Genomic DNA, 576,716 nt, shown 5'->3' with positions numbered 1-576,716 from the left:
GTTTGATCCACAACAAACATTTCAGTTTGTGATGGTTTGGCCTTATTATAATTGTATTATTCTAGGTTATTTTTCACAGGATACTGTCATTTTTAGTCTTTGGCCAATACACACACAAGGACATACAGTACACTACTTGACCCTTTTCCTGAATGACAACGAAGAACACAATTTTAATTATTTCCAGTTCTTATATTGCTCTCAGGAAAACAAAAATAAAACCAATAAACTCCCCAAAATAACCCACTTTACAAATTGTTCATGAAATGTCTTTTAGAACGGAGTAAGACAGTCCAGCTCCAAAAGGGCTTGGAAAGGCGGCTCCACACAAAACGCTTGCCACTGTCTGGACGTGTGTGTGCCACTCCAGGCTGGTCACTCAGGTGCCATGATATACGGTAAGTCCAGTCATTGTTTGAAATAAAAAAAAACAGGTATAGGGCCTTTAAATGGCAGATTAATGGGGCAATAATGAAACCAGTGGTGTCAAACACCCAATGTGTCGGATGAAATGACAGTCAATTAAAGTGCATCACAGACTTTGCACACTGCATTACACAGGTATTAAATAACACTGCACACTTACTACTATGACCACTGATATCGAACCGGCTTTCAAAATAATATGGGTTTATCCAGTTGTCAGAATTCTTGGGCAACAGCTTTCTCTTCCTCCCGCCAAGCAATAACAATCATATCCCGGAGACAACTTTTATTCGTCACTACTGTTCGAAAATGAATGTATCACTAACACATAATTCCCCATCAGTTTCCTCAGCTGGCGAATCAATGGGAGTCAATGGGTGTCAATGAAAATCCCACATCCAATCAAAGCCCTCCACCGCCCTTGTTATCTCTCACATATCAATGGGCGCCGGTGGCTCTAGATCAACTATAATGAAGTCTGCCCCATTTCCCGCCTCGCACCTTTTAATCTGGTATTGACGTTTCTTTCTGTGCCTGCGATAACGCCGTATAAGTCACCTCTATGGAGCCGGCAAATAAAAGCGGTAACTACACGTGTTGAAAGGGCCGTCGGAGGCGCCCCGAGCCGGTAAAAATAAGAAATATGTAATAGGATTGTGATCGAAGGGAACTACTTTACAGACGACTATTGGGAGAAAATTGAGGCGAGATTGGAATCGTTTTAGATGTCTTTCCTTCCCATCTCTGACGGGCGAGAGGCAGCGGGTGGTTCAAATTTTGCTTTTTTTCCCCCTCTCACTGTAAGCAGTATTTGAAGGTGGTTGGCAAGCTCGCATCATGGATTGTATGATGCAGGTGTGATGGCAAAAACAACACATCTGCAGTAATTGGATGAGACAAAAAAACAATAAATAATGCATAGGTTAAACAATGTTATTTATTAAGCAATATTTTCATTTTCATTTAGAAAAGAAAATGAACCTATATCAGTTTATCCATGACCTGCTCTTATCCAAACCTGTAACCCTTAAAAGATGAAGTTTACTAACAAGCACCCCTTTATTGATCTCACAATGGAGGAATGTTGAGCAACCATCCGAGTTAGTCCAATTCAGCGGAGATAATAGAGAAGTGTTTGCGTGAGTAAAGAAGTGCACTGTCTTTAAATGAGGCTGAAAAAGACAGGCAGTGGCTAAACAGTTGATAAATCATATATTTTTCATAATCATACATTTATGTATTTGTTTTTTGGGGGAATCAACCCCATTTGACGCATCATCTCATTTTCGAGGGGGTTTCCCGGATCACATCCAAAGAAAAGGGAAAAAAAACAGCAAAGCAGATAATAAAGAATACAACAGTACAACACAAATCTTTTAGAGGAATAGGCCACCATTTTTCCATACTGAGGCATATCTCAATATGGAAAAACGGTGGCCTGTTCCTTTAACACACCCATCCATACACACACACCAACACACATGAACTCCCACACAATCTTGTACTTCTATCTTAGTGAGGACACTCATAATCATACTGTATTACCCAGACCCTAACCCTAAAACCACATCTTGACCCTCAAAGTCCTTCAAATAAGTAAGGACCACTCAAAATGTCCTCACTTTTCAAAAATGTCCTCACACCAAAAACATGTATAATAGGTGAATCCTCCAGCCAGGTGATTCTGACCACCAGCCTGGCTCCACATCATGGAGATGGGTCCCCGGGCGCGGCACTGCCGTCGACCACTGCTCCTTACGGGTCACCCCAGCGGCATCGAAGGATGGGTTAAATGCAGAGGACAAATTTCCCTACGGGGACAATAAAGTATACAAACAAACAAACATTCGGTTGGTTAAAAACTCTAACTGGTCCTCACAATATCATAAGTACAAGAACACACCATCTCTCAATATTCACCGCCCCACCCATCACAGAGGCATAACTCGGTGCGACTCTAAGTGAAAAGAGAAAGTATTATTAATTAAAAGCGATGCTACAACCTCCTACAACATCCAAATTATAAAGTAAATACCCTATGTGCTCGTCTAAATTATAATATTCCCAGGTCGAAAAGGAGGAAAAGGGAAACGACATATGCATGCTTTCAATTATGGCTACACACTGAACTGCAATTTAGATTTTTGAAGGAACCATCATGCACATGCATCCACAACAAACCAACTGTAACTAGTAGGCACCTCAGACCCACACTCCGGTCACGCACAGAGAGACTGAGGAAATGCAATGATTCAGCAAACGCATTTATCACAATGTAAAGAGGCCAGTATTTCAGAGTTATTACTATCTGTGTTTATATGTGTCCCCCATGTGGCCAGTACTTTCCTGAGAAACCAGGTCAACATTATTTCTTCGTAAAACACATTTACAATAACCACAGCTGCCTAAAGTGCTTCACATGAAGAGCTTCCAAATTTCATTGGGACTTTCTTGCTTCACGGATACAGTTTCTTAGTTGGTTGGAAGAAGCTTGAGTTACTTGGCAGCTGATATTTCTTCCTATGTAGCTTCATTTTAAAATACAGGGATATTGAACTGCATAAAATGTCAATGAAATATCAGGGCATGAAGTTTGGTTGTTCAAAAACTTTTTGGTAGCATGATGTTGAATTGTATGAGGGCGTTTTCTTTCATTGTAACTACGTATTAGCAGTTTTGAAGGCAGCTGGCAGAGCACAGAGCCAGGATGAAACGATGCAGGTGCAATGGCGAAAAACAAAACATCTGCATCTGTGTCTGGGTGAATCGCTGGGGACAAAAAAATAGGAGGATTAAATCTGAAAAAGGCAAAGCAAAACGGAGAGGCATCTGTCCTCTGTGTTTAATGCGCGCCGACCCCTTCATTGTGATGGAGATAAGCGGCGCCTCTGCAGCACCTCGGGTGATTAACAGTGCCGTGTTTGTGTGCAATTGTATAAACAAACAGGTGTCAGCCATTCCCTGTGCAGCTCATTATAAGCGCTCATTTTGTTTTTTCCCCCTGTATTTTAGTGCATCTTTATCAACTACATTTTGATGGCGAAGGTTTAGTCATGGCTGCAACCTGCATGTCTTGTACACGAGAGCGGGAGAGTGAAAGAGAAAAAAAAAATGAAAAGAAAGAGAAAGTGCAAATGGCGTAGAGGAGCACACCGAGTCCCAGGATTATCGCGGCTCTTTGCTTTAATGGGGTGTGCAGGGAACGCTTCGACACCGCCTCAATGCAGATGTGCACGCTGTTGGGTAATGGTTGTAGATTGAAGGATTCTCTGAAAAAAGGGCAAAATGAGGGGCCCAGTAAAGGATAATGTCAGCTTTTAACAAGAGTCGAACAAAGGATGCGACACACAAACACACACTCCATTTATCCATTATTTCACCTTTGAATGCAAGTCTCCATGAAGTGGGTAGAAAGGAAACCTGAACTGGCAGGGGCGTGTCTAAGGGGTGGTCAGGGGAACCCAGGCCACTGCTGGAATCTGATTGGCCCCCTCACTCAGAGGGGCGAGCAGTTACAAGTTTAATGTAATTTTTTTTACAACATGTCAACAAAGAAGTAATGGGGAAATGAGTAGAGATGCACTAATCCACCTTTCTTAAGTGGCTTTCTCTGAGTGAACAATTGATTTGATTTTTTTCGCCATTTTAAGATCAATGAAGTCATATTTATTGTCATGATGTTACAGATCAACTATTGATAAACTGGACTTTTCTACACTAAATATTTTTGGGTATATGACGGGCTTTAGGTTACATTAAACAACTCACATGAAGTGATCTGATCATAACAAATATGTGAGATCAGTTATTTCTTTTTTAGGCTACCTTAGGTATTTCTATCATAGTTTCTGATTCAGCCTTGATTAGATTTCGTTTATCTTTTTTTTTGAATGGCGCTGAACGTTTCAACAACTGGTTACTCCGGCGTTCTCACATTTCCTGCCTGTTTGCAAACCCTGACTGTTTCTAAGAGCTGAATGTAACAAGTAAATTTCTCCATTGTGAGATCAATAAAGGCCATCTTATCTTATTTGTCGTTAGCATTAGCATGCCCCCGCTAGATTTAGCATACTGATGCTAACTGCAGCATTTTGCACGGCGATCAAAATAACATTTGCAGAGGTTTAAACCAACTCAGCAATTGAATTCTTAGCTTAAAAATGACATACAACATGTCCATATTCACTTCAGTTTAGGTGTTCAAAGGTGTGTTTTTAAGGCGTTGAGAGCCAAAACTAGTATCGGTTCAGCATCGGATGTTTGTAGCCGATACACGATATCGTATTTTTCCCAGTATTAGCCCCGCATCCCCAGAAATAAGCAAACATGTGCATGTAGGAGTCCAAAATTAGGTGTTAAACAGCAGTTCAGATTTTAGCATAAGTCTTAGCGTAAGTGAAGCCACCACATTCAAATGATTAGATTAACGGGATAAACCATAACTACTTTAAAAAATGTTCAGGAGGCAATTTCAAATATTAAGTTGAACGTCTGGAGGTGGTTCCTACAACACTGGGCAAAGCAAAACAATACTGGCTACAAAATGAACCACATGAGGAAAAGGGTGATGCACCTCACAGCAGTCCACCCACAACCTTCCTGCTGTGAGAACAAAAATGTGGAGGTTTACAGAAAAGTAAAATAATGTAATGGCTCAAACAGAAATGTTTCACAAAAGGGGACAAAAACCCTGTAGGCTGATGTCAACTTCCACCACGCTAAGGCAAAAAAAAAAGGAAAAATGAGTCGATACATTGAGATGAAACTATGCTTACTGGTCAATTATTTATTATATATTTGTTTGTATTAAGAAATGTCCTCAGAAGCTTTCTCAATCTGCATTCTAAAATCTATTCTAAATTACCCTCCATGTCTTGACAAGCTTCGACACAACAGTGCCGCGCTCGGAGACGGAACATTTTCAGCAGAAGCCTTTAAGCTTTTCATGGGTCTTCACATTCAAGCAGGAACCATTTCCACATCCCCTTTTTACACCCGCTACACCGAGCTGCCTAATGGATCCAGATTACCATATTTCACACAAGGGACAAAACCGGGACTCTCACGTGGCTAATGTCAGCTTTTAACATGCGCCGAACAAAGGCTGTCTGCCAATGGAGATGATAGGGACGGGCTAAATGATGCTTAATGTGTTTAGCTGTTGAATTCAGATGGGGAGGACTATTGTTAGCGCCGGGGACCGGAGGATGCGGTGTGCTTTGACGCGCCTCATAGCGTTTTGTGCCTGCTTGGGGAGTGGGTGGCTTCGCGGCGCTCACGAAAACTTCTGCATCAGCACCTTTTTCTCCGGCGACCAATTAGCTCCAACGCTCATTTTCTTCTTCAAAATAACTTTTCTGCATTTGCATCTTTTTCATTTGCTTATCTCTGGTTGAGCCGGCAGCACTCTCTCCTTCACTCTTCCCCTCTCCTTTTCTGCCGTGGCTTTCTTCAGCTACAGTGATGTCACACCTGCAGATAATTGGATAAAGTCGATTCAAAAGCAAGAAAGCTCATGGATACTGAGGCAGCGAGGCACTATTTAACCGCTGCTGAAATGGGCCATCGCTGCTGAATAAATTCGCAATGGACACATGAACCTGAAACCAAGTGTGGAGTTTGGGAATTAGGGGAAACAGCGAGATAATTTGTTTAAATAGAGTCAGATCAAGGTGGCTATTTGGCTGCAAAAGAACCCGGGTTAAGAAGCCGTCGAGCTCAAGAGAAATAGAAAAATGGGCATGAAATAAAACTGCTCGCATTACAGAGCAGCAAGAGGATGGAAAACATGACGGTGCATCATGGTGATTACACATGGAATCTGCCATTCAACTTCAGCTTTGTGATTGTTCACATTTCATGGTACAATAAACGATTGATGCAGACTGTTATTGTGTCCTTGGGCAAGACACTTCACCAAACACATGTGTCAATGTGGTGTGTAATGTGCAGAGGTGGATAATGATCAGTTACCCAAGTACAAGTACTTGTATTTGAGTAACTTAAAAAAAAAAACTAATTATAGCTATCATTCAGTACTTTTTACTTAATTCCTCTTATTTACTCGACTTCAGTTTGTGTTTCATGACCCTTATTCTTCTGAAATATATATGTATATAGAGTGGGGGGGAAAGTATTTGGTCAGTTTATTTTTATTTATTCATTTAATAGTATAATTTTCACATTCTCATAACTTATGTCACAGCTGAAACTTTTACAGTTACTCACCTACATGGGGAGAACATACAAACTCCACACAGAAAGGCCCCGTCCAGTTTATTTGTACTTGAGTAAAATTATACCTTACTCTTACTTGAGTAAACATTTTGGTGTGATTAGCAGCCTCGCTCCTACTAATCTGCCCCGGGCAGCTGTGGCTACAGCAGTAGCTAGCTGACCGAATTATGACAACTTTGTAGTACTTTGAGGAGCTTGTCAGCTTCAATGAAAAACTGACAAACCATTAATTTCTTTTCTCTTGATTATATAAGTTGCACAATATAATGTTATGATTTCAAACAAACCAAACCCAAAATGTAAATAATGACTCTCTTCTCTTTCCCCTGTAAGAAAATGCATTACATATGTATTTAACAAAACTATCCCGCAGCATCTGTGATTTGTAATCTCGTGCTGTTTTACCAGCACTGTGGGAGATGCACACATGGCGTGTTTACACCTCTGCGCTGATCGTATGTTTATTTATCGAGAAGAAACTTTATTATCTTTCTATTGCACATTTGCATTTATATGTTCCGTGGGTGAACTGTATCCAGCATGTGCAGCCAGACATATGTGCAGAAAACTCCTGTGTCCCTCCCACTCATCAAGACCCTGCCATCTCCTGCGATCAATCCCCCTCAATGAATTATGTATGTCCACATTCGCTTTTTTACTGATGGACAAATCATTGGAGCTGGATTTTTTTTCCCTTTGCATCCAATGAATTCATCAGTTGTTTAAGGTGTCAATATGATTTTGAGATTTGGCGCGGGCAGAGCAGAGCTGATCCCGGCTCCTGACACACTGACATTGCTGCTCTGACCTTGGGCCTTAACCCAGCACGCCGCCATGCATATTCAGTAATGATGTTCACACAGCAGTCGGCCGCGCTCTGCAGACTGGACAGTGGAGTTTGTATGAATATTTTACATGTACAGTGCAGGGAAGACTCAACATTTCCCGATGGCTTGAATGAAATTTAATGGCTTGAAATGCCAATAAATTTCAATTAGTGCTAGTTTATGACCAGTACTAAAAAACAACAACCACAACTGTAGCAAACATTCTATCAATTTACAGAATAAAATCGGGTTGCACTAAGAACAGGATGGAAGTATCACGCAAAAAGACCAAAGATGGTGTTAGCATTGGTCCTCTCCCAATGTATTCCTATAGCTCCAAACTGGGTGAAGTTAGAAGCGACCACGCTCTTCCACGGGCACGCACAAAGACCAGACAGGTACGCATCAACTCGTCTAAGCTCAGGTAAGAACATATCTCAGTATGGAAAAACAGTGGCCTGTTCCTTTAACCGAGTGCATTTTGTCCAGTTGGCCTCAACCCAACTCTAAAAGCTTACAGCCTTTAGGCCAGTCCAACGTCTCATTTGAACACCGTTTGGGTCTTAGCGCCACTGTCGCAGATGGGGCTCTGCGACTCTCTGCGGGTCGTCTCAAGATCGGAAGGTCGGGGGTTTGATCCCTCCTCCTGGAAGTGCACACTCGTTGTGTCCTTGGGCAAGAAACTTCACCCACATTGCCCCCAGTGTCTGTGTACATTGGTGTATGAATGGGTGAGTGGATCCTTGCTGTAAAGCGCTTTGAGTGCCTAATGTAGCTGGAAAAGCGCTCTTTAAGTTGAGACCATCTACCATTTACCATTTACCATCTAAATGGATATTTTTCCTCACATTGTTGCCGTGTTTTCATTGGATTTTTGCCACTGTTTTGTTGCTTTTTTTAGAGGGCTCTTTTTATTGCGTTTTAGACCCATTTTTGACTATTTCTTTTTGCGTTTGTGTGACTTTTTTTTAAATTGCTTTTTATGTCACTTTTTGCCACTATTTTGTTGCACTTTCATCCTCGTTTTCCTTTCCTTTTTGTCGCATTTTTTCCAAGAAGCTTTTAGATTTGGGTAAAGCCAAACTGTACTTGGTTCATGTGAAGATTAAGAACATTAAAGGGACTATATGAGGTTTAAAAATGTTAAAATTAAGTATTGTCCTCCCCCTACATGTTCCAGCCATGTCCTAATGCCCAGACCTGTTCACCACAACTGCCTCTAAAATCCTGCACTGTCACTCAAAAAGGTGCTGCAGTTACGCATAAGACCTGAGGTGGCAGTAGTGAGCATAAAATAACTAACTTGCATCTAGTCCCATTAAGAAACAAATTCTTATTTACAATGTTGTTCTGAAAGTGCTTCGTGTGCACTCAAAGGGACCGGGAAGGGGATACAAAACAAACTCATAGTTACAGTACGTACAGCTTTGCAAATGAAACAATCCATTCACACATTTTACTTGACAAACAGTAAATCAAATCTAGCATCAAGCCATCAACATCCAAATATAGTCTGAAGCGTTTCGTCTGAGTCCAGTCAGTTGTATAGCAGAACTCTCGAAACACGTTTTTGTTGAAGTACATTGTTAAATGCGACAGTGGCTCTGATGGACGAGCGCGTTGTTTCATAATTACAAGGTTGGACAAGGCTTGAATCCTGGCTCCCGCTGCTGCATTGTCAAGCCACTTCACCGATCCCGCCTGTTTGAATGTGCTGTGAGTGATCGGTGAAGGCTGGGCTGATCGGCACTCTCTCTTCTGTCAGTCTAACGCAGGGCAGCTGTGGCTACAACAGCAGATTACTGAGCACAGAGTGAATGAGTAAGGACTGGCTCATCACGCACAAGTGTAAGCCATTTGTGTTACTATTAAAACACTACGCGTATATATTTGAACTAGGGAGCTGAAGGGTGGATTAATCCAGTTATTTCAGCTCTGATAGCCATCGTTTCGGCTTACACCTTCTATTAACCTTGACAATATGTATTTGAAAAACAATTTGCTCTAATTTTGCACAGTCGAGAGTTACAGTGACTATGCAAAGGAGTCTAATGTATTCCTCGCCGCAGATGTTAGCCCCGTGTTTGTCTTGTATAATGTGTCCGATGTGGTTGTGAATCCTTCAAAGGGCTGATGCGAGCAGAACCGGAGCTTAAGCCGCCGCCTGCACGTTAAATTTGATTAGACTTTAATTAAACTTTAAATTTAATTCAGCATCTTTAGGGGCCGCCGTTAAGGAGGATCCCCGTACGGACAACCCGGTAATTCCGCAGGAAAAGTGTCTTGTGAGACGAATGATATTGTTAGTGTAATGTCAAGGGGAGTGCCTGTGGTACTCCTAAGGCATTGATTGACGGCTCTGTTTGGTGGGATGAATGGAAGCGCGGTTAGCATCGCAGCTCCTGATCAATACAGGCCCGTACAGACGGCAGGTAGAGCACCGTCGTTCACCCTTTGGGCATTTCCCCGCAGCGATGATGAATGTGTAGCGCTCCTTGCATTGAAACGTGATATTTTTCATTTGTCACATTATATCATGTCATATCAGTGATTATACAGCTGAAGAAATAAGCAGCGCGGCCTGGAGTCGGGCTTTATTCCATTATCTCACAGAATAATGTTTTTCCGCGCAGCCTCGGTGGACCCCGATAACACAGGCAAGGCAATATCAACACCGGGATATTACAGCGGGCCGTGTTAAAAGTTTAGTTCTGGAGAAATGTATCAAAGTAAAGCGGCTACACTTGCAGTCGCTGTCAGCGCCCAACTCCACGACGGTCCCTGAAGGTTTCATGTGTGTTGGGCCGACTTAATAAGATGCTGTAGGGAGAGACACGAGTTGCATTAGGAAAGACGAAAAAGGGGGGAAAAAGAAAATTGAGAAATATCACTGCAACACCTTCGGGCTTCCTGGTGGAGTAAAGTGAAGAGCCATATTCATACTAAACACACTCGTTAGTGAAGTTTTATAACGAAATATCCGTTATTCACATACATTCATTACTCTGATGCATACATTTATCAAGTATATATCATAAATAAGTCTTAAATGCGAACTGCATTTGTAGTTTCTGTTTTCGACATTGTTTTACTGGATGCTTTTGTACGTCTTTGCAGTGTTTTTCTGGGGGTCGGTGGATTTTTTTTTACTGCAGAGTCCATAATGGTCCTAGCCTGGCCTTGGTCATCTGTAAACTGTGGTCAATTATCAGTTCCCTACATGTTCGTCTGGGCTTGATCTCAGTGGCTGCGTTACATCGGTTGACTTTCTACCTACCATTCGGCGAGCGGGGGAGGCGGGTGTTGTAGGTGACGTCAAGCATTTGCACCGCATTTGCTGGTTGTAGTTTGGCAATGGCGGCCGATATGAAAGTAAAGGAAGCTCTTCAATCCATTCTGGCTCGGCTCCCAAATATCCAGATATTGAAATTGAAGCCTTGGAATGCGCAAGGAATGCTGCCAAGAGTTATGATAGCTCGTTTAATCAGATCCAATTCACCAGTTCACCCCTCCCACCTGATAACGGAGCTCAATTGTGAAGTTCCAGAAATGAGTTGTACGAAATGAATACGAGGGTATACGAGGGCACACATGCCTTCTATTGTTCTGGACGTTCACTGCAGAACTAAACAGATGAACTGCTGAGCTTTTTCCAGAAGATGGTGAAAGACTGTTGTGGTGCGGAGGGAGCTGCTTAGGAGGAAGAGGAAGTAGGAGGTGGAGCTTACCAGTGCAGGACACCACGCTCTAAAACATGGACAAACCCAGGACGTGGTGCACCGTTTCAGAGGATCAGAGATATTGCAGAAGGCAGCCAGTCAGGATTCCTCTGGGTGCTATGGTTTCCACTATGTCCTAAAACATGCTGGTCAGGTTGACACACAGTGACGGCGTGGCTCAGTCACAGTAGCTCAGGACTAACATTTGAACACTATTTCATTATAGGCTTGTACAATGACAAATAAAGCACTTACTTACTTACTTAAAGCTTGCCCGAACATTAAAACCTTTCCTTTTGTACTGCCTGCAGATTTATTAAGAATCATGTTCTCTTACAGAAGCGTACAAAATGTCAGCCGAGGGCACAAGAGTTTATTTAGCAATAAAGATATTGCGCTTGCCAATATTGATGTAATGACTTGCGTGCAATCTCTAGTGCAGCCCTGCGACAAAACTGTGGAGTATTGAAAGAAAATTGAAAAATCTCATTGCAACGCGAGCAGCCTGTCTGTGCGGATCTGTAAGCTGACCACACTCGCACCCAGGGGAACAATCAGCATCGGCAAAAGGCAACAAATGTCTTTACTGGGCCAAGCTTGTGTAGAGACCGAGGGGGGACAGAGGGGAGGGAGCCGGGGGGAGGGGACTCTGGGACCGACCTGTAAACGAAAACATTAAATCTGTCCCATATTAATCTAATCAGCGGCTCATTGAACACTCCTCTGAGATGGACATCACGCCACTGCAGTAAAAACAGAACAGACAACGGAGGCCAGTGAAAGCTTTAAACAGGGCCGTCCCCTTTCCCACTGACGTGCACGCAGACATGTAAGTGGGTTGTCAGTAATGCTCAGTTAAACAGCGCTTTTACAAGAAGAAACAAGAGGTTGATGTTTCCGTAGCGTTGCCTCAGTCAGATTGCATTTTCATCACCAGAAGTAATGAAAGGTGGTGCTGGAGCTGCACGCCGCTCTGTCCTGAAATTAAATGTGTGACTTTGTTGATTACTTATATGATTTTGAAAGTTATTGAGGCATTGTTTGAGGCTGCAGGATGATTACTGTAGTCATACACTTTTTTGAAATGCCAGTCTCAAAAGTAATTGTAAATTAGAGAATACTGTATATGCATAAAAGGCATGCAAGATTAGTTTTCTTTTCTCTTTTGCATTTTTTATTGGAAGATGAAGGTTGGAGCTTAAAGGGACTATACAGAGTTTAATAATGTTAAAGTATTTTCCTCCCCCTACATGTTCCAGCCATGTCCTAATGTGTAGAATGAGCTCAGACCTGTTCACCACAACTGCCTCTAAAATCCTGCACTGTCACTCAAAATTCGGGTCCGAAGTGCCGTCATGCACAAGCTTAATATAGAAGCAGCAGTTACGCATAAGACCTGAGGTGGCAGCAGTGAGTATAAAATGACTAACTTGCATCTAGCCCCTTTAAAGACAAGACATCATTGCGGTTTCCAAAATAAAGCTTCTTGATCTAAACTTGACCAAGAACTTTCAGTGTTTAACAGGCATCAGACAAACAAACAAAAAGATAATGCTGAGGTCTGAGGAAGGGCCATCCCGAGCGCCAGCCTCAGGCTGAGCTGATGCGACGCTCGGTATGGCCCCTCCGGACCGCGCCAGGTCCAGACGTGCTGTGGAGCCGGGACGCCTCGGCCAAAGCCACACTGAGAGCCACAACAGCTCCAGCCCGGAGAATCAAACGACCAAAACCGTGTGGGGTCAAGGCTTACCGGGGGAAGCTGGGTTTTTGACTCAAAACATGAACAGCCTGATGTAACATCCTCAAAACTACAATACAATGGAATATCGACATGTTAACCAAGGCATTTGAGCGTCCATGTTTTTTTCCAGAATGTGACAGGACTGGCCAATTCTACTCGATTAAAACGCATTGAGGAGAACTGATTTAGTACAATGTAATGTGCTCTGTAACAATCTGAAATAACTTGTACCTATGGGTTAGATACACAATGGAATAACTTGTATTAGTACTTTGTAGGTACATAATGTAATAGGACAGGAGACCCTTAGGGTTAGGGCATAAGGTTAGGGTTGGAGTTATGTTATGTCTTATTACATTATGCATCTACAAACTACAAATACATATTATCACATTGTGTATCTAATCCATAGGTACACGTTACTACACATTGTTACAGAGTACATGACATAGTACTAAATGTAGCTAAGTACAATGTATCAAGGGTAGTGTAAAATAAAGTTAACCCAAAACATTACATTACATCACTCATTCAGTTGTAGCCAGTGTTGGGCAAGTTACTTAAAAATTGTAATATCTTCAATATTAGTGATTACAGCTCTAAAAATGTAATATGTTTGTATTATATATTACAGTTTCAAAAATGTAGCTGAGTTACTCTACTACTATATAGTAATAACTAGCTGAGACCCGGCCTTCGGCCGGGCCTCGCTAGTCTCCACATTTGATATTCTGAGATTATGAGTGATTACAAAGAAATGTCCAATCCGTCACACAGTTCAGCTGTAGACCAGTGGTTCCCAACCCATTCCAAAAACTATGGCCACTACAAATGAGTAAAAGAATGAATGCAAAAAAAAATTTCAAACAAACTGCAATTGGAGTGTTTGATGCACCCGTGCTCCTTTCTTATTAACTACATCAACAAAATGTTCGCTAAACTCGGGGAACAGGATTCAAGAGACAGTGGAATAATTATGGATAAATATTAGGGGTTCAGCTCTAACGGTTCGGTTCACGGTGCAGGACCCGTGGTTTGGTGCATCACGGTAGTTTACAATCCAAAAAATAATGAGTAGGTTTTGAACTGAAATAGCCTAATTATCGTTGTTAGACAGTATTTATAACCTTACAATAAAATTGGCAATGCTTTCCAAGCTGCTTTAGAATAAAATGTACCTCTGGGCTCAATACGTGAAAGCAAAATAGAAAACAAATGGTCCAGCAGCAAAGTAAAAAAAAAGATAAAAAGAAAAAAAACTACGCAGTGCAGGCCATGCGCTCGTTAAGTGGTAGTGTCATTTTCGCTTTTACTCACACGGAGGATAAATCAGTCGGAGCAGCGCGTGTGATTAGAGGCTCGTGTTTGAGCAGGTTTTGGGCACGCACGCACACGCACACACATACACACACGCACACACACGCACACATTGCCCTGTTTGGATGCGCACGCGCACACATACATACACACACACACACACGCACGAACACACACGCGCACACATACACACGAACGCACACACACGCACACATCGCCCTGTTTGGATGCGCGCACACGCACGGCAGTCAGATCTCATGCACTCGCGTTTTTGTGACGGCGGGTTGTCCTCGGACAGCAGCACCGCGGTCCATATGGACCCGTGGCCAATGCACGCGGCCGGTGGGACTCGTCACGTGGGGGCCGGCCGCGGATGTAATAACACCAACCACGCACGCACTCAGTACTGTCGCCAGGCTTCCTGGTGTTCCCAAACGGTCTCCCATCCCAGTCCTAACCAGGCCCTTCCCTGCTTAGCATCCGAGGAACGGTCTCCCATCCCAGTTGTAACCAGGCACTTTCCTGCTTAGCTTCAAAGTCGGTATGGGAAATAAACATGGCGGCGCCCAGGCGGCGGCCATTGAGATAGCGTTTTCTATAATAGACTAGCTGAGACCCGGCCTTCGGCCGGGCCTCGCTAGTCTCCACATTTGATATTCTTGATATTTGAGATTATGAGTGATTACAAAGAAATGTCCAACCCGTCACACAGTTCAGCTGTAGACCAGTGGTTCCCAACCCATTCCAAAAACTGTGGCCACTACAAATGTGTAAAATAATGAATGCTAAAAATAATGTCAAACAAACTGTAATTGGAGTGTTTGATGCACCCGTACTCCTTTCTTATAAACTACATCGACAATATTTTCGCTAAACTCAATAATAGAATTCAAGAGACAGTGGAATAATTATGGATAAATATTAGGGGTTCAGCTCTAACGGTTTGGGTCACGGTGCAGGACCCGTGGTTTGGTGCATCACGGTAGTGTACAATAAAAAAAATAATGAGTAGGTTTTGAACTGAAATAGCCTAATGATCGTTATTAGACAGTATTTATAACCTTACAATAAAATTGGCAATGCGTTCAAAGCTGCTTTAGAATAAAATGTACCTCTGGGCTCACAATACGTGAAAGCAAAATAGAAAACAAATGGTACAGCAGCAAAGTAAAAAAAAAGAAAAAAAACTACGCAGTGCAGGCCATGCGCTCGTTAAGTGGTAGTTTCATTTTCGCTTTTACTAACACGGAGGATAAATCAGTCGGAGCAGCGCGCTTGATTAGAGGCTCGTGTTTGAGCAGGTTTTGGGCAATGTTTAGCGTGTACTGTTTTTTCGGAGACAAAGCTTTGGAGACGTATATGGGCAGGATTGGATGTTACGCATTTGTCTGCGTCTCTAACATTACGCAGCCCTGGATGTAAAATGAACCACAGCCTCGGTCACTGCAGGAGAGACTTAAACAAAGACACGCAGATGTCTTTTGGAGGATGTATCTGTACCTGTGTGTCTGCAGGTTAGCGGTGAGTGACAATGACACACATCGCCCTGTTTGGATGCGCGCACACACACACACGCACACACACACACGCACACTCACACGCGCGCGCGCACACACACACACATACGCACACACCGCCCTGTTTGGATGCGCGCACACGCACGGCAGTACCAACCACGCACACACTCAGTACTGTCACCAGGCTTTTCTGGTGTTCCCAAACGGTCTCCCATCCCAGTCCTAACCAGGCCCGTCCCTGCTTAGCTTCAAAGTCGGTATGGGAAATAAACATGGCGGCGCCCAGGCGGCGGCCATAGAGATAGCGTTTTCTATAATAGATGCCACTGAGAAAAAGTGCAATCAGAGATTTAATTTTTCTGCTTTTTCCCCCATTGTCTTTAATATAATTTGTTTTAAGGACATTAACTACACGCAACTGCAGATCTTATACACCAGTGTGCAGCTGGATTTGGTGCTGCATTATATTTGGGGGGAGTTCTTACATTTAAATGCAATGACTAATATACTCCTGTATTTTGTGTAAGTAATCTGTTCTATTCCTTAGTTACTGAAAAAAATAATATATTTTTGTTACTTTTGTAATACATTACTCCTAACACTGGTTGTAGCCACAGCTGCCCTGGGGTACAGACTGAAGGAAATGAGGTCGCCTGACTGCACAAATATGCCTCTCCAACCACCACCAACCACGCACACATTTACTGCACGATACACCACTCTGCTGTGATCAAATGACTGGACAAATGCTTTACCCACAGAGCCACTGTCACTCTGAGGAACTGTGGTTTTACAATGCAAGACAATTTCCTCTGCAAAAAAACAAAACAAAAACAAATCTAGACCTACATTGTGTCCCATTAAAACCGGCCACAGTATATTCCACATCCACCACTGTGGCAAATCTAATGCCTCGGAGGATGAAGTATTGTTACTGAAATCAAAGCATGTTTTTTATCTCACAAAATTCCGCACAACTGAACGTGAAACAGACTGTGTTTCCTTTAGATCCAAAGGCCTATATTCCACTTATTTCTTCTTTTACAGATCACTACTGAACGTATTACCCGAGCTTCAAACAGAAACAAAACTTCTGACAGGTCTGGCTGGCGCAGAGAAGTCTTAGCATTAATAATGAATAAAATAAACCCTATTATTCCCTTATATTTGCCGGCTGCGCTCCACTGACTGCTCACACTGGCATTAAGATGATCATGTATTTAAATGGGGGACAGTAACTTTTTTGTCAGTATGCTCTGGTGTTCACTAAATCCCGAAAACCACCAGCTGCTTGCACTGTTTATCCCATAACCAAATAGCGGCTCGTGCCCAGACTGTATTTACAGGATAATGAATGGGACCAGCCTCCAACGTAATATTTTTGCAAACTAAATTTGAACTAAATAAAAAGTAGTGAATCAATTGGATGTTAAGTTAACAGTAGAAGTGGTTGTTGAGGAGATCCAAGCTCCAGTCGTGACTAATTAAATATTAAAGAGGACATTTCATGCAACTTTATCATAAATATTCCATCCAAAACTTACCTGGAGTAGTATTTTGGTTATTTCATGATGGGTTTTTTAGTTTAGTTTAGTTTAGTTTAGTTTAGTTTAGTTTAGTTTAGTTTAGTTTAGTTTAGTTTAGTTTAGTTTAGTTTAGTTTAGTTTAGTTTAGTTTAGTTTAGTTTAGTTTATTTGAGCAGTTCACTTTTTTCTCTCTCAAAATTTCACAATCATACATTTAATGGAAGCTCAAAGGGAGTAAGTAGACAGAAGCAAGAAGCTTATAAGTGCCAACCCCTTGTTCATGTAAATTACATTTGCATTTCATGATGTTCCTTCCTGAGTATTTTGTATTAGTTTCAAAACACAACTATATATACCTGTACAAGTTTGTGAGTTAACTTTTATCACAATTGTCAACATACAATCATCAGACTTATTTGCAGCACTGGCAAGGATGTTTGAGCTGCATTTCACATCATTTTCACAGCATGTTAATTAATAATAATAATAATTAATTGTTATTGTTATTGATCATAACAATTATCCTTCTTGTCATTATCAATGAATGAACATCCATCCATTTTCTTCCACTTGTCCGTTGCCGAGTCATGGGGGCAGCCGTTGGAGCTGCCCAAATCACATTGCACCGGCCCCTTATGGCTCCTTCTGCAGGTGGTGGGTCCACGGGAGGACGGCCTCACGATTAAAAGGGCCTGTTGGTCTCTCATAAGGGGCTTCTGAACCGCTCTTTGTCTGACCCGTCACCTAGGACCTGTTTGCCCTGGGCGACCCTACCAGGGGCACGAAGCCCCCGACAACAGAGCCCCCAGGATCATTCGGGCGCTCAAACCCCTCCACCACGTTAAGGTAGCGGTTCCAGGAGGGGATGAATGAACATCTGATTTCATGGTAAATGGTAAATGGTCTCAACTTATATAGCGCTTATCTAGTCACATTGGACGTTATATTCTGTCATCATTATATTCTGTTGCCTTGTTGTCATTACTATCCACAATTTATTATCGTTATTATGATAATGATGACATGCCCAAATTATATACCTTATCTGGTGTATAGTGGCCTGTTGTGTTTTTTATTGTGTTGCTGGTGTTGCTATGAGGCACATTGACACTCCATGAAACATAAAGAATTGTTCAAAGAGCAATTTTTACTCATAAGGTGTCTTTGTCAAAGGTTTGAGTTATTGCTGCTTTTGGGATGTGACACTTTACAGGTTGTGGCCGAAATTGTGAAAAAGGTGGTGTGAGAGCATATAGTGGTGGAACCAATAATAAACTCTGATAAAATATATACAAAGTCAAATTTATTAGGTAAGTTAATAAGTTAGTGTTCAACTGCATTGATACTAAAAACATTACTGGTGCTTTGGTCCGGGACAACCGGGGCCGCCAACGGGGCACCTACGTGGGTGGCAACTGCCTCCCTCTCCTTTCTGGCTCCACACGCTCCGCTCCTCCCGCCGTGAACCGGGTCCCACACCGCCTACTCACAGGCCAGGACATCCCGAACCCACGACCCCCGGAGCCATAGCCCTGCCAGCCAAGTCGTGTCGGTCCTCTCACTGTGTGCTGTCCGCTGCAGCTAGTGACGCTCGAGCTCTAAATCCGGATTTGTCCACACTCTGGTCCCAACATCTCTCCACTTGCCGCCCGCGACTCCCGTACCGCCACAGAAATGGTTCGGACCATTTTTCGAGTGTGGCCACTGCGCAAAGCCCTTTCCTGCACACCTCAAAGATTCTCAATGGGGCTCAGATCTGGACTCTGTGGTGGCCAGTCCACGTGTGAAAAGGATTATTCAAGCTCCCTTAACCACTTTTTTCACAACGTGAGCCTGTCGTTTTTGGAATATACTCATTCCATCAGGGAAGAAGAAACCCATTTATGGAATAACCTAGCCTGGTTTCACCATCCCCTCGTACTCATTTCATTTCGTATAAGGGTCTGGATCTTCACAATTGAGCTCCGTTATCAGGTGGGAGGGGTGAACTCCTTTGAAACGATTGGATCTGATTTTCTCAAGCGTTTGGTTGTGGGATATGTAATGCGCCCGAGTGAGTGAAGCAGTTATCATAACTCTTGGGGACATTCCTTGCGGATTCCAAGGCTTCAATTTTAATTTCTGGATATTTGGGAGCCGAGCCAGGACGGATTGAAGAGCTTCCATTACTTTCTTATCCGCCGCCATTGCCAAACTACAACCAGCAAATGCGGCCAAATGCTTGACGTCACTTACTACAACACCCGCCTCCCCCGCTCGCTCAATGGCCACTGAGATCAGACCCAGATGTACAAGCAGGGAATTCATAATTGACCGGAGTTCATGGATGGCTAAGGCCAGACTAGGAATAATCAAGTCATTCAAGATGTTCAGGTTGTCAGCTGATCTCATTCTTTGGGCTGATAGTGTTGCTGAAACTAGACCTGACCAAGTGCAGCAACCCCAGATCAAAACAGTGAGTTAAATCCAGGTGTTTTTTTGTTGTTTTTGTGGGTCGTGCAGTGTATAATCATGCATGATGGCCACTTTACTTTCAGTCAAATGACTCCAAAACGTACAAATTGAACTCCGAAACAAGTGTGATCCTTTCTGCTTTTTCTCGACGCAATATGAATATTATCTGCAACAGTTTTTTCGTTGCCTAGATTGAGATGACTAAATTTGCATTTTGTTGACTAAAACTAACTGAACGTTGGGCCAAACTTTGCACCTGTGATGGTAATGCAGGCTGGTGAGGTGTTTGCACTCCCCCCCCCCCCCCACCCATGTTTGTCTCTTTCCGATCCGCGGTTGTGTCGATAACAAACTGCGCACACAGATTTGTAAGCCTGACAGGTTTGATGTATGATTTGTGCGGCGCGTGTGAAATTAAATTACAAAAGTACAGCAAATTAAACTGTAATTTGTTTTGTGTTGGTACCTCTGGGGTGTGTTTGTTGTCCCACACGCCGACTCTCAGAATGAGTTTTTTGTCTCGTGTGTGTGTGTGTGTGTGTGTGTGTGTTTATGTTTTTTTTGTTTTTTTTTACCAATTTGGGAGTTTGTTCAGTCGTCGATGCACACATTTTCCGCCAAAGTGAGTTTCAACAGTTTAGGTGAAATTAAAAAATAAGATTTGCATTTCATTATACACAGAAAACAACAACAGACTATATTTGTCATTGTTGCATTCTACATCAAGTTTGAATCATTAAATTAAAAAGCAGCCAAACAGAAAAGCTGAAAATTACTATTCTAATTTGTTTGACTTAAAAGCATCACCGCAAAAAAGTTTCCTATTTTGCCTCCTATCCCCAGCAATCAGACTCAGATTAACGGTTTCCCTGGGCAATAATGTACATGGGGAGAGTAGAATAAATGTTTACATTACGTTAAAATAGTGCTATTTAGTAACAGAGGGTAAAAGACAAAACATGAAATAACGCGATGATTCTGAACATAAATACAATATTGTTTAAGTTGACAAAAGTTAATTAAATTTCAACTCAATTACATATGTCACACGGTGCTTATGTCACTTACAGATGTACACAGAATGGAAACCAAATCTCTCCTACTCTCAAAACAATATTACACAAGCAGTGGAAAAGCAACACCAAGGGGCTCCAAGCAACAATGTTGGTAGGGCCCGGTGTACTGAGAGAGAGGACGTCACGTGGGCAGTAGGGTCACCTGACAACTCCCATAATGCAGTGTCTCTGCATAAGTCCCTCAGAACAGGAGGCCGAGGTTCTTTAGGTCATGAATAGTGTTATACTAAAATGGTTTCGAAATATAATTTGGTGGAGCCATGAGTAAAGTCTGTCCACTGCTCATTATAAGTTAACATTCGGGAACCATGACTCATTAAAGCAGAGGCATCAAACATGCGGCCCGCGGGCCAGATCCAGGCCCTGTAGAGACTAAATTCCAAATAAAAAAGTACGCCTCTAGCTCATTCCTGTACGGGGTTATGATTTTTTTTTAAATTAACCAGAATGCTCATTTCAGCCACTAGGGGGCAGCTTAATTTAAAAAAAAAAGAAAAGATTTTCACACTTGTCCAGCAAAGGGCACTGACATAAGAGACCAGGATATAAACAAGACATCATTGCCACATGGCCACTGTGGCTTCAATAATAGCTTATCACCACAGAGTGTGGAGTTAATGAATAATTTCTACTTTGTAGCACTTTGAGAAACTTGTGACACAGGCTTGTAAAGTACAAGCAGTTGTTATTGATTAGGCTACAGTCATGTTGGGGCTTTGACCAAATCACAGCTCATTATTATTATTCATTTGTTGGGAAAATGTTCTGTATTGTATTTTCCTGTTTACATTATATGTGGCCCGCGACCCACCGTGGGAGCTGAATTTCGGCCCACGACCCAAAATGAGTTTGGACCCCTGCTCTAACGCATGCAGCAATATGGAATAAAGAGCTGGAGAGCATTGATGGAGAGACGGTGGAGCTGCAGCAACAAATCATGAGGAAAACTGTGTAGATCGTTTGATGCAAGTTTATAAAACATGGGGTTGTTCATGGGGGCCCTTGACTGTTGGGGGGCCCAAGCATCTGCCTGCCCTGTCTAAAGGCTATTTACACCTCTGTTCACAAGAAGAGAAAAGTACTGTGTGGTAAAACTACTCCAAACTGTTTGATAGACCTTAGCCTGGGGACACAGTGGCTTTGTGGTTGGAGCGTTCATCTTGTGGATCCAATGGTTGGTGCTTCGAATCCAGCTCATAGTGCTGTTGCGTCCTTGGACAAGACCCTTCACCCACTTGGTTTGAATGTGGTGTGAGATCAGGGCAGATGTGACTACACATGGAACTTTCCATGTGTAGTCACAAATACATTCACTCCACTGAGTATGGAGTGAATGTATTGGTGCCTTCCCATCATTATCCCGACACACCGTATTCACCATCCCTCCTTAAATCATCTCAGTCTGAACCCATCCTCATCAGCGTAAATATCTTCATATTTTCTCCCTCCAGCACTGACTGTCTTTTGCTCTGAGCTAAAACAACATGCTGTAGTGGGTCTGCCCATTATTAGCCAGCCTTTTTGTTTGGTTTCTACTTTTTCAGATCAGCGCAGGAATAGTTTATGTGAAATTAGAAAAGAGTTTGTAAACTGTAGAGGAAAGCATTGGTTGGATGAGAAAACATCAAAAAGATTTATGGATTTAAAATAATAATAAATAACTCCAAGGCTGTTCAATCAATGCAGTGTTCAGACAAAGAGATCACTCAATTTTAAATAATAAAAGGCAGGATAATCTCCCACCATTGTCACTCCGGATGACTCACTTATTGAAGTTGTTATGCTTTCAAGTACTTGGGCGTCTTAAATGATGATTCATTGTCTTTTAGACCTCATGTCGGTTATGTTATTGAAAGGTACCGCTCAAGTTTAGTTTCTATTTCAGAAATAAGTTGCATTTTCCTTTTCATACAAGGAAGACTTGACCAGTGCTAAGAAACTGTGTCCATATGCTGAACTGGTCTTTCATGTCTCTTTATGCTGCACAATAAACTGCAGTTCACAAACTCAACATTGTGACCTGTACTCGCGGGTTGAATAGCCTGCTTTGGCGACTCGTCGGCTGACACATACTGCGGTTCAGCTTTATATGGGGGTCTCAAGGCTACTCCCTCTGTACTTGAGTGTGTATCTTCAGTGTATTCAATGAAGGTATCTTCTGTACAGCATAAAGGTCTGATGGACTTTATGCTCCCAGGATGTGTACACACTGACTGTCCATAGTGTTAGGACAGAGGCGGTTCAGTATTGTGCTCCTGCAGATTAGAACAGTGCACAATCATCTCCCAAATGAAACTTTGACTCAGTTTTACACCATTCATTTACCTGTAAAAGGTATAGTCAGCATGCTGCTGTTTCTAAAATGACTCAAATGCCAATGTCTTGCTATGCTATGCTATGCTATGCTATGCTATGCTATGCTATGCTATGCTATGCTATGCTATGCTATGCTATGCTATGCTATGCTATGCTATGTCGACAATTTTGTATGATATGGGTTGTATTGCAAATGCCTCTAGGCTAGGACTCCCTTAAAAAGAGATCTGCGGATCTCAATGGGACTTTCCTGGTAAAACTATGATGAAATACAAGTAACATAAACATGTATAGAACAGAGGTGAATCATTTCTTAAAAGTTAAACAATATTCATCTTCAGCCTTGATCAAATATATATGAGATTTCACTTTTCTTATTTACAGTATAAAAAAAACAAAACACCTATTATCATTTGTTATTACTTGTTGAAAATTCATTGCTCTATCAAATACCATCAGCCGTGTGAATAACAGAGGAGTTGCTCGCACTGTTTATTCCCCAGTCAAAGATCACTGAAAGCCAGAGACAGTGTGCATCTCAGTTTGCCGCTTTTCACTAGTCGCCAGTGGGGAGGAAGCCAAAGACAGGCCGGGGGCATCTGCTCCATGTCCCACATGGGGAAAAGACTGACTGGTTGTAAAACATTTGTGGGTTTTGGCTTGTTCAGGCACTGCGATCATTTCAATTATTGCACATTGGAAGTCGTTTGCAGCGCCATGAACATGAGTTAGGTGATGGAGGTGTCCAATTAAGGCAAGGGGTATTTTCGGTTGAAAAATAATAGGAAATCTTAATCCTGCTCTGTGATTTGTCTGGCTGTAATGATGCCTCTATGGAGTGATACCAGACTGTCTTTCTCTTTATGAAATAGAATAAGAGCAATGCTTGGCTTGCTATTAGACAAACAACATTTGAGATTTTACTCATTGATTTATTTTTTATTCTTATCTCAGTTACCCTGGTGTTTACTCTGCATTCCTCCATTTAGTCATAGTTTTTTTTTTTTTTTAAATCTAGACAACAGAATTAACCACCTGGATGACTGAAAGTGTAAAACTGGCTTGTCCATTTTAAATTTCCACGAAAATCGGGTGGCCTTAAAGATCAGGTAAGGAAGGGACGATCTCTTTTTTCCTTTCCTTGAATTCATTCTGCGGCTACTCAGCGTTTATAGCTGCGGGTGCTCCATCACCGCTCTTGAATTGACATGTTTGTGTTTATGCATAAGTGCCGAATGACACATTTAAGAGTAAAATTGCTTTGCTTTTGTTTTCCGGACACATATGACGGACCATTTATTGAACAACATTGCGCGCCGGTGCGTCCAATTGGAATTTTATTGCTCCTTGCATAGTCGTCATCACGCCGCGGCCACCTGCGTTTACTGTTGTTTTCCCGCATAGCTACGATAAGTGCGTTCCCTGCCTGTGCAATCAAAGCCATTCTCAATATGTCACTTACCAATTATTTGCTGAATACATGCTCCTTTGCACTTTAAGACGGCCGTGCTTTTTGTCTCCAAGGTTACCATATAGTCCGCCTCTGCTTTACAATACAGGACGGTAATTTCTTGTCTTATGTCAGACACATCACACACAATTTTATATAAGCGACATTGTGCAAAAATGTCATAATGTTAAGCGAGATTTCTGGCTTTTTCATCCAAAGAAAAGGTCATTGAAAAAAAAAAAAGTCTAACATAATGTAAAATATTGAAAACTGTCCTGATATAAAACACCACATTTTACGTAAACTTGAATCAACTGCGTTTTGGTCAACTGCCCTAGTAAACACCGGTCACTATTGATGATGAGAAAGTTACTGCAATGAGAAAGTTACTGTATCTGTAAAGGTATTCACATCTTCCTTTTGCTGCTGGGTTTTATTAAACGCTTGCCTCGAGAGTCACGTAGCCGTATTCGTTTGGAGCTGGTTGCAAGCTTGAATAAATAGTGCAACAAATATAAATAGATAGAGAGTCTTATGAGGTAGTAGGGAGAGGAAGGTTCAAGCTGCAGTAAAAGTATCATGAGCTAAATAACAGCCTGTTCCCCTGGTGTCTCTGGCCAGAAAACCACCCTTTTGACTTTCCCTGCTCCGGGTCGGAAGTGCAATACACGCTAATAGAATCACAGAGAAGAAGCGCCACTTTAGCAGTATTTACATTCAAGTTTGAGTGAAAAACAATGATCTCCACTGTGTAATTGGGTTGTGGCACAATGTACAATATCCCTCTCTCCGTTTGTCTTTTCTGTCAGTGTAGTATTTACTTCCACGGACAATTAATGAGTAAAATAAACAGAACGCAAATGCTACGACACCTGCAGTGGTGCTTATGTCAGAGTATCGTGCCAGTGACACATGTAGACTCGAACATCAAACATCCAAGCACCCCAATAAGCCAGATTTCAGAACCTATACCCCCTTTTGACAATTTAAAGAGCTGTGTTCACTAGATGACTAATAGCCCTTAATCCCTTGTACAAATATTGATTTTACCCAAGGCCCCTCCTGTCAGCCCGCACCTGCGCCCTCATATTACTCAAACTTTAACTTATGACTTAAAGGAACAGGCCACCATTTTTACATACTGAGATATGTTCTTTCCTGAGCTTGGACGAGTTGATGCGTACCTGTCTGGTCTTTGTGCGTGCGCTCAGTCAGGCAAAACGACCAAAGATGTTGTTAGCATTTGGCCTCTCCCAATGTATTCCAATAGCTCCAAATGGAGGTGAAGTTGGAAGCTACCCCGCTCTTCTATGGGCACGCACAAACACCAGACAGGTACGGATCAACTCGTCTAAGTTCAGGTAAGAACATATCTCAGAATGGAAAAACGGTGGCCTGTTCCTTTAAAGGGGGGGTAATTTGCAAAATTGACTTTTTCAAGCTTTACATTATGTTATTATGTCATTCCCTCATTAAAAACATGCCTAAGGTGTTGCCTTGGCACATTCACATATTTTTGAGTAATCTGTAAAAACTCTGATGGCGGCCATTTTAGGGATAGGTTTGCCTGAGTCCTCCTAGGAACACCCCCACCTCCTGGAGACGCCTCCAAGCTTTCGTCACCAGCCAAGTAACCAACCACTGCTCCTCAGCAGAACCCCCTCCCCACTGATGCCACAGACAGCGTGTGGAGGGGGCGTGTCCGAAAGGGTCAGAGGTTCTTAAAGAGGCCTATTTCAAGACATTTGCTACAGGCATTTTGAGAGAGCAATTTTATACAAGGCAGTTATTCTAATTTACTGCATTTACAGACCAACAGAAGGTTTTGTCATCATTGTAGTGTGAGATAGACTGGTGTTATGTGACTGAAAAAAGCATAATACCCCCTCTTAAAAGGATCTGCATCATGCTTTTAGCCATTCCAAAGTTAAGTATAGGCATTTATATGATATATTGTACCTCTACCACTATGGAGCACTCATTTTTGTGACAAATATAAGTGTTTTCTGGAGGTATTTTTCAAACCCGGAAGACACGCTTTGATTCAGTTAACTCCGCTCCCTCTCTCTGCACATACAACTTTACCGTAATATGAATAAACAGCAATAAATGAAGTAACTTCACGATGCAGTTATAAGGAGTTGACATCTGCAACACAGCTTCATAAATCGTTGACACACACAAGCTAACACACAAGCTAACACGTGTTTGGATTGACTCACCCTCTGGTCCATCGCTGTTTACATTATGGGACTTGCGTTGGTTATAAAAGTTAATCCACTTTGATTCTGGTGAAGGTTCCCCAAACATCCATCAGAGACAGTCACAGATAAACACTATTTTGGTGAAAGTCGCCAATTCCCGGAGAGAAAGAACAACTTCTGACGAGTGACCTCTTCTTTAGGAAGGTTGAAAAAAAGTCCTCGTAGCCAAACGCGCGTCTTTTTCTCCGTGACATGATCGTTAGGTAAGAATAAAGAACAGGTGTGTCCAGAATAAGTTGCAACGAGCTCCATCTTCACAGCTGCAGCGCAAACACGACTGATCTGTTCAGACGCTCAGGGGGTGCGTTTGTTTTGGCCCCAGCTGACCTGGAAGCACCTCGGGCACATCCTTTTTTTTTTTTCTCCTTTATTTCTTAATAACAACAGAAATAATGAAAAAGCTGTTTTACAAATTAACCTCTTGACTCCCGCCTGAACCAAGAGCATTTTCTCCAGTTCAGCTTTGCCCAAATCCTGCAGGCCAGTGTAAAACCACATTTGAAAGCTAAGATCTAAATGGATCTTTTTCCTCACGCCATCAAATATTTTTGATGGCAAAGTTTTCTCACTTTTTTGTCACATCTTCATCATTGTTTTCGTCTCAGTTCTGTCGCTATTTTCACACCTTTTTTCCAGTAGCTTTTGGATTGGGGTAAAGCCAAACTGGAGAAAATGTGCTCGGTTCAGGTGGGAGTTAAGGGGTTAAAATCAGGCCGTAAGCATAGAATTAAGACATTGCATTACAGACGCCGAGCACTTCCGTTCCGCTGTGACGACACAACTGAGCAGGTCAGTCGTTCCCCAGGAGAGGGCGGCGCAGCTGCTCAGAGAGCAGGATTCAGGAGGATTGGAGAACTGCATGAATGACGCCAAAAAACACTCTGGGGGTGTTTTTGATTAGGAAATAGCATAACAACATGGGTAAAAGCTCCAAAAAGTCGATTTTGCATGATATAGGACCTTTAAGTTTGTTTTTGTAACCCCAAAAAGGTCCCTCTTCTTGCACTCCAAATGATCCTACTTTCCATCTCACCTTCTGTTTGTCTCGTGTCCAACCCAAACTGACATAACTCCTCCCATGCATTGACTTCTGTAACTTGATATGAGCCATTACAGTGAGATAGATTAGTACAACAGTAGGAAATACAGGCTTTGACTGCACCAACAGTTTCAGCATAAACAACAATGCTAAACAATGATGTGGCAGAACTTATAGATGACATTTATACAGCTTTCCAAATATGACACTTTCTCCAACTTTCATGTCCTGGTTATATCACAAACCTACACTCTGTCAAACTTCTGCTGCCTTTTGTCCGTCTGCTGTCGCCTTTTGTCCTCTTCCACCGCGCTGCCGCAGACGCCGGCTCACGAGTTCATCCTCCGGTTGGCGATCGGAGCGCATATGGTTTTCGGTCTGACATGAATCGGCCTGCTCCCAGTGCCACTTCCCTTTGTGCCGCCGGAGCGTCTTCACATTCAGATGGGCGAGACGGAGGCGACCGAGGTCAGGCCGTGTCACCGCGGGGTCGGCGTCCTGTCCGCCAGACCAATAACGCATCGGAACAAATGTCAGCGTATCTCCCGTTCCCCGTGAACCGCCATCGATTTATTGATCCGCTCTCTTTTTGTTTCCGTTTTGCCTCGCCCGCGCGCCGTTTTCACACCCACTGCGGGGTCGTAAATATTTCCAAGAGTCAGCAGCATCACCTTTTTCTCTTTTTTTTTTTTCTTCTTCTTTTTTTTTTAACACCTCATCTTTTGTGCGGGATCCCTTTCACTGGGCTCGTTTTGTCCTTCTGGGTTTGAGCTAATCTCCCCCCCATCGCTAACGGTTTGGCGGTCCTGCTCCTTTCACTCGCCCCACTCTGTTTGCAGTAAAGATCCTAATCTGAGCGCTAATCTTTACGGCTTTCTCCGGCGGAGGGGCAATGAGGGCTAGTATATCCAGCGCAATGATTTTCACTGGGGCTGTGGGGAGTGTTAGAAGTTGTTTGCGAGCAGCAGTTTCAAGGGAGAAGTTTCCGCGCATATTCAGACGCACCAGCTGTCTTTCCTGCGCTTGTCAAACGCGGAGCCAAAAGGTGTGTCAGGAAGTATTTGTTTAATGATGACGCTCATTACTACTAACTCCTCGCGCTGTTCGCTTTCCTTGCGCATAGAGTGAGCCAATTATTCAAAAAATCGGCCTGTAAATCGCTACCCCTCAACTCTCTCTCTCTTTCTCTTTCCCTCTGAAAGAAAAGCAACATATACGGAGGCTGTCATAATGAGGAGCAAGCCGTGCTTTAACCACCGCGATGCCTCTCATCGCCAGCACAACACAGAGATTTACTAATGCAGGCTGTTAACACAAGCCTGTTTTAAACGTGCCCTGGTTTTTCTACAGCAGTGGTCCCCGGACAGCGGGCATTATGCACATCTAATTAAGTCCTCACATGTCTATAATAAACCACATTATGCCTATGGGGCGAGAGGGCAGGTCAGGAGCAGGAGAGGAGACACAGCAATGCGTATCTGTTAGTGGCATCAAGTTAAGCACGGAGAATATGGTGTCTTCATTAATATTGCCTGAAATGAAAGCATTCATGTTGATTTGAGCTTTGAGTCCTATCGATGTGATTTTGCTGGATTAGGCCTTATTGATTTGTTTACCTGTGGTTAATCATTCCACTTATATTCAACAACTTTACTGGCAAAGCTCGGTTATCTTATACGCATGAACGAGCACATTTTCTCCAGTTTGGCATTACCTAAAAATAAAAGCTTCTTGAAAAAACAAGCGACATAATAGTGACAAAAATGAGACGAAAACAGTAAAGTGACATGCAAAAGAGACATAACAGTGACGACAAAGTGAAAGAAAAAACCTTCAAAAGAGTAACAGGCAAGAGGCAACAAAGGTACAAAAACGCAAGGGAAAAGGTCTGTTTAAATTAGTTTTGTAGGTCTTAGCTTTCAAATGAGGCGTGGCACTGGCCTATAGACTTAGATTTGGGTGAAGATGAACTGGAGAAAACGAACTCGGCAGATAGGCAGATTTTTTTCTAAAAGATAGTTTACACAATAAAGATCTCCTGCCCCTAGAGGCCATAAGCGCCACTGCAGGTCTCGTAGAATGTTAGGTGGTTTTACTCATTAATTGTCCGCGAGAGTAAATACGACACTGACAGAAAAGACAAAGGGAGAGAGGGATATTGTTCATCCAATTACACAATAGATATGTTTTTTTCACTCAAACTTGGCTGTTAATGCTGTTTAACTTGCGCTAGCCCGCAGCTAGCTTTGCCCGTTAGCCTGTTAGCTTCTTTGTCGTTATTAGTGTGTATTTGCAGGAAAGTTGCAAGTGTGGTTTTCTGGCCAGAGACACCAGGGAGACATGAAAGACCCCCCAATCATCCCATGAACACTTGTATTACCCCCAGAGGTACTATGAAAAGATTTTATTAAGGTAAACAAGTTACGTAGTGCTGCTTTAAATTATATTAAAAAAAGAAATTACCCCGTTTTCATTAGTTTTACGTTTTTTTGTGATGCTTTTTGTTTCACTTTGACACTGACAGAAAGCGACATATGTAGAGGTCAACTGTTGCCATGTCAACCATGTTATATCTATATCATTAACCTTAAGATTGAAACACCTTTTCTTCATTACATTGCTGCTTCACTGAAATAAAACTATGATTATTACAACAGATGTTATCTATCTTATATACAATAGGATTAAAAATCATATGCACATTAAATGTAAGACTATACTTGCATGCACTCTTGAAAAAATATAAACATCAGTACAGTACAGGTACAAGAATTGACACTGTGTTGTTTTTTTTTCAGGTGTAAAAAGTGGGCGGGAGGGAGAGTTCAGCTTCCTGATGTGCTTGACTCTGTGGTCTCCTCCCTAAAGGCACCGTACCGTGTGTAAAGTTCGTGGCTCCGTGATGCTGAGGGCTTTGTGGGGGGAAACGGTTGGAGGTCACGACCTGGATGAAAGCGAGAGAGAGGCATTACACCTTCACCTGGTGGTCAATGAGGACACACATTTGCAGATTCCCAAATGCAGGAGAAGCGAGAAGGTAGGGTTGGGGTACGGGGAGGCCTGTTCCATAAACATGACACTGCATTTATTCATGTTTACTTCATATCTGGCGTGAAAATACGGTCTCACAGGGAAATAAATCAAAATTGACACCCTATCTGTATTTAATGGGTGGGGATGGTGTTTGGATTTTTGTACTCTGACTAATGAGCTTCAAATAAATAAAAGCAGAGCAGTAAATATGTGTGGGTAAGGAGCTGGAAGGACTTGGGGCAGTGTTTGAGAGACACAGACAGGAGATGGATGCGAGAGGGCACGCGGCCAGCTGTTGGAGCAGTTTGATTGGTCTGCGGAGGCTTGACTCTGTCTCTTCATGGCGTCGGTAAAGTGCCCAGCTCCCAGTGGCAGGTGGCCGCTGTCCCCCCCTCCTCGCTCCTCCGGGACGACCCAGTCAAAAAAGACTCACCCGCGCCCCACCTCGCTTTTATTAAACACCTCTATGCTCCGCGGCGTCACGGCTCAAAACAAGAGCTAAAAACAGTTTCACGCAGCGTACCTCATCAGCAGATTCACGTCGGGCTAACCATTGTTACTGCGACTTTCTGCCTTTGCTGCATGACTTCAAAGGCGGTGATGCTTGATGCGGTGATGCTCCAAATCAGCTCGGCTTCAAGTGGCCCGTGCAATTCTGCTCAGGAGCCGCTGAACAGGGGCAGAGAAGTGCGTCCTACTAGCCTGTCCTTCACGCGGTGGATTTGGCAAGCGGACGGATAAGGCTACAGTAAACCAAGGAAATAGAAAAAGCTGTAAGTGCTGTGAGTGCTTTTCCCCGAGCAGCTTGACAGCCAGGTCCCGGTGACCGTGTTTGTGACAATCACGGCTAGCGTTAGCGCGCCTCACTGTGGTTTAGCTGTTGCCATAGTAACTCAGCGTACAGTAACTCTCTCTCTGAGCTGATGGTGTTTGCTCTGTGCGGCGCCAGAAAAACTCCATTTTCACACACTTTTCTCCCAGTTTCATGTCTTCTTTGTGGCTCGTGGTCTCTGAGAGGGGTTTAATTCAATTCTCTGAATACACCGTAGGCAAGAGCGCGAGGGCTCAGTTAAGCCATGTTACTTTGTCATTGCCAATAAGTTTATCAAAGTCATTTGCCAAACAGTAATTTTGCCTTTTATTTTTTAGAGTGTAGTTTTCTAGAACTGTGGTACAGCGACCAACAAGGTACACAGAATGACTGGGGTAGGCTACTCAGAGAAATCTGGAAAAATACAACTTTAAACATTAAAGGAAAGACATTTGTTCTGACTTGTTGCATAAATAAGAAGTTCAACAAAATATTTTATTTTGATAAGGAAGTAGCCTACATGTATTATTTTAGAATAAAAAAACAAGTTTGATGTTTAAACTGTAAGGTGCATGACTGAGTTCATAAATAGATCTTTATTTTTGATTTATTTGACCTTTATTTCTTTCACGAAAGTTCCACAGAGAGAAAGAATCTCCTTTTTAGTGGAGTTGGTCCAAGAGGGGAACCTATTGTACAGTATGTGCTTTGTGCTGCATTCACAGACAGGGTTTTCAAGTGCATCGGTGTAGGGGGAGTGTTGGACGGGGTCATTCTTAGCCTACTGGGGGTGCACCACTCCAAAGACTTTCAGAATCACTGTCTTATAAAACCTTCAAAGAAATATGCAAGTATGCAATGTGCAAATGGAAAATAGATTTCACGATCACAAAAGGCAATTTTTCAAAATTGTGCCATTTATCCCTGGGGCTGCATTATTTCAAAGCATAAGAACATTTCAGTCAACATGTACAAACGTCACAGATGAGAGAATATTTATAGTCAATATTAAGAACAGAAGATGAAGTATCAGGGCATATTTCTTTTATCCTGGCAAAATGAGTGCACAGTTCTTTTCTTAAACGACTCTCTTTCTTATTCAAATTTAGCCATTGTACAATTTCAGCACCGTGAAAGGAGTGCAAAGGAGCTGAAGTTGCCCAATGAATTACTCAAAGGTGAGACTTGGTGATGGTACAAAAGCTTTGAAAGGCACAATGTAGCCGCGCTGCTCCTTACAAAGGTTATCTCCCTCTCCTGTCCTTGGGCGCTCTCGGCTAGTCAGCGGACGTTTTGAAAGCATTTGTGTCGATATAGGTTTATATATAGCAGGTATAGCCAAGCCCTCACCGAAAGACTGCCCGGGTGTAATTAGGATTACGGTGACATTCAAATAGAGTGCTTACTTGGCTTGGAGTCGGGGCTTTTGGATATAACCTGGCAAGAAGGCAATGCTGTGGGCTGGCAAAGCAGAGTGCAATCCCCAAGCCGTCCAGAGGGGCTTTGCTTTGAGCGAGCATTGACACGAGTCACGCTCCGTCAAACTGGGCTCCCGCACTGTAATAATACCCCATTATAACCCTCGCTAATTGGAAATGTGCTTTGTTTTTCTTTTTGTTGTCTTTGTTTCAGAAAGCTGACAGCAACATCTCATGGCAGGATCGATGTCGGATTACGCGGCTCATGGCGGTGCATAGAGAGGAGGGCTCAACGCGGGTCTGATCTCAGCCAAAACCTGGGAAAGGACGACTGAAAAGGCCCCGTAATGCCAGAGGAGAGCAGAAAGAATATGGCTAAGCTAGCGAAACAACACAGTGAAAAGTTTACGGTCCCCTTTAGAAAAGACCATTTAGACCGACCGACAGGTACCTCACAGTAAAGCCACAGGATAAAATGTCTGTTTAGCCTTTGTTCGGGTTTGGTTTAGTCCCATTTTTGATGACTTAATGTACTTGGAAAGCATTTTTTTTTTAAAGTGGTGCTTGAGATCAGGGCGTTACATCTCTTCCTTTTGTGCATTTTTTGGGACGATGGTGTCGCAGTAGGTAAAGCGGGTCAGTTTCGTGATTGAAAGGTTGTGGTTTCGAATCCCAGCTCCCGCAAATGCACACTGTCATTGTGTCCTTGGGCAAGACACTTTGCCTCCAGTGTCTGCGTACATTGGTGTATGAATGAGTGTGAACGGGTGACTGGTTCCTTACAGTAAAGCGCTTTGGGCCTGATAAAGGTAGAAAAGCGCTAGATAAGCGAGTTCACTTACCAATTTAATGCAATAAAAGTTATTTACCATAAAGATAGGAAGATTCACTTTGACAATGTGCCCCGTGTGTGGGATAAGATGAAATAAGTTTTAAATTCTCATCAGTCAGTGCCTGATGTGTTTGCAAAGCAGTCTATAACTGCGTTTCCATCAAACAAAATGCGAATCTTTTCAAAATGCGCTAAAGCAAAGCGTATAACAAATGCGAATTTTACGTGTTTCCATCAAGCTGTTCTAGCGAATAACGGCACTGTTGTAACTATGGCAAACCAGAGCCAAAGATGGAGACCGGGCCACAATCTCATCCTCTGTCCACACAAACCTGTCCTTCTTATGCTGGGTTTACACATAACGGCGACAAGTCACGAATGCCACGAATCCACATTTGTGGCCGAGGATCACGAATGTGGCTGATTTGGGGGTAGAGGTTTCACGCGCCGCCACGAACTGTTGCGACCTGTTACTGCGTGTTACGATTAGCCTAATGGCACGAATTATTGCGCACGGTCACGAATATGCGTCCCGCACTGTTACGTGCTGCTGCGTGTTATTGGGAATTGTCGCGTTCTGTCAAAAATCTGTCAAGAATTGGGCGAATGTGGACAAGATCGCCTGCCGCGCACACCGGGGTTGAGGCGGAGCAGGGATGTCTCGCTCCGCCGTGCGCCCCTGACTCGTTGGGCTCAATAGCTCCACGACTTGGGCTGACTTTACTCCACAGAATAAGCATAAAAACACTACACTCACTGTGCACTCGATCTTCTGGGGATCCGTCGGAGAACTTGCTGCTCTTAAACCTCTTTATCCATGATTCTCACTCGTCTGGTCAGTCTCAGCTCCAGTTGGGAAAACTTCATAATCCACAAACACAGGCCTGTCTCCACCTGCCCCGCGCCCATCACCGCTTGTTTTACATGTCTAAGGTTGTAAATAAGCCTTAACTTCTCCATGGTGTAGCTGCTGCAACCACGCGCTGTTGTTTTGGTCAGTGGAGGCAGCGTGGGAGATGCAGGAAAACTCCTGTCTGTCACAAACACACTATTAACTCGCAAAAAAGATCCATATTTGCAACAGTGACCTGCATGTCTTGCTTTATTTATGATAAATGGCTAGATCCCATGTTACAATTGCAACACTGTTTGAGAAAAGTGATGTGATGCGCTCCAGTGTGTTGCTGGACGAAAGGATTTTTTTTTCTCCCATTACATTTTGTCTCCCCTTTTAAAATAAAACCATCAGACACTTGAAAAATTGGAGACAGGAGCAGGAGACTCAGGATGTTAAACATGATATTTAATAACAATATGCTCACAGCGCCCCTGTGGCTATGAAGGGCAATATGACCCAACAGCCCCAGTACTATTTTGTAAGGCAAGCTCATAGTGTCACGTGACCATAAAATAAGCGCAAATGTTCACATCACACCAATGAGACGAGACAATCTCATGGTCATTCATTTATGGAATGCACTTGAATAAATATCTTGAACACATATAATTGGATCGCATCTTAATTTTTCATCAACACTATAAATAAATGATAAAATGTAAAAAAAAAAAAAAATCTCTTTCATCTCCCTTTGGTGTCTCTGGCCTGAAAACCACACTTGCAGCTTTCCCTGCACCGGGCAGGAGCCACCAATACACACTAATGGAATCAGGACGAAGAAGCTAACAGGCTAGCGGGCAAAGCTAACTGCGGGCTTGCGCCACTTAAACAGTGTTTACAGCCAAGTTTGAATGAAAAAAAAAATCTCCATTGTGTAATTGGATGTACAATATCCCTCTGTCCCTTTGTCTTTTCTTTCAGCGTAGTGTTTACTCTCACAGACAATTAATGAGTAAAAAAACTTAACATGCTATGACACCTGCAGTGGCGCTTATGGCCTCTAGGGGCATGAGTTGCTTAGTTCTGCTATAATGCAAATACTGAAAGAGTTAAGTGCAAAGCTACAATTATCTGGAACAAGTTACATGGTATTGTCTTTTGAGCACTTGTAATTACAGTAAATAAGACTAAATATTAAAACTGTTGTAAATTAATTTGTAAAAGGGGGATAAAGATCATGAGATTGCGTCTCTGCTCCTTTTCATTCAAGCAGTTTTGTTTTCTTTTTAACACGTATGAGTGAAATAAATGAATTAAATTAAATTTCTCTCCAGGTTGTTAGGAGCATTGGGAGATGATTTTTCATTTAATTTGATCTATCAGTGAGAGTTCAGCCATGCTCTGAAAAAAGGATGACGATACCATCAAAAGAAAGCAAAGGTAGAAATGACAGACAGAGGATGGTAAGATATACAGCAAAAAATATCACACGGGGGAAATGTTTACGGCCCCCTTCGGACATGGCCTCTGCTGGACTCTTATAAATGGCATTGTTCCCAGCAAAGCACACCGCCACTGTTTACTGTCTCCCATAAAGATGGCCTTTATTCCTGCTCGGGGATGCATTGTGACAAGATAATTTGAATAGCGGAGGTCTTACCAGCGCGCAATAAACATTTACGGGCAGTTGACATGGAGAATAAAGAATGAGCTGTGTAACCTCGGCAGGATGCGGGCGGACTTCTGAAGACAGCATTACCATCTCCACCAACCCTACCATCTCCCATCTAACCGCACAGGCACAGGACAGGAGCGCAGGCACAGGTTTTTTACATCTTTGCACGATTCAGCAGGACACAAACAAGCTCGAAATCAGGTTCTGTGGATCATTATAAAATAGGAGACTTTTCCTCTGAGGACCGGGCGGTGGAAAGAAGGTAGACAAACCTAAGACCCAGTGCTCACATCCCATTACTGAAACTCACATTTGAATCCTGCATATGGAGGAAAGCACTGCCCCAGCATCCCTCTTCACTCCAAAACAACCAAGAACAACATGCTATGTGTTTACTTTAGAAAGTCTCGCTATATTTTCTCAACATGTTGACGCAGCACGGGAAAGTTTGAGCTCGTCTTAATACTGAGTTCTTAATTAGTACGTGGTTGTTGACCAAGCAACATGGCAGAAGGGTATTACTTTTTGATTAAAAATGTGTTGTTTCTATTTTTTATTTTTCCAGAATAAAGCAAAGGGCACAGCTGTCAATGGTGAAGCTAAATAAAAGCTATAAACAAGACCATAATACGACTTCACAAGTTCTTATTATTAACATCCAAAACTTTCAAAGTAAGTCCAAGGACATTTTAGATTAAACAGTGAGCGTTTTAGTCGCAATATTACACATATAAACCATCTACATTTTCGACTTGGCTCAGACATCCCCACATGCACAGCTCACCGATGAGGTCCAGGACTAGTAAAGAGATACCGAAGACTTAAGGTCTTCTTGTGGCCTCCTCCTCGTGGGACATGCCTGACAAACCGCCCCAAGAAGCTATTTGGAACCGACGCTTAAACCAACTCTGTGGTCTCTATCTATATCGAGGAGCAATGGCACTTTTCTCAAGCTGGAGCCAGCCAACCTGCAGGGGAAACTCAGCGTTTTTTTTGGTTATTATTTTCTTCTGTACAAAACAATGAATGACTCCTGCACAAGTCTTGAATCAGTGTTTAGAGGATTGACCTATCTTGCATGACTCCCCCAACCTAGGAAAATAAATAAACAAACAACAAATCTGGGATGCTGAGTAAGCACGTAACTTGTGAAATTACCCAGATGTCTCGGCAAAGCCCGACTGCGATCAGGTGACGAGGGTCTCCTTAGAGCCGCTGACAATGAAATGGTGCTGTGTTGTTTCTGTGTCTTATCACCGGAGCTGCCCACCGGAGCAGACCCACAAGAGCGGACACACATGAGCCGCCATTCGATTAGACTGAAATCTGAGACGGACAGGCGGCAGAGCACTCAGCAAAGCCCAGAGACTAAAGCTCAGCCCCCACTTCAAATTTCATGGCATTTGTCGCGGGGTTGCAGAGGAGATCACCGTCTTGTGATCCAAACATGTGAGGAAAAAGAATCTCCACCTCTTCTTCTTTGATACTTTTGGATGTGATGAGCATGAGAATATGTAATGAGAATTGTTTTCAAGGTATTGAAGAGCAGATTGATGCTAGAGCGATGGTAGAGCGGGTTGTCTTGTGATCACGGTTCGAATCCCGCAGGTGCAAGGCAAGTTTATTTGTAGAGCACAATTCATACACAAGGCAATTAAAAGTGCTTCACAGTTGCATACAATTATAAGAAAGCAGAGAAAAACAATAAAACATCAACATGAAAGTTATTCAATATTCAGTTGTCATATGCACGGGTAAAAAGTACATATGGTTGAAGAAATATCCATATATATTATCTGATGTAGAGTCATGTGTGTCCCAGTTCCTCTGAGTCGTGGTGGGTCATTGTGGACAGGACTGTGCCTATACTTTTACTTAAGAGAAAATAGTTACTATAGTAACTGTTGAAGAAATGAACCTCATGATTCTGTAACATCTGTCCACATCAGTCCCACTGCACCACGACTCAGAGGAACTGGGACAAACATGACTCTACAGCAGATACAAATGACAAGGGTTTGTTTTATTTAGAATGAGAGTAATTGATAAAAAAAAAAGTGTTAAAAAAAAGTAATATTGTTACCAAAACTGTCACCTTGAAGAGTTTGAAAAATACGTTTTTTGAACACAAAAAGGCAGATGGAACCACTTACATCAATTTTTCATTTTTCACAGAAACACTTATTACAGTGTACATAAGCAGACATGTTTTAAATACTATTCTCTGAGGGACAGGAAACCAGTAATGAGAGCGGAGCACTGGACTAATATGGTTGTATTTCCTGGTTCTTGTCAGGACTCGAGCAGCAGTGTTCTGAATGCACAGTCATTGACACTTCAGCCACCTTGCCCCCAGTTTCTGCGTACACTGCATGTAAGGACTAGCTTTTCATTTCAGGGCCTTTTTCCATACTGAGATATGTTCTTACCTGAGCTTAGACGAGTTGATGCGTACCTGTCTGGTCTTTGTGCCTGTGGAAGAGCTTGATCGCTTCTAACTTTGTTTGGAGCTATAGGAATATATTGGGATAGTTCTATGATTGGGAGAGGTCAATGCTAAAAACATCTTTGGTCTTTTTTCTTTTTGCGTGACTGAGGGCACAACGTTTTTCCATACTGAGATATGTTCTTACCTGAGCTTAAACGAGTCAATACGTACCTGTCTGGTCTTTGTGCATGCACGTGGAGGAGCGTGGTAGCTTCCGACTTCACCCCCGTTTGGCACTATAGGAATACATTGGGAGAGGCTACATGCTAACAACATCTTTGGTCGTTTTCCATGACTGAGCGCATGCACAAAGACCAGACAGGTACACATTAACTCATCTAAGCTCAGGTAAGAACATATCTCAGTTTTAAAAACGGTGAACTATTCCTTTAAACACTTGGAATGGGCAGCTAGCCCGGATGCTGCATTACAAAAGAGCTAAATTGAATAGTGAAAAAGCTCATGATTGTTTATGAATAATTACATAAAAGGTGTCTTGACCAAAGACACAACAACTGCTCAGAGTTGGTCTAAAACTATTGCAGCATATTCTAGTTTACTGGCCTGCTTGTTAGAATTAAACCTTGCAGGTGATAATGAACTAACTTTCATACTTATCTTGTACACACAAATAGCCATCTCCACAGTGAGCTTTAATTAGTTTACCATGTATGCATAAGAGGATCATGAAAAGCACTGCTGATCCCCATGGCTCAACTCTTAGGACTGAAAGTGTTTCCTTGCGACCCCTTGTGGCTGAAGTTTTCAAGAATGATCTCATTTCACGTTAATTGTATTTCGCGCATGCATTCTCAATAGATCACTTGAGCAAATATCTTTTTAAATGATGGTGAAGGCATTTGTTTTGGGATAATGATGCCAGTCTGCGCACATTTTTTAAAAGCACTTGCGCGGCTGTGTGATCTCAGTTGCCAACTCTGGGCAAAATAACAAGCCCGGCTCATCTCATCTCATTCAAAATGCATCTTCCAACACCGCTCTGTTGTATCTGCGCCTGGCTCTCTGTTCCTCGCCGCTACCAAGCCCTTGTTTCACTTGTGCCTATAACGCTTTGGCATTCTGTTCATTCTCCAAGATGTTTCCAGCGTAACCAATGATTAACAATTATGCCAGTGCATCTAATTAATGCTGGCTAATTATGAGGTTGAGAAGCTGACAGGGAAAGGGGGATGGGGGGGATTGCATGCATTACAAATCAAGAGAGAAGAGGTTGTTTTATGGAGACAGAGGGAGGGAGAGAGAAAGACGAGATTTGGAATGAGTGCCTTAATTGGCGTGCTTAATTTTGTCTTGAGACCATGAGCCTATTACGTAAAAAATATGAATAACTCACGCATAAATTAAAACTCTCTCGCTCTCTCTTATTTAATTTGTCAGCCATGCGGATCACATTGGAGGGGGGGGGGGAAATGATGCAGAGTTGGTTGTTTTGTTTCTTGATGTTCATGTAACAGGAGGTCTCCAGAGCGCCAGGAAACTCGAACTATAATTATGTTCACAAAATGCCCACGGTTTTTAATCTTGAAACTAATTTGCAGTGCGTCTGTGAGCCGATATAAAACAAAAGTTTAACAAGCACAAATAGCCCTAAGGCCGTTCGCAACAAGCACATTTTCATCAAATGTGTAAAAATAACTAAAGATTAAACTGTTCATATTGTATAGATTTTTCCTCTCGCCTACAATGCCCCGAAGAATCCAGTCTGTGTTTTAGTTATAGTCCACTTTCTATCAAGAACCCATTTTGTTCAAACATTTCTTCATCACCTTCATTTCCCATCCTTCGAGATTGCTGGTTGATGGGCAGAAGTCTGAGAAACTGGGCTGGTCAGGATTTTTCATTTGGCATGGAGTCCCCTCTGAGGGCAGCAGTGGACATGACTTGTTATAAAACAGTGAAAACAAGCTTTCACTTTCCGCTTTCGCATACTTACTGATGCGGCGTAATGAACACGCTTTGATCACCGAAATTATGGATTATGAGCCATAAATGCGGAGGACAGTTTTGTGTTCCCTATAGATACAGACGACACCTCAGGAATAGCCCATATATGGTCATGTTTGAAAACAGTTAAGGGGGAAATAATTTTGAGGAAAATCTAAACTTTCTCTAATTATTCAAAAACTACTTTAGCAAATTCTGAAATATGAATACAGTTTTCTACTAAATAAAGATACAAAGACATGGAGAGGAGCAAAGTGGTTCAACAGCCCATAAATACATAAATAACGGAGAATGCTAACTTGATGCTTCATGTTAGCATTGGGCTAATGCTAACGGTTAGCTAGCGCTAGCTACAACAGCTGTTTTTTCACTTCTACTGAACAATCTGCTGTGAGAAAATATCCATATGGGCCCGATTTACACTTGACTTATGTGTGATAAATAAATTTATATTCCACCAGAAAATGGCTAAAACGAGTGGAAAATTGGGTTTCTCTAAAGATTCGATTTTCCCCCTCGGCGAAGCCACGCCCCCTTCTATGACGAGATGCCGTCTGTATCGATTCTTACGCGCATTCTTTTGACCATATAGTAATTTTTCTTTCTCACTTTTCAAACTCCAAACTGTGTAGCCCTGAAAGGCTGTTTGATTGACGTGTCCCAGGTGATGGCGATGTTTGTAGTGACAGGAAGTGTGGTCGAAGCAGGTCCACGGCCTGAATCAAGAGTGCAGAATCATTATGCAGATATTTTCCCTCACACACAATGGGAAGGAAAAAAACATCTGGAATAACTCTGAAATGTCAGAAGGTCAGACGGAGGCACCTCTCTTGCAATTTAAAAATAGATACATTAGTATAGCCAACATGGTTGTAAGAAGTGAGAAGAAGAGTAGAAAAACGCAAAGTAACATTCAAAGAAAGAAAAATCAAGTATAAATCATCCATTATGTACCATTGCTGCCATTTTCAGCAGCTGTAACTGACCTAAAGTGTCCAGAAGTAAAAGTGGGTGTTCAGTGCTCAGAGACATTGTGAGAAAAGTCAAAACTTGACCACGATTGAGCAAGGACATCCATCCATCCATCCATCCATCCATCCATTGTCTTCCACTTTTCCGTTTCCTGCCCAAATCACATAGCACTAGTCCCCTATGGCTCCTTCTGCAGGTGGTGGGTCCACAGAAGGACGGCCTCATGGTTCTAACCGGGCCTGTTGGTCTCTCATAAGGGGCTTCTTAACCGCTCTTTGTCTGACCCGTCACCCAGGACCTGTTTGCCCTGGGAGACCCTACCAGGGGGACGAAGCCCCCGACAACAGAGCTCCTAGGATCAGTTGGATGCTCAAACCCCTCCACCACGTAAAGGTGGCGGTTCCAGGAGGGGTGAGCAAGGACATATAAGCTAAAATGACGTGCCTAGGTCAGAAAAAGTTGGGAAAGATCTAAAGACAGATGTTTTTAAGGTTTTATGGACTGTTGTGCTGAGAGTGATCAGATAATTGATACTAGAAGAAGCGAAGTGTGAAAAGTTACACGTTAAAAATGCCGTCCTGTTTGGGTGCAACAGTCGGAGGAACAACTTTCAAGGCTGTAAATTAAAGTTTTATCTGATATCCAACAACACTTGTTTATAGTTGCTATGACAACAGCCTCCACCTCCCCCCAATTTACAAACAGTGAGAGGTTCTACTTTACGACACGCTCTAGTTTAAGACCATGTTTCATACGTCAAACATATCTTGACCTTTAAATCATGGTTTTAATTCACAGCTTAATGTAGAGATTTCCTCCAATCCTCTGAAAAATCCGACCATCTTTTCCTGCCCGTTCCTTCCCTGCTCCTAAGTACACATCTTCACCGTGGAAAATCGTCAAGAAAAACGACCCCTCACCACGGCTCATAATGAGGCTTCACATTAGCATAGTCGGTGTCTGCAGCCCAGTATACGACACAGCAGCTTTATGTCCAACACTTTTATTCCCGCGCCTGTTCTGTATAGGCACCCCATAATTACTATGTCCATGGAGGAAAACACGTCATATATTAAACAGGCGAGATTTGCCTCGTATTCAAATGAGCTCATCAGAAGAAGAAGAAAAAGAAATGTCGAAATTTTCCCTTAGAATCATAATTATATTGATTTAAAGAGTGTGATTTAGTTGTTTTTCTTTTGCACAGGCAGGAGCCCAGGAAGCGCACACTGCTCGGCACGGTGGCATGGGCCCTCTTTGGTGTGCTGAAGTGTATTAAAGTAAATGATTGACAATGAAGGGAAAGCACAAGGCGCCGCAGGCAAATTATCATCAGGGCCGGAGCTGTCTGTCAGTGTGACTTTCAAAAGGCTTTATTTGTCATGAGCGCGAGCGGTTTGGACGCACAACCGGTGTTTAGGCTCTGCCGGGAGGAGAGTCTCGCGCAACAGGAGCACAGGAGACCGTGATAGAGCAAGGGCTGGAAAAAATTATGCCGATGTGCTGCAGAAGTGAATGTAGTCCATGAAGATAATTGATGCCTTTTCTTTGCTTTTGAATGGGAAGAGGGGCTTGAAGTTGTCAGGCTTTGCTATTCTGCTGCTACTTTTGGTGTACTACTAACACTACTGCTACTACTTTACTGCTAGAAAATGATTTAAAAGGGATCAATCTCTAAATGTTCACGTTTTTTCCAGATGCTCTGCTTTCTCCTATCACTAAAAACGTGTACAGTGGGTTCCCTTCTGTGGCCAGGATGAATGAGAGTGTGTTTGGGAGTCCAGGTCTTGGACATTCAATCCGGTATGTTCTTGTTTGTGTTCATTTATGCACACTCCCAATCAAATAGTTAATTTTGAATGCTGGTTTTGTAGCTGTAAGCTCTGATTTACTGCTTTTCGACAAAAATGGTCGTCTTTACACCTCTCACCAAACCATTGTTTTCATTACTCTCGCTAGAAATTGACCTCACATTGCAATAATGAAGACACAGTTTGTCCCCACTGCTCAGATCGGAAAGACTCCCAGTTTCACCCCAACTCACAACAAAGACAATTCTAATTTGTGGCAGTGTAAACAAGTTTTGGCAGTCAGACAGCATTGTAATGGTCCTGTGTGTTTAAAGGGACTATACAGAGTTTAAAAATATTAAAATTATGTATTTTCCTCCCCCTACATGTTCCAGAAATGTCCTAATGTGTAGAATGAGCCCAGACCTGTTCACCACAACTGCCTCTAAAATCCTGCACTCAAAAACGTGTTGCTTCGGGTCCGAAGTGTCGTCATGCACGAGCTTAATATAGAAGGTGCAGTTACATGTATGACCTGAGATGGCAGTAGTGAGTATAAAATGGCAAAACTTTCAGCTAGCCCCTTTAAAGGTGCATTATGTAACTTTTTGTGCGGGGAAAAAAACTTGATATTTGTACATAATTGACCTTTTGTGACCCAATGGCTGTATGGGTGGTTAGCATGGCGCCTTACTTTCGATCACTGTGGCCTCTAGGACACTCCAGGATCAATTGTTTTGTAGGTTTTGTGGTGAGAGGGTCCGTCAGCAGTGAAAACCTACCAGAAAATCAATTAATCCTGGAGTGACAATAAAGGCCACTGTGATGGAAAGTAAAGGTGCTATGCTAACCATCCATTGTGTCAGAAAAATGTCAAATATGAACAGATATCAAGTTTTTTTTTATTTTTATAAAATGCTCCATAATGCACCTTTAACCAGTCTTTTTGACAACAAGAGGAAGAAGAAGCTTCTGAAGACCTCCTTCATTACAACTACTTTTCCTAAGTACTATCCTACCCAGTGCTTAATTTGATTCTCCCACCTTTCAGTTTTTCTGGGTAAAGGATCCGGGAAATATTTAGGGGGATCCGGCAAAGATCTGATTTGATATAATGTTTTTTAATGAGAGTGTTCCGGCAATTGTTATACGCCTGTTCCCCGAATCCATCACTTCAGACCAAAAGTGTTCCTGAAACGACTCATTTACAAATTAAGCACTGATCCTACATATTTAAGGGACTATACGGAGTTTAAAAATGTTATGTTTTCTTCCCCCCACATGCTCCAACAATGTCCTAATGTGTAGAAAGAGCTAAGACCTGTTCACCACAACTGCCTATAAAATCCTGTCACTCACATCCTGTCACTCAAAATAGTTGTTACTTTGGGTCTGAAGTGCTGTCATGCATGAGTTTAATATTGAAGCTGCAGTTACGCACAAGACCTGGGGTGGCAGTAGTGAGCATAAAAAGACCAACTTGCATCTAGTTCCTTTAAGACCACAATATGACTTGTAAAATGCCATCCACTTAGACCACTTAGAGCCCAAGGTCACAAAGTGTTAATAATAGTTAATTATTCTAATTGCAAATACCTGTATCTAGTTTCATTCGGACACTGTCAAAAGCCATTAAAATAAAGCAGGCTGCAGTCTTTCTGTCTGTCAATAGCTGTTGAACATGAGAAGGATATGTTTCGCACTGTCAAAGCAGCTATTTGCGCTTGAGAAGTTAGATTCGATAGTCCGGCTGGGTGCAGACCGCAGCCAGAGTGGATTCCCATCTATTTTCTGCATTTAAGTCCTTATCCTTTTACTGTCAAGGTAGGAAGCATTAGGTTTGATGCGAGAACTTAAATAGCAAATCAATATCGGGGCTTTTTTATTCTTGAAGTTGCATCTTGGTCAATATCTGTCATCGCTCATCCCCACCTCCATCTTTCCTAAGTGGCATTAGCCATAAAGTAAAAATAGCAAAAAAAAAATTGTACTACGCATTTGTCACCGTAAAAGAGAGACATTTCACATATGGATACAAAAATAAAAATGCAAAGGTTTTTTTTTGTTGCTCTTTTTCCGAAGCCGTCTTCACTTAAAAGCCCATTAAGTGTTTGAAAGCTGCAAATTGTACAAGTGTGTAGAAACGCATATAAAACCACTCCTTTGCAGAGAACTGTCATTTCCTTAACAGCAGTTTAAGACTTATTTCTTTCCGAGTTGTGTGAAAACCCAACTTTGGGCGTTTTGTTGCGGGCTTCAGACAGAGCTAAATGTCCAGTTAATTAGTTCCTGGTGCAGCAGGGGTATATCGGCGGATGGGGAGAGCAACATGTCAGCTTTTCAAATTCAGGCCCCCCGCGCCTTTGAGGGGTAGGTGTGGGGTGTAGCCATCAGAGCACAATGGAAGAAAAATCCTTCTAAAATAATTTCTCTTTTAAGGTGTTTCATTACTGCGGCTGCGGCGTGAGGCCTCTATGCTACGGTTTTATCTTCTGCAATAAGTAGCGCCGCTTGCGACCACGAAGGTGCCATACATTTCATTTATTGTGCATGATGTAATGGGCATATCCAATGCTGTAAACATTAAAAGGGAAATAGCTCAGTGGGTACAGTTATGAAAGTCAATAGGCCCACAATAACATAAATCAATGGGAGACAACAGCCCAAAGCAGAAGCGATGTTGAACTAAATTAGGCATGTAACAATTACAGTGCCGCACATTCCCCTCATGTGACCTTTGATTAAGGTGCTGTCGGCCCGGGTTAGAGCTCTCATGCATGGCCACGGTGATTGCTCTGTGAGGGCAATTTATGCGCCCCAAGTGGGGACACGTTCATATATTTACAAGAGCGATGCACAGAGAGTTTCATGCGGCTAAAAAAGAAGGTTACGCATTCCACTTTAGAGATGTTTACATATATTTTGACAGAAATGATGGCGCATGGATTGATCAAAAACCGTGACGTTAAAATCAGTGTCCTCCATTAAACAAGAGCATGACACACCTTTGTGGTTTTGCTCCTACAGATTCTAGTTGCCCACAGGTTTCGTATGAAGGCACTGCTGGTGAATATGGAAAAAAAAAAAAATCCTCAATCAATTTGAAACTTATCTGAACATTACTAGTATAAATATGAGGTGTATGTACTGCAAGCAGAGGCACAGTTTGCCACAAGGCAAGGCAGGCAGCTGCCTGGGGCCCCCAACAGTCAAGGGTCCCAGTGAACCAATCCATTATTAAAGCCGTACTAAGTAACGTGTTTACCTTAATAAATCCTTTTCGTGGTCCCTGTGGGGGTAATACAAGCGTTTATGGGATGATTGGAGGGTCTTTCATCTCCCCCTGGTGTCCAGAAAACCATGTTTGCAACTTGACTGCCACCGGTCCGGAGCAACCAATGCACACTAATGGAATCACGAAGAAGCTAACATGCTAACGGGCAAAGCTAACTGCGGGCGAACGTCACTTTAAACAGTATTTACAGCCAAGTTTGAATGAAAAAAAATATTTCCATTGTATAATTGGATGTACAATATCCCTCTCTCCTTTCGCCTTTCCTGCCAGCGTTGTATTTACTCTCCAAGACAATTAATAAGTTAAAAAATCATAACTTGCTACGACACCTGCAGTTGCGCTTATGGCCTCTGGGGGCAAGAGTTACTTTAAGGAGCCTGCAGTAAACGCTTGATATACACAGTCTTCCTATTGATTTTGGTGATATAGTTACATCATCGCTCCACTAATGCTCCGTGGCGCTGTTTATCCCCATCTTGGTCCTGCTTTAGTGAGTCATGGTTCCCTGACGTTAACTTATTATGAGCAGTGGACAGACTTTTTTACTCATGGCTCCACCGGCACCAGATTATATTTCTAATAGTGAAACCAGTTTATTGTAACACTCCTCTTGACCTAAAGAACCTCAGCCTTCTGTTCTGAGGTCTTAAGCCCTGTCCACGGAGGAACGGGAGGAACTGAAGCTCCAACAAGGACTGGACGTACTGCGGTCTTGGCCCATCTGCTGAAGTCCTCCCATCGGCCGTGGGTCTATCTATAGCCTGACCGTCCATGGGAGTGGATCTCTCCTTCTGTGGGTCTCCCCGAGGTTTCTTTTTTCACCCACTGGGTTTTGGAGTTTTTCCTCGCCGTGTCGGAGAGTCTATGGACAGGGCACACCCACACGGCTCATCACCACCTGCTGCCTGGATACTTCCTTTGCCTGATCATTATGTACTGTTATGTTTATTGCTTTAATGTTTTTTTTGCATGTATGTTTAAAATTGATACATGAGACGAAAGTAACTGCATTTACTCATCTACATCTGTACTGGCTTGTTTTAGAGTTCAAAGCAGGCGTCCTTATTAAACAACCCCTCTTTTTTTTTTTCTTCTTCTTTTTTTTGGGCTAGATTTTAAACTGCCGTGTAAATTATCTCATGCTGCGCGCTGAATGTGGCTTCAGGGAGACTTTAAATAATGTGCGGTAACATCTTTCATGTAGTGACCCTGTGTGCAAGACTTCTGTTCAATATTTTAATGAAGTCAGATCCTAAAACTTTTTACAACCCTCTATGTTTTCATATATTCCCCAGCTCTGCTTAACAGAAACGAAGCGCGCTGTGTCAAAACAAAGCGGCTTTTTATGTAATACCTCTTGGCGTTTACAAGGGTCATTACAGTTACTTGGGAAGGTTTTATGCAGAAAAGATGAGGCGGGTGAAATACCTTGTGAAGGGAACCCTGGATAATTGACCTCGCCGTCTTGAGCGCAGTCAGCAAGCAATAAAGAAATGCGAAATGTTAAAGGCGCTTGAAGGGCCAATCTGCATTAGTGAAATAATGTTGCCGCTTTTTCACATTGGGTGCAAAAACAAGGCCAATATTTGCAGGAATTTACAGAGCGCTCAGTTGGATTTGCATCAGAAATCTTAAAAGGTTTAATGAGAGTGTTCTTGTGCGCAGAGAGAGCGAGGTCAAGGTTTTTCAGGCCAAGGATGAAATGGACATTGGGCTTATTACCCGCTGATTAATGGCGCGGTGTAACGGGGTATACGAGCTTTCCTTACTTTACAATGCAGATATATCAGCAGTGTGATTAAAGGTGGAATTAAAAGCATTGACACGTGAATGATCTGGAATAAAATCTTGTAAAATCGATGTCACACAGCCTGGGCAGGGATTGTTTAGATTAGCAAAAGGTTGTGTTCACAATGTTTGAAGTCATAATTTCAGAGGGTGTGCGGCGGCCATTTTAACTGTATGGCCCATGCACTGTTTTTGAAAATCCACAGATGTTCTAACTTTCAACGTGTGTGCATTTTTGGGAAATTACCACTACTTCTTGAAATCACAAAGAAACATTTTTACATTTTCCTCCATTGTAAAGATTTTCAAACATCATTGACTGGGCTTTGTTTGACTTGATGCCATTTTGCCTCTTTCTTCAGAAGCTCCTTCTCACTCTTTGGTCAATAAATGATCGGTTAAATACAATGGGTAGAGGCCTATTTAAAGGACTAGGCCACTGTTTTTAAATACTGAGATATGTTTAGACAAGTTGATTTGTAGCTGTCTGGTCTTTACACGTGGGCTCAGTGACGCAAACAGAGCACAGACGGCGTTAGCATAGAGCCTCTCCTCTTCTCATCTATGGATCCAAACGGAGGTGAGAAGAAGGGACCAAGCTCTTCCACGTCTTCCCTTTTTAAATATGGTTACATGAGCCTTTACATGATTCAAGTACAGTCACACAAAATTAAACATGTCAATTTTCTAAGCAGATAAAAAGGGGTACTATATTGCAAGGCATAGTAATATTACTATGCAAGGCGGAGAAGAAAAGTATCAGCATCTCTACTTTCTCCGCAAGTTAAGAGCCAGAGTCCCAGCCTCTGTTATGTGCAACTTCTACAGAGGGACAATATAGATCATCCTGACCAGCTCCATCACTGTGTGGTTCTTCTACAGAGGGACTATAGAGAGCATCCTGACCAGCTCCATCACTGTGTGGTTCTTCTACAGAGGGACAATAGAGAGCATCCTGACCAGCTCCATCACCGTGTGGTTCTTCTACAGAGGGACAATAGAGAGCATCCTGACCAGCTCCATCACTGTGTGGTTCTTCTACAGAGGGACTATAGAGAGCATCCTGACCAGCTCCATCACCGTGTGGTTCTTCTACAGAGGGACTATAGAGAGCATCCTGACCAGCTCCATCACCGTGTGGTTCTTCTACAGAGGGACAATAGAGAGCATCCTGACCAGCTCCATCACCGTGTGGTTCTTCTACAGAGGGACAATAGAGAGCATCCTGACCAGCTCCATCACTGTGTGGTTCTTCTACAGAGGGACTATAGAGAGCATCCTGACCAGCTCCATCACCGTGTGGTTCTTCTACAGAGGGACTATAGAGAGCATCCTGACCAGCTCCATCACCGTGTGGTTCTTCTACAGAGGGACAATAGAGAGCATCCTGACCAGCTCCATCACCGTGTGGTTCTTCTACAGAGGGACAATAGAGAGCATCCTGACCAGCTCCATCACTGTGTGGTTCTTCTACAGAGGGACAATAGAGAGCATCCTGACCAGCTCCATCACCGTGTGGCACGGCGCCAGCACTGCCTCCTGCCGAAGGAGCAGCTGAGAAGATCTGCGGAGCCCCTCTCCCCTCCATTAAGGACATGTACTCCACCCGTCTCACCCTCAAAGCCGTCAAAATTGCCAGGAACCCTTCACACCCATCACAGTCTCTTCAAGGTAATGCCTTCAGGGAGGAGACAGCGGAATCTACGGGCCAGTTCCAGTCGACTGAACAGTTTCATACACAAGGCCATCGGGATGCTGAACATCTTGAATCTTGAATCTCAGTATTTAAAAACAGTGGCCTATTCCTTTAACCTCTGGCCAACTCAGTCCATTCTACCACTATTGAGAAAAAAACAAATCTTCAATTTGGCTGATAGAGAAGACATTGAACTTTATGTCAGATTCAGTTTAATGTGGATTGGAACATTAATTAGCTATTGATTGGCCAAAACATCTGTATTTTGATAAAATGGTAAATGGTCTCAACTTATATGGCACTTTTTCCCTTCATTTGGCAAATTACAGAAACCACTCACCAATTGTTCCACTGTCGCCCAAACAACTGAAAGGTAAATAGTTGAAAGACAAATTGCAACAAAAATTGACTCATCCTCCACCTCAATACTAAGGCTATGTGTAAAGTGAGTGCAACTTATAGCAAGTATTTCTTCAACACAAAAACACTCAAGTGCCCTTTCCTATACTTTTCAGTTGTCTAAATGATATAGTATCCAAAGCTTTCCCATGGTCCTCATCAAAATCATTAGCACCATAATTATGAGGAGAACTTTACTTGCACTTGAGTGGTTCAAAGTTCTGACAAGAATTAAGTCAAGTAAACATAAACCGTATTTTCCGGACTATAAGTGGCACTTTTCTCATAGTTTGGCAGGGGGTGTGTCTACTCTATGTATAATGCGTGATTTCACATGCCGCTAGAGGGCGCTGCAGGCTAATCGAGCAGCAGAAAGACAGTTTGGAGCGAGCGAGACAGCGGAGGTTACTCCAATGGCCGCTGGCTGCCCTGCTTTTTGACCACAAACGTGGGGGCCGCCATTGCTCCGCCGTTGCTGCAGTACCTCCATATCGCCGCTAGGCCCCCATTAAAAAGCATTGGACTTTAGACACGTTAAAAACTACTTTAAAGCCTGGTTTCAATTGTTTCAACACTAGACTAGGCTAGATATTCCTCCTGAGATAACGCTGGGTTAATAACAATATATGAAACCAGGCTGGTTTTCGTAATATGATTTTTTGAAATCTCGTACTTAATGAGGCTCGGACTGTTAGCATTGGAGCAGCGCCAGCTACACGTCACGCAAGGGCCGTGTCTACGGTGAAAATCCCCCCTGTATGTCCTTTTTAGGAACATGCTTCGTCAGAGCTGGGGAGGGGGAGCCTGTAAATCCGCCATGAATTGCCCCACGGCCGTGGTCAATCTGGTAAACGGGGAGGAGTGAGCATAAGACGTCCATTTTTTTTTACAGTCTATGGGTTACTCTTATCCCACAATGAAGAAAACAAAACAAAGCTAATAACGGGCTAAAAGCTAGATGGCCACAGCTAGATGAACGCAAATGAGAGCTTGAAAAACATGCTGCTTGAAGACGTTTGCAGTGGTATGTTCGTTATGATAATAGTTATCTAAACTGTTTATGTGACGTCAACATACCAGACACCTATTCAGTTCGTTGTTTAGCTTAATGTAGCTAACCATCACTATCTTTTTTTTTAGCTAACCATCAATGTGTTAGCATACCGTACGTCTATGCAGCCTGTTGTTGATTTCTTCACTAGGAATTTTATGGTTAGTGCGTTTTATACACCGGAGCAACATGTAGGCTATGTTTTTTCTTCTTCATTACGCATATCTTGGCTGGTGCATCTTATACTCCGGAGTGACTTAAAGTCCGGAAAATACGTTAAACAAAATGCAGCATGAGTGTTAAAATGGAGCTTTATACCCTTGCTTTTCACATTAAATATGTATATTAATGTATTAATATTATATTAATATACGTTTTTGACATAGGGCCTCATTTCCTAGTTGTCCAGAGTGTTGTTGATTTCTGGAGATTTCTTTTTTTTGTAATTAATGCTGTCTATCAGCTAGCCTGCATTAAAAACAGTCTGACCCGCTCCACAGTGCAGCTGAGGCAAATCACTTATAACACCAGACTACCCATATAAATATCTGTGTCCATAGAATAATTTTTGGAATATAACTGACCTTGCATCACATAAATGATCGCAGGGACTATTTTCTAGCAGATCACTCGACCGCTGCGTAGCTTATACAACCATGAAGCTGATGCTGCTCAAATATAAGTTATTTTAAATGCAAAATGGTGAAAATGATTCTATGGACACAGACATTTGTGTGGTTAGTCTGGCATTACAAGTGATTTGAGTCAGGTGCACTGTGGAGCGGGTCAGACTGTTTTTAATGCAGGCTAGCTGATACCATAGGAATGCAAAAAAATATCTCCAGAAATCAGCAACACTCTGGATAACTAGGAAATAAGGCCCTATATCAATTATCCTGAAATATCCCTTTAAGGCGGCTCTATTTCCAACTGAGTGGAGTTTTTTAAAGCTAAATCTAAATCTCTGTAACACCCAAACATGTTTATTTTATTTGTATACACACTTCCCAACTTGCAAGCAGACTAAAAACACAGAAAGAACTCGTTATCACATTTGGACAGTAATATCGTCTATACTTAGAATAAGTGTTTCTGAACAGACATATTCCACACACTACACACAGTATTTCTTGCCCTTAAGTGCACACTAACAGTGAGACACAGTCATCTTACACTATGCAGGATAAACATGTAGTTTAGAATATAGAGTTAGACCATAATACGCATGAAAGCGGGATTCAGGGTGCCACTTACTCAGTCAATGCATTTCAAATGGCGATGCTATGTTCATTCAGATTCAAAATGTTTCTAATGGACCAATTTAGGCTTTTAGCATCCAGCTGTCACAACTCCTCAGCGTGTCCCTTTGGCCGGCCATAACAGAAGAGGGAAGCATGTGATTGGGCTAATTGAGATGACATTTCCCCGTCTCTATGGAGAAGGTCACCCCTGGAGTCGGGGCGAGTAGGTGCTATTGGAGCCATTGTCGCTGTCTGTTCCCCTCGCTGCTGCCTATATTGACAGGCTCGCGCATCTGGAGCTATTAAAGTCATGTTCCTCCCATGCCCTACAATAATTATGGGCCGTTAAAGCCCAGTAGCAGAGAGTTGCACAGGCAGGTGATTGATGGCCAGACACATAGGTTACACATGCAATTGTAATGCGACCAAGATGCGTGTAATAAGACAATGGTTTCCAACACTCTCTATTGGGCACTATTAATCATACTGTGATAGTATGTAATGCAGTAATATTAGTGATATTGTAAAGCACAAGCTAATCATAAACAAAATGTTAACAAAGATTTGCAGATGAGTTTCCCACTGCTCCTGACAAGCGGCACTGAAGAAAGTGTCAATTGGGAGCAATAAACTATACATTTAATCTCTCGCATATTGTTTAGTTTACAATAGGAATAATGTGGTAATAGGGTGAACATAGCACAGTAACAAGGGGCCTTTAGTGTAGACGAGTGCTTCTCAAATGTTCTGACTGTCAAGTTTTAATTCAGAGCTGGATAACTTGAACAAAACCAGAAGAACCAGATACCGACAAACAAAAGTACTGCTTACAATAATTGTAGCTCTTAAACCATTTTAGACATTTATAAGCAATACCATTATAACTTTACGTACCAATAGCGTCTCTTCCTTACACTGAGTTGTTTGTGAGGCAGAACAAAGGACTGCACACACCTGTACTTGAAGATCAAAAGATCATAGCCAGAGAGTGGCATCTATGCCTCCTAAAACTGTAGCACCCGCTGGTATTTACTTAGCATTTCAGTATTATCAATGTGAATTATGGCCAATTTGACGCAACAATGACAGGCTTCGTATAGTAGACACAAGGGCATTTACAGACTAGTCGACTACTGCAGCACTAGTTGACCTCATTTTAGACAAGTCGACTTGTGACATGTTAATTTCTCTTCTTCCCTCTCTCTCTCTGTCTAATTTTAACATTAATGTCAAGGTGGAACCCCTTTTCCGTGTTTCGGTGGGACAATAAACAGTGTTACACCTAGTTACCAACTAGCACCTAGTTGTTTTTGCCGGTTAGCGTTAACTTTTTGTCCACACGTATAGATTTACCCGCTTAATTACATTATTTAGCCGATATGAGCAAGCTGAAGCTGGGACTGTCTCTTCACCGTCACCGTGCACCACTGCCAATCATGCAGACGGCTTTTATTTTTCTCTCACACAGACTCATTCACAATGGAATCAACCACGATCCAACAGTAAAGGAGTACAGATGAGGCCTGGAGGAGAGCGAGACAAACAGAGGAGGAGGGAGCTGGGGGAGAGGACATCTGTGCGATCTTTCTGGAGGCTCAAGGTAAAGCATTGCCTGAAAATTAAGTTAAATCTAGTAATTTGAAAAATGCCACTATATTGTATGACTAACAAAAAAAGTAAGCTGCAAAACTTGTTTTTATTTGAGCCTACAAATACATGACAGATTTGGACATGGACTTAATGTACTCGATGTAAACAAGGTGTTATTTATCCCCTGTAAATATGATGACGGAACTTCGACTATTTTGACAAATAAGTTTACCTTTAAAAATCAGTCGTCGTTAATGCCGTGGTAGATATGTACCAAGACGTATCAAATGCAGTATTTCCTTATCGCACTTCAAAGGCACAAGCAATGGCATAAAGGTAGTTATTAAACATATCACAATCCACTGAAAATGGTCTTGTACCTTTCGGATACCGATCCACCAGTTGAGAACCCCTGGTGCAGACACCTACAGGCCCAATGCAACTTTCAAATACATTTAACAAATATCCGTCTATTTTCAGTCGAGTCAAATCAGCGAAGATGGATGATGATCTTTAGGACAAAACAGTCACTTTAGCTCCCCTGTCACGGCCGTGGCCACGCACAAACACCCCCATTCCAGCGCTTTGCTTTGTTAAACAGCCAGTTCAAGCTATTTACAAAAGTTCATATTTATGCTCGCTCACGCCTGCCCGCCCTATCTGCCACTCGAGCAGTTTTCTCTCATGCGATTAGATTTTCAGATAATCTCTTTAAAGATTTCTGCCTCCTCCACAATACAGCCGAGGTGAGTGGGATCTGGTGCTGTGCTCGGAGCATTAAAACAGTTGTAATTAAATTGGCTGGGAACAGATACATGTTGTAGCGGAAGATGCTGGGAGCCCTCTGTGGCTGGGGTAAACATGCCTGCTTACTTAGGGGTGCATGCCTGGTTAATCTTCCTTTAATGGAGTTTAAATGTGTCAAAAATGTGACTTAAGCAAGGAAGCATATAGCTTTGTAATAATAAATCAACTTGTGAGGCGCTATTACATTGTCCCCTTATTAGAAACCTGTCTGGAGCATGAAAAACTGTCAGTATTTTGTGTTGGTGTTTTGATGATGTTTTACAAAAAGAGTAAAAGTTATATTAATTGCCTCCTGTGTTTTGTTAGTAAAATGGAAACAGGAAGTGAGCACCTTTTACATTAATGCCTTAATGCACTTTATTATGTGCTGCTCAACATTAATGGCTTATTGGTAAACATGTATAATTATTCATATTTTATACTGTATAATATAAATCATTGTTTGGACAGTTATAAATGTGGGCTAATATTGCCATAATGGATGTAAATGCATGTTGTCACACTTCTGATGAGGCCAACAGACAGAAAAGTGGCTGAGATATATGACTGTATGCCAGCTAATTAATTATGGTTTACAGCGTAATTAATAACCCAATCAGAAATAGTTTATAAACCATCAGAGAGGGGTGTCATTGTGCAGAGACGCGCCGCGTTTTAACAAACGCAGTAATGGCTGTTATGCAGCCGGCTGCTGTTTGCTCCACAGCTGAAAGTGTAATTACAGTGAATGCCAATATTCTCCATTTAAGTGGCTCTTGGACCCAGAAAAAAAACATGGCATTTGCCTCATGTCTTGTTTTCCAAGAGAAAAAAAAAAATCCCCAAAACCTTCAGGCCTAATCATTGCAGTCATTAGGACTAAATGACCTGTGTTACAAGCAAAGTCCAGTGACTTTTACAAAGTGAAAGGGTCAATGATTAAAAGGCTTTTTAGAAACAAATAAAAATGAGTTTTCCGGATTGTTTGGTCTTTCAGTTTGTAAAATGTTCAATTTGTTTTAACCTTAAACACTTTGGGACATTTAGGACTAAGAACTAAGACATCCTCCTTCACCTTACTCTGCAATTAGGCTCATTTATTTCCCGTTGACTCTATTTAGAGTCTAAATGTGCTTATTGAGAAAAATGAGAAAGCATTTAAGTTGAATTCAGAATAGTAATCTTTGTTTCAGAAGTTTTGACTGGTTTAGATTCTTTTATGACTTAAAGTATCTGCATTTTTTCATGGCATCACTGACTGGCTCTGAAATAAGAAAATAAAACTGCCAATATGACAAGAGTCAATGTCGAAGTATGTGATTAATTTACTGAAGCATGTCAACAGCCAGGGCTTTTCAGAAACCTAAACTCATTACCCGCAATAAGAACCTGCTTTTCCTGACATTGAAATATTTCATTCATGTTTTGAAAAATCAGCCATGAAAACGTAAATTCCAGCACAAACTGTGCACAAAGGCACTTTTATTCAAAGTGACAAGCAATGAGGTAAACATTCATTCAGAGGCATTCAACATTTTTTTTTTTTTTCAGCTTTCATACTTTTCCAAGTCCCATGTCGCCTTACAAATATGTTTTTCTTTCAATCTGCAATTAGTGCAATATACAGCCTCTTTATTGTTAAATTATTAGGCGGACTGCATTGTTCTCTGTGCAGATCATCTCTCCTCAGGGCCATGATTGAATGAATAATAAAGTTTTTATCATCTGCTGCCGCTTCATCACGGCACTTATTGTTCCTCACTTCTCTCCCTGACACTCCCTCCTCTTTGACAGTGTTTTTGTGCACACTTCATTCTCCATCTCACTGATATGTCGCAATCAATAGTAAACAATGCACGTAATGTTTCCTCCATTGTTTAGACCGGCCAATTATAAATGAAGCTGGGGCTGTCACTCCTGTCTCTTATTTCACTGCTACGGTCGGCAGGCGTATGAATACTCGCATGGTGTGCATAGCATAGCGCTTCGTTCATTATGCTACGGGTCTGGTCCAGTCAGGGGGAACGTCAGACGGTGTCATATAGGCAGCACATCAGCCCGATTCTCCCGCAAAGAGAAAATTACGGCGATGCATTCAGGTGTCCCCCCTCCGCGGCGCGTTTCCGGGACCTTCCGGGGGCTGAGAGGCACGCAAAGTGGATGTGACAGGCTGAGATTAAATGCCAGAGATGGGGCGTTCCTCATACACGCGGCAGCCTCCTGGACAGCCGCCTAATTAGCCACTTCCAAGCTCTAACAAAATGCCCCCGTCCAACAGAGCATTTGTTAATGTAGCATAATGTAACACCGGGATATATTGGGGAACTGGAGGGAGGCGTGAATTTATGTCTCAATACTTACCAATCCATATGACCTGGAGCTGGCTGGGATAATTCTTTATCCCAGAACAATTCCTCAAAACAAGTGTCTTTTATTCCTGCCTTCGGGCGCCATATATAGCACCGTCATCAGGCTTCAGGGAGGAGACTGCGGAGCCAGGTCCCGCAGACTGAAGAACAGCTTCTTCCTGCTACAGATTCCCGAGGAGTTAGAAGAGAGTGGCATGAAACTCCCAATAAAATAATAAACAACTATTTAGAACACATGTGTCAAACATGCAACCCGTGAGATGATTTAATGTAGCCCTTTTGTAAGTCTTTAGTCCATTACTTTGTGAAGTTATGGATTTTTAAATAAATAGCCAGAATGCTCACTCCAGCCACTAGGGGGCAGCTTAAATTTGGAAAAGGAAAGAATTCCACATGTGTCCAGAAGAGGGCACTGACATAATAATAGATCAGGATATAAACAACATAGGGCTAGGGCTCGGACAAAATATCGGATCGGACTTGGATTGTAATACTTTGGGCTGCAATACCAAGTATTGATGCTTTTTAAAGTATCGCAATACTTTCAATACTTATGTTTGGAGGCATTTTTTACCCTGGACTCCTTTGTTTTCCAGTAACAGCACTTTGTTACATTTTATGTTGATGCATTTTTTGATATTAAATGGGGGGTATTATGCAAAATCGACTTTTTCAAGCTTTACATCATGTTATTATGTCATTCCCTCATTAAAAACATGCCTGAAGTGTTGCCTTGGCACATTCACGTATGTTTGAGTAATCTGTAAAAACTCTGATGGCAGCCATTTTAGGGATAGGTTTGCCTGATTCCTCCTAGGAACGCCCCCACCTCCCGGAGACGCCTCCGAGCTTTCGTCACCAGCCGAGTAACCAACCACTGCTCCTCAGCAGAACCCCCTCCCCACTGATGCCACAGACAGCGTGTCGAGGGGGCGTGTCGGAAAGGGTCAGAGGTTCTTAAAGAGACAGAGGCCTATTTCAAGACATTCATTACAGCCATTTTGAGAGAGCAATTTTATACAAGGCAGTGATTATAATTTACTGCATTTACAGACCAACAGAAGGTTTCGTCATCATTGTAGTGTGATATAGACATTTAACACTTCAAAAACTGTCAAATGGCATTGGGTTTATAAACTATAATAATTAGTTATTGCATCGCAATACATATCGGATCGGCCCCTGAGTATCGTGATACGTATCGGATCGTGACAAAAGTGGATCGTCCCAGCCCTAATTATAGCCACGTGGTAAATGGTCAGTCTACCCCAGGGCATCGAGTATGGAGTGAATGAATAATGATTTCATGTAGCACTTCGAGAAACATGTGACACAGGCTGATAAAGCGCAATAAGTGTAAGCCGTTGTTATTTATTAGGCCACAGTCCTTTATAATATATGCGGCCGCCGTGGGGGCTGAAAATTCAAAGCTGAGCTGAAAATTCCTGTCACATGAGTTATATTGGGCAGAGAAAAATGCAATATATCTTTCATTGTGTCGTTTGATTGTTTGGGGGCTACAGTGATATTAAACACCTTACAAAGTCCAAATATCAAGGATAAATTGTGCAAAATAATCAAAATAAAGTCGGCGCAGTGGTTTTACGAATATCCATATGTTGTTGATGTTTTCTTTCCTGTTTGAACTGTGGAGATTGATCTGGCTCGACTCAGAAAATAGACTTCTGTCGGAGAGCTTCGGCGTGGCGGACTGGCACCTTCTCATTAACCTATTTACTACGCCGTGTGGAGCGGAGTGAACATGCGTGACGTGGAATCTGGTCGTACTGTGGTCCCCTCCAGCTCAATCACTGAACCCCGCCCCCCTTCGCTTGGATTTTATCATTTCAATTCTCGGTACGTTTGTCATGTGGATGAATTGACAACAAAGCTATTAAGCTGTTAACCCCCACCTGAACCGAGCACATTTTCTCCAGTTCGACTTGACCCAAATCGAAACGATTCTTTGAAAGCGGGTGACAAAAACACATCATAAACACGACAAAGAGGTGAGGAAAAATGTGATGAAAAAGCAACAAAACATAAGTGAGGATGAAGAAGCTGGAAAAAAGCATAATATGTAAATCTACAAAAGAGGTGACAAAAAAAGCAACAACAAAAAAAAATGTATGAAAAAGCAACAAATCAAGCGACAAAAAATGTATGAAGAATCAACATAAAAACAAAACATAAGTGAGGATAAAGAAGCATAGAAAAAAAGCATGAAAAAAAGCAACAAGATAGTAAGTAAAATACCAGTTTTGTGGGTCTTATCTTTCAAATGAGGCATTACACTGGCCTATATGCTTTTAAGCTCCAGTCCAGAAGCTTTTAGATTTGGGTAAAACTTGAGACCATGATGGTTAGTGATACTGCAGTATGTTTCAAGTATGCTCATGGACATACAGTACATGAGCGTTTGCTTATGTGCAAAATGTTTTGTTTTTGACTCATTCTTTCATTTACATATCAAATATGTGTCCCTAATACTCTCAATTTCAAATGATAAGTATGATGCATCTTGCCCATGAATACAATCTATTTTCCTGGTTGCACTGGTTGCACTTGCTATTTAACCCCTGTCTTGATAAACGTCTCTCAATGTGTTTAGATTATATTACACTGTAGCCTTGAAAAAAGATCTAATATAGTCTCATGTAAAAAACAAAACAACACAAAAATCCCGCTGCATATTTCAGGCTGAGAAGGTGCCAGTTTGTCTCCTCACCAGAGGTTCAGCTGATCCAGTGTGGCACAACAAGATCGCAGATACTGTCTCCTTCACAGTGAGTATGATCTTCATGGATATTATCACATCAAACCCAGACCGTGACCCTCTTTCTTTCACTCTCTCTCTCCGTCCCGCCCGATGTCTCTCTGATATCGCCTCGTATGCCTCCGTGCAGACCTGCCGGCCAGGGGAATAAATCTGATTATGGCGTGCGTGGGGTAATGTTCAATAATAAAAAGTATTATTTGCTAAGATCAATGCGTGGCGCTGAATGAAAAGTGCCGGGCGGCCGCAGTAAATTTTGATGTGTTGTGATATCGAACACATTGTGACAACATAGCGTTCGCCAGGGCTGTAAAACATCTTCCAACAGGCTGCTGCACATCCGCCTCTTCCATTCTCTCACACACCGGGAAGGCCATAACTCAGGCCACGGAGCCACGGCGTGCAAAGGCTAAGTGCGCAGGGGATTACATGGCAATAAGCAAAATAGGACTGTACTAAATATTCATCAGTGCAGTGGGTTTATAGGGGGTTTTGTGAGGGCAAATTAATGCTAGCATGCAGGCACTCAATAATATAACATCCCAATATCTAGTAGGTTTGATCAAATCTGGACAGTGTGAGGCCTAAGGCTATGCTTGCATGAAATATTGATTAAATATGGCTTTTTGGCTGTTATCAGAAAAGCAATTTAGATGAGAAAAGACAAAATAAATGAGGGACATTTGCAGAGCACAATTCATAGTTCAAAGTGCAGTACAAGAAGGCAAGTAGAGGTAAAGTGGCAACATGAAATTACACTTGAAAGGCAAATAAAAATCATTTAATCACAAGTTATCATCCTCAAATGAAATGAAATGTGATTCAATACTTTCAGATGTCGCACAAGATCATGAGGGCGCCAGCCAAACAGACATTTCAACAGATTTGTGCAGGAATTATCCATCATGGTTTAGAATATTAAATATCACCGACTGGACTGGTTGAACTGAGCTGAGGGTGATTTTGCTTCTATCATCACAAACTTATTCTCGCTCTTGAAGTCAAAAGGCCTATTCATAGAATCTCTAATACCGAATTTGAACAGGCTACTATCAGACACTCAGAACATCCTGTCCAATTCAGCATGTGCTGCCCTTTGAAAAAGAGCTCCTGAGGTACCCATCTCCCTAAACACAACCGAAAAACTCCTTTGTCTCTTTGTACATGGGCGGATGTGAACCAGAGGAGGGTGGCATTGTGCAGCAGCGTAGCCTTAACCTTAATACTGAAAATAAAAATGAAAACAAAAAAAAGAGGTCATGTGTCCTAATTAAAGGAGGAGGCTTTCAACCAATTCTAAATAGAAGGACTAAGACAACAGGAAAGCTGTAGGACAGAAAACATCTGTGGACCCAGCCCAGATATTCCTACTGTGTTGCGTGTTTTTTACTCTCTCCATGTTTATGTCCCAAGAGCTCAATGACTCACTCACTTCAGGCAGGCATGAGAGTGACACATTCAGGTGACGGATGGATGCGCCGAACCTTCTCACGCTTTAACTCCGGCAATGCCTGACATTCAACAACAAATCAACAAACCACCTTTAAGTCGCCTTGTGTACAGTGAGAAATAAACAGCGCTCAGTCCCAGCGGTCGGCTCCACTGGCCCCTGACTGTGCACGCCTCGGCTGGCCTCAAAGCACGACTGTGGGGAGGCTCGGGGTATTTAAGAATGTTATCTCTAATGCACAGATGTCTTAAAGGTCCCACTGGAATAGGCCTGCAATTTTCCCTCCTAATTAAAAATTAATTAAATCGGCTGTGGCTCTAGCCAGGCATAAAGCTGAAGGCCCGCGCAACCGCCACTGGAAACGCAATCATTTATTTAACTCAATTACAGAGAGACGCGTCACGGTCCTCAGCCCACCGATGTCACCTGGAGACGCATGGGCACTGTTGTATCAGGCAGCGTGTTCAACCAACAAGTAGGAAGCTATATTCTTGCATGACTTTTTACGCCATTTTCACTTGAGAGTTTAGATACTGCCTGTTGATTACTGAGAAAATAATTGGTTCCTTGCAATCAGATCAGCTAGGAATGAGACATACATAGCCACGAATATTTCACTATATTATATGGTGACCCTTATTTATAGAATATAACATGTGACCCCAAAGCCAAAACACACAAAGCATAATTGTTTCATAATTTTCACAACTTTATGAGGTTATAGGGGAACAGATTGACTACATTACTTAAAATTACTGATACTTCTGAACCAAAATGAGAAAATCACCCAATCTGCACTTTTACCCTCTGTGTTTAAAGCAGTGGCGGCTGGTCCATTATGGGCGGTGGGGCGCCGCCCCTCCTATCAATTTTGCAATTAAAATAAAAAGTTTTAAGTTTAGAAAAGTCATAACTTTCTTATGTACAGGTGTTTTTTACACTGAGGGAGGGAGAGCGGAGGTGAAGGAGGTGTCATTTTGTCTGCCTGGTTCATCTTGTGCTGTAACCGCTGCAACAGCGTCATAAATGTGTAGTTTTGTGCTCGGGGCGGCAGGAACAGCGCCCACGCAATCTAACCAATGGCGCTCTGATATGGTATAAAAACGTCACTGTATATCATTAATTCAACCAATCAGAGACGCGCAATAATAAATCCCCGATGGGCGCTGAGGCCAAGCGCCCATCGGGGATTTAACAGGTGAAAGACGAGGAAGCGTCTCCTGTAAACAAACGCGAGGAGCTCGTTGTGAGAGCAGCTCTGAGCTCACGGACGATCGGAGGAAAAACTTCTTATTTGAGAGACGGAGGAGCTTCGTGTTGTTTCCTGAGAGGAGGTGAAAGGACTTAGTCAAACTAATGGACTTGGGACAACTTTCTTCACTCAGAAGTCACGTCTAAACGGACTTTCCTGGAGGTAGCATGACGATGCTAACTAGCTCGTCTGCTTTAGCTGCTGCTTGTTTATCTCACACTTTGGGAAAACCCTCGCTGACTTGGACAGACAGTTCTGTCCCAGGACGTGGACATTTGATGGAGAGAAGATTCAGGACCGTGAGGAGGAGCTACGACAGGAGAGGGGAACGTCATTCATTCACTGAGGGAAACAGAGGAGGAGCTCCAGGTGCTACAGGAGGAGCTCGAGGTGCTACAGAGGAGGAGGACTCTCTTCTATACGTGAGCTGCACATTATTTCTGAGCGGATCATTTGTCTGACGGTTTATACTGGTTTAAACCTGTGGTTCTGAGGCTCATAATGGAACCACAGCAGGTCTGGGACTAAAACTGTACATGAAATCAAAGAGGAAACACCTCCTGCCTTTGTTCTGGTTCTGTTGGTACAAAACACAACTCAGTGGTGCACAACAAAAATATGTATAGTGACTATTGTTACACTTTAGTTAGAAATTATTTATTTTATTGTTGAATAAAACTAAACAATAAGTTTTGAATATATTCTACATAAAATAATGATATTATTACATGCCCCAAAGATAACTTTCTTTTTTAAGTTAAAAACAATGTTTATAAGCATCTTCTAAAATATAATTGAAGGTAGGTAGAGGCAACAGCCCCCCCTGGTTTAAACATCACCAGCCGCCACTGGTTTAAAGTATGCCAGATAAAATAAATTAAGTAAGTAAGTAAGTGCTTTATTTGTCATTGTGCAATTGTACTACACAATTGTGTTCAGGTGTTTGTCCTGAGCCGCTGTAACTGAGCTTGCCGCCATTGTGGGCCAACCTAACCAGCATGGTTTGGAGGTCGGGGAAACCAGAGAACAGCCTTCAGGGTTCCTCTGAACCGGGTTTGTTCTTGTTTCTGAGCGTGGTGTCCCTCACTGGTCAGCTACTCCTCTTCCGCCTTCCTCCACAGCTCCCTCTGCTCCCTCCGCTCCAATAGCCTTTCGCCATCTTCTAGGACAGGGGTGCCCAAAGTGGGGCCCGCCGACACAATTCTGTTGGCCCGCCAGAGAGTGACCTACTTTTATGAGCGTCAAATTGGGGGCGCTGTTTCACACCTTTCGCAAAGTTAAGGAAACACTGTTGTGGTGTCTTGGTATTTAGCAATTACAGAGCGTTGTAGCAGCAACTTTCACAGTTTTCCAACTTTTTTTGGAAAAGTTGTTGACATCAATAACAGTATATGTTAAAAAGTGACTTATAGAAGAATTGATGCTGAACTGACACTTTCAAAATGATCTAATGTGGCATTTAACGAATCAGGTAAAGTTACTGTAGGTGCTGTAGATACAGGTGATTATTTATTTTTTTGCACTAAATTGCTACAGTTCGTTTTAATATAGCATGTTTTTTGCATAGATAGAATCAAATGCAAATGTAGGCTATTGAAAAAATAAAAAGTAAATAAAATAAAGTTGCTTTGTAATTTGCAGTTATGTTTGGCCCGCGAGTCACAGGCACTTTTTCATTTTGGCCCTCGGAGACAAAAAGTTTGGGCACCCCTGTTCTAGGAAGAGCGTAGTAGACAAATATAATCGAACATTAGTGGTGAGTCTTGTCCGGATAGCTCCTCGTTTGTCCCTTTCTTGTTTCCTGTAGCGCCTCCCTCCACTGTGCTGCAGCTTTGGGTTGCTCTTGATGCCTAGTCACAGTTGCAGAAGAAGAAATGTGTAGGTCTCAAATGTTTGTGGCTCATAAGCTAAGTTATAAGCTTGTTTCACAGGGTTAAGTGCCTGCTAACAGCGCCACCTCCAGGTTTGTGACATATTATTAAAAATAGTTTATAATATGATGCTGTAAACTGTAAAGAGTGGTCGATTTTTATCCTGTAAAAAGGCACAATAATTCATTGTACGAGAGGGAAAAATAATGCCCTTTGCGTAACTAGATATTGCAAATCTTGATAATTAATTGATGATGATTATTTTTTTCCTTTCAAGCAACTTTTTGAAGAATTCTGGTGTAAAGTATCACAAACTGTATGACTTTTATGCATCGTGACACATAACTTGCAACAATGATGAATGATAAAACTACAAGGGCATGCAAATAAAGTAAAAACAATGTTGTACGCGTGTAAACTTCGGTCAGAATGAAAACTATAAGAACATTTTTGTTTTTCTGTTTGTAACTGTCCTGCCATGTCCAGTTGAGAATTCCCTGGCAGCGTTTTTGTATCCCGCTCAGAGCCTCTCGTCCTGTTGTGATGAATACATACATCGTCATAGAGATATCCTTTGTCACCTGTTGTTACTGCCTTTCCCCGGGGGCTGTTTTGGTCTGATTGATCAGAGATTCAGACACCAGATCAATACGGCTTTCACCTCTCTCTTGGCAGGAGCAGAAGGGGGCTCGGCAGTGGGCTCCTACGCTGTCCAATTATTCGGTAATGGAACACTGGATCGTGCCCAGAACCATTAACGTGTGGGACGACGGCGAGAGCAAGGACCAACTGCTAATTGTTGGGTTTTTTTTCCAAAGTGTGACAACAATGCACTGCCCTGATTACTACTTTTCTGTTTCTTTACCTCCATGCTGAAAATGCAGAGGAAAGTGCTTCACTTTATCTGTAAGGCTGACTTTCTCGATGCGCAGTATCAGTTCACTGCAAATACTGTAAATTGATGCAAACATTGTTGAAGTCGCTGTCAGGATATTGTGTGTTGTTTTGACCTTTCATGTTGAGATTACTTTACTCAAGGAGGATTCTGGCTTTTCCATTATGTTTCATCATGCACATTTTTTGTTTTATTTATTTAACCTTTATTTAAGCAGGAAGTCCCTTGAGATAAATGTCTTTTTCAAGGGAGACCTGGCCAAGAGGGAGCGGTGACATGAATGAAATAACAAATCAAATAAACATATTAAAAACAATTTACAAGCAGTTCAAGAGTAGCATGTACACTCCTGGGTTCGGCTCTCAGAGAGTACAGATTTAAAGGAGCTTGTGGGAATGTGTTCCTGAAGCCGGAGAGGGCTTTGGGTATCATTCCATGAGGAGAAAGCTGTTCTGCACAGTTCCGTGTGGATCCTCAGAACAGAGACAAGATGTCTATGTGAGGAGCGGGAGTTGTTCCCACTGCTGCCAAGAGACAGGAGGCGACACCGGTACAAGGCCTTGTAGATGAAGATGAGCCAGTGCTTCTGTCCCCTGATGTTGAGCGAAAGCCATGAGAGCAGAGAGAACAGCTCACACTGATGGGTCCTGTATGTGGAGTTGGTGACGATGATGCACGGTGTCCAGAATGTGGAAGACTGAAGTACAGAATGTCCCCACAGTCCAGAACCATGAAGAAGGTGGTCTGCCCAATTCTTTTCCTCAAATCCATGTTTCTGTAATAAAAACCCAGCAGAGCTTTCAGCTTTTTCAGCAGATGTCCGATGTAAGTTGTGAAGGACAGTTTGTCATCAATCCACACACCCAGATATTTTTTTCAATCGCTACCCCTTCTGAAGTTAGCAACCTCTTTTAAAATGTATATTCGCGATACTTGAATGAAAACTAGTCAAACCAGAGAAAACATGAGAACAAACTCCACAGTTTTTGTCAAGGTGCTCTCGTTCTCCTGCTATGTTAAAGGAATATTTCAGGATTTTTGACATACAGTAGGGCCTTATTTCCTAGTAATCCAGAGTGTTGCTGATTTATGGAGATATTTTTTTTTGTAGTTCATGCAGTTCTTATATTTCAAGAGTTTCGTGGCGCTAGGCTAGTACATTCCTATGGTATCAGCTAGCCTGCATTAAAAACAGTCTGACCCGCTCCACAGAGCACCTGAGGCAAACCACTTATAACGCCAGACGAACCACATAAATGTCTGTGTCCATAGAATCATTTAAACCATTTTTCATTTAAAAGAACTTATATTTGAGCAGCATCAGCTTCATGGTTGTATAAGCTACGCAGGGGAGGAGTGATCTGCTAGAAAATAATCCCTGCGATCATTTATGTGATCAGGTCAGTTTATTATTCAAATTATTCTATGGACACAGATATTTATGTGGATAGTCTGGTGTTATAAGTCATTTGCCTCAGGTGCACTGTGGAGCGGGTCAGACTGTTTTTAATGCAGGCTAGCTGATACCATAGAAATGCACTAGCCTTGCACTCGCCTAGCGACACGAAACTCTTCAAATATGAGGACGGCATGAATTGCAAAAAAAAAAGATCTCCAGAAATCAACAACACTCTGGATAACTAGGAAATGAGGCCCTGTCAAAAATCCTGAAATATCCCTTTAAATTCATTTCACTTTAACTCATGTAGATAGACCTTTTTGCCGTGCTATCAGTCACGGTTAAGGTGTACATTATTGACATTCTTATATTAGCCTTGATCTAATTGCTGTTTGCTCTCAATGTAAATCCAAAGCTAAAAGCCTTTAATGCAAATGAGTCCTGGGCCCGAACAGCTCCTTGATTAAAGTTGACACACTATATCCATAGGTACATCAGCATAAGCTTCGTTTCATAACCACATCTTGGTTTTGAGATTATCACCGAGATGGCGGCGCGACACGACCCGACCCGAACAGTTTGCAAATGTCGTTACCCAAAGAAACAGTTGAAGTTGAAAGCCCGTCTTTGAAGAGTGAAAGAGATCTTAAACAATCTTTAAAGATGCATTTGTCCCTGCTTTAGTCACCTGCGTGTCTTTAGGATAGATCATTTTTTTTAAAAGTCCCGTGGCAGTCTGGTATAAACTTTAAAGGAATCAAAGAAACTCTCTCTGGAGATAACGTACAAGCGCCGTTGGCTGTTTTGACGATGCGTTTGAGAGCAAGGGAAGAACCCGGTGTTTAAGCTGAGGCTTTCGCTGCTCATTGGTTTGTTTGATTATTAATTAGCCCATGGTGTATTCAGCTTTTTTTCCCTTCACCATACATTTGTGGAGCGCTTGAATTAGTCATGCTACATCAGCGCTCAGTGAGACGTCAGTAATGGCAGCTTTAAGTGTGATGAGAAACTCCCTTTTCTCATTATGAGAAAATCACACTGTAGCAACTTTATAACAGACAGAAGTGGCATGAGTGTTTCTCACTACAGGTTAGTTTTGCACAATTTAAGGACTGATACAAATTCTGCACCGATACCACTTTTTCTAAAACCGATACGAGTACGAGAACTTTGATTACCGAATACCGATACGAATACAAGGCATTTTCTTCAACATACTTTTTGAAGTAAATAGACTGTTTATAGATTGACTTTTTCATTCTTCCTTGAATACATGCTACACTTTTAAGAGAAGTTGTGTCAGAATAGTACAGATGCCATTTTATTTATTTTTCATTCAATATTATTTTTAATTTGTATTGCACTGTCCATCATAGACAGAACAGCTCACGTCCAAAAGCTCCCCAATGCTTGTGCTTTATTCATTTATGTGTTTATTTAACAATGGTATTGAGCAAAATTTTCACCTTTACTTCAGCTCCGTGTGGATTTTCTCCTGTGCTATTAGCAACTTAGCCAGTAGCTACAGCATTTTGATTGTTTTGCTGCAGCTCATTTTCCCTCAATATGGACATGCTATATCTCTTTAATTTGGATTTTCTGAGGATTTTTTAGTCGCTGGTTAGTTTTTCCAATGAGCGGTGTAAGAATCGCCAAAACTGTTAGCTGCGAGTTAGCGGCTAGTTAGCAACATTAGCCAGTATTTTGTAAACACTACAGACTCTACACTGCAGCACTAACAACATTTAGCTCTGGTTAAATCCAGCACAGACTCTGATTTAGGGAGTGTCGTCTGGAGTAAAGTCAGCTCTATGTGGAATATTGTATTTCCACTAAAGAATTCTCCAGTTTGTTGCTATTTTCTCTCCTCAGCCAAGGAGAGCCGGCCGCACGTCAAGTGGTATCGGTTATTGGTATCGGGACCTCATTAATGAGTACAAGTATGAGTACAAGCATGTGGGATCGGCCCGATACCCGATACTGGCATCTAGTATCTGGTATCTTTAGGCATCCCCTTTTACATCTTCTAACTAACAAGGTCACACTTCAGTTTCCAGCACATAAATAACATGGTAACAAGATGAAAATAGCATGGTACATGAGAATAACTGTTTCCGCCTTATTGCCAAGAAAATTGTGCCCTACTTTCCATTTTTAGATACTGTGCTATTTCACGCCCGTCACTGTTATTTTTGTAACACACATTTCTGTTTGAAGAAATCAGAAAATATTCAAAATGATATGTAATAACCAGTAGTTTCCCTGAGAGGCACTGTGGGGGTCATTTACCAAGCGTTTGCTCATGTGCCAAACCAACAGCACGTGCAAAAGTGGGTGAGCAGCGGAGTCAATTATGCATTTTTCATTCACGCAGCATTCTCTCATTTACATCATCAGATTTGGGGCCCTAAAACTGGAATACTATTTAGCACCTGTCTTGATAAATAACCCACTCTGTGACCATAAACATACAGGAGAAAATTGTGAAAATAATATAACATGCATTTACTAATTTCAATCTATTTATCTGATTTATTTAGCATTTATCTATTTATGATATTTATTTATGTTTTTAACTAAAATAATCGGAATAAAATGATATGTTTTTGGTGTAGATATACAGGTGAAACTTGGAAAATTAAAATATCGTTAAAAAGTGCATTCATTTCTGGAATTCAACTTAAACTGTGAAACTAGTATATGATATAGTTTCACTACATGCAATTATCAGTATTATTATTTGTTGTCATTTTTATTATTATGGCTCAAGTCTGCATATTGCTACATAATTATAGGGCTTATATTCAACAGACAGATAGATTTACATTGGAGACATTACTCGTGCTATTATAACTCAGAAGAAAAGCTTAAAATGAAAGGTTACTCTCTTATTCTCACTTCTCTGGACTCTGTCTGTGATCCTCGAACCTCTGAAAACTACCTCCCACTCTTTCACTAAACTTAAATCTTGGAGGCACTGACTTCCAACAGTTACACCAGTTGCTTCTCATTCCCTGCACTGTAAATGCAATCTGCCGGGTCTTTGTAGCAGAGAGAGAGCGTGTCTCCATTGGGATTGTCTGAATGTTCCTGTGCTCACGATGATGTAGCCGACTCAGATAGCAGTTCTGTGTGATGTATCTGCCTGCGCTGATGTCTGTAGTTGGCACTAAAGCGGGGCGTCTCTGGGGTTAAGGGACCTCTGCTGCTCTGTGCACTACCACTGTTCAGAAACATATCAGCGCAGCATCATGGCAGACCTTTGCTACAAATCTGCGGTGGATCTGCCGCTTGTGTGTGCGTGAGCGAGGGATGCGATTCTGTAAACTGCAGCTCAGCGCGCTCAGGTGTGTGGAGCAAAGAAGCACACTGTGATGGAGAAAAAGGGACAAGATTTGTAAAAAAAAAAAAGAATTATGCAATGAATAAGCTATGTTTACTAATGTGTAATTATCACAAGGCCTGAGACAATACACTTTTGCCTCAATACAGGAAATAATGTCATGAGTCCAAATGTTATAAACCAAAAGTTTTGTTTTTTTCTTCTTCTAGGATCTGTTGACGTCCATTCTTTGGTTCCGATCTCCTCTTCTATTAATCCTTTCAGGGACAGTGGTCACTACTGTAGACAGCTATTCAATTGTTGTTTTCTCCTATTTGAATGAGTCTTAATGTCACAGTTGTGCATCGGTCACTACAGTGGACCCCCCCCCCCCCCCTTCAAAAACAAGATGGCCGACAGTAAACCAGGTGTGCCTCACAGGGAGGAATTTCTGTCCAGCCCTTCTTTTCTTGCAGACCGTGGCAGGTAAAGAAAATATTGGGACATCAAACAACACCTAAGGAGTTATATAATTGTTAAAATACCCAAGTATTGATTTTGTGATTTGAGTGAAATTGTGATTAATCTTGATTAATTGGACATTGTGCATCGGAAGCTATATTTTGACTACAGTTTAAGAGTATTGCTGTGACTTTTCTTCATCTGCAGTAATGTTTTGGCTTCAAATGGTCCTGGAGACACTGGCCACAGCTCACTGACAAAAAAATGGAAGCAGATGCCATACTACACCAGTGGTTCATAACATAGGGGTTTGGCCTCCTCAAGGGGGCGGAGCTTTGTCTGGTCAGAGGGTCAGGTGGGCAATTATTTTTTATGACAGTGGAGTTGGTGGACATGTCACCAACTCCTTGAAGAATGCATGTTTAAAAAAAATGTAAATGATTATTTTCTTTTCATGTCGAAAGAGTAATAAAAACACTTGGGGGAAAAATCCTGAAGCAACCGATCATAATTTGTGCATGAAAGGGTTATAAGCAACAGGAGATCAAATGAACATTTATTTAAAACCAACCTTTTGGTTTAAACGTTGGATTGTCTTTACCGAAAGAGGAAGATTTACTTATCTGCAATCCTCTGGGGATTGAGCAGAGACTCAAGAGAATTTGCAACTCAGACATGGATTTTTATCACCAGGCCCAAGATATGTTCAATAGATTCACACAAAGGGGCTATAACAAAAAAAGAGACTTTATTCAGCCAGAGCCAGAAGCCAGGACTGCAAGGCTCTTCTAAAAAAAAAAAAAAAAAAAATCTTCTGTTCTATACAATAGAGCGGCACAGCTTACAAAATTAAACAGACTATTATGAAAACACCTACCCTTTCCTTCAGGCGGCCCTCCACCTCGAGAGACAAACTCGTCATATTTTTCAAGCAGCCAGTTGGCAGTTTTAGGTGTGGGTTTTGTAAGCATTGTCCTCAAATAAACAGGAGCACAACCTTCAAGGACTTCAAATAAGAAAAGACCTGTCATTGTCATACTTTTGCAAGCTGTAACTCAACGTCTGTGACATTGGCCATACAAAAACGAATATTGAAAGAAAGATTTGCCGAACACAAATACACCATCAAAACACAAAACTGTGATGCCCAGTTGCAAAGCATTATAAAACTAGGGTCATGGTCATAGAACTGCAACTGTCTAACTAAAAAACAACTTCTCCAATGTGAGACTTAATGGATTGAACCACTGGGAGCCACACATCACCCAGGATTTATGAAGACATTTTGTGGATTAATAATTATCATGATGACTTCTGAGGTTTTTGAGTCTGCCTCAATAATTTTGGACAAAAGTATCTCCCAAAATGGCCAACTGCAAACACCGGCTTAGTCCATATTAAAATCCCATGTTGCTCTGAACACTGCGTGAGTGTCTTACCAATAATTGTGATTTCACATGCTGGCTTAAGTCCTCATACTGTACCGTCTTGTGTTAAATTCAGACTTTTAATGGCATATTAGATTAATCAACATGTTAACATAATCTTTTAAGCCAATTAAAACAGGCATTAGTCAATTTCCTTGTTTAGCAGCGTAGAAACCACCAAAGACAATAGCCTTATCTAATTACACCGTAGTATTTTGGTCCTTTTCCCTCGGAGTGATTCATTAGTCTTTTTCCAATAAAGGAACTCCCACAGAGTATGTGTAATGCAGCTTTGTTGTTCTTCAGACTGACTGGTAGCCCACACCAGGAAATAAAATAAATAAATCAACATCGATGTTTATTTTCTTCCTTTACTCCCCCTCTCTCTCTTTCTCTCTCTCTCTGCCCCCAACCAAGCCCCCCCCCCTTCTCGTTCTCTCGCCCCCTTTTCTCTTCCTCTTTCTCTCACTGCTCCTCCTGCATCTCCCCCCTTCTCTCTGCCATCAACTACCCCCTCCCTTCTCTCTCTCCTCCTTCTCTCTCTCTGTCTTCAACCAACCCCCTCCCTTCTCTCTCTCCACCCCAACCAACAATTCCCTTCTGTTTATTTATCTCCCCCTTTTCTCTCTCTCTCTTTCTCTCTCCCCTCCCTTCTCTTTCTCTCTCTCTCCCTTCTCTCTCTCTTTCTCTCTCACCGCTCCCTACTCTCTCTGCCCAACCAACCCCCTTCTTTCTCTCTCTCGATCCCCTTTTCTCTCCCTCTCCTTCTCTCTTTCTCTCTACCCACCTCCCTTCTCTCTCTCTCTCTCTCTCTCTCTCTCTCTCACCACCCCTCCTTCAGCCCCCTCTCTCTCTCTTTCTCTGCCCTCAACCAACCCTCTCTTTTCTCTTTCTCTCTCTCCCTGTCTTTCTCTCTCCCTCCCTCTCTCTCTCTGCCCTCAACCAACCCGCTCCCTTCTCTTCCTCTCTCCCCCTTTTCTCTCTTTCTCTACCCCAACGAACCCCTCCCTTCTCTTTATAAACCTCCCCTTTTCTCTCTCTCTCCTTCTCTGTGTCTCTTTTCTCTCTCCCCTCCCCTCTCTTTCTCTCTCTCCCCTTTTCCCTCTCTCTTTCTCACTCCCGATCGCTTTCTTTTTCTGTCTCTCTCTCTCCCCAATTTCCCTCCCTCTCTCTCTTTCTCTCTTCCCCTCACTTTCTTGTTCAGTCACTATCTCTCTTCTCTCTCTCTCTCCCTCCCTGTCTCTTTCTCCCTCCCTTCCTTCTCTAACTCTCTATCTCTTTCTCTCTCACTCTCTCCCTTCTCTCTCTCTTTCTGCCCCTCTCTCTCTCTCCAACTCCCCTGTCCCTTTCCCTCTCTCTCTCCTTTCTCTCTGTCTCTCTCAGTACCTGCTCCAAGGCCCTGAATCACTGGCTGCCATCTTGGCTCAGTCACCAGGCCCCTGGGCAGCACAATCAAAGGCTCTGCTTCCTGTGAGGTGTCCAACTTGTTTTTCCTCCATTTGTCAGCCCACTTTCTTTCTGCTCAGTTGCGTCATTGCCGTTAATTAAAATCAAATGACAAAAGTGGTCCACACGAGTTTTATCTAAGTAGTGGTTCTTTGTTTTTCGGATTTCCAAGAGTGGGCATTGGGTGGGGCACGGGTCCAACTGCAAACAATGGTTTTAGAGCAAGGGTGTGCTTGGTGGCAGGGTAATTGTTTCCCAGTCAAAAGATAAAGGACTGGGGCTCTCCTCGGTGGCCCAGACTCATGCATCACTTTTGTTTTAATATGGCTGTTGTACATGCACTAAACAAGGGTGTAAGACGGTCTTTCAAAGAAATCTCTTAATCATATTTCTCACATTCATCTGTATTCGCATTCAGAATCTATACATATACTGGTATTTTCCAAAAGCCCAGGTAGAAACCCATGGCGAGCGCTAATATAAAAAGTCATTACCATCTGCCAGAGGGGGCAATCTTTGGAACAGTTTAATGGCCAACGTAAGGGCTAAAAAATACTTTATGAATTTTTTTTATAAAAATCTATAAATTCAACAGTATGTAAAAGTAGAACACTTGAATAAAGGCAGTCTGAAAAGAAAGATACAATAAAAGTTGATGCAGGAGACATAACTGTAGCTGTTAATATTACCCGCATTACCTTTTCTCTTATTTTGTCATTTCTGATTCTTGATGTTTATGTTTTGTCTTTATGCCATCTTTTCTCATAGTGTTACAACTGTATATGGGGTTAGATATTTTGGGCCAGATCTTGTGCTGGCGCACGGAGGGGCGCAGGCTCCTGGCGAATTATTTTCCGAGTGGCGGAGCTATGTGCACCTACGCCCCTTGTGAGAGGGCGTCATGAGAGGAGGTGACTGCTCTGATGGGAGCACTACTGACATTAATTTCCTCGTTTACATTGTGCTGTCTTGTGTTCTTCCTTAAGCCATAAGCTGCGTATAGACCAAATACTTTTTGGGTGTCAAAAACGCACCTAAAGCCCGTAGTTAGACGCTTGTGCTTACCTGAAGTCAGACGCTTGTCACAGTCACAACGCTCTGGTCACGTCACTGGCACGTCAGCGTGTGTTCGTAGCTACAACAGGCATCCTCAAGGCCCAAACACATTCCCAGCGCAGATTCAGCCACTGATATAAGTTTTCTCGTCGCCGCTTTTAATCCTGGGTGTTTAGATAAAGAAACACTGATGTGTGTCTTTGTAAAAGTCCCAGAGCTGTTGCAGCTACGGTTCACGATGAAGCTAATCCTCCGTGACTTGTTTACATCTGAGGGCCGGCATCGCATCTGCCCCGGTGGCTCAGCTACAACGTACGTCACTGTTGGGGAAAGCTCCTGATTTGTGGACACGCGCGAATTTCTCCAAAAAGTTAAACATTTCCCAACTCCAGCGTCGGCGGCGCTGGACGCCCTGGAGGCGCGTCAACAACTTACCATGTGCGAAAAGCTTCAAAATTCGCTGCGCGATTTTTTAACGCTCCCCAAGCCCAAGGCGTGTCCTCCATGTATTTTAAATGTAAACCTGACGCTCTCACATGTCAAACAAAAAACAAAATGAGGATCTGTCCTCGCTTTGCATGAACGCAAAACAAAACAAATGCACATATTCCCCCACTCCCCCATAAGCTTCTCCTGGCCATGGAGTCGATCTGGTTGTAGGAAGAAGTGTGTTGAAGTGAGTCTGGAGTGGCAAGATCACAAAGTGCACTCCTACTAAGCGCAAAATGTTACACTATGCGTTTCGAGACACAAGATTGGGCCCAATATGTTTTGACTTCAGCCTAAACCAATTCGGTCATGTGTAACAAAGCACTCAAAAATACATGTGTTCTAATTGTATAAAATGCCACAATAATGAAAAATATATAATGAACACAGAATAAACTTCTTCTACTACATCTCATGTCCAGAGGATAATACTGTATTTTACCCTCGGACCTTGTGCCCTCTTCTCTGGTGGCTCATTGGCCAGGGAAATGTGTTATACAAGTTTTAGTTTTGGTTTAATTCAGAGTTTGTTTTCCTTTTAGACCTACAGTAAGTTACTCTTGGCTTGGCATTGCATAACAATTATTGGAGTTTATTTTAGATCTAATATCGTCAAACATAATCTGCCCAATATTGTGCTGCCTTGGAAAAATTGCTTATGTTGCCATTTTTCGTTTTAAAAGTGTAAGATGTAAGTGTGTTAAGATGTGTTTCTTGTCACAGCTTTGGGAGTAGGGAGGTGCAATTTTCCCTTTTAGAAGTGTCTCCACGGTTGATGTTTCACTGACGCAAAGACACAGAGTGCTCTAAAGTCTCCCATAGGTGCCGCAGCGACAGCTTCCTAAGAGCTTTGAGAGGAGTGCCACTGTAGAGAAGCTGTTTTTGAATTGAATCTGTCCATTTGGACCACTTTGTTCTTTTACTCTGACACATTTCTTCAGCCTTCATAATTATCATAATGTAATGAGTTTTTTTTTAACAGCAGAACACTTTGACTGCATTTTGCCAGCTTTGTCACTTTACAATAATTATTAATCAGTGAATAAGAAGGTTAATGCAGTAGTTAAGCCTTAAAACTACAATTACACCATATTATCTGATGTGTCTTTTGTGATTTTTTATTTTTACTCATACATGTCTGCAAATGATTGACAAAGACTTTGGGGAAAAAACAGCCACTTGTCAAGTTGCTGCATGAGTGCTGACGGCCAAATAAGTACGTTTTGCTTTGAAGACTGAGGAAAAAATGGGAACAAAGAAGAAAAACAATTTAGTAAGAAAAACTTTTCTGTACAGAACAAATCATACGTTAGTGCAGCACAAAGGACTTCCTAATAAAACAAACTTGGATATTTTAAGTATAAAAGTAAGTATGTTTGTAGTATTCAAAACAAGCAATCACTCTGGTAGTCGAGGCTGTGTTCCAGTTTCATGCAGCTAAAATCTGGAACAGGCCAGAGGTAGAGGAAGACAGTGATGGGGTTTACACCTGTCCGAGTTATTGTGCAGATGAGTGGGATACGTCCAAAAGGAACCCTTTTAGAGTCTCCATCGTCTCCACAACTTTGTTATCTTTATTGCCTCTTTCTCACATCGGAGTTCTTTCATCAGAAATAACGGAGTGTTTTGGGACCCAGGTGCATTGTTGTTGATAACACAAGACACAACATATTCTGTATGTCCATCAAAGTCTAGAAACTTGGAACACCTTTGTATAAGCCGATAGGTTCAAAGTGTGGGGAAAAAGTTGCGGCTTATAGTCAGGAAATTACGGTAATTACATTAGTTCATAAAATGAAATCTGGTTAAGCGAAAAATAATACATACAAAGGTCCTTTCTGTGTTGCATTTGCTACTCTTTATACAGTACATGTCTTGTCCTTAAAAACTCTCTACACTGAGCTCTGCTGAGGCGAAGCACATTTCTCTTGACACATTCATTGTGACATTAAGGGCACCCAAGACCTATATGTTAAACATCAATACGCCCCTCCCTGCTGGGCGCCATCGCTTCAAAGGCCTAAAGAGGTGGTAGTGCACAGACAATCCATAATCCTTTGAAGAAGTTTCAAATTCCTTTCCAGCACGTGTACAAAGATCAAAGATATGCATTGTGTTAAGTTACCAATAGCAATTATGATTTCAGAAAGGTGAGGGACACGCTGCTGACAATTGGGAAAGAATTTGTGATGCAAAGTTGAATTGTTTAAGACATTTGCCGTACTTTTTCTTGTGTGAAAAATAAACCACGGAGCCTTCATCTATTTGCGTTTGCTCTGACATGCGGCGGTGATGTCTGCGGGCTATTATTCTGTTATATTCAGGGCTATGTCAGAAACTGGTAATCCGATATTAAGCCTCATTATGGAGACTGTAAACCGCCTTCCACAAAAAAAAAAAAAACATCTCTCAGGCTTTAGTCAAACATTTGGGCAAAAAAAAAAGGGGAAAAAAAACATGCTGCATTTTACCTGGGGTCAAATCCGTCAAACGTGGAGGGGTGTGAGAATGAATCCTGCCAGAGATAAAAATAGTAACATCTGTGCTCGTGGGATAAGCTGTCTCAATGCTGGCTCTGTAGACCTGATAACAAACTGTAATTTCATGACTTTTGGCTGAAGGCAAAGTCACTGGATTGACTATAGCGAGCCTTCCCAGCAGTATTGTTTGTCATCACTGCCCTTTCATTCCCTTCGCTCTATGGCCTTTACTGCTCCAGGGCGTGCATTGTGTCACATTTTTAATCAATGAATAATAATTCTCTTTGGCGTGATATTGCTGCGCTTTTGGAGTCGGAAGCTCTGCGTTTTGCGAAATTGCTTTTCGTAAATGACTTTTTTTTTTTTTTTGTATATATGTAAATGTCATTTTTCTCCTATTTAAAGTCCCGACCTTTCCGAAAAGTATCGTTCAAACAAAATGCAGCTTTTACACCTCGCACAATTGCTTCATGTCAGACGCTTCGACGCAGCCTAAATTCACCACGCCAGGATTTTGATTCATTTCCGTTCAAACCCATTTAAGTGTTACGTTTTTTGTGTGTGTTTTTTTTTTAACCAATCCACCGTCTCCCGGTCTTTCTCTCTCTCTCTCGTGCTTGCGGATTGCGCGCCTTTATCAGGACTTCGCTCCGGATCCGCCACAAAAGGTCAGATGGTGAATTAATAAAACACGCCACAGTCACTCTTGGCTTTAATAATGTCACTCTCTTAATTAAGTAGCCAACTCGCCTGCGCTCACCAGAATGTAGCAAGTAACAAGGTTAAATCAAAGTGACAGAGGAGTTTACTGTACAACTGTGTGCGCCTGTTTGTCAATGCCTGAAGGGCCAATCAGGGCTTCCATTATCCTGACAGCATGTTGTGAATGCGGTAATAGTCCAGTGCTTCACACCACGGCTGCTAAAGACTCAAGATTGGATTTCTTGTGAGATTATTATTGAAACTTAACTCACAAGTTTAGCGTGTTCACAAAGGTTGGTAAGGGAAACTGATCTTCTCCTGAAAGGAAGGGGGCACTATTGATGATTGACTTTATCCATTGTTTTCATGTGACTGGGGTTTCTCATGTTTATAGATTTAGGAGCAGGACCATGCCTCAACCAGCTCTTTCTTACCAGCCAACCATTCATGTCTTCACCTAACCACGCCTCTAAAGACTTGTTTCCATGTACTTCTACCCAGCCTTGTCTGGCCGCTGTACGTGACACTAGCATTTCCATGGCAAAAGGACCGCAGTCATTGTGGGCGGTGCCCCCTGGGCCGGACGTGCGCGCTGGAATACACATTACTGAAGGAATAACACAAAACATTTGTAAGCCACAATGAGAACAATGTGGACAAATGCTGCCTTTTGGTGGCATGAGCCAGACCGATCCTCCATGTAAGAGATACATGGGGACACAGTCTGGAATTGTGCGATTTGAATTTCGCTGACTCCGGCAAAAGCAAGACGAGCCAACCATAGGACGGGAGGCGGGAGTTAACAGTGCGTCATCTTCCGCCCTAGAATTTCCCATCAAACACCAGTGCTCCTCCGGGCCGTAACCAAAAGAGTCAAGACAATCTTTTACCAGTGCCCTTTCTTCTGTTTTAAATGATCTGGACTTGTCCTCAAAGCCACAGCAAGAAGCTGCTCTGCGGGCTTTCACTGGACCATTTACTCAACTGCACGGGTGGACTACAAATCATCATGGCGGAGGACGTAAATGGGAAAAAAAGGGCCGCTTTATGTTTGATTGGTTCGCTCTAGTTCAAACTGTGATCGTTTGCCCCGCCTCAAGTCTCGATTTGGAAATTGCATCCTTTTACCAAAATTCCAGACTGTCTTTATATGTATTTATATATACATACATTTTGGTGGTTTATGGAATTGTTCAGAGGAGCCAAGGCAAATACTACATTTAGAGGATAGAAGCAGCTAAGAGACAATTAAGAAGGTAAGATACATGCTAATGTATTGCTAATAGCAGCTAATGTTTTGCTACGAGCGGCTTAATGCTATCATTGGCAAAATCACCTTTTTCAACAGCAGTGTGATGTTGTGAAATATTATATCCCATATCACCTTGCTGTTAGTGAGGGCAGTACTCTCTCCTCTGGCCAATCCGAGGCTAGCAGTCTGTTCATGTCACGTTTGTATCTGCTCAGCGCACTTTTGCCACCGCCCGAGGTCAGTCCCAAAACGTATGCCTAGGTAGCCAGGATTGGCTCAGGCCTGGGCAGTGGGGACGCTCGCCTTACCGGGTAGACCAGGGTAGGGCCTGCCAGTGGAAACACGCTATAATTACCCAGGTGACCTATTTATAGGGGCCAAGCTCATTCCACTCTGTTTGTTTGAACTCTCGACCCCACCCTCCCTCCTTTCATGTCGGTTTTTATCTTTCAGCGCTGATTTTTCTTCTCTGAGGAGCATGGGTACACGCCTGAGACGGAGCCCCAACCCACAGTCTCAACCCAGCAATCGCCGACTACTCACTGTTATTACATTCTTTAATCGCATCTTCTGTTGTGGAGTGGTCCTTGCTGGTGAAAAGATACAGAAACTTTGTTGAAATCTCTGCAAAAGCAGCATTTGATTTGTGTGCAAATGGTCTTTTGATTTTTGCCGCTTGAAAATACAGCTTTACACTGTCTTATTAACTAAAAGAAAAACATGTTTTTGTCGGCACTGTACTATGCAGAGAGTAGTGCTTGATATTGAGCTACTCCACAGGGGTACCCGCACTTGGAACTGTGGATTTTTCATCTTTGTTTCATATTGCGGAGTTTCATGTCTGTACCATCTGTAAAGAAAAACAAGACTCCAAAATTCACAGTGTTTCATATACTTAAACAACACTAACATTATGAGCTAGTGTTTCCTTAAATTGAAAATAAGGAAAAAATTATATAAAGTGCACCAAGCCGATCTTGATTGCTTTTGGAAGCTAATGGTTTACAGCACGTATATGACAGAAGTTATTTTTCAGAAATTTCCCAAGTGATGATTGCATTTTTTGAAGCCTGATTGCACAAAATTAAGAAGCTTTGGCAAGATTCCAAAGCCTGGTAATTTTGCATTTATGTTACGTTAAGTTGACAAAGAACCTGATTGAAAACAACAATCTGTTATCAAAGCATTACTCCCTTCTTTGAATGTCCTTTCATTTTCAGCAACAGCTGAGGCGCAATGGGTGGTGACCTCTCATTTCTTTGTTCAATCCCTTCTATAATTGGGTAAGTCAGAACACGATTTACAAGCTTAGATTAAAACATTCATTGTGGACACAAACAGGCGAAATAACCAACACACACCCAAACTGCGTGATTATCTCTTGATGGTAGCCGTAAGCGGGGAAGAATGCTGTACAAGATTGAAAGTGAACATGTCCTCGGAGTTCTTCTGTTTGATTTCGGAGTGTTTACTGAGTGATGGTTTGTGGACTTGAATCTCCAAACACTGCAGCTCTTGTTCCCAGTCTGTAGCGTGTCCGACAACACTGATAATGAATGATTTGTTCAGTGTATGAGGAGGACATGGGAGTTCGTAAAGTCAACTTTTACTTAATACATTCTACATGCAAAGCGCAACTCCAACAATCCCTTCCATTTCCTGTTGCTTTCACACTTTACTGAGTTTGTGGAGGCACACATTTTGCTTTAGGGAATAAAAAGCGATGAAGGCTTAATTCAGAAATATTAACAATAGAAAGTTTTTGCTCACACCACTACTTTCTCCCATAAAGAGAATGTGGAAAAATAAGAGTTTAAGCTCTGTATGAACTAGTCATTAAGTACTGAAATGATAAGGGGCACAGACATTGTTCCCAAGCCCTATAGTTCTCAAAGGGACTCAAAAGAAACACAGAAAAGTACATGTTTGAAATGGGACAAAACTAAGGGACTGAAATAGGAATAACCAGAAAATGGACTGATCAGAGGGAGAGAAAGTTTACGTGAAGACAAACAAGACTGGATCAAAAAGGTGCATGACCTTAATACAGTAGAATAAGAGAGGACAAACCAAGATGTCCAGTGACTTACAGGAATTTGAATGAGAGCAGGATTGATGTGAAGAAACCAAGACGTTTAACAAAAACTGAAGATACATTAAAACCAGGGCAAAATCAGGTCTGTACCAGAACGGATCCAAGTAGAAAACAGGTTTTACACACAACTAAACTCACCTGGGCAGCCAGACTACACACTTTCCACATTCATTGCAAATACAGTGTAATTGTAAGGAAAAGCGTGTAGTATTCTATGTCATATAGCCTGGGACTCAGCATTCTCTGATGGGCAGGATAGACAGAGAAACATTGGCATCTTCAGCCAAAGGCAGGTGTTGGTCACATTTGTGTCATGTGGAGTGTGTTACGCTCTTTGATAGAGGCGGACCATCGGTATATTCTCTTTCTCTCGGGACACGAACAGTGTTTAACTCACAGTGGGATATGGGCGCTCGTGCTTCCCCAGTTGGTTGGTCTCGGTTCCCACCTGGACGGGGCCTTTCTGTGTGGAGTTTGCATGTTCTCCCCGTGTCTGCATAGGTTTCCTCCGGGTTTCTCCCCTACCACTAAAAAACATGTACAAAAGGCCAGGATGAATGAGAGTGTGTTTGAGACTGCGAGTGCGGGACAACGGAGGCAAATTACCCCAAAGCTTCAATCCGGCGTGGCGAGTCTCATGTATGTTCATTAACATGCACTGTCCCAGCCAGATAAACAAATTAAGTTCAGAGTCTGTCCTGTGAGAGCTGAAAAAGGATGTAGCCTAAATGCTGGATGAAGTACATGAGCAGTGATGTAAAGGAAGAAATGAGGGAAGGTTGCAAATGGGAATTGGCAGCTTTAGCACTGTTGCAGCACACCATGCCTCAGCCGACCTCTTTTTCCAACCACTGCAGCAGTTGTGTGCTCGGGGTTAGTTAGGGTTGTGTGCATGCCAGATATTGACATCAAACTTGCCTAGTTAGTCATTTGCTCCCCTGCTTTTGAAAAGAGAGAAAGGCAAAAACTAAACCAAGCCCAAAGCAGGACACTACCAGCACTTGATCAATGCCCACCCTAAACTGGAAAGGCAGAAGTTTACGATAATAAAGCCTAAAGCAGAAACAAGCTCTGTATACCTCATCAAGACAAGCACTGCCTTGCACTAAACACCGTTCAGATCCACTCAAGAAAAGCAACAGATTATTCAGTACCAAAAGAAGCAGCGTGGGTACCAGTCACAGTACATCTACCCCATGTTGAGACGCACTGCCTTTCCCCATCCACATCCTCACACGGCCTCAGAGTCGTTTTAAACTAAGGGCAGTCACAGCTGAGTTCCCGCGGCGACACATGGGATTTACAAAACGGCTGGTGTTTTAGCGCAAAGTTTTGGGCCCCATGCATTATTAATCTGCTTAAATAAATTTTGGATCTCCTTGAAGCGCAGATCCCCGAGCAAACGATTCGCTGTAGCCCGCAGCCGAGCAGTTCATCTGATATCAGCGCAAATCTCACTCACTTTAAATTGGCAGCGCTAAACTTTGACCAGACCGTCACGGCACATTTTCAGCGAGTAGGTAATGGCTTGGAATAACCTTGCCCCGCACTCACTCCTTATTTTTCATTTGCGTCTCAGCTGGTTTGTCCTCAGTGCATGTGCTAAGTTCGCAATGGGTTCAACAAATAGACTATCGGAAAGAGGTTTTTATTGCATTTTATTGTTTTACCATACCACAGTTCATGTTTACAGACAACTGCTTTCACTACTCTTTCTATGTTACACATATACAGTGGGGAAAAAAAAGTATTTGGCCAAAATCCAATACAATGTCTATGTGAAACTGACCAAATACTTTTTTTCCCCACTGTACATACATACACATAGAGTTTCACCGTTATTGGTGTCATATGATGAAAGAACCACATACCCCGACTCTGGACACCTCCCAAAGTGGGCAGGCAAGACTATAACAACTGGCACTCTCCCCCTCCCCTCTCGACATGATATCTGCCTGGAGTGACGAAAAAAAGGAGAAGAAGAACACATAGCTGACCTGGAGTGACGAAAAAAGGAGAAGAAGAACACATAGCTGACCTGTAAGCATGTAGACGGGTGATTCTGAATATATTACTTTTTTTTCTGTACGTTTTAAGAGTTGGCCCTTTTGTGCACATGCAAATAAGGAGAAATAAGGCATTCTTCTACAGCTATAAAAGTCTAGAAAGCAACATTAATATATATTTTTTTTTCTTTCAATAAAAATGATATCATACTTTAGCAATTGCTCCAGGACATTAAGGTTTTGTGCTGTACGCCGTTTTAATATTTAGGTCCTTGAAAATCAGGCATCGCCTCTTGAGTTTTGCTATGTCCTATAAAAAAGTATTTGCTTTCCAAAGTAGACAAAAGGTTGTGCATAATTACCCTTTGCACCTTTTTTTTTTTATTATTGGGATTGGGATTTTTTTGGGGTGTTGGCATTTGAGAAGTGATTGGTCTGTTATAAGTCAGCAGTAGAAGTCCTTATCCTCTACTTTTCAGCCTCCAATTAAATTGCAATAAATGTTGTAGTGGTGGAAAGTTTGCTGACCCAAGTCTTGCATTATTTCTAACTAGAGTTGTGAATATATTTACAATTGTAAAATGACATTGCATTAAGCTCTATGCTGCGTCCACACCAAACGCGGCCGGCGCCTCCAAAGCGTGAGGTTTACATTTAAAATACATGGAGGACACGCCTCGGGGGGGCATCAAGAGGTCCCGCAGCGCGTCACACGCCTCCTGTGCGGTGCTTTTTGAAGCTTTTCGCACATTATAAGCTTTTGACGCGCCTCCAGGGCGTCCCACGCGGCCGACGCTTGAGTTGCGAAATGTTGAACTTTTTGGAGAAATCCTTTGAGCGTCGACCAATCAGGAGCTTTCCCCAGCAGTGACGTACGTTGTAGCTGAGCCACCGGGGCAGATGCGATGCCGGCCCACAGATGTAAACAAGTCACGGAGGTTTAGCTTCATTGTCAACTGGAGCTACAGCAGCTCTGGGACTTTTACAAAGACACACATCAGTGTTTCTTTATCTAAACACCCAGGATTAAAAGCGGCGACAAGAAAACTTACATCAGTGGCTGAATCTGTGCTGGGAATGGGTTTGGGCCTCGAGGATGCCTGTTGTAGCATTACCACCGGAGAAAGCTAATGCCAAGCTAAACCTCCGGTCCTCATGTGAAAACGAGAAATATAAAGTCAATAAAACCACCATCTACATAAAGAACAATGATCACACACTGAGCTGGGCTGGCTGATGTTGTAGTTTATTTCACACAACATCTACAAATAGCTCCGGGAGAAAACCATAGCTTGTTAGCTCAGTTAGCTCGCATTGAGCTCCGGTTTTCTCCTATAAAGACAAGCATTATGCACTAATAACGTCAATGAAGCCGTAACGACATAGAGCAGCCTTTATCATGATCAAACACTGAGCCGGCCTTCACGTATTTGTGGTTTATTGCAGACTTTTGATCAACAACAAACTGTAGCAGGTATCTTTCAGGCAAGAGCTACTTCAAACACACTCTGAGCTGACGCGCGGCCAGAGCGTCTTGATGCTCGGTGACATTGTGACAAGTGTCTGACTTCAGTAAGCACAAGCGTCCAACTATGGGCTTTAGGCACGTTTTTGACGGCCAAAACGCGTTTGGTGTGGACGCAGCATTAGCTTCACAAATATTTAAAACAATCCTTCGCAATGCATTTGTTTTGATGGCAGATTACTTGTGTGTATACATACAGACAATCATTCATGTTTACTGCAGAAAATTGCACATCTCCAACTCCCTTTGTCCCCTTGCTTTTACCCTTTTGAATCTTAAACCATATCTAACCAAAAGTACGGTGTATTCCTCAATTTGAAATGGCGAACCATTCTCTGCAATTAAAATCAGCACTTGTGCGTTTTGCTCTTGTTTGTCTCCTCTTGTGAGATCCGGGACGCGGCGTGGCACTTTTGGACAATTTAGTTTAATTTCATCCAGCTGTAAGCGGCCCCTCCATTTCATTTGTGTCCATCAGCCACACACTCCACACTGGAGAGTTTAGCATGCCCGGGCCCCATAGCTTTGAGTATGCTTCATTTAGGCACTTGTAACTAAATTTCTCCATCTTGTTTATAACTGCTGTAAGTGCCTATGTAGGTTTAGACCGTCAACAAGCATTGAAATATCCCACAGTTGCTTAAAAATGCATTTTCATATTGATGCATGCTTGTATTTGATTCAATGTAATGCAGGGGTTCCCAAAGTGGGGGTCAGGACTTGAGACACTGAGGTGGGGGTTTTGCAAGATGATATTTTTGAAATACATAACAAAGAATTGGTGTATTTTTCATTGAAAGCAGCGTTATTTTAGTGAAGTTAAACCAAATATCCCCTCCTAGAGCCGCCACCTTAACGTGGTGGAGGGGTTTGAGCACCTGGATGATCCTGGGAGCACTGTTGTCGGGGGCTTCGTGCCCCTGGTAGGGTCTCCCATGGCAAACAGGTCCTAGGTGACGGGTCAGACAAATAGCGGTTCAGAAGCCCTTCATGAGGGAATAACAAGCCCAGTTAGAACTATGAGGCCGTCCTTCTGTGGACCCACCACCTGCAGGAGGAGCCATAGGGGCTGGTGCAATGTGATTTGGGCAGCTCCAACAGCTGCCCCCACGACCCGGAAAGTGGAAGAAAATGGATGGTTGGATAGATGGATAAACCAAATATCAAAAGAAACATTAATAAACCAGATTTTAAATCTCGTGCACCTGAATTTATTGTAAAAACAAATTATATTTTACAGTTGAGGGTCTGGCAGCCATAGTGTAAGGGGCACATGTCTTTAAATGAAACAACTGTGCAGCAAACCTGAAGCACACCTCTGCTGTTGGGTTTTCTTCCGGACCAAAACAACTAAATAAATACAAAAGGCCACTTGTATTTAACTTTGTTTGTTTGTATACTTTATTGTCTCCGTAGGGAAATTTGTCCTCTGCATTTAACCCATCCTTCAATGCCACTGGGACCATCTCCATGATCTTTCTTCCAAAAAACGTCTCACTCTTGTCCGCCATGTTACATTTTGAAATCATGGAAATCTAAGTTAAGTTCAGTTAAAGCAGTACTAACTATTTCCCCTAGAGGCCATAAGCGCAACTGCAGGTGTAATAGCAAGTTACGATTTTTTAACTTATTAATTGTCTTGGAGAGTAAATACTACGCTGACAGGAAAGGCGAAGGGAGAGAGGGACATTGTACATCCAATTATACAATGGAAATATTTTTTTTCACTGAAACTTGGCTGTAAATACTGTTTAAAGTGACGTTAGCCCGCAGTTAGCTTTGCCCGTTAGCATGCTAGCTTCTTCTTCGTGATTCCATTAGTGTGTATTGCTTTCTCCGGACCGGTGGCAGTCAAGTTGCAAACATGGTTTTCTGTCCAGAGACACCAGGGGGAGATGAAAGACCCTCCAATCATCCCATTAACACTTGTATTACCCCCACAGGGACTACGAAAAGGATTTATTAAGGTAAACACGTTACTTAATACTGCTTTAAGTCAAGTTATACTTTATTCATCTCTGTAGAGAAATTAGTTCTCTGCATTTGACCCATCCTCAATGTCGCTTGGTGACCTGTAGGAGCAGTGAGCTGCTAGCATGGGCTGGCGCTCGGGGACCCATCTACATGATGTGGAGCCAGGCTGGTGGTGATATACACCTGGCTGGAGGATTAACCTATTGCACATGTTTTTACAACTAACCTACGCAGACACGGGGAGAACACGCAAACCCCACACAGAAAGGCCCCGTCCCGGTGGGAATCGAACCGTGCAATCTAGAACGTGGATTGAGTACACCCTGTTGAGGCAAAGGGGCAACCAATACGGCGCCTGGAGGAGGATTAGGCAAAACACCGAAGAACACTTAAGCAGGGAACACGCTGGAGAGTTTGAGCTCAGAGCCCTTCAGTTTTGAAAACGGTGAGCTTTTCTGTATGCAACGACAGCTTTATTACATCATGTGCGGAAGAGAAAAAGGGGAACAAATGGAGTGTGGAAATGCAGTGTTAGATCCAATCCCAGAAAAGTTGGGACACTGCGCAGAATTTCAAATGAAAATGTTGTATAGTGAACTAAAGAATACCTTGTGATGAAACAAAAGATATGAACGTGCCTCAAAATAAATTGCTGTTAATTGGATCAACTGTTCTTGAAACAATGGGAGGCAAACACAGACATGAACAATAACAGTTTTTCCTGCCCTGATATCTACGTGCTGCTCTTCAGTTTGTGGTTCTGCTGTTGTGTTATTTGACACTTTGAAACTACCTATATCTTCTATTGTTCTTAGTGGCCAAGATCTTTGAATAATAATAACTGGTCCATAAAAGCTCTATGCACGTAAAATATTACCAGTGGAATCAAAATAGAAAAAGTACAGTTAAGGAGTGCTTTTTAACTTAACATTCTACCACGGAAAATAGGCATCTACATCTTTTAGTAATATTTTCTGTTGACAAAATATGGGATTTAGCATTTCACTTCCCGCTGTCCGTTGACGCATCCCGGTCTTATCCTTTTTGGAATGAGATTGAACGTCAGCCCAAAACCATCCCCGGTCTGCGTTTGATGTTTGTCTGTGGGACGCCCCGAGGAAACTGCCCCCTGCTGACCAGTAACACCATTAATACATGTTATCAGCCATGTGCTCTGCTGTAATTACCCTCTCCCTGAGGGCAGACCTCAGCGCTTGGCACTGCCCTCCTGTGCACACCAATAAACAAATAGAGACCCCTTTTAACGTCTGGAGCGGAGCCAGTGTTTGTGCTTGTGCTGATAATGCGCGCCCAGTATATTAGTCACCTCGCCAAACGACACTACCACACAGTTGTGCCAGAGTCTATGGGGAAATAAACAGCAGCAGACAGTGCCAGCCTGTGCGGCCACATCTGTACCATACGAGCAGAACAGTGCAGTAACAGGATGAACATGTAATAGGATTATATACATCCAATAAACAATTTCATTATATAGAGTCCATTATGTGAGGCTGTTTAAAACGATTATAATCTCAATCCTGTTTTAATGTAAAGGGATTATGAGTTGGGGTAGAACACAACCACAATCTGAATAGTGTTCTCTCAAAGAATACTGTTTCCCAAAGGACCAGTGTTGGGTGAAAATGTATTTTGTAATGTATGTATTTGTAATGCATACTCTTGATGTAGGATTAAACACATGTGTAAGTTTATTGCACTGCTGTTTATTAATGCTTCATTTGCTTATTAACCACGAATTAGACCAGAAAAAAGTGCTTAATGCTCACCAGGAGAACAGGTCGTATCTGCTGTCGCAAATGTGCAGCCGCTCCGGTCTGCAGATTATAACACTGGCAAACAACGTGTTCCCTTGATATTAGCAAAGTAACAATGTTTAAGTATTTTTGACTTTTATCAGAGGGTATTTAGAATATACCCTCTGATAAAAGTCAAAAATACTTAAAAATTGTATTAGATAGGGTAAATAGGGTATTCTTCATTTTCATTTCATTACAATAGAAACCTCAGTGTTCTGAATAACACAACTCATTGCTGACTTTTATTTAACTTCTGCTGCATTACTGTGACATCATCTGCATACCCTCTACAATATTGTCATAAAAAGGGGCAATTTTTAAAAATAGCTTTCATTTTACCGGTAGAGCTAATGTTTAAATCACAATATGGTCCTGCTGTTGTGTGTGACCGTGTGTGTTTGTGTCTCTGCAGAGAAGGATCCTGCTGGAAATCAGTTTGTACTGAGCCAGGCCTAAATGTGTTTTAAATCTTTCCTGCTTAATAAATGAAATTAAATGAAAAAGGCAAACAAGGTTTAAATAAGCTTTGATGAATTACACTGTGATGATGGTTTGCCAGTAAGACAAGATGATTGTGTTTTTTTGTGTGTGTCTGTCTGTGTGTGAGCGTGCGTGCGTGCGTGTGTGTGCGTGTGTGTGTGTGTGTTTGTGTGTGTGTGTGCGTGTGCGTGCGTGCGTGCGTGCGTGCGTTTGTGCGTGCGTGCGTGCGTGTGTGTGTGTGTGCGTGTGTGTGTGTGTGTGTGTGTGTGTGTGCGCGTGTGATCAGCAATAGTTAAAACATCAACACAACATGATCAAAAATGCGAAGAGGTCGGCTGTTCTTTTGATATTTATATGAAACTCTTTTAATGAAGCCAAGCCCTCCAGACACTGATGCCACCCATTAATTGTTAATGTGACTCCAGCCCATTAAATTCACTATTTTAATTTGGATCCAAAAGTCTGAATTAGTAATATATGTTTTCACTCATATTTAGGAATTGGGGGGGAATGGTCAGGCCAATTATGTTGGCAATAAAAACTGTTGTTTATAAACAGAAATAATAGAAAGACACAAAGATGGAATCTTTGATGAATTGCACTGTGAGATGGAATCTTTGTGAAACAGTGAACAGATTTGGCAGTTTTCTTTGATGTAATGTCAAACTGCACATTGACAACGGCCTGCCCTGAAGACACTGATCATTTATTTATGATATGGACATCTCATTAAAATTCCAAATTTCTCAAAGTATTTTACATCAGAGGCATTTTTTTGTTGTTGTTGTGAAATTCAACAAAATAATAATAATTGGTTTTTCATTGTCATTTGTGAATATTTATAAAGTTGTATAGCCCATAGATTTATAGGATATGTGCAATTTTTAGGAAACATTTCCTCAACCTGTTGCCAGTTGGTTTTTACTTATAACAATTGTCTTTTTGATTTATTCATAATTCCAAAAACATTTTACATGATGTAAAATTTATTTGTGTAAGCCTTTTATTTATTGGGGTTCTCAAGAATTGTTGCTCCAACAAATACAAGACATCTGAGAATGTCCAGCACCTGTCACCAAGCAAGTCCTGATTTGCACTAGTGCAAGGAGCTCAGGGACTGAAGTCTCGAGGTTCTGGGCTTTCAAATGAGGAGCTGCATTTCTCCATGTAACTTAAGGCAACCCCTGGTTCCATTGTGGTAGAGTAATTTTTAAGGCTAAAACATTAACTTTTTTTTTTAACAATAATTATTTATATATATATATATATATATATATATATATATATATATATATATATATATATATATATATATATATATATATATATATATATAGTATGCCAGCATTTCACATTTTCACATTTTTTTTAAATTTCCAACGAAGCCAAGTTCTTTTAGTCCTCCTGCAAAGCCGTGCAGAACAGCCGGCAGATCAGCCAGTGCATCTCGGAGCTTATACCACTGAATGCCGACACATTTCCTGGTGCACAATAGATGCACAAACTGGTGGCACAGGAAGCACACAGCGGTGCAGATATGAGCGCTGCTGGATAAATGACCAGATGGTTGCGGTGTATATCTCGCTCGTGCACCAGCCTCGTTCCCATTCACATTTTACACTCATGTCTAATTAGGAACACCTCTTTCTCTCCACTCATTATCAGTGTTTGACCTTTTGCCGTGGCTGTTTGAGAAGCCGCACAGCCGCCGATGGGTGGCCGGCGATAATAACTTGTCATTTAGCTCGACACATGCTGATTAAATAAGATAGGCCCGAGCCAGCAGCCTGTTGTCCCCAGGAGGTTGCCTCTCCAGTGAGTAGCACCTAAGTGTACGGATACTTGGACAACAATAGAGTCATGGGGAAGTTAAGAGGAAAGCTGCAACAACATAAGATCAAACAGTCCTTCAGCTTACTAAGACTTTCTCCACTCTTTTACATTTTACCCAGTCTCTTTTATGCAAAGTCTCATTGGCATGAATTAATAATAACACTTCAAACAGATGCAAATGCATTGTACCATGTCCTCTTCTGTGCTGGCAGTCGCTGAGGTAAGTGAGCACCTCAATCTAAATGTGTTGTTGTGATTAACTCAAAAGTGAACACTCCTCAGCAAAAACAGGACTCACGTCGCTTCTGTGCCTCTAAGTTTTGTCGATTTACTTTATATAATGTACATTGATCCCTGAAACAGCTGCTTGAATGCGGTGAAATAAACTAGTATTATTTGGGAGAATCTTAATTAACAGCTGCTAAGACACAGTAAGTAAAGGCTTACACATTTACAGTGTGTAAAAACACAGCAGAAAGTGTCTCTTTTACAGCTGGTTCAATGTGTGGGCTGCCGTAGCATGCATAAAATATGCTTTTCTCAACAGGTCCGTGTGTGGAGGAGTTGCAGGGGGAGGGAAGGCCAGGGGATATCCAGTATTTGGGCAGCTGACAGCTGTGAGCTCAGAGTGGGAGTCTTGGAAATGGGAGTGGGAGTCAGTGGCGTTTGAAATGCAATGAGGTGCGTTTGAAAGGCGCTGCTGTCACAGGTACGCAGCAGTCGGGCGGGGAGTGAGCTGATAAAAGGAGAAGAAGAGAAGTGCCCCAGCTTTAGGGAGGCATGTGCTTTTTGCACCAAAAGCACTCAGCGAGGCACACTTAAATACAAAAGGCTCCCAAATATACCTTTTGATCCATATGGGATCGTCCCGAGGTTTGAGGAACCAGAGTAGAAAGGGTTCTTTCTACCTGGATTTTGGGACCAAAGAGCGCACACCTGCTTTGATTAAAAAGAGAGCAAGCCGATGCAGCATTTGTATAAAACAAACAAAAAATCTTCAAAAAAGCCCTGAAAAATTGGAAGAAATATCTACAGTATGCAAAATATAAGTACACTCTTTTGTTCTGTGTTGAAAGAGAAAATAATAAAAAAAAAAAGAATATATATATATATACATAATGCAAATTTAAAAGGATCAAAAAAGAGTGAACTTACATAGTTGAAAGCCAAAGCATTTAAACATCACACTTCCCCCTAACACTACTTCAGAACAGTTAATACATGTGACCGTTATCTGAATGTAAAAAAAAAAAGAAACCTGCTCACGGCGCTGAACAAAACCCAATTGAGTCGTCCAAGGTGATTGCGCGATGCTCTTGACTCACTCCACACTTCCGTGCATAGTGCCAGGATAAAGATATGCTTTATAAATCAATAATTCCTCTATCACGTGCTCCGCTGCTGCAATGTCCTCCCCGTCTCCTCCCTCTGTGTCCTCTGTCCACTTCTCCAGCTCTATTGAATATCTGCGCAGCGATATTACTATCTTTCAAATCCCCCCAGTTTATACACGTGGATTTATGTTGAATTTATGAATGTCGTGCCCTTTGAGGGGGATGACTAATTACCAGAGAAAGGAGGACGTGTCAAGGATGTGCGGTTACGAAGCCGTTTCATCTGTCAACACTTTGAAAACTGGTTCAACATTGAGACCATATGAGAGATCTCGTACTGTCTGATTAATCAACAGAAACACCCCACTTGCCTGATGCTGATCTGTCCTGGCTTTTCAAACACGTTGGAAATTGATGACAGTCTTTGCAAAGGACAGACTTTGAACCCTCCATCAAAAATGTGTGGAAATTTCCCAGGGTGAATCATCAGTGACAATGTTAGACTTTATGAAACAAGAATTTCTCATTAAATGTTCTATCTACACTTTTATGATGTTATTCCTCGGTATTTCAATGTGAGCTAATCTCTGTGAAAATCACTCAAAAAAGAAAGTTTACTTTTGTGCTTTCATATAGGCATCGTTAAAGGGGCATTATGCAACTTTTTATGTGGAAATATTTTTTTATTTGTGCGTATTTCACCCAGAAGCTGTATGAGTGGGCGCGACCTGACCACGCACGATCAACGTGCACGTATCGACTCAACACACTTCTGTTTCCATCGCACAGACACCCGCAGTTGTTGTGGCTGGCGCCCCCACGGAGGAGCGCGCTGTACAGATCGTCTTTAAAAGTTTTGTAAGGCGAACAAATGTGGACAAATGTTGCCTTCTGGTGGAAGTTGTGGAATCATTCAGAGGTGCCAAGCTGTACTAAACAGAAAAGAAACCGCTAAGTACAACTAGCTACATGCAAATGTTATGCTAACACCAGCTAAAGCGCTAACAGCGGGTAAATGCTAATATCGGCAAAATTCCCTTTTAGAACAGCGGTATGACGTTGTAAAATATTAAATCCGTATGACGTGTGTGTTAATAGTGAGGGCTGTCCACTCTCTCGTTGCCAGAGGCCAGCAGTCTGTTCACGTCACATCAGACACGGACAGAGGTTGGTCACAAAACCTATACCTGGTCAGACCGGTTTGGCCCTGACCTTTGTTTTGGAGAAGCTCGACAAATCGGGTGAAACAGCCATTCGCTCCTGCATGTGTAAAACCACCTTATGATGCTTCAGGATCTTTGTGGTTTTTCTTTTTACCATTTCCGACGGTCCTAAAAAAAAAAACCTACAAAACAATTGATCCTGGAGAGATCAATCATGCACAAATATCAAGATTTCTTTTTGCATAAAAATTGCATAATGCACCTTATTTAGGGGGTCATTTACCAAACATCAGCAATAGATTTTTTTTACTCATGTAGCATTCTCTCATTTAACATATCGCATTTGGGGCCCTAAATCTGTAATACAAGTCATTTCGAAGGGAAAATTAGGCGCAACATGCCCATGGATATCTATATGCTGTTTTCCAGTTTGCACTCACTGTTTAGTACCTGTTTTGATAAATGACCCCCTTAGTGTCTCCCTTTTTGACCCCCTTCACGACTTGCCTCACTTCTGTGCACTTCAGGTGGAGCCTCTGCTGCAGAGAAAATGGTGTGTTCGCTGAACAAAACGTTTTGAAAGAAAACATGTTTTTTTTATTCAGTGATCTTGCTCTGGCGACACTAGAACAATTTTCCTACCTGCCTTCTTCACTTTACTCAAGCCTCACCCAGCTTTTTAACTTGCCGCCTGCACTGGACACTAAGTGACGCCCTGACCTACACCGTATCTCCTGACATGTTCTCGCCCTTTGTGCAGTGAGGAAGAGGCAGCGGCTTCTTCGGCCACTCGACGACGCGCTGCCGGGGCCTGTAGCCGCCTTCCTGGCCTGACTGTGAGGACTTTTCTCTGTGATACACTAAAGTAAAAGCAGTCCACGAACCCCTGTGCCATTTTTCAGTCGCTCTGCCCAAGAGGTCCAACCTTAGTATTAAACTAAGAGCCCCTAGATACCTAAATCGACACTGAGAAAGGGGAGAATAAACCGGACGCACCGTTCACTAGCGCCAACCAAAAGTCCCTGCCTGCTCCTGGATGAACAGATGAGGAAGATTGTTTTTAAAAGGGCTGAATATAAATGAAAAACCAAGCCTGAAATCCTGGATAGGTGCGGGTGGGTTGAAGGAAGGTAATGACATTTGCTTGTAGGGAAATATAAAATAAAATCCGGAAGAATTTATGGCCTGTGCAGCGGAAAGGTCATTGCATTGTCATTTAAAAAAAAAAAAAAAAAAAGGTTTCAATAAATGGCTCCTGTCTTGTGTAGAGCTGACTGGGTGGAGCTGCGGAGGAGAGCAGAGAGGAGGCAGCCGTGATGGAGCACAGCCCGGCGGTAAAAGAACACCCCGGTTAACTCTTGAAGACCCCTGCAGAACTGCACCAATCCACTGCACGGGTTCAGCAGCGAGCGCGGGAATCCAGTGCGGGGAAACTCTGCATTGTTGACACCATTGATCTGAAATCCCTCATTAGAGAATAAGAGGGGCCCCTGCAGCGGCGTCACCCACCGGAGGGCGCTGGCGAGGGAGGGGTGGGTTGAGAGGGGGTTGAAGGAGAGAGACAGAGAGAGAGAGAGAGAGAGAGAGCACGGGAGAAGTGAAGAATCTGGGATGAGGTGTGATGCGAGAGGAAGGAAAAAGCACGAGACTGCGGGGGATTGTAGATTTTACTCACTGGCATTTCGATGATTTAATGGTTTATTGTGTTCACAGTGAAAAGAAAATGCACAAAATACAGCTGCGAGGGAAGATATTTTGCGAGCAAATTGTTTGCCGTGGTAAATACTGACAATTTGTGAGTTTATTTATTTCAGTTAGAGATCACTTCATTACTGCTTTAATGCATTTAAGACAGGTGTATTATCTGGCTTAGGCGGGGCTTGCACCAGTTTAGATGAGTTTTTGTCCCATTTAGTTTCATTCTATACAATTTTTTAGACTTGGTTTGAGCTCTTGTCAAATATTTTAGGCAGTAACTATGTCTGAATGGTCCAATAACTCCACAAAATTCTTCTTCTTATTTGAGTCATACAAAAAGCCTTTTTGATAGATATAACCTCTAAAGGTCGCAGTTACAATGTAAAATTGATGGGCATTGTACAAGAAGAAGGGAAATATGTTTCACCAAATTATGACTTTTTAATAGCAGTAAATCTTTTGTGAAATAATACATGCTACTCTAAATATTTTTACATGAGCTGTAAAATTAGCTTTTTATTGTCCTTTTCTTTTGAGTTTAGTTTCAGTAATTTAACTGAGGCTATAGTGCAGCCTAACATGATTCTATACTGTAATTAGATGTACACAGGGGTGCTTCTCTGTGACCTATTTTATTGTGTAAATTACATAAAAAATAAAAAAAAACACCTTTACAGTGCAATAAAGAGGAAGAATGGAGGGGAAAAAAACACATCTGCGGAGTTTAGCAGATAATTGTTGGTTTCTAGTTACACCTTGCAACCTTATGCTTTTCCGTGGGGGAATTGATCAAAGCCTGATCGATCACAGCCTACTAACACCGGCGTGCGCAGGAGAATAACTGTGTCGGCTTTGCAACGTCCATGTAACAGAGCAAATAACACTCGGGAAAAACTGCCTCCAGCTGTGAAGTGAAGTAGTGCAGAATGCCCAAAATCCAATATTAGAGCTCAGGCTTGGAGGAGCGTCAGGGCGCGCAGGAATCACGGGGTTATCTCCAGTCTCGCAGCAACAAGGGAATTGTGATCCGAGAGCTGCCGGGGGTTTCGACAGATGTGTCACATGCAAGAAATGTGGGGAGACTAAAACCTTCTGATGTTTCCAGAAATGCGTGAATGTAGAAAGAGGTATTTATTATGACTATATTTGATCATAAAGAGGTAGAAATGGATGTAAAACAAGTACGAGTAAATGTAACAGTTACCGTTGTTTGTATTATGTACAACAGACACATACATTATACAGCATTATGCAAACATAAAATAAATTAATACTACTTTTTTAAATGCTATATTGCACTTGAGAGATGCGCAGTTATGATTATGAAACAAATATATCAATGAACAGATTTGCACATCCATTTTCAAACCAATACAAAAGACAGATATCCGAATGTAAGGTATACTAAATTGCATTTGTCTTATCAAAGTTATTTTAATAGAAAATGTAAATCAAACGGATTGTGAGACTGCAGCTCAAATAGGAGCAGTCATTTTAACATGTTGCCAGAGTGCCGCGCCTCTAATCAGGGCGGTATAAACAGGGAAAAGGGGAACAGGGAAATCAGCACCACGGACAGCTCCTCATCAGCGTAATTCTCACCAGGCTCCATCTCCGCGTTTACCAAAGCAACAGTAGCTCTGCTCTCACTCCCACTGTGCCTTTATGGAACACCGGCTCTAAATCCACCCCGCGCTCAGCTGTGTGTCCATGTTGACCAAATAGACCAGGAGTAATTGTATCAGGGAGCATGATTTTGTATAGAGGGGGGAAAAGGCTTCCAATTTATTACGATGACAATTTGGCCATGCGTCAGGCAGTCTGATTAGCTTACAAGAATTTAATGAGATTTGCATTCCTATGACATGATGTTAATTGTAATAACATTGACTTTGATAATAGGTCGCTTTACATTAGTTGGCTGGATGCTTATCTCATAATTGTATCTGTTGTGAAGCTGTATATGTAAAGCTAAAAAAAAAGAAAGAGACAAAGAAGGTCTATTAAGTTTTGTTAAAAGGATTAACCCCCTATAAACCAGGAGTTCATGGAGGTTGCGAGAGGATGGTTCCCTAAATGTGATAAGGGTACTGTCAGAGGCATGTGAACATATTTAGAACAAAATAACCTAATGATCATCAGGTTAAATGACACTCAAAATAGTTGTATTGTATTGTATTTATAAGGTTTATTATTGATCTTTTTACTATTTGGTTATATCAGATCAGTCTAAATGTATGGTCGCATAAGTATATATATATAGCGCTTTTCTACCTACATTAGACACTCAAAGCACTTGACGAGGAAACCACTCACCCATTCACACTCATTCATACACTCGTGTGCGCAGACACTGGAGGCACGGTGGGTGGTGTCTTGCCCAAGGACACAATAACAGCGTTAAATCCCTGCAGGATTCAAACCCTCCAGTTACAACACAACCCACTCTACCATCTGCACCTACTCCAGCACGCTTGACTTCATCTTCTTTCATAAAATATGCATAATAAATAATCTGTTTATATTTGATCAGTGCTGCATTCACAGACACGTTGACTCCCTTCATGCATGTTCTCTTTGGCATTTCACTAGAAGTTGACTTTTACTGTTCAAGCTGTTGTCTTTGGGCCACTGTGCTTTTCTGTATATAATTGTGTTTTTATATGGCCTTTTTTGTACAGCACTTTGGTCAACTTTGTTGTTTTTAATAGTGCTGTAAATTAAAGAGGATTGGATGTTTATAACACATCGAAGGAGAGAGTAGTAAGTAAGTGCTTTATTGTCATTGTACAAGCGTACAATGAAACAGTGTTCAGGTGTCAGTCCTGGGCGCTGCCACTGTGGGTCAACCTGACCCATGACCTTCGAGGTCGGGGAAACTGTAGCACTCGGAAGAAACCTGGCTGGCTGCACTCTGTCCCCTCGGAGTCTCTGAAACGGTGCGGCGCCTCCTGGGTTTGTCCCTGTTTCAGAGCGTGGTGTCCTGCACTGGTCAGCTTCTCCTCCTTCCTCTTCCTCCTGCAGCTCCCTTTCACCATCTCCTCATTTGTCCCTTCCTTGTTTCCTGCAGCTCCTCTTGTGACGCCTCCACTGTGCTGCAGGTGTAGAGGCTCTTGGTGCCTCTTCAGTGTCTCAGAAGAAGAAATGAATAGGTCTCAAATGGGTTTAGCTGATAAGCTGATGATCTAAATATATGTTGCAATTTATTGACACTGATATGTTGGAGGATGGCGAGAAAGAGAAACTATGAGAAGCTATGCATGTGCAGTAAATTTCTATTTTGCCTCGTGAGTAGCCAGCCATCATCCATAGTTTACCCACACTATGGGCCCGTAATTGCTGTGTTAGTCTGAACATGTGCCGTGTTACAGGCAATGAGACACCAAGACACCAATCAAAACCAGCGTGATTCCTAAATACTGTAATGCTGGTTTTTCCGTTGGCCAGAGCGCGGTTTTGCAACACAGTGTGAATGAAAGTGGTTTCAAATGTAAATGCTTTGGAGGCACTTGCACAAGGGAAATAAGATGGGGGATTTGTTTCCCACTTTGAGGCCAGTTTGTTGTCTTCCTTCCCACATTGACACTCTAAACACACATTATATTACTTGTTAAATACATTTTAAATAAACAGTACACTAAAATGCTAAGCATGAAGCATGAGAAGTGTCTAATACCTCACATAAATATCACATTACAGACATGTGGCTCGTGTATTTTGAGACTGAGATGACTGAAGCCTTCACACGGAGTTTAACCCACGTCTAACATTTACACATGAGTGAATGTCTAAATAGAAAATATATAAAATAGATTTTTAACTATATCCTTATAGGCACATTGTAAAGTCTGCTTGTGCCACAGTTAGTAAGCTCTAAAACAAACTGTATTAGTTTAAATGTTTGTAAAAGTGTCTTTCCAAATGCCAAAAGGATGGGCCAAACGACATAATTTCATGCACATGCACATGCTGAAACTTTCTTGACATGTGAGCTTGTATTTCAGTCGTAACAGACATGCACAGTCAGGCCCGGTTCACAATGTTCCAGAGCTCAGGGCTTCATGAATAATCCTCTTTGTAATGGGGACCAACTCAGACTCACTTGGCTGAGGAGACTACGAGTTGTTCAATTTGGCCGAGATGGTGATCAACATTTTTGGACAACACACTTTTCTGGTACAATGTACAAACGTGTGTAGGCTTCATTTGAATATTACAAATGGCAGCAGGAGGTGGAAGAAATACTCTAATTGTTTACTTAAAAAGTACAGAGAAGGGAGCAAGGGATTTACTCAAAGTATGAGATCAAAAATACTAGAATACAATTATAAGTAACAGCTTGGTATGTAATTTCTTTATTTGTCATTGTACAGTTTGTTAGTCCTGAGCCGCTGCGACTGAGCCGGTCTGCCATTGTGGGCAAACCTTACCAGCATGTTTTTGGAGGTAGAGGAAAACAGTAGCACTCGGAGGAAACCTGGCTGGCAGCCTTCGGTGCTCCTCGGATCCTCTGGAACGGTGCACCCCCTCCTTGGTTTGTCCCTGTTTCAGAGCGTGGTGTCCTGCACTGGTCAGCTCCATCTCCTCATCCTGTGTAGCTCCCTCCGCTCCACAACAGTCTTTCACCATCTTCTGGAAAGAGCTTAGCAGTTCATCTTTTGTAATCTCCAGTGAATGAACGTCCATTACTCAGCAGAAGGGACAGAGGGCATGTGTGGCTTAGCTGTGGGTCTTGTCCGGATACCTTCTCGTTTGTCCCTTCCTTGTTTCCTGTAGCGCCTCTTGTGACGCCTCCACTGTGCTGCAGGTGTGGGGGCTCTTGGTGCCTCTTCAGTGTTTCAGAAGAAGGAATTTGTAGGTCTGTTTACTTTTAAAAAGTTGCTTTCTTCAGGACCATTGCGGATCCAACAATCCCCACAAAAACAATGCAACATCTACCGATCCCCACACAAACACGGCAAAGACGTCAAAAAGCATCCAGTAAAACAATGTGGAGCACATAAACCACAAATGTAGTTTGCAGAAAAAGGCAAAAAGAGCAGCTGTACCAAGAGAGAGAGAGGTTGCTGCTTGTTTGCACGTCGCCAAACGTAAAAACATAACGTAATAAAAAAGAACAAACTGTTCACTCACATATGAATTAAACTATACACCACTTCAGGTATGGTTTTGATGAAGGAAAAATGTTTGAACATTAAAAGCCTGTTTTGTACAGGAGCTTTCCATTGGAGTAAAAGGTAATCCAGATCAGATAATGGTTAGAATCTATTTAAAAGGGTAATTTAACATAATGTCTGCCCTATAAAATACTGCATGTGGATGAATTGGTCCTGCTGTTTCACAAGACAAGATATGAATGGACTACATTGGGTTCTGCATTTGATCCATTCTTCATTGCCACAGGTGAAACAATTCAGGAGCAGCGGCTAACCAAAATGCCACACCTGGCTGCCCTGCTCCAGATCTTGAGGCAGAAGCACCGAGCCAAAGACATTACATGCGTTAGGTCTGGCAATAAGCATGATTCATTCTGCTGCACTCTATGATGTGAGCGAGAACACAAAAGCATCAATGCCTCTTTCTTATAGCAAGGTCATAAGTCGCCTTCACCCACTGCCCGTTAAGTGTTCCCTTTACAACGGCGTCATAAAAGAAGTCACAGTAAAACACAGAGACGTTTCAGACTGTGGTGATGAGCGAGTTGTCAGTGAGAAGTGTCAGGACGAAGATGAACTGTGCTTTTAGAAAAAAAAAACAAAAAAAAAACACCTTTTAGCCGACTGCTGGAGGTGCGACGCGGCTGCTATTAGGGCACCGCGGGCAAACAGGAAGTCTTAATAAGTCACTGTTCCCAGCGTGCAATGGGATCAGACGCACACATGCATGGAGACAGACGGAGAGAGAGATGCATATAGAGACGGGGTGTGAGGTCAGGATCAGGCCAACGCACGTTTCGTCATGTTTGCGTCTGTGTGCTTTGGGACTTGGCTGTTCAAAAATAGGACATTATGGACTTTTTTTCGAGACAGCATCGTCAATTTAGATCTAACATATGTCTTTGGATTTTGCAATGAAGAAAGACAGAAACCCATACTAACTTAGGAGGGACTGCTGACAGTTTACAGAAGGAGTAAATCAACATGCAAGACTCTATACCAACATCTTTATGACATTGCTTTGGCTAAACGTGTACAATTCATCCTCTACAAACACCATCTTGTTTCATAGTGTTTCTATTGCGGCCATTCTTCCTCAGAGCCGACTCGCTATGCCCTCTCTTTGCGATGACACACACAATGGTAACTTCAACATCAGAAAAACACATTTTTATCAACAGGGCTCAGGCTTAAGACTTATTTCCTTCCTCTTTTTCTCCACCCTCGGATCGTTTCATCTTTTGGCCCCAAAACCGCTGGACTGGAGCCTCCATTTACAGAGCTCCAGTGATGAAACTGATGGAAAGTGCCAAATCCTATTGTTGATAAAAGATGTATACTGCCGTGTTGGGTTGGGGATATTGCGAGACGAGTTGAAAGGCAAGACAGACTGAAGCGGCTGTCAGAATGGTTGTTTGTAGCCCCACGCGTCCCAGGCTTTGGGGAAATAATAAAGTGCATCATTAGGACCCCTGTCATTCACTATATTGTTTTGGAGAAGCTGCCGACAGATTGCGAATGCCCACACCAGAGCCGCGGAGAGAGGGAGGAGAGCGAGGGAAGGCAGGAGCAGGGGTCAGTGTAATTAAGCTCCACATTTAGTAAAGAAAACACATCCATGAAACGATGCACAGGTGTATTTAAATAAACAAGACCCAGAGGAGCGCACATTAGCATAGAATTTAATATCTATAAAGACTATCAACCACACCGCTTCTCATCAGCACAGCATTAGCAGTCGATTAATTTAGACTGGTGACTTCCTATGTTGAGTCTATGCATTTTGCGCAGCGCTAATAGATTATGCTAATATCTAACCTTTCGCGCATACTACGACATGCCCGCAGTATTTATCTTTCTAAATGACCTGAGTCCATGAGCCATCTATGGCTCATAATGAAAGTAAGATTAAGGTACCTTATTGTTTCTGTATTGAATTGTGTACACCTATTTTGAGGATTTTCCTACTGTCTCTGCAAAACTCTATGCAGAGACATAGACCGGGAATCAATCCAGGACTTTAAAGTGAATGTCTGTAAGATCGCATAATGAGGAGAGAGGGAGAGAAATTTCAAAAGTAAACAACAACACCCCTCACGCCCCCACCCCCCCTACTATTTGGACCTGAAAGCAAAATGAGGAGAGATAAATAAGTTTCAAAGGTAAACAATCAAGCTTCCTCCCCTTTCCCTCCTGATTGGCCGGTTCACAGGAAAGCTCGTCTCATTGGTCAAACTGATAGCACCAGGGATTTGTGTCTAAAACCACAAGGGAGGGTAAGTATTTTTATAATATACACAGTATAAATAAATTCCTAACGTTGCATCAAATTACATGCCCAGGCAGCCAATTACACACATCTATTAAATCCGTAAAACATGTAATCTTACAGATTATCACTTTAATGCTGTGATGACAATGAGATTGCCAAACACTCAGCCACTGCACCAGGTTTAAGCCTTCAACAACAACAACTCCATATTTTACTGATTCAATTATAATTTGTGAATCTCTATCTCAGCATATTTGGTGCAGGTTTCAGGAACAGTGAGCACCACCACCCTCTTTCACTGCATTCATAAATGTACATTTGAGTGTGCCTATAGGACAACTATCTGGCAAACCTTTCCTTTTCATGACACACATTGTCCACCTTCTACATCCGAGCATCTCAATCTGACTGTTCTGACTTCACCTCCTCGAGCTGACCCTCCCATTACGAGCCCTTAAGAAACCGAAGCACAGTGGGTTTTGCTCACATAAGCTATTTGTGCTGTAGGAGCAATTTATTTCACCGTCTAACCATTGTTCAGTTTCCTGTGTTTAATGTGTGCTCTCAAAGACAATGCACAAACAAATGCCGGACATCGATGCTTCATTCTAGACTCTGGTTGTCAGCAAATTTCTATGTAAGGTTAATTATGTCTATACTAACAATGACTAAAGCTGCACGTCAGATGGGGATGAATTCAGCTTGTAGAGATGAATGGGCTGAACATGTTTCCTTTCAGGACTGTGCACATGTTGGTGTGTATTTCGGCCGCACAATATATCACCAAATCATCGTCATCTCAGTAAAGGGTGTCACAATATCCACGTCACGAGAGGATACAGGACACTGTAAAGTCATCTGAGTTTTACACATTAAATGGCCCAAGGTAAAACAAAAAAAGTTAGGATTTAACGATAATAGCCCTAGTTTTGCCTCGCTTTGGTACCCATTTAGTCTTTTTCTGTCTTGGTTTGAAATAAATTGAAAACAAATTGCTTAAGAATTTTGTTTTAAGACCCAACACAGTTTTATTTTATTTTCCAACAATTAATCGGGGAGTGTATCAGTTTTAAATTGTTACTTGTGGTCCAAACTGATTGCCTATACCAGACTTTCCTAATGCAACGTTCACAACTTTACGGGAGCATTGGTCTACTGTCACTGCGGTGTCAACAACAATAAGAAGAATAAGTTCACCAATGGTATAAAGGCTTTACAGTAACAGGCAAAGCACATAATTCTTTTAAAAAAAACGTCTGCTTTTTCAACATCCTGAAGCACATAACACATTTTATTCCAATTATTAAAAAAAAAACATAGCAAAAGTCTGTTTGCTATGCTGATACAAATATCAGCCCCGTAAAACACAGCACTTGGACGTTGTGTCAAGAACAGAGCTCTAAAACATCACCGCGACGCGTTTCCTCGTTGACAGAGCCTTTCGTTGTTCGGGCCCTTTAAGCAAATAAACAGAACTCCGGTGTGTTTCGGAGATGACTCTGCAGTGGAGGAAAACACCAAACTTGGCCCCCCTTTTAAAAACCCGCGCAGCCCCACACGTGCAGCGGGACCATATGGCACCACCTGGGCGAGCGTAACCGGTGATCCAGACGACCTCCTCGCGTGTGTGTGCGTGCGTTGTGTTTGGTCTTGGCCGGTGTACAGTCTCACTCTCTCTCTTCCCCCCCTCTCTCTCTCTCTCTCGCTCTCTCTCTCTCTTTTTGCGTCTGCTGCCACACCCCCTTCTCCACGGCGCGTTGGTACAATCCGGAGATATCCGCTGTTATAGCGAGCCTGTACCAGCGGCAAGCAACAGCATCGCCCCGTGCAGTCCAGCCTTTTCCACGGGTTCAACTGCGGCTAAACGCACCGCTCCGGGCTCCACTGTCGCTCAACTCAGCACGTCCCTGTCCGCCAAAAAAACCCTCCCCTGTACGCAAAACAGCACCCCCCCCCACCCACCCCCCTCCTCCTTCCTTCCTCTCCGCCTCGTCGTTCTCCATCGGCATTTGAACGCGTCTCAGCTTCAGCACCAGCACCAGCCCCCGACGCCTTGAAGGAGCCGCGGAAAGGGAAGAGGCGACGCGCTCGTCCACGCGTTTTTAGCAGAAAACGCTCGCGCTGACAACCGGTGGGAATTGCAGTCTTCAGCATTTTGCAGGCTTCTCATAGCGTGGAAATGGACTAAAGGAATGGCTCTACGTCGGAAAGGTAAGCGACACCTTCCAGTTCTGGCCTGTGTTTGCGCTCACACTGTAGGGTAATATTGCCTTTTCTTTTTTTTCTTCTTTTTTTTTTGCAATGTTGGCTCTGGCTAAGCGGTGGCAGGCGCGGGCTGTTCACAGGAAACGGTGATTATCAGCTGTTCGGATGTGCACCATGCGTGTGGCGTGTGGGAGCCTGTGCATGTGAGCGGAGGAGGCATGACAGCGTGTACGGACTGGAGATTTTGTATGCCAGGCAGTGTTTATCATGCCCTATCGGATCAGCTCCGGCGCGCGTTTCATGAGAATCGCCTCATATTTGAAGTGCAGGGGGGGGGGGGATGCAGACTCCACGCTCAGCAGCTCGCCTGTTTGCTGGGGAAAAAAATGACACTTTTGAGGCGCGCACACACACCGACACACACGCAGGGCTATGGCTTCACGTAGGGGCTGCAGCCTTGAGTTGGATGCTTTCTTTCCCGCCTTTTGCTCCTTTTGTCCACTCCATCTCCATCACCACTAAGGTAGCCTCTAATTATGCCAATGGGGCCAGCAGAGATCCACGGGGTGTAGAGCTCTCTGACGCGTGCCTTCTGTCTTCCAACAAACAATGCAGCCTTTTGGGGCCCTGGTCAACACAGTGCTATAGTCCTACAGGTCCACAGTCAAGCCGGGACACTTATTAGGGGATCGCTCTTATTTACTGAGTGCCATTGTAACCCAGTGCATGAACTTGCCCTTGGTGGAAGCTGATTCTCAACTTAACTGTGGCAATTTTGTGATGGGATTGGCAAAAAAAAAAGTGTGAGTCTAAATAATTAACAAGAGCGAAATGTGTTCTGATGAATCATAATTATTGTGAAGGGAGTGTAAATTGCACTTAGGTCGGATAGGCTTCAATAGATTTGAATTAGACCTCCCCATTCTCCCCTCGCCCGTCTTTTTTTTCAGATTATGAATAATTGTTGGAAGTAAATCACTCTGGCGTTTTCCCTATGAATTACAGAGTAAATGCGCAAAGTAATATAAATAATAAACATTTTCCCAATGGGCTAGAATTTCACCATTGCTTTCAACCTGCCCTGCTGCAGCTTCTTACTGGCTGTGTCTGGGGAGCATAGGCTTAGCAGAAAGCGGCACACTGTACCTATTTTCATTGGGGATGCAATGTAATCAGAAACTACTATTTGTCAATACGTCTTGTACATGGGGGATCTAATGCACCGCTCCCGTCCTGTCCTGTGCTGTCCTCATAGCTGGGGCCAATGAGCATGCCCACACCAGGCAACGTACACACACACATTTCAAGTATCGATGTCGGGACGCTTTCCTCCAGCAGGCATGCCATGCGTCCCTATTATTTTGGGACGTATTACAAAAAAATGCTTGGGTTGCACAATGAAGTTTGTTTGAAGAGAGAATTTGAATGCTAAATCAGTTGCGATTTTGAACGGACGCTCAAATAGTTGTGGTGGCGATGCTGCTGTGTGAGAGAATATAAAGTAGGGCTGCACAAACCTCACACTTTTTTGAAGTTGCGACGTGATTTGAATACTGATTGATTTCACCGTGCATTCGAGACATGTCCACGAGCATTAGTATTTGAGAGAAGACGATTGGCTAAAGTAAGAGAAGACTCAGATACATTTGAGAAGATGTTTGTACAGGTTTAAAGAGTCTAAAGAGGAATGTAACAATACCCCATGGAGACTCAAATTCTATTCATACTAAAGTTTGCAAATATGTACATTTATGTATATTGTACTATATATAATAGTAATCGTAATAATTATATAATATAGCTCTATCCAAATAACTGCAGTCTTTCCTTCAAGTTTAAATAATATTGCAGATATTAAAGGCCTTTTACTGCAATGCAATAGGGTGCATGTACATTTTAAATTGGCAGCTGCAGTACAAACACTTTCCTATCCTTCCATACCTGACAACACAGTTCATCACCGGGATGGGTTTGTTTGAGTTTATAAGCAACTTACAAGGAGCAACACACTGTTACGTAAACAGCAATAACTAACCAGATCAGTAAAAAGTCTTTTATGAGTAGATGAACAGCCCACAAAGGTATTCTTTCCACAAATTTCCACAACACAAATCCACAAGTCCGCATTTCATTGCAGTACCAGATAAAAAAAAGATACAAGGATTTAATTGTGATGTATTGTTTTGGCTTAGTTCAGTCCAATTTGGGGCAAAATGTTTATTTGCTAGGACTGACAAAGACTAATTCAGACTAAATGTGCCCCTCATTAAGGAAATTATTATTTACCAAAATTAGATGTTTCGATTGGTATTTTTATTTCACTGAATGGTCTGATTGTCAAACGTTTCCAACAGCGAAAATTACTGTAATGAGTAAGTCACCAAATTGGTATGTTTTTCACTGTCAGGAATTCTCCATCATAGTCGAGGTGTTCGCGCTCCAAACTCCAAACTCGGCTAGTCTATTCTCTCCTCAAACTGACACCAGTGAAAACCCAGGGCTGAAGTTCTCTGGTTGGACAACTTCAACACTCCGCTGCAACTATTCCCTCACCACGTTTTGTATTTTGGGTCATATTTCAAGGCCACTGAGCGAACAATTCCTGTCTTCAGTGTATGCTCAGTGCTTGTCATTGTCCTTGTGCTATTCCCATGTTATTGATAGCGATGATAAAAGTGAGCGTGTCATTGGCGCCGGTGATGAATTGTGCACATCTGGAGTTGTGATACCGCAGCCCAGTGGTTCTCCAGCCCAGATGTGGTGGCGCTCGGTTTTGAAGGGGAGGCGGAGGGAGACGGTGTGTTGGTGTGCGGGACATGAGGAGGAAGCTCACTGTGATCTCTCATCCATCTCTGCCGTTGTACAGTAGCACACGAGAGGGGTACAGTCTGACAGGCAAGAGACAAACTCGGCTACTGTGGAACAACGACCGAAACATCCAAAATTGAAGCCACGTTTTGAGCTGTTAGCGCATCTTTCGTTATTCTTTGAATCTTCTCCGGTAGTCATTCTTAGTATCATGGCGACAGCTCTCCGAAAAGCTTCTCCTGGTCGTACGTGTCCAGGAAATGCTTTTCTCATCTTTTGATATCTTGCTAAACTCAATCCTGTCATCGCGAAGTGAAAACACTCGTCATCAGCTTCACTAAAGCCATACAGCTTCCGTGAATCTTTTTTTTATTGAAACAACTGCGTAGCAAAGGGGAGCAAGAGGATGGTGGTGGGAGGAGCTTATAACTGAAACTACTGGATATTTTGTTTCAGCTGTTTGAGATCAATATTGCATTTTCTAACCAATGAAGAGTAAGATGTATTTGACATTATTCCCAAACACTGTACATGAAAGCATAATACTCCTTCTTTGAAAGTTTGGATGACATTAAACGTTTAGCTATCCTAAATAGTGAAGTATTGGAAACAGAGTAGGGATTCACATTGCGAATTGGGGACTATGCAACATAGACTTTTTTGCTCCCTCATTAAAAAATCTCAGATTATTAGCATAAGCCCCTTCCGCCATGTAGGAACCGATAACCTAGCAACATCCGATAATGTAATAACGGCCAATAACGTATTAGCGATTTACCGGCCAATAATGTAATAATTATTAAGTTTTTGGCAGATTCTTGTACATTATTGGCCTGACAACTTGGAAATGTAATAAAATCAGCCAATAATGTAATAATACATCAATTTGAATCTATGTTCAACACATTAAACAGTTTTTGTGCTGTTTTCACTAAATTGTTAGAGACCTATTATTTTGTGGCTTTTGTATGTTGTTCTCTATACTGTTTTGTTTTTTCACTCCCGCTTCACTTCCCAGAGTGTTAAGGGGTCGTCTTATGATGGAACGGTTGCTGGTTCAAGTCCCTCCTCCAACAAGTGCGTGACGTTGCTGTGTCTTTGCACAAGTCGCTTTCCTCACATTGCATATGTATGAATGTGGGACATGTGAGAGTGAGTGCTTGGAAGTGGTCGGAGAGGCAATATTTTTGGACAACTGAATTTTCGATGCTGTCAAGCCAATAATGTAAGAACCAGACAATAACGTAGTAATTATTCGATTATTGGCCAGTAAATTGTTATTACATTATTGGCGGAACAGAGCTATTACGTTATCGGCCATTATAACGTTATCGCTTCCTACACGCCTCCTTCTGTAACCAGGAAGCTCTGTCCACACCTTCTGCCCAGACGATCCGTGGGACATTTACGCCTCCTCTGTAGAGCAACAAGAGGCAAAAACCTCCATCGGAGCCTTGCCTAACCCTACTACAAAAAAACAAGCTGCGGCGGAAGGGCTCGACAAACAAAATGAATGATAGTGAGCAAGACGAGTCTGAAATGATCACCAAATAGATGAATACATTATGCAAAGCTCTCTTGTTTCATCCATAAACTGCAGCAGCCTGTCTTTCACATGGGCACCCTCCAGGCCTAACTCTGATTGTGGTGATGAGCAGTGATTAAATGCGTGGTCTAAATGGCACTCTCATAATGGCAATACTTTCACAATTAAAGACAGCGCTTTGGATGAAAATGTCAGCGTGCCAATTACAGTCCACACCGTGCCGCGGATGCTTCTGATTGGCATTTTCTGTCTGTCACCGCACGACTAACCGATCAATCAGGACTTATTCAGGATTACAACTTAACCTCTGCCAGCTTATCCCGCCCGCAGTTAGTGGAGGGACTAATTATCCCTGGACACACGAGGGTTCTGCGAGCGTTTGCTAAGCGGGTTGTACATATGGCACTTTGGAAATTCAACATTCAGCTTCTTGGCTTGGAGCGCCATCATTATTTCTGTGCAACTTACTGGGGGAATTTAGACTCGGACTGGCTATTGTCGGTGCTGGAGACTGGCGTTTTGCCCCATGGCTGTCAGTGTATCCTAAGGTCCCATGCAAGGATCCACCCCCATCACCACCAGCCCTCAACAAATCTTCAACTGCGTGTAATAATTTGTGTGTTCTGATTTGAGTGATATTGCTTGGCCTTTGGGTTGCGCGGAGCAGCGTGAGACGGCGGGGGAGTTCTTTTTGTTATCCACTCTGCATTATTTATGAATTTTCATTCCAGGAATTCAGTCGCCCCTGGCACTGAAATGCTCCCTACTCCCATGGTCTCACTCGCTCTTCCCCCCCCTGCGCTGCAAACCAACCTCGGATTAAAATTCCCTAATAAACTTTGTATGAGCTTTTTAATGAGTGAGTGCACAATGTGAAATAGATCAGAGGTTGCCGCTTTGTTTATTGTGCTTTATTTGCGGCGTTGGATACAATTATGACAGATTGGAAAATAATGACCTTTCTGCCTCCAAAACATGATTTCATTTGTTAATCACGAAAAACATGTGGATGGTTGCTCCGGGCACAATAAGTATCACATTCAGTTTTGTGTTTTTATCCCCGTGACTTAGATAGTTACAAGTGAATTCTTACAGTGAAAATCTTCCAAAAACACCAATTAAATTAATGTATAGGCTACATGCAAACTACTGAGCAGGGGTCTCCAACAGTCGACCCGTGGGCCAAATCCGTCCAGCAAGATGACTCAATCCGGGCCCTGACTTGTAGAGGAAAAATTCCTGTAGCATAGAGTATGTAAAAAAAAGTAAGTCTCTAGCCCATTCCTGTGCGAAGTTATGAATTTTTAAAGGAATAACCAGAATGCTCACTCCAGCCACTAGTGGACAGTTTAAAGGTACACTGCGTAACATTTTGGACTATACTGTTGCCATCAGTACAAAACATTCTCCTAATGAGCAGCTGGACACAGAAAATGCTATGTTTGCAGTGAATGAGAATGAATGAGAACCTATAACTTGTTTCAATCTAAAATTCTGCTGACTTTAGTTTACATCTCCATGGCAACGAGCTGGAGACGTACCCACTACCGGTAAAGTTACAGTCATGTCTTAGGAGAGCTGAGCCGCTCAGAGCAGAATAACATAAATAATATTGTATATTTATGAAGTAATTTTCAATGCTTGTATTTCATTTTTTTGTTTTTTTTGTGGTAAAATTCTACACCATGTGGCTTTAAATAAAGAAATGAAAGAATTCCACACGTGTCCAGCAGAGGGCACTGACATAATAGGAGATCAGGATATAAACAACACATTATAGCCATGTGGTAAATGGACAGTCTGCCCCTGGGCGAGCCCTGGTCAGGCTCATTATTATTCATTCATTGAAAAAAGTTTCCTCAATAGTATTTTCCCAATAAAAACAGCTTTGTTTTGTTTATGGACCCCGGCAATACACTCCCCATATATTTTGGTCCCCAGCAAAATTTACTTTGAGACCCTGATATAGAGGCAAGAATCCACGTTATTTGTAATGTTTCCTAGAGTGTTTCCCAATTTCAATCTAATATTTGTTAGATAAAATAATGTCCATGTAGCAGAGAAACTACAATAATGAATGCACTAAGGCCGGTTTAGATATAGCACACTGTTCTGCTCACATGGCTTAGACTTCTATCACTTGTGCAGGCTTTATCCCCCTCTCTCCACTGCGCTCTGCATGTCCATCATATACTGAGAACCTAATTGCCGGAGAAGCCATAAGATGTGTCACAGTTTCTCGCCATCCCGCTGATAATTTTGTAGTTAAAAGCGCCCATTGCCTGCCGGGGTAATCATAGCGCCGCGGACTGCCACAGACTAAACGATACCATTGTAACCAACTTCAAATATTTACCTTTTTTCTGCAGCACTGCTCCGTCCTCACAAGGAACTGTTAACCAATCCTGCAGAGCTAATTAGCGGCGTGTCAGTTCGTTCTGCAGATTTCAGCCTCTACAGCACGAAAAGTGCCTGCGACGTCGCTTTAAAGCAGCCAGAGGAGGCAATTGTTGGCAAATGCATAGATTTACCATCTGAGGCAGGAGCTATTTAAAGCACCATAGGTTTGTTTCAGGTGACATCACTAGATTCGTCACGGGTTTACAGTATAAATCTAATTGATATTGACAAGGCCAGGGTTAATCAGCTGATCTTATGGTCCTGTAGCATAAACATTGCCTCATAATGCCACAGGATGTCTGGCACTCCACCTGAGAAAGGGGCTGATCCTGCAGGAGATTAGCAAAAAAAGAAAAAAAAAATCAAGGCGGCAAAAGAGATTTGATTTTCAACACCGCAACCATTTCCAAGAGTAGTGAGAGTGCTGGTTTATTACAACTTCACACCTTTTGTCCCCTTTGACTCTAAAAGCTTCTTTGAGATCTGCTTTAAGGTGGTTTCCACATTTGAGATCCACAAATACAGTATCTACCTTTCACTGGATGTCCTTCAGGGGGTGTTGAAAGTTCAACGATGTTCAAACCATTAGCTATTAAAAAAAAAAAAAAAAAAGAACAAATGGCCTCCACTTCAACATGATGTGAATTGTACATATAAATAAGTAATACAATACAAAGAAACCACCACTGCTGTAGTGTTGACACACCTATACATTTTTCATCTTTCTACAAGACCGTTTTAAGGGCTACGTTATGGCCCGTCAACCTTTGGTCAAAGATATTCTGTAAGTCTACTGGCTATTTTATCAACTGCAATTTATTCTAAATCCGAGCTTACCCAGGACTTTGGACAAAATATGTGCTTTTTAGACTCTGATTCGTCCAACAAACTGAAGCACCACTTTCCTTTTAGTGGAAACAAACTTGCAAAACATGGGATTTGAACTTGCATTTTCTGAAATTGTCATGTCATTGCATCGACATCAGCGACGTAACAGCTGCACTCTCCCAGTTCTCAAACCACTGTGCCAGCTGCAGCGGTTCACACGCCACTGTGAGCAGTCTTTGTGGATGAAATTATTATCACTTTAATGAAGCAGATTGTTATTCATTGTTCATTGGCATTTGTTTTGTTTTTTTACACTTGATGCAGTATTTTCTATTTGCAATACATAAATAACCCATCGAAGTCATAACGAAATACATTTTACCTTTAGTTCATCCTAATTTGAGAGTTTCTTTAAAGGTACACTGCGTAACGTTTTGGACTACGCCATCGGTACAAAATATGCTCACTATGACCAACTCAACACAGAAAATGCAGTGGGTAATAAATGAATTGATTAGGATGAGAACCAAACTTGTTTAAATCTCAAATTAGCTCCATGGAGACGTACCCACTCCCCGTAAAGTTACAGTCATGAAGAGAGAGTCTGAAGAGAGTTGAGCCGCTCACAGCAAAGGCACATGTTTGTTTGTACATTCATGAGGTATTTTTTAATAAGGAAAATATCTGACATAAAATAAATGCTTGTATTTCAATATTTGTTATTGGGTAAAATGTTACGCAGTGTGGCTTTAAAGCCATACAATTTACCGCTCTGTTTCTACAAATACATTCTGAACTACAATTACAGTCTGCTCTTAATAGACAGAAATGAATAGAATGCTGAGGATATGCATTTACTTTACAGAACAGAATATTTTATTGTATAACATAGGCAACAACAACAGCAGAAGTTGAAGCGTAGGTGTAACTATGTACCTTTTCTTCAATTTTAAACAATATTTTTGGCTATTTTTTACTTTATATTTTGTGCTGTTGATTTCCCGTCATGTACTGTATCTATTATGCCTGTTCTATTATTTGTTATTGTTTTGGCTAGATTTTTACTGGTGTCCAAAATGCAATTCTGTTATTTGTTATTTTCTTTTTGAGTGAAATTGACCCGAGCAGAAACAGGAGTGGTATCAAGCCGCGGTTCACCTTCAGTAACGGTGCAGTATATGCCAGTTGTCTCACGTATTCATACAGGACCGCCCCGGGCCCCTGCTTTCATGTGCGCGGCTGTGGATCCACTGGTCTGTGCACAGCTGCTCTCTCCGCTCTGTGTCTTCCTCCAGTGGGCTCCGGGCAAGAGTCAGAACCTATATTCGGTTTGGAGAGGGCTATAGGGCCTTGTGTGAGATTTGTTTAAAGAGCATAGTGGAATCACACGGTGTCCTTTCAAATCCTACACCAAACCTGATATGAGATATATGGTGGAAAGAAAAGATTGCATGCAGTGTTTTCCTTTGTGGTTTACTCTTTTTTTATTATCGTTATTTTGACTATTGCCATTTTAAAAAGCTGTGGTAATCTTGTAGTAGTGTTAACTTCATTTGGCACCATAGATCTACATTGTAAATGAGGTCGACCGATATATATATAGAGACTTCCCGTTTTTTGCACCAGAAAGAGCGATGTCAGGGCTTTAAAACAAGTCCTCCTACAGCTCCCTATGGGCCTCAGGGGAACAGAGAAACATCACGATGGAAACTGGTCAGCTCCAAGTTTGTTATGTTTCTCTAAGATCAGTGAATATGGATATGCTGTTTGTCATTTTCAAGACCAGAATCGCTGAGTTGGTTTTAACCTCCGCAAATGTATGTTTGATCACCGTGCGAAATGTATGCTAATGCTAGCGGCAGCATGCTAATGCTAACGGCAACCAATCAAAGCTGGGACAGAAACTGTAGGCAAGTTTGGTGACGAGCCAATTTTCTACATTTCTAAAATGCCAAGGGCCGAAACTAACAATTGTAGCCCAAAGCACATTTTTTCTACTAATATAAGTTTTGAAAATCATATATGACCTAATGGGGTGTTTTGTCGGGAAATGTGAGAATATGTACAGTATTTTCCACATTTTAGAGTACTTTACCACGTATTTGGTCTCTAATTTATGAATGGATGTTCTCTCAAAGGTTTTATGTTGGAGGGCCCAATTTGGCCCGTGGGCCTGACGTTGCCTACCCCTGACCTAAAGTACAGTAAAATTGGCCACTGCTGGATTGGCAGTATTTAAGTTAAGTCATATAAGTTTTTACAGGCTTGTAGACCAGACATTATATAATACGGGATGTGTGGACGTGCTTTGTGAGAGCTAGAAACACATTTAGGCAACAGCTGAGAGATTTTACAAAATACCTACGACTTTCACGGTTTGATTCAGGTAGTTCAGCATTAAAGTCCATGAGAAAAACTGAATTTTACTACTGGAACTGGAGTGGTTTTGAGGAGGGCAGGACTGCTTATCTCCATGGCAAATTTGACTGTGACATACACTTCTTTTATGACCTTATTACCTTTCGGATTTCTTCCTAAACTTGTATTTTCTTTGTTTCCTCCCTTTTCTCTCTTTTAAGGCTGTTAGTAAAAACATTTTCATTGAGGCACGTGACGGTGAGTTTGATGGGAAATACATTTAGCTTTCTACTTTGTTTTTGAAAAGCGAACCAACTAACTTTAATCTTGGCTTTCCCTGGTTGTCAGATAAAAAAAAAAAAGAATTATGCTTTGTAACGTTTCTGACATCTTGCCAAATAATATAACTAAAAAGCAGAATTCTGCGTCAACGTTTTTCCAGTTGTCTAATTAAGTTTCCATCCATGTCACATTTTTATTATTATTTCTAAATTCAAATCGGGCTGTTTTTATTGCTGAGGGAATCTGGAATAAGGAAATACGCAGATCCTTCCTTCCTGTTTACACTTTACAGATGCGGCTCAACTTTTTTTTTTTTTTGGGTTCGGATTTTGAAGTTGTACAAAGCCGTAGGTGGTTAATTAGGCCTTGTCTTTCTTGATTATGTGCAAACTTTCCTCTGCTTTGCTTTGATGGATGTGATAATTTCCCTTTCAACAACGAGTGGTTTTCAAGGTACGGCTCCCCGCATCTGTCTGACAGGCTGGCTCTCTTTGTCCTTTTATGTCAACAGCGGAGAAAAAAAAAAAAGAAAAGAAAAAAAGTCAACACAATTTTAATAGATTTTCAGAACTTAATTATTCTGACGCCAAGGCCCGGGATGTGCACTTTGAGGCTTTGAAGCGAAGGACAATTTATGTGGTAGTAAATTGGGGAAGAAACAAACATTGATTCGGCCCTGTCCAAACTTGTCTGCTGACTTGATTAATAAAAATTTTGCGGTGAGAAATGTGTCCCTGTGGGTGTGAATTGGCTTCTGTGAAAGATATACTGTAACTCCATTCGTCAAATATCCTTCCGGTAGAACAACAGCGCAGTGAAGGCCTGTGCCAAGTCCGAGGCAAAGGTCCTAATCATGCAAAATTTACTTTTATTATTATTATTTATGGATTACAGTCATTTTCAACCATGTTACAATGCCAACTCCTCTTAAAAGCACACCTTGCTTATAAAGCAGGCCTTTGCATAGCCATTTCTATTTGCCAAAACAAACTGAACATGAAACACTGCACCTCCATGCAAATAATGTTGATTTAAGTCTGTGTTATAAAAACTGAATAATAAATAGACCTTTAAATCTTGCTGTTGAGTGAGACGGAGCAACGCCATAAGTGAGCCTGGTTAGAACTAATTAATGTTAATGATAAAAATGTACATATTAAATAAATAAATTATTGTGGGTCGGATACGCATCCCATGGCCACTAAGCATCATCTAATGATATGTTTATTATGGAGGAACTTAAGAAATTATATAAATGCCATGAAACAAATGTTCTTACCTCGCCATAGTAGGGACTGGCTTCACCATTCCAGACCATATGAGGATAAAACGCTCAATTTACAGGTCCGTAAAGCCGACCATGCGTGTACATTTGTAGCAACAGGCTCAGACGACTGACACCATTTATGCTAATTTTTATGGTGCAACCTGCCACACACCACCCGTTTGGCATGTTTGCTGTTTAAGAACCACTCAAACAGCTTACCCGTAACTACCGGTAATGTTGCAGGCTTCGTTGCTAAGGGGCTACATCACAAAAAAATATTACTTATTTGGTTGTACTTGTGCTAATAGGTGACTCGTATCATGAAAGACTTAATCAATTGAAAACTTTTTCTACTTTATCTTTTTCTTGTTCTGTTACCAATAGCTAGAGCTGGATGATATAGACAAAGAATTTATAACTCAATGTATTTGGGGACGTTAATGATGAGATATTGTTGCAAACCATCAGAAACATGCAAAAATGTGTTGGTAAGCATCTTAATTCACATGGCTTCGTCGCACATAAAGAGCAGAAAAAAACCCAACATAAAAAGACTCTCAGAAACAGAGTGGTGTTAGGGGAGTTTAATTGGACATGAATCCAAATTGGAGCTCATACCCGGTGGAAGACTGAATTAATGGATGAAATACACAATGAAATGAAATACGCAATGATGAATGATTGACGGAGTCTTCTCCCCGGAGTCTGGACACTGCTGGTGGTGGAGGATGAGACCCGGGGCAGCCAGTTGACAATGACGAGCAGAGCTGAGGAGAGGTCAGGCGGAGGAGAGGCATATAAAAATGCCCCAAAATTACTGGAAAATTAGGATTTTTTTAAAGGAATTTTTCAGGAAAAATCCTAAAAAATAAAATAATGAACATGGAAACTTGGTTTTTGGTTCACCCATTCCTGGAACATGTGAGACTTCTCTGGTGAAGGCTCAGTGTCCTTGGCACACAAACAGCCGCAGGAGAGCGAAACAAAATATGTCATATTTTGAATGGGTAAAAATGACCAGCTGACTGTTACTCACTTGCTGTGATGCCAGAGACATTGAACTCCGCGACAGGGGCAAAGCTGTAGTTGAAGTTGGAAAAATAAATGTGGCAGCCCTGAATGTCAACCTTGAAAGGGGGCAAGATTGCCTGATTAAATACATTTCAACCTGAAAAGACTCACAGAAACGGAATGACGGTATGAGTGTTTTATTAACGAAAATGAATCATTATTGGGGCTCAGACCCCAGAGGAAGACTGAACGAACGATATGGAAAGCATGGCTTTGACGTATGATAGCCATGATCTTCCCCGGAGCCTGGACCCTGGTGGTGGTGGAAGAGAACTGGGTTCGCCACTTGATGAGCGGAGCCGAGCAGGAGCCAGGGGGAGAAAGGGGTGGAGGAGGGTCGTAGCACGGCTGGCAAACGGCGAGTGATTGACCAGGGAGCTTAAAAAGGGGATCTTGAGCGATGAGCGGCTGGTGAGGGGATGAGCAGCTGCGGTGATTGGCTGTTGTGAAGGTGCGGTTTGAGCGGGGTACGTGATTGGATGGTTTGAGTGCGTTGCCGGTGATGATGTGATGAATGAACGCAGCTGGTAGGTCTTCCAGGTTGAATTTGTGCATAAGCTTCATTAACCCTACCCTACCTTCTATCACTATCGCTGGGTGAAAATCATCCGAACCATGCCATCAAAGATGTCAAAGACAATGCTGAAGCTACTCAGAGACCCATGACAGATAAACACAGCGGAATGAAAATCACATAAATAAGAAGGGGATCCTGGGCGATGAATGGCTGATGGAGGAATGTGTGGCTGCACTGATTGGCTGTCGTGAAGGTGTGGCTTGAGCTGGGGCTATGATTGGTTGATGAGGCTATGAATGAGTTCTGCAGGTCTTCTAGGTTGAATTTGCTCGGAAGCTTCATTCCCGTCCCAGTTTTTAAAATTGTTTCCAAATGTTTTCACTACTTTTTGCCTTGTTTGATACTGTAGACGATATACAGGATATATTGCACACCCCTACCAATAATCTGTGGCCCCCCTTTGTGCCCAGTGAACAACCACATCTTATCACAGACGTTGGTGACTCCTGTGTTCATCAGACAGAATGGTGGGCACACTGACCTCCAAACAGAAACCCCTGCGCCTTTTGCTCTTTATCAAGGTTAAGCTCTGACGCATTCAAATCCTGTGGGGATATTCGGAAAATAAATAACCGTATAAATATTTTGGACTGATTTTGAACTCGTGCGTGGAAGTTTTTGCCGTGTGGCTGTAGCGTAATTTATCTAAGCACATAAAACACACTGAAGCCTCTATGCACGTCCTGCTCTCCTAAACGACTTCATCTATTTGCTGCGGACTGGTAAATAGCCTCGCGTGTATCATCAGTAATATTCATAGCTCTACTTTTGCGATGATCATGAATTATTAACTGTGGGAGAAGATGAATGGCTCCAAAACGGCGCTTGATACGTCTCTGCTGGAAGCCATGTCTTGCACAATGCACTACGGTACGACGCGAGTATTTACCCGCCGCCGATTTGTTGTGGGGCCAAGAAGGTTATTTTCCCTTCAACTTCCGCCGTGATCCAGCGTTGAACTCTGGGATGCATTTCAAGATTTTGCATGAAAAACAGAATTGCCTTTTCACTGATTGCCAAACCGAAATACCAAGCCAAAGTGGCACAAAGGGAAAGGGTGCAAGCAAGAGAAAAATAATAGCGGTGCCAAGAAATAACGCATTTTCAAAATTCATGACTAATTCACGCTGTTTGAATGTTACACAGTTTATAACAGCTCGCGCATGTGGAATTTGAGCTTGTTTTCAGTGCAGTTTTTTTTGGGAAATTATTGATAAAATTGTAATGTTTCCAGCCCAGAGTTTAACCCAGAGTTTCACCATAAAGCATTTACAAAGTCTTCACACCTTTACAGATATGATAAATGTAACTATGGCTTTCACGATAATCACTATATCAACTATATCATTAAATAAATGACAGATAAACAATACATTTAGGGCTCAATATTTATCGTCTGTACATTTATTTGTATTTCCCCCCATTATTTTCTTTGTAACACTTTATTTTTACAGGAGTGATACAGGAAGAAAATACATTGCAATGCTGCCAATGCCCAATATTATATTATTTATGCTCCAAACACAACAAATGTATGTGTAAAATGGACTAAAAATGTGCGGAAAATAAATTGTATTATGTTTTGTGTAAAGCACTTTGGTTGCCTATGTTGTTTTTAAAGCGCTCTATAAATAAAGTTGGATTGGATTGGATTTCAGCAAAACATGCAGTTGAATGTGTTTTGGATCATTAGTGTTTTCAATTAAAGGAACTAGATGCAAGTTGTCATTGTCAAGTTGACATACTCACTACTGCCACCTCAGGTCTTACACGTAACTGCAGGTTCTATATTAAAGGGACTATACAGAGAGAGAGTTCACCACAACTGCCTTTAAAATCCTGCACTGTCACTCAAAAAGGTGTTATTTCAGGTCCGAAACGCCGTCATGCACGAGCTTAATATAGAAGCTGCAGTTACACGTATGACCTGATGTGGTAGTAGTGAGTATAAAATGGCTAACTTGCATCTAGCCCCTTTAAGCTCATACACCTTTTTGAGGATTTTAGAGGCAGTTGTGGTGAACAGGTCTGGGCTCATTCTACACCTTAGGACATTGTTGGAACATGTAGGGGAGGAAAATACTTAATTTGAACATTTTTAAACTTGGTATTGTCTCTTTAAGCCATGGCATAAAACTTCAAGCAATGTTGTTATATGGAAAGAAATTCAGATATCAAATAGGTTTATCATGATATTTTCCTTCCTCAATGTATCGATTTTTTGCTATCGTGACAGGCTTGTAGTAACACTGCAGATACATGTCTGGTTGAATTCAGGAAAAGGGTTTGGGTGCTAGTTGTCTAGATATATTAATCACCATTTCTGTCACTAATGCTGAAGAATGCTTTGCAAAAGGTTTATTTACTAATGCTTTACGATGCTTCGTGGTGTAGCTAATGTGTGTAAAATACCAGAATATATTTGTAAATGTCTTTTTCACACCATTTAAGCTTCAACTAATGAGGTTCTTGCACGCGAAGGATTTCTTGATTGCTTTGGTGTTTTATCAACAATAAAATGTGGAATAAATATAACGAAAGAGCATGACAATGATGCACAGATAATAGTTTTAGTTGATTTTTTGCCTATAGGTTTTAACAACAGAGCATGAACCTTCATTGTATTGAAAGAAAAGGCGCATGTGTCCTTATAATATGAACATACTGCATGCCAAATTCATGTCAAGAGGATTCCCGCGGGAACATTAAAGTTGAATGTCTGAATCTGAAATGTGCCACTGCAGACTGTTGAAAATAGATGTACTTGAGCCTCCTTTACGATGAACTGGTTGAACAGGTTGCTGTGTTGTTGTTGGGATAAAGGAGGCTTTGAGTATAGAGCATCTCAAGGTAATTTGACTTTTAATCAAGTGGTACTAATGCAGACTTTTAATTTGAATCTCAAATGGCTTATCCAAATCTCAGTGAAATCTGTGCACATAATGTCATTTGAATTAGATAAACAAGAACCATTTGTTCCAGCTCTTTCCCGACTTTAGATTATACATGTAGTTGTGTGTTTTGTCAGTCTATGTTTTGTTTTGCGTTGAGTTTGATAATTAAAATAAGCAGTGCAGAGCGTGTGGATAGTGAGCGAGCGCCGGGTGTGGTTTCAACTCGCAAATGAAATGAGAAAGAGGCGCTGGACAATAAGATGGAGAATTGGAGAACCGGTCTGTAATATCGAATGCAATATTCAAGTCCCGATTTGTTGTAATACATTTCCCAGAATGCACTATTGATTTGGAGCTCATCTGATTAGTTTATCTAGTGACTGTGACCAATCTTCTTTGCAGATAATCTCATATGGGGGCGAAGGGAAAATGGTAGCAAGCCACATGTTCTTTAAATTATATCACTGCAGGCACAAGTCAAATATATCAATATACATCTTCATTTTGATAGCTTTAAAAATGCTGGTTCGTACAAGTAGAAATATATAAATGATTCCATTTCCTTAATTTGTCTGGAAATAGTGTTCCAACCCTCCTGGAACCGCCACCTTAACGTGGTGGAGGAGTTTGAGCACCCGGATGATCCTGGGAGCTCTGTTGTCGGGGCTTCGTGCCCCTGGTAGGGTTTCCCAGGGTGACAGGTCCGAGGTGACGGGTCAGACAAAGAGCGGTCCAGAAGCCCCTTATGAGCGACCAACAGGCCCAGTTAGAATCATGAGGCCATCCTTCTCTGGACCCACCACCTGCAGGAGTCGCCATAAGGGGCTGGAGCAATGAGATATAGGCAGCTCCACCACGACCCGGAAACGGACAGGTGGAAGAAAATGGATGGATGGATGGATTAGTGTTCCATTAAAATTGCCCCACTTTGGAAAACATATATGTATCTATGTAAATGTGATTTTTCAGACATGGTTTTTGGCTAGATTTGCAATTTAAGTTATAAAACCAAAACAATTCAGACTCAAAGTGTACGTTTTAATGTCCAGGAACATTCACATCGTAGAGAAGAAAACAAATATGAAATGCTAAACTAAGAAACATCTATGTGAGAGCATGGACATGACATCTGTGCAGTTTGTGACTTGCAACCATTGGAATTGTAATGGGGATTAATTTTTATTTTCCACGTTCAGGTTTATTGACACGACTGTACCACTCATTATCAGTGTTTGCTGTGATTTATAATACATTCGAAATAACTATTGATTCTGAGCCGGTGAGATTTCTTTATCTGTGATCTGGCCTTTTCACACTGATAATTATATATTGAACTGGCATGGGTGAAAATACTAACAACCCATGCATTCAGGAAATACACTTGCACATATCCTGCTCCTTCTATTGTGCATGTTGAGAATGTGCTCTATTGTTAACTAAGCCACAATGAGGCGTAACCTTGAACCAAACTTGTGAGTTCCTCCATAATAAGGTCCTATCTGAAAGCCGGTCTCATCGTCTCACAGTGAAAAATCTGTGAGACCACGGATCCTCACTGGTTTTGTCCTGTGGCTTTTGTACGGGTGCCCCGTGCCTCTGTACAGAGGAAGATTTTTTCTTTCTTTCTTCTTCGTCAAGGCCAGTGTGTGAATGCTGTCTGTGTCCTTAGCCCTTTGAGAGAGCAGATTCTGAGATGAGGTGAGAGTTGAGGGGAACGAGAGGAACCACTCAGGGTTTTTTTTTTTTCTTCTTTTCTGTGTAAGATAGAAAAAAATAATACATTGAAGCAGATGCGGCCTCGTGTGTCCAAGGCTTTGCTTTGGGGAGTGTCATATCATTAGGGGTTCGCAAATGTTGAATAGTGTGAGTTTTCTCTCTTTTGGTCCTCAGTGTGTGTGTGTGTGTGAGATTGTTGTAGCTTAAAGCAGTACTAAGTAACGTGTTTACCTTAATAAATCCTTTCCGTAGTCCCTGTGGGGGTAATACAAGTGTTTATGGGATGATTGGAGGGTCTTTCATCTTCCCCTGGTGTCTCTGGCCAGAAAACCATGTTTGCAACTTGACTGCCACCGGGCCTGAGCAACCAATGCACACTAATAGAATCACGAAGAAGAAGCTAACATGCTAACGGGCATTGCTAGCTGCGGGCAAACGTCACTTTAAACAGCATTTACCAGGTTTGAGTGAAAAAAAATATATCCATTGTATAATTGGATGTACAATATCCCTCTCTCCCTTCGCCTTTCCTGTCAGCGTAGTATTTACTCTCCAAGACAATTAATAATTAAAAAAATCGTAACTTGCTACGACGCCTGCAGTTGCGGCTTATGGCCTCTGGGGCAAGTGCTACTTAGTACTGCTTTAAAGTTACATTTAAGAAATTAAGCTTAACAACATAAACTTTAGCTTTAGTATAACAGCCTATCGAGTCCTTACATAGTTTATAGACTGATAAATAAATTATGTTTATGTTTGTTATTATGAAGCCATTTATCACTGACCTCTTACAAAATATTGTTTTCCACATTTTAAAGCCCTTAATCCATCACCAAACTCGTTCTGAGCTTGAAATGCACCATCAATTTCACCTTCATGTGGTTAGCTGAAAGTGAAAGTTATTTTTGTAATTTGTGTCTATGGATTGCACCTCATTGTGTTTGTAAATCACATAAGAATAGTCTATTGCGAAGTTAGAATTGGTAAAGTTCTTAAATGGCCCAGACGGCACATCTACTTTCTAAAGACGTCGAGTGGGATATCACTTTTGTATCGCCCTGATCTACTTCACAGCACTGGCCTTTTTTTTTTCTTTTAAAGAGAAATTGCCAAAAGCAGCCATCTCCTTGAGTTTTACACTTGACAAGCGTTGCATGGGCACCTGCAGATGGAAGATTAGCCCTCTTAGCATCGAGAAAATCAATCTGCGATGCTTCTCGGGAGCGGCCAGGAGTGTCTCTTACTGCAGTGCTAATGTCCTTAACTCACTCATTTCTGTGTAATCAACAACTTCATAAAGGGGATGCTCAGGAAACACTGTGTAAATCACTAAATCACCCAGTCCAATTCCTAACAGTCGATGGCATTGATCTATCAATTAATTCTGCATCCGTAATGCGGCCACTTAGCTTTCTTTGGGGGTGCAGGAGGTTTTAGTGGTCAAATGCATTATTGAAATAGGCTTTTTCTCCCTGGCAGTGGCTGATGCAGAGAGCTTAGGAGGTTGTCAGTCTTGATGCAATGCTTTATTTGCCGAGCGAGTTAGTGCGAGCAGCCTTTTAGTCCTGCGAGGGGGGACAGTGACATGTATTTATCTCAGGCGAGAGGAGGAATATCAAATGTGTTGAATAAGGCTTTGGCTTGTCAGGAATATTGATTAAGTGGTTTTTGGGTGGCGTCTCCGGAGCGGGATGTGGGTGTTTCTGCCCCGTGTGTGTGTGTAGGCTTAGGTGTGTGTGTGTGTGTGTGTGTGTGTGTGTGTTCTCGTTTTTATATTCTAGTGGGGTCCGCAACCTGAGATTTGACTCACCTCATGGGGACCAGTTTTACCTCGTGGGGCCCGAACCCCGGACCCCACAAGTCCCACCATAGAAATCAATGGAAAATGCAATTCCAATGTTCCTGATGCCGTTTCTGTAAAAATCTGGAAAAGGCCCCTGGAGGTCAGTTTTCCTGACTAAATGTGTGTAAGTGTGTATGTCCTGGTGGTCAACAGTGGGTACTGCAAGGACCCCACAAGGATCCTTGTGTGTGTAACTTAATGGCCAGTGGCGGGAAATGGACGGTCCCCATAAGGACATTTGTGATGTGTGTAACTTGGTGGCGGGAACTGGACGGTCCCCATAAGGATATGTGTGGTGTGTGTACCCATGTGATCAATATGAATATTGCAAGGTCCCCATAAGGATATTGTGTTTTGAATATATTGTGTTACATAAAAGTACTAGTACAAATCTATATTTAAACTTAATGTGCTATTTGTATTTAAATACATCTCAATTCAATAACCATGGCCAAACAAGGAAATATTAGCTAGGACTGAGGTCAGTGTTTGCCAAAGCTTGAGCTGCTAATGGCATCTAATCATAAAAGAAAAATCATAGCCACTTAAACAAAATAAACCTCAAAATGATGTAATGTACTTCACATGCATATGTAAATTGTTGGCGCAAAGCAAAATCTTTCGGCAGTATGTGTCCCATCGAGACATATAGCAGCGTTGGCATAGCTGCAGCTAACACCACCTAGCATTATGTTAGATTACCAATTCCTTTCATTCATAGCACATACAGTATCAGGTAAACACCGTGGCTCAGTGTTGGTTTTGAAGGAGCTGTTAGTTGAGGAGCACAATAATAATAATAATAATTTACACATGCAAGAGGGCTATTTGTTATTTAGCATCCCACCTACCCACCGGTGCGCACCGTCTTGTTTAATTTCGTAACAGAGAACAAACTCTTGCATGGGTGATGCAAGTATCGTTAGATTGCACGTTACTAGGAAAACTGAATTTGCAAGTTGTTAAAGAGATGACTAAAGCTTATATCTAAGATGGGTTACAATATAAATATAAACCACCCCAGGACACACTGATGGTCACACAGAACAACATTATCTCGGCTAAAGCAGAGATGAGATCCTGAGGTTCCCAAATCGCCCGGAAATGCTGTTCATAAAGGTAATGAACGGAACCGGGGGGGAAAAGGAGGGAACAGACAGCCCCTAGCCCCAGACACGGGGCACCCCCTCTTGTAGACCTACTAGTTTTTTTTTTAATGTAATGTTTAATTATTACTATTTTTTTTTTAAAGTTACATTTATCTGCTAATGGCAACAAAAATATGAAATAAAAATGAATAAAAAAGGAAACACATTTCATGAGAATCCAAGTCCCCACACCGCATATGCACCCATCCCCCACTCCATGTGCTCACCGAGTGAAGACCACATAGTTGAAACAGTTCATGTAATGTTTTTTCCCCTTGACATATTTTATACATGTTACATTTCGCTGAAACGCATAAATAAATAATTTTAAAAGGACACACATCAGAGTCCCCACAAGACCCACCTTGATGCCCTTCCCCCACTCCATCATGAGGGAAGGACAGGTGGGCGCGTTCAGTATGGCAGACTGCAAGAAGCACGGTTCCTGAGATTTGGAGTCCCCACACCGCATATACACCCATCCCCCACTCCGTGTGCATATAGAGTGCAGCTCGTGTAGACCTACTCGTGTTTTGTGTGTTTGTTTTTTATTAATGGTTAATTATTACTATTTTTTAAAAAAAAGTTATATTTATCTGCTAGTGGCAAAAAAATCAGAAATAAAAAATAAATTAAAAAGGAAACACAGTTCCTGAGATTTGGAGGCCCCACACCACACATGCGCCCATCACCCACTCCGTGTGCTTATAGAGTGTAGCTTATGTAGACCTACTCGTTTTTTGTTTGTTTGTTTTTTGTTAATGTTTAATTATTACTATTTTAAGAAGTTATGTTTATCTGCTAATGGCAACAAAAAATCTGAAATAAAAAATAAATAAAAAAGGAAACACAGTTCCTGAGATTCCGAGTCCCCACACCGCATATGCGCCCATCCCCCACTCCATGTGCTTATAGAGTGAAGACCACACAGTTGAAAGATTTTGTTATATATTTTTTTCCATTTTAAATATTTTAAACATGTTACATTTGCCTGTAATGAGAAAGCATCAAATACAAATGAATAAATAAATAATTTTAAAAGGACACACATCGCGGTCCCCACAAGGACCACCTCGGTTCCCCTCCCCCACTCCATGTGCTCGTTGAGGGGAGGACAGGTGTTTGCGATCAGTGTGGCCAGGCAGACTGCCGCACACGACGGACACAGAGATGAAAGGCAACAGAAATGAAACCAGGGTAAGTCAATCATAATGTTCCTGTTATATTTATTCAAATTAGCTATATTAGCTTATTTGAGTTTCGATTTCTGCAATTGCAAATTTTACACATTTTATGCGGTCCTTGTGTGCAGTACTGCTAGTTGGCTAGCTTAGCTTGTTGGTCTTTAGTCTATTTTGAGTCAGCATTAACTGTATTTTTTTTTACCTGTGTTGTCTCAGATTTCTCTCAGTTCTAAAGTATTTTGTTTAAGTGGAGCTCTAATGTAAAGCTTGTAGCTCACCTCATGCCTGCATCATGTTAAGTTTAGTGCCCTCCTTCTGCATACGAGTGCAGCATTTCATTAATACTGTTTATTGTGACAATCAGCAGTTACAGCGACAAGCCATGTCATATTTAGAAGTGGGCAGTAAAAACACTGGCTATTAATCAGGATTCTAGTGATAAGATCCAGAAATATATTTTATTTACAAGCAAGAAAAAAAAACTTGCCTCTCAAAATGCAAGACCTGATAGATTGGTTTCAGGAACATGCCTTTTCTGTGTTATGTACACAATTTTGGGACTTTTCACCATTCAACTTTGGAATATTTATTTAATATATTTAATTACTTTTAAAACAAAGTATGTCACAATGCAATGATGGACAACTAAAGAACTATAAGCACAGTATAATGAAATGTTGTAAAAGTCTGTATCCTGGACTTTAGAATGAGCGATCACTATATAGTAAAGTGTTTTGTGTTGCAGAGAGTTTACTTCAACCCTCAGGCTGAAGGCTTGTATTTTTTTGCTCAGTTTGTCCCATTATATGTTCCAGGTAAAGAAATTGAATAAAAAGGCGAAACCCCGGAAAGCGGCAGCAAAGTCCAAAATGAAAGGGGTTAAACCAGCTCAGGAAACAACTGAGGTGCTAAAGGTAAAATAATAAACTGTTGCAATGCTTTTGACTTGTGTTAAATTGGGAAAGTCATCTACTGACAATACTGTTCTTCTTCCATAGAATTCACAAGATGCTCCTGGAAATCAAACCTGCATGGATGCTGACCACTCAGATATTCTACACTCCAATACAACCAACACTATTTCAGTAAGTTTACACAATAGACTTGAATGAACAAGCAGTTTTCTGATTTAAGTTCACAGATTCCTTTTTGTTTGTCTTTAATAAGAAACCACAAAACTTGGTGTAAACTTGAATCATTGCATTCTTCCATAGACTACACAACATGGTACAGAAAACCAACTCTCTATGCTTGCTGATGCTGCTGCAGATGCCCCACCCCTGGAGAGAACTGAAAGTGTATTTGTAAGTTCTCACAGCAACAACTTTACATTTTTATTTTCCTCTCACTTCTGACACCCATTTAGTCTCGGGTGAATGGACAACTTTATGATTGGCCATCACAAACACATTATAGCTACACCTATAGGGACACCTATAGCGACACCTATAGCGACACCTATAGGGACACCTATAACTACACCTATAGCGACACCTATAGGGACACCTATAGGGACACCTATAACTACACCTATAGGGACACATATAGCGACACCTATAGCGACGCCTATAGGGACACCTATAACTACACCTATAGCGACACCTATAGCGACACCTATAGCGACGCCTATAGGGACACCTATAACTACACCTATAGCGACACCTATAGGGACACCTATAGCGACGCCTATAGGGACACCTATAACTACACCTATAGCGACACCTATAGGGACACCTATAGGGACACCTATAACTACACCTATAGGGACACATATAGCGACACCTATAGCGACGCCTATAGGGACACCTATAACTACACCTATAGCGACACCTATAGCGACACCTATAGCGACGCCTATAGGGACACCTATAACTACACCTATAGCGACACCTATAGCGACGCCTATAGGGACACATATAACTACACCTATAGGGACACATATAACTACACCTATAGGGACACCTATAACTACACCTATAGCGACGCCTATAGGGACACCTATAGCTACACCTATAGGGACATCTATAACTACACCTATAGGGACACCTATAACTACACCTATAGCGACGCCTATAGGGACACCTATAGCTACACCTATAGGGACATCTATAACTACACCTATAGGGACACATATAACTACACCTATAGGGACACATATAACTACACCTATAGGGACACCTATAACTACACCTATAGCGACGCCTATAGGGACACCTATAACTACACCTATAGGGACATCTATAACTACACCTATAGGGACACATATAACTACACCTATAGCGACGCCTATAGGGACACCTATAGCTACACCTATAGGGACATCTATAACTACACCTATAGGGACACATATAACTACACCTATAGGGACATCTATAACTACACCTATAGGGACACCTATAACTACACCTATAGCGACGCCTATAGGGACACCTATAGCTACACCTATAGGGACATCTATAACTACACCTATAGGGACACATATAACTACACCTATAGGGACACATATAACTACACCTATAGGGACACCTATAACTACACCTATAGCGACGCCTATAGGGACACCTATAGCTACACCTATAGGGACATCTATAACTACACCTATAGGGACACATATAACTACACCTATAGGGACACCTATAACTACACCTATAGGGACACCTATAGGGACACCTATAACTACACCTATAGGGACACCTATAGGGACACCTATAACTACACCTATAGGGACACCTATAGGGACATCTATAACTACACCTATAGGGACACCTATAACTACACCTATAGGGACACCTATAACTACACCTATAGGGACACCTATAGGGACACCTATAACTACACCTATAGGGACACCTATAGGGACACCTATAACTACACCTATAGGGACACCTATAACTACACCTATAACTACACCTATAGGGACACATATAGCGACGCCTATAGGGACACCTATAGCGACACCTATAGGGACACCTATAACTACACCTATAGGGACACCTATAACTACACCTATAGCGACACCTATAGCGACGCCTATAGGGACACCTATAACTACACCTATAGGTGTCCCTATAGGTGTCCCTATAGGTGTCCCTATAGGTGTCGCTATAGCTATAGGGACACCTATAGCTATAGGTGTCCCTATAGCTATAGGGACACCTATACCTATAGGGACACCTATAGCTACAGCGACACCTATAGGGACACCTATAGGGACACCTATAGCTACAGCGACACCTATAGGGACACCTATATAGATATAGATATATCTTCAGATTTTTTCTGTCCTTCTATGCAGCTTTCTCAAGAGTACCTGGATAAAGTGTTTCCTAATTCTGAAGATGTGGTTCCTGGTTCTGGTGACGACTCTCTCAGCCTAACTGTGAGCAGTGGCTCAAAGTACAGTCCGTCAAAACAGTCCATACGGGAAGAATCCACAGAAGAAGCAGGTCGAGTGTCAGACGCCATTTTCAACAAAGCAGCAAAGGGAAAAAAAGTAAAAAAGTACAGAAAAAGAAAAGTTCCCAGTACTTCTAAAGACTCTGAGAGTGACTACTATGATGGCTCAAATGATGAACCAGTAAAGAAGAAGATGAATGTGTCCACCATGAAGCTACGGAAAAAGAAAGATGGTGGACGAGTTTATAGAAACAAAATGTCCAGGCAATTGACACGTACACACGGTAATAAAAGAGACTTTCCCTCAAATCGAAAGAGCGTAATAACAATTATAGTATTGTGTTTGTCCAGAGAAAGTGGTGGAGGCTGAAGATAGTGACTTGTCAGAAACAGAGAAAAGGCTGGAGACAACTTTGCAAGGTGAGCTTTTTCATGCTGTGAAACTTTATGGAAGTCACTGTAGGTTAGCAGAAAGTTGGAACATAGTTAGAATCTAGCTCATTGCATTTTGAATGTCTCACCTAGTGGTTTCACTAATAATTTCTGTCATTGTGACAAAGCCGGTCATGGGCAATTCTTATCAAAGATTATAATGACAATATTCAGTCCATATTAGGGCTGAAACAACTAATCAATTCATCGACAACTAATCAATTATTGAAATAGTCGACAACTATTTTAGTAATCGATTAATCATTTTCTAGTAAACACAGTCAAAGAGGGCAAAAATGAAAATTGTGTATTTTTTATGAAAACCTACTTTGTTTTTTATAGTTAGGGTCTGTAGTGTTTTGCGCATTGAACATCTTATAAATATCCATCTGTCTCATCCAGTCAGTAGCAGAATTGATGTAAAAAAAAAGAAGTAAATTGGAAGACAGGAGACCCTGTATCAGGCACCCACACTTGGTTAGTGGTGTTATGTTTTTATGTTTCCTGTGTTCAGAATCAACCATTCAAGGAGAGCAGCGGAATGTGGGCCCTGAAGGTGCCCATCAAACAGGTACTTTATTATTTATTCATTTATTTGATAGGGACATGTGTGAACAATGAACATGTACAACATCTACAACATTTATATCCAAGGCTAATTTGCAATGTCCGTCCATATTTGCTGTCTAGTTTAGATTGGCCAGGCACTAGGGTTGGAAAATTATCTGAATCTTGATAAAATCCTTTTATTGGAATTCCATTGAATCATGGAGGACACAGCAACACAGCACTTAGATATTTGTGTTGACTAAATCCAAATGAAAAGACTAAAATCATCCAAACTTCCAATGACCTAATATCCATTTTACTTTACTGCCAAAGGAACAGGTCGGTGCTTTGTTCACATGGAGAACAAACATGAAGATTGATTAAATATGATTATATTATTATAAATGCAAAGTTGACGAATGGTAAATGGTTTCAACCTACAGTATATAGCACTTTTCTACCCTCCTTTATCTAGCTGGTGTCTGTGTGAAAACTGTCTCGCTCATTCTTTTTTGATTCATTTTTTTTCTGTTCTAGAACCTGTGAGAAGGACCTGGTCAGCTGATGAAGTGCGAGCAGTGGAGAAGACCCTCATGTCGTTCATACAGGAAGGAAAAGTTCCAGGGAAGTACGATTGCATGGCTTGCATTGAGGCCTCTCCAGAAGAACTTCAAAATCGAACCTGGTCAGGCATTAAGTTCTACATTAATAATCGAATCCATGCAGGTAATAAAAAAAGCGCAAAAAGAGCTCGATAAAGAGTTAAAAGAGTTAAAAAAGAGTTAAAAAGAGTTATAAAGAGAATCAATCTTAAATGGCTTATTCAAATAATCAATCTGACACTTAAATAGAAATACACATTTTGAAAGCACAGGCTCAGGACGTGATTTTATCATTGATATTCCTTTTATTTGTAACAGCTGTTTCCTCTTTTATTATTAATTAACATTACAGTTTTTCACTTGCCTGGCCACCCGCCCACTACTGCTTTTTGTTTCTGTTCAAAAGACCATCTGAGATTTGATTGGCTGTTTGCAAAGTTCCAAAACTAAGAGTTATTTGTGTATATAAAATAAAATGTTTTATAAAATCAAATTTGTATCTTTGTAGTAGTAGACAAAGAGTAATCAAAAGGATTACTCGATGTGTTGCACTGATTTTCTTCATATTAAAGCAAAGAACCAGTCATGACTATAAAAATACTGTAACACAGATATAAAGTAACATAATGGGGACCGGAGTGGGGGGTGGGATGGGGGTTGAGTGGGTCCCACAAGACTGTGTCATGTTAGGGTGACCCTACTGACTAGAAAACACGAGTGTGTTGTAGGTTTCAGGTGACTGCTTTGTTAAATAAAAATTATCATGATTTTAGGAGTTAAAACCATGTCTCTAACTCATTCAGAAAGGGTGGACCCCGTAAACACCCAGTAAACCGGTGTGTATCTGAAGTTCAAAGTGACCCCTGTGTTAGCAAAAAAATATCATGATTTTAGGAGTTGAAATGACGTCTCTAGCTCATTCAGAAAGGGTGGATCCCACAAGGCTGTGTCTTGACATGGGACCCCACTAGGTAGTATAAACGGGTATGTGTGTGTGTGTGTGTGTGTGCGCTGCAGGGCAATGGAAGGGAACGTGTCAATTACTCTTGTCCTTTGTGCCTTTTGTTTACCCTTTGGACTTGCAGGGAATCAGTGCAAGGGTTTAAGCCGGGTTATAAATTATGTGGGTTGTGCCTAGTCTATTACTTAAGGCCAGACACTGCAGGTGAATAGGGGGGGGAAATAGATTTCAATTTAAAACGTTTACTGCAGAATACTGAAATGAATTTGAGAAAAATTTAAGTGTTCTGACAAATCTGAATAACGGATAGAGCCGGTTTGTATTTATGGTATTCATTTGTTGAAATATATACTTGTTTTTGACTATTTATTTTTTTAACAAGCTATTTACAAGTGAAATGTACTGTAATAAAATGATTGTGGTTTTAAGCTCAATAAATGAGGCAAGGAATTATATATTAAAATACCCCTATAACTCCAACTTTAAAGCATTGTTAAGTACAGTACTGGAAGACTGGAAAGTTTGGTCTAAAGAAAACTCCATTTTGAGAAAAGTGACCCTTAAGTTTTGTAACGTCTATTTCTCATGTTTTTAGCCGCCTTCATAACGGATCTGATCATATTTGGATTGCCGCACCATCTTGGTCACCTTTTGTGCTACACCTGGATACTACAAACGTATGTCAATATTTGTGGGGAAACCGGTCGGTGCGCCGCACAGTATAGTTCCTGTGAAATCTCCAGCTCGCTAGCAGAAAAAATAAGATAAGGATCGCACATTTTTTTTAAATCTGACATTAAAACTAAGACGTTAAAGGGGCTAGATGCAAGTTAGCCATTTTATACTCACTACTGCCACCTCAGGTCATACGTGTAACTGCAGCTTTTATATTAAGCTCGTGCAGGACGGCACTTTGGACCCGAGTTAACACCTTTTTGAGTGACAGTGCAGGATTTTAGAGGCAGTTGTGGTGAACAGGTCTGGGCTCATTCTACACATTAGGACATTGTTGTAACATGTAGGGGGAGGAAAATACATCATTTTTTACATTTTTTAAACTCTGTATAGTCCCTTTAAGAGAGAAAACTAGTTAGAAATCTCAACATTGAGCACTGCATGAAATGTATGTCTCCTCCTGCCGTGTGTCTCGCCTTAAAACCTCTGAACCGAGAGCATTTTCTCTAGATCGGCTTTACCCAAATCTAAAATCTTCTTGACTGTAGAGCAACAGTGTAACGCCTCATTTAAAAGGTAAGACCTACAAAACTAATCGTCATTCTTTTGTCAAGTTTTTGCCACTTTTTGTGTCTTTACCAGCAATTTTTTGGGCGCTCTTTGGTGTGTTGTCATTCTCGTTTTAGTCACTATTTTGATGCTTTTTTTTGCAGTCTTTTAGATCGGGGTAATGCCAAATTGGAAAAAATGTGCTTAGTTCAGGTGGGGGTTAAGAGGTTAAAGGGATTGGTTCAGTCTTAAAGATAAGACCATGGATTTATCAACACCTACATCTTCATTATAGCCTAATTAGCTACTCTCAGCTTGTTTAATAGCAGCTAAAACCCTCTTTACTAACACTATAAATACAACCTGCTGCAAAGAGATCATTATTGCTGACGAAGCCTGTTGAGGTTTGATGCAAAATGTCCTCAACACGAAAACAACCCAGTACAGCACAGTACGATGGAAAACTCATGTATAACTGAGAGTATCTTATGTGCCTTCCCCCTTTGGACAATTCTTAGATCAAAAGAACTTCGATCTTCACCCCTCCCCTCGCTCATGCCACATTCAAGGTCCATGAATAGTGTAGGACTTTTTCCCTCCTTTCTGCCTCAGTCTTGGGTGCCATATGGGATTTATGTCCACTATAAATAGTCAGACGGAGCGGATGGATTCTGACAGCTCCTGACTAGGCTCGGTCTGCTACGAGAGAGGACACAGTACTCACACACCTGCTCTGCTCCTGTCCTTATGCTTCAGAACAACTCAACACAAGTGGGCACAAACTCACCAAACTCCCCTCTAACTACTAACCTGCTGCTACATATGGCTGGCGCTCACAGAAATACACTTTGGCAGGAGTTACTAATAGCCAGCAGACGCTTACACAGACATATACCTCTGTAATAGGGAGTTCTTGGTGGCATGGTGAGTCGTATTTGCCCAAGGTGACATAATATGAGTTGTCAGTCAATGTCTTAGCTCTGCAAGTAACACCGGGTCTTGTGAACTAAACTCCCGCCTAAAGCTCAACGTAGTAGGGATGGTTGAGTCCGCAGAGCTTAAATACTTTTGACCGATGTTGTTGTAAACATTCACTGTGCGACAAACACGCGGTGGGTTTTTGAACCGTGCCTGAGTGCATACGTTTGATAAGTCCCTGGGAAACACACTCTATTCACACGATTCACTCCGCTTATTCTGCACCACCAAATCGATGTGCAAAAGACCTTTTGAAATAGCAAAATCTCTTCATGGCAGGCAAATGAAGCCTCTGCGTTATTTCACTCATTCAACCCTTCGTGGCCTCGTCCACTTCCCAGCTGTGCTCCCATCCTCTTCCTTCCCAACCTCCCAGTGCCTAGACTCCAGGGGAAGACATCCCTAACACTCATCGAGCCATCAGTTCATAACATCTATGTTCAGAAAAGCGCTACAGTATATCAAACCAATGCATTTTTATTTTTTATTCGCGAGTAACTCAGCCTCAAGGAATAACGCATAGCCTACATTCAGCTTTAGTCATAATTCTACTAATTTTGTCCTGATTCACCCTTATTTTTGTCCTTGTTAAAATCGTATGTGTGTGTCTCATTATGGCATTTGCTTTAGAAATTGCATACAGATATTATTTTTGAATTAAATGTAATTGGTTTACTGAAATATAGCTAGAAGGTCACTTCCACATAATTCAAGACAGCTATCAAATATCACTTTTTCCCTCAGCCCTACATCAATACACCTTTGAAAAAGTGGCCAATTTTCCGACATCATTTTGCTGCCATTTGCAATATACTCACTTGATCTCACGAGTCAAAGGACTTCGCTAATGAGTTCAACAACCACATAAAGAAAGAGGTGTCTACTTTACCAAAATGTGCAGCATTTCTTCAAAGCGCTCTTGTAGCACAGGGCAGTTTGAACCATCTTTGAGAGAGTAGCTGCGGTTAACCTTAGGTGTTATAATGAAGGCGGGCTCTTTCTCTGGAGGCTGAAAGGTACAGGGCGATGGAATAATGTGTACAATGAGCCGGGCTTGGGTTTCAAAACATCATCTCCATTGGCCCTTCTCTTTGCCTCTCTCGTGGTGCGTGGGCGTTCGAGTGTGTTGTTTGCGGGTTTCGTTGTGAATGCTATAAGTGGTCGCGTGGGCGAAAGGTGCGACTGTGTGTCCGTTTATGTTCTGAATGTCAGTATGTCTTTTTATCTGCGCCACATTGTCTTGTTTAGCTCATACTGTATAGTGGTTGTACAAACACAACAGGAGGGGACCCTGCTCAGTGTGTAAAATGGGAATACAGATTTGAATACACCGGTAGTGGGGTGGCAGTGGCTCAGTTGGTGAAGCGTTCAATGGCGTTGTTGTTGTGTCCTTGGGTAAGGCACTTAACCGGCCTTGTTGCCCCAGTGGCTGTGTGCAATGAACGGTTGAATGAATGGTTGAATGGTTCCTTTCCAGTGGAGTAGGCCGCACAGATGATCACAATATGAATGGGTTTAATTAGGGATGCACCAATCCAATACGGTTTTTGTATATCTGAGCAGATACTGGAAAAAATATGATATCGGGTATCAGCTACAAATATCAGTTACTGAAACGATACTAGTTTTGGCTCTCAACGTAGGGCTGCTCGATTATTGAAAAAATAATAATCACGATTATTTTTGTCATAATTGAAATCACGATTATTCAAACGATTATTTGTTGCCTATCTTTATTTTATTTATTTATTAATCAAAACACTACACTACATTTTCTGTTTTCTGAACAGTCATAAAAGTACAAATGATTTCAAGTACACCTTGATTAAAGAGAGGTCCCTGTTTCACATAGGGATGCACCGATACCACTTTTTCTAAAACCGATACGAGTACGAGTACTTGGATTTAAGTACTCGCCGATACCGAATACCGATACGAGTACAGGGCATTTTCTTCAACATTCTTACTTTTTTCCACAGCAGATTGGTTTGTAATTAGCAAATTTACTCATTTACATTTCCTTAAGTAGGCTACACATTTAAGAGCAGTTATTAGAATTGTGCTGATGCCATTTATTTATTTATTTTTATTTTCATTCAATATAATTTTTATTGCACTGTCCATCATCGACAGAAAAGCCCATGTCCAAAAGCTCCCCAATTCCTGTGCTTTATTCATATATTTTTATTTATATATATAAAGTATCATCTATCTATCTTAACAATAGTATTGAGATGTTACTTAAATGGTCTCTTTTCGTCTTTACTTCAGCTCCGTGTGTATTTTCTCGTGTGTTTTGTAGCAACTTAGCGAGTAGCTACAGCGTTTTTATTGTTCTGCTGCAGCTCATTTTCGCTCAATATGGACATGCTGTATCTCTTTTATTTGGATTTTCTGAGGACTTTTTAGTCGCTGGGTTAGTTTTTCAGAAGAATAAACCCCTGGGCATAAAACGGCGTCAGAATGGCCAAAAGTGCGCTAGCCGCGAGTTAGCATCGTTAGCCTGTATGTTGTAAACACTGCAGACGCTGCAGCACTAACAACATTTAGCTCTGGTTAAATCCAGCACAGACTCTGATTTAGAGAGCGCAGTCTGTAATAAAGTCAGCTCTATGTGGATTATTGTATTTCCACTAAAGAATTCTCCAGTTTGTTGCTATTTTCTCTCCTCAGCTGAGAGGTGCGCCTCGTAGGTGCGCTGGCCGCACGTCAAATGGTATCGGTTTCTGGTATTGGGACCTCATGAATGAGTACGAGTATGAGTACAAGCATGTGGTATCGGCCCGATACCCGATACTGGTATCGGTATCGGTGCATCCCTAGTTTCACACCTGCCTCCTGCTGGCCAGCCCTCACACCTGCGCAAGTAAACTGAGCACAGCCCTATCTCAACGCCTTAAAAACACAGCTTTTACCACTTAAATCTATGTGAATATGAGCATGCTGTATATCATTGTGAAGCTAAGAACCCGGAGAATTCAATTGCTGGGTTCGTTTTAGCCTCCGCTAATGTATTTTTGATCGTCAAGCAAAATTCTTAGATTAGCAAGAGTATGCTAAAGCTACGGGAGCATGCTAATGCTAGCGAAAACTAATCAAGGATGTGTCAGAAACTATGATAGAAATACCTAAAGTAACCTAGTAAAATAAAGCAACCACTGCTGAAGCCAAGTGTTTGTATTGTAGTTTAAGAAATAACTGATCTCACATGTTGTCAGTGATCAGATCTCTTAATGTGACTGTCATATACCCAAGGATATTCAGTGTAGAAAGGTCATCCTTGTTAAATGTTTATCCAAGAGTTTATTAATGCACATAAATGATAAATGATCTGTAAAATGACAATAAAATATGACTTTATTGATCTTGCAATGGAGAAGAGTCAATTACATTTTTCACTTTTAAGAAAGTCTCTTGGGTATCGGTAAATATCGGATAGCGGCAGGTACTCAAGCCCCAGCATTGGTATCAGTATCGGTAGAAAAAAAGCTGGATCGGTGCATCTCTAGTTTTGATGATTCCAAAGACTTCAGAGATTCAAGCAGATCCTTTGAAAATAAAAACATTATACCATGGGGTCTTATTATGACTAAAACCTTGAAACTAATTTAGACCTATACCAACGTTTTCTGAAAGGCGTGTGATTCTGATATTACTTTCTTAATGCTCATGCTTCAGACATAACTCTAGAGTTCAGGCAACCCAAACCAATGGGCTCTGTGGGCTTTCTGATTGGACAAGTGGCCTAAGAACCAAATAAATCATGTAAACATAAACAACTTTGACATAAAGGTAAAGGTGTTTTCACTTTTGAATATGTCAGACTTCAAACTGTTATAAAAGCATGATGTTAGTTTGTAACACACTGGTATTGTCCAGCTTCTGCAGTCACATTTGATCTGACAAACTGTTCCTGAATTCTGAGTCATATCACACCATTGTCCATTCCAACCACCAAACAGATATTTGTTCTATTACGTAGCAAGATGAAGAAAGGGCTCAGGGACAAAGCAACATTTGGGGAGAAGGGATCAAACATCAAACGTGTGTTGTTTTCTGGGTAAGTCACTGCTGCCCAGACGTTTTCAAAATTTTGAGATTTCTGCTTTTTGTTTATCCTAATCAGAGTGCCCGAGTTGAATTTGAGTTTGTTTATTTCCAGCGGTGTCCGGACCTTATTCATGCGCCCATCTGTATGCCACTCGTGCTCGTCAGTGGCTACAGTTTGTGCTGGTAAACTTGTATTTCAGGCTTGATGGGCTATGAAAGCAGAGGTACGTGAGGAGAGTGCTGCTGCGTGCCGCCCACAGACCGCCAGCCCTTATCCTCTAATTAAAACCCTCTATCGCTCCATGTCTCGCTTGGCAATCTCTCCATCCTCCAATTCTTCACATATTCACTGTGAAATCTCTCTATCTGCCATTATCTAGCCATCACTCACTATCTGTGCACACCCTCCCACTCCCCCCCTCTTCTCCCCTCTTCTCCCCTCACTCCCTGTGGGCGGTGGAGTGCTTTGTTCTGGTGCTTTGGGTGGGTTAGGTATAACAGGGTCCTATGGGGTCCATCTGATCTAAGGCGGCCCTGACATATGCCTGAGAGGAACGAAAGGCTCTGCTTGCTGCTAACAAATAGAAGGTATCTCTGCAAGAGTCTTTTTTTTCTTCTTTTTTTTTTGCACACAAGCATATTTTTCATTTCTGTCAGTGTTTTCTCCCTTAGGACATGTACAGTATGCGAGTTTATGCATAAGCTATAGCACTACGCCGTGGCTCCTTCAGAAGACTGTGAAACGACTGTAATAGGAAACATAATGCGAAAAAACAACAGGGATTGTCAAGACGAGCCAGCGCCGCTTCATGTTTTCAGAAGTTATGTAGAAACACAGATAAGATACCGTTTATTTATTTAGATGGAAATGTGTTGTGCAAGCCAGGCCCATATTTTCACCTCACTCAGGAGTAAAACAACCAATAATACAAACTAAACTAAAAAATACTAGCACATCAGTTGAACATCAATTGTAGAACCAATGGATTGGCAATTATCTTCAACCAAGTAGGAGACGCAGCAAATGAAATGGGTTTCACATAACCTTTTACGATATCATTAATGTTGCAATAGCATGCAAAAAGGGAACTACAGACTTGGATCCATTGCACTCATTCAGTGCAGCCAACAGTTAGAAATGGGTTAATACACACTTCATCTGGAATCTATTGGAGTATGAAGGTTTTGGTTGCAGCATCAACACCATTTTAATGCTAAAAGTCTGTATACTGTTCCAAGGTAGATACAGTAAGTGGGTGGTGGGTAAGTGGTTATATCAGCTGGAATTAAGCTCTTAGACTCTATTCGCACTGACGCAAACTTCTTCCCCCTTGATGTCTCAGTACAAAATGATTTGGATAATCCGCCCCCTCACATCAGCGCAGAGAACTAAGGGCTGGGACAGAGTGTAAAATTGTGTCAAAATGGCCTTGGCCCTTTGACGTTCCGACGCCTCAACATGCCCGGGGTTTCTCATTGTTATTCCTTCAGCCGTCGAGGTCTGTTTAGCCAGCGAGATTAGCCGGTCACTGTGCAAACAATCTCCTCGGAAAATGTATAAAAGTCCAGCGCTAACAGAGAGAGTAGCTTCCCGCTCGCCAGGGGTCTCTGGACTCTTTCCAATCTAAGACCGTCCCTGCATGGTTCGAACGTGTAATCCTGAGCTGCTATACTGTCTCAATCTGAGCGGCTAATATTGTTGGATTGCACTCTCCGCTCCCCATCCGTCTTGTTTATTTACCAAACTCGATTTCTCTGCTTGAGCCTGGCCCCAATCCTTTCACAGCTGCAGCGCTCTTTCCACATTTTGCATGGTCTCTCCGTATTTGCAATGATATCTGAGTATTTATTGAAGATTGCAATGTGAAAATCCATTTGGACTCCTCATGCTATGGTCCCCTTCCCTTAAAGGGACTATACAGAGTTTAAAAATGGTAAAACTAAGTATTTTCATCCCCCTACATGATCCAGCCATGTCTTAATGTGTAGAATGAGCTCAGACCTGTTCATTACAACCTCTAAAATCCTGCACTGTCACTGAAAAAGGTGTTAGTTCGAAGGTGCAGTTACGCATAAGACCAGAGGTGGCAGTAGTGAGTATAAAATGACTAACTTGCATCTAGCCCCTTTAAGTAAACAGTGCAAAGGTTTTACACTAATGCTAATAACTATAAATGCTTGTATTTATGCAGCAATGTATTTATTTTTCTGCGAAGAAATATTAGATAAATATAAGCAAATAAAGGGGTGGGGAAAAATACTACTTTGAATGTTAATACAATGTCCTGTGTAAACAACAAAATATCCAGTCTCTGTAGTAGGGATGTTGCGAATGTTTACACATTCAAGTATTAAAGCTGGGGTACCTGTTTTTTTGGTGTTTTGGAATACATTTATTTTTGCCACCTCAGAGTAATCTAAATTAGTGGAATTTATCTTGGGGGTGGCCGCCCCTGCTTTACTTTGGCGTCCCTCAATGCTGTATACGGATGTGAAATGTGCATATAATTACATTCTTTGAACAATTTCAATACGAAGCAGGGACTGTGAGAGCGAGAAACAAGTTTGGGATAAAACAAAAAATGTCAATGTTTGAACTGGAAAAATTAGGTACCCCAGCTTTAACAAGAATTCAGTTATTTCTTTTCATTTGCAATATTTTCTCTCTCTGTAGGATATTTTGCTTACCCTGTAGTTTGGTCCTATACCAACATGTTCTGAAATGCAGTGTGATTATATTTACTATACTGCTCCTGAACATTTTATAAATATCATAAATATATATAAAAAAAATCATAAATATTGCCAAGATATGGTCCAAAATTGTACCATTGTATGCCAAATGATATGATTTCTTTAGAAAATTGAATATACTGCGTGGGTTTAAAGTGCATTGAGTACTTTTTTTTTTTACCAATACAAGATATAGGACCAGAGACTTTCCCTTAATGGTACTCTTTATTGTTTTGAGTCGTTTTTATGCATGCCAGACTGTGCACTTCATAGCATGTTCGCAACAGCTCCGATTTTGTACATCCATAATGTTGTTTGTTTGGGTGGATTTTCTCTTGGCCACGCCCCACCGGAGATGAGTTGAAGTGTAAATCCTGTTTAAAAGCAACTGTGCATGCTCGCCTCTCTCTCTCTCTCGCTTCCTCTAAGCAGATTTATCCCACTGGTCCATGGTTGCCTTGTTGTTGAGTAAATGGACAGATAGAAAGAGGATCAAGCAAGTGCTGGGTCCCATTAGGCATTATTGCAGCTGCGGGGCCGTGGATTATGACTCCTGCGCGAGATTGTTTGCGTGGAAGAATGAAGAAGTGATAAGAAATAAATGGGTTAACGGAGGAGGAGGGAGGGGCCGCTCGCTGGTTGTGTAATGTAGTGCATGTGTTTCAGTCAGCGTTGTCACTTTGTATTAATTTAAAACCGAGCACTAAGTTCATTACATGCTGATAAATTATAGATTAGAATTAGATTTGGAGTAGAATTGCACAATTGCATGTATCCAGTGTGTTAGTCATGGCCTGGGCATGTTTATTTCAGAGGCAATACAACCAAGGAGCTGTCACATGCCTGGGAGAGTGAGGGGGAAGGAGAAAACACAAAACAATAGCTTATGCTAAATGGTGCCTCGATAGAGCCACAAGGCACTTACATCCCACTATGACACGGTGGGCAAGATGTTACAGCCTGTGAGTCGTATAACTGATGATCTTGGTCTAGACTTAGAGGTATTTTTCCAAAACAAAAGAGAATTATGCTTTCCACGGGTATTTTGTAATGATAACATTTAGAAAGAGACAGATCTACATTTGACTAGTTTAATATTACAAATACTCTGATGAACATTCAAAGGAGCATAATAGACACGAGTTCTGGCTCCACTGTGTTGCTGTCACAATGATTTCAGCAGCTCTTTTAGTCACTCTGTCACGGAGAGTAAAGGTCACAGGATAATGTTCTGGCTCAATGAGTGGCTCAATGACAAACACAGCACTTATGAACTAAATCCAATCATTTTTACCACAAAAGAAAGAACAAAGGTACAGCCATAACATTAGCATACGGTGCCTCACTCAAACCCAGGCCATAAACCGAAGTTATAGTTACATTCTTGATTATTTTTTCAAGAATTGAAGTTGTTTCATGTCCTTAATTTCACCGAAAGCCCCTCTCACCACCTCCTCTTGCTCCCCTTTGCTGCACAGCTGCTTCAACAAAGAGAGAAGAAAAAAAGTCAGTGCGGCCCGTGTGGCTGTGGTAAAGCCATGGCTTTGCGCTTAGTTAGTGATCATAGGATTAAGCTCAACAATATGCTAAGATGCTAAGAATGAGAAGATCCAAAGATTACTCAAAGACGTGTGAGTGAGTCAAAACACAAGTCCAGGCTTGTTTTTGATATAAAGCTTTCAACATTTACATAACACCACCTCTTTAAAGGTGCATTATGGAACTTTTTATGCAACCCTTTTTATTGATGCATATTTGACCTTTTAGTGACCCAACTGTTTTTTTGAGTTTCTGGTAGGTTTTCACTGTTGACAGTAGGGCTGCTCGACTATTTTAGTAATAATTGAAATCACAATTATTCAAACGATTATTTGTTGCCTTAAAAAAAAAATCTCTATTTTATTTATTTATTTTTATTATTATTTTAAAAAACAACTATGGGCTACATTTTCTTTGGACAAAAAACACATTTTTTTTTTAATATGCTCACGTTTCTAAACTAATCCTATAGGGATACCTGCCCCCTGCTGGCCAGCCCTCACACCTGTCCAACAGAGGCGCGCGGCCTGATGACATCATCACACAGCACTAATGTTTTTGTCAGACCAAAGCCTGAGCCTTTAGCTCGTGAAATGCAAAGGGAACAGAAACAATCATCTCAGCAGAGCAGAGCTCCGTTGAGATCTGCTCCTGAAGAAGAGACTTTTCTACTAAACAAAACCAGTGCCTGAGCAAAGGACATCGAGGCTTCTAAAACAGCTGTTCTCCTTTCAGCACAAGGTGAGCACTTAACAGTGGCGTTATCTCAAGAGTTAGGTATAAAAAATATTAGTACGATATTATTTACAGTTCTGTCACGCTGGTATTTCAGCTGATCAGACGCACTCACACAAACTGCACAGGACGGACGTTTTGTGCTTTGGATGGACGAGCGGGAGGGCATCCTTAATAATAGTTTGTTCTCGATTATGCTATTTTTGTGATCGCCTAGTGTAATAATCAAAATCGTAATCGAATTTCGATTAATTGCACAGCCCTAGTTGACAGAACCTCTCACCAGCAAACCTACAAACCCACAAAACAATTGATCCTGGAGCGTCGTAGAGGCCACCGTGATCGAAAGTAAAGGCGCCATGCAAACCACCCATACAGCACATGGGTCACAAAAAGGTCACCCGCACCAATAAAGTTTGATTTTTTGCATAAAAAAGTTCCATAATGCACCTTTAAGAAGTGCAACCCACACTTATCCATTCTCTTGTATTAAACATTTTTGTCTTTTGACGAGTCCATCCAACCATGGACCTGTCATATGCCTGAAAGACTTTTGAAAATACGGAAAAAGGAAATAAAAATGCAGGGTTAAATGTTTCTTGATCCCAGACATAATTCACCAAATGCTAGTTCTTTTAATTTTCCAGACAGTAACAATGATTTTTATTTTAAAATGTACATATCTAACCCTTTCTAAAACTTCTTTCACAAAACACAGAAAAAACCTATTAGTTACAAGTGCATATAATATACCGGATTATCCCATCTCTTGCACATAAAGCTGATTTTCGTTGCAGACCAATTCCTTCTTACAATATTGCTTTAATTTGTCACAGTGGCCTATCAATAAATTAGTATTCCACGCAGCGCCCTGTACAGTAGTAGCATAATCTGGAGTGTGGGCCGCATTAATCATTCAAATCAATGAATTTTACATACTTTAGGCCCGCGCCGAGATGATTAAGATCAGTGGCTAGTCACCGCCAGTGTATCATGCTATCTGTTAAATGCTTAGTTAGCTTCACCAGGGAACCCCCCAGTGTAGCGTGTGTAGTCCCCAGCACCGTGCATAAATAAAATATGACAGCCCATGCTACAGATCTTGTAGGTTCCGGTCTTACAAATTTGCGCTTGCTAATTATTCAAGCACCCCCAGACCTTTCCCGGGCCGTTCGTCCTTGTGTGTTTTTCTATGAATAGTAAGACCACAGGGAGAGTGCGGAGGCGCGCTCGGCCCAAAGGTGGTTTATTCTGCACTTGTATTTCTAGGCGGGTGGAGATGTGGCATAGTGTTTTTCATCAGGATGCTACATTTATGCTGTAGCCTTCTGTTGCCTTTCCACGCTCAGAATCTCGTGAACCTTTTTGGACACGCTGGATTTAAAAAAAATACTTACATGATGAGGCCAAGACTTCATTCTGTTTGTGTACGATTGTCTGAGTTTTGCTCAAGGTTCCCGGGCTAATAAGAGTATAATGGAGTACATAGAGGGGCGATTAGCCTGATTTGTATGTTTTAGGTTAGTGCGAGAAACCGGAGCATTCAGACTATGGGAGAACATGCAAAAGCCCCACCCAGGAATCCCAGAGCTTCATATAGTGAGGCTGGAATTGAATTATATGGCAGGAATAGTGTACAGTAACATGAGGCAGAGTAGAATGAAGCAGCTGCCCCAGATTTTAGCTTCAAAGCTAATTTCCATCCGCAGTCCCAGGGCAATTGGAGTTTAAAGAATAGCAGAACAAAAGAATAAATAGCACATTAACATTTAATTGTTGCAGTAATTTTCTATCATTGCATTATGCATGTTTTCTTTCTTTTTTTTTTTTATCCAAGTGGTCACATGTAAGTGAAACTTTTTTGAAAGCCCCAAACCTATAAATCAGGAGAAAGTCACAATAAAGAATGTGTTATTTATTTTAGACCAAGACCAATGTGCTCACACTTGTTTGGTGGGGTTAAAAAGTGAGAGCCTATAGATACAGACGGCATCTCTGGATTTGCCCATATATGGTCATGTTTGAAGACAGTTAAGGGGAAAACAATTTGGTGAAAAATCTAAACTTTCTTTAATTATTCAAAAACTACTTTAACAAATGCTTAATTATGAATTTAGTTTTCTACTACAGAAAGATACAAAGACATGGAGAGGAGCAAAATGGTTCAACAGCCCATAAATACATAAATAATGGAGAATGCTAACCTGACCTGATGCTACATGTTTGCATCGGGCTAATGCTAACTGTTAGCTAGCGCTTTTTTCACTTCTACTGAACAATCTGCTGTGAGAAAATATCCATATGGGCCCGATTTACACTTGACTTTATTTATGTGATAAATAAGTTCATATTCCACCAGAAAATGGCTAAAAAGAGAGAAAAATTGTGTTTCTCTAAAGATTCTATTTTCCCCCTCGGCGAAGCCACGCCCCCTTATATGACGAGATGCCGTCATGGCAACAGCATTGTGACAGAAGTCAAATGAGTGTCAACGATGAGTTATGAATTTTTTTTTTTTTTTTTTCCACGCTCAGTTTGGGGGAGTTGCTTAGAATGAATATTGGGAAGTGCATACTCTCTATAGAAAACTGAAAATTACCCGATTATACTGTGTCATTGTTAAACTGTATTTTTACTTGTGTGGGGGCATAGAATTGTAATTTATCCAGATGGGTGGCCCGCTGTTCCGTCCTGCGCCGATCGCCCGCGTGTCTTGTCTGAAGATAGCCGGGCTTCAGGAAACAACCTCCAGGTTTTGACATCAAACCGGAGAATCAAGCCCCCTAATGGGCGCCCCGCTGTGGGCTAGAATTATCAGGAACAACCCCCACCGGCAGGATCACAACGCTAAATACAGGGGCCTCGCTGCATGAGATGGAGGGTGGGAAGCGAATGAGATGGAGATGGAAGAAGATAGGTCACTTGTCATCTGAAATGGTTTTGATTATACACATTTGGACTTGCATGTTGATGACATAAAATATATACACTGTGCATACATCAGAAAAAGACATTTGCTGAACGCGTGAGTTAACTGCTAAGTCTGTAATCTGAGCTATTCAGAGTACCTCGCGCAATTTTTTTTCCAACTAAACTCATATTTAGTGCGTAGTAGGGTGTTCAAAATAAGCTAAAATACTCTTAAATGCAAACCTTTTTACTGAAAATCATTATTAAAAAGTACCTTTTTTTTTAAGTAATATTGAAATACTGCTCAGTTTTCCCCTTGCTAAGTGCTAAACTCCCCCATGTGGTCCCCTTTCCCCTGGTTGGGGTAAGGGACCCCCTAGAGGAGTTATAGGTAATTGTTCAGTGTGTGTGTTATTTTGCATTGAAAGACACCAAAACACGATTGATATGTGTGAAGTAGTGTCTTTGTGGATGAATCTATACTAAAAGTGCATCTCAATGTCTCACAAATGTATGTCTGGGCTCTCAGTCGTCCAGAAATTATCCATCGCAGGAGAGATTGCCATCCCTTGCACCACGCAACACACACACATCTGCAAAGGAGACGCAAAATAGTAGAATGTTTGAAGTATGTCAGAAGCACAGCACAGCCCTAACAACTTAAAGCAGTACTAAGTAACTCTTGCCCCTAGAGGCCATAAGCGCAACTGCAAGTGTTGTAGTGAGTTGCGTTTTTTTACTTTAAAAGACAGAAAGACAAAAGGAGAGCGGGACATTGTACATCCAATTACACAATGGAAATTATTTTTTTCACTGAAATTTGGCTGTAAATACTATTTAAGTGGCGCTAGCCCACAGCTAGCTTTTCCCGTTAGCCTGTTAGCCTCCAATCATCCCATTAACACTTGTATTACCCCCAGAGGGACTACAGAAAGGATTTATTAATGTTACTTAGTACTGCTTTAATATGTACATCAAGAAATACTCACATTTATTAGTATAATAGATGATAACATTTACAACTCACTGTTAACAGTCTAGCTAATCCACGGCTGCAGCCTCAAAAATAATCCACATGGTCCAAACAAAGTGATTCTTTTTCCTCTTCGAAGGCAAACCGGTTTCTGTTTTGCCCATTGACGAGTTAGCGCGAGTTTGTAGCTGACTTAATTTCACCAGATTCTCTTCTCTTGCTGTCCCGTGTGCCGTCCCGTTTGTTGGTCTGAGTATTCCCTTGGTTTACTCTGACAGGCGCTGCAGCATTGCGGCGCCCGGAGTTTTTTCCCCCAAAATGCGACAGGACAGGCCAATTATCCCATCGATTAAAACGCACCACGTGATTTTTGAGATCGACCTTTATTAAAATCGCGACTAGATGAAAATTTGATTAATTGCCCAGCCCTAGTCTCACTAGTATGAAATTATAATGAATAAATGAATAGATAAATATAGTTTAAAATAAAAAATCTGAGCTCCTGAGCGAGACTAATTGTTTTTAGGATATTTCTGGAACATTTGTTTTAAAGCTGCACTGCGTAGAATTTTACCCAATAAATACAATTGAAATACAAGCATTTATTTGATGACAGACATTTTCATGATTGAAAAATGCCTCATAAATGTACAAACAAACATTTATGAGACTCACCCCTCCTAAAATATGACTGTTAACAGGGAGCTGCTCGATTATTGAAAAAATAATAATCATAATTATTTTTGTCATAAATGAAATCACGATTATTCAAACAATTATTTGTTACCTTTAAAAAAAAGTATTTATTTTATTTATATATATATTTATTAATAAAAAAAAACTGCTGAATATTTTCTGTTTTCTGAACAGTCATAAAAGATGACAAATGATTTCAAGTATGCCCCGATTAAGGAGAGGTTTCTTTTTCACACCTGCCCCCTGCTGGCCAACCCTCACACCTGCGCAAGTAAACTGAGCAGCGTGGCCTGATGACATCATCACACAGCGCTGTTTTTTTTTATGTCAGGCAAAAGCATGAGCCATGGCGCGTGAAATGCGAAGGGAAAATAATCCCAGCGCCATGAAATAATGCAAGTCTGGTTAGCACAAAAAAAAATGTCATAAGATTGAGCTAATTTTGTAATCAAATTTCGATTAATTGCACAGCCCTACATGATGAGATGTGACGAAAACGCAGTAGAATTTGAGATTTAAACAGGTTAGTTTCTCATCCAAATCCACTCTTTTCTTGCCCACTGCAGTAATAACATTTTCTGCGTTGAGCTGGACAATAGGAGCATGTTTTGTTTTGCTGGCAATAGTATAGTCCAAAATGTTACGCTGTGTACCTTTAAAGTAAATGAAGTCCTGGTACACCTGAATGAAAAAGGTACTGACTCTTCTCACACTGGGATTCTCTGTGTTGTCAGTTCTGTAGATCTGTTTTTGCAATGCATACGATAGTTCTCTCTTTCTTATTTTGAACCAGTTATCAAAACCTGTTATGACAGTACAGTGCAATACGGTGACACACTGACACATCACCCGCCTGGAGTGTAAAAAAAAAAAAAGAAGTAAAGTGGTGATTTACACATCACCAAACTATTTTAGTAAAACACACACTCCCCAAAAGGGAAATCAAACCATGACCTACATATCGAACATTACATCAAATCTCACCCAGATATAAGACAGATGGTGAAACAGCTCTGAAAGAGGTAAGACTTTAACCCAGCGCGCACATGCAAGAGCTCTGCCTTCAGCACTGCGCCAAACCGCCTGACAAGTCCGCGCGCTCGTTGTGTGTCTAAACCCGCGCCCGTAGATGTGGCGTTGAGCGAACACAGACCCGGGGATGGCGGCGTGCTGCTTTCATTGGCGTGCGCGCGTGAAAGCGTGTGACAGACATGAAACAGGACATGAGCGGCGCTGGAGACAGGCAGCAGCGAGCGCCCGCAGCTACCTCGGAGCTCGCACACGTCTAATGTAAACCCGCGCGACCAGAGAGGGAGGTGACACCAGTCAATCCCCGCTCTTGACAGGCCGGCACAGATAATAGTGGGCTTTGATTCCCAGCAATAACTCCTGCCAATCAAAATGAAAGGCATCTTGATTGTAGGGAACCGCAGGAACGCATGTATGTGCGAGGGGTGGAGTGTGCGCGTGTCATTACAGGCTATGTAAATGTATTCAAAGGGTTGATAATGTTGGCTTTGATGTGAAAAATTAATACAAACTCATATGACATGGATAGATGCTTCCGCAGATACTGTCGATCTTTCTGTCTTTCATTTCCCTTTTGAGTTCAACACAGTAAATTATAGGCCTCTTTGTGTGGGTTGCATATCGATTTCGTAAAATGTTAATTGCAAAATTCCCTTCCTGGCACTCACCGCCTCCTTGGTTGGGATGGGGACGAAGTTTAATGTAGATACGTATCATATGCATAATTGAGGCTTGAGACTGTTTTAGGTACCTTACGCAGCGTTTATATCTCATTTTTTATCATTTAAAATAATGTATTAGTAAACAAAGAACTTTAAACTGAAAAACTAGGCTGGGACAAATTTCAAATTGACATGGCACACCCTCTGCCTTCAGTAGTGACACTATACAACAGTGACAACAATCATTCACTTTCATCTCACGATAGGTTAGTGAATCAATAGCACTTTGATGAACACACTTTGATTACTTTGATTGTCTCGTGGTGAATATGGGCTTTATGTGGTCAATCTGTGATGCAGAAAATGTGATGTAGTGAGTCGTTTTTTGGTCCTATCTGAGTTTATTTTACTTTGTATTAAGTGACGCTAATGCAGGGATTTGGATTGATTATAATGCCAAATTGCTGAGGTTCTGTTGGGGAGTAACCAGGATGGACGCTGCCACGAAGGAGGCCTGGAGCAGGACCAAAATGTAGATTCATGGATGTTTTGAAAGTGACCTTCTGAGTGTATGTGTTGTTTTAAAGGTGGTAAATGCTACCAAAATTGTTGCAAAAAATGAAACAAATATAACAACACTGTTCCCGACGCAGCGATTTCGCCTCTGTCTCTTTAAGAAACTCTGTGCCAGTCTAGTGGTGTTTTTAAATTTTTTTCTTTTGTATGCATATATAAAGGAGCACAGACAACATAAGCCAGGGGTTTCTTACAAATGTATTTAAAATAGATCAATTAAAAGCTCAGTCTGCAGGGGGCAGGGGCGGGTGCTGTGGGCTGAACTGAGGAAGAGAACATGGGAGGGGCCTAATACCCAGGTGGAGCCTTGTCCCCTCCAGCAAAACAGCAGGAAAGTGCTGCTAGCAGGAAATTCAAAGATTACTCAAATATACATGAATCGATCTGAGCAATACTGGAGGTACGAACATAATAAAAAACTTTAAAAAGTGATTTTCACATAATACAAAATTGTCATGGTTCTGTTTTGTGGTTCCTTAGTTGTGTTTTCTTTTCTAGTTCTGCCCTTGTCTTTGTCTCTACATATAGTTTTATTTTGACATGCCTGTTCGGTCCTTGTGGTTTTGCTTTACCTTCCTCGTGTTGATTACTGGGTTTCACCTGTTCCATGTTCCTTGTATTTGAACCCCTGGGTTTTACTTTGTGGGTTCACTGTGTGTGATTGTGCTCGGTCCTGTTCTCTTCCTTTCTGTTCCGCCAAGTGAGTTTTTTGTTTTTGCCTGTCTTATTGCTTTTATCCTTTTCCATTAAATTTAATTTCACTCAAAGAGTTTTTGTGACTGTTCTGCATTTGGGTCTTTTCCCTTGAATCCATAACAAACCTATTAAACTACTCCTGACTGTATATTCTGAACAATATTTGAACATGGCAACACTGAATCCTGAGAAGGGCTTATATAAGAAATAAATACCTTTTATCAAATCAATATAAATATCACTGTAAAACTTAATGTGCCATCAAGTTTAACACATAACAGGGGAGAAGTGCACGTGCCAGTGACTCTGGTGCAATACCAGTGCGATATCCCCCAGATCGAGGCGAGATGGGTTGCCATGTGCAGCGTAGGAATACATTTAAAATATGCAACAGCACTGACCGTTTTATTGTTCTTAAATTTAAAAGCAATAAAAAGATTTGAGTAATACAAATTTAAAATGGCACACTAACCATTGAGGCTAAAGCACCAGTCTTATGCGAAATCAGGAAAAAAACCTTAAATGCAACCAGCACAGTCGTGTGGACTAGTCTTGCTCTTGTATTACCTCAGTCAGTCAGTTCTCTTATGTTAGTCTATGAGCATTATTGTTACGTTGGCTAACTTACTAAACCAAAAGGAGCTCAAACTTAAGCCCTCTGTGCCCTACACCCTAATGTAACTTTTTACCAACAGTCTTGTGTATGTGTAAGTCCTACATATAACGTGACATGTGTGGTAAGTGGCTCACAGACGCCCGAGATGACTCTTACCGCAGGGGTGTGACAGGCTTCGCTGCGGCCTAGAACCACGGGCTGGCCATGGGCCACTGTTCAAATAGACTACCGGCCACAAGGGAGAGCAGTCTGGTCAGACGGCGGCCCATGGATAAGCCCTTGGCCCTGGCTGTGGAGGAAATATCAAGGCTCTGCTAAGAGCAACTAAACGCTTACTGTAGCACTTAAAAAGTAAACTAACCAGACATTCCTGCGACAGAAACGGCTTTTTGTGACAATTTCAACGACAGCTCATGATACTCTTGGCAACCGACAAGACGGATGGTGAATGACTCTTACCTTAGCTTACAAGCGAGCAGGCACAGCTCCTGTTTTTTTCCCCCCCCATCTTTCAGAGGGTGAAAAAGCATGCTGCGCTTTTCTATTTTCTATGTCAGGTGATCTGGATAGCAACTGTTGCTTTGAGGGATGATTGGACAATGACCGTTTTGGGGTGGGGTTTTGTGAATGGTCAATTACAATAATAATAAGAAAGTGAAAGTCACTACTGGCAAAACAGAAAAGACTGTGATCATTTTAAATGTATCTAGTGATAGAGTTCGGGTAAATATGCGCCGCCCAGTCTCCTCACGTCTTTTATTTAGGTTTGTAAATCACTAATTGAACAAAAAGAAAAAACGTCTAAACTAAAATAAACCAGATTACTCCTTGGATACAGACTTCACACATTTCTCAAAATGTCAAGGATCAAGAAGTCTAACACTAAAAAGATCGGGCGAGTCAACAAAACCGTAGCAAACAATAAAACAAACACTTGAAGGTCATTTCGCTCTTTTATGTCCCTAAGCACATTTACAAGGTGGAATATGCAAACAGCGCAGACCTGCTTTGACTTGCTTCTATCAGAGGTTGAGCTTTAAAGCATGTGTTCTCCATAGCCTTTTCTTTTATTTACATACAAACTGGGCCACGCCTGACGACGCGCTTACAGTACAGGGGGATGAGAAGGGTGAGCGGGAGGCCAGACGGGGGACTCTTTCAGGTGGAATAAAAGCATTGGGGCAGCAGCAGAAAGGTCAGCTGTAAACTTGTATCAGAATAGCGGTGATCGGGCCGTGCCGTCGGATCTCGGAGGTATTGAGCAGGCACGGTCTAATGGCTCTGATATATGGACTACAGGACTCCCCGAAGAGGTCAATACCAGAGCACTTTGTCTCTATGAGCAATGACCCTCTCAAGCTCCATTTAGAAGCTTTATATCTGGAGGAAATAGGCTGGAAAGGCCTCGGGCAGGGCACGGCACGGCACCAAAAGAACAGCTAATGCCAATTAAGTGTTTTCTGATCGCTTCTTTTTCTGTGCGTTAATCGTTTGGAGATCAGTATTTATGAGGCGAGTGCGGTATTGTTCTGACTCAACAAAAGGAGACTCAGATCTGACTGGCGTTTTCAATCACATACTATAATACAAGCTTTTGCAATTAATGTTACTACTGTTTTACTGTTCAGTATGGGTGACTCATTTTATTGAAGTGCAGCCCAACTTTAAATTGTAAAGAAAGAAAGAAAAACCTTTTGCACTAAAAGGGATCATTGTTGCTGTACTGTATGTAACCATTGTAAAAGGATATTATTGTAGATCCATGAATTAGTCGTAGTAAGGGAATCACCAGTAGAGGCACGATCTGTAATCCTAATTAAGTGTTGTTTCTTTGAAGCTTTACACTCAACATTCAAGCATTTTTTGCTCCTCTGTAATTGACATTTCAGCTGCCAGGGTATAATGTCCTCTCATCATGACGACAGAAGCCCGTGAGTCACTGCACCAGTGAGAAAGCCAGTCCGTCAGTCTTATCTGAAACTTTGTTGATTTATGGGGAGTTTGTCGATGGCTGTAACCGAGATAAAGCCATGGAAAGTACTCTCCCGATTCAGTCCCATTTCTCTGCGAGCTCACGCGGCACTGTAATGGCCACCATCAGAGTCCCCTCCACGGTGTATTGATCCGGGGCTAACCTTTGGTGTGAAATATGAAAGCAGCCAAATAGTGTTTATGAATGCCTGCTGTAATTGGAACGAGCAGATGTTGCGCTATTGTTCCGCTGCGTTCAATAAAAGGCTTCTCCCGGCATTTTTCTCTGCCCGCGCCGTCTTTTCACTCAATTCTTTGTGCTTTTTACAACTCCTTCGTCAAAGTGGTTTGCGATGTTGCCTCGCAGCAGAGAGGTCCGAGCGGTTCACTCGCGGATTAGGGAGGGACTTTGTGTTTGGAGTTTGTATGTTCCTCCCAAGTTGTTTTTCGTGCAGTTAATAGGCGAATCGAGACCGACAGCCTGGTTCAGATCCTGACAATGGATTGATTGTGCATTTTTGATCCACTGGAATGAAGAAACAAAATAGTTATCCGTGTCTAATCCAAGCAAAATCTCAGATGGAAAGATGGAGGGCAAGGTGTAGTGTAGATCTATTAGTGATAAAGTATCAACGGAAAATCACCAATGCTTTGCCTGGTCATTGGGTCCATAAGCTGAATACATGAGATGTGCCAAATGCAATATTGAACTTGCTTGTTCATGAGAATATTCCACATGTGTTTTAGCCTAAATCTCCAGTCTCATATCTTCAGCCTACATGTATTGAGCAGTAGTTCTCAACTGGTGGGTCAGGCCCCAAAAGTGGGTCACGGAACCAATTTCAGTGGGTTTTAATATTTATGTACAAAAAAAGTATAGAATCACATATTGAGTCTGTTAAAATGACTGTTGTTTCGATCATTATTTCAGCTTTTTTGGCAACAATTGTTTGAGGATAAGACATTCCATGGGCTACACCAGTCTAGAACCACAGCTATAGAGTATGGGATCCAATGAAAATTACCATACAAATACGCCATCAAACATGCTGTAAGGCAAGGCAAGTTTATTTGTAGAGCACAATGCATACACAAGGCAATTCAAAGTGCGTCACAGTTGCATAAAATTACAAGAAAACAATAAGAAACAAATAAAATCAATAAAAAACATCAGCATAAAATCAACAATTACAGTAAAAGGTAAGAGTGCGGATAAAATACTTTCAGGTGTCATATGCATGGTTAAAAAGGACTGTTTTCAGCCTGGATTTGAGCATTGTCAGAGTTGAGGCCTGTCTCACATCCTCGTGAAGACTGTTCCAGATTTCACGCTTCCATTTGGGGGAAAGAGTCAGTTTTCACGATGGATTGCATTGTATTTTCAAAACAAATACCCAGATGCGTATCAGCTGTACAGCCTGGCCAGTTATATACAGTATGTCACTAGGGCTTTGAACCACAATTGTTACCACAAAGAAATCACCATATAGCGCAATAAATTCACCTGCCCGTGCAATGTCAACCTGAAACGCAGCCGGTCTAATCCCAAGTCTTCCGTGTCTTGTTTCCACTCTCAGTGCTGTGTGCCGAGGCCGTGCTGACCGTCTGAAGCGTAGCCCTGAGCCATGGAGGAGATGGACAGTAAGCCGTACCAGCCGCTGTCGAAGGGGCGCCATGAGATGGAGATGTCCTACACCAGCTCCTCGGACGAGAGCGAGGACGGACGGGCCCACCACCACCGCTCCTACACGTCCCGCGAAACCCTGCCCGACTACACCCACGAGCTGCGCCTGACGCTGGGATCACACCGCGAGAGGCAGAGCAACTACAGCCAGCCGCAGCCAGGTGAGACGCGACGCCGCCTCTGCTTTAGTTGAGAGACAATACGGGAGATGTTTTTGCTCGCTCCATCTCCTTCTGTCTGACGTGCTTGGCTTCACCGGGGTTTTGAAATGGTCTTCCTGTCTGTCTCGTGTGCAGACTGAAGTTCAAGTTGGTATGATATTGAAGCTCATATGGGGGGGGTGGAACCTATCATGCACCTTTGAAGCTTATTAACCTGCTTTTGGGGCACCTACAAATCCAATCCAACGGCATGCTGACAAATCAATCACGCATGATACAAGCAGATTAAGAGCGGAACTGCTGAGAAGGATCTGTTGATGGTCTATGGCCTTTAAGAAATTATGGGTTGCAGGATGTCAGCAGTTGAAGAAGAAACAACCAAAGCAAACAGGATTACGTAAAACTGCATGGGTGGAGTAAAATGCTATTCCAGGAATGCTATAACATGGGTAAAAGCTGAAAAAGAGACATGAGACATCCCTGGGAAGAAGAGGATGTAGGTTTAATCCCCAGGCCAAACTTAATCTCTGAATGGAGTCTGCATGTCCTTCCCGTACAAGGCAATGGTTTTATGATTATGGCCTAGGGGTGCCCTGCATCAACATGATGTCCGAGCTCATTGGCCAAAATGGGTGAAAGCAATCGCAGTAAAACCTGCATTAAAGAACAATAGATTTGCAAAAAAAGATAAATATATACATATATATATATATATATATATATATATATATATATCAGTTTCTGTTGTCCTTATTTGGCAACACTTTATAATAACTACACCTTGTTTGGCCTTAATAAATGATGAGTTAACACTAAATTCATCATGAACAATTCATTAGTTGCACTTGACAACTACTGGCAATGAATAAGTAATGTATGTGAAGAACTATTCATTATGAGTTAGGCCTTAACTGTAGTAGTTAAGTTGTTATTAAAAAATGAGAAATGGACGATACAATTAAGATGACCTTCAGCAATTTGAATCAGATGTATACAAGATGTATCTCCCAAGTGCTGGATGAGCCAAACATGTTTTGAACTGAAATAGACTAAAAGATGCCCTGTTTCTCGTTGGCCGTGTCGCTCCACGAGTTTAGTTAATTACCTTGAGATACTTGTGGCTATATTGACCTTCAAAGTTGAGGGCACTGTGCATAATACAGCTCTCTTCATAAATTAACTGTGCACCGTGCTTGTGCTTGTTTTGACTATCGGAGAATAAAAGTTGTCCTAGATTTTCTTCACAACACCCCACACACATTCATATATAGACACCGAGGTTAATTAATCTGCAGCAGCACAAGTGGATACAGACATAAAGAGAGATTCGCACATGCTTCTCTTCCACAGCCGGCCGAGGTCCTTAAAAGGGCCTATGTGAATTACCTATTACAGCCCACAATGAGCCAGAAGGACAGTCGGAGGCAGCCAATTACCTCTTCTCCACGGAGGTGATATTTCTCTCCCACAGCTAAACTAGGTCAACCCCGAACCTCTCTGGCCTCACCTGCTGAGTCGCACCACCCTCTATTACACACTCTCCCACGTGCACGCACACACACACGTGCACGCTGTAACAGGTAGACGGCGCAGCACGTTGACAGAGACACACTGAAAAAATCCCTCTTTCCGCCGGTGACAGGAGGAGAAATGGGCCGTAGTGCGCCGTGATTGATGGCCTTTATGCAGGTCATGTGTGGTGTTAAGAGAGAAGCTCCACCTCATCGCAAGTGCTCTGCAGCCAAGGGTTCACGGTGATCAATAGATACTCTTTCGGCTACTCCGACCTCTCTCTATCCCTCTATTTCTCTCCTCTCCCTAACAAGCAACATTAGCCATTCGTAACAGTTACAACTCCTGACAAGCCTGACTCACTCCGGGGAATTCATGGTTTGAATACCACCTGCAATGGATTTTGGCGTGTTGTATTCACTGTCCACCGCAGCCAACCTTCGCTGGCTATTAGCTACCGTAAAGTTTTGAACATTTTCAAAGCGAAAAATGTGGCGTGGAACCAGAACCTTTATCCAATAGTCAGTCAGGGTTTTGTGGGCTTTGCACATTTTTTTTTTTTAGTAGAAACACATTACTGTAGTATTTCACTTTTCTTTTGTTTTTTTGGAATAATTGCCTAAGCACACTTTCTCTATTATTATATGACTAGATGCTTTATACACATTTTATTTTATGCGCGTTCCAATGAAAGATATAGATAAAGTTATGGCAATACAGAACATTTTCTTTTAATAACGCTTTATATTAAGGTGTGCTTGTTAAGTATCAATAAGTTATTAATAATATGCTTGTAAAGTATTAACACACTGCACTATCTGTTAACATAGTGTAATAATAGGCCATCAATAATACACGTATTCAAAGCCAAACCTTAACCTAACCCTAACCTTATTCCTTACCCTAAGTCTAAAATGATTACTAATGCTTATAAATACTTATTGAGCACACCTTAATCTAAAGCGATGCCATAAATTCTTCTTCAATTTGAAACCTATTGGAAAATCTACTCCGTTGACCACAGTAAGAGTGATGGTTATTGTAAAGGTCATGTATGTAGAAAAGTAACATATTGACTATTTGTTCAGGATTAATTGTTTAATTCATTAATTGCTGTCATCAGCTTAACCGATTGTACTAACAATCAATTGTAAAGCAAGGAAGATGATAAAGTGCCATCAGAATCATTCTACCCTTTTGATTATGGTTCATTATTATTTCTTGAGAAGCATATCCTGTTTATGTAAATGTTTACATTACAATGAGTGGTTAACAGTTAATCAATAATCATTCGGTAAGGTGACCAATTAATTAGCATAATGTGCCACCCTTATTTTACTTCATTGTTCCTTTCTTTGTAGTTGTAGTCGTCAATGTGGTTGTTGTAGTAATAGTTGCAGCACCAAAAGTAGCAGTCACGGTAGACGCAGCATTTGAAGAGTTCATTTACAAAAACAGATAAGTGCCATTGAGAAAACTCCACATATGCTTGAAAATTTCTCTTTACATAGCAGTGTTGTTCATTACCAGACTTGTCTCAGTGCCATGAAAACATAAAGGCACTTGTTCTTTATTAAAATCACACAACTTTAGTTTCATAAGTGGCATCTGTATAGTGACAATTATTCAAAACGATTTTGAATAATCAACAAAATCAAAATGAAGGTATCTGCTTTTGCAAATGAACTCTTCAATTCCAGCGGCGGAAATAGTAGAAGTTGTAGTGAAGTCACAATAGTAGTAGTCATAGTATTAATCCTAGTACTTTTTGCAGCGGTACTGTCGGTACAGCTCAGACTTAGCCTCCTTCTTCTGTCTGCGAGTAGATCTTTTTTTGCTTCGATAACAAACAGCCCCCCCTGCCTCGCCTGTCATATGGTGAGGAGCAGGAGACCCCCAGAGCAGCTTTGGAAATGTCAATGGCGGCTTGTACAGAAAAGCACATCTGTTCATCTTTGGGCACCGGAGTTATATATAGTGTACCCTACCTAAGTAACCAACTGTTAAGGGGGGACATCGCCTCCAGTCATGTTTTTAATGGATTACAGTGTTCTTGACAAAGATCGGCCGGATCATTTCTCATCCAACTCCCCACGCACTTTATGACATTATCTTCCCCGGAAACTCCGCTTTTTACTGCAAAAAAGAGGATTTTTTATTTTTTTTCTAATTATAAATATAAGAAAGTTAACTCATAATGTGCTACGCTACACATTAATTTACCTTCTTTGGCTGATGGTCATGTGTGACTTGAGCCCATCTGAGAAACTGTGAGCCATATAGTGCACATCAGGAAGCTGACATTCACTCTCATGTTCATTCTAAATCCATGTATTGATGGTGAAGAGAGTGCATGACTAACCATTCTGCCTTGACTTATTATTCCCTTTACCTGAAAATGTTCCTCTCCAAGCAATTTGAGGGTCAGATGGATGCTTGACATTGACCAATTGTTTAAAGTCGCACTGCGGAACATTCAAGGTTGTCCAGTATGTTGCCTCATCATTAGAGGAACACAAACCTGCTCCTATGATCAGCGACACTCCGACAAGGTTTATTGTTGTTGCTGTGGGGCATCAAAATAAAGCTGTTGGAAGAGGTCCCAATGTATTTAATAGAGATGCACCGTACCAGCTTTTTTGCTTCTGATACCGATACTGGGGGTTTACAACTTGTGCATTACAAATATGTTCTGCTTTAACAGCGTTTCATGAATTAAATTACAAACACTTGGCTACTCCAGCAGTGGCCAACTTTATTTTATTAGGCTGCTTTATACGATTCAGAGGTCAAAACTAATTAACTAAACTAACAGGTATTGCTTCAGTATCTGATATTTGTAGCCAATATCATATTTTTTCACTGTATCGGCTCCGATATCCGATACCAGTATTGGATCGGTTGGATCAGTGCATCCCTAGTATTTAAATTTCAACTTGGCTACTTTTAGTTGAAGCATGGCTGAGGCCCCCAAGCCAGAGGGCCAACAGATTTGACAGAAACGACCAAGAGAATAAAGTCGCTGCAGCAGCAACAACGACAATCGGCCGTCACATATTCCCTGAAAGGGCCCCATGAGCCAAATTCGCCCCTCCCCCACCTGCTTCACAGAAGTGAAGGAGAGAGAGAGAAAGAGGGTGGAGTAAACACAGAGCTATGCACCTCCTCCAACAAAAAGAAGAGAAGTTATGCCTCTGGCAGCAAAAACTAAAGAAGTGAGTGCTACAGTAAAGAAGTTACTGTAGCTGTATGTCTCTGAAGTGCAGCGTTCATTGTTTGGCATGTAAATATCATCGTCAGCAAACAAGGAAAAGCTGATATGATACACACAATATGTTGTTTTCATATCACCCTGCCCTATGTTGCACCGTGTGACCCTCAATCCCATTGTTCTCTCTGCTTCCACCTACCTTCACCAACTGTGGTCATTGTATGTTTCTTGTGGATAGATTGTGAAAGCTATACTTAATCACTGAATCTTTCATTTAAGACAACCATCCACGTGCACATATGTTTCACAATGGATCACTTAGATTCACAAATTCATCTGACACCTGCGTGTCCATGAACAGTAGGTAGAAGTGCCAACCACTCTGCAACCTTTCATCTTCAGAGCTCATTGTTGCATATTTTACACATTGCACTTTATGGAATTTTAATTTTTGCGTGATCCAACATTGTGTACAAAACCGCAAGCACAAAAGACTGTTTATACATCTGAATTATTCAAATGGTATAATGCATGTGTAATGACTTTGAACATATGGGTAAACACAATTTGCGCAACATAAAGGAATATAGCATTGAGGGGGAAACAATACACTACTGCGTTCTTTCTTTAAATTATGCAATAATTATAGAAGCGCTAAATCAAAGAAAATGCTACCAGTTTTATGCAAATATTACTACTGCATTACTTTAAGTGTGTGATATATTTTCCTTTTGGCAGCACCCTGGCATGAAAGGATGTATTCAAAGCCCCACTATCCTTATATAACAGAGAGTTTGTTTACAATAACGCAAGTACATTAGACGCTGTTCCACGTTTGAATTATTCAGATGATGATAAATGAGTAATGCCATGGAACATATGGGTATACATAATTTCATACGTGAAACGCAAACCGAAAATAACTTTTTGCTGGACCGCTCAGTCATATTCATGAATCAGGAGGACCATTTGCATTACATCGGTGTATTGTACAATTTGTTTGTTGTGTCAAAATGCAAAAGGTGAAGCGCGTTAATGAAGGTGAAGCAATAACACTCCGGCCCACAAGACTGAAATGAATGGTGACAATTAGAAAATTATTTAAGGCAATATCAAAAAAACAAATAATGTCTCTTCTTGTCAATGAGGTGACATCTGTTTAAAGAGGCTAGATGCAAGTTTGTCATTTTATACTCACTACTGCCATCTCAGGTCATACATGTAACTGCACCTTCTATATTAAAGGGACTATACAGAGTTTAAAAATGAAAATGTTAAAATTAAGTATACATGTTTCAACAATGTCCTGGTGAGGTATAGAATGAGCCCAGACCTGATCACCACAACTGCCTCTAAAATCCTGCACTGTCACTTAAAAGGGTGTTAATTTGGGTCCGAAGTACCGTCATGCATGAGCTTAATGTAGAAGCTGCAGTTACACCCATGACCTGAGGTGGCAGTAGTGAGTATAAAATAGCTAACTTGCATCTAGCTCCTTTAAGCTCGTGCATGACGGCACTTCGGACCCAAATTAACACTTATTTGAGTGACAGTGCAGGATTTTAGAGGCAGTTGTGTTGAATAGGTCTGGGCTCATTCTACACATTAGGACATGGCTGGAACATGTAGGGGGAGGAAAATACTTAGTTTTGACATTTTTAAACTCTGTATAGTCCCTTTAAGCTTAGTAACCTGTGTTTGGAGCTCTTCAAACATGTTCTGAAATACATGTGATTTATGTTTGTAGTATTATTGCAGTCCTTTCTATGATGTTAATGCTTCTGCGTGTAAAGGAAGAGTCACACCAACCTGACGCACCGCTGCTGTTTGTTTTTAGTGCGATTATGGAGCCAAATTTAGAGGGAGACGCCAATTTGACAATTGCAATCAGCCAGAACTGACTTCACCGACCTCCACAGACCCCTGTCTACGACCGACGGTGCTGTCCACAACAAGCACACGCGTCAACCTATCCGACCACTCCCAACTGGAGATTATCGCGTTGGAAAGGGCCTTAAGTCTTGATCTTATCACAAACTCAGTATGTGTCAGAAAAATCCAATTTTTTTGCCCCAAATATTTCTACCCTTGTTGCAGAATATCAGCAAACTCAGGCTGCACAATAAGAGCGAAAGGAAAGAAATATTCCATTAAAGGAACCGGCCACCATTTTTCCATTCTGACATATGTTCTTACCTGAGCTCAGACGAGTTGATACGTACCTGTCTGGTATTTGTGCCCGTGGAAGAGCTTGGTCGCTTCTAACTTCACCCCCGTTTGGAGCTATAGGAATATACTGGGAGAGGCCAAATGCTAACAACATCTTTGGTCATTTTGCGTGACTGAGGGCACACAGTTCTTCCATACTGTGATATGTTCTTACTTGAGCCTCGACAAGTTGATACATACCTGTCTGGTCTTTGTGCGTGCCCTTGGAAGAGCGTGGTGGCTTCCAATTTCACCCCCTTTTGGAGCTATAAGAATACATTGGGAGAGGCCAAATGCTAACAACATCTTTGGTCGTTTTGCGTAACTGAGGGCACGCACAAAGACCAGACAGGTACGCATCAACTCGTCTAAGCTCAGGTAAGAACATATCTCAGTATGTAAAAACGGTGGCCTGTTCCTTTAAATCTAACCAAACATAGCACATTTGTTTGCACAAGATGTATTCTTGCAGAGCTTAAGAGTTAAAAAATACTAATTACATGACTCACTAGACAAAAATACTAAATGAAAACAAAGCAAAAATCTCAAATACATTATGAAAACTAAAATGTAGCATTTTTTACATGTAAAGTCCGTCAGATGGAAGAATGGTTTCTTGCGATATACTGTAGATATAGCACCTAATATTGTGAAAACAGTTATTTGGCGATAGACTATTGTACAGCCCTTTATTGAACTGCCACCAGTTGTAGAGAAATCTGTGATGCTTTGATGAAAGATAGTCTGCATTTGTATGAATTACTGGATTGGTTCAGAGGCAAAAGGAGTCGGCTGCGATTGGCTGACCGCGACAGACAGCGGCGTGTCTTATTATTCAGTGTACTTCCACAGCAGTTTACCATAATTACAGGGAAATGAGTTGCTATTCACGAACTTCCTTCCGTATAATTGACTCGCCATTTGTTTCGCCAACTACATTTTTGCATGGGTGTTCGCTGCTTGTCGAGAAGCCAAGCCAGTTGTTGCTTTTGGAAATGGCCTATTTGTCTTGAATTGGCCTCTTGAAGCCAATTTGAGCTAAGCAGTGGTGGGTGGTGGCGACCAATCTTGCAGCGCTCTAATTCTAAGCGAACAGTGTGAGAGGCGCAGCGTGTCTTGACCTCATCAGAAGAAACTAGCAGGGTGCAGGGCTGGTCAGTGCGCTGGTCAACATGGCTATTTCTGAAATCACCGGGGTGCAGGTTTGGTGGGGCGCTGCAGTTTAGTACAGTCCATAATGTGCATGAGGTCAATCAATCTTTTGACCAAAAAATTAGATATTTTACTTAATCACTTTACTTAATTTCAACACAATAATAGCGATAATAATAATAACTTACACTTGCACTTTGCTTTATTTGATTTATTTATTGGTTTATTTGGTCGGGAGAGTGCATGTTAATGAATCAATGAATTGTTAATGTTATTTTACACTACCCTTGATACATTGTTCCTGCCACATTAGGTACAATGTAATGTGCTATGTAACACCGGGTAATAACTTGTACAGTTTACATACACAATGGAAAAATGTGTGTTATTTTGGTGGTACATAATGTAATAAGGCATGAGACCCCAACTCAGAAACACTTTATTTTACACTACCCTTGATATATTGTACCTGCCACATTTAGTAAAATGTAATGTTCTATGTAACAACGTGTAATACCATGTAACTATGTCACTATATCACTATATCACTCACTCACTCAGTCACTCACTCACTCACTCAGTCACTCACTCACTCACTCACTCACTCACTCACTCACTCACTCACTCACTCACTCACTCACTCACTCACTCACTCACTCACTCACTCACTCACTCACTCACTCACTCACTCACTCACTCACTCACTCACTCACTCACTCACTCACTCACTCACTCACTCACTCACTCACTCACTCACTCACTCACTCACTCACTCACTCACTCACTCACTCACTCACTTACTACTACTACTACTACTACTACAACTACATTCATTCAAGACCCTCTCTCTTCTGAGCCATTGACGCCCAAAAAATGCCAAGAAGTCCCCTGTTTTATTTATATACCTATGGGACATATGGGCATACAGTCGCTCTCACATGTTTTCAGTCCAGGTAAGTCTGAGGAGTCAAACCACTCACCAAACACGACTTTTTATGCCTTTAATGAAAAGCCGTTTACACTGTAAATACAATTCTTGAAGGTGAGGCAGTTTGCGAGAGCATCTTTAAAGTTAGTTATAAAACACCCCGCTCCTATTTACATAAAGAGATTTAATCCACATTCAGAAATAAGGCTTTATAAATTATTAATGGAGACTGTGAAATTTGTTTAAAAAGGTCAGGAGGTAATTTGCATAAAATGGTCTGAAAACTGTTGATTTGAGCGCTGGTGCATATTTACTCAGCGTGGGACTGATTTAAACCATTTCTCTGCCAAATGTAATATACAACATAATTGGTGTGTTTCAAAAAAGCTGTAGAAATTATTTGCACACACCTCAAACCGGCTCAGTGGAAAATAATTCCATTTACAATAGAGAGAATTGTCTTTTCAACATTATTTGATACAGTGCTTTTTCTTCCTGCAGTCATGTGCTTACTTTGTTTGTGTAACAAACTGTCAATTTTACCTCACGGTTATTGTGACCAAAATTATCACGGTTTTCGGTATTATCGCGGTGCTTGTTACATAACAGTGCTTGTTACATAAAAAAAAAATACAGACAAAGCCTTTTCACATCAAAGTAAAGGAACTATAACGATGTGTTGTTGATCATTTCGAGGGTATTACATGTACTATTTATAGCGTCAGAAACGAGGATAAACCGTCTATATCAGGAACATTGTTGTTGTCCTTCCAGTGAGCTTTCGCTTTGCAGATTTGGGAAAATGCCATCATTATTAAATTCATAATACTGCGGCGAGAGTGAATCTATTGCAATCTGCCACCGGGAGCCCCGTAACGCATTGTGCCATTGTGCCATTGGTATCCGCGACATGGCTTATATACTGGCGGTGGCGCTGCAGCTGCACTATGGGGCGACTCGTTACATTCTCCCTCAACCCAAAGTCCCACATCGGCATTTCAGCTAAAACGCCAACGTTAACTAACTGCTATAGAGCTGTGGGAGACGGTCACGCAAGTGAGTCAGAGGTTCGAAGTATTGCTGCCTTTAGAGACACTTTTTCCTGCACGCTCCGCAAACAGGAAAACTGTCTCTATCAACTGTCCTTCGGCTTTCTTAAAATACACAAAATATGTCCAGAATTTAGGCTTGGTCCTCTCTGAGGCTGATAGATCCTGCGCTGTCGTGTCGGACATGATTCCAGCTTTGAGAAAGTTTTGTTTTTGTTGTAAGCTACAGAGTGCGTCTGCGCCGCAACTTCATCAGATGAGACGGCGGCTCATAAGGTTCACTTTGCCTAAACCGCGGGCGCGGTAATCCACCGCGGTAAAATATTTTTTCAAAAACAAGACGGTAATTATTATTGTCAACATTTTTACCGGGGTTTACCGCTACATCGGTAACCGTGACATACCTAATACCTTGTTACACTTTGTTCCCCCTTGTAGCACTTATTACTTCCTTATTGCACATTGTTCCCCCTTGGTACATGTTGTAAGAGTACCTGTACTTACATGTGTAATTACTTTCTTGTTCCGCGTACTTGCACCTGGAACTCGCGGGCTGCATTCTAAAGTGTTACCAAAAAGGTTCTATATGTAAGTGTTAGATGCACTGAAAATGACTACTAATAAAATATATATAGGCCATTACTTAGATACTGTTGCTGAATGTAGCTGATGGTTAGAATTTAACGTCATTTAGATGTTTTTACTTATTTGATTCAATTAGCTGATTTTTAAATGTGAAAAGCAAACGACCTCAAAGGGTTGAATATGCGAAATGTACAAGGGTGTTCCATATACATGCCTCGAGCAGCTAATTCACTTAGCTTTTTAATCTAATGCCCTTCCTCCCACATTGCAAAGACTGTCTGTTATGATGGCTGGTTTTCATCCGCATATGCTTCTGTCTCATTCTGACGAATTTCTTTGGTATTTGACGAACGAATCTGACTCGCCGCTGACAAGCCAAGCATGAGAAATTGAGCTATTTTCTGTTTGGCCGGTCAATCAACTATCGACCAGTTTGATCAAGAGCTTTTGTTGTATGTTGTTCAGGCTTCAAGTTGTTTTTTTTGCCTCCTTTACAGAGACAAAAAATAAAAAAAATAAAATAGAGACCAACAACACTTTCGAGAGATGGAATGGAGATGGTGGAAGATGGATAACTTTTAAAATATTGTTTGGTTATAGTGCATGTTCACAGCTTAAGGGCTCATTTCCACCCGTTGCACCACACTTGCACTCACAGACACAGAATCAGAGTTATTGATCCCCAAGGGAAAATCATTTCTGTTACCGACAATGTCTCACCTGATAAGAGGATGCAATGAACACAATTATGTTGCAATTTTAAATGCATTATATGTAGGGTTGCACCAATCCGATACTGGAATAAGTACGATATTGGGTATCAGCCAAATATCTGATACTAAACCGATACCATTTTTGGTTCTCACCGCTTGAAAAACACAATTTTCACCAACTAAACCTCCCCTGGACATGTATGTATGTCATTTTGAAGCCCACAACCTGGAGAATTCAATCGCTGAGTTACTCTTCACCTACGCAAATGTATTTTTGATCACCGTGCTAAATCCCGCTGCTAGCAACAGCATGCTAAAACTTTTTATTTTATTTTTATTTAAGTGCAAAGTTATACAATTTACTACAATATGCTCATATTCAATCAAAATCCTCTTACACATAGATGCAACATGTTCATGTTCAAATAAACAATCTATAAGACAAAACAACAACAACAAAAACACAGGGGTCTGCTAATGTGTGTATTTATGTATTTATGTATTGCGAATGATGTATTTTTCAAGAAGAGTGATGGATTTAGTTAGATTCTTTAAAGTGGAATCATGAGGGTATTTTTTCACACCATTTCATTTTGTGGACATAATATTTTTCTAGTATGATGTATTAAATTTATTATAAATGTTTCATCTGAAGTGAAGGTGGTATTATCAAAGGTCAGTAAAATACAATTTTTTGTCAATGTAATACTTACCAAATATTCTTGTGACATTCCACAAATAAATGTTCAATACTTTCACCATCGCCTTGACAAAAGGAGCAATTGTTACTGACATCTTTTAAAAAACGACTAATATAATCTTTTGCAGACATAAGACATAGATCTAACCTTAAGCCCTAACCTTAAGTGTCCTATTACATTATGTACCTACAAAGTACTAATACAAGTTATTCCATTGTGTATCTAACCCATAGGTACAAGTTATTACAGATTGTTACAGAGCAGATTTCATTGTACTAAATTTAGTTCGGTACGATGTATCAAGGTAGTGTCACATAAAATGATACCAAGAAAGGCTTTTGGTATTGGTGAATCTTCGATATCGGCAGATACTCAAAGGCCCAGTGTCGGTATTCATTCAATCTTTATTAAGGACACAAGTGAGAACACATGATCCATATTTATGTTATGTTATGGTATTGATATTGGAAGCAAAAAAGCTGGATTGATACATCTCTAATAACAACTAGCACCAAGCCACATGAGATTTTATATTTTTTTCTTTCACCCTGGCTCTAAAGGAGGCCCAATTGTACATGTTTTTAATGGTAGCAAACATTGAGAACATTGCAAACTCCAAACAGAACAGCATGTACAGTACAGTGAAAACCTTTATAAATGAGGCCCTTTGACACGCTAACGTACGAAAGTAAAACCTGCTCGCTACTTCCCACCATCTCCAGGCTCTCAGACATGTCTATCGAACTGCACATGCATGAGTGGCTATTACGACCTGTGCACCCTTGATTCCTTTGACTGGTACGTCAAGTGTGCACCTCCATTATGGCGAAGATTTAAAATTAGCGCTTCAAATTCCGTGCACTTTTTCCTGCCCATACACTTCTGCCCTGTGACAGTATGTGCGAGAAAATTTACTCAGCCGTCTCTACAGGAGAAAGAAAAAAAAGAAAAAGTGCCAGGCCCAATTGAATAGAATTGAATTGAAGTGTAACCAGAAGACTAACACAGTATATCAGATGTACTCAGATAGCAGGATTGGAGGGCCCGCTAATACCTGAAAGCACAGCAGCCGCAATTTTTCCCTCAGCCTAAGTCAATATTAATAAGGTTTGATCTTTATCTGATCTCCTCACCCCACCAAGGAGAATATAGATGAGATCAGCGCACTGTTTGAGCAGCCGTTCAATACATCCCGGGCTCAATAACACGCGTCAGGCCCGTCGGAGGAAGGATATAGAGCCGTAGCAAATGGTTAAAGAAAAATCAAGCTTGGCATTTTGATTTTGGGGCGCTCCTCGCAGCAAAAACTTTTAATAAATGCTTGCTCAAATAGCCAGCCGTTTCCTGACATAATTCGAGAGTTGTGGAGTGTTTGGTTAGGCCTCGCAAACACCTGGTCAGCTTAAGCGGGGGAGCAAATAAAAACACAGATCGGTGTTAAGGGATTTCGGGAGCCGGATGCTTGCGTCATCTCAGTTACTTCTTTGCTTTCGTGCCATTTTGCTTTGTAATGGTTCACCGCGCATGCTTTTTCATAGCCTGGGATGCGCGTTCAGGATTCAGTCCAGGTTTATCCCTGGTTCAGTCCACGCAGTCACAGTTAATATACGAATTACAAATATCTATGTCTCGTTATGGATGTTAATTCAATATTTAGGTCAAAGTGGCAAACCTACGTCCAGGTTTGCCTGCCAGAGAAGCTTGTCCAAAAGCCATACTGTTTTTTTTTTTTGGTAAAACAGTTCTGCAAACCGCATTCACTTCTCACATGAATCAATAACACTGTCAAATTATGCTTGATCTCAGCCAATGCCGAACTTCTCTTGATTAGTTTTCACTGTCGAGTCTTTTATCATTCATGTAAAGTTTTTGTTCCTGTTAAAAGTTGGATTTATCTGATCTAGCACTACGCGTTCATTACCGTTTAGCCACATGTCTTTTTATGAAATCCTTGCAGAAAAGTAGTTCCAAGTCTTTTGCTTCTGCTCCAACAAACAGAAGTCGCAGCGAACCGCGGCGAACAAAGTCTTTCCAATCTTCCTCATTACTGATTAGCTTTTCTTCTGTTCCCTTCTGTGCTCAGACTTAGACTTCTGTAAGAGCGGCCCCATGCGGAGCCCTGATTTCCACCTGCACCAGCCCCAGTCTCAGCAGCAGCAGCAGCAGCAGCAAGAGGAGGAGGCCCTCTGCTCGGGACCGGGCGCTCACGTGGGGCGTCCCGGCGGCAGGAGCTACTCGCTGGGCGTGGGCTCGGACGGGGACACGGAGCCGGAGGTGGAGGCGTCCCCCGGCCTGCAGCACATGTGGATGAGAGGCATCAAGTCCGAACAGAGCTCCTGCCTCACCAGCCGCGCCAACTCCGCCCTCTCCCTCACTGACACCGAGCACGACCGGAAGAGCGAGCCCGACAACGGTGAGTGACTCAAGATTCGATGGCTATAGTTGAATCGTTCAGCATGTCCTTGAGCGGGGAATTACACTGTATTCTCTGGTTAAGCCTTGGGACGGGTGCTGTTTAACAATACCTCAGTTGTCTTCAAAATTCTAACCCCCGCCTTAACCGAGCACATTTTCTCCAGTTCGGCTTTACCCAAATCTAAAAGCTACTGGACTGCAGAGTAATGTGTAATGCCTCATTTGAAAGACAAGACCTACAAAACTGATTGTAGCATTTTTGTCTCATTGTCGGTGTGTTTTTCTCATGTTTTTTGTTGCTTTATTGTCAGGTTTCTGTTGCTTTTCCATTGCTTTATTTCATTGCTCGCTTTTCTTGTTTCTTGTTGTCTTCGCCACGTTTTTGTCTCTTTTTTGTCACGTTTTTGTTACTTTTCCATTGCTTTTTTGTTGCGTTTCCCATCCACGTTTTGGTTGTTGCTTTGATGCTTTTTTGAAGCTTTTAGATTTGGGTAAAGCCAAACTGGAGAAAATGTGCTCGGTTCAGGTGGAGGTTAAGAGGTTAATTACAATATCACTGTTATCTTTTCTTCTTCTTCTTCTTCTTCTTCTTCTTCTTCTTCTTCTTCTTCTTCTTCTTCTTCTTCTTCTTCTTCTTCTTCTTCTTCTTCTTCTTCTTCTTCTTCTTTTTTTATTTGATTCAACATGAGTTTTGCTAAAAAGTTACTTGGTACTCTTATAATAGTAGTATTTTAACCTCTTAACCCCAGCCTTAACCCAGCACATTTTCTCCAGTTCAGTTTTACCCAAATCACATTATTTTTTTGGTTGCTTTTCTGTCACTTTTTTTTGGGTCACATTTTAGTTGCTGTTTTTGACACCTTTTTCAAGAAGCTTTTAGATTTGAGTATTGCCAAACTGGAGAAAATGTGGTCAGTTCAGGTGGGGGTTAAGGTGTTAATCTTCTTTAAATGCATATCCTATTCATATCATATTGTTTGGGCCCTGGATTTTGAATATTCTACGGCACCCGGCCCTGAAGCTGCTTTGTCATTGTCGCCACAATGGTTTGCTTTACGTGTCTACACTGCCGACGTCTAAATATCTCCGCTTTGAAAGGCAAATAAATGCGTTTGCATATGAGCGAGAAACCCGAACCCACAGTCGCTTAAAAAGTACCAGAGCAACGAAAACAAATCTGAAAGCATATACAAAAAAATTCAAATAACTATAATTATAATCTGTCGCAATTCAGTAATCACACAGGCTTTGTTTCATTTCTGGCCTTTCCATTATCGACTGGTTTTGCCTTACTTACAGACAACAAGCCTTCGCAAAACCATAAGTCACTGTATATGTTTGTTTTATTATTTCCCGTTTCCTGTGTTTTAATACATTCTCAGCATATTGTATTTAAGAGAAGAAATCCAAACCAATAAATACCAAGAAAAACAACATGACATTCAAGCTCGGTGAGGCTTAAGTTACAGCCAGAGGCAATTTATGCACTTTTTGTATTATGTTGTTTTTGCCCAAGTCCGTCTCTTTGAAGGATCTTTGAAGAACAAGTAAAGACAGACGTCGTTGTCTAAGTTTGAGGAATATGCTTGAACTGGGGCTACAGAGAGAAGATGGCAATTATCATGTGGATGAATGCTGTAATAGGATAAAAGGGATTAACATTGGCCACCAACTATACATAAAATAACTTCAGACAAATTAGTTTTGTAAATGTGACATGGTAAAATACTAATAAATTCGAACTTGGTCAGAATTAGACACATCTCAAAGAATGCTGTTGTTTTTCGGGAATATAATGTCTTGTGCAGACAATGAAATACACGTCTTCAGTGGGTCTTACTATGTTTAAGGGAAGACACTATCAAAAACTTAACTTTTTCAATTTTCAGGTTTGCGGCCAAATTGGTCTCTTAACATATAAACTTTCAACTGGAAAGGAAAAAAAAAACCTAATCTTCACAATGACATGTTTAGTCATTGCACTGATTCAATGTTTCTCCATAGACTTATATAGGAAATTGTAATTTCAAGGGCCATTCTCTCAAAATGCATTTTTCTCACATTTTGCGACGATATCTCCCTGTAAGTGGCACCAACAGACTTAAACTTTCCAGCCTTTATTGAGTTTTGAATTTCTAAAAACAAGGCACTTCTTTTTTTTTTCACTGATTATTCCACTAACTAAACAGCTTACTTTAAAACTAAACAATATATCCAAAATCCCTTCTGATACAGTCTTTGTAACTAATATATCAACAAAATAAAACCATACATTTAAACCTGGCTCGATCAATTATTCAGATTTCGTCTCAGAAAATATAGGAAATCTGGGTCATTTTTTGGCATAAAACACCTTATTATCTTATTTTCATATGAAAACATAAAATGACATAAAACTTGCAATTAATTTTTTCCTCATACTTATGCCAGATATCTACAGCATATGTTTATATCTCTATATTTAAAAAGTTTCTCTATTATTATTATCCCTAGATATGATGCCCATCTCAAGAGGGATTGGGGAAAAGAAATGGGGGGGAAAGAAAAAAGTGCTATGCCTGTATACTATACTGGGAAAATTGTAAATTGCAATAATGGCATCGCACCAATAAAAAATTTATCAAAAAACCTCTTATATAAACCTCTACAAACATGATCTCAAATGCATAGAATTTGTGTACTAGACTGTCAAATTTTAAATTGCAATACTTATCTGAAACAATACTTCTTTTTATGTCAGACTTTTTTTTTTTTCTTCATGGAAGCTCCACTGTACATCTGTAATATTTTTTGTTTCGGGACTCCGAGGAATAGTAGAGGTCGGAATCTGCTTACTGTAGTTGTAGTAGTAGTCAACAAGCTCCTTTGTGGGTAGACTGAAGCCTGGAAGAAACACAAAGTTTGCCAGGCGGGGGTGCAGATAGCGGGGCCGGGCGCGCAGAGAGCGAGCTTGGGATGGTGCCAGCTTTCTGTCTCACACCGCTGGGCTCGGCTCGGCTCCCCGCAGATGGAGAGTTAGTTAGAGGTGCATGAAAAACAAAGGCACTGCTCTCCAGCCCATCCCCAAGGGCACTGTCTGTTTGTGCGGCAGAAAGACTAAATAAATAAATATAGTGGAAAGAAGGCAGAGCATATTCAGCCGCGAAGACAAAGTGGCCGAGAGGCAAGAAGAAGAAGGAGAAGAAGAGCGGCGAGCGGAGATTTAGGCGGCGGGGAAAAAAAGCGACGCAAATGAGAGTAGGGATGATAATGTAATGGCGTAATTAGAGTGAAATGAAAGGGAAAGTGCAACAGAGAGGAAACTGTGATACAGGTTTGCACGGAGACCAAAATGGAGGACGGGAGAGACGAGAACAGTGCAGTAGCTTGAGATGTGGCTGTGAATCCCCATAGGTGACACGAGAACTTTCGCAGCAAAATAAGAAACAGGACACGGGAGTTGGTAGAAAATGAGGAGAGGAGAGTCTGTGTTTTCTTTGTCATATATTTTTCCTCTTTAGCTTAATTTACTGCAACATTAGGTTGGTTTATGCTGGATTATACGGAGTTTAAAAATGTTCAAATTAAATATTTTCCTCCCCCTACATGTTCCAGCAATGTCCTAATGTGTAGAAGCGCCGTCATGCATGAGCTTAATATAGAACCTGCAGTAACGCGTAAGACCTGAGGTGGCAGTAGTGAGTATAAAAACTTGCATCTAGTCCCTTTAAATGATTGGAAATTGTCTCAGTTATGTAACATTTTTGCAATAGAAACTGGAATAGATTTGAAAATGTGAAAATACCAGGGTAGATATATCGGTTGGGTATTTTCAATATCCTATCCTGTATTTTTTGCACTGGAAAGAGCTCAGTCAGAATCCTCCCACAACGTCCTAGGCCGAAGGGGAGCAGAGAAACACTGCAGTGAAAATACATTTTATATATTTCACGTTGTGGAGTTTTGTGTGTAATTTCTAAACCATAAAAGATCAAGACTTACCTGTTTTTGTTTTGAAATCTACTGATTTTTGCGTGTCAAACGAGTTCCCTCTGAAGTACCTAACATGAATTTCCAGAATAAATCAGCCCTATGCCCCTTACACAGTGCCCCCTGCTGTCACAGTTCAACACTGACACGTTTGGAAGCATCATACATTATAGACGAGACTTTTTTACAAATTTAGCCAAAAATATCGGTGCATTTCAAAGATTTCTATATATTGTATATTACATTATATATTTGTAACCTGTACTGTAATAATATATGTTTAACTACAAGCTATTTGAGAGATTTGAAAATAAATACATACAATTAAATGACTTAAAATAGCGGCCATGCAAACACCCTTCATATTTTTTATTTTATTTGACCGTTATTTAACCAGGAAAGTGCCACTGAGATTAAGAATGTGTTTTAAGGGGGGTCCTGGCCACAGAGGGGAACCTATTGTACATGTTTTAGTGGTAGGGGAAACCGGAGTACCCAGAGGAAACATACACAGACACAGGGAGAACATGCAAACTCCACACAGAAAGGCCTCGTCGGAATCGAACCTGGGACCTTGTAGCTGTGCCGCCCATATCGGTATCTGATCCGAAAAATCCATATAGGTTGGACCCTAGAAAACTCACACGTTCCGTAGTTCTCAACTTCCTTTTTCACCTAAAATACCCTAAAAAAACAATGTTTCAAAGTACCATCTCTAAACAGGACTAAACCCTTCTATATCCCTTCTATAAAGATCTTGCTTGTTATTGTCAGCCCTACACCACCATTTTAGATAAAAGATATTTGTTATGTAGTTCGAGATGTTTTGTCAACCCTAAAGTTTTAACTTGATCCAGACAAATGTCCAATAATGTTCTTTTCCAGCGCCATCTTTGACAGCTTTTTACTGGAAAATTGTAGCTACAGAACATTTCAAGAATCACTGGTCATTTTTTATTTATTCTTTTTTTTTTTTTTTCTTGGATTGATTCGGGAAAGTCCTAACCGTAAAATTGTTTAGATGTCTCGGATGGGTGGAAACGTGCCAGGGGTGCGCTTTTATGGACATAAGGGATTGGACATGGATTCAGCCTGTGTTTCTGAGCGAGGAACAGAGAGAGTGAGAGCACATTCCCGGCTTCACAAACTAATCAATTTGTGATGGCTGCGTGCATATGGACTCAAGTTATTACCATTGGAGATGAGGGCTTCCGTCTCTATCCAGGGTCAAAATAAAGCAGTGTTAAAACGACAGCGGGGGGAAAGAGCAACTTAGGAAAATAAGGACGGATAGAGTGAGTGAAGAGAGAGGAGCGGATTTAAATGTTCAAAGAAGCATTTGGCTTTACTGCTACAATGCACTTGGGAATCTGGTTTATATAAGGATTTCATACTGTACGTCACATGCCCTCTTCCACTTCCAGCTTTACTCATTTCGAAAGCATTAATAGCCTTTTTTCAGTTCATATTCTTGCCTTTATTCTGTGTCATTGTATGAAACAGCAAAAGATACTAAGAGATCAGTGAAGCAGCCCGAAGCAGAACATCCTGGACCCATTTTGTTTGCTAAGAAGTAATCATACTTATATATTGTCTGACTAAAGTAACAGTTCATGAAGATAGAAGATGTAATGAACATCTCTGATAGTCACTATGTTTAGATTTCCACCTCCTGTTGTGGGATTTTCGTGGAGAGTATGAAAACGATATAGTTTTGGAAACCTTTTTGTATTCACCTTATTCCGCCCCGCCCACTTTTGCCACTTTTTGCTTTGTCTCGGCACTTCTGTTGTACAGATGCTTCTGGTCGAGCGCAAAGCCTGTTCATTTAAACGGAGAACGAGGGAAAATATTCTCCGCTCAAATCTGATGTTTAGTCGATTGATTTGTGTAAAATGGCCAATGTTCATTTGCACCAACATGTCAACGCTGCACCGTTTCTCAGCACGGCCGAAAAACGGCTTTGTTAGTAACTCATTTATGTGCACTTCTCCAGTCCCATGTTAGCTCATAGGAGAAAATGGGCGGGCACAATTCATGGCGGCGCTCACGCAAACTTCTGGAATAAGGTGAATCCACAATGACAAAAACAATGTTTCCATTTGCCCTTGTCATCTGGTAAAATCGTGCAATTATACCGTTTTTCCATTAGAGTAAATGGGGAGTTCCGGTCATCGCTATGGCAACTCCATGAAACATATGACAAGGGTTTCCTTGACTTTTTTGATTGGAATTATTATCGCACCATTTATTTACATATCAGAGCAAATGGAGCATTGTTTTTCTGATTTCTTATTTAATAAAGCTTTCAAAAAATGTATAGTTTTGTTACTCTCCACAAAAATCCGGCGAAATGACATAGTGAACCGGACGATAAGACAATAAGACACGTTTCCTGTGTGTTTATATTTTGCCATTGCAGAATAAGTGAAGACAGTAGAAAGTCAAAAGGATCAGGAAAGGAGCCATCTGTTATTCATCACAATAAAAGTGCCTGAATGAGTATAGCATTTACCCCTGAACTACATGATCCAAGCTTAGAAAATGACCTGTAAATCCTTGTCGCGTTTTCTCCCAAATTAACCTTCTTTTATTGAATTCCCCCACCTTTTGTTGCACCATAGGATCACAAAACCACCATAAGGACTGTACAATTATGGGAAAAAAGAAGCAAAACCCCAAAACAAATTGTGCTTTTCGTCTCATAATATAAGGATTAAAATTACTAGTACACGTTTTGAATGACTTTGGAAGTACGAACATTTGATCAGACACTGAAATAAGAAACACTAAACTAATACAAGAGCCACATGCTTTTCCGAGCACGCTTGTAGAGGTGTAAATGACAAGTTGGAGTCAGATTAAGTAACTATATTGCTATCATTGTAATCTGTTCATTACTGTTCATTGTGCAGCGCACGTTCTGAATTTTATTATTTTTTAAATCTTGGGCATTGCATCGATCTTTGAACTGCTGCACATTTCCTGCGTAGAACATCTTTTTTACATTGGCTTTGTCGTAATGCATTAGTTTGGCTTTACCGCCGCAGTGCACTTAAGAAGCTGGTTTATGCGTGGATTTCATATCGTGCGTCACATGTCCTCGGCCACTTCAAACCCTCCTCATTCCAGGAGAATATGGCCCGTCTTTGTCGATTTATTCTGCCGTCTTTTACTTAGTCCTTTCTTTTGCTTCCCCGCTGCCAGCACTCCATTTATTTCCATCCTCTTCCTGTCCATCTCCCCCTGACACGTGGCCAGGTGTGTCCAAGCGTGGCATCCTCTAATAGCAAATGCATTATGGATGTCACATTTCTCTCCATCAGCACAACAAAGTCCCTCGCACCCTTCTGTTCCCGGCGATAATGAAAGTTAGAGCAACTCACAAGAAGAAAAAAGAAAAAAAAGAAAAGAATGTGGAGAAAAAAAAAAAAAAATTGGGAGTGGAATCAAAAAAGCGACCGTCCCTGCCAAAAATGAAAGCGCATTTTAAGTCATTCCGACCTTGCTCTCGCTTTGTCTTCAGAGCCGCACCCCCCATCCCGAACCCATTAATGATGTCAGCTTCAAACTGGCAGGAATCCTTTTGTTCCTGGGCCCATTGAAGTTGACAAGTCAATTTAGTCGGCGCTTGTATATATGTGGAGATTGTGAGAAACATCCACTCGAGAGGGAAATAGATTAGGAGAGAAGACGTTTAGTTTGTTCGTGGCGCCACTTTCGAGCAGACGGCTGTCTCTTTTTCCTCTTTCATGTCAGATGTATTGACATCGGCCACGAGGGGTCAGTAAAGGAGCCAATTATGTCGACATTTTATGTTTTACCCCTGGACCATAACATCTGCGAGTGGGTTTTTTGGGTGTTTGTCCAAGAGTTTGAGGGGAAAAAAAAGAAATTGCAGCCGGTAGAAAATCAGATCAGAAAACGCCAAAACGAGTCAGCAAAGTAATGGAGCAGCTTTATATAGAGAAGAGTGGAGCAAGTTGATACCACCATCCAGTCTAAATCCGGCTACTGCTTTGGTTCTCAAACTGTGGTACACTCAGGGACTTTATTTATTTCTTTAGATTTTATACATGCATCCAGTGCATTTACACTATTGTTTTTGTTTTTTCCCCTTCTGGTTTGAACAGTTTAGGCAGAATTTAGTTTTGTCTTGGTTTGATCTTGGTCTAGGCCTGATGGCACTTGGAAGGTAGTAGTAGTAGTAGTTTATTTGGCCATTTCATTCTTTTAAACAACAAGCACGGCCGGAAGGGTTTAGGCAGAAGTTAATACTTATTATGCTTAAATCCTGTTTACAGATTTCCAAGAGACAAAAACACAAAGATTTATAAACGATCCAAGTATCCAACAGAAGAGAAATGCTTATGTATTTAGAATCATTATTGTATCATCATTTTCAATATTCCAATATGTGCTTTTTGTTTTATGTTATTGTATGTAAACTAAATAATGTAGTCATTTAATCTGTTATGGATTTATTAAAGCAGTACTAAGTAACTTGTTTACCTTAATAAATCCTTTTGGTAGTCCCTCTGGGGGTAATACAAGTGCTAATGGGATGATTGGGGGATCTTTTATCTCCCCCTGGTGTCTCTGTTAGAAAACCACAATTGCAACTTTCCTGCCTACGGGTCGAAGTCACCAATACACACTAATGGAATCACGAAGAAGAAGCTAACAGGCTAATGGGCAAAGCTAACTGCAGGCTAGCGCCACTTAAACAGTATTTACAGCCAAGTTTGAGTGAAAAATATGATCTCCATTGTGTAATTGGATGTACAATATTCCTCTCTCCCTTTGTCTTTTCTGTCAGTGTAGTATTTACTCTCACGGACAATTAATGAGTAAAAAACCACAACATGCTACGGCACCTGCAGCGGTGCTTATGGCCTCTAGAGACATGAGTTGCTTAGTATTCCTTTAAAGTCTGTTAATTAGTTGCTTACTTTATTCATCCTGAGAAGTAACCCTATGTTGAAAGATTTGTCAGACCCCCGAATCAACGCGTATGATCCTACCTTCTGCTATATTGGTGACATTAGTTGAAATAAGACCAGAAAGATAATATCTGGAGAATAGGCCCGACCAGACAGTACAGTATGCCTTACAGTGTCAGAGAAAGAAGATAGTTTTAAATATTACACAGTTTTGTTTAATATGACATTTTTGTTAACATTGGTGGACTTACGGTTAATGTAAGTGAAAAAAAAAAAAGGACAAAAGACTCCTTGAAGCAATTGAAGTTGACAAGTCAATTTGGTTGGAGCTTGTAGATACGTGAAGATTTGAGAAACTGCCTCAGAGAAAGAAACAGATTAAGAAAAGGAGACATTTACCTTGTTCGCTGTGGCACCGTCGAGCAGATGTCTGTCTCCAGCCTCTTTCATGTTCCGTATCCGGTGTGTTTTTGTGCGTCCGAGTTTGACACCTCCCCTGAGGAAGGCTATAGGCGCAGTGCAGACCCGCTGACAAATTTAGGAAACATCAACATCCGAAGTGACGGCGAACACAGATACAGGAGCAGAGATTGGCAGAAGAAAGAAACTTGCGGTTCAGCTGGAGTTTATGCTGACACTCGGAGACGGGAGCAGCATCTGTATTCATCATCACTATTGCAGCGTATGGACAGGTTTGGATAAAAGATAAATGTACATGGGCTTTACGTTGACTTTGATCAAATGTGTAGTTATATGTAGAGATGCGCCGATCCAGCTTTTTTTGTTACCGATACCGATATCTGCCGATTTCCAATGAAAAATGTTATTGACTCTTCTCCATTGTAAGAGCAATACAGTCATATTTTATTGTCACGTTAAAGATCAATTATACATTATATCTATTGATAAACTCTTGGATAAACATTTACCAAGGATGACTTTTCTACACTAAATATCCTTGGATATATGACAGGCTTTAGGTTACATTAATATAAACAACTCAAACTAAGTGATTTGATCATTACAATTATTATTACAATTATTATTATTATTATTATTATTATTATTATTATTATTATTATTATTATTATTATTATTATTATTATTATTATTATTATTATATCAGTTATTTCAAACTAAAATACCAACACTTGGCTTCAGCAGTGGTTATTTGATTTTATTTGGCTAATTTAGGTATTTCTATCATAGTTTCTGTCCCAGCCTTGATTAGTTTTCATTAGCATTAGCATACTTCTGCTAGCTTTAGCATGCTATTGCTAACCACAGGATTTTGCGCGGCGATCAAAAATACATCTGCAAAGGTTAAAACTAATTCTGCGATTTAATTATCTGGGTTCTTAGCTTTACAATGATAAACAGCAGTGGTGCTCAACCTTTTGGAGCCACGACCCCCATTTTAACAGTTAAAGGGGTTCGTGACCTCCCGCCCGGCTCACACTGTGAGAAATCGGAACATTAGCCTACATAATTCTTAAAAAACAAAGAAAAAACCAAATGGCTAAAATAAAATTCATCAAATTATGAACATATAATGGCACTCTGGTAAAATAGCACACACATGCCACAATAAAATATTACAATATATGCTAAAAAAGGTTGAGAACCACTGATATATAGCATATCCATATTCACTTAGATTTTATTTGTTCTTTTTCAACATGCTCATTGTGCTACTGTAAGTCAAAATTCAGAAAGCATATTAAACAAGGAACTGAATGAAACTACTTTTATAATTTGAAAAAAGTCTACGTAATGAAATGACCGTGAAGAGTGAGAGACTGGGCTGGTCATGTATTGGCCTGGAGCGCCCTCTGCCGGCAGTACCGGGCATGACAAGCTTTCACTTTCAGCTTACAAATCAATTGCACCATGATGAACACACGTTGAACACACTCGGGTCCAGTGATGGCTTTTAAAACTATGTAGATTTGATTTTCATCTATAACACAATAAAATCCAGGAACATACAGATCAGGGTGTTTTAGAAGAAGAAGAAGAAGGCGTAAACAAGATTACTCAAAACTGAGAATAAAGCTAAATTAAATACTCCATGGTTGTTAGCGCAAAAGTTAACTTTGTCTCCTTTAAAAAAAATACAGTCTCAATAGCGGCTGATGTGATCTAACATTTAACTTATTCTTTACTGTCCCAATTTTTTGGCCAAATACAATATTCTATGCAGTTAACTATGAATATCTTGACAAAATACTATTATATTTCATAAATTAGCTGTCAGACATAATTGGGTGATTTATGTCCTCTGCCGCTTTCATTCTTTTGGGACACTGCCATCTCTGAGTTTGCATTTTGACTCTGTAGATAAAGCACTTAAAACTGCTATTTTCTTCTCTCTCTTTTTCTTTTTAACTTTTTCTACCTTTCATTCATTCAATCACTTAAAGGGTGTATATCATGAAAAACTCAACTTAACCCCCCCCCCCCCAAAAAAAATAAAATAAAGAAAAACCGAACAAAGACATTTTTTGTATTTAAAATTGTTCCCTAATAAATAAACTGCAGCCATTTTGAGCAATCTTAATTACTTTGGTTGTTTTTTTTTCTACTACTACAGCACTCTGATTTGTAGTAACTGGATGTTGTTGTAATAGATGGAGCCTGGAAGTGTCCTCCACGAGTCCAGAAAACTGTCACCAGTTCTGCGTTTATCACAGGAGCTCAATATGGGGTCAGCAGATGGCGCTGCAAGAACCAAACAAGATCTCTAAAGGACCTTCTTTACTAATCAAGTGTATTTTCCTTGCACACACATTATTTCAAGTATAAAGTATCAAATAACACGTATAAGTTGCTAAAAAGCAGGTTTGAAATCCGCAATCATGTTTTTTTTACTATGTTCTCTTTAAGTCCAAAAAATTACTGGAGATGCAATCCGCTTTCTGCACCTCCCAAGAAAATTTCCCACTTCACGGGTGAAGCATTTATCCCCAGCTAATGGATTCTTCTTTGAAGTTAAATCTGGGATTATATAAGGTAGGGTGCAGCTGGCTTGGCCTTGTTGATGGGTTGGTCTCTGCATAATTCTCATAGCCATGGTTAAATACTTGCAAATGCTGTCGCTTGTATCCATCGAGGAAACACCAAGGCATCATATTCTCTCTCACTATGCATTTTTTCCGCAAATACATTATACAAGTGATTTGCTTTTATAGTCAGTGCTGGCCTAACCTTTACCAAGAAGATCATGTGGTTTAGTCACAGTGTTGCCTCATACTATCCGGGCCTCACTGAACACATGAAAAATGCATTAATCTATAACATGGACTGTACATATTATTTTCCCAGGGGAAGATTGATATTCCTCGTATCAGTGGTTTGCAGAAAGACCTCGCACCAGAATTAGATTTGGAAGACTGCTTCGAGGTTGCCCGTATGTGGATATTAAGCAGTTTAGCAAATGACAGGTTCTATCTAAGGAGCTGGAAACGGGGGAGATTATGAGGGTCAATGGGAAGTGATGTGATGGTTCAGAGGAGGGATTATAATGGTAACTGTTCAAATGTGATGACGACTCTGGAGGGGGGGTCTCACACTGAGGGCACTTCTTAGGAAAATGTGGTTTCTTATAGCTTTGGTTTGAGGACTGGGAAAAAATGGAAATTGTGTTCGGAGGGAGATGGTCGAATGAAAGTTTAATGCCTGATGTGTTCAAGCAAAAAATCATGCTTGGAACTGTGATGGGAGGGGTTTTGTTAAGGCTTATGCAACGAGGGTATCTCAAATATATGCAGTGTTTAATTTCTACCCCTTTTTCAGAATCAGAATTGGTTCAGCCCATTTCTTTCACTTCATTCAGTCCAAGTTGTAGTTTAGTTTAGCTCTAGTTTAGTTTGAGGAACACTGAGTTATATACTGTATCTGCCAGTGGCTCACCTGGAGCAGTTCCAAAACCTGGGGAGCGGCACACTCTGCAAAAATACTGTAAGCATTATGAATTTTCCTTTGTTGGGGCTTCAAGAATAGAAAATGGTTGGGAACCTGTTTAACACAAACAAGAGTCGCACCATTTTCAATCCCTCTTCCCATGTTTTCAGTGGATGTAGAGAAATGCATTACCGTAGTTACAGAAGTAGTCGAGGTCTTTTACTTGTTTTTTCTTGAATTTTGACTCCTTAAATCTCGCATATTACCCAAGAAGGCAATAGACGTTAAGAATAGTCTGGGAATTGCTTTTGTGGCACGAAAAATGTCCCTTAGAACAAAGCATATTGGGAGTTGGTTTACCCTTTTCAATCAAACTTCCTTTCTAAATTTATTACCAGCAGCTTCTTGATTCATGGACGACTTACGGGTGAGCTAAGCAAATGTCAGGATTTAAAAAAGGTAGTTCATCATCAAGAAATATAGAGGGAAATAGAGCCAGAACAGCAAACAACATTGACGCCACTGCTAATAATGTGGCCTCGACCATGTAATGAAAAAGTGCGTTTATTATATTGTATGTAGGAAAAGGTGTCCTGGAGAATAAAGGAAATCACAAGAAACCACAATGTGTTGATAAGGTCTTCCAGATTTAGACTTTTCTTCTGACAAACGTTTTAGTCATTTTCTTCCTTGGCTTGTTTTACCACAATTTGATTAAAAACACAAACATGCTAATGATTTTTGCTTAAATTAATGTTTCATACTGTGTTGGAATGATTTAGTACAATATTGTTCTTGCAATATTCAAGACAATAATCAAACATTTCATTTGTTCCCTCATATTGCGCTGTCATACAGAGATTTGTCAGTGAGACAGAAAGCCAGTTTTGTGACTTACTGCTGCAAAGAATATTAAAAACTCCATTGTCTGTGTTATCTGGGTTACCACTTTGCCCTATAATAAGATGCTAATTAATTGGCCACTTTTTCATTAGTTTAATCAGTTGGAGATTCACTTTTTTGTGCATCTTGTCTATTACTTATCTTCTCTCTTTTTCCCCCCATCCTTTCGGATTGACACTTGGCAGACAGCCTCGCGGTCTTACATGGCTGCTCTTTTTATGCATCACCCTCCGAGAGCTGGAAACACTTGGAGAGGCAAACACGGGTCCAATGAAATGCGCTATCGCTCATTATGGCAGATAACTCTCTCCGCTAAAATGCAAATATCTGTGTAATTACCAGGGCCGGAGCAAGTGCTGGGCTGCGACTGGCCGCGGGACGTCTATTATTTTTTAAAAAGTCTATGCCTGTCTTCTAAGTGTCTGATCACAGGGCTAAATTAATACACCAGGAAGGTCCGCATGCTCCTACTTCTGCCGCACACCGCAGATAATGGAGAAGAGAAAATGGGGTTTTAAATTGCCTCAAACAGTAAGAGATCCCTATAGTGATCAGGACCTTATGAGCAGTGCATTAGAAAACATGTCGGCCAATATAAAGTAGCCTCATACAAGGTTAGAAAATCACTCTCCTGGTGAGAGTAGAATTGTTGAATCATTTATTGTTGTAGGTCTATTGGGGATAAACTCATGGAAGTAAAGGAGATGGAAAATCATCTTTTCTGAGCTATTAAGTCATGTCGTAAAGTTCCCCGTCAAAAAAAACATACCGTTGTGGTTTATTTTTTCCGCTGCCAATGCTCATAAATCTCTATTTCATGGGTTTTGTTGCATCATCGCGGAAACATGAAACTGTGAAGCCAATGATCCATCGCTGAACTTGTGCTGAGCACACTGCGCTCAAAGTGTGGTCATGATGCACTTTCAGTTTGCTAGCATGCTGTTAGTTTAAAGTGAAGGCTCGCTTTGAGGGTTTTTAATCAATCAATCAAACTTTATTTATAAAGTGCTTTTCATGCCGAAAGGTATCACAAAGTGCTTTACAGATTACAACATTTAAAACAAGACGCCTGGCACAACCTCCCATATATATATATTTTATATATTTGGATTAAATAAATAGATTAGTCAGTTAAAAGCTAAGCTAAAGAGGAGGGTCTTGAGCCTGCTCTTAAAATCATGTCTGTGTAGGTTTTCTCTGTGTACTCCGGTTTCCCCTACCACTAAAAACATGTACAATAGGCCAGGATGAATGTGAGTGTGTTAGAGAGTGCGCATGTGGGACGACGGATGAAAATTAGCCCAAGGCTACAATCCGGTGTGGCTTGTTTACATGCATGAGACCAATGTATGTTCATTAACATGCACTGTCCCGACCAAATAAACCAGTAAATAAATGTAATCGCTCCTTACTGTATTTCCATCACCACAGAATGTTTTCAATCAACCTGCGAGATCACGAAAGGTGCAATTCATTATTTCTATTAAAAATTTAAACAGAGGTTACAGTCATTGTCAGACTTTGCTTTAAAGGTTATTCCAGGTGGCAATAAGAAAAGTAGCGGAAACAGAGATGCACCTACAGTTGTGCTCTAAAGTTTACATACCCTGCCAGAATTCTTGATTTGTTGACTATTTTTCAAAGAATATGAAAGATAACAAAACATGTTTTTTTTTTGTCATAGTTAGCGGTTGGATGGTGAAAAAACTGAGTTTGCTCTTTTTACATCACAATGAAAAAAGAAAGTTTCTGATTTTGATTTATGATCAAGAGGAGTGGGCCGCTTTACCATTAGATGATATACAGAACCTTCTCTACAACTACCACAACAGACTCTAAGCTGTCATTGATGTTAAAGGGGGCAATACACAGAACGGGGGTATGCAAACTTTGAATCAGGGTCATTTTGGTACTTTCCTTTTCATTATGATTTAAAAAGAGCACATGACATCACACAACCACTAACTCTGAGTGTTATCTTTCATATTTTTTGAAAAATTCTTCCAGGGTATGTAAACTTTTGAGCAGGTGTAATGTGTAATGGGTACTGTCCCTTTAAGACAAAACCACATGCAGTAAACAAGAAGCCAATAATCGCTATTAGTATGCGCTGACCGTAGTTGGTTATCTCCGTTTCCTCTTTAGCAGGCTGCTTGTCTCCGAATAAACGGAAGGGACAAAATGAATTTAAAAAGTGGAGGGGTCACGACGTCATCCATCGCAGACTATGGACAAATTAATTACAGCGGAAACGCAGGGTTCTTCTGCGTAACTTTCATCGGGCGGGAATTTATTTACACTCCACAGCTTGTGCCTCTTGAATTCAATTTGAGTGCAGCCATTTCCCAGACACATTTTCTGTCCAACAAGTCATAATTCTGTTGTTTTGTTTCAGCGCAGACAGTCGAGTCGCAGCTCCAACAAATCAGCAGCATATATCTAGAGGAAAATAGAAATTCTCGCTCAGTCATTTGAGAGCATTGCTTTCTTTTGAACGCTCCCTAGCCCAGCAGTTTGTGCACATTCGTATCCTTGTTTTTGCAGAAGGATTTACATGTAAGATTGAAATCCCAGCGACTAAAACTTTGGCGGAGCAGCACTGATTTAAAGTTCTCACCCTCTGATGGTGCACATGGAGACGAAGTAGCGTAAATGAGTCTAAACATGATTGCTGCTGGCTTTTTGCAAGAAGTTATTTGTAGTCGAGCGGAAATGATTGGGACAAGTCTGGTGGACGCTGAGGTGCACCGTGGCAGCAGGTGGTGGGTGAGGGTTTTGAGCTTAAAGGGACTACAGGGAGTTTAAAATGTTAAAAATTATGTATTTTCCTCCCCCTACATGTCCCAGCCATGTCCTAATGTGTAGAATGAGCCCAGACCTGTTCACCACAACTGCCTCTAAAATCACTCAGAAAGGTGTCACTTTGGGTCCGAATTTGCCGTCATGCACAAGCTTAATATAGAAGGTGCAGTCACACATATGGCCTGAGGTGGCAGTAGTGAGTATAAAATGGCCAACTTGCATCCAGCCCCTTTAATATGTTTTTGGAACATGGCAAAAAAAAAAAAAAAAAAAAAAGCTTAGCAGAAAATGGACTCTTAGAATAGTGGGGGAGCATAAAGAGGGATGGAAATACATCATACAGAATGAAACATTTTCCATAATAGATTTTCAAAGGCCTTGATCGATAGCTTTATTTATGAGTCTGACTGATGTGTGTACAAAGGTGTCCCCAGATGCTCTTCACCTGCCACCATCAAAGTGCCATCGTTTTTTAAGGTATGTCCATAAGCAAATGTATCATGATCTACGACAGTGTTAGATTGTGACCAAATGCTTTTACAAGTGGCTTCATCTGTATCATATTTTTTTTTAGAAAACTGCTCTTTCTCCAGAACACACACAAAATAATTTGCTGCTTTTTTTCCCCAGCCTTTTGGCTGCCCTCACAGCAGCAAATCTTTTCTGTACATCTCCAATCCTCCATGAAGGGCACGCTGATGTACTGAATAATAATTCTGCTATCACTTGCAAACTTATTTCCTGTAGACACTGTTACAAAGAAAATGTATGTAATCGCTTTTACATTCATCGAATAAACTAGTGATTCAAAATATGGTGGATTTAGCCTTGTCTTCAAGCTCCATGTTCCCAAAACCCTTATATTAAAATGATTATTCACTCATTTGCTGCCTCTTATTCATAAAGACCTCTTACTTCATAGATGTGCCTGTAAAAAGAAACTGACCCCAAAACGAGACACAGTTTTCCTGTTCAAACTATTTATGACTTACTTCATGACGGAAACTAAACTTTTCAATAATTTAACAATAGGATGCCTTCAAGCCCAGCCTTCCAGACGAAGTGTGTCAAAGGCCAAATATAACTACGAAATTAAAACGTGCCCTTAAGCCATAACATACAAAAATAAATGAGCAATTTATTTCAGAAAAACAAACACTAACAACTTAATAACTTTCGTGACTCATGGGGCTTAAAAAAACACACACCATATCCAATTATTGCAGTAAATGTTGTTATCTGACGCTTTTTGATAAGACGGGCCGACACACACATTGTTAGCTCCCTCGCTATCTAATTAAAATACCTGTTGAAATCATTTGAAAAACGCGAAATTCTGGCTGCAAAACGAATCCACCTGCCGCACTATCGCTTGATCGCCTCAGCGTATTGTATCTGGTTGAATTAAAGCGTGAATCTGGCTAATGATGGCTCTGTAATATCCTGTTTCCTTTCTTGCCAGCAGATTCTTTTCATTTGCCGTCTTCAGCCTTTGTCTTGCTCCGCGCCGTCCGCTTGCTCATTAAACGCTAAGGTCACTTGTTCCCCACGCTTTTTTTTCTTCTTTTTTTTCTTTTTTCGTCTGAGCTCTCGAAACCTTCTCGCGCACTTTTCTCTCTGCTTTGGCCAAACTTGACTTGACAAAACTTTGGGCCCATCATTATAGAGAAATAATGGAGCGTGCTCATGAAAAAAGATGGCGGTGAAACCTTTTTTTGACATTGCGCTCGATCCCCCAGGCTCTCGGGCAACCCAGTTTGGAGAAACATTTATGTCTAACATTCATGCTTGTCTTATTCCGTGGCAAGGACAACAGCAAGACGCTATTTTAATGACCGTTTGAAGGTCTAACAGAAAACGTCGTTGGAAGCTCATTTATGTGGCCATTTTGGTGAAAGTTTCAGTTAGATTCGTCAAAATTCAAAGGTCTCTTCTTACACTTTTTTTGTGTGTTTTTACTGGTTCTAAGCGAGTGTGGTAATTGTTGTTAGGATAAAAGGGTTGAGAAGTTCCAGGGCCAAAAGCCATGGGCGGTACTTTTTTTTCCCTTCTTTTTCATCCACGCTTTGTATTACACACACAGGTACGGAAAGTAAAGCCTTACAAAAAAAAAGAGAGCAAGCCTGTTCAAAAGCCAAGGACATAAAAGAGGTTTTTGCCAAGAATTAACTAGGATTTTTACATAAAGTGAACATGTCTGGCCAGTGGAGACAGTGGATTATTTGTAATCCACCATTTATTTCTGTTTTTAATTAGTTGCTAGTCCTCCACCAAACAAAACACATTGGGCAAATTGAGATAATCATCTGCAGACTGGAGGGCAGATGATTTCCTTTTTTTACATGCACATCTAGTGATATACAGGACATAACTAAGAGGTCTTTTTGAATAAGAGGCTGCAAATGAGTGATATAATCAAAGCAATGCTCTAAAATGACTGAGGGAGAATTTATATGTTCCTCTAGATCAGGTAGGAAATGTTAGGCCACAGAACCTCTGGCCCCCAATATGATTTTGAGAAATATTATTATGCAAATAAGGGATCAAACACCTTAAAATACTCTAAAAATGTGACAAATAGTGTCTTTTTAGAGTGTATTTTTAAAATGTCCTCACGGAAACACACTGGAGTCTGTTGAAATTAATATCATTGGGTTGTTTTGATCATAATTTCATTCTTAAAGGCACTATACGGAGTTTAAAAATGTAAAAACTAAGTATTTTCCTCCCCCTGCATGTTCCAGCCATGTCCTAATGTGTAGAATGAGCCCAGACCTGTTCACCACAACTGCCTCTAAAATCCTGCACTGTCACTCAAAAAGGTGTTACTTCGGGTTCGAATATAGAATCTGCAGTTACACATAAGACCTGAGGTGGCAGTAGTGAGCATAAAATGACCAACTTGCTTCTAGTCCCTTTAAAAGCAAATCTGCTTTCAATAAAAACATGTGTGGTAAATACAATATTGTATACGATATATGACAAATTACAGTTTTATTTGGGTCGTATTTTGTTATTAAGGTAATGGCGGGTCTCGGAGACGACCCCTGATGTAAAACATTGGCATTTGCAGAAAATGGTTCTTAACTTTAGGCTGCAATGGTGACGTTCGGCCCTTGTTTTGGCAATGATGAAAATCCGTGACTTGCCGCAGCCCTAAGTAGTCGTTATGCAAGCACTTTTCCTCTACGAAGTACACACATCGCTATACCGACACAAAAGCATATCTTTACCTCATGTTTACATAAATTGTGTTGAGCAAAGTGCACATTGTTGTGAAAGTATTTCATCTAGCTCTTTAGATACAACCTTTCCCCATCTATTGACGTTTGGAGACACAAGTTTGCTTTTGGCAGCTCTGTTTCCTCACAAACCTCGGTGGAATTAGTAAATGACAATACCCTTGTACACCGAGCTATGCCATCACTGTTACACAAAGAAACACACAAAGACACACAACTAAGCCCGCTGCTGTGTGTGTGTGCGGGGGCGCTCTAAATGGCAACACCCGGCAAACAGGCGCATACTCCTGACTCCCCGCCTGCTTGCGAAGGCCCAGGGGGGTTAGCAGCAATGGATTTGTCTATTAGCTCGTAAAGAACATTGCTCAGTGCCATATCGATCATCCAAGCTGTAACGTTTAGGGTCTTTAAGTTGTATAGTTGATCTAGTGGTACACAGACTCCCCTGGCTATTTTACCAGAGTGAGAGATGATCAACTTAACCCCGGTGCCGCGCTTGGCCGGAGGAAACGCTATAAACACGTCCGAAACAGCCAGCAGGAAAAAAAAAAAAAAAAAAAAAATCTCTTTTATTGAGGCCTGTCCACAGAGGTGGCTGTGCGCTGTGAACAGGCCAGGTGCCGTATTGCTATAGCGCTGCTGTGTTTAATAGCTGTCTCATCGCGGTCAGTCGTGCAGTCTTCTCGGACTTGACAAGCTGTCAGGAAGCGCAACCCCGCCCTGTTTGTCCTAATAATGGACCTTTACAGTCCACTGATCCGCGGGACGGCCTGCACCGATGCACAAGCAGGAGTGATGGAGGGCCTGTGTGTGATTGTGAAGAAAAGAGGGGCAAGGAGTATCATTTATTTTCCTTTTTAGTCGTTTCGTAGCCAGGCACTATTTTTATTTATTTAACCTTTACTTATCCAGGAAAGATCCTTTGACATTAACAATGTCTTTTCAAGGTTGTCCCCCTGCCATGAGGGATCTTGACTAATATGTGCGCCCCTCCTTGCAAGTGAATTTCCGGCTTCAATCCTGCACCAACCTGCATTTTTTTTTTAGCTCTATTGGATAAAATTCCAGTAACATTATCAACAGTAAATTTAAAGGTACACTGCGTAACATTTTGGACTACTATACTGTTGCGGCAAAACAAAACATGCTCCTAATGACACAGAAAATGCTGTTACTGCAGGGTGTAATAAAAGAATGGACTTGGATGGGAAACTAACCTGTTTAAATCTCAAATTTTACAGCTTTCGTCACATCTCCATGGAGACGAGCTGGAGACGTACACACTCCCTGTAAAGTTTACAGTCATATCTTTAGCAGGGGTGAGCCTCATAAATGTTTGTTTGTACATTTATGAGGTATTTTTCAATGATGAAAATATCAGTCATAAAATAAATGCTTGTATTTAAATTGTATTTATTGGGTAAAATTCTATGCGGTGTGGCTTTAAGTTTCATGGGTTGGTACTATAGGGCTGATCGATATGGACAAAATTTCATATCTCGATATTCATGCCAGATATCTCGATATCGATACGATTCGATATAACTGTGGGTTAGGTGAAAACCAAGCATTTTCAGAAAAATAAAGCATTATAATAAAGCTTTACCTATATCGTTTATATCTTGCTTTTTTCGATTTTGAAAGGGCCAGATGCAAGTTCGTGATTTTATGCTCACTACTGCCATCTCAGGCCAGCTTCTATATTAAGCTTGAGCATGACGGCACTTTGGACCCGAATTAACGCCTGTCTGAGTGACAGTGCAGGATTTTAGAGGCAGTTGTGGTGAACAGGTCTGGGCTCATTCTACACATTAGGACATGGCTGGAACATGTAGGGGGAGGAAAATATTGAATTTGAACATTTTTAAACTCCGATAGTCTCTTTAATGTTCTGAATGTTCATCTCGATATCAATACAATAACGATATATCTTTCAGCCCTAGTCAATACCATAACCGACAAATGTGGACATAAAATCGACTGAACATGGAGTGACGTCAAAGCTCTGTATGAAAGGTTGGAACTTTCACCAAGATGATTCATTTGGCAGGAAGGAAGACATTTATTTGTGCCGCGCCTGTCACAGACATGCTCACATCGGACCATTTACTACATCCACTCCATTCTCTCCAATTTGACTCACTGCTGGACTCTAAAAAGTACTTCAGAAAAGCCACACAGCAACAGTATTTGCGTTGTGCGCATTTGTTGACAGATGGGCTTAGGCATCACCAGTTTATTTTAGAACCATTGGCAAACCTTCTCATATAGAGCAGTGTGTTAGAAATGCAGTATTTATCCTTAGAGTTATTTTGTGGCTCTTTGCTCTCCTTTCTTATATTGTTGCTAATTCTGCTTATGTTAGTTCAAGGACAAAGTCTGTCTCTAAACTTGCGGATTTCTTAAGGTTATAATAACATTCGTTTCCAAACTCTTTTAATCCTTTCAACCAATCAAGTGGGCAATTTACTGCGAGCCTACTTGTTTCTGAAAGAGGGAGGAAGCAAAAGCATACAAGAGAGATCATTTATTTTATTTTCCCTTCTTTCCCCCTCGCTCGGCATAAACACCGCGGCCCCTCCTCCCTCCCTCCCTCCCTCCTCCCGCTGCCATGGCAACAGTCATCAAATCTGAACATCAGCTTTCATCTGCGATCGTCCACTGCTGCCTACAGGCTCTCTGTAAACCACCACAGCGCAGCAACATCAATGCATGGAGTTGGCAATTGCCCATTTTTATATAGCTCAGACTCCGCGACCTGCACTATTTATCAGAAGGTGACGGCCGGTGTGATGTTTCCTTAAAAAACAGTCAATAATATGCAAGAATCCAGCAGTTTTTTTAGCTGGCAGCTCCGTCGGAGTATTTAAATGAGGGGAAAGCGTGGTGAGTGGCACATGAATAAGCTCGCAGCAGAGGGAGACAATAGCTGTGAGACCGTACTAGAGATTAGCACAGATTGGTTGTAGTGTGTACGCCGCCGGGGAGAGGTAAGGGGAGGGGGTGAGGGGACATAAAGGTTGGATGTTTGGTCAAATGCACTCAGATGCCCGCACACATGCTCAGGGCCTGTTGACTCCGCTGTGTAAACGGTCGGTGGGGTGTTTATTTGGTGAGGGATTTGAGAAATTGCGGCGACGACATGAAGCGTGAAGCTTCGGGAGAAAGCGAGGTTTTTTTTTTTTGTTCTAACCACAGGGAAGTGTTATTGGAGTTTAACCTTTGAATAACAGAAAATGAAGCAACAACAAAAAACAAAAAAAAGTTTGCGCATAGCAAATCAAATGGTTTGTCAAGGTCACAGTGTATTATAGGCGCCGCTGATGCAGATGCACACGCTCCTTCGCGGAACAAGTTTATATTTACGGTTTCTTCTGGTTTAGCACTTCACACTCACAAATGTTCTCAAGCATTATTGGTGAGTTGCTTCAGTGTGGACAGACATTATGCATTATTTAGGCTTACAAACATTATATTGGGTTGTGCATTTTATATTTGAGATTTAGAAATAATGTAACACTCAAATGAAATAATGTTGACGTTCTGCGAGACTGGGCTGGCGAGGATTTGGAATTTGCCTGGAGCGCTCTCTGCAGGCAGTTGCGGGAATGACTTCTCACAAAAAGCTTTCGATTAACTGACATTGAGCGCAGAACGAGTCCTGTGGTGGATTATGAGCTTTAAAGGAACAGGCCATCGTTTTTCCATACTGACATATGTTCTTACCTGAGCTTAGATGAGTTGATGCGTACCTGTCTGGTCTTTGTGTGTGCTCTCAGTCACGCAAAAAAGACCAAAGATGTTGTCAGCATTTGGCCTTTCCCAATGTATTCCAATAGCTCCAAACTGGGTGAAGTTAGAAGCGACCAAGCTCTTCCACGGGGACGCACAAAGACCAGACAGGTACGCATCAGCTTGTCTAAGCTCGGGTAAGAACATATCTCAGAATGGAAAAACGGTGGCCTGTTCATTAAAAAAGGCAGTTTTGTCTTCCCTCCATGAAAATCCATATCTTAGCGCATTATTAACAGGATTACTCAAAACGGCGTGACTATTACTATTTCAGGTATATTTTTGATGGTAGAATGTTATTGCATCTCTTACACAGGATGTAAAATTCATATTCTCTTTTTTGCTGTTGTTGAAATGATGATGATTGAGGCATAGCAACTGCAATCAGAGTAAATCACAGCATATCTCTTGGATATTGCTTAAATGTGCCATATAAAATGTCACCCATTCACCCATAATGAAATATCTACTCTCTCTTCAAATCAGTGGTCCGGGTGTTGCGCGTGCTTTGGGAAACAGGGTGGCTTTTTCATGCAATATAGGCGCATTCATTCAGGCAGTAGACAGACAGAAGCTATTGTTATCAGACCTTTTTAAACAATAACGGCGAGCGCAAACCCAAAATAAGCATGTTGGACCATTATTCGCGACACAATAACATACTTACTGTGTGTGAATGGGGGCTGTCACCGAGAGAGCTCCTTGATAACGAAGCCACAGGTTCATTGTTATTCCGATAATCGCCATTGTCATCTGCATAGGGATTTGAATACATCTGCAGAGACGACGCCTAACCGTAGTAATGTCGCACTCTCTGTCATTAACAATCACTTCTGTTTTTCTTGAAGTGCGCAGGTGTGTGATCCGTTGCTTGTAATGCAAGATCGAAATTGTTGTTAGGCAAAAGTAGTTTTAGGAACATAAAAACTGCAAAAAAAAGATTGGTGATGTTTCTACACTTTTACACATTTTCTTTTGAGGAATGCATTACCCGGAACACCTTAGAGACTGTGCATGTTTATGTTCTCTCTCCATCACAAACTGAAAAATACCATGAAAAAGGATGCAGTCACATTTACATACAGTATATATAGCACTTTTCTTCACACATTGGGCTGTTAAACACACAGAGAATGCGACCAACTCACTTAAGAACACAGTATGTTTGAAAATATTCTCCGACACTTACCAGCATGGGGGTAACATGGATGTAATTATTTCTGTCTTACCCACCCTGCAACATTGCGGGTTTTCCTCCGTCATGAGATTTGGAGTACTGCTGCCATCCGTGCCACTAAAGCCTGGCACTGCGGCACTGGTGCCAGTTGAATCTGGTGGTGGCACATTGCCCTGAGCCTGTCAGCGCTCCACTGCGTGTACACCACCTGTCATTATCAGCTCTCAGTCCTGGCAGCTCCGGACAACTAATGGTCCACTGGGTCTCACCCAACAATCTGCTGACCAGAGCGGCTGCTGTGAAGGCGCACCTACACACACACACACACACACACACACGCATACACAAGAGGCACGTGCACCATCTCAGGAGCGTACACGAGAGTTCAGACAAGCAGCGTGTCACAGGGACATTTGGACAGGGCTCTGAGTACAAGCCATGTTTATTTTTGTGCTTGTGATTTGCAGTGGAGCATTATAATGTGCTTTTGCTGTTGTACATTTTCGACCTAAAACCACCAATATCTAGCACTGGTTACTGCCCTTGATACATTGTACCTACCGCATTTAGTACAATGTAATGTGCTATGTAACAATCTGTAATGACCTGTAGCTGTGAAGTGCATACACAGTGGGATCGTGTGTATTACTAGCTTGGAGGTACATATTGTAATAAGGCACAAGACGCTAGGTTTAGAGGTTATGGGCGACAGTGGCACAGATGGTAGAGAGGGTCGTCTCATGATCGGAAGGTCAGGGGTTCAAATCCCACCTCCTGAAAGTGCACATTGCCGTTGTGTCCTTGGGCAAGACACTTCACCCACATTGCCCCCAGTGTCTGCGTACATTGGTGTATGAATGAGAGTATGAATGGGTGAGTGGATCCTTGCTGTAAAGCGCTTTGAGTGCCTAATGTAGGTGGAAAAGCGCTATATAAGTTGAGACCATTTACCATTACCATTTATGGTCAGGGTCTTGTGTTTTATTACATTACAGGTGCTCCTTATATTATTAGAATATCATGGAAAAAGTGCATTTACTTCTGTTATTCAAGTTATAATGTGAAACTAATATAGACTCATGACATGCACAGTGACATATGTCAAGCCTTTGTTTGTTATAAGTTTGACGATTATGGCTTACAGTCTTTTTAAAATATTCTGATTTTCTGAGATTTTTAATGTGGGTTTTTTACAAGCTGTGAGCCATAATAATCAAAATGACAACTACAGGCTACATATCTCACTTTGCATGTTGTGAGGCTATCATTAGATTAGTTTCACAGCTTATGTTGAATAACAGAAGTAAATGAATATTCTAATTATATGACGAGCACCTGTACCAAGTTACTAATACACACAGTATATGTAACCCTTAGGTACAAGTTATTACATGTTGTTTTATTGCACTTTATGTAGTACTAAAGTTGGTAGGTACAATGTATCAAAGGTGATGTAAAACAGTGTCACCGACATTATTATTGCTACCTGTTCAAGACAAAATATGCCTGTTTATATGCCTGTCTTTCCAAACTATTTGTCCTGAAGGGTTTGAAAGAATATAATGTCAGTATGCTTAATAGGAATAATATCTATGGCCAAGCATTATGCCAATCACTACATAATAAGCGGCATATGATTTGTTGTGAGCCCAGAACAGAAAGTCTGAAGCGAATGACTTAAACTACATAACATTTATATCCTGAATGTTGAATTTATCCCCTCTTCAGAAGTGAAAATCAGATACAAGTATTTTGCAGCCTCATCACTTACATTTGATTGGGAAGTCCGTCTTGTTATTTCAGTTCACATTATCAGACAATAACACAGTGTCCACACAATGATATATGAGCTGCTTCTGTCATTTACTCTGGCAGCCGCTCGCCGTTGGACTGCTCGTATTCAGCGGAGAATTGTCTGTATGATTTATAGGCGGGGATCTCAACCTTTGTCACCGACAGCGTTTAATTGAAAAAGCCACAATAGGACTTTGGAAAGCCATTAATTGTTACAGTTAATTAAGGTAAACATTAAATGGTGAGACTTTTAATTGGTTTCCGCTGATGAGGGTGGGGAGCTGGGGTGACCACACTCTCCATATGTAAATAAATGAAAACTCCTCCAGGCTTTAGCCCTTCAATCAACATCAACCTGTGTCTGCCTGAGATGCACTCTCTTTAAACAATCATTTCATGGACTACTTTTAATTTGGGATTGCAAATTGAATCGATACGGCAGTAGGAACACTCCTACTATGGCAGATACAAGAGACTCTTATTAAGGCTTTGGTGAGTAGAGGGGGCGACAAAGGCTTAGTGGTTAGTGCATTTTATTCATCCATAGATCTAAAGGTCACTTCATCCATGTTGTGTGTGCTAGAGATTGAAAGAAGAAAATGTAAATTACTTACTTGACATAGTAAGTACATTTGCTGCTCTCCTTATGATAGGATGAAGATAAACTTGAAGGTAAATTTTGTGTAAAACTGAGAAAACATTTCACATCTTACTTCAAGTAGCTTGGTCAGAAACTATATTATTTAGCAGTAGGCTACTTGTCATTGTTTCCACCCAACCAATCCTTAAAACATCAATATAAGAGAGAAATAAGCAGAGAGCGCGTCTTTGGAACATACACTTTCCAGCATCCAGGTACAAAAATGTATTATTTAGAGAAGAAAGCGAGAATCTGTGCCCTGACGAAGAACACGCAAGTGGTCGAAACGCGTCAGTAAAGTGATGTCCCGGTAATATTAAAGAATTTATATTTGAGTCAGAGTGCCTCGGATTGCTTTCTTCTCTAAATAATCAGCATGAATCTAGTCTGCTGTTAAAATATTGTTTGTCGCTGAAAAAGCCTCTCAAGGTAGAGCTAAGATCAGGCCCCAAAAAATCAAGCCCGACCCGAGCCTGAGCAATTAACTTAAATTGTTGGCCCGAGCTCGAAAAAAACCAAATGTGCCTCTGTGCAGTGCGTTCGGCAGTAACACCCAGAGGAGCACGCCATGTGTGAGAGGTACGTGCAGGGCTCACGTGCACACAGCAGCGTTGAGCACGTACATGGGCAGGCCGAGAGATGTGTGCGGTGTGGGGCAGGTTACGCGCAAGAGCAGCAGCAGCGCAGACTGTCAGTGTTTCTCCTCTTTGCCGTCTCTCTCTTCTCCTCCTCCTGGTTGTTCATAAACATTGCACTGAATTTGCAAAAGCCTGCTTTTTACGCACAAACAGGAACCAAGCTGCTTATTTATCCACTATAAGTTAAACGCTGTCCTGAGATAAAGAGCGAATAGCGATGTCCCCAGTGTTTTGCCGGTATCAAAGCATTGCTTGGCAGGGAGTATATTTTTCCTAGGATAGTTGGTAGATCAGCCAGTCACAAGTAATGAGAGTGAAATGTCCCACATATACAGTATCAACCAATCATCTTAACCCTGACCCTGCCCTAGCCACTAACCTTAAGGATAGTGGGCTGGTGCCTAATCTTAAATTAGTCTCTGATTGGATGATGATTGTCCACCGTTTACCAACTATCCTAGGAAAAATATTTTTACTGCCTGGCAATGCGTCTGCAACGTGACAACAAGGAATGCCGCAGGAATAAGTATAATCATAATTTATCCAATAGTCTAAGCCAAGATATAGGCTTAGACTATTACTACTATTTTTATTAGAGATTATAGTGACCCAAACCCGACTGTCATGTGCGACATCTCGGCCTGACTGGGTCGGGCTTGGGCTCGAGCCTAAAATCTTACCTCTATCTCAAGGTGAGAGACAAAACATCCTCAATACTAAAGCTACCCAGTACGGATGAAGGTGATGGAAATCTTCTTTATGACTGAGCACCAGAGCAGACTGCCCCCAGGTCCTGTATGTTTGGCAAACATATGAAGCCATTGTCATACAAAACAATAAGCTCTGTTTCTCATCTTGACACATTTTCTCATTTTCTCCTACGCACACCCTGATGCATGCAAAGTCACACTCGCAGAAAGGCACTGACTCCGGCACCTTGGCCCCTCAAACGCTGTCATTAATACAAATGGGATCCTTTTATCAAATGACATTGACGTGATGTATGTCCCACAATGTGTGCGCTTCCTGACGAGACATGACAGATCGGCACATCACCGCCATATTTACAACACATGAAATTATCCGCGGGCCTTTAAATCTTATCAAATTTCATAAACAGGAACATTTGTCGGTCTGTCCCGCCCACTGGAGCTCGTCATGGCATAATGGATTGAAGGCTTCCTCCTCGCCCTGAAGGCTAATTTACAATGTCACATAATGCATCAGTTGTTGTGCTTGACTGTGTACATAAGGAAAATAGCAGAAATGCATTTTTGTTTGAACAGCTGCCACCTGTGCCAGAGGGGAGGGCCCGTAATAGCGAACCCATTCAATTTAAGAGCGAGACACAGTGACACTTGATACATAATGAAGCATAAAAAACCTAAAATATGTGTTGGGAATTTAACACATCTATTATCAACAGATGACAGAAGTGGGTTGTGAAAATGATAATAGCAATGCAAAATAATATAGGCCTTTTGGGTGTAATTTGAATATTTAGCGAAAAACAATTTTCTCTGGAATCGTGGCTTGCTTCCATTTGTTTGTCAAACACTTTTGAGAGGCTCCTTTGAGCTTCGACAGAGACACCGTGTCCCAAGGTCATTTAAAAGAAAAAAATCAAGACGAGACATGCAAGTTTATGTGAAACATTGATTGAATTTTTGTCTCTCTTTCAGTTTTGGTTCAGCTTAGACCATAGAGTGTTTTGTTATATCTATCTGGCGAAGGTATATTTTGTGAAATGACCGTCATATATGCACCCTTATACCATGGTCTGGGTGAGTAATCGATGCTGATTGGCTGGAGGGCATCCGTTAAGTAAGGGATAATGCACAACGAGGTGTCCATTATCAGAAATAACTGGATGACGTGGAGGCGTGAACCGTCCGACGCGGAGCGGGGGCCACCCTCCAGCCAATCAGACACCCTCCAGCCAATCAGAATCTAGTATTCACCCAGACCATGGTATAAAAAGTGATAGACACAGACGACATCTCTGGAATCGCCCATATATTGTCATGTTTGAAAACAGTAAATAGGAAAACATTTGGAGAAAAATCGAAACTGTCTTTAATTATTAAAAAACTACTTTGACATGAGTTTTCTACTAAATAAAGATACAAAGACATGGAGAGGTGCAAAGTGGTTCAATAGCCCATAAATACATAAATAACGGAGAATGCTAACTTGATGCTTCATGTTAGCATCGGGCTAATGCTAGCTAGCGCTAGCTACAACTGCCATTTTTTTCAACAATCTGCTGTGAGAAAATATCCATATGGGCCCGATTTACACTTGACTTTATCATGTGTGGTAAATAAGTTCATATTCCACCAGAAAAGGTTTAAAAAGTGTGGAAAATTGTGTTTCTCTGAAGATTTTATTTTCCGCCTCGGCGAAGCCACGCCCTCTTCTATGACGAGATGCTGTCTGTATCGGCAACAGTTAAATAACAGTTGTTTCCATAGTAACGATAAACAATTGAGCTGGAACTAGCTTAAAAAGTGAGATAACTCCTGCCAAGGACTTAAAAAAAAATAAGCAAACAGGCCCCTATGAACAGTTTCAGTTCGCAGGACCATGGCGGGATAATACACTCCGAGGTGTCCATTATCAGAAATAACTGGACTCCGCGCCGTCCAGGTATTTCTGATAATCGTCACCTTGTCATGCGCTATCCCTTACATAATAGTTAATGTGTTGCTCTTGACTCCATCTATTGGTCAAGCATAAAACAGCCGGTGATGTTGTGAAATATACACGCTGGTTATTTGTATCGTCCACTAAAGCCAGATATTACGGGAAGTGCAACTGACATGAAATGAGCAATCTAAAATATGCATATTTAACTCAACACTGTGATGTTTACAAATTCGCTGTGTCGTCTCCATTCTGGAAAAGGGCCACAGTCGAGGAATGCACACACTATTATTCCAAATGAATGAAATTCCAGCTAAAAGAGCGAGCGTTTTTTTACAGGTGACTTGCGAGTAGAGAATGTCACGGAGGGAAGCAGATGAATTTGCATCCCCGTGTCTCTCTGACTCAATCAGCGTGTGAGGAGACGGTGGGTGCTCGAAAGTAACAGAGGATTGGACGGTTGTGCGGTCACCCGGTCACGCTGCCGCAGTACAGAAACAGACTCTCTCGGCCGACGCAGCCTTTGCCAATGTTCCACACAAAAAAAGTGACTGTGGTAGTAGAGCTCTCCGAACAGATGCCGCGTGCCATGTTGGATAGTGTTTATGCGGGCGGGGTGAATGCACATGGCTGTACTAATCGTGTAGTCCTTCTTTGTATTCACGCGCACTGCTGTCAATATTTTGCTTCCAAACAGATGTTTTCAACAATGAGTGTGCGCTCGCCGATTCGCATCAACAACAGCCAGTAGTCCGTCTAGCCAAAAAGGTGGATGATATTCAAAACACAGTTGCAGCACATTCGCTGAATAATTTTGCATAAAAACATCTAATTCTTTTGTTTGCTTGTTTTATCTTTTTTTTTTTTTTCATTTAGTTTTTTTTAGGTTTAGAAGTTTCTGATTTTCAAAACAATATTAACACATTGAGTGCCAAAAACGGAAAAACTTGTTTTTGTGCGTTTTTTTTTAATACACCTAATACACCTTATTTGTGATTTTGGTAGCTCTGTGATGAACAGAAGTGAAATAAATGACGATCGAAAACTTGTGAAGAGTCTGGACGTCGGCTTCCAGATCGAAACAGTTGGGATTTTAACATTTCTTTGAATTTTTAAATGGCCAAAATCGGTCCAAGGATGGCTGAGAAACATCCTGTTGCAAACGCACTAAAAGGCGATCGATAACACGTGGTGTTTCAAAACATGTCAACAATGTTGTCGTTGAAAATTGAGTTGAAACAAATATATTTAGGCATTTGCCTCTTCCCATAACGTTAGTGTCTGTCCAGAGAGGAGAGAGGAAGAGAGAGGAGTTAAATCAGAAAGGAGAGTGTTTGATGAAACACTAATTATCTCCAAATCTAGAAAAAAAAAGCTGTGATTTTGATCAAACTAGCTTCTGTTTAGCTTTGGATTTCTCAGGAACCGAGGCACATAGAATTAAACTGTTTTCACCTACGGAGAGCTTAGAGTCTCGTCTTTCAAACGATGTGTCCATAGCTATAACACAGAATATGCTGTTGTGCTACAAATATCATGAAAAACGGTCTGGATTGTTGGCACTCTACACCTAAATCCCCAAAACAGCGCAGCACTCAATGTGTTAATAGCAAATATTAATAATTGTTAATAGTAATAGCAAGCTAATAGCATTTCAGAATATGCTTGCAATGTATAGAATTATAAGGCTATTGAAGCTGTATATGACAGACGAAAACTGGATTTTATCATTATGGTGTGGTATGAGGTAATGTTATGTGCAGCACTTCAGAAACAGACTTTGTTTATGAAAAGTGCTATATAAACAAAGTGGGATTGGATATTTAGTTCTCTACAGGGGACATTGTTATAGGTCTATACAATATGGGCATTTGAAACATTCAAACTGCCTCTTTGACTCGTAGATAAGTCCAGCTCCCCTAGTAATAGACATTTTGTTTTTGATAGTCTCATCTGCTCATCATGGTCTCATCATAATCTCATCTGCTGTGACGACCTGTGTTGCAGTTTTAAATATGTTTTGGCCTAGACACTAGCTGGTTGTAGTAGTAAGTTATGAGCCTTTACGACAGCCTCATATTTGGAGCCTCTAACAAATCGTTCGATAATAGCCGCTAGTGTTTTTTTTTTTGCTCCTGGTAACGATCATTGTGCTGACAAATCCAGCCACATATGTACTTTTTGCACCTGTCAGTACTGGATACACTCAGTGGCCAAAAGAAAGGAAAGAAATGAGCGTATCAGACAATCAAACAAAAGGGCAAAACACAGTTGCAAAAGAATGGCTGTAATGAAAATACACGCACACTTAAAAAGCATTTATTTTATGCTGTAGATAACATTTAGGTTTTGACTCCCTGAAGCGAGAGCACGCAGCCAGACTTGCACGACATAAAGAGCAATGATTACAAGTTGCAGAGTAATAAACAAATTGGAGGCAATCAGTAAAAAACAGAAGGCTGGAAACTAAAGGGTCTAATCACATTCTTGTAAATAAGGCTCTTGTGGAAGCGGGTGTGGCACGTAATATAAATGAATGGACTTCCTTACACTGAGACTGTTTGGTGTGCGCCGACTCAGACTCCGGGTAATTGTTTGATTTAATTTGCCGGTTCAAGAAGGTGGCCATCTGTGACCTTGGCTGGAGTATAATCAAGCCCTGTGTCTCCGAAATTGTGTTTCCGGAAATCCCTGGTACACGGAATAATGAAGTTTCCAGGCATAAAAATGAATGTAACACGTTTTGGTCTGATTGGGTGATTTATAAAGATAAAGCTGGTCGAGGCAGGGACTGGGACAAAAATTGGATTGTGCAGTTAAAGATTGGAGCACTGGAGACTGGGGCTCATGTTTTAAATTGAATACTTTTTTTTTTTTGGAGAGACTTGTTAAACAGGCTTCAGTGTGAAAAAGAAATATTGTATTCTATTGCATGAAGTGACTTTCTCATTTATACAATTTTCTTTCCACAGTGGTGGTTCAGTTTCAAAATGTTGAACAATGTATGAAAAATAATGCCATCTGTGAAATGAATATGCAGATAGGTGGGTAGATACAGTGGGAGGAAAAAGTATGTGATACCTTTGGAATTTCCAATCATAAAATGTGTCATAATGTGGTCTGATCTTTATTTAAATCACAAGAAAGAGTAAACAGTGTCTGCTTAAATTAATACTACCCAAACCATTACATGTTGTCAAATTTTTATTGGCCATAACATTTATCCATTCACAGGACAGTGAGGAATAAGTAAATGAACCCAGGCTTCTCGCTGAACTGCAACTACAGGAAACATCTGGTTGAATCTGGCTCAAAGAAGGGTCAACCAGCTATTTAATCCAAGGGTTCACTTACTTTTTCCTCCCTGTCCTGTGAATGTTTACAAATTACGGCCAATAAAGATATTATTAGTGTAGATGGATAGATGTATTACTGGCACTAAACAAATCAATAAGAGCATAAAGAGTTGCCATGCGCACAGCTATTGGGACTGGTAAAACCCAGTTGCTTCTATATTAGATCAAATGGAAATCTAATTGTTGTAAATGTCTCTTAAATAAAACAAAAAGTTGCAGTTCGTAAAATCCTCTCTCTCTGCATAAATGGACTTGTATCATATTAAGGTCCAGTAATCTGCCTTTTATCTGTTCTGGTTTCAAGCGAAATTGCTGCAGCCCTCCTCCAGCCTGATCCCTGTTCGATTTCAGTGAGCATGAGCAGAAATGGAGACTGTGTCCGGTACAATGTGTTGAGAGATGATCACCTCGGGGAAGCACACGGCGAGCCTCTTATAGCTGCTCAGAGAGGAGACAGATCGCAGACAGGAGGGAGATAGAGCTCAGTGTGCTTCCTAAATTTGAGTCTCGTTTTTTTTTTTGGGTCAGGACAGGGACAGACAATAAGGCTGTGCAGTCAGGTTTTTTTTTTTTTTGTCACCTGAAACCCTTGTTTTAAAGGAACAGGCCACCATTTTTTAATTTTTTCATGAGATATGTTCTTACCTGAGCTTAGAGGAGTTGGTACGTACCTGTCTTGGTCTTTGTGCTCGTGGAAGGGCGTGGTCGCTTCTAACTTCACCCCCGTTTGGAGCCATAGGAATATACTGGGAGCGGCCAAATGCTAAAAACATCTTTGGTCGTTTTGCGTGACTGAGCGCACGCACAAAGACCAGACAGGTACACATCAACTCGTCTAAGCTCAGGTAAGAACATATCTCAGTATGTGAAAACGGTGGCCTTTTCCTTTAAAGTGATAGTCTGTAAGATTACAAAGTGAGGAGGGAGAGAGTGACATTTGAAAGTAAACAACCAAATTCCTCCCCTCTTTGACCAGAAAGCCCTTCTTAGTTTGCAAAATGAGGAGGAATTTTCAAAGTTAAACGATTAAGCTCCTCCCCCTCCCTCCTGATTGGACCTGACAGGCTGGTTCACAGGAAAAGCTCGTCTCATTGGTCAACGCGGGAGGATGCTACACTCTGATTGTTGCTGCGATCTGGGAAGGAGGGACTTTACAAAAAAACTTGCAATACAAGACCAGGTGGTATATTTAACACATTTTATAAAATGTGTAGTACATTTACACTTCCAGACTATCACTAAATGATCAACACCAGATCTACTCCAACATATTTGCATTGATTATGGATGCACAGTGTGTCCCAAAATTAGTGTTGTCGCAATATCAGGTGACATAATAGTATCTGTATCACAAGAAGCCATAATGTATTCCACTCCTAAAATGCACTGCTTGCCAAATCAATACCGTTTACCACAGCATGCCACTCACAATGCATTTACCAATACAGGTTTTCAGCTTCTATACATCCTGGCCATTTTTTTCTCTAGTCCAGTTGACAACTTTCAGAACACTTGCCTGAAAAATGCCTCACAAGAAAGGTCAACCGTGTCAAAACAAACAAACACACACACATGCCCGAAACAGTACTCCTACATCATCACCTGGGGGTAAGGGCGGCAGACAGTGGTTGATGTGTTCCCCCGCTCCGGAGTCTGTTTTTGGGTCAGCTGCAGAGTCGGGTCAGGCCTCAGACTTGGAGGAGCGGAGCTGGAGGAGACGCGGCGCCCAGAAAGAATGAGCTCAATATCTCACATCGCCGTCCTTGCCCCTAGTTGCCCTCAGTCAAATCCTCACCATTACGCGCTCACGCTCTGATTTATGTGACACCGCCGCCGTAGCGCTATCTGCCGCTGCTTTTTTACAAGACGGCAAACATCAGGGGTGACAAACAGTGCACAAATAAAAATAAAAAAAATCTGTATTTACACCAGTGAGGCACACAAAGAGAATGAAGTAGCATCTAAATATAAATCTTGGAGCTGGACTAACTCCATCCCCTCTTGCACTGGTAGCCTACAGGGACATGCGCTTTCTTTTATAGTCGAGGAGGCAGGGCTTATACAATATAAAAGATGTTTGCTCGACATACAGTCTTAAGTGAATGCCTAGCCATTATCAAGCAGTGAATGGGATTATGTATAGGGCATAAGATGGACATTTCTCAGGCAGTGTACTCCATGGTTTTTCTTCTTCATTTTCAACATATTTAGTAGGCATATCATGAAAAATATTTTGGTATTTTGACATTTTTTTAAATTTGAAATCATGCTAATGTATAGAAAACACAGACTGCGCTGGTCAGTATTTCAAAATGTATTCAACACACCTTCATTAAGAGTAGAAAGGCGATGATGGATGATATGCTTTCAAAATGTGGAGGACAGTTTCTTGTTCACTGATGCAATAAAATCCAGGAAGTACAGATATAAAGAGTAAAGTGAACAGGATTACTGGAACACTACTCCTGGTATGTTTTTGATGAGCTGTAACCAAATCAACAGCTTAAAAATAGTCGATTTTTCAAGTCATATATCATTGTTTATTAACCTCTTAACCCCTGCCTGAACCGAACACTGAAAAAGCTTGAAAAAAAATAGTCTAAATCCCAACAAAAAAGTGACAGAAGAGCAACAAAAACGTCCCGGAAAGGCAAAGCAACAAAACTGCTTTTTTCCCACACTTTGAACCCTGCGGCCAATATGACGGTGCAGCCGCCAACAGGCACTAGAGACACTCTCCAGCAGTAAACGCAAGAGTGAGACGGCCTTGGCGAAAGATGGCTGAACTTCTAATCAACGCTGCTCTTGGCTGAGGAACGGTAGATGAGTAAAATGATGAAGGCTCACTTTAGCCTAAATGTCGAAGGGCTTTGCTCGCCTGGGGAGCGGTCTGAGCCGGAGATCCTACACTTCCACATTGAGGTCGGCTACACTGGCCATTTCTGATTGCCTTTTATCACGTTTATCACTGCCGTCCCTGCCGCAACTGCACCTTTCTCCAGGATGAGGCGTCCTTCTTCCTCATCCACACCATGGGCCGCTCTGAGCGAAAACCTGCGTCACTATGGAAACGTCAATGCGTCAATCAGGCTCCTAATTTCGGCTACCAAACAAACCACTCCGCCGTTGAAATGTGTGAGCAAGTTCAGGTAGCGGAGCGTGAACACTGAACACAGACACCGACACAGACACTTTTTAAATCATTTAAATTCGTCTTGAAATCGCAGGGAAAAGTTTCAAAACGGTGTTGATGGTAAATATAGTGGGTACATTTCCGTCTGTCAAATTTGTGATCGATTAGCTATGTTGTTCACCGTCAGACCACTCGTAAAAAATACAAATAAAGTCAATTTAGATGGCATAGCATAGCTTATATGTGAACGTGGATTTCTTTGGTCACAATAATAAAAAAAAATTAAAAAGATTTCGTCCACCTCCTTGTTGACAAAAAAAAAGAACTAGCACATGTTTATTTCTCATTCCAGTTTAAATGTTTTGAATATAGGCGACTTGAGGCCACAGTTTCAGACCCTGGACTTTGTCCAACATTCGCCCTCATGTTTTTCTCACATACTTTTTCCAACTATGTGAACAAGGACTGGTCGTCACTTTGACAGCAGCTCTACATATGAACGGCCGTTCAGTTCTTTCAGTTTCTGTCTGTCTCTGTTCGCAGCCCTGGTTGTAAAAAATAGACTTTATGCTAATATCGTAACAAGCTCCACGGTGACGACAAAAACACTTTATATCATCAACTTTCCAGCGGTTAAAACGGTCCAAATCAGAGCTTTCTTCGTTGCTTTACGCTAACTATCAATACTGTTTGGTAGCCGAAAGAGATTCCATTACCCATAATGCAACGGGCGACCCGAGATGGGCATTCGGCTTATAGTAAGGTGCGCTTAATTGGCCGAAATTTACGGTAACCACAAAAAAGTGATAAAGTTTTTGTCGGTTTTTTGTCACATTTTTATGTTTGTTTTCATCCTCGTTTTCGTCCCTATTTTAACGCTTTTTTTTTTTCAGATTTCAGATTTGGGTACTGCCAAACTGGAGAAAATGTGCCCGGTTCATGTGGGGGTTAAGAGATTAAAAAACATGTGTAAATATTGGTTTGTGAGACATCGTTTTCGCTCTAAATTCCCTTTTCTCTCTATGTAGCCTTGAGGAAATGTATTAGCTGTATTGATGACGTGATCTTTGTGGAAAACAGCTTTCATAAGAGCTTTTTCCATGAATTTGTGGACTCATTTTAATGTATTCACCATAAAATTACTGGTAAAGGAAGGGAAGAAGCGAGTGGGCTGTTGTGGACATGATGTGTAAGTGGGCTAGTCCATTAGGAGAATGAATACGCGGCAGAGACGTATAGATTAGTGCCTTTATGACCACTGTGTGTGTGGGCTGGGTTATTACCGATGGAGCTTGTGACTGCACATAGTAACACGGGCTATAATCAGCACTGAATCTAACATTGGGCTGCAGTCGTCAGTAAATAACGCTTTAATGAAAGAATGACCCCCCAACCAACAAGGCTTTAAGTGTGGCCGGGCTAATTTCACATGCGTGTAGAGGCGTTTCATACCACTGAAGATGATGTGCAGTGAGTTCGGGTAACGGAAATCAATGAATGAACGAGACGTCAAGCATAAAGTGGCAGAAGGGCTTCAGGCCGAGCTGAGCATATATGAAGTCATGCGGGGGTTGTGCTATTGGAAAAATGTAAAGGAGAAAGTGAAGTAAAAGCGTACACTTAGTGGAGTGAGACTTTGGTGGTGCTCATGATTTATATGTGTGCACCACTGGGGCAAAAATGTTCAATGTGGCCAACAGTTTTATTACATTACATAACTGCAGTGAAATTCTACTTAATAGACAAACATGCCAATCGCACCAAACTTGTTCCAGATGAATAGCGAGAGACCAACTGTGTGATGGGTTATCAAAATAAAGCTTTTGGAAAGGGGCCTAATGTATTTAAGCCTTATGTTTGGCTACCTGCTGTCAAAGCACAGCAGCTGCCAGCAAAGTTACGAGTCAGGTTTGAAGGGACACTAGTCCGCTCACAGTAAAGTGCTTGTTTTCAATGTATTTTTCACCCCAAAAAACAGAAAACAGAATGAATAACATGCTTGTATTTTATTTAATGAGATATTGATTACAGTAAGCCATTAAAGGAGCTATACCTGATTTTACTTCTAGAAATGGAATGACATTTATTTTGTCCTCCTTTTGTATGTAAACTCAAACGTTTGTGGGGAAAACACTGTGCATCAAATTATAAAACATTTGTATCAATTTTCTTTCAGGAAATGTTTCTTTCATGAAGCAATTTGGTGGAATAGATGACAGAATACAGTCCATCATCTAAATAATGTCTGATGAAACAACGTTCAAAGATATACAATTAGAGTTCCTTTTTCTTATCTTGATTATTAGGTTAGGTTAGGTTAGGTTAGGTTAGGTTAGGTTAGGTTAGGTTAGGTTAGGTTAGGTTAGGTTAGGTTACTTTATTTATACCGGTGGTAAATTTCTCTTGCAATTCTGAGAACTAGTCAAAACATTTCCCCATATTTCCCCATGATTTTGTGTGTTGTGGTATGAACATAGTATTTATTCTGTGATTCAAATACAACAGCAGAAGAACAGCACTCAGCACTAAATAATGCTTGGATTCAAGTTATTAGGAATAGGTGTTTAGAATAGTGTGTGATCTACAATTAAAATTGAAACCAAATATGAGTGATATCAGAGACAATGAGAGACGGTTTTGCAAACAAGTGTCCATACAAGAAGTCTCTGTAGCCGTTGTCCAGTGATTTCTCCCACTGCTGTGGAAGCTTGTTTCCAATTTCGAAACAGATGTTGCTTTTCACCGTTGTGTAGCCACAACTTATTAAGTGCATGCCAAGTCGGGAATTGCATTTATACTTATCTGTAGATTTTGTTTTGCCGAGGGGTGACATTAGGGCTCGTTGTGCACATAGCGTTTGTTCATTTGTCAAAACTGTCCTCTCTTTCTTCCCCTCTCCCTTTCTCTCACTCCTTCCCTCTCCCTCTGTGTACCTCCTCCCTTTATATATTCTGTCTAAGTCTATCATACAACCCCCTTTCATCCTCCTCTCCCTCTCTCTACCCTTTTCTGGATTTATCAACACCTCCCAGTATCATCATCCACAGCCACAGAGCCACCCGTGGAGAATGTGAATTAACAGACAACATGCTGCTCGCTGCACCTCGCCCGCTGCCGAAACAGATTCATCACAAAGACCCAGATACTGGCTCCCCCTCACATTCATACTCACACTTTCACCTTAGAATAGCACCTCACAGATCACCCGTCCACCACGCAACAGTCTGCAGTGTTCACACCAAACTCAGGCAACCACAGAGCAATGACATAGGCGGCAACTAGTCAAAGAACAAGAGCCAAGAGCTTCAACTTCGATCATCTGAAGAGCCACAAAATGCACCGACCAACCGCGATATCCAGAGGCAATGGGGCAGTCGGCATTGCATTATATTTAATCATTAATTTCATCGCTGAGGTCCAGCAAATTGTCATAACCTGCTTTTTTAATGGCTGTAAAACATCACTCTTGTCTGCTCAATTGTTGTGTACATGATGAGTGGAGCTGCTAGGAAATCAATGCCTATTGGATGTTGAAAGGAAGAGCGGGCCAGGTTAGCCCACGGGTCAGGGGTGCGCTGTAGAATATTGACTATAGTCACAACAGTGGAGTAGATCTGTTGAGAAAATACATCTATACTAATATTATTGACAAAGCCAGCCTGCACATTATGTAAGTGGACAGATACTTTATTATCTGCTGAGCGGGAATTTGTTATTGCAGTCGATTTATGGAGGAGCTGGAAAAAAGGAGGCTGGGGAGTGGGTTCAGGTTGAAAACAGGGACATTTGTCAAACCGTGTGTTAAATGGCGTCTCGGTTTAACTCTGATTAGACAATGATAATGCATGGTGTTTCTAAAAAGACAGTTAGACCTACTCTTGGCCAACACACTATGAAAGGGATCAACATGACTCTTGGCCAGAATCATAGAACCAAAGACAGGGGAATAAATCCAAGTGCTATAAGGTAAAGAAACCACTTTCAGCCGTGATAGACGATGAATGAAGTAGTAGCCTATAACTGTTAAAGGAATAGTCCACCGTTTTTAAATGCTGAGATATGTTCTTTCTTTAGCTTAGACGAGTTGATATGTAGCTGTCTGGTCTTTACGCGTGCCCTCAGTCACGTAAACAGAGCACAGACGGCGTTAGCATCTAGCCTCTCCTCTTCTCATCTATGGATCCAAACGGAGGTGAAGTTAGAAGCAACCAAGCTCTTCCGCGTTTTCCCTATTTAAATATGGTTACATGAGCCTGTACACGACCCAAGTATAGTCACACAAAAGTGGACATTTCGAGTGGATAAAAAGGGGAACTATATTGCAAGGCGTAGTAATATTACTATACCTTACAATGTAGTAGTAAAGGCATATATTTAAAAAAGGAAAACATGGAAGAGCTTGATTGCTTCTAACTTCACCTTCGGTTGGATCCATAGATGAGAAAAGGAGATGCTATTTGCTAATGCAGTCTTTGCTCTGTTTATGTGACTGAGGGCATGCGTAAAGACCATACAGCTACACATCAACTCGTCTAAGCGAAGGTAAGAACATATCTCAGTATTTAAAAACGGTGGCCTGTTCCTTTAATGATACGATTTGACCAAAAATGTAATTGCCGATAATTTTGGGCATCACAGTACAATATATAACAATAATTGAAGATAATTCAAATGAAAATTCATGATTTTATATTTACTGTTAGCTCTTTTTTGTTAGAACTGTAATTACTGGTTTCTCTCTTACATCCAAACAACGTGTCACTTTTGACTCAAGCTGTAATTACACCACATTATTTCTTACAGCATATCAAAATACAATTACGTGCGACAGAGAATGTTAATGTTTTTTTTTTTTTGAGATTTCAGTTAACATTAGGTCTGTCAATCCTTTTAAACTAGATTTCCTTCGAATGTCAGCCGTCCAAACAGTACAGTTAAAGTTAACAGATAAAAGCCTCAATAAGCTTTTTGCAATATAGTTTCCCTCAGGTCAGAATACCACCATGTCACATCGAGCATCAGAAATGTTTTGTGTCTGCTATTACATGCTAAAACCTGCTCAGTATGAATAGCCAATGCAGCATTGCTTTTGAATTTGACACTGCCTTTCTGAAAATGAGGGTATATTCGGCTTGTTAGAGCCGTAAGAGCTGCCCTGAAGCCTGTCAGTTTGCATTAAAGCGGCCTGACATCGCTGCTTTCATGGATTTAGGGCTCACTGGACAGCATATGATATATTTATGTATAGATTTGAGATGGAAGGCAGACAAGGCTGTCCTGTCTCGCATTAGCTTTATTCTGTGCTTTTGCATACGACTTGAGCCTTAGGGAGTCCGTTTGTTCCACACGAGTACAATGCATTTCCATTATAAGGCATGTGCCACCTTGTGTTATGGTTAGCCCTGCTGCCGGCTGCCTGTGTCTCTAACTGTGACTGTCATGTCTATGGAGAGTTAGGGGAAGGGGATATTTCCTGTTTAGAAGACGCCATTTTCAACTTTCTTTCCGTGCGTATGTCTAGCTTCACATCCGCAAGCAATTGATAGATTTATTACAGCCTGTCAGGAAAGTGCCAGCTTCACATTTCAGCAAATCGGACCCATTTGATAAGCCAATGACTGAACCCCGTCCCATCACCCCAAACCCTCCCACCGGATTCTTTCCACGCCACCTATCCCGCACGGTGCCAGCCCACTCAGCCACATCCAGGGCCCCAATGCGTGTATCTGTCACTAGCTTTCCTTGTCAACCCTTTTTTGAACATGAACAGGCGAAATGGGGAGAGCGGGTCATTCTGACACTGGGAGTCACTCTCTGTGAGTCTTAAATGTTTTACAGCCTTAATGGGCCTCCAGAAATAGATGCAGTGCTAATGTCCTCTTATACTCCAGGAATCTAGGGGAGGAGGATGTGTATCGCCTCAGTGTGGGTGTTTGTGCGTGTTTATGCGTTGCGAGTACAGCACATGTCGTTCCTCTGCAAAGAAATGAGCACCTCTCACTCAGTACAATTATTTGGATTAGGATACTGTTTCATTGCATTTTTTTCATATTAATTGTTTATTTTTGTTCTTGTCTTTTGTCAGTTCAGTGTGTAAATATTAAAGATAATCAATATTAATAATAATGAAAATAATGATAATCAATTAACCTATCAAAGTTTATTTCTGTAGCACTTTACAACTACACCTTGGCAGACCAAAGTGCTTTCCAACACTAAATAGAAAAACATAATGTAAACACACATGCAAAACAGGACAAAATACAGCACTAGGCATTATGAAGTGAGTCTTTAATCTGGACTTTCATAGTGGCAGGTCAGTGATGACTCGCAGCTCGACTGGGAGCGAGTCGCCCTGAGTAGTAGTTGCTCTCAATCAATCAATAGATTGAATACTTATTTATTGACCTTTATTTAAACAGGATAGTCCCACTGAGATTAAGAATCTCTTTTTCATGGGAGTCCTAGCCCCAGAGGGGAATCTATTGTACATGTTTTTTTTTCTACTGTGAGAAAAAATATTGATTATTTGTTTTTTTTTTCATTTTACAGTAGTTGATAAAACTTCCCTCTAAGTTGAATTATTAGTGAGTTCACAAACACATGAGAATCCATCTTGAGTAGGTCACATTCATCTGTTCAAGCCAATCAAGTGGCCAAGTTACTAAAAAGACGAAGACTTGTCAAGTTGATAAACAGATTCTCTTAACACATTGTGTGCCAAAAACGGAAAAACTTGTTTTTCGCTCCCATGCGTTGAGTGCCAAAAATGGAAACACTTGTTTTTGCGGGCGTTTTCATTTTTACGAAACTAGACACTCTAATACACCTTATGTGTGATTTTGGTAGCTCTGTGATGAACAGAAGTGAAAAAAATGACGATCAAAAACTTGTAAAGGATCTGGACATTTCATATATATTATTGCGTTTCTTTTCCTTTTTTTTAGTCCGAGGGGGCGTGAACATTTTGACAAAGCAGAGTGGCTTCCCATGGACAGATCAAAACAGTTGAGATTTTAGCGTTTCTCTGAGTTTTTAAACGTGAAAAAAAATTGGTCCAAGGACGACCGAGAAACATCCGGTTTAAGTCTTCAATCAGAAAACCAGGCTGTTTAAATGAACACGCAGTGTTTTAAAACGTGTCAACAATGTTGTCATTGAAAATTGACTTGACAGTTGAAACGAATATATTTAGGCATTTGCCTCTTCCCATAATGTTAGCGTCTGTCCAGAGAGGAGAGAGCGGGAGAGAGTTGGAGAGAGGAGTTAATCAGAAAGGAGAGTGTTGCATAAAACCTCCATTATCTCCGAATCAAGAAAAACAATCAGTGATTTAGATCCAACTAGCCTCTGTTTAGCCTTTGATTTCTCAGGAACTGAGGCACGTAGAATTAAACTGTTTTCACCAACGGAGAGCTTAGATTCTTCTTCTTAGATTAGCCATAGCATGTGTCCATAGCTATAACACAGAATATCATGAAAAACGGTCTGGATTGTTGGCACTCAGCAGCTAAATCTCCAAAACAGCGTGGCACTCAATGTGTTAAGTAATGTCACTTTTTTTTGCAGTGTATCTCGGAAGAGTGCAAAATCGTATGCGTTTAAGTGAAGGATTCAAGGCATGCAAATGCATCCACTTAAGTGTGGGTCCCTCCATCTCGAAGGACACCTTATTCTCTATTTAGAGCACCACTTTGATATCAGCCCCACGGAGGCACGCAGCTGCACCTTCTGGGCTTTGGTCTTAAGTGCTGCGCTGTATAGACTGAAGGAATCATCTACATTTGCCTCATATAATCCCCTATGCTTAGAGATATCCACAACAAATCTTCGACAAGCCCCTTTTACCTGACGCTGCCCGGCTTGAGCGGCATTATGAAGCATTACCTTTTGAAGACACGTTCGATTCGGTCGGATTCCTGGCATTCGCATTTGCTGCCGTAGAAGAGTTAACTATCGCAGCATGGGTCCTCCACTCCAGACAGACTCGGACTTAGAATATTGATCTTGCCGCTTGCTGTATCCTTACCCCCTCAGACAATCCATACTAAATGTATTAGCTGTGGAGAGAGCTACAATGTCCTCTGCAGCTAATCATATTTAGCCGCAGAGAGAGGCAGCTTTAAAGAAGTAGCCCATTTTCAAGTGTCCAGACGAGACAATGGCTCAGCGGCAGTGGCCTTTCTAATAGTCAGCAATGTCCGGAACTGGAAACGTATAAATTGACAGAAAATATCGAAGAGTCAGAGAACCGATGTCATGAAACAACCATTATGGGGGGAAAAAAGTGCAGCACGTTGAGAGTAATTTAGCTCTAGTGCTAGTAGATATGTATTGTCCGCAACCATAAAATAATGAACGTGGCTGTGAAACAACTTCTGGTGAAGACACGGTGATGAAGTGTTTCAGAATACTTTTCGTGTGAATGATAAATCGAGTACGTCAATTGAATTTTGGAAGGCAGTTTGCAGTCCTCTCGGCGAGAAGGTGGTTGGTGTGTGCGATCCTTGACATTTTTGCTGCTTCTCCTGGGACACTCTGCTTCCTCCCACTATCAGACAATTTGTGCTTGCGGTTTTGTCAGCCGATGTCTGATTTTTAACCATGCAATAAATTGGTCAATAGGATGCACCCCAACTACGGTCCATTGATGCGTGGACAAACACGCATCAATGGATGTCAGTGTCAGCCGCAAGGACATAGAAACAACAGAGGTGTTATCTTCACCCCTCCCCGTTTACGTTAATAACAAGGATTCGAGAGAGAATCCATGATGGGGGGGTGGCATTCCTGGCCAAGAGGACCAAAGAGAAGTGCATTCCTTGCCCATTGGTCAGCCCTCAGACATCTTCATATCCCCAGATCTAGTTCCTCTCTCTTCTAATTCATAGCTGTATCTCCATGTTAACAGCCAAATTGTGTGGCCCAATATTCTCAATTCCCCTTTTTTCTGGCATTACAGGGGCATCTTTATAATGCACCGAGTGTTGGTCCAAAATGATTCCCCCCATCTCTGTCTTCCCCATAACTACCTCACATGCACCGGGTTGTTCTGCTCCCCAACGGGCTTCATACGGCAGCACGCCTCTGATTGTTGAGTGGGGCAATCAAAGGCTTTGAAGCTAATCAGAGCTCTGTCCTGCCCGATCGGGATGACGGGGAAAATATACAATACAGAACAGGCTTTCAGAGCGGACGCCTGATGCCTGCCTGATGTGATTGCTCTCCCTGTTCCTTTGAATGGAATACCGGGGGTCCTAAATCAAGGGCAAGGGGGCTGCAGACAGGAAGGCTACCTAATACTGGAGGTGGGGAGAGTACTCAAAACTTGAAAAACTGTTTCTTTTACCAAATGTAATGCCACTCAAACATTATTTATGAGTGACTTAGCATCCGTTCAGACCAAATAAAGCAACGTAATGTACATGGTGGGTGGGCAATGTCAGGCCCAGGGGCCAAAACCAGCACTCCTTTGTAGAGCCTATGGCCCTCAAGAAGAATTTGAGGAACATTATAGTATACACAAATCAGAGATGAAATGCCTGTTAACCTCTTAACCCCCACCTGAACTGAGTACATTTTCTCCTTTCGACTTTAACCAAATCTAAACACGAAAATGTGTCAAAATAGCGAGGAAAACGAGGATGAAAAAGTCACAAACAACCAACAAAAAAGTGACAAAAAAGCAATGAAACAAAAGTGACAACAACGTGTGGAAAAAGATCTGTTTAGATCAGTTTTGTAGGTCTTAGCTTTCAAATGAGACATTACTCTGGCCTGTAGGCTTCAACCTTTTAGATTCGGGTAAAACATTTTCTCCAGTTGTGCATTACAGAGTAACCTCTCATTTGAAAGACCTCCAAAAGACCTATAACGAAGCTTCGTCCTCGTTTTCATTATCACAGTTTCGTCCTTTTTGGTTGTGTTTTCCTCACGTTTTCCTCTTGCTTTTTTGACATGTTTTGGTCATATTTTTGTGGCTTGATTACAGTTGCATTACACACACAAACAATCATGAAATGCGACCTGAACGCAACAGAAACCGTGACAAAAACATGATAAAAATGCAATCAAAACGACTAAAACGTGATATCAAAAACAAGAAAGAAGCTTAGATGAGTTTTGTAAGGCTTTCAAATGAGGTGTTACTCTGGCTTGTACTCAAGAAGCTTTTAGATTTGGGTAAAACTGGAGACAATGTGCTTGGTTAAGGCGTAAGGGGTTAATGTACTCTAGAAATGTGAAAATACTGAAGAACACCCATTTAGGCCATATATATCAAGCACTGGCTTTATTTTGGCCCACAAGTGGAGGTCTTTTGATGATGAAGACAATCGTCCTTCCACCAAGCCAACTTGCCTACCTCTGGAGTACATGGTATAAAACTAACTATAAAATATAAACTTAAAAACAATGTACAAATTACGTCCATGTAATTCTTAAAAAAAAAAAAAAAAAAACAATAATGAATGCAGCTGTACTTACAGAAAAGTCCATCCATCCATCCATTTTCTTCCGCTTTATCAGGGGCCGGGTCGCGGGGGCAGCAGTCTCAGCAGAGATGCCCAAACTTCCCGGTCCACACAAACCTCCTCCAGCTGTTCTGGGGGGACCCCGAGGCGACACCAGGCCAGCTCGGAGACATAGTCCCACCAGCGTGTCCTGGGTCTTCCACGAGGCCTTGTCCCACTAGGACATGGAGGCGACCAGGAGGCATCCGGAACAGATGCCCTAGCCACCTCAGCTGGCTCCTTTCGACGTGAAGGAGCAGCGACTCCACTCCGAGCTCCTCCCGGGTAACTGAGCTCCTCACCCGATCTCGAAGGGTGCACCCAGCCACCCTGCGAAGGAAACTCATTTCGGCCGCTTGTATTCGCGATCTTGTCCTTTGGGTCATTACCCAAATCTCATGACCATAGGTGAGGGTGGGAACGTAGATCGATCGGTAAATCGAGAGCTTTGCCCCCCGACTCAGCTCCCTCTTCACCACGACAGACCGATACAGCGACCGCATCACTGCTGACGCCGCACCGATCCGTCTATCGATCTCACGCTCCATCCGCCCCTCGCTCGTGAACAAGACCCCGAGATACTTGAACTCCTCCACTTGAGGTAAGGACTCCCCACCGACCTGTAGAGGGGAAGCCACCTTTTTCCGGTGGAGAACCATGGCCTCAGATTTGGAGGTGCTGATCCTCATCCCGGCCGCTACACACTCGGCTGCAAACCGCCCCAGAGCGTGCTGAAGGTCCTGGTTCGTTGAAGCCAACAGAACAACATCATCTTACAGAAAAGTAACATGCCTTAAAGTTGCATAAAGCATTTTAAAGGGCACTGATTTCCAGAACAAATTAAATGTAGTATGTAGTATACAGATATAGGGCTTGTGGCAGTTCTTTGTTACAATATAATTTTGTCTTTTGTGCACGACTTTCGATTTGTCACAAACTAACTAATACTCGTGGATTGAGAGCAAACGCTCATGACAGAGGCGTTGAAATGGCTCTGAAATTGGAGAGTGTCTGGGGTCGCCTAATGCTGCACTGCCACATGTAATGAGCTTTGGATTCCACTTTTCCGCCTAATCTGCTAAATACTTTGTGAAGCGTTCATTACATTTGTTTGGGTTGATTTCCGTGCCGGTTTGTTCGCGCTGGTGTGTGTGAAAATGACGCGGGTACATTGTGTTTTGGCGAGCGCAGAGCAGGAGTTTCGGTAACACCTGTGCTGTGTTTGATGCAGTTCAGACTCCTGGCTCTGTGCTGCTGGTGGGGGGCCAGCGCTGATGTGGGTTTTTCAAAACCAATCATTTCTCTCTATGTGTGCACTGAGTACGTCTGCGCTCCCACCCGCTTGCCACAGGTCTGTCAGAAGTTTGCGAAAAACGGCAAAGTGGTGTGATACATCGAGTAATTTAAACAATGACTTTTACCTAATCGTAGTAAGAACATGTTTAAGTAGGTACTGTTATACTTTCAGTTGTATATAATTGGACTTAATATCATGTGGGTCGATATTCATTTTCCAATATGTCTTAGTTGAGGAAATTTCACTTTTATACTTTGAAGAAGAAGAAGAACTTTATTTATATAGTGCCTTTGACAGACAGTCACAAAGCGCTTTACATGATACTATTGAACTTCTGAAGCTTCTTTAGAAGATAGGAGCCTCTGAAGCTTACAGTGTATTCTTCTACCATATGAGCAAAAAGAAGCTTCTGAAGATAGAAACGAAACGTCCTCAACTCCATCATTCCAGTCTCTACTACCATGTAATAAAGTAGTCGATAAAGAAGCTCTTATGGTGGTGCAGTGGTCCCCAGACGTGGCCTTTCTTTGTGGAGTTAGCATGTTCTCCCCGTGTCTGCGTCCGGGTTCCCCTACCACTGAAAACACATACAATAGGTTTCTGACCATTTGCCTGGCTCCACATCTGGTGATGGGTCCCCGAGCGCCGGTCTGTGTTGGCTGCCCCCTGCCTTACCAGCATTGACGATGGGTTAAATGCCGAGAACAAATTTCCCTATGGGGATTGATACAGCATAACTTAAAGGGACTATACAGTGTTTAAAAATGTTAAAACTAAGTATTTTCCTCCCCCTACATGTTCCAGCCATGTCTTAATGTGTAGAATGAGCTCAGACCTGTTCCCCACAACTGCCTCTAAAATCCTGCACTGTCACTCAAAAGGTGTTAATTCGGGTCCGAAGTGCCGTCATGCACGAGCTTAATGTAGAAGCTGCAGTTACATGTAAGACCAGAGGTGGCAGTAGTGAGTATAACATGACTAACTTGCATCTAGCCTCTTTAACCTTAACTTAACCAATTGTGTTTGGTATTACTAAAGTACTAAGTAACAATAGTCTTACATGCTTGAAGTAGTGCAAGATGTTAGACGTAGTATTACTGTAAGTTGTTGTGCTAGTAGTGGAAGTATTGTGACTAATTGTATGGAGTGAGTTGAATTTACAGTAGCAATAACAGTTGTAGAAGATGCAGTACTGGTATCATGGGAGTGGCAATAGTGGTAGTACAATGAGACAGCCTTCTTAGTGAACTAGAAACTGTTTAAGTCTGATCCCGGCAGCCATCGCATTTCCTAACAACAGGCCCCGCTGAGTGTACCCCATATTGTTTGTTCCCTGTTGTTCTGTCTGTCCTTTTGATAAACATTCACTGTGTACGTGAAAAAGAATTTCCCCCTGGGGACAATAAAATCTAAAGTCTATGCTGTATCCAGTTAAAAGTTTGGAACCCTTTTTTATGTATTGATTTTATCCTTTATTTCAAGACTTTTTACATTCCAGATTCTCACTGAAGGCACTCATTTATGACTGAACACATATGGAATTATGATTTAAACGAAAAAAAAGGTGAAACAGATTCTGCCCTTTTTGATTACTGCTTTGAACACTTGGTATGGGATTCACGATATACTGTAGTAACCAGACTTTTGACCGGTACTGCATATGTATTCAGTTTCTTCGTTAAATCTTTAGCCTGTGCACTCTCAGTCGGACAGATGTAGAAAAAAATGCAAGGAGAAGTCTCTGAGCTGAGTCTCGAACCAATGACGCTGACGACAAAGACGACATGAACAGACTTCATAGACATTGCAGCTGCAGTAACAATGGCGGTAGGAGTCCGAGTTCTTCTTCCCCCCGGACTCGCTCGCTATTGTTTGTTGATTAGTCGCAACTGTAAACACAGACAGAGTCATTCAGACAGTCGGAGCCTTGTCACCATCCATCTCCCTGTGTATTTTGCGTAGTGGATGGTACCTGTGCCGCGCTGTTGGGATGACAGGCTGTTGTTGGTCTCTCTGACAGACACTTCCATTAAATCACGTCTCGCCGGTAACCCACGGTGACAGGACGCGATTGGCTCCGCGGGATCCCTCCGTCAGGGTCTCTCATGCGCTTAACGAGGAAGTAAACATGCTAAATTGTCTGGTGAAAATGAAGTGAAGGGGCTGTCGGAAGATACTCTGTCATGTGTGATGGCCTCATTCGAAGACTTGAGACAGACAGCGAGCGGTGACAGAGAAGGGATTTCTGATGGACAGGAGTGGATCAGTGGCGTGTAGTAACAAAACAGAGAAGTAAAAATGAAAGTGGTACACTGGGGGGAAAGTACTAACGTGGAAGCTTGAGGGGTATTGTTATCCGCAAGGTAATTTTTAGCTGGTAGTCGTTCAGATTGGTCATTGTCGTACACCAAACTGCTTTCACATCTTACCCCCCCACCTTAAGCGAGTACATTTTCTCCAGTTCGGCATTAACCAAATCTAAAAGTTTCTTACAGCCTATAGGCCAGAGTAACGCCTCATATGAAAGGCCTACAAAACTGATCTCAACAAATCTTTTCCCTTGCGTTGTTGCTGTCACTTTTTTGACATCTTCATTGCAGTTTTGCCACTTTTTCATTGCTTTATAGTCGTTAGTTGTTGTGTTTTGTCCCTTTTTTTTGCTGTTTTGTTATTTTGATTGCTTTAGTTGTGGATTGTTTTTATTGTGTTTTCCTCACATGATCACTTTTTGGCTTGTTTCACTTTTTCTTCTCATTTTTGCCACTTTCTCTTTGCTCTTTTGTTGCCTTTTCATCCTGGTTTTCTTGTCGCTGTTAGATTTGGGTAAAGCCAACCTGGAGAAAATGTGCTCAGCTAAGGTGGGGGTTAAAAAAAAAGCATGACCATTAAGGACAAAAGAGACTTAATACCAAAACAAGACTAGACCTATAATATGAACAAAGGTTAAAACAACAACAGCGCTCTTGAATTCTTCAGGGCTTCAGCACATTTTAATTAGGCTTTTAGGCCGTGAAGTGCAAAAGTGTCCAGAATATTGTAAGAATGATAGGTTAAGGTTAAGGTATACTTTACTGCCCCTGTAGGGAATAAGCAGCTGAATCAATAAAACTCTGTGAGGAAAGACAGTATTTTAATATTATACATTATAACAGGGTTACAATGCAAATTATTCAATATGGGTCACAAAGCCACTTTAGAAATAAGCAGTGTCTAGAGGCAGCTTTTAGTCAGATATTCCACCAAACATGTCTTGTTTTGGTCGCGTTAAAGGGGGGGTATTATGCACAATCGACTTTTTCAAGCTTTACATCATGTTATTATGTCATTCCCTCATTAAAAACATGCCGGAAGTGTTGCCTTGGCACATTCACGCGTCTTTGAGTAATCTGTAAAAACTCTGATGGCAGCCATTTTAGGGACAGGTTTGCCTGAGTCCTCCTAGGAACGCCCCCACCTCCTGGAGACGCCTCCGAGCTTTCGTCACCAGCCGAGTAACCAACCACTGCTCCTCAGCAGAACCCCCTCCCCACTGATGCCACAGACAGCGTGTGGAGGGGGCGTGTCGGAAAGGGTCAGAGGTTCTTAAAGAGACAGAGGCCTATTTCAAGACATTCGCTACAGCCATTTTGAGAGAGCAATTTTATACAAGGCAGTTATTCAAATATACTGCATTTACAGACCAACAGAAGGTTTCTTCATCATTGTAGTGTGATATAGACTGGTGCTATGTGATTGAAAAAGGCATAATACCCCTCTTTAATGCAATTACCGCCAAGTGAGTGCCGACCCGCGCCACAGCAGGACCGGCTAAAGGCGACATCTCTTTCTCTCGAGACACGGACATGGGGTTGATAAAGTTTTTTGTTTGACCTGTGAGAGCCTATAATGGTTAAGGAAGAACACAAGGCAGCGCCATGTAAACGAGCAAATGATATGAGGCGTCCATCGGAGCAGTGTTGCTTGTAAAGAAACACGCTTCTCTTTTTTTATAAGAGACGCCCTCTCGTAACTGGCGCAGGCACTTGGAAAATATCTATTGAGTTTAGAGTTTGTGCTGTCCTTAAGAGCTCTAGCATTTTTTGTTTACATTTTCAGAAAAAATAGAATAAAAAAGTGAGAAAATATATGGGGGAAAAACATAAAAATGACAAAATGTCTAAGTCTGTGGGTCCTTGTCAGAAAAGTCACTGCACTGACAAACACTGACAAACCAAATGTCAACCAAATTCCTATTTTTAGTAAGACTTCCCCAAAAGCAAGTTGTGGCAGTTGGCAGAAATAACTTGCCGTGTAAAATACAGTCAGCCACACCAGAAGCAATCGCATATGGATTTGACATGAAAATTAAGTATCTACAGGCTGGTATGTGTCAACCTGACTCATATGTTTATACATAAAAAATATGGATTTAAGACACAGAGCAAACCTGCGCCTTTGACGTCTAATACTCCAGTTCATAAAATAGAACCGCAGCTGCACTGGCGGGTCTCCTTAGCCTTCTTTGTACATTTTTAGATTGTTCTCGGTACCTTCTGCAGACAATTACCATATTTTCAAGAACAGAGGGATGCTGCGGCTTAACTGTTGTTACGCTCGGGCCTGGGAAAAATAAATGCAGTTGCTTTGATGGCTGTTCTAATAAGTGAACGTCGTGCAAGAGGGTGCTGCTGTTTGTTGCTTCCTGTGCACTGCTGCTGGGGAGCTGCCTGGTGAGAACGCCCAGAGTGGATTTTGAAGAGGTGTTGAGTGCAAGGGATGATGCCGATGCTTGTTCCTTTTAAGGTTATTTTAAGCCTCAGACCTGCAGGGGGAGAGAAATGGGGGAGGTGGTGAGAGGGAGAGTAAGGTGCATGGGTGAGGTAGTGTTTTAATTAGAGAGACAGCAGAGTGTCCTTGGGCTGCGGCAGAGGGTCAGGGGAACCGGCTAGTCTGGGACAAGTCTGGCAGAACCGCTAAACACCCATTACACAGACAGGGCGACGTGTCCACCAGCACCTGCAGGCCCCGTGTCCTCGAACATGGATTCACTCTTCCCATCGCATGTTGGATTGTAAGGAGGTCATTTTTCAATTTTGCTGCAATATGATCATTTTTATTTTGTATCACAAGTTTTCTTACCCAACTCTTTTTTTGCAGTCGTGATGACTTTGCAGAAAATGTCCTGGGTACTTTTGTTTTTAAGTTGGGATTTCTTTCTTTTTTTTAGTAATAATCATCCTGGAAGTAAAGTAACATTGTTTAAATGTGTCGAAAATGTGGTGAAAAGCTAAAGATAGAAGAACAAAAAACTTTCTCACCCTCACTAAGGAGGTTTCCAAACTGTGGTACCTGGTCAGGATTGTATTAGGGACAATATACTGTATACCTGTTCACACAATGAAAATGATATGACTAAACTGCCCATTGTGTTTGAACATAGTTGTTTTAATTATTACAATAAACAAGAAATTGCAAGTTAGATAAATTAAGCCTTGGTGTATTTAATAATGGTGGGACTCGATTAAGATTTTTAATGATGACCTTTGGTCTGAGGTGGCAGCAGTGAGTATAAAATGGCCAACTTGCATCTAGCCCCTTTAAAACAAGCTTGACAGTAAAATAGTTTTGGGATTTCTGCAGTGTTTGTCCTTAAGCAACGTCTTGCGTGAAGAAAGAAACAGAAAAAGTGTGAATAATTTTGATCGATTTTTTAATTGCAAAAAACTTTATGTAATTAATTCATCGGAATTAACCGAATCTAGTGTTTAATGTTGTCAGGAGTTGAAATAGATAGAAAGAATAATTTGGTTCTCCTCAGACAAGCCTAAATGTTGTTTCCATTTCAACAAATACAATAAAAATAGATGAAGTATTTTGTGCGCTGTATTCACATTCACTTTCAAGCGCATTGGAGTTGGGCGTATAGGTCATTAAGAGCCTCAGGGGACGACTCCAAACATTGTTTTATTGTAATCCAAATGTCTGTTCTTGTTTTATTTCTGACCAACAAAACCAACACATGATGATAAAAAACATCAATGATTTATACATTTGCTGTGGGCTTGTATAGGCGCTCTCATCTCTCTGCAAGCGGGTAAGGCAGTCCAATTCTTAGATGGAGTCTGCTCGCCCTCTCTGCGATACTGTCTCTCTCCATGTGATCTATAAGAGCAGAATTAGCACTGGTGCTGCTCGGGGGACGTATAGAGATGGGGGGCAGGTGGGTGGGCTGAATCGGGGCAGCAGGAGGTGTAGTGTGAGGAGCGCGGGAAGGCAGAAATGGAGGTGAACCGGGTAGAAAAGGTCGAGAGGAGCGAGGGAGGAGGCAGCTGACATTTCTTTCGCGGTCAGGAGAAATGCCACTTCTGCCTGGCATCTACCTTTCAATCTCAGCTCCCCGCACTCAGCCTCAAACTGACCCCTCTCCAGCAGCTCACCGCCATATAGCCTACTGGCCACTTCTCATTTCCCTGCGACCTGTTTTTCATATGTCGACCACACGACCTCTGGCTTCTTTTCAACCACCCATAAAGTCATTTCCATATCAGAAGCTCTCACCTATGCCGCAGCACGGACATCTATCGTCAGCCCCCTCTTTGGCTCAGAGCTACTAAATAGTTTTTCCTCAAGACTTTTGGGCACCCTCCCCTTCTGTCTTAAGCCTATTTCACACAAGCTCTCCAAGGGATCTAAATCTCCACTTTCTCCACTTTGTCGAAAAATGTGCTAAGATGTTATATGTTGGAAATCCACGAGCGGGTTTCCATAAAGTCAGAGCAGGAATGAATGCACCATATAGTATGTTGGATACATTCCAGGTGCTGGGCAAGTTTTAGAAAAGGTTTAATGTTAATGACAGGATAATTTATACGGACGAGAAAATATAGGAGTTGGCTCAGGGAGAGAGGAGACAGAGACTTGTTCAGTTTGCTTTTGTTGGCATAAGTAATGATATTTAAAATGTTTTTGTTTGAAATACTGTCTATGTGAAGAAAAGACTGCACATATTGAGAGACTCGGCAGAATTTCAAATTGGGCTTGAGTGCTTCACTTAACAGTTCTAAACATAATTGGGTGGCTCTGTGACAATCTTGGCCCCACCCCATTGGCACAATGTATTTTCACTTTTATAGGTTTTTATTTCCCAAATATGAAACATATACAGTATTAAAATAAATGTTCACCGGACCTGAATTTTTTCGATTATGTTTCTTGTGCTCAAAGAGCACAAGAAAGAAGAAGAAATTAATAAAAAAAAATATATATATATATTTTTTGCAAAAACAATATCCGGTGCCATGGCTACTACAAATGCGCTATTTTCAGAAAGCTTTCAACGAGCCCCACGCCACCGTGAGGGGGCGGTGGCATTAAGCTCATCATCCACAAGACAGTTGGCCATCGATTCCCATTCATTTTACTGCAATAACAAGTATATGGGACCCATACCAGAGGTATTGGTGGGTACTGAGTTCACGTGTGGATGGGGGACAGCACTTTGTGCTGTTTTTGTGCTCTCCGTGCTCCTTGGTACAATGCGTTCCGCGCACTGCGTTGGGATGGGCCCTTGTGCCATGCTGGCTGCTCGGGCCTAATGAAGTGAGTTTGTATAAATATGTCAGTGGCAAGTTCAGAGATCGTACAATGTTTCAATATTTACATCATGAAAATGACCAAAAATAGCCAGTCCATTATGCACAGTTCAACTACAGTTCAACCACACTGTAGATGTGACAGGTCATACAATCCACAGAGCGCTTTAGTTCAGAGGTACTATCTAAATGTGAGAATGGCAGGGCAGGTGGACAGGGTTGTTGGAGTGTATGTTGTGATCTTTGGATGAAAACACTCCTTAGCTTGCCATCACCAAAGAGCCTTCTGCACAATCTAGTATGAAAGCACTTTATGACCCTACCATAACCCGCAATCAAGTCACTGTATAGACCATACCGTGTTTCTGCTTCAATATACAGTGTGTTGCTCTGAACGATTGCACTCTAGAGAAAAAAATGAGAATTGCGTTCACTCATGCAGCCACTGTGGAAAAGTCATGATAAAATCAGTCAGTGTGACGTATGTGAAAGTGGCTCAGTTCAATTCTCCTGCTAATCCCCTGCTCCTCTCCTCGCACCTCTGCAGCACCAGGCGGGTCCCAATCCATGATGGCCCTCATAAAGTCTTCTCCCCGATGAGCCAATCTCTAATGGCTGATGAATAATACATGACGGGCAGGATTTAGAGAGCCCGCTCTATTAGCCTGACCAAATACTCTGGGCCTTTATTAAAGACCAACACTTACAATTACAAACTACATTAAGACTGGGGTGCACTCGCTGTCACAGTTCTCGGCCTACAGTGGGAGTGTAATTAGTATTATAGCAGTAATATAGAGATAGTAGTAGTTCTGGTGATGGCACAGCGGGTAGTGACTCACATTGCCTCAATTGTTCTGAGTTTGATTCCTGGAGGAGGTGGTGTCCTTCTGTGTGGATTTCGAATGCTCTCCCTGAGTCTCAAGTGAATGTTCTCACTTGAGTCACCTTTGTAGAAGGTGAATCAAGTGCACCTTCTGCAAAGGGACAATAGAGAGCATCTTGACCAGCTGCATCGCTGTGTGGTTCGGTGACCCTATACATCCAGCTGCAAGACCCTCCCACCATAGTGAGAGCAGATGAGATGATCATCGCTGCCCCTCTCCCCTCTACTCAAAACATTGCATGTGATTCCACTCACCCGTCACACAGTCTCTTCAGTCGGCTGCCTTCAGGGAGGAGACTGCGGAGTCTCTGGGCCAGGACCAGCCAACTGAAGAACTGCTTCATCCACCAGGCTGTCAGGAAGCTGAATTCTCTCTAACTCCTCCACCCCATCACTTGCCAATATGCACAAAGGGAATGAAAGTAACACAATTCAAATTTCTTGTAAATCGACAATAGATCTTTCTTATGTCTTATCCTCGCAGTATTTGCAGTACTAAACTATACAATACAGTAACACAGCGTACTGCTTCCTCTCTTTTCAAAAGTGAATATTATACGTATCATTTGCTTTTAAAGATTTTATAGCTTTCAAAAGAGTGACCCTTTTAGGAAAGGGCACTGATGGTCTTTTCTGGTCATTGTGTATTTTTTACAACATGGGGCTAGAGGTCGGCGCCCCTTTTAGTCAAAGCAGCAACAGCAAAGAGAAAAGTGTGAGATGGAGGCTACAGTTCATGTTTTACTGAATAACTGGAGTCCAGACGTGCAGGCCTTACATATCAGCCAGTTGAATCTTTATCCCACTTCTATCCACACCTTTTTCTACGGAGCATGTACAGTATTCTTCACATGCCTTCTCACCAATTTGCACATTTATTTTGTTCTTGCATTTGTCACTGTACATTTGTCAGACTTCCATTTTCTCAGTGGCAGGCGCTGATGATGGGCCTCCCATCATTCCACATGATTATACCTGCGTGTTAATGGATGCTAATAGCGCTAAGTGTCTGAGAGAGAGAGAGAGTACTGTGAGTGGCTGCTGAATACTGATAAAGTGCTGTCAGCTAATGGCTATCTAAACATCCTTTCACCCGCACATGTTGGAGTGCACACTTAGCTTTTTCTTCATAACAATGTATTGACTGATCTACTAATTTTGACACGGCGACATAAGGGCTTCAAGTTGCATTTGCATGTGTCCCTGACAGGTCTGCAGCGGTAGTTCCAGCTCTGGCCAGCGCATATTGTTGCTGTGTCTTTGGGCACAGTGACATACTTTGCCTCTAGTGTCTGTGTACACTGGTATTATATGTGGAGATGCACAGATCCAGCTTTTTTGCTTCCGATACCAATACTGGGGGTTTGAGCTGCAAGGGCCCCACATCTCAGTCAAATTACGGTGTTGTTTTGCTGATTAATGAACGCGTTGTTACGGTGACAGGCTCTCTGACAGCGCTCACTCACTGTCCGCCTAGGCTACTTCGCCACATACAACACCTAGATGGAGCAGTGTGCTGCCTGAAGTGGATGAGCAGGAGAGACCTACTGCCTCCCCCCCGTCACTCTCAACACTTGAGGGCCTCTCCACTCGCGTCCCCTCTCGGTCTGTCTCCCGGTTTTCGCCTCACCTCATGCTCGGCTTGTGCGCGGCTTCCTCCCACTTGGTTTCCCGTCTCCTGCGCATTGCTCGTCTCATGTTTTCTCTGCTCGGACTCGGGGCTGCATCGGCCACACACTCATTTTAAACGTCTTCTTATTGTCTCTAGCAGAACATCATGATAGTTTGGCGAGTAGAAGAGAGGAAAGAATGTTGTACCCACAGTATTTGTCTCAAAGGGGAGTTGAATCCAAACGGTCCTCATGAGCGAAGTTACTCTCAGTAACTCTAGTTCTCTGAATTTGCTTGGTCAGGCCATCAGGCTTATTCTCAGTGATCAGACAGAAATAACCATCAGGAGCAGGTTTCAGTTAGTTTTAAATCAGGCGTTCCCAAACTGTGGGTCAGGGACCAGAGGTGAGAGAATGTGACCATTTACCATTTTAAAAAGTGGGAGAAACTAGCCTGGTGGAGCAGGGCCCAAACTGAGGTCATTATGTTTCACTTCTGGTCTGCACTACTGCACAGTGTAACTGTCTTTGGCCGTACAGGGGTTCAGTCTTCGTGGAATAGCCTTGGGATACAAACTGTAGGGCCCCGAGTAGATTTTTGCCTAGAGCCTCAGAAGGGCCAGTATCGGCTCCAATATCCAATATCTATATATACTTGTAGTGGGTAGTAGCAGTATTGTATGTAGCTGGAGCACATTGCGTTGTGTAATAACTCTTTGTAAGGGCTTCATCCTGCATTTGCATACTGCACTTTGATAAGTCGGCATGTTCCTGACAGGTCTGCAGAGGTAGTGGGTATTTGGTGCCTTGAGCTACGTCCAAAATGAGATGGTCATTGCTCCGGGACAGTTCGGTCAGGGGGGCACGCCGCTCCTGTCAGCTCTGGACTTTTATACGGTTAAAGATAATCATGTAATTTTGGAAAGTGGGGTGTCAGGGAGAGGCAGGGTAAATGATGATAGAGCGGTGTCACCCGGGTCAGCATTGATCTGGCTCCTGTCCCCTTGCGTTTGCTTGTCTGGAACTTACAAAGTAGAAAAAGGAGGGTGAAGATTCAAAAGCTTCAATCAGTATCTTACTATACAATCAAAGTGCCGTTTAACTAATGAAAGATATACACATATAGCTAGTCACCAACACTTAACAACTAATACTATTTGAAATATAGGATTATGACAGTGAACGTATAAGCATGCATATGTATTGTGACAATTTTTTCAATCTAATAGGCTTTAATTTCTTTCCATTAATGAATAATCCCATATATTAAGGCTTCTCCTTGATTGTGTCTGTTTGCTACAATACACAACGTACAAACTTTGAGTACTTTCTGCACCTCTGCTTCCAGGCTTCACTGTTGGACTAATGGCCAGACAAAGCTCCCACTTAACTCCTGTCCAAAAGCGTGCCCCTCTTTGTCTTGTAGTGGCTTGTTTATTTGGCCGTGCGTGCCTCTCTCTGTCCTGCTGAAGTTTATCCTTTGTGATCTTCCGCCTGACCCCGCTGCTGGCCACTGTTCCTCAATGCACCGCACGCCACGGATAGTGTTCCCTAAATGTCACGGACTTTTAAACCACTTGCACTTTGCGGTGTATCAAAAGTGCATAGAAAGCTGAATCTCTCCAGACCCCTGGAGATGGGGTTTAGGGATTAACTAAAAGCATCTGAAAAAAAAAGAAAAAACTTGATGGCAGGAAGATAAGATTGTGTTTGTGCAGCTGGTGTTAAGATTCGACGGCGTTAGCTTTGGATGTGCACAGCGGAGCACGTTTAACCTAGAAGTAGCTCGACATAATGAGGAATGTGGATAAAAGGGCAAAATTTACATTGACCAAAGTTTAATTGGATGTTTTAATCCAGTCTTCATAAAATATCTTACCTTGAATAACCTGGGAGGCCAATGCAAAACAATCTCTTTCAAAGGCCAAGTTCTTCACTTTGCTAAAGACCTTTGGCTTGACAACACATTTCTTTTCACCTTGTGTGACCATCTTCTAATTTATTGACTGTATTATTGTTTTTTATTAGTCGTAGTATTTGTTTATCTATATTTCTGCTTCATATTGCCTTTTTTGTTTTCATTTCATTATATTTTGTGTGTGTGTCGTTTGTTTCAACATCCCATGGAATCTGTCCTTACTGTGCCAATGTAAAATCAATATATTTTTCTCTAATTAGTCACATTTCAAATCTGTATATTATAAATGAAGTGAAAAGAGGAGTTTGCCGTCAACAGCTTAAGCAATGTCAACTATTCTTGTCTTAAAGGGATATTTCAGGATTTTTGACATAGGGCCTCATTTCCTAGTTATCCAGAGTGTTGCTGATTTCTGGAGATATTTTTGTGTGTGATTCAAGCAGTTCTTATATTTGAAGAGTTCCGTGGTGCTGGTGCAAGGCTAGCACATTTCTATGGTATCAGCTAGCCTGCATTAAAAACAGTCTGACCCGCTCCACAGTGCACCTGAGGCAAATCACTTTTAACACCAGACTAACCATATAAATGTCTGTATCGATAGAATAATTTTTGGATTATAACTGACCTTGCATCACATGAATGATCGCATTTTGAGGGACTATTTTCTAGCAGGTCACTCCACCGCTGCGTAGCTTATACAACCACAAAGCTGATGCTGCTCAAATATAAGGTCTTTTAAATCCAAAATGGTTACAATTATCCTCAACACAAACATTGATATGGTTAGTCTGGCGTTATAAGTGATTTGCCTCAGGTGCACTGTGGAGCGGGTCAGACTGTTTTTAATGCAGGCTAGCTGATACCATAGAAATGCGCTAGCCTAGCACAAGCCTAGCGCTGCGTAACTCTTCAAATATAAGAACTGCATGAATTACAAAAAAAATATCTCCAAGAATCAGCAACACTCTGGATAACTAGGAAATGAGGCCCTATGTCAAAAATCCTGAAATATCCCTTTAAATCAGCTTTAACCGCAGTGAGTCCGTGTTCACCTCAGAGTGACTCAGCAGTCAGCCCGAATCTGTTAAAACCAGCTTTAGCAAAACACGCCATTTGCCGCAGTGCACTACGATCTCTAACACCTGCAGTCCTTCAGAATGTTCAGCATAAATTTGGTGTCGGCATCAATTAAAACGACCCGGTAGTTTGTATCCCAATGATTAGTTTGGCAAGTTTGGTAGCTGGCATCGGTATTTCATTGGATTGCTATGGCACGGTATTTTTCTCGGTGCAGACGTGCAACATAAAACATATAACACAGAATTTAGATAAATAATAAGGCTTTAGGGGGCATGCATACAGAATATTAAAATAAATAAGATAATAAATGAAAAGTAAAATATGGTAAGACGACAACAATTGACATAGAACAACAGATGTGTAGGTGTATAAAGTTTTTTTTCTTTTTTTTTTTCGGTTTGGTCATTTACAAATGATTCAAAACATTCAAAACATACAAGTCAAGCCATGAACACAATGAATGACCAGGCGCAGGCAGATGCTAAAGCTTATTGTGCCTGCCCTTCAAAGTGATAAAGTGATATAAAGTGAGCAGCGTATCTTAATGTGGACACACCACACAGTGCAATAGGGCAGATTACATCCATGAGTCTATAACTATTGGGTCTTGTTCATGAGTCTGATGGCGGAGGGGAAAAAGCTGTTCAAGTGGGGGGATTTATGGGTCTGGATAGCCTCCTGCCTGAGGGGAGAGTGTGATTATATAATGCACTGACGAAGATTTTTGGCAATGTCCCCCTAAAATGGCGGCATGGTAAGAGAGGTTTGAATTGTCTAAAATAAAATTGTTCTAGACAGGATGCATTTAGTAAACATAGTCATCACATAAAATACACTTTGTAAATACTTCAGTGTAAATGTACAGCTACACCCACTCTCCAGGCCTTTACAGCAGCTTAAACGCTCTGTATGTTTTGATCAGATTTACGCAGCTTTCCCACAGATAGTTGTTCATAAATTACGTATAATAAACGCACATTGGCTGGGACAGTAGAGGGTACAGTCTCTTATCTTCGTTATCTGTATCTCTGTGTCTCAGGAGGCTTTGCAGGGAGCAGAGGGCAACCGGTGTGTGATGTGGGGCATCTGTTCCCACATTTGTTAAGGCTCTCCTGGTGAGTGTGACTTTAAGAAGGAGAGAAAGAGAGTGAGCCTGCGCATGCGCGGGACCCTTTGATTGGGGCTGTGATAGGTGCAGTCGGTGGAGTGGAACGGCAAGGTGTTGTTGCAATGGGGGCCAAGTGGTGCCTTGTCATTGCTTTGTGTTAATGCCTGACCCGGGGCGGGGGCTCAAACTCACCTCATTGACCGCAAGATGGCCGCCAGTGGAGTCGGCAGGTGTTACCACATAGACAGACGCTCACTTCTGTGCACTCTCTATATATCTCTATCTTCCCTCTCCATCTATTACATGCGTCAGCCTGAATACAAATCAGCGCCTCAAATATTTTTGCTATTCCTTCATGTTTCACAGCTATCGCCCCGTGCACGCCACATGCAGACTCCTTGAAATGGATGTTTTCCATATAGGAATCTCAGAGGGGACATTACATGCATAATGTAGTGTGTAATAAGACTTGAGCTGGCCCTGGATGCCTGGTTAAGATATAAGGCTCGATGTGTTAATTAGACTCATTTACAGTAGAAACCAGCAAAGATCAAGACCTCCCTTCACAACTGACCTGCTTCTGCTTAAAGAGGTCCCACACAGAAACTGATAAAAGTGATTCACACGGGACGCTGTGGAGGTGTGCTGCTGTAGTGGCGGACCTCTATGAGTCAAAAGAAGATATAATGGGAATAGGAATTATTAACTAGCCCAGCCTAGTATGGAGATAGTGTCTCTGGTGTGCCATCAGCGAGACAGAGGGCTTATAGTAGCCTGATTTATGACTGCTGCGGAGAATGGAGTGCTTCATAAAGATTTGCCGCGGGCCGAGATGGAGTAATCAGCAGAGTGATCTGACTTTGGTGGATCACTTCATGAACGTGGAGTTGTAAAGTCGGATACAACGTGGTGACTTTGTACATGTCGGGCAGTGAATGCATGCGACTATGGCGACTATATCTCTTATGCACTGACAGGCATTATTTTGTTTGGTAGAACTTTTGGATTATGTTTTTGTTGCTCTGCCTTGCAACCAGAAAGTATTGAGTTTGATTGTGAAACGACATTGCCTTTATCTGAGGTGTATGTATGTTTTCAGTTTCTGGGTGAGGCTAATATACTGCAAATGTTTTAGTCTTTGTCGAGACTAAAATCCATCTGCTGAACTGCGGTGGCCTATTGTTTCTTATGGGACAAGGACACAGTTGTCCCTGCAGGGACAACAACAAAGCTAGTCTGTCTTCCCTGTACCTGAGTGAAATCCAAATATTATAAAGTATGATTTAATAAACACAAAGCACATACTCTTCCAAACCTTAACTTAATTGAGTTGTAAAGTCAGTTCCCGTGCACAGACTTTGGGACAGTGCGTGGACTCCGAGGAGGGAGTTGGACTCTGGTCTGGCCCTCAGTCAAGGTCATATGGATTAGAAATGATTGTGTTTCCAATACTCTACTGGGGAGTTCTGCATGATGAATCATCACTCCTCTCCAAATCGACACCAATTAAGACGGGGTTTGTTTATCCCGCCGTGGGACGCTCCGAGCATGGATGGGCGCCTGGAACAGGCATTTTCACCCCTTGCTTTATTTCATAAGCTGCACTGTGGCCTTTGCAGGGATTAGGACTGTGTCGGTTTGTGCAGTTGCTCCATATTTGTCAATTGCATCTTGCCTTTTGCTGAGCCACCTTATTGCAGTTTTTTGGATACTCTTTTTAAAATGAAGTGTAATCTCTAAAATTGAGCTGTATCACAATGTAAGGGCCCTGTGCCTCCTTTTCTTCTTATAGTGAAATAAAAATGCATCATATATGTGCACTGACGCACTGGGAGTTGTTGGTGCTGCTGTGTCGGTAAACGCTGCTGTCAGATAAATTTAGTTGCAACATTTATGTATGTGAAGGGTCTTGAGGTGCTTGACGACGACACTGTCAGCCCGTTTGCGTGCGTGTACAGTATGGTTACCTACAGCACTTTGGCATTTGCAGGGATTAGTGCCTTGTTTACGCCTCTGTGCTTCCCTGTATATGCGCTGAGAGTTCAAATCCTCCCAGTCCTTTAGTTTTCTTCCTTTCTTCACACCATTGCACCTCCATTCGTGTTTGCATACGTGGAGGACATGTTGGCTCCTGCGCCGTGCCGCTCTCTCTGTTTACCGTGCTCGCATCTTCATGTCTGTAAGGCGTGCTGCTTATATGAAAAGTGAGGTGGTGCAGCCCAGTGTCAAAGCCAGTGAATTCATTTGCATTCATTGCGCTTTGCCTGTCTCTCCTCAGAGCCCATTCTAATTACCACCGGCTCAGGTCTACAGCTCCCTCCCTCGCTCTCCCTCGGTCTGAACAACACGGCTACTGCTGCTGCTGCTGGTGCATTCCTGTGGCTTTGATACTACCCACTATTTAGCCTGCCAGGAATCTCTTCATGTGACTCTGTTGGTTGTCAGCCTCACGCTTTCTTCGCGGTTTCAGCCAGAAAATATACCATATGCATATCTGTGTGCGAGAACAGTCAAAATTGTGGGCTATGGGTAGTGCGTCTTCTTCAAATAGTTTTTTTTTTTTTGTTGAGAAGGATTTATTTTTACAGGTTGACCATTCGTAGCATTGTTATTGAATGCTTCATTTTACAAAAGACGGGAAAAAAATCATTACAAAGACAACAACACACATAGCACAAACACTAACATGACTTAAAACATCAAAAACATAAACTACAAATGAAAAAACGAAAATGCAAACTTCCTCCCACACCTCCGCTGCAGGGCTGTCTGTCTGTCCAATTGGATTGATGATCCATGGTTTCTAAACACAGTCAAAATCTTCCAATCTGTTATTGAGATTGTAACTGATTCTTTCCAAATGTAGAATATCTGTCATTACGAATATCCAGGCCTTTAATGAGTGGATTTAGCATCAAATTGATTCATATTTTTTAGGTGTTAGACTTAATGCAGTATACACCTTGACAGTTACACATTTGTGCACATTTTTGTTAATATGTGTTTGAAGCTTTAGTCTATATTTTATTATTACCATTGTATATTTATCTTCTCATTATGAATGTTCGAAAAGGTAAACTTTCTTACACACCTCTAACTTTGTGCTTTTGAATTAGTTGTAGGAGGGAGAGAGAAATGGGATGCAGTGGCCTCTTATAGCCCAGACAAGGCGGTCCCGAGAATCACGAGGCCAGTAAAAGATGAATGTGTGCACTAATCACCGTAATGGCCATTGTGGCGGGGCACCTCCCGAGACTCCAAAGCCTTGTTACGCCCTCTCTTCCCTCGCTTCCTGCCCATGCAAATTTCTCCCAAGGCCAATAATTCACTTGATATCTGATCCGGAAGCTCGTGCCCCGTGCTCGTGCTAGACGTGCGTATTTATGCATGCATGATCGGAGCGGGACGGGGCTATGACATGCTCCGGTTCACACACACACACACACACACACGCACACACACACACACGTACACACAAACACCTGCAGTGAGCGGAGGCAGGTGGCACTGGCTGAGATCCGCAGCAGTCACAAGGTCAAAAAGAGCGGGACATTGCTGAGGTCTGGAGAGGTGCATCAGACGTACACATTAGTGAATTTTCCACTACATTGCTCCCATGGTTACTACTGTACTGCAGCACATGCATTAATCAACTAAATAGTATTTTTATAATATTTTTAGAATTTCCAAAAGTATGTCAGCTGTGAAGGTTTGAATTGAAGTAATCTTTTTAACATCACTTACCATCATTCTCACTGAAATTGCGGAGGGAGTTGTTTTCCAAATGTGTGCGGTCTTAAGTCAGGATTTGTTGGGTTTTCTGTTAAGCTGCTTTTAGATTGTAAATTGGAGCTGTAAAAATATAATTAAATTAAACTTCAGAACAGTTCCAATTTTTGTGATAAATGGCCCTTTAGAAGAACAAATTGGGCATTTCAAAAATGAAAAGGCTTTGAACGAAACAAAGCTGCAACGCCGTTTTAGCCGTTCCAAGCAGTTGATTATGATTCATGCACGGATCCACAGGGTGCAAATAGGTGCATTAAAATGTATTTTAATGATTCTTGTCATAAAAGAGTGTAGATGTATTTTAATGAGGAGAATCGCTCTGTGAACTCTTTGGAACTCTGATTCACCCTCAGTCAGATTGTTCTGGAGCCAGCGCTGTTTGGAGTATTTACTATTGAGTATTTGATTTGGAATCCCGTATCAACGCCTCTTCTTAGTGATTTCATTCAATATTAGAATTTGTTTGTAGTTACAAAAAAAATCTTTCTTTGCAGGATGACCTAAGCCGGTGCTTACCAACCTTTTTTTCACCTTGAAATCCCCCTTGTGCGTGTTGGAGTCCGTCCAAAAACACGGCTCTCTGAAACTTCAAAACATGAAAAATAATGAAGCCCTTTCTAAGCCATTTGTAATGTTTTTTCCACTTTTTCATTTTCTCAAATCGTATCTCTTATGACCAGGGCTGGACGGGCCATCGGGGCACTGGAAGTTTCCCGGTGGGCCCGACGTACTTTTCAGTCGGTCAGACCAGATGTGAAACCAGGTCCACTTTGTACTGCACCGGCCCACAAATGAGAGAACACGAGAGAAGATGATTATAAGGACGTAGTAACACCATTCCTCCATTTTTATACCCCTCTGTTTATATGCTTTCTCAAGTTATTGTACAGATATTATCTTATCAATCAATCAATCTTTATTTATAGAGCGCTTTTCATACACAGGTGCATCGCAAAATGCTTGACATTTAAAAAGACATTAAAAACATTATTGCCCGTCAAACCCTCCCAATATATACAGTTATCACAATACACACACACACGCACACCTACCCTTTACTCTACACTCATGCTCACACACAGAATCAAAATCAAGTACATGACACTGGGTACAGATGACCAAGGTGAGGAAACACCATCAGAGGAGCCGTTCTCCCCGGGAACAGCAGACGGGCTGCTGCCGCCCGGGCGCCGACCCAAGGGTCCCCATAGGGTCCCCCTCCAGTGTTTCCTCCTTCAGAGGAAACACTGGAGATTCTAAAAATATAAGAAGCAATATAAAAACATTGATAAAAAGTTTAAAAACAAAGTGAAAATCAGTAAGAAACTAAAAATAAATATCGAAATATCAATACATATCAGTAAATATCAAGTTATCAAAATGAATAAATAGATAAATAAATAAATGAGACTAAAATAAATAAATAAATATCACCTAAAAGCTAAGCTAAAAAGGTGGGACTTGAGCCTGCTCTTAAAAACATTAATGTTCTCTTATAATTTCTTGGATTTACCATTAGTTTATTGTAGCACACGTCATGACCCGAAAACCTCAGCCCTCAGTTCTGAGAGAAACTTCTGCACAGAGGTTCAGATGATGAGCCTTTCCGCTCCAAGTCAATTGACAATGAAGCTGACTTTCACCGTACTACCACCTCACCGCTAGTTCCCACAAAGCTGTAAAGTCACAAATATGCCACTTATCTCTTTTCATTATGTGTCTCTATTTCCGCGCATCAGACTTTTCTTTTTGCTGCGAATCCGCCATGAAGCTCTTGTATATTTAGATCAAAAGTCTTCTCGGGTGTTTTTCCCATCTGTGACGCATTAGCCCATTAATTACCCGTTTTAAACACATTTAAACATCACAGCGCCGAAAGAGGAGGGTGCCTCTCTTCTCGCCGCTCTCTCTCTCTCTCTCCCCCCCAAAAAAAAAACCCCATTTGCGCTGGGTTCCCTGCAGTGCTACGTGCTTGAGTGATGGTTCGAACCTGCTTCTGTAGAGTTTCGGCTCTGGAGCATCGCCTTGGCCTCTCGGGAGATGCTACTTTGAGAATCACCTGCAGCCTAAACATGATTGTGGGAGCAGCGAGCGAGTTGTTTTTGAAGATTGGGCTACAAACAAGCAATTACACAAATAGGCTCTGACATATGCGCGGGCTGGTAAACACGCGTGTGGGGAGAAAACGCCTGCTAAGGTTGTGGATGGGGAAGGGTTGGCTGCTAATTATCAGGCGGGGTTATGGAAATCGACGGTGAGCGTGCAGGTTTGTGCTTAGAGGTGGGAATTCGTCATCATGTTGAGACCCCTTGCTACACGTGCCAAGGACAAAATTAAACAAATGATTTTTAGCTTTGTTATTGTTGTTTTTGTTGCTAATTTTAATAAACCTTAACTCCCTGTATCAGTTCAAGGCCTTTCACTTTTGTGCTTTGGTAAAACAGGCCAGGGTAAAGATGGAGATATGAATTCTGAATGCTTTTGAAAAACAAAAATCCTTCAGAGGGATTTGACTTTGTACATATAATCTTAATAGATTGTAATCCTAATCTCTGTGTTGTGTTTCGTATTTCCACAGATCATCAAATATTGTAGCCGCTCTAATCTCAAATAGTGAATGTCAGACATGTTTTTGTTTACAATCAGATATATTTTTTGACTATGGACTGGACGCACACGGTGTTTGTAGGTGGGTGCATACTGTATCCGATGGGAATCAACTCTCTTTGATTTGTACTTTTTCAAAGCCATAGAGAAATGTCAAACAATTTGGAGCTGGATGTGGCAAATGCGCCAATGCCTCGTTTCGAAACAATGGTTAAGGTTAAGGTGCTTTATTTGTCCCTCTGCATTTGAGCCATCCTCCGACGCCACTGGGACGACCCGTAAGGAGCAGTGGGCGGTGGCAGTACTGCACCCGGGGCAATGCTTGACTGAAGTACTAGATATGTTTTTGGCCTCAGAAGACGTGTTGAGGGACATGATTTTGGTGAATTGGTGAGTCAAAATTGTTGTTGTAAAACCCAGGGTCCAAATCCTCTTTCGGGCCAGAGGATAAAACCTCTGTCCCGGAAGATGATTATGAGAAATAACTTTACACAAATCAGAGATCAAATGCCTGTTAAAGTACTCAAATATTAAACAATACTGTCAATGTCTTTAAAATTTCTTAGCAGAACACCCAATTAAGTCATAATCGGCCCTTGGTCTTTTGACGATGAAGAAAATCGGCCTTCCATCAAGCAAATTTGCCTATCAATGTATATAGTAAAAGTTGAGAAGAAGAAGAAAAAGAAAAAGAAGAAGGAGAAGGAGAAGAAGAGCTGTTAAATGGTGCATCATGTAACATGGAAGAAACATGTTTTTAGCCATTTGCGTCCTGTGTAATGTTCCACGTTAGAGCGTCTTTGATATTTACAGACATTGAAGTGTCCCTTTCTTGTTTTGCACTCGCTTGCATCAACCTGCCTCTGCAGCGCTGCATCAGTAAACTCCCCGTAGGCATCACCACTTTTTTTTATGCGCTTGCTTGTTTTAAATGAACATATTTTTGCCCACAGCTGTTAGAGAACATTTCACGTGCAAGGAGGTAGCAGTGGGCTGTGCGCTGGCAAGTAGCCTTGGTTTTGAAGACAGTGGCAGGGAAAGACAGGAGGATTTTTGAGGTTCTCTCGAGATTGAAACCAAAATCAAAAGAACAGATTACATGTTTTGGAAATACATTCGTGGATTCCAGAACCACATGGTTTGAACCTGCTCAGAGAAGGAAGTTGTTTGAGCATTTCTGCACCAGATCTAACTGGTGTCGACGGATATAGTGTCCCTGGGCGTGACACTTCACCCACCTGTGAATGTGGAGTGTGAGTCAGTGGTCGGAGGAGGTGATGTCGCGAGTCGGCAGCCTCACTTCCGTCAGTCTACCTTCCCCCGGGGCAGCTGTGGCTGATATCGAGTCTCCAGAAAAACTCTTTATGAACGGATGCTTTATGATTTTGACGCAAGGCCTAGACGGTGACCAGAGATTTGTTTAGGGATGCACCGATACCACTTTTTCTAAAACCGATACGAGTACTACACAACCCCATGAACTGCTACCTTAACGTGGTGGGGTTGTTTGAGCGCCCGAATGATCCGAGGAGCTATGTTGTCTGGGGCTTTATGCCCCTGGTAGGGTCTCCCATGGCAAACAGGTCCGAGGTGACGGGTCAGACGAAGAGCAGTTCAAAAGACCCCCATGGACGTACACTATACAAGGACCGTGACGTCGCCCGGCATGGCGCAGCCGGGGCCCCACCCTGGAGCCAGACCTGGGGTTGGGGCCCGAACGCGAGCGTCTGGTGGCCGGGTCTCTGCCCACGGGGCCCGGCCGGGCCCAGCCCGAAGGGACGACGTGGGCCCGCCCTCCTGTGGACCCACCACCCGCAGAGGGATCCGTAGGGGTCGGGTGCGGAGAGGACTGGGTGGCAGTCGAGGCCGGGTGCCTCGACGACCTGGTCCACATGCACAGCTTCTGGCGTTCGGGACATGGAACGTCACCTCGCTGGGGGGGAAGGAGCCTGAGCTTGTGCGGGAGGTGGAGAGATACCGACTAGATATAGTCGGGCTCACCTCCACGCACAGCTTGGGTTCCGGATCCCAACTCCTGGAGAGAGGCTGGACTCTCCATTTTTCTGGAGTTGCCCGCGGGGAGAGGCGGCGGGCTGGGGTGGGTTTGCTCATATCCCCCCAGCTCAGCCGCCACGTGTTGGAGTTCACCCCGGTGGACGAGAGGGTCGCGTCCCTACGCCTTCGGGTCGGGGACAGGTCTCTCACCGTTGTTTCGGCCTACGGGCCCAACATCGGTGCAGAGTACCCGGCCTTCTTGGAGTCCCTGGGAGGGGTACTAGATAGTGCTCCGACTGGGGACTCCATTGTTCTGCTGGGGGACTTCAACGCCCATGTGGGTAACGACAGTGAGACCTGGGAGGGGGTGATTGGGAAGAACGGCCTCCCCGATCTGAACCCGAGTGGTGTTCTGTTGTTGGACTTCTGTGCTAGTCACAGTTTGTCCATAACGAACACCATGTTCGAGCACAAGGGTGTCCATAAGTGCACGTGGCACCAGGACACCCTAGGCAGGAGGTCGATGATCGACTTTGTAGTTGTGTCATCTGACCTCCGGCCGCGTGTCTCGGACACTCGGGTGAAGAGAGGGGCTGAGCTGTCAACCGATCACCACCTGGTGGTGAGCTGGATCCGCTGGCAGGGGAGGAAGCCGGTCAGACCTGGCAGGCCCAAGCGTGTTGTGAGGGTCTGCTGGGAACGTCTGGTGGATCCCTCTGTCAGTGGGGTCTTCAACTCCCACCTCCGGAAGAGCTTCACCCAGATTCCGGGGGAGGCGGGGGACATGGAGTCAGAGTGGACTCTGTTCTCCTCCTCCATTGTCGATGCGGCTGCTCGTAGTTGTGGCCGTAAGGTCTCTGGTGCCTGTCGCGGCGGCAATCCCCGAACCCGGTGGTGGCGCCCGGAAGTAAGGGATGCCGTCAAGCTGAAGAAGGAGTCCTACCTGGCCTTGTTGGCTTGTGGGACTCCTGAGGCAGCTGAGAGGTACCGGCAGGCCAAGCGTGCTGCGGCTCGTGCGGTTGCGGAGGCAAAAACTCGGGTCTGGGAGGAGTTCGGGGAGGCCATGGAGGAAGACTATCGGTCGGCCTCGAAGAGATTCTGGCAAACCATCCGGCGCCTCAGGAGGGGGAAGCAGTGCTTCACCAACACTGTGTACAGTGCGGGTGGGGGGCTGCTGACCTCGACTGGGGATGTCGTCGGGCGGTGGAAGGAGTACTTCGAGGACCTCCTCAATCCCGTCGTCACGTCTTCCAATGAGGAAGCAGAGGCTGAGGACTCGGGGGTGGGCTCGCCCATCACCGGGGCTGAAGTCACCAAGGTGGTGAGAAAGCTCCTTGGTGGCAAGGCTCCGGGGGTGGATGAGATTCGCCCTGAGTACCTTAAGTCTCTGGATGTTGTAGGACTGTCTTGGCTGACACGTCTCTGCAACATCGCGTGGCGGTCGGGGACAGTGCCTCTGGATTGGCAGACCGGGGTGGTGGTCCCTCTCTTTAAAAAGGGGGATCGGAGGGTGTGTTCCAATTACAGAGGAATCACCCTCCTTAGCCTCCCCGGTAAGGTCTATTCCGGGGTGCTGGAGAGGAGGATCCGGCCGATAGTTGAACCTCGGATCCAGGAGGAACAATGCGGTTTTCGTCCTGGTCGTGGCACACTGGACCAACTCTATACCCTTCATCGGGTACTCGAGGGTTCGTGGGAGTTCGCCCAACCAGTCCACATGTGTTTTGTGGATCTGGAGAAAGCGTTCGACCGCGTCCCTCGTGGTGCCCTGTGGGGGGTGCTCCGGGAGTATGGGGTCCGGGGCCCTCTGCTAAGGGCTGTCCGTTCCCTGTATGACCGCAGCAGGAGCTTGGTTCGCATTGCCGGCAGTAAGTCAGACCTGTTCCCGGTGCGTGTTGGTCTCCGCCAGGGCTGCCCTTTGTCACCGGTTCTGTTCATTACTTTTATGGACAGAATTTCTAGGCGCAGCCAGGGGCCGGAGGGTGTCCGGTTTGGGAGCCTCAGAGTCTCATCTCTGCTGTTTGCGGACGATGTTGTTCTGATGGCTTCAACGAACCAGGACCTTCAGCACGCACTGGGGCGGTTTGCAGCCGAGTGTGTAGCGGCCGGGATGAGGATCAGCACCTCCAAATCCGAGGCCATGGTTCTCCACCGGAAAAAGGTGGCTTCCCCTCTGCAGGTCGGTGGGGAGTCCTTGCCTCAAGTGGAGGAGTTCAAGTATCTCGGGGTCTTGTTCACGAGTGAGGGACGGATGGAGCGTGAGATCGATAGACGGATCGGTGCGGCGTCAGCAGTGATGCGGTCGCTGTATCGGTCTGTCGTGGTGAAGAGGGAGCTGAGTCGGGGGGCAAAGCTCTCGATTTACCGATCGATCTACGTTCCCACCCTCACCTATGGTCATGAGATTTGGGTAATGACCGAAAGGACAAGATCGCGAATACAAGCGGCCGAAATGAGTTTCCTTCGCAGGGTGGCTGGGCGCACCCTCCGAGATCGGGTGAGGAGCTCAGTTACCCGGGAGGAGCTCAGAGTAGAGTCGCTGCTCCTTCACGTCGAAAGGAGCCAGCTGAGGTGGCTCGGGCATCTGTTTCGGATGCCTCCTGGTCGCCTCCCGCGGGAGGTGTTCCAGGCATGTCCTAGTGGGACAAGGCCTCGTGGAAGGCCCAGGACACGGTGGTGGGACTATGTCTCCGAGCTGGCCTGGTGTCGCCTCGGGGTCCCCCCAGAACAGCTGGAGGAGGTGTGTGTGGATCGGGAAGTTTGGGCATCTCTGCTGAGACTGCTGCCCCCGCGACCCGGCCCCGGATAAAGCGGAAGAAAATGGATGGATGGATGGACGATACGAGTACTTTGATTTAAGTACTTGCCGATACCGACACGATACGAGTACAAGGCATTTTCTTCAACATTCTTACTTTTTTCACAGCAGATTTGTTTGTAATTAGTTGATTTACTCATTTCCTTAAGTATAGTAGGATACACATTTAAGAGCAGTTATATTAGAATTGTGCTGATGCCATTTTTTTCATTTTCATTCAATATATATTTTTATTTTTATTGCACCATCATAGACAGAAAAGCCCATGTCCAAAAGCTCCCCAATGCCTGTGCTTTATTCATGTATGTATTTTTATTTAACAATAGTATTGAGATGTTACTTAAATGGTCTCTTTTCGTCTTTACTTCAGCTCCTGTAGATTTTCTCATGTGTTTGTAGCAACTTAGCGAGCAGCTACAGCGTTTTTATTGTTCTGCTGCAGCTCATTTTCGCTCAATATGGACATGCTGTGTCTCTTTAATTTGGATTTTCTGAGGACTTTTTAGTCGCTGGGTTAGTTTTTCAGATGAATAAACCCCTGGGCATAAAACGGCGTCAGAATGGCCAAAACTGCTAGCCGCGAGTTAGCAACGTTAGCCTGTATCTTGTATACACTGCTGACTCCACGCTGCAGCACGAACAACATTAAGCTCTGGTTAAAGCCAGCACAGACTCTGATTTAGAGAGCGCAGTCTGTAATAAAGTCAGCTCTTTGTGGATTATTGTATTTCCACTAAAGAATTCTCCAGTTTGTTGCTTCTTCTCTCCTCAGCTGAGAGGTGCGCCTCGTAGGTGCGCTGGCTGCACGTCAAATGGTATCAGTTTCTGGTATCGGGACTTCACGAATGAGTACGAGTATGAGTGCAAGCATGTGGTATCGGCCCCTAGAGATCCCTAGATTTGTTGGTCAGAAGCCCTAAGGTTAGACGGAGGCAGGTTGACGATGGTTTGGATGCGTAAATGGAAAAGAGGATTCTGCCAAGGTAAGAGCTGCCGCATAGGCCGAGACGATTTATGAACGTAATCAACAAGGACATGAAATTAGTTGGTGCGAGAGAAGGGGATGCGGAGGATAGGGTTGAGTCGGAGGCAGGTGCTGCACTTTACCAAACTACAACTTGTGCTTCTACATCGGGCCGTTTTTGGGTTATAATTCTGACAGTAATTAAGATAACTAGCAACATCCCCATGTGATCAATCAGTGTCATAATTTCTAATTTTAATTCTGGTTATCAGGCGCTCGTTTTCTGATATTATCGACATCGCCATCCTTCAGAGGGTCCTCCCCATTTAGCAGCCAATGAAAGGCCCATTTCACTGTTTGACGAGATAACGTTTTATCTTTGCTCAGGAAGTGTGTAAAGGCAAAGACAAATGATTACGGAGTCAGATGGCCAGTCGGGGCGCGGGATCCCATCTCATTACGGCGAAGAGGAACGAACGGGAAAAACACAAACTTTGCATGTCTCATTTCAGTCGCGTGACCTCTTCATGGGGTTAATCATTCATTTCATCGACGCACAGCGGTGGGATAAAGTTTGTGGCGATTTTAATGCAAGTCAATTAAGAAGCAGAGACAGATGAAAAGCCGATCCTTGGGGAAATCATTGAGCTTTTATTTTTAGAGTACATCGAGGTTGGGGCTGAGGTTTCGCTAAGGGCCACGTCCCGACGATCTGAGGTGGAATAAGTGCTCCAATATTGTACTTGGGCGAAATTAGCCGCTTTCAACTTGATATCACTCAATTTTAAAAAGGACCTTAATGGCCAATGTGTTTAGTATTCATCATACTTACCTCCATGCAGACAGTAAGTATGACGAATTACGATGACATTCACTCAGCACAAAATCACAATCTTACTTTATACCCGAAAAGTTTCTCATTCTTAAACTAACTTTTAGTGTGGGCTTTTAGTTACTCTCCATTTGCAGGGTTATGTTCCCTAAATTGTCAGGCAGGTTGGATCCTGTTTAGGCTCGGTGGGTTTTATAAGGCCTTGTTGTAATAATCGAAATTAACAGGGCACTCGACTGCTGTGCGCAATAATGAAGGCACAGTGAGCCAGACCAGCAGCAAATAAAGGGAGAGAAAGAGACAAGGGTAGAAACATGGTTCCATATTAGACTTTCATGATATTGTGCCGTGTTGTTCATGGTCCACTTCACCCAGCACAGGGGTGTCTTCATATAAAACAAGCTACCGTATGCATGCTATGTGCTTTATAGATACAGACAGCGCCGTGTCATAGAAGGGGGCGTGGCCTCGCCGAGGGGGAAAACAGAATCTTTTGGGAAACACAATTTTTCACTCTTTTTAGCCATTTTCAGACAAAATATAAACATATTTATCACATACAAATGAAGTCAAGTCTAAATCAGGTCTATATGGATGTTTATTCACAGGAGATTGTTCAGTAGTAGCGAAAAAACAGCAGTCGTAGCGTTAGCATTAGCACAATGCTAACATGAAGCAACATGTTAGCATTCTCCGTTTTTTTTATATATTTATGGGCTGTTGAACCACTTTGCTCCTCTCCCTGTCTTTGATTCTTTATTTAGTAGAAAGCTATATTCAGAATTCAGCGTTTGTTAAGAATAAATAGAAAAAGTGTCGATTTTTTGTTTTCCCCCTTAACTGTTTTCGACCATGACCATATATGGGCGATTCCAGAGACAGTGGTCATTATTCATATTGGTCACTAACTTACCCTTGAAGCTTAAAAAAACGTATTTCAAGCAATTTGAAAAAAAAAACATGAAGCGCATTTGCTGGTGTTTGCCTCCAGTTAATTTCAATTGTTAATAAATTACTTTTTGCCTCCCTTTGTGGAATCTAAAAGCAGTGCTTGTGCCACTTGTGGTTATTGGACTTCTGGCTAGTATTTATTACTTTATTTAATTTATCCATTTCAGTCCAGTTGTCGGCCTAATTTTGTTCTGATTTGGTCACAAATTTGCAACTGTTGTTATGAATCCTTTTTCTTTGCACATCAAGTCTAGTTGGTGAAGGCGTACGTGAACATCTGTTGTTCGAGTCTCAGAGTAGAACATTTTAATGAGCATGACAAGAGTTTATGAAGGAGATTATTTGCTCACGATGCACAGGTTTGAACAATCAATTTACATTCTGAACAGACTCTCATTTATGACCCTCTAACTTTATGTGTATGGTGTGTTTTCCTCTAATTTTTTCATTGACATTTGATTTCACTTAGAAGTAAGCTGTTTCTTCTTAGTAAGACATGTTTAATTATCACATATAAAGCAACAGCAGCCTCTCGAGTGCTTTGTTTAGTGATGTATGTCTTAATTCACATTAGGGCCGCTCAATGCATATCATTATGGCTGTGCTATGTAACAGGATATTCTTGATTAGTTTCTCTTTACTCTTCCTTTATCGGACAGCCCTAATTCACAACACAAGCCTACACACAGCGATTCTACTTAGATGTGATCTTCATTAGACATCACAATAGACATGTTCACTGTACGTTTAAATGGTCCAATTTTATACAAACGTGATGCTATTTCCGGATTACTTCACCTCAACTAATGCATTTTTAATACCTGACCCCAATACTTGATACCTGTCCCACTCTCCAGTAATCCCCCAGATCAGCCTGCTATGCAACAATTTTACTCATATCTCGCTTACGTAACCAAAACGCTCATGATTCCAGGAAAGTATCTCATAAGCGACTTTCCAAAACTGCCTTTAAAATGTATTTTTTCTCCCCCCCACTCCCCTCCAACCCCGGGGCACTGGTATTTGCTCTGCGCTGTCACTGAAATCTGTGCTGCTCCTCCCCCCCCCCCCCTTTTTTTTTTCTGCTTTGTGATTTGATTTTAAACTTTTGGATATGCATCTCTCTCTCTTGCCTGCAGCCCATTTTCGGTTACGTCAGCGCCTGTGTGTGGTAGGGGGGAAGTCAGTCATTTGAAAATAAAGTCATTGAGTTGTGTATCTTCTTTTTTTTCGGAAGTGCAGAGCCAAAGCAGTCCAATTTAAGCTATCTAAAGCACCATCTGGCAGCCTGGTCCCAGTGTCGCAGTGCCCACAGAGAGTGCACTGTCCCCTGGCCTTTTTTTCCCTCAGTTCTCCCCTGGACTTCGCCTCCAGACCGCTAGAACTAGGGTTTGCTTTTGCCTTTTTTTCCCACGCCAAATAGAGTGCCGGGTTAAGTTTGGATCAGAGAAGTCGGACTGGGCTGGCCTATTGTACCCTTAGATCAGGGGTGTCGAACTCGTTTGAGTCGAGGGCCGAAATTCAGCCCCCACGGCGGGTCGCGGGCCGCATATATTGTTATAAATAACACCTTACACTTATTGCGCTTTGTCAGCCTGTGTCACATTTTTTCTCAAAGTGCTACATAAAGTCATTATTCATTCACTCCACACTCGATGGCAGTAAGTTACTATTGTAGCCACAGCCACCCTGGGGCAGACTGACCATTTACCACATGGCTATAACATGCTGTTTATATCCTGATCTCTTATTATGTCAGCATCCTTCGCTGGACACGTGTGAAATTCTTTCCTTTTTAAAATTTAAGCTGCCCCCTAGTGGCTGGAGTGAGCAAACTAGTTATTTCATTAAAAATCATTAACTCTGCACAGGAATGGGCTTACACTAATAGACTTACTTTTTCTTTTCTTTTACATGCTCAGGAATTTGATGTAGATTCAGAAATGCAAAAACTATTTTAGGTCTTGCCAGAACCAAGACACTTAAATTTAATGGGGATGTGTTTATAAGCATGTATACACAATCAATAAAAGATGGTTCATAATAAGCAGATCACAAGGTCCTTTTTTCCCACAAAGATCTGCTTTTACAATATGCTAAAGGCCAGATCAAATAGAGCCGTAAAGGCAGCTCTCTCCTATTCCATTGTTGTCCATTGAAAGACCTTTGAAACAGCGCGCTAACTTTTTCCTGCAGAAGCAAAGATGTTTGAAGCAGCAGAAGCCACAGCAGTTAGAGCGCTAACACAGTCAGAGTTTAGTATTATGACAACTGATAAACATCTGGCTGACCTTCTTCTTACCTGAGCTTAGACGAGTTGATCCGTACCTGTCTGGTCTTTGTGCCCGTGGAAGAGCTTGGTCGCTTCTAACTTCACCCCATTTGGAGCTATAGGAATACGTTGGGAGATGCCAACAACATCTTTGGTCGTTTTGCGTGACTGAGGGCACACGCAAAGGCCAGACAGGTACGTATCAACTCGTCTAAGCTCAGAAACAGGAACATATCTCAGTATGGAAAAACGGTGGCCTGTTCCTTTAAAGACTTACAAATCAAGAGTTTTTATGGCAAAACAAGGCAAAACAACCTAGTATTGCATTTGCAAGAATTTTTGGTAAACAAATAATGTGGTTGTAAATCGCTATGATTCCTAGAGTAAATATTTTGTTTTTACTTTTGCTAATGCACATTTGTTGAGTATTCAAAGCCAGTAAAAAGCACTTTTTATTGGCCTTGACTTTGTCACCGACTCCTCGAAATTTTGCATTACTGGAATCAACCATTACTGAAACACACATCCAACACATGCACTATGTGAACAATCGACCTGAGGATTTTAGCGCTAGACTGTTCAAATAGACTTATTATCACTGCATTTTTTGACTCCATACCACACGGTCCCCTGCTCATTTCATCTAGTTAAAGAACTTCAAACAACATAACAACACGTGTTACGCCACACTTCAGCTATCACCTCATTTGCCTGGGGATAAAACATTTACATTATAAACATATAATTTGCTCATATGCTGCATTTTGGTGCAAAGCTTGCTATTATGTTAACCTTGCCGAGTTGTAATTATAGCCGACATGAATAAAGTGTCTTTGTTTTGTTACTTAACAACAAGTTTCTTAGTGTGCTTTAATTATAGCATCTAAAAACGTCTGCTACATCAAGACAATTAGTGTAGAAAGCTGGGGATTTCTGGTTGCACTCAGAAGACCGCGAGTTTGCCAGAAAAAAGTCCCGTCGCACTCGGGAGAGGAGGAGAGCGGCGCATTACAGTGGAGCTCAGTGCCGGAGTGCTCTGAAAACGCTACGCCTTTTTTTCCCTATGCGTGTCATTTTTAATACTCAGAGGTGGTTCGGACCAAAATAACCTCCATTTTCCGCCGCCATTAGTCGAATCCAAACGGCACCTCGAGCTCATGGCACACATAACCGCCCTGTCATTGTACCAGGTTGGTCTCTAGGTCTAATTCATTGAAATATACAAGTGTGAAGGAAAGGAGGATGTATGAAGGATGTACGCTCAGGAGTACACTTTGTAGCAAATTCTGTGGCTTGGGTCATTTGTAGGAGTCGACGCCAGTAGCCAGAAAGTAGCTAAAAGTAATATTGGATGCAAGGAGAATGAATACTTTTCCCGTTACTCATCGCCTCTCAGCTGCTGTCCAGCCCTTCATATAAATGCACTCTCTTCACATCGCACAGCAGTTCTCACTGAAAATTACAGTGTGTAGGTTGGAATGGTATTTCACTGTTGCCATGGTAATCCATCTTGTTCCACACAAGGCAAGATTGTCCATAGATTAACATTAGCTACAAAATATATCTATAGAACAGTGGATGAAAGAGCAGTGGAACAACTCCGTTAGCTGCCGGTTCACTTCAGGGTCATTCTGTACTAAATCACACAAGTTCACAGAATCTTCACAGGTGACCCGCTCAGACTTGGATGAAGCCCTTTTTTTTGAGTTCCTCCACGTGATTTGCTCTTTTTTTTGGACGATTTACAACCCTTTGTGTGCACCTTTAAAGAACTGTAGCTCAGTAATGGAAACATGTTTGTGGTCTATGTCATGTCTACGAAAGACATTTCCAGGAACAATCATCAAAAATGTGCTAAATTGCCAACATTTGGATAGGCTTTCTAATTTTTTCCCCCAAAATGTCATTTCCTCTACAAAAGAAGTGTATTGACAGTGCATCTTCATATTCTAGATTTGTGTTTATTATGATATAACCTTGCTGCAGTCGAAGCAGGATGTCGATCGGATAAAGGGTCTTTGAGTTCTAGTTTCACAAAAATGGGTCCTACTCAGAAATGCTCAAAAATGGCCCTCTAGTCTATGCAGGATTTGAGCACATAGTCAACTACTGAGGCACTTCAACTTGTTTACCCGAATAGAAGCCTGTGGCCAGAACATTTCTATCTCTCTCAAATGGTTTCATGGTTAAATGATATTTTGAATGCTACTTGTTTTTTTGCGTGTATTTCTAATCTATTAATTGTTTTAAATTAAAAAAAGACAAGGCTTATAACGATTATTTAACATTTTTAAATCACGGTAGGAGTAACAGTGAATTAATAGCATTCCATCCTTAACTCCATATCGTACCTGTCCAAAAACATCCTTTAGCTTTATCCCAAACATTCTCAATGGGGTTGAGATCTGGACTCTGTGGTGGCCAATCCATATGTGAAAATGATGTCTCCCGCTCCCTGACCCACTCTTTCACAATGTAAGCCCCGGGAATCCAGGCATTGTCATCTTGGAACTGGCCCGTACCATCAGGGAAGAAGAAGATATCCAGGATGTTCAGGTAGTCAGCTGATCTCGTTCTTTGGGCACCTGTTGCTGAACCGTGGCCTGACCAACCGCGGCAACCCCAGATCATCAGAACAGCTAGTTAAACCCAAGTGGCGACATTATTTTTGTCAGGTTGTGTAATACTGAAGGGGTCTTGAAGCTACACGCATTGGAAACCACTGTAATAACATGTCTAACCCTCCACTGACCACCGTTTCTCCTCATAAGTATCACTTTCCCTTAAACTTCTACACCACCCATAGCACCTCGCTCTTATACAGTTACAATCTCTTCCTCAGTGATAATTTATTTGAATCTGAAGTGTGAGCTGCTACGTGCCGCTAATGCGACAGTGCCACACATTTGCTCAGAGAGTACTCGAATATCCGATCTTATTTATATACAGTACATATGTGCAACCACAGATGGTTCCGACAATCAACACACAGAGGGGGGAGTGGAAAAACGCCTTTCACAAAATGTTCTATACATCTGTGACGGGAGTAATGGAGTGTCATGTGTCAGGATGAGATAATTGTGTTGTGTCCCAATGCACAGAGCGCAAACATGCACTTTATTACATAGAAGTATTCATACGCAGGGGTTTAAATATATTTATGGTATAGGATCAAATGAAACTGAAAGCTTTTGGGCCTGAGGAAAACCATGCACTTATATTTCAATTCAATGGGTTTTTTTTTAGCCTTTTTTTCTTCTCAGGAATTTATTTGGTTCTATGTGCAACCCTAACACATCCCCTTCAATAAAAAAAATATGTTTCAAGTATAGCATGAGCAATAGAAAAGGAGCCAATTCTCAATGGAATCTGTATAAATATTACACTGACACGTTGTTTGTTATTTATTATCTCCCTCTTCTTTTACTACCTTTACCTTTTCATTTTTATTTTTTTCCCTTTTATTCTTCTGGCTCCTGGCAGGAGTTAGGGGGGTTGCGGGTGATTGTGTGGAAGGCGGGTGGTTCATAGGTGGATGGGTCAATGCGTCATAGGATAGGCTTAGATCTTTTATTATTTTTGTACTTTTTTTTACTGTCCTTTAATCCTGTCACCACTTGGAAACGAAAAAAGCAAATAAAGATAATTTCAAAAGGAAAAAAAGAGAAAAGAAAAGAGACTTAATCCTGGCATTGGGGGGAGAAAATTTGATGATTTTAGGAATGTTGGCCATCTAAGTCTAGAAAGGCCCAGCTGCGATGATTTAGTGGAGTCTATTTGTTTATTAGATTGAATGTTTGAGAATTTGTGTGGAATGACGATGGTTATTTTTACTTAGCGAATCATCCACTTGTTGTCTTATCCATTATTTTGGGAGAATCACTTTCATAACTTTCTGCTTTCACAAAGCCATGCCGCCTTTGCTCTGCCCAATCCCGTCAGACCTTGGAAGCTAAGCAGGGAAAGGCCTGGTCGGTGCTTGGATGGGAGACCGTTTGGTAACACCAGCCAGAAATTGATACATAAGGCGCACCGGGATGGATATTCAATTAAATTAAATTAAATTCATCTTTTTTATTTGAGCATCTGAGTTCCACAAAGTTCTTCATAGAGTTCAGCACAGTAATCAAAACCACAGAAAGGATACATGAGTAGGTGAATACAGTAGCTAAATAAATAAAGTGGATATGATGCTCAAAAGGAGTAGGCAGAAGCATTAGCTTGTTTGCGCCTACCCCCTTTTGTACTTAAAGGAATAGATACATTCATTTACTATGCATAACAGAAGATTTGACATATAGAAATTTTGTCCTATTCCAGTGACTTTACAATCATCAATATGTACGTCACAAACATTCTGCTGATCCTAAGACAGGGAAAGAAAACTCAATAATTGCAAATACCCATCACTGCCAAAAACAACTATAGTCACCAATCAACCGGCCCAACCCTGCTGCCCTGAGTAGTTGACTTTACAAGTGAACGTTGGTAATCTGTGCTGTATGATGCGCTACATGACGAGTTTAATGAGCCCATTGTGAGGAGGCGGGGGTCCTTCTCTCCAACAGGTCTATGTCTCGCCTGCCCTGATATAAGGCGCACTGTTAACATGAAAGGCTTTTATGTGCGCGTTATAGTGCGAAAAATGCGGTAAAAGGATAGAAATAACATGTGGCATACTACACGAAAATGTAACACACCAGCATTCTACTATATCCCATTACTTTGTGATTAATCATTACCAAATGGAAAGATTATAAATGATCAAATAAACACAGGGCTGCCAACTCTCACGGTTTCACCGTGAGACACACGCATTTGAGTGCCTTCACACGCTCTCACGCCACACTCCTCATATCACACGCTCAACTAAAAAATCATCCCTGACTTTTTGCAGTGAGCGGCTGCAGACGCTTTATTTTGTGTGTGTGTTTGTCCACAGCTCCTCTGGCGTGTGTTTGTGTGTCTGTCGGCGGCTCTAGTGATGTGATAAGAAACGGGTTCGCGGAGAACGGCTCATTTTGAGCGCGACTCCGGGGAAACAGCGAGAGAGAGAGCGCCCGAACTCTCCCAGCGCCAGCTCTCCCGGGCCTGTTCACTCAGCTCACTCCACTCCTGGCCGCCTCCGAAGCGACATCACCGCGCCTATGCCTCCTCCGCCCCGGTCACCTCCGCCGCTGCTGCCTCACGAGGAGCTCAAAGTGAGCAGCATAAGGCAACGAGTTTGAGAAATAAAAGTCCTAATGAAATAAGAAACAACGGTCACAGCGGAGATCGCGTTGAAGCTAGACCTCTTTTACTTAAGTTTTTTTTCCCCTCTTGCGCGAGGGAGAGAGAGGCAGAGAAAAAGCAGTTATTGCATTGAATAATCATTCAGAGTTTAATCATTCAAAGTTTAATCATCAAACATGCTCTAACATACTGCAAAATACAGGGATCAAATGTTCATATTTTCTAAAGCTTGTGCTACTTGCTTTTTGTTGGTAATAATTGGAATGAGTGACGCAGAGAAAGAGACATTGTGTCATTGTACCTTTTGGCAGGGCTGTAGTGATAAAGGGAGCCTCTGGGCATTTGCTGAGAGGCCCCAATTTGAAAGGGGCCCAGAAATATAATTCTTTAACACCAGTAAATAGACCAGCTAAAATTATTATTTATGATCTAAAATGCACCAGATTGCAGGAAATCGTATCTGAATTCTAAAAAAATTCTTGGGGGAGGACCCCCAAACCCCCCCTTCAGAGTGCACCGCCCTCCCACACTTTCAATAAGTTCTGATGGTCATGTGGGGTGGAGCCAAAACCCCTTTGATCCATAATGCAGCTCCTGATGTGCTCAGTCATGTTAAACGTAGACTTTTTTTGGGGGGGGGTTAGAACTTAATACGATTACGAGACACTGTCGCCATGAAAAAGGCCCCCCAGCTCGGGACCGACCAAAGTCTCACTCCAGAGTTTGGTGAAAAGTTGGCAGCCCTGTAAACATAGTTGCGATCTTCATGGTTTTAATGAGGAAACAGGGCAGCAAAATGCACCAGCCTTTGTTGTTGCAGTTATTTCAGTCCACGCTGTTCTATGCTGTAAAGTGTGACCTATTCACATGTGACAAGACCTCAAAACACGGCTTGTTACGAGGTGTGGCATTCTCACACTCACGCGTCAAAACAGCCTTTTATTTCCATTTTACACATATCAAAACATCTCGATTAACAGCAGAGAATTGCAAGCCGACATACGGGACGTGAGGAATGTCATGCTGCGTGTTATATGGAGAAATAATTGCATTTTTCAATCAACACGGGAGAATATAAGAACAGCCTTTCTGCATGATGGGAGTAGCATTATGTGACAAACATGGAATATCTGAGAGGCCACTTTTACAACCGTGCAATAAGTCGTAAATCTTTTAAATGTGAAATTTACAGTTGTCCATAGTCATAAAATGTAATGTAACGATGGTGAATATCTTTTTATAGAGTTGACATGTTTGTACGCATGGGAGTTTTTAACCTTATACTGCCAATTCAATAGGGTATGTTTTATGTTACAGTTTGAAATATGCCACCACTTTCCTATTATCTTGGCAACAATGCTATTTCCGAAATGGCTTTTTCCCCCCCTCATCCTTGCAGAAGCTAAACCACCTTTTTTTTTTTTTTTTTAAATTGCTAGAAATTATTTTATTCTTAACACTTCCCAATTTTCTCCTGGCAATTGTTGTAAAAACCATTTCGCTTCCTGTTATCTGTGCTTGAAGACGGTAGGCTCTGGTAATCTCCCAGGTGGGTACGATACCGGATTATTACGGCTGACATTTTGGCAGAAAATAGAGTTGTGGGCTGCTGCTGCCTGTCTGTCGTATGCGAGCGGAGAGTGTGTGGTTATTTTACAACTGGTCTGAGGCTAACCTTACATTTATTGTCGATACAGCAGCACACTGCAGGTCTTCAGGGACTGACGATTTGCCTTGTACATGTATGAGGACAGGCTGCGGCCATATGGCGGCATGGCAGAGCGACAGCACATTAAAGGCTGCACAGATGACAAGGCCAGTGTTTGGCAACCAGTGGTACAGGGAAAAGGGTCTGAAATTGCGTTTGATTTACAATGTTATTTTGGAACGGTCAATATAAAATGGCAATGTTGTACATGTAGTAGTAAGAGTAGCAGGAATAGTAGTGCTGGGATCTCAGCCCACGTGGCTATGGAGTTTTAGCTCTAGTGTGAGGGCACTGGCTTAATAAGTCAAAGGTTGTAGGATCAGTCCCTGCTGATGACACTTTCTCTTTTCACATGAACTGTTGCACACTTAGTCTGAGCCTGATACATCTCTACAGTCAGCACCAAGTTATGTATTTCAAAAGTATAGGATTCATAATTTTTTTCTACATTGAACGCGAATGTATATATATATATTTTTTTTTTTTGCCACACCTGCCGTTTTTCTGTTCCCCTCACTCGTGCAGACGCTTCAATGTCCTTGCTGGATTGGACTACACCAACTTGAACTACAGCATAGGGATGCTCAAACACCCCTCAGAGCTAGTTCACATGGTATCTCCCTGCCACAATGAATGAAAAGTGTGATACGAAAGTTCTTTCTGATTTTGATACGTCAGTCATTATTTGATACAGATACATGACACAAAAAAACGCTTGTGCTTGCATTTATTTCGAAAACAGCAGCCCAAGCTCCTGCTGCAGCCCAATTAAAGCCTTTAGGCCTGTAATAGCACAACTGTGGCAGTCTGTTATTCATAATTTTATTTTTTCAGACGGCCCACCGGGAAACGTCCCGACTCTCCCGATGACCCAGCACGCCATAGTTGTAGTAGAAGGCGCAGCAGTTGTAGTAACACTCGTAGCTTCATGACATTCTTAAATGTCGAAACGGGCTGACGCTATGCTGAATAAATTGTAAAAGCATGGTTTAAACGGCAGCCATATTGGGAAGGTTAAAGCAGTCCAACCATGCTGCATACTGAAAGAGCACTGTAGTTACATAAATAGTTGTATAAAATGGAGAAAAACAGGCCTCCCAGAAGCGTGGGCTACATGAGGTAATCCTTCTCGGCGTTATCATCCGTGCACACTCTCCCAGCTTTCACTTCACTATAAATGAATCAGCGGCTGCCTATACAGCAGCACACTGGACCCACTGTTTACTGTTGACGCAAAAGACCCATTCTTATGTAGCGTGTTTGTTTTTTTGGGGTTTCTTTTTGGCTTGGTAAATCGTAAACCGCATTGAACGCTATTGAAATCGGCAAGAAAATATGCGAATCAAAGAATGCTTAATGCAGATTGAATTCCGGGCTGCTCTCGCATGTTGTCATTAGCGCTGTTTTAGAAGTTTAGAAGACAGGGAGGAATCGGCGGGACGGGGCGAAAAGGAAAAGGCTATACAGTGAAAGGGAAATGGTAAAATGATGGATTGAGCGAGTGGCGTGCAGCGGGCCAGACCCCCGAGGTTAGCCGAGTGCCGGAGTTACAACTGGCTTGCTCATTTCGGTTCGGCTACAGATCTCATAATAAACATCACACGGCTAGTTTGGGCTGGCGGCTGGAGATTAGCCCAGTGCTGTTAGCCATTTAAAGAGCGCTCAGTGTAGCAGGCAGCCAAGAGGAAGCTATTTATAGGGAGAGCTGGAAGTGTATCAAAGCAGGTAGGCAGGGAAAGGTACCAGACAGGGACACTTTGGGTTTGAGATTTATGCCCCTCAATCAGTGTAATAATAATAAACTGTCAACTAACACGCCACTGTTATTTGTAATTTATGGCGGTGCGCGGCTAATAAACCCCATGTTTTTTTTCTTCTCCCTCCTCTCCTCGCTGCTCCTCTGTGTAAATGCGGTTACCCAGCAGGGTTAGCGGTCACTTTAGGTTTTTAAGCGGCACCGCGGCTGATTGGTTAGTACTCTCACCTCATAGGAAGAAGGTCCCATGGGCGATTTCCAGGTCAAGGGGGAGCTCTATCTGGACTTCCTCTGGGTGCTTCGTTATTCCTCATCAATCCAAACAGATGACTAAGCCTCCTGCTCTGTAATTCTGCAACATCCCTCAAAATCAAGAGATGGGTCATCGTCCACTGCTCCTGACAGGTTGCCCTGAGGCACTGGTGTAAGGATTGGGCAATTGCAGAGGAACAATTTCCCTACAGGGACAATAGCGTATAAAAGCATTAACTAAAAACGTATGCGCTGATGGCTATTCACTATCATTCAGTCTCTCTTCAGTTCAAGTTTGACAAGTCACATAATATGTCAAGGTGTTCTCCTCCTCAAAAAGAGCATTTGACGTTGCATAATGGCGTGTTATGAAAGAATGCTTGGATTGCTCTCACTGAGGACATGTTAATATGAACAAAAGCTGTCCTAAAGAGTAAACATAACCATGGATATCATAGAAATACCTTAAGCTATCTGAGCCTGTTCCGACAAATGCGTACATTTTGATTGACCCATTTAAATTGATAGGTATTTCCCCATACAAATGAATAGGGAAGCCATGTGCAATACTAAAGTATGGCATTTATATATAATTTCTGTGGTTTGTTTATCATTAGCGTCTTAGAAGATGATCTTCAATGCTGAAACGAAAAGCAGAAACGTAACGCAATTGGATTTAGCATTTAGCTCAGAGGCCGCTTTTATACACCACATTGTGAAGTCAAATCTCAATAGATCTTTACATTCATTAATGATTTCCAACCTGGCTTTGACCTCACCTAAATGTGGTCGATGGGTTAGACAACAAATGAAAAAAATCTGGATCGTTAATAATTTTAGATGTTTGGTGGCTAGTGCTAACGGCTATAGGAAAAATGTATTGAGCAGGCTAACGGAAAAGTTTCCCGCTCGAGCTGACTTGTTAACTGTCCGCATACATTAACATTGAATGCCACTTCTCCTTTTTATTCCTATAAACATAATGGTGTGAAAACATCATGGTTACAACATTCATCATGTGTTGCTATGGCGATATAAATAAAGCGGAGGAAGAACTATATTGCAACAATCCTGTGCTTCATCTTATAAATATTTGTAGCTTCCAAAAAAGATTGAAAAGTCTAACTCACTAACTCTCTCGTCTTCCCTCCTCTGTTTACAGAATTACCCAGCAGCCCCGGAGGTCAGTTCACATTTCGCCCGCTGCCTCCGCCTCCCCCGCCGCCCCACGCCTGCACCTGCGCACGGCCCGCGCCCTACACCCAGGTCAGCTTGCAGAGGAAGACCATGCCCTCCCGCTGCCCCACCAACCAGACGGGTCAAGGCGCAGACAACACCTCCAACTCGGACCAGGCTCAGCTCCACAACAGCTGGGTGCTCAACAGCAACATCCCCCTAGAGACCAGGTGAGGAACTGCATGTGAACCTTCTCTTCAACGTGTTGTATAATTGACCTTGTTTGAGTGGATCTCCCAGTCTGTATAGCCCTTACAATACCTCCTGTACCCAATTACACAAGTGTGGACCACCGTAGAAATATACTGTACTCTAGACCACATGCATGCTTTTTATGTTTGATTTATTCCTCTTTTCTGTTCAAATTTGATACTAACTGCAATGAGAACATAAACAAACAAAAAAATCGACTATTACCAGCAACACTATACTGCTATGATATTGCAATAATATACAGATACAAGACGTTGCACATAAAACCAGTGAAGACCAATTCCAATACAAGTCCAATAAGAAAAGCATGAAAGTTAACGTTTCTTTTCGAATTAAAGTCTAGCAGAAAAGTTGCGTTTTAAGAGCCAAAGAACTACATAGAACAATATTTTATTCAAGAGGAGGTGTCCCTACCTGTCTCCTCAAATAATTGCCCATTCTTAAGTGTCTTTCAGTCCTAAATGTGAGACATGACACTTTGTTCGGAAACCTCTTCAAAGGCAAAGCGCAGCACTTCAGAAAAATGTCATTAATTTGAAAGACATTCCTTTAATCTCAAAAATGAGGATCATTAGATGGAAGCAAATTCTTCAAGAGTTCACACATATTTCCAGCCGGGACGAGGGCCCGATGATGAAGAATGAATCTCGACGAGTACTGCAAAATTTGACGCAATTAAATCGGAATTTCAATTTCAATGGTCACAATTATGCAAATCGCAACGGCTGCAAATATTAAAGGAATAAAATGTCAAAATACCCTCTCCATGTGGTCTTATAAAGCCTGCAAACTCCAGATTGCTGCATACATGTTCTGCAATGCTTGAGATTCAGATCAGACATCTGTCCTGTCTCAGTTGTTAATGTTCCTGGACTCTATACATGTCCATATTGCATTGGATTACAACTACCAGACTGTCACTAAACCAGAATTAGATATCGAACATAATTGGAATATAGGATTATAAGCATTAGTCTTGTAGGATTGTTTTAGTACCAAGGTTTGTTGCGCTTGAAGAAATCTAGATGTTTTTTAAACCGTATTTTACGGACTATAAGTCGCACCAAAAAATGCATAATGAAGAAGAAAAAAACATGTCACTACGGTGTATAAGTCTCAACTACAATGGCCTGGAGGTGTAATGGCACTGTTGACAAGCCTCTCCCAGCAACACGCTGCTCAAGCACCCATTTGTGAACTCGTTCCTCTAGCTGTGGCCATTTAACCTTAAAGGCTCTATACCTGATTTTTTTCATTTCAAACAATGAAAGAGGAAGCCACTAAATTGACTTTTTTGTAGTATCCCAATTCCTAACAGGGACATGTTTATAGGCACATTTCACAGCTTGCAGGGACACGTTTCAGGGTCACTGAACACATTGTTTTCCCCACAAATGTCTGAGTTTACAATATACTTATGGAAGACAAAACAAATTTCATTCCATAACTAGAAAATAAATCAGGTATAGCTCCTTTATAGGGACTATAGGGAGTTTAAAATGTTAAAATTATGTATTTTCCGCCACCTACATGTTCCAGCCATGTGTGTAGAATGAGCTCAGACCTGTTCACCACAACTGCCTCTAAAATCCTGCACTGTCACACACAAAGGTATCACTTCGGGTCCGAATTGCCGTCATGCACGAGCTTAATATAGAAGGTGCAGTAACAACTATGGCCTGAGGTGGCAGTAGTGAGTATAAAATGGCGAACTTGCATCCAGCCCCTTTAAGTCCACAATTAGCTTTTTTTGACAAGCCTAGAGCACCGTCCAGTGGCTGTTAGTGTGAAAATAACAATCGTGAAATTATATATTTTGATATATAAGTCGCACCTGAGTATAAGTCGCACCCCCAGCCAAACTATGAAAAAAAGTGATTTATAGTCCAGGAAATACGATATTTACATTTTCTCTTTTAGCGTTGGGGCCTTTCTTCCATTTATCAGGTTTAGACAAATGTTTTCATGTATGACTGAGAGTTTGAGCCTACTTCACACTTACCCTGTTTGTACTGTGTGGTCCTTGATCTTCAAAGAAGTCTGGTATAGAACATCACGCAAACCTCTGGGGTGGTATTATAAGCATCAAAGTAATAAGAAACTGATTTTTGGTGTATCAACCGTATTCTTTTCACCACAAGATAACAAAAGGCCTGCTAGTGGATCCGTCTGGGTGGATGAATATTTTTTGCCCCGTGAGCGTCTTGTAGAAAATTGCCTTTTGAGGAACACACTGTGATCCCATCCCGTTTAAAATTTCCCAAATGCCCCCGGATGGGCCGCTTGGAATTTCATCCCATCAAAGAGAATTAATTATTTGCTTCCTGCATAAGTCATAATTTATCAGAGAATTATTTAGGAGCTTCTCATTTGCGCAGGCGGGACTCGGAAAAGCGCGGCAAGGTGCACAAGAATATGTTTGCATGTTTAATAAGAACTTATCGAGGCTCCTGGATCCCCCCTTTTATTAGGTGGGACATGACTGGCAGGCGGTCACACATTGAGGAGAATGACTTTAATAAGTTATGCATTAGGCCATAATTAGATCGTAGCTCATTTAAGCGAAAGGAGGAATAAAATTAGATTTCAGTGACAAATTTAAATTAATCACTGGGCAGACACCGGCATCAATGTGAAAGACCTGTGAGATATACGCCTTGTAATTACACTGGCTATTGCTCGGTCTTCTTTATGGCTTGAACCCACTCAATGAGCAAATAGATGTCACGATAAGGACCTCGAAATAGAGTGAAATATACATTTATGAATCAAAGATGACAATAAGGGAGTGAATGTAGAGATGATGGTCGTTTTGGGGCTTAAGAGGAGACAATGCACTTTCGGACCAACCTGAACTATAGTTGGAATGAGGAAGTAGTGAAATAAAGGGAGGGAAAGGGCGAGTAAATGACATCGCATAAGTGAGAGACCAGACGGTGTCTTTAGAGTAGATACTGGAAAAGGTTAGCCCAGGTCCCGAATGTCAAGATGCCTTTAATATAGTTTAGTAATTGTATTCTATATAAAAAAAAATATTACTTAGCATTCATACAGACGGCATCTCGCGAATCTCCCATATATGGTCATGTTTGAAGACAGTTAAAGCTTTGCTTTATGCCCACAACACTAGAGGCCACCATTGCTGCAGTACCTCCATATCGCCGCTAGTCCCCCATTGGAAAGCATTGGAGTTTAGACACGTTAAGAACAACTTTAACGCCTGGTTTCAATTTTTTAAACACTAGACTAGGCTAGATGTTCCTCCTGAGATAACGCCGGGTTAGTCACAATTAAAGAAACCAGGCTGGTTTTCATAAGAAGAATTTTAGAAATCTCGTACTTAATGAGGGTCGGACTGTTAGCATTGGAGCTGCGCGAGCTACACGTCACACAAGGGCCAAGTCTACAGTGAAGATCCCGCCCTTATGCCCTTTGTAGGAACATGCTTCGTCAGAGCTGGGGAGGGGGAGTCTGTAAATCTGCCATGAATTCCCCTTCGAACGCGGTCATTATGGTCAACGGGGAGGAGTGAGCAGAAGCTGTCCATTATATATACAGTCTTTGGCTATGACTGCCGTTTTTTCCGCTTCTACTGAACAATCTGCTGTGAATAAACATCCACTTGGACCCGATTTAGACTTGACTTCATTTGTATGTGATAAATAAGGTCACATTTCACCAGAAAATGGCTAAAAAGAGTGAAAAATTGTGTTTCCCAAAAGATTTTGTTTTCCCCCTTGGCGAAGCCTGGCCCCCTTCTATGACGAGATGCCGTCTGTATCTATAGTGGTGTTTAGGTTTTATGAATTTGAGTTTTTCATTCCTTTTATTCCGAAAATATGCAATCATTCATTGTTAAAAACAAAAACATTCTAGTTAATTTGGCACGGAACCAGGTATTGTGAGTTTATTCATCGTTAATTATTCTCTATGGGTTTTTTGTAGCTTGACTTGATTCCAATGAGCCTTTGACGCAGAGGAAAAATGCATTTATGGTCTCTTCATGAAGGGAGGGATGCTTGAGCCTGTCCTGTCACATTTGGGCCTCAGTGCAACATGGACAGTTGTGCGTTTGTTTAATTTGCTTTAATAATTATTCAACCACTAACTACGCTCAGAGGGATTGCACTGAGTCAACCAGCAGCTACACTTTACTTTACAGCGCAATAATAGCAGGGTAAGAGAAATTAAATGATAGCCTTCATTGAAAGAGAAAAATGCACGCTGCAGCTCTGTTTCCACATTACACTATGAAGAAAATGTTACCACGTTTCTTGGGCATTTAATGTGTTACTGCGTTATGAGGAAAAGTAAATTGTTTAGAGACAGGAACGCTGACCACTTTGCCACCATGCAGCTCCCGAAAAGCCCCAAATTATCCACCATATTTGCACATTGTCTCCTATTGAAATTAATAGCGGCAGATAGCAGTGTTAGATTTTAGCTATATAGCACGTCTAACGGTACATCGGTCTATTACATCCATAAAATGTAATTATAGTCACAGTCAGTGCAAGTGGATTTCTTTTCAAGCGTAATTCAGATATTATTGGCTCTTCTTGAACAAGCTTCTGGTGGAGGGTGACACAGTATTACTCAGTCTACTGCTTAACTGCTGAATTTTATAATAGAGCACTCTTCTCGTATAAAAATCTCACTGTGGATATCTAATGGTTGCTTATCTTGCCCCCGTCTCCGGCTATCTCCCCAATTTCAAGCATGAGATTAAAGATTTATCAACTACGCGCAAACTTGTGCCTGGCGCTGATCGTCTTATAAGCGATTCTATATGACCGTAAATGAAATGACGAAGAAAAGTGTGATTTCTGCAGTTGTCAGGTAAGATGCACACGGGTTTGATGAATGCGTATTGAAACGTATCGACATTGCGTCAGTTTGAGATTAAGATGCTTTGAAGTGTGCATGGATTTCCCATTCACCTCTATGTAAGTGCGCGTAGAGGGCGGCTTGTATAAGGGGACAGGCATGGAGATATGGATATTCAATATTATCTGACAGGCTTCACGCTGCTGTGTTAAGAGGCATTACAAATGTTGGGAGTGTAATAAATTGAGTGGTGGCCAACCCCCCTCTCCAGCCCCTTATCAGACGAGGAAAGTGAGATTTCTCAGATCAAATGCAGTGCTTTTCTTTTATTGAGATATACTTTTGAACGAGCATCTGCAGGCTCTTATTAAGCCCAGTGACAAAGGCATGTCTCGTGTTCAACTATACTGCTGTCCACTGCCTATACTTCAGTGCATGTGAGTCATTTTCATTGTGAACAGAACCTTAAAGAGGGGGTATTATGCTTTTTTCAATCACATAGCACCAGTCTATAGCACAATGATGACAACACCTTCTGTTGGTCTGTAAATGCAGTAAATTAGAATAACTGCCTTGTATAAAATTGCTCTCTCAAAATGGCTGTAGTGAATGTCTTGAAATAGGCCTCTGTCTCTTTAAGAACCTCTGACCCTTTCCGACATGCCCCCTCCACACTCTGTCTGTGGCATCAGTGGGGAGGGGGCTCTGCTGAGGACCAGTGGTTGGTTACTCGGCTGGTGACGAAAGCTCGGAGGCGTCTCCAGGAGGTGGGGGCGTTCCTAGGAGGACCTAGGCAAACCTATCCCTAAAATGGCTGCCATCAGAGTTTTTACAGATTACTCAAACATACGTGAATGTGCCAAGGCAACACTTCAGGCATGTTTTTAATGAGGGAATGACATAATAACATGTTGTAAAGCTTGCAAAAGTCGATTTTGCATAATATCCCCCCTTTAATGTTGAAATGACTGTCAAAATAAACAATTCCATGAGTTCTCTTTATTGAATGGATTAGCATTAGCTTCAGATCTCTTTTTCATAGTGGATTTATTCCGCCGTGTGGATTACAGTGTGGTGCCTCTGCTTCACTTTCAGTTTCCATTTTGACGTACAGTTGTCTTTTCTCTGTGGCAGCGCCCCGACTATGGAACAGTCTTCCTTTGTGTGTCAGGTCCCAGTTCAAAACACACCTCCTCCCCCCGCTAGTGGAGCGTATCTTAGCTTGTCATTTTATCTGTAATTATTTGCATGTGCGCCTCCTGGAACCGCCACCTTAACGTGGTGGAGGGGTTTGAGAACCTGAATGATCCTCGGAGCTCTGTTGTCCGTGGCGTTGTGCCCCTGGTTGGGTCTCCATATGGCAAACAGGTCCCAGGTGATGGGTCAGACAAAGAGTGGTTCAGAAGCCCTTTATGAGAGACCAACAGGCCCGTTCATCAATTAAAAGTGATGGAAAATGTGACATCATCTGCATAAATTATATTGGGATGAATTGGTTAAAGTTTTCATTCTCTAGAACACCAATCAATAAATGAAATGAATGTATTTATGTTTCAATTAAAGGGGCTGGATGCAAGTTGGCCATTTTATACTCACTACTGCCACCTCAGGCCATATGTGTAACTGCACCTTCTATATTAAGCTCGTGCATGACGGCAATTCGGACCCGAAGTGACACCTTTTTGAGTGACAGTGCAGGATTTTAGAGGCAGTTGTGGTGAACAGGTCTGGGCTCATTGTACACATTAGGACATGGCTGGAACATGTAGGGGGAGGAAAATACTTAATTTTAACATTTTTAAACTCCCTATAGTCACTTTAAGAGAGAAGCATATAATACGTTGTATGGCATTTGTGTTCAAAGCATTTATTTTCTGCGGTTTAGCTTAGAATCGATCTGCCAAACCTCCAGTTAGCTAATTAACATGATCTTTTAAATGTTTTTTTTGTTTTGTTTATCTTAATGTATGTCAAAAAACAACAACATACTGGGATTTGTCATTAGATATTAATCATGTTTCATTTTTCCTCATACATTTTGGCGGCTGCCCAATGTTGCCTGAATAAATCATAACCATAAAAACAAATATGACGATTAAAGCCATTTAGATGGCTATCAAATGGTTTATTACAACCTTGAATGGCTTTGAGCTGTTGATGAATTATTGAACAGGTTGATGCTTTACACAAGTGTACAGATACAAGGGAAAGGGATTTTGCAACAAGTTCAAGTTGACAATTTAAAGTGTTGAAGAAAATTCTTTGAGACTATACATGACGTTGATTGAGAGGATGCCTGGTGGCTCAAGGAGAGGGCATTTACTCTTAGCCTTCATGAAACCCTGATTGCTTATGGGATGACCAGATGAACCACTGGAATGTTTCACTTCCATTTAATCATTGCACAAATTGTGTGGAACTACAAATGTAACCGGACGCAGGTTAATGGCAAATGCTTTCAAAGAGTGTTTTGATGGCCTTTTACTTTCATCCATTTTTAAAAGAGGCTAGTTGTTAACGAAAAGGTCACATGTGAGTAGAAAGGGAACAAAAATGCTCTTCTTTTTAGTTTGTGTCAGCTCCTAGTTATCCGGCAGGTTTTCAAATACCTTTGACTCTGCTGGTTTGTGTGATTTGAGGACGTTTCACTTCTGTTCTCAGCGGCTCTTCTCGCTCATAAATCAGTTTGGGAAACCGTAAACTCTGGCTCCTTCTTAGGGGAGTGGCGAGGACTGCCATAGCCCCACCTGGGATGATACCCAGCTGTTAAACAAGGCCTGTATGTGATCTGAGGAGCCCATTGTATTCAGGAAGCAATTTGTGTCTCATTCCCCCAAAAAGGCCTATGTTTTTTTGCAGGCCAGTCTGTTTTATTCAATGTAAACATGATGAGGGGCGCAGTGTCAAACTGTCTAATACTGTATTTGTCCCAGGTCTTGCAGCAGATCCTGTAGTTTATTGAAATGTCTGCGTGCTCCTCAGGTGTACATGCTCCTGTAGACCTCTGCCCACACAAACACACAGCGATGTGCAGGTATCCAGGCTCAGACAGCCCCGGGGCCAGAGCGGACTGCCTCCTGAGGAGCTCCCCTCTCATTTCCCCCAGTCTCTTGGGAAATATGCCCCTCTGATATGAATTCACAGCTTCTTGGGCGTTGCCCCTGGATATTGTCTGAGAAGATCAAAGGCAGGGAGCCAAGAAGGAGAACAGCGAATCCTTTTAAGGCGCCGCACAAGAAGAATAGAGATTCACACACGTTGACAAATGCAATTTCTTCTGCTGCGTCCTGAGCTCCTCGGCTGCAGTTCTTTTACAAAAGAAATACAAAGCAGCATGGTCACCTCGACCTGTGAGCTGCCCGCAGAGGTGTGAAAAGGCTCAAAATACGTTTTTTTTTGTTTGTTTTTTTTCACTCAAAACCCCCTTAAGGGATGATTATGAGATTTAAACCAGGAGTCTTGATAAAACAATGAGTTAAGCTTCCAAAACCTAGCTATGGGTCAAACTCTAATTTAAAACCCTCCAAACCCAAGCAGACATGTGAAGAACGTGTGAAATGAGATTAACCTCGTAGCTAGACCTTGCACATTACTTCCCTGGTGTCTACAACTAAAAGCCACACTTTCTGGAAGAGTCCTATGCCAACCCTGACTGAAGACGCAAGTTAAAAATCTGTTGTGTTTGATCTTGACGAATCCCATCCTGTTTGAATGACAGAGCCTGTCAGCATGTCTCCAGTATCAGACTTACAGTAGTTTAGTCCCTTTTCTACTCTGTCAAAGACAAAGATAGTGGCTAAGCTCCAGACAATACTGAGCGAAGGCAGGCAAAGAATATGAAGTAAATCTTAGGTGAAAGATGATAGTTTTTGGTACACGGCTGACTATACTGTAAATTAACCCTGTCAGATGAATACATGACATCTATCTCACCTAAGCTCTATTGCTGCCAAGATTGATTCTCAGAAAATACCACAGTCATTTTCTCCTTTCCTTTCTGATCTTCTTGCTCCTGTTCCTTTAGCAAAGCAACGCGGCGCCCTGCATAACCTCACCCCGCGCTTCGGCCTCGGAAATGTGAAAATGCTCACCGTGTTTGACATGTCTTTGTTTATGCTTGTCATGTTTCGAACCATCTCCAGAAAACTGATTTTTTTTTTTTTTTCTTCCTATCTTCCGGGGCTATGTGAATGTGCGTGTTTGTCCAAAAGTTTATTTCTGGCCTTTTCAAAAAAGCTTGAACCAGCAGTGACCCTAGAGGTGTGTGCTTGCTCTACGACGCACTGTGGCTGTTGTGTCCCCCGTGACTCACAGCCTTCAGCGGAGGGAGAAAGAAACAGACAGTGAAGGATTAATGTCAGCTTGTGTACAATGCAGCTTTGGGGACGCATTATGAACCGGCAAAGCAAGAGAAAAGCAAAGGCATATATGCAGAGAATGGGATGGGGGCATAAATAGAGCTGGGATGAAAGGGGAGAGATGAATGACGTAATCACTGTCGGTTTAAGTTTCTTTAAATGTGTTTAAAGGATGCAGGACGACAAAGCCTCCGTCAGGGGAGCGGTCCATTTCCTGAGATGATATTTGGTAAAGCAGGAAGAGGCGAGGAATAAGGCCTGACCGTCCATTTAAAGTTAGCTGTGAAAACGCTTAAAGGTTGAAGAACTAGGATTATGGCGTGGCATGAAGTGTGAAATAGCTGTAAGTGTAATACTTTGCTACATTATGAAAGCTTGGTAACACTTTACATTACGGGCCGGTAAGTCGTTGGTACTTACAGTGGTAATTACAGTGGTGATTACAGTGGTATTTACACTGGTAATTCTAGGTACTTATTGTGGTTCTTACACTGGTGCTTACGGTGGTACTTGAAATAGTTCTTATGGCGGTAACTACAGTGGTAATTCTAGGTACTTTTACTATAGTGAGAATTACAAGTTGTGTACTTCTAGATTCAGTGGTAACTCTTATTAATTAAGTGCTTCTTGTTTTCCCTGCTGTTTTATTATTTATTGCTGTTTTATGTTGTTTTATAGTCACACAATCCTAGAAATTACGTCTGTGTGTAGAAGTATCACATTTTCTACCTATGAATTGCTGCTGTAGTATCCATGGATTACCAATAAGTACCATAGATGTATCACTGAAACTACTGGAAACAATCATTTAAAGTATCAAAGTACATAGAAGTAGACCTTCATTACTAAGAGTTACCACTGTGTCTCTTAGTAATGAGAGATACAGTGGAAACTCTGTGTCTCCCTAACCCTAATTACTAGTAATTATGACTTTTAGTACCACAATAATAACCTAGAATTATCACTGTAAATACTAGTACCTACCACTGTAAGTACCACTGTAAGTACCATAATAAGCACCAAGAAGAACCACTGTAATTACCACTGTAAGTACCACTGTAAGTACCATAATAAGTACCAAGAAGAACCACTGTAATTGCACTGTATGTACCACTGTCATTACTAGTAATTACCACTATAAGTACCACGGACTTACTGGCCCGTAATGTAAAGTGCTACCGAAAGGTTTACTGTGGTCTTTGTACATGCATATACAGTAACTACAAGTGGGTGTATTCTATAGGGAATCCCTGCTACATGCACGTGGGCCTTTAGTGCATGGATTATTGAACGACTGTACCACAAATGTTCTTGTGGGCTGTCTGGCTAGTGGCTAAAGTCTGTGTCAAGGTTAAAAATATCTAGTTGTTTCAATTTTATTTATTCATTTCCTGTGCTCTCTCCTCTCGTTATGGTACACTATACCCGACTCGCCTCAAGCATAAAGCAGCATTAAAACGGGTGGAGTGATGTGTGAGTGGGATGCGTTCATTTCTGCAGTATTCTATAAGACCCGCATAGGTGTGAAGTAAATTAGTTTTGATGCATATTCACAAATATCTCTCCCAAGGTTGGTTTGCTATATAATCAGGACTGTTTCTGCTTTTGCACAATGCTTTCATATAAAAGTAAGATTCTCAATTCCCTGTAACCCTAAGGCATGGTGTAATCAAACCTGTTATTATTCTGTCCCAAATTTCCCTCTCAGACATTAACAAGATATCTTTAGGTGAACAACTCGCTTGCAACAATAATTCAAATAGTTTGTTTTGCTTGTTTCAAGTAAATACGATCACAAAACATAACTCCAAGCTATTCATTAAAAAAAAAAAAAAAAATCATTTGGACTGCAACAGGTTTTATTGTAAATATTATTATTATATAAGCATATTGGGCCCAATGTTGTGTTTCTTAAATCAGGCTGTAGACGTCTGCGCTGAGGATCTGTGTAATCTTTGCTTCAGACTTGACGCAGTAAGTGGACCCGTCATGGGCTGGACAGAGGCCTTTTGCGAATGGCGATGTTATGCAACAGTGGTCCCTCCCCAAGCTTCTTCCTCCTACAGGCTAGGGCTAAAACTAACAATTATTTTGGTAATCGATTCATCTAACGATTATTTTTTTACGATTCTTTTGACCACTAACAGCAATAGTGACGCCACTTGAGCTGTTTTTGATGGAGAGAACTTGAAGTGAATGTTCGTAAGAAGCTCTTAGTGCTAATTCTGATTCCTGATTGGACGAGACACATATTTAGGAAATTTACCTTGTACAAAATACAGATTTTTGCTCTATTTGAGTCTGTGTTTAGCAGAAAACGACTAATCGATTACTACGACGGTGGCGTAGTAGGTAGAGTGGGTCGTCTCGTGATCGGAAGGTCGTGGGTTTTCGAATCCCAGCTCCCGCAAATGTACACTGTCCTTGGGCAAGACACTTCACCCTACTTGCCTCCAGTGTCTGCATACATTTGTGTGTGAATGAGAGAGTGAAGGTGTGACTGGTTCCTTACTGTAAAGCCCCTGATACAGGTAGAAAATATAAGTTGAGTCCATTTACCATTTAAAATAGTTGTCAACTATTTTGGGGGGTGGGGGAGCAGCGACACGTGCTGGTTTTCTGATCACGTTTCTGAGGCGCGAAGAAGAGCCCCCACGCTCTTCACTACCAGCTCCAGAACGGGACCATCTGTATATTTTCTCTCTCTGGGGGCACGGACTGTGTTTAACTCACAGGGGGATACATAAAGTTCGCAGTTTGTCCTGTGAGAGCTTCAGAAGAAGGTAGCCCAGATGCTGAATGAAGTATATGAGGTGTGACGTAACAGAAGAGATGAGAAATGGGAAGCAGCGATCTTGCAGCGCTCCACACCCCCAGTCAGCTTAATCTTGATTCATAACAGCCAACTTTATATGATTAACAATGGTGTATGCTTGAAGCTATAGGCTTTTTTGCACTGTCCTATCAAATAAACAAACGATGTATGCTTGTAACCCTGTATGTATACGTACTCTGCCTACAGCTCAAAACGTCCCCGTCTATAATGAATTGAAAGGACTGAAAATCACGCACTGTAGCTTTAGCCGCTCCTCTCCCCTGAATGCTAACGCTGTCTTTGCCCCTGTCACTGCGGCGACTCTTTTTAAAGTCTCGGAGGTTCAATGTGAGACTTAATGACGTGTCAAGATGGATGTGTTTTTGGCGTGTATGAAGGAAAGCCGGAGCAGTCGTCCGCACTCTGCTGTCCGGCCGCTGTGTCAGTCTCTTGTCTGGCCCCACTTTAATGGCCTGTCCTCTGTGGGCTCTTCAAAGAGTCCTATAGCGGCTGCCGGTGACCTCGCCGGGCTGCACGGGCACAATAACAGCCGCATATCCGCATAGTGACATACTGTGCTCCTCCCATATAACCAATATTAACCCAAGGAGACAGGGCTGTAACCCGGGGTGATCTGTGCGGCAGAGGGATGGCTCGGGGATATTGACAGAAAGTAACTGAAAAAAATATGCCTCAAGGGGGATATACGGGCTCCATTGTGCACATTGTACTCAGAGGAAAAGGCATGTTAATTAGTATTGTGTTAATTAGCCAACTATGATTAAACCGTCTGATTAGATTGTAAACAGCCATAACAATATAACCATCTGGTGTGTGTTTCTTCTGTTATGAGAGTTGCCCTATAGATAGATCAAGCTGTTGGTGGTTTAATCCCTTCTACAGGCTTTAGTGGCTCAGTCTGAGACTTTGTTTAATTTTATAGGATGTTTTATGTACAGTGGGGAAAAAAAGTGAGTACACTGTAGGGCTGTGCAATTAATCGAAATTTGATTACGATTTCGATTTCTACACTAAATGATTACAACATTAGCATGATCGCAAAAAAAAAAAAAAATAGAATTATTATTATTTATTAATTTTTTCTTCATTTTTTTTTTTGCAAAGCAGTCTTGCTTTTCAGGCCGCTGGGATTATTTTCCCTTCGCATTTCAGGTGCCATGGCTCGGCGCTGTGTGATGATGTCATCAGGCCGCGCTGCTCAGTTTACTTGCGCAGGTGTGAGGCCTGGCCAGCAGGGGGCAGGTGTGAAGCAGAGACCTGTCTTTAATCAAGGCGTGCTTGAAATCATTTGTACTTTTATGACTGTTCAGAAAACAGAAAATATCAGCATAGTTTTTTGATTAATAAATGAATTAAATAAAGATGTAAAAAAAAAGAAATAATCGTGATTTCAATTATGACTAAAATAATCGTGATTATTATTTCCTCAATGATCGAGCAGCCCTAGTACACTGTTTGGAATTTCTCACATTTCTGCCTAAATTGGTCATAATATGTGGTCTGATCTTCATCAGAATCATAAGAATGAATAAACAGTGTGTGCTTAAACTAATACCACCCACGCATTTGCATTTATCATTTTTTTATTGGCCATAACATGCAAACATTCACAGGAGAGCGTGGAATAAGTGAGTCCACCTGAATCTCACTGAACTGCAGCAGTTTTGTAAAGAGGAATGGTTCAAGATTCATCCTGATCGTTGTGAACGTCTAATCTGCAACTACAGAAATCAGTTATTGCTGCTAAAGAAAGAACAGCCAGCGATTTAACACAAGGGATCACTTACTTATTCCACGTCGTTGTGAATGGCTCACTCTCAAGTCTTTCACCAATCACGGTTAAACTAGAGGGAATTACAACACGCCTCTCCTTTGTTGCTCTGGCTTTTAAGCGATTTGACCAAGCCAAACAGTGACAGGGACATCATGTTGAAGACCACGAACAAGTGAACTTCTCATGAAAGTAATTATAATTATGAATGCAGAAACTTAAAAAAAGAAAAAAAGAATTGATTCATGAAATTTTAGTCAATGAGAAGGCGCTCCTGATCCTCACTGTGAAGCATGGTGCAGAGAAAATCATGTTTTTTCTGCCTCAGGGCCTGGACAACATGCTATTATCAATAGAAAAATGAATTCACAAGTTTATCAAGATATTTTGCCGAAAGACCTGAGACATTCACAACAGCATTCACAACTGCTTTTCTGTAGTTTCAGATTAGACGCTCACAACGATCAGGATGAATCTTGGACATTTCCTCTTTACAAAACGGCTGCAATTCAGTGAGATTCATGCGGTATACTCACTTATTCCTCCCTGTCCTGTGAATGTTTACATGTTCCGGCCAATAAAAATATGATAAAATGTAAATGTTTGGGTGGTATTAGTTGAAGCAGACACTGTTTATTCATTCTTATGATTTTGTTGATGATCAGACCACATTTTATGACCAATTTCGGCAGAAATGTAAGAAATTCCAAACGTTGTACTTACCTTTTCTTCCCACTGTATGTATTTCCTCTCATTTGGTCTTGGTATAGTCCTGTTATTGCCGTGGATTGGATCCGGTTGCTGCCATGAAGCCATACATTTTCTGAGGAAGTTTGAGGACCAGGATCTTGTGTGATTGTGACTTGTCTGTTGGAGGCTGAAGTTGGATCATTGTTGGCATGCCAGTCTGCCCAAGCTTTACATTGATAATGGAATATTTTAACACTCTTGGAGATGCTGGAAAATGTAAATAAACAAATAAATCCCTTTAACTTGTCCAAACAAGAGATTAGAAACTGACTTAACTGCCCTACTCTGTGTTGCTGCCATATAAGTGCTTCTATCTGAATGAAGTACAACTATATAACGATTATTCTTCAATTGGCAAGGGTGGAAGAAACTAGAAATCCTCCATTGTTTTCCAACAGACACAACTGATTAAATCCGCAAAGGGCACTAGTGGAACTGCTACAATTGCCTGTCCAGAATCTCTTGCCAAATTGCAAAATCCTCTATACGTCCCGATATTTTTCTCTTTTCATGTGACAGCCTAGAAAACCCTCCACCTGCCTCCATTATCTAAACTGTATAGATGAAATGGTGCTTTAGATTAATTGCCCTTCCTGCTTATTAGTATCGTGATTGTCTGCCATCTACAGTGCGGTCCCTCTGATAATAGAAATGATCCGGCTTTAACTAATACAGCCTTATAACTTAAGCAGTCACTTTGATGAGTTAAAACCCAGCAGGTAAGTCATTGATCCTACGCTGCCGGGCCTTTTTCATTCTCTTTCATTTTCTACCGCATTACCTCAGCAGCAGCAGCTCATAATGTTGCGGCAGAGAGGCATATTTAGGCTGTACCTCTCACCGTTTCTCATTCTTTAGCTAATATACTTCCTGCAGTCAGTCGCGGGCCGATAAACCATTTGCAAAAGTGCACTTGTGGTCAAGACTATTATGGAGTGTAAGCACATAGCGAGAGCGGCGTTCGTGTTTTACATTTGAAACAACACATCGAATGCTCACGCTGTATAAATGATGGCGCATAATGTGGAGTCCCAGCGCTCGGAGACTTTCTTAAAACGTTTTCTCTGCGAGATTTTTTAGCTTTCCAGATGAATCTTTGATGACGCATCGCTGGCAGGTTTAAGAGAGCACTTAAATTAAAAGCGCGCAAATGTAGACCAAACATTCGGGGTATTAGGGACTTAACTGTGCTCGACTCCGGGACGGTTGGTGGAGGTTTTTCAGACAGGTGCGACGTATTAGGAGCAGATCGTGGGGAAATGGAGCGGGCCGTCCTGCGCGTCACGTCTGAATCCTGGGCCTCTATTTAAAACTGCAGCTGCTAAAACTCGCCACCTCAGGGGCTCCTTTAAATGAGTTTCAGTCAGGCGTATTTCACAGTGCCAGTCTATTCCGTTGGGTGAGGATTTGCATAAAGAGAATCTGAATAAGATACAGATACCTGAGAGGAGATGATGTCGCTGCTGTGTGAAGTTAATTGGTAAAGCATTGAACCGGTGTCCTAGATAGGCCGCGCATAACCGCAGTTGTTTTTACTACATACTATAATCTGCTTTACAGTCCCAGGTGTGGCAGCCGGTTTGTGGGCCGCACAATGTGGAGCACAATACCTCTCTGTCATTACATTAGGACAACAACTCATTTAAGGGCCACCAAACTTTTCCGACAAAGAAACCGATTCAATAAAGTAAATCTCCTCAGGGTTTTCAGTCCCTTCTGGCATTTGGAGCGCTGAGCAATTTGCCAACCATCAAATCTATGCTATTTTGCAGAGTAACCGTATTTCCCGATCACCACTATGGATATTCGTTGTTTTTGTTCATTTGAGCTCAAAAACATCAGCAACTTTATTGAGAAAGTTGTCCGGTGCTACTTCATTTGGATGCTATTTACCCTCTATGGATCAATATGAGACAAACTTTCAGCCTGTGTATTACTTTGAGAAAGCCTTATGGCTAGCCAAGCTCCATAAACATTTTTTTGGTGAAACTCAAGTCAAGTGTTTGTTATCCACAGCACAGCTCAGACAGCAGGGCAGCTGGACTTCATAATCAGTCAGTAAAAAAATAAAGGTTTTATCTTTGAATAATACTATTTTGGTTGAAATCTTGCATCCCAAATGTTTAGAGTCACTCAATTCAGTGGTTTTGATGAGACAGCAGATTGTTTCCTATGTCAGTGCCATGGAAACGTTAACATGACCAGGCCCACCCTCTGTTTAAACAGAATTGTAGGCCCCCACCCCCTCAGCGCAAACCCTTACCCTAATGCTAACCTATAACCCTAACCCTAAATACCACAACAACCCTAACCCTGCTACTCTTTCATGTATCCCTGGGCCAGGTAGGGCGGGCCTACTCCAGGTACACACATAGGAGCTTAGCACAATCGTCGCATATGGTTAGTCATTCTGCAAAGTGAAGTGATTGACATGAAAATCAACGAATCACCTTTTCTTTTTCTTCTTCTTAATTCTCCTTGGCTATGGTAGGCCCCTGGGCTCCAGCCCCTGCTAGCCCATTGGTTAAGGTGGCTCTACTACCTGTTTAGATTGTATGTTCTAGCTTTGTTGTTCTTTACATTGTGTTGGATCCCCTTGTTGGCCATGCTAACTAACTGTCATCATGTTTCTTCCCCCAGACACTTCCTGTTCAAACAAGGCTCTGGTTCTTCGGCTCTTCTGTCGGGAGCAGGACAGGGCTACCCGCTCACCTCCGGAACAGTGTACTCTCCCCCGCCACGGCCCCTGCCCCGCAGCAGTGTGACCCGCCCCCTCTTCACCTTTAACAAGCCGCACCGCTGCTGCAACTGGAAGTGCACGGCTCTGTCCGCCTCTCTGCTCACCCTCACCCTGGCTCTGCTCCTCACATACGTCATCGGTGAGTGAAGGCTCTTAATTGTCCGATGCGACAATGTACATTTGAATCGTTGCTTTGTAGATCTGTTACCAGCACATACAGAGAACATATTTTAGTCTAAAAAACAATAAGGAAATAGTTGAGTTAGTTTAGTTATACGCAGATCCACACCAAATACAAATACATGAACACAATAGGGGCAGCGTAGGGAGGGACCGCCTGGTGGATGAAGCTGAAGACTTTTCAAAGCAAAGCAACACTACAACACGGCATCTCTGGAATCGCCCATATATGGTCATGTTTGAAAACAGTAAAGTGAGAAAACAATTTGGAGAAAAATCTAAGCTTTCTCTAATTATTCAAAAAACACGTTAACAAATGCTGAATTATGAATATAGTTTTCTACTAAATAAAGATACAAAGACATGGAGAGGAGCAAAGTGGTTCAACAGCCCATAAATACATAAATAACGGAGAATGCTAACGCGATGCTTCACGTTAGCATCGTGCTAATGCTAACGACTGGCTAGCACTTGCTGCGACTGCCGTTTTTTCACTTCGACTGAACAATCTGCTGTGAGAAAATATCCATATGAGCCCGATTTACACTTTATTTATTTGATAAATAAGTTCATATTCCATCAGAAAATGTCTCAAAGGTGTGGAAAATTGTGTTTCCCAAAAGATTCTCTTTTCCCCTTGGTAAAGCCACGCCCCCTTCTATGATATGATGCCGTCTGTATCTATATAATACATATACAGTACAATTGAATATGATACATTTTTCACTTTTTTAATGTCATGTTCAAGATTATTATTCCTGCCTCTCTCTCTGCCATTTTGGCTGACATAGAGCTTGTTTTCGTCAACATTGGTTTGCGTACTTCTTCTATCTTCTATGAATAGAAATATAAAGATCTTTTCCTCAACTTTCTAAGCAACAGTGTATTCAAGAACACCCACATGTGTTGGAATGAATTTCCTCTGCCTTTATACCTTTTGTGTGTATTTAAAAATAGCTCCAGCATCTGTCAGTGGCGAGTTACAGGCAAAACACCAGCCTGTCTTGTTTGCCCTAACGTTACCTTAAAGTCGACATTTCTCAAAACAGATCGAGCGAGAAAATTGCAAGGTGTTGTCAAGAGAACAGCTAATTAATTCAGAGACGGATCAATAGAAACTACAGGCACCAACTCTAACAAGGAAGTTTACACATTCACAGAGTAGAAGCATCAAAGGCCCGAAAAGAAGTACTGGGTAAAAAAACAGAAAAAAAAGAGATCGATTGGGATCAAAGCAGGTCTGTTAATAATTTTATCCACCAACTTCATAAAAGGCGGCTTTTAAAACAGGCGGTAATCTGTTGGAGACGTGACCCTCTGTAGGATATTGTAAATACTAAATGAGCTGTCTTACTTCAAAGCGCACCAAACTGGTAATTACTCCATGATGAATCGGCACAGACTGCACAGCCGGTGATATTAGTGCATTTAGCCACTTTGTTTACTGACCTCCACATCCAGGTTTACTTTAGCTGTGTGTGTGATACAATGAAATTTGTGCCTTGCAAAATCTGGCTTGTTGTTTTATGGGGAGGAAACAGACCCTGCACCTTTGAAGAACAAGCACAAGACGCTTCCTGAGCCTGGCTAGACAGTTTTCTCAAAAGTGGAACTGAAATCAGCTAAATCAATCAACCAACCACTTTAAGCTCGCAACACTGTTCGTTGTTAAGCATCCTGGGCTTAAAATAACAGTGTGAAGAAATGCTACCTATTGGTATTAGATATATAAAAACACGACACGCTGCAGATATTATTATTTTTTGTATGTACTGTATAAAAAATGAAATAATACTTATATTTGGGTCACTGCTTGTTATCGAAGAATTAAGTAATCTATTTAGCTTAAAGGGGCTAGATGCAAGTTTGCCTTTTTATCGTAATTACTCACTGCAATTACTCACTACTGCCACCTCAGGTCATACATGTAGCTGCACCTTCCATATCAAGCTCATGCATGACGGCACTTCGGACCCGAAGTAACACATTTTTGAGTGACAGTGCAGGATTTTAGAGGCAAGAGTGGTGAATAGGTCTGAGCTCATTCTACACATTAGGACATTGCTGGAACTTGTTGGGGGAGGATACATAATTTTAACATTTTTAAACTATGTATAGTCCCTTTAATAAATCCGTTTCGTAGCCCTTCTAGGGGTAAAACAAGTGCCAATGGGATGATTGGGGGGTCTTTCATTTCCCGCTGGTGTCCCTGTCCAGAAAACCACCCTTGCAACTTCCCTGCCACCGGGTCGGAGGCACAATACACACTAATAGAAACATGAAAACGAAGCTAATGGGCTAACGGGCAAAGCTAACTGTGTCTTTGAGTTGTGGCACAATGTACAATATCCCTCTCTTGTTTGCCTTTTCTGGCAGCGTAGTATTTACTCTCAACAACAATTAATGAGTGCCTCTAGGGGCATAAGTTACTTAGTTCTGCTTTAAAGGTGGGTCTCAAACCTCTGAACAGTGTTTTTTCCTTGCAAAGTTTGACACAGAACAGAATCAAATGGCCATGGATATCCACAAAAATGTCTTGTAATATCCCCACAAAGATAACTGTAAAAATGTAAAAGTAAAAAATGCTATTCAACTGTCTTTCCAAATAGACAAGAATGCAAAACTGAGCAGGAAAAAACAAGCGACCTACCATTGAGCTATGAAGCAGTGTTATAAAAATCTTCTTTTAAACGAATGCATGAATAAAAAGATGATTAAAAACTTTGTACTTCTTTCAGTCACACCTCTGCTAATCTTACATACACATTTTTAATTAGTGAATGTAAATCTGCCACACTCTCAAGTACCTCTTAATTTAGAAAGTTCAAAGGTGGCTCCGCATCCCCCAAAGCCTCTCAGCCAAATTAGTCAAAGTCAGCTCTCGGAATAGCATTCACGTCCACCCCCCGAAAGACTTCAGCAGCTTCTTGCTCTTCCCCAACCTTGGCCCTGCCCCCCTTCCCCTCCAGTGCCCCGGAGCAGACACCCGCGGCCCCTCGCCTCCTCCGCCCCATCGCACCACCTCCGCACCAGCCAGTTCATTTCCCTCCCGTGGTGGCGCCCAAGGTCAAGGCGGCACGGGGCGGGGGATGAGAATTAATCACATAGACGCGTCAGAGACAGACAAATCTAATTATCTAACACTGCGCATTGAAATATATCGGAGAGACCAGTGAAGCTCAAACTTTGAACACCAAGCACCATTAACTAGGGCTAAGCGCTAAAAATATGTAGATACAGTGGGGAAAAAAAGTATTTGGTCAGTTTCACATACACTGCGTTCCAAATTATTATGCAAATGACATTTTTCTAAGATTTTCTAAATTGTCAACTCAAATGAGAGTCAGCATAATTTTCAAGTCTTTAACTGGTAGAGGATCATTTAAATGTGGTGGAAAAATTTTCCTAGTGATAACAGTATTTCTTTCAAAAATAAATATAGTAAAAACCTCAAAATCCACTGTTCCAAATTATTATGCAACTCATCGTTTCAGTACATTTTAAAGCTGTAATTAACTGAAAATAGTCATTTGTTGAATTTGTAGCATGAGGAGGTCATATTTACTGAAATCAAAAGCTATTTCAATCAAAAAAATATTAACAGGTCAAGTTATATTTTACCATAGGAGCCCTTGTGTGATAGCAGCTTCAAAATTCTTAAATCCATTAAACTTGTGAGTTTTTGGACAGTTTCTGCTTGGATTTCTTTGCAGGATGTCAGAATAGCCTCCCAGAGCTGCTGTTTGGATGAAAACTGCCTCCCACCCTCATAGAAGTTTTTTTTGTTGAGGCTCCAAAGGTTCTCACTAGGATTGAAGTCAGGGGAGGATGAGGTCCAAATCATGAGTTTCTCTCCTTTTATGCCCATAGCAGCCAGTGATGCAGAGGTGTTCTTTACAGCAGGACATGGTGCGTTGTCATGCATGAAGATGATTTTGTTTGGGAAAGCACGGCTCTTCTTTTTGTAGCATAGAAGACAGTGGTCAGTCAGAAACTCCACATATTTTTCAAAGGTCATTTTCACACCTTCAGGGAGCCTAAAAGGGCCTAAAGGGGCCGACCAGCTCTCTCACCATGATTCTGGCCCAAAACATGACTCCGCCCCCTCCTTACTGACGTCACAGCCTTGTTGGGACATTGTCGCCATTCACCAACCATCCACTACTCCATTGATTTGACCATCCAGGGTTACACGGCCTCATCAGTGAACAAGACTGTTTGAAAATGAGTCCTCATGTATTTCTGAGCCACTGCAGTCGTTTCTGTTCATGAACATTCAATTAACCGTTTAGGGGAGGCCCGGATAGAAGGTTTATGCACAACTGCAGCCTCTGGAGGGTCCTACACCTTGATGTTTGGGGGACTCCAGAGGCACCAGCAGCTTCAAATACCTGTATGCTGCTTTGTAGCAGCTGTTCTCTTAATCTGATGTGTTTGTCTGGCAGAAACCGTCCATATTGTGCCATTATCTGCACAAACCGGAGTGTGCTCTGAATCATCCATAAATCTCTTATCAGTTTGATGATTATGCTTCATCTTTCATGAAATATCGAAGGTTTTCATACCTAGACCAAGGCATTCAACTATTTCATGCTTTTCATCAGCAGAAAGTCCCTTTTTCTTTCCCATATTGCTTGAAAATGATGATCTGCATAATAAAGTGGAACACCCTTTTTCAGTAGTTTTTCCCTTAACTGGCCTTAACCCGACAACTAATCATCCCAGGTCTCTGAGATTAATGTCAGTGATTCATAAAGCCCCAAGACACGACACCATCCATGAGTTTCATTATTATTGTTTTTTTTGTTTTACCTTTTTGACACAAAAATCCAATTTGCATAATAATTTGGAACGCAGTGTAGACATTGTATTGGATTTTGGCCAAATACTTATTTCCCCCACTGTACATATATATTCTTTTACTCACAAGCACTGTAATTAGCTAAATTAAACGGCATTACAATAAGGGGGGAACTTTTAAATAACTGATGAACTAATACAAGGTTCAGAACATGTAAAGATTAGATTAGCATGTTCTATTCATTGTAAGATCCCATGGAGACAGAAGAGTTGGTGATTTGCCATGGGCATTATATTACCCACATAGTAATTGCAGCTTTTGGAAATTGCATTTTGAACTTTCAAATTACAATTTAAATTCAATTGTGAGTTGAGTTTATCTTGCAGCCCTAAGCACCAGGTTTGAAAACATGCACCTCTAATTAACTAGTGGTATCATTACGATAGAAGAACTAAGAACTGACCCAAAGCCATGACTAAATAAGCTATGTTTATTTAGTGCTTAAAATGTAACCCTCAACCAGTTTAAAACAGCCTTTACTTTTGTCCCCAGTATGTGTTGTGTTGGATGTTTGTGTCGGTCCAAGAAGCTGCAGCAAATGGCCGCCACCTTGAGTTAGCGGTGGCATCTCACTTAGCGTTTAAGTGGTTAATAAATGGACACAATGTTGAATATTTCTATAAAGGCTTTGTAAAAAAGTGCTTTACAAATAGCATTATTAATTTGAACTTTTAAAAAATAAATATATCCAAACCCAAACAATGAAAGAATGGGGTACAAACACATTTTTAACCTCCCTAACACATTTCATACCACTTCAAGTGCTTTTCACAACTTTCCGAGTGCAATACTGATACTGTATTGTAATAAACAACAGCGAGTTCACTGTTCACAAAACAGCTTTACATTCAGACGCACAGTTCACAGAGGTCATTGTTCACAAAGATCTGCTTTTACAGTATACTGAAGGGGGGGATTTCACAAAGAAAACAGGTATAGTGCCTTACAACTATGACTTTTCTATTACTATTATTACCCCGTCTGCTACTCTCAAATGTACAGAAAATCAAATGTATGAGTGCAGTTATCACCTCTGCCTTGGCCAGTTCATCCCCCTCCTGCGGTGCCGCTCAAGGCCAAGATTGCCACAGGGCGGGGGTTCCAATTAATCACATTTACCTCTCATCTTTGACACCTCGCACGCACACACGCCGATAGCACACGGATCGGGGGGGGGGGGGGGGGGGGGGGGTGTAGGGTGGCATGCAGGCGGGGGGTACCTATGCAGATTAATCCCGGGACTGAACCGAGCCGTGCTATCCCGCTAATGTCGCCCGGCCCTGGTAATTAGTGCATTAGCGAGCGGCGTGAGTGATGGCCCACAGACGACATCACCTCTTAATTGGTGTCATGCTCGGCCCCTGCTTTCTTCAGTGATTGATCCCTTCGCGTTGACGTTACCGTGGCGACGTGGAAGATGTATGGGATTCGGGAGCGGGTGATGTGCTCAGGTCTTAAATCAAAGGACATGAAAGTGGTCACGCCTCTGCGTCCGCGAGGGGGAGAGGGTGAGACGCTGTTACATAATGAGTCAGTATCTGTTCGTTTGTGTTATTAGCGCCATTACCACATGTGTGTCCACCTTAGCTTAGGATACTTTACTATTATTACAGATACGCTCAGATTAAACGCACAATAGGCTAATCTTCCAGATCGTCAGTTCTCTTGAATGAAACTGATGGAAATGGCACAGTTGGCAAACATTTTAGAATTGTGCAGCCTCTTCAATGTATTCTTCCCCGTAATTACTGGACTATAAGCTCCTACTTTTTTTATACGCTTTGAATATTGCGGCTTACACAACGATGCGGTTAATTGATATATTTTTGTAGGTCATACTGAATACTGTATCATGTTATCGGCTATAAAAACTCCAGCGTGAGAAAGAAGCAACAACCCCAAATCCAAACATAAAGTTGTGTGTGGAGATGATGGAGAGCTCACGCGGTTCCTTTCGGACGTACTCCACTCATCTCCACTCGGACAGATGGCAAAGCCTATTGCTGTCTTTCTCTAGGCTCTGGCTCGGCCTGTGATGTTTGCTGCACACCGGGCCAGAGACAGCAGGATGCCCACCCGCGGTTGTAATGTGGCTTTGGGTGCAAAATAAATGCGGAACACCTGCAAATACCCGAGACCATGTGCATGGCTACCCCCTGGGAGGAGCCGCAGAATACACGCGGGTTTAGAGAATAATACAATCAAATTTATAAACTTTTAAGTTCTTAACACACTATCTTAAAGCAGCACTAAGTAACTCTTGCCCCTAGAGGCCATAAGCGCAACTGCAGGTGTCATAGCAAGTTGCGATTTTTTAACATTAATTGTCTTGGAGAGTAAATACTACACTGACAGAAAAGGTGAAGGGAGAGAGGGATATTGCACATCCAATTATACAATGGAATTTTTTTTTTTCACTCAAACTTGGCTTTAAATACTGTTTAAAGTGACGCTAGCCTGCAGTTAGCTTTGACCTTTAGCATGTTAGCTTCTTCTTCGTGATTCTATTAGTGTGTATTGGTTGCTACCCCCACAGGGACTACGAAAAGGATTTATCAAGGTAAACACATTACTAAGTATTGCTTTAAAAGTAACCTGTAGGCCGCCGTTCTCTTGAAATAGTTGACTGTGCATGTAGAGAAAAGTCCTATGCTAATTTCAGTGGGCTCATTGCAACTGCCCTTTGTAACAACATGGACACTTGTGGCTTATAGTGAGGCCAATACATGTACAAATAAACCACTTTTCTTTTCAAATGTAGTTGATGTGGTTTATATTCAGGTGCGCTCAATGGTGCAAAAATGACAGTGTTAGCATTAGCCATCAAATGTTAACGCATACTATGAGAGCTCTATATGCTCTCAGCTTTTGTCACTTCATCAGTCACATGTTTGCTTTCAAGGTCTGGTCTCAATGCACTGAGCTTTTGAGAGTTTATATAACAAATAACTTGCCCATATAATGTTGTTCAATGAATCTTCTGACCAGAACCTTCCCTTTTCATAAGTTACTGAAGGAGAAACCACACAGAATAACTGACTAATTTACATACACATACTGTATGTACCAATGCACAGATTATCAAGACAGCATATCCTTTTTATTTCTATGGGCGGTTTGACCATGAATCCAACTCAACGCCTGGATGTGTCCTCGGGCATGGGCTTTATGGTCGCCCACAGCTCTTGACAGCTTGCCCCAGTGGCTTTGAGCAAAGTATGGAATGCAGAGGACAGTTTACACATACACATTAAAGTTGTCCATAACCAATACCTGATTTATTTTTGTCATGGAATAAGATTTGTTTAGTTTATTGTCTAATTATAAAACATTTGTATTAATATCATGAACTCTCAGGCTGGTTTTCTGTCATGTCTGTGACAGTGACACTGAAAAGTGACCCTTGCGAGTTGTGAATTTGTGTGTTAGGAATGTTAGGAGGGAGTTTGGACCAAAACTAGCATTTTTAATTTAGTGACTTACTTGTTCATTGTTTTTAATAAAAAGATCAGGGATAGGGCCTTTAATCTCTTAACCCCCACCTGAACCAAACACATTGTTGGCACTATGCAAATCTAAAAGCTTCTTGAAAAAAGTGTCAAAATAGAAAGTCAAGATGTGACAAAAAAGCAACAAAAATGTGACAAAAAGCAACAAAATGTGACAAAAAAGCAAAAAAATATGACAAAAAAATTGACAAAAAAGCAACAAAAATGTGACAAAAAAGCAATAAAAAAGTAACAAAAAATACAAAAATGTGACCAAAAAAATAACAAAAATGTGACAAAAAAGCAGCAAAAATGTCACAAAAATGAGATAAAAAAGAATGTTTAAAAGGTGACAGCAACATGGCAGCAACACTAAGAAAAAGATTTGGTGAGATCAGTTTTGTAGGTCTTAGCTTTAAAATGAGGCGTTGCACTGCCCTATAATCTAAGCTCCATTCGAGAAGCGCTTAGACTTGGGTAAAGCCGGACTGGAGAAAATGCACTTGGTCAAGGCAGAGGGTCAAAAGGTAAATTGCCTTACAAATATCTTCTTTGGAGGTTTGTACTTTCTTCTGTAATGTACAAATAGATATCTTTTATCTACTAATTAAACACAATATATGACAAAAACAACTACGCTTTTCAAAGTAGAGCGAGGCAGCGTGCTCTTAATGATTAGGTAACTCTATTACATAATTATTCTGTAATTTAAACTGATTAATTAACACACGCAGACAGAAAAAAAAAAAAACCTGACCATTTCCCATGATGCATTGCCCTTTCCCATCTTCATCAAATAACAGCGTGGCCAGACCGGGTGTATGTATCGATTTTGAGCTTTCTTTTCTCATTAGTGCGGGGTGTTATTTCAGGACAGTCTTGCTATCAAAAAGTAATAAAGAAACCAAATAAATTAGCTCCAAGGTTTAATAAATCATACTTTGTCCCCGATGTAATTATCTAATATTGGAGACTGAACACAGAGATGATATTTAGAAGCAGTCTTGACCAAATTTGTTTTGGTGTCCAGAGCAATATTAGCCCAATCACGGACGGCAGATTGTTGAGCTTGATAATATTTCGTGGGAGTCGCTAATGGGCAATCAAAACTTATTTGCGGCGTTAATGCTACATCGACTGTTTATTTAAAGCCAGGAACTAACAAGTGAGTGCAATATCCCTGAAAATTACTTGTTTATTTGTCTGATAATATAAATCAAGCTTTAGCATATTTCACGAGCCTTCGCTAATTCTGAATCACCATAATTACAGCCCGAATAACAACACATTTTCCTTAGATCTATGCCAAGCCGGAGCCAATCATCTCAAATAGTTGGCCCTGCTCTCCTCTCGGTCAAAAGCATGTTAACGCAGCTGTTACATTTGGCTGAATCTCATCTTTTTTTTCCATTTTTTTTCTTCTCTGTGACACTCAGCCAAAGTATCTGCAGCCATGCGTGGATTCACTAACGCAGCGCAGTCAGCCGGCGCTTGTACATGTTATATAGGGTGTAAACAGTGACCAGTGGTGGTGGCAAATCATAGTAACAGATCGCGCACATTCAGGGGGGGGACGGAATTGGAAAAGAGTGGTAAACAAATGCTTGAAAATGTCTGCATGATAGCTTTTCCGCCTCCTACTTTTTTTTTTTTTTGCGTATACCATCGGTGACAGCTGCTCACGTACAGATTATGTCATGCATGTTTTAGTGGCTGCAACGATGGGTCTTTAATTAGACTGCTGCCCTTGTCCCAGTAAACAAGCTAAGTCGAGATATTGATTCGGGGGGAGAAGTATGTCTGACCCAGTTATGCTGATGGCTCTGCACTTCCACTCTGGATGAACCCAGCTGACAGGCAACAAGCAAGTGCTATTTTTAAAACGACCAGAATACAAACCCGCTGTATGGTTTTACACTGGTTTGGTAGCAGTTTTGGGGCGAGTTACTAAAAGGAATAGGCCTCAGTTCTTCCATACTGAGATATGTTCTTACCTGAGCTTAGACGAGTTGATACATACCTGTCTGGTCTTTGTGCGTGCCCGTGGAAGAGCGTGGTAGCTTCTAACTTCACCCGTTTGGAGCCATAGGAATATGCTGGGAGAGGCCAAGTGCTAACACCATCTTTGGTCTTTTTGCGTGACTGAGGGCACACAGTTCTTCCATACTGTGATATGTTCTTACCTGAGCTTTGACCAGTTGATACGTACCTGTCTGGTCTTTGTGTGTGCTCATGGAAGAGCGAGGTCAACTTCCACCTTCACCCCGTTTGGAGCTATTGGAATATGCTCGGAGAGGCCAAGTGCTAACAACATCTTTGGTCGTTTTGCGTGACTGAGGGCATGAACAAATACCAGACAAGTTTGTATCAACTCATCTAAGCTCAGGTAAGAACATATCTCAGTATGGAAAAACGGTGGCCTGTTACTATAAAAAATGTAATATATTCTATATTAGTGATTACAGCTCTTAAAAAGTATTATGTTTGTATTACATATTTGTTTCAAAAATGTAGTCACACTACTTTGAGTTACTTTTGGTGAAATAGAAACTGAATATAGTAATAATGCCACTGAGCAAAAGTGCAGTCAGAGATTTCCTTTTCCTTTGCTTTACCCATTCTCTTCATTAACTACATGCATCTTATACACCAGTGTCCAACTTTATTTGGTGCTGCATTTTATCTGGAGGGAGTTTTATTTTGTTCATACATGTAACTGCACTGGTTACTCGAGTTATTTGAAATGTAATGTCTAATTTATTCCTGTATTTTGTGTAAGTAAAGTTTTATACCATGGTCGGGGTGAATACTCGATTCTGATTGGCTGGAGGGTGTCCGTTATACACCTAGCCCGGCAACAGTTAAATAACAGTTAAATCACGTTCTATATCACTCCACTGGTTTGAGCTGGAACTAATTTCAGGTAAAACTGATTAAAAAGTGAAATAACTTAAAAAATTACTTTAGAAAATAAGAAAACAGGCCCCAGTGAACAGTCTCAGTTCGCGGGACCATGGTATAAGCGGGATAATGCACGACAAGGTGTCCATTATCAGAATAACTGGACTCCACGGAAGCAACCGTCCAGTTATTTCTGATAATGGACACCTCGTCGTGCATTATCCCTTTCATACTCGTTAGTTACTAGAAAAATTCATATATTTTTGTAACTTGTTAGTTTTGTTGTTAGCCCCAACACTGTTTGGAAGGGATGCCCGATCATTCTAATATCACACTTTGTACAAATTCTAGCATGCTCTTTTATGGCCCACAAGCACATTTGATTATTTTCTTTTACGCATTGCCAGAAAAAAAAAATGCTGCGCTGATCTAAAATTGCTTATTCAACGTTTCCCTTGGCCTGACTTCCGATTCTTCATTCTTCATTCTTGTCTGGATCCGTGGATGTACAGTAATGTCGGACATCAGCACTTTGGCGGTATTTTTGCCTCTTGAAGGAAGAAGGAACAGAGTTGTATGAGCATGAGCCACTGCACTTTGAATAGTTGCCGTGGGCTCACTCGTATATATGGACAATTCCCTCTTGTCCTCGATGAAGTTCCGGAAACTTCACAGACCAGCACTCACAGACAATTGTTTCCAATTAGTAGGGGAAAAAAAGGTTTGCTATTTCACTGTGATCCTTCAGGTGCGTTTGTTTACCTGTATTCTTCGACCAAAAAAAGAAAGTGTGTTCGAAATCCAATGTTCCAGAAGCTCACTTAGCCGTAGAGCATGGAGAGATGGTTTGATAAAGTGGTTTTGCTCGGACTAAAGTGTATCCAACCAGCAATTGCACAACTTCCAAATGCATTATCTTAGTTTGTCTGCCTTTCAGAAATGTTATTTGGTACAATCTCAGCCAGACCAGTGCGTTCACATGTATTGCAGAAGGCTTTTTGAGATCAAATGAGCTGCTACAGGAGAAGACAAAGACACTGTTGACTCTTGCAAAGCTACAAAATAAAAAAAACAGCTTTAATATTACAGCGCATTGCCATGTCTGTGGGTGAAAGTTTTTGTGTAGAAAATACTATATATTAACTCATTGACTACCAGCCATTTTCAAATCAGAGAGCTTCCCACTGCCAGAGGTTTGCTAGGATTTTTACTGTTTTTTCAAGACCCACAGAAAATGTAGGTCTAGGTCTAGGTCACCAAACCCACTTGCTGCAGCTGTGGGTTTGCTGTTTACGCTGCTCAAAACGTTAGCATGCTACCGGTTAGCAACTGTCATCAATCAACTGTCAATGGCTTCAACACGATAAACACGTGTGGCTCACATCTATGAACACTGAGGAAATACTACAGTAACAGCTCAGCTCTGACCTCTGTCACATGTTATATCCAAGCCTCGATGTTTGTGGTTCAGGGCTTTCTTTTGGAGAGGTCAGAGCTGAGCTGTTGAAGCTAAATGCTAACCGGTAGTATGCTAACGTCTTAAACACTGACTCACTGGTTTCTCCACATAAACGTGCGTCTCTGGGGCCGTGTTTTTACTGTTATGATTACAAGTACATTCATTTTCATCCTGAGTAGAGATTTTGTTACATATTGTAGTACTGCGTAATTGTACTTCGGTATTCAAAATGGCCGCCATAACAACAAAGGTCACATGACTGAAAGGCATGTATAGCGGCTTAAACAGACCATCCATCCATTACGTCGCCATGGCAGCAAACTCCACACAGAAAAGGGGAAGCAAACCTGGGACCTTCTGGCTGTACATACACAGCATACATGACTGAATGGAACGACTAGGGAATGCCTGGAAGCTCCATGTAACACAACTAAATAAGAAGTAATAAGTAATGCTTTTCTTCAACAAACACACCAACAAAAGTGTTTTTTTTCGGCCTAATGGATCAGTTTTGAAAGCAGTTTTTGTGCCTTGCAAATGCGTTCGCTTTCTGCATCTTGTTCTTAAAGTGCTCTCTGTCTTTCAAAAATGCTTAGGAACTATTTTGTAAATAGATCAAATCTTTTCAGACGGAGAACGTTTTTTTTTTTTTTTTCTGAACCACAATATGAAGCGGTTATTAAAGACCTTTATTAGAGTTTACTCAGATTTGAGCTGTGCTGGGTGTACCTGCGCTGCTGGGATTGTAGGGGCACAGCGTTCTGGGTCAATGTGCCCCTCTGACAATTTAGTCTCTCCTCATAACTTACTGAAACCATTATATCGATGTTTAATATCCAAGTTCATTTAGTTTCCTTCAAACTTTTCAGGTTGTTGCAAAATAAGCAAACCATATTATCACATTGAGTGCCAAAAACAGAAAAAAAACATATTGTGAATTGTGATTTTGGTAGCTCTGTGAGAAGTGAAATAAATGATGATCAAAAACTTGTGAAAAGGCACGATCTGGACATTTCATTGCGTTTCTTTTCTTCTTTTTTAGTCCAAGGGGGCGTGGTGTTGCGTAGAACAGCTGTAAACCCGACACTTCTCTCTTGCTCTCTGGAGCGCGTTTGACAAAGCAGAGCGGCTTCTCATGGAAAGATCGAAACAGTGGAGATTTTAATGTTTCTCTGAATATTTAAATGGTTAAAATTGGCCCAATGACGGCTGAGAAACATCCTGTTAAAGTCTTCAATCCGAGAACCAGGCTGTTTGATAATGAGCAAAAGCGATCGATAACACGCAGTGTTTCAAAACGTGTCAACAATATTGTCCATGAAAATTGACTTGAAAGTAATATATTTAGGCATTTGCCTCTTCCCATAACGTTAGTGTCCGTCCAGAGAGGAGAGAGGACTTAAATCAGATCATATCATCAATCATAATCATAAAACACAAAGCAGTTATTTTGATCAACCTAGCCTCTGTTTAGCTTTGGATTTCTCAGGAACCAAGGCACGTAGAATTAAACTGTTTCCACCTACAGAGAGCTTAGATTCTCGTCTTTAAAACGCGCCATAGGTTGTGTCCATAGGTATAACATAGAATACGCTGTGGTGCTGTAAATATCATAAAAAATGGTCTGGATTGTTGGCACTCAACAGAAAATTCCCCAAAACAGCGCGGCACTCAATGTGTTATAAGGAGGAGTCCAGGTTCAGTCTTGGTTCAGTTCAATTCTGGTGGTAATATTCGTGACTGTGCGTACATTTCACAGTAGCAGGAGTAATTGTTTATGGCACAGAATAGTGAATGCGGTAGCAGTTTGTTAAAGTTTATTTTTTTACGCTCGCACATGACGATTATGATGAGTAGGCTACATTCTCACGCAATTATAATCCCTCCCTGAGCTCAAATGATTTCCAAATAATCAGTGACAGCTTTATTACTACGTTTTTTAATATCCAAATGACTTTCTATTCCTTTAGGCTTTTCATGCTTGTGTATTAATTTAGCAAGCCCGGCAAATAACCCGGCAATAACATTATGTCTCAAATTAAGATTTCCAATTAGCACAACAATGGGAGCGACGGGTGATTGCTAGAGATAACGCGGCTCCTAAGTGATTGCGGAGTATATAGCCCCCCCATTGCGATGAGCTGAGGCAGGACTCCTCTCTTTCCCCCCCCCAGTCCTTTCCCTGCCCCGCTTCTCCTCCTGCTTCTCCCGGTGGCGCGAAGGCTGCGGATGCCTTTGTTAATTTGTTTATCTCTGAGCCAAACTCCTTCATGGCGCAGTCCTAGCTCGTTATTATCAAGCACAGCGCGGCCATCAGATATGAGTAACACGCATTACGATGGGAAAACGCAGGCATTTCAAAGGAGAGAGAGAGAGAGAGAGAGAGAGAGAGGACAGATTAAAGATTGTGCGGGTAATCTCGAATTATGTGACTGCTAATGACAACCGTAGCACTCTTTCATTTCGTAGGAGTTATCGGGGCTGGTTGCTTCACGGGTTCGTCGTCTCTTTGCTCTTTATCGCCAGACTGCAGTAGGAGGTGCTGTGTCTTGATGATGATGTTACAAAACAGTTTATCATCCTGCTTCTCCTCTTGGAATACTCAAAAAGGAGTTTTTTTGTTTGTTTTAAAAGCCTGTAGGTGATTCGTTTCTGAAAAATATACTATCTAGCAAAGGACATAAATCATACAGTGCGAGGAAAAAGTGAGTACACCGTTTGGAATTTCTCCCAATTTCAGCCTACATTGGTCATAAATTGTGGTCTGATCTTTATTAAAATCACAAGAATTATTAAACAGTGTGTGCTTGAACTAACACCACCCCAACATTTACATTTGATCATATTTTTATTGGCCATGACATATAAACAAGAAGAAATAAGTGAGTACACCCCCTGAATCTCGCTGAACTGCAGCAGTTTTGTAAAGAGGAATTGTCCAAGATTCATCCTGATCGTTGTGAGCGTCTAAACTGAAACTGCATCTGCAAAAGAAGTGTCAGCCAGCGATTTAATATGGGGTGTTCTCACTTATTCACATGCGTTTGTGAATGTCTCAGGTTTTTCTGCTAAATATAATATACATATAATACACTTCTGAATGCATTTTTATATTGATGACAGCCCGTTGTCCAGGCCCTGAGGCAACAAAACACACCCTGATTCTCCCTGCTCCAAACTTCACAGTGTGGAGAGGGTTCTGATGTTGGTGTGCTGTTCCACTTTTCCTCCACACATGACATTGTGTGTTTCTCCCAAACTATTCTGAAGCCTGGTGCAGGGAGCATCATGTTGTGGGGTTGTTGTGTTGCCTCAGGGCCTGGACAACATGCTGTCATCAATATAAACATTTTCTGTAGTTGCAGATTACAACGATCAGAATGAATCTTGGACCATTCCTCTTTACAAAACTGTTGGAGTTCAGTGAGATTCAGGCGGTGTACTCACTTTTTCCTCCCACTGTAGCTTCAAGATAAATCAATCAATCAATCAATCACTCAATCAACCAATCAATCAATCAATCAATCAATCAATCAATCAATCAATCAATCAATCAATCAAATGTTCATTGTGTCGTGCCTTACAGCAGCCAAAAGGTGCCCATGACGCTTTTCAAAGTAAAAACGAGTCATAAACATCAATAAAACAGCTTAAAGTGTTGAAACTTATTACATCTTTTATTTCAAGAAACAAAAGGTTAGACTTTTGTTTTTCGAATTCCATCTTAACACTGAAAACCCCAGTAATAACAAAAGGGATAACCAACCCCCACAGACGGAACATTTTCCTGTACATGACGGTGAATAACTGTGTTTTACAATAAGATATACAAAAGAAGAGAGGCCGACTTAGAGTCAGGGCTTTGACCTTTCATTCAGTGTACGCTGTGACTCTGGTGGGATGTTCAGTCGCTGAGCAGTGAAATCAAGAAACAAAAGTGTTACAACCAGCCCCTGTCTCATTCATGACTTACCTAAGAGGGAAATATCTTTCAAAAGTAAATTAAATAGTAAATCCAACTCCAGGCTGTCACGAACCAGTACTTTTGTCCCACATCAATATCAGCGGAAAAGGTTGTGTCAGGACATCCAGCCTATGGCATAAAAATATAGAAATCACAATAGACTACAAGCAAGATGATTTGCTTCAGTGGATCTGAAAGCAAAAAGGCTGCAAAGCAGGATGCTATGTTTTGAAAGAAATAGGAAAAATGTTTCCCCAGTGCAGTTGCAATGTGGAGTGCAGTGTCTAAGATTAATTTCAGTACAAATGGTGATTGATATATTAATGTATCAATTAATATGGCTGCCATAATGAGTCACCAAACAAAAGTCTCTGACCAAAAGTACATCGCCTCAAACATTCATTCAGCAGAGCCACAGACGCTTGAAGCAACTTGGGGTTCATGAGGTTTATTGTCCCCACAGGGAACATTTGGAACAAAATTGGGAGGAGTGCACTTCAGGTCTTGAGTGAGGTCATTTCTCTGGACTGCCGAGCTGGAACATAGATGTTGTTTGCTCAACGACACAAAGGCAGCCTGAGTTTCGAGAAGAGAATCCCTGCCTCTTTAAGACTTTACACAGTTAGTAAACAAATTCCTCTCATGATCTTGATAAAGGCGATATCCTTGCTTTTATTGGTAGCTCGATCAACACCGCGCTTTTCAGTCTCACATCGCATAAGCTTTAGCAAATTACCCTCTTTAAACTGCACTGTATCTCTATAAAGGAACTGCCTTTGTCTCGTTGTAAAACCCGTAAGTGAATAAATATCCCGCTGTGTTTTTAACAGTCGCGATGCTTTACTGTTTAATCAGATCCGTGATGAGGGCAGGGCGGGTTATGAGAGACATTGATCTCTATGGAAACGGCAAGATGCAAGTCAAATGAGCATGTGCTGCGGCAATCGAATAAAAAAGATGGCAAATCTCATTTCCCCCATGCACACAGCCACATAGTGTACACTTTATACTGGGATTTATTATCGCCATTAGTGTTTTGTTGTGCTACATGTTGCCTCGGGGCACCTGCTTGTTTTGCAATCAGCGAAATGACTCCATTTAACTCCATTGCGGTGATTTTTTTTTTTTTTTCCCCATCGTGGAATCGGCATGACAGATATTAGAAACCATCTGCCTTTAAAAGTTGTAGTTTTATCTGGCTTTATCTCTGGAATAAAGATGTGGAGACAGAAAGAAATGCGTTACTTATTTGAATAGAATTGGTCTCTGCATGAAAAGAAATATCTGTTATACAAGCTTTGCACATAACTTCAAGCATTATAAAAGTCCCCTATTGAGGTAGCGGAAAATTGGAATTGGAAATGGGTTTTCTTTACCTATATATTCATAGAGTGGTTGAGATAGTACACAATGGTACCCTGCTTTTCTTTCAGAAAACAAAAAAAGAATGTTCTTTTTCTATACTTTCATACATTTCCTCTCAGTGCTTCAACTCCTCTTCATCCACGTCCTTCTACATCCGAAACAGGAGCTGTCCTTCTTATATCGGTACTTATGGTATAGAAGCGTAAGCAACTTCTCCCACCGTCCCTTTTGTACAATATGTCCTCATGCAATTTCATTTTAGTTGAGCTTATCAGTCAAGACAAATGTGGGTCTGAATCCTCCAGGAATGACAATGAAACATTACACTGTTTCCATTTTGTTAATAGGTAGATGATTCGCCATGGCGACCAACTGCCATGCTGCATGCAACAGCATAGAAATCACAGAAACGCCTTTAGCTGTCTGAGCGGTTCCCACACATTTAAATCGAATCCCGGACCCAATTTATGTTGAACGTTCCCATAGAAATGAACAGGGAGGAACATACAGGGACGTATGTTTTGTCCTTTTCAAGGCATTTATATAATTTCTACGGTTTCTTCGTCATTAACATTTTACAAGATGATATTAAGTGTTGAAAAAAGACATAAACGCACCAGAATTTGAGTTCGTACTTAGCTCAGAGGACACTTTTTACGCTAATTTGTATCGAAAGTAAATCTAAAAAGGTTTATACATTCTTTAATGATTTCAAGGCTTTGACCTCACCTATAGTAGATACAGACGGCATCTCTGGAATCGCCCATATATGGTCATGTTTGAAAACAGTTAAGGGGGAAAACAATTTGAAAAAAAATCTATACTTTCTTTAATTATTCAAAAACTACTTTAACAAATGCTGAATTATGAATATAGTTTTCTACTAAATAAAGATACAAAGACATGGAGAGGAGCAAAGCGGTGCAACAGCCCATAAATACATACATAATGGAGAATGCTAACATGATCCATGTTAGCATCGGGCTAATGCTAACGGTTAGCTAGTGCTAGCTACAACTGCCGTTTTTTCACCTCTACTGAACAATCTGCTGTGAGAAAATATCCATACGGGCCCGATTTACAATTGACTTTACTTATGTGTGATAAATAAGTTCATATTTCACCAGAAAATGGCTAAAAATAGTGGAAAATTGTGTTTCTCTAAAGATTCTATTTTCCCCCTCGGCAAAGCCACGCCCCCTTCTATGACGAGATGCCGTCTGTATGTATATGTGGTCGATGGGCAGCTGAAAACATCTGGATTGTTCATGATTGATGGCTAATGCTAACAGCTCTAGGCAAAATAGATTCAGCAAACTAATGGACTAAGTATGTTTGTGTGTTTTATTCATTTGAACTTTATTCAAACAGGAAAGTCCCATTGACATTTCAGAAACTCTTTGTAAGGGAAGTCCGAGTTCATGTTTTTAGTGGTGGCAGAAACCAGAGCACATGGAGGAAACCTGCGTAAACACGGGGAGAACATGCAAATACCACCGAGGAAAGTGCTGGGAGGCAAATGTAACTGACACAACGGTACCCAGGGAAAGCTTTTTAGATCATAATTGTGCGCAAAGAGGATGAATTAAAGGTAGACGACATAAAATCACACTTAGACAAAGACAAATAAAAAAAAAACAATCATTGAAAGCTGTGAATAATATTGTTATGTATACAGTTAAATGAGCCGTTTTCTGTCTGGATTTCACACCTGGATTTAGACCTGTCTCACAACTGTTCACTATCTGCCTTCAAAACACAAGGCACAGTATTCGCTGACAGCAGTGCACTTTTGTTTCCCTCAGCTCTGCTCACGTCAATAATTGGTCGGTTTGAGCAACGAGTTAAGCGAAATTGTCTATGAAGCAAATGAAGAATTCACATCATATGAAACAAGTGATTGGTTTATAACATTGACCATACGGCTACATGTTCGTAGTTGATCAATTATTCAAAAACAAAAAGACTTTGTGTGGTTTCCTTTTAGCCAGGACAAATTTAAAAGGCACAAGAAAAAGAAAAAAAAAAACGGAAATTAAAACTATTCATAATTAAATCCTTAACTGATGATAAAACTAATCATTTTACTCGCCGCACTAATTACAAAGTATTGAATGTGCTTGTTCCCCGTCCTGCAGTAGGGGACCCATTTATATGTGGCTCCCCTCTGAAGTGTATTTCTCCTCCAAACGTCCTCCTGTCTGTCTGCACGCGCTGAGCTGATTATAGCTTATCATGAATTAAGTGCTTGTTCTGGTGCTCTCTGTTGACCGCCGCGTCTCGCAAAGTTGGGAAATTACAACTGGGACCCGAGGAGCACATGCTTACCATATATTAAACAGACAGGCAACTTTATTTTACACTGGCAGGTCACACGTGCGCGGGAGTCAAGAGTATACGGGCTGGAGAGGAGACAAAGTGATAAGATTTCTTCTTTTTGTTGGCTACTTTGTACATTTCATGATGTTATATATAATCAAACTAACATTAAGGTCATTTAGATCTTGTGGTAATCAGGTGCTCAGGGGATGGGTACTTTGGGTTGGGAGCGGGAAGGAAACATCGCTAAACTTCACACCGAGGCCATAGTCCAAAAATCCCGGCTGTTGTCTGTCTTAAAATCCTTACGTTGTGCATCTCCCTCTTCTGCACATGAGTGTCACATTGAAGATGCATTTACTTCAAACAGGAAATCTCATACAAGTTGCAATTATTTTGGAATATGAACAGTCTTGCAAAAAAAGGGATACCCGAAAAGTGTGGGTTGAGTCTGATCATTTACCTTACGCTTACGTTCCTTTTGGAAACAGAAAAATATTGCTCTCTTTCTATTCTAAATTTCCTCTCAGTGCTTCAAGTCCTCTTCATCCACATCCTTCTACATCCGAAACATGAGCTGTCCTTCTTATGTAGGTACTTACGGTATTACTACGGAGAACAGAAACATAAGCAACTTCTCCCACCGTCCCTTTGGTACAATATGTCCTCATGCAATTTCTTTTTAGTTGAGCTTATCAGTCAAGACAAATGTGGGTCTGAATCCTCCAGGAATTACAATAAAACGTGTGTTAATAGGTAGATGATTCACCATGGCGACCAACCGCCATGCTGAATGTAACAGCATAGAAATCACAGAAACGCCTTTAGCTGTCTGAGCGGTTCCCACACATTTAAATGGAATCCCGGACCCAATTTATGTCTAGTTGATAAATAAGCGTTTGCAGAATTAGTGAGTTAACTTCTTTAGCTGGCGATTTCTTTCATTGTTAACCCTGCTATAATCAAATTATTTTGTTGTAGTAGGAATATTATTTTGGCACATTGCAAATGCAACAATTGTGAGAAAAACAAAACAAAAAAAACAGACCATGTGTGATGTTATGTGTCATAATATAGCACATTATCCTCCAGCGCTAACCAAGAAGTCAGAGGCTAAATTCACAGTGTTAGCTTGGGGCGGTCCGCCATGTTCACGTCTCAAGTCTCGCTGTGAACTCCGGCTGCGACGTGCTTCTAATGAACTCAAGTGAACAATCAGGATGTGCGGGAGGGCCTGAGAGACAGAAACGTATTAATGCAACAGAGATTTTACTTTACCTACGACTTTCATGGTTTGATAACAGAGAATTTCAGGTAGGGCAGCTTTAATATATTTTCTTCCTTCATAGAAAGGAAATAAAAGTTATCTTCATATATTTGTTGGTTTAGAGTTTTGGTTTTCATTGGTACTTTAAAGGTAAATTTGGTTGGGGATTCAGTCATAACTTAGTCCTTGTTGAATTCTGTTTTTTATTTGGTTTTACACACTTGAGCAAGAGTAAACCAATGCATCACCTTCTGCCGTCACACGGTGTTGTTTACCGCCTGGTTCTGTCATATTTGTGTGACCGCATATGGCACAAGCTGCTCCGCTGTTGTTTTAGCTCAGATCTGCGCGCACATTTCCATACAGCACAGGTTCTGCTGTTAGCACAGTGGTGACTATACGTTTGTAATGTTGTCACGGACACAAACACATATTGACTTAAGTCGGCCTGATGGATTGATACTGTTCTGACCGTGATCCTTTGACGTGTTGGAAAGATTTATGGCACACGTGTACATTGTGGTGTTCCTTATAAAACACACATATTAATGAAGGCTCTCTCTATATAAGTACAGACTGAAAAAACATTTTGGAGCTGAAACAGTCCCTCTTAAACGGCCCCGTACCCCAGTTCTCCCTGTCCGAAAGCGCTGAAAAAAAAAACTGCAAAAGGTTCCTGCAGTGCAAAAGCGCCTAATGTTTACTTTCACCCTGAAAGAAATCTCCATTTCTCATATTTACTGCAGCTGAAGAAACTGGATACCTCTTTAGCGCACCATAATGGCTTGTGCATAAACATATCCAGCCCAGTCATTTAATATTGCTACTACCTTTTAGTTACCTCCATTACTTTACTGCTATTATTAGCCGCCATAACTGTCTGCGTGAGCCGTGGCATTATTATGAAGTCTCCTATCTTATATCATATGAAAAGTCAATACGTAAAGATTAGCGCGGCCATTTTTATATTTCACAATGCTTTAAGCCATTACCATTGATTGCGCCGTGTTATTGAGTCTATTTTGAGGCGGCTCAAAACAATAAACATGCATTTAGCGAGCTGTAATAGAGCCAAGACCGATGAACAATTAGACCGTAATTACTCGTAAATTTGGCCAGCGGAAAGCATTGTGTTTTTGACTGGTTCAGGGAGGTGAATGGGTTGTGGCTAGATCGCTTCATTGCACTGTCATGGGATACAAATAAAGTTAATTTGGACAACCCGCTGGTTGCATGGCTAAACTTGGCTCCCTACTTGCATATCCCACAGCTGTTAACATCTGGCAGGCACTGTGGTAGATGAACAAGAGAGTGCTGACATACAGTACAGTAATAAAAGCTGTTTTAGTCAGATTTGTTTTGATTGGTGTAAATACTGCATTACGTACCGCAATGGTTTGAAAATTGTTGCGCTTTAGGACAAGTGAAGGATACTAAGAGGCAAAACCACAGCTACAGCTACCACAGGATCACAGTCATTGAAGCAAACCCTGATTAGTTAGTTCTTAACTCTAAACAAGCAAGTAAGTAAAATGGTCTCCACTGCATTGGAGTGTGTTCTGAGTGCAGAAGAAGGAGACTGAAGCAAGCACCAATGAAACAAACACCTCTCCCGGTGTTTTTGCTGAGGATATAACCCCACACCTGCAGCACAGTGGAGGTGTCACAAGAGGTGCCATGGGAAACAAAAAAAGGGGCAAACAGGGAGGTATACGGGCAGGACTCGCAGCTAAGCCACATAAGCGTGGGATTGGGAAGAACCCCAGTCTCATCAGCTGGTAGTTTTTTTCGCCCTGTAACATCATGAAGGATGTTAAAGGAAGTCTAGCGTCCGTTACTGCGTGGATGTCAAACTACTCCTGGTAATGTTACGCCTTACAATATAGTTCCCCTTTTTATCCGCTTAGAAAATCCACATTGTTTAATTTTGTGTAACACTTCACAAAACCATATTTAAATAGGGAAAACGTGGAAGAGCTTGGTAGCTTCTATCTTCACCTCTATAGTGGAGAGGAGGAGAGGCTAAATGCTAACGCCGTCAGTGCTGTGTTTACTAGCTGAAGGCACACACAAAGACCAGACAGGTACAAATGAACTCGTCTAAGCTAAGGTAAGAACATATCTCAGTATGGAAAAACGGTGGGCTGTTCCTTTAAGCAATGAGACCTGACTGTCTAACATGGAGTTTGAATGTTATTCCCGTGTCTGCTTGGGATTCTTCCAGTTACCCCGACCTTCAAGCACATGCTGGTCAGGTTGGCACACAGTGGCAGCCTGCGGAGTCACAGAGGCTCAGGACTAACCCAACATCGGATCTACACAATTGTATAATGACAATAAAGTTCTTCATTCAGTCATTAAAACAATGGTTAAAAGCTTGATTGGAACAAAGTTAACATAACAGCCATATAATATAGAGTTAATGTGCTTTTAATTTTCTATTTCATAATCCTCCAATTTGCCGTCCTCATAATAGGATGCATTATATAGCAATCTCAAAAAACACCGGAGGTCATGTGATCCCAATTAAAATAGATTTGGATATTGCTGCACCTGGCAATATTGTTGTTTTGTGTTTTGGACCATTCCCCTGTTGGCTCCAGGCAGCATTGGCCCGGGCACTTGTCACTTCGTTATTTTTATCTTCCGCTAATAATTGTATTCACTGCTTCCACTTTTTTGCCTCATAAAAAGTCCCACGTATCAGCGCCTAAGACGTATTTGAACTTGACACCACATCTGGTTTCGCGTTTTAATGACAATATGTGCGGACTATTAGCAAAGCTTTCTTTTTACATGTTCAAGGGGGATTCTTTCACAGATGCCAAATAAGAAACAACTATATTTCATGAATGGGATCTATGCAAGTGTGATCAGCTATTGCATGTTATGTTGTTTTGGTCTTCCATTTTGACATTTTACAAGGCCAGTGTTAAATGTATTATCCATTTTTTCCCCCTCCAAGCATTATGGACAAGCACGGGGAATGTTGCTTGGTTTAGATCTAATTACAAAGCTAGAAAAGTCAAACAGAGCAGATAAACTATTTTGCGTCGGTGCACAGATTTAAAGGACAAAAGGACACTGGCCAAGTTCATGTGTAAGAAAAGATAGCGAGTCCGAGATAGTCCAACTTTAAATTGAATGAGCTGAAATGTGCTGAATCACTGCACTCAGACCTGCTGCTACTTTTATTTAGCACACGCTGTAGTCCCTCCGTATGTAACCAGACAGCACTGTCTCAAACGGTAGACTGCAATTTCCACCAGCGTCCAGCGAAGAGGAGGCCAAAAAGAATGGTCTTACTGTAGCTTCATACAATCGTTTTTCCACGCTTTTCCAGATGCTCCAAGTCATTGTACAATTGTGTGCGCTCCTTAATATTACTTGAGTCAAAATGAAATAATAAAATATCAATAAGTTTCAGTGATGGGACTGACAATCTGGTGGACTTGCTGCCAAGCCTGCTATTAGATGCACTGGACTTCTGAGTGAAACATCAGGAAGCCTCAGCTCTTCCTCTCGATATTTCCCTATTTGGGGATTCACAGTCTTGTGTGCGTAGAGCCCAGTCAAAAATATTGAATAATATAAATAATATATATCTATATATATAGATATATCTATCTATATATAAAGGTGGCCATACCACCTTTGCTCTGCCCAATCCCGTCAGACCTTGGAAGCTAAGCAGGGAAGGGCCTGGTCGGTACTTGGATGGGAGACCGTTTGGGAACACCAGGAAGCCTAGCGAATGTAGTGAGTGAGTGAGTGGTTGGTGGTGGTCGGAGGGGCCGATGGCGCAGACTGGTTGCCTCGCTTCCGTCAGTCTACCCCAGGGCAGCTGTGGCTACAATAGTAGCTTACCACCACCGGGTATGGAGTGAATGAATAATGCAATGTAAAGCGTCTTTGAGTGTCCAGAAAAGCGCTATATAAAACCAATGCATTATTATTATTATTATTATATATCTAATTTATTAATGCAAAGTAAGTGCTTCAACCAACTCGTGCTGCCGATGGTCTAGTGTAGCCAATAGCCATCCCCAAAGTCTTTAGTGTCACGGCCTACAATCGATCAGAAGATCACATTAGGGCCCTTATGATAATCCACTCTATTAAGAAGCATTAGTAATGTTTTACAGCTTAAAATTACACCATAAGCGTCACATTAAAATAAATAATGACAGGAGAAAGAATACTGATTTCAATTATAAATGTTCATGCACATTTCCTTTCAAACTCTCTCTTCCCCCCTTTCACCATATGCTGTCCTAAAATCAACATCTTCAGTGGTTCTCAAACTGTGATGCATATTTTAAACAAACTGTTTAGTCAGGACGTAAAACAGCTGAGTAAAGTTTCTCGCATCAGGACATCATAACTGTAAGCTGGAGAAATTGGAGGCACAATTAGTTCTCAAAAATGACTCACTGCCCTGTGTGTTCAACTTACATATATGTATATATTATTCAGATAGTTGCTCAACTAAATGTAAAATAGAACTCATTTACAACCCATTTCTGCAGCAAGTGGAATAAAAATGTCTCCAAATGGCGGAGAGAGTGCACTGCCTGCACTCCCACACACAATAGGTTCCGTAATGTCATTTTTAATTGCGTTACGCTCGTTAGGTTGTGACAACGTTGTGGTGGTAATAATAGCTTGGTCAGCAGTGGAGCTAGCAGGAGGTGGGCAGGTGGCCAGGTACTGAGATAGCCTGGGTCAACCGCTGACGACTGTGTTGGGATTGAGCTGTTTTGTGGATGCTGACTTGTTCTCCCGTCCTGTAATGAAACGCTTGCTTCCTCCCATGGGACCGGCGGGTTTGGGGTACAGGTGGCCGTGCAGCTTGTCCCGGATCAGCTGTGACTCTCTTATTGTGTCGACGAGACCAACTGGCAACCAATTATCTCCTCAGCATTGTGAAGAGGGTTACAACTTGTTTCCAGTAGGGCAGGAGAGGTAGGAAGGTGTTCTATTAGGTAACGGAGGGTTGAGGGTGAAGCAGGATCAGCTTGAAATCTGTCCCACACAGTTTGTCTGGGGAACGTTCACTTTAATAGTAATAATAATAATGCATCGTTTTTATATAGCGCTTTTCTGGACACTCAAAGACACTTTACAATTGCACTTGCATTCGTTCACTCCATACTTGGTGGTGGTAAGCTACTATTGTAGCCACAGCTGCCCTAGGGTAGACTGACGGCAGCGAGGCAACCAGTCTGTGCCATCGGCCCCTCCGACCACCACCAACCACTCACTCACTACATTCGCTAGGCTTCCTGGTGTTCCCAAACGGTCTCCCATCCAAGTCCTACCAGGCCCTTCCCTGCTTAGCTTCCAAGGTCTGGCGGGATTGGGCAGAGCAAAGGCGGTATGGCCTTTATGGCAGCTTTGTGGCGCAGCGGTTAGTGCTCGTACTTCACAGCTAAAAGGTCCCAGGTTCAATCCCCGTCCAGAGGGGGCCTTTCTGTGTGGAGTTTGCTTGTTCTCCCTATGTCTGCGTAGGTACCCCAAGTGCTCTGGGTTTCCCTCCAACTAAGAACATGTATATTTTAGAGTGTACACTAGCCTAATGATGAACGGAGGGGCCAATACGAGCGATCGCTGTTATTGTTTACTTCCGCAATTTTCGCCGGATGTTTTGGTGAATGGTAGGCAACAGCTGATGCATACAGGCCTCTAACTCGGTTTTATAAAATGATAGATCTGTTACAGCGCAAGAGAAGCAATGCACTGTTTATGCACATTGTTTTTGCTGATTATAGGATTTTAATAAAATGTTTATCAAATATGAAAATGTAAAATGCCTACCACGGCCAACGGATGTGACGACATCGCGATCGCTCGTATGGCGCAAGTTGGCAACCTCGTTTCCGTGAGTCTGCCCTAGGGCAGCTTGGACTACTAAAGTAGCTTATTATCACCGAGCATGGAGTGAATGTAAATTGTCCCAAGTAAAGCGTTTTGAGACCATGTCTGTGAAAGGCCCCATAAAGTCTTTTTATTCATTTCCTTTCCTTTTGTCTCTCAATTTGTGAGATTGTCTTTATGTGTGAGGAGTTTTATTACCTCACTCTATAGATGGCAATTGTGAAACTAAAGTTGTGTAATTAGAATAATATTAAATTAAAAAACAAATCACAAAGCATCCCAAGTACTAAGGACTGTTGTTTTACTTTGTGCTTCAGTAGTTGTTGATATTCAGTACATCTCTCTCTTCTGTGCACACAATGCAAACACTCTGACATACATGAAGTAGCTGGAAAAGCCTGGACAAAGTGCATTGCCCCTTTAGATTTTTGTCACAACATTAAGAAATATACTAGTGTACTGGCTGCTTGAACGTGGAGTCAAGCCACTGAAACGAGACTTTCCTTGTGCATTCTTACAGAGCTCATCAGTTGTTCCCCCTCACTGCCCTCCATCAGCTTTAGTGCTCGCATTGGGGCTTTTCATGGCGTTTTGGTTAAATAACAAAGACATGTCCTATGATCCTCATCTTACACTCACTGAGAAGTATTTACATTTTATTCCGATGCTTCTATTCAGTTAGAAAGTATCTGGACAAAAATAATAGTTATATACTCCATAAGAATTACAACATTCTGACTTATACAGTAATTGTGTGTTTTGGTTGAAATCTCCATATGATTTAATAGGCACTGGTGCCATGCATTGTTATGTATTGTTTTCTATACACATTCCTAGCCTCCCGTGCATACTAAAGAGCTCATTTACATTGGCCTTGTTTTCCCATATTAATAAATCCAATTCAGCTTGTTAGTGCAAATTGTGGCACTAAATCTGTACCAAGGCTGAAAGAACACAGCTGGGTAAACAGGGAAGGAGACTCAACGTAGTGGGTTCACAGATTAGGCAAAACATTATGACCACCTGGTGTTTATTAGGGGTAGTTTTGTGACTACTTGCCAAATGTAGTGTAATTAGTGCTAATGTGTATCACTATCAACAAAACAAGCTTTTTTTCAGTATGGCCATGTATACTCACATACTGTCATTACTGTGTTGTCCCGAGAACTGCACATAAGGGGTCAATTATCATTATAGCTTACGTGGTGAAATATCCATATCGCAAAGCCACTGAAGTCTTCCATCAGACTTAGATTTAGCCTGCTAAACTACTTTCTCAGTTCAATTCAGTTATAATAATTTCATTTTAGTTTTGGTCCAAGATTGAGTTTTCTGTGTATATATTTCTGTGTTTATTTAATGGAACCAACCGTATTGAAATGGTTCAGTGAAATATCACAATAATGAAAATATGCAGTTATCAATCTTAACTGATACCTGCAGTTATGACTGTCTCAAAGCCGCGGGTTAAGTGCTCAACGAAAGATTTATTTACCAAAAAGGAAAAATAAACATAGGTAAACCAAAGCTAACAAAAGACAAATGACTTAAATGTGCTTGTTGCGGTGCACATGTGGTTAAACATTATTTTAAATTCTTCAGCATTGAATCTTTAAAATAATGTGAAGAGACTTGGCTGGTCGGGATTTGGAAATGGCCTTGAGTGCACTCAGCAGTGGGAGCAGCACGTTGTAACAAGCTTTCATTTTCACCTAACACCATGCTGACGCCGTGATGAATACATTCTAAGCACAGAGCAGGTCTAGCAATAAATTATGGGTTTTAAAAATGTGCAGGACAATTTTGTTTGCCCTTTATACTGCAGCAGGATCCAGAAGACACAAACCAGAGGGCTCAAAAAAGTTGACTTTGCATGTTGTGTTTTATTTAAATACCATTGACCATTTTTCCTCCTTCTAATGTGTGATAAATGTTTGCTAACTCCTTTATTACGGTGTATACCAGCTATTCATAATAATGGATCATATGAATATGTTGTACTTCTGTGCCTCTGAGGCCAGTGCGTTTTGCTCCTTTGTTAAACCAATAGGCGTTAAATACTTGAATAGAGGTCTTTAGATGTGAACGCTCTGGCCCCGCTTAGAGATTTGTGTGCGTTTTCGTGGCCGAGGCAGCTGCTTCATGCCTCATTGGGGTCCGTATTGATTGGTCCAGTTCCCCTTTGTTTTCACTATTATTTTTGGTCGTCTGATGCAGCGCGCCGAAACCCGCTGGCCTTTGCTAAAACTGGCCTAACGGATACACAGGCCTTTGGTAAAATTGCTTTAAATGGCCAGACAGACTGCGGGTCGGAAAGCGGTGCATGGAGAGAGGGAGCCCTTTGGCAAAATGTCTCCAGAAGGTCACGGACGTGGCGGCTTAAAAAAACGGCCCCATAGCATCAAAACATGCACAAAATAAAAATATACAGAGATGCACCAAAGAGCATTCTTTCAGCAGTTTTTTTTTTTTCCATGCTGTCTTTTTGACAGTCAGTATCATCCCGTAGAAACTTACAGGCTACTATTTTTCGTGTATAATTTGGAATTTAGAAAGCCACTAAGCCAATAACTGCTAATATGTCTGAACTACTCCATGATGCTGGAATATGTTGGTAATTGGTATTGTGCCAGTGCAAAACAAGTCTTCAGGGATGACTCATTAAGGACATATGTCATTAAAACCAATGCCAAATCAAAAATACCTGTGCTTCACTCTAGGAGGCATATTGTTCAGCTAAGGCTAAGCTGTAAAGTTTCAGATCCGGCTGTACTATTGTGAGATCGGCTGCCAAAATCCAATCAAAAATAATCGGGTGGATACTTAAAGGGGGAATATTATGCAAAACAAGCCTGCTTTATGCATTGCAGAGCAGAGCGCTGACAGTCTGAAACCACTACCAGAGCTTGGCTACTGCAAAACAACATTCTGATGCTAGTGCCAAAGTCTGACAACATACAGTAGCTGCCTCAGAGTTGGAGAAGCAGCGGTGTTTGTTTTGATGTGGGGGCAAAGGGAGGAGGGTCTCAGAGGGAGTTTACATGTCATGTCAAACCGGAAACCAAGCCACAGGAAACGTTGAACAAGCTGTTTCAGATCAATACAGCGTTCGCCAACCAACACAAGGAAAGGTAGGGAACACCCCTGTTTAAGACGGTGAGGGGGTCATTTATAAAGACAGGTGTTAGATAGTGAGTCTGAGCTGGACAATACCTTATTTGTGGGCAGGATGCACCTCATTTACCATTTGAAATTGAGTGGAAATGTTGAACAAGCTGTTTCCAACCAACACATGGAAAGGTAGGGATCAAGATGTTTGAAATTCGCATCAAATACATACCCTTGTTTAAGACCGTTAGGGGGTCATTTATAAAAACAGGGGCTAAATAGTGAGTGTGAGCTGGACAATAGCTTTTTTGTGGGCAGGATGCACCTCATTTACCATTTGAAATTGAGTAGAAACGTTGAACAAGCTGTTTCAGATCAATACAGCGTTCGCCAACCAACACAAGGAAAGGTAGGGATCAAGATGTTTGAAATTCTCATCAAATACCTACCCCTGTTTCAGACGGTGAGGGGGTCATTTATAAAGGCAGGTGTTAGATAGTGAGTGTGAGCTGGACAATAGCTTATTTTTGGGCATGATACACCTGATTTACCAGTTGAAATTGAGTGGAAACGTTGAACAAGCTGTTTCAGATCAATACAGCGTTCGCCAGCCAACACAAGGAAAGGTAGGGAATATCCGTGTTTAAGACGGTGAGGGGGTCATTTATAAAAACAGGGGCTAAATAGTGAGTCTGAGCTGAACAATGCCTTGTTTGTGGGCATGATGCACCTGATTTACCATTTGAAATTGAGTGGAAACGTTGAACAAGCTGTTTCAGATCAATACAGCGTTCACCAACCAGCAAAAGGATAGGTAGGGAAAATACATACCCCTGTTTAAAACGCTGAGGGGTTCATTTATAAAGACAGGCGCTAGATAGTTAGTGTGAGCTGGACAATACCTTATTTGTGGCCATTTGAAATGGAGTGCTACAGTGACAGAGCACCAAATCTGATATGTAAATGAAAGAAATGTGCGCGAGTTAAAAATGACTCTGCTGATGGACCTTTGCATGTGCTACTCGTTTTGCACATGAGCAAACACTTGGTAAATGACCTGCACAGTTGAGAGATGTTGGCCACAAACGCATTTGCCTCGCTGTACACCTTCTTTACCAGTGCAAGATACAACCAACATCTTTACAAACATCTTCAGTCGAAATCCACCGTTTCTCCATCTCTTGCCTGTCTTACCGCACACAATGACACCCCCCCCCACGCACATACTGACACGAATATGCGAGCGTGAATGACAGCTAGGAAGTGCGGTCTTTTTCTTTTTTTTTCTTTTTTTCTCTCTTTACACCCATCTCTGCCGCTGCTTCTGCCGGAGGGGGACGGAACATGGCGCCAATCCCCAGCTCGTTTAACACTATTCTGTCTGCTGTAACATGACTCAGCGCTCACAGCGAGGAGTGGGAGAGAGACAAAACCCGCCGACGGAGGGGCTGATGAGGAAGCAAACAACAAAATCTTTGATCGATCGGATTTGGTTAAGCACCAGTACGGCTCTGACTAACTAGAAGACAGCGGTGGTGAGAGAAGATGGATTAACAGCAGGACACACACAGGAAATGTCAGTATTTTAAAGACGAGCGGTGGGCCTCCTGCAGCGCTATCCTCTTGATGTCGTAAAGACTTATTTCTATCGGAAGACCCAACACTTTCTGAAGCAATTTAAGCTACATTTGAAACAGATTCCATTCGACTTCGAGACAGTTTTCTCTTTTTGGTCAAACCCACAAAAAAGGATCATAACAATGAATCAATCTTGTCTTCTTCATCAGTGCTCACAAGCCGTTGCACTTGTTGCAGCCGAAACTTCTGGTGCTCCAAAGTAAACTGCTATGAACTCTGCTCCCGTGTTAGTTTTTCAGTTTGTCCCGTTCGCTGCCCCCTTAACTTCCCCCGGCCGCCCCGTATCTTGAAAAATCTCATGAATCACTCGAGGCGTACTTACAAACACGAATCCAAATGTCAGCAGAGGCACACTCCCTATCGCGCGCACACTTAAGCAGGCGAGACAGTGGCATTAGTTGTGTTTAAGGGCTAGAAAAACACTCCAGCAGCACTTGTCTGTCAGGGTAGAGGAGACAGGGGGAGGAGAGCAGACAGGGGGGGGTTGGGAGGGGGGCACAGGCAGGCGCGCCCCAGGGCCCTCAGTCGGGACGTCCAGAGCAGACTTAGACACACTTCTGTTTTATTGGCTCTGAAGTCGCTCTCCTTCAGTCTCCTTCACACTTGTTTTCCCCTTTCTTCCCTCTGCCTCTCTGGGTGTCTTTTGTGTTTCCAAGCCCCGCTCTTTATCCAGAGCCTCAGAAGTCGCGGCGTCGCTCGCGGCACCGACATCCCATGCAAAAGTTGGATGACTGACAGCTTTTACTGTACATGCTAAAGCACACACTGAATTGGAAGAGTTTTGAGAGCGCTGGCTGCGAGGCAAAAGCTAGATAAGCAGAGTTTTGTCTTTCATTGGATAAGCTCAATTGCTGCACTTACTGTTGAAGATTTAAGCTCTTAATGCAGTGGGGTCCTTGGGCAATTATACCATCCACCTTTGCCTGTGTGACTGTCTGGCTGTGTGGTTGATGAGGCTGTCGGTGCAGAAGAACAAGTACATTGCAGTCAGATTGAGCTGTGACTGCAGAAATAATAAATGGATGTGAAAACCATAGCAGCGATCAGATTATATATTCTCATTTTATTTTTGTGGTGGGCGGTTGGCCACTCTGGGAACTTTTCAGAATTCGGTAGCCTGTTAGAGCCATTAGCATTAGATAATACACATCTCACATTGGGGCTGATCAAGATACTGAATGTTTTGACATTTAACCTTAGACAATAATCAGTGTGTAAAAGTGGCCTCTGGGCTAAATGTTATATCAGATAAGGTTAAGTTTTCTGCTCTTTGTGGGGTCGGACTCGCCGCCAGTGGCCACCAAACCTCCTCTTCTATTATGTCAATAATGGAGAAACCACAGAAATGATTTTACTATCATGAAATCAACAGGCTATACTTTTATAAAGGCATTGATTTCTCCAACTGTCCACATCTGTAGCTAGGGATGGGACGATAATGAAATGTGGGGTCACGATTAGCGATTAACGATATTATCACGATGTTTGCCTATGGTTTGAAAAAATCACTGAAACTGCAGAAATGATGGGGATTGGGCAATTATTAAAAATTCCTCTTCATTGTCTGCTGTAAATGTCATATTGAGTGAGACATGAAGTAAGTATTTAAAGGCACACTGTGTAACATTTTGGACTATACTGTCGTCATCAATACAAACCATGCAGCTAACGAGCAGCTCGACACAGAAAATGCCCATTTCTGCAATGTGGGTAATCAAAAAATGTGGTGATCGATTAATTGCAGCATTGCAGCATCACGATTAATGATAGTATTGTTCATCGTCCCATCCCTTTCTGTAGCTTTATGTGCAGATGGCCCAGATTGTTTCTATGGTTCCTATGGTTCCTATGGTTCCTATGGTTTCTATGCCTGCCTGTTTATTCAACCCATGTGTCAAAAACACAACAGCGGTTTGTTTCTTTCCCTCAAATAACACAAAAAGAAGTGCATATCCATTTCACCAAGAACGTATCCACACATCCCCCCCCCCTCAATGTTGTGTTGTCAAATTGTAGATGGTGCGAGCTATGAGCAAAAACGTCTTGGCAATCAAACTGTGGTGACTTTCCTCTTGTGCGAGGATATTGATAAATCATTTTTAACTGACTGCAGCGCTACCTTAGCCGTAATGGTTATCGATAAGGCAGTATATTCGCAGTCAGTCTCTGCCGTTGTGTCCCGCAGTCTTCCCCGGGACAAAAGATAACAGCACGAGGCCCGACACATGCATTAAAAAGCAGTTTACACACACACACACACAGCCACAGCCACACATCTCCCACGCTTTCTCCAACCACGAGTGTGAAATCTAATCATCACTGCAGCCCACAATCATTTCTATCTAATCTGGCAACGCACACACGTCTGAATACTACAATAGCACCAACAGCAAGCTAACATTATCTGTGCCTATACCCGCTTAAACAGGCAGAATCTAAAAAATCTCCCCATCAGGAATTGAATAGTGGAAAGAAATTAAGTAGTTCTGTAGTGGCTCAGTGGTTTGGACTTGCCTTTGTTGTTGTTTTCCAGATACCAAATCCTTGTGGTAATCTAATCGGTGCAAACACAGCAGTGGTCAGCCAAATTAATATGATTGCTTCATAATTATTTTGTGTAATTAATGGTCATGATAACACCAGTCTAAATCATTGTGTTTTTAAAAGCTTGCTCTGAAGGCAAAGTCTGTAGCCATGTCCTGGTAGCCACTCCACTTCTATAGAGGAAAGAAAACAGAATCTTGTACAGTTGCTGAAGATGTTAGATCTTAAATATCAATCGATCAATCCCTTTTTTTGTCCCAGAGGTGCAATTGAAAAGGCACACAGAGTAGTAGTACACAGAAAGGATGACATACAGAAATATACATGTAAATTACCCTATACCCTCACTGAAGGTCAGAGATTACCAGTTGGTAATGTCTGAATGCTTTTATCTCAACAAACAATAAATTCAGTATTTTACATTTTAGATATGTGTATTAGTTTATTATGGAATCCCATATCTAAGTGGTTTTGACAACACAATTGAAGTCTCTATTCATCCAACATGTTCTAAAATGCCCCAAAATGTTTAAAGGAATAGGCCACCGTTTTTACACACTGAGATATGTTCTCACCTGAGCTTAGACGAGTTCATTTGTACCTGTCTGGTCTTCACGCGTGCCCTCAGTCACATAAACACAGTGTTACACAATAAAGTTTAGCTACACAAAATGAAACCATGTGGATTTTCAAAGCGAATAAAAAGGGGAACTATTGTAAGGCGTAATAATACCAGGAGTCCTTCGACATCCGCGCTGTAATATCTTCACTTTACTGTGCGGACGCCGAGGTACTCCTGGCATTATTACGCCTTACAATATAGTTCCCCTTTTTATAAGCTAAGATAATCCACATTGTTTCATTTTCTGTAACTACACTTTATCGTGTAACGCAACCATATTTAAAAAGGGAAAACGTGGAAGAGCTTGGTAGCTTCCATCTTCACCTCGTTTGGAGCTATAGAGGAGATGAGGAGAGGCTAAATGCTAAATGCTACGTGACTGAACTCGTCTAAGCTAAGGTAAGAACATATCTCAGTATGTAAAAACGGTGGCCTTTTCCTTTAATGATTGTACTTTGAACATCTCAATGTGTCTCCGTGATATTTTTGTTTTCCCCAGACCACTTCCTGATTCAGTGTACTTATGAATACTCCCATGACTGACTGACTGGGTTATTTGTTGTGGTCAAATGGCACACTACATAATTGAAAGGCTCTTGGGTCTCACTCCCTGGTCCAAAACGAATATAACTGATTTTTTTTTTTGAAAGACAGAAAAGCCTGCTCCTACGCCCACCAGAAATGCGAAAATTATAGCCTCGGTATTTTGCAACATATCTTGAGCGAAAGTCAATAGCAGCCGGGCTTCCCACAGCTAACCCCTACTTCTGCATGGACTTCCTTGTCAGCGTGATTACTTTCTCCCCGTCTTTCCCGCTGATGTTCTCCCTTATGTAGTCGTCAGCGGTTGCTTTATCATATCACAGCAGCTTTGGTCAAATATACCTTCATATTTTTTGATTTTTTTACCGAATGGAGCCTTTCATGATTTTCACAGTAGTTGTGGTAAACCAGGAAAAAAGCCACTTCAAGCACTTCCACTTGTACTACCTGCTCTTGCCTCCCGCTGTTGCCTCCTTCTTCCTTCAGCCACAACGCGGCGGGGTACGGCAGCTCCAATGCGGCTCCGGCACTGAACCTCTCCTCCACTGTGTAGCGTACCATTAGCGCCGGCACTCATCTCGCTGTCACGCCGATCAATGATTCATGCGCGCGAGGACCTCGACTGTTAGCTGTAGCCGCTTATAATGACTGGCCTGGCTCGCTGAGAGTTCTCCTTCGCTGCGACGTTGGAATAAGTGAAGCTCTAGCTGGGTTTTTCAGAAGGGACAGACAAGAAAGATGGATAGTCGCGCCGAAAGGGAAAAAAAAGTAAAGAGACAGAGAGGTACGTGCTGCTAGGCTAACTGTCCACACGCTGGGATTTAACAGTGTGTCCTGCTTTAGTCCGGCTTTTGTGCTGTTTTATTTCTAAACCTATGTTTTCGGTTTTGTAAGTTAAACATACCGGCAATCCCATTCTCAATGCCGTTAGTTGCATCAAACTCATGCTGTGCTTTAAACAGAGAAACAAAAACAAAGACAATTGAATAAATATCAATGAAAGCTAGTTTGACCAAGTGGGTTTTGAAGAGTGGTTTGAACCTCTGTAGTTTCCTGGCAAGTTGTGGTTCTATCCTAACACCTTTGCTTCGTAAGAGGTTAAACCAGTTCTCAACACATCTTCTGATGATTTTGTTGTCCTTGTTTACTGTCGACAAGTTCAGTCCTCTTTTTTTAATTCTGTTTTAATCCTTCTCCATATGCTATTTATGTGGTTTATCTTTTGTTTGGATTTAGAGTCCTGGTAAACCTTGCATACACACATGGGCTTTTGAAACGTCATAAACTCAAACAAGGGTTGCCAGACGGTAGGCCCAATATGCAAAAAGTCTATCCAAACGAATGCTCATCTGTTTAGCAACACCTACACATTAAAGTGATAGTCTGTAAGTTTGCAACGTGAGGAGAGTGCGAGTGAAATTTGAAAGTAAACAATCAAATTCCTCCCCTCTTTAACCAGAAAGCCCTTCTTGTTTGCATAAATGAGGAAAACAGAAGTAGAATATTCCAAAGTAAACGATCAAGCTCCTCCCCCTCCCTCTTGATTGGACCTGACAGGCTGGTTCACAGGAAAAGCTCGTCTCATTGGTCAACGTGGGAGGAGACAAGACACTTATTAGTTGCCGAGATCCGGGAAAGGAGGGACTTCACAAAAAATTATACAGTAAGGAAAAAAAGTATTTGGCCAAAATCCAATAGAATGTCTATGTGAAACTGACCAAATACTTTTTTTCCCCACTGTATGTATATATTATTACTAATTCAACATCAAAATGCAAGACCAGCTGGTGGATTTTGCACATTTTATAACATTTGTAAAACATTTAGACTTCAAGACTATCACTTTAACATGTCTGCTGCTTCTTCCAGGCTTTGCAAAAATGTTGTCATCACTGCAGAATCATTCAGATGTCTGTATTGCCTGTTTATCGGAGAAGACAGAAGAGAAAGATGGATAGATTTGCAGGTAGAAAAGTAGAGAAAGAGCTTGGTTGCTCACGCTGGGGCCTGCTGCTCTCCTAACAGTCCACATGCTGAGCTCTGAGAGTGACTGAGGCACTTCACGTGTCCGCACACACATCATAAATGTTTCACGCCGTGTGTTGTGGTTCAAATACTGGTCTGCTTCTACCAAGATTGACCTTTACGCTCTGCTTTAGAAATACGCTGTCCATGTGGCCTTTTACTAATGCGTAACCGTGCACTCAAGCAGATTTCTGAGCCAGCATCACCGTGAGTTATATTTGACCACATATAAAGATCAAAATCTTACTTAAACCCAGTGTTGGTTTTACACATGATACCATTTTGCCGTAGTAGTTTGAATGCTAGCCTTAAAACTGTGCATTGGCTGTAAGCTCCATTTCACAGATTCATATAAAATCATTATTTTGGTGCTAGAAGTCACAGTTCAATAGGCTTTTTATCTCAGAGCTAGCAGCTTGTATCAAACGGGTGTGTGTGTACCTATGTTCTCCGGGTCCTATGTTCCCCGGGTCCTATGTTTCCCGGGTCCTATGTTTCCCGGGTCCTATGTTTCCTGGGTCCTATGTTCCCCGGGTCCTATGTTCCCCGGGTCCTATGTACACCGGTTGCAATTTCTTTTTTTTATCATAGGTGAGTTGGTACATCAACAAATCACAAGGCATGAGAGTGAAACGTCATGGATATACAGTGTTTCAATCATCTTAAACATGACCCTGCCCTAGCCACTAGGTTAGTGGTTAGGGCAACCTAGTACTAACCTAGTGGGCTGGTGCCTCATCTTACTACACCGATGTTCCCCCACTTTTATTAACAGGGGAACAGAGGTACCGGGGGACATAAGTACCGGGGGACGTAGATTCCAGGGAACAGAGGTACCGGGGAACATAGTTACTGGGGGACATAGGTACTGGGAGACATAGGTACCAGGGAACATCGGTACCGGGGGACATAGGTTCTGGGGAACAGAGGTACCGGGGAACATAGGTACCGGGGGACATAAGTACCAGGGAACATAGGTACCGGGGGACATAGGTTCTGGGGAACAGAGGTACCGGGGAAAATAGGTACCGGGGGACATAGGTTCCAGGGAACAGAGGTACCGGGGGGACATAGGTACAGGGAAACATAGGTACCAGGGGACATAGGTACCAGGGGACATAGGTAATGAATGGGGGACATAAGTACCGGGGAACATAAGTATTGGGGAACATAGGTACCGGGGGACAGAGGTACCGAGGGACATAGGTAATGGGGAACATAAGTACCGGGGAACATAGGTACCGGAGGACAGAGGTACCGGGGGACATAAGTTCCGGGGAACATAGGTACCAGGGGACATAAGAACCGGGGAACATAGGTAATGGGTGACATAGGGCTGACCCCCAAAAACACCACTACAAAAATTACAACTAAAATGTATTTATACTAAAGACATGCTAATTATTTTTTGAGCAGCTCGTTCTATTTATTTTTTTGGACAAGACACTACAAATTCTTTGGGAAATAACGGGATAGGAACGGGATGGATCCTCCTCAGGATCCACTCGGAAGTCACGTGACGCCTGCGTATACGACCCATACCCTGTTGAAAGCTAAAAAAAAACAGTATGAAAGCCTCCCAATCTGCGGCATCATTTTTGACCAACATCAACCACTTGCTCACTTGCGCACTTGTGGCAAAAATTCAATCAATTACCATACGATTCACATTGCCAAAATAGAACAGGTTGTTTTATGGATATTGAATTAGAAAGGAGATTGGACTGAGGGTTAATCAGTTGGCTCTCAACCTAGAAAATAATGTACTTGGGTTTAAGTAAGGTATGGCAATAAAATCAAGTTTTAATTGAGCTTTTAAACACTTTACTGAATAGGTTTATTGTTGGCGGCCATGGTGAGATGTTTTGGCTTTATTTCAGATCCAAATTTTGAGGATTATGAATGCAAAACCTAATTGAAATGCTTTTGTGTTGATTTTTGGTCTATGACGCTTAGTAGCCTTAACCTTTAAGTGCAGTGTGAATTGAACGTCATTATGTTAAATTGTGTTTGGCTTTTAAATAATATCGTCCAACCATGATATAACAAATTTAGTTCATTTATATTATTCTCAATCATATTTTACTCCAACATCAGCAGCCGTATTAGAAGTGGCAGTTTTACTTACGCTTTTATCTCCTGCAGCGCGGGTGCCTAGTGGCCTGGGGATGCCCTCTTCCACACCATTACCCTCTCTACAGCGAAGATAAAAGTGTTGGTTGTAACTCAGACATCTAATGCACTTTAAAGGGCACGCTAAACTTGTTTGGGAAAATGATATTGTTTTAAGTTCCACTATTAGCTTCCTGAACTGTGTGACAAATTGTATACCATCATTGATTTTAAAAGCGCCGAGTGGTCTGTTAATTGGGTGGTTTGGTCAAATATGTGTTTTTAAGGTTAAGTACTTTTCTCCTTGTGCTATTGATCTCAACTAAGAGACGCTCGAGCCCAATCAGTCCTCAGAAGGGTTAGAGTGCTTCTCCGCCAACACTGTGCAAAGGGAAAGAAGAGTGAAGATACTAGTGAAATGGATCTCTAACTGTGGCATGTTTGCAGGTGAAGTTGCATAGGCCGCTCATAGTGAAGACTTGAGCAGTTTTGATTAGATCTTCATTGAATCAAGTGTGGACCAGATCCTTAAACCTGGATTGCCTCTGCATTAGGTCCTGGTTTCACCATGCTCTTTTTAGCTCAACTTTACTCATGCGCTGACTGTACAGTAGGTTAAATCGAACGCTGCTCTAACGTGTAACCTGTGTAAACCTTTGTTATTGCTTATGGCCAAAACAACAAAAGTGTTTTATTCGTCATGCACTTCTGCTATGCTCCAGTTAGGTCGCACGTCGGAAAATCCGTCCCGGTTTTTCCAAGTTATATTCCAGTTGTCCAGGTCAGAAACATCGGAGATTGTCGCATCCGCAGAATTTACAACTTTGTTGCTCCTGTTAGAGCATCATAATGAGTTTACAACATCATTGTAATATTATGAGATAGTATAATGTATCTATTATAAATGTTGTAAATACAGTGATATTTCAGCACTAGTAGTTTTCCTTTTAACCATTAATTTAGAAGTCTGCAACAAAGCAGTGAAGCGTATCTGTTTCATTTGACACTTGGGAAACATCTGCCAAATAACTTTACATTTGTTACATGTTGCGTAGGGTACAGCCATCTTTAAATGCTCCTTCTTGGGTTTGGTGATTCTGTCCCGAGTTTCTGAGTGGAAATTATAGAGTTGGTGTGCATTCCATTATTATTAGACTCGGAAAAAAATTCTCAACTTACAGAGTTTTAGTTGAAGGGTTTGTTAGCCACTCTCATTTCTCCTGAGGCCATACTTTGTGATAGCTAGTGTATGGTCAAAGAAGTTTAAAGCTATTTCAACAATGCATTACTTCAGTTTGTCAAGTCATATTTCACTCTCTGTCCTTGCCTTGAGCTACAAAGAGCTCATTCCCACACCCCTTCAATCTGACAGGTCAAACAACACAAATACTCTTTAAGGACAGGGGCTTTAGAGAGCAAACTTTACCACATACTTCAGGTCACTTTCCCTTTATTTTTACTTTAGTTTGCATCTACATGCTTGTCTTTGGTGGCTCTAGACTTAAGTGTGGGCGCAAAAGGTCAATAGGCACACAGCGAAGTGTGGTGCTGATGAGCAGAAGCAGGAGGAGCAGGTCTGAGGGTTTTTGGAGGAGCAGCTAAGAGTGAAGAGCCCCTGAGGACTGGCACTGCACTGTCATTACCTGAGAGGAGACAGAGGTGCAGAGGGGACACCTGACAACAAGCACACACAGGGAGATGGGCTCAAGAGTGCCAGGCAGGATTGAGAGATGCCATGAATTTGAACCAGGGAGGCAGTGTTTAGATAAAGTTTAAGGAAATGCTTGCAGGGTTTAAAAAAAGGCATTATTATTAACTCAATAATTCCCACCTAGACGGGACCTTTCTGTTTTTTTTAATTGATGCAGTCCTTAAATTTGAAGAGTTTAGTGGTGTTATGCTAGTGCTAGGCTAGCGCATGTCTATGGTAACTAGTAGCCTGCATTAAAAACCTCTTCAAAATCATGGGGTAGTCCTCCAAACGTTGCCATATCTGATTTGTAGAAAGCTCCTTTGTGAATTCCACGTGTAGTAATGCCGGCCACAGGTAAACAAACTACTAAAGATCCGGTAACCTAGCAGATCACTCCGCCACTGCGTAGCTTACAACCAGGAAGCTGGTTGGTTTTATTTAAAAAATGATTCAGTCAACACAGACATTGAGTGGTGCACACTGAATGGGTGCTGCTGCCGGATGCTCTCTCATCGAATGCAATTTCTCCATCTGTGAGATCAATAAAGTACCATCTTATCTTATCTTATATCAGTAGTCTGATGTTAGAAGTGATTTGCCTCAGGCGCACTGTGCTTGGGTCAGACTGTTTTTAATGCAGGCTACTAGTTACCATAGACATGCACTAGCCCAGCACTAGCCTAGCACCACTAACCTCTTCAAATATAAGGACTGCATGAATTTAAATATATATATATATATATCTCCAGACACTCTGGATAACTAGGGAATGAGGCCCTATGTCAAAAATAGTAGTAAGTATCCCTTTAATTTCTATTGAACATTACATATACTTTTCAAGAACTACTGGCTGAATGTTTGACCAATAGTAGTCTATATGTGCTTTTACTCAAAATCAAGTTCTCTGACTTCCACTGCTGAGTTGACATGTAATTTCTCAATATAGATGAACCTAAGAAATAATATACTATGGTTTATTCATTAATTTAGACAGGGACAGTCCCCTCAACCCTGAAACTGGAGAGAGTAGATGTTTAGCACCAGGTTGCAGGACAAGTCATTTCCATGTGTAGTTCCTGGGTTGGCTGGTAATATTTTAAAAAGCACATTTATATTATATTATACAGCGATTTGGCCTTGCGACACAAACATATAATAGAGAATTGGACGTAGAATTCAAACCGAGTCACATTTTCAACCAAGTGAAGTGGGATTTTAACCTTTCCCTTGAATGGATCTATTCAATTGTGTACAATGACAGACTACCAAGACTCACGAAACTGAAAAGCAAAGCTGAGGATAGAGCGAGATAAATCTAAAATGTAATCCACAGACTTGTATGATGAAGAAAACTTTCAACATTTTTAGAGAGCTCATCATACTGTATATCCCCACTGGGTTGATTCATAGACAACAGCGCGTCTCTGCGGGGACTGTTGCATCTAAAATTACACAACCACATTTTAATGCTTCCAGGACCAAAATAACTCTGTGGGCTGTTTATGTTTGAAAATATGTAATGCTTTTTCTCTGAAGGGACAGAGACTTCAGGATGTTGCCAAGAGCTTATGCAGTACATGTCAGCACAAATATTCCTTTAATTTTTTAACATGCAGCAATACCACTTTTGGCTGTATGATAGAGAAGCACAATGTGGACAAACAAAACACATGTCCCCTCGAGTCATGTGATGGTTGCAACTGCATGACATTTGGGGTGAAAAGACATGATGTGTTGAGCATGTAATGTTCTCTCACCAAAACAATACGTAACTGTTGCGAAACTGCACTATATTGGGTAAATTCGCCGGCTCCAGAGAGACTGGCCAAGGAGGAATATGTGTCGAAGGTCAAAACAGGGCATGATAACTTTTGTCTGCTGCTGTTAATCGTGTCCCTGCTTGTGTCCAGATTGTGATGTCATCGTCTGTAGGCATTATTTTTTTACTGAAATAGGGTTGGCAAAGCTAAGAGCCCAACTGCAGCAAACTTGGACCAATGAATACAAAAATGTAAGCTTTAAAGGAATAGGCCACCAAAACAGGTCAAGATAGAAGCTACCAAGCTCTTCCACGTTTTCCCTATTTAAATATGGTTACGTGAAGTGTTACACTACAAAGTATAATTACACAAAATTAAACAATGTGGATTTTCTAAGCGGATAAAAGGGGGAACTATAATGTAAGGCGTAGTAATACCAGGAGTAGTTTGGCATCCGCACAGTAAAGTGAAGATTACTGCGTGGATTTCGAACTACTCCTGGTATTATTACGCCTTACAATATAGTTCCCCCTTTTATCCGCTTAGAAAATCCACATTGTTTAATTTTGTGTAATTATACTTTGTAGTGTAACACTTCACGTAACCATATTTAAATAGGGAAAACGTGGAAGAGCTTGGTAGCTTCTATCTTGACCTGTTTTGGAGCTATAGTGGAGAGGGGGAGAGGCTAAATGCTAACCCCGTCTGCGCTGTGTTTACGTGACTGAAGGCACGGGGGAAGGTCAGACAGGTCCTAGAGAACTCGTCAAAGCTAAGGTAAGAACATACTGTATCTCAGTATGTAAAAACGGTGGCCTATTCCTTTAAACATGAATAATGTAATGATGTAATGATATGTGCTTGGAATAGTATAACAATTTATGTCATGCAAAATTAGGTTACTGAGGCAGAGTATTTGGGATTTGTGTAGCCTTAACCGAAGAACAGTTTCATTCACCAGGCTATAAGGAAGCTGAACTCCCTCCCTTCCCTGCCCTCCCTGTGCTCCCACCCCTTACTCCACACCCCCCGCTCCACAACAAGGACGAGAGAATGAACTATTTAGGCACCTCAATGCATGTTGTTTTTTTACATAAACATTATTTCATCTTTTAAATGAAATCTGAACACTGATGCACCCAAAAGAATGTTTTAATTATGCGTGACATGTCCACTTTAAATTATTATTTTTGTTTGGGTCGTAGCTTGCCATGATAGATGTTGGCAATGGTCACAACTTATACAGCGTTTTTACCCAAAGGAACCGCCCTTTAATAAATGGATGGTTTTGATCAATGGTGGGTCTCAGTGGGGTCTCATTCATACACCAGTGTGTGCAGACCATTCTATTAAGTCATGAAAGTGCCTTGACAAAGCATGACTCACCGTAGCTCACATATATGTGAATAAAACATAATTCTTTTATTACAAGCATTAGCAAGTATAAATGCTGGTGATTCAAGTTCTTGTAACTATGACTACCGTATATGCAGTTTTTACTGTGGATGTACGAGTTGACAAAGGAAAAGCACCTAGCAGGAAATTCTCGCGGGGAATTGCAGAAATCTGTCTTTGTTGAGTACAATATGTTCCGTGTGATCATTAGTATTTTGCGTGCTTGCTTCCTCTTGTCACTCCTGCGCCTGCCTCCTCGAAATGCAGCACCATAGAGAGTCAGACATCAAGAGGAGATTTTGTACACAAATTCAGCTTCCCAGACCAAGGTTGATCTGTCTAGACTTTATTCTTTGTGCCCACAGAGAGGCATGAGTCAGAGCATTATACAGAAGCATCCTAATAGCGAAATCTTTCTTGCCGCATAATTTAAAAATACCAGAAAATATGGCGAGTGAAAATGGGATATTTAAGAGTGAGTGACTCTTAGCCGCACTTATGTTCTGAATCGGCGACTGTCCGTGTCTGTACTTGTCACACTCTCTGACAGTTCAATTAGTGAAGACCGAATGATGCACGCTGCGTCCCTCGTGGCCCAGTAATCACCAGTGTTTTGCTTTGAAGAGCTGCTATTATTATATATGAGATGAGGGCTGAGCCGGGGATAGGGCTGGAAAATCAAAATGTAGTCTTCTCCCAAGAGGCCAAAATGGAGGAACTAAATTAGCTTTAGTGCTCAAATAGTCCTTTTTCCCCAAACTAAATACAACACCAATAGGCCATTCTAAGACGATGTTAATCACTGTTCATTTAACATTGTAGTCTTTTATAGAAGGATATAGGTAGTTATTCACAGCGAGAAAGTTAGAAGAAGGCTTTTATGTTATGAAGCCTTGCCGTTAATTCAACCGGGTAGACTAATTTGGGCATCACCTACCTCCAGCCAATGATCGGTTCTGAGAGGGCCACACCTCCACCCCAGCCACCTCTGTAGCAGCCAATCATCGCCCTCGGTCCCGCTTTTAAGCCCCAACCATCATGGTTCATTCGCTTCCCAGCAGTGCTGCGACCCTCCTCCGCCCCGCCTCCACCTCTCTGCCCACGGCTTCTCCCTGCTGCATCTTTCACGGGTCTCCTATACCACTACCAGTGTCCAGGCTCCGGGGGTAGACATCCGTAACTCCAAGCTGTTCATCCATACTGACTTTCATACATGTCAATAAATCTTCCTAATCACGGCTTTTGTGTGTTTGAGTTTATCCAGGTTGAAATAACCATACAGGGGTTGTTCTGAAAGCATTTATTTTCCAACCCAATCTATCACCAATCCAATACTTAGGCTGAGTGAAAATACCAATACTGAGGACCAATCTGACACTTGTGGCAATGGCCCAAAACCACATGTCTAATTATAAATAGCAAACAAAGTCATGTGTCGAAAGTTCCACTCTTCATAGAGATAACATGAATACTTTCTCTGTGATTTTTAGAGTTATTTCTCAGTCAAGGCCATACCGCCTTTACTGGAAGGGCCTAGTTTGGTACTTGGATGGGAAGCTGTTTGGGAACACCATGGCAACCTGGATGAATGTATGAATGTGAGTGGTTGGTTTGTGGTGGTCAGGGAGCCGATGACGCAGATTGACAGCCTCGCTTACGCCAGTCTACCCCAGGGCAGCAGAGGCTTCAATAGTAGCTTACCACCACCAAGTTTGCAGTGAATGAATAATGCAATGTAAATGATCTTTCAGTGCCCAGAAAAGCCTGTTTTTTTAACTTTTTTTTTTTTTTTTACTTTTTGCTTTGTAGGACCTTCAAAATTCAATCTGCCAGAGGTTGCATTATTGGTACACTCAGTAAACTCCAGTGACTTCCAACTCTGACTGTACTTGAGAAAAATACATCTTGGTATCGGATTGATGAACTGTTTTAGCTACATACCGGAAAATCCTCGGTAACACAATAGTTATTGGAATTAACCATAGGTGGTATTTTCTAGATTCCAGGTGCGTTTCGGTGGATTTGCTTTGGGTGCTTTGGTTTCCTCATCAACCTAAAACATGCACAATGGAGCTAAGTAATCCTGATTAAGCTCCCGATTGATAGTAATTTAGAGTATATCACGTAAATCACCAAAAACTGCACTTATTGTTTTCAGTAAGAATTAGTCTATTGCAAATTGTTCTGAGATTGCCACACGATTAGCATTTTTGTAAGTCTGAGAACCCTTAGTGGAATTACACAGCGCGCCATTTCCAAAGTGACTGCAGTGGCTTTGAACTATCAGGAGTTTTAATTAGTGATTCTCATTAGTTCAAGTATGGACATGTGCACTCGAACATGAAAATAGCAGGTATCCGACTGAGTGAGCATCCCGTCCCCTCGCGATTGCCTCGCTTCCTGGTCCTGACGGCTAATTGTGATTTTGTTTTTTCCTAAGCAGCCATTTTGCGCAAGTTTATGTCAAGAGCTCTTTTTTTTTTTCCTCCCTTCTTTCCTTCTTCCCTTCCATCTAGAAATGAGCCGTCAGACACTGAAGCCGTTTGAAGTCGTTAGAAGTTCCTTACCTTGATCTGCATGCAGCGAATGCCTCCTCCCAACGCCACCGCCGCATAGTAACTTTGTGATTTCAGACTTTGCTTTTGTTTGATGTTCCAAATGTGTCTGCGTCAGGACGGGGGTGTGTGGGGGGGAGTGGGAAACTGCAATGGTTTATTTTATTTATTTGCTTTGTTCTTTGTGCATCAGCGAAAGGGACCTTACCTTTAGAGATCCTTTTGAACCAAAAAACTCAAGTCATGTTAGAGGTCCAATCTCACACGAAGGAATGGCGATGGTGATGGGTCGCAGCTAGGTGAGTGCTCAGCGAATGTTATCGACGGCCGTTTGTAAAAGCGCTAATTAATCTTTTTAATGGGTGCGAGCTGTTTTGAAATGTGTTGAAATGTTGTCCCAGTAAACGCCTTTATGCGGAGGAGAGGGGAAGCCGCTGCCTCTGATACCTTTGTTGTTTAAAAGGCCCATATGGATTGTGAATCAGGTGCTGCGTTCAAAGCGTCATTAGCGATGCATAAAAGAGATGTTAGCGCAGTGATATTAGCCCAGGGCTCCAACTCGGAAGATGTGCAGTAATTGCCCACCTTTGCCTTGTCCTCTGTTCACATGGTCTCATTTACATATGGAGCTTTTCACATGGCACCAAGCACAGGTGCACAGATTTAATAAGCGCAGCCAGAGAGGAGGCGTAAACACTATAGCAAATAAGGGAACCAGGACTTGATGCATGTTATGATACAGGATGTTATACTTGTCAAGGGTAAAACAACTCATTACTTTTATATGACTAATTGCTTTTATACTAACCTGTAGGTCAATTTGCGTCGCTAAATGAATGAGCTAATCATAGTGCATGTTCATTAGTTCAGTGGTAGATACTCGTTTCTTTAGGCCCTGTCCATACGAAGTCAAGCTGAGAACTAAGCGCAAAGATATTTATCAATCCAGTGTATCGTCCATGCGAGCCCGGCGTTCACTAAAACAATGACATCACAGCGCCAGAGTGGTGTCTGTTATCCATAATCTACTGACCTTAGAATAAGTTTTACTCATGGATGTATGCTGGTTTTACTCCGCTCCTCTTTGCTCCACTGCAGTCCACAAGCCACAGGTGACCAATAGAAAAACCCGGCCGAGTAGGTCTGTGTTTTTGGTAAAAATTCGGTCACTGACAGGTTTTTCTGCTTTAGTCCCGTTACGTCTGAAGAATAAACTCGCCTCCTCATCTCTTCTGTAAATCCTTGAATCAGTTTCATTTTTACATTCCACAAAAGTTTACTGCACATGCTCCCTCTACATTTGTTCTATTATCTGTGTTAGTGTCACAACATCTCACACAGGCCTGGAAGATGAATTGTGCCATTTTCACAGACCTGAGTCGACCCATGTGGACACACACATTTACTAAGCTGGCTTCATGCATACAAACAAAGTTTCTGAAAATTAAGTGTGTCTTCGTGTGGATATAGCCTTGGAGTGAAAGAATAGCCGTTCATTCGGAATTCTATAGTTTTATACTGGAGTTTTAACATCTTAGTTTTTAAGGGACTATAAGGAGTTTAAAAATGTTAAAATTAAGTACTTTCCTCCCCTTCATGTTCCAGCCATGTCCTAATGTGTAGAATGAGCTCAGACCTGTTCACCACAACTGCCTCTAAAATCCTGTACGGTCACTCAAAAATGTGTCACTTCGGCCCGAATTGCCGTCATGCACGAGCTTAATATAGAAGGTGCAGTTACACATATGGCCTGAGGTGGCAGTAGTGAGTATAAAAGGGCGAACTTGCTTCCAGTCCCTTTAAGGATCAGAGTAAAAAAAAAAAGACACCATTTACCTTTGTCAATGCAATGGCCTGAGCGTATCCAGACACAAACATATTTTGTATCCACGTGCATTGCAAAAGGCAACCGAGACGCTGCTATCCAAATATGGTAATTTCCTTTTTGGGAGACGGAAGGAAAAACTTTAGAGCCATTTTTTCCAAAGGAGGTTTTCAGCAATCAACACTCAGTTCGCCAATTGGTGAATATGGTGAAAAATAAAAACATAATTTGCAATATTTAAGATGAGACAGATGTCAATTTTCTGTAATATTATGTATTTTCATATTAAAATGATGATGTATTAGTTTAAAAGTTTTTTTAAAACATTTTTTTTAATCTTTGATCTTTCAAGAACATCCCTTATGTTTATGTTACACTTTTCTCTGAACATCTGTTGTAACGGATACAAATAAGATTATCTGATCAGAAATAATTGTGTCAATCTGTGTCAAATGGGACCTTACACCATGTGTAAAAATGTCATTCATAATCTTCTCTCAGTGAATCACAGTTTGACGATGTATTTAGTATTTATAACCTATTCTCGTGGGCTTCTATAGTCTTTATGAAACATGTGTAGCACTTATATGGTGTGTGTTGAAAGTGTCACTACTTGACGGTCTCTGAGGTGGTGACACTCAGTTTCACGCCTTACACCTACAGACTTACGTACAGACTTTAAATAACAAAGGGAGAAAAAAAAGCTGCTTTGCATGATGAAATTATGTGCTTTGAAAACTCTGTAAAAGCCTGAATCAATGCGTGTGGTTTAATTCCACTACACACTTGAAGGCAGATGATTTACAAGGGTGAAAAAACAGCTAAGTTTTCAAAAGTGTATTGTGAGCATTCCCTGTGGTGTGAGTGTAGCTTAGTTTCTTGCTACAGAGACGATGCCTTTGTTGTGAACACATTTTTGTCAATCATTACTTCACAAGTAAGAGTTTAAATATGTGCAATGTATATCTTTAGCAGCTCGAAATATACATTTAATGATTTCACATATGGTGGAGATGTTGTGAGAGCGATCTAAGGGAAGACTCACACATCTCTTACCTGTCTTGAATCCTGATCTCTCTTTTCTCCCCCTCCCCTTCCTTCTCTGTCTGTCGCTCCCTGCTCCGGCCCTCACAGCGGTGCATCTGTTGGGTTTGACCTGGCACCTTCGTCACGGGGAGAGCCATCTGTACGAGAACGGCCTGAGCTCAGCCGACCATCAGCAGGACGAGCGCGGCAAAACCAGACCCACCAGCTCCATCCATCTGCTGGATACGCTCAACCCGGAGAACACACACGCCGGCGACAGAGGTGAGCCGCAGGAGCGCACGCTTCAGGATTTGGTTATATCGCCGCAGGCTAATACAGCTGTGTCACATGATCACATTTTACACGTGACTCGATGTGAACACAATATTGTAGCTGTGACACTTTTACTCACACTAAGTCCTGATGATTTCTTCATTTTGAATAATACTTTGACACAAATCGTTAATGCAAATATAAAAGCACGGAGGACACTAATGACCTTAAAGTCCAAGAAATTAAATGATAAAAAACAACTGGAAAACAACAAGTTTCACATTGCCCTTTTGCTCCCGGACACTATGAAACATGAGGACATTAACTGTTGGTTTCCCTGCACTGGCTTCCAGTCAGCTATAGGATTAGATTTAAGACATTGTCGATGGTTTTCAAATGTCTGAGTGGGTTGGCTCCACCCGACCTTTCAGAGCTTCTGTCGATCCGTGATTCAGGTCGAACATTGAGACCGTCCAATCAAATGACTCACAGCTGAAAACCAGAGGAGACCGGGGCTTTTGCCGTCGCGGCTCCGAGGCTCTTGACCAGCCTTCTTTCAAATGTTCGAATGCCTCAGTCTATTCATGTTTTTAAGTCTTTGTTGAGAACCCATCTTTTTTTCTGCGCTGGCCTTCAATACAAGCTGAGCAGGTCTTACCTATTATTATTAGTATGTGCTTTACAGTGGACCTATCTATCTATCTATCTATCTATCTATCTATCTATCTATCTATCTATCTATCTATCTATCTATCTATCTATCTATCTATCTATCTATCTATCTATCTATCTATCTATCTATCTATCTATCTATCTATCTATCTATCTATCTATCTATCTAATACATGCCGGGCATTAGCAGGTTTACTTTCTCTATACTTTTCCGCGGAAATCAACACCGCTACGACTGTCTCTTAGTTGTGAACAAGCGCACAGCGGAGACGAGAGCAGCTCACGATGTTTCCATCCCCACGTCTGTAGTGTGACATCGGTACAGTGTTCACCAGGCATGAGGGAGAACCCATGTGAAGTAGTGAGACGAGTGTATTCATAAAGTGTGTGGTGAGGGGTTTTACAGCCTCAAAACATATATAATAATTGTAGAAAAATAAAGCTGACTATTATAAGGATCTCGCCTATTGCGGGTTATTTTTAGATAAACGATAAATGAAGGAAAGTTGACATTGAGATTGACATGGAAACAACAAAATGCTCATTGATTGACTCAAATTCAGGCTTTTCATTTGGGTTTTGTTGTTCCATATGTATTAGGCCAAGATTAGTTTATTTACAAGCCAAATATTTGGAATAATAATTTCACCTGTAAGTTTTTGTTTCACCTGTCCCCATCGCATTGTCTATATAAACTCTGGTGTTTATTTTCTTACTTCACAGTATAGCTAGACTTAGCTAGGCATAAAATATGTATGACCAGCTGTTGTACCATATATGAATTGAATCTATGTGCAAAACTTATAGCGTATGTGTGGGAAGTACCCTCAGAAAAGAGCTAACTTTTCGGCATTTGCACATTGAACAACAACATTTTTATTGAAGTTAATGTATTTCCTTTTGTTTACAGAGAACGGCTTAGTGCATATTTATGTCTACAGATATTAAAGATCCCAGAAAATACACTTCCCTTTAACCATCACAACAGGCGCTTGCCCTGCTTGCTCTCACCGTCCCCGGTTCCGTCGCCTTGTTGTGTCCCGATCGGTCGCCCATTGCATTAGCGCTCTCGCCTGGTCGCGTATAAGACAACGACCCGCTCCTGTCAGAGAGAGAGACGGCTCAAGCGGTTCAGAGATCAGCCTCCAAACTGATTACTCATTTATTGGAAAGCCGTGGTAATTGGTTAATCATGTTCCCTCTTTAGGTGCGACGTGACTCGAATACGCCGGCACCTGTTCTCCCCGCCGTTCGCGCGGGCGGAGGAATTACTAACACCAATTTAACCCTATGAAACGGGACATTAATTGTGAGTGTTCCAGGTCAGGAAGTCAGCAGGCGGGACACGGCCACCTTCACGCTCTGGACCGCGTGTATGATGGGATATTGCCTTATTAGATCAACCCACTGCAGCGCCATATAAGCTTTTAAAACCAGAATATGCAAGTCTGCGCATTTTAGCTGGAACCTGGGACGTCCCTAAAGCTACTGTTCTTGATGAATCCTCATATTTCCAGGATTAGCCCTCGGTAAATCCTTCACGGAGCAGACAGGGGTCAAAATGTACTTCAGAGGGATGCACTGAAACAATGCGACGTCTCAAACAGGATTTTGTGCCAAAGTGGTGCTTGACTCTTCTGTCATTTCTGCTGATCATTGTCATCTTCCTTTTAAAGCACCAGGAATCCACACTGGCAAAATCATGAGTCATGCCTCTGCAACTGTTTTCTTTATATTGATTGTCCAATAATCCACAAAATAATTATTAAAAACAAAAAGCTTTTTTTCCCGAGCTTTTAACCATGTTATAATTTCATGCGGTTCTTATTATTATTTCCTGGATTTTACATACTCAATTGAAACTCAGAAGTGCATTTTTAAAGGCCATAAACCGCACCTTTGGAACCAGTTCTGCACTTTAAGACCATGCCATTTATTTTTTTATATTATGTTATATTAATAAGTCAGGTAAGTCCCACTGCAGCCCGTAGAGGGCGCTCCAATCAAACAACGAGTCCTTGCTGGTATGGTCCTTTCCATAGAAATTATATGAAATTATTGAAATTATGAAGGATACACTGCCCATGCAGGTTTATAAGCCACAATTATGTATTAAAGAGGGGTATTATGCTTTTTTCACATAGCACCAGTCTATAGCACACTACAATGATGACGAAAACTTCTGTTGGTCTGTAAATGCAGTAAATTAAAATAATTGCCTTGTATAAAATTGCTCTCTCAAAATTGCTGTAGCGAATGTCTTGAAATAGGCCTCTGTCTCTTTAAGAACCTCTGACCCTTTCCAACACGCTCCCTCCACACGCTGTCTGTGGCATCAGTGGGGAGGGGGTTCTGCTGAGGAGCAGTGGTTGGTTACTCGGCTGGTGACGAAAGCTCGGAGGCGTCTCCAGGAGGTGGGGGCGTTCCTAGGAGGACTCAGGCAAACCTATCCCTAAAATGGCCGCCATCAGAGTTTTTACAGATTACTCAAAAATACGTGAATGTGCCAAGGCAACAATTCAGGCATGTTTTTAATGAGGGAATGACATAAAAACATGATGTAAAGCTTGCAAAAGTCCATTTTGCATAATACCCCCCCTTTAAATGTCCACACAAAAGCAAAATGGTGCAGCGGTTAGTGCTCATGCTTCACTGCAAGAAGGTCCTGGGTTCAATCCCTGGGCAGACGGGGCCTTTCTGCATGTACATGTACAATAGGTATGAATGACCTGTGTGACTGAATAAATGGTGGTGGCAGCTACGCTTCTGTCAGTCAATCCCAGGGGAAAATCCTAGCTTCAAATGTAGCTCACCACTACCGTGTGTGGACTGAATGAAGAATAGATCTCCTAAATGGGGTTAAGCGCTTTGTGACTTGTGTCATGTGGAAAGCGATATACAAATGAACGTCCATTCCATTTACTTATCCAACCCAAGTTCTAGCTCCAAAACAGTACAACTCTGGAACCTCCCCATGACCCCTCAGTTGGGAAATACCAGACTAAATCCTCAATGAAATCTGGGAAATCAAAATGGACAAGGGCTAATCCGCTGATGCACGAGACTCAGATTAATGAAATTGGCACGTGGAGTTTGGCGGTTGCTGGTTGTTCTGCGGCGTTCCCCTGACGCGCCGGCAGAAGGACGGCCGAGCAGAGAGATATTAGAGATTAGGCCTTAATCCAGTGTGTCAGATTATCACGCTCATCCCGCCATAGCCATCACCTCTCACACCAAGAGACCAGCGAATCCCCGAGATTACACTGTGAAGAATGGAGTCGAGGGGCTGCAGGCAACACAGAGGATCAACTCCTGACACGGTTAACGGGGAGAGATGGTCCCACCGCGGAGAGAGAGGAGCGCAGGGTGATTGATAGATGTTCAGCGAGATTGAGATAGCCGACATGGGCTTAAAAGAGGCAGAACGGCAGCAATAAAAAAGAACATTTTCCGATATGCAATGTGCAAAATTGAAAGCAAATGGAGATTTTTAGTTTAGTAGTAAATGCTCATTCCATTTAACAACGGTAGCCATGAACTATAAGGAATTTGCCTTTCTTTCTCATGCACTTTTATAGTTTTTTTCTATAGGAGACAGACAGGCAGTGAGTCTAAGGATTTTTCAAATTTTAGGATTGAATTAAATTGACCGATATGCCAAAAAGAAAAGCAAAAGAGGCCGATACTTGTAGTAGTAATTTGTTCACCATGTAAGTAAAATATAAGTCGCCCCGCTCTGCTATCTTAAAACACACATTCCTGAAAAACATCCACACCAAAGTGACAGTATTCCTTCTCATCATATTAAATGAACTTAGTCGTGGTATCATTTCCTCTCTTATTAATTAGAAATACACTTTATATAATTTCATAGTCCTTCACTTTGAGAGAAAAGATCATTAGCAAACTCCACAGAACTTCATTAAAACGGGGAATCCACTGACATTTCCTCCTTTCATCTGGTCTATGGGCGGTTGTAGCTAAGTGTGTGTCGGTGTTCGGTGAGAGAATTGGGGATGTGTGCTCTTCTGCTCGCCTAAGGTTGATCACCATTGGGTGTGTGGCAATTACTGTAGCGCTAATTAGAGTGTCTTTTATGTGGAAAGGACTAGGAGCACCACTTGGTGATCTGCAGGGGAGATGGCATAAAACGATTTCTGACGAGCCACTAGATGTCAATTAGTATTTCATGTTTTTGCTCTGAGCCACCGAACGTGACTTTTTTTCTGCATTTTTTTATCAAAACGGCGCTGTTCGCTGGTCGGGTTGTCAGTTTAGCAAAGTCATCTAATAGGTTGGACTTGGTAAACTGTTACAGACCAGCGAAGATATGATTTGATTTTGGCATCACTTGCAGACTGTTTTTAAACTTTCAGTAACATTGTGAGATAGAAAGCTAGCAGGTTCTTTTCAATAAGCTTCTACTTTAATTTTGTGTTCGTGATTGGAGAGTGTGGCTTTCTCCAGCACATCCCACAGATTCTCGATGGGGTTAAGATCTGGACTCTGTGGCGGCCAATCCATGTGTGAAAATGAGCCACTCCTTCTCAATTTGAGCCCCATGATCAGGGAAGAAGAAATCCATTGATGGAATAACCTGGTCACTCAGGATGTGAACTAATCTCATTTTTTGAGCGCATAGTGTTGCTGAACCTACACCCGATCAACTGCAGCGACCCCAGATCATAACAGTTAGTTAAATCCAGCAGATTTTTTTTGTCTGTTTGTTTATTTCAAACTTGCAAACAAGAAATTGTAATAAGATCTCTTAGTAACAGAGAATTTAAAAGATAAAAAGTTTAATCAACTTTAATACAGTCTGAAACGGGGATGGAAGAAGCAACGCTTGAAGAATTCCAACAACCCACAGCACATTTTTGTGTGTCAGTGTACAAATAAAGTCTAGCAATTATATCTCTATGCACATAAGGCCAAAGAAATGACTGGTTTTGTATAACCTAAATCACTACAGGAGTTGCCTCACAGGGCTGCACTAAACATTAAGGCAATAAAACAAAACAGTAAATAAGACAATGTAAAGTCCAGGCAAGTGAAGTATCCAGGCAAACATAAACATAATGTCCAACTAAATGTCAGCAGCAGGTGATGAGGAGCGATGTGGGTGTCCCCTGTCCTTAGACTCTCCAGCACGGCGAGGAAAAACCCAAAAACCCAGGGGGGGGGAGAGAAACTTCGAGAAGAACCACAGTTAGAACCATGGTCAGATTAATAGTTTTAGCCTAAACCTCCAGATGCCTTTATCTATTCCAGAACTACAATTGCAACATACAAAGATTCTAATTCTTTCCACAAAGGGTCAGGAATGTACTATATACATAACCACATATTTATGGACAATTTAATAAGGAATGAGATGCAATTTGAGACCATTTAAGGGCATCATCTCCTATATCGAGTATAATGGCTTTTGAGAATGGTCCATATTCTCCTAGTGCATCTTTGCTTGGGATTTAGCATCAGCCAAATCCAATAGTGGGATGTTTACGGCGTTAATATAAGACATCACTGAAAATGCATCAAGACGAGCTCATTAGACGCCTCCAATCACGCTGCAGGTTTGCCTCATGTCTCCCTGCTGTACCATAATTTCAAATCAGAGAAGATAACCATCGTTCAATCAGTCTCTCCTCTATCTCCTACTGTTGTGTTTATAGCAGCATCACAATAAAACCATTTAATAAACCCATAGCTTCCCCAGTCTAATCTGCCGCGGTTGTCAAGCATCTACTGTAATAGGTTGTTCCTGGAAATGCTATTTTTATTAGCGCAGTTATTCACAACAATTCGGCCCTCATGAGTGTGGGGTATATCTCAATCTCGATGAACATCAATGGTGGACATTAGACTTCTGCTGCAAGTCGAGGATTTTATTTATTCGTCGGTAGATATAGGACTACATAGAAAGAAATTGTGTGAGTTGTGAGATGGGTTCAAGAGATTTTTAGCCAGAGTTGGTCAGTAAAAGAACATAATAAGAGCAAGGTTCTGTGTTGCTAAATGGACAAAGCCTCGAACAGAAAAGAGCCCTAGTTTGTTCAGTTTTGAAACATCATTGTCAGCCGTCCCACGGTGTCAGCGTTTCCTCTTGCATTTCCCTTCAGGGCTGCAGCAAATCAGTTTTGCCTGTAGTGCCAATTTTCTTTCATAACACCTCTTCTGAAGCAACATTCTCTATTTGTGTACAGGCTTGGAACTGGCACAAAGGCAATATGGGCTTGTATTTGTTGCTAGGTTGTAGGTTGTGTCTGGCTGGGAAAATGCAAAATGGTCCGCACACCAATTGGAGCTCCCAAAAAGGCGTTTAATCCATAGTTACACCATTTGTGACATTCCGGGCCACATGCTCTTCATCAGACATGAAAGTGTATGCACATTTGAGGCTGGGCCCATATAACTCTATGGGATATTTACTGTTATTCAATTAAATCTATATGTGAACTGTTTCTTTTTTTGTGTGTGAGTGAAACATTGAAAGTGTCCCCTAGAGAAAGAGATTATGACGCTGGTGCCGCTCTGGCGCTGGTATTGAAGAGCAATATCCAGCAACGGGAGAGAAATATGATCAAAACGTCAAAAGGGGGAAAGAAAAAGAAGGAGAAGGAAAAGGAGAAAGAGGAAAAGAAGAAGTAGAAGGAAAAGAAGAAGGAAAACAGGAAAGAAAAGAAAAAGAAGAAGAAGAAGGAAAAGAAGGAGAAGAAGAAGGAAAAGAAGAAGAAGCAGGAAAAGAAGAAGAAGAAGAAAAAGAAAGAAAGAAAGAAAAAGGAAGAAGAAGAAGAAGAGGAGAAGAAAGAAAGAAAGAAAGAAAGAAAGAAAGAAAGAAAGAAAGAAAGAAAGAAAGAAAGAAAGAAAGAAAGAAAGAAAGAAAAAGAAAGAAAGAAAGAGAAAAAGAAAGAAAGAAAAAGGAGAAGAAGTATCTTGCTTGCTACCCACAAACGAGATAAAAAAGCTCGGGGTCTACAAGACAAGTGTAGGCCATTATTACATTATGTACAGCCCCCGTTCGACCCATTCACTTCGTCAGGTCTGGAGCTAAAGATTTCAAAGAGCGCCCCCTGTCATTTGAATTGTTAGTAAATATTAAATATTTGACTTAAAACACTGTATTCAACATTCTCCATGTCAACTTGTAGCATTTTGACAGATAAAAGGCTAATTCTCCGATGCTATTCTGACCTTTCCTCCGCCTCGCTATCAAACTTTGCGGCTTTGCGGATTCGCACCACGTGAATCCAACACGATAGAAACAGAAAAACGCGCAGGTTATTGGATCTGCATTGTTCTGTGGCCTTTTTGGAGAATGCGACGGAAGGACTAGAGGTACCAGAGATAACAATGTCGAGGTTCCCTTTGGTAGGACTGATAGGATTAGAATTCATTACATTTTTGGTCTAGCTACCCACGAACGAGATAAAAAGGAGAAAATGTCAGCGGATCCCCCATTTTAATGAACTACTTTGGCGAATAATCCCCCTCTGTACGCGGAAGAGTAGATTTATTATGGATATAAAATGAAACAAAGTGACACGCAGAGTGGCGGTGTGTTGCGTATTATTGTGAGGGAGATGAAATGCAAAAAAAAAAAAAAAAAACTGGCACCATCTGAGCCCCCACTGCTATCATTGTGTAACCCCATTGTATCAAGCCAGACTTGGAGCCGAATTGTTTTCTCTCCATCTTGATAGCGTGGCACTTGGAAATGGTCCGGAGATGGATGGGACGTGACACAGACGGACAGGGGGGGCTGTTAAAGACCCTATCAATATTCGGGACGGTGGGCTTGAGCTGGGATTCAGGGAAGAAGAGGTGTGCTTGTGTTGAAATGTAAGCCTAGGTTATTACAGTGGGTTTAATGACAATGCAAAAAAAAAAAAATAAGCATGATTTGTGTATCAAGATTTTCTGCGTCCACTAGGCCTATGTCATTTGTATGTATGTGGGAAGAAAAGCACTGATGTAGAACGAGAGCTTCTTCGGCTCATACCTGAGACGAGCCGGTGTATTTGAGAAGTGGTGAAGCATTGAGAACAGAGAATGCACCAGACTGGAGAGGATCTCGGCTTGAGCCTCTTTTTTTGAATAAATACTGAAGTGGTTTAGAAAAGACAAAGAGTGGACAAATGGTTTTAAAGCCTCTGTGATATCTCCATCTGCAAACACCTCAAATTCCACCTTTGTGTACAAACTGTTTTGAAGCACACACGTTTATTTGGTGGATTTGACCACACTCTGACAGCAAGACAATACAGGCGGTGCAGCAAAGGCCACATCGCCTTTTGCTCTGCCCAATCCTGTCAGACCTTGGAAGCTCAGCAGGGAAGGGCCTGGCGGGACTTGGATGGGAGACCGCTTGGGAACACCAGGAAGCCTAGCGAATGGAGTGAGTGAGTGAGTGGTTGGCGGTGGTCGGAGGGCACTGACTGGTTGCCTCGCTTCTGTCAGTCTACCCCAGGGCAGCTGTGTCTACAATAGCAGCTTACCACCACCGAGTATGGAGTGAACAAATAGTGCAATATAAAGCGTCTTTGAGTGTCCAGAAAAGCGCTATATAAAACCAATGCATTATTATTATTATTATTATAATAGCAATGGAAAATATTTACACAGAATTACATAGAACTTGCGATCACATCTTGGAATTTGTTGCGATTTAACGTCAATTAGGCCTATTCTGACTGTCTAATCTTTTTTCTTTTTCCTCCACTAAATTCCCATGGTTGAATTCCACTTCCCTTAATGCAATATACTCCATGACCTGGGTAATAAGGCTGCTAAGTAGAAGCTTCTTATCAGCGTAAAGTATTGCTAAATGTAGCATTAAGTCCTATACGGGGATTCTCCTGTCTGTGCGTGTGCATCTGTGTAAAGCCAGGCCCCTGTAGCAGCAGCAGCCTCATTGATTTTCTCACGCTGGGATACAGTCTCTCTGTGCAAGGCATCGACACAGACGCACATGTGGAGAGGTATAGATCGTGCAGTGAACCCCCCCCAGCTCAAGTACAGAGAGAGAGAAGGGGGCGCGGCGGAATCATGCCACGTCTCTGGCTCAGTTAACCGCCATTTCAAATCTCTCCGACAAATAGATCCAAAGACATTAGTGTGTGTGTGTGTGTGTGTGTTCGTTTTCACATTTCAAAGCCTGCATGGTTGTACTTACTGATGATATACTCAGGAAACGCATAATTATGTGGACAAAGAGAGCTAAGAAAGGTAGAGAAGAAATGACTCATTAATGTTTGTTTTATTATTTTCACAGCTTTTGAGGTGGTAGCTTTTTCATCTTTTGCTCTCATTGTGTGTTAGTTGGCTGGAGCATATTTTTGCTGCAGAATTACTGGCTTTATGTGGCTGCACATGCACGGCAAATTAATTGACCAACTCTAATATTTATTCATGCTGTAGTAAAACATTTCAAAGTCATCAAACTGCACTGGGTTGAGGACATCGCATCAGAGGCTGCTTCACTCACTCGGGCGCATTACATACGTCATGACCAAACACTAGCGAAAATCAGATCCAATCGTTTCAAAGATAACGGAGCTCAATTGTGAAGATCCAGACCCTTGTACGAAATGCAATGAGTATGAGGGTATGGTAAAACCAGGCTAGGTTTACACTGTATCACTCATTAGAATAGCCTTTGTTCTGAGTTGGATAGATACTAGTAGTTTAGTTACCATTAGCATTACGAAAGCCGTTCTTTTGCGATCCAAGGTTGTTGTTTATGTTTTTGCTTTATTTATGCATGATGCCTGCCCAGTGTAAGAAATAAAGGTGTCTTTCCACATGCAGTCGCGCATCATCCGAATGGCTGTTTCACCTGCTTTGTCGAGCTTTTCCATAACAAAGGTCAGGGCCAAACCGTTCTGACCAGGCATAGGTTTTGGGACCGACCTCTGAACAGACTGCTGGTCTCTGATTGGCAGCAAGAGAGTGGACAGCCCTCACTATTGACCGCCGTGCTAAAAGAGGATTTTGTCCATATTAGCATTTACCCACTGTTAGCGCAGCTTTAGCTGGTGTTAGCATAACATTTGCATGTAGCTTGTCTTCATAGTTGTATTTCATGGTTTCTTTTCTGTTTTAATACAGCGTCGTACCTCTGAATGATTCCATAACTCCCACCAGGAGGCAGCATTTGTCCACAGTGCAGCGTGCTCCTCTGTGGGGGCGCTGCCCACAACAAATGTGGGCGTGTGTGCGGTGGAAACAGAAGTGTGTGTGGGGTAGAGTTGATACGTGCACGTACATCGTGGCGTGCGCGTTCAGGTCGCGCTATGTGGAACGACGGCTTAAGTGACATTTCCTCTCAGGAGGAGTCAGAGTTTATCATTTGACGTATGAGAGAGAAGAATCTTCTGATGAGAGAGGTAAAATGTCAACTAAAACTCAAGCTCAGGCCAGTTGACTATTTTAAAATCCTGTAATACAATGGAAAACTCCTTATTCAAACATCGATCGAAGTCTCCTATTTGAACACACGTCTTTGGACAGTGAGAAGAAATCACACTCCAATAGTGAAAAAAGATGGGGATTTAAACTAAAGGTATTTACTTAGAGCAGGGGTGCCCAAACTTTTTGTCTCCGAGGGCCAAAATGAAAAGGTTTTAGTAGAACAAAATCAATAATCAACAATTGTAGCAATTTAGTGCAAAATGTAAAAAGAAAAGCAAACGCCTGCATCTACAGCACCTACAGTAACTTTACCTCATTCGTTTACTCACAGAAAATGCCACATTAGATTATTTTATTTTCAGCATCAATTCTTTTATAAGTCAATTTTTAACATATACTGTTGTCGATGTTGACAACCTTTGCAATAAAAGTTGGAAAACTGAAAGTTGATGCTACAACACTCTGTGATTAATAAATACCAAGACACCACAACTGTGTTTCCAAAAGGAGTGAAACAGCGCCCCCAATTTGACGCTGGTGGTCAAAAAGTGTACTGCATCCATATTTACCATTGAGAATGAATGGAAGAGAGTTTTAACCACACGCAGCGCAAAAGTAGGTCACTCTCTGGCGAGCCAACAGAATTGCTTCGGCGGGCCAAATTTGGCCCACGGGCCCCACTTTGGGCACTCCTGACTAAGAGCAAAGCTGCTCTGTGTATCGTTGACATTACTGCTGCAGTGCTCTTTGCTTGGACCGGGCATGGTGCTTGAATATTCCTGTCACACAATAATGTTTGAACATACCCACAATGCCATCTGGCCTTAAAAAAAAAACACTTTATATTTTTACGCTAAATATTCACTGTGTTAACCGTGCATTTATTAAAAAAACAAAACAAAAAAACAGCCTGAAATTTGTTACATTTTTCATTTATTTTAACAGTAAAATAGCCCGATTTGTTCGTCGAGCTGTCCATCAATGATGATTTTCTAATCATTTCAGAATAATTCCTGTTAATATATTGATTGAAATAATTAATTAGATGAATACGGGATTGCGTGGTCAATTAATTGTAGGCTCCAGCAGGACTGTGTCCAAAACATTTGGACAAACGAAGTGACAAATCCACAGTGGGCGGCTCACTGTGTTCTTCACAGTTAGAACAGACAAGAGAGAGATTTTGCTAAGCTGAAAATTATAGTATAAACTGCTGGTGCCAATGTTTATTTTATCATTATTATTATGCTGTAATGAAAAAAAGCATAAAAAGGAGAACACTAATACATGATAAAATAAGCATCACTATTGCCTTGTCTCAGTCTTCTCTCTCTGACTTTTGCAACAAGTCTAGATTAACACCGGCTTTTGAAGTGTGCCATACAACACCCATAAGTGCCTTTTCCTGTTTGTCAGGTTAACAGCACATATCACAGGCGTTCCGACGTCGCAGCCCTCAAAGTGTCATGATGCGTGCGGCTTGTTGATGCCTTGCTGATGGCACGAGGAGCCTTGCCTGTCATAGACCTATAGCCGCGGGGGCTCAGTGAAGGAGGCGAGGACTTGTGGGTAATGGCGTCCCTCAGGCAAAGGGCATTATCTCATCCTGACTCTCTGACTGACACTCGTTATTAAGCGCGCTGCGGAGACAGGCTGAAAGCTTATTAAGCCACCTGCTCGATACGGACGTTAATTGAATTCAAGTAATTATAAAGACCTCGCCCATTGTGATATTTTTGTTCGTCCAGCGGCAAATTCCATCTCTCTCGCATTTGCTATTAATATTGTCTTTGAAACTCAACATACTCTTAAACAAAAAAATATATATAGTAATCACGGAGAAAGTATTTATAATACCTTTTTGAAGGTATCATCATGTTTGCAAATGAGAATTAGTTTAGTAACATTTTACCTGGTTACATAAATAAGAATTAGTCTGTAGAGTGAAACAAAAACAGAGCAGTATATGACTCAGTGCACGGTGTGTGTTTATGTTTGTATAATTAGCCTTGTGGTTTGGGGCTTAGTGTCTTTTACAGACGCTTCTGCTGTTTTCTTTTTTTTTTTTTTTCATGCACACACGTGATATCGTGCAGTTAAATTTATACAGTGCTTTTCCACCTGCATGCCACTCAAAGCTTTTTTTGGTTATCGTCATTGACACCCTGAGCCTAGGTGTCAGAGAAAAAAACTCACTTTGTGATCTGTTCATTTCAAAGAGCCACTCAATGTCTAATTTTCACTAAACACTAAATGACGAGAGGCACATGCATTGATTTAAAATGAAACTTTGTGCCACAATTAAAGGAAACAGATCTGAACATGCTCTGCCAAATAGTGCAAAATGCTTCCACTTATGTTGCCTGCTCTGATGTTACGCTGTTGTTATAAAATGGCACAAAAAGCAGGAAAATAAAAGATCTCTCATCTGTTTCTCAATCGCACATGCTAAAGATCCATTTCACTCATGAACAGCACACTACTGCCATGGACTAATAACGCTAAATGCTCTTCCTAGGCCTAGTCCCTCCAGGCATGTCCCGTCACAAAGACCCCGACTCCTCCTTAACTCCATTCTCCGCTTCATTAGAAACCAGGGGCTAATCACATTAATTGCAAAGACAGTTTAGTTCTTAGAAAATAGATTGCAGGTGTAATTGTGTTACCTGAATAACCCGAAGGCAAGTGAAATTAATTAGACCTTGTGTCCCGGGTCCTAAGTTAGCTCATCCTCTTTTACTAGCCTCTCACTCAAAGGAATTCAATAGATAGAGTGCATTGGACTTTCGCTTGATATGGGTTTATATATAGCTTTCATCAAAGTAACAATTCAATGGTTATCTTCTCAACACGTGGCCACTATCGTCGAAGGAACCTGTAAAATCCAGATGCTATCACTGTTGCTATCACTATGCTATCACTGTCAGTCGAAACAAGATGGATTGAATGCATTGAAGTGCAGTGTAATGGGTTAGTTTAGATAGTTCTCCACGGCACACACGCACAATTGATCAAAAATGGATAAATTCCTGCCCCACTTAAACACATGGATTCTGTTATCAAAGACTCTGGTGAAAACTGCAAGATGGGCAGTGCAAGGGTAAGGGTAAGCAGTAAAAGAAATAAGTCACTTATTTTTCAAAGCAGACAGTTTTCTACTATATAAAGATAAAAAAGATACGCCATTTTTCGCTTGGACTGAACAATTTGCTGGGAAAAACATCCATACGGACCCGATTTTGGCTTGACTTTAGTAGTAGTAAGTAAGTAGTAAGTGCGTTTTTTGTCATTATACAAGCGTACAATGAAATAGTTTTCAGGTGTTAGTCCTGAGCCGCTGCCACTGAGCCGGCTGCCACTGAGCCGGCTGCCACTGTGGGTCAACCTGACAAGCATGTTTTTGGAAGTAGTGGAAACCCTAGCACCTATCAAACGTGGCTGGCTGCCTTCAGTCCTCCTCTGATCCTGGGTTTGTCCCTGTTTCAGAGCGTGGTGTCCTGCACTGGTCAGTTCCTCCACCTCCTCCTTCCTCTTCCTCCTGCGCAGCTCCCTCCGCTCCACAACAGTCTTTCTTTTTAACCATGTGTGATACAGACTATATGTTTATAGTTTGCCAGAAATCAGCTAAAATGAGTGAAAAATTGTGATCAACATTAGCGGTTTCCCCCCTCGGTCTGGCCACGCCCCGTTGATTGATGCGGCGCCGTCTAAAAGGACAGGCATCCAGAATTCACTGTCAATCGTATGCGCACAGCAGAAAGGTAGATTTTCTGCTGTGGTGAGCCTGGAAACGAGAGAAAGGAGAGACCCCATTTCATCAGCCGAAGTCGGATGTGTCTCATCAGTTGCTAATGCACATTTCCTGAAACTAAAAACCTCGTTTGTAACAAATTCAACTTTTGTCCACTCTTCCCTATTAACTACGGTCTTCTTGGAGAGCTGTGTGGCATTAGTGGGAGGTAGACTGAGCAGACACCGTGTTTTGTACTAGAGTCCAACTCACAATTTGTTCTCGATGCCCGGATTCAATCAAAGTTATTCATCAGCAAACGCCCACTGTCCCTGTACTGAATAGTGTTTGTGGCTTTCATTTGGCCTGTGCTAGGAACGGGCATTTGTGGCTGTTAGCTTTATGATACTATTAAAGATCTATTGCGGAGAGATTGTTGGGAAACCGTTTGCCCTAATTAAATGTGCTCGGTATGGATATGCCATATCGCAGCTATAATTGGCTGACACTGCAAACACTTCTGGCGCCTTTATGAAGATTCTTGGCATTATCCCTACCATAATAATAATGTTTTGTGCATTATTGGTATGATTCATATAACTCCATTTTCAAACACATGCATTATCTAAACTACAAAAAGTCTTAGTTGTCTGTGGTAGTTGTAAAAGTATAAATAAGGCACAATATGGGACCTTTATGAAGCAGGCTGCAACAGTAAATAGCACAGAAGGTTGTTTTATTTCTCTATTTGCACATTTCTCTCCTTTTTTTTTTTTTTTTGCTTGACAAGTATGAATAAATAAATCTCGCCTGTTTTGATACACCAGTCTTAGGTGAACGCGACGGCACATGGGACGATTGCAAATCCTGTTGATTGACAGCGGTAAGCCGAGGAGCCGCCAGGGCCCGGGAGAAGCCCTTGTCACAACACGATCTCTCTGCTTTCTGTGGGACTCCCCAATCACCCCGTGTCCCGTCCCGCGCCGGTGGAGTAAAGCCGCTGGATTACGCTGCTATTGCCGAGGACGGTCGTGAAGAGACTTTTTTCTTACCTTGCATCAGCCACTGTAACTCCACACCTCGTCTTTTGGCCGCCTTTTCTCTTATGCAGCCTTTAAGTGCCCTGTCTTTCTCCTCCCCACACCCTGAATACTTCTGACCTAAGCACCTCTCTGTCTGTCACTGCGTTGCATCACTTTTTGGTGGTAATACGGTAATTACAATCAGGAGTCAGCAGCACCTCTGTGCCCACCGGACTGCCAAGCCAACCCACTTTGCCTGTCTGCCATTCCCTATTTATGTCCTATTAACTAGTGCCTTGAATGGTTGGTTGGTTGGTTGGCAAGCTTGTTAAAATGATTTTTATCGCATCCAGATCGAGGCTATACTACTACTACTACTACTACTACTACTGCTATTACTGCTATACCTTCTACTACTGCTATTGCTACTACCATTACTATTACTGTTACTACTACTGTTACTACTACTACTATTAGTACTGCTACAACTACTGCTATTACTGCTCCTAATGCTATTACTGCTACTGTATTTTCCCGACTATAAGTCATACTTTTTTTTTATCGTTTGGCTGGGGGTGTGACTTATACTCAGGTGAGACTTATATATCAATATATATAATTTCACATGTTTGTTATTATCACACTGACAGACTCTAGGCTTGTGTACTAGTACCTGCTACTCCTGTACCACTGAAGAAAACGGTAATCGAGCAGCAGAAAGGAAGTTTGGGGTGAGCGAGGAACTTGTGAGGGACTGGTGAAAAGCGGAGGTTACTCTTACTGCAATGAAGAAAGCTAAAAACGCTCATTGTGGGCTAAAAGCTCGATGGCCACAGCTAGAGGAACGAGTTCGCAGATGAGCGCTTGAACAACGTGCTGCCGAGAGAGAGGCTTGTAAACGGTGCAGTTACGCCTCCATGCCCAGGTAGTTCCCAAGGCTGGTGCGACTTATATACTCTGTAGCGACTTATACAAGTGCCAATCATATAATCAGGATATCATGTTATTCAACTTACACTGTGAAACTAGTATATGATATAGACTCTTTACATGCAAAGTGAGATATGTATAGCCATTATTTGTTATAATTTTGGATTATTATGGCTCAGCTTGTAAAAACCTCAAATTAAAAATGTCTAAAATTAGAATATTTTTAAAATGGTCTGTAAGACATAGTCATAAAACAAAGGCTTTACATATGTATTGAGTCTACATCATATGATGTATGATGTATGTTAGTCTCACGTTTTAATTTGAATTGCAGAAATAAATTAACTTTTTCATGATATTATAATTATATGACGAGCACCTGTATATGTTTTTTCTTCTTCATTATGCATTTTTTGGTTGGTACAACTTATTTTCCGGAGCGACCTATAGACCGAAAAATACACTACTGCTATTACTGCTACTAATATTACTACTACTACTGCTACTACTGCTATTACTGCTACCACTATTACTACTATTACTACTACTATTACTACCATTACTACTACTATTACTACTACTATAACACTACTTTTTTCCTGTATTCGTTTGCTCAGGGTCATATATTGGCCGAGATAAAAATTAAGGAATTACTATATGCATAAAGAAAAAAGAAACAACAACTGCAACATATAAACCTAACACCAAAACACTCCAGAACTTAAGGTCATTTTTTCCACATTCCCAGAAGTCATCGCAACAATATTTGGCAAAAGAGTGTTTCTCTTGTTTTTGCTGTAAATATGAACTGAAGTGAAGAAATTTTGTACAAAAGGGCAACTCGATTAGACAACACAAGAACGAGTGCAAGAGGAAAAGCAATTGGTATGAAATAAAATTCCTCCTCCTACTCCTAGTGCTACTTCGACCACTTCGACTGCTGGCGCCACCGTAATTCTACAGAAAGTGTGTTCTGCTGAGGGAGGTTTGAAACTCTTTCCACCCCTGCGTTGCAGGGCAAGGCACTTCACCCATACATTGCAGATGTAAATAGAAATGGCAGATTACTGTGATAAACAATATGAGTTTTCGGAACATTATGGGTTCTGTTTATATGGAATAAAACATATACAAGTGCATTTCATCTATCGTCTACTCCAGTCACGGTCTATACAGGGCTGGTTGGGGAAAACTCTTTAACCAAGTGACAGGTCCTTCAAGCAAAGATTCCAAAAGATGAAAGATAAAATAACTAATTTCAAGGTTGTGCCAGGAATAGCTTGATGTGTAAAGAAAAGAAGCCTGCCAAATTGTTGCATGTGAATCATTATGCAGTTATAACTATGTCAACCTTCACTCTGACCTAAACACCGCTGTCTGTCATTTCCTGTCAGTTTGGTAATGCGGTAATTAGCATCGGGAGTCAGTATCGCCCCTGTGCCCACCACTCTGCCAAACAGAGCCAACCCACTCTGCCTGCCTGCCACCGCTGCTCTGCCAACTGCCATGCCCTATTCATGTCCTATTCATCTGCTGCTGAATAAAAAGACTGCTTTCCTCGGGACATCCAACCCTCCGATGGCCTCTATTTTTTGTGCGGAGGATTAGCATTAAAAGGAGTAGACTGCTGAAGTAGGCTCGGCAGGAACGCATGAATGCATACCTCAATTCTGCCGGGCCGCCTTTATTCCGTTCAGTGGAGATTTTTGAGTTCAGCTACAATTTATTCTCCTCGCAGGACACCCCTCTCGTTTCTCCCCCGTCATTGACGACCTTTTTGAGCTCTTTTTGTTCGAAATCCCCTCTCATCTACATACCCCTTTGTCTCCCCCCTCGACTCCATCTCCCGTCACTCTTCAGTCTGGTCCAATCAATGAACCAATTAATCAATTTACTTATTTTAAAGCCGCAGAACAAAGCAGGGGGGGGGAGATAGATGGGCAGACAAAAAAGGCACATCCAATACTTTGGCATTTATCAGCATGATATTTGACATTTGAAAGAGCAGGTCTTAACAATTTAGGCGGCAGAGACATGGGGCTGGAAGTGTGCAGCCTCAGTAATGGGCCCATGAAAGACAGTGTTTCTAAATGCAGTAGGCGGCTCAAGTTCACAATGACATTTTAATATGCAGATGGGAATTAACTTTGATTCATATTCAGAGAAAACTATTGGAAAACTTTACGAGTACCAGATTTTAAAATTTTTCATCCCTCAAAACCCCAGGTTGCTTTGTTTCTGGACCACATTGTGTATTGAAATCAACAGTTGTCCATCTTACAAAGTCCTCCTTGTGCAATAGCTGCCCCCATACATGCACTCTGTGACTGCCAAATTCACATATTATCTACAAATACTAATATATTTTTCATTTCCTTTTATTCTGCTGGCCTCCAATAGCAAGTGTTAGTATCCTAAGCATCCTTTATAAAGCTTCATTTAGACCTTTTAAACTGTTTTAGTATACTTTAGCCTATGGCTGGGCAATATATCGATATTTAAGATATATCAATATATTTTTTTATTAGAATTTATTAGAATTTTATTAGAATGAGCCCAGACCTGTTCACCACAACTGCCTCTAAAATCCTCACGCAAAAAGGTGTTAATTCGCGTCCGAAGTGCCGTCATGCACGAGCTTAATATAGAAGGTGCAGCTACACGTATGACCTGAGGTGGCAGTAGAGAGATTAAAATCAATCAATCAATCAATCAATCAATCAAAATTTATTTGGATAGCGCCCAACAACAACCAGAAGGTGCCCAGAGCGCTTTCCAGGATAAAAACAAGAATCATCGTAGACAACAATAAATACAAAAACACATAAAAACAGCAGTCGAGACGGTGGCTATCCGAAGGCTTTCCTGAAAAAATGTGTCTTCAACTGTGATTTAAAAACACTCAGCTCTGTGATGTTTCGAAGCTGTAATGGAAGTGCGTTCCACAGCTTTGGGCCTTGCACTGCAAATGACCGGCCTCCAAACTTTTTGTATTTAAACTTGGGAGTGACCAGGGAGGTGTGTTCAGAGGAGCGCAGAGTTCTGGCTGGTTCGTAGACCGTTACCAATTCGGCAAGGTAGGCCGGGGCCAGACCATTGATGGCCTTGAAAACAAACATCAGGACCTTAAAGTCCACCCTAAACGCCACCGGGAGCCAGTGGAGAGAGCGGAGGACTGGGGTGATGTGTGAGCGTCTGGAGGTGTTGGAGAGGAGACGAGCTGCTGCGTTTTGAACCAGTTGAAGCCGATTGAGGAGTGATTGGTTAAGTCCAGTGTAGAGGGCGTTACAGTAGTCTATCCTCGAGCTGATGAAGGCATGGATGGCCTTTTCCAGGTCAGCTCGGGACAAGAAAGACTTGATCTTACTCAGGAGCCTTAGCTGGTAAAAGCTCGCCTTCACAACTGCACCTATCTGTTTATCAAAGATCATGCCACTGTCAAAAATAACACCCAGGTTGCGGATGGCGGGGGCAAACTGAGGTGTAGGAGGACCAAAACTGGGGGAACTGTGAGGTGAGTCCGGGGTGAACAGGATGTACTCAGTCTTTCCTTCATTCAGGTGAAGGAAATTCTGGGAGAGCCATTGTTTGATGGTGTGAAGGCAGTTGTAGAGAGGGTCCAATGCAGCACTGTTGCTCAGAGTCACAGGGAGGTAGATCTGGAGGTCGTCTGCATAGAAATGAAAGTGGACGTTGTGTTTAGAGATAAGTTGACCAAGTGGCAGCATGTACAGTGAAAACAGAATAGGGCCAAGAATGGATCCTTGGGGCACACCGGATGACAGAGGAGCAGCTGAGGAGGAACAGTCATTGAGCATTACGGAAAAAGTTCTGTTAGTGAGATATGGCCAACTTGCATCTAGCCCCTTCAACTGATCACTTAATTTTGCTACCTCTTTATATATAAATGCTGCCCTCGGAAAAAGACTGACCTGTTTTATTTGATTGGCTATTTTTATTTAAGATTTTTTTTTTTATTAAAATGTGCACCTTCTGGAGCGTTGTTATACAGTCTTTATGTTTACATTTTATTGTGAGTTTTCAATAAAACTACTCGTACTTGGCTTTGACTTAACATTTCATTTCACAGCTTTCACTGTGCGGAAAAAATATTGGGATATATATCGTATCTCGATATTCAACCTAGATATATCGCCCAGCCCTACCTTAGCCTAGTATTTTTTATTATTATGTATTTGACGAATATATATTGAAGACATTGATTTTCCTGTAGTTCTACATATAACTGCAGCACTGATGCCCTCTGTTGCTTTAATTAACCAGGAAGCAGTTAATATTGAAAGAATAGTGAAGCAAACATGTTAATTGTGCGCAGAGATGGGAATCTCACTCCGCGTGACGTTTATCAGAGTGCAGGCTGGCCCTTTGGTTGTGGAATAAACTGGATATTTTGTGCAGAATAACTGAAACAAAACCCACTCCAGGTATGTTTTTGATGAGGATATAATACTATCATAATATGGTCTGAATTGTATGGGCCTCACAAAACATCGATAAAAAACAGGGACATGCATTATTGATTGGCAAAAGTAATAAATGCTTTACTTATTTCGCCAAGTTCTCGAAACCAAATGGCCCAAAATCCTTAGGAGGCTAAAACACCCTCCTCTGGCCTGCTGTCTTTCCAAGTGAGAGAATAAAACATTTCTCTGGTATAAAATTGGAAGAAACCACAGACGGTGGATCTATCCTGGGACAGACAGGTGGTGCAATAGGTGCTGTCAGGACAAATACATCAGCTCCTGCCTCGCGGAGGAGACGGAAATATGAAAAATTGATACTTGATACTCACCATACAATGATGTCTCTCAATAAAATATGTGCCTTGTGTCCTAGTGCCATCAAAGCCGCTCCCCCCACGTCCCGCTCGGGTCAGGGGATATCCGAGACTCTTAGGATCCATCATTTCTTTTTTGGAAGCGTGGAAGTTTGCACACAATTTCAGTGGGATACAATGGAAACCAGCAGCGACAGCAGCAGCGCGGGCTACTTACCGGTCTGGTGGCTTATCAGCGTGTCAGCTTATGTGATGTATGTCTGCAGGCCTGTGGGTGCGCACGCTGTCCCCATAATGGAGTGGTAAAGCTGCAGGCATTATAGATCGAGAGCGCGCCGTCCCATCCATGAATCTGCCCCTAACTGCTCCTCTGCCTTTTGTGGCTGCAACGATTGGCCGAGTCCCCTCTGTCACCATATTTCCTCCATCTTAGTTTAGAAAAGGGAGATATATCTCTCCATAAAGGGGTCTGGAGAGGCCCGACAAAAGGGTCCGGGATGGTGGTTGATAAAAGCTTCTTATGAGCAGGAAGAGCGCAGGGACGGCCAAGGCGCTGTCGGAAAGGCCTATTATTTTCTATACAAAGCCGGGCTCTCAGTCAAAGACACTATCGCTGTTTGTGAATGCGCGCACGTGCCCCTGTCTCTAATCCAGCCACTCTGCCTTTCCTTTCTTGTTAGGAGATGCTAATACACCACATGACAAAGCCCGCAGTCGACAGCCCTTCAGACAAAATACTTCCTCACCAAAGCAGTTCATTTTCATGCAGCGAGCGGATGCCGGTGCAAAGGAGTCTCTCGAAAAGCCATATTTTCCCAACACTCACTTATCATCTTCATTGGGTATCACTGTCTGACAATTAGGTCAATATAGTGTAAAGCCATGCTAGATTGAAACATTTTCACTAGATCATCTATATCTTTGATCTACTATGGACGTTTTCTTGATATAATCCACAATGTGTCACCTCCAAGGCTTAATTGATTTTCAAATATGTATAGGACAACAACAACAACAACTACTACAAAACAACTGGTATATAAATATCACACCTAAAACACTGCAGTACATTAGGTCAGTTTTTACTTTCACTTAAATCATGGCAACAGTAATTGGCAAAAGTGTATCCCTCTAATATCTGCTGTATGTTCTTAAGTGTAAAAATGTTGTACAAAAGGGCCTCCGGGTCAGACCAACACAAGATTAAAAGCAAGTGCAAAATGAAAACAAAGCCTAAAATATTGTAAAATTCACAGTCCTTTTTTGCACTTTGTATTAACGCAATGCTGTATCTGCCAAAAATATTGCCTTGGTGGGAACATGCCGGGGTGTGAAGGTAAAAAAAAATGTACAAAAGCCCAATCAGCAAGGACAAAGCATTCATATTCCAAACTATATTAATATATAATGTACAAAGTTTTTCCCTCGTTGTGCATCGATAAACAAGAACAGCAAATTCAAATGGAACTTCCTTGTATCACATGGGTCTGTATGTTTTCTTGTAAAGGTCCTAGTATGGGTCCTAGTCCATAGTTTGATCATGGACATGATAAGGGCCTTTCAGTCATGTGACCTTTGTTGTTATAGCGGCCATTTTGAATACCGAAGTAGCATTATGTAGCACTACCACATGTAACAATATCTCTTCTCTAGTATGAAAATGAAAGACAACTGATTGACAGTGGCATTTTTATGTACTCATAATCATTGCTTAAGATAACAGTAAAAACACGGCCCCAGAGACGCACGTTTATGTGAAGAAACCAGTTGTCAGTGTTTAAGATGTTAGCATGCTACCGGTTAGCAACTGCTCGGCCCTGAACCACACTCCAAACCTTTGCTACAACATGTGACAGAGGTCAGAGCTGAGCTGTTACAGTAGTATTTCCTCAGTGTTCATAGATGTGAGCCACACATGTGTTTACCATGTTGAAGCCATTGGCAGTTGATTGAATAAACTGTTGACAGTTGCTAACCACTAGCATGCTAGCGTCTTGTGCTGCTTAAACACTGACTCAGACTGAGACTCTGTTGACATGACAAACTGTAAAAATCACAGAGAAAGGTTTTCCTCTTCAGTGAGTTAGTTTAGCCTGCATAATGCTACTTCGGTATTCAAAATGGCTGCTGGAACTATGCGTGATGTCATTGGAAACGCATTTATAGTGAGAATTTAACATAACATGGACAAATCCTTGATTAAAAAAGGGTATTAGGCATGATACAGGCCCTTTTGTTTCACTGCGGTCGACATCCTCTTCTTTATCTGAAGCGGTTCATCTTTATGCAGTGAACGAATGCCAAAGCCAGTCTGTTGTAAAGCCACATTCCCAACACTCCCTGCCCGTGTCTGTTCAGTCGCACTTCATTAGCGCTGGAGTTGATCACATTGATGTCTGAGGACATCAGGTTGCTTATTAATTACTCCCACAGAAACGGCAAAGAACTTCCTGTCCATGCTGATAAATTGGCTGTTTTGTCGCCTGCCGCTACAATCGGCCTGTGAATCTCTTTGTGTGGCATGTTCCTGCAGAGAAATGGGTGCGAGGGAGAGCCATCGACAGGGGAGAGGTGGATGTGGGAGCGCAGCAGAGCCAGGCCATCCCGCCCGGACTCTTCTGGAGGTTTCACATGACCGTGCACCACCCCACCTACATCAAGTTCAACCTGTCCCTGTCCCACAACGCGCTGCTGGGGGTCTACGGGCGCAGGAACATCCCGCCTACTCACACACAGGTAATGTGTTACTCCACTTTGTTGTTTTTTCTATTCACAGGGCAAGAAAGAAAACCACAAGCAAAAACTATCTTTGGGATAGATAGTTCTGTTCATTGAATAACGCTGTTCAACACTTACCCTTACACTGTAACGGATACATATTGAAATCATGGTGGTCTATATATTCAAACAGTATGACATTTATTATTGGTAAGAATGTGAATTTCCTTCCATTGCACAACGGATGTAACAGAGAAGATGAAAGCTTCGGGACTCACTTTGAAGGAATCAAAACAAGATACTAAAAATATGAATTTACACTTACGATAGAAGCAATTGGCAGTCTATCCCTGTTTTAGTAAATTTGTATTTGAAAATATAGTAATTATTCACAGAGTGCTGTTAACACATCAAGTGCCAAAAGCGGAAAACATTTTTTTTCCCTTTTTTCCTCTTCCCGTGAAAAGATCGAAACAGTTTTGATTTTAACGTTTCTCTGATTTTTTAAATGGTCAAAATCGATCCAAGGACGGCTGAGACACATCCTGATAAAGTCTTCAATCCGAGAACCAGGCTGTTTCAATGCACACACGATAAAGCAATTGATACACGCGCAATAATGTCATTGTTGAAAATTGACTTGAAATGGAGATATTTAGGCATTTGCCTCTTCACATAACGTTAGTGTCCGTCCAGAGAGGAGAGAAGAGGGTTGGAGAGAGGAGTTAATCAGAAAGGAGAGTGTTTCATCAAACACTAATTATCTCCAAATCTGGAAAAAAAACAGTGATTTTGATCAAACTAGCCTCTGTGTAGCTTTGGATTTCTCAAGAACCAAGGCACGTAGAATTAAACTGTTTTCACCTACGGAGAGCTTAGAGTCTCACCTTTCAAATGAGAACCTAGCATGTGTCCATAGCTATAACATAGAATATGCTGTGGTTCTACAAATATCATGAAAAATGGTTTGTATTGTTGGCACTCTACACCTAAATCGCCAAAACAGTGCGGCACTCGATGCGTTAATTGAATCATTTGTTTTAATCAGGCTGAAAACATTTCAAAACAATCCACTGAAAATGGTCCCACTTCCACAGTCCACAGTTAGGGAAAGGGTAAGGAAAATTGTAGAGAAGCACATTTTGCAGTGACTTATGCGTATAGGAGCTGCTTCATCTCACATATAAAGGAGCAAAAAAAAAAAGGAGAAAAGAAACCTCTATCTTATTTTCCGTTGCCATTTCATTCACACCTGGACTGTGTTTCTGAAAGGGTTTAAACACGCAGACCTTGGATATGGTGCTTTAAAAAAGAAAAGAAAGAAATGACAGCTTTCATAAGGTCAGAGCCAGACATGGTTTGTCCCAACTCTGAATTGCTTACTCAGACCTGTGTTCTTTTGATAAGCTCGTGTTTTAGGTGCCAGCCAGGGTGTTTCATAAGACCATATACGTAACTTGGGAGCACATAACCGAGATTCATTTTATAACATAGCAAACCGAAGTGAAGACCAAGGACTGCTGCTATTGTTCGCTGACAAACGGGACTGCTGATTCAAAGCCTGTCAAGGGTAGTTTTATGGATTATTACCCTTTATAATAATGTACATATGTGAATGTGAGGTGTTAAACAGACAAACAGTGGGGAAAATAGGAGAAAATAGCAGCCAGATGGTGCCGGAAAACCTTAATATCGCTAATTATATCCGATTATCTTTTTCCAATGAGATTTTGATGGCATTTGCCCAGTTTAGCCCCTGCTGCTTGCTGCCTGAACTTGTGAATCTGGCACATCTCCGAAAAACAGAGCATCGTTACTTAATAATTGAAAGCTTTTTTACACTCATCTGTTCAAATAAGGATGGTCCGATATGAACAATTTCTGTGGCCGATATTTTCCGATATTTCTTTAGACATTAAAAACCAATGAAAAGGCTCACTAAAATGCTGTGAAGTTTCCAAATTATCCTTCCATTATTGGAAAATAAACAATACATCTCTGAGACACAATGTCTCACACACTATGATGGTACAAAGAATCCTTTTTTAGAAAAAGATTAAAAAGAAATGCAATGTTGGAGTGACGTCATTTTTGGATAAATATTTAAGGCAAGTTTATTTGTAGAGCAATAGGCAATTCATAAGGCAATTCAAAGTGCTTCACAGTTGCATAAAATTACAAGAAAACAGATAAAATCAATAAAACATCAACATAAAATTCATTAATTACAGTAAAAGGCAAGAGTGCAGATAAAATACTGTCAGTCATATGCATGGGCAAAAAGAACTGTTTTCAGCCTGGATTTGAACATTGTCAGAGTTGAGGCCTGTCTCACATCCTGTTCCAGATTTTAGCTGCATGAAACTGAAACACAGCCTCACCGTGTTTAGTCCTGACTCTGGGAACCACCAGGAGGCCCCTCCCTGAAGTTCTCAGGGCCCGAGATGGTTCATACGTCTCTGGACTAATATGGTCGTATTTCCTGGTCCTTGTCAGGACTCGAGCAGCAGCGTTCTGGATGTACTGCAGCTGCATTTACTCAGACTTACTTATTATTATACTTTCACCCATCTCCTCTATTAATGGGAACAGTGACAGCGGGAATATGCTACTATTTGTTGTATTTTTAGTTTATTTATATATACATCTAAACGTGTCGCCAACCATATCGTTTGAGTTACATGTTTTAACTTTAACAAATCTGATAAACTTCTCTGAGGACAGCTCTGTATGAAACTACAAAAAATAGCATCATGTCACTTTAGCAGCACCTTACACTGCACTTATGAGGCCAGACTGAAGCTTTAGAGTTGGTTTAGAGCAGGCAAAGGCAAACAGCAGCTCTAAAAGATTAGCGTGAGCCTTGAACTGCATTGTTTTCAATGAAAAATGCTTTAGCGATCACAAATGCGTCTATAAATATGCACGAGAATGCGGTTGTTATGCCTGGTTTTCACGGCTCATTAACAAGAACAAAGTGGGCAGAGTAAATGTGAAAACAGCTTTTATCATCACTGTAGTTCGACCTGAATGACGACAGGAAGCAATGTTTATGTGTTGTAGCGTTTAGCCTGCGAGAAGCTAGGCTATCGCTAACAAACTGAAAGTTGTTCAGGACGGAGAAACTTTTGCAACACTCACCACTAAGATATAATGACAATCCATCCGAAAATCAAAATAATGTCCATGGAGGCAGTTTTAGTCCAGTTTGTTACAGCAGTAGCTTGTGGCTCCGTATCTCTGTGGGGTCCAAGCGTCCGCTCCACTTTGTTTAAACTTAATGAAACCTACTTTCTTTTGGAGACATTTTCTCAGGAATCTATATTGGAGTTTCTTTATTTTTAGGAGCCGCTGTTTATTTCAGATAATTTGAATAAACTGTTGCCCCAACCAGCCCATCTACACTGCTGCATTCATTAAAGTGCTCTACGACATCATCATTAGGGATGGGCGGATCGATACCACAGTATTGATATATCGATACCAAATGGCTACTTTTTAAGTATCGATATTGCCCAAAAAGTATCAATACTAATTTGCATATGTAAAAAGAAGGCGTGGCAGCAATTTTAAACATAAAAGGACGATTTACATCTTTGTTCTGAGCCAAAACAGTCCACAGCAGCAGGGAATTGTACTAAGTCAGTCCAATCATTCTAGATGCTGTTTGTTTTTTTAAACTGTGTTTATGTATTTAATTTCACTTTAACATTGTTTAATTAACCAGCTAAAGTAATCAAAATTTAATTAGCCTATTAATTATATAAAATAACCAGTTTGAGAAATGTATATTGATTTAAATATATTCACCCATATAAAATGACCAGTATCGGTATCGGTATCGAGAAAAATTACCCCAAAAGTATCGGTATCATATCGAGTCCAAAAAATGTCATATTGCCCATCCCTAGTCATGATGCAGTAAATAATTAAAGGAAAAATATATCGGCCGATATTTGAAAATAGTTTGAATATAGTTTCAAACACTTATCTTGAACGGAGTCGTGTTTGCCATCGTCATTAACCTAACCCTTGTCCTTAGCTGGAATTAAATTATGCTTAAAGTTCACATGTAAACAGCAATTGTGCAATTTCGAAGGAGACAAGACTGAATAAAGGCTATTGTGTCAAAGTTCCAAAAAGTAAAGTTAAAGTTCTTGCTCCCTGCAATATGTCAGACAAAAAAAACAATGCTGTCAGTGCATTTACAGCTTTTTGGCTTAGCATTCTCAAGTTGACTCTGGCGCAATGAAATGGTATCAACTAAAACAGCATTTTTTGGAGATTCTTGGTTACTCAAGCGGAGGTTCTTTAGGTTTAAAATGTAAGATGCACTCTGAGGTGACCTGTCAGGAGCAGTGAGTGACTGCAGGGGCCGCTCTAGGGACCCATTTCCAATCTTGGACCAGGATCATGCTCAGGAGCCTGTTGTAAATGTCTTAGGGAAACCACAGCACCAAATGAGACCCATCTACACCCCACGAGAACCATCAAATTCTACACAATATAATGTACTCTTGGATTTAGGCATTGTTGAATCTAGTTAAACAAACTAAATATGTGTAAGAGGATTTGTATTAATCTTATAAAGTGTTTATTATGTAGCTGCTTTACAACGCTATGCACATCCTCTGCTGTGGGAAATAGTGTTAATTTACGCATAGAAAAATCAATAAGCATCATACAACATTTGATATAAATGGAAGAAACCTCCACCCTCCTTAAGGCTAATGTTTATGACCCTCACCGCCTGAGGAAAGAAACTGTCTCTGAAACGAGCGCTCCGAGCTTTGAGGCTCTGCAGACGTTTCCCTGAGGGGAGGTCGGAGAAGATCGACTGTTCAGGACGACTCGGGTCCTGCTTCGCCAATGTGCAGGTCTTTGGTTCATTATTAACGTACCGTGTGTTTTTGTTTCAGGCTGTGTTAGCAAAGAATGGTAAAATATCAATCAGGTGAAAGATTGCAGTGTTTTTTTTATTTTTTTTTAATATATGGCTTAACCTCTTACTCCCTGCTTTAACCGAACGCATTTTCTCCCAAATCCAAAAGCTTCTACACTGGAGCTTACAGCCTGTAGGCCAATGTGACGGCTCATTTGAAAGCTAAGACCTACAAAACTTACCGTAATTTTGTTGTTGTGTTTTAGTCACTTTTTCATCACATTTTTGTCACTTTTTGTCTCTCATTCGTGGCTTCCTTGTTGAGTTTTTGTTGCTTTTTTATTACCCTTTAGCCGTGTTTTTGTCCCTCTTTTGCTACGTTTTTGTCACATTTTGGAATTGTTTTTGTTGTGTTTTCCTCTTTTTTTAATCGCTTTTTTGTTGTGTTTTGTTGTTTTTTAATTCATTAATACATTTAAAAAGGATATGAACAAATAAGGAATAATCAACAGGAAGAAAAAACACACACACAAAAAAAAAACACAACCAGTCCATTTACAATATGTACGTAAGCATTTACAAAGCTGTAGACACACATATATTCTAAAGGGTTAAACCAAAACACAAAAATAATGATAATAAATAAATCAATGTAAAAAAATAACAATAACAATATGTACACATGTATACACACACTTACACACATACTGCATATACTGAATATTCACACCAATGGCCGCTGGCTGCCCTGCTTTTTCACAGCGACACTGGGGGCCGCCATTGCTGTAGTACCTCCATATCGCCGCTCGGCCCCCATTGAAAAGCATTGGAGTTTAGACACGTTAAAAACAACTTTAACGCCTGGTTTCTATTTTTTCTAGGTTAGATATTCTTCCTGAGATAACGCTGGGTTAGTCACAAGAAACCAGGCTGGTTTTCAGAGGAATTTTAGAAATCTCGTACTTAATGAGGGTCGGACTGTTAGCATTGGAGCTGCACGAGCTACACGTCACGCAAGGGCCGAGTCTACGGTGAAGATCCCGCCCTTATGCCCTTTTTAGGAACATGCTCCGTCAGAGCTGGAGAGGGGGAGTCTGTAAATCAGCCATGAATTCCCCCACGAGCGTGGTCATTATGGTAAACGGGGAGGAGTGAGGAGAAGCTGTCCATTTATATATACAGTCTATGATTCACACTTATACACACATATATATATATATACATACCAGCATACATACACATACGCACACTCATAAATACATATACAATTAAATGCCGTAGAAATGACAGCAATACAGCTTTTCACTGTCAATGCTATGACTTTCATGTCTTTCCGTTACTACCATCCGCTAACAATATAACAATATTTACAAATTGTAATATCAATAGTGACAAGGACAATTCCATTCGCACAAAAGAAAAAAAGAGAACTATATGTATATTTACTTAACCCTCAAGATGTATGTATATATCCATATACATGGATCCCATGTTTCAAGATAATCTGATTCATTATTATTTACTGATTGCGGAGACATTGGGATTTCAATATGTAGATATGAAGTGGCTTCGTTTGTTGTTGTTTGTCTTTTTTTGTCACTTTTTCACCTCACTTTTTTGTTGCGTTTCCGTCACTCTTTAGCCGTGTGTTTTTGTCGCTTTTTTATTGTGTTATTGCTGTTTTTTAGCACATTTTTTATTTCCGCTTTTTTTGTTTTTATATTTAGGTTATGCCAGACTGGACAAAAATGTGCTCGGTTCACGTGGGGGATACGAGGTTAAAAATATTGTATATTGCAATAAAGATTTGGCCACATACTACGCAGGCCTGTCTTGAACACATTTAAAAGTGTCATTTAAATTCCTGCCTCTTTACTACAGAATCAGGCAGGGTAAAACGCTCTCTTGAAGCATATGACAAATGTATTGTTGGGTAAAGCATTAATGGCTATATTCCCTTTGGCAGCGCGTAAACATCCGTTACTATTGATTAATTTCCTCTGTCGGCATCAACAGCAGTCGCATGTCCGCACCTGCTCCTCAGCGTGAGCCCTCGCCGTACAGCTTCACCTATACAACCAAGCTGCTTCCTCTGCCACCGCCGCCATATGGGAAATAAGCATGACGGATTTCTCAATATAGAAAGTGTGGTGGAGGTGGCTTCGTTAGCGCCGTCTCGCTTTAAAAGTTTAACAGGCTAAACAAGAGCGATTGTGATCACTGTTGTGCTGTATCCCCCGCAGAAAACAAACTGCATGTAAGAAGGCTTAAATGGGAGTAAATAATGTAGTGTCAGACCGACTCGTGCTGCAGATTAGTCACGGAAAAAATAAGAGCGGACCGTTCGGATCAACCTGAAAGAGGAGAAATCGCGCCGCTAACTCAGTTCTTTGTACGCTTGACAATGCTGGGTAGTTTGTGTCTGGGTATTGATTGCGATGGCGATTATTAAGTGAAAGATGATCGAGCGAAAGGCTTTATCCATGCAAGCAGACAGGATTCATGGGTAGATATTATGTAGTGTTGATTTTTTTTTCTTTCATGTTGAAGGATAGCGGCTGTTGTTCGGGCCCATAACTTGATTCCACCTTCTCTTTTAGCATAAGACAGCTTTTGTTCACTGAGTCAGGTGACAGTGCTGTGTGGAGAGGGTACTCAGACATGTGAAGACACCATTTAAGTGGTTTATCTGTCATGACAAGCTATTGCTTAATCATTGTAATCATTATTGACGCTGCAACGAGAAGTAAAACCCTCCCCACTCACAGCAGCTGCCAAAAAGTAAATTCGATATTGTTTTTTCTCGCTTTTGAAATGATAGTTTTCGCTCGATGGTTGAGTTTCGCTTTTCGCCCATCATACCGGTTCATTATCGGAAAACCACGAGCTCTGAGGGAGTCTCACACCTCTGCCTTCAGAAGATTTTTGCTTTTTTTTTTTTTTTTCCTTATTGTTAAATCTCCCTGCCTTTCATAATGTGCCTCACAGTTACCTTGTCCCTGTTCTTCTGTGCAATAATGGCTGTCGACAAAACAAGTTATGCTTGTACTTGTGAAATGCATTGTAAGTCAGCTTTTGTTTAACAGCCTTGACTCCAGCATCCCCGACTTATATGGATGCCATTTATGTTCAAAGATTTGCCGCTACAGTAATGCACTATAGATATACAGCGGCGCAAACATGAGGTATTGTTTTGTACCTGGGTGAAAAAACAATGATTGATTTTACCCTTGAAGTGGTAGGCCTTTTTGTGTTAGTTTCTATCACACAATTCAGATGCATGCATTATTCTGTATCTATAGTGCATAAACAACTCTTCGTCTTTCAAAAGGAAAAGCTATATCGGCCAGAGCTGATGGATATAAGACAACGAAATCAAACTGAGAGCTGAATCCGGTGATGATAAACAGTCATACCGTGTCCTATTGGTCAGGGGAAATAATTACTGAACACTAGTTTATTCAATGACAAAATAATATATTCAGAATCCCCCCCTATTTTGTTCTATGTCAAGTAAAATAGACCCAACAGAGACCTGGCTCCTCTGTCCATCATTTAGATTTAGTTTTACACATCAAAACTACCTGAACATGAAGCTACTGAGCAAATGTGAAAAAAGATTATTGCCGAGTTGCTTTGATCATGATTTCAACTTCATAGGCGTGTTAAATGTTTATTCATCAATAATTTGGGGTAACAAAGTCAATTCTTGGGTGATGGTGGGTCCCGACGCCATTCCAGTCAAGAACCCCTGCTCTGTAACACTTAATTTTACACTAGCCTCAGAGTACCTGCCTAATTTAGTACAATATAATGTGCCTTGTAACAATCTAATAACTTGTACCTATGGTTTTAGATACACAATGTATTTGTAGTGTGGAGGTACATAAGGTAATAACACACAAGACCATGGGCCCGATCTTGTGCATCAAAACGCAGACGATAGCGTGATTTTTGCGCTCAGTAGGAGCGCACTTTGTGATCTTGCCACTCCAGACTTAGCGCATTTAAGTGGGTGGAGACACACATATTTTCCTCCAACCAGATCGACTCCGCGTCCAGGAGAGTGGTTGTGTGGGGGTGAACATGTGCTTTTGTTTTGCTTCGCGTTCACGCCAATCGCGGGCCAATCCGCGCCACAGCGGAAGCTGTAGCTGTTTTTCTCTCGAGACGTGAACATGGTTTAGCTCACGATGGTGTAAATAAAGTTTTTAGTTTGACCTGTGAGAGCCTAAGGCTTAAGAAAGAACGCAAGACAGCGCAATGTAAACGAGGAAGTGAATGTCAGCGGTGTTTCCATCAGTGCAGTCACCTCCTCTTATGACGCCCCCTCACAGGTGGCGGAGGCCAGCCTGCGCCGCCCCGTGCACCGCCACAAGATCTGGCCCCATAAGTCTAACACGAACCTTAAGCAGGGGCTAAGCTAACCTAACCCTAAGGCAGAGGTAGGCAACGTCAGGCCCAGGGGTCAAATCCGGCCCTCCAGCACAGAACCTCTGGCCCCCAATATGATTTTGAGAAATATTATTATGCAAATAAGGGATCAAATACATGTTAAAGGGGCTAGATGCAAGTTAGCCATTTTATACTCACTACTGCCACCTCAGGTCATACATGTAACTGCAGCTTCTATATTAGGCTCGTGCATGACGGCAATTCAGACCTGAATTAACACCTTTTTGAGTGACAGTGCAGGATTTTTGAGGCAGTTGTGGTAAATATGTCTGGGCTCATTCTACACCTTAGGACATTGTTGGAACATGTAGGGGGAGGAAAATGCATTATTTTAGCATTTTTAAACATGTATAGTCCCTTTAAAGTACTCTAAAAATGCGAGAAATAGAGTATTTTTATAGAGTATTTTTTAAATGTCCTCGCAGAACATCCCACTTGGTCATATATAATGTAAAACAGTGATTCTCAACTGGTGGGTCTGGACTCAAAAGTGCCTGTAGGGAACTTTTTTTCCATTATTTTCCATCTGAAACTACACCGAAACACACTGGAGTCTGTTAAAATGTATATAATTGGGTTGTTTTTATCATAATTTCAGTCTTAAAACAAATCTACGGCATTTTCAATAAAAATGAGTGTTAAATACAATATTTAATAAAATATATGACAAATTACAGTTTTTTTTGGGTCGTATCTTGTTATTAAGGTAATGGTAGGTCTCGGAGCCAGACCACTTTAGAAGCACTGATGTAAAACGTTGGCATTTGCAGAAAATGGTTCTTAACTTTAGGCTACAATGGTGAGGTCCTTGGTGTTTTGGCAATGATGAATATCGGCCCTCCGTGATGCAAACATTATTCCATTGTGTATTTACTGCATAGGTGCAAGTTATTACAGACTGTAACAAAGCAAATTGCATTGTACTAAATTATGTTTAGTACAATGTATCAAGGTAGTGTAAAATTGAGTGTAACCCACTGCTCTGTCTATCCTGTATCTGGGAGGGTTTCCCTTTCATACTCAATATCAATAGTGTCCTCCAGCGAAGTAGTAATAATAATAATGATGATAATAATGATACCCTTCCGTATACACTCACTCACTCACTCACTCACACACACGCACTACCGACCAAACCTAGCTCAAGATCTGATCTCATTGGCATTGAAGGATAGGTCTAATCCAGAGGAAAACTATTTCAGGGACAATAAGGCATACCTCACCTTACTATTTTAAGGGCAAATGGCAAGAAAATAATTTGAATCTTCTTTTCTTCTTTGCGTCTACGAGAACATGTTACGTAAGCATATCTGGGGAGGATCACCAAAAGCACTGTTGTGGGATCGCTGCTGTGACATCGGAAGACACATATCCACACAAACTAACACGACCGCTGGTATACACAGAGTCGTGCAACATTGTGCCGCGCAAGACAGAAATACAAGACTCGGAGTCATCGGCTTTTTTTATAATACGGGCTCTCGTCTGCATGAAGTGCTCTAATTAGCTGTTTTTGACACCGGTGTCACACGCAGCCCTCCGGGGGAATCAAACTCAGCAAGCGCACGCTGGTTCAAGGGGATGGAGAGAGGGGGCGGCGGGGGAGGGCGGGGGTTGGGGGATTGTGAGTGAAAGGAGAAAAAGCGGAAAGGTTTAGACAGATAAAATAATAGTCTGTTACATATGAAAACTTGTGTGGTAAAAGTGTGCCCGTTCAGCTAGCGCGGCGTCAATTTGTACAACCCACTGAGCGGCGCATGTGGCAGGAGACTGAACTAATTGTGATGGAGCTTTCAACAGGTTGTATTTGTTGCTAAGAACTAGTCGACAAAGCAAGCTGCAATTTACAAATGAATAAATAGAGTTGTGAAATGGGGTGGCGTGGGAGACCGGGGCTATTTGTTTTTTTCATCAACAGAAAATCCCACAAGAGTCAGACCTGCATTAAAGGAAAGCTTGAACCCTTGACTTGACGTGAAATTTCATAAACCTTTGTAGCTTTTTTGCTTTTTGAGATCAAAAGACAACATGGGCCCGATCTTGTGCATCAAAACGGAGACGATAGCGTGACATTTTGCGCTCAGTAGGAGCCCTTTGTGATCTTGCCACTCCAGACTTAGCGCATTTAAGTGGGTGGAGACACACATTTTCCTCCAACCAGATCGACTCCGTGTCCAGGAGAGTGGTTGTGTGGGAGTGTGAGGTGAACATGTGCTTTTGTTTTGCTTCGTGTTCACGTCAAGCGCGGGCCGATCCGTGCCACAGCGGACGCTGTAGCTCTTTTTCTCTCGAGACGTGAACATCATTTAGCTCACGATGGGGTAAATAAAGTTTTTAGTTTGACCTGTGAGAGCCTAAGGCTTTAGAAAGAACGCAAGACAGCGCAACGTAAACGAGGAAGTGAATGTCAGCCGTGTTTCCATCAGTGCAGTCACCTCCTCTTGTGACGCCTCCTCACAGGTGGCCGAGGCGAATGGCACATATAGCGCCGCCACTCGGAAAATAATTTGCCAAGAGCCTGCGCCGCCCCGTCCGCCGCCACAAGGTCTGGCCCCATGTGTTTTAAAGCAGTCACAATGCTCTGCTCTATGAGGTGTAAAATGTACAAATTAACTAAAATGACCCAAACATACGCTAATGTTAAAATAAAATGATCATAAAAACATATGAGACACAATTGAAAAAAAAATGTAACACCATGTTATACCCCATGTGACAAATAACCCCTCAGTTTTTGTGACAAATAGCCCCGAGTGTCCACTTTACGAACAGTGTAAGCTAGCTAACAACTGATTTAGCATGTTAGCTCAAAAAATGGCTCAAATCAAAGCTAACATGTGTATCTTTCAGATCAGTGTCTTTTGTTTAAGGCACTAACTAAAGGAAAGCTCTCACTACAAAAATAACCCAAACATTAAAGTTTGGGAAAAGGCATAAAAACAATTCAAATGTGTCCTGTCCTCGTGTCCTCGAATTATTATTGGAAGGACCATTACACATATTATATATCAGTACCAGCGTACAGCGCCCTCTAGTATGGCTATAAAAAGCAATGCAAAATTACCCCGCATGACAAATAGCCCTGGTCTCCCCTAATAGATAGATAGATAGATAGATAGATAGATAGATAGATAGATAGATAGATAGATAGATAGATAGATAGATAGATAGATAGATAGATAGATAGATAGATAGATAGATAGATAGATAGATAGATAGTTCTCTTTCCCTATTTATTTATTTATTTATTTTTTTACAGTGCATGCAAATCTGTTTCCCAGTTGTTGTTTTTTTATGCAGGCATTTTTCCAATTGCATCCCATTGGCAGATTCACAAAAGCTTACTCAACAACAGCCACACACCGCTGCACCCGGGTTGGATTGCAAATATCCCCAGCATTAATGCAGGTTTTTGTGGATTCCTGTCTCGTCCCCGAGCGCTTGTATATTAGCTGTTCTGGTCTGATAGTGTTACCGTATTGTTTTCAGTTCGACTTTGTGAAGCTGTTGGATGGCAAGGCCCTGCCCAGGTCGCTGACTGATCCGGTCTCTGCTGCCAAAACCCCCAAAGGGCTCCTCCTGAGTGGGCTGCAGGAGACCGGCTTCATCGAGTACATGGACCCTGGAACATGGCACCTGGCTCTCTACAACGACGGGAGAAACCTCGAGCAAGTCTTACTGCACAGCACGCCAATAGGTAAGAGTCAACAATTTTCATTTCATTTCATATTTTAGGGCTACAAGTTTTGTTGGAAAACCCATTCTCTTTGACTGGAGTGGGCTAATTCTCCCCATGTGCTAGGGTGAAATGATGCAACATGATTTAATTTGATTTAATGATATAATTTAATATTGCCACCTTATTATGAACATTGCTGGTGTGCTACCATCCCTTCCATTAGTTCACGTTTGATATCACCCACCTTGCCCCCAGTGTCTGTGCACATTGGTGTGTGAATGGGTGACTGGTTCCTTGCTGTAAAGTGCTTTGAGTACCTAATGTAGGTGGAAAAGTACTATATATGTTCAGACCATTTACCATGATATGAAGGTACTGACAAGTGCAGTTCCCAATTCCAAGAAAAGCTTTTGTTCTTGCTCAAAACCATTCCTTCCCTATATTTATTTATTCTAACACATAAATTAAGAATTATTAGATGCTTGACCACTTAACTGCCACCTTAGGGTTAGGGTTTACAATTATTTACATCCAAATGTCAAAGCATATTGACTGGAGAGCTTACAGCCTATACGCCAATGTGATACCTAATTTGAAAGCCAAGCCTTTCTAGTTCCTAAAAATATGTGTGAGATCTGTGTGAGTGAAACAAGACTTACGTTACACTTGCTGCTCTTAACCATAATTATATCCTGATTAGGGTTAAAGGAACGAGCTTAATATAGAAGGTGCAGTTACACGTATGACCTGAGGTGGCAGTAGTGAGTATAAAATGGCGAACTTGCATCTAGCCCCTTTAAGATTACTCTCTCGTGCTATGATGAAAAAATATAATCACATCATCTGTTAAAGTCCAAATCCTATGTCTGACCACAATACAATACCCTCCTCCAAAGATCTGTCCAGTCTGACAAGAAATGACAACATGACATTGAAATGTGGGCTTATATGGATTTACTTTTTTCATTATTGTTATTTCTGTGTGTCAGAATTACTGTCGTTATTGAAACAGATGCTTAATCATATCCTGTGTTGTCATCTTGGCTCATGACACAAACCCCATGAACTTAAAATATTTCCGTCTAAGTAGAACTACATACACTTGGTATCGAGCCAACTGTATTGCATTGGAGCTACAGCAAAGCAAACCCTGACAGCTTCCAAAGCATGACTCACAGTTCTTTCTGTCCTGGCCAGTCAGACACATCGATTTTATACCTTTTCACACATGTCCTCCAGAGACTGTTTTAGATTATTTTTTTGACCATTTTATTTTTACCTTGCCCAATTTTATTCAGTGTGTGTGGACATAGATGTCTGGAGTTATAGTCTTGGCGGCGATACTGTCTTGTGGGACAGTGCGAGACGCGGCAAACCCTCACAGTAAAAAGGTCTGGGGTTTGACTCCCAGTGGCCTTTTTTGTGTGGAGTTTGCTTGTTCTCATGATGTCTTCATAGGTTTCCTTCAGTTGCAATAGTTTCATCCACTATTGAAATAGATTCAAACTTTATTTTTTTTTTAAAAGAGCTGGATTGTCTTTTTCATGACAGCATAATATAAAACACACAAACACTGATCAGGACATAGCATTTGAAGACACTGTTATCAGTTTTACACACACCAAACGTTTCTTGTGTTCTTTTTTTCTTTCTTTTTTCTTTTTTTTCCGTTTCATTAAAGATGCTTTACCCTACAAGTTCAAAGAGCATCTGTCCGCAGAAAAGCTCTATCCTCCATGTTTTTTTCAGTAATCTTCTATGCATTTTTTAGAGATGCACCAATCCAGCTTGTTGGCTTCCAACACCAATATCCACCTTATCCGATATTAACCGATACCAAGAGACTTGCTTAAAAGTGATTTTCTTTGAGTTAAAAAGTGAAGGACCTTTTTATCTCCATAGTTAAATTCAATGTATCTTTTTTATTTGAGCATCTGAGTTCCACAAAGTTCTACACTGGAACAGAGTTCAGCACAGTAATCAAAGCCAAAGAGAGATACATGCGCAGGTGAATAAGTAAATAATACATAACGTGGATATCTGATGCTCAAAAGGAAGGGTAGGGAGAAGCTTAAGCTTGTTAGCGCCTACCCCCTTTTGTGCTTGAGAAATAGATACATTCATTTACTATGCATAATCAAGAAGATATTTACATTGTGAAATCAGTCAAGCCTGATCTTTTCTTGTGTTACAGATCAATAATCAATTGTACTGTATCTAGTAATAAACAAATGGAAAAACATTTAACAAGGATCGCTGGCTTGTCAACAACACTATCCTTGGGACAGGCTATTTTACATGAATATGAACAGCTCACATAATGTGACCTGATCATTACTACTTGTGCATTACGAACATGTTAGGTCAGTTATTCTTTATCAGCATTTCATAAACTAAACATAAAAACTTGGCCAAGTCTTTTTTTTCATTTATTTATTTATTTAATATGGACTTAGCAGAACCAGATGCTTTGTTTAAAGTGTTATAGCGCATGTGCTAATTTTCAAAACCTGTCCATAGGGGGCTTTTTGCTACAATACAATAATAAAACACATAATAAAACACATATTTGGCTACTTTAGGTATTGTTGGTAGCCACAGCAGTTTGTACGGCGATCAAAAATACATTTGCAGAGGTTAAAAACATATATATATATATAAAGACTATAGCTGTCTTAAGGCAGAGTCACTTCCTTCATAACGGGCGGCCATCTTGCCACAGGGAAGCTTTCTGACGAGCTCTGTGGTATCTGAAGTAAGGTACGAACACAAATCCTCTTATCTCGCTGAAATCTTGACGGATTTACAAACGGTTTGGTTTATTAGAAACGTAATTAACCTGGCTATAATTCTGGATTATCTATTTTTAGAACATGTTGAAAAAAAGATTTTCAGTGTATGCATACATCTCTGAGGTTTATAACAAACCAAACAGTTATGGTTATTTACCATGTTTTATGGTACTTGCACCATAAAACACAATGTTATGAGTCAGCGAGCTCCCTGTGGCAAGATGGCCGCCGTGCGGACGTCGCCCTCTATTGGCCCGCAGCGCGTATGAGACATCTAGCCTTTATATATGTCTATGGTTAGCGATTTAATTCTCCAGGTTCTGCCCTTCAGCATGCCCATGTTTACTTAGATTTAGTTGGTTCAAGTTGCGTTCTTAAGGTGTCAGCATCACCTATTTGTAGCCGGTACCTTGTATGGTATTTTTTTTTTCAGTATCGTTCCATCATCCAATACCGGTATCGGATCAGTTCATAGTGTTTTTGTAAACATACAATCGTGTTGTGTCGGGTAACAAGCCAGTGTCCTTTCATGCTCTTATACATGCACAAAGTTAGCACCAGGACTATAAAAAGGGGTAATTAAGTCAATCAGGCAAGGCAAGGCAACTTTATTTATACCGCGCATTTCGTACACAAGGCAACTCAATGCGCCTATCAATCAGCACGATGTTTAAATATGGGTTGCTCTTTGTGTACAATAGGTGCCAGCCTTGCCCGCTAAAACCTTTAATGTCAGCAATGTTATGGCCTTACAGTATTTTGACATAGCATTCTTCCTGTATTTCATACCTTCACAGTTCCAGTCACTCTATATCTCCCCCTCAGCAGCATACGCTTGTCCCCATTGCAACCCTCCTGTCAAAACGCAGAAAAACACCAGGACTGAAGCCAGCAGTGCTTTGAAACTCATTGACATTTGAAGGGAACTTTTCTTATTATGGGAGTGAGCTTGGCATGGCAGCAGACAACGGTAGGAGAAGGGGAGGACAGCTCCTGTAGTAATGACAGGCCTGGCTAACTGCGGCTCATTGCTCTGACACACACGGATGGCAATGTAAATGGAAGGACGTGAATAATGTACAAGGCTGGGTTTCGGACAAGCGATAATTACCACGCAGCGCGCTACACTCGCACTTTGGCCGGTCGGCGAAACAGACTGTTGAAATAACAAGGAAAAGCAGAGGGATATAATTGCAGGTACGCGCATAATAAACCAGACAGAGGTTTACCATTTGTGATGATAAGCTCATGTTGGTGTAATATAGGTAATCATACTTAAAGCCGCGTCGTGTTTCACCCAATAGATAGAAAGAAATACATTTATTTTATTAGGAGATGTTGACTAAAGGCAGCCAAATATAGGATTAAAACAAGTTAAGCATAGCATTTTCTGTGTCTAGCTGGTCATATTTTTTCTAGTTTGGGTTTAGAAAGCTTCTAAAAATGGGGGGAGACCTAAAAGAAAGAAAGAAAAAGAAACAATGCTACTGTTAACCTAGATCTGTCACTGGTCTGGATGGACCGACTTTGATGTAAAAAGAGGATCATGGTCAGAGCAATAAATAATTCAGAACTATTAGGGATGCACAATATATCGCAAAAAATATAGTATCAACGCTTTTTTTTTGCAAACTCAGCCAAAAAAAGTAACAATGCATTAAACTAGCTAAACATACTAACTTAGTTCAATTTTAGTCTTGTTTTGGTCCTGATGAAGTCTTGTTTTGACGCAATTTGCTGAAAAACCAGTTACTCTCGTCTTGTGTTTAATTAGAATGGAACATATAATATCATAGTTTCGTGAAACATTGCTATAATATCGTTATCGCATTGTTGCACAGCCGCATATCGCAAATTACGCTAACATCGTTCAGCCCTAAAATTAATCTATCTTTCGATTCACGAGTCCCCAAAATGACATCCATAATAGGAAAATATGACTGAAACGTGACAATAGACCAGCTTTAAAGGGGCTAGATGCAAGTTGGCCATTTTATACTCACTACTGCCACCTCAGGTCATACGTGTAACTGCACCTTCTATATTAAGCACGGACCCGAAGTAACAGCATTTTGAGTGACAGTGCAGGATTTTAGAGGCAGTTGTGGGGAACAGGTCTGGGCTCATTCTACATATTAGGACATGGCTGGAAAATGTAGGAGGAGGAAAAGACTTAGTTTTAGCATTTTTAAACTCCTTATAGTCCCTTAAAATCAGTGTTTAGTTCCCTTCCACATATCCAGAAGCATTAGAATTTACGAGAAGGCTGAAATATAAGAACTGCTAAGCTAATACAAGAATTAGATGCGTTGTAGAACGTGTTTGCTGAGGCCTAGACTACAGGGTAAGCTGGTTTTGAAATCTTAAATCCCAGTGTAAGAGGAATATGCAGTTGCTTGCAAAGGATACTGCCTGTATAATTGCTCTTTTTATGATCCGCCAAACAAATTACCAAAGCAAACCTCAGCCAAAATGAGTGATAGCGATTTGCCAGTTGGAAAACCCTTCCTTGTGTGACACTGTGACAGATCAACAGTGTTCAACATCTGTCTCTGTCCTTTTTTCTTCTGCAAGTATCAAGCTTCAACATCCACATTCAAAGCCTGTGTCTCGAGCTACTGGAAGAAACAAAAAAAAAAAGCAGCATCACAGCGAAAAAACAACATAGCACCTGTCTCAGTCCTCTGCACAGTGACTGACAGCGTGTGGCATCTAAATACAGACTTCATCTCAATCTTCGCAAATATTTGTTGACACTTGTGCCGTCTGTAAAAACTGGAATTTACCGAAACCTATTCTGAGTCACGTATTTTTAGCCCAAGTGGATAAAAGCCCTAACTTTCTTTCTTCGCCATTTTTCTCTATAACTGAAACAAATAGAGAGAAGGCAGATGCGCCCGCGATATCAAAAATAATTAATCAAGAGATTTGGCTTGAAAGGGAAAATATTATTAACGGATTAATGTCAGGGTTCATTTTGTTTCCCATTTACACATCTAACCAGGGCTACGAACACACGCGCTCGCAGTTGTTTAGAGGCAGAGGCAGGAAATCAAAGGCCAATACATTTCAATGAATGTAAATAAACAGGATTCGGAAGCTTTGTAGAAAAACAAGGAGGGATCGAGATGATTGCTCTATAGAAACAGGAATTGCAGGTGCAAATATAAAATCCAAAGGAAATGAGTAAAATATATGAATAGAAAGCAGCACTGAAGGAGATCTATCATGCATCAACTTCTGTGTATAATTTTAACCATGTTCCATCTGTTAATAAACTGCATTAACAATTATTATGCAAATTGTATTTCAGTGCCATTTTTCAGTGAAACTCATGGATGGTATTGTATTATGAAAAACGTGAAATAGTTGAAGGTCTGGGACTAGATATTTCAAGAAAGATTAAGCGTGATCATCGTGGCTGATTCAGAGCCCACACAGGTTTGTGCAGATAAAGGCACAATGAGGATTGTTTCTGCCAGACAAGCACATCAAATATTTGAAGCTGCTGGTGCCTCTGGAGTCTCTCGAACATCAAGGTGTAGGCCTCCCCTAATCAGTTCTTTGAATGCAAACGTCTCCAGAAATACATGAAGATTCATATTCAAACAGTCTTGTTCACTGATGATGTATTTGTCTGGCAGAAACCGTCCTCATTGTGCCTTTATCTGCACAAACCTGTGTGTGCTCTGAATCAGCCACACATCTCTTAACAGTACGATGATTACGCTTAATCTTTCAAGAACTATCAAAGGTTTTCATACCTAGTCTAAGGCATTCAACTATTTCACACTTTTCATAAGCAGAGAGATCCTTTTTCTTTCCTATATTGATTGAAAATGGTGGCCTGCTTGAAAATGGTTGACACCCTTTTTCAGTAGTTTTTAACTGGGCTCACCTGACAACTCATCATCACAGGCGTGAGATTGATGTCAGTGATTTAAAGAGCCCTGAGACACAACACCATCCATGATTTAATTGAAAACATGTTTTAATGCTGTATACATCAACGCTTTGCCTTTCATCTTTGAAGCTTCATCAGCAGCATTGATGATTGTTGTCCGGCAGGAGGCCAAATATAAACCTCCACGACTGTCTGACTAAGAGCTTACACAAACAAGAAATTCACTTTAGGATAGATTGAGTGCACTTTCTATTTTTTTTTTTTTTATATCTAGTAGAAATTAAACACCCTTTTTTTTGTTGCCAAACTGGAGGAAATCTAGGTCAGCAAAAGCCTTGGGGTTTGAGCTCCAATCACCCAGTAACCAGTGCATGCTACACTTTTGTCCTCGGGGCAAACGCGATTCAGCCACCTTCCACCCACCGCCTCCAGTGTGTTTGTGTGATTGGTGGGGGGTTGGGAAAGGCTCTTGGCACGGTACAGCTGCCACATCCCAGTCAATCTACCCCAGGGTAACTGTGGCTACAAAGATTTTTACCAAAATGATGTAGTAGGGAATGAATGATATGATATCTGGCAAGGCAACTATAGACTTTTATACAGTACATAATTAGATACATATACTGGAGAACATTTCCTTTTAGTTATTTATTTATTACAATGAAAACAATGCAATCCTCTTCATAAAAAAGTCCCTCCAAGCAGAAGAGCAGAGTTATTTGAGGCATTGCATATGAAATAACAAGTTGTTTGATAAAAGCAGACCGACACAATGTCACAAACGGTCAAAATAAACGTCATATACCGATACTTTCCTCGAGAGAAAAGAGGGAACTGCAGCGGTGAAGAGCGGGCTCGTGGCTCTGGTCAGCTGCTAACTGTCCTATATCAGTCACAAAACATTACATACCAGTGTGATCATTTTGGAAACGCCCCACAGCAGCTTAGAGGGTGCAGAGTTGACAAAATGCACGTGATAGTGTGGTTTGCAAGCGTGAATACTTTCTGCTCTGTAGCTGGGTTTCAATGCAACATAAACATTGTCTTTGAGGTTTTGTATTGAAATGAGGGCAAGTAAAAATTAATTTGGCTTCTAAGGTAAGAGACAGCAAAGAGTGGGGGGTATCACTTTGATATGTTTGCTTTTGCTGTTGATTACTGACATAAATATAAGATAAAGATATATGTGATATGTGATAATTTATGACCGAGGGGTTTAGGTGGAAGTTAAAAGGATTTTGCCCAACCCCGTATGCGTTTTAAGTAAAGCTTTCACATTAAGAGACACAAAAGACCTTCCAAAATAAAACAAAACATACAATTTTCCACAACCGATAACCAAACTTAAGCTCTCCTTGGACATTTGACATTTATTTAAGTTTAACATTCCTGATCTCGATATTTTTCAACAATCTAAATTTGAAGCCGCCTTTTAAATGTTTTAAACGTTTCAGATGATTTCGTTTTATTCCATAAACTAACCCTTGTACAGAAACACATCTATGTTTTGTATCCTGATGAAATAATGCTTCAAAATCTTAAATATGTTGTTGTTAGATGCTATTTTAAATGGGAATGTTGTTGCCAAAATGTGAGAAAATGCATTTTGGCGAATAAATATGTTTTTTTTTTGTTTTTTTTTAACTACAACCTTCCATATAAAAGTTAGTTGGTGAAAGTGTATCTGTTTAGAGAGCGAAATGGCCCTGCAGTGTCTCCCCTTAAGCAGATTGTGTGGTGTGGCTGGATAAATATTGCTGGATAACAAAATGCATTGTTAAGGAATACTGGCTCCTTCCCACATTTGAGATTAGGATATCAGGAAATAGGAAGGATTAATGAAATAATCTGAAAATAACCATAATGGCTTCAGTGGATAAAACAGGTGGTTATCACTGATTTGGCCCTTTTTTCTTCTTTTTTTTCCCATTTCACATTTCAGACAGATTTTTCTCAAGGTAAAATTGTTTCCTGCCTCTGCTCAGTCCCAAAACAAGTAACACAGACATACAATAATTTGTGATTCGATACTGGCTGTACCTTGTAATGAGATTGCATGTTGTGAAAGTAATTTCCTGGAGTTCAGATCAGAATTCAATCTCACACAAGAACAGAAAGAAATACGTTTCCAAAAACACACACACACAAGAATACCTCTTTGCTAATGTCCAAGCAGGAAAAACAGAGATACATTACGTCATTATCATTACATGGGTAGAGCACACACCTGACCAACTGAGTTTACTTTATTCAACATTTATTAGGGCTTGGGATTGGCACAGAGGCTCATGTCAACCTTTTTTGATTCAACGTTTGGGCTGCACTTAAAGAGTGAGCCTTAACCAAAATAGAGCTTTTTTTTAACCATGTTACAATGTCTCATCACAAACAGACCTGGAGATGTGTTTCAACCCACTTGCACAGCTTTGAGTAATCTTTAGACCTTCACCAGTAGCTCTTCTTAGCATTGCGGTGACAGCTTCCATAATGCACCTTTTCCCAATGAGCTTTTCCTCAGGGGGTGTGGGTTAGTATCCCATACTAACCACAAGTGGTCAAGTGGTTAGTATGGGATACCTTTCAATCCCATACGCTCTCATTGCAAAGTAAAAAGACTCATTATAGCTTCATTATAGCTTCATTATAGCTTCACAATAGCTTCACTATATCCACACAAGAAGCGGGGGGAGTGGACAGAGCTCATGTTTAGTTGGCTCGGAGGATCAGGAAGTGAAACTACCGTATATTTAGTACACTTAATTAAGCACTTAATTTGCTTATTTGACAGGGGCCATGTACAAAATATACTGTATAGCTAATGCTGATTTCTATCCACAGTACCCTGGCAAGTGCATACAGAATCAAAGCACAAATTACAAATAACTGTCAGCAGCATTAGTAACGTTATTAACAATAGCATTTAAAGTTTTGTTTCAGCTGTTTTAGATAAATATTGCATTTTCTAACCAAAAAAGTGTAAGACAGTGATAAAGACGTCTTTAACTTTATACAGCATGATAATAGGGTGGAAATAGCATGGTCACTTTATATTAATGAAAGAGGATGAGGCATTTGCAGCCCGGATTCCATATTATATATTTTCCTAAATTTTGAAAAAGAATTGGGCACCATTTTTACATTCTGATATATGTTCTAACCTTAGCTTAGACGAGTTGTTTTGTGCCTGTCTGGTCTTCACCCGTGCCTTCAGTCACGTAAACACAGCACAGACGGCGTTAGTATTTAGCCTCTCCTCCTCTCCACTATAGCTCCAAACGAGGTGAAGATAGAAGCTACCAAGCTGTTGATTTTCTAAGCGGATAAAAAGGGGAACTATATTGTAAGGCGTAATAATACCAGGAGTAGTTCGACATCCGCGCAGTAATATCTTCACTTTACTGTGCGGAAAGTAATGCAGAAACATATCTCAGTATGTAAAAACGGTGGCCTATTCCTTTAATCTTTGCCTACTTTTTAAAGTTTTAAATGGTGCTGCTCCCCCTCGAGCTTTTGTCTCGTTGACCTCAGAAAAAACAGCTCGAGTCACACCACCCTCGTCCTCCAGAGGACAGTGCCGTGTTCCCAAATGTAAGACCACACTCACCAAATCGTTCCTTCTCCTCTGTGGCCGTAGGTCATTGTAACAGTTTGCCGACAGAGATCCAGGCCTGCACTGAGTTTCCTGTATTTACACGTCTGACAAAGAAATGGCTGCTGTCCAAACAAAACTGTACTCATTAAGGATGGAAGATGTAATAGTGTATGTTCTCTGTCCATGATAGAGAGAGAGAGAGAGAGAGAGAGAGAGAGAGAGAGAGAGAGAGAGAGAGAGGGATGAAGGGGGGAAAGGGAGGGTTCAAAGTGAGAATGAGTGAGAAAGGTAAGCAGAGTGTAAGAGAAGGTGAATTTAGAGTGAATCTTTATTGTTGATGCCTAGTAACATCAATACTATTCCAAGTGGTCAATTAGTTCACATTTCATTAATTCTTTAAATGTATATGTTTATTTTCTAAACATCAACCTGCCCAGGGACTACAGATGTAAATTAGCATATTGTGCTATAACCAGGTACCACTTTCCCCACTTTGTCTTGGTCAATGTGTTCTTGTGCACTGTCCCTGCCAAATAAAAGCATACCATACCATTCTATACCATACCATACCATACCATACCATACCATACCATACCATACCATACCATACCATACCATACCATACCATACCATACCATTCTATACCATACCATACCATACCATACCATACCATACCATACCATTCTATACCATACCATACCATACCATACCATACCATCCTATATCATACCACACCATACCATACCATACCATACCATACCATACCATACCATACCATACCATACCATACCATACCATACCATACCATACCATACCATACCATACCATTCTATACCACACCACACCACACCACACCACAACATACCACAACATACCATACAATACCATACAATACCATACCATAATAGACCATACCTTCTATACCAGACCAGACCAGACTATACCAGACCAGACCAGACCAGACTATACCATACCTTCTATACTATGGCTGAAAGATATATCGTTATCGTATTGATATCGAGATATGAACATTCAAAATATTATAATCAAAAAGCAAGATATAAACAATATAGATTTTCATCAATAAAACTGCACTCTAAAATAAAATTATAACCCATGGTTGTATCGCAGCGATATTCAGATATCTGGCATGAATATCGAGATATGATATATTGTCCATATCGTTCAGCCCTATTCTATGCCTTACCAGACCAGACCAGACCAGACCAGACCAGACCAGACCAGACCATTTTTACCAAGAAACTACTAACTAGTCATGTTTCCTTGTTATGGACTGTCTTTATACAATGTTAGGTTTGTGGGTAGAGTTAACCATACTACATAATCATGAAATAAACGGTGTCCTGATTCCACGTCATTACCATCATTACCATCATTACCACATTAATATACAGGAATGTACCTTGATATTTCCAACCTATTACAAGGCCATTCATGTGCTGCAAAGTGCCAACCAACGCTTGATTTTTCAAACGTTTCATTCGATCAAATCCACTGTTCTTAAGAAGCCGTTCATCGTGCGTGTGAGAACTTGAGCTGGTGCTAAGTTTGACTTTGAGGAGCCAATGCCATTTCTAGCCAATGGGAACAGCCATTACTTATTATGTAATGTTTTTGCTTACTAATGGATTTCTAAATTTGGCCCGTGTTATATCACTGACAAAGGGGGAGGAAAAAAGCAAAACAAAAAAAAAACGCTCTGACTTTAATTTGAATCGAAGAAACAAATTGAGACCATCTGTCGATTCAAATAATAGACTTGTGCCCCACGCTGTGCCAAACCCCCAGTCTCGTTTTTTTTATTTTTTACACGGGGCACTGCCACTGCCGTGTTCCTGCCATTTACACGTGACCTACAAAAGGCACAAGTTAATCATTTCTGTCATGTCGCAGGCTCCTCTTTAGCACCATGTCTCTTAATACAGCCCCGGAGCCTGGGTAGAGCGCTTGCTTCCTGCCGGGCGATTAATTGCACATAATTACTATACTTCATCTGCATCACACGTATCCGCCGTAATTGCGCCTTTTTTTTTTTTTTTTTTTTACATGATTGGCACCATGCTATTGAACAGGGGAAGAAAGAGGTTCAGCCTATATTAATATAACTTTTTTTTTTTTTAGGAAATTAACGAGGAGCAAAAAATGATTAGCTAAAGGTTGTTCCTCCTACTTTAGCTGAGTAGTCCTTTTAATTTCTTTCTTTTTTTTTTCTCCCCCATAAATTTATAAGGTTCATAAAGCATGGTTGAAACTTTACAGGCTCATAAACTACAATTGCAATGCTTATTTGACCAATCACATCGCTCGGCGGCAAGCACCCATTTTATAATAGCATTTAACTGCAATAACTTATGGCTTGAGTGATTTCTAACGGGGGAAAGGGCGGAGGAAGGATGCCTCGGAGGGTGAAGGCGCACGCACACACAAGCGCCCGGGAACAATATAGTGTAACAAATAAAGGCGTGACCCCTCATACATTACCTGTTAATTGCCTGGAGGTTTTATGGTGAAGACGTTGAGCTGAACCACTGGCAGCTTTTATCATGGATGCTGCCAAACCTTTTACTTTCTGCCTTTGGTGGTTTTAAAACGGAGAACGCTTCTTTTTTTTGGTGGTCTTTTAGAGCCACTGTGACCTTGCAGATAAGAAGATCACTTTTGCGAGTTCAATGCGATGAAGGCAGTAAAATAAGTGCTAGTCTAGATATGCAGAGAGGAGTGACGTGCTACTGGAACTGGGCTATATGACAAAAATAGGATAACTGCTGCTGCAATTAATTCAGCCACAATGGGTCACAAGTCGGTGCACTTTTAGATCGCAGAAGGATTTTTTTTTTGCCCAAAGGACCAATGAAAGGAAAAAAAAGGAAGCTTGGCCTCGTGGTTGGCAGTGAGTGCCGCCTCGCTTACTAGTACTTCATGGTGGGCACACAGTAGGAGCTTCTCAGGAGGTTACCCAGAACATCTTAAAGTGGCAGCACTCACAAAAAAGCTCCTGGGCACGTGTACTAGTATTTTCAGCAGCAGCAGCATATGGCTGCTACAACTTTAAAAACTTTAGAAAAAAATGTAAAGGGTAGCATATCAATAATTCGTATATCCAGACAGAAGTACTCACATATTTCTTTATTTGGTTACAACATAGAGTAAATGCTTGGAAACTTTAAAAAAACAGTTTTTTTCTCAGACAATTCATCAATAATTCAAACAGCATTTGTGTTTGTGATCACTGTTCGGTCAAGTAATACATTTTATTTTATTTATCATTTTATTTTGACCACATTTGTTGGAGCAGAAGACATTGGGCCTTATCTTGCGTTTCTAAATGCAGACTATTCCATATTTTGCTCTTAGTAGGAGCGCACTTTGAGATCTTCTAAAGTCTAGGAGCTGCAAGATGTCTGAGAAACACTCATTGCCCATGGCCATGTTATGTACGACTGCTTTTTTTCCCTCCAGCCAGACTCTGGAGCCAGAAGGAGTAAGGGGGAGGTGTAGTGAGGGAGTGGGGGGTGAACATGGGCTGTTGTTTTGGTCGCGTTAATGCAATTACGGCCAAGCGAGGTGCTGACCCGCGCCTCAGCAGGACCGACTGTAGGCAACATCTCTTTCTCATGGGACACGAACATTGTTGAGCCCACAAAGGGGTTAATAAAGTTTTTAGTTTGACCTGTGAGAGCCTATAATGCTTAAAGGGACAGGCCACCGTTTTTTCCATACTGAGATATGTTCTTTCCTGAGCTTAGACGAGTTGATATGTACCTGTCTGGTCTTTGTGTCCTCGTTTGGAGCTATAGGAACACATTGGAAGAGGCCAAATGCTAGCAACATCTTTGGTTATTTTGAGGGCATGTGCAAAGACCAGACAGTTACATATCAACTCATCTAAGCTCAGGTAAGGACATATCTCAGTATGTTCCTGTTCCTTTAAGGTAGAACACAAGGCAGCGTGATGTAAACGAGGGAATGAATGTGATGCTGCCATCAAAGACCTTGTTCTAAACCACGCCTCAGTCGGCCTCTTCTCTTTTTTATAAGCGACGCCCTCTCATCAGTGGCGCAGGCACATAGCGCAACGGCTGCGCCACTCCAAAAATAACGATAGCGTTTAGAGTTTGTGCTGTCCTTGCACCAGGCATAAGATCTGACCCATCAAGTTTGTTGAGGGTGCTTGCTCTCTTTTATCGAGGTGACACCAGCATCTTTTTTCAGCATGTCGATGTACTGTAGGTCTTTTTGGTCCCTATAGAAAAACCCTGTTCACCAGAATTCCCAGATGCCGATGACAATGAGCTGCATGTCCCGAAATGTTGGTGCTCTTTAAAAACGAGCACCATGACCTTGCAGATGTATTCATAATGTCAGTGTATGTACTAAGTAATCAAGTATTGCCCTTGAAATTGTCCATCACATGCATATTCCTGAGTCAAATGAGATGCCTCGGTGCCTATGGAGTGCATGCTCATCTCCTATATATAAACAGAAACAACATGATCTAACAGACTGTATGCGCCATGTGCCAGGACCAATCTCCCACTTTTTGCCCTTATTTAAACATACCACTCTGCTGCCTGTGTGCCGGTGCCATGTAGATGCAAGTTTGCCAGTTCTCCCGGTTTGCGTGGGAGACACATTATTGCCACTCCTCCTCTCCATCAGCCCCGCGATGACAGGTGACGGGGGAAGAAAATGACTTTGGTTAGCGCCGCTGATGCGCTCGCTGGCGGCTAGTGGCAGGGGCTGTCTCATTAGCATGTGCGACACACTCCTCAAGGCAATAGTGGCACATAGTATCTCCTCCCCACTGGATATACGTGTGTGTGTGTGTTTGTGAATGCGAATGCGGTGTCAATGAAGGATTTGTCATTTGAGCGCCCCAAAGTGGAGGGAGCCGGGGGACTGCAGTGGTCTGGCCCTGGCTTGGTCGCTGTTTAGAAGAAGAGCAGAGAGAGAGAGAGAGAGAGAGAGAGAGAGAGAGAGCGGTGGCACAGGGTCAAATACGGGATGACATCTGCGACACTTGCTTTAATTACTCTTTCTACCTCTGATGGAGCGTGGCTGTCACGAGGCAACCTGCGCTAGAGTGGAAATCCGTGCTTTTGCCAATGCCATGAGAGAGTGGATAAAGGAGGCGGAAGAAGAACCTAATACGCCATAATGTCACTTTAGATCTTATCAAGTCTGGTCAGGAAGGGTACCAAAAGTAGCTTGCTTTTAGGGCCGCACAGTATATCGCCACATTATTGTTATTTCTAAACTATGCCACGTCCAGTGTCGGGGAGAATACTGAATACTTACCTTAACCCTTTCTGCTCTGGTTTTATTATTTTTAGTCTTGCAGCTTAGATCTTGGCATTTGGTCACATTTTAGCCCAACCCACTTTGAGTCACTGTGGTTTTATTGGCTTCAGAGTTACACTGTTGGTCAGACACTGTGAGTGACAGCAACATGACGCTAAATAGTGAGCCCTTTATTTCTGTAAAAAGGCTGAGGCCTCATTGCTCTTCAGTCACCGGCTGAGAAGTGAAGAAGGAAGTCATGGAGATTCTGCTTTAGAACATTACACTTCAATAAAAGATTGAAATTCAGGTATTTCTTCGTAATGAGTATGAAAAATCCTGTATATAATTAAAATATTAGTAAATTATTAATCTGAGACGAGGTGCAGCAGGACTGATGTGGACAGATGTTACAGAAGAAACTCATTTCTTCAACATTCAAGTAAAAGTATATCTACCACAGTCCTGTCCACATATTTCTTCAACCATATGCATCAATCATGTGTTCTTATATCCAGCAGAAGTCTGAAGCTCATCGAAAGCAGAAGCTCCATGACTTCCTTCTTCACCTGTCGCTCTTTGACTGAAGAGCAGTGAAGCCTCAGCCTTTTTACAGGCAAACAAAGAGCACATTGTATTCAGCGTCATGTTACTGTCACTCATGGTGTCTGTCCTAAAGTCTAACTCTGAAGAAAGTCAATTCACATTTACACTGAGAAGGTTGGAAGGGCGCCCCCTTGTGTCCAGTGGTGTCCAACTGCCCGGAGCACTACCGGTTGCAGCTCCGAGGCCTGTATTCTGAATTCTTTCACATTGATTTGCACTATTCATGTCTAAATGTGGTGGAAGATTAAAGTCATGTAGCCTACACTGTTATGAACTTGTTTACCACTAATTAGAAACACAAAGAGTAACTACGCAACACTGTGTCTGCTAAAATGTTGATCTCGTGGAGTGGTTAGCATTGATTTGGACGCTGAATAAATACATGCATTTTCAGCCCCGCACCAGTCTTAGAGCTATTGGAATAAGATTAAATAGAATTGAAAGTTTGCAACTAAAATATTGATATGGGAGTTGGCAATAATGAAAACGCGAGACAAGAAATCCCAGCCTCTATGCTAAATTCACAGAAATCGAACTACACACACTTCTGTCTATAGATCCATCCAGAATCAGAAGTGCAGCACAGCCCTGCGCGCTCTAAAAGCTCTTTATCTCCCCTCCCTGCGCTGTCTCTGCTCCCAACACCAGATCTGGCATGATGGACATTTCAATAGGACACTCGGGGCACTGTAAAAGGCAGCAGCATAATTGAAACCCGATGGGATCACATGATCAAACGCTCGATGCCTACAGAAACGTATGACGCAAGGATACGTCCTAATGAGAAAGCACAAGCACCTCACTGATGAACACTCACTCAATTCAGTGTGTTCATTGCATCTTCACCTTTCTAACACTGTATAATTTATCTTACAGTAAGCAGTGTGTAACTTCCTTGGATTGTAGAACCTGTAGTGTGATGAGAAACTAGTTGAGGCCCTTGAGGCATTTTGTAATTGTTCAAGACACTTCACCTGTGAAGCCAGTGGCGCATGCAGGTTTATGAATATGTAGGTACCAAGAGGAGGGAATGCATAAAGATAATAAACATTCCCTTCGCAGAATTATTGGTTAATTTGGGTGTGAGTTTTACTATTGTTTTGATTTAGTGTTTACTACATTATTTTACCCCCTTGTGCTTTCACGTAAGGGGAGAAACTCGAGGCATAACTCTCTAAACATGTAAGCTTTCACCAACAAAAAATAGTCCAATCCACACACTAATCTTGTTTATTATTTCACTGAATAAATCTTCATGTGTCCAAAAGCAAAACTTTGTATTATTATTACTATTGTTTCACTGGATAGACTTTCCGCCATACTAAACATTTAACTCTAAAGCTATTCTTGCTTTCCTATTCACCTGCAGTGTCTCACCGCAAGTAAATGAAATACTGCTCCCCTCCAACTTGTGCATTTGTCAGACCTTCTGTTGCTCACTCTTGTTCCAAACCGGGCTCTTGTAAACAGTTTGTCGATTAGGCGTTGATGTTTGTAAATCCGTGCGGCGTGTGTCTCCGACCGGTGTCTGCTGCATAACGTGCTTATAGTGCTACTGAGTGTAAGTGAGTGCTCTGCCCCTCCCCAGAGAGCGATAGCAGCTGGATCAGACTAATCTAATACAGGCCCTGTGTCTGGGGAGCCATCCATTGCTTATCAAATCTCTCCATTCAATAACACAAAGCCACGCCAGCTTATGGAGTTACAAGTGGTTTGGTTTTTGTGCGTTACGAGGGATGAAGTTGATGTCATGTGAATTTACAACATTTATCTTGACTTAAGTTGCTTTTTCAGTTCGGAAATATGTCCTTTACAAATCTTTCAATCAATTAATCAATGGTTTTGTACGGGAGTTGCCTCACAGGGCTGCACCGAACATTAAAGCAATGAAACAAAACAGTAAACAAGACTATATAAACTTCAGGCAAATGCAGTGTCCAGGCAAACATCATGTCCAAATAAGCGTCGGCAGCAGGTGGTGACGAGCCGTGTGGGTGTCCCCTGTCCTTAGACTCTTCTACACGGCGAGGAAACACTCCAAAACCCAGTGGGAGACAAAAAAAAAACTTGGGGGAGAACCACAGAAGAAGAAATTCACTCCCACAGACGGCTATAGATAGACCAAGGGCAACAATCGACATTGTTTGGCGATTTATTACTTGTTAAAATGCCCAGAACTGCACGGTTTTCAGAAAAAAAGGCCATACATTGCTATAAATACAGACGGCATCTTAGGAATTGCCCCTATCCCATGTGGTCATGGTCAAAGCAGCTGGAGGGGGAAAACAAAGAAGGGAAAGAACTAAACTTTCTCCCATTTCTGCACCATTACTTTAACAAACGCTATGTTATGTTTTTTTCTATTACACAAAGATACAGAAACATGGAGTGGAATAAAGTGGTTCAACAGCCCATAAATGCTTAAAAAACACGCAATGTTAACCAGGAAGCTAACATTAGCTTCATGCTACATATGCTAACATTAGCTACAAGTGCCGTCTTATTGCTTCTATTGAACAATTTACTGTGGTAAATCATCCATGGCTTGACTTTATTGGTATGTGATAAATATGTTTATACCATGGTCTGGGTGAATACTCAATTCTGATTGGCCAACTGGTGTGCGTTAAAATTGTATACATTTGTTAAGTGTGATGTCTCGACTTCTGCTTCCGGGTCCTAGCAAAACACTCAAAACAACCAAAAATACTTCTGAAGCTCAACGGAGAGTTACTGAACTTACTTATTTCTCAGACTCATTAGTCAAAAATGCCTACTTCCGGGGTTAGCGTAGCTGCTGCGCCGACTCGGACGTTAGCATTTTTCTCCGCTAAACCCAGATGTAGCGATTTTGGTAAATATTACTTTTACTGCATTTTTGGCTAATGGGCCTGATAAATAAGTATGTTCAGTAACTCTCTGTTGAGTTTCAGAAATATTGACTGTGTTATTGAAGAGTTTTTTTGTAGTTTCTTGCACATCTGCTGTGACATCATTACTCAACAAACGCATAACGCACAGTTAATCCGCCAATAGTTAGATCATGTTCTATATCACTCCACTGCAGCTGTTTCCATAGTAATAACAAACATTTGAGCTGGAACTAGTTTCAGGTAAAACAGCTTAAAACATAAAATAACTCCTAAAATAAAAAAGCAAACAGGCCACAATGAACAGTTTCAGTTTGTGGGACTATAGTATAAGTGGATTAAACAACCCGGAACTGTGCATTATGCAGTTTTAATGCACTTCGTGGATGAATGAGTGATGTTGCACAGCTGCTCGTTGTTTAATTATAGTCCGCCAGAAAACGGCTAAAAGAGTGAAAAAATTTGATTCCCATACGAGGTTTTCTTTCCCCTCAGCTAGGCCACGCCCCCTCGTATTACATGTCGCTTGCTGTATCTATGGTCTTAATTAAACATACCCAAAATTGAAGCACCTTTGAGTATTCCTGCATGTTCAGTCTTTCTCCTGTAGGTTTTAAAGTCCACACAGCTTCAGTTACTCTGATCGTTTTATCACTCAAATTGTTCCTATTTGAAAGAATCAACTTCTTATGAAAGTGGTGTAAAAGTGCTTCACTCCCCTCGACGCCAGCAGAGGGTCCAGGCACATTATTTCAGATTACAAAACATGAAACGCAACATTAATTTAAAAAGTCGACACAGAGCATAATACGTAGAACTGCTCCAAAAAAGATGAATATGGGCAGTTTTGTAACATTAACTCTAATAAACGTGTGTCCTCTTTGCTGTAGATTCGATGGATGGCTGCTCCACAGACTGTAATGGGAATGGAGAGTGCGTGGCCGGACACTGTCACTGCTTCGCTGGATTCCTGGGTCCCGACTGTGCCAAAGGTAAGTGTATTGTCAATAAAGGAGTCGAATCAAGTCCAGTCGAGTGTTTCTAAAAGCTCCGGGATTCGCAGCTTATGGACTTATTAGGTTGCTGTAGTTAAAAATTGAATGATGAAGCAAGTGTTTAGCTGCAAGCCGAAGTCAAGCCAAAAGTTTTGAAGCTTTGCTATGCAGTCCCAAACCAATAGGAAAAGAACAGAAAATGGATCCACGGCAATTTCTCACGTAATTCTTATAAAGCTTATGATTTTTCCTCTTTTTTGTTTGTTTTGATTTCCAGATGTGTACTTCTTTATAGTCTTATTTTGAGGGGGAAGGGGGGGGGGGGGCACACACTCTTTTTGCTGAATGTCTCTTCACACACTTCACCCAGGCCCACCTTAATGTACCCATAGGCCCTGGGGCTTTAACAGAATGGTAGGCCCCCTACAATTTTTTTTATCGATGTTAATACCATTGATAGTTTCTCTTATTGATATGGTTCTTTATTGTTTCTCCATCCATCCATCCATCCATCCATCCATCCATCCATTTTCTTCCACTTGTCCGTTGCCGGGTCGTGGGGGCAGCTGTTGGAGTTGCCCAAATCACATTGCACCAGCCCCTTATGGCTCCTCCTGCAGGTGGTGGGTCCACGGGAGGTCGGCCTCATGGTTCTAACCGGGCCTGTTGGTCTCTCATAAGGGGCTTCTGAACCGCTGTTTGTCTGACCCGTCACCTAGGACCTGTTTGCCATGGGAGACCCTACCAGGGGCACGAAGCCCCGACAATAGAGCTCCAGGATCATCCGGGCACTCAAACCCCTCCACCACATCAAGGTGGCGGTTCCAGGAGGGGTTTATCGTTTCTCTTATCAATGAATTAAAAAATAGGCTATAAATTATAATATATGCTTCTTGTGTTTTATTATTTAAACAGAAAATAAAGTACATTTACCCATTTTGCCATAAACTTCCTCAAAGCATTATTATAAAGGCTAATATAAAATGGTTATTAAATTAACGGGATGTAAAGCTATTTCAGTGGCTATTCAGAGTGACACTCTAAATAGCCACTGAATGATACGAGCCAGCGCGCAAAAGCACATGTTTCAGCACGTGCGCTTTGTTTTGGTTCTTAATAACGTAGCAGCTGCACGTATAAGCGTGTATAAAGAGGACAGATTCAGACGGGCTCATTACAACGTGTAGCACGGATCCTAAAACTGCGCAGACGTTAGGGATGGTGCGAGTGGTGCGTGTATCTGCAGGTTTATCATATAAAGAGGCTGCGACGCAAGCGGCATCAATAAGAGGCGTCGTTAATAAAGGAGTCACGCGGTTCCGATGGATTACTCATCAGAACCGGTTCTCCTTGTATATACTCGTCGCTGCTCCAGTGGGACAAAGAGCCACTACAAGGAGGCTGAAGAGCCACAGGTTGCCGACCCCCGTGATAGGCCCTTGACTATGGTAGGCCCCTAGGCTCCAGCCCCTGCTCGCCCATTGGTTAAGGCAGCTCTGGCTTCACCCCATTTCAATCTATCCTGTCCTGTCTAATAAAGCCTAGGGGTCAAAATCCTTCAAAACAATAAAATTCAATAAAATTATATTGGACCGTACTGTGTTAAAAATGGTTTAGTCAGTTGTCTCATTTATATTTATAGCCAGAATACATTTTTTGTGAAACCTTTTGCTGAGCCTCGGGACAACTTTTTTTTTTCTTTTTTTTTTTTTACTTGGAGCGGCACTCGTGTATTGTTGCAAGTATTCCGCTTTAAAACATTGCATTGACTTTATCAATTCTCTTTCCCGTTCTCTCTCTGTTGTTGCTCTCAAAGCACTCTTTTAAATAGCCTGGGAGAACAAGCGGCTGCACCACCACAATGTAACCGACTGATGTTTTTATTAGAGTTTTTGGGCAAGTTTTAGGGTCACAAAGAGAAATATTCCGCGCCCGACTTGAAGACAGCGAAGTAGAAGCGGTCTATTGTTGGTTTAGGTTTTTTTTAATAGCTTTTTTTTTTTTTTTTTTGTGACAATAAGCAGAAATATATAATGAATTGTCCCTTTTGCCTGCACAGCTCTGTTTTATCTTCACAGCTCGCATTGCCTCTCATCCCAGTCGGTCCCTTTTTCCCTCTGCCTTCCTTCGCTGTGTGTGTAAACTTATTGTAGCAGTTATCTGTCTCGTAGCGTGGTACAGGTGATATCACAAATCACATCATTTATTTAGGCTCATCATTTATTCATACGCGCCTCTCATCTCCTCTCATTTGCTGCATGTTATAATATTCACCAGCGACGAAGTTAGACAGCGAGTTAACGGCAAGAGTTGTAACAAAGAAGCTGAATTTATTATCGTGCCAAGGTAGTTTTTTTTTTCTTTTTTTATACAAAAGATCAAGCGCATAATTCGAGGTTTTGTGCTTGAACACTTCATAGCGAGTTATGCTGGAAGTAAGCCTGGCTTTTTGGTTTGAATCACTTTGAAGCCTGGAGTTGCCATAACTGCAATGAGGAAGTGGAAAATGTAAAAGTCAATTTCATGTCTAATCTAGTTTAGTTTAGTTTAGTTTGAGCAATTTTACATTCATTTTGTCTTTCAAAATTCATACTTGCGGATGCTCAAAATGGAGTAGGCTGAAGCAGTGCCTAATCCATGTTCAATTCAATATACATTTACATAACATAATAAATTATAAAGTTTAGATTACATTGATTTCAGATTAAGGGTGGGACTTTAGCACGTTCATTTTGATTAATTAATTAAAAAGATTAATTTTTTTTAAACGCAATTAATCGTATTTCCCCTGATTTCCCCCCCAAGCCGGAACCTTTCTATTTGTGTGTTTCTGGTACGGCCGTATATGTGACGCACATCAGCCCACAGCAATGGACGGAGACGCTTCACTAGGCTCATTGGGGACTCAGTTTGTTTTAAAAAACATCCTGATGGGACGATAGACAGCTGTACTGCTGTGTGCAGTAAAAGAGCTCTCCTTCCACCGAAGTTACTCAAGTCTAAAATACCATCTCAACGTAAAACATGTTGGGCAAACACAGAGACGTCCTCGATGCCAATGTTAGCGTTAGCCTCAAACAAACGCTCACGCCCACTCTGAGCCACAATAACCCTAACACACACATGGCACTTGGATTTCTGTTTACAGCAATTGTTAAACACTTAAAGCCGCTGTTTTATGGTCCTTATATCGCCTTTACTTATTTTTTACTTTTATATAAATGTGGCATTATTATTACTCTTTAAGGTTCTCTACAAGTTACATTTATTTCTTATTCTTATTTATTTATTTAAAAGGGACAATGCATTTACACAAAGTACAGTATACTTAAAATGCAGGATTATAGCTCAAGCTAATTTCCATCCTCTGTCCCCAACCGGACCAGGCCCGGCTACACCACACACCACTCACTCTGCAGAGCATCAATCAGTCCTTAACACTTGTTCTGCACATTCACCCCTGCACTCACTCGCATAGTCCTATTCCTTCTAAAACCCACACACTTTACATCTACACACACCCACATTCCCATACCCACAGACTTTGCTCCCGCACCCACCCACCATTCCCATACCCACACACTTTCGACCCGCACCCCCCCCCGCCTTCCCATACCCACATTTTTCACCCACAACCACCCACATGAGAGATCAGAGATCCTAAAACACTTGAAAGCTAAACAGCTATAAATGCATTTTACATCTGTTACTTGAATAACTATACACGTTAACAATAATAAATACGTTTGTTGTTGAACTCATGTTTCTATCTAATTATTGAACAATTTAGGTGCATTTTTTTTTTCTCGATTAAAATGCGATTAATTGAGGTTCATTAATTGCAGACCTTTAATTAACTCGATTAAAAAAAAATGAATCCAGTCCCACCACTACTCAAGGTACAAATAAGTCCTTCCTGAGCTGAACAGATCATCAGTTTTAAACTATAGATGACAACGAAGTATACCTAAAAAAGCATTACTACGTTGTTAATCTCACATTTTGAAGATGTAACTAGAGATTTATCACAGGTTAACACTGTAGTTCTTTCTGGTATAGGTTCCAGTACCAATCTAATGTTGTTTCTAATTATTGAATTCAAAACAATTGACATTTTTATCATGTGTTTGACTTGCGTAGGGACAGGCATATTATATTATGTGTATTATGATTCTCTTTTAATCCTGTTATTTCCCTATTGTCATTCCCATCTCCACTATTTTTTTCCCTGTATAGTGTAGTGCGTTAAAAAGCAAGAGTGTAGAGTGTAATCTACAGTTTTTATGCAGCAGGAAATCACAAAATGTTGCTTTAAAATACTCTAATTGAAAGATTTGACTGGAACAATAAAACACAAAATAACAGCCAGTTTGTTTCATTATTTGTTTATTTGGATGAGGTAATTCACAACACTACGCTGGATTTAGATGGCCTTGAATAACCATCTTAAGCAGTGCAATAAAAAAACATTGACACATTTTACAAAACCTCTTCAACACATTATGTTCCATTAAAACAAAAAAAAATCACAAGCAACTTGCCCATCAAACTGTGCCAAAGACCACTATTTCCTATACGCAAACTACCTGTTTTGTTTTAAAGGGGGGTTGAATCGACGCGGTTCTCATGAGCGCAGTTACTTACAGTAACTCTGGTTCTCTGAATGTGCACAGTCTAAAACAAATTGGGCTACTCACAGGCTAATTCTCAGTGGTCAGACAGCAATAACCATCAGGTGCAGGTGTCAGTTTGTTTTAAATCAGCTGTTCCCAAACTGCGGGTCAGTGACCAGAGGTGAGAGAATGCGACCATTTGCTTTTTACCATTTTAAAAAGTTGGGAAATAGACTAGTAGTTATCCTAAATCCCAGTCTCATTGTGGCTTTGTGGTGAATGGTTCTCACACAGAGGGACATCATTATTTTCCACTTCTGCCCTGCACAGTGGAACCGTTTTTGACCATAAATGGGTTCGCTCTACGTCGAATAACCATGGGATGCGTACTGTAGGGCCCCCATGTGGATTTTTGCTTAGGGCCCCAGAGGAGCCAGCGCCGGCACTGATTGTACTTTTACACATTTTCAAGTTATGGTGCTGTTTTGTTTTGCGCTGTGTTCGCAAAAGACATGTAAATCTCAGTTCGATGGAAGGCTGTTGTAACTTCTTGTGATATGGATATTGTGTCACCTAATGTTTTGCCGATATATTGTGTAACCCCAATTTAGCACAATGTGAATTCCCACCCACAGTCCCAGACAAAAGAGACAGCACTATACACAAACAATACTCGGCATTCTCTCCAAAACGTATGCGTCTGTGTGTTTCCTTATTCAATCTCAAAATAGGATAAGGTCCAACTTGGCACTACATTCGATTTCCCAAAACAGGTGACTGATTCAAATGCAGAGAATGAACTTCTACTGAAGGACAACAACGTTTGGCCTAGTTTTACATCTGCACAACAACCCCTCCAGGAAATAGTGTTGTAGACAGAAACAAAAGTGGATTGTACATGTAATAGAAATGTAATAACATTTAGTATCATCCACGCATTGATGTGTTTTCCTGTACCTGGTTGTCGATACACGTACCCACCCCAACCCCCCCCCCCCCCCCTCGCCGTCGCTCTCTCAATGTAGATAGCTCTTGCTTTGCGCTTCATTCTTTTTAAAGCCCTAACGCTCTCACCCCTAATCTCCCGTTTTCGCGATTGTTTTCACGGACCGTTCGGAGCGGCTGGGGTGACGTCGAGGGGGATTTTCTGCAATTCCTGGGTTGCCGTGGTAGCCGGGGCTCAGGTGGTGCTTGAGTAAATTGAAACAGCGTGAGGGATAAAAAGAAGGAGAGAGGTATTGGGGGGTGGTGGAGAGAGGGACGTGAGGATTTGCTGAATGTGCGTAGATAAGAGCCCGCCGCGGACCCTCTCACGGTGGGTTACTGCGGCCTTCGGGCTAATGTACTGCAGCAGCAGCCAGTCCGCCTGTGTAATCTGCGCCCGTCCCGTTTCAGATTCGTGCCCGGTCCTGTGCAGCGGGAACGGCGTGTACGAGAAGGGGCGCTGCGTGTGCCTGCCCGGATGGAAGGGGGCAGAGTGCAACGTAGAGGAGGGGCAGTGCATTGACCCCACCTGCTCCAACCACGGCTCGTGCATACAGGGCATGTGCATATGCAGTCCCGCCTACAAGGGGGTCAACTGTGAGCAAGGTGAGTGTAACTGTATCCATCACACAATGTCTCCTCAAACACATGCTCGTATGTCCCTCATGTACCAGATTACTGCATGATGCTCCACTTTGGGCATAAAGAAAAACATGGAAGTTGCCAAAGAACTTACACCTTTGCCTGATTAAAAGAGGATAATGTAGGCTACCACTTAAAGAAGAACTAAGTAACTTGTTTACCTTAATAAATCCTTTTCGTAGTCTCTCTGGGGGTACCACAAGTGTTAATGGGATGATTGGAGGGTCTTTCGTCTCCCCCTGGTGGTCTTTGGCCAGAAAACCACAATTGCAACTTCCTTGTCTCTGGGTCAAAGCCACCAATACACACTAATGGAATCACGAAGAAGAAGGGGCAAAATTATCTACATTGTGTAATTCTATGTACAATATCCCTCTCTCCCTTTGTCTTTGTCTGTCTGTCAGAATAGTACTTAATCTCACGGACAATTAATAGTAAACATGCTATGACACCTGCAGTAGCGCTTATGGCCTCTAGGGACATGAGTTACTTTGTTCTGCTTTAACCCCTTAACCCCCGGGAAAACCGATTCCAGTTTAACGGGAATCAGTTCGACCGAGGGTTAAGGGGTTAAACTGGAATCGGTTCGACCGGGGGTTAAGGGGTTAAACTTGAATTGGTTTTCCCGGGGGTTAAGGGGTTAAAGGTACATTATGCAACTTTTTATGTGGAAAAAAAGTTGATATTTGTGCCTTGTAGTGACCCAACAGCTGTAGGAGTGGTCAGTATGGTGGCAGTGGTGCCTTTACTCTCCATCACAGTGGCATCTAGGACGCTCCAGGATCAATTGTTTGGTAGGTTTTCACTGCTGACGTACATTCTCACCAGAAAACCTACAAAACAATCGACAATTGATTGAAACAATTGATCCTGGAGCATAGAGACCATCGTAATTTTAAAGTAAAGGCACCATGCTGACCTTTCATACAGCCACTGAGTCACCACAAGGTTTTGTTTGCATAAAAGGTTGCATAATGCAGCTTTAATCAGTTTAATTAGCGATGCACCCCACAGCTCCAGTCCACTTGTCCATTCAACTCCTTTTAAATGCAGAGAAACTTCATTTCTTTGCAGATGGAAGTGGTAATGCGTGTCTAAGTAATGCAGTCTGACTGACAGTGTGTGGGTGTAGTACGCTAACATGTATCAGTCTGCTGCACAGGTGTTCTCTATTAGCGGCTAATTAGCTCCACAGCGGCAGATGTTAGCAAGGCAGCTACTCTGAAAACTAAAACTATTCCCTCTGAATGGCGTTCAGTTTTCGCTGTAACTACATGTTCTGAAGAAAAAGCCTCATACACTTTGACAAGTTCGACGTTGGTTTAGGTGAGGACACACAGGCCGACATTAAGTGGATGACATGAAGGGATGGGACACAGTTGCCACGGTAACTGTTGTGCATACACTTGCACATAATTTACATGGCAGCAGCATTATTGCACATAAAAACAACATTTTTAAGGAGTATTTATTTTGTTTTCGGAGACCAAATGTGTTTGATCTAATGTGAATCAATCAGCACTAAAGCCGGGTGTACACTATGCGATTTTGGCTGTTAGCGACGAATGATATCACTCGTCGTGAGGTAAATCTCAAGATCGCAGGTCGTAGATCATACAGTGAGACAGGGACAAAGATTTAAAATACAACCGTTGTACGACCAAAGTGAAGCTGCGTCTGACATCAGGCAGTGTCTGATATGTTGGAACGGTAGTCGCAGAGTGAGCCATCCTCTCGCTGCAAACAGGATCTCTGTCAGAGGCCACGCATGAGCCGATGTCCACTGGGTCCTCTGCTTTTTGACAACAACACTATAGGGGCCGCCATTGCTGTAGCCGCTAGTCCCCCATTGGAAAGCATTGCACTTTAGACACGTTACAAACAACTTTAAAGCCTGGTCCAAATTTTTTGGGAAATATCTGAAGCTTGATATTCCTCATGTGATAACGCTGGGTTAGTTACTATTAAAGATACCAGGCTGGTTTTCGTAAGATTTTTTTTTTCGAAATCTCGCACTAATGAGGGCCAGACCGTTAGCATTGGAGCAGTGCAAACTACACTTCACACAAGGGCCGGGTCTACAGTGAAGATCCCGCCCATATGCCCTTTTTATGCTTTGTCAGAGCTGGGGAGGGGGAGTCTTTGTAGTCATTGTGGCAAACGGGAAGGAGTGAGCAGGAGTCGTCTATTCTTTTTAACGGTCTATGGCGTGAGCGGGTCCGACTCAATGGGAGCTTGTAGCAGAGGTTCACGACGACGACGCTAGCGGCGGCAGAACAAGCTAGTTTTACATTGCATAGCACTGGACTTAAGACACGTGCTAAACAATTGTAAAGCCAGGTCCCTATTTATTTATTTTTTTCTACAGCTAGATATTGCTCCTGTGATAACGCTGGGTTAGGGATAATTAAAGGGACTGGGCTGGTTTTCATAAGAACATTTTTAGAACTCTCGTAAACTAATGAGAGCCGAACTGTTTGCATTGGAGCTGCACGGCTATGACTGAACTACACGTCACGCAAGGGCCGAGTCTACAGTGAAGATCCCGCCCTTATGGCCTTTTTAGAATCCCCAGCTTCCTCAGAGCTGGGGAGGAAGAGTCTGTAAATCCGCCATGAACGTAGTTATTTTGTCAAACGGGGAGGAGTGAATAATGACAGTCTATCCGACTTCGCATTTTACAGGACTGTCCCTGCACATTACCACCGCTTGCATGCGGCACCTGCCTCAGCTAAACACATCTCTTTTTGAACCATCACACAATGAACACGAGTGACATCTGCAAATCCGATAAAACAAAAAAAATTGCGCAGTGTACACCAGCTATTGGGCAGGAGTTTCCAATTTCACCAGACCAACAACTCAGGACCCCCCCCCACTGTACAATATAACTAGTATTAATAAAAAATTCAGGAGCACAACATCTAAAATCTGGTTTGTTTTGAGAGTATGTTTTGATATTTAGCTTACACTAAAATGTACTGCTTTCAATCAAAAATACATCAAATTCATTGTTATGAACCCCTGCTCTAAGGGTACCGCTGAAAATACGAATTAGCGTGATATTGCAATACTTTTTTGCCAAAAAACACAATGCTTCTATTGTATTTTTTATTTATTTATTTTGCAGCCAGAAAATTATTGTTGATTAATTGCTTTCTCTGATAGGAACAGCGGGTTTAAATGGCTGCACAATTAAAGCCAGCATTTCTCCTTGAAAAGATAGAAAGGAAAAAAAAAAAAGATACAATTTACACGTCATGGCATTTATCCCTCTTAAGTGGAAATATTTAAACAAAACAACAAGCGGGATTTCCAGCGCCCGCTCGCTAATCTCAAGCACCTACGGTCTAATTAAAAACTTGGCGTTGATGATGTCCCACTTGCCACGCTTTATTGTAAAAACCAACCAATAAATTAGCGAACACAAACAGAGATATTTCAAACGACCGCGTTCCTCCCTGGATCAGAGCGTGTCCTGATGGCACAGCTGTCCCGAAGTCCACCCTGCGCTGCTCTGTCGCCTCCGGCCCTCTCCGTGTCTGCAGGGACCCAGTCAGGTGTTTTGACCTTGAGCGGTAGCTGAGCTGAACTGTGCTCAGCTTTGGCACGCCACTCAGGGCTGTAATTACACACAGTGGCACAGCGGACCTCATTCGCGCACACACATATAACCACATCCACATCGAGGTCTTATCAAAAGGCTTAGCTCTAAGTGTCCCATGAAGTGTAATGTGGTGGAACCGATACAGGGATTGTGGCTGGGGTGGTTAACTCCTGGATGGGATGCAAAGAACACTGCTTTCAGACTCGCTGAGCTGATGATTATAATGAGACAGCACCCCCTCTCTGCATCACCCCACTGCACCCTGCACCCTCTAACTCTCCTTTTTATCCTCTGCGTCCTTTCTTTCTCGTCATCCAACGGAATACTAAAACATGCTCTGATTTTATTCCAAACATGTTGTTTTGTAAAAATATCCTTAAGGAAAATCGAGTCTTTTCATATTTCATAACGTAGATTCCACATCATGCCAGTATTGTAAGTTATCTTGTTTACTTTGGTTGTTTCTTCTTCTACTCCTAAATTTTATGTCAATGTCTTCCCTAGACCCCTTGAATTAGTTCTGCATTATTTCACTGTGCCATTGAGTCATCAGCATGCTGTTAGCTAATATCAGCACCTCATAGCGTGTTTTCTTATGCTGCCTCCAGAGGGCACTCCAAGCATAGGGCTTCCACAGAAAAACATTTAGGGCCAGATCTTGTGGTTCATAGATCTGTGAGATCAATAAAGTACCATCTTATCTTATCTTATCTTAAAGACTGACACAGATTAGATGCAGTGTTGTGGCACTGTGTGGTTTATTTATGGAAAACTGTTGTTGTTTTGGTGTTAGGCGTGTGCGCGTTGATCTACTGTATCAAAGTAAACCCGTGCGTAACCTACGCTCAAACAGACTTTTCAAGGCAATTTCGCTTTTGTTTTCAATTTGACGTCGATTCTAAGGAAGACAAGGCAGCGCGATGTAAAGAGGAACATAATGTAAAGGTTGCCATAGAAGAGTAGCGCGAGTGCTGCTTGTATTGAACCACGCCTCAGTCGGCCTCTTTTTCTTAAAAAACACCCTCTCTCCAGTGGCGCAGCAAAACCTGCGCCACATGCAAGATCGCGCGTGTACTATGTTGCGTTTAGAGTTGCGCACGGACTGCACGGACAGTCACAAGATCTGGCCCTAAAAGTCATTAAATGAATTGACAAAATCAAGGCCTTCAATGTCATTAAAAAGCATTTTGAGTGCGATTGTGGTGGAAATGGTAGAGCAGGTCGTCTCATGATCGGAAGGTCAGGGGTTTGAATCCCGCCTCCTGAAGGTTCCCACTTTGTGTCCTTGGGCAAGACACTTCACCCACCTTATCTCTCGTGTCTGCGTACATTGGTGTATGAATGAGAGTGTGAATGGGTGACTGGTTCCTTACTGTAAAGCCCTTTGAGTGCCTAATGTAGAGACCATTTACCATTAAAGGAATAGGCCACCGTTTTTACATACTAAAATATGTTCTTACCTCACTTTAGACGTGTTAATATATCCCCGTCTGGTCTTTGTCCGTGCGCTCTGTCACCCAAACGGAGCACATACGCAGCCTCTCCCACATGTCACATAGCTCCGAAAAAGCTCACGATAGAAGCTACCAAGCTCTTCCACGTGTTCCCTATTTAAATAAAGTTACGTGAAGTGTTTTCATGCGAAGTATATTTACACAGAAATGTAACATGTCGATTTTATAAGCAAATAAAGAGGGGGACTATATTGTGAGGCGTAATGATACGAGGAGTAAAACGTCCGCGCAGTAACTCCTAAAGGTTATTGACGGAAATGAGCGGGGGAAGTCTTTAGGAGTTACTGCGCGGACGTTTTACTCCTCGTATCATTACGCCTCACAATATAGTCCCCCTTTTTATTTGCTTATAAAATCGACACGTTACATTTCTGTGTAAATATACTTCGCATGAAAACACTTCACGTAACTTTATTTAAATAGGGAACACGTGGAAGAGCTTGGTAGCTTCTATCGTGAGCTTTTTCGGAGCTATGTGACATGTGGGAGAGGCTGCGTATGTGCTCCGTTTGCCTGGCAGAGCGCACGGACAAAGACCAGACGGGGATATATTAACACGTCTAAAGTGAGGTAAGAACATATCTTAGTATGTAAAAACGGTGGCCTATTCCTTTAAATCCAAAATTCTTGGAAAATTAAGACATTGGTAAACAATTCAAATAACAATAATATGCTGCAGTCTAAAACATATTCAGTTGCAGTTTTGACCACATTTCTTTTTGGCTTAAAAAATTCCTGTTTTGTCCAATTATCTTTCTTCTGTTTGATGAAATGTTGTGCAATTGTTAAGACATTAAATCTGCTTCGATTTTTGTCTGCGTTTGTGGCATTAAAATGTAGTGAACAGGCTTTTACAAAAGCATTAAATTAGCTTTTGCCTAAACCCTGAAGCAACATGAAGTGCTAAAAAGAACAGTCCTTACTCATCAAGTGTCTTTTCCCTACAGGGATATTTATTTAAATTGGAAAACATGTAATGAATATCAATGCAGAGGTACAATACCAAAATGAATTGATATAGGAATACAGGTCTCATTTCTCCATGACAGTAGGACATCAACACTTTCTAGAATAAAAAAGAAATGAAGCTTAGGCGCAAATTCAACCTGGAAGACATACCAGCCGCATTCATTCATCTCATCACCGGCAGCTCTTCAATTATCCAATCACAGACCCAGCTCAAGCCGCACCTACAAGTCAGCCAATAGCCGCGGCATTCGTCTCTGCTCCAGCCACTCGTCGCTCAGGCTCCCCTTCTTAAGCCCCCTGGTCAATCACTCAAGAGTTTCCCAGCCGTGCTACGACCCTCCTCCACCCCTTCTCCGCCTGGCCTCTCCTCAACCATCGACAGGCCACCCCAGGTCTCTTCTACCACCACCAGTGTCCAGGCTCCGGGGGAAGATACTGGCAAGCGTCCAATGCCAGCAGCTCATGCTGTTCGAGAGCTTCCGCCGGGGTCTGAGCCCCAATGATTGCATGTTCAATAAAACGTTCTAATGCATTTTCTGTCTCGTGAGTCTTTTCAGGTTGAAATAATTATTGCAGCATGACAACTGTTAAAATCATCATATTACAGAGGAAAGTGTGTTTTTTTTCTCTGCCAACAACACAGAATTCATTAGCAACTGTATTGGAAGGTGTAATATAACATTTTGCTTTTCAGTCAAAACATTTCATTCCATGTAACTCACAAAAAATTTAATATGTTAAAAGAAAGCACCGAAATTAATAAATTACCATAGTAATTCATGTTTCACAGTATGATCAATGAGCAGAAATGTTACAGTATGTCATGCTTGGATTTTTTTCTATTTTAGATCAAGTGATGCACAGTGTTGCTTTAACAGAAAATACTTCAGATCTTGAAATGTCTGTTCTATATAATGAACATCTTCTAAATAGCTATTTGTCGCTCTATCTTAATATTAATGTGTATGTGTCTCTTACGCTCTCTCCCCCAGTGGACTGCATTGACCCCCAGTGCAGCAGTCATGGCGTGTGCGTGCGGGGCGAGTGCGTGTGCCAGGCGGGATGGGCCGGAGTGAACTGTGATGACCCGCTGCCCGCCTGTCAGGACCAGTGCTCGGGACATGGCACCTATCTGCCCGAGACCGACTCCTGCGCCTGCCAACCCAACTGGACTGGGCCCGACTGCTTCACCGGTAAGACCTCCAGTGCGACCTATGTCCATGTGAGGAAATAAGTGGAAGGAAAACATTGTACCTGAACTGCTACTAGTGCAAGTGTGCTGATAGGCATAAGAAAGGCCAACTTGCAAATGGTGGATATACTATAGGTAAAATTGAGTGGGTTTGAAGTATGTAAATATGCTTAAAGGAACAGGCCACCGTTTTTCCCTTACTGAGATATGTTCTTACCTGAGCTTAGACGAGTTGATACATACCAATCTGGTCTGTGTGCGAGCGCTCAGTCAGGCAAAACAACCAAAGATGTTGTTAGCATTTAGCCTCTCCCAATGTATTCCTATGGCCCCAAAAGGGGGTGAAGTTAGCAGCGACCACACTCTTCCACGGGCAAGACAATACGGGTGTGTATCAACTTGTCTAAGCTCAGGTAAGAACATATCACAGTATGAAAGAACTGTGTGCCCTGAGTCACGCAAAAAGACCAAAGATGTTGTTCGCATTTGGCCTCTCCCAATGTTTTCCTATGGCCCCAAACGGGGTGAAGCTACAAGCGACCAAGCTCTGCCACGGGCTGAGGTAAGGACATATCTCAATATGGAAAAACGGTGGCCTGTTCCTTTTAAATGTAGGGTATTTCATGTACATTCGGTGTCCCCATATGAGAAAACATGTTAAATAGGCAAGGCAAGTTTATTTGTATGGCACATTTCATGTACATGTAAAACTCAATGTGCTTCACAGCAACACCAGACGCCAAAACACAATAAAACATGCAATAAAAAGCATTTAAAACACAATAAAATGACATTATATTTTATAAATACGTAACCAACTACTTCTTTACAATAAGAAAACACTTTTTTATGGTACAAAAGGTGTTTGTGAACATGTTTTGCTATATTTTTAAGCCTGATCACTCTCAATTGTCCAACTCGCCGTAACCAAAGCTTTTGCGAAAGCTACTTTTAAGGCACTTTTGTAAGAATCTATGCAATGTAGAATCATAATGTATTGGTTTTGTTCTTATGAATGAGAATTTGTGTCAGCTCTAAATGTATTGCAATTATTTTTTGTGAAAATGTGAATTGTATAAAGGATCCCAGGATGAGTAGCTGTCAAGATAATGGCAGCTAATGGAGATCCAAATAAAAAACAAACAAATAAATATAGAGAGCCCTATGCTTTGGGTTGCTAAACTGCTCCATTCCCTTTAATTCTCAGAGCTATCCTCATTGGATTACGCAGACTTTCATATGCACACTTTGATGGATTGCAAAAATATTGTCCGGTGGTAAGCGGGGACAATAATAAAAGAAAAGCAATATCAACTGCCCCATACCTGCGAGATGATTTATGTCCGAACATGGAAATGAGTGAAAAACGCGGCAAATTGCACACGACTGCCTGTGCCAGTGCGCTTGTAGTGTGCATGCAGCTGCCAGATACTATTTTCTGGGGATTTGATAGACATGAGAGAAGCGTGGACCCGGGCCACTCTAGGAAATGACTGTGTGTTTGTGCACTTTTCATGCTGCCTGTAAATGAGATTTCCCCTCATGACTTAGTGACGACAGCGGCAGCGCTCCCGCTCGCTCCACTCCCGCCCCCCCCCCAACCCGCCTGCCTCCCCTCCAGGCTGCATCCTCTCTCTCCCATCTTATCTGCCTCTGTCGCTCTCTGCGCATTCATACTATAAGGCATATAAAGAAGCACATACATGACACGTGCACAACATGCCCCTGAGCGAAAATGGGAAAAGAAAAGGCAATTGAGTGGAGGGGGGGAGAAAAAAAAAAGAAAGAGGACTGGCTTTGCTGCAAGCTTTTTCAAGAACCAGCTACACACAGGAACATTTTGCCTGGCATTTAAAAGCTCCATTACATCCGTCTCTAAGTGTATGTAGCATATTAGTGTTGCTATAAATCTTACACAATATTATTTCAATGCACCAAGCTCGGCACTTGTTCGAATTGCGGTTTTAGTGACTAGAAGGTAGTGTGTTAGTCACTTTATTATGAACATATATACAGCACGAGGATAGCAATTTAAAAGTGTCAAGTGGCTCTTTCTGAGTACATGGCGTCCTTGTCCTTGCTGTGTGCCCTGACAGGAAGGAAAATAGCCATTATCAGTGATGTCGCCATAATGCTTAAATACTGGTTTCGGCCAGATCCGCTCTACCATGCAAAGTGCAAGCCGATGATTTGGAGGCGGTCAGCATTAGTGGGGCTCTCAGGTGTGTTCATGCCTTATTACAGTGATACGGGCCCCGATAATGACACAGCGTAGAGTGTTGCCTTTACCTGCTGGGCTTTTAATCAAAAAGACCAGGCCATTTTATGTCCTGCTCCTGTTGAAGCATAGCTAAACTAATGCAATTCTAATGGAGAGCCGAAAAACTCTCCGGCTTTAATCCACTTTTCCTCCCTCTCCGTGCTATGTATATTTAAATTGAAATAACTTTTTACTGCGGCCGGATAAGTAGTCTGTGAGTGCCTCCAGCAGTTTGCTCTCTTTACTGATGGATGAGGCTTTGCTTGTGCGAAAGGATGCAAAGGATGAGTGCAAAAAAGGACAGACGAAAAGGGAAAAAAAAAGAGGGTTTTATAACGGTTTTACATGAGAACAGTGAACAGAGGGGGAAACAGATTGAAATGGATTGAGCCAAAAAGAGATCATGGGTGTTAACATACCTCCCAAATCTGATCAAAATGTCAAGAAGAAATAATAGAGTGGGATCAGATCCCTGCAGTTTAAATCTGTGGTGCAAATACAAATCATTTAGCTGTTATTATGAGTCTGTTCACTCTCTCTCCTCTTCTGGGAGCTCGCCTATTAGAGGTGAGAAGATTATGTATTGTGAGAAGAAGACTTTTTGTCTCTGAGGTTATCCGCTTCCATCGCTATTTTATTCCCCTCTCACTTATAACCGATGGCTCGCCCCCAATTCAGATACTTTTCACTCGCGGTGTCCCCTGTGCATCTTTTACCTCTGCTTTTCTCCAAAGCTCAATGTCCCCATCTGCTCTGCTCCTTTCTCACGCACTATCCCACCCACCTGTTCGCAGAGTTGTGCCCTGTGCCATGTGGCAGCCATGGCGTGTGCTCCCAAGGCCAGTGCCAGTGTGAGGAGGGCTGGGTGGGCGCAGCGTGTGACCAGAGAGCTTGCCACCCGCGCTGCGAGGAGCACGGCCAGTGCCACGACGGGACGTGCGTGTGCCAGCCGGGCTGGGAGGGGGAGCACTGTAACATCGGTGAGTGTGTCTGATTCTGATGAGAAGAAATAATCCCTCGCTGACTCACTTTTCTCCCTGTCTGCAGTCACCCATGACCTGGACGTTGTTGTGAAAGGTGATTATTTCAGATTTAAACCTGGCCTTGTGCGTATAGCCCTGTGCTGACTGTGGTACCTGTTTCAGACGGCTGTCCCGGGCTGTGCAGCGGACACGGGCGCTGTACCCTGGAGCAGAGCGGCTGGCGCTGCGTGTGCCAGGCCGGATGGAGCGGGCCGGGATGCAGCGTTGTCATGGAAACTGACTGCAGTGATGGAACAGACAACGACGGAGGTGACATTCGAGCATCATCTATCATTTTCATTCTCTTTTTACTCTCTCTTTTCTGTAGCTCTGGCAGATTGTCCATTTCGTCCCATTACGTCTCCCCCTGTTCCTCCCGCCAACAACACAAACCCCCTCCATTGTTCCTCCTCTTCATCCCGGTGTGTTGTCCCCATCCTGCTGAGACCCCTGTAGAGTCCTGCTGGTCATTCTCACTCTGAATATGTATCTGTGGGCCTTTGTGCGAGTGTCTGCTTTTCGTCTTATCACAGCTAAATGCCTCATATGCATAACACCTGCGGGGATAAAAGGCAGGCAGAGGAAACTTCACAACTCTAAGTACAGCAAACCAAGCAGAACACGTTTGAGCTCCTTTGAAGACGTTCTCTGACAGGTGACGTGCGCAGGCAGCTTCCAGCTCATCAAAACACGAATCAGGCCCATCAACAGGAGGTTCATTACTATAATGCACTGTCAGTCCATGTGAAAATGTACCTGCAACTTTGAAACGCCACGAAATACCCATTATGTAAAGCACATCCATCATAACAAAGTGGTACATTTTGTTTCCCCGTTTTTTTGCTGCCGCGCTCTACTTTTCGCGTTGAGTGACATTTGAATAGCCGCACACCTCAATCGAAAATGCTCAGACCTCTTTTTGTGTCAGACTTTTTTTTGTTGTATTTGAGAGCAGGTGTAAAAGCAGCATGTAACTTTTTTTTTTTTTTTTTTTTTTCCCAGTGCACATTGTTTACCAAAGCTGTCCTGGCAGAGTAGGGCCAACACTTGAAAAGTCGGCATAGATGGCTGCTCCCAACATGAAATTACAGGTTCTTGTGCGGATTACAGGCTCGCCACCACAAAGAAAAGAAAGAAAACAATGTGCGCGAAAATCAGGGGGGGTACGCCTGCAACCTGGCAACCGAGTAAAAAGTATCCTGTATTCACCCTTTATTGTTTTATTAATAATGTGTGTTCATTTGTGGCTTTACGGATAAGAATAAACAACAAAGTGCCACGCTGCGCTGACCCAGCACCAGCCCATTGAGACGTTTTCGTCGCTACTTCAGTTTCTCTCAATGCAGTTTACAAATGGGAATCCAACCGCTTTTCATTGTGGTTCAAAGCGGGGATGTAAGTTTTCAGTTTTTACAAACAAAGGTCACTTTCCTTGTCACAAAGTACTGCCAAAAAGGATTTTATGACGTGCTTTTGGAGGAGATTTATGGAATCTGAAGGCTTAATGATGTTACCGTAGCAGGCTTGTGTTTGGAGTTTGAGAGAGCATTAGTGAGAACAAAAGTTGTTATTGGCTGCCATATGGGAGGGTGTATTTTTGGACCAAGGCCCAGGCAGAGGATCAAAGAATTTGACTTTTTAGATTAGTTTCTCTTTATAATTTTTATTTATAGAAAATAACGGGCTTGAATTAAACCTTTATAATAACTACACCAAAGTAAATGGGTGGTTCTAGATAGTGTATATATTTTTTATGCAAATGTTTGTACTATTTTCATTGTTGTTGAATTAAATGTATGAGGACTATAGAAATAAATAGGCATATGGCTAAATTTGGCACAGTTACAAGATGTTACTATACTAAGTGTCCTCTTCAAATAAATAAAGTAAAGTCACATATTAGTATGTGAAATATATGTAATATGTAAAATAGCACAATAGATACAGACGGCATCTCTGGAATCACCCATATATGGTCATGGTCATGTGAAAACAGTTAAGGGGAAAACAATTTGGATAAAAATCTAAACTTTCTCTAATTATTCAAAAACTCACTGAAATATTAATATGTTTTTCGACTAAATAAAGATACAAAGAAATGTTAAAGGAGCAAAGTGGTTCAACAGCCCATAAATACATAAATAACGGAGAATGCTAACTTGATGCTTCATGTTAGCATCGGGCTAATGCTAACAGTTCGTTAGCGCTAGCTACAACTGCCGTGAGAAAACATCCATATGGGCCCGATTTACACTTGACTTAATTTATGTGTGATAAATAAGTTCACATTCCACCAGAAAATGGCTAAAAAGAGTGGAAAATATGTTTCTCTAAAGATTCTATTTTCCCCATCGGCGAAGCCACGCCCCCTTCTATGACGAGATGCCGTCTGTGTCCATACAAGATTGGTTAAGGGTAGGAAAAGGGTTCTAGGTGGTTGTCATTAAGACCTAAAACAAATTGATGGTCAGAGCTTCTTTTTTGCTTATAAATGATTCACTTATTTTAAAAAAAAATTGCAATAATTGGGCAAAGGTTGACTCAGAAAAGGAAAAGTTACTATGAAGCTGCACATAGGGACCAGTTAAAATAAAAGACAACACATTGAAAGAAACTCGGAACTCGACAGCCCACATGGCCCCTTTCACCAGGGCTGCCTTAAGCAACAAAGCAACTTTCATGAAAGGGCACACCACCTGCTAGTACATATCCAGATTAGACCAGAACCGCTCTAGGAAATAGCCATCAATGATAAAAATGTTAAGTTAGCTCTTTCTCCTCCACTAGATAGTTTAGTTTAGTGAAACTTGAGTTGAAAATGATTACTAATTTGAATAGTACAAACTCTTTTTGGGCATCTTAGAATCCACACTGCATACACACATTTGAACATAGACTAAAGTGATGTCTCTTTACTTGTATGGAAATAATTAAAGCAGTGAAATCTGTTGTGACACAGCTTCACCGTCCCCACTCTTCTTATCTGCTACCTGCTTTTCATTTTCAATCAGGCCTGAGCGCATGTCCTCTCTAATTGGCAGATATACTGTAGCTCGCATATCACTCTTCCCCAGCCATTTTCTTTGTCTCTGAAGATAGGACCCAGATAGAAAAAAAAAAAAGGAAAAAAAAATGCTATCACCAGTAATCAGAATAAAAAGGAGGTCTTTGAAGGGAGTTTCAATTACTGTCTGAATGGGTCCGACGGATCTATATTGTTTGGCAAAAGTGGCCTTATTTCCCGATATACATACACACATGCACGGTGCATGTTAATAGCAGCCTATGCATCCGCTTCACTGTGTCATACAAATGGAAAAAATAACATTGTTCAAACACATTCAATTTGCCTTTAATGATGGCGAAATTAGAAATTCAATTATTGCTGTGCCATTATGTTGAAGGGGGTGATTCTTATGGAAATGATTGCCCGCTGCAAAAGGTAGCGCAAAGCAATGGGCAGGTTATAATAGGATATGGCTGGCCTTTAGCTCCTCGGGTCTGTGGTCCGCATTTAAATGTCAGCGGTGTTTCCTGGCTTTTCAGAAACAGGCATGAAATGGAACGCGCAAATGGCATGTACAGCTGCATTTTACACTCATGGCTTTGAAGCTGCACAGATCACACAAAACATTAGGCTATAAATATCAGCGTGTTGTTTGTTTGTTTTTAGTTAATAGCTCGGCATCTGAGAAATAAATATACATATAAATGTATTTCATTACTGTGTGGCATGTTGCAAAAAAAACAAAAAACAAGGATTTTGTAACACTCTATTTTACAAAAGCATTTCAACACTGTCCATTACAAAATAGCAAATAGTGTCAAGACAATTCAGGACCAATATTGTACTAAATTAGTAAAGTTATAACTGAGTCCGCCTGAAGATACTCACAGAAACAGACGTTAGGAGCGTTTTATTGGACATGAATCATGATTGACGCTCAGACCTTGGCAGACGACTCAATTAATGATATGAAATACAAGGCAATGATAAATGATGGACGGTGTCTTCCCCCCCGGAGTCTGGACACTTATGGTGGGAGAGGATAAGACCCAGGGCGGCCAGATGATATCGACGAGCAGAGCCTAGGAGAGGCCAGGCGGAGGAGGGGCGGAGGAGGGTCGCAGCACATCTGGGAAATGGCCGAGGAATGGACGAGGAAGCTTCAGAAGGGGATTGTGGGAAAAGAGTGGCTGAAGCAGGAATGTGCAACTGCGGTGATTGGCTGCAGTGAAGGTGCGGCTTGAGATGTGGCTATGATTGGTTGATTAGTGAGGATGAGGCAATGCATGAAGTGCTGAAGGTAGGTCCAGATTATACAAAAGCTTCATGACAAAGTTTCTGCAGTTTTTTTTTTTAAGTTGCTTTAAGTGTCGTTGTCTTAGCCTGGGATGGAACCTCTGTCATTTTGTGACACTGTACCGAGTCTTCTTTCTTCTTCTCTTCATATTGCATCACCTTACAATTACGATGATTCGGTGATATATTGCGCTGCCCTAATTTAAATGCCATGGGGGGGGGCAATTCACCGAGTGTTTACTCATGTGGAAAAAACGAGTGGCGCGTTCAAAAGTGGCTCAGCAGCAGAGTCATTAACGCAGTTTTTTCTAACCTGCTGCACAATATGAAACAAACATTGGAATAGTACTTTCTATCCAGACAAGCTATTGAAACTTTGAGCAAAAAATTATCTTTTACCGCTGCTCTTTGACCAAAGGGTTTGATCACCTTCACTTTAAACTTCCCTATATAATAAACCTCTTGGTAAAAAATGTAGAAAATGAACATATTCGTTTCTATATGGAAAGTAGAGGATGAATCTCCGGCGGGACAATAGGGTGCGCCTTTAGTGACCTGTTCCTTTGTCAGCGGTCATCCTGTTTTCCTCATCCGCGTAGGGCTCTCTTTGTTTGCACTGACCATCTCCAGACACACACTTGATATTGTGACTGACTCGGCTTTGATTAACATCTAAAATGGATGGGATAATTGCCCGCTGATGACTCCTGATGAATCCTATTCGACTGATAATTGCGATAATGATAATAAATGCGCCGTCCATTATTGTCGCAAAAATTAGATCCATACGGGAGTTATCAGCCGCCAGTTACTGGGGGTAAAATTCATTTCTGCCGCTTGGTCGGTTTGAGGTTATTTTCTCCTTGTCTCTTTGCAGCAGATATACAGAGCCGTAGCTCAGCCTTGAAAGACTTTCCCACCACCGCAGTCCCATCTTGTCATGTGTTGCGAATGGTGCAAAATAAATTCTCCAAATTAGCTTTAAAGTCTCTATATTTTACGGACAGCTTGTACTCGAATGATCTGAAGAGCACTTTTAAAGTCTGCTCTGGTTTATGTTGTCTGTGTGATGGATAGAAAGCTTTCTGGCGTTTAAATCAACTTTACTGTAGTCCACGGCTGATTTGTGCAGCACTATTTATGACGTTACTGTTATGTTTGGTAAATGCAGGAGAATTTAGCTTAATGTTCTTTCTGTGACGGCTCTCTCCTCTCAGCGAGTTTTGGTTTGACTTGTAGGTTTTATTAGGCTTTACACTTCACCTGAATAGGGGGTGAACAGAGGGAGAGGCAGGGAGACACATTGAGCAAATTGTCAGAGCTGGGAGTCACCCTCAACTTGCTTTTTCAGCCTGCACAGCATCCAGCGTTTGTGATGCACCATGCAATTGTGCAGCACAAGTTCTGTATTTTAAAGGTGCATTAAGCAACTTTTTATGTGGCATAAACAGTTAATATTAGTATGTGTCCTTTCAGTGACCCGGTGGCTGTATGGGTTGTTAGCTTGGTGCCTTTGCTTTCCATCCCAGTGTCCTTTAAGATGCTCCATTTTATTTCATTTTTTTCAGGGTTTTTGGTAGGTTCTCTGGGTGGAGTGTATACGTAACCATGGAGACAGATCCATCAGCAGTGAAAACCTACCAGAAATGTTTGTGGCCATACCGCCTGCTATGCCCAATCCCGTCAGACCTTGGAAGTTAAGCAGGGAAGGGCCTGGTCGGTGCTTGGATGTGAGACCGTTTGGGAACACCAGGAAGCCTAGCGAATGTAATGCGTGAGTGAGTGAGTGGTGGTGGTCGGAGGGGCCGATGGCGCAGACTGGTTGCCTCGCTTCCGTCAGTCTACCCCAGGGCAGCTGTGGCTACAATAGTAGCTTACCACCACCGAGTATGGAGTGAATGAATAGTGCAATGTAAAGCGCTATATAAAACCAATGCATTATTATTATTAGAAAGCTAAAAAACTATTTGTCCTGGAGCACCCCATAGAGGCCACCATTGATCCATGCATATACAAACAGACAAATATTACTGTGAAGGATTTAAAGTTTCAACACACCAATGGGGCGAGGTTAAATCAATGATCTGCTTTAAAATGTAACCATGTTAGTCGGGTGTGCCTCTTTTCCAAGGAGAGCCCAAATGGAAATATATTGGTGGGCAAACGCTTTTGCGAAGCTCACACTGTTTTGATGTCTCTAGTAACTATTGTCAGTCTGTTCAGTGCACAAATGAAAGTATGCTCCTTACAAATCCAAGCACTATCTCATGGGCCGAAGCAGCATGCTTTGAGTGCCACATCTGGTGTAAATGACTTAAGAATTTCAGACATTTTTGTATTCATTTCATTCTTTCCAAAACATCTATCAGCAAGTGAGACGATTAAAAACAAAAAAACAAAACTATACAAAACGTTTAAAATAACATTTTGCTTGTGACATTCCTTTCACACACCATTGACCATGCATCTAAAATGGCCTGTTATTTCCTTGGTAGATCTTTAATGTGAGGTCCCGTCTTTTGCAGATGGCCTGGTGGACTGCGTGGACCCGGACTGCTGCGAACAGTTGAGTTGTGGTTCGGACCCGCTGTGTCACGGCTCGTCTGACCCGCTGTCCCTGCTGCAGCAGAGCCCCCTGCCCCCCACCGGCCCCACACACAGCTTCTACCGCCGCATCCGCTTCCTCCTGGGGAAGAGCGCCACGCACACGCTCCCCGGAGAGGTGCCCTTTGATACCAGGTGTGTTTACTCCCTGATCCGGCGCGATGTGTGCATGCGCTTCACCTTCACTCTTTGTTTAGCACGTCCTTGGGTTGTCCGAACATAACAGACAGGAGTGGTACGTGATGGAGTCAATCTGTATGTGTATGGAAGATGTTTTTCGAGGCGAGACACGGAAGGTTTGTATGAAAAGAAAAAAAAATCAAATAAGTGACCACTGCTTGACATGTTCAGTGGGAACCAGATGTTTATAAAAAGACACATGTGTATTTTTTTCCTCAGTGTCTAACATGAACCCAGAATTCACTTTTACTTTTTTTGGTCAATTAGAATTTTAAATATTATTTCTATTTGCTAAATGCCAAAAGAATGAGAGATAGAATTTTCTACACTATTTTTATTACTTTTACAAAGTCAAAAGTTTACATACATTTCATTAATATTTGGTAGCCTTGCCTTTAAACTGAATAACTTGGGTCAGACATTTTGGATTTCCTTCCACATTTAATTTTGGTCCTTTCCCCTGAACAGAACTGGTGTAACTGAGACAAATTTGTAGGCCACCTTGCGTGCCCATGCCTGTTCAGCTCTGCCCATACATTTCCTTGTGTGCATTTGCAAACTCCAATCTGTCTTTTTGATGTTTCTTTTGGAGTAAGGGCTTCTTCGTGGCAGAGTACCCTTTCAGCCCATGTCGATACAATACTTGTTTCACTGTGGATAATGACAAACTCTTATTGTTGTTCTTGGGTTTATAATCACCTTTCTGACCACAGCATGTTCATCTATGATGGCTGGACATTTCCATCTTTTTTGTACTTGCGTATAATTGTAACTCAAGGATGAACCAGACTTGTGCTTCCAAGGACATGACATAGGGCTTTCCTAAATATATAGTAATCTCAGTGTATGTAAACGTCTGACTTTGTAGGAAGTAACAAAAATATATATGTTAAAAATATGTAAACATGGCATTCTTCTGACATTAGCTAATTTAAATATTTTTGAAAATTGTAATTGACCTAAAAAAGTAAAAGGTTTCATGTCAGACAGTGAGGAAAAAAACACATGTATCTTTTTATATAGTGTAAACATCTAGTTCTCACAGCATGTTCTCAGTTGCTGTGTCTTGCCTCAAATAAGGTGCAAGTAGTAGAGCTGCTTTAATAGTAGGCTGCAAGTAAGTTTAAATTGTTTGCATCTATTGGTTTGGCACATCCTTGGGTTGTCCTAGGCTGACAGACATGACTCCATATAATGGAGTAATCAGTCTTGTGAGCTAAAGTCGTCTGTGGTCATTATTGGTGTAATGACAAAGCCTTTGCGCCTCTGAATGCGCCTCTTTTATGTGGACACATGTCTGGGCACACAGCGGGGTAATCCTCGCTTCTCCTGGGACCTCTGCTGCAAAACGCCGTCCTTCAGTGTCTGACACAGAGCCGTGGACCACTATTTGTTTGCTGCATTAATGCTTAATGTGTCATTCACTGACACCAGTTGTAAAGGTGTCAACATAAATATTTCAGAGCCCGCATCTCACTGTTGCTGCTGCTGTGGAGGGCGCCCTAAAAACTTCAGATTGGACAAGAGCAAACAAAGACTCTGGCTCATATCTCACTGAAATGGATGTTTTCAGACTCAAAGCTGTCTAGTTTGTGGCTATAATAAGTATGACTGCACTATTATGCGTCAAATATATTCGAATTTTAGACCAACCATAGTATCTGACATCTGGCACATGCATAATTTTCACTTAAACCACCAATATGGCCAGGGAGTGGAAATTATGCTAAAAACAATAAAGAGGCTGATTATTGTGATGAGGTTGAGTAAGACTCGGAATGAGTATAATCACAGCAGAGTTGTGTTAATATCTGTTGATGATCAAAGTGGAGATTTTGTGATGTTGTTGGGGAAAAAGCAAGTTAGCTGAAATTATGCAGAGGATAGAGTTAGAAGCAGATGCTTGACTGTGTTGACCCTTTTAAGGAGAACTTTCTGGATAAATTGAATTTCTTTGACCAAAAACAGCATCCAACCAATTGCTTCTTGTCTATTAGAGAAATCCCACTGTCAAGAGGACAATTTATTCACTGAAGGGGAAACTCAGGATATGAAAAATGACACTGACAGCGGCTGTGGTCTATAACGGAGCTCTTGCACTAATTGTTCACTCAGGCTCGGGACTCTCTCCTTTGGCAAAAAGGGAAAGATTGATTGTCTCCTCCTTCGCTGTGCGTTTCCAGTTGGTTACCGTGGTCTAGTGGTCTTTCAAAGCGCCCTCTTCTCCTCGCAGTCTCCATGACAGGATCAGCAGTGCCCATTATTACGTGAAATCTCTTCCTGTGTTTTGTTGCTCATCAGCTGATAATCCGGTGACACTCGATATCGCCATGGAAACAGGCGGGGGATTTGAGAGTGTGTCCCCCAAGAAGGACCGCCTCAGTTAACCCACGGGAGAATTGAATTGTCTAGAAAATGGCTAACAAACCTGCTGTTGGGCACCTAAGCTTTGATGTTTGACATTGTAATGTTTAAATTAAAATGATGGGGGAGTTAGCCATGGTTTAACAAGAAATAAGCCACAACTGTTACAATAATAACAACAATGAAAATACATCAAACTTGTATAGCGATTTTTTGGACACTTAAAGACGCTGTACATGGGGAAGACGTCAATCTAATGTCATACTAACAAATCCATGGTGCTGTAATAATAGCAGTCTGAATGCAGAACTTCTCCGGTGATGCTTCCTGGGCTTTAGAAATGAGAATGGTATGTGTTCGGGTTGAAACAAATATGATTTTGTAATATATCGTAATACGCCTTTGTTGTGATTCGCTTGTACTGTATCGGAGACCACAGTATCACAGCACTTTGATGCTCAAATTGTAATCTTTCTTCTTTCTCCTTGCAAGGATCTTTTCTTTTCTCCTCTGCCCTTGTTACACAAAATTAAATGAATATTTAAAAATGTATAAAAGAAAAAAAAGCAATGTGAAGGGCAGTTCCAGGGTCTATCTATTACACATACAATACCGTTCAAAAGTTTGGGGTCACCCAGGCCAGTTCTTCTTCTTCTTCTCTCATCAGCACAATAGTTTTCAGCAGTGCTAGCATAATAGCACGAGGGTTTCGAATCATCAATTACTCTCTAACACGATAAGCTAACACAATGTACCATTAGACACTAGAGCGATTGCTAGATTTGTGCCTCTGCACCTATGTAGGTGTGCCATCAAAATAGACTGCGTTTCTGATTGTTTAAGGTTATCATTATTGAAAAAAGGAGTGCTTTTTAAAAAAAAATAAGGACATTTTTACGCAGTACTAAGTAACTCTTGCCCCTAGAGGAAATAAGCGCAACTGCAGGTGTCGTAGCATGTTGTGATTTTTTAACTTATTAATTGTCCGTGAGAGTAAATACTACGCTGACAGAAAAGACGAAGGGAGAGAGAGATATTGTACATCCAGTTACACAATGGAAAAAAAAAAAATCACTCAAACTTGGCTGTAAATGCTGTTTAAAGTGAAGCTAGCCCGCAGTTAGCTTTGCCCCTTTGCCTGTTAGCTTCTTCGTCGTGATTCCATTAGTGTGTATGGGTGGCTCCGGTCCGGTGGCAGTCAAGTTGCAATTGTGGTTTTCTGGCCAGAGACACCAGGAGGAGATGAAAGACCCTCCTAATCATCCCACTAACACTTGTATTACCCCCAGAGGGACTGCGGAAAGGATGTATTAAGGTACACAAGTTACCTAGTATTGCTTTAAGTGACTCCAAACGTTTGAGAGATAGTGTACATTTCAGAAAATACAGAACAGGCTGTGATTTTAGTAGTAGGAAAACTCAACCATAGTAAAAGGATTACTCAAGCATACATGAATGAAATACAACTCCACTTATGTTTTTGACGAGGGAACGTTAAGCTTAAAAATATGTGCATTTTGCTCGATACTGAATGTCAGTCTCAATAATGCAACATTTTAAAAAATCAGATACTTTTTAAAGTAATTAGGCTTACCACGTTTAAAGATGCATTTTAACAGGCGGCAACTTGCTACATGAAACGGCTTGAAGTCAACAGTGAGTCAAGCAAACAAGGCGTCTTAATGTGTTTGCTTTCTGTTTACTTGAAAATTATTGTTGCAACATCGTTTACCCAAAGAGCCAATCATGATGGAGTTAACATGATGAGTTTGTCCTCAAGCATCTGCATTCAACCCGAAGGAGGAAACAAAAATAGTAAATTGTTAATGTCTTTCCCAGGTTCACATGAAATATAAAACAGAATTTGTTCTGCAATGCTTGGTTCTTTCATGACGGCAAAGTAAGTGGAGTTTCTCTTCATGTGAAAAGGCTAATCCTATTAACCCGAAGAAGACACGCCATACATTGCTTTTGGATCTTCTTACACCTACGTATATCTCATTAAAATACATTTTGCATTGCATATAATCTTTTCATAGGATCAGCATATCCAAGTAAAGAAGTAAGGCTCTCTAAATAAGCGCTTGTAGCTCTGACATTTCCTTCTTTTGTTGCCGACCGTTGATTATCATGTCTTTTTATCGACAGAGGACAGCATTTTGAGTTTGTCTGCGAGCTAGACACCTCAGTCAATGTCTGCAGGAAGAGTCACTTTGTTGAGAAATGTCACTGCTCCATTTTTCTTCTCCGTTTCTCTTCAATAAACACGTAGATTAATTAAAGGTTGTTGTTTTTTGGAAAGGAAATCAATTGCAGCTTTCCGGACAAGAGTTACAAATAGGAGCTTTGTGGCCACCTTGTCGCTAATAGACTTACACGCTCATAGAAATATATGAATGACTTTGCTGAACTGAAAAGGGGGGCAGGGTAAAAGACTCCTGTTTGTGTAACGCTTCGCAGGGGACTTTATTTATTCATTTGGCTTTTTCCTTCACCTCATGCTCAGTGTTGGTAAGCTGAAGCTGCCCTTGAGCTAGACTGACAAAAGCGCAGCTGCTACATCTGAACCAAGCACCACCAATCACTCACTCGCACACTCCTCACCCAAGCGCCTGGTGTCCCATCATGGTCTCCCATCAGGCACCATTTCTGCTTAACGTCTGAGAGTTACAACCTGCATAATATGTTTATTTTGTGCTGATTGTGTGAGGTGGAGGACTGTGAGCATGTCACACTCTCAGAGACATGAAGTCAGCTGTGTGGACTGTGGTCTAGGGCAACTTCTGGGGGTTTACACAAGCATGTTGCACTTTGACCCATTTCAGATTTAAACTAATTAAGTAACTTGTTTACCTTAATAAATCCTTTCGTAGTCCCTCTGGGGGTAATACAAGTGTTGATGGAATGATCGGGGGATCTTTTATCTCCCCCCTGGTGTCTCTGGCCAGAAAACCATGTTTGCAACTTTCCCTACTTTGACCTGGAGGCGCAATACACACTAATGGAATCACGAAGAAGAAGCTAACAGGCTAGCGGTTTAGCACTTGAGCAGTATTTACAATAGACATCATATAATAAATGTGTCAAAACGTCTCCTACGCACTGCTGACCAATGGAGGGCGACGTCCGTACTCGGCGGCCATCTTGCCACAGGGAGCTCCTTCACTCGTAACATTGTGTTTTATGGTGAATGTACTTTTAAATAACCATAACTTGCTCAATTTTCTACCGATTTGAACATGAACATGAACATAATCAACATGTTCCAGCTTTTAGAATTATAGCCACGTTTATAACGTTTGTAAGAAACCAAACTTTGTAAATCCGTCAAGATTTCAGGTAAGATTTGTGTCCGTGCAGAACTGGCAAGATGGCCGCTGGTTATACTAGAAGTGACTCCGCCTTATTATATGATATCTATGGTATTTACAGCCAAGTTTGAGTGAAAAAAATAATCTCCATTGTGTAATTGGATGTACAATATCCCTCTCTCCCTTTATCTTTTCTGTCAGCGCATTTACTCTCACGGACAATTAATGAGTAAAACAACGCAACATGCTACAACACCTGCAGTGGCGCTTATGGCCTCTAGGGGCATGAGTTACTTAGTTCTGCTTCAAAAAGTTGAAATTGATTACTTAATTGATAATGACACATTATATTGTGAAAATGAATGGACTTGACAGCATTTTAGGCTTGTTTTGCACAGAACACATTGTTGTTTTTCCAAAAATGTGAAAGTTCGTTAAAGGGCCAAATGGGCGGCACGGTAGCGCAGTGGTTAGCACCTCTGCTTCACAGCTAGCCTATTGTACATGTTTTTAGTAGTAGGGAATATTCCTAAATATTTGGCAGCAATTTCACCATAGGAGGTACTGGAAATATAAAAGAAATATCCAAGCAAGACAAAAAGGTTGGGAACCACTGGTCTTGGGACAGTTTGTTTCATTCAATGGAATCACTATGGTGTCACTTGTTTCCAAACATTTCCGGATGGATTTTAAACATATGAGATAAAATATAAAGTAAGAAAGTGATAAAGAAAGACACAATATTGTGCTTTTCATGCTTTTTGTTACACATTTTTATTATATGGAGGATTTAGCCATATAGCCTTATTGAGCTATTGAAGAAACACCATTCACTACATTGAATAGACTGCCAGTATTGAATTATTAACAATCCTATATTTATAACCACATTGGAAATACAGAAAAAATAATGTATAGGTAGTGCAGTCCTTGAATAAATCTTTGTTTATTTTGTGTTTGTTTTGCATCGGTTTGATCAGACATACCGGTAACTATGTTGTTGCAGAGTGATCCGCTGCATTAATATTCAAGTCAGCGGGTGCCATTTTCGCCACAGGTACCTGGGGCTCAGAAATGCAAATATGATGTGAAAGTTTTAGCTCTTTATGAGGCAGTGTGAGCTGTCGTATGGTCTGTGTCTGTGTACAATATGTTGGTCAAAGCAGGATTGTGTGCTGGAAATTGCTATGTGCTGAACAGAACATACTTTATTTCCCACCGAAGGTCATCGGGGCGAGTGCGTCATACATGCTGTAGTGCAGCTTTTCAGACATAATGAACCGAGTAAGTTGCATTTACTCCATATACATTTACTGAAACTTATACAGTATTTAGAGAAAATTGATCCATGAGGGGAGTTGTGTTGTAACTGTAGCTTAATATTAAAATCAAACCAAGCATTTATGACTTTTGAAAGAAGAAATCAATACAGATAAATACAAAGAAATGTCATATATACACACACAATAATACAAAAGTATTCAATATTTCAAGTGTGTTTGATGTACAGTATGTTGCTGATTGAATAGATTTTACTCGCTAATTTTTATTGCTGGGCACAACTTTAAAGAAGAACTAAGTAACTTGTTTACCTTAATAAATCCTTTTGGGAGTCCCTCTGGGGGTAATACGAGTGTTAATGGGATGATTGAAGGTCTTTCATCTACCCCTGGTGTCTTTGTCTAGGAAACCACCCTTGCAACTTTCCCTGCTCCGGGTCGGAGGCGCAATACACACGCAATGCACACTATAGAATCAGGAAGAAGAAGCTAACAGGCTAACGGGCACAGCTAAGCTCCACTTTAGTAGTATTTACAGCCAAGTTTGAGTGAAAAAAAATATCTCCATTGTGTAATTGGATGTACAATATCCCTCTCTCCCTTTGTCGTTTCTGTCAGCGTAGTATTTACTCTCGCGGACAATTAATGAGTAAATAAAGAAACGCAACATGCTATGACACCTGCAGTGGCGCTTATGGCCTCTAGGGGCAAGAGCTACTTAGTTCTGCTTTAACTTTATTTGATGCTGAATATGTTAGATCCTCATCACTGTAACAGGATTAAGTATTTTGTTGTCCTTGAGCAAGCAAGAATGAATGGAGTTTTACATATTTGTTGACTGAAGATACTTTTTTGTTGTCTTTATTTCGTACATTGGGTGAACCTTGTTTCAGTGAACACATTTGCATTAAAGTGAATAACTATTAATAACCTTTTTTTTTTCTTTTGGAAACATATTTCATAATTATTTGATTTGATTTTTGTAGCCACTTCTTCCTCCTCTTTCCCCGATGACACTCATTTGCTTTCGCCTCCTACACAAGGTCGCAGAGTCTACGTAGTGCGTCACAATGCAGTCTCACTTTCCAAACAATGATTACGTCCTCCATCATTATAAACCTGTCACTGCTGCCTCCTATTGTTTGCACTTCTCTATTTCCCTCTTGTTACCTTTTTTTTTCCCTCCTTTGTCTTTCCAGTCGGGTGGCGGTGATTCGGGGAAATGTGGTGCTCCAGGATGGGTCGCCTTTGGTGGGAGTCAACATAACCTTCCCCCAGCATCCCGAGTACGGCTACACAATCAGCAGGAAGGACGGGAGGTATGGTCACACACTGGGGTTTATATTAGACTGAGTGCAAACGCTGAGACTTTTTTTTATGTTTTTACTTTTATTCATACTATCTGTAACGAGTATACAGCATAAAAATGAAAAGACGAACACTGAATGTAGTGCTGCATATCTTCCAATGCTATTATCCACTCATGAATGTGCTGTAAAGTCAAGTACACCCAAAATATAAGCCACAAATTCACAAATTAAATTGGTCGTGAACAATGGCTAATGACATATAAAAGGCTCACACCTCAGAAGCCAGCGAGCAAACAAAATATGAATGTCAAGCCCTCGCAAACTGCACACAAGCACAAAACAAAAACTTACTCTTCCACACCTGCTGAATCAGATTGTCCGACTTTTATTGGATTTCAGTTTCGACTTGGTGACACTGGGAGCCATGTCCGTGACCCTGATGTTCCAGCGGCCGCCCTTCCTGCCCCAAACGCGCACAATATGGACGCCCAACAACAACTTCCTGGTTTTGGATCAGGTGACCATGTCCAGGGAGGAGGCGGAGACTCCGAAGTGCGATGTCATGAGCGTGCTGAGTCCGTATCCGCTGGTGCTGCCCTACCCTCTGCCCAGATACACGGGGGTTTGTGCGGACAAAGGGACGGCTATACCAGAGCTACAGGTAAGTTTGAGTCATTTATAAGTAACATCTATGTGGGATAGAGCCAAAGATGCACACTGATAAGACCTACATGCAAAATCGACTTATACCTTCTCCAAAACCATTAATACTCTCAATTTATTTACGTATTTAGAGGATCAGCCCCATGAGATGCATCATCTCATTTTCAAAGAGGTCCTCGGGATCACATCCACAGGAAACAAAAAAACAGCAGAGTATATGCACTAAATCAAATGATAAAAGGACAAAACAGTACAACAAAAACTAATACCTCACCCATCCATATACACACAAACACACACGCACATACACACCAGCTCTCAATATTCACCTCCCCATCCATCACAGATACAACACAAAAATGCAGTGGTTCCCAACCTGTGGTATGTAAAACCTCTTGTGTTATTTGAACAAGTGATGCACTGAGTCGCCTGCGATTTTAGACTTTATAGGCTCTAAACAGGTTTCATTTCCATCGAAATAGAAATGGAACCTCAAAACAATAGAAAGATCAATGAATACCTGAAGAATAAAATCGCAGACATGGCCATAGCCCCCGTTTCCTTTTGCTGTGTCATGACCTCACACACAAGCTCTATTTAGACTACAGGAAAGATTTTAATCTATGCTAAAGTAAGGAATTTAGATACAGATTGCTCTTACTTAAACATTAGTTAGTCAGATTTTGATTATATTGCATTATAGGGACAGAATCTCTTTTCAGCAATAGAGTGGAAGGTGCTCCCTCTGCTGGCGTTTTGTATTTTTACACTTTAAAACATTGAGTACTAGGATCTTTTTCGAGACATGTTATTTTGATTTATACTAAAAAAAAAAATCTATGGTAAGGTAGTTTAAAAAAGCCTGAATAATATTAGACATAGGACCTTTAATAATATAGATTTTTGTTTCTTCTTCACATTTGATATTTGGTGGTTCAATGCATAGATTATATTGTTATGGATATAGCTCATTGCTTGACCTAAACCGTGTCAACATCCTGCTGACAACAGGGGCCAAGTAAGTTGAATACTATGGGCTGAATCATCATCTTGCAGGAAAAACTGCGAAACTGTGAGTATTATAAAATATTAATGAAGCAAAAGTGATCGCCGTATTACATCAGACTAACAGAAAACTCAAAGGAGGATTATAAATTAAGCTTCTAAAATAGATACCATATATTGGCTTAATCCGCATATTACTTGTCTGTTTTTACATGCAGTTATTAAGATAACTATATTTGATTATATAATTATGAATTGTAATTTTTCTTGAGGTGAACAATAAGCATGTTTAGCTTTCAGGTTGATTGATTTTTTTCCCCCACACTTAATTATATAAAATAAAAACAACTGTGACAGCTGTAACAGTGCATGTTTAGTCTAATTAATATTTCCGTAAATTTCACATTAAACATTAAACCCAGGCACATGCTAGAAAAAAACTGCAGGTACATAGATGAATATGTTTAATATGCTCAGAGTGGAAATGGCATTCAGATTAATGTGGACATGTGACAGTCGGTGAGAATGAGCTTTAGATGCATTTTGCCACAGCTCAGCAACAAACCAACTCTGGCGTCTTGGATTTCTGCGAATTTAGCTCATTTCATATTTACATCATGCAAACACCCAATGAGCAAAATGTAAATCGCAGCAGGTCTACGCTTAGACACAGTCAAATGAGGCGGTTGAAAGTCAGTCGGAGGTCAGCGCTGGTGATTACGTATACGTTCACATAAGCCCAGTGGAGTTGCCGAGCTAAAAAATGTCAATAACTCTCTCTATGTCTCAGCAAGAGCGCATATAAAATCCAATTAAGTTTTCATATTTGTTGAAGTCCGTCCTTATCTCTCGATCTGCTCTTTTAAAATAACCAATGCGATTCGGGCCTGATTAGTGAACCATTATCGGTTAATCCTCGCGGCAAATATTACCTCGGGACAAACAGGCGGCCGCGATCGAAAATGAAAAGTAGCACGCCTAATGCCTCTCATCAGAAAAAAAGTATTGTGATTTAAGATAATAAAACCTGTGAGTAAATAAATGTCTGCCACAGTCACTGTCTGCTCCTAATCACACAGTTTGATTAAAAAAAATGGCTACACTAAAGATTTTTTTGTAAGGATTGTACTTTTTTAGATTTCTCTTTGGATGCGGTTTGTATGTAGTGTTTTTTTCTTGTGGCACCTTGCTGCGTGGATGGTTTCTCCTTGTACCTGTCACTAGCACCTATCGCAAACCTAACTGTATGAGAGCAAATAACAGGGATCATACTGGTGATAAGTTCTAATCATAGTTTTACACCTGTGAAGTGTCAATCTTATATAGAAAAGTTTCAAGGCACATGAAACTTTAATGCCATGGGATGAGGGACAGTCCCATATTCTTAGAATAGACTTGCTCGTGATCTTATTGGTTTGCATGATGCCAGAAATAGAAATTCTGCCTCTTAATAGGTTGCATCCTGAGCCCATGTCCAATCATAGTACACATATAAAATTACCAAACCATGGGAAACTAGGTAAATTCTTGAGCCACTGTGAAATGTGCCGCCTAAGCTGTTTTTTTGCCCTATAAACACTAAACACTGCTGCTTGTCTTCAGCTCAGCCTTTAATACCATTCTTACCTCTTCGATAGTTAGTGGAGAAGCTGTCACTGCTGAGTCAGGAGGGTGCATGTGGATTCTGGACTTTTTGACGTAGAGCAGACAGTCAGAGTTGGCAACAGAACAATAACAGGCTCGCCTCAAGGGTGTGTCCTGGGCCCGTTATTGTTCACACTGCTTACTCACGACTGTACTGACACTCACAGCAACAACCACCATGTCTTTAAGTTGGCAGATGACACCACTGTTGTCGGCCTCATTACTAATGACAATGAGTCGGCATACAGGAAAGAGGTGGAGGTTCTCACTGCCTGGTTCACAAAACACAATCTAACATCAGCACCACTAAAACAAAGGAGATGATCCTAGATTTCAGGAGTTCTGGATAACATCATCCTCCGCTCACAATTAACAACTGTGTGGTGGAGAGGGTTGAGAGCGCAATGTTCCTGGGGATACATCTGTCAGACAAACTAACCACCAGAGACAACACCACGGCTATCATTATGAAGGCCCAACAGCGTCTTCACTTCCTCCGTGAGCTGAAGTTGGCGGATCTCCCCATCTCAGCTTTGACCCTGTTCTATAGAGGTACAGAGTAGAGCCTGCTGACGTATGGCATTGTGTCCTAGTTCAGCAGCTGTACAGCTAAAGAGAGGCAGAGTTACTCGGATCATGAGAACTGCAGAGAAGATCATGGGTGTCCCTTTACCTTGGCTGCAGGGCAACTTCACTGAGAGCTATGTGTGCAGAACAGGCTCTATCCTGAAAGAGTGTTCGCATTCCTTCCATCCCATGTTTATCTGATGCCGTAAGGGAAGAGATACCGCAGCATCAAGACGACAAAAACTCAGATGCTGCAGCTTCCTTACCACAGAAGTTAGACTGTCTATCACAAAAATATTACGTTTTTCTTACAGTGAAAGGCTGGATTAGTTAAGTTATTAGTGCTCTTGGGTTACAAGGAAAGTCCGAGGCTTGACTCAAAGACCTTGTGGGGCCAAACCAAACCTCACTCTGAAGATTAGCCTTGTGTGTTTGTGACAGGCCAGAAGCAATGAAGGATTGATCAAATGCAGGAGATTTTCCAACGGGGACAATATAGTATACTTTAACCTTGAGCAGAACGCATAAGTCTCTGCTAAGTAACTGTTCTATTTCAGAATGATGAAAAGTTTTAGTGCAAAGACCAAGAGTGAAACATGATCCTTAATGATTAAATGCTCAGCTTTTTTTGTTGTGAACTTTTGTATCTCACAATGAGAAAGAAGCTCTTGAAAACAATATAGTGTTTTCTTCCATAAGTGGTTTAAGTTTGTACCTTTGGCTCATACCTCACAGTGTTACTAAATTTCACACAAAAACAAGTAGCGCTGCCCTTGTCCATGTTCTTACTTTCTTAAATGTTCTTTACAAAAATGAATGCTGTTTTTTTGGACCTCTTTGACTCAACAGCATTTTTCACAGCTCAGAGATATTTTATTTGTCTTTCTCACTTAGCTCTCTTTCCTTTTCTCTGCAGGCAGTTCAAGAGGAAGTTTCAATCCCCGGTGCTTTTGTCAAACTCAGCTACTTGAGCACTCGAGCTGCGGGCTACCAGTCGCTGCTGAGAGTCCTGCTCACTCCCCCGTCGCCCGCGTCCCCCGTGTCTCCATTGGGAGGTCTATCTAAAGTCCACGTGCGCGGTTCGGTGCAGGGGCGGCTCTATCAGAGGTGGTACCCCGCTGGGCCCGGGCTGGTGCACAGACTGGTGTGGAACAAGACGGACATATACGGACAGGAAGTTTGGGGGCTCACCCATGCAACAGGTACCAATAACTTGTATATTTGCTTTGTATAGAGTCAATATTTAGCATAAGTAGCTTTGCTTTATGCAAAATCAACTTTTTCAAACCTTAGATCATGTTATTATGTCATTCCCTCATTAAAAACATGCCTGAAGTGTTGCCTTGGCACATTCACGTATTTTTGAGTAATCTGTAAAAACTCTGATGGCAGCCAATTTAGGGATAGGTTTGCCTGAGTCCTCCTAGGAACGCCCCCACCTCCTGGAGACGCCTCCGAGCTTTCATCACCAGCCGAGTAACCAACCACTGCTCCTCAGCAGAACCCCCTCCCCACTGATGCCACAGACAGCGTGTGGAGGGGGCGTGTCGGAAAGGCATTCGCTACAGCCATTTTGAGAGAGCAATTTTATACAAGGCAGTTATTTTAATTTACTGCATTTACAGACCAACAGAAGGTTTCGTCATCATTGTAGTGTGATATAGACTGGTGCTATGTGATTGAAAAAAGCATAACACCCCCTCTTTAAAAAGAGTCTCACCCGCTCCACAATGCACATTAGACAAATGACTTATAACGCCAGAATAACGATGTCAATATCTGTGTCGATAGAATAATTTTAACCATTTTGCATTTAAAATAACTTATATTTGAGCAGCATCAGCTTCGTGTTTGTATAAGCTACGCGGCGGCGGAGTGATCTGCTAGAAAATAGTCCCTCAAAACACCACACTAACCATAACTGATGCAAGGTCAGTTATGGTTAGTGTGGTGTTAGAAGTGATTTGCCTCTGGTGCACCCTGGAGTGGGTAAGACTGTTTTTAATGCAGGCTAGCTGATACCATAGAAATGTGCTAGCCTAGCACCACGAAACTCTTCAAATATAAGAACTGCATGAATTACAAAAAAAATATCTCCAGAAATCAGCAACACTCTGGATAACTAGGAAATGAGGCCCTATGTCAAAAATCCTGAAATATCCCTTTAAAAGCTGAAATCCACAACTGAAATCCACTTTACACAGAGTCAGAGTAAGGAGTCACATTTTCATATATACTGATCTTTTAACTAAAGGAAACTAGATTAGCCAATACTGAAAACAATAATTAGCGTTCGCCGTCCAATATTACTAATTATTTTTCAACTCGTGATGTTTTTATAACAACTTAGAAAACACCGGCGATTGAGTTAACATTTGGTCTATGTAGCAATCCCATCTGGGTGCAATTAATTCAGCCAATTTCAGCAGATAACAACTAATCAGTAATGACTCTTTCATTTTATTTTGTTGAAACTGATGAGATGTTTTTGCCTCATTAACACTTAAATTAAACAACGCAGCGCAGCGTGATGGCTTGAGAACCTTTGACCGTGACGGAAAACTTTTACATGACAAAGAAATAGATTGGGTGACATCACAACATCCTAAAAAGCCCATCGTTTAAAATTGAGGTGGAGGATCTGAAAATACTATGACGGTAACTATGGTAACTGCGGTAAATAGCAAATCGCAGATATTTTGGGCTATTTGGTTAATATCTCAATCATTACTGGAAGAACCCACATGAAACACAAACTGTTTCAAAGTTCATTGTCTCCTCTGTCAACACATAAAAACTAATAATTATTTTTCTCTGAAAGGCGTCCAAAAGTGGTGACACTATTCGAAAACATGAGCGTGATGTTGGCCAGTAGGAAGACATAAAAATAACAGGTCAGGTTTCTGAATCCAATCACTGTCAAATACTGATGAGGAAAAACATTTGACAATTTTTGTTTTGGAGATTTCTTTCAAAAGCTGTTTTTCTCCCATAGAGTTGTTTTGGCCCCTGCCCTCCACCTGACAGTATGACATCATCACAATCTAAATCGTGAACGCTACATATACGCCCGGGTACTAGCAGACTGGCAAATAAGCCAGAAAAAACATAAAAAAACAACCATTAATATTATATTTCTGAAACTCAATGTAGAGTTACTGAACATACTTATTTCTCATATTCATTGGCCAAAAATAGCTAAAGCCACTACTTCCGGGGTTAGCGTAGCTGCTGCGCCGTTAGCATTTTTCTCTGCTAACCTGGATGTACCGAATATGACTTTTATAGCAGTAGCTACAGAATTTTTGGCTAATGGGCCGGATAAATAAGTATGTTCAATAACTCTCTGTTGAGGTTCAGAAATATTGATTGTGGTATTGAAGAGTTTTTTGTAGTTTCTGCTGACCCGGAACTAGAGCTGTGACGTCACCACTTAACTCATTGACTGCCAGCCATTTTGAAATCAGAGAGCTCCCCACTGCCAGAGGTTTTTCAGGATTTTGACCCACAGAAAATTTAGGTCTAGGTCTATGTCAACACGAAACCCACCAAAAGAAAGATTAGACTCTCTTCTTTCATCTAAAAAAAAGTTTGTTTGTAACTCTTTCCATTCTTTATGTTACAGCCCAACTAAGATTTTATCACCAGACATGCTCAAGGCTTTGCTGCAGCCTAATTGACATCTATAGACGTCATTGGCAGTCAATGAGTTATCAGACGTATTACACAAACCTAAATTATGATAGAACTGAATGCATTTGCTGCACCAGCGAATGTATAAAGCAAGTATTCTGTTGAACCGACCTTATGTTAAAGACACCTAAGAAAAACCCTGCCCCTTTCCGAGTGGTATGGCACAGAGAGTTTGATTACAGGGCCTTGGAGCTGCTCCAGTCTGCACAGCGGACCACCAACAACCACTCACGTACCACTCACCCCGTGGTGGCTCTGGGGAGATGATTCCTTTGAAAAAGATATTCTGAATCTCAGTAGGGCTTTCTGGTTAACAGGATTTCCAGACGTATGTCATTTTATTGAGAAAGTGAGTGGCTCGGCGGCTAATTCCTCTTCTGCTTTTTTAGGAAAATGCAACTTCATTAGGTCCCTTTCTCCTAGTGGGACTCGATACATTTATTAGCAGCTTTCGTCCCCTCTGTGTAATTTATATCACGGATAAGAACACTGACTTAAACAAATAACTGCACTGTCTGGGGACTTACCTTTATTAGCTTTCTCACTAGATAAGCAGGGATGAAGCACTGGCTAACCATCTGCCGAATGTTTTAGCACCTCCAACACTTTCTAATTAAAATATGCTATTTACTTTTGTGAGAGCAGAAACGTGTTCCTTTAACACTTTTGGGTTTTCTTGGAGAAAGTTGCCAGACTGGATCTAACTTGTGTATTTGTGAGAAACTGTACCGAGACGGATCTTTTCATTTTCAGTGTGTCGGGATGACAGTGTTTGTCAAATCAAATGGGCCTATTCATATGTAAAGCGTAAGTGGATGCTTAAGGCTTTATAATCAGTTCTAATCAATGTGTAAAAGGCTGCGCTTAAGTGCCACTTATAGACATATTGTATAGCAAGTAAATCAACCAATTACACGGACTCCCACTGAACAATATAGGTTATAATTAAGAATAGCCTTACCGACTACACAACTGCTGCTTTTATGAAACATTTATGTGATTTCTAAAGTGGTGGCAGTGGCACAAATGTCTTAATAATGTTATAGTTTTTGAACATACTGTACAATTTCACATTCCCCACTGAGCTGCCTTTATGGCATATATCAAAGAGGATGTGTCTACACAGAAATCAGAAAAATCAAAGCGTAAAGTGCAGTCATTCAGTGTCTAGAGCAGTAATAGATTATTATGTGTAAACCATAGACACACACATGCATTAGCGAATCTTCCGTCGTACACTCAAAAAGTAAACACTGACTTAAATCTAATCCATTATGTCATATTTTTTCAACTAAGATCGTGCTAACTAAACATCATAATTGTAGTAAATATTATTTCCAATTAAAACAAACAACTTTGCTTTGTATTAGCCCTGGCTTTATCTAGTAATTACTCAGGACTTAAATGGCAAAAGATGATCGAATCTATCCTCCCTTATGTACATTTCATTACATTGTTCAATGATGTGCCTGACGTTGGTGTTATTTTGGTAAATAATTTCATTGGGGATTCTTTATTGGACTGAACATTGTGTATAATTTACATAGAATCATAACTGATACTATTACTACTACTACTCCTACTACTAGTAGGCGCATTGAGTTGAATTGTATACAAAATAAAGTTGCCTTGCCCATGACACAGAATTAGGCAAAAGAGGGTCTAAAAGGCAAAAATCAAATCACTGCATCAATTCAGTTATGTGGAGCACGCTCACCTCAATTGGTTGTTGGTGGGACTCGATACATTTAATACATTTAATTACACTCTGTAATTCATTAATCGCAATGAATCGCATTTTAATGGAAACCAAAAACTTCTTTTTTTTGCATCTATATTATTCCATAATTAGAGAGAAACATAAGTTCAACAACAATTGTATTTATTAATAGATTAATCTGTATAGTTTTTCAAGTAACAGAGGCAAAGTGCATTTATAGCTGTTTAGCTTTCAAGTGTTTTAGGAAATCTGATCACTCATGTAACTTGTAGAGTTCATTAAACAGTAATAATAATGCCACATTTATATAAAAGTAAAAAATAAATAAAGCAAAAGGCCCATAAAACAGCGCCTTTAAGAGTGAAACAATTGCTGTAAACAGAAATCAAAGTGAAATGTCTTACACTGACAAGGGTTAGGGTTATTGTGGCTCAGAGTGGGCGTGGCTGGAGCCTTTGTTTGAGGCTAACGCTAACATTAGCATCGAGGACGTCAATGTTTTACATTGAGATGGTATTTTAGCCTTGAGTAACTACAGTGGAAGGAGAACTCTTTTTAACACAACCTGCACACAGCAGTGCAGCTGTCTATCGTCCCATCAGGATGTTTTTAAAACAAAACTGAGTCCCCAACGGGCCGAGTGAAGCGTCTCCGTCCACTGCTGTTGTGGGCGGATGTGCGTCAGATATACGGCCGTACTAGAAACACGTAAATAGAAAGGTTCCGGCTCGGGAGTTCCTGCTTGGGGGAGAAATATATATTTCAGTTTTCAAACTCCCTACATGGGGTTATAAACATGTTTCACTGCAAGTTTCACACATTTCATAGCGAGAGTGACCCATGAATATGTACATAGCCTGCACTATTCAAATGTTAAGAATTGATGTCACTTCCTGGTTTATGATTGTTCGTAAGATACTGCAAACATTTCGTGCCGATCTCTCTGTGAACACAATATCCTGCAAGGGGGAACAATGCCTTTGACTCTACTTGTCCAAAAATAGGTTCAGTCTACTGTAGGTTTATGTGTGTGATACAGGCCATTGGATCTCTCTCTAAAAAAGACCTTGACACCGGCACATCTCGCCAACGGCCCGATGGGTGAAGCCGTCGTTTAGCCTTAACCTGACTCTTGACTTTGATAGTGGATAGTGCCGACTCTCATACTTGCTATTATCCTGAACAAGGAGTGGTGAAACTGCAAAGCTGTCCTCCCTTACTCTCTCCTCCCTGAGCACCCGGACCGGATCGGTGCCCGCTCAGATGGCTGCATAGGACGGCGATTGCATCTCTCTCCATAGGCCTTTCGCGGATCCATGCCTTTCTTTGTGCCTTATCTGTCTGAGCACTTTCGTCTGCCGCCACTGATCCTTTCACCTCCTCCTGGCCCGAGCGCTCCTCTGTTTTTATTTACCTTATTTGTTCAAGTTGCTCTCCGTGCCTTTACTTTCCCCATGGCACTGTCTAGACTGTCCTCTCTTGTCCTTACGCTTGTTATATCCTGTGATCTTTCGCCTCTCGCGCCTTGCTTTACCTGATCCCTCCTCCTCTGAAGTTTTCTTGAATTTTGTCGGTGCGACGACACGCACAAAAGCCATTGCACCAGTCGCGAGGTATGAGAGAAAGGAGATCGCGCACTGTTTGCCGGGGTGAGCACATTGCCTCGGGCGGCAGCGTAGAGGAATGAAAGCTCTCACCTGTAAGATATTGAGTGTGCGTTTGATGTGCACTCCCGCGTTGTTTGTTGGCTCGTCTGTCTCTCTATGTACGTAGCGCACACCGGAACATTCAGCTGTGTGAAGCAGCTCTCCAAACGCTTCCCCTTTGAGATTGCTTTACCCGTTTCGTCCCCAAAGTGTTTTCCATCGTAAAAGAAATCATGTACAGATGTCCCTATTGGTGCCGTGTATTTATGGTAACCTTTATAGGCATGAATTGGTTTCCAGGTCGTGACGCTGCCTCCTCAAAGTGACTTTAAGGGGTCGGAAAAGACACACAATGTTGCAGTGGTTTACAGATTTACAAGTACAGTATATTTCACCTGAAGGCATCGCTGCTCCTAACCTTCAGAAACACAAGACGGTTGCCCCAGGGGAATGGATGAGATGTAATGAATAAAGCATTTTTCTAAGTACATGAAGGCTACCACACATAACACATTTTTCTCAAATAAAATATAATTATTAACTAAATAAATTGTTGCTTTTTGAAGACGACTAAGTAATGGTTGAAGCGCTGGCAGAAAAGGTGGGAAATTGTAGAATCAACTTTTTATTTTCCTCTCCAAAATGAATTTCAGAACGCATACTAAAGCTGAAGACCTCTTTTTCCAGCACCTTTTAAATCTCCAAAGGCCCTAAATTGGCCATAATTTTCTCCCCAATCGCTTGTATTGATTTTGCGCATTAAGCTGGTGATTCACGCCGCCCCGGTGCGTTCTCAGCGCAATTCTCTTTAAAGAGAATCTCCTCTACTGCAGATATTCATGCACAAGTCACCTCCAACATATTCTCCTTAGATCTTTTCTTTTTTTTTTTTTGTGCTGACTTGTTTGATCCCTCTAGTTTCCTCAGATTGCTGCCTTGTACAGTTACAGTGGAGCAGAGAGTGGAGAGATGAGTGATAGAGATGATTGACAGATTCTACTAGACGAGGCTGGTGTCACATGCAATTGCACTCAACCTGTTCTTTTCGCTTCAGTCTTTTTTAAACAAAGTTACGCTATATTGGACTTGATTTGATTACACAGTCTGGAAGAGTTTTTGATGTATAGGCTTTAAAGACAATACATTCTTTGTCTTTTTTATCTCAGTGTGGAGTAATGATGTGTATACGTGTATGTTTTGGGGCCACGGTGGTGCAGATAGTGGAGCGGGTCGTCATGTGACCCGCTATCGGTTTGAATCATGCTGGTGCACAAAGTTGTTGCGTCCTTGGGCAAGACACTTCACACACCTTGTCTCCAGTGTCTGCCAATATAACACAACTCAGAGCAAAAACAAACTCAGTATTTCCTCTATAGGTGCCTTCTGCATGACATCACGCCAACTAAGTTACCCCATCCTGACGGGATACATGCTAATGAACTCCAGATGAACTCACACAAAACGTTTAATTTAAAATCTACATTTCAAAACTGTTGAAATGCCTGAAACTTGTTGCGCACTTGGATGCAAATTAGTGGTATCAGAATTTCTCATGTCTCTTTTATTGAAAACTGCTGTAGCATAGAAGGATTTACTGTCAATGTGAGATTTACTGTTAATCTGTGAAAGATAGTTATCTATACAACAAGCTGGGTGTCCAATTCAATGTGTTTTACAGTATGAGAATATTCTTCCTTTTTGGTTGCCATATTCATTCAATCATCATCCTGACTCAAAATATATGTATGCAGAAAGGCTTTTAATGATTTTCCTGTGTATGGAGACGGAAAGTCCATCAAGTAACTATGTACTATGTAAATATCGGCAAACTCGAAGGTATGTTGACCGAAAACTTCACGTCAGTAAATAACTCGGCCGGAAGCGTGTATAGGTCTGTTATATCCAACAATGACAGTTTGTTTGCGTATCGAAGTGCCACATTCCCTTGTATGTGAGATGTAACAGATGTAGGTGAAAAAACACTGCATAATTGTGCGGAATCGCGATCGTTTTCTGCAGCATTCGCCATTGTTGTTTCCCTTCAAAATGTCACGCGCTTGCATTTCTAGTCACGTGACTGGGAGACACCTATTCATTGTTAGTTTTTACAGCTTTAAAGGGGCTAGATGCAAGATAGCCATTTTATACTCACTACTGCCACCTTAGGTCATAGGTGTAACTGCACCTTCTATATATAGCTCGTGCATGACGGCACTTCGGACCTGAATTAAAGAGGGGGTATTATTCTTTTTTCAATCACATTTCTACCAGTCTATATCACACTACAATGATAACGAAACCTTCTGTTGGTCTGTAAATGCAGTAAATTTAAATAACTGCCTTGTATAAAATTGTTCTCTCAAAATGGCTGTAGCGAATGTCTTGAAATAGGCCTCTGTCTCTTTAAGAACCTCTGAGCCTTTCCGACACGCCCCCTCCACACACTGTCTGTGGCATCAGTGGGGAGGGGGTTCTGCTGAGGGGCAGTGGTTGGTTACTCGGCTGGTGATGAAAGCTCGGAGGCGTCTCCAGGAGGTGGGGGCGTTCCTAGGAGGACTCAGGCAAACCTATCCCTAAAATGGCCGCCATCAGAGTTTTTACAGATTACTCAAAAATACGTGAATGTGCCAAGGCAACACTTCAGGCATGTTTTTAATGAGGGAATGACATAATGACATGATGTAAAGCTTGAAAAAGTCGATTTTGCATAATACCCCCCCTTTAACACCTTTTTGAGTGACAGTGCAGGATTTTAGAGGCAGTTGTAGTGAACAGGTCTGGGCTCGTTCTACACATTGTTGGAACATATAGGGAGAGGAAAATACATAATTTATTACATTTCTAAACTCTGTATAGTCCCTTTAAGTTGTGCCTGCGTGAGTGAAAAATGTCATCACTTTCACTTAAGTTAATTTGTGCTCACAGCCATTAGCCATTACTGTATAGTCAAGTTTTTTAGTGTGGCTAAACCAGGTGACCAGAAATAGAACACACTAATGAAACGATTTAAAATACAATAAATGAGAAAACCCAGTCAGCTGTGAATGTCAGGAGATCGTTCAGCGCATAGTGCATGTCTGCAAAGGATTGCACTGTATTTATGGCCCAATTTTCCATATATTTCCCCCCTGTGTTTAAACTCCATTTCTTCAGTAGTGATGTGGATGAATGGCCTGCAGTCCTCATCAGAAGTGGAGGCGTAATCAGAGGAAGGCTGTCTTCATGAAGCAGCCCTAGAATTAGCTGCTTGGCCTCTCCGTTCTAATGATACACTGCACGGCTTCCCACTCCAAAATAACAACTACGCTCAGCTTTATTTTGGCTCGGTTGCATTAAGTTTCTATGATCATTTTGCAACCACAGATCATGTTTGATTATAAGAGGTGACAAGCCCATAAAAACGCTTTATAGATATGACTGCAATTTCGGTACACAAGATATCAATTTACCCATAAACATGATGAACAGCTTTTAGTTGCAGCTTGTTTGTGATTAAATGAACAGGCACAATTAGATGCTCCCTTGTGACATGACAGAGACAATAGATTATTGGAGATCAAAAGCACTTGTTTGGACGGCTAGATTTCCTGCACTTTCGAAAGCACGTTTTTCTCAAGTTGGTCTTAGTTTTTGTTTTGATTTTCACATCATGATGAACTGAAGTACGGAAATAGTACGTGTGAGATGATGTGTTGATTTGAGTAAGCACCTGAAATAATTAATATTCACAAGCCACTGTACATAGTGTCTATTAATTATAGTCATAGTTTTCTCTTGTATTCCGTTTTTTATTCCAGTATTACTTTTTTTTTAATTCCAGTGACGGTGGGTTACGAGTTCGAGTCGTGTCCCGGGGTGATCCAGTGGGAGAGGAGAACCGCTCTGATGCAGGGCTTTGAGCTGGTGCCGTCAAACCTGGGAGGATGGTCCCTGGACAGACACCACGCCCTCAACTTACGCAGCGGTTTGTATCTGCATGCAACATATTACTGGTCTTATGTGGTCCCGCCTGTTACTTACTCTTCACTGCAGAGGGCCACACAATAAGAAAACAATAGAAGGCTCTGACAATAATGGAAAATAGCTGTAGAACATTCGGCGCCATTGTGAGCTCCTCTGCAGTAATTACTTCCTTGGCAGAGTCCTGGCTGTGCTTTCTCACTTGCTGCGATGTGATACCTAAAAAACGACCTTGGAATGGGGCTACTGTCTCTGCATTAGGACACACCAGGTTGTCTCTAATGTACTTTCTCCATAGCCTGAACACGAGGTTGTTCCCGGTGTTTCCATTTCAGTGAGAGATGAAATATGAAATTCCTAAGGTGTGTTATAAAATCTTAATGAACCTTGGGAAGGTTGCAATAGCGGAGAGCCCCCACAGGGTCAACAACAAAGCAGTAAAAACACAGCCTTATTTTCAGAAGCGCAAATTGAATTGCATTAAATTGTGGCAAGCTTTATTTATGTTCAAAGATCAGTGACATTTATAACCGCACACCTCCAGCGTTTAATCTTAATGTCTTCCTCCTCCGCAGGAATCCTCCACAAAGGAAATGGGGAGAATGTCTTCCTGTCCCAGCAGCCCCCTGTCATCAGCACCGTCATGGGGAACGGCTTCTACCGCAGCGTCCCATGTGGGCCCAGCTGCAGCGGCGCAGCCCGGGACATGATGCTGTTCGCCCCTGTGGCGCTCGCCAGCGGCCCCGACGGGTCTCTCTATGTGGGGGACTTCAACTTCATCAGGAGGGTCCACCCAGACGGATACACGCGCACCATCCTCGAGCTCAAGTGAGTCAGCATTGTAGGGTGTTTGATGTTTGTGCTGTTTTGTATCGTGACATATACAAACGAGGTGCAAACGAGGTCCACTAAAGCACAGCGTAGCTCCCTAAAGGTCCATGACTATGACAGGAAAGAAAAACCGAGGCTTTCTTCCTGTATCAAAATGATTTCTTCTAAAAAGCCTTTATTTTATTTCACTTCTATACTTGCAATGCAACTTAATATTCCTATAAAACATTGTTGCATTGCTTATAATAAAAAGAGTATTATTTTTTTTTGCCAGTGTAGGAGTTCTAGCTTTATAGACACACAATTACATTTTGGTGACTTTACAATTGTGTATTATGTGAACAATGCAATGCAAGGGCTGGCAAATAAACTGTACAGTGATTAGAAAGTTGTCGTTTTTTATTTTATTTCAGCTTCTGTTTTTTTGGCGCTTGTGGGAAGATCATTTTTCGACAACCTACACAAGTGCAACACATTCACAGCTGCCCACACACAGGAGCAGGAGCTTGTGTTTTGACATTATACTAACTTTGCCCCAGTGCTTCTCCATTGCAGTGGAAATAAGATTATTTTCCTATCACTTGTGCATTTACATAAACAGAACCTAAACGTAAATGAGCCTGCGCTGCATGGGTAAGTATGGCATTAGCTGCAGTCGTGCATCTGCGGTCGGATCTGTTTGATGTCAGTGTTTTGATGTTTGTGAGGCAGTAATCTACCTCTTTACGACGAGAGCACAACTCTCAGACAAAGATATTTTCTGTGGATTATGACGATGCTATCTGCTACAGAGCCGCAGGCGCTACATCCTCTATTTCTGTATTTTCTCAAGCGTTGAATCTCGCCCGGCTGGCACAGTCATTTGTCCTGTGAAATGTTCCCCTTATGTAACTTTACACTTTCATTTTCGGTTATTAGTGTCTGTCTGACAAATACTCAGAAGTTGGGAGACACTGCATATTTTTAGGCCAGCAATAGACTTATGTTTTTTTTTTTTATTGGTGTACCTTGAATGTTCGAAAATGCAATTAGGAGTAATTATTTTGTCCAAGGTGGCTGGTGATAGGAGGAACAGAGGTGGCAGGTTAGAAGAGATAGTTTCAGTGGATAGTGTCGTCATTATAATGGTCATAATAATAGTAATGGTTGTATATGAGCAACAGCTGAACCATTACTGTCAGTGCTATAGATATTAGTTCATACATATACCCTCACATTTTACTTTTACTCAAGTAAAAATGCCTTTAAAGCCTTTAACTGCACCTTCTACATAAAAGGGATATTTCAGAATTGTTCACATAGGGCCTCACTTCCTAGTTATCCAGAGTGTTGTTGATTTCTGGAGATATTTTTTTCTTAAATTCACGCAGTTCTTAGATTTGAAGAGCTTAGTGGCGCTAGGCTAGCGCATTTCTATGGTATCAGCTAGCCTGCATTAAAAACAGTCTGACCCACTCCACAGTGTACCTTAGGCAAATCACTTATAACGCCAGACTAACCATATAAATGTCTGTGTTAATAGAATCATTACAACTGTTTTGCATTTATATTTGAGCAGCATCAGCTTCGTGGTTGTATAAGCTACGCAGCGGCGGAGTGATCCGCTAGAAAATAGTCCCTCAAAATGCGGTAATTCATGTGATACAAGGTCAGTTATATTCAAAAAACTATTCTCTCGACACAGACATTTATATGGTTAGTCTGGTGCTGTAAGTGATTTGCCTCAGGTGCACTGTGGAGCGGGTCAGACTGTTTTTAATGCAGGCTAGCTGATACCATAGACATGCACTAGCCTAGCGCCTCTAAGCCTTTCAAATATAAGAACTGCATGAATTTAAGAAAAAAATATATCCAGAAATCAATAACACTGGATAACTAGGAAATGAGGCCCTATGTCAAAAATCCTGAAATATCCCTTTAAGCATGCATGACTGCAATTCGGACCCGAAGTGACACTCTATATAGTACTTTTAATATTGATCACTGTCAGAGGTGGGTAGAGGCCAAAATATTTAATGAAGTAAGAGTAAAAAAGTACTTAGAGGAAATATTACTGGAGTCCTGTGAGCACTGAGTAACTGAAGGTAAAAGTCTGATTCATGTTTCAGTTGTGACATAAGTTATGAGAAACAAAACATGAAACAATGTGGAAAATTGTGATATTTTCAAAGTAAATCCAGTAAAAACAAAAATAAATTATTCAGAAGAATTAAACTACTGTACAATAAAAAAAAAAGTACAATTACTTCAAAAGTTACTTGAGTACTACCTCCCTCTGGTCACTGTAAATGTCACTGTATTTACTTGTGTACTTACCAATATTTTAGAAACAATGTTACTCTGATTGAATTTCATACATGATTCATTTCCTGATGTAAATAGAGGAAAGAGTCTCTAATTACTAAAATATGTAAACTGCATAATTAGTTTATTACATTGTTGTTGTTCAGACTTGGAAATTGTTGGAAATGTCATTTAGGAAAAAAGTTTGTCTGCCTCCTTTCTATGTACTCCAAGATCCTTTGTTACAGCTCCAACGTGGAGTTTGAAGTAATTCTGCCTCAGACAGTGACTGATTTGCACCTGTTTCTCGAACTGGGTCGTCCTCCGGGAGGAAAATGCCCCAAAGCTTCCTGTTTAGCTTTAATATTTAATCTGAACCTGCAGCTGTCTCAATCAAAGCTAATCTGAATTTATAAGGAGAAAACAGAGTCATTATGGGCTGTGAAATCATGAGTGACTGTGGTTTGAATTGTAAATGATTGTTTGTCTCCTCTCTCTTTTTAAATGCATCCTCCGTGGCCCATTATCAGGAACCGGGACACCAGGCACAGGTGGGTCACAGTGGTTATTAGCATGTGCTTCTTAAACACGACTAACACGCTACACGCACACAACAAAGGAAACAGAGGTGTGGAAATGCTGCAAAGCTCACTGCATTTTTTTGTTGTTTTTCTGCAAATTACATTACCATACTTGATCCCCTCTCCTCGACAAAGCTTCAGAACTGCTAAACAAATCCTCTTTCAAATTACACACTTGGCCATATTAAATCGGTAATCTGGAAATCAGCCAAAAATGTCAAGGATTTTCTGTGTTAACGGCTTACAGAGAGAAGAGGAAAAAAAAAAAAAGATGCAGCATTTCGCGGTGCTCCTTTACCAGACAGAGAGAGCGCCTAAGGACTGCGCAGACCTTGACTCTGTCCGCGGCCCTGAGCCCTTGAAGCTCGATACACATTGTTCGACAGAAGATTAGACAGATGTTATTGAGTTTTGGTATCTGCGTTTGCGCTTCTTCTCGCTATCAGGGTGATATCGAAAAAGTGGCGGGCTCGTGGGTGTTTGTGACAGATGGGTTTTATCCAGTTTTGAAACGAAAGAGGATTTTTCAAGATGTCGTATCTCGGAGCATGCCAAAGTTTCCAAGCGTGGAAAAGGGATAACCTAGTGTGGATTTGTACTTGTGTTGTATTGGCGAGCTGCTGTTCAAAGGGGAATTTATTCCAACAATTTCAGAATTCACACTTTTTTTTGTAGAACATGCTGGAGAATAACAATGCTGTTTCCATCCTCCGAATATATTTTAATACGGTAATGGAAAATCCACTATAACCTATAGGAAAGTGTTTCGCAACCAGGGGCACAGGGACCCCAGGTGGTACGCGACCACTTTGCAGGGACTACTTGGAAATATTTCAGATCTAAAATTAATGTGAAACCGAACCGTGTTTCCAAATTATTTTAAAAGAAAACTTCTACCCCATGATCATTTGCAGTAAAAGGTTTGAACTCCAGGATATTTTTTCTTATTTTTCAACACAATGTGCAACTAAATACCAATAAATCTGAGTTTAGTGAATAATGTTCTAAGTAATAGCTGCACCTTAGAGTTTAGGAGTGCTTAAAGCGAGTGCATTTTCTCCAGTTTGGCATTACCCCAATGTAAAAGCTTAAAGCAGTACTAAGTAACTTGTTTATTTTAATAAATCCCTTTCGCTGTCCCTCTGGGGGTACTACAAGTGACACCCCCTGGTGTCTCTGGCCAGAAAACCACACCTGCAGCTTTCCCTGCCCCGACCCGGAACAGCAATACACACTAATAGAATCACGAAGAAGAAGCTAACCGGTTAACGGGCAAAGCTAACTGCGGGCTAGCACCACTCAAACAGTATGTACAGCCAAGTCTCCTTTATGTACAATATCCCTCTCTCCCTTTGTCTCCCTTTGTCTTTTCTGTCAGCATAGTATTTACTCTCACGAGCAATTAATGAGTAAAAAAACGCAACTTGCTACGACACCTGCAGTGGCGCTTATGGCCTCCAGGGGCATGAGTTACTTAGTTCTGCTTTTAAAAAAAAAAGCATAAAAAAGTAAAAATCCGGGATGAAAAGCAACATAAAAGTGACAAAGACGTTTGTGATCACTTTTGTAGGTCTTAACTCTCAAATGAGGCGTTACACTGTTGCTCTCCAATTGAGAAGCTTTAAGATTTGAGTAAAGCCGAACTGGAGAAAATGCCCCCGGTTGGCAAGGGTTAAGATGTTAAATGCTCACAACAAAGCGTGGGAAAGATTCTCAACCTTTTTTAGTTGCGACTCTCAATATAACAACCGTTGGTGCTCGGGACTCCCACAGAGCATGTTTTTCAAATCTTCATATGATCTTTTCCCCAGGTTCGGAGATAGGTTATAGCACACATGGCACCTTTGCTGCCTCACAACAAAAAATTCAACATTCAATGCAGTTTTCCTCTAAGTCATGTATGGCAACCAACAAACACACACAAAAACAGAAAGAGAAACAATCCTAAACCAGTACGAGAAACACTGCTCAGGAGGAGGCTGCCACTTCGCTTTGACAATCCCCAAGGAAGACGCCATGAGGGAACAAAAAGAAAAGAGAAGAGTTGGTAAATATGCTGGCATAAGCGGTTGTAGTACTAGGAGTAAAAGCAGTCGCATTTGAAGTAGGAGTTCTACATTTGTTATCAGTGAGAATGCAAAAAACTAAAAATATCTCTATTCATTTAGATTTCTATTAGATTTGACATAACATAAGCTTAATGTTAAAACTCCATTTAACCAGGCTTGGCAATGGAGCAGTTGGCTCGTACTCTGTGTCTAGTTTTAGTTTGAATATTATTTGTGAGTAAGCAGCACTGATTCTTTTCTCTTCTCTGAGTTAATCCCACGAAGTGTATTCCATCCCAGGGCATTTCCGAATCCCCTCTTCTACACCCGGGACGCTCCCCTCTTTGCTCATGCCTCCTCCCTCTCTTCTCCGTCGCATTTTACTGTTCGCACCATGTTAGTGTTTCCCTTTTATTCCATACTATTGTTCTCCCAAGTCAGATGCATTAATTATTCATCCGTATTCTCCTTTCAAAGCTTTTCGCTCTGTTTCCAGCAAAGTGCCTATGGGCCTACAACGGGGCTCGCTCAAACCAAAAAAAGGTCTCTGGATATGGGGTGTACTCTGTGTAAAATCATTGTCTATTCTATTTATTTATTCATTTATTTTCTTAAGAGTTTTTGCCGGGTTATATATGGGAAGCAGGAGCGGATGCCATTATCAGGAAACGCAGGCCGTCGATTCAGAGGCGGTCAGGAACAAGCAGACCCCAGTAATCTTTTCAAGAGTGTTATTATTATTATGCGCACAGGAACATGCAGGTCCACAGTGCTATTGTTCGTGGATTAGTCATTATTACCATCATTATTGTCCAGTTGTCTTCAGCGAGCATGCACTGCAGTTCTGATACTGTACAGGAAGGAACAAAGAAAATGGCCCTGAAAAAGGACAAACTGTCAAAATGTCCTGGAAATGATGTGTGACACCATGGACAATTCGAATTATATTTTTAGCACCTTCATTTTATCATTTATATTTATCATTTGTCATCTGGCTTTTGAAACAATGCAAGTTTGCTTGTATATCTAAGGAAAGAAGCAGGAAATGTGCTTCGTGAAATTATAACCAGAAAAATAAGGTTAAGGCACTTAATCATAAACTTAATATTCTGAATATAGACTGTCATTGCTAACTCCTCCTCATTTACATTAATTACTCCATGTGAGAGAGAATTCATGAAGCTGCTTAGTCTCCTCCTACAGAGCATGTTCCAAAAAGGACAAAACGGCGGGAAAATGGTGTGGGCTGAGGAGCAACAAGCCTCCACAGAGCCCCAGGCCGTTTCAATCAAAGCCTCAGGCTTAAAAAAAAAAATGTAATTCCACAGTACAAAAAACAGCGTGGTTAAAGACATGATACCCTGACCGGCCTTGTCACAAGGGCCACAGTAATTTTTAGCAAATAAACTCTTTGGAGCCAGGCTTAAAGGAACTGAGATATGTTCTTACCTGACCTTAGACGAGTTGATACGTACCTGTCTGATCTTTGTGCGTGCCCTCAGTCATGCAAAATGACCAAAGATGTTGTTAGCATTTGGCTTCTCCCAATGTATTGCTATAGCTCCCAATGGGGTGAAGTTGGAAGCTACCACGCTCTTTCACGGGCACCCACAGACCAGACAGGTACACATCAACTCGTCTAAGCTCAGGCAAGAAGATTATCCCAGTATGGAAAAACGGAGGCATCTGATCACATCTGTACACATCTGTTCCTTTAAGCAGTGTAAGCGGTGTAAAGTCTCCATTAGAATCCGTTTTATAATGTGTCTTTTGGAGTTACCCCTGGCCACCAGGGGGTAGTATACATCAATGTCAGTTTCCTGCTATGAGGACCAAAGAGAAGAGCTTTCCTGCCCATTGGTATTAATCTTTCAAAGTCAAAGTGCCTTTTAATGGAGTAACATAAAGAACCAATACATTTCAAAATTGCTGCAAAATTTGTGACTATGCATGATATAAAAAGGTCTAAAGCTGAACTTGACCACACAAAATAAATCTTGATGTGTGCAGGTCTAAGTTTGAACAGCTAACCCTGACTTAAACGAGTGGTCAATCAAGTCAAAGTAAATACTCAGGCCTTAACAATGCCAGGAATAAAATGAAACTAGGACAAACCAAGCCTTAATCCGAATAATGGAAGTTTCCCCTAATCCGTGCAGGTCTACTACCGCCCCTATTCCCTCGACCATTTGAGAATCACTGGCCTTTGCTTTTTCTTAAACTTGTTTGTATATCTGGATGAGTGACAACCTTGCATGTGAAGCTGATATCTATTCGTTGAATGGGGCTGCATATAGTATGTGCGTAGTGAATAGAGATGCACTTTCAAACTCTGTGTATCGCTCTGCCGGTATCTAAGCTTAAATTATGCATGTGCAGTTCCGCGCTATACGTAAACATTAACAAAACGAGGACTGAACCCCGACTAAATCAAGAGCAAATGAAGACAAACCGCGGCTGTTCCCAAACGCTAAAGTCATTTCTAATCTGAGCGCTGAGTATACCACCATTGGTCTCTTTGACAAACTTGCCTTTTTAGATCAAAGCGCACAACAAACGCATTGATGCCATTTTGTTTCGATATATATTGGCCGGGGCTGCGCAATTTAATAGCATTTGCTGCTTTCAAATTGCAAAGACATCGTTAATTTAGTATCATTGTCAAACTGTCCCATCTCCTTGCTTATCCTTTTGTTTGAATGTAGTTTCATACAGTATAGTGAAGAGTATAGTGAATATATTTGTAGTGAGAGGAGCACTTTGAAACTCGGTAGATAGCTCTCTCAGGATCCCGTTTTAAATTATGCATGTGCAGTTCAGCGCTCACTTCTGTAAACAGTTAGGCACTTAATGGACTCCATGACTGACAGCGCTCTTGCCCTGCATCGTATTGCCCTCATATTTTATTTTCATTTCCTCCTTCATATTACGAGAAGACTCCCAACTAATATCTCTTATCAAATATTGTATATTTTTCTTTGCGCAATTAAGGTTGCCCGGGCCAAAGCACACGCACCGAAGTCACACAGGAACCTTTGAAATGGAGGCGCAAAGATACAACTGTAGAAAGTGCCTCATATATTAACGTGAGATATTATTCCCCGGGTGGCAATAACAAAAAGAAGGGCAGAAGGAGCGATGCATTGAGTCCTTGAGTTTAATTGGCAAGAAGACTGTGTCCAGACCCGAATGACACGCAATTTCACACTACAAAGTAATAGCTCAATGTGGGTACACGCAAAGCTCAAAGTGTGAAAGTCTAAGGAATAAAGCTGCATAAATTGACAATGTAAGATTTGAGCCTAATGAGCTGGGTACTCACTTCCACTCTTCCACTGTCTCTTTTGGGATAATAGCTGTAGAAGTGGCGGGCAGTGGAATTACAGAGCTTTTTGCCATGTCAGAATGTTGCTTCCTTGTGAAAAAACACACTTGGAGTAGTGTTTTGAGCCATTCGTGCGCACAATCTTTGAATCGTGCCTGCTGACTGCTCTGCTGTGCCTTTACAATGCTCCTCCCATTTACCCCGAGCTCCTCCTGTGGCCCTATGTAATCTTTTCTTACCTTATGATCTCTGGCAACGTTTATCCCTTCATCACAGACCACCAACAGGCAACGAAAACCTACTGAATACTAGGGCTGGGTACCGTTATATTTTTTCTGATACTTAAACGATACTTGAATACCTGAACGATCAATGCTATTATTCCTTTTCCTTCCAATAATTTCTCTTGTATATGTATCATTTATTTGAGGAGAAACAACCAGGAAACTCCCTTTAACTAAAGTAGAGTTCGGGAAATTCCACAGTTACCATGGAGATCCGCCATCTTTGCAGCTGCAGACTAACATTAGCTAAAAACAGTATAAAAAGTGGAGAAAAAAGCCATGGAACAACTCCATCAACTACTGAGTTACTGCTGGTAAATACACCTAACTCACTGTGGGTCCAAGTGTTTTAATGTGAACAATAATCCGGTATTTTAGCTTTTAAAATGTCCATTAGTTTACAGTTGCTGCTAATCCCATAATGCTTAGCGATATGACATCACATTCCCAAACTCTATAGATACAGACGGCATTGCGTCATAGAAGGGGGCGTGGCTTCGCCGAGGGGGAAAATAGAAACACAATTATCCACTCTTTTTAGCCATTTTCTGGTGGATTTATCACATACAAATAAAGTCAAGTCTAAATCAGGTCCATGTGGTTATTTTCTCACAGCAGATTGTTCAGTAGGAGCAATCTGCTCACTTAATGAAAAAATGGCAGTTGTAGCTCGTGCTAGATAGCCGTTAGCATTAGCACGATGCTAACATAAGGAACCATGTTAGAATTCTCCATTATTTATGTAATTATCGCCCGTTGAACCACTTTGCTCCTCTTTGTATGGAAGGAAATTTTCTGGATTCGCCCATATATGGTGAGGTTTGAAAACAGTCAAGGGGGAGCAATTTGGAGAAAAATCTAAACTTTCTCTAATTCTTCAAAAACTACTTTAACAAATGCTGAATTATGAATATAGTTTTCTACTAGATGTAGATACAAAGACATGGAGAGGAGCAAAGTGGTTCAACAGCCCATAAATAACGGAGAATACTACCATGATGCTACATGTTAGCATCGTACTAACGCTAACGCTAGCTAGCACTAGCTACGACAGCCGTTTTGTATGTGATAGATGAGTTAAAAAGATTCTATTTTCCCCCTCGGTGAAGCCACGCCCCTTTATATGACGCGATGCCGTCTGTATCTATGGGCTCTTTAAAATGTTGTGATGTCACGTGAACGCAACCTATTTCCCCAAAAAACTTTTTCCACTTTTTCCCAAAATGTTTCCACTTGTTTTTCCGTATTGTTTTGCAACTTTTGTCCCAATTTGACCCCTTTTAAAAAAAAAAATTTAAAACTTGTAGTTCACTTTTTTTTTCTCTGTTAAATTTTAATGACCAACAGCATTAAAACTTGAATATAAAGACTGGCATTTTCTTTTCAGTACATTTTACTTTTATATTTGTGATAACTGGTATCATTTAACGGTCCCCACCCCTACTGAATACTGAATACTGTTGTTGTTTTATCTACTTATGTACACTACTGATATTCCGCTCTTTCACTCGAGTGCTCACCTGCTACACTGAAGAAGTTAAACCCTCAGAAATTGACATGAATAAAGTGACAATACCATAAAGGTGTGAGTTTAATGAACCAGGCTCAAACTGTGGTACGTACTGCATGTCTTCTTTGTTGCGCAGCAGCAATTACCGCAGTTGGCGCTTCCTCCCACGCACAGAACAGGATTGAGCTCACTGTCAAGACGAGGCTAAGTGAACATATTTGCATTTCAATATCGCAAGAAGAAAAAAAAAAAAAAAAGTGGATCTATAATGCCAGACCTCGAAGCCATCTGATCCTTTTACGACTCGGCATTAACTTTTACTTTATTGTCCGCACTGATGAGCCGTAGACTTTTAACAATCAAACCCAGGCGTAATGAGAAACAAGTCTCACAGGGGTTGTGTAAAAATATTCGGTGCTGGCGCATTCAATCTGTTTATTTCTTATTCCCAAGGCAGTAACATTTCATTGGAGAACAATCGTGTGATTTTTTTAGATGACATTTGACGCGATGAAATGGAAAACTTGCCAAAAAATATATGGCTTTACGACAACACTAAACTGAATATGAGTAACACATATTGGGGAAAACTGAATGCAGCACAGGAAATAACTTTTATGACTTTGCAGAAACTTATCGACACAATGCCAAAGCCGTAATCAAAGGTTAAGGTCCAACAAAACATTTAAGTGTGGGAAGAGTTTTCTGAGGGCCAGGTAGCATCATATTTGGCTTAACTGGAGTGACAGCTTATAGGCCTTGTTTGAAAGCTAAGACCTACAAAACTGATCTAAACGGATCTTTTTCCTTGCGTTGTTGTCACTTTTTTCACGCACTTTTTTATCTCATTTTTATCCATTTCTCGTGGCTCTGTTGTTGCTTTTGAGTGTTGTTTTGCTCTCAATTGTGCCACATTTATTGCTGAACTTTTGTCACTTGCTCTTCACTGGCTTTTTGTCATTTTTACTTTCATCGCTTTTGTGTTGTGTTTGTATTACTTTTCTTTGCTCTTTTATAGCTTTTTTGGGTATTTTTTTTAAATTTTCATTATTCTTTGCGTTTTCATTCTCATTTTTGTCTCATTTTTGCCACAATGTTGACACTTTTTTCACACTGCAAGCAAACCTTTTTTTTTTTTGGGCCAATTTGGTCTATTAAATTGACTATACGGAGTTTAGAAATGTAAAAATTATGTATTTTCATCCTCGTATATTCCAGCAATGTCCTAATGTGTAGAACGAGCCCAGGCCTGTTCACCACAAACGAAACACACACAAAAAAAAAAAATATTGACATTAACATTTTTAATTATTGCACTGACTCAATGTTTCTCCATAGATTGTTGTAAAATTGTAATTGTAAGAACTACATTCTCAAAATGCATTATTCTCACATTGTTTTATCAATATCTCCACATCAGTAGCACCTACAGACTTCAAACTTCCCAGTCTTGGACTGGGAAGTTTGTTAAGGTTTTTCAGAGGGATTTTGTAATATCTAATCTGATTCATTGAGTTTTGAATTTAAAAAAACGAGGCAGAATTAAAATTTATACAGATTTTTCCACAAAAAGTCCCAGTTTACCATCCAAAGATATATAAAAAAAAAACTGTCAATGAAATAAAACCATACATTTAAACCTGGCTCGCTCCACTATTCTGATTTCGTAGCTCAAAATATGGGGAATTTTGGGCATTTTTATGCAATTTATACATTTTTTTCTCATATTTATATCAGTTGTTAGGATCTGGTTCTTTTGTATCACGCGAGAACAGTTATTTGGATATAGCCAAAGCATACACTGGAGATAGAAGTCGTCTCAAAGATTTTATTGCCATTGTTCCTAGTTACAAAGTTGTATAACCAGCTGGTGACTTCAGAGAAAGAGAAGAAGTGAAGTCCAGACCTCCGTTGACAGTCTCCTTTTATCCTAGTCTTGCACTTCTCTACGCAGAGAGGGTGACTGCCTATCAGGGAGTCAGTTGTTTGTGTCTATGTGTTTGTATATTATCTGTACTTCTCGTTATGTTCAGAATGATTATGGTGTGGACCATTGTCTATCAGCTCATCTCAGTGACATGGTCTTCTTGTTCTGTAGCGTGTGAGCAAAGCATGAGTCAGAGGCGTGTTCAGATTTCGTTATAATCCTTACACAGTAATCTCCAGCATTCATTTGAAATAGTTTTCTCTCCATTTGAAAATCTTCCCTATTTACCTGCAGTGCCTTGCCTTAATATAGAATTTCTACCAAAAGCAGCTCAGAGGTTTTGAGTTGTACTTTCAGCATGCAGGTTTTTCCTGTTTAAATGTGTGCATATGACTCAACCCCACATAGGTGTTAGAAATTGCCAAGTAGCGCTGACAGTTTAGTTTTGCAATTTGAAGTATTATCATGGTTCATGTCCTCTTTTGTTTGGGCAAAATAAATTGCTGCAAGGCCACATGTCGAGAATATCTCCTGTGTCTACCACACTTCCTGTTTTTTACACAATAAGTTCAAATTAAATAAATGATCCTATTCACCTTCAGAGAACATAGTAATATATGTCATCCATTATCGACATACATTTCTCCATGTGTCGTTACCACAGCAACATGAATATACATCAAAGACACAACTGTAGGCCTATTGATCCTTCTTTTTGGATGATTTCATATCAACAGAAGTCAAAGTTCGGAGCTTTACCTTTATTTTTCCAGAAGTCTGAGGCACAGTGTTATTTTTGATTCGAGGGCGAGCGCCTTCACAGCAGCGTAATAGCATGGAATTGAAATAGGATGGAAATTGCATCGTACCTTAAATAACACTGACATTTTCTTGTTTCATGGTAATATGACCATTAATCCTAACCCAGTATCAGGACTATCATGTATAAGGAGTGAAATCCGGACCAGCCCAGCCTTACTGTCTTTTCTTTACATGGACAACATTTAAAATGTGTCAATGTTGAGGAACACAAAAGCCTTAATGATGCATATGTGCAAAAAATGTAGCTTTATTTGATCATAACCTAGCCATACAGTTCTTTTTCATCTAATTTTTTACCCATTTCTCGTTGCTCTGTTGTTGCTTTTTTGTGTTGTTTTGCCCTCAGTTGTGCCACTTTTTTGTTGAGCTTTTGTCACTTTTTTGCTGCACTTTTGCCACTTGCTCTTCACTGGCTTTTTTTCCATCGTATTTATTTTAATTTTGTTTTTGTTTTCATCCTCGTTACATCCCATTTTTCGCTATTTTGACACTTTTTTCACGTGAAACACTGCAAGCAAAACACACAATATCAAAACCTGGTTCAAGAACCATACTAATAATTACTTTATTAAACTATATACATTATTTTCCCCACCAAAACATCCAAAGTTGCCTATTGATAAAGCATGGACTGGAGTATTTTCTGGACTATAAGTCGCTCCAGCCAAAATATGCCAAATGAAGAAAAAAACAACAGGCTGAATAGGTGTATGGTTTGCTAATGTAACACATTGATGGTTAACTACATGAAGCAAACTATATAGTGTCTGGTAGGTTAACCTCAGATAAACAGTTCAGATAACTATAGCATAAAGAACATACCAAACTCTCGATCTCGATCTGGGCACGGAGGCGTAACTGCACCGCTGACAAGCCTCTCCCGGCTGCACGCTTTTCAAGCTCTCATTTGCGAACAAATTTTCTTTCTGCTGGTCGATTAGCCTGCAGTGTCCTCTCATGGCATGACATGTGAAATTATATATTTGCATAAAAAAGGGAAAAAATAATAATATATTACTATCTCCGAGGTATAAGACCTGCCAAACTATGAAAAAAAGTGCGACGTATAGTCTGGAAAATACGGTAGTAGACGATTAAAAGCTAAGAAAATCTATATTCTAAGATTGACAACAGTTCTTCGACCTTTTCACAGACCAATATCTTGCCTTTCAACATGACAGTACACTGTAATAGGCCCAAACCCATGCAATATAATTGGCCAGTGTCTTTTCTGCATCTCCGTTCATTTGACAAGCCGCACGCACTCACCCGTGTTCTCGGAAACCTACATGTTGAATACATGGCAACGCGAGCATTCAAAACAGCTCTTACTGTGGCCTCAATCGCATCACATGTCAAAGATACTGTACGGAGCGTGCTTGGGTTTACTGCGGCTTCAATTATGCAGCTTTCCTCCACATCCAGTCTGCCCATGCATATATACATAAGCTCTTTTATCTGGGCACGCCAAATTTATACTGACAAACATACGACTGCTGCGATAAACCACGCAGTCACAAAAACACATCCTCGTGGCTTCCCTGTGAGCTAAAGCAAGCCTCCATAGACTGACATTAATGTGTGTATAATACAACAAAGCAGCTTGGGGGGATATAAAAAGAAAGAAAGATTGGCAGAGACAACAGAGATTTTTGAAACAAAAATAAAGTTAAAACTTGCATCGGTGAGCACGGTGTTAAATCAACTTTATGATCTTTGTGTATTTCAATATTGTGGTTGTTACTGTTCTCTCAAACCTCCACAGGAATGATAGCTTACTTTGATTAGGGAGGCCTTATCCCGGTGGATGCGGCATCACTTCAGAAAGATAAATGTCTCTATGAGTTTGATTTAATGTACTAAGAGTAAACCAGGCGTGAATGTCTGGGAATAAAGTATGTAAAGAAGACAAAAAATACAGCAGCAATGCCGTACCTGTTCTCAAACTAAATCACATAAAATTTGAGCGAAAACAGGGTCCAACGGGGACTAAACCAGGATTGCTGGAGGACGAAGCAACAACAAACAGGGCAAAATCAAGACCAAACCAGAGCTACAGTGCTCCGCAAAGCAGTATGTGCTGCACTATTTATACTGACCCGAAACACACTCCTTTCTTATGGGAAAATCTCTACACTTTACTAAAATGAAGTTAAGTTGCATCATTTTCTGCAAACCGACAGTAGAAATGCAGACTGCCATTAATATTATAGTTTCAACATGAATATAATGCCTTTATATTCCACTATTAATGAGAATAAAAAACATCAGCCATGTACTGTAGAATTTACAGATGAAAACATAAAAGGCATTTTCTATAAATGTCACATTTGAAATATCTATTCTTAAGAGGTGATATCTTTAAATGTCACAGTCAAATGGTAAATGGACTCAACTTATATAGCGCTTTTCTACCTTTATTATGCCCAAAGTGCTTTACAGTGAGGAACCAGTCACTCATTCACTCTCTCATTCATACACCAGATACATATAAAATAAAATAGTAGTATACTGTATGTATCCATGGTTTGTATGTAATGTTGTCTAATTCAGCAAGCAGCTGTGAGCCCAAGACAAATTTCCTGCATGGGACAATAAAGTTTAATCTAATCTAATCTAATACTACGATTTTTGAATTATAAACTCCCAATTTCGATTTTATCACGATTTTCTTTATAGTAACAAAAATAACTTCGAACGATCCCACAAAAATGACAGATCATCAGCTCTGGAGATCGTAAGGCAGTCTAATATCGTCATATCGCTCACCCCTAGCTGGGATTCGAACCCACGACCTTTCGATCACGAGATGATCCGCTCTACCGTGATTAAAACTTCAGTCTTGGACAGTAAAAGCATAACTCGGACTAAACCGGGGCTAACCTTTGTCTTAACCAAGGATATGTTCCAGTGGGAAAAATCCTCATCTGAGCAGCGGTTTCCCCTTCTGTCACTTGCTCCATATTTATATTATATTTCTATTTTTACACTGCATGTTTCCTGACTTTTCCTTCTTCTGTTCTTGCCCCTGTAGCACCAGCCCAGCTCACAAGTACTACCTGGCCATGGACCCGATGGGAGAGGTGCTGTACGTCTCTGACACCAGCAGCCGCAGAGTGTACCGCGTCCGGAACCTGGGGCAGCCCAAAGACCCGTCCCGGAACCTGGAGGTGGTGGCCGGCACCGGAGAACAGTGCCTGCCCTTCGACCAGAGCCACTGTGGAGAGGGCAGGAAGGCCACGGAGGCAGCGCTCAACAACCCGCGAGGTAGGAGAGGAGATATTTTTTTATGGTGCTGCTGGAAGAAATACAGCCGCACATCAATGTACTGTCAAGAAGCTTATGGAGAGATAAAACTGGAAGGCAGTGGCTCAGGGGTGAGAGTCGTTTGTTCAGTTACAGGAAAGTGCATACTGCTCTCCTGTCCTTTAGCGAGACACCTTTTCACTCGGGCTGCACAATTAATTACAATTTGGATGGTCGTGGTTAGCGAATTTCAAGGATTAGTGCAAAATATGTTTGTAAATGCTCAACTATCCTCTTTGTATGGGGTCCTATCTTGAGTAAAACCTGCTAATGATGCAATTTAGACTTAATGAAATGCATGCGATTCTTGTATTAGCTTAGCTGTTCTTATTTCAGTCTTCTTTCAAATGTTAATGGGCCCAGACGTGTTTAAAATTATTTTCTATACAATAATTAAAGCCCTCGTGCTGGCTGACTCATTAGTATTTATGCGTTAAATAAATGATCAAAAGGCTCTCAATTAGGACATTGTGTATTATCCTTCTTGTCTTTTATGGCGTTTTAATAGGGAATGGTTTTTCATACCAGACCAGAATCTTTACAAAACAAAAAAGCAACCCCGCAGTGTGATTGAGGCTTATGGGCACCTCCGCTTTGATATCATTTCTGTGAACACTTTCTCACTGCTTTTGGTTTTACTGTCAAAGCTTTGTTGGCAGTTGGCGGAAAGATGTAAAGAAGTGAAATAAATACAAACACAATATAGGAGCCTCCATTTTTACCCAATGACATGCAGTCAAATTGATGGCGTCGTGATGAACGCAGTGTGAGTGTTCTTTTGATGGTTTATGAGCTTTAGATTGGCACACGGTGGTACAGAGAGGAGAGCGGGACGTCTTTTGATCGGAGGATCGGGGGTTCAAATCCCGCAGGTGCCCACTGTCGTTGTGTCCTTGGGCAAGACTCTTCACCCCACCTTGGCTCCAATATCTGCGTACACTGGTGTGTGAATGAGAGTGTGAATGGGTGACTGGTTCCTTGATGTAAAGCGCTAGAAATGCTGACACTTTCGGATTCCATCAAGATCCAGAAAATGCACACAATTCAGCAGTTAAAGGGGCATTATGTAACTTTTTATGTGAAAAACAACCTTTTTATTTGTGCTTATTTAACCTCTTTGTGACTTAGCAGCTGTATGAGCGGTCAGCATGGCGCCTTTGCTTTCCATCACAGTGGTCTCTCTGATGCGCCAGGATCATTTGTTTTTAGAGTTTCTGGTAAGGTTTTCACTGCGGAGAGACTGTCTCACCAGTAAACCTACAACACCATTGATACTGGAGCATTTAGAGCAGGGGTAGGCAACATCCGGCCCGGGGGCAAAATCGGGGCCTTCAGCACAGAACCTCTGGCCCCCGAGATGATTATGTGAAATATTATTGTGCAGATATGAGATCAAATACCTAAAGTAAAAGTTAAAGTAAGTATGTGAGAAATTGTGTCAGTATTTTAAAAATGTCCTGTCAGAACATCCCACTTGGTCATGTATGATGTTAAACAGTGATTCTCTACTGGTGGGTCAGGACCCTAAAGTGGGTCACGGAACCATTTTTAGTGGGTCGTGAGTCTATAGGGAACTTTTATTCAATATTTTCCATCTGAAACTGCATGGAAACACTAACTGTGTCTGTTAAAATGAATGTTGTTGACATTTTGATCATAATTTCAGTCTTATTGGGATATCTACTGTTTGTTCATCAAAAACTTGTGTGGAAAATACAATATTTTATGCGATATATGACAATATTTTGTTTTATTTGGGTTCTCGGCTTGTCATCCGAGGGTAATAGTGGGTCCCAAAGCCGTGCCACTTGGGAACCACTGATGTAAAACATTGGCATTTGCAGAAAATAGTTCTTTACTTTAGACTACAATGTTGGGGTTCGGCCCTTGGGTGTTTTAGGTAAAGGATGATAAAAAGATCAATCACACGCACATATCAAGGTGATTTTTGTCACATTGAAAGTTCCATAATGCCTCTTTAAGTTCAAATACTACAGGTATGTTTTTGACAAGGGCATGGCATTTCCACATGGTTAGAAGCTCAAGTTGATTATGTTCCCTTCCAATGTTTTTGTTAAATAAGCAGTTTGTGTTGACTCTTCGTTGCCATCCAGAGCCTCAAAGTTCCCCTGCTCCAGTCTAAACGAAGTAGTCAAAAAGAGCAGCGTGCTATCACAAAATTACATCTTAATCCCGGTCTTTAATCAGAGGAGATTCGAGATGGGGACGCCCAGCTCACACCTCATAAGTCAATATCGCAGCTTCATGTTGAACTGACGATTCGCTCTTTGATGAATAAGTGCTTTCATTTTCACTGACTTATAAGCATTATTATCTGTGTTTTTTTCTTCTCTCATTACTTTCAGACTTCATTCATTTCAAACCATTTGTGTGCTGTGTACATTTTATCGGAATCAGATTTAGATAATCCCATGAGAAGCTGTGATAATAAAATGTAATAGAGTGGTTTTATGAAGTAAGAAAACTAGATCTTGTGGGGAAAGGCGGTTTTGCATGGGTGTGCAGTTTTATCACTTTGTCGGGCTTTGTCTGAGTTCTCTATCCATATCAGGCTTTAACTTTAGTGTTAAGATTCTTTTATCATCTTATTAAACTCACAAATTATTTACATGTAGAGGCTTTTGTGAAATGTGTTGTCGAGTTAAATTGTGCAGTTGTGGAGTGATGGCACCAATGGGTAAAATGCAACTTTAAGAACACTGAGCCTTCATTCATCTTCCTAAGAAACTTCTTACAATCCGTACTTTTTCAGTTTAGTCTCTTAGTTTATTTGAGCAACAAACAAAACTACTTACGAAGGCAGTGTCAGGAAACTGTGCCAGATTCACGACATGTTCCTAGGTAGGGGATATACTTTGCACCTGTGTTCTGAAATGAGTGAATCCCAACTTGGAAACGCATGCATGTGAGGACCAATTAACATATATCACCGACTATGATTCACCTTAAAGAGTAACTAAACACCAAATCCACTTTTTTTTGCTGATAAACGGTCTAAATGGTTGTTGAATAGAGTTAGCTACATGTCCCAGTCAATATGTTGACATTTGGTGCAAACTTGTTCAAAATCTCACTTTTGTGTCTAAAACCGCATGGTTCGCGCCCCCTACTGGTTTCACGCAGCAACTACATTTGATATTTTGCGGTTGGAGGAGAGTGTGTCCACGGCGTCCACAAAACGTCATCAGTTCTGCCCGTGGTTCTGCCTCTGTGCCTCTGTGGCCCCGCCCACACACGCCTCCGCCTCCGTCACGTAGCAACCAGGACACGCGTCGCGCAGTCAAACCAGTAGATGGCGCCCCTGCGATGCTCACACTTCGGCTGAGGTGGTGTAGAGAAATAAATCCCTTAGAAAAGCTACCGTGCGATGCTCTCTCTCTGTTCGCAGTCACTGACAGCGAGCGAGTAGATCTTTTTTTTTTTTAGTAAGATAGTTGCTACTAGTGATGCGCGGGTTGCGGTTTCCACCGTTGTCTTTACAGCAGGTTTTTGGCGTAAATATACGTCGGATTTTCATAAAACAAGCAGCGTTTTGCAGCTTGTGATCCAGAGAACGCTTTTGTGCAGCTCATGTCTCCTATTTTCCACCGTATGTGCGACTGTGTGTGACTTTGCGTTAGGCCGATCTCTGCTCTCTTCCTCTCTCCCTCTTGCCCAGCGCTCTTTGGATGGAGAGAGAGAGAGAGCGCGCGATGACACGCCGGTGCTGTTCATACGTATCATATTTGTGACGCGTAATATTTAATGGTTGCGGGGCGGGTTGTAAAAATAGAACAACGTTGCGGGGCGGGCTGGGTCGGGTTAGAACCTGCTCCAAATGCGGGACCCGCGGGTTGAAAAAAAACCCTGACCTGCATCACTAGTTGCTACATCAAGCAATCACAAGTCATGAGAGTGCACCAACTCTCCTACGAAAAAATAAACCTTGCGCACAGTCTTGACAGCGGTAACAGCAGTCTGTCAGTCCTGTCAGATCGAGGGGCGTGGTCTGAGACTGTCAACAGAGCAGACCCCGCCTACACACTCACCCCCCTCGTCTCCCCCAAAGCCTCCGAGACCACCCCTTTCTCAGCACTTTTTGACTTGTGTTTGTGGGTGGGGAAAGGCTCTGCCACGCCCGTTGAGTTGCACTTTAAAGTGACAAGATGCAAGTTTATGCTCACTACTGCCATCTCAGGTCATATGTGTAACTGCACCTTCTATGTTATGCTCGTGCATGACGGCACTTCGGACCCGAATTAACACCTTTTTGAGTGACAGTGGAGGATTTTAGAGGCAATTGTGGTGAACAGGTCTGGGCTCATTCTACACATTAGGACATGGCTGGAACATGTAGAGGGAGGAAAATACTTAATTTTAACATTTTTAAACTCAGATAACTCCCTTTAAAAAGACAAAAATTGGTCAATATGAATGGCAAAACGAATCTAAAAGTAATAACCAAAAAATAACCAAAACAAAGAAATCTCAGCCATCGGCACATGCTCTTAGGACCCTCCTAAACCTTTGGACATGTGAATTTGCTCTCATTACAAACTGTTTACATAGTTATAAAAAACACATTGCGAAAGGGTTTTCGCGCAGGTCAGTCTTTTCAATAGATGCGGTGGCAGCAGCTTGACACTCCCCCGCGTAGCTCACTGAGTAGAGTGTGCGCCTTTGTAATCACGAGGTTGTAAGATCGAGGCCGACGCTCGTCCTTGTCAAATAACATTAATGCAGAAACTTTCTAAGAAGGTGTTAAGAACAAATGTTTGCGTAAGAACGTCTTAAAGTGTCATCTATACTGGGTTGTTTTAGTGCTGCAAACGTTTTGCCTCTTTCATCTTCGACAGCTTCGTCAGCATTAATGTTTGGAGGTTGATACACCATGAGAAATCAATAGAGAGGGGCATATCTTGTTGTAGGTACTGCATAGGTTTTCACTCTTACAAGCAACCCTAGTTCCACATTCTGTATTGCATAAAAAGTACTCTTTAAATACTGCTTCCAACATCCGATTAATCAGCTAAATCTGTGCTTCACTCACTGCAGTTGGTGATGATGAGGTAATAAAGAAAAGAATAAACTTGAAATAAATGCAATGAGTGCTTAAACAGACTTGACAAGGTCTCACTAAAACTTATTTGAGTAACAATGTTTAAAATAGGTTTAACAGCTGTGTTTATGTGTAAAAAAGAAAATGTGTAACTTGTTTTTTTTGGTCGAGGTTAGCGAAGGAAATGTGTTATGTCTTAATTAGATATTTGTGAATGAATGAGGCAGCTGTTTATCACAACTTACACAATTTACAAAATGTTAGATTTTTTTCTCTCTTTCCCTTTATTTTATGAAAAAAATAGCCTTTTTTTTCCCAACTATAAACTGAAATAGTAATAGATAAACTGCTGTGTACAAAAGTGGCTTTGGATAATCAGCACAGTGCTCCCCAAAAGACAATAATTATTCATCATTTATAAATAAATACATTTAATTATGAACCAGGTCGCGATTAATGTTTTTGATTGATTCCTGTGTTATGTTATGACTGAAAATAATGCATAATTGGTGCCAAGTTCCCGCTGTGTTTTTACAAAAACACACACAGTCTTTGATAGAGTGATGGGTTCCCGCTGTTCAGGTCTATTTGTCAAGTCTGCAATCTTTTTTTATATGTTTTACACAAATTGATTCTAAACACACAATTCATCAGCTGTAATTAGGTTTTAGTCACTCAAAGCTCCAATAAAAGCAGTGGCACCGGCCCAACAGCATATATTTGATTTTATGTTATTGAGTTACAGACGCCATCTTTGGAATTACCCATATATGGTCATGTTTGAAGCAGCCAGAAGGGAAAACAAATAAGGCAGATAAAAATGAACTTTCTCCCATTTCTCCACCATTTCTTTAGCAAATGTTGAATTATGAATATTTTGTTATACTAAATAAAGATACAGAGACATGGAGAGGAGCAAAGTGGTTCAACAGCTGCACGGTGGTAAGAAGGTCCCAGGTTCGATTCCCACCTGGACTGGGTCTTTCTGTGTAGAGTTTGCATGTTCTCCCTGTGTCTGGCCGCTGGCTGCTCTGCTTTATGCCCACGACACTGGAGGCTGCCATTGCTCCGCCATTTTTGTAGTACCTCCATATTGCCGCTAGTGCCCCATTGAAAAGCATTGGAGTTTAGACACCTTAAAAACAACTTTAACGCATGGTTTCTATTTTTTAAACACTAGACTAGGCTAGATATTCCTCCTGTGATAACGCTGGGTTAGTCACAATTTAAGAAACCAGGCTGGTTTTCGTAAGAAGAATTTTAGAAATCTCGTACTTAATGAGGGCCGGACTGTTAGCATTGGAGCAGCGCGAGCTACACGTCATGCAAGGGCCGAGTCTACGAGTCAACGAGTCCTGTTTTTTGATTCCTTAGAATAATTTGCATGTAAAAAAAAAATCCATATGGACCCGAGTTTGGCTTGACTTCATTTGCGTGTGATAAATATGTTTCTAGTCCGCTGGAAAACGGTTAAAAAGTGTGAACAATTGTGATTCCCATGAGAGGTTTCTCCCCTTTCTCCTCAGATAGACCTCACCCTCCTGTATGATGCATTGCCATACTAATTCTTAGCGTTATTTGATTTAAAGGTTTTATATAATGCTTTATTCGCTACATTAGTACAACTCCAGGACTCCAGAGTGTGATCAATGGTTGTAAAAATTCAAAAATGATCTCTTGTGAAGGGACTTGTGTCACGCTATGCAAAGAACATTTCCTTAAATAAATGAATAAATTGTAATTTACTGCATATATAGTAGACAGCCCTGGGGATCAAACAAAAAAAAACTTCACCTGACTTTTACACGCACGTAAGCCCAGATTTACCAGGCTTTGGAATTAAGAAAAGCGCAAATTCCCTGCAAAATGGATGAACCGGACCGCATTCAAATACGGCGATAGCAGCGGGGGTGAGTCATGTAGCGGAAACTGACAGTAACAGCTTGATTAACATGGCTGCTCGGGATTATGAGGGAAGATGCCACGACAAGGTGCGAAAGTTAGCCCAAGTACATGTCACTTTGGATCCACACAGCCAGCGCGCGCCTGATTCACTGGTAGCTTCAGCGTTTGTTCAAGCCGCTTAGAGGAGCACATAGTTTAATCCAGGCTTGGTGGTACACTGGAGATAGAAAAGAGAGGAAAGTACAGCTTTTGACCAAAGACTTTTCAATGTTGTTACAAGCTCATGTTGGAAATATAGTAACAGTAACAGTTCGAAATGTCATGCTTATTTTGGTATTTGATGGCACTTCTGATCTGAAGTCACACCTTTCTGAGTGACAGTGCAGGATTTTAGAGGCAGTTGTGGTGAACAGGTCTGGGCTCATTCTACACATTAGGACATGGCTGGAACATGTAGGGGGAGGAAAATATTTTCAAACTCTGTATAGTCCCTTTAACAAAAAGCGAGTCTGTAAGTAATATTCACATATGTGGTTGCAAGTCAGATATGTTGCGCAAGTTCCATCAAATAGTGTAATTAAAAAAGGGTTTCCACAGGGGATTAAATGAATTGTGCCAAAATCAAGTCCTTAAAGGGACTATACAGAGTTTAAAAATGTCAAAATGAAGTATTTTCAGACCTTTTCACCACAACTTCCTCAAACATCCTGCACTGTCTCTCAAAAAGTTGTTACTTCGGGTCCAAAGTGCCATCATGCACGAGCTTAATATAGAAGGTGCAGTTACACGTATGACCTGAAGTGGCAGTAGTGAGTATAAAATGGCCAACTTGCATCTAGCCTCTTTAAATGTCATTCAAAAGCATCAAATTGAATTCAAACTGGTGTCAAATCTAAGGATATTGGAAAATGATGACATCACTCCACAATTTTAAAGTATGCTGCTAATTTTTCTGTACGTTTGTGGCATTGAAAGGGACTATACAGAGTGTAAAAATGTTAAAATTATGAATTTTCCTCCCCCTACACGTTCCAGCAATGTCCTAATGTGTAGAATGAGCCCACAACTGCCTGTCACTGTCACTCCAAAAGTTGTTCGGGTCCGAAGTGCCATCATGCACATGCTTAATATAGAAGGTGCAGCTACACGTATGACCTGAGGTGGCAGTAGTGAGTATAAAATGGCCAACTTGTATCTAGCCCCTTTAAGCATGATAGGCTCAGCATTTGGGCATTAAAAATGGCATTAAAAAGCTTTGATTTTGATTTGCTTCTCCCTGTATGAACCCGCTAAATGTAAATACAGTAGGAAATTCATTATGATCCTGCTGCTGCCATTATCAAAAACAGTAGCCTACTACACAGCTACACATCAGTTACTTCCATTTCTACTGCATTTATCAAATACCGTGGCTTGAACCAGACTGTGAGGATGTTTATATCTATTAAACACATTAGAAAAAAGGAGACTTAGATCATACAGCATCATGAAGCCCCATAATTACAGTCATAAACGTTGCGGTGATGCAGGTGCAGTCAGGAGATAGTGTGTAGTGACAAGTTAATCCGCAGTCTTTATAAACAAACACTGCTTAGTCCTGCATCGTATATGTCTGTAATGTTAGACTAAAGCTTTGTGTGATCTGTAACAGCACAACAAAACAAACACTTAATTATGTTTAACAGGGTATTTTTGGTAATGACAATATATTAACCGCAAACGCATTAGCCAAATCCAAAAGTTTCTTGGAGAGCTTATAGCCAGTGTAATGCCTCATTTGAAAGCTAAGACCTACAGTACAAAACTGATCTTTTTCCTTGTGTTGTTGCTGTGTCGTCATCACTTTTTTCACATTCTTTGTCATCTCATTTTTTGTCACTTTTATGTTGCTCTTTTCTTGCATTTGTGTGGCTCTTTTTATTGCGTTTTTGCCACAGTTTTGTTGAATTTTTGTCCCTTTTATGCAACACTTTCATAGCGTTTTTGTCACTTGCTCTTGGGGCTTTTGTGTTGCGTTTTCATCCTCGCTTTCTTCTTCGTTTTTGTCACTTTTCACACTTTTTTTCAAGAAGCCTTTAGATTTCGGAATAACCATAAAATTCCCTCTGAAGAAAACAAAACAGTTTATCTAATATGTCAACATATAGCCACAATTAAAACTTAACTCTCTCCGTTGTTCTACATGTTTGCACACATACAAGTTTTTATTTTTGTACATGTTAATTCCTCTCGCATCCCCATTCTACTACAACGACATTTGTAGGTAATAACATTGTCTCTATAATTTCCCAAAGACCCGTCCGCTCATGTGTAATCCTCTTGTAAGCCATATTCATATTTTATAAGGACATACATGGGTATTTTATTGCATTGCCTGATGATTGCAGCCCTGAATTTAAAGCAGTGCAGGGAAATAAGTTGGTCTATGATATCAGCAGGCAAACATCTATCATACTCTGATATTATCATTGTGTCCAGTAGGCTTTATTGTATTTTAATTTGGGCAAATGCACTTTATAATTGTCTGACTGGACGTTGCATTCACTATCTCTGGTATAAAAATCAATTTGTAATCTATGTAGCGCGCTGTGTGTGTGTGTGTGTGTGTGTGTGTGTGTGTGTGTGTGTGTGTGTGTGTGTGTGAGAGAGTGAAATTCTCCAAAATAGAGTTGCTTATGCATGTAGTTTCCCTCCAGGCTCCGGCGCAGAGGTCAAAATAACAGATAGCGCTTGTTACTTTTCATTGGGCATCCTGGCCATTATGTCGCTGATGCCTTGTATTTTGGGAAGGCCATAATAGGACTAGATTGGACCTTTGGGGGCCGTATTAGTGCCAAAAGCATGCGCGAGTAGGAATCATCTGTTTGCCGGATCCACCAATCACACCCACACACCTGGACCTGTCTCAGTCCCCGAAGGCGGCACCGGGACTTTCTCACTGTGAGGCCGGGATGTCGGGGAGAATCTGGCCCAGGATCAGCGCTCCTCTGTCAGTCTGTCACACTCCGCTGCTCCCTGTGATGCAGACTGACGTGGAGGGCAGCGAGCCAGTCGATACATAAGCAAATATAGGCCACTGGGGTCTCCATATAGTTCACGTGTGATAGCTCAGTTGTCAGTCAAAGGGTTCACTTAGAGGTATAGGGTTACGCGGAGTGTCGTCATACAGCTGGTGCTACACCTTTGACAACAGGAATGTAGTTTTAGTCTTAATCTTCTGGGGGACATCCAATCCGCTTTGTTTTTTATGGCACATTTGAACAACAAAACGTTTCCAAAGTGCTGCGCAAAAGATCATAAAAAACGATCAAACCAAAGCGATAGAAATTAGCACCACCACTGAATGAGTGTAAAACAATATGTAGAAATAAAAACAGATTAAAAACAATAAATAAGAATAAAACAGATAAAATTGAAATAATAAATATAATAAAATAAATAATACAATAAATAAAAGACAAAGAGGACCACACACCACACACAATGTCATTTATTTTTTTGGTCCAGATTTAATCAAAAGCTTAATTTTAGTTCTTGCCCAGTTTCATGTAAAATCTGTATCTAAAATTAATTTAGTCACCTTTACATTGGTAGAGCGTCTCGTGATCGTCCTTGGGCAAGGCACTTCACCCTAGTTGCCTCCAGTGTCTGCGCACATTGGTGTATGAATGACAGGGTGAATGGGTGACTGGTTCCTTACTGTAAAGCGCTTTGGGCCTGATAAAGGTAGAAAAGCACTATATAAGAGTCCATTTACCATGTTTTACCATTTTATATTTTTGTATTTAAAAAAAACAACATTCAATCATATTATAATGCTTCATGGAGCGTCTGCCATACAAAGCACCAAGCCCTGCTCTGAATTTAAATGAAATAAGGTCTTTCCAACGATGTTTAACCTGCCGTCCCCCCGATCAGGGGGCTAGGGTTAGGGTATGATTAGGGTTAAGAACGGCAAATGTAATGTAAGTTGTGTTTCTCTCACACATATTATCAGAAACTAGAAGGTCTTGGCTTTCAAATGAGGTATCACACTGACATATTATTGGCTCTAAGCTCTCCAGTCAATGCGCATTGAGATTTGGGTATAAACAGTGGTTGACCCTAATCCTAATTCTAACCCTAACCCTAAAGTGGCAGTTAGCAGGTTAAATCCCTTTACATTTTAATTTGTCAATGAAAACACCTGACAATTTCAGTCCTAGTTTTAGTCATTAGTAACTACAGTTGTGCTCAAAAGTTTTAGATCACAATGAAAAAAGAAAGTTTATGATCAAGAGGAATGGGCCGCTTTACCATTAGATTATGTACAGAACCTTCTCCAATACCACAAAAGACTCCAAGCTGTCACTGATGTTAAAGGGGGAAACACACTGTAAACTTTGGATCAGGGTCATTTTGGTTCTTTCTTTTTTCATTATGATTAAAAAAAGAGCACCACAAATTACTTCACACAACGATGAGTGAAAAAAGCCTTTAGTGTTATCATTCATAATCTTTGCAAAATTGTCAAAAAATCTGCCAGGGCATGTAAACTTTTGAGCACAACTGTACTTTTGATTTAGTCTTCGTTTAGTTTTGTTCCCTTACCACTGGCTGGTATTGACTGCACTGGGTTGTTGGCCACTCCATTTTTAGGTGAAGGTATTCTCATTCCGGTAATTGGTCAGGACAATAAGCTTATTGAGCATGTTTTTGGTTGATGAGGTCACCTTGAGGATCAAAACCCGCCCAAACACAGGGAGAACGTTGCTTACAAACTCCACATAAAAAAAAGTCCATACAAATCAAACTCTGGACTGTTTTGCTCTTCGGCAAAAGAGCAAACCACTCAGTCACCTTGCTGCTTTTGGTGGCTGTGGGACGTAACATTTTGCAATATCCTTTTTTTATAGAAACAAGAATATTTGTTATTGTGTCATTGAAAACATGTGAAGGCTACAGGCTGAACCTCCCCATGACACACTTTTGGTTGATTTGTTTCGATGAATGGCAATGTCTTCAAAAGCCTGTGTATAAAAACATATTCTACGACTTTTTACATTCTTATAATTACTAATGATGTTTGAATAAAGTCCATGCAGGCTTCGACTTCAACGTACACTGACATTTATGTGGCAGCTTGTCACATAGTATCCAATTCTCAGACGCCGCTTCTTATTTTAAATAGAATAATTAGTTGATTTACTTTTCAACCCGTAACTTTGATATCACTTCTTCAACTTTAATTCCACATACATAAAAGGAATAAAAGGAACAGGGCTACCATAAAAGAGGCATCAAAGTGTGAGAAAACAGAATTGGAGATTTGAGCTGAAGTGAAGACACATGATCTGAGGAATATTATAGTCCTGCGTATATGGCCCTCTGTAAAACAAGCCGTATCCCCGACTTTAACAGTAATTGAAAAGCGAGTCCCAAGACAGGTCCTGCTCGCTTACATTCAGCCGCATTTTAGCCTCTTTGACTTCTCCCACTTCACACTCTCGGCGCCGGGGCCATTGTGCTCCCGGTAACCAGCTCCTGCAGCGGCCCGAGAGACCGCCAGCAGCCCCCCTGGAACCTGTCATCCATCTGCCGCGACCGCCCCCCTCCTGCCTCTCACCAATGCTAATGAGTGCGACTTCACAGAGAGATATCTATCCATTTTTTTTCTCCCCACATCTTTTTTTTTGAAGTGGTGGCACTGTGATTCCCACGCATTGATCTCGCCTTGTGTCCTCGGCTCGGCTCCTTGCTCCAAATTAGAGCTTTTCGTCTTTTCCTTAGGTCCTTGATCTCTCTCCTCGTTCCTTTCTCAGAGCCGCTGATGAATCATTTTTGTGCCCCGTTGTTGACACAGTTCCGCGGCGTTAGCCCGCTGCGGCGCTTGATGATGCTGTTGCAACATGGCGCTATGTAATCAATATTTTTTAATTTAACCAACAATGGCAGCTATATTGGGAACACTGCTGCCGGCTTTGTCCCGCTCATCAGACTATGTTATGTATATGTGCAGATGGCTGTTCCACCATAAAAACGTATTTAGCGTTGTGTTTGAGGAATCTTTGAATCTGTAGTTGGACAGGCCGTAGAGGAGTGAGGACTCTTCGATTGAAATCTGTTATTTGAAATTATGAACAAACACAAGAAACAGCAGTACTGTATTTCCCGGACTACAAGTCACACTTTTTTTCATAGTATGGCTAGAGGTGCCAAAAATATAATTTCACATGCCGCTAGAGGGCACTGCAGGCTAATCGAGCAGCAGAAAGAACGTTTGGAGTGAGCGAGAAACTTGTGAGGGACTGGCGAAAAGCAGAGGTTACTCTTATCGCAATGAAGGAAACAAAAAAAGTTAATCACGGGCTTAAAGCGCAATGGCCACAGCTAGAGGAACGAGTTTGCAAATGAGAGCTTGAAAAGCGTGCTGCCGGAAGAGGCTTGTCACAGTTACGTCTCGGTGCCCAGGTCGTTGACAAGGCGATTGTTCAGAGGTGACACCGGGGATGAAGCTTTCAATGGATTTAGTGATTTGGAGTGAGATCGAGAGTTTGGTATGTTCTTTATGCTATAGTTAACTGAACTGTTTATGTGACGTTAACATACCAGACATCTATTTACAGTAGTTTTTTGTTTATGCTTCATGTAGCTAACCATCAATGTGTTTCATAGATATATATAAAGGCTAGATATCTTAAGGCAGAGTCACTTTCAGCATAACGGGTGGCCATCTTACCACAGGGAAGCTTTCAGGCGAGCTCAAGTCAGTGAGTGATTAGCATGAACCTCAATCTCGCTCAGATCTTCACAGATTTACAAACGGTTTGGTTTCTTACAAACGTTATTAACGTGGCTATAATTATGAATGCTGGAACATGTTGAAATAAAGATGTATGCAGTGTCATACCTTCATCTCTGAGGTTTATAACAAACCAAACCGCTTGAAAATCGGTAGAAAATTGAGCAAGTTATGGTTTTTTAAAAGTACATGCACCATAAAACACAATGTTATGAGTGAGCGAGCTCTCTGTGGCAAGATGGCCGCCATGTGTGGACGTCCCCTCCATTGGCCAGCAGCACGTATGAGACATCTAGCCTTTATATATATCTATGTGTGTTACGTTAGCACACCATATGCCAGTCAGCCTGTTTTATTCTCCATTCCGCATTTTTTGGCGGGTGCATCTAACTACTGCGGAGTGACGTATAGTCCAGAAAATACGGTACTCTAGGTAGGTCTTCCACGTACCGTAAGTTTGGCTTTGCAAGAACAGAGCAGCGCCTTAGCAGAGGTCTATGTTCTTCAAGTGCTTCTTAATTTCCCGCATACATAATTCAACTACATTATCTACACATTTATGTAACTTATAATGTACAGCGCTGTTTCATTGCTCTGTTTCAATAACCATGTCTTTGTCCTTCAAACGATTACTTCTGAATGCAAAATCTGGGGCAGTGTTCAGACTTGGCTGTGCACACGCTGCTATAGTCAATTATCTCCGTAAATAAAATAAAAAAAAAGGCCTGTTCCATTTAGGCTGGATCCCGTGTCTGACATGAAAGCAGCTCCAGCCCCAGAGGATGCACCAGCCTTGGCTCTCATCTCCGCATGCCTCCTGCCCACAATGCACAGCGGTGTTTTACGCACAATAACAAGAGTTGTGTTGTACGTAAATAATTCTGTTTGGGATGCGAGGGTCAAGACACGCGAGCGAGCGCGCGCTTGTCTTTCATGCTCGTCATTGATGTGGTTTATCTATTATTTGTCGACGCGTCCCAAACAGTAAATCCAACATCCACTGAGCATTTATAGTTGCACTGTCAGTCTCTTTCCCCCGACCCACAGGGGGCAGCCTAATGCCCTTATCTGAAGCTGACATACTGCTACCGCATTTCTCCCACTTGCCCTCCTCCCTCGTTGCTTCTTCCTTTTTGATCAGCCCCCCCCCCCTCTTCTTACATAGACACCGACTCTGTCACAGTCTGCAGTATCCGATGAAGTACTCGCAATAGCGTTTAAACCGGTCACAGGTTTTAGCGCCTCACACATCCGGGGAGGAAGAAAAGAAGTCCGTCGTGGTTGGGGGGCAAATGGTCTTCACGCATGCACTTCGTCCGTCGGTCAATCCCAAACCAGGCTGTACAGCGCTGCCCTGGCCCGGGGGTTGCCACATAAGCAGCTTACAATCTATATTCACACATGGCGCGCCAGTCTCATTTGCAGAAGGAGCTGAAACATTGCAGTGTGCAGAGGAGCATTTCCCCAGTTTGATTTATCAGTTTGCATCAAGATTTCGGTGCTGTCAGCAAGCACTCAAGCTCAAAACATTAACTCGGGAGCGCACACTCGCTCGCGCTCGTCTCCTCCGCGACCCGTGGACTCACACGAGTGGCACTATCTCGAAGGCACTGCACTGCGCTAATAACTGCTGCCACCGCCAAATCCACCACCATTTTCAACACTTCCTGCCAAACTCTCTATCATGAAGTTCGAATCACATGGAGCTCTGAAACCAGTGCCTCAGATCTCTCTCAGGAACTCGAAAAAGAGCACTAACAACCTAACCGTTCCAAACCATTCTAATTCATCGTTTTTTATATGACTTCATGCCCAGATGTCAACATTCTCCTGAAGGGCAAATTGAAATGACAGTCTTGCCTGGATGTCAGAGCCGGAAGGCAAGACAGTTTCCAGTCAAATGCACAATAGTGTCACTGAAAGCATTTTTGACAGTGATTTTATTTTATTGTTTGTTAAAGGGACAGAGTTTAAAAATGTTAAAACTAAGGATTTTCCTCCCCCTACATGTTCCAGCAATGTCCTAATGTGTAGAATGAGCTCAGACCTGTTCACCACAACTGCCTCTAAAATCCTGCACTGTGACTCATAAAGGTGTTAATTCGGGTCCGAAGTGCCGTCATGCACAAGCTTAATATAGAAGCTGCAGTTACTCATAAGACCTGAGGTGGCAGTAGTGAGCATAAAATGACTAACTTGCATCTAGCCCCATTAAAGTATACTTGAGGCTCATGTACCTGCTTCAGCATTGATATTTCACCTGTTATAACCAATGGCCGTTGGTTGCTCTGCTTTGTGACTGCGACGCTAGGGGCCAACATTACCTGGCATTGCTGTAGTACCTCGGCAAAACAAGCTAGTTTTCCATTAGAAAGCTTTGCACTTTACATACCTACTGAGCAACTAAAGCCTGGTTTCTAATTTTTAAAAACTCTCTACAGCTAGATATTGCTCCTGTGATAACGCTGGGTTAGTTACAATTAAAGAAACAAGGCTGGTTTTCGTAACATTATAGAAATGTTGTATACTAACAAGAGCCGGACTTTGACTAACAGGCTGCTAGCATTAGAGCTAATGGCGCGGCTACGACCAAACTACACGCCCCACGATGGCCAAGTCTACAGTGAAGATCCCGCCCTTTTAACCTTTTGAGGAACATGCTCCATCTGAGCAGGGTAGGAGGAGTCTGTAAATCCGCCATAGAACTGTTGTTGTTATAACTTTAAATAATTGTGAAAGACACTGGATGAATGACAACTACTCTCTAGACTTTCATTTCTTCTTCCATGTAGCCCCCTCTGCTGGCGTTAAAGGGAAGTAATCCATGATACAAAATTCAAGACGGCATTTATAGCTATCAACTTAACAAATCTGGTGACTGTTTATGGAAAAATGTGCAGGCTACTCCCGCATTCCTCCGCATTTCATCCAAAGAAGAAAGAACAAAGAATGCCCATTGGGTAAAGGCGAGACTCACCGCTGATACCGATGGTCGGCGTCAACTTAATCCATACAATAAATATGATGATTCGGAAAGTAGCGATGAAAAGCCGTGGCCTCAAAGAACGGAAACATGACGGAGCAAGTGGACCCGAACATCACGCTGAAGGATGGATTATTAGAGGAGGTCCAGCAGTTCTGTTTCCTGGGGACCATCCTTCACGGAGACGGAGGAGCGGAAGCAGCTGTAAGGGCAAGAGTTAAGTCGGTCAGGAGAAAATAGCAGGAGTTGGCAAGTTCATTATTTAATGCCAGTGTGCCACTCCCACATTCGAGCCAAAGTGCATGATCCTTGTGTGAGACCAGCCCTGTGCTATGGAGCGGAAACATGGGCTCTAAATGCGCGACTGGAGCAGATGGTCAACAGAACAGAGTGGCACAGCTGCAAAAAGCTTAAAAAGTCTCATTCATAACCTTGAGATCAATTTGCCGGGGTAATAGTGCTGAAACCAGTGGTGCTCCTCCTGGTCTGCTTTAGGCCCTGACCCATGCACTGCAAAGTTCCAGCCTTCAAAGATACATATTGGCATTTCCCTTGCATGGGCATTCAGAAGGCCAGCTCAGGGTCAATTGGTCTATGTCCAGTATCCATGCTGTACTCACATCCAATGACCTCCTTAATAAGTTGCTTTAGCATCAGTTTTAAGTGTATGGGCCGACTGGGAGCATTCAGTTATGAAGCGCACATGCATTATTTACTAAAACTGAACTGCTCATGTGGCATAACGCAAGACAGTGCTTATTGGTTTTCTTATAGGGAATGGGGTGAATAGTTTTAAACTGCTGTTGTCAGTAACATTCAAATTACAGACTGCAGACTGCTCGGGACACAGTCAGCAGTAAATGGTCAAACCGGAAGTGGGCCGGTTGTCTTTAGTTTTCTCGCTAGTGCGGCCCTGCGTGTGATGGTATGCTCCCCTGCTCAGCCCCGCTGCCACTAGCCGCTGGCAGTTACATCCTTAGCATTGGTTTTAAGCTGAGACTTCTTGCACTCCTGACTGTGGCGGTTCAGTGATGCATGTCTACTACACAAACCGCTGCACGGCTTCTAATTATCATGGAGGAGGCGGTGGGAAAACGAGAACGGTAGGAGAAAAAAAGTGACCCAGTGGCATCAGTCTAGTTTGCATTATCAGAGAGTGTGCTGCTGCTGCCGCCGCGGCGTGATTAATTCATGTGTGTATCATTAATGCAGGGATGTCCAGGGGCAAAGACAAAAGCTCGGTCAAAGTGAGAGGAAACACACGCAGTAGAAATCACGCACACACTCACAGACTGCATGAGCACAAAAGTGAAGCGAGTCAAAACAAGAGGTGTTAGTAATGAGGTGTGTTTACTCTGTTGCTTTCTTTGACTTTTTAATAGTGTTTTGTAGTTTGCAAACACTGTGTTTCCACTCGAATGCCGATGGAAGTTGGAATACACTATGGGGTCATTTAACAAGGTAGGTGCTAAATAGCGAGTGCAAGCTGGAAAATAGGAATATCCTGTATTACAGTATTAGAGCCCCAAATCTGTAAATGTAAATGTAAATGAGCGTTTCTGCGTGAGTCAGAAATGTGCCAATGACTCTGCTGCCAATCCACTTTTGCACGTGCTACTAGATTTATTAACAGAATATTAGTTTTTTGGCGATCAGACCCCGGCAGTAGACATTGATGTTAGAACTGAAGTCAGTGTGGTTGGACAGGCTGGAGTTAGGGATGTCGTCCCCGGAGCCTGGACGCTGGTGGTGGTATGAAAGACCCGTGAAGATGCGCTGGTAGAAGCCGTGGATGGAAGAGGTGGAGATGGGGTGGAGGCGGGTCGCAGCGCAGCTGGGAAGCGAACGCACCATGATTGCTAGACGCTTAAAAGCAGGACCGAGGTACATGATTGGCTGCCACGGAGGTACGGCTCTTACGGAGGTAGGTGGTGCTGAAATGGGTCTCCCAGGTTGAATTAATGCCTAGGCTTCATTATGTAAGTTAGGTTTGTGTCTGATTAAGTGTTGCTCATTTTTTATTGTTTGGAAGTATTAAAATGTTAATTAAATCTGATAGTGGCTCAGCTAAAGAGCGCCCGCCGACTGATCCAAAGGTCGGAGATTTCAGCGTCAGAGCATGTCGCTATGCTCCGGGGCAAGACACCGTACGTCACCCACCTTGTTCCAACGTTTGTGTGCATAGGTGCATGAATAAGAGTGTACATGTGAGTGCAAACATGAGGCAACTGATGAGAATTGGTTTGGTGCATTTACAGTACATGCATCAGGTTTGATTGTCCATTTACATTCACTGTCCCGGGAGAAGTCACTTCCACTGTGCAGCTACTACTGTATCAGACTTACCTACCTGTACTATACACATTATTGTATGTCAGACAACATAAATTAGACATTACATTAATCCCTAATAATTATAGTCTTTCATTTCCTTCCACTCTGTTAAACTGTTTGGACGACTGTGTTTATTTTACTCGAGTTAGTACGAATACATTGTAATAGCAATGCTCATACAGCGTCTATTGTTCCCATCCCTGATCAGAATGCTATGTGCCTCGCCTGTTAACCTTGTTTTGAGAGGCTCCGCTCTTTGTAAAGCAGCAGCAGTACTGTGAGCTGACCCACTGTGAGCGCATGAAGCCACAGGGCCAGTTTAAAATGCAGATGAGGCGTGGGACTGCCGCACGCTGCAGGATTTCATTGCAAAACACCAAGTAGTGCTCCCCCCCCCATGTATCCTCGCTGCTCTTTTATGCTCCAAGTTTCATTATTGTTATTCTCTTTCAAGACACAAAAAATCTGCTGCTGTTTTCCGAGTCTCTATAGTTTCGACTAAATGCTTCGGGAACCAGGGGTGGCACAGCACTCAGATGGATCAGTTATTTTCAATGATATATAACTACAACGGAAATCCTGCCCTGCAGCATTTAGTGGAAATGAACAGTTTTACTTGTGGTTACATTTAGAAACAAAGAAACTTTATGCTTGAAAATCATTAAGTGACTTTTGGCATTGTGAAACTTAAAGTTAAAACTGTTAAAGTTAAAAGTAGGTCACAAAAATGACCAAAGAAAAAGATGATATCCACAATCATAGGAGCTGTGATCCATTACATGACTTTCATTGTGTTAGTAGTTAATACAGTAGCAGCTCTAGCAGTACCAGTAGTAATAGTAGTAGTAGTAGAAGAAGAGGTGAGTTGGCTACTTACTTAGTACTTGAGGAACTTTGAGGAACTGTTCTTCTTAGTATGTAGTTTTTACTCCTACTTGAGTTGTAAAAGTTCATTCCTACTCCTACTCAGCTGGTTGTCTACTGGTTGAGGCTGCTCACGCCCCCCTTTCACCCTGAGCGGTTCTCTTCGACAAATAATCATTTAAAATAACTTCATCCAACTAGACTAAAATACATTTGTTATTACTCTTTCCACTGTGAATCTGTTGCAAGAACTTCAAGTTGACAATCAATGTTTAAATAATATATTGTTGTGGGAATAGAGGACTTCATGTATATTTTGTCTTTCAATATGAAACCAATACAAAAAAACAATAACAACAGTTAGTTAGTGTACTCAAATGGTATTCACACTTAGTTTAAATTAGGTTTACCTTGCATTTAACTTCAACAGTTGTAGTAGTCTTAGTGGTAGTGGTATTTGTAGCAGCAGCAGGGACGTGCACAGATAGAGCCCAGGTGGTGCTCAAGCCCTTCTCACGGCCACAGTCATTTTTTTTCTCCCAAAAAAATAACTATTGTTTCTTCTTGTTTCTTCTTGTTCTTAGATATAATTTATTTGATATATTTGCCCTACTAATCCAACATGTGCTGAAAATACCATTTTAAAGGGGCTAGATGCAAGTTAGCCAGTTATTCACTACTGCCACCTCAGGTCATACATGTAACTGCACCTTCTATATAAAGCTCGTGCATGATGGCACTTCGGACTTAATTTTAACATTTTTAAACTCCGTATAGTCCCTTCATTTCTCAGCAATTTCAAATTGTGCTTTATTCCTTCCTCCTGAGCCGTGGCGTGCTAATGTGTGTACTCCTGATCACAGAAGGGCAACTGCGCTGTCCCCGTGTTTCCCTGTTTGAGAAGATACCACAGCCCAGCCCATCTCTGAAAGACGCGGGAGTAAAGTAAACCGAGTAAATTCGATAACATTTATGTACGAACCAGCGCAACATGACTGGATTATTAAGGGGGATGGAAACGAAAGGGCCCACGTGTCGAGAGCGTCCAGGACACTGTCAGTGGTAAGAAGTCAGTCACTTTAGCGGTTCTGTTTGTCGTGCTATGAAATGCCCTTAAAATGAGCTCTATTACTCAGACAAGGGCCAGAGCAGTGTGAGACAGAAGGGTGAGGAGGAGAGAGAAGGGTGAGGAGAGGCGCTTGAGCTCGGGACACTGTGCCTCTGTGGGAGGAGCACAGGAGCATGAACAGATCAGTGAATTATTAAAGATATTTTGGCAGATTTTTTAAGTGTAGGCTATTGTACCATTGCAGTATTTATTTGTATTTGTGCTAATCTTAAGTGCAGAGCCTTGTGATAGACTTTAGTGGACATTGTGGGACTATCCAGTTTATTATAGTTCCACATCATTTTACATTGTATGTTCTTGTATTAAGCAATGATGTTACTAGTTACAGAAAAAAATTATATATATATTTTTTGTCCATGGGTGGGTTGCCCTTTTGTCTTGGCTGAGCAGTCACCGAGCAGCGGCAATAGGAGTAAGGAGGAAGTAAACAGTGTGTGTGACTTGGCGCAAGGCTGGGTGCATTTGGCTTAATACAAATGAAGCTATGTACCTTGGCTCCGTTCTTGTTCCCTTTGTAAATGAGATTAAGGCTGTTCCACAATAAACATCAAGCCACGTCGGCGATGGAAGCGATACCACCTGAACATGACATTTCCTGTACTGTCACCCGCATTACGCCTGCTCAAATCACCCCTAATGGTCGGAGCATGTGCTTCACGGCTCCACAATCAACTGTTTCTGCGTTTTCAATAATAGCGAGATTAGCCGCACGTGCCCGTCTCCCACGTTGGCCTCATTAGTCGCCGAGCAAGTGAAATATCATTCGTGTGTTGCATTATGTCCCTCCGTCAAATTGAACCGTATTGTGTCCTCTTCTCTCACGCCAAAGAAGAAGGCACATTTGCGTTCAGTAATCGTGTGTGTGTGTCCGATATGGCAGCTCCAATCACTGCATCCTTTTATACACCCACTATCCTCCCTCTGTACTCGTCCAAACTATGTCTTAAATAGGGCTGGGCACCGTTCGTTTTTTTGGTGCTGCTTTTCGGTACCGATATCTTAATGGTACTTTTTTCGATACCTATGCTATTTTAATTTAGTTAAAATAATGTGTATAAAAAGCATTGTTCTGGAGAAAGTCCAAACACGGCACAACAGAAAACAGGCCGCAGCAGCGTCACCTGTAACTTCATTTTTTGAGCAGAATTCCCACTAAAGCAGTGATAAAAAGAGAGAAAGGACATTATTACCTTCTGAGCTGCAGGGACAGACCAGATCCACATCAGTGAAACTTTTCTAAACACACTGCGCTGTTTGACAAAGTGAAAGCGCCTCCCACGTCAAAGATCTGTTACATAGTCAGAGCGCTCACTCTTTCACTAAAAATGAACCATAACTGTTCCGAAAATGGCTAATTCAGAGTGAGCCCTCACTTTCTCCAGAAACAATCTTGGATTCTAAATGCTCCGGTGCAGCTGGAGTTGTAAACAACAGCGCGTAACTTCAGGCTCTGCGGGGCTAAAGCTACAGGTAAAGCCCATGTGCTTCTCGTTGTCACTACCGTGTTGTCACTGCTTTTCTCTTTGTCTAAGAGCTCTAGCTTCTTATTCCAGGTTTAGTCCTGGTTTTTAAAGCCACACTGCATAGAATTTTACCCCCAAAAATGAAATTGAAACACAAGCTTTTATTTTATGACAGATGTTTTCAGCATTGGAAAATACCTCAAACAAACTTGTGATTTTGCAGTGAGCGGCTCAGCTCTCCTAGGACATGACATAACTTTACCGGGAGTGGGTACGTCTCCAGCTCGTTTCCATGGTGATGTCGACTAAAGGTAGCAGAATTCGAGATTTAAACAGTTTAGGTTCCCAACCAAATCCATTTATTGATTTCTCACTGCAGTAATAGTATCCTGTGTCGAGCTGCTCATTAGGTAGTGGGTGAAGGCACGCACATCCACAGTTCTAAATAAGTGTGCAGGATCAAAAAATGGAAAGTGTAACAGAAACAAATAAATAAAAGATCCGCACAACTTCGTCGCTCCAAAGCTTATTTTAATGCTCACCAGACAGTGACGTTTCGGGCCTTAGCCCTTCTTCAGACAATGAAGAAGGGCTAAGGCCCGAAACGTCACTGTCTGGTGAGCATTAAAATAAGCTTTGGAGCGACGAAGTTGTGCGGATCTTTTATTTATTTGAGCTGCTCATTAGGAACATGTTTTGTACTGATGGCAACAATATAGTCTAAAATGTTGCGCAGTGTACCTTTAACCAGTTTACTGTAAGTCCTGCTTTAGTCCTGGCTTAGACCACGGCTCTGCCATCTCTGATAATGACTGAAGTGTTAGTAAGTTATAGCTTTGATTTGCTTCTGCATTTGCGCTGAAGCTGCTCATGAGTTCAGGCTTTTTTAGACTCACTGCGGATTATTTATTGACGTTTGGAGAGAAAAAGTGCAGAAAATTAGCACAGAAAAAAGTCTTGATACCATCCCCTACCGGAAGTTTTCGGTCGGTTCCATGTAGGCACTGTTTAACGGTACCCAGCCCTAGTCTTGAAGCTTCATCAGCGAACTCATTGTGTAAAAAAAAAAAAGAAATCGATATAGTTTTCGCTTTTTGAAATCCCTGTGCGACTTTCCTGGTTAAACATATAAAGCAACAAAGACATAAGATCTGTACTGCGATGTTTGAGTGTTGCGAAAGTTAACACTAACCTCATCTCTTCTCATCACGATCCAAGAAAGCACGTCGAGCTCTGCCTTTTCTTTAAACGGCACCACAGCGCTCTCTCATTCTCGTACCTTTTCTTATTACTGAAACTCTAAATTGTATTTACTGGACAATTGAAAAAGCAATATTTCTACTCGTTCGGTCACGCCAGATCGATAACCTGAGAAGCAAGAAAAACAGTTTGTGAATAAATTAAACGGTTTGGGCCTCGTGGCTGTGTATACGAGGGAGCTTTAAATTGTGTTAGCGTATCGGTTTAGCTAAGAAATGTGTGTCTATTGATCATGCGTGGACAAAGCAATCGGCAGCTGACTTTGTGAAGCCCTGTTTTACTGTAAGTCAATAGTGAGCCGTAGATCGCGGTGCTTGGATAAGTGGGATTGTGTTTGAATGCATTAAAAAGGTTTATCGGTAAATAAAGGGATAAAATGAACTCCGAGCGCATGGGCGGGAAGCTGCGGGAATAGATTTGGAAATGTATTACGGACTCTCCGGCTGTACTCGGGCTTTTTCATGTTGTTTGCTCAAACCGCCGACATACTGATAAGGAAAAATTCTTTTGGCGAAGTCGAATCTCAAAAAAGAGTACAGCATGTCCCGATCTGCAAAGGTCAGAGCTCATAGAGATTCAGAAAATGAAGAAGGCAAACTGCAAGACAAGATTGTTAAGAAGTGCAAAATCATAGTAGAAAGAAAAGTCAAATTTATGCTGACTGGATCCCTGTACACTTTAAAGCACCTGGTCTTCACGCGGCACGGAAGGCAGATGACTATAGAGACTGACAGGCCGCTTGTTTGTAGTTGGAGAGTGTGGGGGAGCATCAGAGAGATTACCAGAGCTCACGGTGAGTGTAATGAAGCCCTGAGTCAATAAGAGATGCAGGCTCAAGGCCAAAGGCTCAGACCAGGCTTCAAAGCTGGACCAGACGTGTTCGTGCTAGCCCTGAACTGACTGACATGTCCGGCTCCTGCAGCTGCTGCTGATCTGGACAAGCAAATCTGAGGAGTAAATGATAATGAATCATTTATGTTTATCTACAGGGGGTTCAAAGTGTAGCAAACATGGCCGACAATTTATTCACGTTATAATATTGAATGGGATGTTTTTTTGTTTGTTTGTGAAGGATCTCATTTGTTCTGGAAGTAGTCATCATAGTAAAGCTTATATCATCGACTGGACTGGGTTTGGTTGAGTTGAGGACGTTTTGCTGCTCTTCACAGAAGCTTCTTCTTAGCTCTTGTGGTCAGAATGTCACAATTGTGGCTAAGAAGCTTCTGTGAAGATAACTGAACCAACCCCAGTCCAGTCAACGATTGAAGATTCACTACGATATCTAATTCATCACAGAAAGCTTTCTCGTCCTGTAAAGCGCTTCAACTGTTGACTGGACTGGGTTTGTTTAGTTGGGGACATTTTGCTTTTATCTTCCAAAAATTCTTCTCACTTTTATTATCACTTTATTATCAACTCGCCTCCTATCAAACTCTCCTATACTCGTTATAGATATTGAACAAATGAAATATAAAAGTATATATATTTTTAGTGTGAGAATTAAAAGGCTGAAAAGTTTCTCAACCCACTATAGAGAAGAGATGGTGGTACAAATCCGTTTCAAAGCTGCCGTGTTACTTGTGCATGGCCCGCTCAGATTGACACCCCCGTACCCTCTCCCGCTCAACGCCGGGGCAGAGTTAGTTATGCCGCTTGTTAACGGAGGTATGTCAGGTTCAGCGTATCAGCGTGATCATGGAGACTGTGACACATGTGTCCCTTTAACGTGTGGGATGAGCGCAGCTGGCAGCTGGTGTGTCAGCCTTCACTACAGCCTGCCGCTCTGACAGGAGAGCAACACTCCCACAGAGCACCTATCACCTGCTGGTGCTTGGTGTGTAGCGTTTGACTGAGTTCAAGGAAGGCGCCATTACTATTCTTAATATGTAGATTTTATGGAGCAGATTTTATAGCGAGGGCATGATTGGTGTGTGATAGGTGGGGTGACTGATGTTTAGGGTAGGTTAGTTAATACATAATCACTGTGCAATTTTGTGTCTGTGTGGGTTTATCCCGGTGCTCCAGTTTCTACTACCACTAAAACCATGAATGGTGTCTGGGGTCCCTTGAAGAACAGACTTTTCTGGTCAATCCATCCATCCATCCATCCATCCATTTTCTTCCACTTGTCTGTTGCCGGGTCGTGGGGGCAGCCGGTGGAGCTGCCCAAATCACATTGCACCAGCCCCTTATGGCTCCTCCTGCAGGTGGTGGGTCCACGGGAGGACGGCCTCACAATTAACTGGGTCTGTTGGTCTCCCAATAAGGGGCTTCTGAACCGTTCTTTGTCTGAGCCGTCACTTAGGACCCGTTTGCCATGGGAGACCCTACCAGGGGCATTAAGCCCCCAACAACAGAGCTCCTAGGATCATTCAGGTGCTCAAACCCCTCCACCACGTTAAGGTGGCGGTTCCAGGAGGGGCTTATCTGGTCAAATAAAAATAATTAAAATCCATCATATCTGGGAAGTGAAATATTAAACACAAGTCCTTTTACCTTTGCTTGTTGACCTTCAGAATGTAAAGCCAAAGCAAATGAATGAGCAAACGGTCGGAGAAACTAAAAATCTTGAGTGGACACCCAGTCATTTAAAAAAAAAAAAGGAGATTATGCTAAATGTCATGCTTGTTTCTCCAACTGAAGTATTGTAGTGAAAAAAATGACTTCATCTGCTGCACTATAAGAATGTCTCGCTCTTTACATTCCTTTCTCAAAGAAAAGATACTTGAGGGGACAGACTGTGAAAATACTGTAACTAAAATGAAGAGCTGGAGTAGAGAGAGTCTGCTGTCTGCACACTCGCACACAGGAGCTAAAGGTGCTGCTCTGAGCAAAGACCTGCTCTTATTACTCACCTCAGACACAGCTCCCCTGGGACACGCAGAGATTAGCCGTGATAACTTTACTTATTTTCCTGTATCTTCTCCCATATTCATATCCAACAGCTTGCAAATTCTTCTCCGTGCAGGCCAAGCAATAAAATGCAATGCTGCTTGGCCTGCACGGTGGCACCGCGGTTAGCGCTCGTGCTTTATAGCAAGAAGGTACCAGGCCATACGGAGCCATGGAGTCCCCGTTTCTGCATAGGTTTCCTCTGGGTACTCCGGTTTCCCCTACCACTAAAAACATGTATAAAAAGTGAATTCTCCAGCCAGGTGTGTCTGACCATTACTTAAGCTCCACACCCAGAGATGGGCCTCCGGGCATCTGCCTACTGCGACTGCCCACTACCCCTACAAGTTGACCCAGCGGCATTCAAGAGAACGAATTTACCTTTGGGGGTCTTTAAAGTACCATAACCCTTTACCCTTTACCAATAAAGCTCCTCCTCCAGCAGACAACCATGCCCAAGTTAGGGAAACAAAAAGAGACTTCATTAAAATCTCAAAATTAAATAAATACAGCAACTGAAGAGGAGCCCAGTATCACCTTAAGAACCACCTTAGGTACCCGTACTTCGAGAAACACTCGCAATAGAGCGTTTTCCACCATGGCTCTGTCGGTGCATTATTGCCGAAGGGTGTCCATAGATGAAGCTCCTTGACTTTGTTTGATTCTCTAAAACTGTGCCACATCATCTAGAGACGTCGATCCCTCCCTCAGCCTCTCACTGCTTCCAAGTTCACAGCCTTTCAATTGCTTTTATAATTGCGTTTGTCTGCTGCCTATGTGATTGCCTTGGATCTCTTTTCTGCTATCAAACGAAACAATTACTGCCAAGCCGCAGAGTTTGACACAAAATGTTTATTCACATACAAATTAGCATGCAACTATGGCAAAATCTACTGCGAGCTCTCAGCACACTCATCAACATCTCGCCCCTTTGTGCACTTGTAGCCAGTAACTAGATGCAGAAAAAGAGTCGGCCATCAATAATTAATTAATATGGGTTAATATGTTAACAAACTTATAGTGGCTGATAATTAGATGAGATACACTGTTAATTACCAAGCCCGAGTCAGTTCTGAGGGGCTTCAATGAATAATTAATTACCAGAAGCATGAATTATTTCTGCTTACCAAAGATGTAGCCGAGATGAACACGCCCGGGCCCTGTTCTGGTGGCTTTGTGTATTGATTGATGATAAGTGTTTTGATTGGGAGCATTATGGCCCATTCAGAGCATCACTTGTACAGCGCAGAGTGTGTTATACATCAGTGAAATGCGAAGCAGCTCTGATGTAAAGACACGCTGATTGATCGTGGTGTGAGAAGTCCAGATGGGATGAAAGTTTCTGCAAATCTATCTAAGATTTAACACACACGATTCATCAGATTACACATTTTAGTGGACGAGGGGGGGAGACATATCCTCTGGTGGAAATGTAATCCCTACTTAAAGGAACAGGCCACCGTTTTTCCACACTGAGATATGTCCTTACCTGAGCTTAGACGAGTTGATGCGTACCTGTCTGGTCTGTGTGCATGGGCTCAGTCACGCAAAAAGACCAAAGATGTCTCCTCCTAGCAGGGCTGGACTGGCAGAAAAAATCGCCCCGGGACTTTTGGGTCAAGACCGGCCCATTAAAAAAAAAAAAGTCATATTCAATGCAATAGTTGAGGTGATGAGCAAAATAATAAGACCTTGACTTGAACTAAAACAGTATAAGCTACGACTCGAGGACAATAGTTGTATGTTGTTTCTGCCAAATTCAAGCTAACACCTCATAGCACTCAATACTTTAATCTTGTCATTTACAATTTGATGGAACTTTTGTAAAATTACTAAACAATCTTAAAATGTGTGTTCCGTTAATGAAGTTCCACTCGCAACTGCAGCACAAATAAACTTCTCAAAACCAGCCAAATGATCCCACTGTTGATCAAGATGAAATGGTCAAACTCACCACGAAGCTAGAGAGGTGTGTAGTGAAAATAGAAGTCCCAGAAAGGCCAAACATTGTTAATCCTTTCAATGGAAACAAGATTTCCAAACTGCATTGACGACGAGGGGCAAGACGGAGTAACCTGATAACTCCCAGCATGCACTTCTTTGCAAACATTTGTCTAAAATGTATAAAAAATAGAGGTCTGAGGTTCTGTGGGTCCTGGAGGAAGCTACAATGAACTATTTCCTCTTATATTCGCAATGTGAGGGGCATGAGTGTTTTGTTCGAGAGGCCCATTGCCCATTATACGAGATTATCTGGGAACCATAACTCAAGAAAGCATGCTACCAGCAGGGTATAAAAGGTGTCACATCCCTCTAGTTAAGGAATTGTGTAATTGCATCTGAGTAATGATAGAGATTCCCATGGCTCTTCCAGCTAATTGTGGGCCGGTGAAAGGAAATCACGGGACTTATCTCGATCCGACTGGCCCAATCGGCCCAAAAGTACGTCGGCCCACCGGGAAAACTCCCGAATCTCTCGATGGCCAGTCCAGCCCTGCCTCCTAGTACAGGCGTGTCAAACGTATGAGATGATTTAATCTGGCCTTTAGAGTATAAATTCCAGAGTATGTAAAAAAAAAAAATAAGGAAGTCTCTAGCCCATTCCTGTGTGGAGAACCAGAATGCTCATTCAAGCCACTAGGGGGCATTGAATTTAAAAAAGGAAAGAGTTCCACATGTGTCCAGCAGAGGGCACTGACATAAGAGCTCAGGTTATGAACAACACGTTATATAGTCACGTGATAAATGGACAGTCTGCCCCAGGGCGGCTGTGGCTTCAATAACTGCTTACCACCACTGAGTGTGGACTGAATGAATAATGACAGCTATGTAGTACCCAAAATGAGTTTGACACCCCTGTCCTAGTAGTAGTAATTACACGATCCAAGTATAGTTACACAAAATGAAATATGTGGATCATCTAAGTGGATTAAAAGGGGTATGAAATTGTAAGGCGTAATAACACAGTAGAAGCACTTAGACGTCTGTGCACTAATATCTTCACTTTACTGCTCCTAAGGTGTCATTACGCCATACAATTTAATACCCCTTTTTATCCACTTAGAAAATCCACATTTCATTTCGTGTGGCTGTACTTGATCGTGTAGCTACTCACATAACCGGAAAACGTGGAAGAGCTTGGTCGCTTCTAACTTCACCCCCGTTTGGCCCCATAGAGGAGTGGAGGAAAGGCCAACAACATCTTTGTTTTTTTGTGTAACTGAGCGCACACGTAAAGACCAGACAGGTACGCATCAACTCGTCTAAGCTCAGGTAAGAACATATCTCAGTATGGAAAAACTGTGGCCTATTCCTTTAAAGAACCTCAAAACACAAATATGCCATCCAGGTAAGTTGTGTTTTACTCACACAGATCTTACACATTATTTTCAGTAACTTAGGTCTTCCTTTTCAAATAAAGCAATGCGCCGGCCTATAGGCTGTAAACGAAAAGGCAATAAAGACGTGGCAAAAAAGCTACGAAAAAACAACGAAAAAAGGCCAAAGAAAGGAATACGTGACAAAAACTCATCAATGACATGACAAAGATGTGATAAAAACTCATCAAAAACGTGCCCCCGGAAACTACAGGTGGAAATTGGTTCTTATGCTACAGCCTGGCACGATGCGTCTCTCCTGTTTCAAGTCATTGTATATTGTGCCCTGTTCTAATCTAAGGAGCATCAGGAGTTGTTTTGTTTTTGTTTTTCAAGTCTGGAGGCAGTCATTTTAGAACTGAACAAACTTTACTGATCTATGACGGAAATGTCACAGAAGCCGAATAATAGATCTGCACTGTAACCAGTCTCGTAATCCATACTCGGTGGTGGTATGCTACTATTGTAGCCACAGCTGCCCTGGGGGAGACTGACGGAAGCGAGGTAACCAGTCTGCGCCATCGGCCCCTCCGACCACCACCACCCACTCACTCACTCACTACATTCGCTAGGTTTCCTGGTGTTACCACACGGTCTCCCATCCAAGTCCTGTCAGGCCCTTCCCTGCTTAGCTTCCAAGGTCTGACGGGATTGGGCAGAGCAAAGGCGGTATGTGGTATAGGTACCACCGTACAACACAAGATAGAAAATATTCAACATATCCTTTCACGAAGCAAAATAGACAAATAAACTGCTGACCCCCAATCTACTGCTTTCAAAAATATGTGGAGTCTAGTATTTGATTCATGCACTAAAATATGTCTCATGTTGGACTTCTACACAGTTACATAGTTGGGATAATATGCTGCCAATAGTACATCTTACATTTCAATGGCAAACAATAATTAGAAATCATATTTAATAATCAGACTGCTTTTAGACCTGCCTTAAAATGCTGTTAGTGAACCCTCTGTGTGAACCCTGAGTGTGAGCAGTTTGTTTCTTCGTTCCTCTCTCTCTTTCGCTCCCTTTCCTCTATCTCTTCATGAAACTCCTGTGTGGGAGTGTGAATTTCTCCTCTGCAGACGCTCTGATTTATCCTCTCGGTATTTGCATATGCACACAATGTGATTAACTGCCATGCCTTATCTTTCTCTCCTAGCCACTTCGCCGCACGCACGCACACGCCCACTCACCAACCAACCAGCCACGTGTGTTCACAGACTCACACTCCTGAACACCAACTGCATCCTAAAATCCAGGAGTGTGGAGACAACAGTGGCCTCAGAGCTAGAGCGTCATTTAACACTCTGCATTTGCTTTCTCTTTCCAACAAACAACAACGGCAACAAATGAACGTGAAGGTATAGCTCAGACAATCTTGAAATACTAACCATAGTTTTAAAGCAGCACTAAGTCACTTGTTTACCTTAATAAATCTTTTCCGTAGTCCCTCTGGGGGTAATACAAGTGCTGATGGGATGATTGGGGGTCTTTCATGTCCCCCTGGAGTCTCTGGCCATAAAACCACAATTGCATCTTCGCTGCCACCGAGAAGCTAATAGAATCACGAAGAAGAAGCTAACAGGCTAGCGGGCAAAGCTAATTGTGGTCTAGCGCCACTTAAACAGTATTTACAGCCAAGTTTGAGTGAAAAAAAAATCTCCATTTTATAATTGGATGTACAATATCCCTCCCTCCCTTTGTGTTTTCTGTCAGTGTAGTATTTACTCTCACGCAGGGCCGGCCCTAGCCAATTTGGCGCCCTAGGCAAGATTGAACCCCCCCCCCCCAACAAAAAACAAAAAAAAACAAAGCACTTAAATACACATATTTCTGCGTTCCTGGACCCAAATAGCATTTTGAAGTTGTTGTTGTTTCTTCCCCCACACTTGAGATATGGTAAAGGCTGGTTTTCTTTTGTATTATTTTTTATTATGATTATCATTGTTACATTATATGTTACAACAACAGGTATTCGAGGAGAAACCTCTACTTCTGAAGTAAGATTATGAATTTTCATTGTGATGCTACACAGCTCCCCATAATCTCGGGTTTCCAACTAGGCGGACGCCTTGGTCGCCTATGCCTCGGACCGGCTCTGCTCTCACGGACAATTAACAAGTAGAAAAAAACACAACATGCTGCGACACCTGCAGTGGTGCTTATGGCCTCTAGGGGCACGAGTTACTTAGTACTGCATTTTTTTTTTTTTCATTCGATGGTAATAATAGAGCTCAAAAAACGTTTCACCCCAAAATAAGTAAGTTGGTGAATACATTTCCAGTTTTGTTGTACTTTATTTTACCATTTTCAATTTTATTCATGGCGGTATAACTTACTGTTCAGGAGACGTATTGTGCAACATTTTTTAGCTTTAAACTGTGTTAATCTTCGACTATACTGAAGCGCTCCCACCTGTACTTCTCGGGTTGTGTTGCGTCACAAAACTCACCTCCACATTTTTAAAGCCCATAATTTAAAATTGGGTCAGTCCTGAGCAGTTCTGCGCTCAGAGGGGGTCATTTATCAAAACAGGGGCTATAAGTAGCACGTGGAAGCTGAAATCAAAATATGCAATTCTGTGCCTGCATGTTGCACCTAATTAACCGTTTGAAATTGCCTATATTACTGTATTACAAGTAGCTCATGCAAAAGTGACCCCCACAGTCTGTTTATTACAGTAGAGTTGTAATTCTTCTTTTATATCTGATCGTGTTTTTACATAGTCATCCCAGAGGAAGCTCCACACAAATTCCAGCCCTGACCCCTGTCATAGTCTTATCCTTCTACACACATTATTATTTTGCCATTATACATAACATCGTCCAGGAGTTTTCCATCGAGGTTTTTAAGAGGAGTCATCTGGGCTTTCGTGCTTGAGAGAGTTTTCTCTGCCAAAGCCCTGCCCTGCTGTGTTCTTTCAGCTACTTTCAACCTGTTCAGCTAACTCTTATAGATACAGATGGCATCTTGTCATAGAAGGGGGCGTGGCTTCACCGAGGGGGAAATTAGAATCTTTAGAGAAACACATTTTTTCACTCTTTTTAGTCATTTTCTGGTAGAATATGAACTTATTTATCACATAAATAAAGTCACGTCTAAATCAGGTCCATATGGATATTTTCTCACAGCAAATTGTTCAGTAGAAGTGAAAAAACGGCAGTTGAAGCTAGTGCTAGCTAACCGTTAGCATTAGCCCGATGCTAACATGTAGCATCATGTTAGCATTCTCTGTTATTTATGTATTTATGGGCTGTTGAACCACTTTGCTCCTCCCCATGTCTTTGTATCTTTATTTAGTATAAAACTATATTCATAATTCAGCATTTGTAAAAGTAGTTTTTGAATAATTAGAGAAAGTTTAGTTTTTTCTCCAAATTGTTTCCCCCTTAACTGTTTTCAAACATGACCGTATATGGGTGATTCCAGAGATGCCGTCTGTATCTATACTGTGCTGGGTGTTGATGGGTCACGTATATGTCCATGGCGTTGTATTTGTTGTTGTTGTTGTTGTTGTTGTTGTTGTTGTTGTTGTTGTTGTTGTTGTTGTTGTGACCTGACTAGACTATAACAAGTATAAGGTCAATTCGATTTTGACACTCAGTTACAATTTCTCCGGTGCATTTGAAGTTGAGTAATCTGGTTTGAAGGCTTGATCACACCTGCAGCAAAGTTCACCCGATATAAATGTCCTCACTGTATGTTCGCTAGTGCAGTTTCAGGAGTCTATCCCTGCTTATTTGCTGGACTTTATTTATAGTCATTCCGTGGGGTCGGTATGGGCCGAAGAAAGCTGTCCGTCTGCCTCCATCCGCCTGTCAATCACGCACCGCTGCTTTGTCCACAACCTCCATAGGCCATAATCAACTGCAGGCAGCGTGGCTTAGGTGCCAGTCCATATCATTAACACCTGCTGTGCTCCCAACGCGAATGGGAGTGGAGCTATATTCTCGGTATGCTGCTGAAAACACAATTCATGCGAGGGTAAGTGCCTCGAGTGGGCGTAAAAGTTTCATGTTAGGTAAAAGAAGTCTCCTGCGTGTTTGTTTTGTTGTGCTTTTTTTCCATAAAAATGTATAGCAATAGGCTATCCTTTCATAAAGTTGGTGCCGCTTTTCAACTTGAACGCTTGCTTCATGCCGAGACAGACAATGGAGTGTTTCTGTTCAATACGATTTTTTTTTTTTTTTTACAATTCCTTGAAGTTTCATCGACGCGGGCGTTGTTTTGGCAGACATCGTGTCAACACCGAAGTCTGGATTTGTATACGGGAAGCCTGAACAACAGCAGACGGTCGACTTTCTGTCAGACTGAGGTGCATACATTGACAATTGTTCATGCTACAGTATGCGCCTGTCTTGTACTACACTCTGTGTTTTTATATTTGCATAGAAGTATTTTGCACAACTGGTGTAAATGCTCGAAAGAAATGATTTTGTTGGAATGGGAGAACACAGAGAGGTTTTCAAACAGTAGCTTGTAAATGTAAATGTGAATTGGTTATTCTCTTTTGCCCAATAAGAAAAGACTTTATTGATCCCCCAATGGAAAATGAAGGAATAAAGGTGAAAGCGAATGTTGTCTCCATTAGTACTAGTCTCTGACTCTAGCCGTTGCCCAATAGAAATGGTTCATCTCACACTAAAATATTTTACCTCCCAAATCAGAACTTAGCAGACTATACGGAGTTTAAAAATGTTAAAATTCAGTATTTTCCTCCCCCTACATGTTCCAGCAATGTTCTAATGTGTAGAATGAGCCCCTAAAATCCTGCGCTGTCACTCATAAAGGTGTTAATTCGGGTCCAAAGTGCCGTCATGCACAAGCTTAATATAGAACCTGCAGTTACACAGTTAGTGAGTATAAGAATGACCAAAATTTTACCAAATTTACATTAGAATAGAATAGAATAGAATAGAATAGAATAGAATAGAATAGAATAGAATAGAATAGAACAACTTTTTTGTCTACCATGCAGTTATGGCAGAAATTTGCCTTTGGCTGGCTCACACATTCAAATACATTTGCCCGGCAAATATAATAAAAATACATAATACATTAAAGTCCGTTATAAAAATCTGTTCATTGCGGAAACAGCAGCAGCAGTTTCACGTGTTCAAAAGAAAAGGAACAGACTGTGCGAAATTAGGGATTACAACTTGTTCAGCTCCTTGATGGCACAGGGCACAAAATAATTCCTGTACATATTTTTCTTCGCAAAAAGAAGTATTAAATTAACAGTATTAAAATGCCTAAATTTGACCATATTGTGTTTAGTTAAGGTTAGCAGTTATGCTAAGCCAAATCTCAAAGCGTGTTGACAGAAGAGTTTACCAGCAACTAAAAAAAACTCATAATTTAAGTGCACTCTATTCATATTAAAGGGGCTAGATGCAAGTTCGCTATTTTGTACTCACTACTGCCACCTCAGGTCATACATGTAACTGCACCTTCTATATAAAGCTCGTGCATGACTGCACTTCGAAGTAACACGTTTTTGAGTGACAGTTCAGGATTTTAGAGGCAGTTGTGGTGAACAGGTCTGGGCTCATTCTACACATTAGGACATTGTTGGAACATGTAGGGGGAGGAAAATACATAATTGTAACATTTCTAAACTCCTTATAGTTCCTTTAATGAAGTCGACTCGAAAGTCCCACCAGTGGTACATGTACTTTCTAATAACAACTTTAGTCCAGAGAGTGGACATTTTGAAAACTTTGGTATGATACAACATTCCCGGATGATTGAGAGCTTGTGTGTATAGGGTTCAGCAGTTAAAACATTTTACCGAAATAATCACAAATAGTTCTTACATTCAACATTTACATTCGCGCTTGAATGACTTCACCCACAGCCTGATGTTATTAAACTCATCTCAGGATCATTTCTCTCCTCAAACCTTTTCCCCGATCTGCGTCTTCACTCTGAGTGTCTCCGTCTCCCATTCTTCAAATAGCTGTAATCAACACTGATGCTCGGCGAGACCCCACTCCAACGCGCTAATCAGATTGGATTGTATTGCGTTGCCTTGGGGGTCTATTATAACAGGGATTCTTTTGACAAGGACAGTGAACAAAGAGATCCTCTGATTGGGAGTGATTGGCCCGTAATGCTGAATCCTGTCTCTTCCTCATAGTTCATCCTTTTATCACTGAACCTCTCCATACATCACCCTAATCACGTTTATTTTTTTTTACAGCCTACCTGCACCTGGCGTACACGGTGACCACCTGCTTGATATACGGCTCCATATGCTCCAAACTATTTCAGAGTTTGTTTACAATCACGCCTTGAAGTGAGGGTACACTTTTCTGGTCTGAACAAGGCAATCACAGCTCAACCCTGGTTTGCCTAGAGCCGCTTTGAGCCATCACTGATTAACTTGTTTGTGGACAGGTGCTGGGATTTGGCAGGGACTATTTAGATCAGAGAGTCCTGTTTTCTGGCTCATTTGAATTCACAATTGGATCACCGCTCTTAAAGACAGAGGGGCCAGATCTTGTGCTGCTAGCGAATTTAGATTTTCCGAGTGCTCTGATGGGAGCGCCGCTGACGTTCATTTCCTCGTTTACATTGCGCTGCCTTGTGTTCTTCCTTAAAGGGACTATACGGAGTTTAAAAATGTAAAAAATTAAGTATTTTCCTCCCCCTACATGTTCCAGCCATGTCCTAATGTGTAGAATGAGCCCAGACCTGTTCAACACAACTGCCTCTAAAATCTACACTGTCACTCAAAAGGGTGTTAATTCGGGTCCGAATTGCCGACATGCACGAGCTTAATAGAGACGGTGCAGTTACATGTATGGCCTGAGGTGGCAGTAGTGAGTATAAAATGGCCAACTTGCATCTAGCCCCTTTAAGCATGATAGGCTCTCACAGGTCAAACTAAAAACTTTATTAACGCCATCGTTAGCTAAACAATGTTCATGTCTCTCTCTACAGCAGGGGTAGGCAACGTCAGGTCCGAGGGCTAAATCCGGCCCTCCACGCAGAACCTCTGGCCCCCCAAGATGATTTTGAGAAATATTTGTATGCAGATATTTCTAAAAATGTGAGAAATAGCGTCAGTGACATGACACTTGAGAAGTTTGAGAAGTTCTTTACTTTAGGATAAAATGGTGAGGTTCGGTGTGCTCCTAAGCGCAAAATGATACGCTATAGTCTGTGTTTTGAGGCACAAGGTCGGGCCCAGAGTGTTCAATAAAAAGAGCGTGTGTAAGCTATTTCATCCTATTTATTAATTATTTTTTTTTATTTGGAATTATTATTATATGTGGCCCTCTGCACAGTAAGTAAGTAAGTAAGTAAGTGCTTTGTTTGTCATTGTACAACCGTCCAACGAAATTGTGTTCAGGTGTTAGTCCTGAGCCGCACTGACACTGTGGGCCAATCTGACCAGCATGCATTTTGGAGATAGGGGAAACCATAGTACCCGGAGGAAACCTGGCTGGCTGCTTTCAGTGCTTCTCTGAAACTGTGCACCACCTCCTGGATTTGTCCCTGTTTCGGAGCGTGGTGTCCTGCACTGGTCAGCTCCTTCCTCTTCCTCCTGCACAGCTCCCACAACAGTCCTTCACCATTTTCTGGGAAGAGCTTAACAGTTCATCTGTTTTATTCTCCAGGGAACGTCATCTAGCCAGAACAGTAAATTAGTAGGAACAGAAGGCATGTGTGGCTTAGCTTTGAGTCTTGCCCGGATACCTCCTCGTTTGTCCCTTTCTTGTTTCCTGCAGTGCCTCTTGTAATGCCCCCTCTGTGCTGCAGCTGTGGGGGCTCTTGGTTCCTCTTCAGTCTTTCAGAAAAAGAAATGTGTAGGTCTTTAGCTCATAGGCTAGCTGTTTGTTTACTTTTAAAAAGCTGCTTTCTTCAGGACCATTATGGACTCTCTGCAGTAAAAAAAAAAAAAAAGAAATCACGACCCCCACAAAAACACGGCAAAGACATACAAAGGCATCAAGTAAAACAGTGTGGAGCACAGTAACTGCAAGTGCAGTATACACTCCAGCTTGTGGAAAAAAGGCTCATTAGGACAACAATCAGCACAGTTAGCTGTGGTTTGAGGCACAGAAATGTAATGTTTGGCTCAAATAGAGAAACCTGCTTCACTTCACAAAGATTTTTAATGACTGCAGACCGAGAACATCCCGGTTTTGAAGAGTGTCTGACCAGTATAGCCATTACAATTCCCTAGCCCTGTCAAACAATTTTTGTTTTTCATTTACCCATTTTAGCTTGTAACACATACAACTTTCTGCACCAAATGTTCCCCTGAAGCTTGATAAACAGTTCTTGCTATGAAGGTGTTATTATGCAAAAACATGTGTTCACACCGCAGAAATTAGCATTACAATTCCCAATAATTATTCCAGTGGTTCCCAAACTGGGCTCTTTCAGGTGTTTTTATTCTGGTTTGGACATGGTTTACCCCAGTTTTAGACATGATTTAATCTAATAGGTCAATTATGGACCTTTTAAGACCTGTTTTAGTCCTGATTTGATCTTGAATTAGGCCTGGTGGTAACATCTATTAAAACAGTGGATTTTGTTTTAGTTGGATTTTCGAATGTGTGCAGTGCAAAGGGGCGTCTTCGTTCAGCTTTCTAATGAAAAGGAAAGCTTGAAAAATAGTCATAACGACTCTTTTCAATCCATTTTAAGTTGTGCAGTGGACAATATGCCCACGAGCGTAAATCTCAGCTCAATAAAGATGTCCTCATCATATCGTTGCCTCAGCCGCGTAGTCTTTTTTTTTTTTTCTCCCTCAAGGTCAATGTGACTCGCGCCTAATTCACTTTCTTTTGATGATAAAATCCACTCCCAACTTCGGCCAAGTGTCCGTCTCCCCGCGGAGCCTAGATTTATCTCAATTATTTTGCCTCTGCTGCGTCTGCCAACTTCTAAACAGGCAGTATCAGAGCGCGAGGTCCGTCCACACAGGAGCGCTAAATCTTTTGATGTCTTGTGTCCACGGGCAGCGTCAGGCCAGTCAATTCCCCCCAACCCTATCGCGCAGCGCTTCGGAAAATCCCGTCCCTGACAACGAGGAGAATCTGGACTAATCTCTCGCTCCTTCAAATGAAACATGGTCAAATAATTGTTAATAACATGCAGAATGGCTTAAATCCTTTTCACCAATACAAAGTAATGACCGTGTTCTCCATTGTTGCGCTCATGGGAGGATGAGAGAGTCTATTGTCTGTTGTAGATTGGCAGCTATTTGAGCGAAGGGGCACGCATCCTGAGCGACTGCACGCTGAGGGTATCACAGAGCGCACACAAAGGCAATAATAATGGAGGGAATTTAAAAGAAAAAACAGGCACTGAAAAACAAAGTGAGAAAAGGAGTCGGTATGGTGAAAGTCTTGTTGCTGTAATTGACATCGACAGTGTGTTTGCTGTCCATTGAGCTCCAACGCATAGTTACGAGAGTTCTTTTGCTTTTTCCAAGGAATGGCTTTTAGGTTATTTCGAACTTTTAATGTAAGCTTACTTAGAAAATGAATTGCTGGGTTGCAGGTTCTAGAATGTGGGGCAGGAGCCAGTTTTTCCTATTAAAGGGATATTTCAGGATTTTAGATATAAGGCCTCATTTCCTAGTTATCCAGAGTGTTGCTGGTTCCTGGAGATATTTTTTTTGTAAATCATGCAGTTCTTATGTTTGAGGAGTATCGTGGCGCTAGGGTAATGCAAGGCTAGCGCATTTCTATGGTATCAACTACCCTGCATTAAAAACAGTCTGACCCGCTCCACAGAGCACCTGAGGCAAATCACTTATAAAGCCAGACTAACCATATAAATGTTTGTGTTGATAGAATATTTTTTGGAATATAACTGACCTTGCATCACATGAATGATCGCATTTTGAGGGACTATTTTATAGCAGATCACTCCGCCGCTGCGTAGCTTATACAAACACGAAGCAGATGCTGCTCAAATATAAGCATTTTAAATGCAAAATGGTTCAAATTATTCTGATTCCATAGAAATGCGCCAGCCTTGCATTAGCCTAGCGCCACGAAACTATTCAAACATAAAAACTGCATGAATTACAAAAAAAATATCTCCAGGTACCAGCAACACTCTGGATAACTCGTAAGTCGTAGCTAAAAGGAAAATGTATGAATTAGAAAAATGATCATTAATATCAGTCACTGGGTTCATGATCTTTCTGTACAAGAGCGAAAATGTCCTCAAGTAGTATAGGCCTTTAGAATGCTGTGATTTCACCTGCAATCAGTGCATTACATAGTTTGCCCATTGTTGCTGGATAAGGTTTTCGGCTGCTGTGAATGAATTGAAAGCTTTTTGCTAGGATAATTGATCCGTGTATTTTTCTCCCTTGCTGAAGAATGTGAAAGCAGAAAAGATCATTATCATATAACCCTGTGCAGCGTAAGATTCCAGGAAAGGTCATGGCCTGCGCTGTGAAGAAAGCCTTCAGTCTGCAGTGGAATTTCTTCTTTTTCACAGAATTCTTGGGTATTTCTTAGGCTTGTGTAATTGATGAAATTCCTATTTTACTTTTGGATTTTTATACCGTTAGCGTTTATTACACTCGAGACCTGCAGAGTTACTTCAAAAACACATGAGATCTGTGTGGCTTTTTGTAATGGTTTCTCCTGCAGATGACCAGGCTTGTGGTGAATGTGCAGCGCGCATTAGTCAGAGGCGCAGACAAATGTGTGAGATCCAATCTTCGTCTTAGTTTCCACACAAAAAAAAAGTCAGAGCAGAATGTTGTCCAGGAACAGGCCAAACCCGAGCCTCAAATCAAACGCTCTGTGTGTGTGTTTTAACCACTGTCTATGGAAAGCGAGAAACTTAACACTTAATGAGGCCATGGCCGACACATGACAGTGCGCTGCATTTGTTCTTTTACTTCAGAACACTACGATTTTGTTTTCTATTAGCATCGTGAGCCCAGGGGCACATTTTACTATAAAGCTGCTTTGAAAAATGAGAAAGCCATGCCAGTTTTGTTCTGAGATTATAGATACTAGGGCTGTGCAATTAACTGAAATTCAATTACGATTTTTACTTTAGTTTAGTTTATTTAAAGGGACTATACAGAGTTTAAAAATAATGTATTTTCTTCCCCCTACATGTTCCAGCCATGTCCTAATGAGCCCAGACCTGTTCACCACAACTGCCTCTAAAATCCTGCACTGTCACTCAGAAAGTTGTTCATTTGGGCCTGAAGTGCCGTCATGCACGAGCTTAATATAGAAGCTGCAGTTACACGTATGACCTGAGGTGGCAGTAGTGAGTATAAAATGGCTAACTTGCATCTCACCCCTTTAAGGCTGCACCAAATCACTGTTATAGCAACATGAGCACAATATCCACATCACAAGAAGCCACGACATATTGCAAAATCTCTCCGGTCTTATTATTATTTATTTTCTGATAGTTTTATGGATAAAACAAATTGCAGACATTTTACCCTGTTACACCGTGCACAACTGACTTGGTTAACAATTGTGTGTCCTTGCAATCTATCACACTGCCGTTGAAAAACTTGCAGTATACAATTCAAAAAGGTATATCATTCAAAAAAAAGCGGAGGATGTTCTATTTCCGGGTGGATCATCAAGACGATTGGTCCTCCTAATTGTCAATCAATCTGGTGACATGCCTACGTAAGGCCGTCGTGCGCACTCGCCCCTTGTTAATTTCTGCGCATGCGCACTTTCAAGCCTATGTGAGTTACGCTGTTAGCCATTCATTGCTGCTCGCAGAACGCACCGAGTCGTTTGAAAATGGCAGAGGGTCGCAAGAGAAAAAGTGTCTTCGAAGTGTATGAGAAGAAGAGAAAGGCTTCAGAAGAGAGAAACAAGACCAGAGTGTTATTGGGATATTCTTCCTCCTCGGTGGCAGGTAGAGCGTTGCGCATGCATAGTTTTTTTAAAAAGTGGAGAGGGCGGTTCTTTCCTAAAATTCGGGAAAATCCTCATATATACCTTTAATATATAAGGTGCAGTTACACATATGACCTGAGATGGCAGTAGTGAGAATAAAATGGCCAACTTGCATCTAGCCCCTTAAATCAGCAATTTACGTAACAAAAGACTTATTAATACAATATGAAAGGGTAGTATACAAATGAAGTGCAATACAAAGAGCAAATTACCAATTAGTGTGCAATATTATAAAGTGCAGAAAATATATGGAGTGCAACAGTTTTTTCCTTTTTTCCTTGTAACACATAAAACACAATACAGTGTTATAGCCATCAGACGGTACCCGCGAGGGTTTCATCCGATGGCCAAATACCCGTACTTTTATTGTGAGCAGGACTAGTAAAGCCCGTCTTTGACTGCTCGTGAGAAGCTGTGAAAGTCTAACACTAGACAATTACAAAAATGGTTCAAACGAGAAAAAAACGATCATTACGGATGCCCTCCCATTTGTCCATCCAAAGTCCGTCCTGCGCAGTTTGTTTGAGTGTTTTATTTTAAAGATTAGATAAGATGGCCTTTATTGATCTCACAATGGAGAAATTTACTTGCTACATTCAGCTCTTAGAAACACTACAAAAAGTAAATATCAAGCATTGGCTTAAATGACTTGAATTGAGGAAATGTATCTTGTTTTGAGCGGTTTTCACTCATTTAGACACTTTTCCTGATCGGACCAAGTTTACTTTGCTTGTTTGAGGACATTTCAGACCAGTTCTAGGGTAAATCTCGCTTGAAATAAGAAAGTAAAATTGCCAATGAGATAAGACCAATTTTCTTACCCCATTGGCAAAGAAAATGACCTGAAATAAGGACAAAATGTATCGAAATGAGTCAGAAACATCACAGAACAAGTTAAATAATCTAGGACAAATGCCCAAGAACTTCTTAACTAGTCAAAACAACTAAAATTTGGATTATTATGCTCAAATTGAGATGTTTATACTGATCTAGTTAATTACTTTGTGCAGTGTGTGCAGAAAATGTGAGAAAAGTAAACAGCAAACAATTAAATAGTACAATAGTGGCATCTTATGTACAATGACTACCAAGGACTTTGTGGGGACAAAAGTATCAACAATAAATAATGAAGTAAACAGACATAACAAAAAAAATATAAAGTGAGTATTAGCAGTGCAGGTTTACATCATAGTGCAAGTGCCTGAAACCTAAAAACAACTTATTATTGCACTGTGATGCATAGATATAGAAGATAGTTGAACTGTTACACCCCTACTTTATACCTATTATCAATTTTTGTATAATGCATGATCTGTGTTTTTTTTTTTTTATAAAGGCAGCTGCTTAAAATGCACACCCAAGGTATAGGAGATCACATACACAAGATATTACCGAAACAAAATCTAAAGTGGATCCGGCATGAAAAGACACGAACAATATTTCAAAGATGTAGAGAAAAGAAATGTGCACCGTGCGACACATGGGGAGTCCTCCCGCTGCTGCTTCATGTCCTTGTGCAGGATTTATGAGCTCCTACAACGGGGACAGGTTTCGGACCAAAAAAAAGGGGGCAAAAAATAAAGCAAAAAAAAGTGCTGGAGGGAGACAAGATGTGAAAGCTGGAAGAGAAGAAGATGGATCCATGGATAGTGCTACAGTGGAGGGTAAAAGCGTGTTGAAATTGGCTCAGCTCTGTGGGAGTGGGGGGAGCTTGAGACTTGGGTTCTGCATAATGCCCTGTGACAGCGAGAGACGCGCCAAGGCCAGGAGACAGTGGACGGAGAAGAAGAGGTGCGGCGAGCAGGGAGAGAACAGAGCCCACGCAGTATTGAGAGGTCAGAAGTCGTGGATTTGATTAGCATCTGCGAGAAACTGCGAGAGGGAGAGAGTATGTAGGGTAATAAAGAATTCACACGGACGCGGTATGAAAAGCGTGGAAGGTGGGAAACGGAGGACGCAAGAAAAAAGTTTGTAATTAAATGTGACATGAGATAAACTTTTTTTGAATGATATACTTTTTTGAATTATACACTGCAAGTTTTTCAACGGCAGTGTGATAGATTGCAAGGACACACAGTTGTTAACCAAGTCAGTTGTGCACGGTGTAACAGAGTAAAATGTCTGCAATTTGTTTTATCCATAAAACTATCAGAAAATAAATAATAATCTTTTTTTTTGTTCATCTCAAATGGAAGACCGGAGAGATTTTGCAATATGTCGTGGCTTCTTGTGATGTGGATATTGTGCTCATGTTGCTATAACAGTGATTTGGTGCAGCCTTAAAGGGGCTAGATGCAAGTTAGCCATTTTATACTCACTACTGCCACCTCAGGTCATATGTGTAACTGCAGCTTCTATATTAAGCTTGTGCATGACGGCACTTCGGGCCCGAATTAACACCTTCTTGAGTGAGGGTGCAGGATTTTAGAGGCAGTTGTGGTGAACAGGTCTGAGCTCATTCTACACATTAGGACATTGTTGGAACATGTAGGGCTGGGGTAGGCAACGTCAGGCCCGGGGGCCAAATTCGGCATAAAACCTTTGGCCCCCAAGAGAACATTTATTCATAAATCAGAGACCAAACACGTGAAAAGGACTCTAAAATGTGGAAAATACTGTCAATATTTTCACATTTCCCAGAAAAACACCCCATTAGGTCATATATTATGTGCAAAAGTTATATTTGTAGAAAAAAGGCACTTTACTTTGGGCTACAATAGTGAGTTTCAGCCCTTGGTGTTTTGGCATTGAAGAAAATCGGCCCTCCATGACACAAGCTTCACTACCCCTGATGTAGGGGGAGGAAAATACTTCATTTTAACATTTTTAAACTCTGTATAGTCCCTTTAATAGAGCTCAATAGTCCAATACTAACGATTATTTTGGTAATTGATTAATCTACCGATTATATTTACGATTAATCGATTAATCGCTTGGCTGTGAAAGGTGCATGGAAATTGTATTTCTTCATTTTTTTTATCACATAAGCTAAAGTGGCGCCGCTTGAGGACAAGTTGATGGAGTAAACTTAAAGTAAATGTTTGTAGGAGGCTCTTTGTGCTAATTCTGCTTTCTGATTGGACGAGACAAAGACAGATATTTATGAAAATTATAATGTACAAAACACTACAGACCCTAACTTTAAAAACAAAGTAGGTTTTCATCCAAAATACATAATTGTTATGTCTTTTTTGTGCTATTTTAGTCTGCGCTTGCTAGAAAACGATTAATCGATTACTGAAATAGTTGACAACTATTTTAGTAATCGATTAGTTGTCGATTAATCGATTAGTTGTTTCAGCCCTATAGTCCAACCTATCTGATGGTGCCAGAGATAAATATCCCATTAAAAATCTCCATAGGCAAAACTATATGAAGGTTTTAAATGGGAACATAAGGGACAGGGAGGAGGGCGGGACAGTGGAACTCCATAGCAACTTTTAAGCCAACTTTGATGCATAGATATAACGAAAAAATAACAGCATGGAATGTCCCAAGTCCTGCAGTGAAAGCATGGGGGGACAGTAGAGGTGTTTCGGGAGAGCGGTGTGGGGCAGGGGTGTTCCGGGGGAGGAGAAGGGGGGGGGGACTCTGCGTGGGTGGCGAGCTGGCGCTGTAATCTGTCTGTGTCACCGGGATGATGAAAGGGCCAAAAGGGAGACACGTGCAGTTCACCTTCTGGCCTCCGGAGGAAACACACTGACCCTGGCCTCGCCGCACTCCCCCCACACCCGTCCCCCGCTCCTCCTCCTCCTCAGCCTACGCCCCCGTCCCATCCCACCTCTACCCCCGCCCCGTCCTGTCCCACCTCCACGATTTATAACGCACAGGTCGACCCAGGGTTACTCTCCTTTAGCGGAGCGGCGCCCAGGTGCCAGTGCATGGTAATGTGCGTGTGTGCGCGTGTGTGTGTGTGTGTGTGCGTGTGCGTGTGCGTGTGCGTGTGCGTGTGCGTGTGCGTGTGCGTGTGCGTGTGCGTGTGCGTGTGCGTGTGTGTGTGTGTGTGTGTGTGTGCGTGTGTGTGCGTGTGTGTGTGTGTGTGTGTGTGTGTGTGTGTATGTGCGCGTGTGTGGGGCTTCAGTGTAATCATGTGTGGAGTGTCAAGGTGGATGAGACCTCACAGCTGCCTTGGGAACAAGACGGTGGCCATGGATCTGCTGTAGATAAATGCCTGTATAAGTCTCCATAGAAATCCAATCCGACACGGGGCAAGTGGAGAAAACATTGCACACATCTCAGACTTCATACAGCCAAGTGGGATTAAAGTTTTATCACGTCACACTTTTTTATATTGTGTCGCAGAGTCGCAGTAATAGTTGTTGTAGTGGTTATATTGGTGTATTATAACATATTTATTGGCCTATGTTATGCTGGATTGACTGTTTTGAGCTTTCAACTATATAATCCTCACGCATGGGTCAGTAATCTTGAATATTCTGTCTGTGAAGTTTTTTTGTTTTAAACTTCTTCCATGACAATTCTTTCAATTTCACTTACTTCCTTGTTCACCCAGGCAGCAGTGCCCTCTTTAACAACCTTAATGGACTCGTTGCATGATGTGGCTCGTTCTGATGACTGAAAGTTGACTTGTCTATAGGTGGAGACACTTTTTATAAATGTTCAGGATTTGGGCCAAATTGGTCTTTAAACATTCAAACTTTCACCAGGAAATCAAAAAAATGCCTCATCTTCACAATGCCATGTAACAATTATGGCACTATTTACATTTTTCACAATAGATTTACTGTATTTTGATGCCATTTACTCAAAAAAGCATTTTTCTCACATTGGTGCGACGACATCTCCACAGAAGTAGCACCTACAGACTTGGACTGAACAATATTTTGAAAGATTTTCCTTTTTTTTATATATCTAATCCTTAACCTGAATAGTTGAGTTTTGAATTTTCAAAAACAAGGCGATAGTTAATTTATTTTATTTATTTATTTTTTACAGTTTTACCACTCCCAAAGCCTTTATCACTCAACAAAATAAAACCATTTAAACCTGGCTCAATACATTATTTAGATTGCTAGGACATTTTGGGCATAAAAGACCTTATTTTTATAAGAAAACACAAAATGACAGAAAACTTGCAATACTTTCTTTTTTCATATTTATCAATCAAACTTTATTTATAAAGCACTTTTCAAACAATACGCCTGGCACACCCTCCCATCCCTCCAAATCTACAGTACTCGTCATATAACTAAAATATCATGAAACAGTCAATCCGTCTCTGCAATTCAACTCAAAATGTGAAACTAATGCATGATATAGACTCACTACATGCTAAGCCTTTATTTGTTATAATTTTGATTAATTCTAATTACTGTCCATTTTCAAAATATTTATGCCCGTAATCTACAGCAGAAGTTTGAAATTGATATCTCTCAATTTATAAAGTTTCCCTATTCACCTGCAGTGTCTCGCCTTAATTTAGTTATTTGTTTTATATCATTTGTTTTGGCATGTTTGTATCTACATTCTCCATCAATCTCTTAACACACACCAAGTGATCATTGATGATTATTCCAATGGATCTAAGCTCTTCAATGGATTCACAAATAACTCACAACTTCAGGTCAATGGAACAAGAGCAGCCACAACGAGCCAAGCACAGGTTTCTAAGCACATACTGCACATTATTGTGAGTAATACACACATATGTTTCTATACATTCTTCATGTCCAGTCTGTACTTCACTTCACCTTAGTCAATTTTAGTTTTCGCTGCGAGCAGAATCAGGAAGTTTCGTCGAAAATAGCCCACGTTCGTTCACACACAAAAAGGGAATGTCATAGCTGTAACCTCGCAATTCGAAATATTCATTCCATGGGCGCTCGCTTTTAACCACATGGTACCATTTTGTTTGATACCACAGCAGAAATGATCACTTTCATACATACAGTATCATGAAATGGAAAAGTTATATTGTCAGTCACCATTTCCCTCGTTATGTTCTATTTCTAATACCTCAAATTGCTCTCCTTTTAGTGTGTTGGTTTTATTGAATTATAGTTAAAGCCCCGGTGAGTCACTCATGGCTAAAAGGCTATATGCGAATAAATTTGACTGAACTTCACCATAGACCATAAACACAATGTAATTTAAATGGAGGCGTGAGCTAAATGCGTCGTAGGCTGATGGGCAGAAATGCTGAATTATGGCTTATTGTTGCAGATGCTAAGCGAAAGCAATCAAGGTGAATGGGACGTGCGCTGCGTACGAGAGGTGAGGGTAAAGTCACCGGGTGTTATTGGAGCGCACTCTCTCTGTATGGAGATGAGGAGCACATGAAGGTCGAACTCCGTCCATTACCAGTGATTTACACTCCGCTGTGACCTTTACCACCAGGAGTAACTTCACTGAGAGGTCTTTTTAAGCGCCCCTCTAAAAACACTCGGGCTCGGCTTTACCTGCTGAGTCCGAGTGGCGGTCGGGCAATGCGAGAGATGCTTGGATGTGGGAATGGGATAAAAGAAATATCTTGAGTAAAGGGTTATTTATATCACAATATTGAAACATAATGATCCTGAAGAAAGGAGCATTTAAATGTAGACATCTAACTTATGAGCCAAAGACATTTGAGACCTACATGTGTCCTATACTAAAACACTGAAGAGGCACCAAGAGCCCCCCCCCACACCTGCAGCACAGTGGAGGCGGCGCAAGATGAGCTACAGGAAACAAGGAAGGGACAAATGAGGAGGTATCCGGGCAGTGAATATATTTTCCGTAGGTATGTTCTGCCATCAAACAATCCCAAATCATGAATGTGAAACGTCATAGATAAATCAACCAACCAGCTTAACCCTGACCCTGCCCTCACCACTAACCTTAAAGGGATACATGCAAGTCAGCCATTTTATACTCACTACTGCCAGCTCAGGTCATAGGCGTAACTGCAGCTTCTATATTAAGCTCGTGCATGACGGCATAATACTGCAGTGTTTAAAAAGACACCCATCTCCCTAATAGGCTTGTGGGGCAATGTTTGGCTACTGTCAGTGCATCTGCTTTAGAGCGATTAAAAATCCTGATTAAATAAGAAGGTGAGCCGTGTCGCATCATCTTTTTTCACCAATGTTGCTTTAGTAGAGTTTGTTTTGCCTTTTCAAAGCAAGGCAAGACACGGCAGTTCACACAGTGGTCAATGTTGAGATTATTAGCTGTTTTTTTCCCCCTTAACATCTTAGTGTTAAAGAGACTCATTTTATGCTCACTACTGCCACCTCAGGTCTTACGCGTAACTACAGGTTCTATATTAATCTCGTGCATGACGGCGATTTGGACCCGAATTAACACCTTTTTGAGTGACAGTGCAGGATTTTAGAGGCAGTTGTGGTGAACATGTCTGGGCTCATTCTACACATTAGGACATTGCTGGAACATGTAGGGGGAGGAAAATACTTAATTTTAACATTTTTAAACGCCGTATAGTCCCTTAAAGGATAGTGGGCTGGAGCCTAATCTTAATACATCGCTGATTGGATGAGAAGTGTACACAGTGGCAGAACCTACCTACGAAAAATAAGTTCACATCCGGGCAAGACTCACAGCTAAGCCACACATGCCTTCTATTGTTCTGGCTACAGGACGTTCACCGGAAAATAAAACAGATCAACTGCTACGCTCTTCCCAGAGGATGGCGAAATACTGTTGTGCAGGACATCACGCTCTGAAACAGTGACAGGGGGAAAAAAGTTGATATTAATGCGTATTTGACCTTTTATTGACGCAGCGGCTGTATGGATGGTTAGCATGGCGTTTTCGGTATTACAGTGGCCTCTTTTCGAGTGAGAGTCAGCAGTGAAAACTTCTAGGTTCATAGAAAATGCACAAACCTCTTTCTTTTCTTTTTTTTCCACATAAAAAAGTTACTGCACCTTTAAAATAACATGAATAAGAATTAAGGATTTTATTTTTATGATAGTGGGCGGCTTTACTCTCACGGGGAAGAGATGATTTTATTGCTTCTATGACAAACTTGAGAGTATTCGCTGCTCTCTTGGGGTATATGCACAATCAATTCAAATGCCGTTCCCTTGTATTTAAGTGTTATCCTCTCTAACAAGATTATATAACTTTTCAGACAAGCGGGCGAATGTATAATTCAGTATATAGTGTGCTTTTAAAAGGTTGCCAACTATCTCTTCTGTTTTGATGTGAAATCCTTTGTTCCAGGGGGCAACAACTTTGTTCAACATTGTTAGTGAAAACTCTCCACTTGCTATAAAACAAACGCCATAAGCATCGGTGAAACAAGAGACTGTGTTTGACACGATCTCCAGAATAAGAGAAAATGTATTGCACAACAGACTGGACCATTGTGTTTTCTCCTTGATGTAATGTACACTTTAATATTCCAGAGCATAAGTTGCTATGTAACAAATGCAAAACATAGAGATGGCATTGAAACCAAACGCATATCGATTCTTTGTTTTGGGTGAAATACGTGTTTAAATTGGTTTAGAGATCAGTTGCATTGTACCCGTTCCCGGTGACCAAAGGAAAATATTATTTAGTAAAATGCCCTACGGCTTCTTACTCCAAGCCCAAAGCTGAATAAATGCTAACATTAGATGTGTGTGTGTTATGCTTTTGTTTTGTTGTGCCAATTACAGCCAATCTTCACTGCCGGCTTTGTACAAAAATGAAATTAACTTGAAACAAAGAGGGAAAAAGTCAGTGAATCGTTGCCAGGAGATTGTTTCCAGCCCCTGAGGAAACAATTATCTATTTTAGCCAAAGCAAAGTGATGGTGTCACCCTGAAACTGCCTTTTTGGACAAAAGCCAGACCTCTAGCGTCAAACTATAACAGAATTAGGTCTACATCTTTGGTTATAAAAGGTATTAGAGGCACCAATAGACACAAATGTTCCGGAGTGTCCGTAATCTATAAATGTAGGCACAATCTTTCTGAAATGTCAAAAGTTCAGTGCGGCACCCCGCTGCATGTGATGTGACAAATAACTTCTTCCTCCAGTTGCATTGTTCTAATCCCTTTAGCGGCGCGGGAATGGAAATATAATTACATTTCACTGGTGCAGTGCCTTTGATAAGACAGCCGCACGCTGAGCTGAATGTCTAACTGAGGTGGATGCCTCTCCAAAACCATCTTCACTTCACTCCGATGAATCTACTCTCTACTGCCGTTTTCTCTCTGGTCTCTTCTCCATTAACCGCCTTTTATAATAGAATGCTTTAGTCTTAGTAGTACGTGTGCACTGTCTTCACTGTGGTCCTTTGGGTTAGTCCTTGTTTATAACAAATTTACCATGGTTTTGCCCTATTATATTCATTCTTTATTTAGCACAGACACATATAAGGTCCATATACTGTATTTTTCGCACTATACAGTGCACATAAAAGCTTTTAATTTTAAGCGCCTTATATCCCGGTGAGCCCTATGTATCAATTTCTGGCTGTGTTTACACACTTAGTTGGTTTACAGGTAAACCAGCATTAATTATTGTGCCTTATATTCCGGTGCGCCTTATTTATGAGAATAAAAATGATCATTGATAATGTGTCTTATAATCAGGTGCGCCTAATGGTGCGAAAATATATGGTAGTTTAAAAGAAAACAGCAAAAGACATGAAAAAACATTTAGCCCATAGATTATCGAAACAGTCTCCCCCTCCAATGTGTCCTTAGGGGCTAGATGCAAGTTAGCCATTTTATACTCACTACTGCCACCTCAGGTCATACATGCAACTGCACCTTCTATATTAAGTTTGTGCATGACGGCACTTCAGACCCGAAGTAACACCTTTTTGAGTGACAGTGCAGGATTTTACAGGCAGTTGTGGTGAACAGGTCTGAGCTCATTCTACACATTAGGACATTGTTGGAACATGCAGGGGGAGGAAAATACATAATATTAGCATTTTAAAACTCCTTATAGTCCCTTTAAAGGCCCTATACCTGATTTTTTAATTTCAATGAATGAAAGAGGAAAACACTAAATTAAAATATTGGTTGAGGTTCAAGCTCATCCCTAATCTTCCTTGCATATTTGCTGCATCCCAGTTCTTCTAGGAACACGTTTATAGGCACATTTCCCAACTTGCATGGTCACTTTTCAGGGTCACTTACACAAAAATGCTAGAAAACTAGGCTGCAAGTTCATGAAATTGATACAAATGCTTTATAATTATTTCTGTAGTGTTTTCCCCACAAATGTCTGAGTTTACAATATACTTAAAGGGGCTAGATGCAAGTTAGCCATTTTATACTCGCTACTGCCACCTCAGGTCATACGTGTAACTGCACCGTCTATATTAAGCTCGTGCATGACGGCACTTCGGACCCGAAATAACACCTTCTTGAGTGACAGTGCAGGATTTTAGAGGCAGTTGTGGTGAACAGGTCTGGGCTCATTCTACACATTAGGACATTGTTGAAACATGAAGGGGAAGGAAAATACTTAATTTTATCATTTTTAAACTCTGTATAGTCACTTTAAGGAAGACAAAACAAATTTCATTCCATGACTACAAAAAATATCAGGTATAGCTTCTTTAACTCAGAGGTATACAAATTAGAGATTTGCTGTAGATCTGGTAGTACTTGAAAAGGCAAAAATAATCACAGTGGTGCTAAAAACACGCACAGTCATCTACTTCTGAAAGAATAATGGATGGGTCAAAAGCAGAGGACAATCAGCCCTGCAAATACAAATATTTAGCATAAAGACTTTGTTCTAATCAAAGTTGCTTCACAATTTGTTGCAGTGTCTTGTCCAAAGACTTAATGACTTGGCCTGTTGTTTGGGATGAGAGCCAACAAACTTTGGATTAGTTGTCAAACTTCACTAAGCCAGCGTCCCACCTAATGCTCAATATTGTGAAAGTGGTTCATAAAGTGTTTCTCCATATAAACGCAAAACTTTGAATTTGTATCATGTTATTTCCAGTCTTCGGATCTAACGTTTCCTCTCCCCCTCCTTCTCTTAGGCATTGCCGTGGATAAAAGAGGAGTTGTGTACTTTGTGGATGGCACCACGATACAGAAGATAAACGAGCGCGGGCTGCTTTCCACCGTGATTGGCTCAAACGGCCTCATGTCCACACAGCCGCTGAGCTGCGACGCACGCATGGACATCAGCCAGGTAAGCTCACAACGCAGAGCTGTTTAAAAAGACACTGATCTCGCTAATAGGCTTATAGGGCAATATTTTGCTACTGTTTGGGAGCGATTGATATGCATGAATGAAATGGGTAAGTGGTTTTGCCCTATTTGTCTGTTTTCCCTGTTTGTTTAATTTACAAATAACTTTTGGGGAACTTTTTCACTTTTCTAATCCAGACACATATTGTAGAGACACGAGGATAATGCAAAAGGTCATTATTTCAGTGGTTCCTTCGACGATGTGTTGACATTTTGAGTTGTGGCGCCGCACATGGACATCAGCCAGGGAAGTTCATAATACTGCAGTGTTTAAAAAGACACCCATCTCCCTAATAGGCTTATGGAGCAATGTTTGGCTACTGTCAGTGCATCTGCTTTAGAGCGATTAAAAATCCTGATTAAATAAGAAGGTGAGCCGTGTCGCGTCATCTTTTTTCACCGCTGTTGCTTTAGTGGAGTTTGTTTTGCCTTTTCAAAGCAAGAATTTCAACAGACACGGCAGGTGAAAACGTACATTTTTCACACAGTGGTCAATGTTGAGACTATACATACAGACGGCATCTCGTCATAGAAGGGGGCGTGGCCTCGCTGATGGGGAAAATAGAATCTTTTGGGAAACACAATTTTTCACTCTTTTTAGCCATTTTCCGGTGGAATATGAACTCATTTATTCCATACAAATAAAGTCCAGTGTAAGTCAGGTCCATATGGATATTTTCTCACAGCAGATTGTTCTGTAGAAGTGAAAAAACAGCAGTTGAAGCTCGCGCTAGCTAACCGTTAGCATTAGCCCGATGCTAACATGTAGCATTATGTTAGCATTCTCCGCTATTTATGTATTTATGGGCCGTTGAACCACTTTGCTCCTCTCCATGTCTTTGTATCTTTATTTAGTAGAAAACTATATTCATAATTCAGCGTTTGTTAAAGTAGTTTTTGAATAATTAGAGAATGTTTACATTTTTTCAAAATAGTTTTCCCCTTTAACTATTTTCAAACATGACCATATATGGGCGATTCCAGAGATGCCGTCTGTATCTATGAGCTATTTTTTCCCCCCTTAACATCTTAGTGTTAAAGAGACTAGATGCAAGTTGGTCATTTTTAAATTCACTACTGCCACCTCAGGTCTTACACGTAACTGCAGTCTCTACATTAAGCTCGTGCATGATGGCACTTCTGACCTGAATTAACACCTTTCTGAGTGACAGTGCAGGATTTTAGAGGCAGTTGTGGTGAACAGGTCTGGGCTCATTCTACACGTTGCTGGAACATGCAGCTTTTTAAACTCCGTATAGTCCCTTTAAGTAGAGACCAAACTCACCCTTTACGGCGTTCATTTTATGACGTTTTATCAACACGTGCGCCACACATCTACAACAACGTGGCACTCTCTCGTCTTCCCCCACACATATTCATTCACAATTATTGACAGGTTTGGTATCCACGTGTAGCATAACAGACAATCGAGATGAAGTAATCCAAATATGGTAATTTCCTTACGACAGCGATACATGGGCCAATGTCTGCTGGCTGCTCTGCTTTGTGACAACGACACTAGGGGCCCCCATTACTGTAGTACCTCCATATAGCCGCTAGTTTCCCATTGGAATGCATTGCGCTATAGACACATTAAAAACAACTTTAGGTGCCTATTTTTTTGGAACTTTCTACAGCTAGAATGTGATAACGCTGGATTAGTTACAATTAAAGGGACCAGGCTAGTTTTTCGTTCGTTATTTTATTTTGTGAGCAACACAACACACGTTTACAAAATTTCAAACGTAAAGGCTATTACAAATCAAAACGAGAAAAGCAAACTTGTCAGTTCCCTTGAAAAGCCAAATACAAATGCACATGTCCAAAAAGGAGTGAGGAGAAGTTAAACTTATTTACCCCACCCCCTATTTCAAAAACAGATTGATAACATCATTTTCCTGTTCCTACATAGTTACTCAAAACTCAAAAGAAAATTGCTAAGTAGCAACAGTAACAAGGCGCATACATGAGATGAATCACTTGTAATCTGTAAGTTCTGTTGTCTCATATTTAAAAAAAAAAAAATCTTTATATTTCTTCTTAAACTCATTCATGCTTGAGCACAGTTTTCGTAAGAAACATTTTAGAAATCTCGTGCTAAAGAGGGCCAGACTGTTAGCATTGAAAGTCCGAACTACACATCACGCAAGGGTCGAGTCTACAGTGCAGATCCCGCCCTTATGCCCTTTTTAGGAACATGCTCCGTCACAGCAGGGTAGGAAGAGTCTATCTACCATGATTATTAATAATGTGTCTATGATACGGGCCTATGTAGGCATTACAAGCTTGTTTTCCTCACACTCTATCGCAACAACATCTACTCTTTAGTTGCACAGCCTCCAAACTTCCCTCTCGTGTACTTAATCTCACTAACTCATTAAGTGCATTAAAACACTACAAGATATTCCTTATGTTTATGTCTACAGCAAAAGTGTGATGCCTCTAATTTCTTTCCCTATTCACCTGCAGTGTTTAATTGAATTGCCTACTTTGTCTAAATTGTCTGATAGTGAGCTCAAGAGATTCTGCTCTAGAGTAGGGATAAATATTGGATCTGTTTATAAGGCCAAAAGTATCAGAAAGAAGATACTTTCCACTTTGACTTGATCTGCTGAAAAAATAAGCTCCCCCACATATTATAATTTATTGATGTGCACCTGTCACATTTGTTTTGCCAATTTAACTTATCCGACTTCAAAGTTGGAAACCTTTTCTGACTTTTTAATAGGTTTTTGCTGCTGCGTGCGTCTATAGGGCAGGCCTGTGCGCAGACTTGAAGACCAAAGACAGCTCGTACACAGACTTGATCAGCCCGGCCTCAGATCATAGTGCTGACTTATGTGAGGCCTATTAGAGAAGGGGATGAATTATAGATGAAGTTGCTGGCTCTGAGGGGGAGATCTCTGCCCACACGTTAAGTATAGCAGGCCTGTGTAAGTGTGAATATGCCTGTTCAGCCCGGGCCCTATTCCCAGAGGGGCTCTAACGTGTCTTTAAAGGGGCCAGTGTTACCTTGCAAAGCCTCCATTTGTTTTGTCGCTGTCCTTTTTACGGAGCGCACCGTCGCGTCCCCCTTGGAGTCACCCTCTGCCGAAGTGAACTGACGTGACCCCAATCCATTGTCAGTATCGATGAGAGCTTCACAGCGCGTACAGCCAGCAGACATCAGTAATATATGCGAAATAGGCAGTAGGGCATGTCTTTCAAAAAAGTGCTGCACATGTCGGTATCATTGGCAATGTCTTAAAGGTAATAGTGTTAAATGTTTCCTATAGGGCTTATTCAGGGAAAAATAAAACTTAATTTTGATGTGCATTTCCCAGATTCCCAAATCTAATATGACTAATACAATTTAATGTATCGTTACAACAAGATTTAGTTCCAACTGCTGTAACTCAAATGGATGAAAATGTTTATGCCACAGATATTAATCAGGTTCACGATGCAATTTCAACGGATTTTTGTGGAGAGTAACAAAACTATACATTTTTGAAAACTGTATTCAATAAGCAATCAGAAAAACAATGTTTACATTTGCTCTGATATGTATAAAAGTGTGACAATAGCGGTAATAACATTTATATGGGGAGTAAAAAACATACTTTGGCTGAAAATTACGAAATTTGGGAGAAAATTCCATTTGGTCGTTCCAATCAAAAAAGTTAATGAAACCCTTGTCTCATGTTTCATGGAGTTGCCATAGCGATGACCAGAACTCCCCATTTACTCTAATGGAAAAATTCTAAGGGCAAATAGGATTTTTTTTTTTCTCCAAAAACATTTAGTTTTCATACTCTCCACGAAAATCCCACAACAGTGAAAATCTAAACATAGTGAACCGGACTCATTTGATAACTGCCTTGAATATTGCAATATTTTATTTAATTTTATATCCAATGTTGCCTTTTTTTCTTCAAGCCTCATCGCGTCATTATTTTACGCAATGTATAGAAGAAAATACAATGATTTTCTCTTATTTATAGATTTTTTATTTTTTTAAAATACCTGAAAAATGACCAAACAAACATGAACTGCTCACCCCAAGTCAAGATATTTACACTTAAATGAAGATAAAGCAAATCAGTGCACTTGTAGTTGTTTATCTTGATTTTAAGGGACTATACGGAGTTTTAAAATGTTAAAATGTGGTATTTTCCTCCCCCTACATGTTCCAGCCATGTCCTAATGTGTAAAATGAGCCCAGACCTGTTCACCACAACTGCCTCTAAAATCCTGCACTGTCAAAAAGTTGTTACTTCGGGTCCAAAGTGCCGTCATGCACAAACTTAATATAGAAGGTTACATTTACGCATAAGACTTGAGGTGGCAGCAGTGAGTATAAAAATGACCAACTTTTATCTAGTCCCTTTAAGTCCCTGTCTTGCGCCATGGACAGATTTCTTTAGACTCTCAAATCAAGGACAAATGTACATATCTCAAGAAAATGTTACTTATTTCAAGATTACTTTTTGCAGTATAACAGAGATATTCGCTAAAGTCAAGGAAATAGGAGATTGTAATAGGTTAGATCCTCATCTAAATCCATTCTTTGATTACCCACTGCAAGTTAAATTTAAATTGAATTGTGTCAAACAAGGTTAAAATCGAACTAAATGTGGAAAATCATGACAAAACGATACTTTAAGTTACCATGCCGACACCACCTGATGTGGATATTGTGTCAAGCCCTATAGTCAAAACACAATTTAGTCCCCAAATGTGATTCAGTAGTTAAGGAGTAAATGCTTTGAACTGATGTGGCCCCAATCCCCGGACAATATCGATGAAAACCTCCCTCCTCAGAGCAGACGTCAGTGTGGTAATTTATGCAAAACACTGTAGAGAGATACAGTAGCGAGAGAAAGAGCGATGGTCGGGTCCGTTTGATTCAGCGGCCCCCTTCAGCTTTCATCCTGACCTGACTTGACTCCTCAAAAGTGATCGCCTGCCATCTTGAGAAAAAGTTCGATATCATGAAGAGGGGCGAGATGTGATGGGTGTCCTCTCCAGCTCAGGACAGACTTGAATCCCGCTTGATGAATCTCTCCTCGGCTCCTAAAATGGGATTTCAGAAGCTCCTTTCGCTCGTCTGACGCTGCCTATAATTGGACATGTCAGTGGCAATTTAACATGATCCATTTATTTACCAATCTATCCTCGCCGTCATCAATCACCGCGGCCATCCCTCAAATGCGCCGTCTTTGTAGCATGCTGTGGCTTTGAACGTGAAGCCGGGCAGGATAATCCGAATGGAGCAATTTATGCACTCGATAATTCAGGGTTAATAGTAAAGTATCTAAACAATAAGTCAGTGGTGTGCTGTTCCAGTCAGGGCCTTCAGGAGCAAACAGGGTTTACTCAAACACATAGAAATTGATTGATGCATGGAGCTACACCTAAACAGATCGCTTGTTATTTTCTTACCGACTTCTCTCCCTTGCTCTATTTTTATGAACGAGGGTCAAAGGATATAGGATAAAGATAGTGACGCGCACAGAAGCACATGTGTTACACTGCAAAACGTAATAAATGAGATTAGCAAACACAATACTCCAAATATTAGTTGTTTTGACTAGATAAGATGTGTTTGGGCATCATTTCACTTGTTCTGAGAAGTTTCTGACTCGTTTCGATACATTTCGTCCTTATTTCAGGTAATTTTCTTTGCCAATGGGGTAAGAAAAGTGGTCTTATCTCATTGGCAGTTTTACTTTCGTATTTCAAGCGAGATTTACATTAGAACTGGTCTGAAATGGTCCAAGCAAAGTAAACTTGGTCCCATCAGGAAAAGTGTCTAAATGAGTGAAAACAACAAGATGCATTTCCTCAAGTCAAGTCATTTAAGCCAATGCTTGATATTTACTTTTCGCAGCGTAGCACGTGCACATTGTTTTAGTTCTTCAGTGCGTAGCAGCTGCACGTTCTGCTTATCAAGAGGACGGGCTCGTTACAGCGCGTATCCTAAAACAGCGTAGGCGTTAGTTTGTGATGTGTGTATCTGCAGGTGTGGGTCTGCAGTGGCTCAGGCAGTTTTAAGTATAATATGAAGAGGCTGCGGCACAAAGTGTCATCGATGAGAGGTATCGTTAGTGAAGGAGACATTCGGTTACGCTGGATAGCTACATCAGTTCTCTACAAGTAGAACCGGTTCTCGATTCCCATCTCTAGTATCAACACAGCAAGCCAAAGCAAACGCCCCAAACTAAACCATTGAGAACAGTAATATACGAAACACATGACACATGACAGGCGGAGACGAGCCCTTTATAAACATGGAAACTGGCAGCTGTCTTCATGAGATGTTTAATTGACAGAGAGAGACTTCCAGAGATCAACAAGATCACTTTACAGATGAAAAATAGCCGTGTGGCTGATTCTGACATATTTACAAAAATGTCCATTATTATGTGCTGTCCCTCAAATAAATGAATAAATAAATATATAATCCAGATGCAAAATCCAAAACAATAAAAAGACACTAAACTTCCAGTTTGGTGCTTTGCATTTCGTGTTCCCTGCCCGACTCCCAACAGCTGGTGCGGGGAAACAAAGGCAAACCTTCCTCCTATCCGGGGGAGCAAAGCATCTGTGTCCCGCTGTCGTTCCCGCTGTCGTTCCCGCTGCTTTGCTATCGAAGCTCTTCATGAAGAAGGGAGAGCAAATAGAGGAATATTTTGTTTATCCGGTTTAGTTGAGCCTGCACTTCTGAGTGGCTGGAACATCTTGCTCATGCGCAGCTACATTAGCGGGACGCACTGTCATTGCACGTTGAATTTTGATTGGCTGATAATTCTGCCAGAATCTACCTGGATCTGTAGAGTGGAAAGTTCTTTGACTTTCTGTATCATCTGTTGGTTCGGGGCCATGACTGAGGCGCAAAAGAACTCCCTTAGGAAAATATGTACAGTCGCAAGCAAAATCCTAGGTGTTCCTATAACGGGTCTGCAGGACATTTATTTTGGTCTAGATAAAGCAGACATAATATTATTGGACTCAAAACATCCTCTGTTGAGAGAGTTTGAGCTGCTATCCTCAGGTCGAAGGTACAGGTGCCCCGCCCTGTCTAAAAACAGAACCAGGCAGTCATTTGTGCCACAAGCCATTTTACAATTAAACAAACCAACAATATGAAGTAACCAACAGTAATTTGTCTATTCTGTACAGCGGGTCTGTCAGAGAAGGTTTTAAGGAACGTAGGTAATGATTTTAACATAATTTAAACTGAGAGCGACAGGCCGCGGTTTGTTCTTTGTATTTTGTCAGTGTTTGGATCTGTCTGCTCTGGTCATTGTTGTCGTTGTGTATTTCCACTCACTGCAAATGAATTTCCCCACAGGGACAATAAATTTCTACTACTACTAGAGCAGGCCCAAAGGAGGAGCAGTTTGCCAGAGGTGTTTAAGGCACAACAATGCCAATGTAAGCAACCTAACTGATTATTAATCAAATTACATACAGTTAAATACACTTTTTATAATTTATTTTTTTCTTAGAGAAGACCCTGCTGGTCCTGACTGCCCACCACTGACAATAGTTAAATATCTTAGTTTAGTTTATTTGTTGATTTGAGCAGTAAATATTCTTCCCATGATTCAACACAATAACAAACAGGATTATATGCACAAACCTCTTTTATCAGATAGGGGTTTTTTTTGCACTTCATAAACAAACATGCCACAAAACTGGACACCTACGAAGCTGTTTTTGAGTGCAGTTTTGGAGGAAGACCTTATGTATCCAAAACTCATGTTGTGTTACTTGGGGAACGAAGGAGACGAGCTGGTGATGTCCCACTCCCTGCAAAATTGCGAGTCAGATCTGATACAATTAAAAGTATGGGGAAAGGTAAAACTACAGTGTTTCAAATAATATTCACAACATTCTAAGAGAACTGAGCAAAAATGTACTTCAAGACGCTAAGTTCAGTAATAATGTGTTGTTCATTAAGCATATTTTTTTTACCAGTCTGCTGCCTCTTCCTCTCTGCTCCGCGTCTCTCTCTCAGCTTTGAACACTATGGTTGTGCTTGTGACTGTCTCTTCCCTTGACCCCCCCCCCCCCCCCCCCCCGCGGTGCCGTGCGGCTGGTGTGCTATTTGAGAATGACGGTTATTGGCTGACATTTGGAACAGTGCCGAGGTGAGCCAGCGTGAGGCTTGAATAAACACGGGGACAGCTTTCTGCCCACCACTGACCTTTGCATGAACAGGGAGGGTCAGTCGCCTAATGCTATGTTATTAAGAAGATATTATTTGCGCTCACCTGTTACTGACACTTGCAGGGGGGGAGAGACTGCAAGGCGGTCCTGTTTCCTTTGTGCTGGTCTTAGAAAGAAGAAAAAGAAAATAACTCTTTTGTGTTGTTGTTTTTTTTGTCTTTTTTGTGCACAACAGGTGCGGCTGGAATGGCCAACAGACCTCGCCATTAACCCGCTGGACAATTCTTTGTACATACTGGACAACAACATCGTGCTACAGGTAACTAGAAAAAAAACAACACAGTGTTTTTGAGTATTAAGCTGCATGTGATCCACCATGTGATCCAAAATCAAAGTCCATGCTTCTGTTTCGACAGCCTCAAGGTGATTTTGAGAAACACAGTGACACAATTCAGAAAGTACTTTTACATTTTTAAGGTTAAATGGGTGGAATACTGTCAATACACCCAATTAGGTCATATCATGTACAACTCTGGCATTTGCACTGGAAAAAAATTAATAAAAAATGATTGAAGAAATGACAGAAACCTACTAGAGTTTCAATCTAAAGTTTGAGTAAATTTGGTCTGGTCTTAGATCAGATAAAACATTTCATTGCCAATGGAACAAGTCATTATTCTCTTAAAGGGATTTTTCAGGATTTTTGACATAGGAGTGTTGCTGATTTCTGGAGATATTTTTTTTGTAATTCATGCAGTTCTTATATTTGAAGAGTTTCGTGGCGCTAGGCTAATGCAAGGCTAGCGCATTTCTATGGTATCAGCTAGCCTGCATTAAAAACAGTCTGACCCGCTCCACAGAGCACCTGAGGCAAATCACTTATAATGCCAGGCTAACCATATAAATGTCTGTGTCAATAGAATAATTTTAACCATTTTTGCATTTAAAAGAAGTTATATTTGAGCAGCATCAGCTTCGTGGTCGTATAAGCTACGCAGCGGCGGAGTGATCTGCTATAAAATAGTCCCTCAAAATGCGATCATTCATGTGATGCAGGTCAGTTATATTCCAAAAATTATTCTATCAATTTATATAGACATTTATATGGTTAGTCTGGTGTTATAAGTGATTTGCCTCAGGTGCTCTGTGGAGCGGGTCAGACTGTTTTTAATGCAGGCTAGCTGATACCATAGACATGCACTAGCCTAGCGCCACAAAACTCTTCAAATATAAGAACTGCATGAATTACAAGAAAAATATCTCCAGAAATCAGCAACACTCTGGATAACTAGGAAATGAGGCCCTATGTCAAATATCCTGAAATATCCCTTTAAGTCAGATTATATTGTGTAATGTAAAACAAATGTTTTTAAAAGTAAAAGTTCATTTGTCTGATTTCAAAGTTTGTTTTATGCTTGTTCCATTGGCATTAGCATTTGTATCTTAGATTATTCCAGACTCAAATTCAACATAAAGAACCTTTATTCAAGCAATTTTAAGTCATTTAAGATGGTAATTTTTCCAGTGTTTTACTTTGACCTAAAACTGGCGGCTTCGGCCCTCGGTCTTTTTACAATGAAACAAATTGGCCCTCCGTTAAGAAAACTTGCCTACCCCTGCCATACAGTATAAGATATATCTATAGTTCCTTATGATTCACAACAACATGAACTTCACCGAGTATACTGTGGAATCTTTTAATTAGCATTAGCTTGTTTCTGGCACCCTGGATGCCTCAAAAACCCTCATCGCTTTATTACAATGGCAGGAATAGCGCATATAAATTCACTTAATGTTTTCCATGCTGGCTGTATGGCTCCGGCGGCAGCGTGTACTTGTGAAGAATGAATAATAAAATATTTCATACCAATTGCAGGGCTGTCAGTGGAAGAACGTTGACGTCTCGATACATAAAAGGGGGGCTTGTTAAAAGAATAAGACGTTATCAACAGCTGTGGCGTGAGGCTGTTCTTTAGTACGTCGCTCAGGTTGTGATTTTAAAATTAATGGCTCCGCGGCGTTGAAATATGTGCTGTAAAAACATAATGAGTCAATAGATGAGGCAAGGCTTAAGTTAAACTAGAAGAGAATAATTAGTGTGTTTACAAAGAGACGCCCCGATACAAGCTAATATGTGCTTTCCAGCAGATCACAAACACACACACACACACGCACGCACACACACACACACACACACACACACACGCACGCACGCACACACACACACACACGCACGCACGCACGCACGCACGCACGCACGCACACACACAAACACACACACACGCACGCACGCACGCACGCACACACACACACACACACACACACACACACACACACGCACACACGCGCACACACACACACACACGTATATAAAGGCTGTGATTGTACTTGTTTTAAGCATAAATTAACAATGTATATAAACCAAATATAAAATAAAATGTGTTGTTGTATCAGTTAAACCCTGCTTGTGTGAATGTATGTGCTTTACAGAAAAGGAATGTATTAACAGTGTTTCTACATATAATTACAAGGAGGTGCAGATGAAAGACTTTGGGCAGCACAATTAAATAAACATGTTTTCAGGCTTTCTCGAAAACTACAGAAAAATTCGTTCCAAATTTTAGCTTCATGAAACCAAAACCGTGCCTCACCGAGTTCAGCCCTGACTTTGGGCACCAGCAGGAAACCCTGCCCTGGGGTCTCAGAGTCTGAGATGCTTCATACGGCACCAAGATGTCAATGTTGTGCTTCAGCACTGGGGCATGGAGAGACTTGTGCACAAGCAGAGCTGCTTTAACCCCTTGACGCCTGAATTTATTTTTCCAACTATATAAAAAAATTGCTATTATTAGTATATATTATCACTTTTTGCTTTCAAGCTGGTGCTAAATTAAGTGGAGTCTTGCAGGAAGTGGTATGTCGTGAATTAGTTAGCTTCCAATATCTGACAGGATCGGGCAGAGCACTTATCAAGTGCAGAGGTAGATCTTTCCATAGAGCTCTCCTCTCACTGAGCAATGTCCTTACATTTACATCATTTCCATTCTAAACAGAAACCTTACCGTCAGCGTGACATCAGGTGCTATGGCCAATGAACCCAATCTGCTATCTAAAACGCTTCCCATCTCTATTTCCTACTATCATTATGTTTTAAAATCAGTACATGCACATTCACAGTTTTTTACAGTACTTTAGTTCACTAAAGGCTTCGTTATGGCTTTGTTTCCAGGTTTCCGAGAGTTTGCATGTGCGAATCGTAGCGGGGCGTCCCATCCACTGCCAAGTCCCGGGGATCGACCACCATCTTGTGAGCAGAGCAGCGGTCCGGGCCACCCTGGAGGCAGCCAAAGCCATCGCTATGTCCCACCTGGGAACACTGTACATCGCAGAGACTGACGAAAGACGCATCAACCGCATTCAGCAGGTAAATTACCAGTCCTACAACTTTATCTGGGCTTTGTTGGTTGAAATGATTAATTGCTATATTTTGTCCACCTCAAGCGATGAACATTTTGATAACACGTTACAGGGTAGTGTTTTATAAGTGCTTTTTTGCAATTACGTACAATGAAGTGGTCTCTGTTTTCTACATGATCCATATACTCCACAGAGGAGCAGCACTCTCGGCCTATTTCCAAAAGTCTATTTCAGTTTTAGACCTACAAAAAAAAAAAAAAGAGTGCATTAGCGCCATTAGCTATCACCACGCTATCAGGACTGAGAACATTTTGGCTGTAGCGCCACATAGACGTTGCCGCCGGACAAAATCAATAGTCTCTTTGTGGTCAGCAGGAGCAGCATGTCGGGCCCATGTGGAGACAGGCAGGAACACTCTGCTCCACCGAGGAGGCTGGGAGCATTTTGAGATACAGTAAAGCGAGCACATTTGGGTACTTTTTTCATTTTGTCAGTATTTTTCTGTCCGTATCATCGCACTACAATGCGGTCAGAAGGGATTTCTTTAGAGAAGTTAATTCTCTTTCTCTACTTTGAGCAATAAAATATCCAGAGGGAAAGAAAAATAATTATTATGTTACTGACCCTTTCCTAGCAGTTGGAAAGAAGTAAGCTTTTGGTTCAAGGTTGAATGCTTTACTTCCGCAGATGTAACTAAATCAATACCTCAAAGTGGTACAATTAAACTAAGCATATATTATATGGTGTATTTTTAACCTCTTAGCCCCATCTTCTCCAGTTTGGCTTTACCCAAATCTGAAAGAAGAATCTCTCTTAAAAACACAGCAAAAAAGAGCGTCAGTAACAGTGACAAAGAAGCAACAAAAACCTGCCTGAAAAAACGAACACACATTTAAGTGTGAAAAAGGCAATGGAAAAAGTGATGAAAGAGCAACAGAAAACAAACAAAAACATCATAAAAATGTGACAATGGGACAAAAAAAGTTACTTTCACTTTTGTTGGTCTTATAGGCTGTAAGCTCCAGTCCAGAAGTTTTTAGATTTGGGTAAAGCTGAACTGGAGACAATGCGCTTGGGTCAGGCAGAGGTAAGAGGTTTTGGAGTCAGTGTCTTCTATCTCTGTTGACAAATGTAGTACAGTATACGACTAAGTTCAGAGGTCGATCTTTCCATTGAGCCGCTTACATTTACATCATTTACATTCTAAACAGAAACCTTAACGACGTCAAAGTGACCTCATCTGCATACCCTCTATAGTAAAATGCGTCTATAGAGTGTAAGAAATAGGCTTCACGTAACAGAAAGGAATTTGTCTTTTTACGGCCATATTGCGCATCTTTAAACCTCTGATTAGGGTTAACCTCTTACCGAGGGCATTTTCCAGTTCGGCTTTACCCAAACTTCTAGACTGGAGAGCAACCGTGTAACGCCTCATTTGAAACTTTTTCTGTCGCATTGTCACTTTCGTCGCTTTTTTGTCGTGTTTCACCACATTTTTGTCACTTTTTGATGCATTTTTGTAGTTTTGTTTGTTGTTGTTGTGTTATTGTTGCTTTTTGGGCACGTTTTGTCGTTCTTTTACTGCTTCTTTGTCACTTCTTTGTTGCTTTTTTGTCACTTTTTGGTGGCTTTTTTGTTGCGTTTTCGCCATGTTTGTCGCTATTTTCGAAGAAGCTTTTAGATTTGGGTAAAACTGGAGAAAATGTGCTCGGTTCAGGTGGGGGTTACGAGGTTAATATGTCCATAATCGCTTCTCTAATTACTGCCAAAAAACTGCTCAAAGTTCAGCATCTTCTCTGTGTGTCAAAAAACTAATCAAGGCAAAAAACAATTACCATCATTTTCCCTTTTTCACAATAATATTAAGATGTGACAAACATTAGCTCAACACTGACGCTGATTTGGCTTCAGTTGCCATGCTGTGACATCATATGCATGCCCCCAGTTCAATAACACATGCACGACTAATGTGAAGTGAACCTCCATCCGATCACTAACAATCAGCGATGATGGAAGAAGAACTGCGGCACTCCCGTAGCTATACTGACCCCTGCCCTCCTCCTTTGATTCTCAAATCGTCAAATTCAAAGACGTGAACACAAATGCGGTTTCCCTTTTTAGATAAAGCACAAACCAGACCCACTTGAAAGCCCTTGTTTGCGTTCTGTTTATTTCGGTAAGCCCCAATTGTTGCGCTTGGACCAAGATGAATTGCAGACAGTGAAACAAGGGCTGCAAGTCTTCCCGCTGCAGACGAGTAATTAAAAGTTATTTAAGGATTGACCAAGACTCCCATCAGCAACTTTCAGCACTTTTTAAAAGTCCTAACCATTAAATAAACTTGACAGTGTTGTTTTTCAGCGTTTCAGTTCAAACATTAATGTAGACAGCGCATCTCAAGGCGCAGTAAATGTCACTCTCTCTCTCTCTCTCACATACAAATTGCCGGCGCTTTTTGCTTGCAAATTGTAGACGGGTGACAGATTTTCTCAGTCTAGCCTTATTAAGCAGATACGTGCCTTGGACACTCTTGCGTGTTTGGGCACTGCTGTGGTTGGGTGTTTGCTTATTCCTGCTATGACGCCGAACGTTTGGCCCCGGCAGAATCAACAGTAACTAATTCACTGATTCCCTGCTAATTTTTAGAGATTTGTTTTGGACCAATGCGATGCAACAAGTTTGTTTATTTGATCTTTAAAACATGATATAAACCTGTTCATAGACACAGCTTACATTCTTACTTAAAAATAGTGCTCAAAAAATAGTGTTCTTACTTAAAAATAGTGCTCAAGACAGAGCGAAATAGTGCTCAAGACAGAGCGAGTCCAAACAAGATTTAAAAATAGTGCTCAAGACAGAGTGAAATAGTGCTCAAGACAGAGCGAGTCAAAACAAGACTTAAAAATAGTGCTCAAGACAGAGCGAAATAGTGCTCAAGACAGAGCGAGTCAAAACAAGACTTAAAAATGCATATAACTGAAAATATTTTATCTACACTCTTGCCTCTTACTGTAATTGATTAGTTTTATGTTGATGTTTTTATTGATTCTATTTGCTTTCTTCTCTGTGAAGCACTTTGAATTGCCTTGTGTATGAATTGTGCTCTACGAATAAACTTGCCTTGCCTTGCCTTGCCATTCACGCAGCTTTGAGTGATCCTGTAACTCTTTCTATACGGTGTCGACACTTGGTTCTGTACTTCCTGGATACAAGTGTGTCATTGTTAAAAGCCGAAACTGTCCCCAACATTTTTAAAGCCATAATCCAAGAGTGTATTGATCCTGAGCCACTCTGCACTGCAAGTGTGTTCATCGCGCCGTGCTGGAGCTGTAAACCAAGCTGTACATTGAAACTGGAAGCTAGTTTTTGATAAGTCCTTCCTACATCTGCCAGCAGGAGGAGCCCTCATCATTTTCACCAGGCCCATCTCCTGGGTCTCATTGTTACTATATCATTCTCATGGACATAATAATGCTGAGGCACATGGGATTTGGAAAAGGGTTTGTCTCATTAGAACTCTCATTAAACTCATCTGAGCTAAATTGCTACATATACTATACATCTGCATGTTTTGCCACAAAATACAAATTTTACATATTCAATTCTCAAACTGGGATCTACCATGCGAACAGAATCAGGACCAAAAACATATTTTTTTCCCCGATACCACTACCTTAATCTGCTTTTTCGGTCCTTTGGGTACTTTGGGTACTTTTTCCAAAACCCATGTTTTTCAAAAAAGTATCGTTCAGGGTGTCATAAAACAGCACAAGAGAAAGCAACACCTGCAACTTCATGTTTTGAGCAGAATTTAAGCAACAATAAAGGGAGGACATTATTGCCTTCTGAGCTACAGGGACAGATCCACATCATGACATCTTTTTCTTTCAGCTAAACTTTTCTAAATATTAGCTGTGCTGGTCAGTGACAAACTGAAACAAACTTCATACGTCTTTACACAATAAAAATGTACCAAAACTGTACCAAAAATGTGTAATACAGAGTGAGCGTTCACTTTTCCACAAACAATCTTTGATTTAAACAACATACACATAAGCTCAGCCTCTGTTGGTCTGTCACTAAAGGTAAGTCTTTGTCACTGCTGTGTTATGCTTCTCAATTCGCCTAAGAGCTCTAGTTTCTTATTCAGTCCTGTCTTAGTCCAGGGTTTACAACTGGTTTAGTCCAAGTCCTGGTTTGGCCCTGACTCAGACCGGCTCAGCCATCTCTAATAATTATTATTCACTAGCCAGGACCACACCACATCAAAGTGCAATTAAGATTTTATCCACAAGGATAGTTTGGAGTGGGACATGGAGGGAGGTACGGTGGGACATGGAGGTACGGTGGGACATGGAGGGAGGTACGGTGGGACGTGGAGGGAGGTACGGTGGGACGTGGAGGGAGGTACAGTGGGACATGGAGGAAGGTACGGTGGGACATGGAGGAGGGTACGGTGGGACATGGAGGGTACGGTGGGACATGGAGGAGGGTACGGTGGGACATGGAGGTACGGTGGGACATGGAGGGAGGTACGGTGGGACATGGAGGGAGGTACGGTGGGACGTGGAGGGAGGTACAGTGGGACATGGAGGAAGGTACGGTGGGACATGGAGGAAGGTACGGTGGGACATGGAGGTACGGTGGGACATGGAGGGAGGTATGGTGGGACATGGAGGGAGGTACGGTGGGAGATGGAGGTACGGTGGGACATGGAGGGAGGTATGGTGGGACATGGAGGGAGGTACGGTGGGACATGGAGGTACGGTGGGACATGGAGGGAGGTACGGTGGGACATGGAGGTATGGTGGGACATGGAGGGAGGTACGGTGGGACATGGAGGGAAGTACAGTGGGACATGGAGGGAGGTACGATGGGACATGGAGGGAGGTACGATGGGACATGGAGGGAGGTATGGTGGGACATGGAGGTAGGTATCGTGAGACATGGAGGGAGGTACGATGTGACATGGAGGGAGGTACAATGGGATGTGGAGGGAGGTACGATGGGACATGGAGGTAGGTATCGTGAGACATGGAGGGAGGTGCGATGGGACGCGGAGGGAGGTACGATGGGACATGGAGGGAGGTACGATGGGACGCGGAGGGAGGTACGATGGGACATGGAGGGAGGTACGATGGGGTCGACAGTTTCAAACAAACTGAGATGACGAGGCTTGGTTTGGTATATATGGGTAAATAGATTAGGTGAATGCAGGAGTGATTGTTTTAGGCGTTGCTCCTGCTCCTGAACCTCCTGAACCTCAAACCATAAGGTTTTGTAAGTTATCGCCTTGCTTGACTTTAAGAAAACAGCTGCATTGGCGGTGAAGCGGCTATTTATCCACTCACGCTCATGTTGCTTTTTTTAGACTCGCTGCAGGTCACATATTGACATCTGGAGAGAAACAGTACAGAAACTTGGCACCAAAAGAATCTTTGTTTTCCGATACCGCCCCCTACCGGTATTAGATACACCCAGCCCTAATCAGGATCGATAAACCAGAGAAAACTGAGAACATACGAAAAGAACAGGTTTTAAGCTTAACCAGTGCTAATCTCAGACGGAAATATGTTTACATAGTTAAGTGTTTCCTTTATCTAGCTGTAACTAAACTGAATACTGAAAACTCATCTAGTGTCATTAAATGATGGGACCAGTGTCTCAGTTTGAAAAGCACAGCGTTAGACACAGTTAGCTCTAATTTGATGTGGCACCGTCGCTACGTGATGCAAAACCACACCGGCAGTGCATATACGGGGGCCACTCATTTTCATTGTCGCATTAGGAATGATATAAGCATGTGGCAGTGTTTATCTCATTACCATGTTAAATGAAGTAAGGGCAAAACTGACAAGTAGCATGTGGCTTTCCAAAAATGTCTCCCCAATTAGAAACCGTGTCCCTCTGAGTAGCTCAAAAAAAACAAATTGGATGCCTCTACAACTGTGATGAAACAAACTTTGAACATCCAAACAAGGCGTTGTCCCTAACTGGTTTATTTTTCGTGATTTAATGTTTGCGCAAGATCAGTTATGTGTTTGAAACTTTTACGAAAACTCTCTGTTCCCAAATTAGAAGCGCATACGTTTTCACAGATATATATACATAAAAAAAAAGAAGAAGAAGTTGCCTGTGAGCCAAAGTAAAGCTCAGATCAAACATAAATATTTCTGAACATTTTCTGGCAATTAAGCGACTCATCCATACGGTGAACACAGAGTTCAAATGTGGCGAGATGACTTAAGGTTAATGGAAAACAGCGTTAGATTTTCTCCAACGCTTTCAATTTGTCTCTAATGCAATAAAGTTAAGTGATTTGAAATATTCATAATGCACATTGAGCTGCGTCCCTCGCAGGTATAGACTTAGATAGATAAGGACTACGTGTTTCGTCTGGTGTTGCAAATGATAAGAGTTTTATTAATATAATTCTATCATTGCGTGGATGATGAGCCAGACTTGATCATGACTGAACCAGGTACAATCCAGGACTAACCGTGATCAGAACCAAAACCTGGACTAAACCAGAACCAGGGTACTATTTTATCAAGGGTAAAATCTACACCCACATGAACCAAGTTTGGCTTTACCCAAGGCTGTGAACTTTTAGATTTTGGTAAAGACAAACTGGAGACAATGCGTTCGGTTCAGGTGGGGAGTAAAAGGTTAACTTAAAGGTGCACTCTGCAACTTTTTATGTGGAAAAAAAGTTTATATTTGTGCCTATTTGACCTTGTAGTGACCCAGGGGCTGTATGAGTGGTCAGCATGTCGACTTTACTTTTGACCACAGTGGTCTCCAGGACGCTCCAGGATCAATTGTTTGGAAGGTTTTCACTGCTGACAGACCCTTTCACAAGAAAACCTACAAAACCCTGGAGCGTTATAAAGACTATGAGGATCGAAAGTAAAGGTGCCATGTTGACCACTCATACAGGGTCACTACAAGGTCAAATAGGCAGAAATATCAATGTTTTTTTGTTTATTTTTTTAGATATAAAGTTGCAAAATGCACCTTTAATCATTATTTCCCCGAACATAATCTTTTCCTTTCATCTGACCAATGTCGCACCTTTTATTTTTGGACTTGGTCACCACTTTTAGACACCATTTTGAGACAATGTTTCGACCTTGATTAAAGCAATACGTTTGTTAAGTGTGACGTCACGACTTCCGCTTCCGGGTACTAGAAGACCGGTATATATGTGAGAGAAAACGATTAAAAAACTAAAAACATCCATCAATATTTCTGAAACTCAACAGAGAGTTACTGAACCTACTTATTTCTCAGACTCATTAGCCAAAAATGCCGCACCTACTGCTAAAAAAAGTATTATTTACTTAAGTCGGTACCTCCGGGGTTAGCGTAGCTGCTGCGCCGTTAGCATTTCTCTCCGCTAAACCCTGATGTACCGATTTTGGTAAATATTACTTTTATAGCAGTAGGAGCGGCATTTTTGGCAAATGAGTCGGAGAAATAAGTAGGTTCAGTAACTCTCTGTTGAGTTTCAGATATATTGATTGTTGTAAGAGTTTCTTTGTAGTTTCTCGCACATCTGCAGACCCGGAAGTAGAGCTGTGACATCACCACTTAACAAACATATACTAAGTAACTTGTTTACCTTAATGAATCCTTTCTGTAGTCCCTCTGGGGGTAATACAAGTGTTAAAGGGATGATTGGAGGATCTTTCATCTCCCCCAGTGTCTCTGGCCAGAAAACCACAATTGCAACTTGACTGCTACCGGACCGGAGCCACCAATACACGCTAATAGAATCACGAAGAAGAAGCTAACAGGCTAATGGGCAAAGCTAACTGCGGGCTAGCGCCACTTTAAACAGTATTTACAGCCAAGTTTGAGTGAAAAAATATATTTCCATCGCATAATTGGATGTGCAATATCCCTCTCTCCCTTCGCCTTTTCTGTCAGCATAGTATTTACTCTCACCGAGAATTAATTCAGTTAAAAAATTGCAACTTGCTACGACACCTGCAGTTGCGCTTATGGCCTCGAGGGGCAAGAGTTACTCAGTACTGCTTTCATTTGTGAGTTAATATTCACATACTATACGCATATTTAAGGCCTTTTTGGCGGGGCAACAGAAGGTGAAAATGTGTGAAGAGCGGTAAGAGACAGTGCTCCATGTACAACTCTTTTATTTGATTGTCCACTTCTTAAGATCAATCTCTGTGGTCCTCGGCGTGCAGCTGTGCCCGAATCTTCCTCCCCTCCAGCTTTTATGAATTGCGCTGATTATCTTTGTGTGTGAGAGATTACAGCGGCCAGAGCTGAGTGTGAATATTATCATTGTCCTTTTCAGCCCTGACGTCCCGCCGCGTCCCTTGCCGTTTGTCACATTTGTGTTTTTTTTTTCTTTTTTTTGCATGGAATCTCCGCAGGTGTCCACAAATGGAGAGATATCGGTCATCTCCGGAGCCCCCACCGACTGCGACTGCAAAATAGATCCCAACTGTGACTGCTTTTCCGGTGGGTCATTGAACGCAACGCACTCAGACTGCACTCACACAGAGAATTGTTTTATATGTCGATTAAACAGGTTTATGCGAATGTTTTAAATGCATATAATTGCCATGAGTAGGTTTATTTCAGCATAGTGTTATAGCCGCTCTTGGTGGACAACAAACAAATGTGGCTCTGTTTACATATAATTCAGTCCATTATACTGTATGTAATTCCCTTTTTAGTCCTGATTTAATCTTGATCTAGGCCCATTAGTACAAAGACGGGACATTGATGCTAGATCTTAACAAAATGAATCACACTTTTTCTATTGATTGAATATTTAGCAACAACTCTCCTGAGCCGACTTGATTTACATTTTTAGCCACTCCAACCACCCTTGTTTTTATTGTTGTGGGAGAGTGGGATTACGCCACGCGAGTGTAGTAGATCATGACTAATAGGATTACATTGGGAGCAACATGTAAATGCACTCATATTAGAGAGCAGATTGTATCAGATCAGTGCACTTGGCCTGGTTTTGAAGGAACACGCCTCAACAGCATCTACACGGCTTGTGACATCATTTTAATTTGAACCTCCTGCGGGTTCCTTTGATCTGTTTGGCAAATAAGGACAAGGGACTTTGGGAAGAAAATGATGGAAAGTGCAGTCGATGGTCCCCAGATCACGTTTTAAACTTCACTGAACCAAAAGGAAAACATAGCACACTACACATGCACAAGGCTAACCCAGGACTCCCAGGTGAAAATGGCATAAAGGGAGATGCAATGTAATGGTTCTGCTTCTTAGTTATGTTATTTCTATAAAAAGGCCTGGTTCAGTCTGATTTTCGACCTTGTTGGGTGTGTGACATGGCAGCACTTGGAAACATGATTATTTTCTTGTAGGTGATAATTGGTAGTTTTAACTAGTCAAGACGAACAACATAAATAAAGAAGCCGTTACTTTGTTCCCACCCTTTGAACCTTGCAGTGCGCCTAATTGATAGATTTTCATGGTCTCACTAAATATTGTGTCATGTGTCTCTTTATCGCTGTCTTAGTTCCTCCACATCTGTCTGCTGTGTTTACTGCTCACCGGAGCGGGGGCAGCAAGATGCCCTCCTACGCTACCGTTGCTTAGAGTGCAAATAAATGTAGTTAATTCTCTCACTGCTGAAATATGATGGAGGGTCCAGTGTCCTGAGTCGCTGTGCGGGCAGCGCTTTGGCTTGACTGAACACATGCACATTTAAAGAATAATATAATGGAAGTTCGTAACATACTTTCATGAAAGTAAATGTACCACCATCCTCTTGGTAAAACAGATTGTGCACAAAGAGAAAAGTCCAGTATTTCCAGCACTTCTATGCAGCTGCGGCTTGTAGACCAGTGCGGCCTATGTATGTTAAAAAAAAATCTTTATCATGTTGTTTGTGTGGCTTATATTCAGGTGCGCTCAATAGTCTGGAATTCAGGGTAATCCTGTTCGGTAATTTCTTCTACTGCTGAAGTAGGGCTGGGCAATATATCGATATTTAAGATATATATTGATATGTTGTTAAATGAGATATGGAATTAGACCATATCGCATATATCGATATAGTTCGAATTTGCACTGTAATACTTATTCTATAGGCTATTTCTTCTTAAGATATTTTTTTTGTTGAAATGTGCTTTGTTATACAGTGTTTATGTTTACATTTTATAGAGTTTTCAATAAAACTACTCATGTTTGGCTTTGATTTTGACTTAACATTTAATTTTACAGCTCGCACTTTGTGGAAAAAATATTGGGATATATATCGTATATCAAAATATATCGAGATGTGATTTCTGGGCCATATCGCCCAGCCCTACGCTGAAGCACGCCCATCCTAGAATGTCATGGTCCTGCACAGACCCGTTCTGTGCTCAAAGTTCATCAGGGCCCCGTCAGTTTGCTAGCTTGTCATTATTTGAAAGCGAAAGCTTATTTTCACAATTTTCAATCAATCAATCAATCAAATTTTATTTGTATAGCGCCCAACAACAACCAGAAGGTGCCCAGAGCGCTTTCCAGGATAAAAACAAGAATCATAGTAGACAACAATAAATACAAAAACACATAAAAACAGCAGTCGAGTCGGTGGCTATTTATCGAAGGCTTTCCTGAAAAAAATGTGTCTTCAACTGTGATTTAAATTTTATAATTTTATACCGTACCATTCACACAACTGCCTGCAGAGAGATCTCCCTTCCACTTTGAATCCTGGCCAGCCCAGTCTCTCACTCCTCATTGTCTTTTCTATACATGGACATTATTTAGATTTATAGAATATCAGTCCTGAGGTCCCCAAAATATCCTCAATTAAGCATGACGATATGTCCACTTAAAGATGCTTTTATAGATATACATCATCTGAAAAGGTTAAGAAAGGAAATGTGTGCATTTGTGGATGTACAAATCTTGCCCAAATCCAATAACTTTGCTCGAGGAGGCCGGTGACATTCTTCGCTCTCAAAGGCTAAACCGTTTAAGATATCAATTCAACATTTATAGTAAAAGGGCACTGAGGGTCCATTTGAAAAAAAACCTAGCCGTGTTTTATAATGGCATAACGATATTTTAGGCGACGTGCAAGTTAAATGGCCACGTTGAAGGTCAGTGTGGAAAAAGCGGTGAGCGTCGTGTGAGACATTCGTATACAAAAGTGCGAGTATTGATATTTGTATTCGCGGTGATCCTTCTTCCTTACAAAAACTAGCTCCAGCTACGTTTCGGGGGGGATGGAGAAAGGCAGCTTTACAGAAACCTTCCAAATCCATTCAAATTACAGCTGGCAGAAGAAAGAGCGGGCGCGAGTTTGAAACGCTTGGTGTGTCATCGGAGAGCACCTGTAATAAAAGGGGAGACGAAAAGGACCGAACAAATAGGCAGATGTTCCTTTGACAGTTTAGGCCATGCTTTCATTGTAAGTGTCAGAGGATGCGATTTTATCATTTAATTCAGCTCATAAAATCAAGTCTCTCTTCCATTGGCGACGGCGGGGAAGTGCCTGTGCCACGCCACAAGCCAATGGGCTGTAACCATGCCTATTTCTTGGCCGCGCTTTGCATATTTTCAATCATGTCTCGCTGTTAACAGATGATTGCGCCCCTCAGAAGCTTTCGCTCCATAAACGCACACTGAGCCTTTGATCGCGCGCGCAGCTAGATGGCGCCGTCCACAACACGTAAACAGCCGCGGAAGCAACACACGCCGAAGGGAACACACCAGCGCTGTTGCATGCTGGGAGGAGATAAACCGCCGTCCCGCTGTCAGGGCGAGGCATCACAGGACAGTCCCGACACGGACGGGATCTAAAGGCCCCCGCTCGCCCTAATCCCGCTGCGGAACGGCGGCCTCCCAAACGAATTCACTCACCTGCGACCAGTGTCTGATAAGGGCCAGTCACTATCAAGGTGGCCACATCCACTCCACAATGGGACACTATGGGACCCCACGTGTCCCGGGCCCGATGGACAGCTTTGAAATCCTCGGCAAGGGACCGTTTTACAAAGCTCAAAGGCCTTTTCCTTTTCCTACTTAGTGTACACAACTTTTTATTTTATTTCTTGCTATCGACTATTATAGATATCACAAATTGTCACTGTTTTCCAAATATCAGGTTAAGAATGGGACATGGATTACCTAAATGTAACAAACAATGCAATACAAAACATTGTTCTTATGGTCACCTTCAGACACTGACTGCTGTTTTTGCAATGTGTCATTGAAATAATAATTAATGTGTTTAAACCTCATATATGGCCATATCTACACCTCCATAGGGACATGCCGATGTCCTACTGAAAACATGTACAATACGTTTCCTTCTGTGGCCAGGACTCCCCTGAAAGACAATGTAGCAGCTTAAGTTTATGGTTCAGTTTTCATTTCTGTTGTGTCTAATGGTGCAAATAATTAGCTGTTGACCGATATCTCGACCGGACGATATATCAGGCCGATATTTGGGGATTTTACCATAACGGCGGATGGCCGATTTAGCAACGATAAGTGCAATCGAATGTGCGAAGTCACGGCTAAAATGAGTCCTTCCACAACTTCCAAGGCCTCAGGGAAGTTGTGAGAAGCATTAAAGTTTGACTAAAGTTAGTTTCACTTAACCTCAGTCAATATCGACATGCTGGTTGTCATTTTGAAGCACAGAACCTGGAGAATTCAATTGCTGAGTTTGTTTGAACCTCCACAACTGTATTTTTGATCACCGCGTAAAATGCTTAGCAACAGCACGCTAAGGCTAACGGCAATATGCTAATACTAGTGGGAACTAATCAAAGCTGGGTCAGAAACTATGACTGGATCACCTGAAGAAATTACATTAAATCAGCCACTGCTGGAGTGGCCAAGTAGTTATGTTTCAACAGGATTATAGACCAGGCATTTGGAAAAATATTGGCTGAGCAAATCGGTATCGGCCAGTAAAAAATATAATAAATCGGCATCAGCTTCAGAAAAACCCATAGCAGTCGACCTCTACAGTACAAATGATATTGTATTCCACACACGACTTCCTGGGTTACTAATAGTTTTTGTGTAACTATATCAACTGTCTTTTCAAGTGTAGAAATTAAAGAAATCTTATGTCTGACAGTGGCCGTCTTTCTATATCCCACAGGGGACAGTGGATATGCCCGTGATGCCCGCCTCAAAGCCCCCTCCTCTCTGGCCGTGGCGCCTAACGGGACCCTTTACATCGCTGACCTGGGTAACATCCGGATCCGCGCAGTGAGCCTGAACCAGCCACAGCCCAATGTGGCCGGCCTCGTGGAGATCAGCTCCCCCCTGGACCAGGAGCTCTATCTGTTCAGCCAGGTACCGCTCCTCTGACACGGGCCACTGGGCGGGCTGCGTCCCCTGTGCCCAAGTGAAGCACTGGATTATGGTTGAGTAGGGGCTGGAAAGCAGGAAAAAGGATGGTAGAGGTTTTTAAATAGGAGGTTTTAGGCTGCAGTGTTGAGATGGAAAAATCCTGATTTTTAACATTGGGGAATGAAGATTAGACTCACATGACAGCACTTTGACACAAGTAATCACATTGATGTCAGTCTGATCAGTTGTCAGAAATATGGGGTTGCCTGGGGTTCAATTAAACTGTAATTATATTTTATGTATGACCAAAACTTACCAAATGTGAGCAAAGGGAATACATTAGGACGACTCTATTCATGCCATGTTTGCAGAATGCCAAAATCTAATCTTAATGCAATTCTACTAATTTTACAAAAGAACTGAACTCCTTGTACCAGCTTGGTGCAACCCTCGAATAACTAAGTGTCATCCTGGACGCCCCTCTCTCTTGTGGTAACTGCCTGACTTTGATCACCTCTTATTTGTAGAATAATGTACAGCAGGTGCAGCACAGACTCGAGGCAAATTGTAGTGTTGATAAAAACAAACTGACAATTGTTTGATCACTGACCGAAAGGTTGCCAGTTCAATCCCACTTTACGTCAATGCATTCTGCGGTTGCTATGTTCACTTAGGCAATGGCAGACATCTTTAGACACCTGCTATTTTATAATGAAAGATTAGAAGAGTCTCGCAGAAAATAAAAAAATATTCCCAGACAACTTCATTAAGCTAGTGGCTATTGTTGAATACAAACTATGTAGAGAATTAAACAACTAAATACAATTTAAACTAAAGACAAAGGTTGGTTGTGTATTCTATTGTTATTTAGCGTTATCCATTAGTTTTAGGACAAAAATATAATAAGAACATTAATTTACTTCTATTTTCCCCCTCCCAGAACGGCTCTCACTTGTACACCAAGCACCTGATCACGGGCCACTACCTGTACAACTTCACCTACGGCACAGACGGGCAGCTCTCGGGCACCGTGTCCAGGGACGGTCAGGGGCTGCAGGTGCGAAGGGACGCCCACGGCGTGCCTCTGTGGCTGGCTCTACCCGGGGGACAGGTGTACTGGCTGTCCCTCAGCAACAGCGGGACGTTGAGGAAAGTGTCCGCCCAAGGCCACGACATTGCCCACATCTCGTACCATGGAAACACCGGTCTCCTGGCAACCAAGAGTGATGAAAACAGCTGGACCACGGTTTATGAGTGAGTGTTTGATAAATGCTCCTCCCACTTTGGATTAAACATGCTGAGTGTGATTTTAGATGTCAGACATATCACTTAGACACAGTTGTCTTGATGTATTGTAACACTGGAACACAACACGTCTGATATGAGCAACTAATGTCCAGAAATCTGTCAGTGGGGCAAGTTTATTACACATAAATGAAGACAAAAAACAAAACAATTATTCTTCTCCCACTAATCTTCAAATAAGTGACTCAAATCAGGGCAAATTTACTTATTTCAGGAACATTTTACTTATTCCTAGATAGGGCTGGGTACCATTTTTTTTCCGATACCGGTACTTTCAGGATACTTGGTTTCTGAACGATACTTTTTTTGATACATGTACTAAAATCTAAAACAGATTAATTATGTTCATTTATTCCTTTTCCTTCCATTTAATTTCTTTTGCATTTGTATCATTTGTTTGAGGTGAAACAACCAAAAGAATTTCCTTTAACTACAAAAGGGCAGAAAAACACTTTCCAAGTGTTTCTTATTTTCCCCCAATTTTCCCCTTTTTTTTTTAAATGTTTTCCCTCCATTTTTCTACGTGTTTTTCAAAAAATTTCAATTTTTTCCCCCCACATTTCCCCACATTTTTCCAACTTTTTAAAGATTTTTTTTCAAACATGTGTTTCACTTTTTTTTTTTTTTTTTTGATGACCAACAGCATCAAAATGTGTATATAAATATTTCATATTTCTTTTCAGTACCTACTTTCGAGACTTCAATTGTTTCGATACCAGTAGTACCTAAACTTTCTTTTTTTCGATGCCGGACTGGTATCGTTTAACAATACCCAGCCCCATTCCTAGATTACTCTTTGCATTGTTGTAGATGTTTTAGTGCAAATATGCTAAAACACATGTGTTCCTGAAGAACATTTTTGTAGTCATTAATTGTGCAGTGCAGGGGTCTGGGGGCCACTGCACTGGGAGCTGATAATGAATCAGACCCTCATATCACCTGATTATCTCTTTGCTTTTAAATATTATACTTTTAAATCGTTTTTTTTTTTATATATATATATGGATTTGAGCAGATATAGTGTGCAGATCGGAGCCATATTATTCAACCTTTGTGCAGAACATCCTCTCCATACTTGCATAGAAACTGTCAGTCATTCATTCAGACTGACGCGCAGATGTTAAGTCAATCATTATGTCAATGGAGTTCTGTAACTTCTTATCAAAGACCTACAAGTTCAAAACTGTTGCAAGCGATTCCTCTGCCAAATAGTTGATGGTGGGCGAATCGCATTAACTTCCAGCATTTAACAAATCATTGTTAAACTAACCAGACGTAGACAGAGCGCTGTGATGGAAAAGTCTCAGTCGTGGGCTAACATCTTTCCATTTATTGACCTGCAATCGAATAAATAGTCTAACCTGGATTATAAGGTGAACAGGTCAACCGTCTTCCATAGATTTATATGCAATATCGTAAATTGAGGCTGGTTTTCTTCAAGGTTTGTTCAGAATGATTCAATGATCATTCTTAGCCTGATTTTCTGACATTTCAACCCTTTTCAACAGATTATGTGTCAGTAGCAATAACTTTATTCAAAAACTAAATGAGATATTATGGAGCATGTACAAGCAAAAAGCTAAACTAATACAAAACTAATAATGAACATTCAAAAAGGTTCACAAGCAAAGAGCTAATGATACATATAGGCCTCTTGTAGATCTTTAGTTAAGGTTTACAAATGATATATAACTTAAAGGAGCTATTGCTGGGTTGCAGGTGACATCACAGCATTCGAAAGGCCTATACTATTATATAGAGGAAAAATTATTTTGTTTTTGTGGAAATTTTTGGCCTTGTACAGAGAGATCATGGACCCAGTGACTAATATTAATGATATTTTTTTTAAATTCATATATTTTCTTTTTAGCTACGACTTGTGAAAAACTGGCTCCTGCCACCGTTGGGTCCGATGACATCACAGTCTAGAACCTGCAACCCACCAATACCTGATTTTACTTCTAGAAATGGAATGAAAATCATATTATCCTCCTTTAGTATATTGTAAACTCAAATGCTTGCAGGGAAAGCGGCGTGCATCAAATTATATAACATTTGTATCAATTTCGTGAACTTTCAGGCTGTTTTTGCAGTGAATGTGAGCCTGAAAAGTGACCCTGAAAGTTGTGAAATTTGCCAATAAACTTGTCCCCGAAAATAATTGCTACAAATACATTCGGAAAGTTACAAATGAGTTTGGACCACAACTAACATTTTAATTTAGTGGCTTCATCAAAAAAATCAGGTATAGGGCCTTTAAGTCCATGCTTCTCATTAGTAAGTAAGTAAGTAATCTTTATTTATATAGCACCTTTCACAGGCAAAGGCCACAAAGTGCGTCACAACACAGTTAAAAGCAGAAATTACATACAATATAAAAAAAAGGGGTCAAGACAACACAGAAATCATAGCAGCCCAAAAGTAGCTAATTAAAAGCAACAAATAAATGTGTCTTAAGGTCGCTTTTGAAAGAATCAACAGAGTCAATAGAGCGAAGAGGGTGGAAGATCATTCCAGAGCCTGGGAGCAACAGCCTGGACGGATCGGTCACCTCTAGTACGAAAACTTGTACGCGGAACCTTTAGCAGATTCTGATCCACGGACCTCAGAGCCCGCGCAGGGGTGTAAGGCTGGACCAGAGCGCTGATATAAGAAAGAGCCCGACCATGTACGGCTCTGAAGGCTAGAACCAGAATTTTAAACTTGATCCTATAGGACACTGGCAGCCAATGAAGCTGTTTTAAATTTAAATCATTATTATTATACTTTTTCCCCCCACTATTATTCGTTATTAATTCATGACTAACATGTGTCTCCCGTCTCATCCACAAGAAAAGTTTCACATTGATTCCTCTAAACTTATTTTGCTTTCATATCCCCCTGCAGTGTCTCGCCTTGAGCTAAAATGTTTGCCCCAAATCTAATATGGCTACTCCCTTGATTCACGGCCATGTCCTGTGTATTTCATGTGATCGCGTGTAGCGGCAGTGATGTGAGGTGTGAGTGCCATCTGCTGGCCGCCGCTAAATCCACCAGCCCTGTTATTTACTATAGTGAAAGGGGGTAAAAAAAAAAAGCTGGGGAAGAGACTGGCACTGCCTAAATGAGTGATTAGGTAAAGGACACTATACTCTCCCTTCACCAGCAGCATGTTTAGCCTGGCACACCGTGTACCCTTAAACACATGTGAATGTATTATTCACCATCGTGCCAGAGCGGGCCGCTGCCTCCTACTGCACAGCTGGATAATTACACTTATAAATCACATCTGACACCTTCTCTGTGCTGCTCTTGGGCGATGAAAAGGAGAGGGGAAGCATATAGAGTGTGTGTGTGTGTGGGACATTGTGGCATTGTGTTCGCGTGCCCCAGAGAGGAGCTCATCAGAGTGCGCTTGAGCCGGTGCATCATTTACGTCGTCGTCGTTGTTGTTGTTGTTGGCCTCAAATTTGTGCGCACTCTGTTTCTGCACAAGTGAAATGAAGATAAAAACATACACAGCAAAGAGCAGGATTACTAGATTTGTCGAGTGGCTTTGAAAGGGAAAGAAACAGCCTCAAGGAGATATGCAGAAATGTGTGTCATTGTTTAAACTGTGATGAAATCTAGGATATACTGTATATAAGATACTCTGGACACTATCCTTTCATCAGATTCATGTAAAAGCAAATATTGGCTAACTTCATAATGCAGTTTGGAAAAAAAGTAGGCTTGTGTATACATCGATATTTCTTTCAGTCAATTTCTTTCAAATAATAATAATAATAATAATAATAATTTTAATTTTAATAATAATAATTTTATTTATAATGCACTTTACATTTGACACCAAATCTCAAAGTGCTACAATGGACAGCATAGTTAAAAACAAAACATACAACAAACAACAAAAATATGCTGTACACTATACCAGTAACAGTGGCTCAGATGGTAAAGCATGTGATTCAAAGGTCACCCATTCAGTCCCAGTTCCCAGCAAACCGGGTGAATGAATGTGAATGTGTGAGTGGTCAACGTGTTATATACAGTACCCGTCAAAAGTTATAATATATTGTTGTTGTTTTTTTATTTCAAGAAACCAAAAAAAAGTTGACATAAAACATATTTGGAGTTATTTCACCCTTTTGTGTTTCCTCCATAATCTCATGTGTTCACTTAAAGTTTAAAGACACTGTAAATAGTGTTGAAAATAAGAAATGCCAATGTATAAAAAGTGTTGACGGGTCCTGACCTTTTCCTATTTATATATTAAACATGTAAACTTTTTTTTTTTTTTGAGGAGATGAGAAGAGATTTTTAGTTTAGTGTTTTAGTTAAGCTTATTTGAGCAACCCCAAGTTCCAAGTTATAGACAAATATGCCCAAAAAGGAGTAGGCTGAAGCTTATTTAGAGGAGATTTTTGAACAGTAAATTATATTTAAAACAGTATATTTCATTTGCTGTATTGTTAGCAGTTTTGTCTTGAAAGTGTGCTCAGATGACAGATCTCATTAACATAGACTTGCTTAATGCTTGCATCACTTATGCTATCGTTCGCATAGAATAAGTGATTTATTTTGCTGGAGTCCCCTGTCAGCTTGCACTCTTTTCTCTACTTTTAGAAATGTAATTTTTAGCCTCTGCTAGACGATGGGCAGCGTTCACCATCTCCCCTTAAAACGGCAGATTTCTATGATAACGTTCGGTCCCAAACACTATGCAGTATAACGACTGTGTTTCTTCCGTTCAGATACAACTCGGAGGGCCGTGTGACCAACATCACCATGCCGACAGGCGAGGTTAGTGGTTTCCACGGGAACCTGGAGCGCTGGTCGCGGGTGGAGGTCGAGGCGTCGAACCGCGAGAACTTTGTCACCAGCACCAACCTGTCGGCGAGTGACACCATCTACACCTTCAGACAAGGTACGGGGTCACAGTGGGCAAAGTGGGCAACGTGTGCAGTCAGCCGGCTGCATAAGGTAAAAAAAAAGATGAATTTGACTGGAGAAAAAGCACATCATATTTTTTGAGGTTTTGACAAGACATTTGTAGATTCAAAAATGGATGTGTCCATGGTCAAAATGTATTAAGTATGTTCTCAAGGCTGCTTTTGGTTGTCGCTATATTCGCAAAAGTGTAGGCATTCCTAAAAGTAAGGAAAAAAGTTCAAGGAAAATTGGTCTGGAATGCGAGTTTCCATTATAATCTACACAGCTGTTTACTTGCAGCTAAAGGTCACTTGGCAAATGAAAACAGGTAAAGCTTGTTGTGCTTAGACTTGTTTACACTACACGTAATGAGCAATAGATGCAGCACGGTCCTGAGTCCACCGGTTGCAAATTGGATATATTATATACTACTTTATTCACTACGGACATATGCTATCTCCTCTCCCCTGTCCCCCCGCTGTGCCACAAGTCTGTTTATGATGCATCGGGGAGAGCAGAGACACAGATAATGGCCACAGATGTAGAAAGAGGGCAGACTGTAGGGTTATGGTCATGTTTAAACATTTATGACTGGCAAACTGCAATGATATTCTGGTCAGGGTATGCACACATGACCTACCCTCTCGCCACGCTTTTGCCTTAGGAAGTGAGATTTCTGAAGGACACTATTTTAACAAGGTACAGCCACACGGGGTTACAAGCAAATGTGGTCAGTATCATGGGGGTCAAAATGCGGTCCTGCAATGTATAGTTAGAATTGTCATTAGAATTTACAGTATCTCTTGCTGCTGAGTTGTACTACTCCTTCTCTTGTGTCGAGAAAATTGTAGACTAAATCATCGTAGTTCAAGCCGATACCACCTGTGCTGACAAATTATATGCCATGTAATAATAATAACTCTGTGGCAGTCCTAATTGTACAAATACCTAAGTACAAATGGAGGTTATGGGAAATTTGAGCTTATGCTGGTCTATCGTTGTAATGGAAAATGTGGTGAAATTATCACAATTACTGTACTCAACAAGGTAGATGTTTTTTCTTTGACATTTACATAAGGGAAACATCATCATGTTTAACAAGAAAATAACAAGAAAGTAATGCATGTATGTACAGGTAATCAGTTCAAGGTTTGCAAAGAGTAATAAAGGTGTACAACATGTAGGCGTCTCACTTTAGATTAAAGCTCACGCGCCTGTGTAAATAGATACCCATTAGGTATTGTGTAACAAAGTAATACATGCTTACACTTGTATTGTGCTTTACTGGTCTGTGTCACAAGTTTCTCAAAGTACTGTAGTCATTATTCATTCACTCCACACTCTGTGGGGGTGAGCTTTATTTACCACATGGCCATAATGTGCTGTTCATATCCTGATCTCTTATGTCAGTGCCCCTGCTGGACACGTGTGGAATTCTTTTTTTTATTAATTTAAGTTGCCCCCTAGTGGCTGGATTGAGTATACTGGTTAATTTAGTTTCTCCACACAGGAATAAGGGCTAAAGACATACTTTTTTTTGGACATACTTTGTGCTCTACAAATCAAGCACCGGGTTAAATCATCCTGCAACTACCTGTACCTTACATGCGTAATTACTTTCTTGTTCCCTGCACCTTCACATGGAACTAAAGTGTTTCCAACATTGTATCTGGAGCACAGGAACATGCCCAGACTTGGGTTTTTTTTTACATCTTCTCCATATTTGTGATTTTAAGTATTTAAACTCATTACTGACCCCTCATTGGTGCATTGCTTCAGGCCCTGGAGATAACACCTGGAGTGGCCAGTCAGAGTCAAGGGGTGGCCTGTGCTACACCTGACCAACCCCTGGACACGCCCATTGGTTCATGAAGCTCGATTCAATTGAGTGTGATCCAGTGTAGCTGAATTGCAGATACTTGCAAGATAAACTTTTCATTTATGTTATATTTGTATTTCTTTGTTACAATCAATAACTATGGTCTTTGTTAAATTGTCCATATTATGCACTTGAAAAAATTCATAAACCCCCAACTCTTTTTCAAACATTGCATAAATTATTGCAAATTGTCACTCTATTTTTAATACGTGTTGAAGTTGAAGGTCGTGTACCATTTCTTTAGCGCATTTTCACACATGTGTCTGACGTGACCTCATTACACGCTCCTTAAAACTGTTGTCCAGTCTGTGAAAGTGTTGATTTAGTATTTACGAAAATAGACAAACACATCCCCGGCCAGTTGTGAAATGTCTTAACAAAGCGACAATATAAAAAAGGAAAAAAAAGGAAAAACAAAGCTGTGCAGAGGGCGTAAGATGAAAGAAGTGAGAATGATTGTGGAGATGTGGTGAAGCCCCTCGTGGGAGCCGTTTCTTCATGCCGTCCATTTAATTGCTTTCAGGCAGTTGTGACAATGACAGGACTGCAGGGAGGAAAAGGCAGTTTGCACACACACACTGATACTGGCTGGTGTGAATGGGCAAAATGACCCCTATTTAAATTGCCAGAGGCGGGCAAGAGTGGATAAGAGTATTAGTTGTTGCGTCCCAATATTGAGTAAAGTTAATCTGCAGTCAACACAATTACTTTGACTCTTTCAAGCATTAGTAGAAGTCGAGGTGCAGCATCGATAGTAGTAGTGCTGTTTTTCTGACAACTCTTTATTTGAAGAAAAAATGTATTAGGAGAGTCAGTGCAATCTTTTGAATCGGGTAGAACTCCAATTCTACCCGAAAATGCTAAGATCTGCTGCAGCCAATTTTCAAATGTGGATTGAACCAAGGCTAAACCAGGACTAAGTTAGGCTTAAGCATTGACTGACACTATAGATATAGTCCAAGAACCAGAAGAGCAGAGCTGAAGAGCCTCATGTGGCCCTAAAACCATAGTTGCAGATGCCTGGCTTATATGAATAGGCCTGTAATGAATGGTATAGGGCTCGATCTTCTGCCTGGCGCAACAACAGCATTGCTCAAGGCAAAGTTGGTATCTTGTGTACAAACAACAATGCACCAGTGAGTGTGTCGCTGAGGGAAAAAAGGGTGTAGACTGAGGCGTGGTGTGCTTCGCTCTCTTCTTTACATTAGCATGTCTCACAGTTTAACGTAAATACTGTCCATGTCCTGAGAGAGATCGGTGGACCCATAGCGCTACAATATTCCAGTTTGGTGTATGTAGGAGGTAAAGCTTGGGCAAGGACCACTGCTGTCACATCGCCATGTGTGTCTGTCCAGCCACTTACTACGCCAGGTATGAAGCTGAACATTCCACACAGCGCCCCCGTCTGCGCAAAAGTCTAGTCTACACTAGGGATGGGACGATAAACAATAATGTCGTTAGTTGCGATAAAAAATGCGGCTATTAATCGATCGCCACATTTTTGGATTATCGTGCTAGAAGATTATCACTAAATCTATCATACAACCAGTGCCGGTAACTTTACTGTGAGTGGGTACGTCTCCATGGAGACGTGACTAAAGTCAGCAGTATTTAAAGGAACAGGCCACCGTTTTCATACTGAGATATGTTCTTACCTGAGCTTAGACCAGCTAATACATACCTGTCTCATCTTTGTGACTGCCCGTGGTAGCTTTCAACTTCACCCCCGTTTGGAGCTACATTGGGAGAGGCCAAATGCTAACAACACCTTTGGTCGTTTTGCGTGACTGAGCGCAGGCACAAAAACCAGACAAGTACGCATCCACTCGTCTAAGATCAGGTATGAACTTATCTCAGTATTTAACAACGGTGGCCTGTTCCTTTAAGATTTGAGAAGGTTAGCTCCTCATCCAAAACCATTCTTTGATTACCCACTGGTTTGTATTGATGAGAACAGTATAGTCCAAAATGTTACACACTGTACCTTTAAATACTTGCTTTATGTTCCACTCAATATGACATTTAAGACAGTGAAGAGGAATATTGAATAATTGCCCAATCCCCATAATTTCTGCAGTTTCAGTGATTTTTTTAAACCATAGGCAAATATCGTGATAATATCGTTAATCGCAATTATTTTAGCCAAGATATTTGTGACCCCAAATTTCATTATCGTCCCATCCCTAGTCTACAGTCAAAATTGTAATCCTCCAAGAGTTGAAAAAAAGTTAAGATTTGTTGTTTTGCCATAGTGCACGGCCCTAGAAAAATGCATTAATGATCGGTTTTCATTTGACATCATCTTTGTCATGAGTCAAAGAGGTCGTGTCTGGAATATTGTCTTGAAGTTTCTTTGACGTCTTTGTGAATGTGTGAACCGCTGTCACGGCCAACACGCCTCCTCATTGTCTTCCTCCATCTCTGTCTGTCCATTAGATGCATAGACGGGTATTAATGAAGAAAAAGCATTAGCACAAAGCTTTAAGAATCCGAGGCAAACACAAAGGTCCGTAGAAAAAAGGCCATAGAAAAGTGTTGGCTGCATTCATCTCGAGGCGGCTGCTGTTTCACATTGATTTTTCTCAAGGTTGTTTGCTCGGAGACAGTGAGTGATGTGTTTTTTTTCACACGTTTTCATCTGGTCGTGCAAATCTGCATCCCCCCAGAGTGCGCATGTGGTTGCATCATGTCAGTCTCTGTGTTGAAGTAACTATACACTCCATCTACATACAGGACACTTTCTCTTTTACCCTGAAGTAGAAATTGTACACTTTCCCTTAAACCACATCTTGAAACTTGAAAACTAGTCAATATTAATATCAATTAGTCAATATTTTATATGATTTTGAAGTAACACAGGGGCATTTTAAAGCCCAATGCTTTTTTGCAAGATGAGCCATAATAATCAAAATAATAAGTAAGGGATAATGTGAAAAAAAAGTACCTTCAGGGCGAAACAGACCCCTCCGCTTCGCGTCGGGGTCCGGTTCGCCCTGTCGGTACTTATTTTCCCGATAATGACCAGCGTTCTATACATTATCCCGCTTATTATACGGCCATTTGCCAACTGAACACACACAACATAAACTTCGTACGCTTTTATGAAGGCCGAAAGGTTTATTTAATGACTTCCGCGACAAATAGTTCCCAAAAGTTTGCGCGTTGCGCTGCAGCGTTTGGCTAGGCTAGAAGCAGCAAGGCTAGCAGCTAGCCTAGCTACTTAGTTGAAGGCGCAGTTGGAGGAATGGTGGTGAATCTTTGGGTAAATTGAAAGTCAGACTCACGCTAACTTCACAAGCAATTCCCCCAACTTCTCTCTCGGTGACGGGGACAGAGATAGTGTCGCTACTACGTACGCGCGGAGTGATATGAAAGCACAAACTCCGTTGCCATGGGCAGCGGTCATTATTTTTTTCAGAGGTCCTTTATCAGAAAATAATGACCGGTAGAACGTTGGGAAATCCCATTCAAATCAACGGAGCCTCTACTTATGTTGTGAAGAGCCGTATAATAATAACAAATAAAGGCTATACATATCTCACTTTGCATGTAATGAGTCTATCATTTATTAGTTTCACAGTTTAAAGAGGTACTAAGTAACTTGTTTACCATAATAAATCCTTTTCGTAGTCCCTCTGGGGGCAATACAAGTGTTTATGGGATGATTCAGGGGTCTTTCATCTCCCCCTGGTGTCTCTGGCCAGAAAACAACAATTGCAACTTGCCTGCCACCGGACCGGAGTCACCAATACACGCTAATAGAATCACGAAGAAGAAGCTAACAGGCTAACGGGCAAAGCTAACTGCGGGCTAGCTCCACTTTAAACAGTATTTACAGCCAAGTTTGAGTGAAAAAAAATATTTCCATTGTGTAATTAGATGTACAACATCCCTCTCTCCCTAATAAGTTTAAAAATCGCAACATGTTACGACACCTGCAGATGCGCTTATGGCCTCTAGGGGCAAGAGTTACTTATTACTGCTTTTAGTTGAATTTCAGAAATGAACGCACTTTTTAATGATAATCTAATTTTCTGAGTTTCACCTGTATATTTGATTAAAACTGGCATTAAAGGGACTATACGGAGTTTAAAATGTTAAGTATTTTCATCCTCCTACATGTTCCGGCCATGTCCTAATGTGTAGAATGAGCTCAGGCCTATTCACCACAACTGCCTCTAAAATCCTGCACTCAAAAAGTTATTAATTCGGGTCTGAAGCGGCGTCATGTACGAGCTTAATATAGAGACAGCAGTTACGCATAAGACCTGAGGTGGCAGTAGTGAGTAAAAAATGACCAACTTGCATCTAGCCCCTTTAAATCGATTTTCTTACACACACACCAGTGCAGAGGGTCTGTTATTCTTTCACAAATGCTGTGTTTACAATGTGGATCGATGTTGCCAATGAGGTTTACTGCACAACATGAAAATTGATTGATTACCACCAGCTTTAAGAAAAGAACTTGCCCTTGTCCTCATGTTCATGCCTTTATTTGTGATACTGTTTTGAACTGAAACTACATTTCCGTTTGCATCTCCAGACCACGCCCAGAGTTCTTACCGGGTGAGCGCGGACGGGTCCTTCCTGGTGTCTCTGGCCAACGGCATGGAGCTGACCCTCAGCACCGAGCCCCTCCTGCCCGGGGCCACAGGGGGCGGAGTCAGTCCCATCGCCAGCCGCTGCAACATCAGCCTGCCCGGAGACCACGCCCCCAGTCTCATCGAGTGGAGGCAGAGGAAGGAGCAGAGCAAGACCAACTACAGCACCTACGAACGCAGGCTCAGGGTAAAGGAGCAGAGCGTGTTCTTGTCCTTACAAATGGGTGCTTGAAAATGTCTGAGCGGGTTAATTCAATATAGCGGGGGTCAGTTTCAAGTTCAAAGCAATTTTACTTGTATTATGTGACCAAACAGTGTCTGCACCAAATCCTGGATACATGTATTTCTATGCCGCTGCGCCTTCCACTGCACAAAATAACACTAACACACACTAATAAACAGAGTCATGCCGTCACAATCCTCCATTGCAGGTGAACTAACATGTCCAATTAATCCCCATATTGATTTGGGGTCATATCGCTCGCCCCCTCTCAGGAGTGTCCAATTTAGGCATAAACGGCGTAACCTGACCTTTGCAAACGCCAAAACAAACACAAAGAAATGTCAAGTTAAAACGTTCATTTTCTGCCTCGACAAAGACACCGCCTCCTCCCTTTGACTAAAGCAGCACTTCAAACACAAGCACAAGCACTACTTCAGCTCTTGCATAACGGTGCACAAAAGAACGACGGTCTGCATCGGCTAAAGTTACTTTCCGGGCATTCATTTTGTTTTGAGTAGTCCTGACGAGTTTGGCCTTGTTTCACTGGCATTATTTCCCCCCCTACTTAAATATCCTTTGTTTATTTATCCATGTTTGTTTGACAGAGAACAGCATGTTTCATAAGGTACTGTCACACACGTTTTATCCCAGTCTACTTCTCAATGGCAATCTCTCCATGTTTCAAACAAAAATCAACAAGTGGGTTTACCAGTTATCTGCCATCCGCCACATATAAGCTGTGTTTGACTTAACTTGCACATAATTTTCAGAAACTAGCCTTAGCTTTCAAATCATGCATTGCACTGGCCTATAGACCCATTAACTGCTTACATCATCAATGACATCATCAGCTCATTAAACTAAAACTAGTGATTATAAGAGTAAAACTACAACTAAAAATGTGGTCCTGACATTTTAGACGATAAAATAGGATTTGTCTGATATTTCCAAAAACAGTTAGACATTTGTTTATCGTTACTATGACAACAGCTACAATGGAAATAGATCCAGCTAAGCCCAAACAAAAACGCACAAATAAATTTGACCAAAAAAAGCCAAAAGCACAACAAAAAAGGGATGAAAAAGCAAAAAAAAAGCCATAAAATGTGACTAAAATGTGACTTAAATGCGGCAACAACGTGACAAAAAGGTGTAGATCGGTTTTGTAGGTCTTAGCTTTCAAATGAGGCATGAAACACACTGGCCTATAGGCTGCAAGAAGCGGAAGACAATGCACCCGGGTAAGGTGGGGGTTAAGACTTGCATGAGAAATAATTAATTACCTAGTTACCTAGTTAACTAATGTAATAATTTTACAGCCCATGGATACAATTATTGAAAAAATAATAATCACGATTATTTTAGTCATAATTGAAATCACGGCACGGTAGCACAGCGGTTAGTGCTCGTGCTTCACAGCTAGAAGGTCCGGGTTCGATTCCCACCAAGGACGGGGCCTTTCTGTGTGGAGTTTGCATGTTCTCCCCGTGTCTGCGTAGGTTTCCTCCGGGTACTCCGGTTTCCCCTACCACTAAAAACATGTACAATAGGCCAGGATGTATGAGAGTGTGTTTGAGAGTGCGCATGGGGGACGACGGATGAAAATTAGCCTAAGGCTACAATCCGGTGTGGCTTGTTCATTAACTTGCACTGTCCCTACCAAATAAACCATAAATAAAACGATTATTCAAACGATTATTTGTTGCCTCTAGAAAAAAGTCTTTATTTTATTTATATATTTATTAATCAAAAAAAAACTATGCTGAATATTTTCTGTTTTCTGAACGGTCATGAAAGTACAAATGATTTAAAGTCTGCCTCGATTAATGAGAGGTCTCTGTGTCACACCTGCCCCCTGCTGGCCAGCCCTCACACCTGCGCAAGCAAACTGAGCAGCGCGGCCTGATGACATCATCACACAGAGCTGTTTGTTTTTATGTCAGGCAAAATGCGAAAGGAAAACAATCCCAGCGCCATGAAATAATGCAAGTCTGCTTTGCAAATTTTTTTTAAACTTAATTTTTAAAAAAAAGCTAATTTTCTAATCGTTTAGTGTAATAATCGAAATTGTAATCGTATTTCGATTAATTGCACAGCCCTAGATACAATGCACAGTGGCGTTCCTAGAAGCTTGTCTGTTCATAATTCACTGTCCCAAAAAAAAAGCCCTGTAAATTTACCTGTAAATGTAATTCACTATTGTTTTATTATATTTTACATTTTAAAATCCTGTTATGTATAACTAATCTTATAACGCTTAACGGTTTTGACAACACATTCTTTAAAATCTGTGCTGAATTCAAGTGAAGTTTTAAAACTCTGTAGTTATTCTTTTCTGCAGTGTATTCGAGTGGAGACTTCATACTGTACCTGTCATTGATGTGGAGTTGATAGGTTTAATGACTCTTGTGCCTGCTGCCTCCAATAACACGCCGACTGCCACGCTGTGTCAATTTTTTCCCCTATTGTCTCGAAGCAGACAGAATATTTCATATGGAAGAGGACATTTTATCTGATGTACTTTAATTAATGAGCAACACCGGCGATGTACTGCCTCAGTCTTTTCAGCTCATTGTTCTTATGCAAGCTCCAGTTTGTGTTAAATGCCACAATTAATTTATCCCAACTAATGAAATGCGTGCTCCTCCGTGACATGCCACTTAATTCATATTTGCATGTATCTGTCTTGTTTAGAATTTGTCATGACTATAAAGCAGAAAATTAAAAAAGTTTTCACCAATTACTGCTTTTTTCAAGTGTTTACAAATCACATTTCCCAATTATTGCAGGCGCACAACAGGAACCTCCTGTCCATCGACTTTGACCAGAACACGCGCGTGGGGAAAATCTACGACGACCACAGGAAATTCACCCTGCACATTCAGTACGACGCGCTGGGACGTCCGGTGGTGTGGTCGCCCAGCAGCAAGTATACAGAAGTGAACATCACCTACTCCGGGGCGGGGCTGCTGTCGTCCATCCACCGAGGGGAGTGGTCCGAGCGGCTGGACTACGAGAGCGAGAGGGTGGTGTCCAGAGCGTGGGTCAACGGGAAGATATGGACCTACACTTATGCGGACAAGGTGAGGGAAATGAGATGAGGTTTTAGCCAAATGATGAGTACATTCACATTGAATTAAAATACATGGCAGGTTCATCTATGGCCGGGATTCACGCTGTGTGTCTGTGGCATTCTATGGCTCTGTCCCAGGTGATTGAGCTTGAACCTGAGTCACCCTCGCCCACTGATGGCCAAGCTCATAAAACTCTCATATATGGCCTTCTTTTCCAGCAGCGTGTCTCAGGGCTCTTTGAATCACTGAAATCGGTCTCAGACATCTGTGATGATTAGTTTGTCAGGTAAGTCCAGTTAAGGGACAAAACTACTGAAGAAGGACGTTCCACATTATTAAGCAGACCATCATTTTCAAGCAATATGGGAAAGAAAAAGGATCTCTCTGTTGATGAAAAGCGTGAAATAGTCGAATACCTTGGATTAGGTATGATAGGTATATCCAGAGCACACACATGGGTTTGTGCAGATAGTGAGGACGGTTTCTGCCAGACAAATACATCAGATTAAGAGAACAGCTGCTAAAGTGCCTTTTCAAAGCAACAAACAGGTCTTTGAAGCTGTCGGTGCCTCTGGAGTCTTGTGAACATCATGATGTGACCCTGATCCTACCCTGACCTCAACCCTAGAGCCTTTGGAGCCTCCGCAAGCAAAAGGTCTAATGTACACAGCAGATGTCAGGCCTGTGGATGTTGTGCACTGGTGTTGGGGAGCTGTGTCCCTAATACACATCCTCTTACACCCCTTTGTGCTGCACACAACAGCATACACCATCATACTTTCCTATCCTTGGGGATCTCATCCTTGGGGTGTACTTCCTGGGAGCATGAGGTCGGCCTGTCATAATAACAAAATCTGAAGTTCTATATATCAAGGCAGGACAATATCATGATAAGGTCTTACTGAAGACCTTCTAATGCCTCAGAAAGTAAATAGGTGAAACACAACTTACTTCAGGTAAAAAATACATGAGGGAAAATGGGAAAACATGCAAATGAATGTACTGACGATAAATATTGAGCCCAAAAAATGTATTGTTTACCTGTCATTTATAGTCAATATAGTCATTATTGTGACAGACATAGTGTGAGGGGTTTACAGACACCATATGACAAGTTAGCCATGTATGGGAGAGTAATTGGAGCCTTATGTTTATGACATTATAACATAAGTAAATGCTCTTTAAAGCCTTTCAAATCTAGTTGACAACAACAACAACGGGACTGTGCTGTAGCTGCAAGACCAATATGTTCTAAATGTACTACACAACATACACTTAGCTCACAATATGGAGAAGTGTCTCAGGCCCAGAGCGCTGACAAGTTACCAGATTTAGATGACAAATTGTGTCCTACACGGTGACAAGTGACAAGAGCTCAGTCTGTCCAAGAATATTCTCATAATGTTTGTTTGAATAGTGTAGTTAAGTTATGTTTTGAAAGACTTTTGAAAAGAAAGAACATGAGGTCTGCGTATGCGCCATAAAGCCATATGTTATAATCATTTCTTTGTATTTGCATCCAACTTGCTCTCTTTTAATTCACTTCCAGCAAGTGCGCACCCGACCTCAGATTACTTAATATTGTTACCCACAATCCCTCTCGTCTTCATTTTATTGGGTGTTGTTCCTAAGCAACAAAGAGAGGAATATGAGCAAAGATGTATAAATGTATTTTCTGTTAAACGCGTGTCCATTTTTAGACATGTTGCTGTGTGCAATGCATAACATCGCCAGGAGTTCTTAAACGTTTCAGACCAGGACACAGCACTACAGTTAACATTGTAAAAGTTTGTCAAGTTGTCTTAAAGGGATATTTCAGGATTTTTGACATAGGGCCTCATTTCTTAGTTATCCAGAGTGTTAGGCTAATGCAAGGCTAGGGCATTTCTACGATATCAGCTAGCCTGCATTAAAAACAGTTTAACACACTCCACAGAGCACCTAAGGGAAATCACTTATAACGCCAGACTAACGACATACTGTAAATGTCTGTCGATAGAATATTTTTTGGAATATAACTGACCTTGCATCACATGAATTTTGAGGGACTATTTTCTAGCAGATCACTCCGCCGCTGCGTAGCTTATACAAACACGAAGCAGATGCTGCTCAAATATAAGGTATTTTAAATGCAAAATGGTTAAAATGATTCTATCGACACAGACAGTTATATGGTTTGTCTGGCATTATAAGTGATTTGCCTCTGGTGCTCTGTGGAGTGCGTAAGACTGTTTTTAATGCAGGCTAGCTGATATCGTAGAAATGCGCTAGCCTTGCATTAGCCTAGCGCCACAAAGCTCTTCCAACAACACAAACTATGTCAAAAATCCTGAAATATCCCTTTAAGCGCTGATCAGGCAAACGAAACACCATGTCACTAATTAAGCATACAGAACTGTCTATATAAATGTGGCCTTAAAAACTTAAAACGACTGTGAATATTCCGAATGAAACAAAATGGTAATTTTGCCTTGATGTGATAATTAGCCCGCAGAATTTTCTTCCTTTGCGAGTGAACATAAAGACCACTAATCTCGCTGCATAGATGACAAAACATACTTATCTTAAAAGGCCTTCAGTGATTATTTCAATGGCATTCAGTTCTGTGCAATCTGAAAAGGACTTGCGTTTGCTTTGATCCAGTTCAGATTGGACCCTAAAGGTGTATCATTTTTGCGAGGTTGAAAACATTTAGAAGAGATTGAGATTTTCTTTCATGTAACACTTCTTTCGGAGTTGCGCAACGAGGAGCAGCAGCAGAGTGTGTTACTTTTGTTTTCAGATAAAGTGCCGTCGTCAAACTGAGGTGTGAGTAAATGTGTGAGATTTGTGCAAATACACCGCAGAAGACGACCACCCAGGTTCAGAAGCGACTTTCACAAATATGCCTCAGGCTGGGTTTGGCATATGTGAATTTGTACAAGATTTTGGTTTATGAATTTAGCTTATCAATTATTTGTCCAGCAAGTGGGAGCAGCAGTAGAAGTAGTTAAAGCAGTAGTAGTAGTAGTACAAGGCAGAGCAGTAGTGGTAGTAGTTCCCCAGTTCTTTTTAACATCAACACAGTAGCAGTACTTTGACTTTACTTTCATTTTAAAGCAGTTATTCGACCTCTAGTATAGGCACTTTTACTATCTGTCTACTTAGCAGCGCATCACTCCCTGATTTCCTTGGCAGTGTCTCCTGAGCAGGTTTCCAATATCAACTTGATTTTTATTGAATTTAGCAGAAAGAACACTGGCTTCCTGAAAGCGGGTTGTGCTAGTGCCACTTGAAAAAGAAAAAGAGAAATCTGACTCACTCCCTGTAGTTTCAGTCTTTACTGTAAATGAGGTAAGACTGGCAAAGCTAACGAGAATGCCCCTTACAATTTCCGCTTTTAATTAAAATATGGAAAGATATTTGTATTAATGAAGAGTAATAAGAGTGTAAATGGGATCACAGTCCAGGAATATGTTGAAATTAATACACCATGCATTATTTAAGCACTTATATTAGAGCATATGCAATGCTTTACTTCTGTTCAAAGCCTAATGGAATATTTTCACAAGGTCTGAAACTACAGTGAAGTCCATTGTTTCTCAAGGCTTAGTCAGGCAAACTTTCTTTCAGGTATTGGACACAAAAGCTGCGAGTTTCAACCAAATGACACTGAAATAAGAAAGGAATAAGAAAGGCTAGTCTAGACAGAACCGGGGGTCACAAAAACAGATGTACATTTTCATTCAAGGATTTTCAATACATTTAAGAGCACAATACCTTTTCATCACTTAACACCGTTTTAATTTTTTCAGTATTATGTTTTGGTACTTGATGAAAAAAAGAGTACCGTGAGGGTTTTAGCAGTAGGTACTTGAGTTAGTTTTATGTGTTCTAATTACATTTACAAACTTTTATTGTTTTAGAACCAGTATAGTTTATAGTAGCTGGCTTGGAGTGTAGTGACAGTTGCCTTGGGGTAGCCCGACAGGGGAGTTACTGCCGATTTGTGCCAATGGCAACTCTTAATACCATGAATTACCCACTCACACACCAGATCCACACTGTATATAGTCATGGTGGGTGAAGTAGTGCCTTGTCCTATACACCAGAGGTCTCGTTTTCACTAGAGGTCAACCGATATATGGGTACTTTACTCTATCGGCTATCGGCATCATGCTAATATTTTCAGAACTGAAAGCCTTCAAGGAACAGGCCACCTTTTTTACATACTAAGATATGTTCTTACTTGAGCTTAGACGAGTTGATGTGTACCTGTGTGGTCTTTGTGTGTGCGCTCAGTCATGCAAAATTTGGCCTCTCCCAATGTATTCCTATGGCCCCAAACGGGATGAAGATAGAAGTGACCATGCTCTTCCACTGGAACGCACAAAGGCCAGACATGTACGTATCAACTTGTCTAAGCTCAGGTAAGAACATATCACAGTGTGGAAAAACTGTGTGCCCTCAGTCATGCAAAAAGACCAAATATGTTGTTAGCATTTGGCCTCTCCCAATGTATTCCTATGGCCCCAAACGGCGTGAAGTTAGAAGCGACTATGCTTTTCCACGGGCATGCACAAAGGCCAGACATGTACGTATCAACTCGTCTTAGCCCAGGTAAGAACATATCTCAGTGTGGAAAAACGGTGACCTGTTCCTTCAAAATGAGGCCTCCCACAACTTCCTAGGACTCAGGGGAGCTGAGAAACATCACGGTGAAAATCAGTCACAAGTTTGTACACCTCGGATCATATTTTGTGTATTTCATGTTGCAGTCTTTTGCGTATAACTTCGTAATTATAAGACAGATACGACTTTTTTTTGTTTTGTTTATTGCTCTGCTTATTTTTGTCTTTCAAAGAGCTCCCTGTTAAGGACCTAAACTAAACATGAATGTCCTGAATAAATCCGCCCTATGCTCCTGATGAAGCGCACCCTGCTGTCACAGTTCAATACATTTTAGAGTTTAGAAGCGTCATACACAGGATTATAGACAAGGCATTTTTAAATATTGGGCAAAAATATCGACCAATTATATCGGCAGTGCACATCGGCAACAACCAATCGAAATCCAGCAGTTGTTCCAATATATGTAGAGCGTAGTGTAGGTCAGTGTTTCCCCTAGCAGGGTAAAAGGTTTGATTTTAAGAGTAATTAAGCTTCATTCTGAACACAACAAACTATTATATACTTTTTAATCATCGTTCAGTCGGTCACTTTGTAATAATATCAGCAAGATCCTCAAGGTCGGTGGTACTCACAGTATTAATGAATGACTCAAGGGGTAAGCGAGACTAAAGAGGTTGGGAACCACTGGTGAAAGTAGTTGTAATACAGGACACATGATCGCCAGTATGAACAGTATCATTTCATGCAAAAAGTTGTAAATTGTCAATGCTTTTTTTCAATTCTGTGACAGCACAACCAAACTGCAGGTTTCATGATGAGAAGTTGCTTTTTTGATTTCAGCTTTACATATTGGTCACATTTCCTGTCCCCTCTCGTCCCGCAGTCCATCATGCTGCTGCTCCACAGCCAGCGCCGTTACGTGTTTGAGTACGACCAGACGGACCGGTTGGTGGCGGTGACCATGCCCAGCATGGTGAAGCACACCCTGCAGTCGCTGCTGTCTGTGGGCTACTACAGAAACATCTACACCCCTCCAGACAGCCTGGCCTCGTACCTGCAGGACTACACGCTGGACGGGCGGCTGCTCCGGACGCAGTATCTGGGGACGGGGCGCAGCGTCATCTACAGGTCAGGAGCAATTATGCTTTTATTATTGTCAAGAGTTGCACACAGAGCCTGGTTCATTGATTAACATTATCACCCACTCATTTTAATGTTTATATCCCGCAAAAGAATTGTTGTTTTTATATTCATGGTAAAAAAATGACAAAATATAATCAACATCAAGATCTCACTACCACTCAAGTTCTTATTATTAACATTTGAGTGACTAAACTATTGTTTCTTTCAAGAAGAAAGCAATTTGCCCAATGTAACATTATACTTACAAAATATACATATTTTAGCCTTTAGTTAGTTTGTAAATCTTTGCACCAATCTCTATCTATGTCATATAAAACAGCTAAACCTTGCAAAGACTTGGTAATGTTAATGTTCTAACAAGGCTCCGGTATAACCCACTTGTAAAGCATGCATTATAATGGCCCATTCGGTACCAGGAGTACCTTAAATATTTACAGTATTACATTATAATTAAGAATAAATAATCTTTACCTTATCTCACAAAACACCCCTGGTGCATTTAAACTTATTCTAATACTATTTAAGTTTTGGGAGGTGTTTCTGAATACAGAACTATTTGAACTTTGTGGCCTCGAGCCCATGTAAAAGGTTTGTATACATTTTGGGAGCATACGATATCTCAAATTGCAATTACACACTCCACTGCACTCATGGTAGCCCTGCAGGGTCAAATTTATTACGGTGAGTGTGCTTCTTTTTTAATTCAGAGACATTATGCCGTGTAGACATTTTCAGGGCCATTTCCAACAGGTTTAAGGAGGATTTTTGCTTTTTGCTTTTCTTGGTCATTTTAGACTTGGCTCAAATAATTGAAAATATGACTAAAACATGAGTCACTTGGACGAAAGAAATATCGATTTAAAAATGATATGAAATAAGCGTCTCCCGGACAAAGCACTCGTATCTGTCATCAATGCGACACTTTCAGATTTCTGCTTCTTCTGCCAACTATACCCGCGAGATTTATAGCTATTGGCAAATTATATTTAATAAAGAATTAAAAAAGCTGCAATTATCTGCCTTCTGCAGAGAATTAAACATTGTGGTCTTATTTTGCATCAAATACGATTAGCCTGCAGTTTGCAACCTCCAGTGGTTCCCAACCTCGCGGACCCTTTGGACCGCTGAGTGGTTGTTTGTGTACCCCTACGTCAAGGGTGTTGCAGGTTTTTTTTTTGAGAAAGCAATCACATAAAAGCACATTTTGCAAGTGTTAAGTTCAAAATAAACCTAAACTTCTCCTAAAACAAAACTTTTCTCTGCAAAATATATATTTTTCTTTCAAAATAAAGTTCAGTTTAACCTTCTTATTTAAAGGGATATTTCAGGATTTTTGACATAGGACCTCATTTGCCTAGTTATCCAGAGTGTGATTGGTTTATGGAGATTTTTTTTTTTTTTTTTTAATTAATGCGGCCTTTATATTTGAAGAGTTTAGTGGTGCTAGGCTAGCGCATGTCTATGGTAACTAGTAGCCTGCATTAAAAACCGTCTGACCTATAAGCACAGTGCGCCTGAGGCAAATCACTTATAGCACCAGACTACCGATATAAATGTCTGTGTTGACTGAATATTTTTTCTAAATATAACCATTTTGCATTTAAAAGAACTTATATTTGAGCAGTATCAGCTTCCTGGTTGTAAGCTACGCAGAGGCGGAGTGATCTGCTTGGTTACCTGATCTCTCATTGGTTACGTGCGGCCGACATTACTACAAGTGGAATTCACAAAGGAGCTTTCTATAAATCAGATATGGCAACGTTTGGAGGACAAACCCATGATTTTGAAGAGGTTTTTAATGCAGGCTACTAGTTACCATAGACATGCGCTAGCCTAGCACTAGCCTAGCACCACTAACTCTTCAAATATAAGGACTGCATGAATTAAAAAAAAAAAAAAAAATCTCCAGAAATCAACAACACTGGAAAACTAGGAAATGAGGCCCTATGTCAAAAATCCTGAAATATCCCTTTAATTTGAAATAGTTCCACATACCCTCTGCTAGGTCCTCGAGTGCCAGCGAGGGTCCCTGTACCCCTAGTTGGGAAACACAGGTTTAGACCTTTACAAACATGGTGTGAAATCGAGGTTATTCTTATTTACTAGATAATATCAACCATCTCTGAATTGTAAATGCTCCAAGACGTCTTTAAAACTCCCTAGGCGATAATAAAGTCTACTTTCAGTACAGATACTAATCAAATGTGCACCATGAGCTGAACTTTGGCATAAACATAATCACAAAAAATATCACAACTATATGTATTATTGGCAAAAACAGCTCATCTCTGCTTCTGAGACGGTGGCATCTTGTCCTACCACAATGGAAAAAAAGGTTCCACTGGTGAACCATTGAACTCTGTGCCCCTTGACGTATGTGTGTGTGTGTGTTTGTGTGTGAGAGTGTAAACCATCGCGGGGTATAGGCGATAGTTTCCATTTGATCAACTCAGAGGTATCTTGGCCCGTGCAGCTTGAGTGCATAAAACAGTGCCCTGATTGGCGCTGTAATTAAAGCCTGTGATATGTGAACATTCAAAGCCCTATTACATCTGTCAAACTGATAAAAAATAAAAAAAGGTCTCGCTCGGATCCAGCTGTCCTTTCAGATGACTGTGATTGGTCTAACGAGGAGACTGATTAAAGGTCACCATTTTAGTAATCGCACTATGTTCACACAGCAGCGGCGCGATTCAGACGACACAGTCAAAGAGGGCTGGCATTTAAGCATTTTTAATACTTATTGGCTCCAGTGGGGACGCTGTAGTAAATGCGCCTATTTTCACCATATGAAAAGCCATAACCGCTGCTGCGCCAGCCGGGCTAATTTTGATGAAATATTGAAATACGCGACAACTTAATGGCGCCAAGCAAAGCAGCGTGTTCTCTGAAAGCAATTGTGCATTAACTATACATGGATAAATTACAAATGCAGGCCTTCGAATTGAGATACGCTTTGTTTCTCAAGTTGCCAATTTGTTTTTATATTTTTTGGTCTTTATTTCGAAGGTACACGGCGGCGGCGCGTTTGTCAGAGGTGGTATACGACTCCACTTTGGCGACGTTCACTTACGACGACGCCTCTGGGACGATTAAGACCATTCATCTGACTCATAACGGCTTCATCAGCTCCATACGCTACCGGCAGACAGGTAGGTACAGCTCTACAATGCAGTGTGTGGTGTGTGGCCTACTAGTGATAATGTTCTTGACTATGTGACTATGTGACAAGCGGTGGTTAGGTCCACGTAATAAGGCACATTTATCGATTTGCACTCTGCATTTTACCCATTTGTTGCTGAGTCATATTCAAACCCTCGAGTATGAGTAATGTTCTCGTGTCACCAGCCTGAAATAAAATGGACTTTAAAAAGACAGAATCAGGCACACAACATGACCAATACTGGCTTTTCGCACATGTTTAACCTCTTACCCCCTGCCTTAATTTTCTCCAGTTCAGCTTTACCCAAATGTAAAAGCTTCTCGACTGGTGGTTACAGCCTCGTTTGAAAGCTAAGACCCATCGTTTTTGACGTTCTTCCATCCATCCATTTTCTTCCGATTTATCCGGGGCCGGGTCACGGGGGCAGCAGTCTCAGCAGAGATGCCCAGGCTGATCCACCCACACCTCCTCCTGGGGGGACCCTGAGGCGACACCAGGCCAGCTCGGAGACAAAGTCCCTCCAGCGTGTCCTGGGCCTTCCACGAGGCCTTATCCCTTTGACGTTCTTTTGACATGTTTAGTTGTTTTTTTGTTGCTTTTGTTTGTTATTTTTTCATCACTTTATTGTCACTTTTTTGTTTTGTTTTTGACGTTTGGTAACACTTTGTTTTACACTACACTACAAGGCAAGGCAAGTTTATTTGTATGGCACATTTCATGTACATGACAACTCAATGAGCCTCACAGTAACACCAAACACAATTAGAAATACAAGCAAAAGCATTTTACATTTTTAAAAATATGTATATGTATCTACTAAAATTAGTTAAAATACAATACAATCTCAATAGGCAGCAGTGAAAAGGTGTCCTGTCAGCCTGGACTTAAACATACTCAGGGTTGAGGCCTGTCTCACATTCTCACCGAGGCTGTTCTAGACCTTAGCTGCATGAACCTGAAACACAGCCTCACCGTGTTTGGTGGTGACTCTGGGAACCACCAGGAGACCCCTCCCTGAGGATCTCAGGGCCTGAGGTGGTTCATGCAGCTGTAACATGTCAGAGATGTACTTTGGTGCTTGACCATGAAGGGACTTATACACAAGCAGGGCTGTTTTAAACTCTATTCTCTGAGCAACAGGAAGCCAGGGCAGAGACCGGAGCACTGGACTAATAAGGTTGTATTTCCTGGATGCATTGTACCTAACTAAATTTAGTACAATGTAATGTGCTCTGTAACAATGTGTAATAAGTTGTGCCTATGGGTTAGATACACAATATATATGTATTTGTAGTTTGTAGGTACATAATGTAATAAGACATAACTCTAGCTCTAACCCTAACCTTAACCCCTAACCCTAAGGGTCTCGTGTCCATTATGTACTTACAAAGTACTAATACAAGTTAATCCATTGTGTACGTACAACATAGGTACAAGTTAATAAAGATTGTTACAGAGCACATTACATTATACTAAATTTAGTTAGGTACTATGTATCAAGGAGTGTAAAACAAATACCTGACTTTTTTGTCATGTTTTGTTGCTTTTTTGCCATGTGTTGACTTGTTTTTTTGTCCTGTCTTGACTTATTTTTGCAGTGTTTTTGCAGTTTTTTAATTGTATTGTTGCTTTTACAGTGTGTTTTCATCTCTTTTTTGATGCTTTTTTTGTAAAGAAGCTTTTACAATTTGGGTAAAGCCAAACTGGAGAAAATGTCCTCAGTTCTGGTGGGGGTTAAGAGGTTAAGTTACCATACATAGTTTGTTTAAGCTGCGTATGCCTAAAAACATCACTGACTACAAAAGCGCCCTGGCAGTGCACAGTCTGTGCCCTGTTACAAACACTACATTTTAGAGTGTTTCAAAACTGTTGCACAATCTCAGGGCTCGCAGCAGCTCTCTCTCTCAGTAGTTGTGCTGTGAGAGTGCAGTTGTTATTTGATGTGTAGCCGTCTCAGCGACAGTTAGGAGTGTGAACAGGCGTGTGAGTGGAGTGTGGTCTACCGCAGCAGCAAACTCCAGACCACCTCCTGAGCTCATCTCATCTCCTCCTCCGCCACCGGCTCTGATCAAAGTAAACAACCGCAGATACAAATGTGACTGCGGCGGCCGCGGGGGCGTGCATATATTACACCCTGTTTTGTCTGTATTTACATAGTGTCTCTTATTCCCAAAGCACAATATAGTTCAGTCACTCCTGGCCCGTGTTGTTCTTTATATACGGGGCCCATTGAAACGTGCACTTCCTCTTCTTTTCTAGTATGAGGCGAAGGTGGCTTTCTGTTTTCTACTGTCTTTCTCTCTGTTCCTGCTAAATGTAAACCAATAAGATCTAGAACTATTAGATCATATTTTATCCAAGTAGGCCTGTAAGTCAACAAGGTTTGATGCAGACCATAGAACTAGATTTAACCTGTGACCAGAGCACATTTCATAACAATTCCCTTTTCTCATGCACAAACATGAGCTCAGGCTGCTTTACATAACTAACAAATTATCATCTCAACAGCGTGTTTATAGCTTTCGGAAAAAAAAAACGCTGCAGAAAACGGTAGATCTAATTGCTGTGTTACTATGGCGACTTGTGTGCGAGAACAAAAGCAGAATTAGAGTTGACGACTTTGACCTGAGGATGGCAATTAAGGCCCCAATAATGTGACGATTGTTCCTCATATGGAGAATTAGCCGGAGACACGCTGGACTCCGCAAATGGCGCTATTAGCAACATTATGCTCATTTGAACATGCCTTTAGCTGTGGCAGTAGACACTCCGGTAGCTTCGGTGGCAACATTGTTAATGCCCTATGCGCTATGCCTCGGGTTATTTTGGGTCATCCGTAGTTCACCTCTCTCCGGCGTCAGCTCGTTTGCGATCGGTCCGTTTTGATCATGCGGTGTTAATCTTCGGAGCACGGCCGGGGGAGAGAGAGTGTATGTGCGTTTATCGCTTTGCCCTCCCCGTGAATGGAGTCTCACTTTCCCCCCCCCCCTTTAACTGATCTCATTTCAGCTGAACAAACGCTGCCGTGGAGTGGGTTAGAGATAGCGGTAATTGTCCCAAGAGAAGGAGACCAGAATAAAGCAAAGAGTGTGGACCAAGAAATTCAAAATCGTATATACGGAGTGGAGGCATATAGCTGCACTGTCAAACGTGTTCGTCCCGTAGCCAACTAGCTTTCCGGGCAAATTTCCAAACTTGGACAATAGGGATACAAAGCAGGAGATGCAGCTTCAGCATCAGCACCGCATTTTGTATAAGATAATAAATTGTGGATAGGGATTGACAAATAACTTTTAGGTGGCAGTTGCTCAGTCGGAGAGGCTTAAATTGGACTTATCATGCACCAATACTTAACATTGTTCCAAAGACCTGGTGTAGTATTTCACAACATTCACACAGTTTTGACTTAATCCTCGGAAAAAGCTGTTAAATGTAGATGTTTCTTCTTCTACGCTGTTAGCGCCTCGTTCTGCACTTCCTGATTACACTCGTGTCATTGTTCAAACCCAAAAACTGTCCTCCACATTTTTAAAGCCCATAATCCAACACTATCGATTCCGAGCCGTTCTGCTACGCAATACGGGCACACAAAATAACAATCCTGACCGATATTTGTAGCACCACAGCGGATTCCATGTTATAGCTATGGACACATGCAATGGCTTGTTTCAGAGGTGACACTCTAAGCTCTCAGTAGGTGAAAACCGTTTAATTCTATGTGCCTCGGTTACTGAGAAATCCTAAGAGGCTAATTTTGATCAAAATCACTGTTATTTTTCTAGAAACGGAGATATCGCGTGTTTTATGAAACATGCGCCATTTGAGCCTTTTATATTTGGATAAAGCCAAACTGGAGAAAATGTGCTGGGTTCAGGTGAGTGTTAGTATGAACCAAACAGGAAAATAGATCATTTATTCAAGATTTTTTATTTGTCAAACCATGTGAATGGTTTGAAATTATGTTTCTCTCATCCTTGATTGTGGAGCGGGGGGAGAGGGGTCGGAGAGAGGTCAGGGAGTTCAGCTTCCGGATGGCCCTATGTACGAAACTGTTCCTCAGTCGACTGGAACTGACCCGTAGATTCCACAGTCTCCTCCCTGAAGGCATAACCTTGACGAGACTGTGTGATGGGTGTGAAGGGTCCCTGGCGATTTTGACGGCTTTGCGGGTGAGACGGGTGGAGTACATGTCCTTGATAGAGGGGAGAGGGGGTTTGCAGATCTTCTCCACTGCTATCACGATGCGCTGGAGGCAATAGAGGATCTGAGGAATATGAAAAGAACTCAAACAGGAGATCTGTGTGTATCTTCTGTCTCCGCTCAGAAGGGAAAAGTGGGCGGAGCAGACATGCAAGCACTTCGCAACGGTCCATGCACAGCACTCGGAGACTCAGAGACACTACAGCGGCTGTAGCGTCTCTGAGTCCACACAAGTTTTATAAAACAGAAGGGCTGAAGGAGGACGGAGCCGGCGCTTTGCACTGAAGTCAGATGCCGGGCGGAGTGAGAGGCGGCCGGGAGGACAGGGCAGCAGCTCCCGCTTCAGTAGAAGTCAGGCCCGGGGCTGAGTGAGCGGCGGCCGGGAGGACAGACGAAGCAGCCCCCGCAGAAGCGCTGGATCCCACGACTATACACAGACACCGGCTGCAATATGCTCTATGTGTTTTTTGCACTCAACACATGGGGGCAAAAAACATAACATAGCAACAGAAAAATAATTAGAAAAGTGATAAAAATGTAATGAACAAGTGACCAAAATGTGCGACAAAAACAAAAAGCCAAAAAGGAGCAACAGAAAAGTGACAAAAAAGTGACAAAAAGCAATGAAAATGTGACCTACCAAACTGACCGTAACTTGTTTGTCACATTGTTGCTGCGTTTATGTCACATTTTTGAAGCATTTTTTTTTTTTTTCATCTCTTTTTTGTCTCTTTTTTATTGTGATTTCATGTTTTTTTTTTGTCATGTTTTGTTGCTTTCTCATCACTTTTTTGTTTTGTTTTTTTCCATGTTTTTGTCACATTTATATCACTTTTCTTTATTGTGTTATTCTTGCTTTTCCGGCACGTCTTTGTGGCTTTTTTCCCCCACTTTTTTGTTGCGTTTTCATCCCCGTTTTTGTCGCTATTTTGACACTTTTTTCAAGAAACTTCTAGAATTGGGTAAAGCCAAACTGTGGAAAATGTGCTCGGTTCAGATAGATTAAAGGTGATGCTATTAAGTAACACCCATATACCCTTTTGGCAAGACACACTTATTAACTAACTCATGTTAAAGTAACTGAAACTATAGTTCACATTGCAAAGCCATTACTAGTATTACTTATTTGTGTTTATACGTTTAGCAAAACTTTCGAGAGCCGCCCTTTTGGGGTTTTGCGGTGCATCGGGAGAGGAGGGAAAGTAACAATGACAGCTTGGGGAAGTGACAGTTGGGAAGCGAGACGAACAGACTGCGTGTTCCCCGGGGGACGAGCAAAAAGCTGCACCTCACTCTCAGCGTCTAAGCCGTTTTCCCCATTAGTTTATAACCAACATCCCCCCTTGAAAATAAAAATAGGAGAAGCAATGCTGATCCAGAGCTCTCGCCGTCTCCAAACCCCGGCGTTTAGTCATTTTAACTGCAATCCGAGTCATCTCCAATAGCACCATTATGCCGTTTCATTAGATAGAGAGCTCTTTTCTCCAAACAGAGGGGAGTGGAGGGGGTACAGGTGGCGGCAAAGGTGATGGATGGTGATGCCAAGACATTACAGAGCACACAGGCCCATCAGGGATATTGTCTTTGAATTTAATTATTTGGATTAAAGAATATTTGTGCGGTATAGAGTTTCGACACTGAAGTTTGGCCTGAGTCGTGTTTAGACTTTAGACTTGGTTAGCTCAGTTTACTCTAGAAGTCCTGGTCACTTTTATTCTCCTATTTGCCCATGTTTTATGAGTTAGGTTATTCTTGAATAAGCCCTGGTTTACATGTTTTTCTACTCCTGTTTCAGTCCAGGCTGTGGGATAGATTTGTCCTAGTTTAACGATAAATGACTCCGTGTTTACACCAGGATTATTTCTGTTGTTTTGTCCTGGTTTACACTGTTTTATTCCATGCCTAGTCCGACCTTTTTGCATATTAGCGCAGATGCAAGATATTTTCAATTAATTAATGGTTCGATCTACACAGGCCATCGTAGCGGTACCACCACGTGCGTTCTCTGACCCGGTTAATAACACGGGTGAGCAGGCCGTTGGAGTTGTATTCAAAAAGGTCGTTGGCTCTTTGGCGCAGGAAGCAGTACCAAGTATCTCATGCCCCTAGAGGCCACTGCAGGTGTCATAGCACGTTCTGTTTTTTTTCTCTTTTATTGTCCATAAGAGTAAATACTACGCTGACAGAAAGGACAGAAGGAGAGCAGGATATTGTTCATCCAATTACACAATGGAGATCTTTTATTTCACTCAAACTTGGCTGTAAATACTGTTTAAATGGTGCTAGCTCGGAGTTAGCTTTGCCCGTTAGCCTGTTAGCTTTTTCTTCGTGATTCCATTAGTGTGTATTGGTGCTTCGGGTCGGAGCAGGGAAAGCTGCAAGTCTAGTTTTCTGCCCGGGGACACCAGGGAGAAATGAAAGACCCCCAATCATCCCATTAACACTTGTATTACCCCCAGAAGAACTACGAAAAGGATTTATTAAGGTAGACAAGTTGCTTCGTACTGCTTTAATGCTTTAAAATGGCACTTACAAAAACAAAGGCATGTTGTTGGTTTCTCCTGTCATACTGAGCGTAGGTTGGATGCAGCTAATGGATCCAACAACATATTTTGTTGAGCTTTTAAGCATGTTATAATGTTGCTGCTCTTCAAAAAATATATAGACATTCACACGGCTAATCCTATTCAATTTGGCAGTTTATTCGAGAGAAACCTTCCTTTTAACCTTGGACTCTTCTATTTGTTGCAAGCAAAAGCCCTCCCCTCTCCTTCTCCATGCGTGGTGGCGAGTGCAGTGGTATAGAGCCAGCAGTGGATGTGATTGATGGTGTTGTTAAACTTGATGTTCTGACATTAGGGAGCACACTGGCCCATCATGGATATTGTCTTAGATTAAATTATCTCTCCATGTGAAAGGTCACCACTGCAAATGCCATAGGTGGTGGATGGTTAAGGGGGAATAGATTGCTTTGCGTGTGTCTCTGTTAATGAGGTCTTGATTTGAATTAATTAGTGCTGCTCATATAGGAGGCATGATGGCCAACTGTGAGGGCTGAGTGAGTGAAATGCAAATGATATAAAAGTTAGTTTCTTGGGCACACTTTACCTTGGGCACTTTACTCGGGAAACTTATTAAAAGAACTATGCAGCATGTTAAAATGAATATGCAAAGAGATGGCATAAGAAAAGAAAATGGCCAGTGTACTATTAATTCATGCAAGTAGCGTTGTTGTAATGAGGTATTTCTTCCCAAAGCAACATGACAGTTTTCATACCACTTTCTTTCCCTTTTGCTCAACCCTCCCTGGCCTTCCTCTCTTGTAGGCCCGCTGACCAGTCGGCAGATTTTCCGCTTCAGCGAAGAGGGTTTGGTGAATGCGCGCTTCGACTACAGCTACAACAACTTCCGCGTGACCAGTATGCAGGCTGTGATCAACGAGACGCCGCTGCCCATCGACCTGTACCGATACGTGGACGTGTCGGGACGCGTCGAGCAGTTCGGCAAATTCAGCGTCATCTTCTACGATCTCAACCAGGTGAGGTTTCGGAGTTGGTCTTCAAGGTTTCAACGCGAGGTCTCAATAGGGGAATGAGCTGGTTTTGTAAGTTGAATGTCCTATATCAGGCAAAATCGACTTTTTAGAGCTTTTAGCCATGTTGTTATGCTATTTCCTTATTAAACCCCTCCCCCCTGAGTGGTTTCGGATTCATTCACAGCAATCCTCCTGAATCCTGCTCTTTCCTGGAAAACGACTGACTTGTGACACTCTGATGTTTTTTACGTCATAGTGTCAAACAGGAAGAGCCCGACGTCTGTAATGTCATGCAATGTAAGAAAGAAATAAAGGAAAAAAAAAAAAGGAAGTGCCCGAGGCGTCTGAGTGTCTGAACAGATGTCATTTTTGCACTGAAAGCTGTGAAGATGGAGCTCTTTCTAACCTACTCTGGACATGCCTGTACTTTTTTCTTACCTAACGATAATGTCATGGACAGAAGCGTGTTTGGCTGCGAGAGGACAGGACTTTATTCAACTTCCTAAAGAAGACACTCGCCAGAAGTTGGAATTTCTTTCCAGGATACGGCGAATATCATTCAGAATAGTGTTTTTCTGTGACTGTCTCTTGATGGATGCCTGATGAACCTTCGCCAGACTCAAAGTGGATTAACTTTTATAACCGAGTCCCATAAGGTAAACACCAGATGAAGCGATCAGGACATAGCATGAGTGACCGTGAGTCAATCAAAACGCGTGTTAGCTTGTGTGTGTGGCAGATGTCAACTCCTTATAACTGCATTGTGAAGTAACTTCACTTATTGCTGTGATATTTATGTTTCTTTTACTGCTAATTTTGTATTAGCTCGGAGAGAGGGGGCGGAGTTTACTAAATCAAAGCGTTGTGTCTTCCGCGTTTGCAAAAAACCCCCAGAAAATACTTATATTTCTCACAAAATATAGTACTCCATAGTGGTATAGGCACAATGTATCATATAAATGCCTATAGTTTTCTTTGGGATGGCTAAAATAGCATGATACAGATCCTTTAAGCTTACTCTGTAACATTGTCTTTGCATTTCCTTTCGCAGGTCATCACCACGCACCTCATGAAGCACACCAAGGTCTTCAACTCGTACGGCCAGGTGGTGGAAGTGCAGTACGAGATCCTCAAGTCCATCGCGTACTGGATGACCATTCAGTACGACTCGGCCGGACGCACCACCACCTGCGACATCCGCGTGGGCGTGGACAGCAACGTGACGCGCTACACCTACGAGTACGACGCAGACAGCCAGCTCCAAAGTGCGTCTGTGAACGAGCGGCCGCAATGGAGGTACAGCTACGATCTCAACGGGAACATCAACCTGCTCAGCCACGGCACCAGCGCCAGGTATGTCCAACAAACCTAAGTGGAAAGTAAGACTATAGGTATGTCTATTTGACAGTATCTTACAACCCAGTGGAGTTCTGTATAGCATAGTAACATCTTAGGCAGTGGCTATATGCACACCACAAATCTGATCTTTTTTTTTTTTTTAGTTCTTATATTATTAGCAAATTCAGCAAAATTAACCTATTAATCCCTACTAGAACTGAGCACATTTTGTCCAGTGTGGCTATACCCAAAGTAAAAGTAAATACTGACAAAAATGAGATGCAAACAAGGATGAAAATGCAACAAAAAAGCGACAAAAGAGCAACCAAATAGTGCCAAACATTTGACAAAAATTAGATGAAAACGCAACAAATGAGCACAAAAAATTTAGTGCATTTTGTTTAGATCAGTTTTGTATGTGTAAGCTTTCAAATAAGGCATTACATTGGCCTATAGACTTTTTTTGGGAGCTGGAGAAAATGCATTTGGTTAAGACAGGGGGCAAGAGATTAAGCTATCTCAAAATAGTTTGAACATTTTGGTGGTATTTTCCACCTTTTTAATGTAATGAGAGCTGTATAATTACTGAAAGAATACAAAGCACAGCTGAAGTGAAGGTAGTCAACAGACCAGAGTTCAGCTCAGCCATTAGATAAGTAAACACCATACTGCGCTGTATGTAGGTTAATTGAGATCATTCATTTTTACCACTTTGTATGACTTTTTTTCTTCTTTATTTCCATAACTGGGGCTGCTAGTCACTTCATAGAGAGTCATTTCAGTTTAAAAGCCACCCTGTCCTTGGCTCTTCACAGTAAATGTAGTGAAGGGCCAACATGTAAACACGCGGGTCTAAAAAGGGACTGGAAGTGAATCAGCTCTACTCTCTATGGCCGCTCCTGAGCCAAGATAATGCCCGCTACCTTGTGTCTGTCCTTTACCGCGTGGAAGTTTAGCCATTTCAGACTATTTCATTTATTTTCTTCATCCAGGAATGAGCACAATTTGCCAATTTGCATTGATTTTTATGAGTATTGGATGAATTCCACATTGAAAAACCTGTGGGTCTGGCTTCTGCTTACCTTTCCACAAGTTGTTTGTGTGTTCACTCTTACTCCATGTCTAGGAATCAGTTGTTTATCAATTCTAAAAAAAAAAATCCTCTTAATTCCGTTGCTTTTTAGACTGACGCCTCTCCGTTACGACCAGCGAGACCGCATCACACACTTGGGCGAGCTCCAGTACAGCGTCGACGACGACGGCTTCCTGCGTCAAAGGGCCAATGACCTCTTCGAATACAACTCCAACGGCCTGCTCACCCGTGTTTTCAACCGGGTCAGTGAACGCACGGTGTGGTACCGCTACGACGGCCTGGGACGCAGGGTCGCCACCAAGTCCAGCGAGGGGCAGCAGCTGCAGTTTTTCTACGCCGATCTGTCCCAGCCCACAAGAGTGACGCATTTGTACAACCACACCAGTAACCTAATCACGTCCCTGTATTACGACCTTCAGGGGCACCTCATAGCCATGGAGCTGAGCAGCGGGGAGGAGTATTATGTTGCATGTGACAGCACTGGCAGCCCGAGAGCCGTGTTTTCGAGCAAAGGGCGATTGGTCAAAGAGATCCTTTACACGCCTTACGGAGAGGTTTACCAGGACACTAATCCAGACTTCCAGCTCGTCATCGGTTTCCACGGAGGCCTGTACGACTCCTTCACGAGACTGGTGCACCTGGGGAGGCGGGATTACGACACGCTAGCGGGGAGGTGGACCTCGCCCAATCACGAGCTGTGGGCGGAGCTTAGCAAAGAGCCGAAGCCGTTCAACCTCTACGCCTTCAAGAACAACTGCCCCGTGGGGAGAGTGGAGGAGGTGACGCAGTTCACAACAGGTGAGATTCAGGAAACGCCATCGACATCTACACTATTAACAGATCGGTTTACATAGAGGTTGTATAGACTCTAAACAAGTCGGGAAAAAAGCCAAAATGGGGAAGTCTTGCCCAATGACACAACAATATGAGGTACAGTACCGTTTTTTTTATGTATTGCTTCTCTTTCAAGACTATTTACATTTTAGATTCTCACCGAAAGCAAAAACTATGACGAACACATTTAAAATGTTTTAAATACAATAAAGTTGCTTTGATTACTGCTTCGCTTCATGATAATTAGGGCTGAACGATGTGGACAAAATTCTCAATATCGATACGATATAGCTATGGGTTAGGTGAAAACCAAGCATTTTCCCGAAAAATAAAAACATAATAATAAAGAGTGCAGTTTTATTGATGAAAATCTATATTGTTTATATCTTGCTTTTTTCTATTTTAATGTTTTGAATGTTCGTATCTCGATATCAATACGATAACAATATATCTTTCAGCACTAATGATAGTAGTCACCAGAAGTGTTTTTAGCATCCCAGGACTGTTGAAAATCATTTCAGGTGACGACATTATGAAGCTCCATGAGAGAATGCCGAGAATAAAGGGTGGCCGTTTTCAAGAATTTAAAATATAAAACATATTTTGAGTTATTTCGCTTTTTTATTGCCTACATAATTTCATGTGCCTGTTCATACTTTATAATAATAATAATGCCTTACACTTGTATTGCACTTTACAAGCCTGTATCACCAAGTTTCTCAAAGCGCTACACTGTCATCATTATTCATTTGCTTCATACTCGGTGATGGTAAGCTACTGTTGTAGCCACAGCTGCCCTGGAGTCGACCGGCGCAACAAGTCAGCCCCTCAGACCACCACCAACCACTTACTCACACACTGCATTCAACCAGGCTTCCTGGTGTTCCCAAACAGTCTCCCATCCAAATACTAACCTGGCCCTTTCCTGCTTAGCTTCTGAGATCTGACATTCGGGCAGAGCAGAGAAAGTGTGGCGGTGTGGTTTAATGCCTGCAATGAGAATAATCCGATGTAAATAGTGTTGAAAATAAAGAAAAGCCAATACATTCAAAGTGTTTCCAAACGTTTGACCGGTACTCAGCTGCAGGGATTAATATTAAATTTTACTTTATGGCAAAGTTATACCTTGTGGCAATAATGCTATTTTTCCCCATTTAGACTATTTTTGTGGTTTGACTAGCAAGGATGCAAGTGCAGTTAAATATTTTATTCACAAGGTTATAGTGTGGAGTGAATCTGGGCGAGAAACTGGGGGCTCCGTCTCAGATGAGCCCAGCTCTTCGGGGCTTCCCCTCGAAGCAGAAGAATCAGTGGTGAAAAATCAAACAAGCAGGGGGGGGTCGACAGTTTCAGAGAGGACTTTTGAGATGACTAGGCTTGGCTCGGTAAACACGGCTCATGGGTATTAGAGGCACGGTTAGGTGAACGCAAGAGTAGCTGGTATGCAGAGGGTGATTGGTCCTGCTCCTGAACCCAGTCAATAAAGTCTGAAAACCTTAAAAAAACAAAAAACAAATCATCCACTTAACACAGACCAATATATAGATGGCTTGTCTTAACTATGTATTACTTCAATGGATCCACCTTGTCTTTAGACATTATAGCCTATTGTACATTGTAGCTTGCCTGGCTGCCAAAAGTATAACTACCAATTAAACCAATCAAATAGGAAAAGAACTCTGAGTACTATAATATATGCTTTAGAATTGGTTTACTCCGGTGAGAGAGAAAATATCTCAGACACTGGCTCTATTGCAACTTAGATTGGATTCACACCTTTGCAAAGGCAGACTCGCGCGCTCGTGGAAACTTCAACCACAGAGAAGAGAAGGGGGGCGCGATGCTAACGACAGGTGAGATGAGAGGCGTGCTGCTCCCACTACAGACAGGACAGCTACATCTCTGATCATTATTTTACACAGAGACCGCTGCGTTTTGTCCCTGTGGCTGTCAACAACACATCCTGTCCCGGTAAGAGACAGAGACGGAAAGAAACTGCAAAGCTGCATGGGGATTGGAACTGAGGATGAATATACTATCGCATTGGCAACATATGTCATTCAGTTTTATGCAACTTTCATTCCGTCTGTCACGTCGCCCTGCAGTGAAATGGTTTATTGCGAGGCGGGAAAATGTGTTTGTCACAGGAACAACTGATGGAGCTGCCACGGCGACATATTAGGCTCATATATTGTGTGATTTCCTGTTCTAGGTGTTGTTTGGCTGGCCTCATGACCCCTGTTTACTTCACTGTGTACACACACCTCTTGACAATGACTTAATCTGCCTGTTTTTTTTTTTCTTTCTCTCTGCCTCTCTCTTTGTGTGTCTAGACATCGGGAGTTGGCTGCAGCTATTTGGCTTCCAGCTTCATAATGTGGTCCCGGGCTTCCCGAGGCCTGAGGTGGCCAGTATGGAGCAAACATACGAGCTCATGAAGACACAGACCAAGACCCAGGACTGGGATACAACAAAGGTGAAAACAAAGCCCTTTAAGTCAAGCCGTTGTACAAATTGCCCCATTTTTGTTTTGGCTTTTCCATATCAAGCTCTTATGTCATGGTGTGCAGTGCATTAAAGAGGGGGTATTATGATTTTTTCAATCACATAGCACCAGTCTATAACACACTACAATGATGACGAAACCTTCTGTTGGTCTGTAAATGCAGTAAATTAGAATAACTGCCTTGTATAAAATTGCTCTCTCAAAATGGCTGTAGTGAATGTCTTGAAATAGGCCTCTGTCTCTTTAAGAACCTCTGACCCTTTCCGACACGCCCCCTCCACACGCTGTCTGTGGCATCAGTGACGAAAGCTCGGAGGCGTCTCCAGGAGGTGGGGGCGTTCCTAGGAGGACTCAGGCATAGCTATCCCTAAAATGGCTGCCATCAGAGTTTTTACAGATTACTCAAAAATATGTGAATGTGCCAAGGCAACACTTCAGGCATGTTTTTTAATGAGGGAATGACATAATAACATGATGTAAAGCTTGAAAAAGTCGATTTTGCATAATACCCCCCCTTTAAATGATCTGGCTTTAATTCAAGGTAGTTATGAGTTTTACTTTGGCCTTTCCAGGTTCAACAATTATCTCAACCTTATTACCATGTTGTTAATAATTTGTTAAAATGACACTATAAGACAGTGTGGCCACATTTTTATTTATAAGGGCCACGACTTTGGATGTCGCAAAGTGTGGTAATGACAGAAAAAGTGAAAAATGATCTGTAATCCTTCAGTCAAAGCGAGTAATTATGATCTAATCTGCACAATTACCCAAACACTAAAGCTTTAGTTCAGGGATAACAAGAGCCGATTGTCATCATTGCCAAAACACCAAGGGCCAAACCTCACCATTGTAGCTCAAAGTAAATGACCATTTTCCGCAAATGCCAATGTTTTAAAAATATGTACATTATGTATGATGATCTGAATATGAAAAATGCCTGTAGTATTTTCCACATTTTTAGTGTACTTGAAGAGGGATTTGACGTCTTATTTGCATTATAATGTTTTTCTTGTGGGCCAGAGGTTCTGTAAGACGTTACCTACCCCTGCTTTACTTTATTATCATAGACAATTATTTGTGCCTTAATGCATAATATAAAAATCTGAAAGTTTTCAGTCTCTCAGTAAACTATAATGAACCGTGAACCTTGGCACCAACCGATGTGGGGTGAGTCTGCAAACCAGACAATTATCAATGTATAGAGGCTTATTTTAGAAATGCCGCTTCTGCAATACGCTCTGTCTCTGTAAACATTCAGAAGGGAGAAAATGATTCTTCTCACTGTTGCAAGAAAAACTCTGTCGCTTGAAAAGAGAATATCACTGATCAAATAAAGCAACATTTTAGTTAGTTATCCACAGTTTATTTTATGTTTGATCATAGATAACAACTAACAGGAGATGGAAAAACATAAAAACTTATTCACAGTAGTTTTTCCTCATATCTTAGTTATGTGGCAGGAGAGAATACTGCAGATGTTCTGACTTGATGGTTAATATATAGATCTGTAATAGAGCCTATGCTTATAAAGAGAAATGCTGACCCGATGGACATTATTCAATTATAGAGAGTGTAAGTTGCATTTTGAAACTTTTTTTTGACACTCTGGCAGATCATGTGCCCTTTATATTCCATAATTAACATTGAACACAACCTAAAGCCCGTCATTCTCTCGCAGGTGGTGTTGGGAATCCAGTGTGAGTTGCGGCGTCAGCTCAGGAGCTTCATCTCTCTGGAGCGGCTGCCCCTCGTCTCTGAGCCTGTGGGATCGACCTGCCACAGACCGCCCCACCCGCCTCCGTTCGCCTCGCGCCCCTCCATCCTCGGCCCCTCCATCCGCTTCGCAGTGTCCCACGGCCGGGTCAGCGCGGAGGTGATCGGCGTGGCCAGCGAGGACAGCCGTCGAGTGGCCGCCATTTTGAACGGGGCGGTCCACCTGAGCGGCTTGAGCTTCACGGTGCAAGGCTGCGACACGCATCACTTCCTCCAGTCCCGGCCCATCGAAGAGGATCTGGCTTTAGGCTTAGGGGTCGGGGGGCGTGTCCTGGAGGGCGGGGTCAACGTCAGCGTGTCCCAAATGAGCGCCAACGTAAACGGCAGGACTCGACGTTTCGCCGACTTCACCCTCCAGCAGGGGGCGCTGTGCCTGTGCGTGCGCTACGGCGGCTCGGAGGAGGAGGAGTGGGCGCGGGTGCGTGAGGAGGCCCGCCGGAGGGCGGTGGAGGGCGCCTGGGAGCGGGAGAGGCGACGGGTGGAGCAGGGCGACACCGGGAGCCGAGCCTGGAGCGACGCAGAGAAACAGCAGCTCCTCTCGACGGGGCGCGTCCCGGGATACGACGGATACTACTCCCTCCCCGTGGAGCAGCAGCCGGAGCTCTCCGACTGCCCCACCAACATCCACTTCATGACTCTGAGCGAGGTGGGGGGCAGGTAACAGAGACAGCCACGCCAAGCGCCCCCCGCCCCACCAAAGACTGCCTGTTTATACTCTACTCTGATTTGTTCTACTGTTTCTATACTGTATCGAGAAGGACGAGAGGCGAGGAAGAAGCAGCGGAAAGAGAGATTTATGGGGGAAAAAAAATATTTCCAAATGCCTTTAATTGTGACAAAATGATGGTATTTTATTATTATCGTCCAGTTTCTCCGATTTCTAACAGTGGCACAACGCTGTGTGGTTTGGCTGTTGCTTTGCTTTTTTGTATTTTGACTTCCCAAACATCCTAGCCCCAACATGACTTAAACTCAATGACTTTTATGTTTCTCGCCGTTCGAACACTCCAATCGGCGAACTGTAGAGATAAAGACTTTTTTCTGTGGATTGCCCGCGCGGGAAAATCCAAAAAGCGCCTCTGCAGCCGCCGCCGCTCGAGTTCCTACATGGTTTACCTCCGGACACTCTACTACTATGGTTTACATGTCGTGTAAGAGAAGCGGCCTTGTCTTGACTCTATCTCTCCCCCATTTAGAGAAGAATAAACAATTACCCACTTGGGGGGCGCTTCGGTGTGCTCCTGCTGTAGTTTGTATGAGTGTGTTGGACTTCAAAAATCAAATCAAGAATGTACATAGCCAGTGCTTTCTCACGATGAAAAAAGTGCTCAAAAATGGGACTTCTGTTGTTCATAAGTAAGTGTCGGTATTGTTAATCAATAGAAAAACAAGTTACATTTTTTGCAAAGAATTATACATGGCTCTATAGTAAATATTCTCGCTGAAAAATCTGACTTTATTGGGTTACAATGCTGATTAAAGTTATTATGTGTGAATCACCCGATTGCTTTCATTGAGTTTCCGCGTAGCCGCCGCACTGTGTGCCGCTTCCTCGCTTATTATTTTTTCCCCTTCTGCGAGATGTGCTCCAATTTCGAGACACCATTTGTTTCTTTTGTTCTTGTTTGGAGGCAAGTTTGTGAGCTTTCAAAACAAAAAAAAAGAAAAAGAAAAAATCCATCATTATCAGGCATCGTTAACAACCGCGACGCGCATTGGAAACCTGGGAGTACAAATGGCAGAAGATGGGAGGGAGAGGAGGAGAAAAAAAGAAGAAGACGCTCCGAGAAAGGCGAGGAGCTAGTGACAGCTGAGGCTCGGCGAGTGGGTGGCGGGCGCAAAGGGGGCAGGACCTGGAGTTGGCTGTGCCGTGCGCTCCCGCTCGTCTCCACTCATTAGCAAACGCCAATCAGCCCGCGTGCGAGCCACTTCCAAAGCCGTCTCCTCTCCCTTCCCCGAAAAAGTTGCACGAGAAAGCCTCAAGTTTTTTTCGATTTTGTTTTCTGTCTGTGCGTGTGTGTTTTTTTTTTTTCCCAAGCTAAGACTAATCCACCTCCCTGTCCGTCTGTCTCCCTCCCCCTCTCTCTCCCTCAAGCCATCTGCCCATGCACCATTAATTGTTGTACTCCTGAATGACAAAGTCGCGCGATGCATATGCTCGGAAAAGCTGGCAGGTGACGCACTGTATACGTTTCGAGCCGCGCTTTCTTTCCCGTCAAGCGATATTTCTCCCCTTTCCAGAAGATGCCACCTTTTTTTTTTTTTTGCCGCTAGACCATATGCTCCGCTCTCCGATACTGGCCAACAACAGCACAACGGACTGGAGGGGTCCGGTTGCTAGGAGACCGCTGCGTCCCGAATTCTCCGAGCAGGACAGAAGAGCTCTTTCTATCAGATGCTGCGTTGGGCATTACCGCGGAAATCGGACATTTTATAGGGTTCTTGCAAACTTCGTACATAGACTAGCGAAGAACAACATATGAAAAGAATAATAAGAAACTAGAAATGCAATGGCTGCGCCATTGCGATTGACTGCGGAATTGCGGGAAGCGAATGCAGAAATTGCATAAACTGTTCAAATTGCATAATTGCTTAATTTGCATAATCTAATTTGCATAAACTGTATAAACTGCATAAAGTGGTAAAATGCATGAATGGGTCAATTTGCATAAATTATGTAAATTGCATAAACTCTTTAAAATTCATAAATCCTAAAAGGCATAAATTCTTAAGTTGCATAAACGGTTTAAAATGCATTAACTGGTTAAATCCCATAAAGTGGTTAATTTGCATAAATTGTTAATATTGCATAAACTTTTAACTTCCATAAACTGGTCAAACTGTTGAAAGTGCTTGATTGGCAGAAGCTGCACAAACGGCTGAAAGGCCTGGAGTCTCCCCATTGGCTGGATTCCCCCATACACACCAATGCAAAAATTTCAAACTCTCGTATAAAAAAACTGGAAAACTGCAAAAGGCCAATTTTTTCTCAAAACCCACAAGTTGCAGAAGCTGAACATGCACAAAGTGCAGAAATTGCATAAAATGCAGAAAAAAGTGCAGAAAAGCAAGGATTTGCGGCAGCCCCATTATAAGTCAATGGGAAAAATCTCCGACATTTTGGCCGATTGCGGAAAAACCGTAAGTTGCAGAAGTCCCAAAAGTAATAGCACCCTTCTCCTCAACATGCGGAACATTTTGATGCATAACTTGCATAAATTGCACAAAGCATGAAAGTGCTGAAAGCTCTAGAAAATCGGGAAAAAGATGGAAGAGGAATAATAACTAGAAATGCAATGGCTGCGCCATTGCGATTGACTGCGGAATTGCGGGAAGCGAATGCAGAAATTGCATAAACTGTTCAAATTGCATAAATTGCTTAATTTGCATAATCTAATTTGCATAAACTGGTAAAATGCATAAAATGTCATGTTGCATAAACTGTATAAACTGCATAAAGTGGTAAAATGCATGAATGGGTTAATTTGCATAAATTATATAAATTGCACAAACTCTTTAAAATTCATAAATCCTAAATGGCATAAACTCTTAAGTTGCATAAACACTTTAAAATGCATAAAGTGGTTACTTTGCATAAATTGTTAATATTGCATAAACTTTTTAAATTCCATAAACTGGTCAAACTGTTGAAATGGCCTCAGTGCTTGATTGGCAGAAGCTGCACAAATGGCTGAAAGGCCTGGAGTCTCCCCATTGGCTGGATTCCCCCATACACACCAATGCAAAAATTTCAAACTCTCGTATAAAAAAACTGGAAAACTGCAGAAGGCCAATTTTTTCTCAAAACCCACAAGTTGCAAAAGCTGAACATGCACAAAGTGCAGAAATTGCAGAAAATGCAGAAAAAAGTGCAGAAAAGCATGGATTTGCGGCAGCCCCATTATAAGTCAATGGGAAAAATCTCCGACATTTTGGCCGATTGCGGAAAAACTGTAAGTTGCAGAAGTCCCAAAAGTAATAGCACCCTTCTCCTCAACATGCGGAACGTTTTGATGCATAACTTGCATAAATTGCACAAAGCATGAAGGTGCTGAAAGCTCTAGAAAATCGGGAAAAAGATGGAAGAGGAATAATAATAAAGAACATGAAAACCAATAATTGACTGCGGAAGAATTCCGCAGTCAATCAATGAGAATAATAAGAGACTGGTTTTGTAGGGAGTTGGGTCCACAAACCCACCGCCTTTTAATGGCAACAGTGGGAGAAAATAATTCCTTAGATCGATTCATTTTGTGCTCGTTTTTGTGTGTGGATAGGCCTTGTAATAAAGAACAATAGATACAGACGGCATCTCTGGAATCGCCCATATATGGTAATTTTTGAAAACAGTTAAGGGGGAAAACAATTTTGAAAAAATCTAAACTTTGCCTAATTATTCAAAAACAACTGTAACAAACGCTGAATTATGAATATAGTTTCTACTAAATAGAGAAACAAAGACATGGGGAGGAGCAAAGTGGTTCAACAGCCCATAAATACATGAATAACGGAGAATGCTAACTTCATGCTACATGTTAGCATTGGGCTAATGCTAACGGTTAGCTAGCGCTTGCTACAACTGCCGTTTTTTCACTTCTACTGAACAATCTGCTGTGAGAAAATATCCATATGGGCCCGATTTACATTTGACTTTATTTATGTGTGATAAATAAGTTCATATACCATCATAAAATGGCTAAAAAGAGGGAAAATTGTGTTTCTCTAAAGATTCTATTTTCCCCCTCGGCAAAGCCACGCCCCCTTCTATGACGAGATGCCGTATGTATCTATATGAACCTTTTGACCCCCACCTGAACCGAGCACATTTTCTCCAGTTTGGCTCCTTTGCCCAAATGTAAAAGCTTCTTGAAAAAAAGTGTCAAAATAGCAACAAAAAAGAGACGAAAACAAGGATGGAGATGCAACAAAAGAGCAACAAAAAAGAGACAAAAGAGCGATACATTTGTGGCAAAAATGTGACAAAAAAGTCATGAAAAAAAATGTTTAAAAAGTGATGACAACATGAGAACAACGTGAGGAAAGACATCAGTTTAGATGAGTTTTGTTGGTCTAAGCTTTCAAATGAGACACCATTGGCCACTGAAGCTTTTAGATTTGGGTAAAACTAGACTGGAGAAAATGCACTCGGTTAAAGTGGGGGTTAAAGTGATTGTCTGGAAGTCTAAATGTACTACAAAATTTAGAAAATGTGCGAAATTGATCTCCTGGTCTTGCATTTTGAAGTGAAGTAAATAATAATAAATATAGATTCTTTTTTGTAAAGTCCCTTCCATCCGGATCTCGGCAACTAATCATAAACCAATGAGACGAGCTTTTCCTGTGAGCCAGCCTGTCGGGTCCATCTCTGGTATCGCCCATGTATGGTCATTTTTGAAAACAGTTAAGGGGAAACCAATTTGGAGAAAAATGTAAACTTTCTCTGATTATTCAAAAACTTCTTTAAGAAATGCTGAATTATGAATATAGTTTTCTACTAAATAAAGATACAAAGACGTGGAGTGGTTCTAGAGACCATAAATACATAAATAACGGAGAATGCTAACATGGTGCTTCATGCTAGCATCTAGCATGCTAATGCTAACTAGAGCTAGCTACGACTGTCCTTTTTATACTTCTACTGAACAATCTGCTGTCAATAAACATCCATATGGATCCGATTTAGACTTGACTTTATTTGTATGTGATTGACACGTTATATTTCGCCAATTACCCAAAAGACTGTATTTTCCCCCTCGGCGAGGCCACGCCCCCTTCAGTGACGAGATGCCGTCTGTATCTATCAGGAGGGAGGGGGAGGAGCTTGATCGTTCTCCTCATTTTGCAAACGAAGAAGAGCTTTGTTTACTTTCAAATTTCACTCTATCTCTCACTTTGCAAACTTAGACTATCACTTTAAGATAGAATTAAAATATCAAAAAAGAAACATTTTACTAAACTAGATTTTAAATGTTGAAATAATTACAAGTGATATTAAAGTGGGAAAAAAAAGGGAAATTCATAACATGACAGAAATCGACCACCTGCTCTTGCATTTTGATAGTAACATATATGTAAAGTCCCTCTTTCCTGGATCTCTGCAACTAAGAGTCTAGTATCCTCCCGCATTGACCAATGAGATGAGCTCTTCCTGTGAACCAGCCTGTCAGGTCCAATCAGGAGCGAGGGGGAGGAGCTTGATCGTTTACTTTGGACAATTCTGTTCCTGCTCTCCTCATTTTGCAAACCAAGAAGGGCTTTCTGGTTAAAGAGGGAGGGAGGAGTTTGATTGTTTGCTTTCACATTTCACTGTATCTCTCACTCTACAGACTATCACTTTAAGAGGTTGTAATTGTACCATATGATTCTGACCTGTCCTCTCAATATCAAACTATAGAAGTCACATGAAAACAACTTTTTTCTCAGGAGAGGAGATTTTTCCCTCCTGAGAATTCTACGGTTTCTCTCTGGAAATCAACTGACTTGGATTATATTTTTCAAATCACATTTACCTTTACTTATTCCACCGGTTTTCTTTGCCGTTCACGTTGCTGAATCTCATTAAGAAAACACAGCCCGAGAGTGTTACGTTTCTTGTCAGCTTCCTTTTGCAGTAATGGATATTAATGTTGCAGCATTTTAATATTTGACACCGACCCGAGTTAAGAGGCACCTTTGAGCAAAAATACGATACAGATACAATTTCACAACAAAAACTCTGAGCCAGATATTTGCATGAGGCGATAACTGTTTATTTACAGATGCAGTGAAGTCGTTCTAGAGATTTTTCACCCACGCCATAAAAGCAAATGAGTGTGGAGGTTTGTTTTTGCATAGTCGCTCACCACTTCTGTGTTTTGTGGCATGAGAACAATGTTTTGGTGAGTTTGTCAGCGTTTGGAAAGCAGAAAATCTAAATAATATTAAAATACAGAGATTGATTTTTAGCATTTTACAACTTGCACAAAAATATGAAATAATGGTTTTATACAAACAATAAAGATGGAAAAAAATTGGCATCTGTTTTACAGAAATCAAAAGAGAAACGGCTGAAAGATACTGCATTCTTAGAGAGCGAGCCTATTGCTGGGTTGCAGGTTCTAGAATATGATGATGTCATCAGACCCAGCGGGGGCAGGAGCCAGTTTTTCCTGTTGACAGCATTACACTTTCACAAGTCTGTATGAATTAGAAAAAATATTATTAATATCAGTCACTGGGTCCATGATCTCTGTACAAGACCAATATTTTCCTCTAAAACAAAATAATTTCCTCTATATAATGGTATAGGCCTTTAGAACGCTGTGATGTCACCTGCAACCCAGCGATTCTATCATCTGTTGTATGCACTGTTAACTGAATACATGTATTTACAATACTCATTTTGGGCCAATGTATTCAGGTACAGTTACTCTTTCATTTGAGTGTATTTATACTACAATTACTGTCCTAAAATCAAAGGAATGCATCAAAGTACTCAGTCATTACATTTCTGTTTCATAATCATAAGATTAAGAAAAAGAAAAAGATCAAAACAGTTGGGGAAAAGTTTAGCTCTGTCCTTCTGGGCTTTTGCAAAGTGCTTTTTATGCATGTTGCCTAAACGTCTTCTTAAAGGGATATTTCAGGATTTTTAATAATAATTTTAATCATTTTGCATTTAAAATAACTTATATTTGAGCAGCATCAGCTTTGTGGTTGTATAAGCTATGCGGCGGCGGAGTGATCTGCTAGAAAATAGTCCCTCAAAATGCGATCATTCATGTGACGCAAGGTCAGTTATATTCGAAAAATTATTCTTTTCGACACAGACATTTATATGGTTAGTCTGGTGTTATAAATAATTTGCCTCAGGTGCACTGGAGTGCGTAAGACTGTTTTTAATGCAGGCTAGCTGATACCATAGAAATGCACTAGCCTAGCGACATGAAACTCTTCAAATACAAGAACTGCATGAATTACAAAAAAAAATATCTCCAGAAATCAGCAACACTCTGGATAACTAGGAAATGAGGCCCTATGTCAAAAAATCCTGAAATATCCCTTTAATAATTTGCTGCATTTACGAATTAATATTATGCAAATCAGCGTGAAAGTATTTAGAATACAGTACTTGGATTACACAAAGTAACGGAATATTTTACAAAATTTTAAGGCAAGCATTCAGTATTCTGTAAC

The 576,716-nt window shown here is 41.5% G+C and overlaps 1 protein-coding gene across 1 annotated transcript; it reads left to right on the top strand.

The window, feature by feature from the left end:
* The first annotated feature begins 105,703 nt into the window (after window positions 1-105,703).
* Window positions 105,704-570,013, top strand: tenm1 (teneurin transmembrane protein 1). The gene is made up of 38 exons (XM_079556162.1): window positions 105,704-105,792; window positions 156,614-156,881; window positions 171,024-171,353; window positions 260,613-260,856; window positions 278,082-278,320; window positions 328,817-328,990; window positions 353,080-353,282; window positions 366,091-366,298; window positions 386,236-386,337; window positions 392,349-392,543; window positions 399,662-399,862; window positions 402,916-403,101; window positions 403,169-403,198; window positions 403,267-403,413; window positions 409,972-410,185; window positions 418,385-418,504; window positions 418,895-419,156; window positions 423,291-423,576; window positions 433,254-433,397; window positions 433,969-434,221; window positions 437,038-437,058; window positions 450,039-450,271; window positions 503,245-503,399; window positions 511,851-511,934; window positions 514,845-515,039; window positions 523,435-523,522; window positions 528,159-528,355; window positions 529,293-529,606; window positions 534,388-534,560; window positions 540,988-541,232; window positions 544,058-544,351; window positions 549,837-550,081; window positions 553,106-553,248; window positions 560,786-560,997; window positions 562,046-562,347; window positions 563,517-564,223; window positions 566,593-566,735; window positions 568,447-570,013. Exons 2-38 carry the CDS (start codon window positions 156,662-156,664, stop codon window positions 569,200-569,202), a joined length of 8,265 nt encoding a protein of 2,754 aa, XP_079412288.1. The 5' UTR covers window positions 105,704-105,792; window positions 156,614-156,661; the 3' UTR covers window positions 569,203-570,013.
* Window positions 570,014-576,716: the final 6,703 nt, after the last annotated feature.

Source organism: Gobius niger (genome assembly GCF_951799975.1).
Source record: "Gobius niger genome assembly, chromosome: 5".
NCBI classification, from domain to species: domain Eukaryota; kingdom Metazoa; phylum Chordata; class Actinopteri; order Gobiiformes; family Gobiidae; genus Gobius; species Gobius niger.
The sequence above is the reverse complement of the archived record's forward strand: the minus strand, read 5'-3'. Positions and strand labels throughout refer to the sequence as shown.

Excerpts from the sequence above, each read along its gene's own strand:
- tenm1 (XM_079556162.1), top strand. The coding sequence starts at position 156,662 with ATGGAGGAGATGGACAGTAAGCCGTACCAGCCGCTGTCGAAGGGGCGC. Across the intron at positions 353,283-366,090 it reads TCCCGCCTACTCACACACAG|TTCGACTTTGTGAAGCTGTT; the intron begins GTAATGTGTTAC and ends TATTGTTTTCAG. Across the intron at positions 511,935-514,844 it reads ACAACAACATCGTGCTACAG|GTTTCCGAGAGTTTGCATGT; the intron begins GTAACTAGAAAA and ends CTTTGTTTCCAG.